The sequence below is a fragment of the Sceloporus occidentalis genome, unplaced genomic scaffold, assembly GCF_023333645.1.
Source record: "Sceloporus occidentalis isolate IW3139 unplaced genomic scaffold, rSceOcc1.0.p SCAF_112, whole genome shotgun sequence".
Classification (NCBI taxonomy): domain Eukaryota; kingdom Metazoa; phylum Chordata; class Lepidosauria; order Squamata; family Phrynosomatidae; genus Sceloporus; species Sceloporus occidentalis.
This window is the reverse complement of record NW_028317092.1, coordinates 629,477-1,206,192: the sequence shown is the minus strand read 5'-3', so window position 1 is coordinate 1,206,192 and position 576,716 is coordinate 629,477. Positions and strand designations below refer to the sequence as shown.

The 576,716-nt window shown below is 40.9% G+C and overlaps 5 protein-coding genes and 1 pseudogene across 5 annotated transcripts; 3 read left to right on the top strand and 3 right to left on the bottom strand.

Annotated features, from left to right (window-relative positions):
• Positions 1-188,308: 188,308 nt before the first annotated feature.
• LOC149282566 (uncharacterized) lies at positions 188,309-191,126 on the bottom strand (annotated as a pseudogene).
• An 8,720-nt stretch (positions 191,127-199,846) lies between these two features.
• LOC149282565 (cyclin-G1-like) lies at positions 199,847-201,725 on the top strand. The gene is made up of 5 exons (XM_089498048.1): positions 199,847-200,110; positions 200,230-200,483; positions 200,631-200,709; positions 200,849-200,947; positions 201,534-201,725. Exons 1-5 carry the CDS (start codon positions 199,847-199,849, stop codon positions 201,723-201,725), a joined length of 888 nt encoding a protein of 295 aa, XP_089354174.1.
• Positions 201,726-213,003: 11,278 nt separating this feature from the next.
• Positions 213,004-226,210, bottom strand: LOC149282564 (nudC domain-containing protein 2-like). The gene is made up of 4 exons (XM_089498050.1): positions 226,022-226,210; positions 223,919-223,967; positions 214,234-214,385; positions 213,004-213,087 (listed from the first exon to the last, which is right to left on the bottom strand). The coding sequence occupies exons 1-4, from the start codon at positions 226,208-226,210 to the stop codon at positions 213,004-213,006; spliced, it is 474 nt and encodes a 157-aa protein (XP_089354176.1).
• Positions 226,211-226,831: 621 nt separating this feature from the next.
• On the top strand, positions 226,832-254,841 carry LOC149282563 (uncharacterized). The gene is made up of 23 exons (XM_089498059.1): positions 226,832-226,877; positions 228,330-228,428; positions 229,757-229,845; positions 230,361-230,438; positions 230,631-230,819; positions 231,272-231,358; positions 231,531-231,642; positions 231,989-232,054; positions 233,117-233,190; positions 233,588-233,665; positions 234,490-234,587; positions 238,183-238,269; positions 239,332-239,510; positions 239,591-239,739; positions 240,637-240,851; positions 241,191-241,295; positions 242,614-242,878; positions 242,984-243,798; positions 247,130-247,297; positions 248,049-248,136; positions 249,329-249,505; positions 249,989-250,151; positions 254,732-254,841. Exons 1-23 carry the CDS (start codon positions 226,832-226,834, stop codon positions 254,839-254,841), a joined length of 3,537 nt encoding a protein of 1,178 aa, XP_089354185.1.
• Positions 254,842-278,475: 23,634 nt separating this feature from the next.
• Positions 278,476-569,988, top strand: LOC149282561 (dedicator of cytokinesis protein 2-like). Its single transcript, XM_089498058.1, has 52 exons — positions 278,476-278,533; positions 279,351-279,434; positions 289,814-289,854; positions 296,692-296,747; positions 297,280-297,376; positions 302,275-302,423; positions 303,759-303,894; positions 304,536-304,690; positions 310,621-310,702; positions 311,919-312,054; positions 313,732-313,807; positions 315,508-315,584; positions 316,189-316,314; positions 318,565-318,680; positions 319,837-319,935; positions 322,144-322,216; positions 328,322-328,425; positions 336,317-336,500; positions 345,105-345,202; positions 345,798-345,887; positions 349,485-349,585; positions 350,452-350,586; positions 378,830-378,938; positions 399,023-399,093; positions 401,486-401,592; positions 413,164-413,303; positions 420,956-421,051; positions 494,027-494,125; positions 494,330-494,424; positions 501,420-501,498; positions 502,409-502,509; positions 502,591-502,649; positions 508,904-509,052; positions 510,483-510,568; positions 512,553-512,709; positions 513,236-513,276; positions 515,888-515,978; positions 522,501-522,620; positions 523,265-523,354; positions 525,773-525,877; positions 527,999-528,140; positions 528,335-528,416; positions 532,563-532,647; positions 534,824-534,910; positions 535,228-535,404; positions 538,583-538,666; positions 541,272-541,409; positions 547,404-547,531; positions 565,803-565,983; positions 567,827-567,947; positions 568,569-568,711; positions 569,914-569,988. Exons 1-52 carry the CDS (start codon positions 278,476-278,478, stop codon positions 569,986-569,988), a joined length of 5,511 nt encoding a protein of 1,836 aa, XP_089354184.1.
• Positions 441,056-442,411, bottom strand: LOC149282562 (protein INSYN2B-like). The gene has a single exon (XM_089498047.1). The coding sequence runs from the start codon at positions 442,409-442,411 to the stop codon at positions 441,056-441,058; it is 1,356 nt and encodes a 451-aa protein (XP_089354173.1).
• Positions 569,989-576,716: the final 6,728 nt, after the last annotated feature.

The window sequence follows — 576,716 nt, the reverse complement described above, 5'->3', positions numbered from 1 at the left end:
TACATGGACGGGCTTTGTCATTAAGAGGTTAATTTGGGGATTAGCTTTGATTTTTTTTTTTGACATCTCTTTGAACTGTGTTTGTACAGCCACATACACCTCTTTAAATTGTGCCCATGTTGAACGTCAATGTGTATATGCATTTGCCTTTTCCACGACCCCTACTTTCTTCGCCCCCACAGGAGATGTGTTCAGTTAAACCCATCTCATGCTGCCTGTGCCCGCGTGGTATAATCACTGCCAGTCAGCTTCAGCACTGGCCCTCCAAGGGTTTCAGGTGGGTTGTAACAAGATCCCCCATGAGAATACACAGAAAGTGCTCTCATTGATTTCAGTAGCGTGAAAAAGGCTTTACTTTTTTTGAAGTGACAGCATATAAGAACCATTTGGCCCATCTACTATGCCCAACCTCTTTCCTTTGTCCTGGCTTGTCTTTTATCTAGCTTATCTTTATGTCTGTCCCATGCTTGCTTAAACTGCATCCACTACCTTTCAGTAAAGTAATATTTCCTGATATAACTTTGTCCTTCTAGCTTAAAACTTACCCTTGCTGTGGAAGTATTTCTTCTTTTTTGCCACGTGGGCTCATTGGTTCTGTGATATACCTGTTACATCATGCCAAAGAAATACCCCCATGTCGCCACAATTGTGGTGATCACAGGGGCACTGCTGTTGTCTGCCCAGGTGTCTGGGCAGACCAGCACACTCATTCCAAGGCCCCAATCAGCCTTTGATCGCTCCTGCAGCAGTGATTCTACAGGTTATACACACATTTGCCAGTGTGGAGACCAGCCACAACATATTGCTGATCACACCATTATCATGCAGTGTTAACCCCTTCAATGCAGCGATTGTGCTATGTGACCACTGATCAATGGTAAGTGACCACCTTTTTGGTCACTAATCATTGATCAGTCTCACTTCAATAGCCTGTGACCTCATCTGATCATCATCCCTAACATTAACACTATAAAGTACTGTAACCTAGTGTCAGGCTCTCAAGCCTGCACAGACGCCACACAAGGGACCCCTACCTTCCTCAGGTCCCCTGAGATGCAACTTCATTGTGGGAGGGGAGTGTCATTCTAAACTGGTGGGTGGGGTCTGGACTGACAGCCCTATAAAACTCCAGCACACCCATTATTCAGGGCTTAGATATTAAGCTACTAGGTTGGTTTTGGTCCGTATAGTCCCCAGTTCCTTGTGCTATTCCCTACAATTGTCCCTCTACTTACCGGCACCCGACCTTGGCTTTGATTACTGGACTATTCTACTATCTATGGTATTGACCCTCTGCTGCCTGGACTGACTCCTGCTTGTTTTACCGGTCTGCACCTTTTTCTACCTGCCCAGACCTATTGGACTGCCTCAGTACCTTCCTTGGGCCTTCTGGCTACCCACTCAGCTATATGATCCCAGCACGGTCCCGACACATAGCATCTAACTGTAACTATAACTATCCACCAACAGGATTGTAGTATTACCCTTTATGCTATCAGATAACCCCTAACCCCTAGGGACTTTTACTAAACTGAAACATAAGGAGGTGACTTTGAGGTCCTTGGGCTTTGTGATGTCAGTGAATATATAGAGTAGTTTGTGGGGTTGCTTTGTTGTTTAGGTATAGTTTTACCACCAAAAGCATGATGTGTGCCTGGTTCAGCTGTTAGAAAAAGTTAAAACCTCTTGATTTGGGGGTGTCTTATGACCATGTAACACTCTCATACCACACTTATGTTTTATCTACATCCTCAGGAGAGAGATTCTTTTTTTGTTGTGGTATTTCTTGTTGTAGATATTCCAGCATGCAGAATCAGTCCCAAAGTGTGCCTGACATGAGAAAAAGTGAAGGGAAAAAAGACTAGATTTGTGTTTTTGTTGTGGACCATACAAAAAGGTAAGTAGGGTGTCTTTAAATTCTTAGGTGAAGTGCCTTCGGGGAATATATAGTTTATGGGGTTATTTGGTGTTTAAGTATAGTGTTACCCCCAAAAGCATGAGGTGCTCCTTCCTGGTTCAACTGTAAAAAAGTTGAAATCTTTTTGCACACATGATTTGACTTTTGTGTAATGTGAAGTAGCCGCTGAGAACATTGGTGGGAAATTTTTATTCTGTTTATGTTTATCCCATAGCGATATAGAGAACTTCATCGATGTTAGCATATGACATAATTTAGGTCTACGGTCAGGATCAATCCACAAAAGATCAGGCATGGAAACATGTACATATAGAGATTTTTGATCTACCCACGCTACCATGCCGGAAGGAGGAAAAAAAAGTAAAGTCTGACCTAAATTGGCTCGATATAATAGTTCAAGTTCGGAACACCCAGTCCACCCAAACATTTGTAGGAGCTTAAGAGGAAGACATGCTCTCTTATTCTGCCAAACTAGTTGAGATTGAATTTAGTAAAAAAAAAAAAAAAGTCACTGGTATCGGAACACGTTCTGAACATGTATAACAGCTTGGGAAAGGAATCCATCTTAAATGCCGCAATACGTTCCAGCCAGGATATCTCCATTGGTGGCCATCTCCACAGATCTCCCTGTATTCTGTTCCAGATGTATATAAAATTAGTTTTAAGAAGCATCTGTGTTGTCTTCGTGATTCTAGTTCTCAGTTAAGTAATATAGTCAGTGCACCAAATATAGTGGATGTTAAGGGTATCCAATGTTGAGATCTTGAGACTTATCCCAATTGGTTGATGCCAGTGGAGGCCCCTGCAGTGACCAATAGACTCACTCGCACGGCCCTTTATCTCGCGGAGCGGGGAGACAGGCCAAGTTCCCTATCATAAGTTAAAGGGCCGTGCAAGCGACTCTATTGATCACCTCTGGCATCAACCAATCAGTTAATGCCAGAGGAGGCCCCTACTGGTGACCAATAGAGTCCCTCGTACAGACTTTTAAAATCCTTGGGCCGCAACTTGGCCAGGAGAGACCACTGGTCTCTTCGCTCCAAGGGTTAAAGTTCCGTACAAATGACCAATAAGGTCGCTTGTAGGGGGCTCGTCTGCAATCAATACCATAAGTGGGCTCGTCTGGCATCAACCAATGAAGTACAGGTGTAGCAGAGGAGGCCCCTGCAGGCGACCAAAAGAGTTGCTCATACAGACGAACACAAAGATGAACAGGAAGGAGATCAGGAAGAATTAAACGGCACCCAAGTCTAGTAATAACTATTCTACCAAAATAACAATTTATAAAACTACAAAGAATTAAAAAGGCTAGCTAGTGTCTATAATACAGTATGTCCAGTGATGCATAGGTCATGGTAGATGTATTTTTAGACAATACAAATAACCATTGTAGTCATATATCATCATGTGTCCTTGCACATGATATATATGCACATAATATATATGCACATATATGCTAGTGGAGATTATTCATCGACTCATAACACTTTCAAAATCTGGATTTCACTGAACTAACATCTTCATGCAAGTGGATATATATCAGCTTTTTCCCAAAAATTTGCACAAGAAGAAATTAACTGTCCTCATGTATTACAATAGTTATATTTTCTCTTGGATCACTCAACAACTAAATATTTCAATATGTCTCATCATAAAAATATTTCCAGTAATTAAATGATTGACTATTAATCTTAAAACTGTCATATTTAAATAACCTGTACTTCCAATTTATCCAAAGAGAACACTAAAAAATTCAGTTTCCCTTTGAGCAAACATGTTCTTTAATGCAAAGCTGAGGGCCATTGTAGTCTTTCTAATTTAGTAAATAAGATGGAAGGTCTAATTTGAAGTGAGCTAATATGCTATTAAGCATAATCATCTAGATGTTCTGCTTCATTTCAACAATCGGAAATTCCAATTATTTGTCACTCATTTGGCATTTCACACATGGAATTACATGGCTGTACGATTAATTTCACTAATGTGAATTTTCACCAACAAGATTTTGGTCCTAAGAAACTAGACCCACCACTGAAACAAATATTACAAATTGTAATTCTGGGTTCACATGAGACACAAATTTAGTTTAAATAATGTATAGAGATAACGTTTATTGGTGTCTCATTGGCCCCTTAAAAGCAGCTTTCATTTGGCTATACGGCAGTGCCACCTGGGGCAAAATTAGAAGTACAACAACAGGGCACAGCTAGCCCTAGACCGAGTGGCACCCCAGCAAGAATATTCTCTTGTGCACCCTCATTATTTTTAAAACATAGCAGGATCAAGCAGTGAAAAGGCTGTCCAGAGTAAGGTAGAGAACAATTATTTCTTATGGAGGTGCAGCTGAGCCAGGTTTACATCACAGTTTGCATCATACTAGGTATCTATCAATAGCTTAATGTGTCCTAAAAATATACATAGCTTTCCCTGGGTAAAGCATTAGCTATTTATAAGGTTGTTACCTAAATGTAATTATAGCCAGACTTCAAAAGTACCCTTCAAAAAGGGTACAAAAAATAGCCTGACTTCCCCCGCACTGAAAGGCCTAATGGCCTTTTGTCAATTGATTTCACACAAAATGGACCCTGGTTATAAGATGACCCCCCAAAATGTGAATATTAATTTAGGAAAAAAAAAAACCTGAATAGAATTTTTTTTAGTGGTAAATATTAATTCACATGTAAACAATTTTTTTGATATTTAATAAAAACGTACATGAAGATGAAGATACACAACACGAAGAATCTTCGTGTTAGTCTTCGTCTACTAATCTCCCTGGTCCCTTCCCGTTTAGCCTACCTTATCTCCGCAGCATGGCGGAAGCGGAAGTCTGTAGGTTTGGCTTCAGGGGTTAAGGGGTCATGCGAACGACTCTATTGGTCGCCTGCAGGGTCCTGCCCTGGCATCAACCAATTAGAATCTTTTGTAATCGAATAAAAAGCATATTGACATCACTGTCATATATGTTAACATAAAGTAAAGTACACAGGTATAAAGAGTATGCTTGTAAAAATGCACTGCTACATTGGCTTTTAGTTCCAGCCTAGGGGCATGTCGATAGCAAGTACCTTGCCATGTCAAATTTACTTAATATAATTAAGAAACTAAATACATTGGCAATACTACCCATTTTGGAGTTACCAAAGCACTTGCTCTGTTAATTGTTTACAGCTTGAGGGCCACTTCTGACAGTATTCCATGTTTCAGTAAATAATTGTGTAGATAACATGCAATCCTTCTTAGAAACATAAAGATGAAACTGAAAATGTTTCATTTTTCCCTTAATGCAAACACAAAATGTATAATGGCCAATACAACATTATTCAGTAATACGATGACATTCAGAATTCTAGACCTGGTTTTACTTTGGAAAATGTCTCTAATATTGCCATTCATTACAATTTGACAAATCTAAATATACTAAGACACGCAACATACATTTTTTTTATATTTTTAAATTTTAAATACCTTGAAAATGAAATTGAAAATACCGTGGGTAAAAATCATATGCATCAGAAAAGTAAAACGAGCACCAAGTCTTACACAGATGAATTATAAACATGCCGTATAAGGTGCTGAAATCATCAAAGTAGTATGAAAACAGGGTGAACATTATTAGTCTTTTGAATCAAACAAGTTATAAAAAAAACTATTATTTGTGTATATGGTAATGGGGCAAAATAAAAAAATAACAATGACTTTCCTCTAGAAGTATACAGTTTATTAGACTTGGGTATTTGAATTTAAAAAGCCCTTTTGTCCAAAATGAAAGGGCAGGAAAATAAACTTGTTGCAAATTAGTGAAAAACTAGAAGAAAAATGTGTGCACAAGTCTTCTGTTTATTGAATTGGTTTACAAAGGTAATTGGCAGTGTCACTTGAGTTTTAATCTTTGATTTGGCTGTTGTCCAAAAATTTCCCCAGATTGAAATTACCATTTTTGCATTAGAGTAGGTTCCTGACCATGGAGTTCTTTCCCAAGCAATTCTGTTTGAGCCTTTTAAATACCACTCCAGAAAAACCTCTGGTGGGTTGCAATGGTAACTTAAATCTAGTTACCTCATAACGTTTTGCTGGAGATGACTATGCTCTTTTGCAAAAAAAAATATTGTTAAGGTGGATGTTTGTGAATATCTTAATACTTCGCATTTGTTCTTGGCATACTGGACCTAGACTTGAAATCTCAGTTAATTTTATTGTATTGGGTTTCAGTCTGGCAATTGGCTTTTTTCATTCAATTGTCTTCAAGATGCCTGAGACAATTTGCAACCCAGTTCATCAAAACCAACTAAACACCAGTTAACTACATACCAGGACAGCAATGTTCAAAAATATATTAAAACTAATATGTTCTGTTTGCATGCCGATGTAGAGTGGCATCATTAGACGAATACAGAATATTTTGCAATGAATGTCTCTTCATCTGATATCCTTTTCTATTTTCATTTTATGAGCATCCCTATCAATATTCATAGTATAATCGCTACTTCCTCTAGCATATAATGCTTACTGCCCAATTGCAAAATAACTTATGCAAATTAAACAAAATCACTTTCTTCATCATGATAATAATCGGATGCAGTACATTAATGCTCTATTTGCACACCAGAAATAAAGTTCACTGATTTATAAGCTGAATCAAGAAGCATCTGCATATTGCATTTTGTATCCCTCTTGTATCTTGTTTCTCTTAAGAAAAAAAGGCAATAAATGGATTTATATTTTAAATCCACACATGTTGAAAAACTGTAAAAATTGGATTGACTATGAAAAGGGGCACTGCTGTGGTGGTCTGCATCAGTTCACTAATTGAAATATTTTTTGTTATTTATGTGGGTTATAAATAAGTCAGTAGCTGGAAAATTAATGGAAACCATGTTAAAGGATAGGATTTTTAAACATTTGCATGTAAATGGTTTGCATGATCTGAAACAGCATGGGTTTACCACAGGGAGATTACATTTTTTGAACATTAACTAAAATAATAGTCTAGGGAAGAGCAGTTGATTTTAGATTCATTTTTGTTTTGTTTTTGGCCCATTCATTTTCTGTCTGGACTCATTGTCCATGAGTTCTGTTTACTTGCAATATGTTTTGGACCATAATCGGGATCATATTAAATTTGGGAAGGAAGTTTGTTGTCTGATGCCCACATTTACACTCTCTCACACTCTCACTCTCTCATTTTCATTCACTCTCTCTCATGCTCTCTGAATGTCTTCCTACCTTGTCTGCCAACAACTTCTGTGTCTAGCAGCTCCGCTTCTGTGTCTTGCATCTTCCTTTTCTTCATCTTCTTGTTCTCCTTTCTCCTCTCTTATATGTTCTCTTATTGTTGATATAGCATCCTTAAGTTTGGATGTCAAAATAGTTGAATGGATAATGCAATGGTTAAGTAACAGGAGACAAAAGGTTGTAGTTAATGGTGTATATTCAGAGGAAAATCTTGTTACTAGTGGTTTACTTCAGGTATAACTATTGGGATCTATTTATTTTAACCCCTTCAGGACCGGCGTTCTCGTACTGCATCTTCCCTTGAAGACCGCAGTTTTATTTAAATATTTTAATTCTGTGCTCGTGATTCGCTTCAAAGCGATCACGTGCATGGAATTGAGGGGGAGTGCCTGCTACGGATTGCTGGGGCCACCCAGCGGTCAGTAGCAGCCACCCCTCGCGATCCCAGCGTCCATAGCGACACTGGATCGAGCATCATCGATGATGTACCTGGTACGCCCCGGTCTGTGGGTGACACCTAACCAGTAAGTTAAAATAGTTTTATTATTTTATTATTACAGAAGGTCTTAATGATAAAGGTTTGTCCTATCTGGGGCAGGTTGGGAAATAAAAACATTGCATTTTTCTCAAAGTTTTTTTTTTACTGGGGGACTCCCCAGTTATGCACATTTGAGCCCAGCCCACATTTGAGCCCAAGCTTTTCCACACTGCCTCACAGATATGCCTTATATCCCCTGTATGCCTTATACCCCAACATATGCCACTCCACCCTCCCCAGATATGCCTTATATGCCCTATATGCCTTATACCCCCTATATGCCATGAGCACAGCAGAAATGTGAAAACATGGTACTAAAAATAAAATCAGTCACTGTCACAAAGGGATTGAACCACATTCATATACTATATGTAAGTTATTATTTTGTATGAATACTATTTTAAAACGTTTACTAAGGTCAGTGAAAGACTAACCTTCCTTGGTAAAATGGTTGAATTTACATTTTGTTATTGTAATTAAAGATTATTTAAACAAGATCACTAGTAGGACATAAACAAAAAATATTTAGAGGGGAACAGCTACACATACAAAAAAGACAAAATGATGAACATTTAATAAAAATGAATATGAAATTAAAAGTTAATATAAAAAAACCCCAAAAAACAAAGAAAATGAAAAGCATAGTGCCTGTGTTTGAATTCATGATTGTTTTCATGCTTGTCTAATTAATGTTTAATCATATGTATGTAAATCATATAGGAATATAGTTTTCAGTCAGGAATTGTACAAGTTAATGAATATATTTTTAATATTGTTTTCCCATTTACACTAGATATGCATAATCTTCTTTGTATGAATGTGGTTTAAAAAAGCCATACTATTCCAAAAAAATATAAATATCATTGGTGTTTTATCTATTATTTTGAGATATTAATCTTTACTTAAAATAACAAAGAATATAAGTATAACCACTTTTACCACGCTCAGTCATTTATGTGAACTATAAAAAAATCTTTTTTTTCAAAACTGTATTTATACAAAACAATGTCTTACATATAGTCTATGAATGTGGTTTAAAAAGCCCTACCTTTCCAAAACATCTATAAATATTTTGGTGTTTCAAATGCCTTATTTATTATTTTAATTAATACTAATCTTTAATTAAAATAACGAAAAATGTAAATTTGACCATTTTTACTAAGATCAGTCATTTATGTGAACTAAAAAAAATCCACTTTTTAAAATTGTATTCATACAAAATAATGTCTCACATATAGTATATGAAGTGGTTTAAGAAATCCCTACTTTAAAAAATATACATAAATATTATTGGTGACGGTCAATACCAGTTGAAGAAAGACATAGCAAAAACACACACAATTCTCTGGTTCTGTATTGCAAAATAGACCTGGTCCTTAAGGACCAGGGCTATTTTGCATGTATATTGAATTTATTTTATTTTTTTTGTCATATATATATATATGATTGTTAACAGCAATCACAATCCTATCATGCCCAGGCATAAACAGATTCTAGCATGTACTGGCTGACTTAGCATGATAGGAGTGTGATTGCTAACAGCAATCACACTTCTATCATGCCCAGGTTCTAGCATGTACTGGCTGCCTGGGCATGATACGAGTGTGATTGCTGTTAGCGATCATATTTATATATATCAATATTGTTATAGAATTTTGCTGTCCAATTTTGGTATGTTACTTACTTTTAATAAAAGTGTGGGTGGACAAAAATTGGACAAAAAAATCAACAATAATATATTTACCTTGTTGACATTATTTGCATGTACATACCCAGAATCCCTTGTGGTTGTGGCAGCACCATGAGTTTTCTGAGGGAAAAACAAGCCTTCTGGCTTCTGGTGTCTGTAGATTGGTGTTTAATAATGCTTCTACTACCCCCTTAATTTTAAGTGGAAGGGTTTTCCATCACCTTTACCCACCATAACTTATGGATATATATATATATATATATATATATATATATATATAAATTGCTAACAGCAATCACACTCCTATCATGCCCAGGCAGCCAGTACATGGTGGAACCTGGGCATGATAGGAATGTGATTACAGCCTCCCTATGCCATGCTACCCCCACACACACATTAATACAGCCACGCTATCACACACACACTCATTCACAAACATTCATTCACAAACATTTCAGCATAAACTACAGCATACGACCCATCACTCTCACACACTTACTAATCCACTCTCACTGAATGCTTTCCTACCTTTTCTCTGTCACTGTCACTTTTCCTCCTCCTCTTCGTTCTTCCTCTTGGCTCTTCTTCTTCTCTGTCCTTCCGGTGCAGTGAGTGCGGAAGGCAGTGGGCGTGGCTTCAGTGTTGTGCACCGGGATATGACAGGATCGGAGGTCTGCATTAACAAGCCTCCCGCTCCCTTGATTGACTTTAAGCTGGTTGCAGGGAGATCTTTGATCTCCCCAACCGTGCCTGCAAAGTGGATGTGAAAACATTTTTCTTTTTTGTCAGACTAACTTTGGACGGTGCTGGTGCGGAATCAGCTGCATAGGACAGGCCAATATGCCCCTAAAAAGATTCCATGAGCTGTCTAGTTTTTGGAAATATATATTTGTAGGGAGTTAAAATGAAATATGGGCTCTCCACTGTTTCTCAAATGAGACGTGGACCCAGCAAAGTGATCTGTCAAAATTCCATGTTTGAAAACTGTAATGTGCATATTCCAGTTTTGAACTCACAACGGCTATAAGACATTCCCTATTAAAATACTTTGGGCTGTCAACTTTCAAAAAGGTTTTGTGTAGCAGTTTTTCTTTTTCTGGCCTCTATTGGTGCCCAGGATATCACAATTTTCAAAAATCATCATTCATATTTAACCCTGTAAGTACCAAAATAAATTAAAATACCAGGCATATGAGGTGTTTCCCAAAACAGGACAAATACCTAAATGCAGTGGGGCAAAAAAGTATTTAGTCAGCCACCAACTGTGCAAGTTCTCCCACTTAAAAAGATGAGAGAGGCCTGTTATTTTCACTATAGGTACACTTCAACTATGAGAGACAGAATGGGGGGAAAGAATACAGGAAATCACATTGTCTGATTTTTAAAGAATTTATTTGCAAATTATGGTGGAAAATAAGTATTTGGTCAATAATAAAAGTTCATATCAGTACTTTGTTATATACCCTTTGTTGGCAATGACAGAGGTCAAATGTTTTCTGTAAGTCTTCAGAAGCTTTTCACACACTGTTGCTGGTATTTTGGACCATTCCTCCATGCATATCTCCTCTAGAGCAGTGATGTTTTGGGGCTGTCGCTGGGCAACACGGACTTTCAACTCCCTCCAAAGGTTTTCTATGGGGTTGAGATCTGGAGACTGGCTAGGCCACTCCAGGACCTTGAAATGCTTCTTACGAAGCCACTCCTTCGTTGCCTGGGCAGTGTGTTTGGGATCATTGTCATGCTGAAAGATCCAGCCACGTTTCATCGCCAATGCCCTTGCTGATGGAAGGAGGTTTTCACTCAAAATTTCACGATACATGGCCCTATTCATTCTTTCCTTTACACGGATCAGTGGTCAGAAAAACAGCTCCAAAGCATGATTTTTTCCACCCCCATGATTCACCGTAGGTATGGTGTTCTTTGGATGCAACTCAGCATTCTTTCTCCTCCAAACACGACGAGTTGAGTTTCTACCAAAAAGTTCTACCTTGGTTTCATCTGACCATATGACATTCGCCCAATCCTCTTCTGGATCAACCAAATGCTCTCTAGCAAACTTCAGATGGGCCCGGACATGTACTGGCTTAAGCAGGGGGACACGTCTGGCACTGCATGATTTGAGTCCCTGGCGGCGTAGTGTGTTACTGATGGTAACCTTTGTTACTTTGGTGCCAGCTCTCTGCAGGTCATTCACTAGGCCCCCCCCCCCGTGTGATTCTGGGATTTTTGCTCACCGTAGTTGTGATCATTTTGACACCACGGGGTGAGATCTTGCGTGGAGCCCCAGATCGAGGGAGATTATCAGATTTTCGAATAATTGCTCCCACAGTTGATTTCTTCATACCAAGCTGCTTGCCTATTGCAGATTCAGTCTTCCCAGCCTGGTGCAGGTCTACAATTTTGTTTCTGGTGTCCTTCGACAGCTCTTTGGTCTTGGCCATAGTGGGGTTTGGAGTGTGACTGTTTGAGGTTGTGGACAGGTGTCTTTTATACTGATAACAAGTTCAAACAGGTGCCAGTAATACAGGTAACGAGCGGAGGACAGAGGAGACTCTTAACGAGGATGTTACAGGTCTGTGAGAGCCAGATATCTTGCTTGTTTGTAGGTGACCAAATACTTATTTTACCGAGGAATTTACCAATGAATTCATTAGAAATCCTACAATGTGATTTCCTGTATTCTTTCCCCCCATTCTGTCTCTCATAGTTGAAGTGTACCTATGGTGAAAATTACAGGCCTCTCTCATCTTTTTAAGTGGGAGAACTTGCACAATTGGTGGCTGACTAAATACTTTTTTGCCCCACTGTACACTTTTGGGCTTTTTTCATTGTTATATATAGTTTTATAGGTGAAACTGTGAACAGTTTTCTTTTTTCCTAATTTACCCCACATTTTTAGATATTTTTCAGACTAAATAAGGGTATATATATATATATATATATATATATATATATATAATTATTATTTCAAAAGAAAGTCCTACTTGTGCTGAAAAAACAATATATAATGTGTGTACCCTTGCCCCCAAACGTGTAAATAGTTTTTTGAGCTATACAGCTGGAGAATATTTTGATATAGGGATAGAAATATAATAGAAACGGCAGAAAGAAACCATTCGGCCCATCTAGTCTGCCTATTTTTTCTGATGTAAGGGGTTTAAACCCCTGTCAGTCTTTGGTTATGTCCTATAGTAAGGAAAGCTTTATGTCTATCCCATTTAAATTCCCTCAATGGATTAGCCTCCACCACTGCTCCTGAGAGACTGTTCCATTTATCTACTACTGTCTGAATAAAGTAAAACTTCCTTACATTACATCTAAGCCTCTGGTCTTCAAGTTTTAGACCATGACATCTTGTTCTAACATTGCTCCTCCTTTCAAATAAGGTTGCCTTCTGTACTTTGTTAAAGATCCTTTAAGCTTTCCTGATAATTTCTGTCCTGAAAACTACTAACCATTTTTATAGCTCTCCTCTGAACTCTCTCCAATGTGTCAATTTCCTTCTGGATCTGGTTATATTTCTTAAAAGCTCCGTTCCTTCCTTTCTTCTTTTACTCTTGCTAACAATTTTAATGCAATATTCTGCTGCCTTTTGCAGGACATCTCTTAAATAGCTCCATATCTCCTGGACTCCCGACCATCAAAGACTTACCTATCGGTCTCTCCATTTTTGGAAAATCTACATTTCCAAAATAAAAAACCTAGGTTTCAGTGTTGTGCAATGTTACCTCTCTCCTTATATTAAACCACACTGAATGATGATCACTGGAGCCCAAACACTCTCCTACAGTCTATCAAGTCTCCATTTGTAAATACTAAATCCAGTAAAAATTATTTCCTTGTTAATTCCTTACTGGGACTGTGTTTAAAGCAGTTAGTAGAGGAGTCAAGGATATCTCTACTCCTGGTTGACCCAGCTGTTTTTCCAGTCTACATCAGGTGAATGTCTATATAAAATCAAAGTTTGAAAAACATCCAGTGTCGTTAAACTATAACCACTGTCCAAGATTTAAATGGGATTTATTTGTGTTCTATAGTATTGAACATGTCCCCATAGAGACAAGGGAGAGAGGGTTTCTAGATCCAACATTTAAAAAAATCTTCAGCCCAAGGGTCTAAATCAGGATTTTGATATACCGTATTTGCTCGATTATAAGACGTCTGACTATGAGACTAAGATCCAGATCCCCCGCAGTGCTGCAGGGGACCTGGATCCTCCTGTCTGGTAACCCCCCCAACTTACCAATGCTTCTGGCTCCCTGGTGTGTAGTCGGGGCAGCGGGTAGACGTCTACGTGATTCGCGTAGGCAACCTGCGGTTAGCAGCGGGGGTTGTCTGCGTCCATTGCGCAAACCTTCCCCAGCTGTCAGAGAAGAGAGTTTCTCTCTTACAGCTGGAGGGTGTATGCACCGGCTTTGCACAGACCTAAACACACACACAACACACATGCAGACATACTCACTAACACATTTATACATCCATGCTCACACACACACATCCATGCTCAAACACACGTATACATCCACACACTTTTACATATAAATCCATGCTCACACCCATACACAACCGCCATCACACACCCACACATAGAACTCTCTCAGCAATCCTCAGACAAAATGGTGGAGCTTCTGGTGATGTTCCCTCCCCCTATCCGCCAATTGAAGGAAAAATCCTAAAGATATCCACTTGGGTCTCTCAGGGATCACTGCTTATCCCAGAGAGACTGGCAGAAACCTGGAACATTCTTAGGTATGCATATAACCTGCTCATCAAAATCAACACTTTAGCAGGCTAAAGAAAAATAATCACATGGTAGTTCAGATTTTACTATTTTTTTGCTGTTACATAGTTTTTGTTTCTTGTGTACATATATTAATGGGGAATTCTGGATCTTGTGTTTAAATTTTATTGATGACTTATTACCATACATGGGAACTCTCTGGGTTTGACCCGGAGATTGCACGGCAAGCACTGTTTCTCCAGTTCAAGACCCGAATCCTCCGGGTCGCGGGAGCAGGGTCTTGACACGCCCCGCTCCCTGACCATTTTTCCTTTAAATGGGGGTGTTTCCTGTTGCTGTCAGCGGGAACGGCCTTTAACGTCAGCGGGGCCGCCCACCAATGTCAGCGGGACCTCCCACCAACGTCACAGGACGTTGGCCACGTCCCGCAAGGGAAGGCTCCGTGTAGCCAGAGCCCAGAAGTTCCCAGGTATGCTTATTACTCACTTGTATCATAAACATGAGTTTGCTCTCTTGCATCCTACAATGTACAGAATCTAACATATAGGCACAACTTATTTTGGCTAGTTGACCCTCCAATCCCTCTCGCTATGTATAGATAACTGCCCCTAATAGCAGAGTGCAGTAACAGCAACAATAGTGTATATAGCAATATTTAAAGGCTTTATTTAACACTTCATCAACAGAAACAAAGCTCTCGATGTCTGCAGACATGTTTCACCGACAATGTCAAGTTGCTGAGGTCTGCTTATTTTTTGTGTTTGAAAAAGAAACCACATATCTTTGCAATGTGCATACCTTAACAAATTGCTTGATTTTTTTTAATAATATAGTGGGGCACTATTACAGACTATTGTTTCTCTATTGTTGAAATACATGTAGCTGGTATATGCTGTTTTTATGTCAGCAGCCATTTATTCTTGGAGATTTAATCATTATTTAACAGCTGTTACACTTGTTTCATTTAAGGTTATTCCTCAGGGGAGATTAATGAGAGGATACAGAAATTTTTTTTTATCACAAAGATGAGTTGATTAGAAATGTGTTGGATAACAACCCAGCACACCTTATATCAACTAATTAAATATCACTTTATTGGCAGGATATTCACAGTAGATGTTGAATGAGAGGATAACCACTTTATTCAAAATATAGTTATTTTTCATTCAAACTTTTCAAAACTTGTCCACTTTCAACACAAATAAAAATAGTATCTTTCATGAAAATTCTTTCATGGCATGTATAATATTTTTTACAAGTAGTTTGCTTTCTAAGCTTGTTTAATGCCAGGCACGTCATTGGTCGTTAAGGGGTTAAAAATAGAGGCCGTGGCTTGGAGAGCAATGAATATGGTCTTATGAGGTGAGTGCTCCAGGCCTACAGTGTGGTATAGAGCTATAATGCAACTTTAAAACAGCTTGAAAACATACCACATACCATTACAGGAGAGTCAAAAAGCTGGAGATGACCTCACAAATAAGTAATAAGGTAAGCAAAAAACTATCTGGTTTCTCTAACCAACAAACATAGAAAAAAGAATTATCACGTGGCGGTTCAGAAGAAAGCACCAGATAATGCACAAGGCCATCTCCTGACGACCAACTTCTTTTGGTTATGAGAGGGGCAGATACAACACAAGTGACTTTGTTGGTGATGAACGATTTGCTTGAAGATTTAAAATCTGAAATTAAGAAAGAAATCCAACATGCGATTACTTCTATGGAACTGGAGATTCAGGAGGATTCAAGTGATAAAATTGAAGAGTTAGTCATGAAACACAATTCATTGGCCAATCACTTTTGTGAGGCACAGTCAGAAATGACTGCAAATTTAAGTCAGAAGATAGGTGACACTGCCAGGTATCCCAGAAGATATAGGGGCAGCATAATTAAGGTGATTGGCGAGCTTCCTCTTTATAGACCTCATGGGAGAATGCAAAAAAAAAAAGATTGGGTATTTCTAAACTCAGGACATATAGTAGAATCTATTTAGCAAGTTTTTTCATTAGCTGTTATAGACGAGTAAAATATTTTTTATGTACAACTCAGAAAAAGTCCTCTTTTTCTAAATTTTTCACCATATTTTATACTTTTTTATTTAAATTATGACAACCACGGGGGGCGTGTCCAGCCGCCAAGGAAGATGGACGCCTGAGCTCTGTGCTCCGCTGCCGCCCTCACTTTAATCTGCTTTCATCCGGCTGCCTGACACGATGGGGCGAAATAAAAAAGCTCCCGCCGAACCCCCCACCCCGAGCGGTCGCTCCAGAGAAACCGCTAACTTCCTTTCCGGGAGTATTTCAGGACGCCTGCGGACTTGGCCTCGCAGGCCTCGGTGGACCACGCGGTGGACTCACCGGCCAGCTCATCCTCCCTGGAGGAGGCGACGTCCGTTCCTGCTCCCGCGCTGCCTCACCATTAGCCTGAGGTGCTCCGGCTGTTTTCCTCGGCGCCTTGGCGCTCGGACTTCTCCACCCTCATCGCGGAGCTCCGGCAAGTGGTCCGGGACGAAGTGGCGACCCTCCGTACCGACCTCTCCTCACTGGAGCACAGGGTGACTGTCCTAGAGGAGGCCTCGGCCTCGCAGCAACAGGTAGGCCAGGCCGTGACGCGGTCTGCTGAACACCACCTGCGCTGCCTCTGTGCTGTGAGGAGGCGGCTGGAGGACCTGGACAACAGGGGACGCAGGCAAAATATTAGAGTCCGGGGTGTCCCTGAATCTGAGGCCTCTGAAGACCTGCTGGCCCTTCTCACTGCCCTGTTCTCCGGCCTCCTGGGCAGGGCTGTGGACGCCTCGGCGGTGGTAGACAGGGTGCACCGTGCCCTGAGGCCCCGTGGTGACCCATCTAGTCCTCCCAGGGACATCATCTGTCACCTGACGGACTTCCGCCTCAAAGAGGCCATAATGCGCGGGAAGTGCGCACGTGGCCGCTTAATGGCGCGGTTGTCACCCTGTTCCATGACCTCTCTAACCTCACCCTGCAGGCCCGTCGCGCCCTTAGGCCCCTGACCCTGGAGCTTCAGCGCCTTCACATCCCCTATCGCTGGGGTCATCCGTTTGCGCTCCTGATCCTGCACAACAACACGTCGCTGACGCTGCGGCACCACCACTAACTCCCCCGCTTGCTGGGTGCCCTGGGTCTCCCTGCCTTGACCGTGGCCGATTGGGCTCTGTCTGGCCTTGATGCAGACGACGGGCCGGCGAGGCAGCCACTCTCTCGGCGCACCAGGCGTGGATTGCCTGAGCAGCCTACCCAGCGCGAACCACCAGCACCACAACCTTTCTTGCGCCGTCTGGAGATTGAGGAGTGATCACCCCCTGCGCCCCTGTTGGCCACCACCCTCGATGCTCACTCCGCCACTATACGGAATTGTAAACATTATTTTTTTTTATTTTTTTATTTTACTATATTTTATCACCCCTGTGGGGCTCCACTCCTCGCCGTATTCCTCCATGGACGTCTGCAGGTTTAATTCTGTATCTATATGTCCCTATGCCTGTATATTGTTCGCCTTATCTATTGCAATGTTTACGCACTCTATTCGCTCTCTTTGGTCTCTTACTCCATTGCTGCCAACTTTCCTATGGGTCAGTAGGTCCGTACTTTGTTCGCCTTATCTTTTGCAATGTCTCTGCAGCCCATTCGCCCTCCCCGGTGATTCTGTCCTGGGTTGCATTGGTGCTCACTTTGCCTTTGTTGCGATTCCAGGGGCTACCTGCTCCTCCCCGCTTTGAACCTGCGGTACCGGGTGTATCTGCCCTCTATATATGTTTCCTACCATACATTTGTTCACGCGACGCCGCGGTACCTGGGCCCGGGGTTTGTTCTTAACAAATGTGTATAATGTAACTTCCTTTTTATATATATTTTGTGTCAATGGATCTATATATCGTTCGCCTTGTCTATTGCATTATCTCTGTACTCCGTTCGCCCACAGGTTGCATTGTGGCTACTTTTGCCTTTGTTGCGCGACCTGGGGTGGCCTACTCCCCACCGCTCTGAGTGTACGGTGCCGGGGGCCTCTGCCCTCTATCTATGTTCCATACCATACCTCTGTTCACGTGGCGACACGGCGCCAGGGCCTGGGGCTTGTTTGTTTGTCCGTTTTGATTATTGATTTTTTTTTTTTTTTTGTGTCTATGGCTCTATATATTGTTCGCCTTATCTATTGCAATGTCTCTGTAATCCATTTGCCCTCCCCGGGATCCTGTCCTGGTTTGCATTGTTGCTCACTTTGTTTTGGCCGTGCGACCTGGGGTTGCCTGTTCCTTCCCGCTATGAGTGTACGGTGCCGGGGGCCTCTGCCCTCTGTATATGTTCCATACCATTCCTCTGTTCGCGTGGCAGCGTGGTGCCAGGGCCCGGGGCTTGTTTGTTCGTATAATAATTTTTTTTTCTTTTTCTTCTTTCCGGGGCGGATATGTGTTGATGTACCTTTGTTGTTTGGGCTGGTGGCTGAGGCCTGTTGATGCCTCATGCCGTTCCTCCCTCTCCTTCGACCTAGTTTAGCTGGCTGGTTTATGTTACTCTATTACTGTTCTTGCTGCGGGCGGCGGCACGCAGTTGTTCTCGCTGTTCCTACCACCATATTTTTGATCGCTCATACCTTGTTCTATTTGTTGTCATTTCACTGTTCTTCCTTGTTTGGTTACCTCGGCTCCCTCACGCTCACGCCTTCGTTCTGCCATCGACCTACCTGTCCGTTAGGGTCGTTTCGGGCAACCTAGTGTTGCCCTATTGGCTGGCGTGTCCAGTGCGTCTTGCGGTCTTTACTGACCGTTTTGTTCCCGGCCCTCGAACCCTTCAGGTTTCCCTTCCCTCGTACTCCTCCCCCTCCCCTCTGTCTGCCCCCCCTTCTTTTTTTTTTTTTCTTCTTCTCTCTCCTCCTCCCTTCCTCCCCTCGGGCATGTCACCCCCACCACGCGCTTCCCCCCTCACCTTCCTGTCCCTTAACGCCCATGGACTTAATATCCCTGAGAAGCGCTCTCCCCTACTCCGGGATCTACGTCGCGACAGAGTGGACGTAGCGTTCCTTCAAGAGACCCACTTCCTCTCCGGCAGGTCCCCTAGGCTCTCAGATCGCTTCTACCCTACCGGCTATTTCAGCAGCAATCCCTCCACCAAAACTAGGGGCGTGGCTATTCTCCTCTCCAAATATCTTCCCTTCTCGGAGGTTGGCGTCTGTTCCGACCCTGAGGGGCGCTACCTTCTGTTAAAAGGGGTTGTCGCCAATCAAAAATACACTTTCGCTAACCTATATCTCCCCAACAGGCGACAACACGTTCTCCTCCGACAGGTGCTTACTAAACTACGAGACTTTCAGGAGGGCGTCCTGGTCCTAGGTGGAGACTTTAACGTCCCTCTACACCCTGCTCTGGACACCTCTACGGGACTTTCCCATATCCCTCGACATGTACTGGGAAAAATCTCTTCCTTGCTGACCTCCCACCGCCTGGTAGACTGTTGGTGAGCCTTCCACCCCACGACTAGAGACTACACTTTCTACTCGACGCCGCACGGCTCCTACTCACGTATCGACTACTTTTTCCTCCCCTACCACTATACAGCGCTCGTCTGTCGTGCCCGCATCGGCATCACCACTTGGTCGGACCATGCCCCGGTGCTCCTATCGCTTGACTCACCTCTCGCTCGGCCTTCTCGGCGCTCTTGGCGCCTCAATGAATCTCTGTTATCTGATGATTCGGTGTGTGCCGATACGATCCAGGCTATCACCAGTTATTTTGACGAGAATCTCACGGGTGATGTCCCCAGCTTATGGTATGGGAGGCCCACAAGAGTGTGCTTCGGGGTCACTTTATCCGCATCTGCTCACAGCGCAAGAAACTCGACACGGAAAAGATAGCCTCTCTCTGCCTGCGCATTGCGGACGCGGAGAGGGCCCACAAGGACTCTCTCTCGGGGGACGACCTGCAGCTGCTTGTGTCGTTGCGGGGGGAACTGGCTTCGATCTTGAACGCCAGACACCAACGAGCCTACCAACGCTCCAGAGCGTTGTTCCATGAACATGGAGATAAGCCTGAGAAATATTTGGCGAGGGCCCTCCGGGCCTCTCGTACTCTGACCTACATCCCTAAAATCCGCTCCGACGCCGGCAGGGTGTGTCTTCTTCACTCTGATATCTCGGATGGTTTTGTTCAGTTCTTCACAAAACTGTATAACATCGTTCCTCCGTTAGGCCCCCACTCCACTGGAGACCGCAAATTGCGGACTATCTGCAACGCACGATCCGTGTGCGCATTTCTGCTGAAGACGCGGCCGGGCTAGACGCCCCTATTACCCTCCCGGAGTTACTTTTCGCCATCTGGTCGTCTCCGACCGGGAAATGCCCCGGCCCTGATGGGTTTCCCCTTAAGTATTATTCGCGGTTCCGCGACCAACTGGGCCCACGGTATGTTGAGGCCTTCAACTCTCTACTACGGGGTGGTCACATCCATGCCCACACCCTATCCGCCTCTGTGACTCTTCTCCCCAAAGCCGGTAAGGACCCCGAGAACTGTGGCAGCTATCGGCCGATTTCCCTCCTTAATTCGGACCTCAAGCTTTTTGCCAAAATTCTAGCCACCCGACTCAACCCTTTAATGCTGAAACTTGTGCACCCTGACCAGACGGGGTTCGTTCCGGGTCGTGAGGCTAGGGACAGCACCATTCGCGCTGTGAACCTCCTTCATTTGGCCAAGCGTTCCAACCTTCCCACTATCCTCCTTTCCACGGATGCCGAGAAGGCCTTTGATAGGGTCGACTGGACCTTCATGTTTGCTACTCTCCGGCGCATGGGCTTCGGCCCCGGCCTGCTGACTTGGATCCAGTCACTCTATGCATCTCCTACGGCTCGCCTCTGTATCAACGGATCTCTCTCGGACCCTTTTCCTATATCTAACGGCACGAGGCAGGGGTGCCCCCTGTCGCCCCTGCTGTTTGTGCTCTCCTTGGAACCCCTGCTCCAGGCCGTTCGGTTAAACCCGGACATTCAGGGTCTGACGGCAGGGGGGTCCAGCCACAAGGTCTTGGGCTATGCCGACGACCTTCTGTTCACCATCACCCGGCCTCGTCTTTCCTTGCCGGTCGTCCTGAAGGAGCTTTCTGATTACGGGAAACTTTCTAATTTTAAAATAAACATGTCTAAGTCGGAGATTCTCAATGTCAACTTACCCCCAGCGGACAGGGACTCCCTGGCTGCTTCCTTTCCTTTTAAGTGGTGCCCTTCCCAGCTGAGATATCTGGGTGTTTGGCTGACGGATGACTTCTCTCGCCTCTTTAGCCTTAACTTCCCTCCCCTCTTGACATCGATTCGATCTGACCTGCTCAAGTGGTCGAGACTTAGGGTCTCCTGGTTGGGTAGGGTTAACACCATCAAAATGAATGTTATGCCTCGCCTCCTCTACCTGTTTCAAACCTTGCCGATCTCCGTCACACCCTCTTTCTTTTCCTCTGTCCGTTCCGCCTTTCTCAGTTTCTTGTGGGGCCCTCGATCACGACGCATCGGTTTCGCTACGCTGATCCTCCCTAAGTCTAGGGGTGGCCTGCCCTGCCCGCGAACGTATTATCGCGCCTGTCATTTGCTGTGCATTGTGGAGTGGACCCGCTCTCCGGCCCACAAACAGTGGGTGGGAGTGGAGAGCGCGCTGCTGGGCCTCCCGATCTCCTTCCTCCCCTGGCTAGCTGTGGATACGGCGCGTCGTCTTGCCTCCCCTCACCCCTTCATGTGTGCTACGCTACGGGTCTGGCACTCCTTGCTCCGCACTACACGGCTTTCTTCTGTCCCTTCCCCACTCAGAGATAACCCCGACTTTCCGCCTGGGCTGGGACTCAATCTTTTCCCTGCAGTGACTCCGGAGGGTGTCCCGAGATTACGATCTTTTGTGACCCCTGCGGGGCTTAAGCCCTTGGATCACCTTGTCGGCCAGGGGACGACCTCCCTGATGGTTAGGCTTCGCTACCTGCAACTGCAAAACTTTTACCGCTCTTTGGCTCGGAAGCATAACGTGCTGCGTGACCTCTCCCCTTTTGAGTCCCTGTGTGTGATGGATGCCCCTCTATCCCACGGTATCTCCAAACTTTACAGCCTCCTCCTGTCCGCCTTGACCCCCTCACCCCCTGCATTCATGGGGAGGTGGGAGACGGCGCTGCAGGTCGTCCTTACTGAGGAACAGTGGAGCAAGATGTGCATCTTCGCACATCGCTGCTCTCTCAGCGCTAAAGACCAGAAGATGTCTTATAAACTGCTAGCCCATTGGTACCGCCCGCCTTCGGTGTTGTCTCTCTACCGGCCTGGGTCGACAGACGAGTGCTGGAGGTGCGGGGAGTCCCCGGGCTCTCTCCTTCACCTCTGGTGGAACTGCCCTCGTATCGCTCCCTTCTGGTCCGCCGTGCACGATTGTGCTCAGTCCCTCACTGACAAGGTCCTCCCCTTCACCCCGGAGTTCTACCTCCTACAACATATGACGTTCTCCTTCTCCTGGTACAAACAGACAGTTGTTAGGCACCTGATCACGGCCCCTAAGGCCCTCATACCTCTACACTGGGGTGACCCCTCCCCTCCCTCTTTTAGGGAATGGTTCCTCCGGGTGGACAAGAAGCGCTCATTGGAGGAATTGGCCCTGTCGGCTTCAAATGCGGTTGAGAGATACCAACGCACCTGGTACCACTGGCTGGCCTATGCCTCTGGTCCCCTCGCCCGTTCCTTACTGTCCCAGGCATCTGCGGACTAACCTACAGCCCTTATGTCCTGACCCTCTGCCCGACGATATTGTAGCGCTCTGGTCCACATCCCCAGTCCTCTCCCCTCCTCTAGCCCCAACACCCCCCCTTTTTTTTTTTTTTTTTTCTTCTCCCCCCCCCCTTTGTTTCGCCCTTTTTTTTTTTTTTCTCTTCCCCCGTGGCCTGCCTTCCTTCGCGTGCCGCTCTTGACTCTACCCGCTCGACCCCCGTTCTCTTCTCTGCTGTTATGTGGGCCGTATGCCCGTGCAAGGATTCCCCTTGACAGGCTGCTCCATCCCTGGCGCCTCTACGCCGGTAGTTGCGCTCATTTTGCACTTAAGGCCACTAAGGCCATTCAGAGCTGAAGTCAGCAACCTTTGAGGCTCCTCACTCCCTCTCTTAGGCGTGCTACTTAAGACATGTGTCTGTCAGGGGTCTCCTGATGTTATCTCTTCGCTATGCGGGCAATTGTCGGGGGGTGGGTTGTCAGGGTGACATTGTTCTGATGTGTACCAACTTGGATGTCACGGTTTGTTTGCTCCCCTACCTTTTCTTTTCTGTATCCCACATATTTGAAAATTTCAATAAACATTGATTTACCCTAAATTATGGCAATCACAATAATGACAATCAAAGAAAGCTCTTCTTGAAAAAAAACCAATATATAACTTGTGTGGGTTCCGTAAACAAGAAGAAAATCACAGCTAAATATGAGCACAGCAGAAATCTTAAAATAGCCATTGTCACGAAGGGTACAAAAAATAAAATCAACCATTGTAACAAAGGGGTTATATAATTTTTAAGATATTTATCCTCAAACAGGAACAAATATTTTTAGGTAACAGTAGGTTCTCTATCCTCATTTGTTTATATTGTTTTTAATTATCTCCATTTACCAGATCCTTAATTTAGCAGTTTATGATTAAGCACTTCCTTGTGCGAAACGCGTTAAGCGTCTAGCCTGTGTTTCCATTCTGTGCCTGTCTATGTACCCCTTGTTTTGATTTTATGGTCTATGGACTTGATTACATTTTAATGCATTTTACAATGGATGCTTCCTCTCTATTCCTTGGTGTCAGCTGCCAACCTGTGATGCTTTGTACTTAGTGGATTTCTGCACCGGATCCCTTACGCTTCAGCACCCATTGGGAGAGAGATTACTACACTTCAGGTCTGGAGCTACTCCCAAGTTTGTTTTTTGCTACGTAAGATGCAAGTTTATAATAACATGAAGGACAAGCACATTTTATATTTCCTGACAGTTTACATAAGATACAAGTATACAATAATATCAGGTACGAGCATAAATGGAGTCATGCCCCAGAACAGTATACAGAATCCATAAGTTTACTAATATGTCTAAGCCTGGATCTTTTAATATATATTGAACAATCAAAATTATGTACAAAAACCTTTCTAAAATAAGTGGACACTTATAGTTATGTCCTCTACAACAGTGGACATTATAGCCCATGGCTGAACAATATCCCTAAAGGGCAATTTATGGACATAAAGCGCAACTGTTCAGACAATTCTATATAACCAAATAACGTTAAAAATGAATTCATACAAAAAGGTTATCCAAAATCATTATTACAAAAAGCTATGAGGGAGACGGAGATAGTACGGACAAATGTACTGATACCCAAACAAAAAATATTCAAGATATCGACACCATACCTGTAGTCTATGACAAAAAATTATTAAACGCCATTGGCATCTACTTTTAAAGGATAATGATTTGAGACAAATTCTCTTTGAGATTCCCAAAGTAATATACAGGGGAGCTCCAAGTTTAGGTTTAAATTTGACTTCCAGTTTTACTAAATCCCAACATAAATATAATAATTTTGGGTAAATAATAGTTTATTGCATTTTAAGGTACAATTAACATAGGTACAATGGGAAGGAACAGAAGAGAAAAGGAGGCATATCGGTTATGACTAAAACGCATGAACATAAATGAAGTAGGAGTCATGTAGTGCATATGTAGCGAAACTTTGCAATGACCGCTCCTCACCAGTAACCCGTATAATAGATGGCGTGAAGCAATGCGGAGCTGCAAATCAATGACTACTGAGTCTGAAACTATAGTCGCGGCCACCAAGACGAAAGCACAAAGAGACAGACAAATCCAACACATACAATGGAAGGGAATAGGACAAATATATAGGGGGGGGGCTAGAAGTGGGCTAGAAAAGAACAAGAGGCTGCCAGCGTTGAATTCACTGCCGAAGCAATAACGCTAGCAATGGAGAGGATAAAGATAATAATTTTATACACAACAATACAGGGTTCTCTAAATGTGGACAATGCACATTTTGTCAAGGGACAAATTGTACTAGCAGGGCAGCTATTAAAACATTTAAAATTTTCAGAACAGGTAAACAATATAATATAAAAGATCTAATAACATGCTATACTAAGTATGTTATTTATTTATTAGAGTGCCAATGCGGGCTCCAATATGTTGAGAGAACAGTGAGACCACTCCATAAAAGAATTGACGAACATGTCAGAACAATACGGGGAGCCCAGACAAATCACACTGTACCTCAACATTTCAAACAATGTCACAATAGTGATCCTAAGCACCTTAAATACACAGGCATTCAGGTACTTCAGAGAAACTGGAGAGGAGGACATTTTATCAAAAAGGTCGGTCAAATTGAAATGAAGTGGGTTTCCACATTAAAGACACTATTCCCATGGGATTAAATCAGGATTTTGACTAATTTTTTAGATTAGTATATTGTCACGGCCCCAGCGGTTAGACCTCCCGGTCAGCAACCGCAGCAGCCGCGAGGTAGGGGGAGACCCCCCGCTTCGGTCCGGCGGCCGCAGCTGCCGCGAAGAAAGGGGAGACCCCCCGCTTCGGACCAGCAGCAGCAACCGCCGCGAAGAAGGGGGAGACCCCCCGCCCCTGCACGGCAGCCCCAGCCGCAACTGCCGCGAGGAAGAGGGAGACCCCCTGCCCCCGCACGGCAGTCCCAGCCACAGCCACCGCGCAGAAGAGGAAGACCTCCCTCATCTACCCGGCAGCCGCAGCCACCACGGAGAAGGGGGAGACCTCCCGCTTCTACACAGCAGCCGCGAGGAAGAGGGAGACCACCTACCTGCACGAGATCCTCCCAGCAGCTGCAGCCGGGAGACGCGTCCTTCTCTGGAGTCCGGACTAGCTCTTCGGTACGCCACCTAGTGGCGCCGGCAGGTACTACCCCAACCTATATGGGAAGATTACGGAATCGCCAACCACAAGATGGCCACGCAGGAAGTGACGTAACGGCACTTTGAAAATTTGGCGGGAAATCTCCAATTAGTGCCTAACTTCCTGTGCCTATTTAAGAGACTTCAGAACTCTGAGACTTTGCCTTCTGATGGTCGTCTATGCCCTGTGCTAGCACCCAGATAGCGTTTACCTGCTTGATTCCTGTATTTGACCTCGGCTTGTTCCTTGACTATCCTGATCTCTGGTATCCTGACCTCGGCTTGTTCCTTGACTATCCTGATCTCTGGTATCCTGACCTCGGCTTGTTCCTTGACTATCCTGCTCTCCGGTATCCTGACCTCGGCTCTCTGGACCATCCCTGCCAGTCCTACCTGGCTACGGAGTCTCCTCTGTACGCTGTGTCGTGACATATATATATTAAAAAAGCATTTCTCTTTTGTATTTATTTCTAGAAAAAAAAACAAAAAAAAAACACTATTCCCCATGGGATTAAATCAGGATTTTGACTAATTTTTTTAGATTAGTATATATATATATATATATATATATATATATATGTGTACATACTATATATTTTTGGTTTATTCTGATACTGTTTCTCTCTTTTTTTACATTCCAGGTTATAATATATGCACATTTGGAAACATCAATCTTAAATTGCTAAGTTAATTTTATTATCAATATATCTTTTTACTTATATTAAAAAAGCAAAAATGTTTATATATATATATATATATATATATATATATATATATATTGGTTTGTCCATAATCATTAAATTTAAATATATACTTATTCTTATTTACATTTATACATGTTTTTTATATATTTATGTACTATTGTTTTACATAGGTGTGTCTGATAGATGTTTTTTAGCTCATAATATGACAAACCATTTTTTTCTAATAAAAATGTCTGTTAGTAAGTCCGTCTTTACCATGGACATTTTTTAAAATATGAACGCCTCTTATGGATATCTCAATATGGGTGTTTCTTTGTGAATGAACTCTTTATAAAAATCCCATATGGTTAACAACATCGGACTCAAGTCAAAAAATTACAGTTGCACTTTAAGGAATTCCACCTGACAAGCTTAATGTAACTAAGTATATAAAGACAATGAAGAGGAGGTGGCAACATGCATCTGAGGAAGTCTGATTGGGCGAAACGCGTCATGCATACTGGCGACACGCCCACCCGGAAGTAGTACGGACTACACGGACGGAGCACTGAACTTTGATTGTTGATGTGAGCATATTGTTTTTTTACTATTAATAAATTGTTATCCCTGCTTGTAAACACCTTCCTCTTCATCTGATCTTTATGTATTCCGAGCTGATGCTCTTGGAAGAGTTGCTATAAAACGAGTAACAAAATTGGGGCGAAACATCTTCATTTCAAGCTGCAGATCCTTAAAAAACGGACACCACATTGGATTCTACATTAACCCCACAAAAACGCCTTATAGTTTGAGCAAACTGGGTTGCTCAACTCATTGTGAGTGTATCTCATATAGGAGAAATTAACACCTTCCTTGTATATACAGAATCACACTATTGCATTATTTTATATTTTTTATATGTGAACCTCCTGAGGGTCCTATAGAAGATACCATTCGCTATTTGTATAAAACTTTGTTTTTACCCAACACTTTATTCACTGCGGGTATTACTTTGTAAGAAGAGATATATTTAAATTGTTAGAACAGCAAAGATTGTATAGCACTTTATTTTTTCCTTAATAATACATATGTTGTAAATTGAGCGCTGCACTTTATCTTTTTCCATTCTGTTGTCACATAGGGGTTATGTGCTAAGTGCTGGAAGCTTTTGCTCACTTTATAAACTACAATTCACAATTTAATTTGAATTTAATACACTTTATTTCAAAATGTCTACGCGCCTGATAAGGCCAGAGCCATCCCTGTTCTTCTCCAGTCCCTTGTGCTTAAGGGTATTGTCTGTAATGGTACCCTCCCATGACACTGGCTCTAGTAGGAGAGGGGAAATAAGGGTTGGGAAAAAAGGGGTGGGGGGAGAAAAGGACATTTAAAAACAGTAGAGAAGGGCTGCTAGAGGAGAAGTGTGAGGGTGGGGCAAGGCACTTGTTACTCTTTACCACCTTTCTCACCCATTCCCTCAGAAAGGGAACAACAGGTTTCTTCAGTAAATAGGTATTAGGCATTTGGCAGCATTCAGCAGATGCTTGGTCAGCAAGCCCCTGTAAGATGACACCACATCCAGGGTCAAAGGGAGACCATCTGCCATCACTTGCTCTATCACCCATGTACCCCCTCCCAAAAAGGTCTTTACCTATGGAGGTGTAATACCCTAAATGTGCCTCCACAAGGACGTTGATGTAAAGGTCCCTTCATCACATTGCTGGGCCACCCCGGTGCAGAGAACCCGAAAAAATCCAGGTAACGCCTTTCCATCCCCGGTCTGAGTCATCTACAGGTGTCAATGGCAAAGGGGAACAAGGAGAGCATGTTGCCTGCTCCCTCCGAGCCCGACACCCTCATGGTTGCTTTTACAAATGGGTTGGTTTGGGCTGCCTGTGGTGCTGTCAGTGGATTTAGCCACATACCTCCCCGTAGGGGCATCTGTATGAGTGACTGTTAAAGTTCAATCCAGATCTTATATGGAGGGTGGAAATAACTCAATAAAATGGGCTGCCCCATAATATTTATGCAAGTCTGGTCATGCAGCCCCCCTTTGTTTTTCGGGCAGGTCAGCAGCGAATATTTACGTTGGGGGCTTCTGCCCCTCCATACAAATCTCAAGTCCATTGTTTTTAATGCTTGGAAGTCCATTGTTTTTAAAGCCCCTAGGAATGTAGATCAGGACTTTCTGGAATAGATGCAAAACTCTTGGAAGGACCAAAATTTTAATGGCATTTACCCTGCTGTGCCAAGAGACATGGGCAGAGTCCATTTGATTAAGTCCTTCGGAAGGGCCAGGATGATTTCTGGAAATCTCTTCTGGTACAAATTACTAAGATCAGTAGGGTTTGAGAGTGCCCCATACCTCTTCAATTCATAAAGTTTGCTGGGGAGGGAGACTGTCAACTGGAAAACCACAAGGGGTAGGTCGACCACATAAGCTGCAACCTTATGCTGTCACTGCAGCCAGGGTAGTCTATGCATGGATCGGTTATCGCAGACAGCTTGCAGGAAGCGCTCCAGCGAAAGGGCAAGGAACTCTGTGTAAAGATACCGATTTGAGTGCCTCCTAGATCACAGATTGCCCAACTTTTGTTCTCAACAAAAGCAGTGATTTAGTTGGGTTTATGAGTCGATCAAAAAACCTTGTCAATCAATACAGAAATTTGAGAGAGAGAGAGAGAGAGGGAGAGAGAGGCAAAAAAGGAGATGGGAGGAAGTAGAAAGGGTGAAAAAAGAGGGAAACCCTCTAGAACAAATGTTTTATTAATAACAAATAAATAGAAAAAAGCCCCAGGGTTAGAAACCCTCCCGGTAACTTAACTGGATGTGTGAAAAAGCAGAACTGCGCAGAAATGACGCCTTATGTCAGGAACTCCTCACCACCAGCTACCTATAATTAAACCACATCCACAGCCCCTCACAGAACACTACTCAACTATATGGAAAATGGTTAGTACTCATAAGATCAAAACTCCAACATTATTCTCCTTCCACAATCCAGTGCTTGTATCCATATTAGTCTTTTTATGTTTCATCTTAATCTCTGTATAAAAGCGGCCCCTTTTGTTAAAAAATAAATAAATAATAATAATAATAATTAAACTTGTGCATTCAAATTAGTACAAACTTGTTTTTTTAACAATATTGCCTGTTTTATGCGTTTGTCTGAATCCCCGATAATGAGGGTGTCCCCTGCTGAAACTGCCAAAAATGAACTGCAAAAGTGCCAACATTTTGTTAGGATTTGATCATTGGTTGCCTCAAATTCTTGTCAACAAAGCTACACTGAATGAAACATACATTTCTTGAAAGAAAAAAATGTTCCCTTAGACAACTGCTCCCAGAAAGGTATTTATTGATTTTTTTATTGTGCAGAAAGGTATTTATTGATTTATTTATTTTGCAGCACTGTACAATATGTAAAAAGGACATAATAGGTTCTGCTTCCAATAAATTAATGCAGGCCCAAAAGATAAGAAGGAACCTTAAGATCTTGAAAATACACAGCGTGACACAACAACTTATACATTATAAATAGCCCAGAGATATTGGTCCTACTCACATTAAAACCGGCTCCCGAAAGCCCATAGACAGCCCAGAAAGATCTTCTGAAAATGAACAACCGATAATAATTAAAATCCTTGACAGATCAAGTAAAGTATTTAGGTCTATTTAATAAACTGCTAGTGCATATGAGTTGTCAAAAATCTAGGTATGCAGCAACAAGCTTGCATGAGTTGGACAAAAATCAACCAACAAATTCACTTGCATATGTATTTTAGTACTTCAGGAACAGACTTGGGCAACATTTGACAAGACAACCCAAATTGTGAAATACTGTAAGTATGGATAGATACAATTCTTGTCCAAAATTATGTGATGCTATGTATAAAATTGTAAAGTAATCCCAGATCTGTACCTAATTTGCTATGCAGTACAATATGTAAATTACAGTATTGTTTGATATAACCATGTTTTGATTTAAAAAGAAATGCATCAAAAATGCAAATTAATGTCCATGGAACATGAGCAAGGCTTCTCCATGGAATCTGTTCCACACAGCGTGTGAGAAATGATATCCACAACACTAAGTTCAAAAGATGAGGTATTTATGAGGACACTTGTATAAGTTTCCTCTATGTTGCTACTTAGGCAGCAAAATGAGAATATAAGCAGGTGCTATTTAAAATATTTCTTCCTTTTCTTGTACATTGTACCTTTTAGTTCCAAAAGCCAAGAAATATTAACAAGTAGGTTAAATTTAAGCATGCCTGAAATAATGTGTTAGATGATTTTGTACCTGACGTCAAATGCACTGGTGCTAGGTTAGACATCTGATTCACAAGTTTAAATTTATAGCACGAGCAGCTAAATTCTGATTTGAAGTGGTCATGCCAAGTAAAGTGAAAGTGTTGCTCGTGACTATAGAACAGTTAACATTTGAATATAATTTAAATAAATGGAAACCAGGGACTCCAGCCATTCAAGAGACAATTCAGCCAATATATGTACTTTAAAACACAGGAAAAGATGGTCCCTTTTCCCCTTGCAAATGCATGGAGGAATTCTGCAGAATTCCCTGGTCCTTCGCTTGCAGGAGATGTGTTTGGCCAACTCCTGCTGACTGCAGCCAGGTGGTATATACTGTATACCACCAGACAGCTGGAGCATTAGCTCAGTGAGAGTTCTAGGGGTTGAAGAATAGATAGATAGATAGATAGATAGGTATACTGTGCTGCTTGGGTCCAACAATAAAATGCTGACCCACCACCAAAACCACACCCACATCCATTATGTGACACCCACATTAACGCACTTAGAACCTTATATTAATTGTCATGTCTGCGGTCACTGAATGAGCAATCACCACAGAAGTTCTTCAGCCCTGAATCACCTAGCAAGAAGTTGGGCCGTGGTCAGGGACTTAGATGATCCCATCTAACTTACCTTGTCTTCGCGGCATCGCGGCAGTTCCCGGAAGTGGAAATCCACAGGTTCGCCGTCACGGGTTATAGGGCAGTGCGAATGAGCCTATTTGTCGCCTACAGGGACCTCCTCTGGCATCAACCAATTGGTTGATGCCAGGGGAAGAATCTGCAGGTGACCAATAGGCTCACTCGCACGGTCTTTGTAAGTTAACCCCTGACAGCGAACCTATGGATTTCCAGTGGCATCTGCAGGGTAAGTTGCAGCATTGGGGTTTTAAAACCCCAATGCTGCAACTTACCCGGCACATCCCACTGGTATCCCTCCCTGTTCAATTAGTTAAATGTCCGTACGAGCGACTTTATTGGTCGCTCGTACGGACATTTAACCCGGCACAGACTAACTAATTTAACAGGGAGGGAGACCAGTGGGATGTGCCGGGTAAGTTGCAGCATTGAGGTTTTAAAACGTCAATGCTGCAACTTACCCTGCAGATGCCACTGGTATTTAACTAATTGAACAGGGAGGGAGACCAGTGGCATCTGCAGGGTAAGTTGCAGCATTGGGGTTTTAAAACCTCAATGCTGCAACTTACCCTGCAGATACGACTGGTCTCCCTCCCTATTCAATTAGTTAAATGTCCGTACGAGCGACTTTATTGGTCGCTCGTACGGACATTTAACTAATTGAACAGGGAGGGAAACCAGTGGCATCTGCAGGATAAGTTGCAGCATTGGGGTTTTAAATGCAACTTACCCTGCTGATGCCACTGGTTTCCCACCCTGTTCAATTAGTTAAACGTCCGTACGAGCGACTTTATTGTTCGCTCCCTGCTGACGACCAATAGAGTTGCTCATACGGACATTTAAACTCCTGGCGCCAGAGCGGCTTTAACCCCGTATTAACCCCTTAACCGGGGAAAACGAAGCAAAAACGAACACGAAGAATGTCCACGAATATTCGCCCGAAGAGAAGACAGGAACAGGCGAATATTCGCGGAATACGAAGATTTTTTTTCCCCGAAGACGAGCACGAAGACAAACACGAAAAGCCCCCTGGTGCCCAAGTCTAGTGAGAACAGCTGTGATCATGTAGCCGTCCGGACTGGTGTGAGTACACAACGTTTTATGCCTGTCTGTTGGCAAAGGCCCCCGGCAAAGTGACACTAATACATTCATCCACAGACTCACTCTCACTGAGACACTCACACCAACATAACCAGCTACTCAACACTAAGACACACAGCCAGACACTAACATGCACACACACACTAACATACTCACACACACATAAGCAAACACAGAATACATACCTAGACACACTAACATTCTTAGACACAGAGACACTCACGCTAACACATACCTACCCAGACACTCATACAATCACAAACAGGTACATTAACACATACTAATACTAACACACACTAATATATCAAGACATACACACTAACATACCCAGACACACACCAAGACACAAGCATACACATTTACACAAACACACACTAACATACTCAGACACACAAGCAGTCACCAAACTAGCATAGTTACCATTTTGAACCCTCAGCCAGACAGAGCGAGATTAAGAGCATCATGGGCCTGGTGCTGAGGATTTTGGTGGGCCTTTTTATAGAAATAAATAAAATAGACCAAATCTTTACGCCTTAGCGTCCATATGTACTGGATAAAGATGACATCTATGCTACGCAGATTGTATAGGATATAATCTTATGTAAAGGGATTGAGAGTACATCAGTACAAAAATGAATCCTTTTTAATGAGATATGCAGATTGAAATAGAGTAAATAACACAATACTTTTCTGAGTACTGAGTTTTGTCCTCTGAAGGAGGTTATTTTATCTCTGTAAGTAAAACGTAAATAGTTCAATTTATAATAAATTGATAAGTAAAGTGCCAGGAAACGGATGACCAAACACAGATACACCAGGAGAGGTTCTGTCACATCGACACTCAAACACACACCACGACAGGCTCTGCCACTCTGACACCCAAATCCGGATGGTCTAAGCCACAACAATATCCCCCCTGTTATGTCCTTGACCCCCCCTTTTGTGTTTTTGCCCCCTTGCGTATTGCCTCAGCCAGCCACACATTTGTATTTATGCCACCCAGCCAGCCCCCTTGCTCATAATGGGTCCACATCATCCCCCCAATTCCACAAACTACTTTTTTATTTACTTTACCCTTGCTTGACTCCTTGTCTGCCTGCCTGCCTGCTCTGTGCCCTCCTCCGATTACTTCTACACGGGACTGACTCTGTGTAGGCTTACCCCCTCGAGCATCATGTTGCGTCTTCAAGGGGGCGGGACTAAGAACCCTACTGAGGTTGAAAACCTCAGAGGCCAGCCCTGGCACCCAGATTGCATCGACAGGAACCCAGGGGAGTCAACAAAAATAAAGTTAAAATGGAGAAGCTATGTGTGAAAATCTAATTGTTGATGCTTTGTTCATCTAGATCTACTGTCAATAACTGAGATTTGGGTTAGGCCTTGATACGTGACAATTTCTTACAGGAGATGATTGTAAACAAGGATTGGTTGAACCTTTGATGCTTGATTGTGTTATGTGATGTTTCAATCATTTGCACCTTGTGCAAATAGCCGTGAAACAGTTTTAAGCACTCAACAATTCACATCAGCTCAAACATATATGATTTGCAATTACCTCATGCCTCCATTTTAGACCTGATCACAAACTACATAATGCTTTATAGTCACTAGATGTAAAGCTCCCCAAAGTTGCTTTCCATTTAAATGGGCAGCAATATCTTATTTTCTTTTTAACCATCTCTGACAGTGGCATACCTGGCGCCGTGACCACTGCAACCCCTTGTTCCTGTCTCTTTGTACCATTAGAAAAGTGTTTCTAAACTATTTTGAGCTGGCACGGGGCGAGGGGGGTATGTATATGTGTTTGGATATATGTATGTATGGGAGCATGGATGTATAATTGTGTTTGTGTGCGAATATATTTATAATTATGTTTGTGTGAGCATCTATGTGTAATTGTGTGTGTGAATACAGATGTGTAATTTAGAATGAATGTGTATGTGTGTGTTAGTAAGTATGAGTAAGTGTGTGTAATTTGTGTGTGTTTACATATGTTTGCCAGAGTGTATCTTGGAAGGGGGCAAGGTGCAAAGAAGGCACAGACAAGTTGTTTGGGGGCAATGATGTCGCTGACCAGTTGTTGAAGCTGGGGGGCCTTTTCGCACCAGGGCCATGTGGTTTCTAGTTATGCCCCTGATCTCAGACTACTAATGACCAGTGAATAATTCAGAAATACACTATATTTACAAAAATATTGAGACACATGAACATTATACCAACATGGCCTTTTTTGACATCACATTCTTCATACATAAACATTAAAATGTAGTTGGTCCTCACTTTGTAGCTATAACAGCTGGAAGGATTTCCACAAGATTTTAAAGTGTTTATGTGGATATTTTTGCCCATTCATCCAGTAGCGCATTTGTGAGGTTGGATGAGACAGCCTGGCTCATAATCTCCGTTCCAGTTCATTCCAAATGTGTTTGATGGGGTTAAGGTAGGGCTCCGTGAGGGCCAGTCAAGTCCTTCCACTCCAAACTCATTCAACCATGTCTTTATATACTGTGCTTTGTAATGCTGGATTAGAAAAGGGCCTAATCCAAACTGATCCTGTTTTACAGTTGGTACAATGCAGACAGACATGCACCATTCTCCTTGCATCCCCCAAACCCAGACTCACCTATCAGACTGCCAACAGCAAAGCGTGATTCGTCACTCCACAGAACACATTTCCACCCCTCCAGTGGTCACTCGATCCGGTGCTTGGCATTGTATTTGGTGACGTGAGGCTTGCATGCAGCTTCTCAGTCATGGATACCCATTCCATGAAGCTCCCGCTGCACAGTTTTTGAGCTGATATTAATGCCAGTGAGAGTTTGGAACTATGAAATCAGCAAAGCATTGGCAGCTTTTGCACACCATGTGACTTAGCACTGTGACTTTGCTGTGACTTTATATGGTCTTCCTCTTCGTAGCTGAGTTGCTGCTGTTCCTAAACACACCCACCTTCCAAAAATACCACATACAGTTGACTGTGGAATATCTAGCAGGGATGAAATTCACAAACTGACTTATTGAAAAGGGGGCATCCAATCACAGCACGTCATTTTTTTCACAAATGTAAGCAAATGCAAACTGTATGGCTAAGGTCCTTGATTTTATACACATGTGGCAATGGGTCTGATTGAAACACCTGAATTTGATAAGAGGTGTGTCCCAATACTTTTGTCCATTTAGTGTACCACCCCATTACTTTGCAAGCAGCTTCTGAACACATCTTGGTAGGTAACACTGCTAGGTAATGCAAAGTCATTGGCAGTAGGCATTTGGGGCAACATTAATATTTAACTATAGGAGCCCTTCAGCATGACAGTATTCTAGCCTCCTGAACAAGTTAGCACGCCATTAAGTATAAAGCAATATTACATTCTCAAGAATATTGCACACAGGGGAGGCTGAACGTGGTTTACTCATAAACAATATACTGTAAAGTATAAAATTATGTGTTTAAAATGAAATTAGCTATTTTGTAAAGAAGAACACTTGACTGCTTAGACTCATAGCATTAGCCCCATAAACCACCCTACAACCACCAAGCTACCCCTGAAAAAAAGACACTGGGTATTATTTGTAGGGGTGGTGCTTCTGACCACATCTTTATTAACATAGAAAAAGGCTCCAGGCACTCAAGGGCAGGCAGGTTTATTGAAGGAGAAGGACAACAACGTCAACATCAAGTTGACTCACATCTTTATTAACACCATTTTACATAACCATTTCCAAGCCAGCGGTATATTCCCGAACATTCCCACATCCCGTGAACAACCTCCCAGCTGCTGAACACTAAGCCCACCAGACAGTTAATTACCAACACTTAACCAAATGTCCTAGCCCCATGGGTGTCATAAGCCACCCACGAGACACCCTTTCTCAAGCCCCTTATAGGTAAATGTACCATTTTTCTCAGTAATTCACACTGGCTTAGCAACCCAGACTATCAACAAAACTCAGAGGACGCTACCCAAGCGCCCTCTCTATACTGGATTGGAAGCCCTTATTAAATATGTCAAGCCCAACTGAATTTAAATAGACCCCATCACGGGCTAAATCATTCTTAATCCTATGAATCAGCTTAATTGCCATAACATGACCAAAATCATTTCTATTGGCGTGAATAACCAAAACTATGGAAAAAAAACAAACCACCAACCTGCACAACAGAGAACACTCCTGAAACACTTGTTCCCAACAAAGACCCCGGAAACCACGCAGATGAATATGAGCCTTTTCAAAAGAAAAATTTTTTGCCCTTGATGCAAGCCCATGCCCTCTGTGCAGCCCAGTGAATAAAGGAATGATTGATGATCCACACCAATCTTGGAGGGCCTATGAAAAAAACACAGGCGACAATTGAAGCAACTGTGGACAAACATAACAAAATCAGTTAGACTCCCAATTCTCTGAATTAGATGATAAACCTGCTCGATAGGCTTTTGACACAGCTCCAATGTGACAGGAGTGCAAAGAAAAATGTCTAGAATCCACCCCCTAAAAAATCCAAGCAACATTTAAAGACACTAGGGGAAGAACACCATGGTGCACCACAAGGGGCCACCAACTGACCAGCAAGAAAGTCTCCTACAATGATACTGGACAAGGTATCAGATGGTCCAGATAAGACAAGGTGGCCCATCTCCTACCATCCTCATCCCAAAAACTTGGACTCTCTGTCAGGAACCACCATGCTCTCAGAATCCCCTTAGCTCCAAATGAGACAAGACATCTGTCACCACATAAGTCACTCATGAAATATGCCCAGGTCTGGAGACTAGCTAGCCCACTCCAAGACCTTAATGTTCTTCTTCTTGAGTCACTCCTTTGTTGCCTTGGCTGTGTGTTTTGGGTCATTGTCATGCTGGAATACCCATCCACCACACATTTTCAATGCCCTGGCTGAGGGAAGGAGGTTCTCACCCAAGATTTGAAGGTAAATGGCCCTATCCATCGTCACTTTGATGCAGTGAAGTTGTCCTGTCCCCTTAGCTGAAAAACACCCCCAAAGCCTAATGGGGATGGTGTTCTTGGGGTCAAAGCAGCATTCCTCCTCCTCCAAACATGGCGAGTTGATGCCAAATAACTCGATTCTGGTCTCATCGGAACACAACACTTTCACCCAGTTCTCCTCTGAATCATTCAGATGTTCATTGGCAAACTTCATAAGGCTACATGTGCTTTCTTGAGCAGTTAAATGTTAAATATTACTTGGAATTGAAACAACAGAAAGAATTTAGGAAACTTAGGAAAATGTCAAAAGCACATTTTGAAAATATTTCTTGATTTTGCAAAACAACCAATTTATTCTACGGTTAACAGATAAAAATGTCATAAAAATTCACGCACATTCTCTCTCTCACTCACACTCACATTCTCTTTCACTCTCTAAATGTTGATTAAGTATTAAAGAGAGAATAGCGAAGAAATAAGAGAAGGGAAAAGATAAAAGATGAAGAAGATGCGGAAGAAGACGCAGAAGTAGTCAGCTGGCGCGGAAGTGGTTGACAGAGTTAACAAGAATGAGAGAAACAATAGTCTTTGTAAACCATGGCAGAGTAGGGAAACAGCAGGGACCCAGCACAGACCAGAAGACTGCAACAGAAAAATCTGTAGTCAGAGTTACTAAAAGACCAATTTAGATAAGAAGACAATTAACTACAGGTGTAAGATACACCTACTAAACATAAGACTACAAAAACGTTTCTGCCAGGTCAACAGGCCAAAGGCGCAGCAGTATCTGAACCAGGTGAATATGATGAGCATGACTGACCTTGCCCAGACTGCCATTCAGGATCATATCACATGCTAGATTAAGACACTCCTGAGGCCCTTGAGTCCTTATCTCTTGAGTGGTTGGTTTATTTTCTGCTTCCATGTGGAGAGATGACCTGCACTCATATTGTGGATCCATGTAACACTACTGCAATTCATGTAATGGCAGTGTAGTGGCAGATTATGCACTGGAGCACTATCCCCCAGTTAGAACTCATCTTTCCATACGCACCATGACAACTCTAGATGCGGTATACATATTACATGCATGGGAGAGCACAGCCCAGGTGGTTACAGATCACCAAAGAACATGACATGTGAGAGACCATTGGCTTTGTTTTATGACTAGCAGCATGCATTGATAACACGGCGTTCCAACTACAACTTGCACCAGTAATCGGGTGAGATTGTGACTTGACTTTTTTTGCTTACATGCAAAACTGGAACAGTACAAAAGATTACTATCTACCTTCCCTGGTGATGGATTAATATGCTATTTTGCGGGGTTTTCTTATTAATTTTGCACTTTTCAACCAAGAACTGAATTAGGAAGTGGTGACTGGGTTAGACACTTGTTGAGTATTGAATTCTCTTAATTCTATGAATTACGTTTCAGAGAAACATATTTAATTGATATCTGTTGTTTATTGTAAAATATATATTTCTGTCTTTCTATCAAAGAAAGTAATCCTGAACTTTATCAGCGACAAGATTTATTCATTATTGGTTGTGCAGCAAAACTTATTATTTGAATTGTGTGTGCACATATTGGGGCATATTCTGTTGATCTTGTATCCCTTATTTTCCTTCTTGTCCAGCTTTATTTATTTGTCAAGGCTTGTGCAAGGCTGAATGCCTCAAATATTAATGGGGTGTGATGGGCAAAAGAGGATAATGGCTTCAGCAGTTTTAGTTCACATTTATTATGGAACCTACTTCCACCGAACCGTCAGCTTTCATACCCCCTCCCAACATTCAAGAAAAATCTCAAAACCCACTTCTTCGGAGAAGCATACCATCTCAGTTACTAGGACTATCCCTGTCACAGATAAAACAACCGTACTACCTCTCACCTGTCTCTGTTCTTTGTGTTTGTCCTCAGCCCACTCCCTCAAGATTGTAAGCTTGCGAGCAGGGCTCTCTCTCCACCTAATGTATCTGTCTTAGTCTGTCAATTCTAGTCTTGTCATACTGCTTGAATATATGTATTGTAAGAAGAGCTGCTTAAATCGTTGGCACTATATAAATAAAAGACAATAAAAACTTATTATAATGGAAAATGTTGTCAAAGTTTTATTGCATAAACACATAAAAAATGTAAAGTTACACACGCTTTCTGAACTTTAGAGGTCTATTTTTTAGTTGAAGAACGAACTTAAATAACAGACATTTAAAGGAACAGTTCAAGAAGCTGAATTATCCATGCTTCTTGAATTTTTATATTCAAATACAAAACAATGCTGATATTCATTAAGCCACATTTTTATTTGTTTTTTTAAAATGCGTATATTTTTTTTAAATTCTACGATTCTTAATAAATAAATAAACTGTCTTCATTTCCATTATAACAGTAGTCAGGAATATATCTTTCTGACACAATTAAAAAGTAAGTCTTTTGCAATTTCAGTTTAGATGAGCCAGACACATATTTAATATAAAATGTAGTTTGCTTAAATTATCTCTGTCTGCCAGGCTGCTTATTTCACAATGTACAGACTTCCAGTAAATTAATTTTTTCATCATTTTCAGTTCAGCTACTAATATTCAATCATCTCATCTATTTGTTATTCTCTGCATTTTTATGGACTAGGCCTATAATTATATTCAATGCAATTCAAACAATGATTTTATCAGACACTGATGCAAAATATATGAAAGCCAACTACAGCAAAATTTGATTAGGTTAATCTTTAACATAAAAAAACATATTACAAAGAAAAAAAGTATAGACATTTTGTTTTTCAAAGGCTATATAAATGTATATTAAATGCCTGTTTTTAGAACAAATCACATTTTTTGTACATTAAAAAGCTATGAGTTGCTGAAGGAACACACTTGCAACCAGGATGTCCAACCATACGATGGCAAACACCCACACAAACATCCATCTACAAACACACTGACCAGATACAATATATTCATACTGATAGCCACCTACTCACAGATATTGAAGGTGGTCCATACACAAACATAGTGGCCTATCTATGCAGATATACCATAAACTAACACAGGAAGTTCTTTAACAACCCATCTATAAACAGATCATAACCATAGCCAAGGAACTGCAACTTAAAAGGATCCTTTACAGATACAAAAAGTCACTACACCAAGGACATAATCACAACAACAATTGTTCGGTCCAATAAAATCACAGGCTTTGAAATGAAAAGTACAGTATGCATGACCAGAATACAAAACACAATATGAATAAAAATGTATAAAGCTTTGTTTTAATATAGACAATACACCAATTAACCCCTTTAGGACAATGGGCGGTCCCTAAACCCATTGAAAACAATGTACATGTACAGGCTTTGTCATTATGACATTATCAGTCAGTGGAATATATAAGGCAGCAAGTGAACCCATTATCCTTTAAGTTGATGTGTTAGAAGAATACATATGGGCAAGAGTAAGTATCTGAGCGACTTTGACAAGGGCCAAATTGTGATGGCTAGACGACTGGGACAGAGTATCTCCAAAACGGCAGCTCTCGTGGGGTGCTCCTGGTCTACAGTGGTCAGTACCTATCAAAAGTGGTCCAAGGAAGGAAAAGTAGTGAACTTGTGACAGGGTCATGGGCAGCCAAAGCTCCTTGATGCATGTGGGGGCGAAGGCTGGCCCATGTTGTCAGACAAGCTACTGTAGCTCATATTGCAAAAAAAAAAAAGGTGTCACACAATGCATCACAATTTGTTTCATATGGGGCAGCATAGCCCATAGTCAGGATGCCCATGCCGACACCTGTCCACTGCCAAAAGCACCTACAATGGGCATGTGAGTATAAGAACTGGACAACAGAGGAATGGATGAAGGTGGTCTGTCTGATGTATCAAGTTTTCTTTGCATAACGTGGATGACCAGGTGAGTGTGCGCCGCTTACAAGGAAAACACATGGCACCAGGATACACTATGGGAATAAGGCAAGCCGTTGGATGCAGCGTGATGCTTTGAAAAATGTTCTGCTGGCAAACCATGGGTCCTGCCATTCCTTTGGATGGTGATTTGACACATACCTCCTACCTAAGCATTGTTGGAGACCATGTACACCCTTTCATGGACACGGTATTTCCTGATGACATTGGCCTCTTTCAGCAGGATAATGTGCTCTGTCACAAAGCAAAAATGGTTCAGGAATGGGTTGAGGAACCTCTCAAGTCCCCAGATCTCAATCCAATCGAGCATCTGTGGCATGTGCTGGACAAACAAGTCCGATCCATGGAGGCCCCACCTTGCAATTTACAGGATTTAAAGGATCCCCTGCTAAAGTCTTGGTGCCAGATACCACAGCACAACTTCAGAAGCCTTGATAATTTTGTCGGCAAAATGAATATAATGTTTAATAACATAGGTTTTTTTTTTATTAGTTTACCACATATCCATGAATGGATGTGTTTTATAACTACATTATGCTAAACAGTTATTTTTACTAGTTTCCAATTATTCAGATTTTTTTAAAAATCCAGTTAAGTATTCTACATTAATATTATTTTTTTAAATAATTGATTAAACATGTTTAATTAGATCAGAATATACACTTTACATATACTACACTAAATTTATAAACAGGAAAGCTACACAGAATCTATGCACAGACATTTTTTGATTTACTACCTCCTTTTATTATCACAACAATGTTAAGCATCCAAACCTTGAATGTAACCAAATTGCAAGCACAACGAAAAGACAATCATCACTCTCTCCACATGGCACATAGACTCTAAAATTATATTGGAATGTTTTCCAATCGCTAAGGGAATGATCACAAGTGCCATAGTGAGAGACATGCTGCATCACAAGATGGCAGCGTCCATTAAAAAGTAAAAGATTCTGTCCAGATACTGCAATCAACCATACAGGTCAATAAGGCTCAGCTTTCTAAATACTGTGTAATTAGTAATATATATATATATATATATATATATACCGTATTTTTCGCTCCATAAGACGCAGTTTTTTTCCTCCCAAAGTAGGATGAAAAATCAGCCGCGTCTTATGGAGCGAAGATGCAGGCAGGGAGGGGGCAACGATATACCGTATTTATCGGCGTATAACACGCACTTTTTTAACTAAAATCCGGAGCTTAAACCCTACCTGCGTGTTATACGCCGATAAATCCGGGGTCGCAACTGAGGCAGGCGGCGGCGGCGGCGGCCGCCAGCAGAGGAGTCCTGGATTTCTGCCAGTCAGGGGGGCCCAAGGGGTGCCGAGCGGTTGCTGAAGACAACCGCTCGGCAACTCTCGGGCCCCCCTGCCTGACAGATATACAGGAATCCTTTGCTGGCGGCGGCCGCCGCCACTGCCGCCTGCCTCAGCGCTTCAACTCCTGTGTTGGAAGCGTTTGTCTCGGGTGCCGGCGCTTTACGCTGGGCGCCGGCATATGACGTCAGACACCGGCGCTCAGCAGTGAAGCGCCGGCACCCGAGACAAACGCCTCACGCTTCCAACACAGGAGTTTAAGGTAAGTGACCGGGGCGGGGGGGGAGATCCTGAGAAGGGGGGGTTAGGGAGTTAGAGGGGAGATCCTGAGAAGGGGGGGTTAGGGAGTTAGAGGGGAGATCCTGAGAAGGGGGGGTTAGGGAGTTAGAGGGGAGATACTGAGAAGGGGGGTTAGGGAGGGAGGTCTTACTGTGTGTGTCTTACTGTGTTTGTGTGTGTGTCTTACTGTGTGTGTGTGTGTCTTACTGTGTGTGTCTGTGTGTGTCTTACTGTGTCTGTGTGTGTCTTACTGTGTCTGTGTGTGTCTTACTGTGTGTGTCTTACTGTGTTCATAGCTTATTCAGTTATTGTAATAAATATTTTAGCCCATTTTTTAGCTCAAAATATTTTTTCCTTTTTTTTCTCCTCTAAAATCTAGGTGCGTCTTATCAGCAGGTGCGTTTTATAGAGCGAAAAATACGGTATATATATATATATATATATATATATATATATATATATATATATATATATATATTGTGACAGAAAGCAGGGGATGATAATAGAGGGAGTGTATATATCCCCTTATATTTTGCAGGGTGGTTACCCACAATAGGTTTTCTAGCCCCAGGGAGATGTACTGTTAATATTGGACTTATTAACGTCTGTTGTTATTTGTGTGTTTTGGGTCCCTGGGGTGGAGCATTTGGAGAGTAGGGCGGGCCAGTGCTCCACTCCACAGTTTATGAGCAGCCGAAGACCAGCAGGTGGGGATCCAGTCCGGAGATTATCGGATACTCTCCTAGTACTCACCTGGTTCCACTAATTAATGGGAGAGGCAGTTAAGTAGCCTCCTGGTCTCAGTGCAGAGGAGAGATCATTTGGCTCCCTGAGTGAGAGGGAGAGAGCTGCTAAGCTACTGAGTGCTGCCAATATTATATACAATTTGTTATTTTGTTTGTTGGGAACAGATAAGCCGTCCAACTGTAGCTAGACTGGAGAACTGTGTATTAGTTAGTGCTCACGAGAGCAAGGCTTTTTGTTTTGATTTATTTATTTTTTGTAATGCCTGTGATGACAAAATAAAAACAGGCCCAGCCTTTTATTTTACCCTCCTCGTGTCTGAGCCGTCTCTGCATCCTGGAAGACTGTGTGTAAGTAAAGATTCCCAGACAGAGTACCAAGTGAAGGGGTATTGTGTCACATATGGTGGAGAATGCGGGCAACACACGAACAAGTCGGTAAGGTGTAAAAGAGACTAAAGAAAATGGAGGATGTCATTAAAGCACTTATCCAGTGCACCACAGTGCAGCAAGAAACTAACAAAAGGGCAGCTGAGACTAATACTATACAGCAAGAGAATATCGCTGCACTACAGCAACTGGTGCTAGCCCAAAAAGAAAACACAGAAGCTATGATCAGGCAAGCCGCATTAGCTCAAGCTGAAGCTCATCAAATGCTCAGAGAGGAGCAGCAAAATGCCACTCGTGCCATGCAGCAAGAGATCCAGGTCCTATCTGAAAGGCTTACCAGGGACACCGCAGAAGGACTGCAAGGTCCCAAGGTAATCAGAGCAAGTAACTATCTGCAAAAGATGGTGCCTACAGATGATGTTGAGGCCTACCTTATGGCATTTGAGCGAACAGCGGAAAGAGAAGGCTGGCCTGTGGCTGAATGGGCAAGCTTAATAGCACCGTTTCTAAGTGGAGAACCCCAAAAAGCATACTACGATCTGGAACCAGACCAAGCAAGGGATTATAACAAGCTAAAATTGGAGATCCTGGCACGTTTGGGAGTTACAGCCGCTATCCGCGCACAGAGATTTCACGCCTGGATGTACAGCCCAGGAAAAGCCGTTCGGTCACAGATGTTTGACTTGATACATCTCGCCAGGAAGTGGTTACAGCCGGAGGTTAACTCATCAAGCTACATAGTGGAGCAACTAGTGATGGACCGATTTTTGAGAGGTTTACCAGTTACTCTCCGCCGATGGGTCAGTCAGAGCGAACCCCAGACAGCTGACCAGTTGGTTGCTTTAGTAGAGCGGTACATTGCAGCCGAAGAAGTAATCCAACATCCTGCAACGGAGCGACCTCGAAACCTAAAAAGCCCCAGCAAATATGGTAAGACTGCTCCTGGGAAAAGGGGAACTTTTGAAGAGCAAGTAGGCTCTTATAATTCCAGGGACATAACGCCAAGAGAGAGAGGTTTTTTCATGCAGGAAGAACCTACAAGGGACACTAGAATGATAAAATGTTTTAAATGTCGGGCATTTGGACATATAGCAAAAGACTGCCCTGATAATATTGAACCAATGGAGTGTAACTTGGGTAATAATAGGGATGGTTATTCATTATATTCACGATCCGTGTGTTCTGCAAACAAAAGTGGTTGTGAAAAAAATCATCCATGGTGTTCGGTGACTGTGGAAGGGAAAACAGTACAGGCCTTACTGGACTCTGGAAGTATGGTGACTCTGCTTGACAAGTCTTTGGTTCCCGACATTTGTATTGATAATTGTAATAAGGTAGATATCGCATGCATACATGGGGACATACACAATTATCCTACTACTATAGTACGAGTTGAGACACATTGTGGCACAGTAAACTGTCAAGTTGGCCTGGTACCAAAATTAGCACACGACATGATAATCGGTAGAGATTTCCCACATTTTTTTAGGGTTATGGGATTCCTCTGAGAATAATGCATCTAGGTTGTCGGATGATTTTCCTTTTGCAGAGATGTTGGTAGACGAGCTGAATAATGATGAGAAGCCTGAAGCTAAGTTGTTATGTCCTATTAAAACACTAGTTGGCGACAATCCAGAACAAACTGACACCTTGAATAGTCCGGAACAAGACATGGGATTAATTGATTTAGAAGTTAGCCCAGGTAACTTCCATAGTGCACAGTGGGCAGATCCTACTTTATCAGTGGCTAGAAGCACTATTGCAGTAAGCAACGGATCGCCTACTGACCCAGGAAAACCACTTACCTATCCGTATTTTGAAGTTGATAATGACTTAATATATAGAATTGGTAAAAAAGAGGCAACAAAACAGTTGTTGGTGCCACAAAGTTATAGGCGCACAGTGTTAAATCTTGCACATAGCCATGTCTTAGGGGGTCATCTAGGAGTGGACAAAACAAGAGAAAGGATACTCAGAAGATTTTATTGGCCAGGGGCGATTGCAGACATAACAAATTACTGTGCATCCTGTCCTGATTGTCAGCGCACCGCCCCATTTAAAGCATTCCGTAGTCCATTGGTGCCCTTGCCCATCATTGAAACCCCATTTGAACGTATTGCAATGGATTTTGTTGGCCCGTTGGTGAAATCTGCGAGAGGACACCAATATATATTAGTAATATTGGATTACGCCACCCGATATCCCGAGGCGATACCTATGCGTACAACCTCTGCAAAGTCTATTGCCAAAGAGTTGTGGATGATGTTTAGCAGGGTTGGGATCCCAAAAGAAATTTTGACAGACCAGGGAACACCATTCATGTCTAATGTCACTAAAGAGTTATGCAAGCTCCTTAACATAAAGCACCTGAAAACATCTGTGTATCACCCACAAACAGATGGCCTTGTAGAGCGGTTTAACAAAACCTTAAAGGCAATGCTAAGGAGAGTAATTGATAAAGACGGGAAAAATTGGGATTTTCTGTTACCCTATTTAATGTTTGCCATTAGGGAAGTGCCCCAAGCCTCTACGGGTTTTTCACCATTTGAATTATTGTATGGTAGGCATCCCCGGGGGCTACTTGACATAGCTAAGGAAACTTGGGAACAAGAAGGTACTGCATATCGTAGCGTCATTTCCCACATAAGCCAAATGCAGGAACGTATGGAGGCTATTATGCCCATAGTACGAGAGCATATGGAAAAGGCCCAACAGGATCAGAAGAATAGTTATAACAGGAACGCCAGGGTTCGGGTGTTTCAGCCTGGTGATAGAGTCCTAGTCCTGGTCCCCACCGTAGAAAATAAATTCCTAGCAACCTGGCATGGACCATATGAAATTATTGAAAGGGTAGGAGAAGTAAACTACAGGGTGAGACAGCCAGGCAGAAGAAGGCCTGAACAAATATATCACGTAAACCTGCTTAAGCCATGGAAGGACAGGGAAGTCTTAGTTGCATTGGAAGCCACTACCTTTCCCCTAAAGGATAATGTGGAACCAGAGGTTAACATACCAGTAACCCTGTCAGTACACCAGACACGTGAGGTGAAGGAATTTATTAGATTAAATACAGATGTGTTTTCTCCAAACCCAGGCAGAACAAATGTTATAAAACATGATATTATAACAGAACCAGGTAAAAGGATCTACCTCAAACCTTATAGAATACCTGAAGCTCGCAGGGAAGCAGTTAGGGCAGAAGTTAAAAAAATGCTACACCTTGGGGTAATTGAAGAGTCATGCAGTGATTGGAGTAGCCCTATTGTACTTGTACCAAAACCGGATGGTACAATAAGATTTTGTAATGATTACCGTAAATTGAATGCCATCTCAAAATTTGATTCATATCCCATGCCCAGAGTTGATGAGCTAGTAGAAAGACTGGGGAAAGCCCGTTACCTTACTACACTTGATTTAACCAAGGGATACTGGCAGGTTCCGCTAACCGAGAGAGCGAAAGAAAAAACTGCTTTTTCTACCCCCGATGGTGTTTTTCAATATAAGGTTTTACCTTTTGGGTTACATGGAGCCCCTGCCACCTTTCAAAGGATGATGGACAGGTTATTGAAACCACATATGCGTTATGCAGCTGCATATTTGGATGACGTAGTCATACATAGTGAAGACTGGGGATCTCACCTTCCAAAAGTGCAAGCCGTGTTGAATTCAATCCGAGATGCTGGGTTAACGGCGAACCCGAGTAAATGTACAATTGGCCTAGAGGAAGCCAAATACTTAGGGTATTCAATTGGAAGGGGTTTAGTGAAACCTCAACAGGCAAAAATAGAAGCCATACGCAATTGGCCGCAACCAGCCACTAAGAAACAGGTGAGAACATTCTTAGGTTTAATTGGATACTACAGGAGGTTCATCTCTGAATTTGCTACAATTGCAAGTCCGTTAATAGACCTTACGAAAGCAAAAGCCCCTGTGTTGGTAAAATGGTCCCCAGAAACTGAGAAAGCATTCAAAAAGTTGAAGGAAATCATCTGTACCCAACCAGTGTTAGTAACCCCTGACTTCTCCAAAGAATTCATTTTGCAGACAGATGCATCTGATGTTGGACTGGGTGCAGTCCTTTCTCAGGAAAGCCGAGGGGAAGAGCACCCAATCTTGTACATAAGCAGGAAGCTTAACCCACACGAAAGGAATTACTCTATTGTAGAGAAAGAATGCCTTGCTATAAAGTGGGCGGTAGACCACCTTAAATATTACCTGCTAGGGAGAAAGTTTAGACTGGTAACTGACCATGCACCACTTACATGGATGTGCCAGAACAAAGAGAAAAACAGTAGAGTAACGCGCTGGTTTCTGAGTTTGCAACCTTATCACTTTTCAGTAGAACACAGGGCTGGATGCAACCAGGGAAATGCTGATGGGCTCTCAAGAATGCACTCGCTGATGTCTATGGTCGCTCACCCCATCAGGTCTGAGCTGGGGGGGAGGATGTGTGACAGAAAGCAGGGGATGATAATAGAGGGAGTGTATATATCCCCTTATATTTTGCAGGGTGGTTACCCACAATAGGTTTTCTAGCCCTAGGGAGATGTACTGTTAATATTGGACTTATTAACGTCTGTTGTTATTTGTGTGTTTTGGGTCCCTGGGGTGGAGCATTTGGAGAGTAGGGCGGGCCAGTGCTCCACTCCACAGTTTATGAGCAGCCGAAGACCAGCAGGTGGGGATCCAGTCCGGAGATTATCGGATACTCTCCTAGTACTCACCTGGTTCCACTAATTAATGGGAGAGGCAGTTAAGTAGCCTCCTGGTCTCAGTGCAGAGGAGAGATCATTTGGCTCCCTGAGTGAGAGGGAGAGAGCTGCTAAGCTACTGAGTGCTGCCAATATTATATACAATTTGTTATTTTGTTTGTTGGGAACGGATAAGCCGTCCAACTGTAGCTAGACTGGAGAACTGTGTATTAGTTAGTGCTCACGAGAGCAAGGCTTTTTGTTTTGATTTATTTATTTTTTGTAATGCCTGTGATGACAAAATAAAAACAGGCCCAGCCTTTTATTTTACCCTCCTCGTGTCTGAGCCGTCTCTGCATCCTGGAAGACTGTGTGTAAGTAAAGATTCCCAGACAGAGTACCAAGTGAAGGGGTATTGTGTCACAATATATATATATTTACTCACAGAGTCCATTGCACACCATCCCAAATATTCCAAGCCCGGTGCTAGTAACCAGCAGTTTCCATACAAAACACTTTCAAAAAGATGGTCAGCACTCCAGGTCTTTAAATTGACAATTTCATTTTATTCAAAGTCAAGTCGACGTTTCAGTCATTACTGACTTTCATCAGGACATCTGATTGTCAATTTAAAGACCTGGAGTGCTGACCATCTTTTTGAAAGTGTTTTATATATATTTATATATATATTTATATATATATATATATCTACATCTCAAAAATGTTAAAAATAGTTTAAAAAAAACAATATGTAACATTTAAAAAATAATGCTCCAGTGATGTCACCAGGACTGGGGGACCATCCAGGTCCAAGAAAATGTAAAAAAAAAGTAAAAATAAATTGCTTAATTTTATGAGCAAGCCCTAAGCTTGGTGCTGCACGTTCCCAAAAATACCAGCATTTGAAATACCCTTGGGCGTTTAGTTTTCAAAAATACATGGTTTAATGTGATAAACTGAATTGTCTGGCTTCAAAGATGTCCGAAATAGGACATAGGTGCAGGATGACCAGACGTCAAACAAGATGTTGATAAACACATTTTGGGGTGTTGTTTGGAAAGGGCACATACCAAAAGCCGTATGTCCAGCCGTACCGGTACGTCCAGCCATTTGTGGAGCGTCAGGGACACATCCCTGCTGCTGCACGGGAGATCAGGCTGTCCTTTGACAGCCTGGACTCCCCAATGACAGCAGAAGCCGGCATCGCTGGCTTTCTGCTCTCCGATCTGCTGTAACAGATTCCGGCACGAAAGCCGAAAAGCTGTTACATTTCAAACTGCCCGATCGTGCGATCGGGCAGTTTCAAATGCCCGATTGCGTGATCGGGCATTCCCTTCCGGGTTGCGTCACTGCTGACATAACCCGGAAGTTCATCGGTGGATAGGATATCCCCTGCCTAGAAAAGATTGCAATTGAAGTTTAGTACAGGTAGTCAGTAGCGTACCTTGCGGGGGGCGCTAGGTATTAAATCATTAAAAAAAAATCATTAAAATAATAATATAAATAATAATAAAAAAATAATGTGAGCTGTGATGTCATTGTGACATCACTGGCATGTTCAGGAGGTCCCTAAGAGGACCTCAAACCATTTTTGTGTAAAAAAAAAAATATATAATAAAAAATAAATAAATTTAAAAAAATATATAAAAAAGATAATAATCATAAAAAATTTAAAAACCTTACATCCCATTGCCCTAGCATAACATCTAGCCAGTGTAACCCCCCTGCCCCCGTTCACAACCCCCAAATCCGTTAAGCCATAGGCATAAAAATTATACAAAAAATGTACACCTTATAGTATGCTCCCTGGTGCTGGGAAAGTATGGAAAATCTATATAAATTAGGTATTTCTGAAATCAGGACACCTGAATTGATCAACTTGGAGGGGATTCTCCATCACTTTACCTAATTTTGTGAGGATTCAGAGGGAAAATTATTTTTTTTCAAAATTTTGCTAGTTTTTACTAAATTTCTCATTCTAAATTTTCAGCTAATCATCAAATTATGGTATCAAAAGAAAGCTCTATCTCTCCTTGAAAAAACAATATATAGTTTACATGGGTACACTATTCACAGGAAAAGAGAATCATCGCCGAACCGACATACGGCAAAAATAGCACAATTGCTCCGGGCTTTGAGGTACCAAAAACCCCTGGGATTGAAGGGGTTAAGGGGTTAATAAACACTATGAACATCATTATCCCAATCAGGTTTGGTGATTTGACATTTTATTTTGTAAATTACCAATCAATGGGCCATATCACATGTGTTTCTTTTTATGGATATCTGTGCAGCAGAATGAAAACACAATATTCATTGTACGTTCATGCCAGCTAATGGTGACTGGCATTGATGGTGATTAACCCCCTGCCTCTGCTCAGGCTGCTAGACAGCAGAGCTTTCTGATTGCTAGTCACCTGAGGTCGCATCATTTTTTATAGATGGAAGGAAAAGCAGGACAGACAGCACAAGTCACACATTAACTTTATTTTGGCTGTCTGTTTCTTCACTGTTGCCAAAAATACACAAGTGTTTTTGACAGCTGCACCAAGACACTTATTTTATTTTGACACCCACAGATGCTAACCTACACATACATTACTCTTGGGGTTATTGCAAGCAGCATTGCCAATAAATGTGGTTATGTAAGGCAAATATAATAATCTAACAATAAGAGTCATCCATATGTTTATGTCTTATAGTTCCTCGTTCCTTTGTTTCATCAGTTACATTTTAAATGTGTACAAAAGTAGGAACATATCAAGACCATTTATTGGAATCAGAAAAATAGTAACAAATCACCTATGTTGTAACAATGAATATTGTTTTTCATGACATAACATTGTCCAAACTATCTCTGTATGCTGTAGCATTACCGTCACCCTATGCTGAAACAAAGGTACCTAACCCAAACCTCGAAAACAGCCACATACCATTATCCCTTCTCTACCAAACTTTACAGTAGGCACTATACATTCTGGTAGGTAGCATTCTCTTGGCACCTGCCAAACCCAAATTGGTCCAGCAGACTTCCAGATAATGAAGTGTGATTCATCACTCCAGAGAACATGTTTCCACTGCTCCAGTGTCCAGTGGCAGTGTGTTTTACACCACTCCAGCCAATGCTTGGAATTGCATATAGTGATTTTTGGCTTGTATGCAGCTGCCCGGTCATGGAAACCTGTTTCAAGAAGCTTCCGACGCACAATTCTTGTGGTGATACTGCTTCCAGATGCACTCTTGTAGTGAGTGATGCTAAAGAAGACAGTCGATTTTTATGCGCTACGCGGTTTAGCACTTGCAGTACCGCTCTGTGAGTGCGTGTGGTCTACCACGTTGGGGAATGAGTGCCCAGAGCATGCAGTGGGTTCTAACCTAGACAATAATACCCTAATGAATGTAATAGACTTATTAGCCAAGAATAATAGTAAGGCCCCCAGGGCTGCTACCAGGCACCAGGGAGAATTGGTTGGAAAAAAGTGGAATTTGTGTACTCAAACATTGGTTCATTTTAGTATGCCCAAAGAACAGCACGTTATGGTCAGAAACCCGGTGTAAATCAGAAATTTTGAGGAAAATAGCCGAGGTATTATTAAAACGGGGAACGCCTTAAATTTTAGAATGCCGTTCCTCAGATAACCATTGATCCTAGAAAATGGCTGCAAAGCCGCTGGAAGCAGCAGCGCTTGAGAAAACCCTCGGGGAAGAAACGCTAGATAGTGAAATAAACATCGACATCAATATGTCCATTACAAATCCTAAGAAACCTGGTCCACATACATAAGTCAGACCTGACTGCTTGATCTAAAAACAACTGTGTCACCAGCCACATGCGATACTGACGAAAGAGAAAGGAGATGGGAAATTAAAGATCTCCCCTGGGGAATAATACACATGGCAAAATTCAAGTAGCCTAGAAAAGATTGCAATTGAAGTTTAGTACATGTAGTCAGTAGCGTACCTAGCAGGGGGCGGGGGTCCACCCGGGTGCCGCTCATCAGGGAGGTGCCAAGGGCTAGGGTGACCACATGTCCCGGATTGCCCGGATCCCTGGCAGCCTCGTCACTTTTTTTTATGTGGAGGAGAGAGAGGGGCACCTAGCAACCGCTCGGCGCCGCTCAGTCTCCTTCGCGAGGCCTCTAAGTCCGTCGCGGTGCCGGCATGCCATGCTGAGCGTCGGAATATGACATCATATGACGGCAGAGCAGGAAGCAGTGACAGAGCAGGAAGACGGAGGCGTCGTGTTCCCACTGCAGGACTTCTGGATGGTAAGTCCAAAACCTTTAACTACAAAGGGTGAGATGGTAGATAGTGAGAAATGAAGGAGAGGGGGGTAAATAGTGAGAAACGAGGGAGAGGGGGGTAGATAGTGAGAAGGATGGGAGAGGGGGGTAGATAGTGAGAAGGGAGGGAGAGGGGGATAGATAGAGGTAAGTAGATAGTGTGAAGGGAGGGAGGGGGATAGATAGTTAGAGGAGAGGGAGAGGGGGTAGATAGTGAGAAGGGAGGGGGTAGATAGTGAGAAGGGGGTAGAAAAGGGGGAAAGGTAGATAGTGAGAAAGAAGGTAGTAAGTATATTGGAATAAATAAACAGTGAGAATGAGTGAGAGAATAAATGAATGTGTGGATGCATTGTGTGAATGAGTGAGAATGAATGAATGTGTGGATGAATTATCTGAATGAGGGAGATAATTAATGAGTTTGTGAGAATGCATTAATGAATGTCTAAATTTGTGTGAATGAGTGAGAGAATACATGATTGTGTGAATAATTACGTGAATGAAAGTGTGAATTAGTGAGTGACTGCAAAAGTGTTTGTGTGTATGATAGATGTATAATTGATTTATTGAAAGGCAAAGATGGCACAAGCAGGATGTTTGAGCCTTGGGGACCAAGATGACACAGGCAGGGTGTCATGATTCCACCCTGCTTGCCTGGACCATGCATAATTATTTTGCTTTCATGTTCATCTCCAACCACTAGTGGCCGCCCTTGCCACTCAGAACCACTCAGACTGATTATCATGTCCAGGTGCACCTTGTTACCTGATTATCACAGCCTATATAAACCTGCCCAGCCCTTCAGTCTGGGCCTTGACATTGAAGTTATAGGACTGCCTGTTTGGTTTCTGATCTGTTCCTGCTTTGACTAAAGAGCGAGTGTATTTTATACAGAAGATCTGGTCAGAGGTCCTGGTGTCAGCAGGGTACGGCCCTCGGCCCTGTAATGGGGTCTTAAGCCGGGAGCTGCTATTGGGGGTCCCGTCAGAGCTGGCATCGGGAACGGGTAGCGATTGAAGAGATGGCGGTTCCTAATTTTCCTAACACAGTACGTATGTATATTGAAGATGAGGAGCGTCGTCGTTTCATCACGTTGGAGGAAGTCCAGGTTCAAATCGTTGAAGGTCTGCTTCAGATGCCCAGAGAAGAGATTTTCTGCCTGCAGGATTTCGGCTATCGTGGTTTTTTTGATATTACCTTCAAAACTATTTGGGGAGCGCGGAACTTGATGGAGCGCAGTTTGAATCACGCAGACCACATCTTGCTGAGAGGTATTGTTTTTCGTCCTTCACTTGCGGTAAGGAAAGCATGCATTACAGTACATATGTATAATCCTTTTGTACCGGACGATGCGATTTGCGCGTTTCTTAGTCGCTATGCATCTAAGGTGGAGAACCCAGAATATGTACGGAATCCGTTTGGAGTATATAATGGCCGAAGAAGGTTCTGGGTAACCTTAAAGCCTGATGAAAAAGGGTACGGAGGGATGATGCATCCGCCGCAGAATTTCTCGATCGGGGGGAATCAGGGATACCTTTTTTATCCCAACAGTCCCATATACTGCCTTAAATGCTTTCGGTTTGGACATACTAGCGAACACTGTATCGAGGAGCAAAAATTTTGCCGTAATTGTGGCCAGAAGGGGCATGTGGCATTTGAGTGCCCAAAACCCCGCAAATGTGATATATGCGGAGACATCGGGCATGGGGCTTGGTCATGCCCAGTGTTGAAAGAACAGCGAAAGAAGGCTGCAGAGAGACAGGAGGCAGATGATAAGAGAAGGGAGGCTGAGCTGTCTGCTTATGTGGAAAAACTGGTGGAGCAAGGAGCCCCTGTGTCCGGAGCGTCTGTCAGAACGCTGCCGAAAGATAGACCTTCGGTTCCTGTGGTGCCTGATCAAGTGGCTGAAGATGTTGTTGTGGATCCGGTGCAGAGTGGTGTTGCTGTCGTTGAGAGTACACCTTTGATTTTCGAAAGGGAAATTGTGCAACAGCAGGAAGTTTCCATGTTGGAAGCACCTGAAGATCCTTCACTTAATGTGTCAGATCTGCCAGATATTGGCAGTATGGAACAGGAACCAAGGGGGGTGGAAGTTAGATCTGTAGAAGATGCGATGATGGATGCAGGGGAAGGATGTAGTGTGGAAAAAAGAGTTTGGGAGGTAGGAAAAGGTTCTTTGTCTGATTCCCCCCAGTTAGGCGAAGTGGTGGTGAGCGATGGGAGTTTCTCTCCACTTTCAGGGAGGTTCTCTCCGCTCTCAGTGTGTTCGGAAGACCTGGGCTTGCAAGGAGGCTTTTTCAGCCGTGGAGTCGCGGATTCTGTAAAGAGTTCTTTGGGACTGGTGGAGGAGACATTGGTGGAGAAAGGAGCTAAAAAGTTCCGAGCTGGGACGTGAGGTGTGTGGTATGGAGGGTACTAATGATTATTAAGTTATGAGGTCTCTCTGTATCGCATCCCTCAATGTCAGGAGCATTAAGAGGGCTGCAAGACGTGTTGTGATTTTTCAGACATTAGTGGATCAAAAAGCTGATGTGTTTCGTCTGCAAGAATGCAACTTGTCTGAACCTCTGCAGGGCCAACTTTGGACCTTGGGTCCTTCTGTATTCTCTTTCGGGGTTAGACGGAGTTGTGGGGTGGCTGTTTTATTTCGGAGTTTTGATTTTCAGGTGGTTAGGGTAGTTGAGGTGGAATGTGGAAGGGTGGTGGTAGTTTTCTTTATGTATGGGGGCGTGGGGTTTAAGTTAATCAATGTGTACGCACCGGTAGATAGGAAGGAGAGGGTGACGTTGTTTCAACATGTTAAACTGTGGTTACCAGGGAGGGAATTGGTGTTTTTGGTGGGTGATTTTAATTGTGTTCTTAAGAATGAGGATAGGGTGCGTCGTAGGAGAGGTGCGAATTTGGATGGGTCCAGTAGGGAGTTGGGTCAAATGGTGGAGGATTTTGGGTTGATTGATTCAGTTCGGTTGCATAAGTCGTCTGAGACGTTTTTTTCTTTTTTTAGTGAGGATGGGAGTGTATGTTCTAGGATTGATTTTATTTTCTTTTCAAAGTATTTGAGGGGGGTGGAAATGGTTGGTGTGCGTTTGCCTTTTACAGATCATGCTTGTTTATTATGTAAGGTGGAATTTGCGGTGAAAGTTGTGTTGGGTCGTGGGCAATGGAAGTTAAATGTGCTATTGATGGAAGATGAATGGGTGGTTAAATGTTTTGAAAGATTTTTCTTGGGGTTGCGGAGGAAGAAAAGGTGTTTTATGTCGATTGGTAGGTGGTGGGAGTTTGTTAAAGTACAGGTGAGGTTGTTTTTTGTGAGAATGGGGCGGGTTAGGGCAAAGAATGAAAGGAGAGAATTGATGATGTGGCAGAATCGATTGGAATATTTGAGGAAATTGAGGGGGTTTGGTTTGGATGTGAAGAATGAGTTGATAGAAGCAAGACAGCAGGTGAATCAGTATGTTGAGAGGAAAGGTAGGAAGATAATGTTTCAAGCTAGGGTGAAAGTGTTAGAGGAGGATGAGAAATGTACGAGATTTTTTTTCAAGAAAGCGTTTGGTGGTAAAAGTTTGATGGAAAATGTGTTAAATAGGGATGGTGTAGTTGTGGAAGGGTCGGGGGTTGTGGATGTGGTGTTGGATTTTTACAAGGATTTGTATGTAGAGAAAGCAAGAGATTTGAAAGTGGAGGATGAGATTTTGGATGGTGTGGAACAGGGTGTAGATAGTGTGGATGCAGAGGATTTGGTGAGGGAAGTGACGAAAGATGAATTAGAAAGGGTGGTGAAGTGTATGGCTAAAGGGAAGTCGCCTGGATGTGATGGGTTACCTGTTGAGTTTTATTGTAAATTTTGGGATTTAATTGGAGATGATTTTACGGAAGTTTGTGTGGTAGTGTTGCATAAGAATGAGTTGCTTGCTTCAATGAAAGAGGGCGTGATTGTGTTATTGTTTAAGAAAGGAGATAAAAGAGATTTGAGGAATTGGAGACCGATAACGTTGTTGAATGTGGATTATAAGGTGGTGGCGAAAGTGTTGGCAAATCGGTTGAGGATGATTGTTAGTAGTTTGGTTGGAGAAGAACAGGTGTGTGCGGTTCCTGGGAGACAGATTAGTGACAGTTTGATTGTGTTGCGTGATGCTTTGTGGTACTGTATGGATAGGAAGTTGGAAGTGGCTATTGCGACGATTGATTTTGAGAAGGCGTATGATAGGGTGGTACATGGGTTTTTGTTTAGAATATTGGAGAAGTTAGGGATACCTGTAGAAATGTTGCGGTGGTTGCGAAGTTTGTACAATGGAATTAGTAGTAAAGTGATGGTGAATGGTTGTTTGACGGAGAGTTTTTGTGTAAGGTCAGGGGTGAGACAAGGTTGTCCGTTATCACCGATTTTGTTTATCTGTGTGATTGAACCTTTGTTAAAGATGATTAGATGTGATAAAGTAGTAAAAGGAGTAGAAATACCAGGTAGTGGGGGGAGGAGTTTGAAAGTTTTAGGTTATATGGATGATGTTACGGTGGTGTGTAGAACGCAAGCTGGGTTGCGGAGGGTTAAGTTGTTGGTAGAAGGGTTTTGTATGGGGAGCGGGTTTAGAATAAATTGGGATAAATGTGCTTGTAAAGCGTTTGGTGCTTGGAGAGAATTGGAGTTGTGTGGATGGCCAGTGAGGAGTGACGCGATTGAGGTGTTGGGGGTTAAATTCAATGAGAAGTTGGATGGATGTGATAGTTGGGATAAGGTGATAGGGAAGGTGAATCAAAAGTTGGGGTTTTGGTCATCTAGGACTTTGTCCTTTTCTGGAAGGGTGTTAATTGTGAAAGTTGTGATAGTTCCTCTGTTATTGTATTTAAATGTGGATTTTCCTGTCGGGGTGCGAGTGATTAAGATGTTGGTGAGACGTTTATTTTTATTTTTTTGGAATTCTAGGATGGAGCGGTTGAGAAGACAGAAAGTGACTTTGAAGGTAGAGAATGGGGGTATGGATATGCCAGAGATTGAGCGTTTTTTGATGGTGCAGTATATACGGGTATGTATGAAGGCGAGTAAGAAGGATGCAATGGTGGGTTGTATGTTGAGATATACGGCGGGTGGCTTGTTGAGGAAGTATGGTTTGTATGAATTGGATCGTAAGAAACCAGTATGCTTTAAGGTGCCTTGGTTTTATGAGAGAATTGAGCTTGGAATTAAAAGGTATGAGTTGCAAGATGTGACAGTGTCTATGTGGGAAGAAAAGAGGTGTGTGTTGAAGATGATTAGGGATCGTGAGTTGGTTGTTTGTTTGGATGGTTTGAATGAAGGTCAAAGCAAGCAGGTGTGGAAGATGTTGTCTGGTAGAGAGTTGGTTAATAGACAGAGAGATGTGGGTTGGATGGCGGTGCATGGGTGTTTGCCAACTAGGGAGTTTCACAGAGTGAGGAAGTTGTGTGTTTCAGAAGTTTGTCCTAGGGAAGGGTGTTATAGAGTGGAAAATGTGGTACATGTGTTTTGGGCTTGTGAGTATGCTGTGCAAGTGTGGCAAAGAATGGGGAGGTTTGTGAAGGAATTAGTAGGGGTGGAGGGAGTGGGGTTCGAGGAAGTGTTTTTTGGATTATGTGATTTAGAGAAGAGGAAGAGGCGTCTGTTTTGGATGTTGATAAGCTGTGTGAAGGAATCTTTGTGGGATGTGAGGAATTTGTTAATATTTAAGAAAGATTTGGTTGAGGTTGATGGTTGTGTAAGAATGATTCGGGGACGGATGTATGTGTATTTTTTGAAAGATTTACGGAGGTTGGGGGAGGTTGATGCGGAAGGGGTTTGGAAAACCAAGAAATGGAGGGATTGGGGTGGGGGTTGAGGGATGGATTCGGGTGTGGGTGTGGTTGGTGTGGTGATAGATTGGAATCGGGTGGTGATGTGGGTGGTTGATAGGGTTTTTGTTTTTTTTGTTGTATATATAATTGTACATATGGTTTTATGTTGCACTATGTGGTGTGGGATTCTATGGGAAAAATATACCATGAGGATGTTGTCTCTAATGCTGTCCGGAGTATCATCTGAGGGATGTGCGTTGACTGAGTGGTATTATAAAAAAAGAAAAAAAAAAAAATCTGTTCCTGCTTTGGTTCCTGATCTGTTCCTGCTTTGGTTCCTGATCTGTTCCTGCTTTGGTTCCTGATCTGTTCCTGCTTTGGTTCCTGATCTGTTCCTGCTTTGGTTCCTGATTTGTTCCTGATTTGGTTCCTGATCTGTTCCTGCTTTGGTTCCTGATTTGTTCCTGAGTTGCGGCCAGCGCCCCACTAGTGGACTCCCAAGTCGAGTGCCCTGCAAGTGGGCATCCTGCCGTGTGTGCCCTGCAAGTGGGCTTCCTGCCGTGTGCCCTGCAAGTGGGCTTCCTGCCGTGTGTGCCCCGTCCCGAGGGCTTCCTGCCGTGTGTGCCCCGTCCCGAGGGCTTCCTGCCGAGTGTGCCCCGTCCCGAGGGCTCCCTTCCAAGAGACTTCCCTTGTTCATATGTTGTACCATCCTTTACAATACAAGTATTATCAGTATCATCAGTCTGCGGTTCGTTTCTTTCCGCTCGTCTGTAGTGCACCTGGGCTCCTTCTCTACCTGTGTACCCGGTTCGTGACACAGGGTGTTTATGGGACAAAGATGGCACAGGCCAGGCTGTTTGGGGACAAAGTTGACTCATGCTGGGCTGTTTGGGGACAAAGATGGTAAGTCCTATGTGTGTAATCTGGGTGCTGGTCAGGTTCTGTGTGGGCAGTGTGGACGCCAGGGCTGGCTTTGGGTTGTGCAACCTATCATCTATGCCTGCAGTTTCTATAAATTATTATTATATACCTGCAAATATGGGATTTGTATGTCTGATTCTATGCCTCCAGTGCTGAGTTCACTGAATACAATTATATATATATATATATATTTATATTTGTTGTTATTGAATTTTTTTGTCCTATTTTGCTGTGTTACTTACTTTAAATAAAAGTGTGAGATTTTTTTTATGGTGGGAGGTCATATTTGGTTTCGGACAGGTAAATGTTGCATTTTCCGTTTCAGTCCAGAATTTTTTTTTCGGTGCTTCCCTAAGCTAGACAATGAAGTGGTAGGCCTACACCACATCAATGTTTGGCTTAGTATATAGTGATAGGTGTTATGCTGTACCACCTTCAATGTCTGCGCCAGGATATAACGATAGAAGCTATGCCGTTTTAAAGTGTTTGTGGGAGGGTGCCACATACAGGATCCGCCCCAGGTGCCAAATACATCTAGGTACACCCCTGCAGGTAGTGAATCTCAAGAAACTTTGAATACACTCCTGGATTCTGCAAAGCATGGTAACAGGTAAACTGTCTTCTTCAAAGAATGTAAAACTATATCCTGTACTGACTGTAGCTGGCCCTGCTGTCTTGGGCTATTGGGATACTGGAAGCCAACACAAGGTCTCAGCTAGGGTGTCAAACTAATTCGGACTACTAGAACCAAATTTTAAGCCTATTGCAAAGTAATATTTACCCAACAAATTATACACACTTACACACACTCCATCTCACCCCACTTACACATCCATGCTCACACAAATACACATCCATGCTCACACACACTAACATAATTACACATCCATGCTCACACACACTAACATAATTACACATCCATGCTCACACACACACACACAAAGTACACATCCATGGTTACATATATATGTGTATATATATATATATATATATACATACACACACACATATATATATATGTATATTATATATACACCTGTGCATTGGTATTCAGGCGAACATAAAAACGAATACGAAGGATGCGTTTTCATTGTTCAGCCCGAATACGCACATACGAACATGGTGGCGGCAAAACGCATAGGAAGACACACAACATGAAGAATCTTCGTGTTCGTCATCGTTTACTAATCTCCCTGGTCCCTTCCCCAATTGGTTGATACCAGAGGAGGCTCCTGCAGGTGACCAATAGAGTCGCCTGCACGGCCCTTTAACTCCTGACGGCGAACCTACGGATTCCTACTCCCGTTAACCTGTGTAGATAGGTTTCGCTGTCAGAAGTTAAAGACCTGTAACTCTTGGAGCGGGGAGACAGGCCAAGTTCCCCATTAGGAGTTAAAGGGCCAATAATAAAGCCTTTTGCCAGTTTTTGAGACAAGAGGAAATCCACTGCATCAGGATCAGATAAGACCAAAATTAGAGGGACTCAAGAGAGTCCTGAGGTAGAGCAACAATCCCTGTATAAACAAAATGATAAACCAGTACTAAAATGCACTAAAACAGTAGAGGCAGGGGCGTAACTAGAAACCACCAGGCTCTGATGTGAAAATACCCCTCCGGGTCTCCCAACTTCAACAGCTAGTCTGTGCCTTATTTGCCCCTTGCCCCCCTCCTTCTAACATAAAATATATGTAAACTAACAAATTATACACACACTCCATCTCACCCCAATTACACATCCATGCTCACACACACACAATAACACATCCATTCCCACACACACACACAATTAGAGAGAGAGAGAGAGAGAGAGAGAGATACTAGACTTGGTGGCAGCAAAACGTATACGAAGACACACAGCATGAAGAATCGCAATAGTGCCTTGCACGGCCCTTTAACTCCTGACGGGAAACCTGGCCTGTCTCCCTGCTCCAAGAGTTAAAGATCCAGGCCAAGTTTCCCATCAGGAGTTAAAGGGTTGTGCAAGCGACTCTATTGGTCGCCTGCAGGGGCCTCCTCTGGCATCAGTCAAGTCTAATATATATACATAAACACATATAGATATAGCCCACCTCTCGCTCCAACTTACCTCTCACCGCTCGTGCAACTTTCTCTTAGGCTGCTCTCCCACAGCCTCGGTTTCACTGCAGGGTCATGTGACGTCACGTGACCCCGATACTCTCCTGTTTCCCCTCCTGGTCAGAAGAGCCCTTTATAAACAATTTTAGATGGCTCGAGGACACAGGAAAAAGGGGTAAGGGGTAAATCCCATAGAAAAGGCTTTTCATATAATTCTAGGTAGACTACATCTTTGCATGTTAATGCTATGTATAGCCATGTTAGTGTTGCTAATAAATTACTTAAATTATTTTAATACATTCTATCTTGCTTTCAAGCACTGTGTGAAAAACATAAATAAAACTACCCTATATTATATAATTATAATATAATATTTATATTTGCTCTAAATAGCTTGAAAATTCTGGAAAAAATACAGAAAGATTGAACAGATTTTGCAGTAACACACTATTTTTTTATTGAATTCACCATCACAGTTTGTATATAAGTCACTAAACTGGAAGCAGTTATTTATTTTGAAGCCTCCTGATTTTCATTATTTTTAGAATATATTCGGCTGATAACGAGCTAGCTTGCATGTTCAATAAGCATCACACAATAAATTGTCAAGCTTGCAACAAGCCCATTCTGGGTTAACAGAAGGTGCCAATTTAAATGCATATTTTAAGCATTAGCAAGTGATAATTGGTCCCAGTTCCTCTGGTCTTTTTTCATGCTTAGTTTAGAGTTTTCTTTATATATATATATATATATATATAAGACTACACAGGCTGAAGATATTGTTCAAATCATTTACTACTCTTCAGTGGATTAAATAAAAAAATAAGGTAAAAAGGAAACAGATGTTTGGGTCCTTTGGGAATATAAGGGACATAACAGAAGAAATGAGAACTATATGAAGAAATGCTTAAGTCTATATTTTTTGAAAGCATAATATTAGATTGTGTGCAAATGGTCCAAAAACAACTCGGACAAATGTGCCCACATTCACACTCACGTTCTCGTTCACTCTCTCTCTCTGTCACACTCTCCCTATATTTCCCTACCGACCACTTACGCATCTTCTTCATCTTCAATCAGCTATCTTCGTCCACATCGCCGCAGACATCTCGAATTGCCAAATTTACCAAAATCCTGTAAAGTTGCAATTCATAGGAATCCGAAAAAATCGTGTGGTTAATTCCAGCAATTTATGTAGTCAAAGAAATGGCTATTATTCAACAAAATCAACTTGATTCTTCAGGAACTGGCAAATTTACCAAAAGCATTTTTTTTTATAAAAATACAAACTTCACTGCCAGCTAAACTGCCAACACAGTGGCAGCGGCAAATGTAAAGCACTTTGACAACCAATTGGGGATTTTGAGCTTTTAACGGCATATACACTTTCAGCAAAAACACTGAAATTTTCAGTTTGGTCTGCCAAGAGCAGTCAAGTTACCCTGAAACTTGACTGACAACATGGACTTCAGTAAATAGACATTTCCATCCCCATTTATGGCTATTTATCATCCATATGAACCTATTGTTTTACTCAATGTTAAATAGAATATTTGTCCTTCTATATATTCCAAGTCAAGGACACTCTTCCTCTATATTTTTCTTATGTTCTTTTCGGTTTTTCAGTGTTTAAAAACGAGATGAACATACCGCACGACAAAACACACCTTTTAACCATTTGAGCTGAGTCTTGTGTTGCATCAATTGAGTGTCCCAAACACAGGCAGGGTGTAAGAGTTGTGCAGATATTTATGTAGTTATTTGTTGTTAAAAATTGGATGCGATTTTTTTTAAGAATGGCAAGGTAAATATTAAGCAACTGTTTAGCTTTAATGTTATCAGACCTATATTTTCTACCAACCTATCTGAAATAATTACCCTACTTTACTTTCTATCCTGAACCAGGATATCAAGCATCTTGTCAAAATATTTGCTGATATGTTACAAACACATACATAGAATGATTTAATTCTCAAACCAAATAAGGACCCTACTTCACTTTCTATCCTGAACCAGGATATCAAGCATCTTGTCAAAATATTTGCTGATATGTTACAAACACATACATAGAATGATTTAAGTCTCAAACCAAATAAGGACCCTACTTCACTTTCTATCCTGAACCAGGATATCAAGCATCTTGTCAACATATTTGCTGATATGTTACAACACATACTTCCATTAACCTTACACACAGTCCAGAGAGGATTAATTAAGGGATGCCATTCAGTATTGGGAATTTGTCCTGCTACTGCCTCTTTAATTTTGGCTAATCAAAATCAGGTTCCCCGTAATCCAGCAGTGTTAATTAGCCTAGATGCCGAAAAGGCTTTTAATCGGGTGGCCTCATCAAAGACCTCAATTAGAAAGGGTTTTAAAGTACCAGTATTTTTGGGAAAAAATGTACACTAAACCAGCTACCCACCTTAATATTAATGGTTTGGACTCAGAAGATGTGATTATGGGTTGAGTAGTTAGACATGGCAGCACTTTATTACCTTTGTTTTTTAACCTGGAGCTTAACTCCTTGATCAGAGCCTTTATAAACTCCACAGATATTAGATGTATGAAGTCGGAGAATAATGAGGTTAAGGTATCAGCAATTGCAGATGATATTTTACTCTATAAATCCACAGACCTGCTTGCAGACTGCTTTGACATTCTTTGAAAAATGGGGTATGGTAATCAGCTTAGTATTTCCAAAACTAAAGCCTAAAATCTAGGAAATACTGTGAGCCCGAAGGGGTTCCTGGGCTCTTGGGATAGAGTGGGTCTCAGGCACTTACTTACCTGGGAGTGAAACTTCCCAAACATTTAAATATTTTGTATTCTGTTAATATTTCTCCGGTGTTACAAAAGATTTAATATGAACTGATAGGAGCATCTAGCCTTTTCAGGTAGAGTGGCTTTGATCAAAATGATCACTTTTTCCCTAGAAAAAAAACATTTTCCCTATATATCACAACCTTTTCCCATGTATCAGCGAGACTCCAAGCTATTGGATCTCTCTTTTGCAAAATCTATATCGCATTGGAAAAGGTCCAGAATTAGCATAAGCCACATGCAAAGGTCCACATTTATGGTGGGTCTCAATCTCCCACATCCTAATGACTACATTGTGTCTGCTCTTACTTGCAGTGCTATATATTGGATCACAATGGAGAGAAGATTTTCTGATGCCTCTTGGGAACAGATGTACTGATTATTCACTCCATATCACTGTTCATGCTTTGTCTGGGAAATCCTTATTTTCACAGGCTGGGTTGTAGTATTCAAAAACTTCAAGTTTTGAAGAAGAAACAATTACTAGATTTTCATTCTTTTACATAAAACTTATTTTTTTTATTTTAATAAAGCAACTTCCAGCCACTGTTGGTCTATACAATTACAAATTGTTATATTGTTTACCAATATTTTTAAAGATGTCTACTAGTCATAGCCATTATCCCTTACAGAACATACAATGTTCTAAAGTTTTATATTTGTGCAACCTACTGTAGGTAATATCAGATAAGAACCACTTAGCCCATTTTTCCTGATGTAACACTAAGATATTAATCAGGCCTTCCTTTTGATCCAGGATAACTTAATGCCTACCCCATGCATTTTTAAATTTCCTCTAAACTGAATTAGCCTCTACCACTCCTGATGGGAGTCTGTTCCATTTATTTACCACCTTCTACATTTCTACATCAACATTTAAGTTATGAAATAGAATTAAATGGAAGCATACTGAAATGTAAAAATTAAAAATATATCCTGTGTAGCGACTCTTGGAGAGCTTATGAAACTTGTTTTGGACCTTCTGACTCAAAATCAGTTGTTTAAATGCTAAATCAAATCTTTGTACATAACCATACTGCCATCTAATGGATGAAAATGTATTTGCTCTCAAAACTACAAAATGTCATTTAAATTACGTGGATAGAAGGTATAGTAAGATAAAATAAAGTCAGTGTGTTCAAAAACACTGCAACTACATAGAAATAACAAAACATATTTTTTACAGTATCTTTCTATTTTTGGAAAAACAATTTCTCCATTCAGTGTTTCTTTCTCTGGAAAGCTACATTAGACAGGGCACATGGGGGGCCTCTTAAAATATCCCCATATCATGTAGAGAGAATTAAAATAAATCTGTCATTTAGTCTCCATAACGCCCCTTTTCTCTTAAAAATGTTGTCTAAAGGATTATTGAAATAATTCAGTTGCCTAGAAAAAGAGTACATCCCCTATTTATTACATCATATCAGTCTGATCATCTACATTTACTCCTACCTGCCATTGCATGCTCCTGTACATAAAACAGCAAAGCTCTAGAGACCCTAATACACAGTGATGACCACAGACAGGTGTTCCTGTGTGATAAGTGTGATGTCAGACAGGATTCAGAGGCTCCAGTAAAATGTATTCAACAAAAAAATACAGAAAATGGTATGCTAATTTATGGGCGTAGGAACCCCTAAAAAAAATCCCCACTTTCTCACACTATCTACCCCCTCTCACACGTTCTTACTATCTACCCCCTCCCTTCTCACACTATCTACCCTCTCCCTACCCCCCCTTCTCACTAGCTACCCTCTCCCTACCCTCCCTTCTCACTAGCTACCCTCTCCCTATCGCCCCCTTCTCACTAGCTACCCTCTCCCTACCACCCCCGTCACACTAGCTACCCTCTCCCTACCCCCCCTTCTCACTAGCTACCCTCTCCCTACCCCCCCTTCTCACTGTCTACCCCAGGGGTGTCCAAGTTTTTTCTGCAGTGGGCCACTTCATCAGAATTGTATACGTGCGCGGGCTGCACTAATTTTTCACTGTGAGAAAATATGGCCTTTAATAAAATATGCAGATTAAAATAAAGTAAATGACACAAAACGTTTACTTTTCCTCTCACTGATTTCTGGGCCTAGAAAGTTTTGTGACTACGAATTCAGGACTCAGGATAATTAAAAATGAAATAGTTCTATTTATTCTAGGGATGAACCAAAATGAAAATTCTGGACCAAAACATTCACGGTTCACTTAGCCAAAACCGAAAATGACCCCCCACCTTTAAAAATAATAATAAAAACTCACATTTTTAATAAAAGTAGGTAACACACCACAATTGGACAAAAAAAATTAGCAATATGACTTGGCATGATAGGAGTGTGATTGCTAACAGCAATCACACTCCTATCATACCCAGGCAGCCAGTACATGCTGGTACAGGGTGGCTGTAAGTGATGTGCAGACCCCATACTGCTGGCAGCATCAATACACAAGGGGGGCAGCTAGCTAGTTTTCAGCATGTACTGGCTGACTTGGCATGATAGGAGTGTGATTGCTAACAGCAATCACAGTCCCATCATGCCTAGGTTCCAGCACTTACACATCCAACCAGTAAATGCTGTAACCTAGGCATGATGGGACTGTGATTGCTGTTAGCAATCACACTCCTATCATGCCAAGTCAGCCAGTACATGCTGGTACACGGTGGCTGTAAGTGATGTGCAGACCCCATACTGCTGACAGCATCAATACACAAGGGGGGCAGCTAGCTATGTTTCAGCATGTACTGGCTGACTTGGCATGATAGGAGTGTGATTGCTAACATCAATAACAGTCCCATCATGCCTAGGTTCCAGCACTTACACATCCATGCTATCACACACACACTCATTCATTCATATACTCATTCATTCACAGATTCATTCCCTCAATCACGCATACTCATTCAAACACCCTCCCCACCCCCTTACCTGCACTGCAGCTCCTTGATGCCGCTCACAGGCTTCAGCAGAGGGCGCGGCCTCCCTCTGCTTTCTCTGGTACTGCACAGAGGAAGCAGGATGTGATGTAATGTGACGTGAACTCTGCTGGGTTCCGGTTCCTCTGTGCAGTACAGAAGACCCTCCCACAGGTAAGTAGCAGGGCTCGAGGTGCGGACCGCGTAAAATCGGTTGCCCTGGCTGCCGATCTTAGGCGGGCTGCACCTCGAGGTCTTGCGGGCCGCATTTGCGGCGTTTCTATTGGGGGGGTTCCTACGGCCCTGGGGGGGATTTCTTAATTATCGGTCACCCCCGCATGAGTTACTGGGGGGGATCTGTCCCCCCTGGTTCCTACGCCCATGCATACCATGATAATATAAAAAATCTAAATGAAACAACACCTTTAAGTGAAAAATGCTGTGCATTGATTTACAAAACGCCCAAAGAAACTAAATAGACAAACAAAATTTCTCTAGAAACCAATGAATTTAATAAAGCTTTGTAATGCAACACTGATTGGTACAAGAGCTAACCATTGCAAAGTATGGTTACTTATGGTGCACAATCCTAAAGGGCTTATGTGTAAGACACTCCCTGGGGAAACATCTCTGTGATACCAGTTGGATATAGTTGGCTACTGGACATGGGGTCACCAGTAGTTAAATGGGGTCACAAATGTCTTATGTGCAGCTGTATGAGAACATTACATAGCACATATACTAAGACTGTTAGAAATAAGAAGAAAACAGCAAAATATTTTTAGCTGATACTAGTAAAGAAATAGTGGTAATGTATACCCACCCCCTTCTTATTTTTAAGACTCTTGATGCAGGCTTGGGCTAGCCCTGCTCCATAAACAACTAGCAAAGTCCCAGAAGAAGGAGAGCTTCAAGCAGACCACCCTAAAAACGTTCCCAGGTATGGCCTATATTCTTTAGGTGTGTGATACTAAAAAGAAGTGTATGAATTGTGCAATATCAATGAGGACATATATTAATTTACATAACACATATTCAAAGTTGCAGTCAGACATTTTTTGTCAGTGAATAAGCAAATGTGTAAGAGTGAAGAACACTTTTTTCCCCTCCTGACAGAAGTGAATAATGATGGGTAGCATACCCGGCAACTTTCCTAGTCTGACCTATATCTCCATTTTTTTGCCTCAATCTCAGGGTGAGGGGGCAGATTTGCAGGGTCATACAACCTGGAGCTGACTCATTCTTACTGTACACCGATGTCATCATATCTAAGACTCCCAACTGGTGCTTATGCTACCAACATGTTATGCTTAGTGATGGGAAGTTCGGATCATTAAAGTGAATCGGATCATTTCAATTCGTTCACTGAAATGATCCGATTCATGATCCGAATCTTCGGATCACTCAGTGTGACTCACAGGAGTTACTGTTTTCCAGTAACTCCGTGCAGGCACACTAACGATTGGCCCCGCCCCTTTCATTATGAATCCTCCCCCCTGCCTCCAGTGATGTCAATGAAGGAAGAGAGTCGTTCAAAGATTCGGATCTTACAGGGATCCGAATCTTACAGTGATCCGGATCACTGTAAGATCCGGATCACCGTAAGATCCGGATCATTGTAAGATCTTTGAACGACTCTCTGCCTTCATTGGGATTCTAATCATTCAGAGAATATCACCATACTGTTATAAATAATACATTAATAATCACTGCCCCCAGGATTTACATTCCCCTTTACCTGCAACTGCACCTTAAGCTAACTTTATTAAATTAATTAAATTAACCCTCACCATTAAATTAACCCTAAACACCCCATCAACCATGTCTGCCCCTAAAATTAACCCTTAACACCCCATCAACCATGACTGCCCCTAAAATTAACCCTTAACACCCCATTAAGCATAACTGCCCCCAAATTAACCCTAAACACCCCATTAAGCATAACTGCCCCCAAATTAACCCTAAACACCTCATTAAGCATAACTCCGGATCCCTGTAAGATTCGAATCATTTGAATCATTTGAATCTTCGGATCATTCGACTCTTCGGATCATTCGACTCTTCGGATCATTCGACTCTTTGAACGACTCTCTGACTCTATGAGTCATCGTTCCTCTGTGAATTAATGAGCTGTAACCTGACCCCAGAGTCTGTGTCTGAGTGCTCTGCAGATGACTCACAGCTCTAGGATCAGGTTACAGCTGCATGATTCACAGACTGAACCGCTACAAATGAATCGTTCAGTCTACTGAACCGATTCATCCGGATCACTAAAAAGAACCGGATCAAATGAACGATTCGTTCATGATCCGGACATCACTAGTTATGCTAGATATCCCTGCTTAAATGCAGATCACTCCATTGTGATCTGCATTTAAATAAAGACAAGACTAATTTTCCGTGATAACCAGTATTAGAGCCAACTCACTACATATAGTTTTCATAATGGGTCTCTAAAGAGTTAATATTTCAAGAGTCTCAAGTTCACAAGGATGATGGTTAGTGATGGTTTGTATATGTGCATGTATAAATGTGGTTTGCCTTGACCTTGAAGCACATTTCTCTGGCTGCTGAATAATTATGGCTTTCTTTTTCGTGTTATTGAATGCTTGCCATGGGCTCAATGCATTTTACAAAATAATTATGGAAAGCTTAACATTTCCATTAAGTTAATCTCTTAAGCAATAGCACTGCATGTTTGGCTCTCATGAGTGGACTAGCAATAGCATCTGCTTTGTTCATGTTGCTGCTTATTCTGTCCAATATTAAATGACCATAAAAAGAAGTTTTGCTTTTAATGATTCCATTTATGTTTAAAAGGATCCATGAAATGCTCCATTTATTTTTATTTATTCTATACAAAAAGTGATCTGCATTCATGCTAAATATTTATTTTTCAGGGTTTTTTTTCCCAATATGTTGTAATCAAAATAAAGTATGGGGCACAGTAAAAAAAAGTTTTCAGTCATTATAAACCAAATGGATATACAAATGAGAACTTATAACCTAAAAACCCACCTTATAGCCTAAAAACCCACCTTGATCACCATATGGTGGGGCCAGCCCTAATTAACTTTTTAGGTTTTTTTAATTATCTCATAATCTGTTTGCACACTTGAGTGAGCCTAGCGTAAAGTTTGGTGAAGAATGTATAACGGCTTGGGACTGTTTTTCAGGGTTTGGGCTAGGCCCCTTAGTTCTAGTAATGGGCATAACTAAGAACTTCTGGGCTCCGGCATCCTGGAGCCTTCCCTTGCGGGACGCGGCCAGGACTGCATACTGATGTCATCGGGCGGTCCCGTGAAGTCGGTGGGAGTTCGCGCTGATGTCAAAATCTTTATTTAAACCTAACGATGACAAAGTGTTTAATTTATAAAGCCATTTCATTTCAGTTTGTCCTATCTTTTTTATTAAGTCTTGTCCACGCCAGTCATACACTATTTTAATCTCCATAAATTTTAAAGTGTTACTATCATCTCCATTAACCTCTGCAAAGTGTGCCAAAACACCATGTTTTGGGCATTTCTTGTTGATATTGAGGATTTGGTCCTCCAATCTTTTGTGGAGGAGTCTCATTGTCCTCCCCACATATTGGAAGCCACATCCACAAGTCAGTTAAGTGATTACATTTTTTGTTTTACATGCGATTGGTTCCTTTATTTTGAACTTTTTTTTGTAACGTTTGAGCTGAAAGACTCTTTTTTTCCATGCATTGTTTTTAATTTTCCGGCATGGCAGTTACCACAGACTAAGACAAACCAATACATTAGGTGGAGAGAGCCCTGCTCTCAAGTTTACAATCTTGAGATATTTCTTTAATGTAGCGAGGGTGGCTCTCAAACTAATGTTTCAATTTTCTGCTGCAAAATTCCATTCTTTCCAATCCATAAGCACTCTCACTTTAGCCAATATACCTCAATGAGTGCTCTCCCAGTAAATTTCATTATTGATGCAAGGGCTCTCCACTCTTACCTATTATTTGCCTTCTCTATGGAGCTGCTGGCATCCACTATCTGCAGCAAATTACTTTTAAAGGCACTTTAGTTGCTAGACTTGTACACAAGGTCTAAAATCATTTTGGACAATACCTTCTTTTGGGGAGGTTCAGTATGTGAGACAGTATCCTGCTGCATAGAAAAAAATCATAGGAGAAAAAGGAAGGGTGTGTAGTGCAAACAGACTGCCTGCAATAGAAGCTGCTCTGAATTATAATATAATCCATGCTTGTCTGTAGAGGTAAATTAATGCACAGCTGTCCTTACCAAAATGGTTAATTGTAATTTGCATATTACTTATGCTCCTCTTGAGATTTTACTTTAACAAAGTCTTACCTAAGGTAAGGAAGATTTATTTTACTGAGGGAGTGGTGGATATATGGAACAGCCTCCCAATGTAAGAAGCGTGAGGTCCACAGAACCCCTGAGATTCGTACTTTTATTTAATGTAATACAGTCTTACCTACATGGAAGATTTACATGGCTTCCTCATCGCCAACGCTAGCTGGGGGAAAAAACTTGTCCAGTACCACACAACTCACTAAAATGTTTTCTGGCCTCCAAAACAACTTACTATTGGCAACCCCGTTTTTTTCTATGGCGCCTCCCTTATCAGCAGGTTTTACAACTATTTGTTTTTTATCTTTTAGTATTTTTAACGATTCTTGTTCCTTTTTGGATATATTAAACTTATGGTTTTTTTCATAAACAACATATTGAGGCCCCACAACCCCCTAGTAGACTCAATAGAGGAAGGGGAGATAATTATTCTGGAGGCTACAAATCATCTCATACCGAAATCCCAAATGATATAAAGCAAGTTTTTTAGACAGGGAGCGATTCCAAAGAAAGGGATCAATAGATACAACATCCCATACCCCCATGTGGGAGACAAAGAACAGGTTTTCCACGTTTCTACACTCACCTCTGAAAAAGCGCAAGACAACAAGAGGAAGAGAGGGCATAGAGGACAGGGACACAGACTAAAAACTGTAGAGACATCCACCAAAGATATTATAAATATTTCACAAACTCATTTAGAACCCACAGAAATCTCACTATTGGCCAAAGGCCTTAAATTTGCACCCAATAAGGGCCCTAATGGTTTTAATTTGTTCATAGATACTCAAAAGTTTCTCAGAAAACTCACTGTCAAACGTTTCTTTCTAAAAAAAGAATTAATACAAGGAGAGAAAAATGAGGAAGTCATATTGGATCCGTTCATACACACGTCACTTAGGCCAAAATCAAAATTTTTGAACATGACAAAAGTGAATATATTCAAGTGTTTTCTGATATGTTGCTTCAGGAATTTGAAAAAATTGAAGCAAATAAAAAACGTAAGTTTAATATATCCAAAAAGGAACAAGAATCGTTAAAAATACTAAAAGATAAAAAACATATAGTTGTAAAACTTGCCGATAAGGGAGGCGCCATAGTTATTATGCATAGGGAGTACCAGGGGCGTAACTAGACGCCTCAGGGCCCGGGTGCGAGAATCTGTTAAGGGCCCCCCCACCCCCTCACCCCCCCAAAAAAAACATGATTTTTACCCAACAATTTTTTTTCAACAAATTCAACAAATTAAATTTACATATTGAATCATATCTGTAAAAAAATCAAAGAAAAAGGGGCGCATGTACAAAGGGCATAATCCAGGGGTGTCCAAGTTTTTTCTGCAGTGGGCCACTTCATCAGAATTGTATACGTGCGCGGGCCGCACTCATTTTTCACTGTAACAAAAAATATGGCCTTTAATAAAATATGCAGATTAAAATAAAGTAAAATGACACAAAACCTTTACTCTTCCTCTCACTGATTTCTGGGCCTTGAAAGTTTTGCGACTACAAATTCAGGATTCCCTAGATTTATTCTAGGGATGAACTAAAATGAAAATTCTGGACCAAAACATTCACGGTTCACTTAGCCAAAACCGAAAATGACCCCCACCTTTAAAAATAATAATAAAAACTCACATGTTTAATAAAAGTAGGTAACACACAATTGGACAAAATTAGCAATATGACTTGGCATGATAGGAGTGTGATTGCTAACAGCAATCACACTCCTATCATACCCAGGCAACCAGTAAATGCTGGTACCTAGGCATGATGGGACTGTGCTCGCTGTGATTGCTGTTAGCAATCACACTCCTATCATGCCAAGTCAGCCAGTACATGCTGGTACAGGGTGGCTGTAAGTGATGTGCAGACCCCATACTGCTGGCAGCATCACTACACAAGGGGGGCAGCTAGCTAGGTTTCAGCATGTACTGGCTGACTTGGCATGATAGGTGTGTGATTGCTAACAGTAGTCACAGTCCCATCATGCCTAGGCGCGGCCTCCCTCTGCCTTCTCTGCTAAAGCACAGAGGAAGTAGGATGTCACGTGAACTCCGCTTCCTCTGTGCAGTGCAGAAGACCCTCCCACAAGTAAGTAGCAGGGCTTGAGGTGCGGCTCGCGTAAGATCGGTTGCCCTGGCTACCTCAATGTTGGACGCCCCTGCCTTATTTAAAAAAAAAAAAACGGAAAAAAGATTTCGGGCGGCCCCTTGGCTTGGGCCCCCCTGCCGCCGGGGCCCGGTCGCAGTCGCGACCCCTGCGACCCCGGTAGTTCCGCCACTGGGGAGTACTATATAAAAGAAGCCAACCGCATCCTGGGGGATGAAGTCACTTATCAAAAACTACCAGGAAACCCGACAAAATCTTTCCAAACGGAAATTTTGAAATTGTTAAAAGTAACTACAATAAGGTCTTAAATACACATGAATATAATTTCCTGAAAGTCGATTCACCCAAGGTTGCTGTATTTTATTTCCTACCAAAAATACACAAAAATATTTCTTCGCCGCCAGGTAGACCCATTATCAGTGGGATAAACTCACTCACTAGTAACATTTCCCAGTATGTTGATTCTTTTCTACAGAGATATGTACGTCTTGTCCCATCATACATTAAAGATACGAAGCACATACTTAGTATTTTACAAGATGTCCATTGGCAACCGGACTATTTATGGGCAACGATTGACGTGTCTTCCCTTTACACCATCATTCCTCACGATTTAGGAATAGAAACCATAAAAAAGGTGTTACAAAATGATACAAATATGAAGGATCTACAAAGTAAATTTATTTTAGACTGTATTAGTTTTATCCTTAAACATAATTTCTTTTGATTCGAACAAACTTTTTACTTACAGCTTTGTGGCACCGCCATGGGGACCAAATTTGCACCAAGCTATGCCAATTTATATGGGGCAGATTGGGAGGCCAACTTTATCCGGTCCAAAAATCCGTTTGGTGCAGATTTGGTCCTCTGGCGGCGCAACATCGATGACATCCTTATAATTTGGAAGGGATCGATAGATGAGTTGAATGACTTTTTGAAATTTGTGAACACAAACCATTATAATCTACAGTTCACATCTTCCATTGACAACATGCAGATCAACTTTTTGGACCTCACACTCTACATCAGACTTGGGCACCAGGGGGCTCTTCGTGTTCGTCTTCGTGCTCGTCTTCGGGGGAAAAAAACCCTTCGTATTCCGCGAATATTCGCCCGTTCCTGTCTTCTCTTCGGGCGAATATTCGCGGACATTCTTCGTGCTCGTTTAATCTTCGTTTCCTTCCCGGTTGCCTAGCAGGGGTTAATACGGGGTTAACAACACATCGGAGCAGCAGCAGCTGCCGTGAAGGAACGTGTGTGCAACTCTATTGGTCGTTTCGGCAGGGGGCTGGTCTGGCATCAACGAGTGAATTGCAGAACGCACTTCATTCGTTGATGGCAGGCCAGCCCCCTGCCGAAACGACCAATAGAGTTGCACACACGTACTGAGGTGTACTGTACACAAAATGACCTAGAGACAAATGCTCCAAGGAACTTGGCCTCCGTTTATCATACACAATCACACATCCATAGATGTTTAATAAAAGAATAGGGATTATTTTACATTTTTAAATTTATTTTGGACCACTTGTAATACATGCCTAACATTTGCTACCTATTTACAATGGTATACTTTGCAACAACCCAACTTTTACTGGACAGGACTGGAAAAAAGCAGGACTGTATGCGGATGGAAAAATGTTGGACAAGAACTAAAAAATAGCTTAGGGTTAATGTACGGTTATGTTTAAGATTAGTAGCAGTGCACTGGTTTGGTTAAAGATGTATTATGTCTAAATAATAATTTCATTTTAATGGGTTTTAAAAAAAAAATTAGGGGTTTATTTAAATGTATTTTAAAGTTAGATTTATTATTTAGTACTTTATTATATTTATTTAATGTTTATACTAGTGCTACCTACCGAGCTTTAACTACCAACGTGTATTTGCATACCTAGTTTAGCTAAATTAGATGGGACAGGACTGGAAAAAAGCAGGACTGTCCCTGAAAAAGTTGGGTCTGCTGGCAGGTATGTGGATGGAAAAATGTTATAGTATGAAGTGTGAGTTATAGCGTTAATGCTGGTGAGTGTAGAAGTTAAGGCCAGGACAAATAACAAGAGGAAAAGTCCTTGTGATTTGTGCATTGTACGTGTATGTGTTATGTGTGTTATGTGTGTTGTCACTGTGTTATATGTGTTATGTGTGTTATGTGTTATGTCACTGTGTTATTTGTGTTATTGTGTGTGTTATGTTTGGTTGGTTGGTTGTGTATCAGAAGGAAAATAATGAAATGGAAATGGAAAAGGAAATGGAAAAGGCGAATGAGTGGGCAATTGGCGACCCACTCACCTGTTTCACCCCAGAGCAAAGCATCCAACCACTGTCAGTCCTAGATGTTTGGCAGCGGACTTCCAGAGCTCAGACACAAGGCCCTAGCATAAGCTGGCCACTCCGGCGGAGGTAGCAGGCGTTGCCACACCGCAGACAGAGGCAGCCAGGGGGGAGAAACTGCCCTTACCATTAGGGACATTTTGGGCATGACTCTAGCCAGGAAGCGAACTGGCACAGAAGAGATGCTGGCACCACCACCACAACCACCACCACCACCACCAGCAGCAGCATTGAAAAATGGGAAAGGCGAATGAGTGGGCAATTGGCGACCCACTCACCTGTTTCACCCCAGGGCAAAGCACCCAAACACTGTCAGTCTTAGACATTTGGCAGCAGACTTCCAGAGCTCAGACACTAGGCCCTAGCATAAGCTGGCCACTCCGGCGGAGGTAGCAGGCGTTGCCACACCGCAGACAGAGGCAGCCAGGGGGGAGAAACTGCCCTTACCATTAGGGACATTTTGGGCATGACACTAGCCAGGAAGCGAACTGGCATTGAAGAGACACTGGCACCAGCAGCAGCAGAATTGGGAAAGGCGAATGAGTGGGCAATTGGCGACCCACTCACCTGTTCCACCCCAGAGCAAAGCATCCAAACACTGTCAGTCCTTGGCGTTTGGGAGTGGACTTCCAGAGCTCAGACACAAGGCCCTAGCGTAAGCTGGCTACATTGGCGGAGGTAGCAGGCGTTGCCACACCGCAGCAAGTGCAACCAGGGGGGAGAAACTGCCCTTACCATTAGGGACATTTGAGGCATGACACTAGCCAGGAAGCGAACTGGCATTGAAGAGATGCTGGCACCACCAGCAGCAGCAGCAGAAGCAGCAGCAGCAGAATTGGGAAAGGCGAATGAGTGGGCAATTGGCGACCCACTCACCTGTTTCACCCCAGGGCAAAGCACCCAAACACTGTCAGTCCTTGGCGTTTGGGAGCAGACTTCCAGAGCTCAGACACAAGGCCCTAGCGTAAGCTGGCTACACCGGCGGAGGTAGCAGGCGTTGCCACACCGCAAACAGACGCAGCCAGGGGGGAGAAACTGCCCTTACCATTAGGTACATTTAAGGCATGACACTAGCCAGGAAGCGAACTGGCAGAGAAGAGACGCTGGCACCACCAGCAGCAGCAGCAGAAGCATTGGAAAAGGCGAATTAGTGGGCAATTGACGACCCGCTCACCTGTTTCACCCCAGGGCAAAGCATCCAAAGACTGCCAGTCCTTGGCGTTTGGGAGCGGACTTCCAGAACTCAGACACAAGGCCCTAGCGTAAGCTGGCTACATTGGCGGAGGTAGCAGGCGTTGCCACACCGCAGCAAGTGCAACCAGGGGGGAGAAAATACCCTCTCCATTAGGGACATTTGAGGCATGACACTAGCCAGGAAGCGAACTGGCAGAGAAGAGACGCTGGCACCACCACCAGCAGCAGCAGCAGCAGCATTGGAAAAGGTGAATGAGTGGGCAATTGACGACCCGCTCACCTGTTTCACCCCAGGGCAAAGCATCCAAAGACTGTGAGTCCTTGGCGTTTGGGAGCGGACTTCCAGAACTCAGACACAAGGCCCTAGCGTAAATTGGCTACGCCGGCGGAGGTAGCAGGCATTGCCACACCGCAGCAAGTGCAACCATGGGGAGAAACTACCCTCTCCATTAGGGACATTTGAGGCATGATTTCAGCCAGGAAGCGAACTGGCAAAAGATCACCACCACCAGCAGCAGCGTTGGAAACGGAAAAAGGTGAATGAGTGGGCAATTGACGACCCGCTCACCTGTTTCACCCCAGGGCAAAGCATGAAAGTCTGTCAGTCCATGGCATTTGGGAGCGGACTTCCAGAACTCAGACACTAGGCCCTAGCGTAAATTGGCTACACCGGCGGAGGTAGCAGACGTTGCCACACCACAAACACGTGCAACCAGGGGGAGAAACTACCTTAAACATTACAGAGAGAAAAAAATTAACTTTCCAAGCTAAGAGCTGGGTAACCCAACTTGGGCAGATTGAATTTAAGAAAGGCAATCTGCTCCATCAGATGAGGTGCCATGCGTGAGCGCTGTGGACTCAGTATGTTTCCAGTCATAGAAAACAGGCGCTCACTTTGAACAGTGGTTGGCGGACATGATAGTAGCTGCTGCGCAACCCATGAGAGTGCAGGCCACACACTCTTCTTTTCATCCCAGTAGCTAAGAGGATCAACATTAGGCGCAGAAGGAACTTCACAGAGGTAAAGTTTGACCATTTCAGCAGCACTACTCTCCTTTCTGCTGCTAGCTCTGTCACATGGTCCAACTATACTCCCAAGTGCCTCTTCCCAAAACGCAGCTGCTCCACTCAGCTGTGTTGTGCTGCTTGTGGCACTGCTGCTGATGCTGCTGCTAGGAGTAGCAGACCACATCATCTCTTCCTCCTCCTGCACCTCTCCCTCCTCGGACAGCATTCCCATTTTACGCTGCCAGTCAAGCACCTTGTTGTACCAATTGCTCCCGGTAGCTATTGAGAACATTAAATTTCAAAGCTAGCTTTCCCTTAATTCTTGGATCGCAAAGGCACGCTAGCATCATTTCGGGACTCTCTTCCATTCGTTTGCGAAGGTGTACTTTTAGCAGATCCTTCAGCTTCCTGACTATGGCTGCTACGTCAGGATGTAGAGTGCCACCTTGAACAGCCTCACGGTTTCCAAGGAACACATCCATCTTGCTGCCTAGATGGGAGAACACTGGGATTACCTGGGCCAGACTGGCAGTGTTTGAGCTTAAATTTTCTGTGGCATCCCTGAATGGGTTAAGGACTGCCACTAGCTGGGCGATCACTGTCCAGTCCTCCCTATTCAATGGAGAGGTAATCCCAATATTGTGCTCTGAGGCAAGATTATGGATTGCCCTCTGCTGCTCCAAAATCCTCTTCAGCATGTCTAACGTGGAGTTCCACTGTGTACTGACATCCTGACGTAGGCAGTGTACAGGAAGACCTGACCTCTCTTGCTCTTCCCTCAAAAGTTGGCCAGCCTTAACACTATGGTGAAAGTGCCCAGCGATCTTTCTGCAGCAGGACAGAACTACTGCTGCCACATTAGTTCCTTCTGACATTGCTGCCTACACTACAAGATGGATGATGTGGGCTGCACAGCGCACACCAACAATATGACCATCTCGCAGCGCTTTCACCATATTGGCACCTCCGTCAGTTACCACAAAACCAACTTCAACATTGGTGCCCGCCTCTGCTCCTACCCAAAGGCTAAACATTTTCCTCATTGCATGCAGAATATTTTGGGAAGTGTGCTTTTCATCCATCTGCATGGAGAAGGAAAGATCGGTAGCCTGCTGCTGCAGCTTCCTTAGACACACCGGGCTGCCACCAGTGTGCTGTCAAAGAAAGAAAGGCATGCTGGCCGCTAGGTGCACTCCACAAATCTGTAGTGAAATGAACAGACTGACCAGCAGCCTTGGAAAGCTCCTCTTTCACTGCTGCAACACAGGACCGATACAATGAGGGGACAATGTTCCCGCTGAAAGTGGAACGTGACGGAACTGTACATTGTGGAGCCAAAGCCGCCATCAATTGTTTGAAAGGCTCCCCTTCGATCATAGAGAAGGATGCCCCTCCAACAGCAATGAACTGACCAATCAGTCGCGTTACTTTATTGGCCTGCTGTTTGGGCATTGACCTTTTGGATTGGAATGCCACAAATTGTTCCAGGGTGGGCTGGACATGCAGTGCTCCAACCTGCCTTGGTCTCTGGCTGCCAGCACTAGCTGCTGCTGCTGCTATTGGCTCAGAAGAAGAAGCTGTTGGGGTTTTTCCATGGCCACCAGCTATGCTGCCTGCACTAACTTTTACGTCTGCATCTTTCCCCAATAGCACAGCGTTGTGTTGAGTGCTGAGGTGATGCTTCATGCTAGCACTGGTAAAATGGCCAGACACTTTCCCTCTGCTTATTAGCTTCCCACAATGTTTGCACTTTCCATAGCGCCCTTCTTCAACATTTTCAAAGTGCTCCCAAATTGGGGCGCGCATAGCCTTGGAGTGTGCCTTGGGTGCTGCTCTTACTGCTCGGGGTGGATGAACAGAGGCAGAACTAGTGGTGGTGGGACTGGTGGTAACAGTACTGGCCATAGTGGGACTGCTAATTGCTTTAGATTTGCTAGGTTTTGCTGCTGCTGCTGGTGGTGGTGGTGATGGTGATGATCGTAGCGGAGAAGGTGGAGGCTCAGGGGAAAATTGTGCACTAGTCATTTGGACACTGCTCCCTGAGGAATCTGATTCCTGACCACTCATCTCCTCTACTTCCTCTGGCTCATAGTCTAGCTCTTCATTAGCCAGATCTAATGGAATTCCTGCTAGGCTGGAGCTAAGACTGATATCGTCGTGAGACTCGTGACTTGCATGCTGCTTGTGGATGGGGAAGACGCTGCTTGGGGCAAAAGGCACTTCTTTTTAGTCACTGGGCTGGTACTACTTGTGCTACCCTTTAACTTTGAACGTGCTTCTGGTGCTTTAGGCTTTCCGTAAAAAAACATAGAGCTTGTGGGCCTAGCCGCACTACTACTGCCTGCTTTTGGTGCCTTTCCTTTACTTGATGATCCTTCAAGCAATGCTTCCCCAAATGATAAGCGAGAGCTTGGCCTACTTGGCCGACTAGACTGACGCAAAGGCTGCATCTGTTACCTTACCGGCGGTTCCAGCGTTGCCGCGAGCAGGGGAGCCGAGACGCAGCCCGCGCGTTCAGCCCCCTGCTCGTTCTGTTCGCGGGAAGACGCGTTGTGGTCCGTCCGGCCGTTAGACGCGCGCCCCCGTGTGGTGATCTAAGGTTAGACGGGATGCGCGTCTCAGCAGCATGAGAGCCGTTCGCGCATGTGCGAACGGCTATCTCATGAATATTTATGCCGCGTCTTAAAGGGGTACTTATATCTTTTCCTCCTCCCCCTAATTTAGGGGGTAGGAGGATCCTGAGCTAGAGGACTATTTAAACCTTCAGTCTGCATGTACCCCTTGCCTGTGATAGTGCCTTTATTGCCTTCACTAGCGTTCCAGAATCTTATTTGCCTTTTCGTTGCCTGAACTTTGCTTGAACCTGACCATCCGTTGTTTGCTGCCTGCCCTGACCTCTGCTCGTGATCCCGACTATCCGTTGTCTGCTGCCTGCCCCGACCTCTGCTCGTGACCCCGGCTATCCTTTGTTTGCTGCCTGTCCTGAACTCTGCTTGTGACCCCGACTATCCGATTGCCAGCTCCTAGTACCATCTGGTTATTCCTGTACTGCTCGTCATCACCGCTTGGGGGCGCCTTTCCTTGTACTGCAGCGTGGAACCACAGCCTGAACCACCGTTAGTGACACCATCTTAGAACTGGTGGTGGTGCTGGTGGTGGTGCTGGTGGTGGTAGATGGAGCTTGTCCCTCCTTAGTCCCAAAAGGAGGATCCATTTCAAATTGTGTGTTGTGTGTGTAGTGTAGTGTTTAAAAAACTATATAAAAAAATAATAATAATAAAAATAAAAAAAAGGAAAAACGAATTAAAGACAAAAAAATTAGAGGAAGTTCTCTTCAGTGCTACTGCTTAAAAAGTAAAACTATGCACTACTGCACTGTGCTGTTGTGTGCAATCTGCCAAAGTGCTAAAGTTATTTAAATTATTAACTCAAGATTAACTATTTAATAACTAGCAGTATTTTATTTTTAATTTGAATTTACACGGGCCTAAGAGCTTAGCCTACTACTATGCTAGCCTAAAGCTATATTTCCTTACTATAAGTCTACCTCTAGGCAGACGCTCTCAAACCCACTAAGCTAAAGTGAGGTTAAATCAGATTCAGTATATGATTTATTAATTAATATTAAGTTATATAATATTAATAGATTAGAAATAATTTACTTATATATTATGTATTATAGATAGAAGAATATAGATTATGAATTAGAATTTAGAATTAGAATGACTTATATTATAGATTATGAATTAGAATTTATATTGTTATATATTATTTATAATATATTATAGATTAAGATTAAAGAAGATTAGAATTATTTTAGTACTACAGCTAGTAGCTTGAAGCTTTGCTTAGTACAGCTCGTCACAGTCAATTTTTCTTGAAAAGAATTAGAAATAAAATAAAATGTCACAGCAAAACAGTTAGCTTCACTGCTTGCTGAACAAAAACACACAGCACTTATGCGGCTGCACTCACTAGCCCAACAAGTTCACTTCACTGATGGACTAAGGTGAGCAAAACACTAAGGGTACTTTTAATAAAATTGAAATAAAATGTAAAATAAATGAGAAAATCTTTGCAAAACAGTTAACGTCACTGCTTGCTGATCAAAAAAAAACACAGCACTTATGCGGCTGCACTCACTAGCCCAACAAGTTCACTTCACTGATGGACTGAGGTGAGCAAAACAAATGAAATAAAATGAAAGATTAATTAAGAAAAATTGACTTGGTCTCTTACTGTTGCTAAAACAAAGCACAAACTATAGAGCTGCAGCACCAGTACTAATAAGATTAGCTGAACTATACGCTAGTAGTAATTAATTAATATTATTACTTTTATTTATAGCTAATTTAATTAACTATTAAGATAAGAAAGAATTATAGAATTATTGATATTACTGATTTTAGATTAGACACTAGTAGATGTCTTGCATGTCTACAGTACACTCTACACTAGTATACTATTACTAACTATAACTGACAAATATATATATAATTTTATAATGAATTCAATTATTAATTATATTAATTAATATTACTGATTTTAAATTAGACACTAGTAGATGAATGTCTACAGTACACTCTACACTAGTATACTATACCTTCCTCTGGATCAACACAGTAGGGACACAATATGTTTATAGGTTGAACTTGATGGACTTTGGTCTTTTTTCAACCTTATGAACTATGTTACTATGTTACTATGTATAGTATATATATATATATGACTGACAAATATATATATATAATATTATAATGAACTATTAAATTATAGATTGTATTAAATTATTATTTATAAATTCTATTTAATTTATTTAAGCAGGACAGGCAATAGGCACTAGTGCCATCCCAGGGCAAGGGCACCCCAGTGCCACTGAGGCACTGGGTGCACTGTCAACTCAACAGCACTTACACTACAGTTGATGACAAATTAAATAAAAAAAAAAATTAAATTAATCAAATTATTATTATTAATTATATTAAGTAGCACTGAAGTGAGGATGAAGTACACTGTGAGAAATGGCAGGCTAAGGCTTACCAGTCTCACACAGAACAGAACAATCTCTCTGTAACGCTCGGATGCAGCACAGCAGTGTTGCCAAAGCAGTCACAGCGAAAAATGAATGGATCTCTCAGGCAAGCTCTGGTCTTATAAAGGCGCCGTCAGAATTCAAAAAACAGCAGCACAGGCATTGGACGAGACCCCTTCGATTCTTCGTGGTTGTGAGTCTTCGTATTCTCCTACGTTTTGCCGGCACTGTATTCTCTTCGGCGTGTCTTCGGAACGAACAAAAAAACGGCCTCTTCGTGCTCGTTTTCATGTTCTCCCGAAGACGAATGCACAAGTCTACTCTACATACAAGATAATAGAATTCAGTCAAAAACATACTTCAAACCCACTGATGGGAATAGTTATATTGATTTTTCCAGTTGTCACCACCCCCAGTGGTTACAGAACATACCAAAAGGGCAATTTGCCCGTATACGTAGAAATTGCACTGAGGAGGCAGATTTCTTCATCCAGAGCCAGGCACTTATGGACAAATTTAAAGAAAGGAAATATCCAGATGAGCTACTACAGGATAGCTTTAAAGCCATAAAGGAAAAGAAAAGGGATTTTTTCCTGCAAGATAAAAAACATAAATCCGATAGGAAGTTTGATTTCGCCTTCTTAACTAAATATAATGATAGGGCATATGACATCAAAAAAGCCATAGCGAAATGCTGGCCTATTCTAAAGCAGGACAACATTTTAAAAGATCATCTTCCAGCAAAACCTAACGTTAAATATAAAAAATTGGAAAATGTAAAATCGATTTTGGCTCCGAGTGTTTTACCGGAAATAAAAGTGATAAAAGAGAGTGACAATCCCCTCTTTAAGAAAAACCCTGGTTTCTTTTGATGTGGAAAATGTAAACTTTGTACAACTTGTTACCAGCAGAGTAAAAAAATCAATAAATTTATATGTACAAACACCAAAAAAGAATATATAATTAAACATTTTATTCATTGCAAGTCCAAGAACGTTGTATATCTGCTCGCGTGTGGCTGTGGGACCCAGTATATTGGGAGAACTACGAGAGAGCTAAAAATTAGAGCCTTGGAGCATCTGGGTGGTATACGTAATCTAAGTCTCAAACACAGTGTCCCTAAGCATTGTAATCAATGTAAAGCCTTCTCCTTACCAAACCTTAAAATAATAGGCATTGACGTTATTTCCCCCCACTGGAGAGGGGGCGACCTACAACAAGAACTAGCCCGGAGAGAGACAGAGTGGATCTTCAAATGTAAAACCCATAAGAAAGGGGGATTAAATACAGATCTAGACATCCTTGCATTCATGACATAAATATATTCACAACACAAAAAAAAAATAGTATGAGACACTTTTTTCTCTTGGCAATGCACTAATTTTGCACTATATCTCTTTAAAGCACTTTTATGTGTTGGCAGCTGATTTGTATTGCACTTTAATGCAATTATGCCCTTTTCCCGTATAAGGGATTATTTTTGAAAACCATTTGGTTTACATGGCACTTTATTAGATTAGCACAGAGATATATATTGATGCACTTTATTATAATACTGGCACTTTAACATATTGATTTATCTTATTATGATACAATTGTATATAATTTGTTAAAATTAATTTTTTATAGAGGATTAACCTTGAAAAATTATTTATCACTGTCTATGACACTTTTAAATTGATCTATCTCTTCAAATATATAATATTTGATCGTAATGGGATTTTAATGATATGCCTTAAAATTTATGAATAAAATGAATGTATTTGGGTACCAAATATTCTTCTGATAAAAAAATCATGATTTTTAATATTAGTATATCTATTACAATCCAATAAATTATGATATCCAATATATTTATTTTTTAATAAAAAAAAAAATCAAGATATTTAATATATCTATCCATTACTTATTTATCTATTTATAATATTATATATATATTTGGATATCTTTTCGTTCCCCCTTTTTTTAAGTTTTAAGTTTTAATTTTTGATTTAATGTTCTATTTAAACTATATAAAATCTAAAGAGTTCTTTTTAACAAATAAAAAAGTTTTTAAAATATGTGAAATAACCACAAAGAGACCTTGAAGGTTTTTATTCGTTGTTTTTTTTATTGAGGAATATTTATGTATTTATACCGTGAGATTATTTATTTTGCACACCTTTGTTGTGACTAATATCCGTGACCTAAAGGACTCCAGACGAACTGAAGGGGTGTGATGGCCTCCATACGATCACGCAATTTCGCAACCACACAGCTGATGACTGGCAGCTGGACGACACGATGTACGCGACTATGTAATCACGCACACGACACCAATGCCGGGCAGAACAACAGTAAGATCGGATGCCGATGCTGACGCCGGGCAGAACAACAGCCGGATCGGATACGTAATGACGTAATCACGCACCTGATGACTGACACTCCAGATGGAATGACACATAATCACGCAGATGATGCGAATGCCGGGAAACCAATAGCTAGATTGGACGTATAACCCGGAAGTAAATCAGTATAAAATTGAGGCATGGACACGGAACAGATTATTTCTTTCTCACTGACGGTATACATTCATTTATTTGATATTTTCTCCTGATGAAGCCAGCGGACTTATAAGACTTCAGGCTAATACATCTGCTACCACTAGTGGCCACCCTCCTCCCTCTGGAGTGATCTGAACCTGATTATCAGGTACAGCTGCGCCTCATGAACTGAGTGAAGCCCTGCCTTTATAAGACCTGCCCTGCCCATCAGTCAGGGCCTTGGAATTGTAGTTGTAGGACTGCCTTTGCTCTGAGCCGCTACCTGTACCTGAGCTTGCGCCTGAACCCGTGCCCGTGCCTGAACCCGTGCCCGAGCCTGAACCCGTGCCCGAGCCTGAACCCGTGCCCGAGCCTGAACCCGTGCCCGAGCCTGAACCCGTGCCCGAGCCCGTGCCTGAGCCGGTACTCGTGCATGATCCAGTACCCGAGCATAAGTCCGTACCCGTGCATGAACCTGTACACGTGCCTGGCCCGGTAGTACTCCGTTCCCGGCCGCCCTGCCAGTGGGCCTCCGTTCCCGGCCGCCCTGCCAGTGGGCCTCCGTTCCCGGCCGCCCTGCCAGTGGGCCTCCGTTCCCGGCCGCCCTGCCAGTGGGCCTCCGTTCCCGGCCGCCCTGCCAGTGGGCCTCCGTTCCCGTCCGCCCTGCCAGTGGGCCTTGCCTGTGCCTGAACCTGTACCTGGACCTGTACCTAAACCTGCCTGTGGGCTTACCTGCCAGTGGGCCCGCACCCGAGCCTGTACCTGTGCCTGAACCTGCCTGTGGGCTTACCTGCCAGTGGGCCCGCACCCGAGCCTGTACCTGTGCCTGAACCTGCCTGTGGGCTTACCTGCCAGTGGGGCCGCACCCGAGCCTGTACCTGTGCCTGAACCTGCCTGTGGGCTTACCTGCCAGTGGGCCCGAGCCTGCACCTGCACCCGAGCCTGTGCCTGCACCTGCACCCGAGCCTGTGCCTGCACCTGCACCCGAGCCTGTGCCTGCACCTGCACCCGAGCCTCTGCCTGCACCTGCACCCGAGCCTGCACCTGCACCCGAGCCTGTGCCTGCACCTGCACCCGAGCCGGTACCTGCCTCAGCTCCCGTCTCTCTGCCTCAGCTCCAGAGCCTGTACCTTCCTCTGCTCCCGTCTCTCTGCCTCAGCTCCCGTCCTTTCCAGTTCTGCTACTCTGTCTGTACCTATCTCTCTGTCACCATGCATAAAGGAGTACAGACAGAGTCCCCCGTATCCCCTGCACATGGACTCCTACCAGACCTGCTCGCCCGGGTCCTGACACTTTTTGACCCAATTAATTTTTGCCAGAGTTACTTTGCCTTCTCATTAAATTCTGATGAAAATCGGGGGACATGTTTCATTTGGGAACAAAATTTTGTGCCCGGTGCCCACATTCACTCATTCTCACTCACCTTTTTCATTATCTCTTACACGCTCATACTTGATCTTCTCTCTTTTATCTTCTATTTTCATCTGTGATCTACAATGTTAGTGCTGACTCTCTGTCTTGATTACAGTTTCAGAAGTTCTGGGTGGCAGCTCCAGAGGCAACTCCATCTGGTTTTCCTTTTCCTCAGCAATTGTGGAGCCTCGCTTCCAAAACATAGTCGTTTTGCTTCAGGTCATGTGTGGCAGCGGTGGCTACCATTGGCTAAGGCGGAGTGTGGCTTCATGGATGAGAAAGGTAGGAGGTGGGCAGTCTTTTCAAATATATTTTATTAAACATTTTTCAAAAATATACAAAACATTTACAATTATCGCTTTGGAACACCATAAAAAATCTAATTACAATATTATACATATATTTAAACAACAAAAATAAAACAAAACAAATAAATAAATAAAATGGGGACGGGGGTGTTCTTTTTGGCAAAATGTAACATGTTAGAATAAGTACACATATATACATTCTACAATTTTATTAACTATCAGTATATTAACTCACATGGTATGATTCTCCTTTTAAACCAGTTTTTTTATATTAAAAGTAAAGTATTTGAAAAAAGCAAAAAATATATAAAAATATTATATGTTAAAATGAATAATCTTTAATAGTTTTTTCCCAAGAGTCTCAGAAATATGAAAGTATGAGAGTTTCAAAAGCAGATGGGTGTCTAACAGATGATTCAAAAGCTTTATTTTCAAGGGATAAGTACAATATTTCTTTTCCAATATTTAGGGATTAAAAGCGTTGCAGCTATTAGAAGATGACCTATAATTATTTTGTCAACCTTATTCACATTTGGTGGAAAGAGTTTAAAAATACAGAGGTCAGGGCTAAGAAAAGTAATATCCTTGTTTACTTTTTTGATTAATACTAGCATAAAATCCCACGTGGTTTTAAGTTTAGGGCAGTCCCAAAAAATATGCGTCATATGTCCTGGTCCATTACATCCCCTCCAACACTTATAAGACGGTGTCAGTTTCATATGAAAGAGCTTAATGGATGTTAAATACCAAGAGGTGGGCAGTCATTGTGTACCTGACTGAGATCCGGTTGGCTGGGGTTTTGGGGTTGTCAGCAGAGCGTGATCTGTCAGCACTATTCTTTTTTGTTTCAGCTCTTGGTTTGGCATGATATCAGGTGCGAGTTCTTTATCAAAAAGGGGGTTAAGGGCTGGAGGAAGAACAAGCTCCCTGATAGCTGTCAACCGGTGTCTTTGCTGTTGCTCCATTCCATCATTGGGCATACCCAGGTTCTTTGTAGTTCCTTTTTTCCAGGTGGCCTTTTCTTTAGCCTTTCTTGGCGCCTTTCGCGTAGGCAAACTGGTGTCGTCCAGTAAACATCTTCGTGGTGGTTTCATTTGGGAAGTGTCGGTAAGATCAAATGTTTTGGAGGTAGTAGATCTAGACATCAGCGTGGTCGCAGTGTTTGCGTCCGTTTGCTTGCATTCTGTTCGTCCCCCATGTACTGGTTGTTTAATATAATTTTGTTCTTTAATATATTTTTGTTTCCCTCTGCAGGCCGCTCACCAAAGTTAGTCTGGATCATTGGCCATTCCTATGTCTGCTGGGCGGCTTGTCGGGCCGAATCTCATGTATTGTGCCTAGTGCCTCAGTGGCACTGGGGTGCCCTTGCCCTGGGATGGCACTAGTGCCTATTGCCTCATGTATTGTGGTTGGTTTTTCATCTGATCAAGTCCATGTTCAGTGGCGTGGCCTGCGGGGGCTTACGTGGGAGAAGGTCTACCACAAGTGGTGCTCCTTGAGATGGTTTTGTTCCCTTCCATTATGTTAGTTGTACGTGCTGGGGATAATAGAGATTCATACTATTGATTTAATTCACTGGGTTAAGATGGATTTAGCTAAATGTGCGTTTTTTAGAGACGTTACCCAAAAGCAGTGTAAAGAAGCCGTTTTTAACCTGTCAACCTCTAGATTTGAGTTAGGAGGTGATAACAGCAATGTTATGCACAAGTATGGAGTTCATCTTAACCACATTGGTCTTGATATTTTAATGCTGGGTTGAAAGGTGCGATTCACAGGGCAATGTCTGTGATTGGAGGGTGCAGACCGGGCCCTGATGGGCAGTCAGGGTCTGTAGTGGTGGTGTTCCCCCCAGCCAGCTCTGATGAGTTTGTGATCCAGGGGTTTGCTCTAATAGCTTGGGGAGTCGTGTCTTGAAGATGGCTGATTGCATCGGACAGACTAGGACTTGGTGTACATGGTACTGGAACTGCTTACCGGGCCCAAAAGGCTCAGTAGCTGGTGGGTCATTAAAGTTATATGTTATCATATGGTCTTATCATATACTGTTTTTGTTCATTGGTCAAAAAGGAGGGGGTATGAATAAAGCTGTGGCCTATGCTCCCCACACCAATAGTGTTGTTTCTTTTATTCGGGGTATTGGATGGGGTAACTGTTTGGGCTATAGACCTAAGCAGTCATGCTTTGCTGCAGAAATGGGTGGCATTGTGTTCTTTTGTCCAGATTAAGGGGATCTTCTGAGTTATAAAGATGACAGCATTCTCCTAAGGTCTACCCAGCTGATGTCATATGCAGTTGATATACAGGTCCGTAAGACTGTGACTGTTCCGGAGGATTCGTGGTTTTCCTCTTCGATTACGTGTAAAGCATGGAGCTGAAATCCAAGGGCCTCATGTTCAACCTTTGTAATAAGATACTTGTGACGGATCGTCCTGTGCCCCAGACTGGACACATCCGCCCGTCAGCTCCTTCCCTCCCCCAGTAAAAAAGCAGTCACAGACCAGCACTTCCCTCAATCATGAGACAGGACTTCATGCTTTGAGGTTAAAACAGAACTCTCTTTATTACAAACACACAAAACTTATATACAATCTCCATTCACTGTGCACCGAACCCAACCCTCAATCCCATCAACCACATCCCACCACAAATCCCATCAGCCACATCCCCTCACAAATCCCATCAGTATACAGGGGATGTATCAAGTGAGGGGATTAAGGGATACAATGGGTTTCCCCCACCTGTGTTATCCCCCCTGTAGTGCAGGTGCCGTCTGGGCAGACAGGGCTGTGCTGGCTGATTAAGAGCCACAGCCAGATTATAGGATCGTCTCTTTGAAGGCTGGAGCTGCAGCCACATTCAAACAAGGTACAAATAAATATAATAATAATAACAGTGAAGATCAGACATGGTTCTTCATAATACTACAGTCAGGTGTTTCGAATCGGTTCATTTCAATGAATGACTCGAAATGAACCGATTCACTTTACTGATCCGAACTTCACATCACTATTTGTAAAGAAATACAGACTTCTTTGACTGCCTATGTCTCTTGCAGACCTAGCAGTCTCCCTCCGTTAGGGGAAAAAAACCTCTGAATTGGACCACTACTTAGAGTGGGCTGGAGGAGGAGCCCTGATTAGGGTGAAGGAGGTCGCTGGACATACTTCTACGCTCTAATGATTGGGTTCCCGAAGCCTCTCCTCATTGGAAGAGTCCCTCCACATGGAGTAAGCTGTGGTTACTTGAGACAGCTCATGTCTGGTAATGGAGGGGGTTAATCGAGACTGCTCATGTCTAGTAATCAAGGGGGTTAATTGTCTGAGACGGCTCATGTCTGGTAATGCCTTCCTATTTTTATGTATAATATAAAATGTATTTTATGTGTGTAATGCAACTGTTACGCTGGATCCTGTAGAGCAGTGTAGGTCGGGTCACAGGAGGCAAGGCTGGATAGAGCTGAAGACTGAGAGGTCTGCCGGATCAAAGGAGCAAGCCAAACAAGTCGGGTCAGTAACAGGAGAGCATGGATAACAGCCGAATCAGGAGACTAGGAGCTAGTGAAACAAGCCGGTTCGGTAATAAGAGATCACGGGCAAGGTCAAGCAATTTGGGTCACAACGTGTTCTAGTGATCAAAATAGAGCATCAGCTAAAAGTACGTATTAACCGAACCAAGGATACAGGAATAATGAAAGCCCTGTGTTAAAATAAGCTGCAGTTACCGAGAACGAGGCGCAAAAGGTCTCTCCTATACGCAATTAGACGCGGCATCACGTGACCATGCATTAGAGGATGAGAGGGTGCGTGGCTGGCCGCATGGTTAAAGAGGAGGCTGATTAGCAGGCTTACTGTGAGTGTCTGCTGGCAGGAGCAGCTGCCAGCGGGGACCCAGCCGCAGATAGTTGATGATAAAATGGGTGGCCAGCTTCATGGAGGGTACACATAGGGGGAAGGGATAGTAGTAATAAAATGTGATCACTAAGTACAATAGATTCTGGAAATGGTTCATCTTCTGCAGACCTACAGTGTATGTAGGATACAGGGGACAGTAACGTTATGATGTAGTTGAATGGGAATAAAAAGCCCTAATGGTTTCAGGGGGGCAATGGTGAATGTCTACAAGCTACAGAATCATAAGGTGTACTAAGTTTTTCACACACGGCTTCACCATTTTGGCTTTATTTTTTATTTAATAAATCATGAAACGGTGTAATATATCATGTGTTCACCTGAGGTTGTATTTATAACCCTTACCACATTGATGGGCAGCAACAATTACTTCTCTAAGATCACTGCTGATGTCTTTCCTTCTTGGCATTGTTTTAACACATATCTGAATGCACCAGACCGGCAAACTGCTAAAACTTTGTCTCTCATAGAGGTGGTCACACTTGCTGGTGATCAATTAATCAAGGGAATTTGATTAGCAGTACCTGTCTGTTAGCATCTTAATTCCTATGGAAGCAAAAATGGTGTACTTAGTTTTTCACACATGGCTTCTGCATTTTGGTTTTATCTTTGTTGAATAAATCATTACACAGTGTAATATCTCATGTGTTTGTGTTCATCTGAGGTTGTATTTACCTTATTTTTTGATCTGCTAATGAACAGATGATTGTTATTAGGTCCTGAAAACCTCAAGCGTATTGGACCAAGAATTGGACCATTTCATGGGTAGTCTCCACAACTTTTCGATTTTAATTTCCATGTTCATATAGTTGCGCGCACACACTCATATTTTGTATATGCTGCTAGTATTAAAATAGACTGGATGCCGTTTTGTATTTTTTTGGAGGGGGATTTACCATCATTACACTGCTATTGGACTGTACTATTTTTTTTGCCCAACATAACACAACACCAAACAAAATATCGTAGTTATTTCAGGATAGGTTGAGAAGGAAACATAGCTAACTTTCTACTGGGGTCTGCATTTAATCTTCATTACATGTTACCATGGTCCTTCAGATTGTCTAAAGATCAGGACCCTTAATGTATTTTGTTTTTTTTAACGTTCAGTATTTTCATTCCAATGAATGCAATAAATGTACATGTATTGTAACATCGCATATGTTAATAAAAGAGTATAGCTGCATTTTTTGTGTAATAAATGCATAACAGAGCAAAAACAATGAATTCACAAAGATATTTAGATATACATATAAAAAAATAACAGTTGGAGTCCAGCTCTCACGGTTCTACCTTGCATGAGAGAACAGAACTTTTAGTGATGAGACTATCCATGGTTAACACAGTTATGCACATTTGACTTACCGTATTTGCTTGATTATAAGACGACCCTGATTATAAGACGACCCCCCAAAATCTAAATATTAATTTAGGAAAAAAACAAAAAGCCTGAATATAAGACTACCCTATAAAAAAAAAAAGTTTTACTAGTAAATATTAATGCATGTAAACAATTTTTTCATATCTAATAAAACCTATGATTCAGAAAAATATATATTTTTTTTATTTCCTTTTATTTGCCAACCTGCCCCCCCAGTTATGCACATCTGCCCCCAGGGTTGCCACTCTGCCCCCAGAAATGCCTTATACCCCCTATTTGCCACTCTGCCCCATGATGTGCCTTTTAACCCTCTATAATCAGGGTCGTCTCCCTTTACCATCATTTCTTTGGGATTGTAAGGGGAAAGAATGGTGTGTGCTTCTGTGAGTGAATGTATTTAAAGTATGGTGTTTGCTTCTGCGAGTGAATGGAGATATGAAAGGCATGTGAATGGTCAGTAATTAGGGTTGAAGCCTTGATGTGGCATTACTGCTCACGTAGGAAGTTAAATTATAGCACAAAAAGTACACATTTGCAAAATGTAATTTAGGGGGTTTTAAATATACCTTTAATGCCGTGTTTTTATGTGAATTCCAATTGATCTGTACCGGCAAAGCTTGGTTTGTGTGTTCTTCTGTAGATCCATATCTGCTATGCTATGTTTCCATACATTATTTATGTATACCTGCAAATACAGGGTTTGTATGTCTTGTCCAGTTGATTAATACCTGCAATGCTGTTTCCATGTATTTGTTTGATCTATACCTGCAATGCTACATTTCATATATTATTATTGTATACCTGAAAATACAGGATTTGTATGTCTGATTCTGTTTGTTTGATATATACATTCAGTGCTGAGATCACAAGTGAATTTCAATTGATCTATACATGCAAAGCTGGGTTTGTGTGTTAATGTGTTGATCTATACCTGCTATCGGCAGCAGGGTCTAATATTTATATATATATTGGCAACTGGGGCAGTTGCCAGCAGGGGCTAATATATATATATATATCAGCAGCAGGATCTAATATTAGGCCCTGAAATCATTTAGTGCAAAAGTTAAGTTATTGTGTTGTTAAAGGATTTCAAGGATTAGTCTTACTAAATTGTGGCTTCAGGCTTCCCATGTTGAATGATCAAGTATTGTATTGTCCAATAACAAAAGTATCATTCCATAGCACATTACTTTTGGCAATATATATATACACCGTATTTGCTCGATTATAAGACGACCCTGATTATAAGACGACCCCCCAAATCTGAATATTAATTTAGGGAAAAAAGAAAAAGCCTGAATATAAGATGACCCTATAGGAAAAAAGTTTTTCCAGTAAATGTTAATTCATTTTTTTTAATAAAAGCTATGATTGAGAAAAACATTTTGGTTTTATTTCCTTCTATTTTCCAACCTGCCCCCCAGTTATGCACATCTGCCCCAGAAATGCCTTATACCCCCTATATGCCACTGTGCCCCATGATATGCCTTTTAACCCTCTAAATGCCACTGTGCCCCATGATATGCCTTTTAACCCTATATGCCACTGTGCCCCATGATATGCCTTTTGACCCCCTATGTGCCACTCTGCCTCCAGAAATGCCTTTTACCCCTATATGCCACTCTGGTATTTAGAGGGTTAAAAGGCATATTATGGGGAAGAGTGGCATATAGGGAGGTTTAAGGCATTCAGGAGGCAGAGTGGCGTATAGAGGGTTAAAAAGGCATTTCTGGAGGCAGAGTGGCATTAAGGGGGTTAAAAGGCATTTCACAGAGCACTCTGCCTCCAGAAATGCCTTATGCCCCCCATTTAACACTCCCCCGCCCCCCCCCAAACTTACCGGTGCTTCTGACTTCCCTGTCATGTAGCTGGGGCAGCATGTAGATCCCACGCACTTATGCTGCAGCCGGAAGGAGGTGTGGCTAGCAGCGGGGGTTGTCTGCGTCCATCACGCAGACCTTCCCCCGACTGTCAGAGATCAGAGTTCCCGGCACCGGTGCGGCACCGGCTTGATGGACGCAGACAACCCCCGCTGCTAGCCACACCTCCTTCCTGCTGCAGCGGAAGTTGTCTACGCAAATCGCGTAGGCATCTACACGCTGCCCCAGCTACACACCGGGGACTCAGAAGTACCGGTAAGTTTGGCGGGGGGGGGAGACAGGAGGATCCAGGTCCCCTGCAGCTGCGGGAGATCTGGATCTTAGTCGTCTCATAGTCAGACCTATTTGAGGTCTGATTATAAGACGACCCCGATTATAAGACCTCGTCTTATAATCGAGCAAATACGGTATGTATATGTATGTATATGTATATGTGTGTGTTTTTTCAGTGGTATGATTTAATGGTGGAAATTATTAATGCCCCCCCAGTTTGACTGTGGTATCTTGTGTGCCTACCCTATATATTGCTTCTAGAGTCGCCACTGGTGACAGGGAAAGATTAATCTAGCTGCAGTAATAATTAGAGATTTTATTGATTCTGAATTGGAGGGGTGAAAGGTAGGAGAGTGGGAGGCCAGTTAGTAGGGAGCAATAGTCCAGAGGGGATATCACAAGGAAGTGGATTAATATTTTGGTTGCTTCTTGAGTAAGGAATGGTTGGACTCGGGAGATGTTTTTTAGGTGAAGGCAGAAGGATTTGATGATGGCCTGGATGTAAGGGATGAAGGAGCGAACATAGTTAGAAAAGCAGGATTAAGAAACGTCTACTACATCATTAATTAAAATACCCAATACGATAATTAGAGAATTTATTGATGCTCGATTGGAGGGGTGAAAGGTGGGAGATGGGGAGGCCAGTTATAGGGAGCAATAGTCCAGAGGGGATATCACAAGCGAGTGGATTCATATTTTGGTTGTTTCTTGTGTAAGGAGATGTTTTTTAGGTGAAGGCAGAAGGATTTGATGATGGACTGGATGTAAGGGATGAAGGAGCGAACATAGTTAGGTGTGCCACCAAGGCAGCAAACTTGGTCTGTTGGTTGGATAGTGGAGTTATCAACAGAGATGTGTCAGGAGTTGTGGACAGAGCAGAGCTTGGTCTTGGAGACGTTGCGCTTCAGGTAATGGGACGCCATCCATGATGCAATTCCTAAAAGGCAGTCGTGAGGTGAGTTAGGTAACAGTGAAAGGTTAGGAGAAGAAATATAGATCAGGGTGCCATCTGTATATACAGTAGATGGCACTGGAAGCCCAAGAAAAATGTGAATTGTTCGAGGGAAGAAGTGTAGCTGGAGAATAGTAGAGTCCCAAGAACTGTGCCCTGAGGGACACCAACAAATAGCTGTGGGGGGGAGCAAGTTCCAGTGGAGACACTAAAAGTATAGTCAGAGAGGTAGGAGTTAAACCAGGAAAGAGCTGTGTCATGGATGCCTTGAGCATGGAGGGTTTGCAGGATGAGAGGGTGGTCAACTGTGTCAAAGGCTGCAGAGAGTCAAGCATAGAGTTTGAAGGGAGGAGATTAGTTAATTGATTATAAGTTAGTAGTTCCAGCAGTTTGAATGCTACTGGAAGTAGGGAAACTGGACTGCAGTTTGATTGGGATGTGAGATCAAGATAAGGCTTCTTTAGGATGGGAGAGACAATGGCATGTTTGGATGAGTATGGGCATACACCAGAGGAAAAAGGGAGATTAAAGATATTGGTTAGGGTTGGGGTAAGGACAGTAGAGAGAGATGGTAGGAGATGTGAAGCTTTAGCAGAAACTTTAGTAGTTGTGACTGGACTAAAGCAATCGAGGGTGGGTTGTGGTGAGGAGGGAATTCTCGGTGAATAGCAGAAAATCCCTGGAAACAAGCATCTCAGAATGTACTTGTTATTAGATTACAAACTCCTATTTACACTGTACATGTCTATTGTTGTTTTTCTCAATTAACCAATTTCTGGACTTCATCCCCAGGACATATTTGAAAACCAGAGAAATCTCAATGTATTGTTTCCGGTAAAGCACTAAATAACAAAAATAAAATTTACGGGTTAAAGAAAAAAAAATCTAAAAAAAAAAAATTCTGAAGCACGGAGCAATGTCTTCTAATTACCATTTGACATTTTAGGATTATTGAGCAAGCACAAAAAAAGAAGTTGCTGTAATGATAATTAAGCATTGTCTAATTAAAAGGAAAATATATCAATGAACTATGAAGGAGAAACGCAGGATTTAGAAATGTCTATTCCATATTTATTAAAATACTGAATACAATAATTAGAGATTTTATCTCAGAAGTCTGATAAAATCAAGAACAGATGACATTTCAAGTGATTTCTGGTTCCCACAATCCCTTGGCTTCCTAAGGGACCAATGTCAATTACAGGGACATAAATGTAAATGGCATTTTAAAGAATTTCTGCTGTGAACATGTGCTGTAAATATTAATAATCAAAAGGATCACAGCAAGATGTACAACGTTTCCAAATGCTCTTCAACCTCGCTTAACTTTTTAATTATATAATTTCAATATCCCTATCTCTAACTGTCAGTCAACCTTGCCCAGTAAACAATCCTTTTTCTTAAGTCACCATGCATAGAATTCATCTTTGTACAGAATGGGTAGTCATTTTTTCTTGGTTGATGGGATATTTTTATTAAAATAACATGTTTCCCACAAGCAGTGTACAAATATATCAAATTAGCAAGCCTGCGAACAGAGTGAAAAAAAATAATATACCAGGCGTGGCAGATCCCATTTTCTGCATTTTCAGTTCGTGAATAACATTTTCTTCCAAAGTAAAGAGAGGTGATTCATTCAGTAGTCTCCTGGACAAAAAAGTTAGCTTACAGTTATTAGCTGTTATAGCTAAAGGGGAGCCAACTACATTTTAATGTCATGTATTTAGAATGCAATGTCATAAAAGTCCCTGTTGGTGTAATGGTCAGATGTCCCAATACTTTTGTCTATGTAGTGTATTCTGTATTTTACCAACCCAATCCCCCTAGATCTCACCAATGGGTCAACTGTGCAAGCCTCAACCCTGGCTCCTATTCCAAAGATCAGTTCACCAACCCCAGAAAGGGTACAAAAGTGAAAAAAAGAGTTAGAGATTGTTGTTTCCGTGTTCTTGTATAGCCACTATCAGCGATGCTGCCTTTTATATGGCCAAAAGTATGTGGACACCCGACCATCTATGAGCTTGTTGGATATCCCATTCCAAAACCATTTTGGCATTTATATGCTATGATATCCCCCACTGTTCTGTAAGGCTTTGCATGTCTGTGGGAATTTTTGCCCATTCAGCCAAAACAGCACTTGTGGGCTCAAGCGCTGATGGTAAACGATAAGACCTGGCTTGCAATCAGTGTTCAAATTCATCCCAAAGGAGCAGGCCATTGAAATTCTTCCACACCAAACTTGTCAATCCATATATTTATGGAACTTGTTTTCTGGTGTGCCCCAGACTTCCTGGTGTCTAGTAGGAGCAGCCAGTTGACATCTGCGCGATGCGCGTAGACAACCTCTGCTGCCGCCCGTCACTTCCAGAGGGCTTCTATGGCGGAGCGCAAAAAGTGCTCTGTCATAGAAGCCCCGGCAGAAGTAGCGGGAGCAGTGGAGGTTGTCTGCCTGCATCGCAAATAACCCCCTCCTTTACCAGACATGAGACGTCTCAGACAATTATATCACAGTATTGTATTATTGGACTTTTTCCAGAATATTAAATTCTGAGTATAGCTATATCATTGTCAGCATAATCTAATGCATGTGTTACAGCTCAAGTTTCAAATAAAATTTCAAGTTTCTGACTTAAGAATTCCCCTCTACAACTTTTATAACCTTTTGCAGTTTAACATATATCTCTCCTACTTCAGCACTCCCCTCTCCTAATCCCCTAACATTGAGATCTAGACTTCTTAAACCAAGCTTGGTAGCTTGGCCCATTCCAGAGTAAGACATCTCCTCCATATTTTTGTGATAATCTAATCAAATTTTTTGTGTAATCTAATATTAGTAAAATTTTGTGAAGAGGTGGCCACCATTTTCCACCTTCTAGCTGTTGCCAATTTCATTGCCAATAACGTGTATTTTTAACTTCTTCAGGATGGAAGAGATATATGTTCCTCAAAATGGTGAAGTAGGGCCAATCCCATGCAAGACGGCAAAGATTTTAACAACTCAAAAATCCACATTCAAACTGGAAGGAGCATTGGGTAAGAGCACCAAATATGTATCATGTCTTACTTTTTGCCACATTGTCTCTAGTATTAGGAGATTGCAAATGGAAACATTGTTGCCAGACGAGAGGGTGTTAAATACCACCTAGCCACTATCTTTTTTGTAACTCGATGTGGTTCTTACCCTCGTACATTTCTCTGCTTCATATCACTGCTGCTGGGTGACCTCTTGGGTTAGATCCCATGCTTTCATGTAGGGAAGGTTCTTATTGTAGAGCTGGTCTATAACTACTGAGTAGCAAATTGAGATAAATGAAACGGCAAATGATTTAGGTAAACTCGAAAAATGGTCTGAGCTGTGGCAACTGATATTTAATGTGGAGAAGTGCAAGATAATTTCACCTAGGGCATAAAAACCCAAAAATCAATATAGAATATTTGATATTGTCCTAACCTCAACATCGGAGGAAAGCGATGTAGGGGTAATTATTTTAGAGGCCTTAAAGGTAGGTAGACAATGCAATAGAGCAGTAGGAAATGCTAGCAGGATGCTGCTCACCTGCTGCTTCGTGTATTATTTAAAACTCGTGTAATTCATGATTTTATATTGTTTGTTGGTGATGAGTTTTGTACAGTGTTTATATCCAGGTTTATGTTATCACCTTAAGAAGTATTTCTTTCTGCCTCTATATATGTCGTTTTAGTAACATTTTTATGTAGCTGAACACTACTAATAAAGAGTTGTTAGTCTTAGGAATCAGGGTCTGGAACTAAATCCATGGCCAAATTGAACAAAAAGGTATATAAAACGTAATATTAATCTAAAAAGTAGGAAATCTAAAGTGGGAAACAACTCAAAAGGTGGGAGGGGAAATATCAAAGTACATTCCTAGTATCACCTTACACCAATAAAGTTTAGAAGACAAAATAGGGAACAAAGAAAGGACATAAAACTTAGGGTAGATGGGGTTAATACCTTATTTTAGTAAGGGTTGGATTCAATATTGATTAATATTCATGGGACCCGCGGCAAGCATTTGATTGCCCCCCCCCCCCAACTCCCTGGAATGCAATAATCACCCCCTCCACTTAACACCAAAAAAAACCCACAAAAAAACAAGAATTTGTAGATTAGGAGGAGATTGTCTGAGTCAGTGCAGTCTTCCCTGCGTGTGACCCTAACATGAAGCGTAAGATGTCCTCATGTCACACAAGCAGGGCAGGGCAGGAGCACAATATTTGAGAAATATTTTTAAGTTTCCATAGTAGAATCATGACATGAAGATGTGTTGGCAGTATTCTCTTCAGAATGACAACAAACATGGCAGGAGGGGGATTAAACAGGGCCTGAGAAATAAGAATAGGTCACCTAGCTGTTAGGTAGGTAGGGGGTGTTTGGTACCAGTACACGTCTAATAACATGGTGGGCGCGATTACCCCAGAGTTATGAAACATACATGGTGCCATAACAGCAAAACACAAGATATTAAAATATCAGCCAGGAGTTTGCTGCCAGGTTTTATGACCTAGGTTCGGAAAGTGCCTTCACCACACACTCCCCTCCCCATGTGACACCAAATGACGTTTAATGCCTGAAACCCCTCAGGCCAAGTTTGGTGTCAGGAGTTAAAGGTCAATACGAGCGACTCTGTTGGTCGCCGGCAGGGAGCTCCTCTGGCATCAACCAATAAAGGGCAGCTGGTTGATGCTGGTGTCAGGGTACCAAGAATCAGAACAGAGACAGGATTACTAGTTAACACACCTTTATTGGTAAATAAATATAAGGCAAGTAAATAATAAGCCAAATCAGAATCCAAAAGCATAAACGTAAGATGGGCCGAGATCAGGAACTGGAACAGGTAGTCATACACCCCAAGATCAGGAATGGAGAGGTACTCGTAGTCAGGAACAGGCAGGAGTCAGTTTACAGGAACATCAGCCAGGCCGGGTCATACACAGGAATCAATATAAAAAACGGGAAGTGTGATACCACTAAAGGGCAATGAGCAAGGAGGAGTTAGCATTGTATGAGGAAGCCCTGAGACTTTTCCTCGTAGGAACAGGGATTTTAGTCCCCCTGGCAAAGCGCAGGGCAAGGTACAGCTCGGACCAACTTGGCCTGGGGAGACTAATGGCTTCAGTGTCATGAGTTAAAGGTCTGTAAGAGCAACTCTATTGGTCGCCACCAGTCTGGCATCAACCAATGTAGAACAGCTGCCCTTCATTGGTTGATGGCAGAGGAGCCCCCTGCCGGCAACCAATAGAGTCGCTCTTACGGACTTGAGAACTGGTGAATATTAGTGGAATACGAAGATTTTTTTCCCCGAAGACGCACACGAAGACTTGGCCACCGCCCAAGTCTTCTAAAAATGTACTTATTATGCAAAACGTACGATCTGTCCTCCTCATGCCCACAACCTACATTCCGAATCTGAAAAAAAAATCTGTTTCCCGATCTTTGAAACTTCTAGGGACAGGAAACGCCTATGCAAATGTACCAATATGTCTTAAAGTGTGTACATGAACATGTCGTTGTTAGTTTTCACTTTGGCTGTTAATTTAGCTCTGGAGGTATTTCATATACTCTTGGTTTAAGCTCTAAAACACCATCTAAGACACACTGTAGTAAAATAGTTATAGTTCCTTTATTTGCAGAAGGTAAGCATATTAAAGAATTGACATAAAATACACAAGATATTTTACTCTAGAACAAAAAAAATGATTAGCTAAATCAAATGAAAGAAATAATAGGCAAACAGACACAGAAACTGCCCAGCTTATCTTGAAATGTGATGTGTCCTGTAAAAATGGTAAGAATATATGTGAATCCTTTGATATTATTAAGCACAGATATAAAATGATAGCTGATTAAGAGGATAGATGGATAATATAGGCATAATGTTGGCTTGGCTAACGCTGCAGATGGAGGTCAGTCCTGACCATGTACATGTAAAGCAAGTGATCGATACCCATTAGAGACATGAATCATCACACCATGAGGAGAGCAGCTGTACCTACAGAGGTGCAACTACTACCCCAGGTAAGTGCTTTTGTTTTTTATTTTGAAGCATTTGTATTAAAGAACACTATGTGACCAAAGGTTTGTGGACACCCCTCTTAATTATTGGGTTTACGTTTCAGCCTAACTCATTGCTAGTAGGTGCATAAAATCGAGTACATAGGCATGGCATCTTTATAGACAAACATTAGCAATAGAATGGGTCTTATTGAAGTTCAGTGACTTTAAACATGGCACTACCACAAGTCAGTTTGTAAGATTTTGCCCTGCTCGATCTGCCCCTGTCCACAATAAGTGCTATTATTGTTAAATTAACCATTTCAAAATAACAGCTCAGCCATGAAGCAGTAGACCATGCACACTCACATAACGCATAAAATTAGTTTTTTGTAGAAGGGGTTAGTACAGGGTTAACAGGTATGCACTACGCAGCAGTTTGTCTGCCATCAACCAATGAAGTGCACTTGCCCTTCATTGGTTGATGGCAAAGGAGGCCCCTGCTGGCGATCAATAGAGTTGCTTGTACGGACCTTTTAAAATCCTGGTGCCGCAACTTGGCCGGGGGAGACCACTGGTCTCCCGCTCCAAGAGTTAATAGACCAATAGAGTCGCTCGTACGGACCTTTAGCTCTTGAAACGGGGAGAACATGGTTTCCCCAGGCCAAGTTCCTCCGTCAGGAGTTAAAGGGCCGTGTGGGCGACTCTATTGGTCGCCTGCAGGGGCCTCCTCTGGCATCAACCAACAGATATCCTGACCTTAGCTTGTTTGACCATCCAATGTTTATGATCCAGAAGCCAACCAGTCAGCACCACTGTACAGTGCTCTTTGGTCTAAGCCTATGGCTTTCACCCCAAAAAGGCCTCAATTTCTAACGTCAAAAAAAACAAGCTATTGTAAATATTGTATAACTGAGTTACCTTACATTAATATAGATCTCCATGTTAATGAAATGCAGGACCACCATGAAGCTTTATCTATATAAAAGAGTAAATATTATTCAAAAAAGTCAGAGTTTATAAACTTTAAACATATTGTTGAAGTAGGGTTTAAAATATGAAAGCAAAAATGTCTAGTTATATTTTTTTAAAAATCTACTTACATTAGGTACATAACTAAGTAATATGCATTCTTACAAACAGGGCCATCCCATTTACAGACTAAATGCCCATGGGCGTAGGAACCGGGGGGGACAGATCCCCCCCAGTAACTCATGCGGGGGGGACCGATAATTAAGAAATCCCCCCCAGGGCCGTAGGAACCCCCCCAATAGAAACGCCGCAAATGCGGCCCGCGAGACCTCGAGGCAGGGGCGGGCTGGGCCGGGGGGCAGGGGGGCAATTGCCCCCCAGGCGCCCTAAATCCGGGCCGGTGGGCCAGACGGACGACCGGCAGACGAGCATCCAATGCGGCTGCGGCCGCAAAGTTAAAAACTAAGCGGCCGCGAGCAGGATTGAATGCGGCCGTCATGCGTACCTGGCGGGGGGGGGGGGGGGAGGGGGGCGGTCCGCCCCGGCTGCCGCTCATCTGAGGGGTGCCACCATGCCGGCACGCCTTCAGAAACGATGCGCGCGGCAACTGTGGCTGTGCGCCGGGACTTGATGTCAAATCCCGGCGCACAACACTGAAGCCACGCCCACCGTCTTCCGCGCTCAGTGCACCGGAAGGACAGGAAGAAGAAGAAGAAGAAGTAGAAGAAAAAGAGGAGGAGGAGGAAAAGTGAGAGTGAAAGAAGAAAAGGTAGGAGAGAATGGATTAGTAAGTGTGTGAGAGTGATGGGTGTTATGCTGAATGTAAGTGTGTAAGAGTGATGGGTGTTATGCTGAATGTTAGTGTGTGAGAGTGATGGGTGTTATGCTGAATGTAAGTGTGTGAGAGTGATGGGTGTTATGCTGAATGTTTGTGAATGAGGGTTTCAGATAGCATGGATGTGTAAGTGTTGGGGGATAGCTTGGCATAGGGAATCGGTAATCACATTCCTTTCATGCCCAGATTCCAGCATGTAGTGGCTGCCTAGGCATGATAGGAGTGTGATTGCTGTTATAAATTATTTTTTGGTCCAACTTCGGTGTGTTAACACTTTTATTGGACAGAATAATTCAATGACAGTATTAATATATATATATATATATATATATATATATATATATATATATATATATATTTGCAAACAGCAATCACACTCCTATCATGCTAAGTCAGCCAGCACATGCTAGAACCTGGGCATGATAGGATTGTGATTGTTGTTATATATATATGTGTGTATATATATATATATATATATATATATATATATATATATATGTTAATATTGTTGTTGATTTTTTTGTCTAATTTTGGTGTTACTTTTAATAAAGTATGTTAAAGTTTTTTTTTGTTTTTTTTTCAGTTTTGGCCAAGTGAATGCTGAATTTTTAGTTTCAGTCCAGAATTTTCATTTCGGTGCATCCCTACTATATACTATGCCAGTCACTAAAGTGGTAAGCCTACACCACATCAATGTTTGGCTTAGTATATAGTGATAGGGGTTGTCAGTGTCTGGCTTAATCTATAGGCACACATTGACGGTGGTACAGCGTAATCCCTAAGCATATAATGATAACAAATATGCTGTACCCCTGTCAATGTTTGCCTAACCATAGAAACTATGCAGTTTTAAAGTGTGTGTGTGTGGGGGGGGGGCACATACAGGGTCTGCCACAGGTGCCAAATACTCTAGGTACCCCCCTGCATCATGCGGCTGTCAGACCCAACGGCCATTCCTCAGCTCCTCTTCCCACGTCTTAAAAGGGGTGTGATGAAGAGCTGAGGCATGCGGTGCGTGCACGCCGGCCAATTTAATTTCATTAGGCACTGGTGGAGTGACTGCCACACGACGGCCGCTTTCAATGTCGATCGCAGTCGCTTTGATGGTGCAATGGGCCAGTTGACTAGACTTGCCCCCCAGGCCTTAGGCTGACAGCCCTCCCCTGCCTCGAGGTGCGGCCCGCGTAAGATCGGCAGCCAGGGCAACCGATCTTACGCGGTCCGCACCTCGAGCCCTGCTACTTACCTGTGGGAGGGTCTTCTGTACTGCACAGAGGAACCGGAACCCAGCAGAGTTCACGTGACATTACATCACATCCTCTGTGCAGTACCAGAGAACGCAGAGGGAGGCCGCGCCCTCTGCTGAAGACTGTGAGCGGCATCGAGGAGCTGCAGTGCAGGTAAGGGGGTGGGGTGGGTGTTTGAATGAGTATGCGTGATTGAGGGAATGAATCCGTGAATTAATGAGTATATGAATGAATGAGTGTGTGTGTGATAGAATGGATGTGTAAGTGCTGGAACCTAGGCATGATTGGACTGTGATTGATGTTAGCAATCACACTCCTATCATGCCAAGTCAGCCAGTACATGCTGAAACCTAGCTAGCTGCCCCCCTTGTGTATTGATGCTGCCAGCAGTATGGGGTCTGCACATCCCTTACAGCCACCGTGTACCAGCATGTACTGGCTGACTTGGCATGATAGGAGTGTGATTGCTAACAGCAATCACAGTCCCATCATGCCTAGGTTACAGCATTTACTAGTTGGATGTGTAAGTGCTGGAACCTGGCATGATGGGACTGTGATTGCTGTTAGCAATCACACTCCTATCATGCCAAGTCAGCCAGTACATGCTGAAACCTAGCTAGCTGCCCCCCTTGTGTATTGATGCTGCCAGCAGTATGGGGTCTGCACATCACTTACAGCCACCCTGTACCAGCATGTACTGGCTGACTTGGCATGATAGGAGTGTGATTGCTGTTAGCAATCACACTCCTATCATGCCAAGTCATATTGCTAATTTTTTTTGTTCAATTGTGGTGTGTTGCCTACTTTTATTAAAAATGTGAGTTTTTATTATTATTTTTAAAGGTGGGGGGTCATTTTCGGTTTTGGCTAAGTGAACCGTGAATGTTTTGGTCCAGAATTTTCATTTTAGTGCATCCCTAGAATAAATAGAACTATTTCATTTTTAATTATCCTGAGTCCTGAATTTGTAGTCACAAAACTTTCTAGGCCCAGAAATCAGTGAGAGGAAAAGTAAAGGTTTTGTGTCATTTACTTTATTTTAATCTGCATATTTTATTAAAGGCCATATTTTCACACAGTGAAAAATGAGTGCGGCCCGCGCACGTATACAATTCTGATGAAGTGGCCCACTTCAGAAAAAACTTGGACACCCCTGGGGTAGACAGTGAGAAGGGGGGTTAGGGAGAGGGTAGCTAGTGAGAAGGGGGGGTGGGGAGAGGGTAGCTAGTGAGAAGGGGGGGTAGGGAGAGGGTAGCTAGTGTGAAGGGGGTGGTAGGGAGAGGGTAGCTAGTGAGAAGGGGGCGAAAGGGAGAGGGTAGCTAGTTAGAAGGGAGGGTAGGGAGAGGGTAGCTAGTTAGAAGGGAGGGTAGGGAGAGGGTAGCTAGTGAGAAGGGAGGGTAGGGAGGGGGGGTAGATAGTAAGAAAGTGTGAGAGGGGGTAGATAGTGTGAGAAAGTGGGGATCTGATGGGGGAAAATGCTGTCCCCCCCAGATTTTTAGGGGTTCCTACGCCCATGTAAATGCCCACAGTAGAGCCCAGATATTTTGAAGAGGTTTTTAATTGGAATAGTTAACTGGTTGTTATGATGATTATGCCACTTTTGCCATTGTGTACTAAAACAGCTCTTTTAAATACAAATAATATCTTCAGTTTTTGTCTTATGTAATTGTGATTGTAGTTGTAATTGTGATTCAATCCAGAAGTACAGCTTTCATATCTGTGTGTTGTGTGTGGTTTACGTCAATGCATGGTTATTAACATAAATGCCAGAATAAAAAAACATCCATGTCTGTTAACCCTGTCAGTGATGGAGTGTTTAACAGAATTTAAATTATTATTGTACGTGCAAATGGCCATTGTAAATATAATTTATTAAATATGAACTTGATAATTGATATTTATGTTTCAGGGTAAAATGACAGAGCTGGTAAGTCTAATATGAGGCATCTACATTATAATTGTATAATATACCATAATTTGTTTTAATAATATAATTTGTCTTAAAGTAAACTTGTCATTTTTATGTGTATTTCTTGATTTATTGTGTACATTTAAATTAGACAGAACTGAATATTTCAGAAAAATGCAAAGTGTACTTACACAAGAAATATCTTCTATATAGTTAGCCTGTTTTAACTTTCCCTGTAATATAAATGGTAAAGGTTACTTACTACCATGCAAAAACACACTAAAACGCTACTGCACACAAAGATACATAAAGACATTTGTACATTGTACTTCATAGCATTGCAAAGATCAAGAGCAACTTGAGGGCCAAAAACCATTTCGCAGTATGCACTCTGCAGAAGGATTCATAAATTGGGCTTTACAAAAGCTTGGGCACTGGCTCAATTCAGTGAAAGTTACACATTTCTGAAATTTCTTGTATGCCATTTGGGGGAGCTCATGAAGATTAGTGCACGCCAGAGCTAAATTTCGTTCGCTTCTGACCTTAGGTTCTAGCATCTCCAGTATTGTGAAAAGTTCTGGAGACCCCATCCTTGGAATGACACCAACAGTGTTCACAGAAGGGCTTCCTATTTATAAACCTTGTTTTCCATCCAAACTAGCTTAGAGGAAGGAAAACATATTTGATTTGAACATTTGTTCCACATAACTTTAGGTTCATCTGTCACTTATAAGCATGTTAGCAGCATTTTATACTTCCCAAGTGTACCGATATTTGCAGGAAAGTCATGGTTTGTGGTCAGTTGAAGGTGGCTATTAAGGTAATGCAGGTGGTAGGCCATGCTTTTAGCAAAATTTACTTTTGCACCTGATCCTGCCTACTTCTGTAACCATCCGTGCCTCTGGCCACAGACCCCAACACAAGCGTCCTGATCCGGACACTTGAAATGTAGGTGAAGTAGGAGATTTCACTTCAAACATATATAAACATTTCAGCTGATGCAAATGCTCATGGTGGACAGCCATTCAGATGATAGAAAGCCCTCTAGAATTCAGTCATGCTATTTGAATATAGAATATTTGTTATAGAATAAATGTATCTTTGGCATGTAAAATGTACACAGTTGTATTGTGTATGGGTCTGTGCCTTTTTTATACTGTAAACAACGTATTTAAAATGTAGTTACCAGCACTCTCCAAACAAATCTTTCCAATGCTTTAGAGAGTATTTTTTCACGGTTTTTGTTAACCGTCTGCTAAAAAAAGAATACATTGCTTGTTAGTTCCCATGCTTATTACTAGTAAGTATTATTGAACAATGAACAATTACTTTAGAATTAGGAATTTTGATTAATATGTTTACATGATTTGAATTTGTTGTATTGTATTCATAGTGAGAATGACATTTTAATCGTTTACAATATTATTAGAACAGGCTAAGCCACAATGTCTTGCATTAAGCAAGATAAAACCTTATAACTAAACCACACACTGCTGATTTTGAGAAAGATATTTTAAATGATAAACATACTCGTAGAATAGCAATTAAAACTGAAATACATGCAGTCTTCAAATGAAGAGCCCCACAAGAGACATGTCACTATTTTTAATTGGTATACAATATGCAAATTATTTAGGTTTTGGATATTACCATGTCCTGGTTTATATTATGTTTTATAGATAGAAACGTAGTCTGGACTAGTCTAGGCTGTAATTTCTTTTCTTTAGGGCATATGTCTTTTGGAGTTGCTGAGATGAACAAAAAATATGCAATAAACATAAGTAAGAAACCTTAAAAAAAAAGCCATTCATATACAATTACCGTATTGGCTCGGATATAGGCCGCCCCCGTATATAGGCCGCACCCTAAAACGATGCGCTTAGACAACCTCCCGTGCCGGCACCCCCCCCCCGGGAAGTGCTGGCAGGGGAGGCTGTCTGAGCGTATCGGGGAGTAGGATGCAGGTCCCCTGCACCGCTGCGGGGGATCTGTATCCTAACCCCGCTGCCTGCCCGGCGCCCGGGACTGCATGTCCCGGGCGTCGGGCGCTAGACCCCGAATATAGGCCGCACCCCCACTTTAAAGACTTAAAGTGGGGGAAAAAAGTGCGGCCTATATCCGAGCCAATACGGTATATGTTTGGTGAGTGCAAGAAAGTTGAAGGCAGCCTTCTGCAATTAATTCTTCAATGCCCAATGTAAGGTAAAATGTTATTAAATTAAATCCCTAGAAAATATAATTCATAATAGAATATTCATGAGCTTTGTCATTTTCATTTTATTGTTTCACAACTTATTGGGATACTTCTCATGGAGGGGTACTTTAATACATGTTATGGTATTTTGTAATAATCATTGATGTTTAGGGGTATTTTAGAAAGTAATTATATTGGGGTATGTGATTAAAACATTCTATTCATTTATTTCCCATAAAAAAGGGTGAAATAACAATAGTCATTATGAATTAAACATGATTATGCTGCAAAGTGGTCATTTCACCATACCTTTTTATGGATTTTACTTAAGCAGGTACATTTTATTGATTTTTATAGTGATAATGCCACTTTTAAAACTTGGTACCATAATGTTGTTGTTTTTTTATACACTACCGTTCAAAAGTGTGGGGTCACTTAGACATGTCTTTCTTGAGTGGCTCATCATTAGAAAACCCTTTTGCAATTATGTTACACAACTAGAAACTCCCTTGTTTTCCATGAAAACAGTTAAGTGACCCCAAACATTTGAACATTAGTGTATATATATATGTGTGTGACACCACATTCTAAAAATGTGTTTGTGATTTTTTAAAATGTCTAACTTATACTCTTCTCTTACGGAAACATCAGGCGTGATGTCTTCTAAAACGCATCCAGCATTTCCCTGCAAAATAAGAAACCAAGGAAGAGTTCTCGCGTAAGTAAAGTACATATATCTAAGAGTCCATTCCACACCCAGTTCACTTTCCCAGCAATAATAATTTTTCTGTGAGAGCAGCCAGTACTCATAGGGAGTTCTGAAGCAGCGCAGCACGGCTGGGGGTTCTCTAAGGCAACAAAGCAGTCATGAATTTCCGAGTACTTGATCTGTTTAGCTGTCGCTTGTGTTGCAGCATTTGATTCCATTTTAATATCATATGATAATGTTGTTTTTTTTCAATTTACAACATATTTAATAAATTTTGAAGAAATCCAGCCACATGAATGATTAATTGGTGTACATTTTGCTAAGACATGTTGCCTCTGGGTTTGAAGGAATCTTGTTGTCCAACAATATTGTCCGAAGATAAAGGATATTTAGCAAAAACCTCATTTAAAAAAATCAGAAAAAAAATATATCCCTTCACTCGCTATTCACACAAACCCGTGTCTAGTAAACTAAAGAGAGTTACCATTATATAAGCTGATCCTTACAACTAAGGATGTAGAGTGTGAGAGAAAGAGAGACAAAGAGTAAGAGAAAAGCAAGAATAAAGATAACTTACCAGACTTTCTGGAACTTCCTTAATAAATTCAGGACTATTCTTATACTGTGAAGTCAGAAAATATCAAATTAAAGAAATGTATTGGTAAATGGCTTGTGCATCTTTAAAAGACATCTGCTAGAGATCTATGTATAATTCTACAGGTTTGATGTCACATTTTCACGAACATTTCCTTTCTTGAATCCCAGGTCAAAGATGGGAAGGTCCTATAGGGGCGAACCACTCACTCTGTGAGTCCCTGCAGCATTGAGCTCTAGGCTATGTGCATAGGCGGTATGTTTATGCCAGGGCAGACCGGAATTTGACTGAACAGGACCCCAAAAAACAGAAACGGAATCTCAGGAAATTCGGAACTGTTGGCAGGTATGAGAATCTACTGATCGCTGAATGCATGTGGATCCTTGAATGCATGAGGACACAAGAGCTAGTAGCTCATCCTTAAACACTAAGCATCTCAAAAAGGATGTCTGAGATAAAACCTGAATTAATTCCCACACTGAAACATTACTTGTCTTACCCTCCAAATATCATGCTATTAGTGTGTAAAACTTGGGACATGATTGTTGGGGGTGGGGCTATAAGCAAATGAGGTGTGACTATAGGTAGAGATTGCCCCTCATGATTCAGTGTAGCTGAACACCAGGATATGACCTCATAAGGCACTCTGCTTCACTACCTCACAAGTTGGCCACATGGAAGATGTAATTGATGTCTATGCCATAACAACACTAATCAGTTGTACAACTCAGTGGATCTGTCAAGAGGATAACCCCAACTGTCTCATGATACCCATTGCCCAGGATCCTCAAGCACCAGCATTGCTCTAGTATTTTATTGTATGTCTATGTATATACACATATAGCTATTATCACAAATAGTACAAAACATATGGTGTGTCAATAAGACTGTTCTCATAGATAACACAATAGAAAAAAAGAGTAGAAATGTTATATGTTATTACTAAGTAAAAAGTAAAGAAAAAAAGACAGTATCATGCTTTTATTGGTCTAGAAATTAGGATTTCTCAATTTCTGGGTAAGGGATAAATATTTAGACTAAGCATTGTAAGGGGGGAATTGTGAATTAACCAAGGACTGAAGAATCAGGGCTATATACCGTATTTGCTCGATTATAAGACCCCACAAAATCTGAATATTAATTTAGGAAAAAAAGAAAAAACCTGAATATAAGACGACCCTATAGGAAAAATTTTTACCAGTAAATGTTAATTCATGTAAACTACGTAAACTATTTTTTTTTTAATAAAAGCTGATTGAGAAAAATATTTTGTTTTTATTTCCTTTTATTTTCCAACCTGCCCCCCCAGTTATGCACATCTGCCCCAGAAATGCTCATACCCCTATATGCAACTGTGCCCCATGATATGCCTTTTAACCCTCTATATGCCACTGTGCCCCATGATATGCCTTTTGACCCCCCATGTGCCACTCTGCCTCCAGAAATCCCTTATACCCCTATATGCCACTCTGGCATTTAGGGGGTTAAAGGCATATTATGAGGCAGAGAGGCGTATAGAGGGTTAAAAGGCATTTCTGGAGGCAGAGTGGCATTAAGGGGGTTAAAGGCATTTCATAGAGCACTCTGCCTACAGAAATGCCTTATGCCCCCCATGTAACACCCCCCCCCAAACTTACCAGTGCTTCTGACTCCCCGGTCATGTAGCCGGGGCAGCGTGTAGACGTCTACGCCATTTGCATAGACAACTTCTGCTGCAGCCGGAAGGAGGTGTGGTTAGCAGTGGGGGTTGTCTGCATCCATCGCGCAGACCTTGCCCGACTGTCAGAGACCAGTGCGGGGAACTCTGATGTCTGAGAGTCGGGGAAGGTCTGCGCAATGGACGCAGACAACCCCCGCTGCTAACCGCACCTCCTTCCGGCTGCAGCGGAAGTTGTCTACGCGGATCGCGTAGACGTCTACACGCTGCCCCGGCTACATGACCAGGGAATCAGACGCACCGGTAAGTTTGGGGGGGGTTAAATTGGGGGCATAAGGCAGGAGGATCCAGGTCCCCTGTAGCGCTACGGAAGATCTGGATCTTAGTCTCATAGTCAGACCTATTTGAGGTCTGATTATAAGACGACCCCGATTAAAAGACGAGGGGTGTTTTTCAGAGCATTTGCTCTGGAAAAAACCTTGTCTTATAATCGAGCAAATACGGTATATATTTTTTGTTTTTTTGTTTAAGCCACCACTTTACACATTCTCTAAGAAATAATAGACATATGTATGATATGTCTAATATTTAAAACATTATTGTAACAGTATTGCATGTAGTTGATATATAATAATTTATCAAGACAATCACTTGGATGCATATTATTGCTACAATGGTGTGTTAAATATTGCCTTAAAGATCAACAGTATATACTTATGATAAGCAACTCTAGCACCAACAAAATGGCCAGCTGTATTTAAGCTCAAGAGTTAGGAAAGGTTTCTTACTTCACATGCGCGTTTTTTCAGGTAATCGATTAGTTCAGGATTGTTTTTCTAAAATAGAAACAAAACAAAAAAGAATTGCTATAAATGTAGATTAGGAATTACTGAGGAAATGTATGCATTTACCTATATCTATTATACATACCTCCATAATTTGATCTGCACACGAAGGTAAAAAATCTTCTCTTGACTAAAATAGACATAAACAATAAGCATATTTTGTTATGTAATACTTTAATTGGTCTTATATAATAATGCATATTAATGGAAGTTATTATTTTAGAGAAACGGAGTTTATAAACCAATTAAGCTTGAAAGAATGTATAGCATCTTTGAACCACACAGATGAGGAATAAACATTATTTTGTAGGTTTTTTTTTCAAACAGTAATATTGTTTTGGAGATATGTGGTTTTAAGATAAGGGACAACTGTAAGGTATAAATGGTGTTGTCTCCCCTTCTTTTCCCACCACCATGATAAAGGCTGCTAGATATTTCTTTGGGTTTATGCGGAACACTTTTCACTTAAAGGTGAATTGTCACCCACACAGCTTTTAGCAAACAGAAATTCATTAAAAGTATCTATAGTGCTTTTTATTTGGCTGTCAGTGTAATGGTTTTTGGAGACCTGTGGCTCAGAGGATCAGTGCCAGCATTATTCATTAAATTTCCTGTAGTCAGGTACTAACCTTTCTTCTCTCCCACTTACCAACAATGCTAGAACCTTTAGCAATGAATTGTAGTCAGTTTTTGGTGCACAGATTGTTGTACTGCCGACGAGTTTAACAAAATCTACAATATACATCTGCTAGGCTTAGATATAAGAATAAACATCCTTACCAGGTCACATAATAACTTTATATGTTTTTCAGTAAGATCCGCCTATAAATTTCAATCAAAAGTAATTTTAGCACCATTTTAAACACACACACACAGTAAAATTAACAAATAAGCATTTACACCAAATTAAAACACACAGGGTTCCTTGAGGGTCACCCTCATAATTGAAGACTTGCTGGATTTGGTTGAAAGTCCCCAAATTTTCAACAGTGTCACCAGGACACCAATTTTTCTGGTTCTCCACTGACATGCACGAAAAAGAGGTGAACAACCCAATGAAAGATTGCAAGGTAAGTCCTGAGCCCCCGTCAGCAGATAAGGTAGGTAAAAATTTATAATGCATGAGAAAGAGAGTGAACAGGAATGAGAGTGTGAGGGAGTGAATGTGGGTCCACGTATTTTAGATAAAAATTCTGAGCCTGTTGCTTTGCTTTTGTCCGATTTTTCCTACGAATCGCAGAATTTACCCAAATTTAGCTAAATTTGCAATTTGTTTGAATCCAAATGCACAAGTCTAATACCTAGTCTGTGAATTTTCCCATATGAGGACCAAACCTGGATTAATTCATTAGACACATAAAGGAAATAATATCACAGAAGGCCACAAATTTCAGTCTAAAATCAGTGCTTGTTTTAAATTCACATGCAGCATATAAACATTCAGCATGGCAACAATAAGAATTCGCACCTTAGTGTGTGTCTGGATTTGTAGGTGTGTAAGTGTGTGTTTATGGGTATGTTAGTATATGTCTGGGTGTGTTAGTGACTGGATGTGAGTTAGATGATGAATGAATATTTAGGAACAAAATATTGGTGTTCTAATATCAAAGCCATTTAAGATTTGCAAGTGTAACATGAACAAGAAAGTCTTAGCTATGGTAACAAAAGTGTGTAGTTCCATTAAACTTGATAATTAAATAAAAATGTGTTTTGATATAGAAGCGCTCATATTGCTTTTTCCCCAGCAATATATGGTACATTATATAGCTCTGACCCTAATTTCAACAGATGAGATCCTATTAACATTTATAATCAAATTAATTTGATCTGGGTGTATGTGTTCATTTGTGTTGGTGTGATTGTGTTCTTTTGTGCTAGTGTGGTTGTCTGGTCATGTTAGCATGAGTGTCTGGGTATCTGTGTGTGTGTTAGTGTGAGTGCCTGGGGTGTAAGTACCCCTCCCGAGTTGAGGCTCTGAATCCATCCCTGCCACCTAAATAAGTATATAGTCTTTGTACATTTATTTAAACATTAGGGACAAATAAAACACATTTATAATAACGATTTAAATATCTTACCAACAATGGACACCTTTGGGCTCTCTGTAAGGTCATAAAATAGAAAATACATAAATTCAAGCTAATTGAAAAGAAATGTATTCAAACATTTCACACAAAAATATGTATAACAAATATTGTACTTATATAGTATTGCAAAAAAGAAAGATTAATCTTACCAGTATTATATTCACAGGCTTTAAGTCAATATCGATTATGTTTTCTTCCTGTAGAAAAATGTAAATGGAAAATGAATGAAACTTATTCAAATACTATTTAATTTAGAATTAGTGGCCAGCAGCAGCGGAAGTGGTTGTCAGAGAAGGTAGGGAAACATTTAGAGAGTGTAAGAGAGGGAGTGAGCGACAGTGTGAGAGAGAGTCAATGTAGGCACCAGGCAACAAGATGCATTGCACAAAAAGAAGTGAAACAAAGAATTTGTCTGAATCGTTTTTGTCCCTTTTGCATTTGTCTAGTGCACAATATTATTAAGTCAGTATCCTCTAGGTCTCTCCAACCAGAGACCTGTATAGTGGTATTACCACCTCCTTATTTCTACAACTAATGTTCCTATACCACCTACCACCATGCTTTGTTGCATTGCTTGCTCATCTTTAGGACTTCAGAAATAATTACTCATCTTTCTTTCGTTGCTTCTGGGAGTGTAGTAACACTGATAATGTACTTACCTTTTGATTTTTACATCCCAAGTGCATTATCTTGCATTCATTGACATTGCACTGCAGCAGTTATACACTCAATCTTACTTCTAATTGAATTCATTAGCCATTTGGCTTATTCCACTATCTACCATATTGCAGAACATTGTGTTGCCAGCAAAAATGACATACCTTACCCTTTGGCATTTTTGTAATATCACTAAAAATATTACAAATATTAAACAGTATAGGTCCCAGTACTGATCCTTGTTTTCAAACAGCATAATCAAAAGCACCAGGTTACTTATTTTGCCACTGGACTTCATTTGACTTTATTTTATTTCATAAACTTTCCATTCACCCATATTGCTCTCTCATTACGAGGGATAGTACTTCCTTGGCACTCACTGCCTGCTTTTCTCCTTTAATAGGTATGAGTGTATCCCATCATCCCATAACTATAGAATTTAATTATATGTAAAAACACAGAAGAAAAACAGAAGAAGAAAATATGTTTAAAAAATAAATTTTGTAGAATAACAGTGTTGGCCTTAGGCCAATAGGGCTCCCTCATTGGCTACACAAAGAGGACAACCCTACAGCAAGACGGTGCCAGGTCTGAGTGAAGTGAGGAGCTAAGATATAATGTTGTATCCCAATGCTTTGCTTCTCTCAGAGTCAATGAGCGTGAGGATAAGTAAAAGGCCCTACTTGCATCTTCCAACACTGATACAATACAATATTTTGCTCATGAATCCTCAGTTACATTTAGCTATCAACATGATACAAATTGGGCAAGCTACATTTTAAGTTGTACTTATTATGTTTATACAGTTGGCAAAGAAGTAAGAAGTATAATTCCACATTTACATTTTCATTAGAAAGCGTTTTGGGGACAAATAGAAACTGAGCACCCTGACAAGGGCAGATTGAGGTGCTTTAGACCCTAGATGCATCACTCTTATGTTACATCTAACTATTTTTCAACATTAAACCAACTAAAAAACAAAGAACTTAGAAACAAATGTTTCCACATTTAATAGTTCAGATGTATTTAAATATATCTACCATTATTATTGAGCAAATACAAAGAATCCTATGGCACATTTGTCTAAAAATATATGAAACATACATTTGTTCATATTTTATATATTTACCTCTACCGGTTGCTTTACACAAAGTGGAAGTTTAGCAAATGCCTATAAAAAACAAAGAATATTTTATTATTGCTTTATTTATTTGCTTTCTATATAGTACCAACATATTCCTCAGCAATAGGGCATGCCATACGTTGTGACAGGGAGCCGGGCATGGTGGTAGATGGCATATATATTTCATGGAAAATACTGTTCTGGAGAGAAGGGAGGGCCAGTGCTCCACGCCATAGTTTAATTGTAGCATGTGAGGAATCTAGTCCAGGAGCAATTGATCACCTGTTAGCAATGAACGGGGGCAGGCTGCTACCCAAATTTCCCGGTGAGGGATTCAGGTGAGAAAGACTCAAGCAGTGAGTAAGACTGGAGTTCTCTCCAAAAGAGTCTGCTGAACTATTCTTTAAGAAGGAAAAAATGTTTCTGTTTCATTAGAGAGCAATGCTTTTCTTTTGTTTGTGTTATATTTATGTTTTGTTTGCCAGACCTTTTAATAAAAAGGACTATTATTTCTAAAAAGATACAACCTTGTGTGGCATTTTAAACCCAGAGACTGTGTGGCTATATGATCCCAGCTCACAACTTGTATGTATGTATACACATGTAAATATCATAAACTAATACTACAATTAGTTTCATTTAATTAATCATTCTTTCCTACAAAGGTGATACCATAGAAACATAGATTGTGATGGCAGAAGAGAATCCAATTGCCCATCTAGTCTGCCATTGTAGAAAGACAATTTACTACTGGGATCCTTAGTACGGCTGTATAGTCTTTTAAAGTAAACACACCCAATGGATGTGGGAGCAATATTGAATATTTGGTAAAGCAGTCAATTTACCAAAATAGCCCACTGATACATACACCCATATATATATATATATATATATATATATATATATATATATATATATATATATATATATATGTATGTATATATATGTATGTATATATATATGTGTATATATATATATATACATATATATATATATATATATATATATGTATATATATATACACATATATATATATATATATATATATATATATATATATATATATATATATTGCTTCGAACCTGATGAAGGGAGGTTAACTCTCGAAAGCTTGTCTTTTAAATATTATGTTAGTCCAATAAAAAAGGTATCACCGCATACGCTGCAATACTCTATTTTTTGACATTGTGTCTGCTGGACTAATATGGCTTCACCCTTTTACATATATATATAGATATAGATATATATATTACACTTAATACCTTTGAAACATAATTATCTCTAAAAATACCTTAAGTATTGTATCCAAGCATTTATCTAGTCCATTATTACCATGCTTTTTTTTACCTGAAAACAAAAAATGCCTATTAGTCACAGTCAATACATAGAATTATATGGCATTCCCTTCCCATTAAGAAGATATAAATATTTCTACACATAATTTAAAGGTTCTTTATATATCAAAAATATCTGCATGAATGGATAAGCGTGGTTTCAGTAATAATTTTCCTCTTTTAATGTTTCATTTTCACATGGTATAGTATCAGTTTATGTTATATATTGTTTCCGTATGACAGCTTATATATCTATTTAAAGTAATGTTAATGTATGCTCTTCAATAATATTTAATACTTTATGTATTGATTTAAAAGTAACTGACAACCAGACTGGCTATATAATATTTACTAGAGTCATAAAGAAAAATGTAATACATTTTCACAAACATGTCAATAACTTACCTTGACCATGATAACAAGAGCTGAGTCCAACTAACAGAAAGAGAATGATAATTCTCATGGTTGAGGTGTAATTTTTTGGTTTACTCTTTGGTTCTTTTGGTCTCCCTACAGTCTTGTTACTTCCCTTTTTATATTGTTTGGAATCACTTGCATCATCAATAATTAAACATGGTATGTGCACACTGAACTTTTCCAAACCACAAGAAACTTTCATGTCAAAAAAAGAGTAAGCTGACACTTGATCTAAAAAACAGCTGATTGAAAATAATGTAGAGAAGTATAGAAGAGAAGTATGTTTTTTTCCTTTGTATATGGTTATTCATTAAAAAATATGTTTAATACATTTGTAATGTCAGTTTATATGCAGTATTTCATTTCTGTTACCGTATAATAAATTATCCACATGAATATTATGTATACATTATGTTATAAGAAATATTATATCTAATATCTAAATCCTCTTTATGAACATGTCTTCTTCTTTACCTTAAATGTGATTGTAATAAATTTGCAATGTGCCTTCTATATGTGATTGTGAGAACTTGCAACTTTTGTTGAGTCATATCATTCACATTGACATGTGACTCGACTAACAGGTACATTTATTTGTAAGTATACCTAATTGTTTGTAATACAGTGTTATATGTGGAACACGATTGCTTATAATCTGGTTTGAAGACTCGGGTACAAAACATTTTCCCTGATTTCCCCTAATTTGTGTAATTGTCATCATATTTATTTCTTGGACTTGTGTATAATGTGGTCCTTTTGACTCTGGTCTTTGACTCAAACTCTCCCCAAATCCACCATTTTACAGCCCTAGACAAACCTATGCAACTCTGTTTACATAATTAACATATTTTTCATTTTTCAATAAATTGTTTAAAAAGATTCTAAAGGGAAAAATAATAGTGAATATGTGTCATGATTTATTTGGATGTTATATTTTACAATATATTATTTGGACACATTTAAATTTTATAATGTGCAAATCCCAATTTGATCATAGTCAACCATTTTTACTTAAACATCTTTTTAAAAAAAGCATTACTTGTTTTTATTGCTATCTGTCTTGTCTCACATGGAAGCAAATCATTCCGTTATAATCCAGCTATAGTTATATCATTTACTTTTCACAATTGAAACCTGACAATCTATTTAAAACAATCCATTAAACATGCAAATCTCAACTGAACCAGATGCCAGGGAGAATGAGATTCTTGGCTATATAAGTGGTGCTAGTCTGTAGGTGATGGCTTGTTACCCCACGCCAGACACTACAAACAGAGGATGGATACAGTGTGGTGCTTGCTTAGTTTAACTGGATTAATTTACATCTCTTAACCAGGCTGTGGGGTCATCCTTGTTCAAGGTGTTTGTAATGTATGCTGTAGTCTGTGCAACTGAGCCTGTCCCAGGCCTGAGCAGCTCACCCCAAAGGAAAGTGTACAGAGAGTAATAGCTGAGGGGTCGGTCCCTATAGTCTGGTTTGGTAGCCCCAATGGTCTGTGTGAGACGGGTATGGCATCCAACTAGTTCCTTCATTCTAGCGAGCTTTCTATTTAAGTGTATCCATCCTTAGTCACTGCAAATAGTTCGTAGTGTCCCCATTCACAAAAATTATGTGACATTGGTGTCCGTGTAGGTCTTGGTGTCTTACGGCCCCATGTGTGTGACAACTGTCACCCTGCAAGGGGAGGGCCAATATACTCAGGACTCCGTTTGTGTCTGTAAATACTGTTGGTCGAGGGCCTCATCTTGGCTTAGCAAAAATTACCTGATTAACCAACTCTGGTCTGCCAACCTGTGGTTACTAAAGATTACTGATCCAACAAAACGTAAAAGGGTTGTAACTCAACTAATGAGGGTGGTCTATGGAGGTCTGTCAGGATTCCACCCTGCCAGCCTGAACTATGCAATATTTATGCATGTCTACCTGCAGCCATTAATGGCCACTCTTCCCTCTCAGAAGCACCCCTTTCTAATTACTTGGGACAGCTGAGCCATGTTACCTGAGTGGAGCTCTGCCTTTATATGCCTGCTCTGCCCCCCAGTCAGGACCTTTGCATTGAAGTGTATTTAGCTCTGCTTCCTGGTCCTGTGCTGTTTTTTTTTACTCGGCTTGTCTTGACCTTGATCTTGGCTTCTGATTTGGCTCTTATGATCTCCTGGTGCTGAAAATAAAGACAAAGAAATAAAGACATGAAATTAATTAGATAATGTTGGGGCTGCCACTCTGGCACTGATCTCAGCTTCCATGAAACTAAATATCTCAAGAACAAACTAATTAACAAACAAAAAACAAAAACACACTGTAGGTAGTTTCAATTAACACATATGGATTTACCAAAAGCTGTGATGGTGAAAGAACACTATTTAAGGTCTGACCATATAAAGTACACCTTGCATCTTGGAGAGTTGTCCAGTCCTAGATTTAATTAAATTACCTGACTAAACATTAATTGGCAACAACAATGGAAACAACACAATACACAATTCAGCAGCCTGACTAAATCTCATAGAATCCAATGTCGCATTGAAACCATAGAAAATGCTTCCCTGAAAGTGATTCAATGAGATGGCAGTTTGTACGGTAATTGGATAAGTTTTTGCCCCATACATTCAGCAGCTTTCAATTAGTAACATTGACTTGCTCCCTACATCCTGTATACCAGGATCTGAACAGTTGGTCTTTATTTTCCAACTTCTGAAATCTAGAATTTCTAAGATCTACTCCTTCATCTAGTCAGACCCATTAAACCAAGGCCCAGCATCAGGTGGTTCTCTCCCAAAACCAAACCACATATGCAACACTTCAGCATAAGAAAATCTAAACCACATATGCAACACTTCAGCATGCCAATGATAAATGTTGAAAGGCTGGTATAATTATAGCTATAATGTCCATTTACATGTTTAGTCTGCTATTTTTAAAAGCAATGGATTGAGAAAAATACCATAAAATAGTATCAGCAAACTATTTGGCATGTATACAGGATTAGGGGTTTCAACAATAATGTTTTATATTTTTGGGGTATTTTCTCAAACACTAGTACAAGGGACTGAAGCAAAAAAGTGACTATGCAGATGGAAAGACTAAGCCTTTGTGAACACTTCCAAATGTTCAAATAAATCAATCACATATTTTCCCTGTTTGGTGCTTGCAGCTATAGATTAGCACATATACCATGCACATACACATACACACAATGTCAATGCTTATTTAGCAATATAAAAACACTGATAGCATGTTTATTTAACCTTTACAAAATCATCTACCAATATTTGTAATTGGCATGTTTACTTTACTTGACGTGCTGGCATTTTCAGACATTTACATTTGAATTGTAACAGTCTCTATTTGTAGTCTTGCATCAAAAGCTACATTGTTATAACATATTCATATGAACGCAGAAAGAATATTATATAAAAGTTTTGTTTTTCTTCATCTGAAAGGAATGATATTGTCAAATATTTTTTTGGCAACTTTAACATAGCAGACTGTAATAAGTTGTCGGCCCACACTTTCAAACCTAATAAGGAATAATGCATAATGCAGGATGCTGATAAACATAGACCACCAGATATGCTTGCAATGGTTCTTTGTGACTCATCTAATGAGACGCTACACTATATGACCAAAAGTGCCTAGGCACCTGTCCATCACCCCTATATGAGGTTGTTGGACATCCCATTGCAAAACCCTGCGCCCTTTGCGGCTATAACATCCTCCACTCCTCTGGGAAGGCTTTCCACTAAATTTTGAAGTGCGTCTGTAGCAATTAGTGTCTATTCAGTTAAAAAAGCATTTAGGAGGACAGTCACTGATGTTGGACAAAAAGATCTGACTCATAATTGGCATTCCAATTGATCCCAAAGGTGTTTAGTGAGGTTAAGGTCAGGGCTCTGTGCAGGCCAGTCGAGTTTCTGCACAACAAACTTGTCAAATCATGTCTTTATGGACCTTGCTTTGTGCACAGAGGAACAGGAAAGGGCCTTCCCCAAACTGGTAACAAAGTTGGAAGCACCCATACAAAATGTCTTTGTATGTTGTAGCATTAATATTACCCTTCACTGGAACTAAGGGCCTAGCACAGATCCTTAAAACAGCCCAGGCCATCACTGGTGTAACTACAGGGGTCGCAGCTGCGATGGGGCTTGTGCCTCTAGGGGGCCCGGTGCGACCCCTCTCTCCTCATACCGATTTAGCAGAAAAGCTGAACTTGCGTGTGTGTGTTTTAGCATGCATGTGTACCTGTGTGTTTGTGAGCATGCATGTTTACCTGTGTGTGTGTGGGCATGCATGTGTACCTACCACAAATGTTGACAAAGGCTGGTGGTAAAATCTCATGCATGGAAAGGGTTAAAATCCCGCCATCTGAAATACCTTGGGGTGTCTAGTTTTCAAAAATCTATGGTTTGATGGGGTAAACTGCATTGGCCTGCTTAAAGATACCCGAAATAGGACATGGGGAAGAATTACCAGATTTGGGGAAAAAAATGGTTTTGAAACGCTACTTGTACTTATTGCCCAATTAATTGCAGACAAAAGCAACAAAAAAAATCCCCAAAAACATACAAACATCGGGTATTTCTAAACTTAGGACTAATAGTAGAATCTATTTAGCTGGTTTTTTCATTAGCTTTTTTAGATGAGATAGATTGAGATATTAGATATGAAGATTTTTCCAATAAAAGTGAGAAATTAGACATGAAGAAAAAAAACCTGAAAAAAAACAATATATAACTTGAGGGGATTCGCTAGATGCTTGCTAGAGAGGAGAAAATTATTAAGTATTAACTCCTTCAGGACCGGGTTTTTGTTACTAAGGTTGCGCTAAAAGACCGGAGCCGTTTTTGTGTTTTTGCTATGTCTTTCTTCAACTGTAATTTCTCTCTTCTCAATTAGTGCACCCACACAAATCATATATTGTTTTTTTTAGCACAAGTAATTTGAAACCATATGAAGCTGGGTAGTACATTGTTTTGTTTGAAATAAACTTGAAAAGGTGGGGAAAAAATGAAAAACATTGTACACACATTGAACCAACGGGAAAAAATTATCCAAAATATATTCATTAACTTGTCCTGATTTGGAAACCACCCAATATGGCCAGGATTTTCATCAATTTTGACCAGTATAGGGCAAATATTGCAATGCATGCATCACGTTTTTAAAATGTAATTTTTTTCAAATTTGACATGGTAGGCTAATAACTGCAGTAGTTGTCACAGATACTGATTATCCCCCCAAAATTATATGTTTATGAACAGTAGATAAGTTAAGGTGTACAACTAGGGTCATTTTGACACTTTTCAAACAGGGATTTTATCACCGATTGCTGCCAAATTTTTAGGTATTTATATATATAAATATATATATTTTTTTGCATATGTTGCAAAAAAAACACCAAATTGTGTTCACAAACATCCCCCGGTTTCAACAAGGCCTCACATGTATGGTTCATGCATTTTCTGAGGAAGCTATGAGTGCAAAACTGGAACATGCACATTTTAGTTTTCAAATTTGGAATTTTCAGAAATTGGTTTACTGGGCCCATATCCCATTTGGGACATTTTGGAAGCCCCCCACTGTAAATTACCCCATAAAAGTATATGTTTGTGAACAATAGATAAGTCAGGGTGTTCAACTAGGGTAATTTTGACAGTTTTGAGGCAGCCATTTCTTCACTGATGTCTGCCAAAGTTCACGAAAAATGCATTTTATTGTGTTTTTAACGCATAAATTTCAATGAATTTCATTGAATTTCTTGCAACAGTGAAGGACCACATTTTGTTCACCAACATCCCCTGATTCCAACAAGGTCTCACATGCATGGTTTAGGCATGTTTTAGGGAAGCTATGAGGCCAAAACTGGAACATGGGAACTGAATTGACCCAATTAGGAAATTGTAAGCTGAAGAATATAATATTAACCATAAGAAGTGAAAACTTCAAACTATCTAACAACATTAACACTATGATTGGGGAATAGAGAGTATAGTAACCAAAGAAAAAATGAAATTATTTTTTGTAACTGGCAATTGTATTATATTCCTTAAAACAGTTGCCAATGCACAGACCGGGCTTACCAGGGCAACCAGAACAGTAAAATAATGTGTCCTTCATGTGCCCTTTGCCATAACACACCCTGCACCGTTTCTGTGTTTTAGATTTATTGGAGGAAATTTGAAAGGAAAATGTTCTTCCTGAATTATCGGAGACACTGAAGGGCCTTGTTCATCCGGAGCCAAGATTTCCCTGAGTAACTTAAGCTGAAAAGATAAAAATGTGTTTTTTGTGGCAGGGTTTATTTTTTTTAAACTTAAGAAGGCATTGTGAGTTGCAATCTGCATTAAATAAATGGTTACCTTCTTATACCATGTATTTGTTTTCCTCATAAGGAGGTATGGCTGCAGTAACTGATCGGCCAAATCCACTCCCCCCATATGCCTATTGTAGGCCTTGATGCAGGTCGGCTTTCTCTGGACCTGTGTTTTGCCCCAGACAGGAAAGGTGGCATCATCATAAATTGTGCTTAACATCCACACACCCTTCTTGTCCCTATATTTTACAGCCAAAAGTTCTTCTTGGCGCAAAGCTAAGGATGCCCCAATTTTTCATTTGGTTTCCCTAAGCTGTTTTGGGAGCCCTATTCTGTTCTGCCTTATGGTGCCACAGGCCAAGGTGTCCATGCAAAACAGCAACTTGAATAAAGGGACACTTGTGTAATAGTTGTCCATGTACAAGTGGTACCCTTTGTTCAGTAAGGGGCAAGCAAGGTCCCAGACATTTTTTTCACTTATGCCTAGATGGTCTGGGCAACCTGGTGGGTCAAGCTTGGCATCTTTCCCCTCATACACCGGAAGGAATATGTGTAGCCACTACTGCTCTCACATAATTTGTAAAATTTAACCCCATACCAGGAGCATTTAGAGGGAATGTATTGCTTGAACCCTAACCAGCCTTTAAATTTCATTAGGGACTCATCAACACAAATTTCTCGGAATTGGCAGTGAAGGGGGGGGGGGGGCATCTGGGAAAGTGCCAGCTGCAGGGATCCACTCTTCAGAGGGATAAGGAGTAGTTGAAGCAACACGGCTCCTTTTAACTGGGGGTGCAGCATCACTAGAGCTGCTGGTAAACTGGCCCACATCAAAATCTGACGTAGTGGCAGTGGCAGAGTCTGATGCCAAAATTTTATATGCCTCTTCCATTGTATGGACACCTATCCATATTTTTTATATATATATATTTTTGTTTTGTTTTTTAGCCCTACCTAACTCTAGACTAAACCCTAACCCTAATCCCTACCTACTCAATTCCCCACTAACTGATAAATTCCCCATTAACTAAACATCTACTCACACTAAAATAATAATTTATGAGGGGGGAAAAAATTAACCCCTTAGGGTCAAATACTGTTGATCAACAGTGAAAAAAAGATATACATTTTTTATTTATTTTTTAGTCAGTAGCAGCCATGCCCCCGTGATCCCAGCGTGCAGTGCGACGCAGGACCCCTTATCATCAATGACGTACCTGATACGTCCCGGTCTGACGGTGCCATGTGACCAGGAAGTACCAGGCACGTCCCGGTACGGAAGGGGTTAAAACAGCCTTGGCCACAAAGGGTACAAAAACAACAGCCTGGTCCTTAAGGGGTTATAGATCTAAATGGGTCTAACCTGCCCCAATGCACAGCTAGCACCACTCCCTTATTGCTGCCACACCACCACAAGGGGGGGGGGGACACCTTGTACCCAACCTTTAGAAGTTCCCAGTATGGGTATTATGTGGTGATATGCCAACCTGTCAAGTGTTTATACTTCTGGCCATCAGTAGAGTATTATGTTGGAGGGCATACAGTGGGCTGTTATTTTAATCAATGTCAACCAAAACAGATGTACAAATGAATTTGAGATTTATGAGAAAAACAACAAGATATGATGAATATGCAGATTTTTATTAATCAAATTTGTAATCACCAAAATCTTAAACTATAGTCTTGTCATTGTAAAATGAACCTTCCTTATTGTAAGCTGTGTTTATACAGTGTTTTCCCCAGTATCTGTGGAAAAAGAAGAGAAAAACATGAACTGATGCTCAAAATACACTATACTATCATACAATACAATATACTATCATTACTTTGTCATAAGATCATCGCTGTAAGTTAGGCATAGGTCAAGAGAAAAAAAAATGTATAATGTTTACTGCCCCTATTTAGTGCTATATTGAATATACATGAATAAAAAGACTAGCTATGCTTTTTTAACAGACTTTTCTATAATAATCCTATAATAAGGTTATTTAAAACTGTATCTCAATTAAATGTATTATGTTCTAGTTTACAAATCTGTTGCCAATTCTGCCAGTTAAGTGCTGACAAGTTGCTTCCATTTTGCACTGAACTGTTTAATAGGACTATGCTTAACTTTAGTGTCATTTTTGTAAAAAGACAAATTGCTATACTTTTTATAGCAACTTTCATGAGTTTGCAGTCAGGTACTACTTGGCTTGGCAGTCAAGTTCAGTTTAGTAAACAGGCCGGACGCTCATTTTACAACAAGCTCTGTTGTGGTTAAATACTAATACCATTGCAAATTAACAGTAAACATGTTTTAGAGCAACATTTTGTTTTTTTTCATTGACCCTGGTAAGATGATAAATCATTTAATGTCGTTTTTTTATTAAAACCAGAAATATAAAAAAAATTTAAATACCTTGCTTATTTTCCAAGTAATGTACCGCTAAAGAATCCACCATTAGCAGCTTGTGGTAGGCCACGTGTAGGAAGTCTTCCAGCAGAATTAAAGTCCGTGCTAAGATCGCTACTGAATATGACACTTTTTTGAGGCAGTCCACCATTACCTAAAAACCCATCTGTTAGTCCACTTGATAGTCCTAATGTCCCTCTACCTGTGATTTCTCCACTCACATCTGTATCAAATATATCTCTATTTGCAGTACCTGTAGCACCTCTATTAGCCCCAGCTTTATCCTCCCAAGTGAGTCCTCTAAGTCCCTGGGTGTTTTCTCCAAGCCCTCCAGTAACATCTCCAACAATTCTGCCAGAACCACCATTTCCACCTGTGAGCCCTCTAAGAATTCCTGTCACTCCCCCAAGCCCTGCAGTAATTCCATCTACTCCAGTCAGCCCATTAACAAGGTCTCCAACGCCTTCTGTCACATGTCTAAGCAGGCCACCAATTCCACCTTGAGTACCCCCTGTAAGACTTCCAACAGTGTCAATCACCCCTCCTAAAAGACCTGGAGTCCTCTCTGGCAATGCACCGGCTATTTGTTTTCCTCTTATTAAGCCTCCAGTCTCCCCATATCTATTCCCAGTTGCGTATTTAACTCCGCCAAGATTTTGACCACTGAAAAGAAGCTAAATAAATAAAACAAAGAACACAAAAAAGTAGTTATTACTTCATATTTTTTTCTGACTGTAAAACAGAGAATATTTAAAGAAAGATATATTGTTCTGTATTACAAGATTCGTTCATAAAATGTAATTACATAGTTTAATAGTTTAATTCTCCTTTGATCATATTTATTTGCATAATTAAATTCAGTGTATTCACTTTCTGAATTACAAACTGTTTTTTACACTAGGCTCACATTTCTATCTATAAATATAGTGGATATGAATATCATGGGAAAATGTATCTTAAATAGCAGTTCTCTCACACTGCATGCATATTTCCTCCTATTAACCTTATTTCTGTTTAAATGTGAATACTCTTTCTGCAATAACTTATTTTAAAGTAACCATGAATTATTGTAATTTTACACACACACACATATTTCAAACATTTATAGTTTGGTATTACTGTCCATTTTAAGTGTCTATTCAATGATTCTTCACAATGTACAGCACAATCACTAATTTTGTAAGTATATTCACTGTATATACAGATACAATGCATCTCAACTGCCTCGTTCAATAAGCACATTTGTAATAATGTCTTAATATCTTTTTAAATTAGAAGTTTCGGTATTTGCATCCCTAGACTTGTCCCCCGTGCTTCAGACTCCCTGGTGTCTAGTGGGGGCAACTTCCGCTGCTACCCGGGACTCCCGCCGGGGCTTCTATGGTGGAGCACCGGAAGGTCATGTCATGCTGACGCTCCATCATAGAAGCCCTGGCAGAAGTGCCGGCAGCAGCAGAGGTTGTCAGCGTGCGTCGTGCACACGTCCTCCGGCTGCCAGAGAGGAGGATCCAGGTCTCCTGCATCGCTGTGGGGGATCTGGATCTTAGTCTTGTAGTCAGACATCTATTTGAGGTCCAATTATAAGACAACCTCAAATATAAGCTCTGAAAAAAAACTTGTCTTATAATCGAGCAAATTATTATTAATAATATATGTATATTTATAGAGATATATATTTATATTTACCAGTACCCTGGATATTTTTGTTAGAAGTGGACCCTTAAAAAAAGAGAAAAATTTATATAAGCAAAAGGTTTATGCAATATTATTAAAAAAAAATGTGTGTAATATATACAAACAACTTTTCAAACATCATAATGGAAACATTAGGCAATTTACTAAATTTAAACCTAGTGAAAAATCACCTGATGAAAATGTTATATTAATCATGAGTATGATTAAAGTATGATTTAGTAAAATATTTTAATAGAATGCAGGTAATTCCTGGTTTTCACAACTTGTCCATGTTTCAGCAAAAATGCGAGCATTGCCACATAACACAGCAAATTATTTTTTAATGATTTTCTGTTGATCTATGTAAATGCATTTTTTTTAACCCATTAGGGATATTTTTCATATACATTTTACTGGACATTTTGTTGTTATATATATAGTTATAACATTTTCTAATGAAATTGATGCATCTTTTAAAGCAAAGGATTATAAAAATAAGCTTTTATTCTTTGTCATACTGCATTTCCTTATACAAAGTTTACCAAAATGTTGTGCTTGTTTTCCTTCCTAAGAAGGGATATTACATGTCTGATTAATGCGAGTTTGCAAATAAGTATCTATACCACTTAATTCAAAAGTGCCAGGATGCCAATATATGTAGGTGTAGTCCCTCTCATTTAGAATAATGGCACAGCATTATAAATCTATAAATTGAACAGTTGGAGGGATTATAATATTAATAGTAATACAATTAAATAAATAGCATTATCTCAATAATGGTGCCTGCATGATACATTTTGTTTTTAGAAAATGTGAATGTTCAAAGCATTATGGGATATTAGTTAGTGCACCAATGAGTAACATGCAAAATAGACTGAAGAACTATAGACTGTCACATCTGTCATTGGTATGCTTCTATATAATTGTCATACAATAATAGAGGTTTATGTGTATCATTATACAATAGTCAGTTTTAGATTAATTGGGGAATATCACAAGTGCTTTTAAGGGCATTATAATATATTTTAATTCATGTTATTTGCAGTTTAGAAGTTTCACATGTCTCAGTGTTACTTGATTAGCCCATTCACGTCCGTTGACATACCAGGTACCTCATGCCCAAGTGGACTCATTCGTTCTGTGACGTACCTGGTACGTCATGCGAAAAAAATGCCCCCATATCACCATAATCATGGCGACTGCGTGGGCACTGCTGCTGCTGTCTGCTCAGGTGTCTGCTTCCAGGCAGACCAGCAACAGCAAAAGAGAGCCCCCACAAGCCCTTTGATCACTTCTGTAAAGAGGCTCCATTGAGTGCAAGCTGCCAGGGAAAAAATGTCTTTTTTCCCAGTGTATGACACGATCGCGTCATTGCAGGGGTTATATTGGTCCCCACAAGCTTGTGGTGACTAAATATCAGTCAATGTTGTGCTCCTATGGAGCATCAGCATTGAAAGAGTTAAAATAATTTTCAAAAACTTATTGATCGGTCTCCCGTTAAGTGATCAGTCAAAATTCCAAGTTTGAAAACTGAAATGTGCATGTTGAATGGTGAAACTGCAAACTGGATGTTTTCTTTTTTTGTCAGACTAACTTTGGAAGGTGCTGGTGCGGAATCAGCTGCATGGGACAGGCCAATATGCCCCTAACTAGATTCCCTGAGCTCCCTACGTTTTGGAAATATATAGTTTTAGGGGGTTAAAATGAAATACGGGGCCTCTACTGTGTCTCAAATGAGACATGGACCCAGCAAACCGATCTGTCAAAATTCCATGTTTGAAAACTGTAATGCGCATGCCCTACCCATGTATATTTGGTATTCCTCTACTCAGGGGGTGTTTCTGAATACAAATCAAAAGTTGTTTCAGTCATTTCATGTACCCAGGGAAATAAATGTACTGAAATACTGTGTTTCGATAGAATGGGTTTGTTAAAAATGAAAAAAATGACATTTTACTGCAATGTATAAGACAGACTGATGCTAAAATGGTTAAATAAAAAGTTAAAATGCCCCTTGTAAAATACTTTGGTATGTCAACTTTCAAAAAATATATACTTTTGTTGAGCAGTTTTTCTTTTTCTAGTCGCTACTGGGGCCCAACTCCCAGCATACCGCATTTAAAAAAAATCTTGTTTAGAAATACCAGGCATATAGGTGTTTCCAAAAACAGGACAAATACCTAAATACACTTTTGGAGTTTTTTTCCATTTGCGCTGGTTATATATAGAGTTAATAGGTGAAACTGTGAAAATGGCTCCTTTTTTCCTAATTTCCTTACTTGTGCTGAAAAAACTATATCTAATGTGGGCATCAGAGTTGAATAAGGACATAGCTAAAGCTCTGGTCATTTAGTGCAAACATCGTAAAAAAATAAAACGGTCCTGAAGGGGTTAATATTGTTAGCATTTCATACAATCTTTACCAACAAAATCTTACCAGTAATCCGCACAAAGGTGTATTAAGTGATCCTAGATCGAGAGAACTCTAAAAAAAAAAAAAAAAGTCTTTAACACATTATTGCTTATTCTATCTTGTGAAAATATATATATATATTTAAAAAAATATATTATATACTAGAAATATTTATAGGTCTTTTATTGGGTTATGTAAATGTATAAATATTTTTTTATTGTATTTAATATATTGCTACTTACATAATTATCTCAGTCTCATTTTTTCACATCTTCTAGACTTTCTCTTATTACCTCATCTTTATCTAGAAATGTTATTTCTATCTTCAAGTTTTTAGCATTCATCAACAATCTCATTCGAATCTTTATATACCTTTCACTCACTTTTACTCATCTGCTTAAAATTCTTGTTATAGTTATCCTTATATCTTTTCTGCATTCTCAACCATGTACCATTAACATAAGGTATTATTTTAGGTACTCCCCCAAGCAGTAGTGTCATGGGTATACCTTGTATCAATCTAGTTATGTGCAGGGGTACACAATAAAGTAACATATTGTACATGTTTGATACCTGATTGGTGAAAAGAAAAAAGTCCCTAGTGTACGCCTGAACACACCATCTCTCATTTTGCATTGTTTATATCTTTACGTAAAATAAATACATATTACCAGTAACTGTACTACTGTCCTTAACAGAGGCTCTAGTGTACCGTCCACATCCATGAGAAGATCTTCCTAAAATAATTTGAAAAATGGAAGTAAGTGGTGTTGGTTTCTTATATGATTTCACAGACTACAAGCATCAATAGGTTTTAAAATTGTTTGATTAAGAGTTTTTCACAAACTACCTGTAACTTTTTAAAATGTTACAGGAGTGAATACCTCTACTGTTGTAGTGGTGGACCTTAATACAGTGGGGTAATTAAAACATGCATGGGACAGACATATGGATATCCCAAATAAAAGATAAGACCAAGGACAGGTTAAAGTTTGAGTCTTTATAGCAGAAATATGGAGCAAATTGGATGGGCCGCGAGGTTCAAAGTTTCTTTGTTTCTTTGAAAAGTTAACTTGAACATTTAAAATACAGTAAAGGAGTGTAGAACTTACAACTGTTGTACCAGTTCCCAAAAGGTTCCCTGATGGGCAGCCAGTGACATCCTGAAATTGAAAGGTGATAGCACAAGGTCATATAAAAGCAGTCTTTTTACATTGACTTAACTTACAGTAACTCACACACTTACATAATGCTTCCATTATAGGCCTTATCTCAAGATACATCATGGCAAAATATTTTTTTGTTAAAGAGACACTTGCACTTTAATGCACATCATAGCTGAGTGTTCCCTTTGTACTATAATTTCCCCCATTGCAAATGTCCCCTTTAAATTATGTTATCCCTCTCTTCATTTCAACTTAATGCACCTTTTCCTGGGACCTATCATGATATAAATGTTTGAACAACATGTACACCTCTTTCTATCTAAGTTAGTCACAGAGGTGACAATTTAAGTGCACATTAAGGGCACATCATAACTTAAAATAATAGCTTTCTTCTCCTAATGTCGAGGCATTCAGTATCACACGAGATCTGCAGCAGGGGCTCTGCGTGGCTCCTCCCTAGATGTCAACATACACCTTTTATAATATGCGGTCAGACGCCTGATTTAAAAGTGCTTAGGAGGCGTTCAACAATGTAAATGGTGGCGCTGAAGTGCCTCGATAGAGAGGCATTCAGCAACAGCGAAAACCCACCCCAAAAAGACGCCACTGAGAGAGATTTTATTTTCAAGAGGGTCTCTCTACGCAGGTTGAATACAGGTACTACATTCAACAATGCTAGTCAATGGAACCCAGCTTTATAATCACAATGTGATTAGTAAAATAAATTTTTTAAAAGTTAAGCAAAAATAAGAAAAAATTGGAAAAATCTGAGGAACCATCCAGTTCCAAAAAAAAAAAAAAAAAAACAGTCAAAGATGTCCCAAAAATGGGCACAGACTGACCAGATGTTGAAAATCCATAAAAATGCACAACTCACAAAGGTGGTCTTTTACCTTCCAAATAAAAGTACAGTGAGGGTATGAAGATGCTGCTAAACACATATTGTTGTTTGACAGTAACATATAACAGGAACTGTAAATTCATACCTAAAGAAGAATGTGTGTGGAAAAAATACACAAAAAAATGCTACAACAAACTTTGACAAAGACTCGTAGTGAAACGTGTTCATGAAAAGTGTTAAAATACCAGAACTTGAAATACCCTGGGTGTCTATATTTCAAAAATATATAAATCAAAATGTCCAGCTTTAAAGATCTCCTAAATAGGACATAAGGGCAGGCTAAAACAGAGCTTAGGAACCAGGAGCGATAAATTCATACCTGCAGTAAAATGTGTGTATAAAAAAAGGCAAAAAATTTACTACCACAAACTCTGACAACACCTGGTAGTAGAATTAGTGCATGGAAACATCTAGTTTTTTAAACATATATGGTTTGATGGGGATAAATTGAAGTGGCCATCTTCAAATGTGTGTCACAAATAGGATATGGGGCAGAATGGCCATTTTTGGAAAAAAAATGGTTTTGAAATAGCAGTATGCAACTTGTACTTATTGCTCTATAACTTTCAAAACAAAAGCAAAGAAAAAAACTAAAAACATTTGATATTTCTATTGCAGGACACATTTGAATATATTTAGCAGTTTTTTTATTAGCTTTTGTAGATGAGTAAACAATTTTTCAAGTTAAAGTCAGAAACATATTTTTTTTTCAATTTTCACCATTTCAATTTTATAGCAGTGTTTCTTTTACTGTTCATAGATAATAAAAATTTAATAAATGACATGGGCAACATGGGTTTACCACAGTGCAGCTCTTAGAGACTTACCATAAGATTTGTAAGGGCTCTCAGAAGTTCACGTTTGTTATTCATGTTCTAAAATAAATATGAGAATAGTAAGGCTTGTATGGATAAAATTATGTAAAGGCACCATTCTAAATCTCATGATTTACTTTTCTTGACTCTATACTGTAGTTTTTTATATGTAGCTTAGCTGTAACCATACCTTGCATCTGTCGTAGGAACATAGGAAGTGAGCCATGGCATTAACAGTGGCTGGCAAGTTTGAGGCCTATAGAAAAAAAATGTGTGTTTACTTAATCATTTTCCTGTGATAAAATGCGTTGCCTTAACATTTTTTTTTCTTAAATTCAGATAATGTGTGTAGTCAAAAAGTTGAGATTTTTTGTAATTAGTGTAATTGGTACTGCCTGATATCCCTATTCCAGCTCAGCCTATACATCACGCGCAAACAGAGAATATAAATAGCATTTTCAACATATAGCGAGTTTGAATACTAAACATCCTTCTGTTCTATTTACTGTTTTGGAATAATACAATGATTAGGTTTTCCTACCACATAACAGTATTTCTAAAATTAAGTATATCTATGGTTTTATATATATATAAAGATAAAATTTGACAGCCGATGAGAACTATTTGACCAATTTAGTTTGCCAATTTTTCATGCTGTGAAATCTTTAAGCCTCATTCCATTATTTGTCTGATATTCAGGATAGCCTATGGGTACCTCAAGCATGTTCAAATTCCTCATTGTATTACATGCCTTCTCTCTTCTCCTTCACACTACAAATATTAAAATTCTTCAGAATTTCCTGATCATTTTTTTTCCTCCAGAATGTCTATATCCTTCTAGTGACAGGCCTCCAGAACTGTACAATATGTGCTGTATATTGTAACTTTATTGTAAATAAAATTTGCTTTGTGAGGCAAATAAACAAATACTCACCAAAGCCACCTGCATACAAGATAGATCAGCATTGGAACGGGACTCGCAACTTTTAACACATTTTCTGATACAGTTAGATGTGGCTGGAGCTAGAAATTAGGTAGGTAAAACAAAGTTAAACCCTGGGGCAAAATAATTTTATTAATGAAAACATGCACACTGATAGACAGATTAGATAGATAGATATACAGACAGATACTAAAGATACACTTATCTGTTGAATAGAATAACATGAATAAAGAAAAAAAACATGAGCTACACAAGAACAATCTCAAGAACACTACAACAGGGATTTAAGCTCAACTTACTGAAGAAGCAGCTTATAGCTACTAGCAAAAAACAACCTGTGATCTTCATATTGTAGAATTATAGGTAAATGTTCAACTACCACTCAATTTATACCATCAGAGATAAAAGGATTGTAACACATTAATTACGATGGCATTATCAACTAAAGAAAGCAAAAAATTAACTGAAATATTAGAAGCATAGCCGAGGTAAATTTATAATGATGATCCCTTGTCATGGCTTATTTCAATGGGTTCAAATAAATATTACCTAATGCTTGTTTTTGGAAAGTAGAACTAATCTATAAAATCAAATAAATGATTGTAGATTAGAGGAAATGTCATGAATTTAGAGTACCATTCATAATCCTCCATCTATAATTATATATATATATATATATATATATACATACATACATACATACATACACTTTGTTTTATGGTCCAGCATCATCCTATAGATATATCATAAGGTGTTTCTTGGAGATATGTGTTTTGCATGTAGAGTAGGGTCACCAGATCCCAGATTGAGGACACTGTCCCCAGACAAATTATGTCCCCTGACATGTCCGCAGGGCCGCTGCTGCTTACCCGTGCATTGCTCGCACAGTGTATGCGAAGCAGGAACCCAGCGGAGTCACATGAATTTACATCACGTCACATGAACCCACTCCGTTCCTGCATCCACTGGGCGGTACAAGAGAAGTGCTCACACAGTGTGCGAGCAATGCAGAGGGAAGCAGCGCCCCCTGCGGAAGGCTGCAAGCAGCACAGAGCTATCTGCAGTTCAGGTAAGGGGGGGGATGTATGAACGAGTATGCGTGATTGAGGGAATGAATTAGTATCTGTGAATGAGTGAATGAATGTTTGTGAATGAGTAAATGAATGTGTGTGAAAGCATGCATGGCACAGGGAGGCTGTTTGAGACTAGGATGGCAAGTCCTATACTTCCAATCTGGGTGTTGGGCAGGTCCTTCTTCCAATCTGAGTGCCATGGCTGACATGATATGGGGGCATTAATTCACAAGAGGGTGCTGTCTGGGGGAATCACATAAATCAATACTAAAAGGTGGCTGGGTGTGGGATAAATATACAATGTGGGGCTAGCTGGGGTCAATACATAAGGGTGACCACATCAGCCATGTTTTCCAAGATACATAACTTTTACTTATTGCTGACCAGCAGTGGCGTCGGCAGGGGGGGGGCCAGAGGGGGCCATGGCCCCCCCTACATCATGCTGTGCCCCCCGGTGTGCCCCCCCAATTGAAACGTCGGCTTTTTTTTTTTTTTTTAATAGACCCGGAGGAGAGAGTGAGAGGCGCCGAGCGGTTGCTGAGGAATAAGTTCTGAGCAACCGTTCGGCGCCTCTCACTCTTCTCCGCGACCGCGAGGCCTCTTCCTGGTTCGCAGTGCCGGCATTTCAAGCCGAGCGCCGGTATATGTCGTCATATCCGGCGCCCAGCAGTGAAGCCAGCAGAACCAGGGATACAGAGACCTCGCGATCTCACCGCTGGACAAGCCCAAGGTAAGTGAACTTCAAAGGGGGGGTTAGAAAGTTAGGAGGGGGTTAGAGAGAAGAGGTAGATAGGAAGTGAGAAGGGGTAGATAAGGATAGATTGGGAGGGAGAGGGGGTAGATTGGGAGGGAGATGGGGGTGGATGGGATACATTGGGAGGGAGAGGGGATAGTTAGGATTGATTGGGAGGGAGAGGGGGTAGATAGGATTGATTGGGAGGGAGAGGGGGTAGATAGGATAGATTGGGAGGGAGAGGGGGGTACATAGGATAGATTGGGAGGGAGAGGGGGGTATATAGGATAGATTGGGAGGCAGATGTGGTAGATAGGGAGGGAGATGTGGTAGATAGGATAGATTGGGAGGGAGAGGGGGTAGATAGGATAGATTGGGAGGGAGAGGGGGTAGATAGGATAGATTGGGAGGGAGAGGTCTTTATGGGACAAAAACGGCGTACGTTCAGCTGTTTGGGGACAAAGTTGACATAATGTGTAACTTAGGTGCTGGTCAGGTTCTATATGGGCAGTGTGGACACCAGGGTTGGCTTTGGGGTGTGTGACCAGTGATCTATGCCTGTAATTTAGGGGGGTTTATCTATACCTTTAATGCAGAGTTTATATGTAATTTCCAATTGATTTATATCTGCAAAGCTGGGTTTTGTGTCATTCTGTTCATCTGTATCGGCTATATTTCCATACGTTATTAATGTTTACCTGCAAATATAGGATTTGCATGTCTTATTCAGTTGATCAATACCTGGAGTGCTGTTTCCATGTGTTGATTATTTGATCTAAACCTTCAGTGCTGAGTGTACATGTGATTTCCAGTTGATCTATACCTGCAATGCTGGGTTTGTGTGTTCTGTTGGTTTATACCTGCAATGCTATGTTTCCATACATTATTTATGTATACCTGCAAATACGTTTTTTTTAATCTCATTCAGTTGCATGTGCTGTTTCCATGTGTTGTTTATTTGATCTATACCTGAACTACAGGGTGTAAGTAAAAGAGCGCTATGGTTTAGTGAATGAGGGGACAAAGGGACTCTGGGGATGATTACAGGGGAGAGGACCTCTCAATGTCACGGTGCAGTCAGAAGGAGGGAACACTGCACTGACTCTCACTGTCTTCCCCTGATCTGCAGTCAGTGTGGCAAATATATTGGCAGCAGGGTCTAATATTAATATATATTGGCTGCAGGGGCTAATATTAATATATATCGGAAGCTGGGACTAATGTTTATATATATCGGCTGCAGGGCCTATTATCAATAAATATTGGCTGCAGGGGCTAATATTTATATATATTGGCTGCAGGGACTAATAATATATATCGGCAGTAGGGGCTAATATTAATATATGTTGGCAGCAGGGTATAATTTCTATGTATATCGGCAGCAGGGTATAATATAAGTATGTATCCGCAGCAGGGGCTAATATTAATATATATCCGCAGCAGGGGTTAATATTAATATATATCTGCAGCAGGGTCTAATATTTCTATATATCTGCAGCAGGGTCTAATATTTATATATATTGTCAGCAGGGGCTAATATTAAATAATGAAAAATAACTGTCACTTTAGCTGTTATTTTGAAATCATATTTTAATCACAGTCTTTACTTCAAAGAGATAAGTGCATATTATGTAGTTAAAAATGCACGTCTAACGTGTGTGTGTGTGTGTGTGTGTGTATATATATATATATATATATATATATAGTGTATATGTACCGTTTTATAATTGGCCCCCTACTTTGGTCCCTGGCCCCCCATGTGCCCCCCCTAAATATGAAACCTGGAGACGCCACTGCTGACCAGCCAATATAAAATGCTGCCATGCAGTATGTCGGATGTATAGACCCATGGAAGGGAACCAACTAGTCAGATATACATCCCCCATACTGCAGGGCAGTATTTTCTCTGGGCCAGCGGCATCAATACACAAGGGGGGCAGCTGGGGCCATTACATGCCGGCTGGGGGCATAAATACACATAGTTCTGGCTGGGGGCAATAAACAAGGGGCAAAAACACAAAAGGGGGGGTCAAAGACAAAGTGGATTTTTTTTTTTGTAGCTTAACCCATCCAGATGTGAGTGTCAGTGCGGCAGAGCCTGTCCTGGTGTGTGTGTTTGGGTGTTGGTGTGCAGAGCCTGTCCTGGTGTGTATACTTGGTTATCTGTTTCCTGGCACATTACTTACTGTAGGAATACCGTATTTGCTTGATTATAAGATGACTCTGATTATAAGACCAACCCCCGAAATTAATATTAATTTAGAAAAAAAGAGTAAAGCCTGAATATAAGTCTACTCTATAAGAAAAATGTTTTATTAGTAAATATTAATTCACCTGTAAACTTTTTTCATATTTTTAATAAAAACTATGATTGAGAAATTTTTTATTTCCTTTTATTTGCCAACCTGCTCCCCAGTTATGCACATTTGCCCTGCTGCTTGCTACTCTGCCCTCCAGATATCCCTTATCCCCCCTATATGCCACTCTGCCTCCCTGATATGCCACTCTGCCTCCTTGATATGCTTTATACCTCCTATATGCCACTCTGCCCCACAGATATGGCGTATTCCCCCTTATTTGCCAATTTGCCCCCCCTGATATGCCTTATACTCCCCTATATGCCCCCTGACTTACAGATGCATCCCTAGACTTGTCCCCCGTGCTCCAGACTCCCAGGTGTCTAGTGGGGGCAGCCGGTGGAAGTCTGCACGATGCACACAGACAACCTCCGCTGCTACCGGACACTATGCCGGGGCTTCTATGACTGAGCACCGGAAGGTCACGGCATAGAAGCCCAGTGAAAATGTATCGTGCAGCAGCAGAGGTTGCACGCAGACGTTCACCAGCTGCCAGAGCCGACCTGGATCCTCCTCTCTGGCAGCTGGTGAACGTCTGCGCGATGAGGGTATGTTTCAGAGCCATTGCTCAGAAAAAACCTTGTCTTATAATCGAGCAAATACAGGAAATATAATTATTACATTTTTACTTATCCAGAGATAAAACGCCCTCCTGAATTTGTAGTCACGTCAGAGGGTATAACTTTCTAGGCCCAGAAATTAGTGAGAGGAAAAGTGAAGGTTTTGTGTTATTTACTTCATATTTTATTGAAAAAGGATCAAATAAGATTCTATCCTTTATTATCTGCCTAGCACTGATGTCATCTTTATCCAGTGCACATCGATACCGAGGAGTAAAGATTAATTAATTAATCCTCCGCACCAGGCCTATGATGCTCTCAGTGTGCCCAGAGGATTCTAAGAAGTAGTTTTTTTATCTCAATGACAAAATGTGAGAAATAAGGTATATATAATACAATCACTTTATAAACAAATAATACCAAATACACTGCATATATAGTTTGAAGAAATTATGCTTATAAAATAGTTTTTTACCCTTTGCCAATTAAAAGAAATGTCCCCATATTTCATTTTAAAAATATGGTCACCTTAATGTAGAGTAAAAGAATAGCCCTGGAATTAAGAATTGACACTGGGGCTACATGACATGGTCATTGAATATAGGTAACCAGTTTAAGTGCATTAGGCATTGTGTATAGCTTTCTGGTCAGGCTTCAATAAAAGTGTATGATGCGCCATGGAAGGGGCTGCCACGCTGTATCTTAACAAAGTCAGATACATTTAATGCTTCAGGGTAGTTAGAGCTTGCTGGTGTTATGTTTAAAAGCCCAAAAGCAGGAACAGAACCGCTTAAGTGGATTGGAATTCATTAGGATACGGTCATAGAGGTGTTTGGCTTTTGAAACACAAGGTCAGAACTGACAGTAAGCCAATTAACCCCTTAACGACAAGACAATGTTTGTCTCTTACTTGTAGAACACTTTGGGACAAAGGCTGTTTTAACATTTTTCAGTGTTGCTGTTTAGCTGTAATTTTCTTCTTTCTCATTTAGCACACCCACACACATTATTTATTGTTTTGTTTTTGTCAGGTCAAACAGGGCTTTCTTAAGATACCATTATTTTTATCATGTAATTTACTATAAAACAATTATAAAATATAAAAATATGGTGATTTTTTTTCTGTTTTATTTGAAAAGTATTTTACTCATCTGCAAAAACTAATAAAAAACCTGCTAAATAGAGTTTACTATTTGAGTTTATGTTTTTTTACTTTTTTCTGCGCGTTATAGGACAGCGATGGTGAACCTATGGCACGGGTGCCACAACCTATTTCCAGGTGTTTGCATATACAAGTATATAAGAACTGAGCGTTATGGAAAATGCCTTTTAACCCCTTCATGACAAAGCCTGTACATGTACAGGCTGCTGTTAAATACCTGCATCGCCGCAATTGTGATGTTTTTGCCGCGATCGGCGGCTTTGTAGCATCCACAGAAGCCTCACAAGTGAGGCTGGCCGTGGATCATAGGTGGAAAGCCCTCCCTCAAAAAAATGGCGGCAGGCTAAAACAGAGCTTAGGAAGCGATCAGCAATCGCTTCTTAAGCATAATGGGTGATCGGTGTTGCTGACATGCCTCATGTTGAGGCATGTCAGTAACACAACCGCCTACCCCAATCGCCTTGTGATTGCTCCGAAGAGCAACCACAAGCGCCATCAGTGAATGCTGCCACTCACAAGATGGTGGCGCCGCCAACTGTCAAGTGTCAGCGTTCACAGAGGGTCTATCCAGGTACTGCATTCAACCATGCAGGTCAATGGAGTCCAGCTCACTAATCATTAGTCAAATAAAAATAAAAAAAGCAATATAAAACAAAATAAAAAAATAATAATAAAAAATAAAAAAATTGGTAACATGTAAAAATAATCCCCCATATATATATATATATATATATATATATATATATATATATATATATATATATACACACATACACAGTATCTCACAAAAGTGAGTACACCCCTCAAACTGACGAAATGACACTCTGCTAAAATGTAAAGTAGTGTACAGCCTGGGCCCAATTTGGACATTTCCAATTAGGGGTGTACTCACTTTTGTTGTCAAGGTTTAGGCATTAATGGCTGTGTGTTGAGTTATTTGGAGGGGATAGCAAATTTACACTACGTAAATTTTACAGGCTGTACACTCACTACTTTACATTGTGGCAGAGTGTCATTTCTTCAGTGTTGTCACATGAAAAGATATAATAAAATATTTACAAAAATGTGAGGTGTGAGGTGTACTCACTTTTGTGAGATACTGTATATACAAAAAAGTTTATGAGCAAGTCCTACAATTAGCGCTATATCTTCACAAAACGTGTTGCGTGGAAAGAGTTAAAATATCGGCATTTTAAATGCCCATGGGGTGCCTAGTTTTACAGAATGTACGATTTGATGGGGTAAATCGAATTGACCGGCTTCAAAGATGTCCCAAATATGGACTGACCAGATGTCCAAATGCCACAAAAATGCCTTTTACCTCACAAATAACCCACCAAACCCATGCATGGGGGTTATCACTGTACTCAGGAGATGTTGCTGAACACATATTGGGGTGTTGTTTGACAGTGACATATACCAGGAGTGGTAAATTCACACCTGAAGTACAATGTGTGTGGGGGGGTGATTACTACCATAAAGTTTGACAACGGCTGATGGTAGAATAAGTGCATGGAAAGGGATAAAATACAAGCATTTGAAATACCCTGGGGTGTCTTGTTTTCAAAAATATATGGTTTGGTAGGGTAAATTGCATTGGCTGGCTTTAAAGATACCTGAAATAGCACATGGGGAAGAATTACCAGATTTCGGGGAAAAATGTCCTATATTTGGGACATCTTTGAAGCCAGCAAATTCAATTTACATCAAGTCATACATTTTTTTAAACTAGGCACCCCATAGGCATTTAAAATGCCAATACTTTAACTTTTTCCATGCAACAATTTTGTGAAGATATAGCTCTAATTTTAGCACTTGTTTATAAAAAACTTTTTTGTATAGATATATATTTGGACTTTTTTTGGTGACATCAGTGGGGAATAATTTTTACGTTACCAATTTTTTTTGTTTATTTTTTATTTTAATAATCACATTGTGATTTGTGAGCTGGGCTCCATTTACTTGCGTGGTTGAATGCAGTACAAGCTTGAGAGTTCTCAGGAGGGTCTGGACAGTATCAGTGGGCACCTCCATCTTGTGAGTGGCAGCAATGCCACTAACTGAAGGCGCTTGTGGTTGCTCTTCAACCCTTCTAAACATCTCAATGCTGTCTAATATATCCCACCCACTGTCAGGTGCCGTGATAACAAGATTATCAGTAGACTTGGGCATTCGTATTCGGGCGAACATGAAAACGAACTCGAAGGGTGCGTTTTCGTTGTTCAGCCCGAATCCTGAAGAAACGAATATGGCAGCAGCAAAATGTACACGAAGATGAAGGCACACAACATGAAGAATCTTTGTGTTTGTCTTCGTTAATCTACTAATCTCCCAGGTCCCTTGCACATCTAGCCTACCTTATCTATTGTAGAAAAGCCCCTTTAAATCCCGGGATATATAACCTTCACCCGTCTGGCTTTCCTTTAACTACTACAGATTCCTCGTCGTATGAAACTCCACTTACACCAGTGGCTTAAAACAATGGGTTTATTAAAATAACAAATGCATATATATGAGTATACAGAGAAGCGTCTGAAATACAAGGCTCTATGACTCTAACTACACTATGCTAATGACTCTATGTGTGCATGTAAGGATGGGGTGTCCCTGTCACCTTGATGTTATCCTTCCTTCTTTCTTTCTGGTTCTCTCTCTTGTCTTTGTTGCTCACACAACACATTTATAGCCACTATGCCCAAACAGTCCCAGCCAATCATCTTCTTAGTTTGTGTCCACTCATCCTTAGGAAGGCACAATCTTGTACCTGCACCAGCTGCCTGTAGAGACCGCTCTTGTCCTGGAAGTTAGATTGCTCCCACAGTGAAGTTGATGGTCCTCAGGGCAAATTCAGGGTGGGTTGATATTGTCTCCTGCAATCCTTTTGTTGTAGGAGATTGTAGATTGTATCTCCTGTTTATTGTTCCCACCTGGTAGAGAGATAGCCCTTTGATGTATTGTGAGTTCCTGGACATTTGGGTTTCGCCACTAGTGTAATTCCTTGAAACTGGTTTACTCAAGAGGAATCCCATTGTGTTGGGATCCAGCTGTTGTCCTTGGAGATTAATAGTTGAGTTATATTTATTACATCTATGCAGCATCGCAGGGGATTGACAGGAGCGGAAATCCATAGATTCGCGCGAGGAGTTAAAGCTCTGTAACAAATGGCAAACAAATTCAAGATTGTAGGAGAATTTCAAACTGAGGCCAAAATATCCAATTTAGCTGTTATTCCAAGACCAGAGAACAGTATATGTATATATGTCTGTAAATCCTTTATTTTTATGTAAATAAATTAAATTGTATTTAATGTAGCTCAACACAGTGTAAGTGGTCCTGGTCTGGTGGTTCCAGCTATCAGCAAAAAAGACCACCCTGGAGAAAACTAGGTGCAAGGGCAGCATGGCTGAAGGGAAGGGTGAGGGTATGAGTGAGGAAGCTAGCATGGGGGACTAAACAGGATGTGGAGGTGAATTATAAGGGCAGGCAAGGGGGTAGGGGACCCCAGTTTAATTCACAAGTGAAGAGCTTTCTTGCCTTATCATGGCTGCTGTTGAGACTGCGTGCAGCTGCTTTGGTCCAAGGTGCAGGAGAGTGTTGGTTCCCTGCTGGCCCCATCAGGTGTTGGTTTGGTGGTGCCTAAGAATAGTTTAAGTGGCAGGATTTCCAAGCCCCTGGAGCATCTGAGACGTCCGCTGCCTACTACCAGCAGGCCAAAGCAAGCATAGAGATCCAGGCACTCCGCTGCAACGAAATCCATTCTGTCCGGAGCACAGAAGCGGGGTGCCCCTTGAAACGCACATCCATGCGTGCATTCTTTCCTTCCTTCCTTGTCCTCCTCCATCTCCCTCTTAGTATCTTCCCCTGGGTCCGGGAGTTGCGGCGTGCCATGGTGGGCTTGAGCTCTTGTGAGAGCGGTGCACGTGGTGGCTTGCACCCGTCAAGCGGGATGAAGCTACATCGAAGGGAATGGGGCGGGTTGCAATGAGGAGAGAGGGACAGGAGAAAGGCCTGCAGGCCCAGGAAATGCATTGGGCCAATGGGCCCTGTCCTGGGCAGGTAGGTACACAGGGGTTCCCCATGACCAGCCACTCTTATCCTTATTCAGGACCTACGGCTGAAAAGATTGGCAGGTTTTTTTTCTCCCCTTTTTCCCCGTGTAGCTAATATTGGGGGTAATGTGGGTTGCCCTTCCACCAATAGAGGGTAAACGGGTGAAGAAAGAGATCTATGGTCTCTTTCTTCACCCAAACAGTGTGTGACGCCTCTCTGGGGCGTCAACATTGTATGGCAGCGGACACCCATTTTAGAAGTGCTTAGGAGATGATTACCTCCTAAGCTTTAAGGGTGTCGCTGAAATGCCTCGATACTGAACACCCACCGCAGGACACGCTGTGACCACTGCGAGATATTTTGCTACTCAAAAGATGGTGACTTTAAAAAAATTAAAAAGTTTCCAAAGTTTCTAAGAGTGTCTCTCCAGACCCTCCTGAGAACTCTGACTCCCCTTGAATACAAATACTGCATTCAACCAATGCAAGTCAATGGAACCCAGCTTTATAATCACAATGTGATTAGTAAAATAACTGTAAAAAATAATATAAGAAAAAAAAAAAAAAAAAATTGTTTAAAAAAAAATAAAAATGGTAACATGTAAAAAAAAAATAGCGCAATATCTGGAAACAATTTTCCCATGCAAAGAGTTAAAATAAAGGCATGCTAAATGCCCATGAGGTGTCTACTTTAAAGAGAAATTATGATTTGATGAGGTAAATTGAATTGGCCATGTTCAACAATGTCCCAATTAACACAGGGTGTTGTGGTGGCAGGATGACTACATGTCAAATGTCCATGTCCCAGATGTGGCCTTTTTGCCCCCAAACAACCCAACAAACCCATACATCACTGTACTCAGGAGATGGTGCTGAACACATGTTGTGTTGTGTGACAGTTGCATATACCAGGTGTCTAGTTTTCAAAAATATGTTTTTTTTATTGGGCACATTGAATTGGCCAGGCTCAAAGATGTACCAAATAAGGGACAGGATCACCAAATGTCAACATTGAAAAATGCGCACGCCCCAAACGTGGTCCTTTTGTTAGGGTCACTACACATCACAAAGATGATTTAGTCGTGGAAGACAGATCACGTATATGAGGCATTTCTGAAGACATCAACACAAACTCACGCCATATGTTCAAACACTATTTCTGCAAACGTTAAACTTACCTGAAACGGAAGAACTCCGGATTGACAGGATTCATAGGCTCCCTCGCCCAAAAATTAAAAAAAGTATGAGCCCCGGGATGTAATTCTGAGAATACACTTTTATGATATCAAGGACAGAATTATGCAGCAAGCAAGACACGCTGAAAACATCCCTCCATCTTTTCAACATCTGTCATTCATGGCAGATCTCTTACCATATATTCTGCAACAGCAAAGAAAGTTTAGAACCTTCGCAAGCACTCTATGATACCTTACAGATGGGGATATCCTACTCACCTTATAATCGCAGGAATGGTACTACTACAACCATCTATACCGCTGAAGAGGGACAAAACCTGCTTTTCAAATTAGGTTTATCAGGATCCGCACCACAGACCACTTTACCACATCCACCATCATCACCAGGGACCAAGTCATCAAAACGTATTCTCCAGGAATGGGCTACAATCATAACATCTAAACCACTCGTACAAAACAGGTAAGGTCCTTGAGATTTCGTGGTCTTCATCTACGAAATGGTTATCAGTCCACACACGCAAGATGAAGCCAAGTACCTACACTTAAACTTAATGGACTTCACTCTTTCTGCAGGACAAGTCCCTAACTTTCTACTTTCTTTTCTTTTTTTCCCCCTTTTTCTCCTTTTCCTTTTATTTTGAGGTTTAGTTTATTTCTTCTGATTTATGATTTTGGTAGAGAGATCGGGCGGGAAAGATTCTAGCGAATTTCAGGAAGGGAATTTGACTTTGCATGTTGCTATGGTCTGGCTCAACTAATTGATTACACTTCGTTTACTGCACTTCTCAGACTGCACCCACCTTTTTATGGGACCCTTCTATAAATGTTTTAGGGCCCACTGCATAACGTTTTTCTTTTGGTTTGTGGGATGGGTCTGCAATCTGATAATAACTTTATATTGCTCCAGTACTGGTTTCACATATATAATTTTCTGCAGACAACACCCTATATACACATTTTACTTCTTTCCTATGACACCATTATACATACACCAATGTTGGAAGAAGAGATATGTAAAGAGGAGATAGATGGCACTGTCAAAGTGTTACGCAAACAATCTACACCAGGTCCAGATGGTCTTACTAGTCAATACTACCAAACCTTCCTCCCAGTTTTGAGCCCACATCTCTTTTCACCCTTTTACTACTAAAGTAGTTATCCCTGAAAAAAACTCCATGCTCATACTGTTACTATCTCCAAGCCAGGAAAGTATCTGGATGTCTGTAGTGATTTCACTACCAGGACCATGGTGGTGGTGACTGGGATCTATGTTTCAGGGAGCATATTGCAGTGCAGTGTGTTTGATAACCCCAGGGAGAATAGTTTGTGACAGACAAAATAAAGGAAATTCTATAGTTAAGTTTGGCTCCTTGGGGCGGAGGGAAGAGAGGGACAGTGCTCCACTCCATAGTTTACTTGCAGCACGTGATGAAGCCACTCCAGGAGTTCTGGATCTCCCAGATAGTTAATCACCCGTTAGCAATGAGCAGCAAGTGGCTGCTATAAAAATTGCCCTGTGAGGGATTCAGGGGAGAAAGACACAAGCAGTGAGTGAGACTGCATTACTCTCAAAAAGAGTCTGCTGAACAATTCCTTAAGAAGGAAAAAGGTCTGTGCTAAATTATGTTTTGTTGGGAGCGGATAAGCCATCCAACGATCAGTGCTCTTAGTCAGTGCTCAGAGAGAGGTTTTGTTTGCCAGACCTTTTAATAAACAGGACTATAATTTCTAAAGGGAATTCAATCTTGCGTGGTATTTTAAACCCTAAGACTGTGTGGCTATATGATCCCAGCTCACAACCCATCAGCCTCCGTAAGTATGTCAGGCTTCTTTTCCTCTAGCTTCCATATAACAAATGGCACTTGTTAAGGTTGTCCTTACTCCTGTACACTTTGGCTTTGGAAGCTTCAGCTCAAAAAATAAGAGAGGGTCCACATATTCAAAGATTCTCCTCAAAGTCCCAAGCACAGACAATTTTAGGTCTTTTTAGAAATGACATTTCTAACCTCTATTACAGGGGCGTCCAAGTTTTTTCTGCAGTGGGCCACTTCATCAGAATTGTATACGTGCATGGGCCGCACTCATTTTTCACTGTGAGAAAATATGGCCTTTAATAAAATATGCAGATTAAAATAAATGAAATGACACAAAACCTTTACTTTTCCTCACTGATTTCTGGGCCTAGAAAGTTTTGTGACTACAATGACAGGATTCTGTATAAGTAAAAATAAAATAGTTCTACTTATTTTAGCGATGCACTAAAATGAAAATTCTGGACCAAAACCGAAAATTCAGGGTTCACTTAGCCGAAACTGAAAATGACCCCCCACACACTTTTAATAAAAGTAAGTTACACACCAAAATTGTACAAAAAATTATATATTATGATTGTTAACAGCAATCTCAGGCATACCTAGATTCCAGCATGTACTGGTTGGCTGGGCATTGTACCGGTATTTTTTGTCCAATTTTAGTGTGTAACCATGCTTTTATTAAAGGTAACACAATTGGACAAAAAAAATCAACAACATGATAGGAGTGTGATTGCTAACAGCAAACACACTCTTTTTATACCCAGGCAACCAGTAAATGCTGGAACCTAGGCATGATGGGACTGTGATTGCTGTTAGCAGATTGCTGTTAGCTGTTAGCAATCACACTCCTATCATCCCAAGTCAGCCAGTACATGCTAATACAGGGTGGCTGTAAGTGCAGACCCCATACTGCTGGCAGCATCAATACACAAGCTAGCCAGGTTTCAGCATGTACTGGCTGACTTAGCATGATAGGAGTGGGATTGTTAACAGCAATCACAGTCCCATCATGCCTAGGTTCCAGCACTTACACATCCATGCTATCACACACACATTCATTCACAGATTCATTCCCTCAATCAGGCATACTCATTCAAACACACTCCCCCACCCCCTTACCTGCACTACAGCTCTCTCAATGCCGATAACAGACTTCAGCAGGGGGCGCGGCCTCCCTCGTTCTCCCCACAGAGGAGGCAGGACTGGAACAGAGCTCTTGTGATGCTGGCTGCCGATCTCACGCGGGCCGCACCTCGAGGTCCCGCGGGCCGCATGTTGGACGCCCCTGCTCTATTACAAACCCCAAAAAGTCGCTCAATTGAAACAGTATTCTCTAGTCTCTTACCATAAAATCAACATGGCTAAAACTCGCAACCCAAGCAAACTGAACAACTACAATATCATGTAAATCATCTAAATGGAAACAAATTCAGAATGAACTCTTCTGCCCAATTTTTCCCCCTCATGCAATGTAAATTGAGAACCTCTCAAAAATCGCTATACACCACAAGATTTTGAGGGGGGTTCATGTTTGGGGCAATTCTGAATACCTTTGTATAGGTGACCTCTATGACAAAAACATCTTGTCTTTTGACCACCTAAAAGTCAAATATAATCTCTTCTAAAGTATCTCCAGATAAGACATCTCTAGTCAACGCCCCTCCACCCATGATTATAAATCTCTGTCATTTATGGGAACAGTGAAATTGCATGGGAAAAGGAACTCCAAGTCTTGTTCCCTTTGGAGGCCTGGTGGAATGCTGAGGAAGCAATGAGACGGGTCACTCACTGCACTAACCATATAGAGCCTCAGATGGTACCTTACTCCTAGTGTTTGTCCCAGATGTTCTCCTCTTGTTCCCCTGTTGGGAGGGCTGTATGAGAGAGGATCCTATGCTTCATATTTGGTGAGAATGTCCCCTTATTCACAATTTATGTCAGAAAATGTTACAGATCTTGCAGTCTGTGGTGGGGATCCCCCTCCCTGTATGCTCTGAAGTAGCGTTGTTACACATGTTTCCAGAAGACACCCCAACCAACATGCGTAAACTGGTAATCCATATTTTTTGATAGCTAAATGCTGGAAATCACCAGATGTCCCCACAATCCCGGTGATATTGTTTCAAGTAGAACAACAAAGGATATTACAAAAGATGTCATACACAAACAAACATTCCAGGACTGGTTGAGGAGATCACTGATCTCCCTAACCAGCCCAACATTAACATTGCCATTCAAACGCATTGGGCACAGTGGGCAGTTGTCCAGGGGCCCAGCATTCTAAGGGCTCCGTGGTGAATCACATTGCTGCCAGCAAGTCACAGACCTTGCACTCCCATGACAGGATGGAAGCTAGAAGATGATGGAAGATGAGAAAAGTAAGAGGTGGGGAGAAAGGGGTGTAAGGGCTGTGTATATGTGTGTGTTTGTAAGCTAGTGTGTGTGTATGGGCAGGTGTGTGTAAAGGCAGTGTGTAAGGGCAGTGTATGTGTATATGTATGTTTATGGGCAGTCGTGTGCAAGGGCAGTATATGCGTGTTAATGGGCAGTCGTGTGTAAAGGCAGAGTGTATGTGTAAATAAAATAACCTCTGTAAAAAAATAGCTGGGGGGAACAATTTTCCATTCTTGCCTCAGGCGCAAAAAGGAGCTAGCTACGACTCTGAACTCCTGTATTCTAATACCCAAACCAAAATGCTGCAATTTATTTTTCTACAGACAAATGTTTTGATGAAATCTATAGGCTATATCTACTAATCTCCCCGTCTTAATTATCAATTGGTTACATCAAAAAAAGCATGGATTTACCCAGGGATACCATGTCAAAGTAACCTAATTTACTTTATTGACTGGGTAACTACTCTAATGAGATACTTAACTCTGTATAAACTGTAAATCTATTCAAGGATGGATTTTGTTGCAATTGTTTTGGTGAAATTCGGTTTAAAGTTTATTGCAATTCTTTTGGTGAAATTTAGTTTTAAAGTTTATCTCAATGCAACACAAATAGCATCTAATAAATTTAGAGCTTAGTGATTTACTAGAAAAACCACTAATGGATTTGTTTAACCAATTATTGTGAGCAGGAAACCTACATGGGTTTACTTCAGAAAGATCATGCCAAACTAATCTTTTTTTGACTGGGTGACTAAAATATTGATCAAGGTGGTGCAGTAAACATTGCGTATCAAGATTTCAGTAAGGCTTTTAACTCTGTCCCACATAGAAGACTTATAAATAAACTGCAATCTCTGAGTTTAGATCCCAATATTGTTGAACGGATCAGGCAGTGGCTGAGTGACAGACAACAGAGGATTGTAATCAATGGAGTATATTTGGAGCTAGGGCTTGTTACCAGTGTGGTGCCTCAGGGATCTGTACTTGGACCAATTCTGTTTAATATTTGTATTAGTGATTTATTAGGTCTTGATGGTGAGTGTGACGGATCGTCTAGTAGAAACCCATAGACCGCTGCCTCAAATTCCGGCGACTGCATGCGGTCCATAATCGCCCGGAAGACTTCCTCCCAAAAGCGATTGCCCACTTTCACCTTTTCGGGCTCTGGTTGCAATACCAGGGGCAGAGTGGCTGAACCTTGAAGTCCGGAGGCTTGCCAATTACAGTGAGCGGCCTCCGGAGCTCGCTCTGTGACATCTGTCGGCTCACACTGCAGGGCGTAGCGCCCCTCGAACAGCGCCAAGTATTCTGCCTCGAGGCACCATTCTCTGTCTACTAGTCTCTCAAGGTCTTGGCTGAGTTCGCTTGTTGTAGTGGGTGGCAGGGCTCTCCGGCGCTTGTCACTAATGTCCCACCATCGGTCCATGTTGCCACTGCCAAAGACATCCCTTTCCTCGAATGCCTCCCACAACAGGCCAGGCCCGCCAACATCCATCCCTTCTGGAGAATGGGGCTTTCTGGATTTTCGCTGCGGGCCTCGGGCTTCCCAGTATATGGCTCGGTACTCCTCTTCGAGCCCAATCTCTTGTCGGACCAGCATCTCTAGCTGTAAGGCTAAAAGGCTGGTATAATGGTGGAGTCCTGTATGCAGATATGTAGCACTAGGAATACGCAGTAGGGTAGGTGAGGATAAGCCGAAGTCAGGTACGAAGCCGTGGTCAGGGAAATAGCAAGCCGCGAGGTCAAAATCCAAAGCCAGAGTCAGGAAACCGAAATATCAGGAACGCCGTTTAGTAGCCAAGGGTCGGAATATAGAGAGCAGCAGAGTCGAGGGTAAGCCAGGTTCGGTACACAATAAATCAGCAGGAAGCATAAACGCACAGAGCTCAAACTAGAAAGAACAATCACTGAGCACTGAACTAGTCTCAGTGCTCAGTTTTTAAACTTGCCGCCTGGGGAAAGCCTCGCCCCCAGCCGTGACGTCATTGGTGCGCGTACCCCGGCGTCTCCATTCCGGGACGCATAAAGCTTGTTGAGGGCGCGCGCGCGCCTAGCGGCAGACATGTTGGCAGCAGAGGAGGAAGAAGCTGGAGACGCGGCGCGGGATGCAGTACCCGCGGGCATCGGGTACTCAGGTGAGTCGCTTCGGCGGACCCGGAGTTACGGCCCCTGACAGATCCCCCTTCCGACAAGAGGTCTCCGGACTCTCTCAGAACCTGGACGATTAGGGTGTCGAGTATGAAAAGACGAGATGAGCTCTGGAGCGTGTATGATGTCGGCAGGCTCCCAAGAATCCTCATCCGGGGCATACCCCTTCCAGCGGATGAGATATTGTAATCTTCGACGATAGTACCTGGAGTCCAATATCTCCTCAACCTCGTATTCAGGAATATTGTCAACTAGAACCGGAGGAGGTGGAGTAGGAAGACGACCTGGGAACGGGTTATTACTCCATCGTTTGAGCAACGATACATGGAACACTGGATGGATGGACATGGAATCAGGTAGCTTCAATTCTACTGCTGTTGCGGAGATGAGATGGTTAATCGTAAAAGGTCCTATGTACCTGGGACCCAACTTCCTAGTAGGACATGATAGTTTGAGGTGTTTAGTAGAGAGCCAGACCTTATCACCAATTTGATAGAGTGGTGTATTGCTGCGATGACGATCTGAAAAACTCTTGTACCGATGTTGAGCTGTCACTAAGGTTTCGCGAAGAAGGGAAAAAGTTTTAGTCAGTCTATTAGTGTGTTCGGAGACCGAGGGAACAACACTGGGTATCGGAGCTCCAGGCAGCATAGTAGGGTGATATCCGTAATTGGCTAGGAACGGTGACATATTGATGGAGCGGTGAATATGATTATTATACGAGAACTCCGCTAGTGGTAAGAAAAGAGACCAATCATCCTGTAAGTAGGCTGTGTAACACCGAAGATATTGTTCAAGCGTTTGATTGGTACGCTCTGTCTGACCGTTACTCTGAGGATGGAAGGCAGAGGAGAGAAAACGCTGAATATGAAGCTGTTGGCAGAACGCCTTCCAAAAACATGAGGTAAACTGCGAGCACCGATCAGATGTGATGTCATCAGGTAGGCCATGTAACCGGAAAATATTTTGAACAAAAAGCGTCGCTGTCTCGGAGGCGGATGGAAGATGTCCATAGGGAATAAAATGTGCCATCTTTGTAAAGCGATCCACAACCACTAGAAGCGTCGTGAAGTGATTGGATGGTGGAAGGTCGGTGATGAAATCCATCGAAATGCTTGTCCATGGTTTAGATGGGGCAGGAAGAGGTTGTAGGAGGCCTGCAGGTCGCTTAGGTATCTCCTTGGCTCGAGCACACGTAGAGCAGGATGAGACAAAGGCCTTCACGTCCTCCTTGGGGGTAGGCCACCAGAAAGACCGCTGGATCAAGTCTGAGGTTTGTAGAATACCTCCATGACCGGCGATGGGGGTATCATGAAAGGCCTGTAGAACTTGTAAACGAACCTCTGGGGGAACAAAAACGAGGTCATTATCGTAGTAGAGGCCGTGCTGGTAATGTAGTTCTGGAATCTCAGGTGGTTGCGTGAAGAGTGCTGTCGGATCAAGTCCCAGATGGTGCGGGTCACCGCGAGAAACTGTGTAGGGGATAAAATAGTGTTATCTGTATCAGGAGTATTTGCGGTGGGGACGTCATGCATACGGGAGAGTGAGTCAGCTTTGGTGTTGCGGGACCCCGGACGGTAGGTAATATGAAGTTGAAACCGTGTGAAGAATAAGGCCCACCTCGCCAACCGTGGTTGAAGGTGTTTGGCCGAGCGCAAATATTCTAGATTCTTGTGGTCGGAGAACACGGTGATGGGGTATAGAGCACCCTCCAGCAAATGACGCCACTCCTCCAGAGCCAGCTTTATCGCTAACAATTCTCGTTCTCCGACACCATAATTTCTCTCCGCTGGAGAAAGAGTACGGGAAAAATAAGCTAGTTGCCAGTCGGATTCTTGCCTTTGAGAGAGTACTGCTCCTACAGCGGTATCTGAAGCATCGACCTCCAAGGAATAGGGATTTTGAGGGTCAGGCATCCGGAGGATGGGACCAGTGATGAATCTGTTTTTAAGGTAGTCAAACGCCTTTTGTGCTGCCTCGGACCAGACAAACTTGGAATTCTTGGAGGTAAGAGCGGTTATGGGTTGAGCAAATTTGGAAAAGTCTCTGATAAATTTACGGTAGTAATTCGCGAATCCGATGAACCTCTGAACTCCTTTCCGGTCTGTAGGGGGAGGCCAGTGTAGAATAGCATCCACTTTCTTTTTATCCATCTGGATGCTAGTAGGGGTTAGAACATAACCCAGGAAATCAATGATTTGCACTTCAAACATACATTTTTATGGTTTGGCAAAAAGTCCATTCTTTCTGAGTCTAGAGAGCACTTGACAGACATGTTCCCAATGTGTCTCTATGTTTGGAGAAAACACCAGAATGTCGTCCAAATACACTATGACATATTGATCCAGAATGTCGCGAAAGACGTCGTTAACAAAGTGTTGAAAAGTAGCGGGTGCATTGCATAACCCGAAAGGCATGACAAGATATTCGAAATGGCCATAACGGCATCTGAAGGCTGTCTTCCATTCATCATCCTTGCGTACTCTCACCAGGTTATAAGCTCTACACGTAAATCAATCTTGGTGAATATCTTGGCTCCACGAACAGTTCCAATAGTTCAGGAATGAGAGGAAGTGGGTATCTGTTTTTTACCGTAATATTGTTTAGTTCTCGGTAATCGATGCATGGTCGGAGTCCGCCGTCTTTCTTGTGAACAAAGAAGATTCCGGGCCCTGCTGAGGAGGTAGAAGGTCTAATAAACCCTTTAGCGAGATTTTCATTGATATAGTCTTTCAATATGGTAAGTTCCGGTTCAGATAGTGGATATATGCGACCAAAAGGGATGGCAGATCCTGGGTATAGTTCAATCGGACAATCATAAGGTCGATGAGGAGGAAGTTTGTCTGCCCCCTTCTTCTCAAAAACATCTTTGAAGTGGGTATAAGGAGGAGGTATGTCTTGGGATGATTGAGACAGAAGAGAGACACAGACTGACGTTTTCTTGAGACAACCTTGGGTTCCGGTCTCCCAGTTAATAGAGGGATTATGGGTTCTCAGCCAAGGGAGACCCAGGATCACAGAAGAGATGGGGGAGTTCATAATGGCTCCGGAGTCCACCATAGCAGAGAGGTTGATGGAACCGCTACTCCACTGTAAGGACACAGAGAGAGAAAGGTGAGCTGAAAGCAAGGCATTCGTCCAGTAGATGCTTGATGATGAAGAATGGGTTCCTTACCCTTACGGAAACGGGTGCGTGTTCTGCAGTCCTGGAAGGAGTGGCCAGCTCTGCCGCAATAAAAGCAGAGCCCCAACGATCTTCGACGTTCCCTTTCGGCTGGAGATAGAGGTCCATGGACAATACCTATTTGCATAGGCTCTTCGGGTGGAAGCGAGGTATTAGAAACAGGAGGAGAGACTGGTGACCAAGCAGAGGGTGAGGATTGGCGCTCGAGTCTTCTTTCACGAAGCCGGCGATCAATCTGGGTGCATAATGTAATGAAACCCTCTAGACCAGACGGGGTGGAAGTGCGAGCAAGTTCGTCTTTCACTAGGTCCGAAAGGCCCCAACGGAATTGGTCATGAAGAGCCGGCTCATTCCATAAGGAGTCCAGAGCCAGGCGTCTGAAATCGGTGATGTACTCCTCAATGGGGCGCCTACTCTGCTTGAGGTTTCTCAGAGAGGAGGTAGCTGAGGAAGTTCTGAAAGGATCGTCGTACATAGAAGCCAGAGCCTGGCGGAACGAGGCCCATAAATCCAGTACCGAACTGCTGCTGTGGAGGAGGTGGTGAGCCCATTGTTGAGGTTCGTCAGAGAGGAGACAAATAACGGTATGGACCCGGACATAGTCGGAGGTGTAGGTTCTGGGCTTCAGATTAAACAAAATTTGGCAGGACGTAATGAAGGTCTGGTACTTCTTACGGTCGCCTGTGAATCGTTCTGGGAGGGGAACCTGAGGTTCTATGGCTGAGGCACCCTCCATGTGGAGAGGTAGGGGGGCCATGGCTGGTTCAGCAGCAGCAGCATGGGGGACTTGGAGCAGTTGTACCTGCTGCGTAAGTTGATTTTGACTTGCCTGGAGTTCTTGCAAGGACTGGTTCATAGAAGCCATTTGTTGGCTGAGGGTATTGAACATGTCGGGTCGTCCTGCGGGCTCCATATGGCTCAGTGATTATGTAAGGCTGAAAGGCTGGTATAATGGTCCGGTATGCAGATACGTAGCACCAGGAATACGCAGTAGGGTAGGTGAGGATAAGCCGAAGTCAGGTACGAAGCCGTGGTCAGGGAAATAGCAAGCCGCGAGGTCAAAATCCAAAGCCAGAGTCAGGAAACCGAAATATCAGGAACGCCGTTTAGTAGCCAAGGGTCGGAATATAGAGAGCAGCAGAGTCGAGGGTAAGCCAGGTTCGGTACACAATAAATCAGCAGGAAGCATAAACGCACAGAGCTCAAACTAGAAAGAACAATCACTGAGCACTGAACTAGTTTCAGTACTCAGTTTTTAAACTTGCCGCCTGGGGAAAGCCTCGCCCCCAGCCGTGACGTCATTGGTGCGCGTACCCCGGCGTCTCCATTCCGGGACGCATAAAGCTTGTTGAGGGCGCGCGCGCCTAGCGGCAGACATGTTGGCAGCAGAGGAGGAAGAAGCTGGAGACGCGCCGCGGGATGCAGTACCCGCGGACATCGGGTACTCAGGTGAGTCGCTTCGGCGGACCCGGATTTGCGGCCCCTGACACTAGCTCTGCAACCTCACCTGGAGACGCAGGTCCCGCGAACAAGTAGAGCCTCCCATTCACCTGGTCCCTGATTCGTTGTTCTAGGGTGGGCAGATGTGTACCTTGGTGGGCGCTCCACTTTTCTAGGGCCGCTCTCCATCTCACGAGCCGGGCTCGGGTCCGTCTCTCAAACTCCCATACTGGAGTTTCCGATTCGAGGGACTCGACTCCCCTCCAAGTCACCCCGCATCCCGGTGACTGTTCAATCCACTCCATCTGTGGATCCGTTTGGCTCTTCCTCGCCAGGGTATAACTTTGTTCTGCGGCTAGTTGCTTTGGTCCGCTCTGGTCTGGAAGGAGTAGATCCCACTGCTGCCACCAATGTGACGGCTCGTCCTGTGCCCCAGACTGGACACATCCGCCCGTCAGGTCCTTCCCTCTCCCAGTAAGCGGACACGCTGTGGCTGTCCGAAGAAAGCAGTCACAGACCGCACTTCCCTCAATCATGAGACAGGACTTCAAGCTTTGAGGTTAAAACAGAACTCTCTTTATTACAAACACACAGAATTTATATACAATCTCCATTCACTGTGCACCGAACCCAACCCCCAATCCCATCAGCCACATCCCATCACAAATCCCATTGGTATACAGGGGATGTATCAAGTGAGGGGATTAAGGGATACAATGGGTTCCCCCACCTGTGTTATCCCCCCTGTAGTGCGGGTGCCGTCTGGGCAGACAGGGCTGTGCTGGCTGATTAAGAGCCCCAGCCAGATTATAGGATCGTCTCTTTGAAGGCTGGAGCTGCAGCCACATTCAAACAGGGTACACATAAATATAATAATAATAATAACAGTGAAGATCAAACAGGGTTCTTCACAGTGAGGTATGTCTTTTTGCTGATGACACAAAGATTTGCAACAAAGAAAGCTCACGCTGGTCTGTTTGGGGACACATATGGCTCACGCTGGGCTGTTTGCGTATAAAGTCTGCTCAGGCTGGGCTGTTTGGGGACAAAGATGGCAAATCCTATGTGTGTAATCTAGGTGCTCATCAGGTACAATGTGGGTAATGTGGACACCAAGAGTTTTTTTATGTGATTTCCAAATGATCTATACCTGCAAAGCTGATCTGCTATGCTATGCTTCCATACATTATTGATGTATACTAGCAAATACAGCATTTGTATGTCTTATTTAGTTGCTTAATACCTACAGTGCTATTTCCATGTGTTGTTTATTTGATCTATACCTTCAGTGCTGAGTTTACATGTGATTTCCAGTTTATCTATACCTGTAATGCTGGGTTTATGTGTTCTGTTGATCTTTACCTGCTATGCTATGTATCCATACTTTATTATTGTATACCTGCAAAACTAGGATGTGTATGTCCGATTCTGTTTATTTTATCTGTTTATTTCAATGCTGAGTTCAAATGTGAATTTCAATTTATTTATATATGCAAAGTTGGGTTTGTGTGTTATTCTGTTGGTCTATACCCGCTATGCTATGCCTCCATACATTATTTATGTATACCTGCAGGATTTGTGTGTCTTATTCAGTTGATCTATTCATGCAAGTGTTGTTTACACATGTTGTGTATTTGATCTATACCTGAACTACACGGAGTAAGTAAAAGAGAGGTGTGGCTTAGTGAATGAGGGGACAAGGAGATGATTACGGGGAGAGGACCTCTCTATGTCACGGTAAGGTCAGAATGTACGAAGACTACACTGTCAGTCTTCCCCTAATCTGCAGTCAGTGTGGCAAATTTTTTTTGGGGTGTGGAAGTGGAGGGAGTGATTGCATGGTAGGGAGTGTGAAGGGGGCCCAAGGAAATGCTTGCCTATTTTTTTTTTCAATTTTTTCAATATAAAGTATATTGGCAGCAGGATCTAATATTTATATATATTGGCAGCAAGGGCATGACTAGAAACCACAGGGCCCTGGTGCGAAAATACCCCCCAGGCCCACCAACTTCAACAGCCAGTCTGTGCCTTCTTTGCCCCTTGCCACCTGCACAAATTACACACACTTACTCATACTCACACATCCATGCTCACACACACAGGTACACAACCATGCTCACACAGGTACACACCCATGCTCACACATACACACACACGTACACATCCATGTATATAGTGACATTCATGTAGCATTGGTGGTGGAAGGGAGGTATGTTTCTCCTAGATTCCTTTCCTATGTGAAGTAACACCTGAGTCTTCCACCCGCTAGGTGATTAATTTAGGTGAATGAGAGGGTGGATATAAAAGGGAAGCCAGGAGGGCAGGTAGCTCTCTGGCTGAGGACACAGAAAGCCTGTCTGTGGGAGAGACATGTGAGTAAAGGTTGCTGGACATATTATGTTAAGTTGGCAGAGAGAAGCTCTCCAGCTGGTAGTGAGGGACATCCTTTGTATAGTAAGTGCTGGACAGGCAAGGTATTTCTTTTGTTGCTGTGTTATATTTCTTTTGTCTTTGCAACCTTTCTAATAAACCTGACCCTGAGGGGCGATCCCAGACCTACCTCACAAGATATATATATATGTAAAAAGGAAGGCATGATTGACAACCAACTGTATGCCAATGAAGTGAAATGGTGTTATGATGCGGAGATCCAATGGGCAAAGCCTCTCTATACAAGACCTTAAAATGGTCTCAAACATTAATGGAGATTCTTCTCTGCAGAGCACATGGCAAATCAGTTAGGACATTTGGTCACCTTCCACTCCCTCCCCCAGTGCAATGTCCTTTCCCTTTTCTATCACCTTGGTCTCTAAGGGTCACTGGAGAAGATGGGTTACCAGGGGAGTGTCCAGCAGAAGGAGGACTTATTGTGTTTATAAAGTCCTGCCAACTCTCTCTTTCTCTCTCTCTCTCTGAGTCTGCATGGAGATGATCACAAGGGAGTGGTAATTGTATCACGTGTTTACAGGCTTATCCTGCTGTTTCTTTGTTATTTCCATTCAATCAATGAAAAGATAGTTTGGTAACAGCATATACTAACTTATAGTAATTTGTATATGTATTGTTAATTTGTTTAGCCTCCCTTAATAAATATTGTTAATTGCAGAAAACAAGGAGTGTGGACTCTGACTTTACACTCAATAGTTAGTGGTTATTGATAGCATAACAGTGTATATATATACATATATTCATACAGTAAATGTTATTCAGTAATTACAGTAAGATACAGACACGTTTTTATATATTTATAACAATATATATATATATATATAATGTCATATCGACATTTCAGTCTCCTACACAGAGCCTTCATCGGGACAAACCATATGAGAAATGTGAGCACAAATGCCAATTTATAAAAATAAAAAAAAACACCACTGCATTCCTATTCCCTGTATGTGAGCACTAGCATCTTATGTTTTTTTTTGTTTGTTTGTCAATTTATCTTCAGCAGTGCTAAACCCCACCTCAAAATTCCCTACTCAGAACATTTATGACCCTCTGGAGGGACACATACTCTTACAACATCTCACCCTCCCTTATCAGATCTGGATAGTAAGCCCCCCCTCCCCTGCCACACAACATTGAATTCTGTGTGTCGTTTTGCTCAGAAATGTTTTAGACTTGAGAAAGGGAGAAGAGCTCCCGAAAGCTTGTCATTCCAAAATTCTGTCCAATAAAAAAGGTATTATCACAAGATACTTATTCCATCTGTGGCGAAAGTCTCATTTCATGTCTGACTTTCTACACTATAAATTAATGCTACATTCCTACTACTCTGCTCTCAACCTTGCTAAACAAACCTATTTCACCTCCCTCATCTCCTCCCTGTCTCACAACCCTAAACGACTCTTTAATACTTTAAATTCCCTGCTCCGACCTATCCTTACTACCCTTTCCACTAACCTTAATGCATCTGACTTTGCCACATTCTTCAATAATAAAATTCAAACTCTCAGAGATTACATATCTGCACAGTCACATTCCTATTCCTGCCCTCACCCTCACCCACTGACCTCTTCTCCCCTCACTACACTAACTCATTTCTCTGCTGTCACTGAAGAGGATGTACATGCTCTTCTCCTTTCCTCTTGTCCAACCACATGCCCCTTGACCCCATCCCTTCCCATCTCACCCAGTCTCTTTCATCTACTCTTGTCCCTACTCTAGCTCACATCTTCAACCTCTCCCTCACTACTGGATCTGTCCCATCGTCCTTCAAGCATGCTACCATTACTCCTATCTTGAAAAAGTCCTCCCTCGACCCGACTGATCTCTCCAATTACCGTCCCATCTCTCTGCTTTCTTTCACCTCCAAGCTTCTTGAAAGAACTGTTTATATACAATTAACTAAGTTTCTAGACTCCAATTTCCTTCTTGACCCTCTTCAATCTGGTTTTCGCCCTCGACAATCTACTGAGACCGCCCTTACTAAAGTTACTAATTACTTAGTCACTGCTAAATCCAAGGGCCACTACTCCATGCTAATCCTACTGGACCTTTCTGCTGCTTTTGACACTGTGGACCACCCTCTTCTCCTATAAATGCTTCATGATCTTGGCCTCTGTGATACTGCTCTCTCATGGCTCACTTCCTACCTCTCTGATCGTACCTTCAGCGTCTCTGTCTCCAGTAAACACTTCCCCTCCCCTCCCTCTCTCAGTTGGGGTACCCCAAAGCTCAGTTTTAGGACCCCTTCTGTTCTCTCTTTACACTTCCTCCCATGGCAAACTGATATCATCCTTTGGCTTTCAATACCACCTGTACGCTGATAACACCCAGATCTATCTATCCTCCCCTGATCTCTCTCCCTCTGTCTTAGATCATGTAACTAACTGCCTTGCATTTGTCTCTACCTGGATGTCTGTTCGTTTCTTTAAACTTAACCTCTCCAAAACTGAACTCCTCATCTTCCCTGCCTCCAATGCTAAGATTCCCCCATCTATCTCCCTCAATGTTAATGATGCTATCATCTCCCCGTCTACTCATGCACGCTGTCTTGGTGTCACCCTTGACTCCGACGTTTCGTTCACACCCCATATTCAGTCTGTCTCTAAAAACTGTCGCCTCCATCTTAAAAACATTGCCCGTATCAGTCCCTTCCTAACACACTCCCGTCTTGATCACTGTAACTCTGTCTTAGCTGGCCTCCCTTGTGAGACTGTGAACCCCAGGGAGTTGATTGGCATGTGTCACGTTTCACCATGCGCTAGCTGGACTTGTTCAAACTTTGTTGTTCATTTTCATTTGCCGACCACTAGTGGCCACCCTGGCCATTCTGGACCTCTCTGACTAATTATCAGGTCCAGCTGCAGGAGCTTACCTGATCAAGTCAGCCTTGATAAACCTGCCCAGCCCTGCAGTCTGGGCCTTGACATTAATGTTTGAGGACTACCTGTTTGGTTCCTGCCTTGTTCCAGAACCTGCCTTGTTCCAGAACCTGCCTTGTTCCAGAACCTGCCTTGTTCCAGAACCTGCCTTGTTCCAGAACCTGCCTTGTTCCAGAACCTGCCTTGTTCCAGAACCTGCCTTGTTCCAGAACCTGCCTTGTTCCAGAACCTGCCGTGTGCCCCGCAAGTGGGCTTATCTGCCGTGTGCCCCGCAAGTGGGCTTATCTGCCGTGTGCCCCGCAAGTGGGCTTATCTGCCGTGTGCCCCGCAAGTGGGCTTATCTGCCGTGTGCCCCGCAAGTGGGCTTATCTGCCGTGTGCCCCGCAAGTGGGCTTATCTGCCGTGTGCCCCGCAAGTGGGCTTATCTGCCGTGTGCCCCGCAAGAGGGCTTATCTGCCGTGTGCCCCGCAAGTGGGCTTCCTGCCAAGTCGAGTGACTTTTTGTATATATTGATGTACCATCGCATTCAATACAACTCTTAATCCAGATCTGTTGTCTGTGGTTTATTCCTGCGCCTGTCTGTAACAACCCCAGACCATAATGCATCGTGAGGTACAGACAGAGCCCCTCGTATCCCCTACACCTGGGCTCCTTATCAACCTGTGTTCCCAGCTCGTGACAGAATGTCAAGGCCCATACAAGGAGTTCGCGGGGATACCTGCAGTGCTGGAATTGTTGGCAGAATGTGTACTCCACCTATGCAAGTCGGTAAGGACTGTGTTGGAAGCCGATTGCGTGGACACAAAAACCAAGACCCAGACACCAAGAAAGAAGGCTGCTAAGAGCTTTAAGCGAGAGCCGCTCTCCAAAAAAGAAATACAAAGGAGACAAGAGGACGACTTATGCTTTTATTGCGGAGGGACTGGCCACAGGATTACATATTGTCCGCACAGACCAGTCAAGCCATCTGCAACCCACCTGGAGAAACCCCATGCCCCAGACCCTGCACATGACGCCAGCAACGTCACAGAGCAGGAGCATACCCTGTCACATCCACAAACAGGTGATGCAGGGGTTAACCAGTCCTCGGCACCTGTGACTCCTACGCCCTCCATCACGATGTCAGAAGACCTCCAGACCTTGTCTGACACCCCCGAGTGGCCCTATATGGACAGTGCGTCATCTGATGCAGAGGTCATGGACACATCCATGGAGATCAACCCCCCGGCTGTTTGTGCAGTCAGAAGCACCACTCCTACCACTCACAGGAGTAGAAGTAGGACAAGACAAGCACATACCGGGACTTTCGCATTTGTCTATCCAACCCACCTCGGCACAACAGAACCGCTGCCATCAGACCTCGTAGTGACTTCCAACGGCAATGTAATATGTCGTGTAGATCTGGAAGCGTATGAGAAAGCACTACGTGCTAGAGAGGAGGAGGAGGAGAAGAAGAAGAAGAAAAAGACGTCACACCGCAGACGGTGAGACCACCGTTCCATGGTACCGTAAGCATCCGGAGGCTGCTGCTTGCGGTGGGGGTATGTCACGTTTCACCATGCGCTAGCTGGACTTGTTCAAACTTTGTTGTTCATTTTCATTTGCCGACCACTAGTGGCCACCCTGGCCATTCTGGACCTCTCTGACTAATTATCAGGTCCAGCTGCAGGGGCTTACCTGATCAAGTCAGCCTTGATAAACCTGCCCAGCCCTGCAGTCTGGGCCTTGACATTAATGTTTGAGGACTACCTGTTTGGTTCCTGCCTTGTTCCAGAACCTGCCTTGTTCCAGAACCTGCCTTGTTCCAGAACCTGCCTTGTTCCAGAACCTGCCTTGTTCCAGAACCTGCCTTGTTCCAGAACCTGCCTTGTTCCAGAACCTGCCTTGTTCTAGTATCTGCCGTGTGCCCCGCAAGTGGGCTTATCTGCCGTGTGCCCCGCAAGTGGGCTTATCTGCCGTGTGCCCCGCAAGTGGGCTTATCTGCCGTGTGCCCCGCAAGTGGGCTTATCTGCCGTGTGCCCCGCAAGTGGGCTTCCTGCCAAGTCGAGTGACTTTTTGTATATATTGATGTACCATCGCATTCAATACAACTCTTAATCCAGATCTGTTGTCTGTGGTTTATTCCTGCGCCTGTCTGTAACAACCCCAGATCATAATGCATCGTGAGGTACAGACAGAGCCCCTCGTATCCCCTGCACCTGGGCTCCTTATCAACCTGTGTTCCCAGCTCGTGACAGCATGGCATCTGAGTACAGCTGCTATGCAGATCATACATATGGGTCCCTGGGGTGGAGCAATTGGAGAGCAGGGTGGGCCAATGCTCCGTTCCCCATTCTGTGGAAAATCCCTGACGGGTTTTCCAGGAGGCAAGAAGTCTGCAGTCCGGGATTCCTATGGAGTCGGCATCAGGCACAGGTGCTGGACTTTAAAAACCCCTGGTGCCTGATAATCACCAATACCTGCCTGGACCTGTGTGTGCTGTCTGGGGGAGGTTTTCCAGAGCCTGGCTTAGCTGGGTCTGGCTGGGAGGTCAAGTTAGTGGGTGATTAGGCTGGTCAGTCTGAGCCAGCATTGTACAGTTAGAGAGGGCTCCAATTGGGAGCTAGGTGTTTCTTTTTATGATTTGGTTAAAGCAGTTAAAAATAAAGTGCTGTTTTGTTACAAGCTGGTGTTCCTGACTCTGATTGCCCTAGAGGACTGTGCTTAGGACCCCGAAATGTGACATTTATGGCCCTCATGATACAGGGTTTGTCACACCCTCTTAACCATCTCACCCCTCTACAATCCACAATGAATGCTGCTGCCAGACTTATCTTCCTCTCACATCGCTTTACTAACGTCTCTCCCCTCTGTCAGACTCTTCACTGGCTGCCTGTGCGCTTCAGGATTCATTTCAAAATCCTCACTTACTTTCAAAGCCCTTCACGGCAATTCCCCTCCCTACATCCCCTCACTCATCTCTAAATACACTCCTAACCGGTCTCTCCGTTTATCCAATGATCTGCTTCTATCCTCTCCTCTGATTTCTAGCTCTCATGCCCGCTTACAAGATTTCTCAGGGGCTGCCCCTATCCTCTGGAATGCCCTCCCCGGTATATCCGTCTCTCCCTCTAGACTGTAAGCTCGTTTGAGCAGGGCACTCCTCACCTGTTGTCTCTGTTAGTCAATTTGTTATGTTACATACTACTTGTTGTGTCCTGTCTACCCGTTGTACAGCGCTACGGAATTTGTTGGCGCTATATAAAACAATAAATAATTATATATATATATATATATATACACACACACACACACACACACACAGTGAAGGAACAATTATTTGATCCCCTGCTGATTTTGTATGTTTGCCCACTGACAAAGACATGATTTTAATGGTAGGCTTATTTGAACCGTGAGAGATAGAATAACAACAAAAAATCCAGAATAACACATTTCAAATAAGTTGATTTGCATTTTACTTGGTGAAATAAGTATTTGACCCCTTTCCAAAACATGACTTAGTACTTGGTGGCAACACCCTTGAGGTCAGACGTTTCTTGCCACAAGGTTTGCACACATCTCAGGAGGGATTTTGTCCCATTCCTCTTTGCAGATCCTCTCCAAGGTTTCAAGGCTGATGTTTGGCAACTCGAACCTTCAGCTCCCTCCACAGATTTTCTATGGGATTAAGGTCTGGAGACTGGCTAAACCACTCCTGAACCTTAATGTGCGTATTTCTGGTCTTTGACATGCTGGAATACCCATCCACGACCCATTTTCAATGCCATAGCTGATGGAAGGAGGTTCTCACACAAAATTTGACGGTACATGGCCCCATCCATCATCCCTTTAATGCGGTGAATTTGTCCTGTCCCCATCGCAGAAAAAACACCCCAAAGCATAATATTTCCACCTCCATGTTTGACAGTGGGGATGGTGTTCTTGGTGTCATAGGCAGCATTCCTCCTCCTTCAAACAGCAAGTTGAGTTGATGCCAAATAGATATAGTGGGGAAAACGAGAAAACCAAATTCAAATTTCAAACTAGTGTCAGTTAAAAAACTGAGGAATGTGTATTTGGTAACAAGTGCTGCACAACTAGGAACGATTATCAAAAAACAATTTTTTTAACTATTTTTTCCCACATTGTTCACAAAGGGCCACTCCGACCTGGTCCAGGTTGGACCAGCTCTTTGTTAACAATTTTGGACAGGCCCAGGGAGGCAGTGGGATCACATAATGCGAGGTCAATTGACCCCACAGTTAAACATGAGGATGCTTTAGCAGAGGAGAATATCTGCAGCTGAGCTAAAGGGGGTGAGTGTAGGAAGGAGTTATAGGGGAAGCAGGGAGAGGAAGTGTATGTGTTTGTGAGCATGCACGTTTGTATGTGTGTGTGAGCACCGATGTGTATGTATGCTTGTGCACAGGGATGTGTATGTGTAAGTGTGTGTGAGCATGGATGTGCATTTGTGAAAATTAATGTGTATGTGAGCATAGATGTGTATGTTTGTGTAAGCATGGATGTCTAAATCTATATGTGTGCGTGTGGATGTATATGTGTAAGGTTGTGTGCGCATGGATGTGCATATGTAAGTGCATGTTAGTGAGAATGTGTGGATTTGTGTTGGTGTGTGTAAGCCTGTGCAAATGTGAGAGTATGTGTAAAAATGTGTGCCAGAGCATATGTTACAGGAAGGGATAAAGGGAAAGATAGAGGGGTGTACTAGTTCCAGAATTTCTGTATTAAGCAAGTGTCTTCTCATCTGTTACCAGAGCTATTCATCTACCTCTACTAGTTTCAGAATCCCTGTGGTCAGCAGGTGTGGTATGTTTTTTTTCTGCATAGGATTACAACCTACCTGGACAAGGTAGGCCCAACAATACAACTGAGCCACAGATGGAATCTGCTGGAATGGTTGAAGCCGTTACAGCCCTGACTAAACAACCAATGGCATTAACTCAGACCGTGCAAGATCTCCATTTGAATCAAGAGCTCCAGAAGCTACAAACCTTACCTCCTTCCCAGGAGACTTCCCTACATCCCCACCAGTTCTGAGAGAAGCTGCTGCCCATGCACTGGAACCTCAGGTCCCTCAACCAAAGGTGATCAATAAAGGATGTTTATCTCAGCTTGTCAGGAGCTATTCTTCTTAAAACCTTGTACTTATTGCAGAGCTACCGCTGCCACCTATTTATCTACCGCTACTGGTTCCAGAATTCCTGCAGTAAGCAATTGTTTGCGCATCCATTACCACAGCTTCATCTGACTGCTATTCATCTACCTTTACTGTTTTCAGAATCCCTTCTGTCATCAAGTATAGTATGATTTTTCTGCATAGGAGTCCAACCTACTTGGCCCAAAACTAAGAATCTGAGATTGGCACTGGTAAATACCCTGTCAGCCATCCGAGTAGGTAAGGGATCTCACAACTCCCGTGATACACAGACTGTTCCCACCCCACATTTACCTGTTTTATCTTATTTTCCTAAAGGCCTTGCTGTTTCTGCACTTATTGGCTAATACACACAGCTTACCATTTATCCACCAAGAGTCATCCAGACAGAGCAACAAGGACCAAACCCCCAACGCTGCATTAAGGAAACTAGAGAAGTGGAGCTGAAAAAAGGAGCATCAGAATCGGGCCAGGGTCGTTACCCTGTTACCAACACGTCAAGTCACAGTCTCTGTAACAACCACCTGCATTGAAGCTCAACGTGAGAGGTGCTCCAGGACAGAACCAGGGGGACCTTCGGAGCTGGGGTCTGTAAGCCTACCCACCAACACATACATCAGAAGGTTAGATGTAACCTATACCTTGGGGAAAACAGCAGTGTGCCAATGTTTATACATTCCCATTCAGTAACTTTGAGGTTAATTGGGGTAAGACACCTCAGTGACTAACTGCCACAAGCCTTCACATTATCCTCACACATTTTGGGACACATACAGTGTGAAAAAGAAAGTATACCCTCTGTGTATTCTATGGTTTTACATTTCAGGACATAACAATCATCTGTACCCTAGCAGATGATTTACTTTAGAATAAATCATTACACCATGTACCGTATTTGCTCGATTATAAGACGAGGTTTTTTTCAGAGCAAATGCTCTGAAAAATACCCCTTGTCTTATAATCGGGGTCGTCTTATAATCAGACCTCAAATAGGTCTGACTATGAGACGACTAAGATCCAGATCCCCCGCAGCTGCAGGTGCGGGGAACTCTGTGACAGTCGGGGAAGGTCTGCGCGATGGACGCAGACAACCCCCGCTGCTAGCCACGCCTCCTTCCGGCTGCAGCGTAAGTGCGTGGGATCTACACGCTGCCCCGGCTACATGACAGGGAAGTCAGAAGCACCGGTAAGTTTTGGGGGGGTGGGGGAGTGTTAAATAGGGGGCATAAGGCATTTCTGGAGTGCTCTGTGAAATGCCTTTTAACCCCCTTAATGCCACTCTGCCTCCAGAAATGCCTTTTTAACCCTCTATACGCCACTCTGCCTCCTGAATGCCTTAAACCTCCCTATATGCCACTCTTCGCCATAATATGCCTTTTAACCCTCTAAATGTCAGAGTGGCATATAGGGGTATAAGGCATTTCTGGAGGCAGAGTGGCACATAGAGGGTCAAAAGGCATATCATGGGGCACAGTGGCATATAGGGTTAAAAGGCATATCATGGGGCACAGTGGCATTTAGAGGGTTAAAAGGCATATCATGGGGCACAGTGGCATATAGGGGGTATAAGGCATTTCTGGGGCAGATGTGCATAACTGGGGGGCAGGTTGGAAAATAGAAGGAAATAAAACCAAAATATTTTTCTCAATCATAGCTTTTATTAAAAAAAATAGTTTAGATGAATTAACATTTACTGGTAAAACTTTTTTCCTATAGGGTTGTCTTATATTCAGGCTTTTTCTTTTTTTCCTAAATTAATATTCAGATTTGGGGGGTTGTCTTATAATCGAGCAAATACGGTAATATCTCCTGTGTTGTTCATATTAGGTTTTTAACGGCAGGGCTAACACCCAGGTAATGTGGTTCAGCTGTACAGTGTAATAGTAACAGGGGTACCTCTGAGAGGGAAGGATGGCCACTAGTGGCTGCAAGAAGGCATGATGTTGGGCGGTAGACAGGATACAACCAGACAGGAAGGAACCCTGACAGTTTGTATATTAGGGCAAGTATGTCTAAGGGCAAGCAAGTGTGTGGGTGCAACCTGGGTGCCTGAGCAAGTTCTGTGGCTGCAATCTGGCTGCTGGGCAAGTCAGGACTTGCCCATTACCCAGATTGCACACATGAGACTTCCCCAGAACCTTGATTATGCAATCAGGGTGGTGGTGCAAGTCTTATGTGTGCAATCTTGGTGCTGGGCAAGTCCTGTGGAAGAATTGTTGGTGTTGTAATTTGGGGTGTGTGACCTCTGATCTATGCCTGCAAATTAGGGTTTCAATGCATACCTCCAATGAAAAATGATTTTTCAGTTGATCTTTACCTGCAAGCCTGTTTTTTTTTTTTTTTATTCAGTCGCTCTATAGCTGCAATGTTATGTTTCCATAGGTTATTTTTTTTACTCTATACCTACAAATACAGGGTTTGTATGTGTTATTCAGTTGACCAATACCTGCAATGCTGTGTTTTCTTGTGTTATTTAATCTATACCTGAACTACACTGGGAGGAAGGAGACAGGTTGTATTGTATTTTGGGTACAAATTTAAAATAAATTTATTCTAAATAATGGGCACTTTACTTTTGCCCTTGCAACAGATTTTGCAACAGTTTAAAAGTAATTTAGTGAATAAATCCATTAGCATGTGTCTCTCTAAACTCTACCTGTCAAGAAAAAGTAAAGGGAGTGAGAAAGTCTAGTGAGTTTTCACTTGTGTGTATAAAAATCTGTACTCTTCATAGTAGTTCCATGCTATGCAACACAGATCTCTTGTTAAGTTACACAGTAGTTTCTTAATATTTCTGTGCTAAAGAACTTAACATCTTTTTAAACTATAACTGTGATTTAATTAACAATATAGTTATTAGATTGTTTCCTTTCACCTGAAATCTGCTGGTGTTTATCTTGTATGCTAAATAAGCATCAAGTAATGAGAACATGACATCACCGGTGTTCTGCCAAACTAAATGTTAAGGCTATTAGGTCTAATTAGTGTAAGAAGAACATTAAATGTCAAAGAGTTTATGAGTGTGTGACTGTAAGAAGATTACTAGTTAATGTCTTTTGTGTTCCAAGAACTAAATTAAATATTAGATAACAATTTCACACACTTTCTTGATTATGAACAGGTGAGGCACTGATGCAGAGCAGTCAACAATTATCCCGATATAATCCAAAATTTGGCCACCACAAGCTTCCAATGTTTTCAGCTTTATGTACAAAAATATGTGATCCTTAATAATAATAATATAAAACATCACTTTTATTTGTATACTATAAAAAGATCAGAAGAAAATGTAAATAAAATATTTGAAAACAATCTTTGTTCTTATTTTCAATTTTGATTTGGCACCATATCTCAGAAAATTACTATAAACAGGAAATTTTCCTTTAAAAAAAATAAATTTTACGATCCTAATTTGAATCCAAGCATTAATCATACATAATGGAAGTCTTCCCAAAAACATCAAGAGGACTGAAAAAAGTTAGACTTATTCCCTCATCGCCCTATATTGGGTTGAAAAAACAATGAAGAATAATATACAATGAAAACAGAAGTGTTATTAGGCTGTAAAAAATACTAATGAAACAAAAGTCCTAAAATTAGCACTTTATCTTAAAACAATTCTTGCATGGAAAGAGCTAAAATACTGTAATGTTAAATGCCCATGGGGTGATGCATGATTTGATGGGGTAAATTGAATTGGCCGGGTTCAACAATGTCCCAATTAACCCCAGGGGAAGGATGACCATATGTCTAATTTCCAATTTGAAAAATGGACACATTCCAAATGTGGCTTTCAGCCAGGTCCGGACTGGGAATGAAAAGCAGTCCTGGAAACATTTGGAGACCAGCCCCATATAGTTTATCTCACGGTCGAGCTCTTGTACCCACACGCACCCCTTATACATACCGGAGTCACACTATTTGTCATACACATAACTATAAAACATTCTTTTTATCACATTATTTGTATTAAAATTCCAGAAAGCAAAAGTGTTAAAAGGCCCTAATAAATTAAATACATTAGACGTAATGGAATCAAAACATTTGCTACTGCAAACGTTTTTAGATGAAAGTTCCATTTTATTCAGTGGAACAAAACAGTGATCACATTATTCTTCACGATATTCTTGTAAGAAACTTTTATTTCTTTATTAATTCATTCTTTATTTTTTCAGATTTAAGAAAAGCTGTGATTGAGAAAAATATTTTTTTTTTGGTTTTATTTTCTTGTATTTGCCAACCTGCCCCCCCCCCCCAGTTATGCACATCTGCCCCCAGGCTTGCCTCTCTGCCCCCAGAAATGTCTTATACCCCTATATGCCACTCTGGCATATAGGGGTTAAAAGGCATATCATGGGACAGAGTGGCATATAGGGGGTTAAAATGCATTTCTGGAGGCAGAGGGGCATATAGGGGGTTAAAATGCATTTCTAGAGACAGAGTGGCATGAGGGGGGTTAAAAGGCATATCATGGGGCACTCTGCCCCCAGAAAAGCCTTAAGCCCCCATATAACACCCCCCCCCCTTCCTCGACTTACCACTGCTTCTGGTGTCTGGTAAGGGCAGCGGGTGGAGGCTGGCATTCATGAAGTTAAAGGGGCCGGTGTTCACGCACCGCGCCGCCCAATGGTCATGCCTCAGCTCTTCGTCCCATCCCTTTTAAGACGTGGAACGAAGTGCTGAAGCACTTCCATTGGGAGGAGGTGTGTGCACCGGCCCCCTTAACTTCATTAGGTGCCGGCGGCGGGAGGAGGCGGCCTGGGTGCGACCGGAAATTTCCCGGTGGGCCAGTCCGGCCCTGCTTTCAGCCCTCAAACAACCTAACAAACCCATGCATGGGTAGTATCACTGTGCTCAGGAGATGTTGGTAAACACATATTGGGGTGTTGTGTGACAGTGACATACCAGGAACTGTAAATTCATAACTGAAATACACACAAAAAATACTACTGCTAATTTTGACAAAGGCTGGTGGTAGAATTAGTGCATGGAAAGAGTTAAAATACCAGCATTTGAAATACCCTGGGGTGTTTAGTTTTCAAAAATATATGGTTTTATTTTGCACAATGAATTGGCCGGCTCAAAGATGTACCAAATAGGGCATGGGCACAGGATCACCAAAAGTTCAAGATTGAAAAATACACATGCCCCAAATGTGGCCCTTTTGCCCCCAAACAGTCAGACAAACCCATGTATGGGGGGTATCACTGTACTCGGGAGATGTTACTGAACACATATTGGGGTGTTGTGTGTAAATTCTGTAAAAAGGCTGAGGGGAATGAAAAAAGGTAGATATATTGCAGTTACCAAGAAACTGTATTTATAATATGGTAGAATGGAAATCAAAACAAAATGACATGAAAAAAATCTTTAGATCCTTATTTAACCCCTTCAATCCCAGGGGTTTTTGGTACCTCAAGTCCCGGAGCAATTTTGCCATTTTTGCGCTGTCGGTTCAGCGATGATTCTCTTTTCCCGTGAATAGTGTACCCATGTAAACTATATATTGTTTTTTCAAGGAGAGATAGTTTTCTTTTGGTACCATAGTACGAAGATTAGCTGAAAATGTAGAATGAGAAAACACCAAATTTTTTATACATTTTCCCTCTGAATCCTGACAAAATTAGGTAAAGTGATGGAAAATCCCCTCCAAGTTTATCAATTCACGTGTCCTGATTTCAGAAAAACCTAATTTATATAGATTTTCCATACTTTCCCAGCACTTATAGGGAACATACTATAAGGTATACATTACTCTGGGTAGATGTTGTGATGTAAGGGGTTTTTTTCTCTCTTTTTTTATCTTTTTGTATATATTTTTTAATTTTTTGTATTTTTTTTTATATATTGTTTTTTTAATGGTTAGAGGTCCTATTAGGGGCCTCTTGAACATGTTATTAATGCCAGTGATGTCACAATGACATCACTTAGCTCACCATTTTTTTTTTATTGTATTATTTTAGTGAATTTAAAAAAAAATTTAATCACAAACCTTTTTTTTTTTTTTTCCCGTTTTGTGTTTCAGCATGGGAGGAGGGTGAGAAACATGGTTTCTCACTCTCCTCCCCACGATCCCCCTGCACTGATCACACTGTGATCACAGCATCTATGCCTCATCGGAGGACAGGATATCCTGCCCTCCGAAGACCTTCCGGGTGACAGATCAAAAACAGTTTATTCATTTTCTGCTCTTCCCTTGTAAAGTAGAAAAACTACATAGAATAATCTAAACTGACAAAAAGAACCCAAATTTGACTGCATATCTGAGTTAATTGCTGTTAACAAGAAAATGCATCTTTAACATGGTAGAAAGAAAACAGACTATGATGTAATAAATTTCAAGATCTTTTTATAAAAGTGTCATTCTCAAACAATTTTGACCTCAAGCAATCATCATAAACATTAAAGGTCTTATAAAAATACTAAGGGGAATGAAAAAAAGGTAGACTTATCGCCTAATCAACCTACATAGGGTGGAACAATTTGGAAGAATAACCTAGACCACGGGCGTCCAACATGCAGCCCGCTGGACCTTGAGGTGCGGCCTGTGTGAGATCGGCAGTCAGGGCAACAGGGATCACGAGGGCCCTGCTGCTTACCTGTGGGAGGGTCTTTTGTACTGCACAGAGGAAGCGGAACCCAGCAGAGCCACGTGAATGTACGTGACATCACATGGCTCTGCTCCATTCCTGCTTCCTCTGTGCAGTACAAGAGAAGTTGCTCGCACTGAATGTGAACAACCCAGAGGGAGGCCTCGCCCCCTGCGGAAGTCTGTGAGCGGAACCTAGAGAGCTGCAGTGCAGGTAAGGGGGTGGGGGAGGGTGTTTGAATGCGTATGCGTGATTGAGGGAATGAATCTGTGAATGAATGAGTATACGAATGAATCAGTGTGTGCGATAGCATGGATGTGTAAGTGGGAGGTGGCTGTAAGTGATGTGCAGACCCCATACTGCTGGCAGCATCAATACACAAGGGGGGCAGCAAGCCAGGTTTCAGCATGTACTGGCTGACTTGGCATGATAGGAGTGTGATTGCTAACAGCAATCACAGTCCCATCATGCCTAGGTTCCAGCATTTACTGGTTGCCTGGGTATGATATGAGTGTGATTGCTATCATGCCAAGTCATGGTAGAACCTAAATGAACACAAAATACGCTTTTCAATACATAATACATTTCAAGATCCTTATTTAAAATTGTCACTCTCAAATAAGTTTGGGTTCATGGATTTCTCATACACATTAAAAGGACTGAGGGGAATATAAAAAAAGTTGTATTAATCTCCTCACCACCTTACATAGGGTGAAAAGACATGGAAGAATTATGTAGAATCAAAAGAGAAGTGTAATTAGCAATCTACCTGAGAGAATTACTGTTTACACAAAACTGAGCATTTACAATCGCAGAAAGTAATTCAAACAAAAAATGTACGAAAATGTAAGATCCTTAGGTAAAAACTCCCTCGCCAAATAACTTTTAGTTCATGTATATATGACAAGGGTGGACCATTGTTGGCAGCACAGGGGTACTCTGGGGAAGTATCAGCGGTAGAGGACGGTAGCAGTGAAAGGGCTGTGTTGTTGGGTACTGTTCCCGACGAGGCCCACCAAAATGCATATGTTTCCTTGTGAAGGGAGATCCTTAAATCTGGAAAGGGGAGTTTGTGGAGATATTTTCTCTGCTGCCTTTGGAGGATTATATTGATTTAAATGAGGAAGATAAGAAAGACGTTAAAGAGGAAGAGAAGAAAAAGCATAGATATAGGAAGACTCCTAAGACTTTTGGCATTCTGCATCTTGGCTAGTGTAGTGGGAGAAAGGGCCCCAGACAAATGGTTGGCCCTGTTTTGTTATTTAGATGGCATTTGGGAGGCATATCATATGTACAGGGGCATGACATGATGGTAGTACAACGAGCACTTTAGGCAGCGCCTCGCGGCTAATCCAGTGATGCAGTGGGACCAGATGGACTTGTCATTGTGGATGAAGCTAATGATGGCACAGAAGGCATTGCCCTTTCAGTAGGGGGCCAGCGGAGGAAGTGGTGCTTCGCCTACCGTTAACCAGAAGGATTTATGTTGGCTCTTTAATGAGGGCCAATGTGAGTGGGGTTCAGGATGTAAGTTTAAGCATGAGTGTATTCGGGTTGTGGGTTTGCCCACAGCCTCGGCAGGTGCTTTAGGAAGGGAAAGTCCTGCACCTTGGCGAGTGCTACCCCAGCAGCTGGAACTTCTACCTCTGGGTCAGTGAAGCTACACGTGATACTACAGTGGCTAGACTGGCAAGGCAATAAGGAGGATGCAGGAGGAGGGTTTTGCTAGTGGGTTTTATATTCCATTTCGGGATCATGTTAGCGGGGGTGGTTATAAAAATGGAGGTACAGCATGGGAGGATGGCTGGGCCATCTAGAGAGGAGCCATTGCCTAATTTGCGCGTTTCTCTTTTGGGGTCGTCCCTAAAAAAGAATTTAGGAAGAGTAGGTTGATTGATCATCTGTCTTAGTTTTCATATTTTGAGATGTTTAGTTCGTTTTTGGAGTGGGTGGTTAAGCAGGAGGCGGGTAGCCAGCTTATTGTGTATTTTTTAGATGATTTTTTGTGTGTGGAGCTGGCGGGTTCCGAAGCATGTGGCTATTTGTTGAGGACACTGAAGTGGGTGGCACCATAGTTTCGGGTGCTATGAAAGAGGATTTGGGAGACTTTTTTTTTTTTTAAGGATTTTATTGGTACGGTGAATTTTAGGCAACCGTCTGTGTTGTCAGTTGATTTGGAGCTTTTTACGCACTCATTAGGGAGTATGGGTTTTGGTGCCTTTTTTGATGGTAGGTGGTGAGCAGAGCCATGGGCGGTGAGCCCATTGATTCGGAATATGGCTTTTTTGGTGTTGTTTCCGCTGTTGGTGGCGTTGTTATGGGGCGAGGAAGGTGGTGTTTTTTATGGATAACATGGTAGTGGTGCATGCGGTAATTCACCTGTCAGCTTTGTCTGCTCCGGTTGTTTCGGTTGTTACGTAGATTTGTTTTACTCTGTATGTATGTCCCTTAATGTGTTTTTTCTGGCTCAGCATGTGCCGGGTTATCTTAACGTGTTGGCTGATTCTCTTTCTTGTTTTCAGTTGACTCGGTTTTGGTGAGAGGCTAAGGGGGCAAGGGAAGAAGGACAGAGCTGTCCGGAAGAAGAGATGTGGGTGCTCAGGAATTTGATTCCGGCAGCATTCACCTTTTTTCCATTTCAAGGGTGGCGGGATCTTACTAAGCATTTTTTGATCCGGCAAGCTAAGAAGGGTTTTCGGAAAAGGAGGAAGGTGCCGGATCAAAGGAGGCCATTGTCAGTGGACAGGCTGATGAGGATTATTCAGTTGCTCAAACAAATCTGTTTCACTCTGTTTGAGGCTAGTTTATCTGCATTTATTGGCATTTGTATTGGCGTTTTTTGGGGGCTTTTAGGATTGGGAAGCTGGTGAGTGAGAATAAGCGGGCAAGGGTTGTTTGCAAATGTCGTTTTTTCAGGTGTGCAGGTATCTATTAGGTTGCGGCAGTCTAAGACGGAAGGGGTTGTGAGGTGATTTTATATCCGTTAAGGGGGCGTGATATGCCCTGTGCTTGGGATTGGGACGGTTGGGTTTGGAACCGTCGCAGTTTGGGACGCACTTGTTAAGAATCGGGGCAGCACTTTGCCGATTGGCATTGTTGAGGTTAATGGTGTTGTTATATGTATGGGAAGGGGGTGTCATTTTAGGGGGATGATTGGAAAACAATGAGGGAATGTATGCTCTGTAATACTTTTGGTGGAAATTCTGACAATGGCTTTTTTGTGTTAATGTTTGTTTGTGTTTTGTTTCCCATACATATCAAAATCTACTGCCAATTTCTATCCAAACAGTTTTGTGTCTGTGTGTTTATTTGCTTGTGGTTATGGTATTGGAAATTCGGTCCCACGAAATAGCAGTCGCTTTCCAACTAATTGAAGCTTAAGCATACACTATATATATTCAAAGTCTTCCCAAATAGACTAAGGGGAATGAAAAACGAAAGATTTATACCCTCATCACCCTTCTTCGTTTGTAAAAACATATAAGGTAATACAGAGTGAAAACAGTAGTCTAATGTGGCTCAATGTCTGAGAAAATTATTGTTTACACCAAACTGAACTTCTTTATAGTAGAAAGTGATTAAATCTAAAAACTTAATACATTTTGGGATCCTTACGTAAAAATTGCCTAAAATAAAAGTTCCTGTATACATGACAAAGATTGTAACGCTTCCCAAAAAAACTGAGAGAAATGAAAAAAATGGTAGATCTGTGCCCTCATCATGTTTTGGTAGGATGGAAAAATTACAAAGAATAACCTAGACTAAAAACAGAAGCCTAACTTGACCAGATATCTGAGTAAATTGAGGTTAACAAGAAACTGCATTTATAATATGGTAGAATACGAATGAAAAAAAAAAGTATGATGAAATACATTTTTAGATCCTAATTTAAAATTGTCTCTCAAAGTATTTGGGATGATGATTTCCTCAAACATTGAAAGTCTTTCCAAAAGGACTGAAGGGAATAAAAAAATTATAGTAATCTCCTCATCACCTTATATAAGGTGAAAAAATATGGAAAAATAATGTAGAATCAAAAGAGAAGTGTAATTAACACTGTATCCGAGAGAATTACTATTTACACAAAACTGAACTTTTAAAATGATAAGAAGTAATTCACACAAAAAATGATGTAAGAAAAAAGCCAATTAATTTTAAGTTCATTATAAACGCCAAGGTTTGTAAGCCTAACAAAAAAAAGGAGGCTTATGAAAAAAACGGTAGATTCATTTTCTCGTCATCCTATGTAAATTTAGAAAAATTACATAGAATAATCTTGACTAATAAAAAGAACCTGAATTTGACTGCTGTTACCAAAAAACTGCATATCCCCTTAAAGTCCAATGACAGGTCAGGTAACGACCAATGACGTGCCTGGCACATCATTCCATTAAACAAGCTTAGAAAGTGATCTATGATGTCGAGGCATTCAGCAACACCGAGGTCAGCATCAGGGACCATTGTGCTCTCCTTAGGACCTACGATTGAGAAATGTTTGGGTATTACATTTAAGACCTGCTATGTCCTATTATGTAAAGTGTTATAGTTGGTGCCATCTGGTGGCTACTTGCTGTAATCAACAGCTTTTAATACTTGAGCATCTTAGCCCTGCCTCCCAAGAGTTGCATAAGGCTGGAGGCTGTAAAGGGCAATGTATTTACATTCCCTTCCCCTGCAGAGGCTTGTGGGTAAGAGAAGGCCATTTTTTTCTCACCACATGAGGTGGGAAGCTGGTACCTGGTCTCAATATCTCCTCTTATGCAAGCATCGTTGGTAAGAGATAGGGTTTATCATTTCCTCAGTCACCAAACTGCTTTCAGTAGCTTTAGAGACACTTTGTTATATTTCTGTATTAATAGTCAGCTGCCTTTTAGATAGTTTGCAGTCTGGCTTACTTACATATGGCCTATCACACTTGGTAACATGCTTTGTAGGGCTGCAACAACTAATCGATAAAATCGATAATAGATAATGAAAATCGTTGCCAACAAATTTCATTATCAATTAGTTGAATAGATTTTTATCGATTATAAAATGAGGGTTTTTTCAGAGCAAATGCTCTGAAAAATACCCCTCGTTTTATAATCCGTTTCATTTAGTGTGACTCACAGTAGTTACTACTAGTGGTGGCCGTATTATGAACGAATCGTTCATTTGATCTGATTCTTTTCAGTGATCTGGATGAATCGGTTCAGTAGACTGAACGATTCATTTGTAATAGTTCAGTCTGTGAATCATGCAGTTGTAACCTGATCCTAGAGTGAGTCATCTGCAGAGCACTCAGACACAAACTCTGGGATCAGGTTACAGCTCATTAATTCACAGAGGAACGATGACTCATAGAGTCAGAGAGTCATTCAGAGATTCGAATCTTACAGGGATTCGGATCATTCAGAGAATATCACTGATACCATACTTTTATAAATAAATACATTAATCTTCACTGGTTAATGGGGTGTTTAGGGTTAATTTTAGGGACAGTTATGGTTGATGGGGTGTTTAGGGTTAATTTAGGGGCAGTTATGGTTGATGGGGTCTTTAGGGTTAATTTTAGGGGCAATTATGGTTGATGGGGTGTTTAGGGTTAATTTAGGGGCAGTTAACGTTGATGGGGTATTTAGGGTTAATTTAATGCTGATGACTGAGGGTTAATTAATTTAATAAAGTTAACTTAAGGTGCAGTTAGAGGTAAAGGGGGCAAACTAAGGGGAATCTAAATCCTGGGGGCAGTGAAGATTATTAATGTATTTATTTATAACAGTATGGTGTCAGTGATATTCTCTGAATGATTCGAATTCCTGTAAGATTCGAATCTTTGAATGACTCTCTGTTTTTCCCTTAGTGTTACCCCATCGCCATGGCTGGTTAATAAAGCTACAGACTTTAACCTAATCTCATTTATTGAGTTGTAGGAGAGTGCTTAGCTGCCTGTTGAGCTCCACATAGACCCCGGGGGTACGTGTAAAACGATGTTGTAAACAGGAAGTGGATGAGAGACACAGATTATACAGAGGCCCAATACTGTCAACGCAGCTACCTGCAAACGACAACCTACGACCTCTAAACTGTCAAACAATGTCACAAAGCCAGTCGTCTTCATCATACAAGACAAGATCCCAAGTAGGTGGCTCTACTAAATCATCTGTCAGCAATGCAGCCGTCATTGCTCATGCAAAGGCTGAAGCTGCAAGGGCGCGCAGCCGCCTTCGCAGAACAGGAAATGCAGATAAAAAAGAAGAGAGAGCCCTCCTGGAAGTTATCCTAGAGAAGCTGGCAGTAGAGAAGGAAGCAGCAGTGGCCATTGCTGAAGCAGATGCCCTAGAAGCAGCTGCATACCCAAACAGTGAGAACAGCAGACGCAGCAACGTACTCGGTCCAGAACGGGACCACCAGGATTCACTACAACGCACAACGGATTAATCAACCTTCAGCCTGCACAGGAATGTCGTCAGAGAGACAAGCCAAACATATCATACAAAGCAACAGGTAACCAGCTTTGAAGTGCAGCGCAGCAAGCAGGAGAATACAGAGGATTGTAAAATACTTGGGTATCAAACTATCTGCCACTACACAATCCCTCTTTGATCTCAACTTTCCTCCCTTACTTTCTTCAATTAAGACCGATTTCATGAAATGGAACCTGCCACATTTTAATTTGATTGGCAGAATACATATCATCAAAATTAATATACTCCCACGTTTACTTTATCTACTGCAGACACTACCTATACATATTCCCCCTGCCTTCTTTGACGATGTTCGTACAGCCTTTATGAAAATCATATCGGCTCATAAACGCCCAAGGGTCTGTTATGATCTTTTAACCCGTCCTCTGCGAATGGGGGGGTTTAAACCTGCCTGACTTGCGGTGTTACCATATGGCCAATATGCTTACTAGATGGTACTACTCTGGGGTTAGCCGATCATCCCACTATTACACCAACACTGCTGCTGTGGAGAAAACACAAACTAGATATGAATTGGTCCACGGACACATCCCCACTCACCCCAATCTCCCACAACCCCCTCTTTCCTCCCGGTATTAAGGGCCTGGGCCCCCTCTGAGATCCCCAGGCTACCTGTTTCCTTGCATAAGGTAATGGACGATAAGGGCATGAAATCACTGCCCTCCGTGTTAGGAGACAGAGAGAGCTCAGGTAATATAGATTTTCTATATCGCCAGATTCACCACTTTGTCACACCTATGCTCCCACACGCTATCACTGGTCTCCCATTACACATCTTTGGAAAGACTATGTACAAATCACAAAAGGGTCATCAGGCCATTTTCCACCTTCCATGCCTTGATACGTAAAGCCTTATATCGCTCTCCCCTCTTTTATATGAGGGCTTGGGAACGGGACCTTAGCCGTGACATTCCTGCTCAGCAATGGTACAGGGCGGCATCTATGATGGCATCTTCCTCTCCTGACTCTAACATTCGCCTTCTGAACTTTAAGATACTCTGTAGATGGCACCTGACACCTGATACACTCCATAAAATGATCCCGGTACAGTCGGCTAAATGTTGGCGCTGTGGTTTCTCACCTGCTACTCCTGCTCACATATGGTGGTCATGTCCGAAAATTGAGATCTTCTGGTCTAATATAACACAGATGGTTAAAGTGATTGCCTCTATCGACTTACCTTACACTCCTGAAACCGTCCTGTTTCAACTTACACCACTACCATTCCGAAAATACAAATTTTCACTACTACCTCACCTCCTCAACGCAGCTAAGATACTTATCCTCAGACACTGGAGACATCCTGAGCCTCCTACTGTCAAGGAATGGATAGCGGAGGTTGCACGTCTCCAGAGTCTAGAGGAACTCACCTTCAGCTTGGGTAAAAAGTACCATTTATACCGCGAAATTTGGGCCCCTTGGATACGTTACACTTCCGGCTGTGGAGGTTCTGCTGCGTAGCAGGCCCTCACCTTCATGCATAGTTCATGTTACCCCCACTGAGACATTTACACTTGTGCCCGTGTATACCGGCCGGCGATTGCTGTGGCATTTATCTCTTTTTTTGTTATCTTTTTTTCTTACCGCTTTTTACTTTCTTGACAACCATACCTGTGGAGTTGTATGACTTCACAACTATGCACCATGTTATATTACATGTGACATCACAGTACTATATATCCCTTTCCGGTTTATTAAGGTTCGGGAATCGTCCTATGGTTCCCTTCTGTTCCCCACCCCCCCTTTTCCTTCTCTTTTCTTTTTCCCTTCTATCTTCTTTATCTCTCTCTATTCCAGCTTCCCGACACGTCCACCCCACTCTCCCTTTTTTCTCCCTTTACCGCTTTTGTTTCTTTTCTCTTCTTACCCTTTCTTGTTTTTTTTACCTCCTTTTCTCATTTCTTTCTTCTCTTCTTTCTCTCTTTCACTCTTACCCATCCTCTCCTTTTTACTAGATCGTCCCCATCTCTCATGTACACACTTTGGTTTCATAGCAATGCAAATCACAACGTGATGCGAAATGTTTTCCCACCTGCGTGTGGTGTACTGAACTGTATTGTCCTCCCTATTTCCCCTCTGTTCTTCTGTATCCCTATTTGGAAATTCTTGAATAAATATTAGAAAAAAATGCATTATTTCGAAGAATTGATGACTTCCCTAGAATAGCTGGTAAGAATTATCAGAAACTCAGAGAACTAAGTGACCTGCTAATGCAACTGCAGGTGGCCAAAGCAGAAGGAGACTTGTTTGGGCTTACATCCCTAGATACAGCCAGGGGTGTTAACCCTATAGTCCAAAAGCTTCCCTACAACTTCCAGGAACGATGGGTCACACATGGCTCTAAATATAAAGAAACTCACAATGTATCCTTCCCTCCCTTCAGTGTGTTTGTGGACTTTATAAAACAGCAAGCAAAAATTAGAAATGATCCCAGCTTTGATTTTACACGTGCCACTCCTTCTGGTCTCAAGCGCCATAAAGGGCCAGTGGTGGTTCATAAAACTAATGTTTCCTCTACAGATTCTTTCTACAGGGCTTCAACCTTCTCTCCCCTAGAGGACAAAGACAAGGATCCTAGCAGACAGTGTCCCCTGCACAGGAAGCCACATCCTCTTCTGAAATGCAGAGGCTTCAGAGAAAAGCCCATAGAAGACCGCAAAGCCTTCCTCAGGGAGAACAATATCTGCTACAAGTGCTGTTCACCGATATCGGACTTTGCCAGAGACTGTAAGGTCAGTGTAAAATGCACAGAATGTGACAGCACAGATCACAACACCGCCCTGCACCCTAGGTCACCTCCATGGACTTTACCTAAAGCAAATAGTACACAAAAGCATGGCGGGGAGGAAAAGGACACTTGCAGATATATCAACAGTTACTTCACAATGTACTAAGGTCTGCAAGGGTCTCACAAAAGGTAGGTCCTGCTCAAAAATCTGCCTAGTCAGGGTATACCCAACAGGCCATAAGGACAAAGCTATACAAGTCTATGCAATTCTGGATGACCAAAGAAACAAATCTCTAGCAAGATCTTCCTTCTTTGATATGTTCAGCATTAAGGGCCCCAGCTCTCCTTACTCCCTAAAGACTTGTGCAGGTACTGTTGAGACAGCAGGGAGGAGGGCTACTGGCTACCAGCTACCAGTCGAGTCAATAGATGGTCAGACACACTTGCCCTTACCAACTATAATGTAATGTAACCAGATCCCTGATAATAGATCGGAAATCCCTACGCCAGGTGCTGCAGTACATCACCATCATTTAAAGCATATAGCTCATCTCATACCAAAACTAGACACTCAGGCTCCGATAATCCTGCTCCTTGGGAGAGATATCTTACAAGTCCATAAAGTTAGGGGTCAGATTAATGGTCTTCACAATGCTCCCTATGCTCAAAGACTTGATTTAGAATGGGTTATTATAGGGGATGTTTGCCTAGGAAGTGTGCACAGACCCACCTCAGTCAGCAGCATGCTTACTAGTACTCTAGAGAATGGACACACTTCCCTTTTCCACTTATCTGCCCGACCCTTCCATGGGCCTTTTGTGTGACAGTGACCAAGATCACTTAGGGTGCTAAGTATTCCATTGCACAAAAGGGGGCAATCACGTGGCAATGTCCTTTGAAGACAGGCTGTTCTTACAGACAATGAAACAGGGAATAGTCAAGGATGAATCTAATAGCTGGGTCACACCTCTACCCTTTAGACCACAAAGACAGTGTTTGCCTAACAATAGGGAGCAAGCATATAAACACTTTGCATCTCTTAGGCACAATTTTCAAAGAAAGCCTGAGATGAGAAACCACTTTTTTACCTTAATGGAGAAAATGTTTGAGAATAGTCATGCAGAGATAGCTCCTACCTTAACTGACTCAGAGGAGTGCTGGTACCTACGCACATTTGGAGTATACATCCAAAGAAGCCAGGTCAGATTAAATTAATGTTTGACTCTAGTGCCAAACATGAGGGTTTATCCTTAAACGATGTCCTCCTGCCAGGTCTAGACCTTAATAACAGACTCCTAGGAGTACTTCTCCGCTTTCGCAAAGACACTGTTGCATTTATGGCTGACATCCAACAGATGTTTCACTGCTTCCCTGTTAAAGAGGAACACAGAAACATCTTAAGATTCTTTTGGTTTAGAGATAACGACCCCTTCAAACACATCTTAGCGTACCGCATGCAGGTACTCATTTTTGGTAACAGTCCTTCCCCTGCAGTTGCTATTTATGGACTCAGACATTCTGCTAAGGAAGGCGAGACAGAATATGGGTCAGACGTTAGACACTTTGTAGAAGAGGACTTTTATGTGGATGACTGTTTAAAATCACTACCTACAGATGAGGCTCCTATCAGCCTCCTTTAGAGAGCTCAGTGAATGCTCGCCTGCCCAAACTTGAGACTCCATAACATTTCTTCTAACAGCAGGGAGTTAATGGGAGCCTTTCCTTCCCAACACTCAAATGAGTTAAGGAATTTAGATTTAGGTACTGACTCTCTCCCTATACAGCGTAGCCTTGGTATGCTTTGGGACTTAAATTCTGACACCTTTACCTTCCAAGTCAGCATGGAGGAAAAACCCTTTACCCGCAGGGGTATCCTGTCTGTCATAAATATCCTTTATGATCCTTTAGGATATACAGCTCCTGTCACCATTCAAGGTAAAGCAATACTCAGAGATTTAACCTGTGAGACATCAGATTGGGATGATCCACTCCCCACTGAGAAAAGGGCTCTGTGGGTGGAGTGGAAAAACTCTCTAACAGCCTTATCTAGTCCTCGCATTGCATGCTCATATGCCCCTATGCCATCTACAGAAGTTCGAACACAAACCCTCTGTGTTTTCTGATGCTTCTGTCAAAGCAATTGCTGCTGTAGCTTATTTAAAAACCATAGACATCAAAGGACAATGCCATGTAGGATTTGTCATGGGCAAAGCAAAACTTGCACCACTTCCGGAACATACGATACCCAGACTAGAGCTTTGTGCTGCCGTATTAGCAGTGGAACTAGCTGAACTGATCACTACAGAAATGAACATTGAGATCAAGGACACTGAGTTTTACACAGACAGCAAAGTAGTCCTAGGTTATATTTGCAATGAAACCAGATGTTTCTATGTCTATGTCAATAACAGGGTGCTGAGAATCAGAAGATCCACCTACCCAAAACAATGTGACCACAATCCTGCAGACCAAGCAACCAGATCTGTTGCTGCTTACCATCTAAGAGACACAATATGGTTTACAGGGCCTGCATTCTTATATAATTCAGAGTATACCACTTGTGACTGTGACACATTTAAACTGGTAGATGTAAATCTGTCCTCAGGTGTCTACGCTACATACAGTGACTTCACACAAACAACTTGAATCCCACAGTTTCAGCAGGTTCTCAACCTGGAAGTCACTTGTTAGAGCTATCACTTGCTTAGCCCACATTGTTTGTTCTTTCAAGGATGCCCCATCTGCAGAAGAAAAGGACTGCAAAGGTTCTCCAACCAGAAACCTATTCCTAGAGACAGTGTTCTAAAGAAACTTGATCCAATTATCGATGGAGATGGCCTGTTAAGAGTAGGAGGCCGCTGTCACGAACGCACTCTACTCCAAGCGTGCGCGTGACTTGGTTCTGGTGGTAAAAGGGTTAAAATTCACTATCTGTCTGCACTAGACCGGAAATAGTGATAAAAATACAAATATCCACCCTTAATACCACCCGCAATTAACTATAATGATATAACAAATATCAAAATAACGCTGCCACCACCAAGACAATTTAGAAATGGGGTGCCTTGGTACCCCAAACGAATCAGACTAAAAAAACCCACAAAGTATATTTTAACACAATAATTATGTGATTTAAAATTACCAATAAAACGGTCTCTTCAGGTAACGTGAGTCTTTACCAGACAAAGGCAGAACTTAATAAACGAATATTTATTATGAATAAAAAAATCACAGTGCATACAAAAAAGATGATAAACAGATTATTTACACCAACAGATAAAATAAAAAGGAGAAAATTACAGAAAACCTAACTACTCACTGAATGGTCAAGTAACAGTTTTCTGTCCGTAGGGCTCCGGCAAGGAAAGATGGCGACTTACTCAAAATTAGATCTTGGCCCCTAGTAAGCACACTGACCAATCTTCTTTCACTAACTTTATACTCTTTCCCAGTTCATCTCGAGTTTCCAAGCCGGCCCAGAGGTGGTATAAGCAGAGGGAAGGTGTACCATAAGTGACCTCCCCCTTGAGTAGTGGAAACATATCAGTCAAAATAACTTATTTTCATTTTATCGTCCCTCCTGTGCTCGCCACAGCCATAATTCATGCATTTATGAATTTCCTGTAAATTGTGAAGTCCATAGATATGTCACACTTGCTACATATGACTGACCATCATAGACTTCACAATTCCTTCCAAACCGTTTACGTTGCGCTGTCATGTTTGTACTCTTTTTGTAGGCTGCGCTTTCCCCGTTCTAGGTATGCACACAAGGAGGTATGATAATGAATATATGAGTTATTATTGATATGTGTTGGATATGACCTGGATATGAGATGGTTTTCCTGACTGCTAGTGGTCACTTAGCATATCAAAGAATCCAGTATTATGAGGGGGAAACAGGCATATGGTCGTCTACATTTGAACCTAGACAAAACGGCAGCTCCACTGCAGGACCTAACACCCTGTAGAAGGCCCCGGTTGGAGTCCGAGCTTCAAAGGACACATTTATCTCACAAGACCTTTTGGCACCACATGACTGTACAATCAAATTAACCCCTCTCATACTGAAATTGGCCATACCATCTCTACCAAGTAGCAAGTCCATGTATGCACTACCCAAGTTGGTGTGACACCTCCCCCAAATAAGATGGTGGCCCAGAGATTAAGCCACAAGCTTATCTCTGCGCCTACCTACTCTTTCCCTGGGTAACAGTTTCCGGCTAAGATAAAGTATTTCTTTGGGAAACCCACCCTACAGAAGGTACTTTTCAAAGCATCGGCTACGTTGTCTGCTCTGTTACAGGATAAGGCCTTGGTCTCAGGGTACCCAGGGGCATAGTCCATCCCCTTAGTAACAGATTGGTTCTCCATGCGGCTCGGTATAGCTACAAGCCCCAACAAATCTACTTGATGGGTAGCTAGGGTGTCTCGCCCTGGCTTCCCAAACCATGTAGGCCCTTCGTAAGGGATAACAGAATGGTCACCAGTTTCACCCTCTCCCTTGTGTCCTGACTTCGTAGTCCCACAGAATATGGGCACAGGTGCACAAAAGCCCTCTCTTTGTCCCCTATTCTGCTGCCAGGTTACCACAGCTATGGTTGAAACATCGGTCACTCCACCTGTTCCACTTCAAGGAGGCATACATACAGTACCCTGGGAACCAGTTAATCCTGACACAGAGGAACACTCACTCACCCTCTGCCCTTCTTCACAGGGTGACCCCCTCACATTTTCACACAGCACCTCAAACATCCCTGGTTCTGGCACCGAGTCACTCTGCCCTCCCTCCCAGTGATGCGAAAACTTCAAGTTCTCAAACGGCACCTCAAACATTCTGGGATCTGGCACAGACGGACATTCACTCGTTCTCTGCCCTTCTTCACAGTCGGGCGGTCCTCTCACACTTTCACAAAACACCTCAGACATTCCTGGTTCTGGCACAGATTCAATCTGCCCTCCCTCCCAGTGATGCGAAACCTCCACATTCTCACACGGCACCTCAGACACCCCTGGTTCTGGCACAGATTCGCTCTGCCCTCCCTCCCAGTGATGCAAAACCTCCACATTCTCACATGGTACCTCAGACACCCCTGGTTCTGGCACAGATTCGCTCTGCCCTCCCTCCCAGTGATGCAAAACCTCCACATTCTTACACGGCACCTCAGACATCCCTGGTTCTGGCACAGATTCAATCTGCCCTCCCTCCCAGTGATGCGAAACCTTCACCTTCTCCCACGGCACCTGACATTCCGGGTTCTAGCACAGACGGACACGCACAACCCTTCTGCCCACTCTCCCCATGAGGTTGCCCTGCTACATTGTTACACACTATCTTTTCTATGGTAGGGCTCCTAGAAGACCTGGATAAATCACAAGTATCATCCTCCGGCATATATTTTGACAACAGCCTACCCAAATCAGTACCCAGTAACACATTAGTAGGAATGTTATCTGATACCCCCACATCCTTTACACCCTTCCCTGCTCCCCAATCCAAAAATACTCGTGCCATTGGCACCGCAGGACGTACTCCCCCAATTCCCCGCACTGTTAAGGTCTTGCCAGGAATAAAGTCCTCGGAGCTCACTAGCTCTGGACGCACAAGAGTCACCTCTGCCCCCGTGTCTCTGAGCCCCACAGTTACCTTGTTTCCCACAGTGACAGGTTGCAGATTCACATTGGAGATGTTCTCAGTGCTGGAGACGAACAACACCGAAGGTGGTGACCCCGAGGGGCGACTCCCTCCAGATGGGGGTGCAGGCTTCCTCTTATCAGGACACGTATTACTAAGGTGCCCCACTTTGTTACAAATGAAACATCTGCGGATATCTCCACGCGTAGAAGTGACATTAGCTCCCCCTCTCCCTGAGGTAGAAGCCGGCGCAGAAGAGGGTATTGTAGACTGGGTGGTGGGAAGCCGTGGTGTAGTGGTCTTCCAGCTGGATGCTCCCGTAGTAAAACCTCTGCTCCGGTCCGATTGTGCTCGGTTGGCGGTGTGGAAATCAGCCAGCTCACTCGCTTCCAATGCTGTTTTGGGCTCCCGGTCCAGCAGCCATTCTTGTACATTGGCTGGGCACAGCTACAGAAACTGTTCCTTGATGATCAGATCTTCAGAGCTTTCTAAGGTTGTAATCTCCAGCCCTCTAATCCACTGCCGGAATGCCGTCGTCAGGTGTCCCACAACTGCAGTGTAGCTCTCAGTGGAACGCTTTTGCAAAGTCCGGAATTTCTTTCGGTACACCTCAGGGGTAAGGTTGTACCGTCTCTGCAGTGCAGCCTTAATTGCCTCATAGTCCTGGTCAGATTCTGCTGGTAGCTCTGCAAATGCTTCCAGTGCAGGACCTCTGAGACCAGGGGTGAGGTACTTTGCCCACTGGTCTTTTGGTAATTGGTACTGCCTGCAAACCTTTTCAAAACTGCGCAGAAAAACATCCAGATCCCCATCTCTGTCCAAAGTGGGAAAATTCTCTGCACGTGGTTTGGGTGCAGAAGAGTCTCTTGAAACCACACTGATAGGTGAGGCACTTAACCTCTCCAACTCTGCCAGTTTTAGTTCATGCTCTCTTGCCGCCTGGCGCTCTGCAGCTTCCCTCTCTCTCTCGGCCAGGCGCTCTGCAGTCTCTCTCTCAGCCAGGCGCTCTGCAGTCTCTCTCTCAGCCAGGCGCTCTGCAGTCTCTCTCTCGGCCTGGCGCTCTGCAGCCTCCTGATATTTAAGGATAAGCTGCAGTCTGAGGTTTGCATCTGCTGAGTCCACGTATTTGAAAACAGTTTGTAGATAAGAGTCCAAGGGATCTCCAGATCTTGGCACGTCACCGACATCAGCTGCAGGTATCTCCCGTGTGACCATGCCTCCCTCAGAAGTGTTTGCAGCATCACTTTGCGCTGCTTGTTGCATATCATAGTCCACAAGCGCTTGAATAAGTTCATCCTTTGATTTTCCCCGGATGGGAATACATTGTTCACGGCAACGTTGCTCCAGAGCACTCTTGGACTGTGTTTGGTATTCCATTTATCACACCGGCCCAAACAAATGATAGCAAAAGAAAAGAAAAACAAAGAGGGGGGGGGGACTGTTGAGGTGTAAATATACTAAGTATGCATTGAGTTCAGCCTTTGGAAATTGAGAAACAATTTCTTTTTAGTGTCTGGATTAACTAGCAAATCCAGCAACACTGAAATCTGGTACCGAAAAAGATGGAAAAAATCTTTTTAACTATCCCACCGCTGTGCCACCAATTTGTCACGAACGCACTCTACTCCAAGCGTGCGCGTGACTTGGTTCTGGTGGTAAAAGGGTTAAAATTCACTATCTGTCTGCACTAGACCGGAAATAGTGATAAAAATACAAATATCCACCCTTAATACCACCCGCAATTAACTATAATGATATAACAAATATCAAAATAACGCTGCCACCACCAAGACAATTTAGAAATGGGGTGCCTTGGTACCCCAAACGAATCAGACTAAAAAAACCCACACAGTATATTTTAACACAATAATTATGTGATTTAAAATTACCAATAAAACGGTCTCTTCAGGTAACGTGAGTCTTTACCAGACAAAGGCAGAACTTAATAAACGAATATTTATTATGAATAAAAAAATCACAGTGCATACAAAAAAGATGATAAACAGATTATTTACACCAACAGATAAAATAAAAAGGAGAAAATTACAGAAAACCTAACTACTCACTGAATGGTCAAGTAACAGTTTTCTGTCCGTAGGGCTCCGGCAAGGAAAGATGGCGACTTACTCAAAATTAGATCTTGGCCCCTAGTAAGCACACTGACCAATCTTCTTTCACTAACTTTATACTCTTTCCCAGTTCATCTCGAGTTTCCAAGCCGGCCCAGAGGTGGTATAAGCAGAGGGAAGGTGTACCATAAGTGACCTCCCCCTTGAGTAGTGGAAACATATCAGTCAAAATAACTTATTTTCATTTTATCGTCCCTCCTGTGCTCGCCACAGCCATAATTCATGCATTTATGAATTTCCTGTAAATTGTGAAGTCTATAGATATGTCACACTTGCTACATATGACTGACCATCATAGACTTCACAATTCCTTCCAAACCGTTTACGTTGCGCTGTCATGTTTGTACTCTTTTTGTAGGCTGCACTTTCCCCGTTCTAGGTATGCACACAAGGAGTATGATAATGAATATATGAGTTATTATTGATATGTGTTGGATATGACCTGGATATGAGATGGTTTTCCTGACTGCTAGTGGTCACTTAGCATATCAAAGAATCCAGTATTATGAGGGGGAAACAGGCATATGGTCGTCTACATTTGAACCTAGACAAAACGGCAGCTCCACTGCAGGACCTAACACCCTGTAGAAGGCCCCAGTTGGAGTCCGAGCTTCAAAGGACACATTTATCTCACAAGACCTTTTGGCACCACATGACTGTACAATCAAATTAACCCCTATCATACTGAAATTGGCCATACCATCTCTACCAAGTAGCAAGTCCATGTATGCACTACCCAAGTTGGTGTGACAGCCGCCTTAGAGAAACATCCTGTATTAATCCCGGGTCATCACCACATTTCTTCTTTGCTTGTGCAACATTACCATGATCAGACAAAACATCAGGGTCGACTATTTACAGAAGGGGATTTAAGAGCTGCTGGACTGTGCATACTTGGAGCGAAAAGATTTGTGAGCAGATGTATTTTCAAATGTGTTACCTGTCGCAAGCTCTGTGGTATTTTTCAAACACAGAAAATGATAATCTTCCATCTGACAGGCTTAGTACAGATCCTCCCTTCACCAACGTTGGCCTCTATGTATTGGTCCTTGGTCTGTCACTACCCGACACACGAGAGGAGGCCTTGAAAACAGTAAATGCTGAGCAGTAATATTCACCTGTATGTCTAGCCAAGCTGTCCACATAGAGGTGATCAAGTCCATGGACACATCTAGCTTCATAAAAGCTCTTAGACGCTTTGTTGCCATCAGAGGTCCTATGAAACATATTCGCTCTGACAGAGGCTCAAACTTTGTTGGAGCAGCTAGAGAACTACAAATTTCTTCAAATGTGGACACTACCAGTGTAGAAAGATACCTGAGCGAGCAAGGTTGCACTTGGACCTTTAATCCACCACATTCCTCTCACATGGTAGGAGCTTGGGAGAGTAGGTACTGTAGACTTACTCATGAGTGCCGAATTACTTTCATGGCAGAAGTATCAGCCATTATTAATGCCAGACCTTTGACTCTGATCTCAAATGACCCCAAAGATCCAGCAATCCTTACACCCATCATGCTGCTTACTCAAGAGACTACCTCTATTGGTGCTCCAGCGGGAGAATTCGGCACTAAAGACCTTTATAAATGTGAATGGAGGCAAGTACAAAGCCTTGCCACCTCACTGCTGAAGAGACACTTTATTTATGTTATATTTGTTATATTTCTATATTAATAGCTGACTTTTAGATAGTTTCCAGTCTGGCTTACTTACATATGGCCTATCACACTTGGTAACATGCTTTGTCAACTGTATTTTTGTAATGGTGTAATATTTTATGTATTCTCTATTCTTACAGTTTGCATCATTCTGTTTTTCCCTTAGTTTTACCCCATCCCTACGGCTGGTTAATAAAGCTACAGACTTCAACCTAGTCTCATTTATTGACTTGTAGGAGGGTGTTTAGCTGCCTGTTGAGCTCCACATAAACCCCGGGGTGTACGTGTAGTGAAGACACTGTATGGCGGTGGACGCCCATTTTAAAAAGATTTTAGGAGGCAACACTTCAATAGTGTTGCTGAAATGCCTCCATAGCGAGGCATTCAGAGACACCGAACACCAACCCCATTAAAATAATTATGCAGTGATGTTACCATCAGAGGAACCATCCAGTTCCAGCAAAATGTAAAAAAAAGTCCAAATAGAATAAATAAAATAAAAAAATAAAGTTTATTATTAATAAAATAGCAAGTGCTAAAATTAGAGCTGTATCTTCCCAAACTTCTTGACACAGAAAGTGTTAAAATAAAAGCATTTCAAATACTCAAGGGGTGTCTAATTTTAAAAAAATGAATGGTTTTAGACTGACCAAAATGGGGAAAAACACACTTCCCAAATGTGGCTTTTTAGCCCCCAAACACCAGACAAACCGATGCATGGGTGGTATCACTGTAATCAAAAGATGTTGCTGAACACATATTGGGATGTACAATTTTTTACATAGGCTGGTGGTAAAATTAGTGCATAAAAGGGGTTAAAATACCACCATTTGAAATACCCTGGGGTGTCTAGTTTTCAAAAATATATTGTTTGATGGGGTAAATTGAATTAACCGATTTCAAAGATGCCATGGCCCCCCCCACATTATGCTGTGTTCCCCCGTGTGCCCCCCCAATTGAAACGCTATACTAAATGACCCGGCCCACCGCCGGGAAACTGGGACATTTCCCGGTGTGCCGGCACACCAAGCTGCGGGGAACTCTGATCTCTGACAGCTGGAGGGTGTATGCGCGATGGACTCCATGAGATAATGGTACAATGCCAGTTTAGCTGTTATAATTTTGAAATCATCTTTCAATTGTGGACTTAAAAGAGATAAGTACAAATTATGTAGTTAAAAATGCATGCGTAATGCGTGTGTATACATATATATATATATTTATATATATAGTGTAAATGTAGCGTTTTATAATTGCCCCCCTACTTTGGTCCTTGGCCCCCCATGTGACCCTCCTAAATATGAAAGCTGGAGACGCCACTGATTCTATCCAAACACAGTATTTCAGTATTTTTTCCCCTGGGTACATGAAATTATTGAAACAACTTGTGATTTGTAGTTAGAAAGACCCCCCGAGTACAGGAATACCCCATATGCATGGGTAGGGCATGTCTCTTTGGCACTGCAGGTTCAAAATTGGAACACGCGCATTACAGTTTTTAAACATGGAATTTTTGACAGATCAGTTTGTTGGCTCCAGGTCTCATCTGAGACACTGTAGACATCCCATATTTCATTTTAACCCCCTAAAACTATATATTTCCAAAAAGTAGAGAGCTCAAGGAATCTAGTTAGGGGCATATTGGCCTGCCCATGCAGGCACCTGGGCAGACGGCAGCAGCACTCCCGCGATCAACACGTGGGGCATTTTTTTGGGATGCCGTACCTAGTATGCTCCGCAGGTACGTCCCAGTCGCGAAGGGGTTAACATACTTATGTAAAACTCACTTGCCAATTAATTTTAGAAAGTTTGTAAGCCTAACGAAAAAAAACAGGCATATCAAAAACACTGGATTAATTTTCATCTAATGAGGGTCCCATCTAATTTTTATGAAAATGGAGTGTTATCTATCGATACCTTTATAGCAACCTTAAAGCGGCATTGATTTACTCTGTGTGACTCCTGTGTTTTTGAGCACGGCCTCAATATTAAACAATATTTAGAAGGAGTAAGCTTTTGCCGATGCATAAAAGACTGCTGTATTGAGTATTTATCAATCTCTACGGTAAATTAAGTCTCATCCAATAAAATGAGATAAAATGGTTCATTTTTTTGATTAACCTTGTTATAATGGTCCCCTTCATACTATAATGCCTTCTCTTTTAGTAGTGTTTGGTGCGGGCCCTGATACATGGTATCTATCACCAAGATGTGTGCTCATTTGAGTGAAGGCATAAGGGATCACTAATATGTCAGTTGCTAGTGGGACTAAAACGTGTTGCATTCAGGGCGTTTATTTCTGATTTAATTTCATTGTTACAAAGTACATAAGGTTGAAAAAAGACCTAAGTCCATCAAGTTCAACCTTTCTACGGAACCTTCCTACTCTTGATCCAAAATAAGGCAAAAAAACCCTAATTAAGCTACTTCGAATTCTGCCATTAGGGGGAAAATTCCTTTTTGACTCCAAAAGGCAATCGGATTTCTCCTTGGATCAAGAAGCTCTAAAATATTAATTCTATTTATATCCCTGTATGTCATGCCTTTCTAAAAAAAAAAAAAAAAGCCAGACCCCCTTGGCAGTGAATTCCATACCTCCATTGTCCTCACTGTAAAGAATCCATTCCTTTGAAGTCTATTAAATCTCCACTCTTCCAGTCTCAGAGGGTGACCTCTTCTTTGTACATTTCTGTTAATGAACAGGTGACTGAAGCGCTCTTTATATCAGCCCTGCATATATTTATATAATAATCATATCCCCTCTAAGATGCCGTTTCTCCAGTGTATATAAGTTTAACTAGTATCTACCAATCCCCTTATTCATTTTGTATCCCTCCTTTGCACTTTTTCTAGTTCCGTAATGTCCTTTTTAAGGACCGGTGCCAAGAATTGTACCGCATATTTAAGGTGAGGTCTTACCAATGATCTGTAAAGAGGCAAGATGTTATCCTCCTCCCGTGAAATCCTTCCACGGTGTTCCTGCCTGGGGCCATAATACCGTATTTGCTCGATTATAAGACGACCCTGATTATAAGACGACCCCCCAAAATCTGAATATTAACTTAGGAAAAAAAGAAAAAGCCTGAATATAAGACGACCCTAAAGGAAAAAAGTTTTACCAGTAAATGTTAATTCATGTAAACTATTTTTTTTTAATAAAAGCTATGATTGAGAAAAATATTTTTTTTGTTTTTATTTCTTGTATTTTCCAACCTGTCCCCCAGTTACGCACATCTGCCCCCAGGCTTGCCACTCCAATATGGCACTGTGGCCCATGATATGCCTTTTAACCCTCTATATGCCACTGTGCCCCATGGTATGCCTTTTGACCCCCTATGTGCCACTCTGCCTCCAGAAATGCCTTATACCCCTATATGCCACTCTGCCTCCAGAAATGCCTTATACCCCTATATCCCATTCTGGCATTTAGGGGGTTAAAATGCATATTATGGGGCAGAGTGGCATATAGGGAGGTATAAGGCATTTCAGGAGGCAGAGTGGCATTAAGGGAGTTAAAAGGCATTGTATAGAGCACTCTGCCTCCAGAAATGCCTTATACCCCTATATGCCACTCTGGCATTTAGGGGGTTAAAATGCATATTATGGGGCAGAGTGGCATATAGGTGTATAAGGCATTTCAGGAGGCAGAGTGCTCTATTAAATGCCCCCTTAACGCCACTCCAGAAATGCCCTATGCCCCCATTTAACACACACACACACACACCCTATACCCCCATTTAACTAACACACACACACACACTCTCCCCTCCCCTCCCCTCTCAGCCCTCTCTTACCGGTGCTTCCAGCCGGGGCAGCGGGTTGACGTCGCCTTCTGCTGCAGCCGGAAGGAGGTGGAATTGGCAGCGGGGGTTTGTCTGCGTCCGTCGCGTATACTTTCCCCGGCTGTCAGAGATCAGAGTTCCCCGCACCGGTGCGGGGAACTCTGATCTCTGACAGTCGGGGAAGGTTTGCGCGACGGACGCAGACAACCCCCGCTGCTAGCCACACCTCCTTCCGGCTGCAGCGGACGTTGTCTACGCGGATCGCGTAGACGTCAACCCGCTGCCCCGGCAATACAGCAGGAAGCACCGGTAAGTGTGTGTATGATGGGGGGGGGGGGACAGGAGGATCCAGGTCCCCTGCAGCGGTGCGGGGGATCTGGATCTTAGTCTCCTAATCAGACTCTATTTGAGGTCTGATTAGAAGACGACCCCGATTAGAAGACGAGGGGTATTTTTCAGAGCATTTGCTCTGAAAAAAACCTCGTCTTATAATCGAGCAAATACGGTAATATCTTTAGAAGTCTAAGTGAGTTCACTTAGTTATTTGTTTTTTTATGTGTATGCAATATATTGCTATATGATTGTGTAGTGTCCTGCCATTAATTTATTGCTAATATATTTCTATGTATTTTTATATGAATTATTTATGTAAAGGTGCTTTTCACTTCTTTTCTTATTATGGTATAATAAAAGATTTTTATGTGGGTATATTAATCCCACATTTTGGTTTGCAATTTATTATTTATTAAAGTCAGAGTACTGTCCACTAACCTGCCAAACATGCTATACTCCCAGATACGAGGGAAATTATGGAAGGATGAAGACGGGGGAGGCAGTGACATTTGGCCCCAAAGTGACACTGTAGCTCCTAACAAGAGACTCGGGAGGCGGGATGCATAGCAGACATAAATGAAAACTGCAAAAGGCATACAAAAGATTACCGATAACATCCAGCAGATGGCGCTGCAAATCCACTTGACATAAATGGCAAAGGCCTGTGATTGAACCATAGCGAGAACCAATAGACTGAATAGGGTTGGTTGGGTGCGCTCCTATATAGCTGACTGCCTGGGGATTTTGCGTTAGTCAGCTGAGTAAGGGAAGTACTGCATGGGTGTCTCGCGTCGGGTGAGGGAAGCTTCTACATTTCATCTCTTCTATATCTTGTATTAGGAAGTTAGTTTTCAAGACCGTAACTAGAAGGAAAAGAAACATTTGCTGAAAGATCTCCAACGAAGTGACTTTTAAAGTAACATAAAGGATCGACCTCCCTGCACCGTAAATAGAGGTAAGAGCCGGTTTCTTCTCGTATGTTCCGCAGAATCGTTATTGTGTGCGGCTGACATGTACTAATTTCACGCACTTATATAAAATGACTATAGCTGTTTCTTAAATGTCACCTTCTAGGCTAAACATTCGAATGCCGTTTTGCGTAATTTTTCTTTCGTAACAATCACAGGGAATAGACTCGGGTAAATGGCTTTCGTGGGGAAACGGAAATTTTATGGCGAAAAATAACTTGGTTTTTTTTTTTTTATGTAACTTTGACTGAGCCGCGTTCATTGAGTAGGGCATCGTGTCGCTGTGGAATTGGTTGGAATAAGTTGCTTTCTGCGGGGTGCCCAGTGCGTGTGACAGGCTGTTTGGTGGGTTACCGGCTGCTGGATACTAAGCTAGGCCTCAACCTACACCAATTTTCGAGGCCTGTGCCGTAGACAAGTCCGGGCTTGTCCTGTGCGATTGGGAGGCGGGACTGCCTGTCTGTCGTACAGGGGGTGTGGCGCTGTCAAAGTTCCCTGGTTGATTGACGAGGCGGAGCTGGCAGGCAGGACATTTCAAAGATAGGCGTGACCTCTGCATTCTGCGCAGCTTCCCATTGGTCGGAACTATTACGTTATAATACGCCGTTGTATAACCTTAAGGACGGTGTCCATGGCGCCCTGTTTTATGAAGACTTTTTGCTGTGTGTCATACGCAATAAATAAACCCAGTGCCATTAGCCCTGTTGTATTAGTATTTTTAATTGGGGCATATCCATAGTCTGTCTCTCGTTGTTGCCCCAGTTTAAGGGTGAAGGGGTAGATTCTCGGTCACAGCCCGGAGCTGATTCTTTCATATTGAACACTGATGTGATCGTATCTAATACTCCTTAATTGGTGCCTTTGCTGCCAGTATGGTTGATATGCCTGCTTCAACTGTCATTGACTCCATTACGTGTATGCTTAATTAATGACAAATCGAGCTTTCCACGAGGACTGTCATTAGAGCCATTTTGTACACAACTACATAGACGTGATGGGCCATTAAAGGGTTAATAGTTAAAGCGTCCCTGGGTCAGCTCGGTTAGACGGTTCCTAAATTTGGTGAAATCGGGTATTGTGTGCGCTCATTGTTACAAGCCAAGTTTTAGCATACTTGGCACTACTTGTAACTGCTATATAAATGTTCCTACAATATTAAAAAAAAAAATCTTAACTACATTAAATAACATACGTAATCCCACTTATTTACTTTTTATTTTCTTCTAGATGATTGATACACTTGTAACATCAGAAGCTCAGGACCTTCTTTGCCAGCTGAACTCACTCTTGGAGCAGGAGCTGAAAAACCAGCCCAAGGCTTGTGGCTTGCGTCTTATCGAAACTGCTCACGACAATGGCCTTCGGATGACTGCTAGACTTCGTGATTTTGAAGTGAAGGATTTGCTAAGCTTAACTCAGTTCTTTGGTTTCAGTACTGAAACGTTCTCTTTGGCTGTAAACCTTATGGACCGGTTCTTATCAAAAATGAAAGTGAGTGCATTGTTAGCATAAATTTAGTGTAAAGGTCAGATTAATCACTCTATATGTGTGTGTATATAAAATATAAATATATTATATTTAATATAAATTAGCTTTTTTTTCTCTCCTAGATACAACCAAAGCACTTAGGCTGTGTTGGACTCACCTGTTTCTATCTCTCTGTAAAAGCAACAGAAGAGGAAAGAAATGTTCCTTTGGCAACAGACTTAATAAGAATTAGCCAGTACAAGTTCACAGTATTTGACATGATGAGAATGGAAAAGATTGTTTTGGAGAAGCTGGGCTGGAAAGTGAAAGCAACCACTGCATGCCATCTCTTACAGCTATACCATTCCCTTGTTTATGAGAACTTAACTATTGAAAGGTAATGTATGTTGTGTGTATTTAAAATTGTAAATTTAAAAACAATGTTCAAGCAGTTTGCTTCAAGCGGGTTTTTTACAAAAAAAACCAAAAAAACCTTGCTACAGTTATTTTGTTTCCATTTAACACTTTTTCCCACTTTATTTAGGAAAAAGCTCTTTATGTTGGAGAAGATTGAAACGCAACTTAAGGCTTGTCACTGTACAATTGGATTTTCAAAAGCAAAGGTAAGTGGAGTGAGATAAGAGATGTATAGATGTGTAGCATTTATTAACTTTAATATGAGACAGTTCAATACATTAAAATGGTGATGAAATGAATTGTGCACTCTGGAATTATGACCATAACGCTTTCTTTTATACACAGCCCTCTGCGCTGGCCCTGTCTGTATTGGCACTTGAAGTTCAGGAACAAAAGTTGTTCGAACTTAACGATGCAATAGAGTATCTTCGAGAATATTCAAAGGTAACAAAATGTTTCCAGCGTTTGCTATAATGTGCATCCATTGAAAGCTTAAGTTGGAGCTTCTGCTTTGTTGGTTCCTTGCGTCTTGTCCCAGCATGGGGTGACTGGTTTATATCATGTACAATATCCACAATCCTTCTCTGGCTTGCACCATTCCTGACAGTTTCTAGTAGTTACTGCTGAAGAGAAGTGTGTGTATCTTTTCCTATATCAAACTTGTGTGTTTTTTTTTAGCTAAAGCCCAATTTGTTTTCAACACCGTTCACCTCATTATATGGTACACCTAGGAATGTAATCTGGTCTGTTTGTCACAATGCAGTGTGGATAACTCGTTACTGACATGGTGCTGGCTACTTCATCATACATTCTTGGTACCCATTATATCTCAGATGTGATTTCTGAAGCCTCTTGACAAAATGTCACCCTTAATCTTGATGAGGACTTGCACATGCAGTAGCAAATATCTAAAGTGTTAACCATATAATTGTAAGTAGAGGTTGTCTGTTTTTTTTTTTCTTTTAGTACCCATGTTTTTCATTTCTCATTGGTACCTTGTAAAACAAGTAATTTGTTGTTTCTGTTATAGATCAGCTGTAGAGATTTGTTATGTTGGAAGGAACTGGTATTTAAGTGCCTGGCAGAATACTCTACAAGCAGATGTTCCAAACCAAATGTCCAGAAGCTCAAATGGATTGTGTCTGGGCGCACCGCAAGGCAACTGAAACACAGTTACTACAGGATAGCACATCTCCCCACAATTCCAGAGTCGGGTTCCTAAAAAAATAATTAAAATAAAGGTATTTTAAGGAATACATTGTAAAACATTTTCCTGTGTTAAAAAAAAAACAAAACCTCATACACAGGTTGTAATTTCTATTAATAGTAGTAATTTCATTATTTATTTATTTTTTTTACCCTTTCTACAGGTCAGAACATTGAAGCAGTTTTATGTTCTCAATTTATAGACTATAGAACATTTGCATGGAATACACAACTGTGAAGGAAATCTGGCAGCTGGTGTGAATTTCTCTAACTAGTTAAGAAGAAGAAAAAATAGGGTCTTTATTGGAAATATGCACAGGACTAAGGACTCCTTAAACTTGACATTAACTAGTAATACATACAATTAAAACTAAAGTATGTATCTAAGTTGGCTCTTATGCTGAACTGCTTTAGCATCTACATTAACTATGTTAAACATATCAAAACAATGCTTTTGCAATGTAATGATACATATTATCTTGTGTTTTTTTTTATATAACCTCCTAACCTAAGGTTGCAGAGGATTAAAAAGGCATGAATTCAATTTTAAATGGAATCCATTTGGGGTTTTAAAAAGTGATTGTGCTTTTTAATCCAATACACTACACAACGGGATTTGCAAATTTTTATCTGTAAGACTTGTTTAGTGTTTAAATGACCTTAGAGGTTATATAGAATATGGTGGGTTGAGTCCTGTGCACTATATTTCACCACAAAGTAATGCACTTTATTTGAAATACACTTTAAGTATTTTTACTCTGTTTTTAATACATGTGTCAAATAACCTGTCGGCTTACTGTTCGGTATCGGGGGGCGCGGCTGGGTTTTCCGAAATGTTACCAGGTTATTCGACTCATCATGGTACACGGAACCTATTTATTTTTGTCACCAGGGCTATGTAACTAATTCATTTCAGACCATCTACCATAGTCAGAGGTAATGCTCAATAAAGTGTGAATTCTGTGAAACACTGGTATCTTAAGTAGTGGAAACATTTGTGTGGTTTTATTTCCTGGTGTGTGTGCTTGGTGGTTTTTTTTTTCCCCTCTCCCTTTCTTTCAACCCCCTTACCGGCTGTAACTGTTGTTGTGTTGACATCCGACCCCTTAAGGAAAACTGGTTGTCCATAAACCCATTAACCCAATCCATTGTGAGCCTGTACGGGATTTGTTGTGAAGATGGCTTATTTATTTTTAAAATGACGCTACGGAACATAAAATTAAAGAGTGAATAAACAGGAAGTCTGATGCAGCATGAAACTGGTTTTATGTAATGTGAAACAATGCATGCCCTGTTTAACTGATTCAGAGTAGGTAAAGTAGCCAGAGGGACTACCAAAAGTTGGGCTATGTTTAGCAGAAGTGCCTTTGTACAATGCATTAAGAAATGTACCTTTCAATAAACATTTATTGAAAAGCAGAAACTGAAGTCGGGTATTTGTTTGTTCTTGGTATATACTGTGTGAGCGGGTCTTAATGTTTTTCAATCTTTTCTAGCCATTTCCGTTCTCACCTATGTGTCTGACATAATTTTCCAAGGGTGGATTTAGGAGGTATGTCCTCCAGATTAATTGATATAAAATATGCCGTTGGAGGTTTTTGTTTTTTTCCTCTGTGCGTAGTGTCGCATCATTAAAAGATGCAGGATTGAGGTCTGGGAAAAACCTTTGTTGCTGTATATACAAGTTAAGGGGAAAGCTGGTGACCCTAAGTTTTTGGGATGGTTAAATATGTTGCAGAGGCAAACATAATTTACAATCAAGGATCATGTTGCTGAGTATTTAACTCATAGCTAGAGATAAGGGACCTGAACATAAACTAAGATGGCTGCCTTGGTGATTGCCCATCTTTCCTCACTATCAAGGCATTTCAACGACACCGTTAAAGCTTAGGAAGCGACTGATTACAGCAACACAGTTTAAGCTTTCTAAGCTTGTTTAATGGCATAACGTGCCAGGTAAGTCAATGGTTGTGCCTGGCACATCACTGGTCGTTAAAAGGTCCCACCACAGCACTTTCATTGTGTTGAGGTCTGGACTTTGACTAGGCCATTGCAACACCTTAATTCTTTCTTCTTGGGCTCATTGTTCTGTTGCATGACCCAATTTGGTCAAGCTGTTAGATGGATGAACTAATATTTGACTTTAGAATACTTTGGTTTACAGAGGAGTTCATGGTTGATTCAATGACTGCAAGGTTCTCAGGTCCTGTGGCTGCAAAAGTCCAATTTATCACCCCTTCCCCCAACGTTCTTGGTAGTTGGTATATGAGGGTTAATTAGGAGAGGAGTCCGGTATGCAGGCTAAGAATACTATGCCGTCCCTGGAAAGGTTAAATTGGGTAAAAGTCCAATATGTACATGTACAACAGCAGAAATCCTTGAAACAAGCCGTGGTCGGGGACCCCAGAATAGGAGCGATATTCTGTAAAATAAGCTGTGGTCAAATATAAAAGGAACCAAACGATACAGGAACTCAGAGCAAATACACCAAGCAAGAAAGAGACTGAAAGGTAAGCTAATTAAACGTTCCCAGGCATGGTGCCGCAATCGGGAGCACGACTGTTTCCTGCTCTGGCATGCACGAAGCTGATGTCTTGACAAGTGGGTATTCAAGTGAGGCGCTTGGAAAAGTGTGCTGACAGGTCCCTCTCCTAATGCGGGGTCTCCAGACAAGCAAAGGACCAGGGCGACCGAGATGCTTCTAATGAAACGAGCAAACCAAGGCGGGAGCATGCACCTCTTTAGCTGGTTTCCAGGATCTCTTAACAGTCTTGTCGCCTTTTCAGTGAATAAAACATTGTAATTGTCCTTTGTAAATTCAATACCTCCTCCACTTTGTATTCTTCCGGTTCAGGTGGGGGGGGAGACATGTCTTACGGACAGGGTTTTTGACCCATGGCTTTATTAAAGACACATGAAATACAGAATGAATTTTAAGAGATTGTGGAAGATGTAATTGATAGCAAATGGAATAAGGCCCTATAAACCTTGGACCTAACGTCCTTGTGGGGCTGAAACTTTTAAGATGTTTCGTGGCTAACCACACCTTGTCTCCGACCCATATGTTGGTGCTGGAGACTGATGTAGTTCTGCAAACCATTTATAGAGTTGAGCTTTTGTCAATGTTTTGCGAATCAAGGCATAGGTATGTGTGAGATTACGCATAGTGAAGGAAAAAAAATAATTTGATCTGCTCATTTTGTATGTTTGCACACTGACAATCAGTCTATAATTTTAATGGTAGGTCTGTTTGAACAATGAGAGAGAGAGAGAGAATAACAACAAAAAAAATCCAGAATAACTCCCTTTCTTAAAGGGAGTGCTCCTAGTCTAAGCTTATCTGTATAAAAGACACCTGTCCTCAGAAGAAATCAATCAGATTCCAAACTCTCCACCAGGGCCAAGACCAAAGATCTGTCCAAGAATGTCAGGGACAAGATTAAAGACCTACACAAGGCTGGAATGGGCTACAAGGCCATCCCCAAGCAACTTGGTGAGAAGGTGACAACAGTTGGTGCAATCATTCGCAAATGGAAGAAGAAATCTCCCTTGGTCTTGGGGCTCCATGCAAGATCTCACCTCGTGGAGTTTCAATGATCATGAGAACAGTGAGGAATCAGCCCAGAGCAACACAGAAGGATCTTGTCTATGATCTCAAGGCAGCTGGGACCATAGTCACCAAGAAATCAATGGGTACACACCACACCGTGAAGGACTGAAATCCTGCAGCGCCCGCAAGGTCCCCCTGCTCAAGAAAGCACATGTACAGAGCTGGGCGAAAGTGTTGTGGTCAGATGAGACCAAAATCGAGCTATTTGGCATCAACTTGCCGTGTTTGGAGGATGAGGAAAGCTGCCTATGACCCCAAGAATACCATCCCCATCATCAAACATGGAGGTGGAAACATTATGCTTTGGGGTGTTTTTCAGCTAAGGGGACAGGACAACTTCACTGCATCAAAGGGATGATGGATGGGGCCATTTATCGTCAAATCTTGGTTAAGAACCTCCTTCCCTCGACCAGGGCATTGAAAATGGGGCTTGAATAGGTATTTTAGCATAACAATGATCCAAAACATACGGCCAAGGCAAGAAATGAGTGGTTCAAGAAGATGCACATTAAGGTCCTGAAGTGGCCTAGCCAGTCTACAGACCTTAATCCAATAGAAAATCTGTAGAGGGAGCTGAAGGTTCGAGTTGCCAAACGTCAGCTTCGAAACCTTAATGACTGCAAAGAGGAGTGGGACAAAATTCCTCCTGAGATGTGTGCAAACCTGGTGGCCAACTACAAGAAAGTGATTGCAAACAAGGGTTTTGCCACCAAGTACTCAGTCTTGTTTTGCAAAGGGGTCAAATACTTATTTCACTGAGTAAAATCCAAATCACTTGTTATTCTGTCTCTCACTGTTCAAATAAACCTACCATTAAAATTATAGACTGATCACGTCTTTGTCAGTGGGCAAACGTACAAAATCGGCAGGGGATCAAATATTTTTTTCCCTTCACTGTATGTGCTCAATAGCAGAAGGAACGGTACCAAGAATAGGAGAACCGAGGACCATGGACGTATTGTAATCGTAGCAGGCAAACAGCGAGGACATTTTAATGGAGCTGTGGATATGATTGTTATAGGCAAATTCGGCTAATGGGAGGAACTGTGCACAGTTGTCCTGCAGGTAAGTAGAAAAACAATGTAAATTTGCTCATAGGTTTGATCAGAGCATTCCGTTTGACCATTACTCTCGAGGAGGAATGCCGTAGAGAGACATCGTTGGACGTGGAGTTCTTGACAAAAGGCCTTCCAAAAATGAGAGGTAAATTGGGTTATGTGAGAATGTTGGAGGGAGAGGAATGGTCACATAGAGCGTTCCAAATGGATTGGATTGAGACCAAAAAATTGCTAGGTTGAAGAGTAGTGCCAGTGTCTTCTGATGGAGTTATAGGTTTATCTGCCATACGAGAAAGGCGTTGGCCTGGCCATTGCGGGAACCTGGCTGATATGTAATGTGCAGCTGGCTTGCCTTGGTTGAAGACGTTTTGGCTGAACGTAAATATTCCACATTTTTTGTGATCAGTGAAAACGGTAGTGGGGTAAATTGCCCCCTCAAGAAGATGTTGCCATTCTTTCAAGGCCAATTTACTTGGTAGTTCCCGTTCACCCTCGTTATAGTTACATTTGGATGAAGTTTTTAAGAAGAAAGAAGAAGAATTGTTTATTGCTCTCCTGTCTTTGTGACAAAATAGCTCCCACTGCGTAATCAGATGCATCAACCTCCAAGGTGTACAGTTTAGTAGGTTCAGGAAGTATCAGAAAGGAAGCCATGGTAAATTTTTTCTTTAAAGCTTCAAATCCTGCTTGAGCTGCATCAGTCCAACATAAGGTAGCATTTTTGGAAGTAAGGTCTGTAGTCAGCTGTATAATTCTAGAAAAGTCTCTAATAAATTTGCGGTAAAAATTTGTAAATCCCACAAAGCATTGCACCCCTTTCCTGTCAGTGGGTGGAGGCCATTGCAGAATAGACACTGACACCAAAACACACACACCAGGACAGGCTCTGCCACCCCGACGCCCAAATACACACACCAGGACTGGCTCTGCCTAATAGACACCCAAATACACACCAGGAAAGGCTCTGCCACACAGACACCCAAATACATACCAGGAACGGCTCTACCACACCGGGTGCGTCTTATACAGTGGTTGTAGATTGCAGTTACTACGGTACTTCAAAGTACCTCCTGTCATGATTAACTCATATAACGTAGTGGATGCATGGAAGGGTAACCCAGCAGAGGTGGTTAGTTTCTTTGTTTAAGCATTCAATGAGTTAATCTGAGGTTGATTTAATGTGTTTCTTTGTGAATGCCCTCTGTATCTGTTCTGGCTAGAGGTGTCATCTTCCCAAAGGACCCCTGTGGTGATTCATGGCCTAACAGATAAGGACCCTGAGTTATAAGAATTCCATTCCTATCTTAAGTGGAGGGGTTTCCATCACCTTTACCCCACCATAACTTATTGGCACATCAAAGATGGGAACCAATTCTTGGAAAAGGTGTCATATAATTGGACATGTGGTCAGAGGGGTGTTTTCTTGAAACAGAGTCTGATTTAGGGACAATGCAGCGACCTCAAAGCAGAACTCCATGATATACTCTGATCGGAACAACATCGTAAGAAACCATCTGGACTTAAGGAGTTCCCACAGGCCTGCTTATTGGATAAACTCGTGAGTGAGGGTCCTGTGTTTAAGTCCTATTGTTTTTAAGAACTGTTTGCTGTTTTACTTTTATTTTGTATGTCTTGTTTTTGTAATTCTGGCACTGTGTAATCTTTGTCTTTTTGTTATTAAAATATTCAAAATCCAAGTCTGTCTTTGGGCTCTAGTATCGATATCCACAAACCCTAAGAGAGGATAACACGTTACCATATTGTTATTAAGTTTTACAGGATATATATATATATATGTTAGTTGCCCGGGGTGGGTTGATATATATATAGAGATAAAGGTTCTAATTCGGATTTCTCACGAATCCGGTATCAAAATCGTGAGTGGTGGCAGACTACCTGGGGGAATACAGGCAGGATTTGGGGGTTAATTTGGTATTGCTTATGCCTTGTTAAGGGGTCAAGTTAGTAAATCCAGAGGCCTGGTGCTATTAACCCCTTCATGCCCACGCCCTCCACACAGTCACGGCTTGGCAAGTAGTCCTGACCGTGACACCTCCCTGCAGTCACACTGACAATCGGCCCTGCCCCTTTCCGATTAACAGTCTCCCTGCAGTTACACTGAAGATTTGGCCCCGCCCCTTTTCTTATAGCGTCCACACGGCTAAGCAATTCATCTAATAGTAACTAAAAAAATAATATTTGGGCTGCTGAAAGTTAGGGGAGGTGGGGGTTAATTTAGGGGCAGTGATGGTTAATGGGGTCTTTAAGGTTAATTTAGGGGCAGTTATGGTTAATGGGGCATTTAGGGTTAATTTAGGGGCAGTTATGGTTAATGGGGTCTTTACAGTTAGACTAGCTTTGGAAGGTGCCGGTGTGGAATCTGCTGCATGAGACAGGCCAATATGCCCCTAACTAGACTCCCTGAGCTGCCTAGTTTTGGGAAATATATAGTTTTAGAGGAATAGAATGAAATATGGGGCCTCTACTGTGTCTCAGATGAGACCTGGAGCCAACAAACTGATCTGTCAAAATTCTGTGTTTGAAAACTGTATGCGCATGTTCCAATTTTGAACCCGCACTGCCGAAGAGACATACCCTATCCATTATTATGGGGTATACCTGTACAAATACCTGAATACAAATCACAAGTTGTTTTAGTAATTTCACATACCCAGGAAAATAAATGTACTGAAATACTGTGTTTGGATAGAATGAAATTTTACTGCAATGTTTGGGACAGACTGGCGCTAAAATGGTTAAATTAAAAGTAAAATGCCCCTAGTAAAATACTTTTGGATGTCAGCTTTCAAAAAATATATACTTTTGTTTAGCAGTTTTTCTTTTTCTGGCCGCTATTGGGGCGCAACTCCCAGCATATTACATCTTTATAAAATCTTGTTTAGAAACTGCGATGCGTGTCATTCATAGTTAACCTGCCAAAATAAATGAAAATACCATGCGTATGTGGTGTTTCCAAAAACAGGACACATAACAATACATTTTTGGCATTTCTTTTCCCATTTGCACTGGTTAAATACAGTTTTTATAGGTGAAACTGTAAAAGAGTTCTTGATGTTTATCGCCAATAATGACTAGAAGTGGAATAGTCTCGTGAGTGATGGGCTCCATCTTGACAGGGCTTCCGTTGACCATCTGAATGTGGATAGGGTTAGGTTTCAACTGAGTAGGAATAGCAATTGTTTTGGCTAAATCACTATCCAGAACGCACCCACTATCTTTAGTCCACTGTAAGGAAAGAGATATGGATAAATAGGGGGTACATACTTGGGGTACTTTTCGTTTCCTCTGAGTGTGGATAGACGAAAGCTTACCCTCTTGATGACATCAAAATCATATATTTTTGAAAAATAGACACCCCTGGTTATTTTAACTATTAATATGCACACATTTTACCACCAGCATTTGTCAGTTTCCAGTAGTATTTTTTGTGTTTTTTTCCCACACAGTCCACGTTAGGTATGAATTTACAGCTCCTGGTATATGTCACTGCCAAACAGCACCCCAAAATTTGTTCAGAAACATCACCTGAGTACAGTGATACCACCCATGCATGGGTTTGTCGAGTTATTTGGGAGGTAAAATGCTTTTATTGGAATTTAGACATCTGGTCAGTCTGTGCCCATTATTTTTGGGACGCCTTTGAACCCAGCCAGAGGGTCTGGAAGGGTAGTTGGAGGGTGAAACACTCCACCACTTCCTAAGCACTCTTTATTCCCTTCTCTGCACCCGGGATCCTCTTCTTCAGGACCCACTGCTGTATCTGCTGCAAGGCAGACAAGGCCGCCCCAAATGTCCCCACAGAAGTTCCTACTTCCCAGTCCCTGTCTGCAGTCACACTGATGATTAGCCCCGCCTCTTTCTGCTTCCCAGTGCCTCCCGGCAGTCACACTGATGATTGGCCCCGCCCCTTTCCTTATACCGTCCGCAGTGCTCAGCAACTCATCTAACAGTACGTATAAAATTAATATTTGGGCTGCTGAAAATTAGGAGACGTGGGGGTTAATTTAGGGGCAGTTATGATTAATGGGGTGTTTAAGGTTGATTTAGGGGCAGTTATGGTTAATGGGGTGTTTAGGCTTAATTTAGGGGCAGTTATGGTTGATGGGGTCTTTAGGGTTAATTTAGGGGCAGTTATGGTTAATGGGGTCTTTAAGGTTAATTTAGGGGCAGTTATGGTTAATGGGGTCTTTAGGGTTAATTTAGGGGCAGTTATGGTTAATGAGGTCTTTAGGGTTAGGTGGGCCAATTTTAGATTTGGGGGTGCTCGAGTTAAGTCTTGCCTAGGGCAGCACAAAACCAAAATACACCACTCCCAGGACTGTTACAGTCAGCTTTTCAGTTGGCACCGCCATCTTGTGAGTGTCAGCAATATCACTCGCTCATGGCGCTTGTGGTTGCTCTTCAGAGCAATCATAAGATCGGGGTAGGAGGATTGTGTTGCTGTCAGCAATGACGATTATGCTAAGGAAGCGATTGCTGATCGCTTCCTAAGCTCTGTTTTAGCTGGCCACCGCCATCTTTTTCGCAGGAGGGCTTTCCTCCCAATGTCCACAGCCAGCCTCACTTGTGAGGCTCCCTTGGATGCTGCAAAGCCACTGATGGCGGCGAAAATACTGCAATCTCAGCAATTTAAAAACAGCCCATACACGTACAGCTTTTGTTGTGAAGGGGTTAAAGTTTGCCTCTACCTGCCTTAGTATTTTTCATATAATGTGCCCACCTCCTGACACTGTTGTGTTGTGAAACACTGCCACATTAGTTACTGTACATATTGGCACTCCAACAATATCTCGGTGGGCCCTAAATAGAGCATGTTAAATTAAATGAATTGAAAGTCATGTCACTGATGAAACTATGCATGATGCAGGGCCTGCTAAACCTTTCTTGCAGTGAAATATACCAGGAACAGACATTTATTATGTACAGTGGATTTATAGATTAGAAATAACAACTTTGCTACCAAATTCCAATAAAAAAGAGCCATTTACTCTCCTTCGCAGCCCCACACAAGGGGATGCATATTAACCCCTTCAGTCGCAGGGGCTTTTTTGCCATTTTAAACCATATATGTAAGTTTTCTTAAGATTCCCCTTTTTCCGTGTTTGGTTTACACACACAAATTACACGTTTTTCAGAACAAATAGAGATTTCATTTGAAACCATAGAAACATGCACATTTTTTTGCAATTTTCTTAGAATTTCTTCTACACTTTAGGTGTCTGTTGAACAATGACCAAATATACGTTCGGCAACATCCCCTGCTTACAGTATAGGGCTAAACACATAATCGACTAAATCAATAATAAACGAAAATGAAAAAAGTTGTCAACGATCTTCATTATAGATTAGTTGGTCGTTCGATTAGTTGATCTGGGTACATCAAACAGCTGCTACTTTGGAGCGACAGACTGCAGGCTGCTGTAAGATATGTATTAACTCCCTCCCACCCTTAGGTTTGATCCAGTCCCCAGTCTCTCTCTCTCTTTTCCCATTATTAACTCCCCCGGTCCCCTCATTATCCCCCAGTTTGCAAATAAAATAAACCCCCTTCTCCTCCTACCCTTCAGTCTGATCTGGTCCCCAGTTCCCATCATTGACTCCCCTGGATCCCTCATCAACCCCCTCTCACTCTCCGATCCGCAAATAATATAAACTCCCTCCCATCCTTCGGTCTGATCTGGTCCTCCTCTCGCTGGCTGGGCTGCAAATAAAATAAACTCCCCGTCCCTCCCTCCCACCCTTTGGTCTCATACGGTCCCCAGTTCCCATCACTAACCACCTCCCACCTGGCAGTCTGCAAATAAAATAAACTCTCCATCACTCCCTCCCACCCTTTACTCTGATACAGTCCCCAGTCTCTCTCTTTCATCCCATCATTAACTCCCCATACCCCTCATTAACTCCCTCCGGTCTGCAAATTAAACAAACAGCCTTCCACCCTTCATTCGGATCTGGTCCCCAGTCTCTCTCATGCCATCTTGTCCCCTCTTTAAGCCCCTCCCACCCTTCTGTCTGCAAATTAAATAAACTCCCTCCCACCCTTCGGTCTGATCTGGACCCGAGTTCCCACCATTAACTTTCCCGGTCCCCTCATAAAATTATTTTACAATATCACTTTATTTTTGAATTATTTTATTTTAAGTGGTTTTCCCCCCCCCACTCTTTTTCCTCTGATCAAGCTGTGATTATCAAGCAAGTCTCCACAGACTTGAATTCTGAATTTTAATGCGTGTGATCGGCCAGTAGGGGATAACCAATATCCCAGCAAGCTCAAGAGAGACCCTGCAAGGGGCATCATTTACTATGCTGACCTTCTGGTTGACATCAGCATGTATTTAGTAAGGGATATAGGGGAAACTAAAAAGGACCTCTCAGCTACCATATGCATTAAAGTGCAAATGATGGCTAAAGTGCCCTTTAAGTGAATAAACCCTAACATGCCAACATTTTTCTTACACTAAGGTATAAAATAGCCTTGGACCTAACAATAAGCTTAACAAGGAGAGGACTCTATATGCTGAAAAATATATAAAGTGAGATGTGCCAAGACATTGAAACAGTTTATTTTATAACTTTGCAAGTTTTCCATCCATGGGATAAATAGTTTACTTTTCCAACGAAGAAAAGTCTGGTCCTCCTTTGCTATAGTTTCCTGAAAGCTCTGCACCGCTGAAGTCAAAGCCAGGATTCTGCAATAAAAGTTGAGAAATGTATTGTACTAGCCAATCATGTATTTTAAAAGCCAAACATAATTAAAGTGTTACGTTATATATGCTATAAATTACTGTTTGATTATAATAAAATATTACTTTACTAATTTTTGGTTCGTAATATTTTGGCCAGTACAGAATAATTGTTGTAAAGTGTTTAAAACTATTGTTATTGTATCATAGTTACTGTATTATTGTTGTAAACTGTAATTACTAAACTCTTCTTCCAATCTGGATGTGAATACCCTCAAATTAAAGCTGAGATACTGCACTTTAAGCCCATATTCATTATTTAACTGGTTAACAGCCAAAATATAAAAATTTGTGTCAGTGTCCAAATATTTTCGTATTCTAACAAGAACATATACCGTATTTGCTCAATTATAAGACAACCCCCCAACATTTGAATATTAATTTAGGAAAAAAAGAAAAAGCCTTTATATAAGATTACCTTAAAGGAAAAAAGTTTTACTACTAAATATGTATTCACATGTAAACTATTTTTCGTATTTAATAAAAACCATGATTGAGAAAAATGCATTTCTTGTATTTATTTCCTTTAATTTGCCAATTTGCCCCCCAGTTATGCACATCTGCCCCCCAGACATGCCTTATACTCCCCTATATGCAACTCTCCCCTCCAGACTTACCAATGCATCCCCATTGCCCCCAAAGACTTGCTCCAGACTACCTAGTGTCTAGTGGGGCAGCTATTGGACGGGGTGCGCATAGACAACCTCTGCTGCTGGGGCTTCCATGACGGAGTGCCGGCGTGACATGACCTTCCAGCCCTCCATCATAGAAGCTCCGGGGGAAGTCCCGGGCAGCAGCAGAAGTTGTCTGCGTGCATCATGCAGACTTCTACAAGCTGCCGGAGAGGGGGATCTGGATCTTAGTCTTATAGTCAGACCTTTATTTGAGGTTGGATTATAAAACAACCTTGAATATAAGACGAGGGGTATTTTTCAGAGCACTTGCTATGAAAAAACCCTTGTCTTATATTCACTGAAGCTCAAAATAAAAGTTTAAGGTCTCAATATCTGACAAGTTTCTTCCCCAAGGGTCATTTTGCGAGATATATAAATGCGCAACAAATGTATAAAGACAAACATTTGAATATGTTACCTCTCTCTGAAATTTCTCTAGTGTAAGCTTTTTCTGCATTTCATCTTGAACCCATGGATCAGCAGAATATTCTTCTTCCAGCAAAGAAACCCAGCAATTTCCAGCACTCCGATTAGATTTTGTTAAAATGATTCTTATTAGCTTTCTGTCCTCTTCAAAAAATAAAGATTTCACATAAGTGTTTGCTTTATTAAAGTAGTAATGAAACAGTATTATTCTGTAAAATAAAATGTATTACATTACAGAATGAAAACAGCACAATGTGAGTGTCAAGGATGCAAGATATATACTACTCTTTTGCCAAACCTTTATAATTTAACCTTAAAAAATAATTTTAGCCACAGCCAACAGTAACATTTACCTTTTGTTGTGGTGTTGTTTCAAAGAAAACACGTAAATTCACTAAACCTAAACAATTTAGCATCACCTTAATCCTCTATATGGTTCTTTCTATAAAAAAAGGATTAATAAAATAAACCGTAGTAATCTCTTTACAGTTCTCTATGAGCATTGTGTACTTTGCTGGCAGTTTCCCTTGCTTTAAGAGATCCCTGGTGTCTGTAAGAGCAGCGGAAATTCTATTGACGCTAGAGCTTCAGAACAGTAAAGTTGAAAATATTACAATTTGTAAAGAAATATGCACGCTTTGCCCTATAACTGTCCAAAATAAATGAAAATCCTAGGCATATGAGGTGTATTCAAAGTCAAATGGGATTCTAATCCATTTGCAGCTCAAAGTCAAAACATTACAAGTATATAATTTCAGCTATTTATATAATTTGTTTTATAAAACAATGAAATTATTAATATTGTTGAGAAACCTCTCAAACCTTCACAAGCAATAGCAACTTCAGGACCTAGACGTTTGCATACCCTTGGAGAATTGGTATGTAATTTAAAACATGAAAACATGAGTGAGCAGGCAAAACATATCTCTTATTTCTGATGGGATTCATATTCAACTGTAGGCTACAACAGAATGGCACTATCATAAAACAAAAACAAAGAAAAACATCCCATGGGCAGAGTTCGTGCCAAAGAATGCAAATTGTCTGCCAGTATTTTTTGATAACATGCTGCATTCATCTTGCCATCAATTTTTACAAGATTCCCTGTGCCTTTAGAGCTCATGCCCCCCCCCAAACGTCAGTGAGCCACCACAATGCTTCACAGTAGGAATGGTATTCTTTTTTGCTATACGCCTTGTTGACCCCTCTCCAAACATAGCACTTATGGTTGTGACCATAAAACTATTTTGGTCTCCTCACTCCAGAAGCTGTGAGCCGTGTCAAGGTGTTGTTGGGCATATTGTAACCGGGCTTTTTTGTGGTATTGGTGCAGTAAAGGCTTCTTTCTGGCCACTCGACGAATGCAGCTCATTTTTGTTCAAGTTTTATCGTATTGTTCTCCTTGAAACAACCACTGTCTATTTCCAGAGCAGCCTGTATTTCTCCTGAGGTTACCTGTGGGTTTTTCTTTGTATCCCAAACAATTCTTCTAGCAGTTGTGGCTGAAATCTTTCTTGGTCTTACCTGACCTTGGTATCAAGCGATTCCTGAATTTATAAAGACACGGAGGCTCCCATTATGCATAACTCTTTTCTTTATTCCCTCAGCAGCAAAGACATTTTTAGAAAAAATAACAAGAAAAAACAAATCAACATATATCCAGGCATCCAATAAGGGCCCATCACTGTAACCCCTCCTCCTATATAACTGCCTGGATCCATCAAACTTCCTCTTTTCTTTGCTGCTCCCTCAGGAGATAAGTATACCAATTTATTTATATACTTTTGTCCTACCTTTTCACCGAGGAGGCGGTTGTGCCTTCCTCCCTGTTCTCTACCTAATCCGGTATTTGTTTTTCTTATTGCACCGTTCATTTCGTGGATTTATTTCTTCTTTTGGCGCGTCTATTGTGTTTTGGCCGTGCCGCGTCTCGCGCATGCGCGTCACGCGCGCGGCGGCCATTTTCTCATGTGTTTGTGACGTCGGATGTGCGGTTTTGTTCCGTCTCATACGCGGTTTCAGGTGCTCGTTTCGGCTCGCTCTGCCGAGCATTTGGTGTGCTCCTGTCCCTTCTCCTTGGGTCTGGCTTTGCCAGACGTTAGTTTCTAACGTGCGCTTTGCCTGTTATTTGTTTATTGGCGCCAAAACCGCTCAGGCGGACATTTTCACTGTTTATTGTCTCTGTTTCTGCCGTTTTCCTTGCGGATTTAATCTTATATTATATTATGTTTTCTGCCAAGGATTCTTTTTCCCCTGATCTCCCTGGCCCCTCTGGCTAGCCTCCTCTATGTAAGGAGGGTGAGACTTTGGAAGGTGATGAGTCCCATGGGGATATGCTTAACTCTGAGGAGTTTCATTCACTACTGGATGCCACCATGACTAGGTCTGTTACTCAGGCATTGCATTCTGTTATGGGGATGATGTCTTCCAACATCTCCCAGTCGATCTCTTCTGCCATTAAGGCTTCTCAATTGCCTGCCTTGGCGTCTGTTAGTGGTGTGCCTTTGCAGGGCCCCTCAGGGGTTCCCCGTAAGGCAAAAATGTGACCTCCAAAACTCATAAGTCGGACAAGGTACGCCCTGTCTCAGAGGACGTGGTTGCACCACGTAAAAGAGCCCAGCATCGGGCAAAATCGGTGCACAAATGGAAAAAGGCTAAGACCTTATCTGATTCGTCCGACTCGGATTCGGCATCTGAGGAGGCTTCCGATGTATCAGTGGATACTGATCAGAGTGGTTTTTCTGATTATGAATATATGCCATCTGGCGATACGGCCCACTCGAACCCTTCCGATGATCAGGTCACCGGGGATGCTCTTTTGGACCCCCGAGGTGAACCTTTATTTAATCCGGACGAACTGTCCAATCCCAGGTCGGCTGAATGGTCTCCCATACCTCATGTGGCACAATATGTGGCCTCTAGGGTCCGTACTCCATTGTCTAAGGCGGCCAGAAATAATTTGAGGGCTGAATGCCCTAGGCCCTCTTTATCTGATGATGTATGTAACACTCCCGAGGTGGATCCCAAGATCGCCCAGTTCTTGGGGAAAACCGGTTGGAAATCAAAAAAGGGCCTCGAGTTCTCTCTGAGAAATTGCCAAGACAAGATTTTGGATATTTTGGGCCCGGCCACTAAGCTTTTCGAGACTATTGAACAAGCCATTTCTGGTAATACCCAGGTGGACCTTCTGACCCTGCGGGGCTGGGTGCAACGGGTTATTTGTTTGGTCGGTAATGCCAACACGGCCCTGGCTTCTGAAAGGTGTAAGGCTATACTGCTAAAAATTGAGCCCAAATTAGTTAATATGGCGGTGTCTGAGCCTGGCCCACAGGCAAAAGGTTTACTGTTTGGTGACTCCTTTGTTAAGGAGTTGGGCAATTTCGTACACACGTTTACCGCCCTGGATAAGGCTCAGTCCAATATGCGGAAAGTGTTCCGGGGTAAGGTTTTTGGAGGGGCCGGTAGACACAGGGGCCGTCTACCAGGCCGCTACTCCAGAGGTTCCATCGTTGGATCTCGAGGCCCCGGTTTGTCCAGATCTCAGTTCCAGGAACATAAGCCAGAACCGGCACCTTTCTTCCCCCAACGTTCCCGTCCGTGGCAGAACAGAGGTGCTAGAGGATCCTACCAGGGCAGGCGCCCTTATGGTAAGTACAAATCTAACTTTTTTTCTTCCAGAGTGTCAGGTGGGGGGTCGTCTTCGGTTCCATTTCAATGCTTGGAGGTCACTGACCTCGGACCCGTGGGTCCTTCAGACCATATCGGGTTACAGGATAGATTTTATGGTCCCTCCGTTTCAATCCCGGTTACCCGGAAAAATAAAATTTTCCGAGAAAGACGTGGCCTTAATCTCTGCGGAGGTACAAGCTTTGCATGCCAAAGGGGCCATAATTCCCGTTTCTCCCGACACTCCGGGTTTCTTAAGCAATCTGTTCTTAGTGGCCAAGAAAGGCCGGGTTGTTCGACCTGTCATCAACCTTCGTTATTTGAATGCCTTCATTACTTACCAACATTTCAATATGGAAGGCATACATTGCCTGCGAGACCTGTTGCAGATAGGGGACTGGATGGTCAAACTGGACCTCCAAGATGCCTACTTGACGGTTCCGATGGCTCGGGAACACCAGGGTTTCGTTGGCTCTCCCAAACGTGGAGGTTCACTTGCCTACCATTCGGCCTCTCGTCCGCTCCGTGGTGTTTCACGAAGCTCCTGAAGCCGGTAGTGGGCAAATTGCGAGAGAACGGAGTACGTCTAATCATTTACTTAGACGACTTGCTCATTATGTCTCAGGACGTTGTTTCTCTCAGACTTCACCTGTCTTGGACCACGTCTCTTCTGCGACACCTAGGTTTCCTGATCAATTGGAAGAAATCGGATCTCGTCCCTTCTCAGTCCATGGAATTTCTGGGTTTTGTGATCAATTCCGTCCACGGGTCTATGCATCTTCCGAATTCGAAGGTCAAGATGATAAAGAAAGAGATCAGAAGGGTGTTGAACCGTCCAGTGATTACTGTTCGACACCTAGCACGGGTCATAGGGATGTTGTCAGCCTCTATTCAGGCGATTTTTCCCGGTCCCCTGCACTATCGGGCGTTGCAACGCCTGAAGAATCGTTCCTTACGTCAAGGTCTTTCGTACGATCACGAGATCCCGATAGATTGCGAGGCTTCGGAGGAGCTCTTTTGGTGGCTCCAACATATCAACGCCTGGAATGGGAGAGCGATTTTCGGCACTACCCCGGACCTGGTCATAGAATCCGATGCCTGCCTCACAGGATGGGGCGCACAATGCGGTCACTCCTCCACAGGAGGCAAGTGGTCACAGTCGGAGAAAACGCTCCACATAAATTGTCTGGAGCTGTTGGCAAGCTCTTTCGTTGTCAGAAGTTTTTTGCGAGATTCGTCCAATTGCTCCGTTCTTCTGCGTCTGGACAACGTGTCAGCAGTGAGATACATCAATCATCTCGGTGGCACGAGGTCGCAGGATCTTTCTCATCTGGCAACAGAGTTTTGGCAGTTCTGTCTGGCCCACAATATAGCGGTTCAGGCAGAACATATTCCAGGTTTAGCCAATTCCGTCGCCGACTGGAATTCGAGGTATCTCAGGAATTCCGGCGACTGGCGTCTCCTCCACGATGTCTTCGTCAGGATTTCAGACCTCTGGGGACCGTTCGAAGTGGATCTGTTTGCCTCTCGCCTCAACACTCAACTTCCCGCGTTCTTCAGCTGGCGTCCAGATCCAGAGGCTTTAGCGTCGGACGCATTTCTCCAAGATTGGTCATTTCAGAGGAGTTATGCTTTCCCTCCGTTTTGTCTAGCGGCTCGCACGTTGCTCCATCTTCGCAGGTGCAGCACGCTTTTGGTCCTCATTGCCCCGTTATGGAACACACAACCGTGGTTCCCTACGCTGTTGGAGATGCTGGTAGATTTTCCACGGCTTCTTCCATCCAGCTCGGATCTGGTAGTGGATTTGGAAGGCAGTTCTCAACCTCTTCTTCTGCAGGACCAATTACCTCTGTTGGCTTGGAGGGTTTCAGGGGACCCTGGTTTGTCCCAGGAGTTTCGGAATCAACTTTGCATCTCTTGGCAGGAGCTTGGGCTCCTGGAACAAGACGAGCTTACGTTCATGCCTGGGACGCATGGAAACGTTGGTGCTTGGAACAATGTGTGGATCCCGTTTCTGCTTCTGTGACGGTCATTTTGCGTTTCTTGACAGGTTTGTATGACAGCGGTCTGGCGTACCGTACCATTAACGTGTATCGATCAGCTATTTCTGCTGGTCATGCCGGTATTGGTGGTGTGTCTGTTGGTAAGCAGACGCTTATATGTCGACTATTGAAGGGCATGAGATTGGCTCGTCCTCCCAGGCCTCGTTATTCTGGTTTGTGGGATGTTAATGTGGTTCTTCGTTTTCTTCTTCAATGGCCTGATAATAAGTTTTTATCCCTTAAACAATTGTCAGCGAAGTTAGTCATGCTGTTTTGTCTCATCTCATGTAAACGCGTCTCTGACGTTCGGGCTCTGGATTTTTCTGCTAGGTCTTTTACGCCTGAGGGTGTGAGATTCGACATTTCTCGACGTACGAAGACGTCTATTACTTCTGTATTTTATCCTGTTTTCTCTCACCAACCTCAACTTTGTCCGGTGGCGTGTCTTCAAGTTTATGAGGAAAGGACATCTTCCTTCAGGAGTCCATCACATCCTGAATTATTTTTGTCTGTCCGTCAGCCTCACTTACCTGTGGCTATGGCGACTTTGGCACGATGGGTCCGATGGTTACTGGCCTCGGCGGGTGTTGATGTCTCTATTTTCGGCCCTCATTCAACGAGGGGTGCTATGGCTTCCAAGGCCGCGTTTTTGGGTTGTAAATTGGAGGACCTCTTGAAAGCCGCGGATTGGTCGAGGGAATCGACGTTCAAGGAATTCTATTTCAAACTAGTAACACATTTTTCTTCTACAGTTATTGCGCAGCTTTGAACTAGCATAATGGGAGCCTCCGTGTCTTTATAAATTGCCAGATTTTACTAAATTATGACGTAAAGTCATGATTTATAAAGACACGGAGGCGAGCATTATTCCCACCCGAGATTTTTTCCATTTCCTTTGATGTTTCTTTTTGAATAAAGATTTTATTTTCCCACCCTGGTATTCGTTGGTGCCTTTATTGATTTCGTCTTTAGTGTATTGTTTAACATCTGTTTATTATCGTATGCCCTTGTTCTGTTTACGAACGGTCTTGTGTTTAATGCCTTTTTGCTTAATTTTACTTATGTGTCTTTTTTCTTTCAGCTTGAGGTGTCATCCTGGTGTCTACCGATTGGATGTTGCTTACTCCATCTGGTTTGCTGTTAACGTCTGTGGTTCATATGTTATATATTTCTTAATTTGTTCTCTTTGGTTCCAGTTCAAAGAAAAGAGGAAGTTTGATGGATCCAGGCAGTTATATAGGAGGAGGGGTTACAGTGATGGGCCCTTATTGGATGCCTGGATATATGTTGATTTGTTTTTTCTTGTTATTTTTTCTAAAAATGTCTTTCCTGCTGAGGGAATAAAGAAAAGAGTTATGCATAATGCTCGCCTCCGTGTCTTTATAAATCATGACTTTACATCATAATTTAGTAAAATCTGGCAATTTTGCACTTCTTAATAAATGATTGAACAGTACTCACTGGCATTTTCAAGGCTTTGGATATATTTTTACATCCTTTTCCATTACCTTGTTACGCAGGTCTTTTGATAGTTCTTTTCTGCTCCGCGTGGCTCAGTATCTAGCCTGCTCAGTGCATCCACGTGAGAACAAACGCATTGACTATTTATACAAACATCATTTGCAATTTAAAAAAGTCACAGGTGTGGGAAATTAACCTTTAATTGTCATTTGAACCTGTGTGTCACCTTGTGTGTCTGTAACAAGGCCAAACATTCAAAGGTATGTAAACTTTTGATTAGGGCTATTTGAGTGATATCTGTTATCATTATGATTTAAAAAGGAGCCAAACAACTATGTGATAATAAATGGCTTCATATGATCACTAGCCTTAAATAAAAGACTTTTTTGCATGATCAGTCATATTTTCAAAATCAGTGCCAACATTTCACAATTTCTGCCAGGGTATGTAAGCTTTTGAGCACAACTGTATGTTATGCCAGGTGTTGTATTCTATGAAATTAAAACTGATGGAGCATCTTACTTTTATATCAAAATAATAATTGGATTCAGTGGAAACAACTGACATTTTTTGTTTTGGAAGAATGGATATTAAAGTACTAACGTAGTACTTTTAACATGCAATCTTCTTTAACCCCTTCACCATGGAACACATACCAGGTACATCATCAGAGAATGTCCCTAGAGGAACAATAATAGAGATTGTATCCTAGCTGCCATTGGCAGTTTCAGGGACAAAGCCCTTGTTTTTTCACTCTCCACATAAATGCAGGGACCAGCCTTGAGGGTGGAACATTAACCCCTTCAATGCCGCAATCACAGCATTTTAGGGGTTAATGTTTGTATCTTTTGTCCCCACAAGCTTGTTCAAACTTCTGCAGAGCCAACCAAGATTGTGCTTATGATAATCAAATCACTCTTGACCAATAGAAGTGGCCTAATTATTATGCAAATTTTAAAGGTTTAATAAAAAAAATAAAAAAGTGAGAGTAGGGGTCGGTCTAGATGAAAGGTATAGCCATGGATCTAATGAAACCGGCTTCTTCAATTCTCTGATCATGAGTGTACTGAAGAAGCCGATCCCATTAGATCCACGTCTATATCTTTTATCTAGACCGACCCCCACTCTCACGAACCATGAGAACAAACTGGTTTTCCAAATTGCTTTAGCAGCTAGGAGAGCAATAGCTGAGAAATGGAAAACGCCGGATGTCTCTTCCATGCTCGTAATTAGGAGGTATCCAGGATGGAGATTACAGGAGGAAGTGTGGGTACATTTGTGTTCCATAATTTACTTCTATCTTATTTCATTTTATTGTTGTCTGGTGACGTGCATGTAGGCTTGTTGATTTAACTCTTTCCATGTGACAATTTTTGTGAAGATATAGCGCTAATTTTAGGTCTTTTTTTTGTATATATATATATTTTGTATATTTTTTTTTTTGGTGACATCAGTAGGGAATTATTTTTACATTTTACCAATTTTTTTTTTTTTTATTATTATTTTATTTTACTAATCGCATTGTGATTACTGAGCTGGGCTCCACTGACTTGCATGGTTGAATGCAATGCTTGTATTCAACCTGCAGGGGGAGCTTGAGAGTTCTCAGGAGGGTCTGGATAGACCCTCTGTGAACTCATTGGTGCGTCAGTTGGCACTGCCATCTTATGAGTGGCAGCAATGCCACTCACTGATGGCCCTTGTGGTTTCTCTTGGCCTTCTTTTGGGGGGAAGGGCTTTCCTCCCATGATCCAGGGTTAGCCTACTTTGTGAGGTTTCTGTGGATGCTGCAAAGCTGCCTATGCAGGTATCTGAAAACAGCACGTACATGTACGGGCTTTGTCAAGAATGCATCGCATTGTGAGCCTGCATAAGTACAAGCCTTGTCATGAAAGAGTTAAAAAAAAAAAAAGAAGAAAACGTTAAAAAAAATGTGATAAAAGAAAAAAGGAAAAGTTTATTTTTATGAGCAAGTCTGAAAATTAGTGCTGTATCTTCCCAAAAATCCTGGCATGCACTGGCTTAACTACAGGGGTAACCCTCCAATATAGTCCTGTCTCCTCTTGCCGGTTCAAAAGAATGTGTACGTGTGTGTTAGTATGAGTGTGTGTAATTTGTGTAAGCGTGTTTAGATACGTGTGCCAGAGTGTATGTTGGAAGGGGGCAAGGGGCAAAGAAGACACAGACAAGTTGTTTGGAGGCAATGATGGCACAGACCAGCTGGCACACTAGGGCCCTGTGGTTTTTAGTTATGCCCCTGCTGGCATGGAAATAGGTTTTCATCAGCTTTTGTAGATTTTAAAAGTCAGAAAGTGTTTTTTTTTAAATAAATTGTCCCCATTTTTTATTTCTTTTTTAAAAAAGAATATTAGATGATATGATCAAAATACCGGTATCTAAAGAAAGCCCTCCTTGTCCTGAAAAAACCCTCAATATATAACTTGTGTGGGTACACCAAACCAAAAGACATACAATCTGTATTGCACAGATATATACTATAAAGCTTACCTAATGTCCATGTAGCTTCATCAGATATTGTAGAGTCAAACAACTTTCCCTGTAAAATAAATAATAATAAAAAAACCACAAAAAAGACACATAGTACACATATGCAATGCTGCAAATTTCTCTTAGTTGTACAACAAATTCAGCACATTGGTGATGATCTTTAGATGCTTAATTTTTTGCCCATTCTAAATAAGTGATGTTGTTCTCACGTGGATTGGGATGTGCAGGTGATGAGAAAATCTTAATGTGAAGCTGTCGTGCATGCACTCACAGTAAACATTTAAATATCTTTGTTTAGATCTTCTTTTTAGCTGGGTATTTTACCCCCAAACCATTTATTTGGTTCTATTATGTTAAGGCTCTATATCTGTTTTTTTGTGTCTGTGTGGGAGTTTGTGATCAATATTTTAAACAGGACTTGTTAATTTAATATACCGTATTGGCCCAAATATAGGCCGCACCCCCCACACACACTTCAGATCTTTAAAGTGGGGGTGCGGCCTATATTCGGGGTTTTGCGCAGGGATGCGCAGTTCTTGACTCCCGGGACATGTAGTTCTGGCCGCGTGTTTTTGTTCCGTTTTCATTTATCCCTGCTGCGGGTAAGCAGCAGGGTTAGGATCCAGATCCCCCGTAGCACTGCAGGGAACCTGGATCCTCCTCTCCAGCAGCCGTGGACGTCTGCGCGATGACCTCCGCTGCTGGAACTTCTGCCTATGGTGGAGCACCGGCGTGACATAACCTTCACCATAGAAGTGCCGGCAGCGGAGGTTGCCAACCCGTATCGTGCAGACGTTCACCGGCCAGTCCCGCTAGACACCAGGGAGTCTGGGGGTGCACCGGTAAGTCATGGGGGTGGCACTTCTAGGATGCAGAGTGGGATATCAGGGGGGCAGAGTGGCACTTCTAGGGGGGCATAAAGCATATCTAGGGGCAGGTGGCCATTTCTAGGGGGTAGGTGGGCATTTAGCATATCTGGGGTGTCAGAGTGACATATCTGGGGGCATAAAGCATATCAGGGGCAGAGTGGCATATCAGGGGGCAAATATGTAAGGTGCATTATGAATTAAGGGGGGGGACCTATATCTAAAACCAGTATAATGATTATAAATGAATCTCAACAATTTAGCTGTGCTAACATAATTGCCAGTGTTTTCTTATGATCAATTAGCCTTTTAAACTTAAACTTGGATTACTTAACGCAATGTGGCACTGGAACACAGGAGTGATGGGAGTGATTAAATAGCCTTTGTACGCCTATTAAGATTTTCCATCAGCCAGAAACAAAAGTAATTCGCAACATTAATGACATCTGTTTTTGATTCATTTTGTTATATTAATGGACAAAATTTGCTTTGTGTTTAAAAACAAAACAAAAATTCTAAGTGACCCCAAACCTTTGAATGGTGGTATAACTGCAAGTTAGCGAATAAGCCCCTTTGAATCTGTTTTCAGTCTCCTTCCATTTTGGCAGCAGTGCATTATTTATTATTATTATCCTTTATTTATATAGCGCCAACAGTTTACGCAGCGCTTAATACAATACATAAATTCAAGGGATATGACAAGACAAGAATTGACAGACTAAGACAAACCGATACATTTGGTGGAGAGAGCCCTGCTCGCAAGCTTACAATCTAGAGGCACCGTCAGGAGTAAAAGCACCAGACGCTTAATAAAGTATTTATATAAATTTTGCTCAATTTAAAAGGAATATTGTTTTCCACGGTATTCTAAGGCATTAAATGAGTAAATATCTAAATTTGCTCTAATGGTCCTTCACCATTACTTTTATGATTCTTTTGGCATCCTCGCTTCCGATCTTAAACAATCAATGGCCCGAAAAAGGAAATATGCGATCAAGGTTATACCTTTTCGCCCAGCCATCAGGTTTGTGATATAAAAGTGGTTGCTATAAAGCTCACCGCTAACATAACACAACCCCTCGCCGGACACCGCTGATGTAATTAGGTTGTATTATTATTTTGCATAAATATTCTTTCTAAACTATATTTTACCACATCAGCTTAAACGGTTGCCGCTTTAAGACTCCCTCCAATTCCACTCTTTTTTGACGTAACTGCCCAAGAGAGTACTAAACACCTTAAAGACATCTTTCCCCTGAACCGCCAGCATTATGTCCCTGCTTCCGAGATTGCACCGGATCTGTCTGGCTTGTGTTCCTGGAGGCACTTGGACTTCAATGAACACTTCATCCATGGTCTGGTACCAGCAGCCCCACGGGGTCTGACACGGCACTATCCCACTTCGCTCATCAAAATGAACCGCCATAACGGTCAGAGACTGAAATAAAGAATTTAGAAGAAACGTGTTATGATGATCCGCGTCTGAAGATTCGAACGACCACTTTGCAGTTGGCCCAATGTATTATCGCGTACATTAGCCGCACAATGTCGGGAATTTAACACGCATGCGAAATAAAATTTATTAAAACAAAATAATTTACCGCATGAACGAAACTGCAGTAAAACTAAAAATGGCAAAGCAGGCGACTGCAACACACAGCCAAAGACCAACCGTCAGTGACGAAAAATAAATATGGCGGCTTAAATATGTTTCAGAGACGTTAAAAGTATTCGTAGGGTTAGTTGCCAATCAACCAGTGTAACCAATACGAAGAGAAGGAGGAACTTCATGTGATACGTATGTGTGCTTACGTAACCTCTAGGGACACGACGCTATTGGGTGCCAAAGTTGGATTCGTATTCTGCTTTTATGATTGGTTGGCTGGCCCACGGATAGCCGGGAGCTGCTTCGGCATTGGTTGTGAAGGCTAGGAGCAGTTTTTAAAGCGGCGAGCAAGCTGTCTGGGTTTTTCATCCACCTCCTATGTTTTTCGTTGTTTATGTTTTAGTAGCGAACTAACGTGACTGGAAATCTACGGCTTTAGAAATGTCTTTTCCCAAAGCGCCTATAAAACGGTTTAACGACCATGTTGGTGAGTATGACACTAACATGGAACATTGGTGTTTCTGGAGCGGAATTTTCCCTCAGCTGTTGGTGTCTCGTGATGAAGAAATGGTTCGCGAAGGTGTGACTGATTCGCATACCTTGGAACTTTCTGAATAAGCTGATACTGATAAAAATACTAAGTATTTAAAATGTAGTTACGCGCTAAATGTGTCAATGGCTTTCATACTAATCCTCATGGAATCTATGACCTGTCATTTAATGATGCACTTAATTGCGTCACCTGCATTCAAGCAGCATTATATAACTAATAAAATATCAAGAGCAGAAGCCCCTAAATGATCCCAGCAATGCAGAACAGGAAGGAGTCCGCTCCAGACTGTGAGACCCTTGGAATCTGCCCCTTTGCTCTGAGACTAGGAGGTAAATACTGAGAGTTCCTGGATACGGTGATAAGGGTGTTTCCTTTATCGAGCATTATGTAATGGGTTAAATTCGTGTTACTTTAAGAATTATTTGAAAGTCTAAACTCCCTCGTACAAATAGACTGAACTTGCGAAGCCGCGGCATCTCTTCCTTTGTACCGGTACGTGGACTCGCATTGTGTCATTTTAAGTTGCCATTGATGTCCACAACCTCCTTATTGTTGCAGCGCTATGGAATCTGCTGCCGCTATATAAATGTCATGTATCAATAACACATTGTATTTCCCCGATTAGTTACATTTGTGGGGGTCCATATAGTTAATATAGGGCACTGCTTGTGATACGATCTCCGCTACATCTAGTATATGTGTACTTTTGTGTCGATCGTTCTTGTATTCCCATACTGGGGCTTGGCCTGTAGATGTCTTTTATTTGGTTTTGTCAAAATTGTAGTTAAAAAAAAAAAAAATAATAAAAAAAAAAAAAAAATGGAACCTAGAATGCAGTTGTCTGTTTTGTGTAACCGGGTGTGGATGTTTAGTGCAATTGTGTATTCACACACACACACGATTCCAATGCGTTTTAGCCACGTCTTTAAATCATTATGACCATATATGCTATAGTTCTCGAGGTTTTGCCATATGCATAGGTTATGCAATAAACTGAAGACATGCTTTCGGACTGTTCTAGATGCACTTAAATATGTGAATTGTATCTGATAAACATTGCACAACAATCAGTGACACTAAGCAGTCATTCTCTCTCCTTTGAATATTATGTTCTTAGACTAAAACTTATATATCCAGTGCTTGTTTTCTTGCTGTACGTTACTGTCTCCCCCCCCACACCTTTCAAATTAGCCCTAGGATGATGAAGCTCATGAAGAGTATGGTTTTAGAAGCATTTCTGTGTACGTGCAAGACTAAATGTGATCGGAAGGGAACAGTTTGCTAATTTAATCTGTAAATTGTTTGAAGGATACAATATATGCTCTACAATTTTGTACATTCAAATGTTTGTCATTCTGCATATAAGTAACTTGCCGTTATTTGTAGGTTGTGCACCTCCACCTGGAGCATACGATGTCAAGATATCTGATGGTCTTAAAGGGCCGGTGTCTTTTGAGAAGTCACAACGGTTTAGAGCGAAAAAAGGTGAGAGTAACAAAAACATACTTTTTTTTTTTTTTTTTTGGCAAACACATCAACATCAACAACAAATATGTCCTTTATAAATCCTACATTTTACAGTTGTGTACACGAAGCAAGACTATAGTGTTTACACATTTCAGATACATACACACCATTGTTATCTTTCCTTTTTTATCTTTCCTTTGACATTTCCTTTTAAATCCTATATCGGTAATGGCGAACAAGTATTAGTGCCTACACCTGGTGTAGTGCGGTGTTTTCACCTTCCAGAAAAATGACATAACTTACACTTAAGAATATATTCACACTCACGAATACCAGTACATACATACATGTATACGTCACACTGCTTGGCAGATATAGATATATAGATGCACACACATTGTCTTGTTGGGGATAAATGCAGCAGGTTGAATAATAGTCTGCATTACGTTTAATCCTTTTTTTCATATCTTAAAGAAAAGGGCATTGTCGGCAGCATAAGGGTTCCCTCCGAGAAGCCGGCAAACACCTTGCCCCATCCTGTTTAATCTAAATAGATATAAATACATTTAAACAGGATGGGTGCAAGGTGTTTGCTGGCTTCTCAGCTGGAACCCATGTGCTGGTGCCACGATCTCCCCCGTTCTGCCCATCTCTCCTCCTTCTCATAATCTCCCCTTTCTATCTCTCCCCTATATCTTTCTCCATCTCTCAATTTACGTACACTCTTCTATCGCTATCAATCTCTCTCTTTTCTCCACATTTACCTTTTTATACGTTCCTGCCATGGGAGCACGAGATCTATTCCTACAGACCACTGTGTCAGTGCTCCATCGCTGTGCGTGCGGCCTCGGTGCTGAGCGCTGGGATATGCCGTTGTATCCTGGCGCTCGGTATCAGTAGCCGGCATTCTTTGCGAGGGAGCAGTGAGAAAAAAACTTCTTGTGAATGAACAGTCCATATGCACTAAGAATAAAAGTGTCTATCCAAGAAGTTGTAAAGCTAGAAAAGTTTTAAATTATAATAAGTATCTGTGGATTTACAGAACACTTTCACCATCAAAATTAAAAGGACAGTTTAATGTCACTATACTGTAAAGAAGAATGCATATTACGTTACTCTGGGATGACTGAGGGCCAAATGCATCATACAGAATCCCCCATGCATTTGCAAAAATCTGCGTGAAAATGAAGACGCATGTGATGGAGAGAGTGTCCCTTTAAAGTACAAACAAGGGAAAAAAACCAATACAAATATTAGTGGGATTCTTATAACCCTTTACTTATACTGTAACCAGGTAGAATTGCTTGGAAACTTTATGGTTACAATTTTTTTTTGTTTTGGAATAGATTCCAGCAGTGAAGCTCAGTATATGGATAAAGAAGATGAATTCACTTCTCCAGTACGTCTGCGAAAACACTCATCCCACGCTTCAACTGTATGGATTGTTTTGATTTCGATTATCTTCGTATCTTCATACATATACTTTTACATATTCTTAGTGTGTAGCTGTATATCTGTACTATATTTGAAAAATGCCACGCTAAAATTGTAGATGTCTGTATTTAACCATACAGCATTTTTATGTGCTGAGTTGCTGCTACTATATGGCAAACAGATCACAGGTGAAAGAATAGCTTGATTTTGTGGCAACGTGTGTATGTGTGTGTGTGTGTATGTATGTGTGTGTGGGGGTTTATGTAGTTTCACCTGTCTGATTCCAAAGTGTAAAAGAAAATACTGTAGCCAGGTAGCATTGCTTGGACTACCGTTATTTTAGAGGCTTGTTATTTTGCATTAACAATCTTGCAGTAATACACCACTAAATAGCATGTCCTTGCAGCTGGTACCCTAATTAAACCCAATTAAGTTCACGGTATGATTAACAGACATACAGTGAAGAAAAGATAGTCCCTGATTAAATATAACAGACATAGTATTTGTGTTTCACAGCCAAACTTAAGGCAGAAGCCTGAAAAGGATACAGAGTTTCTAAGAGAGATGAAAAAACAGAAGCTATTGGAAAAAGAGGTACATTAACCTGAAAATGTCAGCTTTAAAATATATATGTATAAACAGCTTCAGTAGTTCTACGATATACTTGATTTCTTAATGAAATGTTTCGTCTGACAAAGTTCTATTGCTTTTGTGTGTATTCGTATAAGAAGTTATCGTGAAAATCTTTTATACTATTGTTCATCATTTTTCTTGTTACGCATACAGATTCGCTCACTGTTTAAGGAGCGTGCTGAACAGGACAAGAAACTGCAGGCGTTGGAGGAGGAATTCAAAAAGATGGAGGTCAAACTGGTCACGGCTATGAGAGAGAAGTCTTCCCTTTCGGCAAACGTTGCCTCCCTGGAGCGTCAAATTGCTGAACTAAACAAAATTAATGAGCTTCTGAAAACCAAAGTATGTTTCATATGGTCTGGCATACTGATTGGCCATGTCATTATTTTTCTGGCATCTGCATATGTTTGGTGCTTTGTTTAGATTTTAAACAATGGATCAGCTTTCCAGTACCAGGTCTCTTTGCAAATGAACAATCTTGCCTATAGAAGAGTCCAGGTTTATCCCTACTAGGATTACAATTTTTATAATATTGCTATACAATAAAATGTTTTAACTGCTATTGTGAGATGTGATGTGCTGTGTTGGAGTTTATTATTCAACTGTTTTTGGAAATATGTCTAGATGTCCAAATAAGCAAATGAGATAAGAACTTCATCTTCCTATGTAATACTGATCTAGCGCTAATGGATGAATCACTAACATATTGACATACAATGAGCACGCCATTTTAATGAGGGCATACATCATGAGACTTTCTAATTCAGGCACATGCAATCTCTACTCTCTCCTAGTTCTCGGATGACAGCGCAAAGAAGAGACTGAACAGTTTGTCTGCGGAGCTGATAGAAGCAAAAAATAAAATGGACACAAAAGACAAGGTTTGCTTACCAAGCTGTTACTGATTTGATTAACTTTACCATGATTATATATAATGAAGCTGTGAGCTGCTGATTTCTGCGTCTGAGAATAGCGTTTTTAAGTTAAATATAGCGGAAAGTATCACAAGGTATATTTAATTTTGAAGTTAAATACATAATGTCTCTGTTGCAGGAGTTAAATTGTCTCCAGAAAAAGTTTGAAGGACAGATTAAACTACTCCAAAGTGATCTTGAGTCTTCTAGTGCAACTTTAGACTCTCTTAAGAAGCAAAACACCTTTCTCAGTGAGTTGTTTATATATAATTTGTCACATTTTTGTACGCTGCATTGGGGTTTATTTACTAAAGGAAACATGGACAGAGTATATGGGAGTTGTGTATGCTCACGGACATCACTGACATGCTGGTGTGTTTAAGTCCTGTGCAAAATGATTTTTCTCCCTGAGAATAACATACAATAGCATTGACAAAAACTTGATTTTCCAATAAAATGCAGATCTGGAGTCTGCACTTGCCAGTCAGTATAAGGAGTTTTGTTGTAGATTGGGCTAATATAACCTAGTAATTAAATGCTATAGTATGTGAAAAATGAAAATTCATGCTCAAGGACAACTGTTCTTTCCCTTTGTAGAAAAAAGCCATTTTGAAGCAAATATGCAGCGGGAAGTCTTGGAAAAGGAGCTGAACCATGCTAAGAGTGAGATTATTTAACCTGTTTGCCCAAAACAATGTTGTGACGACATGTAAATAATGATCCTTTAATCTCTGCAAACTGTCACAATATATATATTTACATACATACACGCAGCAATATATTCAGTAGACTGTAGTGCATTAAGAGGTTAAGAACATCATGTGTATGCCTTCATTGACCCCTCTGTGTGTACTTGTTGATGCCAGGTCCCCCTCTGGGGATGCCGCTGAACAGTGGTGGCTCTTGGGACCGAATTGCTGACTGCCAGTTATGTGATTGAGTCACAACAGTCACTTTGTCATACAATAACTGCTTATAAAGGCCTTGCTGATCTGATCACCTCCATGCCTCTTGCTAGTAGTAAAGCAGAAAGAGGCATACATTTTAAATTGAGGTAAAACATTTGTTTTAAAATTAACCCCTTCATTACCTTCCACTTGGGTAGTTAATTCCTGGGAGTTTTGCTAATGGTTATTGGGTACAATTGAGAGGGGGTAAATGTGACACACACACCCCCCCCCCCCCCTGCAGATCGGTCTGCATTATGGTCTCGGAGTACTTCCGCAGAAGGGCAGAGCCACGGGGGCAACCTCTCCCCATTCCTCTAGTTTGGGAAGAGGTTGTTCGCGGAGGATCCACTGTTTTGAGTATTATAGTGGATAGCAGCAAGAAGCACCAAGAAAGGAGACCAGAGAACAAAGAGGAAAGACAAATCATGGAAAACTATACAGGGACACGGAAGCAGTTGCCAGAGTGTGAGAGAGTAAATTTTGTTTCTGATTTGAAAAAATCCCTCCAGATTTCAGCCGAACTGAAAGGGCACGAAATTCGTTGTCCTCAAATGAACGGATGAATTTTGTTTAGTTTTGGTTAGTGCAAAGTATAATATATGACGTTGCCAATCTGAAAAAAGTTACCCCAAAATGTGATTGGTTGCGTTAAAAAGATATGCGAATCTGTACATATTCCTTTTACATATGTATTAAATTAATGTATGCATACTGTAAAGCAGAAAGACAAATAAAATTTAATTTTTTTTGTTTAAATACCGCTTTTTGTTTTTAGGCTTACTAGAAGAATTACAAAGAGATCATCAAAATCTTCAAGAACGTCTGTCAAACACACAGGAGCAGATGAAGGTAAACTTGACCCATTAGGTGCATTTTTAAGCTATGGGTATATCTTACAGCTGAATACAAAAAGATAAGCTATGTAATCACACGCATACAAATAATGTTTTTATATAAAAATGCATCATGTCTTTACCATGGAAGCAGTACTCTTTATGTTCGTGTCTTCAAATTTCTATGTATTTTAAATTATCCCTCCCCTTTGAAATATGAGTAGTACTCTTCTTTTTTGACTACAGAAACAAAGTATTTCAGAACAGGGCATTCTAACGTTTGGTTCTCCACATTTTGCAACATATTTCCTAGTGTTAAAATACTTAAACTCTATATTGCACATCTCTAACCTTTATAGATAGTTTTAATGGATCAGTTTAGTTATGTTTATAGGTGTGATGTCTTTTTCCAGGAACTGCGCATGGAAGTGAGCTTAAAGGAAAATGAAAGCAAGTTACAGTCTGTAACCGATCGTTTGCATGAAAGCAAGGTAATTCTATATATTTTAATTTGTGTAATGCACTTCTCCTCTCTGTATGCAGCTTTTGTGTTTGTCACTGAGGATATACACTGAGAATCTGCTTGAGTAAGAGCCAAGGAGACAATGTGGTGCCAGCCAAGCTCTCACTGCAGCAGAAGCACAAGGTTATCGCCTTCGCAATGTATAATTAAGGGGGGGGGGCTGACACCACAATCCCCCCCCAGCCCTACCTTTTAGTAAATAAATCCCATTGAATTAGTTAAAACACTTTTTCCAACCGCTGGGGGGCAGACAATATGAAAGAGGGCACCAATTCTGTTGAACATTTTTTTTTTTTTTTTTTTTTAAAGAATGGCGCCTTCCTCTGAGTCTGCTCTCAGGGCATCGAATAACGCTGACATTTATAGACACTACGCCACTCAGTACCCTGTTTATTTTCATACTTAATCATCTTTTTATCAGCTTATCTGAGCTAGACTTATCTTTGAATATACTGGTTTTCCCTTATCACAACAGCTGATATAACTAAATATGTTTATACTTATGTCACCATTGATATATAGCAAGCAAGTAAAATAGTTATGTTGATATGAATAAGTCGTGGACACAAACACAAATCACTGTTTTGACAGAGTTGGAAATGAGCAGAGTGTTCAAACAAATGAAGGGGAGCCTGTAAAACCATGGGTGCTTAATCTTAGACTCCATATTGGCATAGGTGATATATGATATTTTTCTTTCTGTGCTCCTGTAAATTAGAGGATTTTGTTGCTTTTGACCCGGCATAAACCCGATTGTTGAAATTTGCTCATTCAGTAAATCATTCTTTTTAGTTGCTTGCAAAACAAGAAGAACTAGAAAACGGTCTTCACGAAGCACAGATGAGCTTGGAACAAACACTGCAACAAGTTACCAAGCTTGAGGAACAACTGTAAGACTATTTTAATTGGCATTAATTAGGGCTGCAACAACTAATCGATAAATTCGATAATGAAAATCGTTGACAACTATTCTCATTATCGATTAGTCAAATCTATTTTTATCGATTTTATAAAGTTTTTTTCAGAGCAAATGCTCTGGAAAAACTCCTCCTTTAAATAATCCGACCTCAAACAGATCTGATTATAACATTAGAATCCAGATCCCCCGCAACGCTGCAGGGGACCTGGATTCCCCTCACTGTCAGTTGGTGGGTGTCTGTGCGATGCGCACAGACAACTTCCGCCTCTCCCCTCCACTAATGCTCCTGCGATGCAGTGGCAGCATCACATGATGTAGAAGCCCCAGCGGAAGTGAAGGGGAGTAACAGAGGCTGTCTGTGCGCATCGTGCAGACCCCCACCGGCTGACAGAATCGAGGTCTCCTGCAGAGGATCATCCTCTGTCAGCTGGTGGGGGTCTGTGGCTTCTATGAAGCTCCAGTGAAAGTGCCTGTCAGCAATGGAGGCTCACAAAACACCATGGAGTCGGGAGAGGCGCAGAGCAGTGTATGGGAGGGGGGAGGAGGCAGAGTGGTGAATGGGAGGGGGGGAGAGAGGCAGAGTGGTGAATGGGAGGGGGGGAGAGAGGCAGAGTGGTGAATGGGAGGGGGGGGAGAGAGGCAGAGTGGTGAATGGGAGGGGGGGAGAGAGGCAGAGTGGTGAATGGGAGGGGGGGAGAGAGGCAGAGTGGTGAATGGGAGGGGGGGAGAGAGGCAGAGTGGTGAATGGGAGGGGGGGAGAGGCAGAGTGGTGAATGGGAGGGGGGGGGAGAGAGGCAGAGTGGTGAATGGGAGGGGGGGGGAGAGAGGCAGAGTGGTGAATGGGAGGGGGGGAGAGGCAGAGTGGTGAATGGGAGGGGGGGGAGAGGCAGAGTGGTGAATGGGAGGGGGGAGAGGCAGAGTGGTGAATGGGAGGGGGGGGAGAGGCAGAGTGGTGAATGGGAGGGGGGGAGAGGCAGAGTGGTGAATGGGAGGGGGGAGAGGCAGAGTGGTGAATGGGAGGGGGGGAGAGAGGCAGAGTGGTGAATGGGAGGGGGGGGAGAGAGGCAGAGTGGTGAATGGGAGGGGGGGGGGAGAGAGGCAGAGTGGTGAATGGGAGGGGGGGGAGAGGCAGAGTGGTGAATGGGAGGGGGGGGAGAGGCAGAGTGGTGAATGGGAGGGGGGGGAGAGAGGCAGAGTGGTGAATGGGAGGGGGGGGAGAGGCAGAGTGGTGAATGGGAGGGGGGGGAGAGGCAGAGTGGTGAATGGGAGGGGGGGGAGAGAGGCAGAGTGGTGAATGGGAGGGGGGGGAGAGAGGCAGAGTGGTGAATGGGAGGGGGGGAGAGAGGCAGAGTGGTGAATGGGAGGGGGGGGAGAGAGGCAGAGTGGTGAATGGGAGGGGGGGAGAGAGGCAGAGTGGTGAATGGGAGGGGGGGGAGAGGCAGAGTGGTGAATGGGAGGAGGGGGGGAGAGGCAGAGTGGTGAATGGGAGGAGGGGGGGAGAGGCAGAGTGGTGAATGGAATGGGAGGGGGGGAGAGGCAGAGTGGTGAATGGGAGGAGGGTGGGAGAGGCAGAGTGGTGAATGGGAGGCGGGGGGGGAGAGGCAGAGTGGTGAATGGGAGGCGGGGGGGAGAGGCAGAGTGGTGAATGGGAGGCGGGGGGGGAGAGGCAGAGTGGTGAATGGGAGGGGGGGGGAGAGAGGCAGAGTGGTGAATGGGAGGGGGGGGAGAGGCAGAGTGGTGAATGGGAGGGGGGGGAGAGAGGCAGAGTGGTGAATGGGCAGAGTGGTGAATGGGGGTATAATGAATTTCAGGGTAGCAGAGTGGCATATCTGGGGGAGTTAGAGTGATGTATAGGGTGAGGTAGAGTGGTCTATAGAGGGTATAATTTCAGAGTGGCATATCTGGGAGAGGCAGAGTGGTGAATCAGGGAGTGTAATGAATTTCAGGGTGGTGCAGGGCATTTATGGGAGGCGGAGTGGCATATCCGGGTGCACAGTGGCATATAGGGAGGTATAAGGCATATCAGGGGCGAGTGGCATATTGGAAGTTATAAGGCATATCAGGGGGCACAGTGGCATATAGTGGGTATAAGGCATATCAATATTAGGCATATCTGGGGGTATTATTATTATTATTATTATCCTTTATTTATATAGCGCCAACAGTTTACGCAGCGCTTAATACAATACAATACATAAATTCAAGGGATATGACAAGACAAGAATTGACAGACTAAGACAAACCGATACATTTGGTGGAGAGAGCGGGGGAGAATGGTGAATGGGAGGGGGGGAGAGAGGCAGAGTGGTGAATGGGAGGGGGGGAGAGAGGCAGAGTGGTGAATGGGAGGGGGGGGAGAGAGGCAGAGTGGTGAATGGGAGGGGGGAGAGAGGCAGAGTGGTGAATGGGAGGGGGGAGAGAGGCAGAGTGGTGAATGGGAGGGGGGGAGAGAGGGTAAAAGGTATATCAGGGGGCTCAGTTGCATATCACTGGCATATAAGGAGTATAAGGCATATCGGGGGCACAGTGACATCTCTGGCATATAGGCGGTATTAGGCATATCTGGGGGCAGAGTGGCAAGCTGGGGTCAGATGTGCATAGCTGGGGGCAGTTTGGTAAATAAAAGAAAATATAAACGAGGCTTTTTTTCTCAGTTTTTATTAAATATGAAAAATAGTTAACATACAAAGTTATTAAATATTAATTCATATTAAAACCTAGTTTGAGAAACACCGTTTGGGTTCTTGTAGCTTTTATGTCAGTAAAATAAGAAGGTGAATAGAGAGGCCATTGCGATAAAGAGATGAAAGTGTAAATTGTACGTTTTTTATTACGTTATTTTAAATAAAAAAAAAATTTGAATTTTTTTTTTTATCCAATTAATCAATTAATAAAAAAATAATCGGCCGGCCAATCAATTATTAAAATCGTTTGTTGCAGCCAATGTTCCATCTAATTTTTCTTAGCTGGCGTGCGCAGAAAATGTCTCTTGTGCAAAAATTTTCAGAGCAAACATTTTGTGTGCACAATATCCGCGCCGCATAAAGTTTCAAGAAAATGATTATTTTTTTCTTTTTTGGGGAAAAACTGTTGTGCGCACAATTTTTGGACGTGTGCGCTCTCTAAAAAAGCTATGTGCGTGCGCACAAGCGCACAGCTTAGAGGGAACACTGGTTGCAGCCCTACCTAGCACTAATGAGAAAAATAAAAAAAAATTCATAACGCCGCTCTTAAAATCTCCTCGTATTCTCAGTTTAAAAGTTTGTGGTAAATGCTCAACTCCACGTGGATTCATAAAATCCTTTATCACAACGAGCTGATTAAGGTTTAATATCTTGATGTAAACAAGTTATTCTAGCCTTAAGTTATAAGACCCTTTTGGTTGTACATTCACAGCTTGGCATAAACACAACTTTGTATACATAGCACTTAAAGGTTTATGTAATTAAATCCTTTATTTTAATGGGGGGCTATTTTTGGCTTGATTGTCAACCTATTGTAAAAAAACAATTGCATAAATGTATTGCAATGAACTTCAAGTTAAATTATTCCCCTAATTATCTTAGTCTTGCAGCCGATCAAGAAAAATTCAGCTTGGTGGGAGAAAAAGTTGAAACTGAACGGAAGCTGGCTGCTGCTTTGGAAGAGATGAGGTAAATTCTCCAATTTGTGACACCAATCGCAAAATGTTTTTAGTATTACTGGTTTTTCCCAAGTTCATATTGCTGTCAGTTCCAATGTCCCAGCAGAAGTAGCAGCAGCAGTGGGCAGATGTTCACCGCCTGCCAGAGAGGAGGATTCCCCACAGTGCTGCAGGAGACTCGGATCCTTCTCTCTGGCAGCCGGGGGAACGTGTGCGTGACGCGCATAGGCAACCTCCGCTGCTACCTGACACTTCCGCTGGGGCTTCTATGAAGGAGCGTTGCTGTGACCTTTTGCTGCTCAGTCATAGAAGCCCCAGTGGAAGTGCGTGGTAGCAGCAGAGGTTGCGCCCCAACTTGATACCAAGGAGTCTGGAGCACAAGGGACACGTCTAGGGATGCATCGGGGGTTATAAAGCATATCCGGGGGCCAATCGGCATATCTGGGGGCCAGAGTGGCATATAGGGGGTTGGTATAAGGCATATCGGTTAACTTATTTCCTTAATTATCTTGTTAGTCTTGCAGCCGATCAAGAAAAATGCAACTTGGTGGGAGAAAAAGTTGAAACTGAAAGGAAGCTGGCTGCTGCTTTGGAAGAGTTGAGGTAAATTCTCCAATATTTCCCTTTAAATGTTTTCATGTCTCCCCTTGCAAATGTGTGGAGGGATTCTGTATATTCCTCCATATGCATTTGTCCCTTTGCCAACCCTGCAGCTATTTTTCTTGCAGGACATAAAACATAAGTCAGGCCCTAATTCTAGTCAGCCCCAACGCCAACACTTATTGGCTACTTCAGTAGCTTCTACCTTTTATGCATATTAATGCTTGGTGTACTTTAATGTGGATTCTTTTTTTGGGCTGTCCCTTTCAGTACGCGCTCTGTGGCATGGTAAGAGCAGCAGCCAATCGCAAGTTTGTTGCCTGGATATCATTGTTCATCTTGCATACATGTAATTGTTTCGCACTACTAAAATTGATTATTTTATATGTTATCACCCAAAGTAGTCTTGCAATACCATCTCAGCAGACGTGCAAAAAGACACAAACTAATTATACTCTGTACTTCCTTGCAGTGAAGTTGTGGCACGAGCTGAAAAGCATAAATTGGATGTAGACGAGATGGGAGAGCTACTGAAGCAGAAGGAACTAGAAAAAATAAACCAAAAAGATCTTTTCCGCCAAAGGGAGCAGGAACTCTTAACAAAAATACAAGAGCTTGAAGAGCAGTATGTTCAACAAATTCAGGATAAAGGTATCTTTACAAAAGCCTCTGTTTATGGATAATGCGTTGATGATGTTGGCATTCATACAATTTTGTAATTTGATTTCCAGAGAAACACCTTTTTGAAAGTCAAGCAAGAGGTGAATGCTTAAATGCAGAGATAGAAATGCTTAAACAGCGACTAAGCCAAGGTGAAGAAAGACACCAGGCATTACGGATGAAAGAGGGGGAACTGTGTGCAAAGTTAAAGAAAGAAGAGGTAAGTAGTGGTTTGCAAATGCTCTGAAAAATACCACTCGTCTTATATTCAAGGTCATCTTCTAATCAGACCTCTGATAGAGGTCTGACTATAAGACTAAGATCCAGATCCCCCACAGAGCTGCAGGGGACCTGTATCCTCCTCTCTGGCAGCTGGTAGACATCTGTGCGATGCGCTCATACAACCTCCGCTACTTCCGCCGGTACTTCTATGAATTCACGTGACTTTCCGGTACTTCACAGCAGAAGTACCGGCAGCAGCAGAGGTTGTCTGCTTGCATTGCGCAGATGTTCACCGCCTGCCAGAGAGAAGGTTCACCCGCAGCGCTGCAGGAGACCCGGATCCTTCTCTCTGGCAGCCGGGGAACGTGACCTTCCGGTGCTCCGACACAGAAGCCCCAGTAGAAGTGTCTTGACACCAGGGAGTCTGGAGCACGGCTGACAAGTCTAGGATGCATCGGGTGTTGTAAAGCATACCTGGGGGGGGGGTAAGGCATACCTGGGGGGGCAATGTGGCATATCAGGGGGTCAGAGTGGTGTATAGGGGGGGCATAAGGCATATCTGGGGGCAGAGAGTAGCAAGCTGTGGGGCAGATGTGCATGACTGGGGGGGCAGGCTGGCAAATAAAAGGAAATAAAAACACAAACTTTTCTTATAGGGTAGTCTTCTATTCATGCTTTTTCTTTTTTTCCTAAATTAATATTCAAATTTTGGGGGTCGTCTTGTAATGGAATGAATACGGTAAATCTATATTAGGAAAAATGTGAATGCCAGATGAGCAGAATCTGCTTATCTGCTGTCAAATTCTATGTGTATAATATTACAGTAGAATTGCTTATCTTGCAATCTAGAAATGCTACATACAAAAAAGAGGTAAGGTGCAAACTTCTTTTTCAGGAATTGTCACTTTCTCTACGTTTGGAAATGCAGAACATTCAGCAAGAGATGACGAAAGAGCGCCACCTGCTGGAAGAGGAATTGGAAGGCGTGCTTGATGAACTTGACAGGTTGCAGCTTGCTGAAGAGCAGGCAGATAAATTAATTTGTCATCTGGAACAGGATAACAAGCAGAGAGTAGAGGAGATGGCTCATCTTGAAAAAACCCTGAAAGAGTAGGTTTTTGTTTTTCTGGTACAACTAAGAAAATGTTGCTTAACCCCTTGTTAGATTTGAACCATAACTGTTGGTTCCGTATAAACGTTTGTAACCCTAGACGGCTGCAGTTCACCACAGGACTATGTGGTTAATTGACTGTAGGCTGCAGTCAAACCTGAATGACAAACTCCTTGCCTAATAACTTGAACACTCCGCATGTTGTGAATCTAACTGGCCATGTTTGCATTTTGGGTCTGATAAGTGTGAAGTTTAGTATGTAATCCTATTGTCATTGTGCAAACACAGTACTTTTATCTAGAAAAGGTTCATTACTGACCTTGTTTGTTTTATCGTAGGAAAACTGCAGAGCTTGAAAACCTTAAAGAAAAGCACAGAAAAAAATGTTTACGTTTGGAAGAAGCACACTGCAATACACTGCTTAAACTTACAGAACTTGAAAGGTGCGATTTTCTTTAGTGACAGACACTACAGATACAATGCAATCGCTTCCAGTCATTTTGTGTATTACCGATATCCTATTTTACCAAACACCTTAACAAGGCTTAGAAAAAGCTACAAGAGGCTAGGTTGCGCAGGGATTATACTAATCATGGTGTGTACACCAGAGCGTAAATCCCAAATTATGACCACCAAAGGAAATATGGTAACAAAGCTACCTAGTGGGCTAAAAAAGCCTAAATCCGTAAGCGTTTGTAAACACACGGGTTTAAGCACGTTTTAACTATGAACCTTATACTATTGTCAGTCCGGTTAGTCTTGCATCACTTTTATTGAATTTGTATTCTCTTCTGAATGTTACCCTTTAATTTCCTAGCAGTTTTGTGCTGCTTGTATCATTCATTGTTTTGAGGCTTGTTTCTCTTCTATTCCCTTTGGATATTAGGTTATTAATAGATGTGCAAATTCAGAAATGTGTCTCTTTCAGCCTTTGCAGTTGTTTTAAGATTAAAACATGGTTTAAAAGTGGGTAATTATTTAAAAAAATAAAAAAATAAAAAGTGCAATCACTTATAACATGGGTAACCAAATTAATTTGCTGGCCTCTGTTTGCCTGCCTGTATCCCTACTGTCACAATTACTGATCTTCTGCTGAAGGTGACATTTTTTTATTTTGCACATTCTATGACAAATGATTGCTGCACCCGCTAGCATGGAAACATAATGGGAACTTAGTTTTATTAAGTATGTGGAATTGTAATTGTTCTGAAATCTTACATTAATCAATCAATTAAAATGCATCAATGTGCTGAACATGTCTGGTATTGATGGTGGCATCCAACATGCCCCATTCTGCTTTAAGTCCAGTTTCGAGATCTATAGTAGTTGTAATGCGCATTTGAGTCAGCCAAGCACACAATTGTATGTTATTTCCTGGCTATGGAAACAAAACAGATTTACCTTTAACTGTCATTGAATTGCCAGTTGTTTATCAGCCAAGTAATGTTTTCGCATGCTCATTTTACTGGAAAGCTCTCTTGTATCTAAAAGTTTAACCCTTGTCTAGATGCAGAGGTATTTTCTTTTTATTTTACCTAAATGCTTAAAGATGGGGGCGGGGGGTCACACAACCAAATACAATGTTTATGGATTGTGCGTGGAAATATTGCACTGGAACAGAGAAATTCCAGTGCAATAAAGGATTAAATATCAATCACATCTTCATTATGCAAGATTGAATGTTGACAATTATTGAAACTTGCATAAAATGTGAATTAAATGCCTTGTAAGCATATTTTAAAGTCTGATTTAATTTTATAGTTTCAGGAATTCAGTCACAACAGAAATAGAATCTCTGAAGTCTACAAATTTGTCTCTACTTGTGGAACTTAACGAGGCACAGAAAAATAATGAAGCAAAGCAGCAACTTCTTCAACAGGCAACACAGACAAAAGAAGACATGGAACAAAAACTTTTACATACTAGTGAAGCAGCAGCCAAAACCAAGGATTGCTTCCTGGAGCAAATTAACGAGCTTCAAGTAGCTTCCGAGAAAACGAAAGAAAGGTTTGAGGTGCAACTTCAGGCACAGCTAGAAGATGCTGCAAAAACCAAGAAATGTTTGCAGCAGGAAATTAACGACCTACAAGTAGCCTTAGAGGAAAAGGAAAACTTGGAAGTGCAACTCCAGGAGCAGCAAGAGATTGCAGCCAAAGCAAAGGAAAGTTTGGAGCAGCAAATTAATGCGCTACAAATAGCCTCAGAGAAAACAAAGGAAAGCTTGGAGTTGCAGCTCTTGGAGCAGCAAGAAGCTGTTGCCAAAACAAAGAAATACTTGGAGGAGCAAATTAATGAAGTAAAAATAGCCTTAGAGAAAAAGCAAAGCTTGGAAATGCAACTCCAGGAGCAGCAAGACATTGCAGCTAAAACAAAGGAAAGTTTGGAGCAGCAAATTAACGAACTACAAATTGCCTTAAAGACCAGAGAAAGCTTGGAAGTGCAATTCCAGGAGCAGCAAGAGATTGCAGCCAAAGCAAAGGAAGGTTTGGAGCAGCAAATTAATGCACTACAAATAGCCTCAAAGGAAAGCTTGCAGTTGCAACTCTTGGAGCAGCAAGAAGTTGCTGCCAAAACAAAGACCTACTTGGAGGAGCAAATTAACGAGCTACAGATGGCCTTAGAGAAGAAGGAAACCATGGAAATTCAGCTCCAGGAGCAGCAAGAGATTGCAGCAAAGGAAAGTTTGCAGCAGCAAATTAATGAGCTACAAATTGCCTTAGAGAACAGGGAAAGCTTGGAAGTGCAATTCCAGGAGCAGCAAGAAATTGCAGCCAAAGTAAAGGAAAGTCTGGAGCAGCAGATTAATGAGCTACATGTAGCCTCAGAGAAAACCAAGAAGAACTTGGAACTGCAACTACAGGAGCAACAGAAAGTTGCAGCTGAAACCAAGGATAAATTGGAGCTGCAACTTTGCGAGCTCCAAAAAGTAACCGCTAAAACCGAAGCAGACTTAAATAACCAACAAGAATATGCAAAGATAAAGGCAGCAAAGGCTAACACTGAATATTTGAGGTAAAAGTAAACCCATACGTTCTTGTTTTACCTAGTCAATATTTCTAGCTAATCAGTTTATTTTTATAAATAAGGAATCGGTTTATAATTTAATTTTATGTAAGAAGAAAATTTGTAATTAGATTCCTGTCCATTTAGAATTTACAGTAGGTGATGGTATTATTGGCTGATATGTGGCACTTCATAGTACTCTGTAAGTACTTTTCTTTTGTCATCTTTTTAGCAGCAGTGATAGTGGAGCGGTGACTATTTGAAAGACGTAGAGCGTCTTGTGGTCCCAAGAAGTCTGGTTACCCGGACATTTTTTTACTAGTCCACAGGTGCAATTTAAGGCCTTGTGTGATGCAGTGACAACACTTTCCTAGAATCTTGACAACAGGTCATTATGTCTCTGAGAATAATCACATGAACCTTTTGCCCAGTCTTAATGTCCACAATGCTGACTCTTGTTCAGGGGCGTAACTAGACGCCTCAGGGCCCTGGTGCGAGAATCTGTTAAGGGCCCCCCCCACCCCCTCACCCCCCCAAAAAAACATGATTTTTACCCAACAATTATTTTTCAACTAATTCAACAAATTCAATTTACATATTGAATCATATCTGTAAAAAAATCAAAGAAAAAGGGGCGCATGTACAAAGGGCATAATCCAGGGGTGTCCAAGTTTTTTCTGCAGTGGGCTACTTCATCAGAATTGTATACGTGCGCGGGCCGCACTCATTTTTCACTGTGACAAAAAATATGGCCTTTAATAAAATATGCAGATTAAAATAAAGTAAAATGACACAAAACCTTTACTCTTCCTCTCACTGATTTCTGGGCCTTGAAAGTTTTGCGACTACAAATTCAGGATTCCCTAGATTTATTCTAGGGATGAACTAAAATGAAAATTCTGGACCAAAACATTCAGGGTTCACTTAGCCAAAACCGAAAATGACCCCCACCTTTAAAAATAATAATAAAAACTCACATGTTTAATAAAAGTAGGTAACACACAATTGGACAAAATTAGCAATATGACTTGGCATGATAGGAGTGTGATTGCTAATAGCAATCACACTCCTATCATACCCAGGCAACCAGTAAATGCTGGTACCTAGGCATGATGGGACTGTGCTCGCTGTGATTGCTGTTAGCAATCACACTCCTATCATGCCAAGTCAGCCAGTACATGCTGGTACAGGGTGGCTGTAAGTGATGTGCAGACCCCATACTGCTGGCAGCATCACTACACAAGGGGGGCAGCTAGCTAGGTTTCAGCATGTACTGGCTGACTTGGCATGATAGGAGTGTGATTGCTAACAGTAGTCACAGTCCCATCATGCCTAGGTTCCAGCACTTACACATCCATCCAGTAAATGCTGGAACCTAGGCATTATGGGACTGTGATTGCTGTTAGCAATCACACTCCTATCATGCCAAGTCAGCCAGTACATGCTGGTACAGGGTGGCTGTAAGTGCAGACCCCATACTGCTGGCAGCATCACTACACAAGGGGGCCAGGTTTCAGCATGTACTGGCTGGCTTGGCATGATAGGAGTGTGATTGCTAACAGCAATCACAGTCCCATCATGCCTAGGTTCCAGCACTTACACATCCATGCTATCACACACACACACACACTCATTTATTCATATAATCATTAATTCACAGATTCATTCCCTCAATCACACACACTCATTCAAACACCCTCCCCACCCCCTTACCTGCACTGCATCTCCCTTCGATGCCGCTCACAGACTTCAGCAGGGGGCGCGGCCTCCCTCTGCCTTCTCTGCTAAAGCACAGAGGAAGTAGGAAGTCACGTGAACTCCGCTTCCTCTGTGCTGTCCAGAAGACCCTCCCACAAGTAAGTAGCAGGGCTTGAGGTGCGGCTCGTGTAAGATCGGTTGCCCTGGCTGCCGATCTTACGCGGGCCGCACCTCGAGGTCTCGCGGGCCGCATGTTGGACGCCCCTGCCTTATTTAAAAAAAAAATAAAAAACTTAAAAAAAGATTTCGGGCGGCCCCTTGGCTTGGGCCCCCCTGCTGCCGGGGCCCGGTCACAGTCGCGACCCCGGTAGATCCGCCACTGCTCTTGTTCATGGTTCAGGGATTTCTGGAAAACAAAGTTTCCGAAATGCAGGCGTGCAATGTAATCCCAGATTTTTCTGCTACCAAAGTTGATTGTGGGCCTCTTGTATGTAAACAAGTTTCTACATCAAATAACATTTTAAGATGGAAACGTGAAGTCCGTCCTGGACAGTCTGTTTTTGGTTAGTTGTGTCCACAATTGATGCCCATCTTATTGAGTTGCACTCTATTTAAACCTTGTCAGCTGCATATGTCTCTCTCTCGCACTCTTTTGGGCTCTCTAGGGTTTTTTCGCCAAACTTTGGGTGATCAAAACTTGGGTTAAAACAGTTCCCTGGCTTTATGATGAAGCAAAATTTAAGTTATGATGACACCTTTCCTTTTTTGTCAATGAAATAGAACTACGGTCTCGAGCTGTATTTACACGCCTTCCCAGTTAAGTAAATACCTTCCTAGCTTTTTACGAAATATCGATCTTGAACAGGGAGTTTCATGGCAGCCCACGCTGTTTGCGTTATTTGCATTACATCCGTTATTTTGGTCAGGGAGCTTAACCACAGAGAGAAGCCATCTGTGTTTTCCAACTATGCCATTCCTCTGGCAATTTAGTTGATTGATATTAGGTGGTAGCACATAAAATGCAGGTTGGGATTACTGTTGCATCTTTGGGGGCAATGTAATGTCTGAGGATATTGTCTGCTAGATCTATCTTAAACACAACAGCAGACTTCCTCCAGACATCAACCTAATCCCAATAAGCGATAATGGACAGTGCCAGGAATAGTTTTAGGTTTTAGGCTGGTACATGGAAGAACTAGCATATCATGCTAGAGGCTTGATCACAAACACTACAGGCTTAATGGTCTGTTTTTTAGCCTTTGGAAAGGAGGTTCTCAAACCTGCAATTATGCAACCCTCCTTTTTTCTTTGGGAATGCCTATGTCCGTGCTGATGGCATAAACTGCTCCTCTCTACAGCACATTTTCCACTTAACAAAGCTTTGGTTTTGGCGGGATATCATACTTGTACTCGAAAGGTGTTTGAAGGGGCTTCAGGTTTTCTCCCCTTTTCCCGACGTGTCAGCCTCTCTACTGCCATCGCTACTTGAGATACAAACAAGGACAAGGAATTTGAGTAGAATTCACTGCTTTCTTACATTAAGTAAGGCTTGCTTTTATGTGCGTGTTTTTTTTCTTAATTATTTTAGGCTTTTGGAAGATGCTCAGATAAATCTGAAAACAAAGGAGGCAGAGGTAAAAGATTTGGAAGACAGATTTCTTAAAAGAGAGTCAGAGTTGCAAGCTCAACTGAAGCAACTGCAAGACATGTTGCAGATTCAGAAAGAAGATCTTGCAACATTAAGGTAAGCTGTGCTACTGAATTTGCCATGATTCTTCAGTCTACATGAAAAGGGAAAGATTTTTGCATATGTGATGTAAACACTTGGATCAAGTAGACATAACCTAGCTGAATGTCAGCATGGACCTTCTGGGTTGCACTTATAATCAAAAAATGACTTAAAATTGTTGAACAAGACACCATAGTCATCAATTTAGGAAACAATTTCTTATGGGACTACTTTGTAGCTTTAAATCTATATAAATGCAAGCCTTACTTGATTTATGTCTTCCTGTTGAACTAATCAAGACCAAGGATATTTTGGGTTTGTTTTTGGCATCCAATAGTAAACATGCTGTATTTATACACGTTATACACGTGTGATGAGCTGAATTTTCGTTGCCACTGTACAAACCAATGTAATGTGTTTTAAATTTACCACCATCTACCAAGTCAAAATATCTATTTTTAAAATGTTTGACATCTATGCGCGCACCTAGTCAAACGGCTTTAGTTTTGAAGAGCAACATCAATGTAAAACTAACAATTGTACAGTCCTAGATTAATTACATTGCAAAAGAAGACTAATAGAAGAATATCTGGAAAACATTATCAAATAGCATACACTCTAAACGAATGAAATTGTGTTTTTTTTGTACTGTGAAGCTGTGGAATACATTTAAATGTTTACATATAAACATTATGAAATAAAGCTTATTTCTGCACTTGTAATTTGCATTTAAATGATAAATACAAAATCTAATTCTGTTTCGTAGGCAAGAATCTGAAAAGAAAAATGAGATGGAGGAGAACAAATGGCGTACGCTATATGAGGAATTGCACAACAAAGTGAGACCTTTCCAGGTGGGTATGTTTAAGATTGTGTGTATAATAGTGTGACAAGGAAAATGAGAGTGGCCAAACAGAGCAAGTAGAGGCCACCGGGGTCAGTCTTAATACAAAAAATGTCCCAAGTACATCAAAACAATAGATATAAATCTATTTAATAGTATTTCACACTATCATGTCTTAAGGGATACTCCCTTGAGACAGTGCAGACCCGCACTCTATTGAGCCATTTTCTGTCCTGTGCTTTGATTCAGTCTTGGTACCAGACAGCCCAAGGAGCTGATTATGCTTACTTTTAGGACCTAACTTTGCATTTTGACGTGGGTCAGTACAGTTGAAAACATTTTGTCAAATAAGTTACTAGTGCTAGAAAATCCTCTGCAAGCCAAGTTCTGCTCACCAAACTCTGGGAGGCGCCGTGGGCACACTAATGTGTGGGCTTAAGAAGTGGGATGGGGTGGAAGTTGTTGTGACGATCTGGATGTAGGAGAAGAAAGATACTGTAGGGAGACGGGTGCAAGGTGTTCCTTATAGTCTGTGTGTCTGTCCATTTTTAAGCAAAATTGGTTATACTTACCTGCTGGTTCAACTGCTGGTTTTTGGAGGCTCCCAGACTGTTTGATACCAGCGATAGGGAGGGGGTTTTAAATGTGGATTCCCCCCCCCCCTCTTACAAATGTGACTTTGGTAAACCACTTTACTATCGAGTAACTCAAAACTATTAAAATATAAATATAGTCTTAGAATATACCTCTACTACGTCTATGATTTCATTGACCTGTTTCATTCCCTCTGAGAAGTAACATTTCCATGACTATTTTTTCCTACTATTTCATTTGTAAAATGAAGCAGCTCATCCCATTGCCTTAATTATGCGTTAGGTACCTAACAAAACTTTCTTGAAATAAATGGTATTAATTGGTAAAATCTTACATCATGCCATTGATATAAATATGGATTGTACTGGAGAATATTGGTACTTCCTGCTGGTAATAGTCACCAGAGTTGCCCCATGCATTTTTAAACTTGTTAGATGGGTCTCCATGCTCACATTTTGAAACCCTAAATAAAAGGTACATGCTTTGATCTCATGTTATAATCTGTACTTTTAGTTCTTACTCCCATGTAACATTATTATTGATTATACAAGTTCAAATATCTAAAATTTGCATGGCATGATTACTTAAAATATTTTGTTAAACTACAGCAACAATTGGATGCATATGAAGCTGAGAAGAATGCCTTGCTTAATGAGCACGGAGCCGCTCAGGATGAACTAAACAAACTTAGTGACGCTTATGCCAAGCTGCTTGGTCATCAGAATCAGAAACAAAAGATCAAGCATGTTATGAAGCTGAAAACTGAGAATTGTGAGCTCAAGCAGGTATGTCTATAGTGCTAGATGATTAACCTCTCAAATGCCTGAAGTGATATCATTTATTGTTCAGCCATGCATTAGTGAAAGGGGTTTATATAAAAAGAGCACGTTACGGTTGTATAATGTAATCTTATCACCATATGAACCAGAGGAATGTTTCTGTTGAACATTTCATTGGATGCTGTGCTGATGAGTGTTTTTTCACAAGCCTTGCACAATAAATGTCCTTTAAGGATCCTTAAAGGGATAGTTACACGTACTATAGAATAATTTATATTAAAGTACTCTAATCACTACTATACATTAATCCAAAAGGAAAAAATTCAATAAAGACTATAGGCGTATTGGTCCTTGATTGGATGCTGTTGTAAGCCAAAGTAAAACCATAATGGCCCAATCAATGAACCTTTTTTTTTTTTTTTTTTTTTTTTTGTGTAGCCAACAGCAAATTAGCCTTATGGGGCATAAAAATGATTTGTTTTAATGTAGGAGGTGTCTAAACTTCGTGCTCTGCTCGCAAAAGAAAAGCAAGCTGAAAAACAATTACAGGAGCAGTTGAACAGCGTTCAGGGAATGAAGAGGTTTGATCCATCCAAAGCTTTCCAGCATGATGTCAAGGAAAACATATTTCCTAAAGTTCCGTTACGAGAAGGTTACCAACTTTTTTATATATAGATATAGATATGATTTTTCATTTTTTGGGGGGTTTATACTATATTCTTAATCCAGCTAGTATTTCCAAATACCTATATTCTCCATTATGGAATTTTTAACTCAAAGTAGTAAAGTCCTTACCCATCAGCTGGGCATGGAGAGGGTTCATTGATCTAAGTCTACCTACATAATTCAATTTGCAAAGTTCATATAACGTATGTGGCTTTCTGTGTTCTACTCAATAACTTTTTTTTTTTTTTTTTTTTATATATATATACAGGAAACCGGAAAAAGAGCTGATGCTTTTTTCATCAATATGTCTACTTAGGTTAATGGACTGCTATTTTTAATTACATATTTATTTTAGATTGTATAAAATGCTGCTTCCAAGAGTAGTTTAGATTTTTTTTTTGTTGTTGTCCTTTGCAATATTATAATTTGTCTTCTGAATAAATCATGTGTCTTTTATTTCTGTTCAGATGTTGAAAACCTTTATATATTGGGTACCGTGTATTTTGAGAATCTGTTTTAAAAAAGCTTGAATTTTAATAAAAGAAAACTCAAAGAACAATAGCGTGGCTTTTCTGTTAGTGGAAGTGGTTTTGTAATGTATGGTCTCGTCGGGGCTAAATTATTATACTGCAGGATGAAGTCTCTGCTCACTGATTTAACCACGCAGTGTGAGAATGTTTGTCATCCGTAACGACAAATGCTGATAGGTTTTATCTTTTACTGTGCATTTCTACCATGTAGCAAATGTAGTGATGTGTTTTAGGGCTGAAACCACTGATCAACAAAATCGATAATGAAAATAGTTGTCGATGATTTACATTACCAATTGGTTGGTCTGGGTACAGCACACACACTATTGTTTTAAAGTTAGTTAGTTCAGACAGATGCTACTGTGGAGTGGAGAAGACGTGCCAGGCTGCTGTAAGGTATGTATTAACATCCTCCCAGCTTTTGGTCTGATCCAGTCCCCAGGCTCTATCTCTCATCCCATCATTAACTTCCCCATTTCCTTCGTTAACTCCCTCCGGTCTCAGTTAAATAAACTCCCCAACACTCAGTTTGATCTTGTTCCCAGTTCCTATTGACTTCCTCTTATTAAATTATTTTAAATACTTTTTTTATCCAATTAATAAAAACGAAAATTAATTGGCCAACTAATCGTTAGCTGGAGTCCTAGTGATTTTTATATTATACCCCAAAATCTGTCTCCAAATACAAGAATATCATATTCACTAGAAACTGTTTGATATCAAGATAACCATGTGATTTCCGACACCAGTAAACCAGAGATGGCACTGTCTACGCTGGGACCCTTCAAATCCCTCCTAATTTGTTCGGCCCTGCTTTAGCTAGGTGCCATTATACCCTGTTTGTTTTATATCTAACATGTTCCCAGAGTAATGTGGGCTGTATGGGACTTAAGAGTAGACCGATAAGAGAATCTGCTTACCTGTGTCCCTTCAGCTAGATCAGAGGAAGAAAGATGTGCAGAACATGATGTGATTGAATACTTTGCCGCACCTTCCAGATTGGATATATTCCGACTGGAATCTAAATTACATAGGGGTAGTACTGTTGGATATCCAGCATGCTTTCTCAAAGGGTGTTTTGTATGGTGAGTACATTGTTCTGCCTTTGGGATGCAATACGGTTGCTTTGCACAGGATGTCTGACAGTATAAAGTTTGAGCCACTGAGAGACGGTGCTAAGGATACTACCAGCAGAAGCAGACATGTTGCCTGTCTTACAAGATGTTGAAGCATCCCTTTAAGATGATGCCACCAAGTCAACGAGGGTTCCTGCATTAGCCCCCTTTGATACTTGAATGCCAACAAAACCATATTAAGTATTCAATGTACACCACTGGGTCAGAGTTCTATCTTAGAAGTTATGCCTATTCTTGCCACTGAAAGAAGTGGGGGAAGTTGATTTAAGAAAACAGGAGAATAAAAATAGGCGGGCAGACAGGATTTGTTTTAAGGGTATACCATACTTTGAGTATGTACGTTTGATTATTACTGATCCGTTCCCGAGCTCTAACAACCTGCGGAAGAGCCAAATAAAACTATTTTGTTTCTTATGAATTCTATTTGTTTCCAGTCTCATTTAGGCAGTGGGAAAAATAGGAGTGCCTCTCTAGTATCAGTGTAGCCTGAAGAAGTCATGGGTCTACTGCTTCTTCAAACCGTGAAAACCAGGCTCTGCGATACAAATAGTGTGTATTATTAGTTGTGGAGTCTGAACTTAGTTTTGAGAACTATGAACAATCTGGTTGAAGGTGTACTGTGTGCCATTCTGTTGGGTATGCAAACTGTTGCTAAAGCCAGAAGCAGACCTTCTTTTGTGTTCAGTTGATATGCGATTCTGCCCATAGACAAATTACTTGAGCCAGCCTGTTCAGAACATATGTCTTTGAGCCACCCTGAAGATAGTCACTGTACTGATGTTGTCTGAATGGATCCTGACCCGTATCTTTAGTAAGAGGGAAACCATGCTCTAAAAAGCCTCCCAAACTGCTACTACTTCCCTGGAGTTGGAGGATTTCTAATGAAACTGAATTTTTCAGATTTCCTTGAAATTATGACCTCGGGTTTGTACCCCATCCCTATATGGTGGCATCCACTTTCAGAATTCTTAAATTGACCACGAAAGGCATTAGAGAAATTATGTATTTTCCTCTATCATACAGGCAATGTTACATGCAGAGAGGTGTTAACAACAGATCCAATGTGTCTACTGAACCATTCCAATGTTTGAAGACATATCTGGAGATTAGCCTAGGCCCTAGGGAGTGCAGTCAGGAGGTCAAGCAAGCATCCCACAGAGGTGTCGGGGCCATGGCAAAAAAAAAAAACTATGAACTGCCTTTGTGACCAAAGAGGAGCTCAGTTGCATGGTGTAAATGGCTTAAGAGGGCACTTCCTATTGTTTCACTTTCCCCTTAACCACTGACTAGATTGTAACCTTTCAAGAGCAGGGCCCTCTTCTATTTTTGTACCAGTCTGTTATTGTGTGTTTGAAATTATTCCAATGATTGTAACAGTGCTACAGAATCTGCTGGCACTATACAAATAAATGTAATCTAATATTGTGGAAGACAATACCAGCTAATTGCATAACCCACTTAATCCATCTCGCCAGAGTGGCCGATGAAACAGAAGCGTAAGCTTTACAGTAAGAAATTAAAAGTTGAGAGAGAAGAAGAAGATTGTCTTAGAGACAAAGTTCTGTCTAGCTAATGACATAAACATTGCACAACACAGAGGTGAGGTTGATCAGGAAAACTAGGATAGAAAACAGATCTGAGAAAAGTCTTAGTTTGTCGATAAATAAAGAATGTGACACCAGAAGGAATAAAAGATTTATTATTAAAATCCAGAGCTTTGACATCAGACACTCTCTTACACGAAATTAAACATAAAAGCATAGAGAATCATTCGCAGGCCATGAGGAGAGGAATTGAAGAACTAAGGTCCCATGTTTCCAATATATATATATATATATATACACCTTGGAACCAGAGGATTTTGAATCTTAACATCTTTTAAGACCCTGTATATCTGTGGATGTCTGCCTATAGGCACATCATTGACTAAAATATGATATGCCGAGATCGAAGAGCGATATAGATTGATAGTTCTGTAAGCCTTACCACCATCAAAGATGCCAAAAAATTTAAGACATGAATTACATCCGCTCGAACGGATCCAGACCCTGTTCCAAACACCAGCAGATGCATATACCGCCTTGGTACCTGGTGCTCGAACATTGGATAAGATGCCGGTAGCTGATTCTGAAAGTCCCTCGATAAATGAGGGATTCCCAAAATCAGCCATGTCACTAGGGTAAGTGATCCATCTATAATCAGTTGATGAGATTCTCTCTGAAGGTTGAGCAGAAGATCCAGAAAGGATGGAAGTAATCGTGGGACTTCTATGCTCAGTTCCATCTAAGCGTCGGGTACCAAGGTTGTGATTGCCATAACGGGGTGACAAGGACTATCCTTGCCTTCTGTGTTCTGACCTTCGACGCAACTGTGGGAATCATGCAAAATTGTGGGAACGCAAAATGCAGATCCTGAGACCAATCCTGTAGAAAAGCGTCTGTAACCCCCAGAGATCACCCACATGTAACCTCCTGTTGTCCCCGGAATAACTTCCAGCACCAGCCAGCTTGCACACCTTGGAACCCTGCTATGTGTACCCAATAAGTAGACACAACTACCTTGAATTGAGTAGAGCAGGAATGAACAGTTTATTCTTGTAAAACATAGACTCATATAACCACAGAACTTTACTAACATAAATCAACATTGATAAACATGTACATGTAGACAACCCAACCTTTAATCCCCTTTAGCTACTGAATCTCCCCCTGGCAGCCATCCTGTTAATGGCATTAGTTTACACAATGGAGTTCCTGCCTGTTTGGCAGCCAGGCTGGAGCCATCTCTGAATACCTTGGGGCCCTGTATGACAGGTCATTCTGTCACAGCGTCCATTGCTAGGGCTTCCGGATCTGGTCTCCAAATGAAGAACTTGGGCAATTGGGCGTTCAATCTGGAAGCAAACAGATCTACCCGGAGATCCGCTAGTCATTGGAATCTTTTAAATACCTGGAGTTCCAATCTGCTACCATGTTCAAAAGACCTGGAATACATTCCGCTTGAATCGTGATGCCGCGATCCAAGCAAAAATTCGGTCAAGGGTCTCGAACGAGTACCCCCTAGATGGTTTATGTATCTTACCGCAGATACATTGTCCATTTTGAGTAACAGGCAACAGTTCACTTTGTCCTTTGCAAAAGACTTTAGGGCAAAGAATCCCGCTAGAACCTCCGGGCCATTGATGTGAAGCTCTACTTCCTGAGGAGAGCATCTGCCTCCCGTTGTGTGAGATCCGCAGCGCGCTCCCCAACCGAATTGACTGGCGTCTGACTCTATGATGATGTCTGGAAGAGAACTGAAAATGGCCTTGCCATTCTATGCATCTACGTGTTTCAACCACCGAAGAACTTCCTCTCTTGCTTCGACCATAATTGGTACTAGGTCTTGATGGAGTCGACGTGCTTGCAGATGACAGTTCTTGAACCTTTGCAGAGCACGATAGTGGAGAGGCGCAGGGAAAATAGCTTGAATCGAAGCTGACAGCATTTCTATAATTCTTGCTAAAGGTAAACATCTCTAATGAGACAGAGAGGGGTATTCTCTGAACCCCTACACATTTATTAGCCCTTAATAGGGACCACATGGGGTGGGCGGCAGCAATAGTAACCTGGCAAGGTTAGCCTGGCAAGCAGCAAGGTAAATTGTTCAGTATAGGACAGTGTAGGTTTGCTGTGACGTGGCAGGCGAGCTACCACTTTAAATGGCGAAGAGCAACCACAAGTGCCATCCTGTAAGTGACGTTGCTGTCATTCACAGGATGGCATTAACAATAGATCGAAGTTCACAGAGGGTCTATCCAGACCCTCTTGAGAACTCTCGAGCTCCAGGTACTGCATCCAACCATGCAAGGTCAATGGAGCCCAGCTCACTAATCAGAGTGATTTGTAAAAAAAAATGTTAAAAAAAAATTATTGTTCAAAAATATGGTAACATGTAAAAATCCCCACTGTCACCAAAAAAAAAAAAAGTTTTTAATAAGCAAGTCCTACAATGCTTTATGTTCTCAAAAATTCCAGCACGGAAAGAGTTAAAATATTGCCATTATAAATGCCCATAGGGTGTCTATTTGTATGAAATGTATGATTTGATGCGGACATGGGGGCAGTAGGGTCAGATGTCTAAATGGCAAAAAATACACACCTCACAAAGGTGGCCTTTTACCTCCCAAATAACCCAACAAACCCATGCATGTGGGGTATCACTGCGCTCAGGAGATGTTACTGAACACATATTGGGGTGTTGTTTGACACGGACATATACCAGGAGTGATAAATTTATACCTGAAGTACAACGTGTGTGAAATATTTTTTTTTAAATTTACTACCATAAAGTTTCACAAAGGCTGGTGGTAAAATCAGTGCATGGAAAGGGTTAAAATACCAGCATTTCAAATACATACATATACATTTAAAAAATATATGATTTGATGGGGTAAATTGCATTGGCCGGCTTCAAAGATACCCGAAATGGCACATGGGGGAAGAATTACCAGATTTGAAAAAAATGGTTTTGAAATAGCAAAACGCTACCTGTACTTATTGCCCCATAACGTGCAGAAAAAAGCAAAAAAACATAAAAACATTGGGTATTTCTAAACTCAGGACAAATAGTAGAATCTATTTAGCAGGTTTTTTTATTCGTTTTTGCAGATGAGTAAAAGTTTTTTGTTTAAAAAGTGAGAAAAGGTAATTTTTTAACAAAAAATACCCATATTTTATAATTTTTTATAGTAAATTAGATGATATGATAAAATTAACGATATCTAAAGAAAGCCCTGTTTGTCCTGAAAAAACCCCAATATATAATATGTGTGGGAGCACGAAATGAGAAAGAAGAAAATCACAGCTAAACAGCAACACTGAAAAATGTTAAAAGAGCCATTGTCCAACAATATACTACGAGTAAGAACCCCTATTTAAGGGGTTAATAAAATGGAAAACGAAACAGAAATTATGAAGCAAATAATGTAATAAACGAAGGAAAATATATACCACAAACGGAATAAACGAAATTCAGCATACATAGGATGAAAAACAAACCACAATATGTATAATAGCAAATCACATGTACTTTTCTTTCTAGGAAGCAGCAAAGAAAGAGGATTTGGCAGTTACTCAGGATCCTTATACCGTATTTGCTCGATTATAAGACGACCCTGATTATAAGACGACCCCCCAAAATCTGAATATTAATTTATGAAAAAAAGAAAAAGCCTGAATATAAGACGACCCCATAGGAAAAAAGTTTTACCAGTAAATGTTAATTCATGTAAACTATGTGAACAATTGTTTGTTAATAAAAGCTACGATTGAGAAAAATATTTTGCTTTTATTTCCTTTTTTTTCAACCTGCCCCCCCAGTTATGCACATCTGCCCCCAGGCTTGCCACTCTGCCCCAGAAATGCCTTTTAACCCTCTAAATGCCACTGTGCCCCATGATACACCTTTTAACCCTCTAAATGCCACTGTGCCCCATGATATGCCTTTTGACCCCCTATGTGCCACTCTGCCTCCAGAAATCCTTATACCCCTATATGCCACTCTGGCATTTAGGGGGTTAAAAGGCATATTATGGGGCAGAGTGGCGTATAGAGGGTTAAAAGGCATTTCTGGAGGCAGAGTGGCATTAAGGGGGTTAAAAGGCGTTTCACAGAGCACTCTGCCTCCAGAAATGCCTTATGCCCCCCATTTAACACTCCCCCTCCCTCCTCCAAACTTACCGGTTCTTCTGAGTCCCCCGGTGCTTAGTCCGGGCAGCGTGTAGAGTTCTACGCGATTCGCGTAGACAACTTCCGCTCTATGCGAATCGCGTAGAGCTCTACACGCTGCCTGGACTAAGCACCGGAGACTCAGAAGCACCGGTAAGTTGGGGGGGGGGCTAAACAGGAGGATCCAGGTCCCCTGCACCTGAGTCCCCGGTGCTTAGTCCGGGCAGCGTGTAGAGCTCTAAGCGAATCGAGTAGAGCTCTACACGCTGCCCGGACTTGTTGGGGGGGGCATACACAGGATGGATCCCCTGGCATCGCTGCAGGGGATCTGGATCTTAGTCTCATAGTCAGACCTATTTGAGGTCTGATTATAAGACTACCCCGATTATAAGACGAGGGGTATTTTTCAGAGCATTTGCTCTGGGAAAAACCTTGTCTTATAATCGAGCAAATACGGTATATACTCTGCTGTCATGCTATTGGTGTTATGTTCAGTTTTCTGTTAACTGTTTCAGTGGTGTAATATTGGGAGTAGTAAAGAGAGATTTGCATAATATGAAGCCTCCTGTCCTGACATAAAATTCTTTTTTTCTTCTATTGATGATTGGGACCAGATCAGTGCTGTTCAAGGGAGCCCTAGTGAAGCAGTAACTGAAGACAAAGTTTCCTTAACACGTGATTGCAACCACATCATAAAACTTGGCAACTGTATGCAAATTGTTTTTCTACATTTCATCTTAAAGATAGGAGCATGGTTACTTAATGTATAATTTATTCAGCTTAGTACTGCAACCTAAGCAGACAAGTTCCCTTATAGGTAGAAGCCTAAGGTAAAGAGGAAGAAGCATAACTTCCGACACCTACCCTGGCTGATCCAACCCTAGGGTGAACCAAGATAGGTGAAGTGGACACTAAACATTTGTCTGGAGAGATGGAGACTTGTCTGTACCTGAGGCGGGACAAGAAAAAAAAGAATACAGTTTGGGGGACTTAGTTCAGATGTTTTTATAGGAGTATACCTACAAGAGAGCAGCCCATCTCGCATGTGTTAACAGGGAATTGTGAAGCAAATGTTTTTCCTTTTAAAGAGACAATATTAAAGTTTTATCAAGACTGTAAGGCGGAGGCCAAACAGAACAGTAGCAGGGTTCCACACAGAAACAAATTCTGCTTCATTTACCATGATCATCAGGATTTAACTGCAACAGGTGGAGGATGATCTCGTGGAATGTCTGGGCACAAAGTCATAGCAAGAAATGTAAAAGACAGCAGTTGGATGTGTGATGCAGCTTCTTAACCAAAAAAACCATCAAAGTAGCAACTGAATCTTCATCCGACCAGGATTTCTGCCACACGACTCAGCAGGTGATTACCATTCAATCAGTAGCTCAACAGATGTATCTGAAATCCTGCTTGCCAGATAAGACCTCAAAAAACAAATTATGTTATATATTTGGGAAGAATGTAAAGGATCTGTTTGACAGAACCACAAGATTTGGTACTAGTTCCTTTAGGGTAGCATTTAAATATTAAAGTACTTCCCTATGAGCTTCCCAGATAAACCATACAGTATTAGAAGAAATCCTGGCAAGTTAGACCCTCAAAGGTATTGGACCCAGAGATATCATAGTTGGGGGTTATTGAAGACCTGACTTAGGTGGATGTATCATCAGAACCATGGATCTTCAACATTATAGGCAGGGAAATGCCTATAAGTTAATAAAATGCCCTTCAACCATTTCTTATGTGGAGACTGTTAAAAGTCAATTAGGTCTGGAAATACTTGGACACGAACACAATTTTCATAATTTTGCCTCTACAACAGCACAATGAATTTAAAATGAAACAACCGACATGCAATTGAAGTACAGGCTTTAATTCAAGGTGAACAAAAATATTGTATGAAACGTTTAGCAATTGCAACCATTTCCATACACAGTCTCCTTATTTCAGGGGCTCAAATGTAATTGGACAAATTAGCACAAGAATCATAAATAAAATGTTCATTTTTAATATCTTGTCGAGAATCCTTTGCAGGCAATCACTGCTTGAAGTCTGGAATGTGGGTCATTCTACCTTAAGCTTTGTCTTCAGCAAGTAAAATGCATGCTCAATTGGGTTGAGATCAGGTGATTCATTTGGCCATTGCAGAATATTCCTATTGCCTTAAAAAAGCCTTGGATTTCTTTCACAGAAGGTTTTGTCCATCTGGAAAGTGAAGTGCCGACAAATCAACAATTAGTATGAATCTGAGCAGACACTATATCCCTATACACTTAACAATTCATCCGGCTGTGTCTAGTAACATAGTAACATAGTAACATAGTGACGCAGTGCCATTGGAAGCCATGTGTGCCCATACCATCCATGCCAATGTGCAACCTGTTTTCTACAAAACCTTGGGATGTTATTCTTTCCATGTTTTTTTCTTCTCCAAAAACAGTGAAACCAGTTCTTCTAACTAAGGTAACCCTGATGGGAGGGGGGGGGTTATTTTCCTTCAGAGTCCTGTCCTATTTCAGGTACAGAGGAGAAGTCTGTTTTGTGTCCCCAGGGATCAGCAAGGGAAAAGAGTTCTTGAACTGTTTCCCTGCCCCTTCCCCACCAGTGGCGTCGACAAGGGGGGCCATGCCCCCCATACATCATGCTGTGCCCCACCGTGTGCCCCCCAATTAAAATGCCGGAAATTTTTTTTTGCAGCCGCGAGGGAGGAGAGAGAGGGGCGCCAAGCGGTCGCCTAGGTTTTCAGCAACCGCTCAACGACCCTCACTCTCTTCCGCGAGGCCTCTGCTTTAGTCACGGTGCCCGCATTTCATGCTGAGCGCTGGAATATGACGTCATATCTGGCGCTGAGCAGTGAAGCAGTGCGCACTGCAGCTAAAGCAGAGGCCTTGTGCTCCCACCGCAGGACTTCTGTAAGGTAAGTGAACTACAAAGGGGGGAGAGGGGTTAGATAATGAGAAGAGGGGGGAGGGGTAGATGGTTAGAAAAAAGGGTAGTAGGAATATTTAAATAAAGAGTGAGAATGAGTATGAATTAACGTGTGGATGAATTGTCTGAATGAGTGAGTGTATGAATTAATGTGTGGAAGAATTATGTGAATGAGTGAGAGAATCAATGAATTTGTGATAATGCATTAATTAATAGGTGTAAATGATTTGTGTGAAAGTGAGAGAATAAATTATTGTGTGACTGAATTATGTGAATGAAAGTGTGAATTAGTGAATGACTGTAAAAGTGTTTGTGTGTATCAAAGATGGCACAAGCAGGGTGTTTAAGCCTTGGGGACCAAGATGGCACAGGCAGGGTGTTTATGGGACAAAGATTGCACAAATGGCGTGTTTATGGGATAAAGTTGACTCATGCTGGGCACTTTGGGGACAATGATGGCACGTCCTGTGTGTGTAATTTGAGCGCTGGTCAGGTTCTATGTGGGCAGTGTGGAAGCCTTTGGTGTGTGAAACCTGTGATCTATGCCTGTAATTTAGGAGGTTTTATCTATAACTTTAATGCTGAGTTTTTATGTGAATTCCAATTGATCTATACCTACAATGCTGGGTTTTTGTGTTATTCTGTTGATCTATATCTGCTATGCTATGTTTTCATAAATGATATATCTATACCTGCAAATACAGGGGTTGTATGTCTTATTGAGTTGATCAATACCTGCAGTACTGTTTCCATGTGTTGTTTAATTGATCTATTCTTTCAGTGCTGAATTTACATGTGATTTCCAGTTAATCTACACCTGCAGTGCTGGGTTTGTGTGTTCTGTTATTTCCATACATTATTATTGTATACCTGCAAATACAGGGTTTTTATGTCTTATTCAGTTGATCTATACATGCACATGCTTTTTCCATGTTTATCTGATCTATACCTGAACTACAGGGAGTAAGTAAAAGAGAGGTGTGGCTTAGTGAATGAGGGGACAAAGGGACTCTGGGCATGATTACGGGGAGAGGACCTCTCAATGTCACGGTAGGGTCAAAAAGAGGGAAGACTGCACCGACTCTCACAGTCTTCCCCTTATCTGCAATCAGTGTGGCAAATATTGTTTTTGGTGCAGGAGCGGAGTGGAGCGCGGCCCAAGGAAATGCTTTCCTAGGGTCCAATTTTTTTTCAATATAAAATATATTGGCAACAGGGTCCAATATTTATATAGATTGGCAGCAGGGGCTAATATTAAAGAATGAAATATAACTGCCAGTTCAGCTGTTATTTTGAAATTATATTTTAATCACAGTCTTTACTTCAAAGCGTTAAACACATATTATGTAGTTAAAAATGCATATCTAAAAAATATATAAATATATATATATATATATACACATATATATACACACACACATATATATATATATATATATACACATGACCAGCCAGCAAAACACGTCTTGCCCATCTTGCCCAACCATTCTAGGGGTCTAAAGAGAACTTTTTTTTCATGTAAAATGATTTTTTTTAAAAGAAGTTAAAGATTCTTTAACCATACTAAATACTAAACTGTGTGTGTGTGTGTGTGATAATCCCTATAATTATTGAAGGCTTGTTTTTTTTTCTTTCTTCTAAGATGATGCCAAAAAGACCATACAGTTCTATTAAAAATTAAAGACGATCTTTCCCTATTGTAAGCAGAGACAGGAGAGAATTTACATTAGATATAGAAGAAACTGAAGAGGATGTTGTGCATGTCTTCTGCGTGAAGGAAGGAAAAATCATCCCTACAAATAACCACAAGAAGATGTTGGAATACAGGTTGTGAGATCAATAGATATTAAAGGACGTACAACACTGTTTTTTGTAACTGGTTACATTTTGCTGCAATACAACCTGACTTCACAGTTTTTGATCAATTGAAGGCATGCAATGATTTGAAATATGACAATATTGAATTTTCTTGGTGTAGAGGTTGCACTGTAGCACATCCCAATATTCAGCGTAATTGGGAGTGCCTCTACTGGAAAGAAGGTTTTTATTTTTCATATCAGTGCTTGGGAGTTTCTATAAAAATCTCATGTGGTTTTATTGTTACTAGATATCCACTTCTCCATCATGTTAACTCCTTATATACTACATACCAGTGAGTTTTCTAATTTTTCTCTTTATAATTTCTTTATAAATTAATAAACTTTAAATTTTATTTCCTTTATATTATTGGTGTTAGAGGAAAAACAGTTTTTTTCGTGCTGTTGGGTATATTCACTAAATTGTGAGTGTTTGTGGGTTTTTTTCTCTCAACTGCTTGAGTGTCATGGGGATAAGAGTAGAAATAAGCAAGCAACCTGAAGATTCATTAACCTGAGAGTTGCAAATGTAAGTTGGAATTAAATTGCAGCTTGCAAAAGTCCACCCCGCCTTGTGCACAAACTTCTAGAAAATATTTAAAAAATAAGAAAAACAGGGACTCCTATTAACCAATGGGGTGAAGTGGGATTAAAAAAATAATAAAAAACCTTTGGAGGGGTACTGACCCCATCCCAAAACACTTCCTTTATCTCTGCACCATGGGGTAGGGGGCTAATGTACAAAAAATAATAAAAGCCCTGCCTTCCAGGCCCTATCCAGCGTTGCTCTGTAAAGCTATTGATACTAATTTTCAGCCCAAAGTAAGGGCCATGCAAAAAAGAAAATAAAAGACAAAAAAAAGAAAAAATCAAACTAATCCATCTGTAGCGCATGACCGTGGATTAGCTTTTGGTTTCTTGGAAGTATATATACTTCTGTGCACCAGTGGCCCTCTGCTTTTGCAAGATGCTTGGCGTCTTTCTTTTGGCATTCAGCTGAATATGTTTCCTGCATGGCAAACAGCAGGGGGTGTAGAAAGGGGCAAATGCATATAGGGGCATTCTGCTGAATCTCCCCACACATTTGCAAGGAGAATGCCACCTAAATTTAAAGGAACCATTCAGCTATTATATGCATTAAAACATACTGTATATGATGGCCGGAGTGTCCCTTCATACCAGAAGTTGTCTCTTTAAATGAACATTAATAGCATTTGATGATTATCAGGACTGACAATCAGTACAACATTGTCCTTACACAAGAGGAAGCTCAGTAACTACATTTCAGAAAGCACAAGTCGGAAGTTCTCTGTAGGAGTGTCTCAGGGAGGGACTTCAAGAATCTGCTACCTCCAGTTGCATTAGAAAGAGAAGTATTTGGTGTGCTGTGTGGGTTTGACAGACCTTTTGTTGGTGACAGCAGATTTTTTTTTATATCAGGGACATTGTACCTATCTATCGGGTGAAAATTTCTTAAAGAAAAGGCAGCTTGCTATGGCTCCCTGGCAGAAAACTGGCAAGGAACGATATGGAGTTGGTAAGTTAAGCAAAACTAACATAAACCTAAGTTTTTGGATTGCTTCATCTTTTTTTTCGTGTAGAGTTGAACAGGAAGGATGTGGGCAGGTGAACCAAATCTCCATCTGGCAGAATAAGCTTTAAAAAGTATCTTACACATATTTGAATTAATTTTTTTTATGTACATTGTATATTATTTAAGAAATTCTATGTATTTAGTGCATATATGCTCTGCCTAAAAATGTGATCTCATGATCCTACTAAAATACTTTTAATGCTAATCTTTTTCCATTTCGTACCAGTTTTTACTTGCTTAACAAAAATGACCTGTAAGCATTAACTAAAGTTCTTCTTTTTTTAACTTGCTTTTACATAGTGAACATTTACATTCTATTTTTTTGCATTTGAAGGACTGCAAAAGTGAAAGCCAGGTTTTATTGCAATTGTTTATATAGGGATGATTGTAGCATATTTAGGCACACATTTTTTTTCTATTTTGTATAATCTGAATTGACAGTGGTATAAGTAGCATAACTGTTCTGTTAAGAACCGTATCACTCTTAAGAATGATTAAAGTTCGTGATAAGGCATAAGATGTAGCGGTCATGTGTGGTTGTTATCAAAAACAAGGGAGTTGTTCATTTACCAAGAAACACTTCCAAAAGTACAAATTATTTAAATTATAGAGAAGATCATTATGTTGGAATATGACATAATTAGTGTATGTAAATACAACGTTTTCCAGTTGCAGTCCCACAATACTTTTATTTCTATAATATATACCTCCCGAATATGCTTTATGAGTTATTAAAAAATAGAAAAAAATCCAGTAAAATATTCTGAAAAGGATTGGTGACATTATTTTTCTTCTGGTTATCTCATAGGTCATACACAATTTGAGATTCTTTTCTCCCTTTCTCTCTCTCTAGCTTGAACAAAAGGTTCTTTTTTTTATAAAAATCATTCATATGGTCATGCGTAACAAACAAACCTAAAACTAATGAAAATATATCTCTTAGGAAGGCAGTTAACCTTCCATGCACTCTTGATTAACTTATGGTATAAGAATCTTATGTGCTTTAACTTCTCTTTGTTCATCCTTGTATTTGGATAAGACGTTTTTGAGGACAGTACAAGATTCCATGAAATTTTGAAGAAACAAAGGGACACTCCAGCCATCATATTCACTTGAATGCATATGATAATTGAGTACCCCCTTTAAAAAACATTTCTCCTTCCAAATGCATGGAGGAATTCACCATAAGGACCTCCTTGCATTTCCTCTTTTTCCCTGCTACTCACTGGCCACTTTATTATAAGGTACACTTATTCAAATGCTTGTTAACACAAATCAGCCAATCACATGGCAGCAACTCAATGCATTTAGACATGGTCAAGACACCTTGCTGAAGTCAAAGCATCAGAATGGGGAAGAAAAGGGATTTAAGTGACTTTGAACGTGGCATGTTTGTTGGTGCTAGACAGGCTGGTCTGAGTATTTCAGAAACTGCTGATCTACTGGGATTTTCACACACAACCATCTCTAGGGTTTACAGAGAATGGTACCAAACAGAGAAATATACAGTGAAGCGGTAGTTGTGTGGACGAAAATGCCTTGTTGATGTCAGAGGTCAGAGGAGAATGGACAGACTGGTTCGAGATGACAGAAAGGCAACAGTAACTCAAATAACCACTTGTTACAACCAAGGTATGAAGAATACCATCTCTGAACGCACCACACGTTGAACCTTGAAGCAGATGGGCTACAGTAACAGAAGACCACACCGGGTGTCAGTCCTGTCAGCTAAGAACAGGAAACTGAGGCTACAAAACTGAGGGTCACCAAAATTGGACAATGGAAGACTGGAAGAACGTTTGGTCTAATGAGTGCCGATTCCAGCTGCGAAATTCAGATGGCAGGGTCAGACTTTGGTGTAAACAACATGAAAGCACGGATCCATCCTGCCTTGTATTAAAGGTTCAGGCTGGTGGTGCTATAAAGGTGGGCGGGACATTTACTTGGCAGACTTTGGGCCCCTTAGTACCAATTGAGCATTGTTTAACCCCTTCGTGACAAAGGCTGATTTTACTTTTTGTACCCTTCGTGACAATGGCCTTTTTAACATTTCTGCGCTGCTTGTGTTTAGCTGTAATTTTCTTCTTTCCCGTTTACTGAACCCACACACATTAGATATTGTTTTTTTCAGGACAAGAAGGGCTTTCTTTAGATGACATTGTTTTGATTGTATCATATTATTTACTACTAAAAAAAGTATAAAATATGGTGAAAAATTTAGAAAAAAATGACTGTTTCTAACTTTTAGTTGAAAAATCTTTTACTCATCTATAAAAGGTAATGAAAAAACCTGCTAAATGGATTCTACTATTTGTCCTGAGTTTAGAAATACCCAATGTTTTTATGTTTTTTTGCTTTTTTCTACCCATTATGGGGCAATAAGTACAGGTAGCGTTTTGCTATTTCAAAGCCATTTTTTCCAAATCTGGTAATTCTTCCCCCCATGTGCCATTTCGGGTATCTTTGAACCCGGCCAATGCAATTTTCCCCATCAAATCATATATTTTTGAAAACTAGACAGCCCAGGGTCTTCCAAAAGCTAGTATTTTAACTCTTTCCATGCACCATATCTACCACCAGTTTTTGTCAAACTTTGTGGTAGTCATTTTTTTGCATTTGTTTTGTCACACACATTTTACTTCAGGTATGAATTAAAAGGTTCTCGTTTATGTCACTATCACAAAACACCCCAATATGTGTTCAGCAACATCTCCTGAGTACAGCGATACCTCACATGAATGATTTTGCCTGGCTGTTTGGGGGCAAAAGGGCCACATTTGGGGCATGCGCATTTTTCAATGTTGAACTTTGGCATTTGGGGATCCACTGCCTATGCCCTATTTGGTACATCTTTGAGTCGGGCCATTTCAGTGTGCCCAATAAACCCATATATTTTTGAAAACTAGACACCCCAGGGTATTTCAAATGCTAGTATTTTAACTCTTTCCATGCACCATATCTACCACCAGTCTTTGTCAAACTTTGTGGTAGTCATTTTTTTGCATTTGGTTTTCCACACACATTTTACTTCAGGTATGAATTAAAAAGTTCTCGTATATGTCACTATCACAAAACACCCCAATATGTGTTCAGCAACATCTCCTGAGTACAGCGATACCTCACATGAATGATTTTGCCTGGCCGTTTGGGGGCAAAAGGGCCACATTTGGGGCATGCGCATTTTTCAATGTTGAACTTTGGCATTTGGGGATCCACTGCCCATGCCCTATTTGGTACATCTTTGAGCCGGGCCATTTCAGTGTGCCCAACAAAACCATATATTTTTCAAAACTAGACACCACAGGGTATTTTAAATGCTGGTATTTTAACTCTTTGCATGCACACATTTTACCACCAGCATGTTTTCAAAGTTTGCAGTAGTATTTTTGTGTGTGTATTTTTCCCACACACACCTACTTTATGTATGAATTTACAGCTCCTGGTATATGCCGCTGTCACACGACACCCCATAATGTGTTCAGCAACATCTCCTGAGTACAGTGGTACCCCACATGCATGGGTTTGTCATTTTTGTGGGAACTAAAAGGCCACATTTGGTACGTGTGCATTTTTCTAATTGGAAATTAGGTGTGTGGCCATCCTTCCCCCGGTGTTAATTGGGACGTTGTTGAACCTGGCCAATTCAATTTACCCCATCAAATCATACCTTTTTTAAAAGTAGACACCCCACGGGCATTTAATATGCCAGTATTTTAACTCTTTCCATGCGAGAATTATTTTAAGCTAATATGCTAATTTTAGGACTTGCTCACAAAAATATATTTTTTATATATATATATTTTTTTTTTGCCTTTTTTTTTTATTTTTTTAACATTTTTTTCAACTTGAAGGTTCCCCTGATAGTGACATCAGTGGGAAATTATTTTTACATTTTACTGGTTTTTTACTATTTTTTTTCTAATTATTATTAATTTTATTTTATTTTTAATTTATTTTTTCTAATCACACTGTGATTAGAAAGCTGAGCTCCATTGACTTGCATGGTGAATGCAGTACCTGTATTCAACCTGCAAGTGGAGCCAAAGTTCTCTAGATGGTCTGGACCATCTAGCAAACTTTTAAAATTTGTTGGTTCCTGTTACAGGGCAGCGGCCATGGCGATCGCTTGATGGCGAAGATCATCGGCAGCTGCGGCTGTGACCGCTCTCCGGAGCGGTCACAGCCCATCGAAAGGTAAGTGTTTGGTGTCGCTGGATGCCTCTTGATCGAGGCATTCCAGCGACATATCGATCGCCTCCTAAACGCTTTTAAAACGGGCGTCCGCCGCCATACAAAGTACATGCTTTTCCGTGTCGTGCCAGGACCGGCAATTGTCGTTAAGGGGTTAAATGCTACAGCCTACCACAATGAGTTTACTGTACTCCAATGGCCTCCACAGTCACCAGTTCTCATTTCAATAGAGCACCTTTGGGATGTGGTGGAATGGGAGATTTGGATCATGGATGTGCAGCCGACAAATCTGCAGCAACTGCATGATGCCACCATGTCCATATGGACCAAGATCTCTGAGGAATGTTTCCAGCACTTTGTAGAAAGTATGCCATGAAGAATGAAGGCAGTTCTGAAGTCAAAATGGGGTCCAAGCCGGTACTAGCAAGGTGTACCTAATAAAGTGGCCACTGAGTGTATATGTTTGCCAGGTACTGGACCTGGTGGAATTAGTACCCTCACATCTAATCCATTTCCCCTACTGATTTTACATACTCCTAGATCAAATCCAGCTCTATAATTAATGACGCTGCAACTTTTGTAATCTGTCTTTTATCCTTGTACCTGTTCCTAGTCAAATGTCTAAAATCAGCCTATAAAACCCACTTCCACAATGTTTCACTTATACTTCTTATTGTGATTGTTTTCAATTGTCTTGGTACCCTGATTTCTGTAGACCTAGGTTGTCTGACCCCAATAGAAATCTTTTGTTTCATTGACCATTGAATGAAATCAACCCTTCTTGCTGTTGACCATCTATTCTGATTCCTGTATGCCAACCTGGGTTGTGTGACCATCCTTTTTTTAGTTATACCTGGTGCTTTTGTAAGTGAAGTCCAGATGATCATCCTTACCTGGGGGTTTATTCTCTTTTAAAGGTTGGTTATTATTGGCAGAAGAGTTCCTTCTTTACTTTACTCAACTCCATTAATGATGCTACACCAGTATCATGGCAATATTTGTTTTTACTTTAATGGGGACCCCAAGCAGCTGATAACCTGCTTTTCTAACAGTAACACCTATGATTGTCGTACAGTTATCTAGATGTTTTCCAGTAAGGTTAGAAACAAGGAAAATTGGAGATTTATGTTCTAGTTCCCTGTAGAAATCATGTTGAGCTGTGAATGCAAACTAAAAGTAACCTCTAATTCAGTTGGAAAATACTTCTTAACATTTTTCAGAGTCTGCATTATTTAGTGAAAAGAGTGAAATTTTGCGATCAGATTAGTACCTCATAGGGTGTGAGACAGCCCTGCACATCCAGCCAGCAGAAAACTTATCTGATTACAGCATGAGAGAAATATGTGTCTTCCCTACTGAATCTGGAGTATGAATCTGGAGTACAATATATCTTTATTTGCATGAGTGGTATTGTTTTTTAATTAAAAGAATATATGGTCTTTTTATTCCTATCCTGCTGTATGACTTCATTATGGCATCACATGCAGTTCTTCCAGTAATAGACTTTGATAATACTGGGTGTAAAATCAGCAAAATGAAGGTTTAATTAAATATCAAACTGGTGACATTCATTAACCTCAGCCACTCTCCTTGACCCTTTTTACATGGAACAGTTGCCTAGGTTCCTTGCTAGGTCAAGCCCTTGCAAAACCTAATAAAATATATACATATACAGGACCTCATGGGAATTTTGTGGCAGCTGACTTTGGATATTTCCACTTAGGGGTGTACTCACTTTTGTTGCCAAGGTTTAGACATTAATGGCTGTGTGTTGCGTTATTTTAAGGGGACAGCAAATTTACACTGTTATACGGGCTGTACACTCACTACTTTACATTGTAGCAGAGTGTCATTTCTTCAGTGTTGTCACATGAAAAGATATAACAAAATATTTACAAAAATGTGAGGGGTGTACTCACTTTTGTGAGATACTGTAGATTTAGTTTAAGCAAGTTCAGTATTAGAAAATCCTTAAAGTCCTTCACATTTTATTTTGCTTAGTACTTTTGTAACATGCAATGTGCTTGTCACGCTCTTTAGTGAAAGCACCACTTAAGAAAAGCCTATACTGGGTGGTTTCAATTTCTAATATGTCATGCCTTTTTAAATACTTACAGTATGTTCCATGTAGTGCCTATAACCATATGCTAGCTGAAAGTGTTTCTGGGTCACTCACTTTAACTGTAGTCCAAGAGTCCATGAAGGAACACAATATAAAGTTTTTACACACCATCATCTTACCGCTTTCCTTTTTTGCAAAGATTATATGCAACTGTATATAAATTATTTACTATACGGTATTTAGCTCTTTTCTGTTACTATACAAGTGTTCCTTGGAGCAATATGGTCAGAAGGAGAACATGACCTTACCAGAAGGAGGTAAAAGGAAACAAATAAAGTGAAGGGTGGGTTGACCTGGCCACAGTAGTCCCCAGGGTAGCATATATTGCTGGAAGAATTTGTGTGTTGGTGGGGGGTACCTTTACTAAATTATATATGGAAGTGTTTCTCAAAAGCTAGAAAATTGCACATTCATTGACTATTGTGGGAATTTGTGTTGTCATACAGTAAACATGTCATAGTGTTTTGGTAAACATGGCCTTTAAAATCCAGTTTGGTCTCAGTATCTTATTGTCAGTGCAGAGCTCATGTATTTGATGAGTTTTTTTAAAAATAGTTCTGGTTAACATCAATAAATTATACCATACTATGCATTTATTACCAGATATCCTAGCAACTCTAACCCTTTGTCCTTTGGTTTCAACCTTGCTGATCATACTATAAAGTGTCCATTCTCACTTTATGTAACTCTTTTTCTGAGAAATCCTATGTTGTGATTTATATTATTTTTCTTTTTGTATTTGGTGGTTTTTTTAATAATGCACAGTGATTTTAGTTAAGAATCATTGATGTGTTATTCTAAGATATATCATGAATTACACACTTTAAAACAAGGAACGTTTCATAAAGTTTATGCATTATTCCCATATAGAGTACTTCATTAGAGTCATTTACACTAGTGGTCCTGGGGGGACAGGCAGCTGCCAGAGAGTCCACCAAGGCTGTGTGTCTGCAATTATTCCCATCAATGAGAATTATAATTAGAAAAAAACAATATGCTTTAATTAAGTGTTGTCTTCAATGGTTTGTGTGAATGAAGCCTGTCAGATTATCCAGAAACGTTGGTCAGATGCAATAAAGTGAAAAGAGGGAAAAACTCAAAAAAGGGGAAATTGTGGTTAAACAAACATTATTCAATATTATTCACAAAAGCTGTTGTCTTTAGACTGTTAAACCTTTGGGCTTAAAAGGAAATGTCACCCATTTTATTTTTGCTCCCCTCTCTTTTTTCCTGGATAATATTTTTATGAGACCTGAAGTATCTACCGTATCGAATACATGTTTTCCAGGGGGTAGGATTATATATATAGGTGTACCATAGGTGTAAATGGCCTCTCCTTCCCTTTTACCACAAGAGATCTGAATGGAATGCCTCTCTTTCTTCCCCTTCCTGTTCTTATACTTTACATTTTGTTAACTTTTCTCTACATGCCTCTAGTAGTGCTGTCTAGAGTTTGTGTAATCTTGTTTTATGTCCTCTCTCTTTTGTTAATGTTGTTATATTGTATAACAAAATTATTAATTGAAAACAAAAATGTGTCTTCCCCCATGCAAATGCCTATAAGGATTCTGCAGATACCCCCTATATACATATGCCCCCCTCCAAGATGTTTTCTGTGCAAGGGATGAGTTGGCCGAACACATTTCCTGGCATGTGATATACTTACCGATTGTCGTGCACAGAGCTGGCACGGAGAACACTCTATGTGGGTTTTCTAATGAGATCACTATGCACATGCCCTGAAAGAGCTACCATTGGACACTTAGAAAGTACTTTCATATGCATTGATAGTTTAGGGGAGTTTTTGGGAGTGTGAAATATTTCTATGTATATCTAACAATGTATATATGTCTGTGGTATTACAGGGTAAGTTATGCACTTAACCAATGAGTTGCCAGATAAGGTCCCCTTTACTTGCATCTCTCTATTCAATGAACAATAGGGGAGGGATGATAATTAACGGTGGGAGCGCTTATAAAGTTATTACTCAAAACGAGATACTTGAAATGGCAAAACCACATATATCATTTTGAGTAAGGACTTTATATGCGTTCTCACCATTAATTATCTGTACTTTTTCTTGTGTTAAGAAACCACAAACTAGTGTCTGGGTGTCAGGTTCCACCCTACTCAGCCTGGAGTGTTCACTACTTATTGACGCTCATGTTGTTTTACAACCACTAGTGGCCGTCCTTCTTCCTCTGGAGCACCCAGACCTCATTATTATAAGGAGCTGAACCTTGTTACCTGGATTGAGCCCTGTACCTGATCCTGAATTGTTCCTGGCTCCCAAGCCGAGTGCCCTCCCAGTGGGCTCCCAATCCGAGTGCCCTGCCGGTGGGCTCCCAAGCCGAGAAGCCCTGCCAGTGGGCTCCCAAGCCGAGTGCCCTGACGGTGGGCTCCCAAGCCGAGTGCCCTGCCGGTGGGCTCCCAAGCCGAGAAGCCCTGCCAGTGGGCTCCCAAGCCGAGAAGCCCTGCCAGTGGGCTCCCTGCCGTCAAGCCCTGCCAGTGGGCTTCCTGTTGTGTGTCTGGTTCCCTACCAATGGACTTACCACCTGTACTTGTTTTTCATGCCAACATCTTCAATACAGACCATATCATAGTATTCTGCCTGTGGTTTGTTTCTTTGCACCTGTCTGTAACATCCCCCTAGTCATTATGCATCATGGGGTACAAACAGAACCCCTTGTATCCCCTGCGTCTGGGCTCCTACCCGACCTGTTTACCGGGTTCGTGACACTGGGTAACAGCTTGCATAATTTGTAATCATTACTAAGGAAACCTTTTTTAAGCATTATTATTAATTATTATTATCATTATTAAATGGAAGGGGTAGCTACTGTGGAAATATGACCGGCATTTTTTCATGAAAGAGAGTTTTTCAAATACTCAGTGGATCTCTACGGTAGTTTTATCATGTGCTGTTATTTATTTCCTGCTCTCGTTCATGCTGTAATCAGGAAATGTCAGTTTATGCTGAACTGCTTTATAATCACGCTAAATGCTGCTTTATATCACATGAAGGCATGGTTGTGGATGTTTTAGAGTACACTGGTCTCTCTATGGGGCCCATATAATGACATATACACCCACGGTTTTGGGGGTGCTATTTTGAACCTCTGTCACCAGCTTGACTCTGCTGCAGGTCAACTGCATTATTTGTGTTTTTGCATATAAGCACACTGACCAAATAGCATGAAATAACCGTAGTCACTGATTTTTTGTTTTTTATTTCCAAAATGTTCAGCAGCCTTGTAACATCAAAATGTTTAGCTCCAACCATGACGAGAACATCTTGTAATGTTTGCAGTATACTGGAGTGATCAGAATTTATTTTTAGATAAAAAAACAAATCCTGCAAAAAGTAGTTCTAGTTTTAAATGCGTCATTGCATTATAAAGATATAGGTTTCACTTTATTTTCTGATTGAATACACACTACTGTGTTTTAAAATGCTTTAAATTATTGCGAGACACTTCCTGAATTCTGAGAGTTAGACAATATATATAAATTGTGTTCTTTGGATCTACAGCTTTCTGCCTGCTGTAGCGTAAAGCTATAGTTTGGACATTTACAAACCAAATTCTGAACCCTCTCTCCCTCCTAATCTGCACATGACAGTAGTTTCCTCTGTATCACTGAAACAAAGCTAATATTATGTTTCGTCTATTTCCACTTCTCTATTCTTGATCACATGGTTGTGTTTCTCATAATTGCCTCACTGAACAATTGAGAGTCCCCTTCAAAAAACCTTAAGACCAATAAGTTATTAGACTTTGAAAAGATTCCAAAGTTTAGATATTCTCATTTTTAAACATATTTAGCACACATTTATCAGATTGTTAAAAAAAAAGTGCAGGGAACCAATAAGGCAAGATAAATTTCTGTTTACTTTTTCGCTGTGACTCATCACTGATACTGTGAGAAAAAGGGATCTAATTCTTCTTGTTTGGTGAAATTGAACAGTCTTTTCTAGTTAAATGTGAAATGTCTCAGATCTTTCTCCATATGCAGATGTGGAGATGCAATGCACGCCTCAAATGCTAGTGGTGCTTCCCATTCTCATAGCAAGATATTAAGCTTTCCCTCATGACAGCAACCTCTTGATCCCTACTTTTTTTGTCAGTCTGCCTAAATTCATTTTTTTTTTACTTGTATATTATTTATTTCACTTACAGATCCACCCCTCCAATAAGCACCTACAGACATTTGTAACACATTTGTGCACTTAGACATTTTTACCGCTTAAAACTGTGTCACTCTTCTTAATTTTTTTTCCAGTTGTGAATTTTATAGTAATAAATATATTTTTTTTATACTCATTTCACATTTTTTTTAAATTAGATTATTATTATCTCCCTCTGGGATCATTATTAACACCACCAGTAGGGTGTCCCTGTATAGTAGTGAGAGAGTTCCCCAGTGGGAAATTCAATGCAAAAGGGCTATGATATGGGGGATATATCATTGGTCCATAATGACTGTTTCATTTTTAACCCCATCACTGCTGCAAATGGGTTAAAATAAGTTTTCACAGCTTCTGTTTTTCTTACTATTAAAAGCTATGGGTAGCCATGTTCCTCATAGCATGTTTGTTCTTGTGAGTGGAGGAAATAGCTTCTGGTAGTGCTAAGCCTTTTGATTACAAGAAATTTGAGCTACTTCCTTACTTATTTTGGTTCAGTGTGAGGGCTGATTCTGGAGGTACCATAAGAAGAAGGTAATCCTGTTGGTTATGAAAAATAATGGAGTGTTGCTGAAATAACAAAAGCCACCAGTGGTATTACAGAGAAGCTCTTGGCTAGTATGTCAGGTAATGTCCCAAATGATTTCATTAAAACCATGTATAGTGTAGTTGCTAATATTGATACAGTTAACGCTAGTCAGAGAGGTGCATTAAGTATACCTGTTGGCAGCAAAACCATGTTAAAAAAGGTTGCCATGGAAACAAGAAATAAATGCGGGGAAGATCTTGAATAGGGAATTTGAGACCAATGGATGGTAGAAATTAGCTTAAGGATAGTAGTGGACTGATCAAATGATCTTATTTTTAATGGGTGTTATTAATTACAGTTTGGTGTTTTTTCGTACAGTAACAAGAAACATAACAGTGTTACAACAGTACAGTGAAACAGATGATGTATTACATTATCCAAGATACTATGAACATCAATGTATATAGGTCTAAATCTTGTTACTTTCACCCAAGCATCAATGTCCATAGATCCAAAGCTTGTTGCATTCACCCAACCAGTTTAATCCCTGAGATGTAACAAACCTAATAAAGTTAACATCAAAACTTGGAGATGTCAGTCTGAACCATGTCTAAACCATGCAGCGTATTAAGTATCTAGTAGATGTTGTTAATTAAATAAAACCAATTCTTCAATATCACCTGTTACAGATTAACCAGTCCACGTCTACCCTTCGACTTAACCTATATGTTTATAACCTAATAATGAATAATTATAAAATGAATAACCTAATATTTATTAATTAAATATTTTTAAGCTACTTAATATACCTAACTTATAATAAATAATGAAACTATTAAAAAATGCTAGTGCAATTAAATTGTAGTCTACCCCCAGGCAAGGGCAAAGCTCTCTAGCTCACCAACCTAAAGTGGGGTTATATTATTTATAATTAATATTATTAATTTATATTAATTTATTTCCTATTACTTTGATATTTATTTAATATATTATAGTTAAACAACCAATAACTTGAAAACAGATTCAGAACCAGATATAGGCTACATCTGCTACGTCTTATACTACAAAAATTAGCTACATTTCTTTGTAAATACTACAGCTACCTTGAAGCTTTCTTAGTACAGTTGCCGTCACACAGTCAATCTTTCTTTAAAGAATTTAAAAATATAAATTTAACCGTAACATTTTTTATTTATATTACCAAATTAGTTAAGCTTAACTAACTAACTTATTGGTTTGACTTTCTGACTGTCCTGAATTATTCTAAAAGTAAAAAAAAAACAAGGGGAAGACGGGTTAGGCACTGTGCGGCAAACTGTCAGCTCAACAGCATTAGCACAAGAATAGACAGCTGACAGAAGCACTAAAAAAAAACCTCTTAAATTACTTTAGAGAGTTTAGAGAGTCTTAGAAACTGTGAGAAATGGCAGGCAGAGGCTCACCATGACACCATGAAGAATCTCACTCTGTAAAATGCTCAGATGGAGCACAGTAGTGTCACATAAAGCAGTCACAGTGAAATGAACGGATCCCCTGCCCACTCTGCTATTATATAGGGTCTCCTCATTACTAATCTGCTTTTTGTCTTTGAAAGATGAAGCACAGCCATTGGGCAAGCCCTCAGCATGATGTGACAGGAGTGAGCTGATTGGACTTATGAAGATCAGCTCACTCAATGTCCCTCCTCCTGTGCAGGCGAAATGGCGAGATTCTCCACCTCTTAGTGTACTTAAAATGGTGGCCATTGTGAAGAACGAATGAACGAAGATTTTCATATTGCGCAAATTTGTTTTTAGTTTCTTTCGGCCAATGTTGCATCCGTTCGTTATTCGGCATAAAATTCTGCATGAAAACACTACGAAAAGGAATGCGCAAGTCTAGTTTTAGCAGTTTGCTGGTCTGGAGCATTCAGGTGTGTTTTAACACAATGCCAATAAAATGTTGGGACATTGGACCCCACTGTGGCCAAAGGCATACGCTGTAGGAAAACCCATAGGCATGATGTTACACGCAAAGTTAAGCTTCCATATCAAAGATTGCAAATAGCTCAATGAAAGATCTTAAGGTACTTAAAGAGTCAGAGAGTACTCCATCTGCAAAGTCCCCCAATATACTTACAGCAGAATCCCTTTTGAATGTTCACAGACTCTCCCCCTTAGCTGGGGAAACCCAGTGAACGGAAAAGATTGACTCCACTGCCACCCAGGGGTCACAATGTGCTTCCTGGGATTTTACCCCTTCCAGGGCTTATTTGATTTCCTTGTCTTCAGTCAAGATGATGTATCCCTATCTTACCTGTGGCTTATAAGAGAAGAAACTTTTAGTAGTGAGCTCAATTTTTGAACTGCTGTGAATCCCACCCTTTTTATAAACCTAACTCAAGAAATACATTTTTATAATGTGGTGCACAAGGCCCTTTGACCATTAATTACGTTCAAACACACAATTTGGTAGGATGATTGAGATGTCTTCTTCCTTCTATTTACAGATTAATTTGCTGTTACCAAAACAGTTTTTTTTAATTGTTTGGAGTTTGAACAAATTTTTTTTACTTAATGGCCCTGTTTTTCACACATGGTCCCAATAATTATATACAGAGTGAAAAAGTAAGAGCAGTCTCAAATACAAGAGGAACAATGCCTGTCCTCATTAACCTAGTAAAGTTTCTTAGGAATATTCTTGTTATGTGTTGTTGCAATTGTTATTAAAGGACATTATTTACTATTTCTGTTCAACCTCTTTAATGAAATAATTGGATGTAATTTTATTCATACATGTTAAACATGTAAAAGCACAACTTACCAACTCCCTATTCTTGTACCACATGCCTGTGGTATGTGAGAGGTTTTGAAGAACAGGGTGTCTGCCTGGGGTAGGGGTGTCAAACCCAATTAGGTAAAGGGCCTGTTTGAAATTACAGACTTCTATTGGCGGGCGCACCTATGTAAATGTACTTAGTACCTTAAAATAATCCAGTTCACAGTAATATTAGTTATTTGAGTCATAAGTACATAAAAATAGTAAGCCTGACAGGCTCTCACAGATCTGAGAAGGACACAGGAAACAACTTGTATTACTCACTCGAAGAAGTAACAGCATGCACAGACAATATACGTAACCACACAGTTAACTTTAGAAGGTGGGTACACAAGAACATTGCATTAGATCGCATTTTTTTATATAGCGCCAATGGATTCTGTAGCACTGCTACAATCAGTGGGATAATTGAAAGTCACAAACAATAACAACCTGGTTGAGGGGAAGTGAAACAGTAGGAGAGGACTGCTTGGATTGGGATGATAGGGTCCAGATGTTCTATTGCAGTTGTTGATCGTTTAGATAGCTTGATTAGGTTGAAGGCTGAGGGTGTTAGGAAGGAAGGTTCAATGCTTCTTGAAAAGGGGGTCTTCAGAGAGCTTTTGAAAGTCACTTATGAGGGAGAAAGTCTGACATGACAAGGAAGGGAATTCCACAAGAGGGGTGCAGCACGGGTAAAATCCTGAATATGAGAGTAGGAAGAGGTAATGATGGTAGAAGAGATGAGAGGAACGAAGAGGGCAGTTAGGGGTGATGAATGTAAAGAACGTAAAACACTCACAAACGAACATGCACTCACACAAAAACTCACAGTGCTTATAGACATGCATTTTACAACATTTACAACATCGGTAGACATGACAAACTCACACTGTTCACAAATATTACCTTATTATCCCAACTGCATGCCCCTACTCTTTAGAGATTTAGGTCCCAAGCATACCTGGGGACTTTCCAGGATAGGTAACCTGGAGCACTCCCTCTCCTAGGGGAAAGGCTTCACAAAGGGGGCAGTGCCAGACAGCCTAAACCGGGCATAGAGTAGAAAGGGATGTAACTGGATCAGGTGCAACCCCTGGCCTAGGGAAACCACATTTTATAATTGTGATTCAGTTACTGTGGCTGCAGCAGGGGTGTAGTCTCAATGGGTGAAGCTTAAGCATCTGTAATCTGTGCAACAGAATTGGGTCTGATCGCAGGGCTAGTCTCACATGTTTTTTTATGTTTATAATTGCTATTTAACAATACAAAATTATAATAGATGATTGATAGGTGCCATGGCATATTTTAGAAAACACTGGCTTCATGCTTTTCAGGGTATATGTCTGGTCCAAACATGCTCCGATTTGTTTTCGCTATTGTGATAATTAGCCAGTTAAATATGAAATTATCTGAAATTCCTTACAATGCTGCGTAATGATTCCAATGCAGTAATATAATTAGTAACCATAAGATGGCAGTGTTGGCCCATCTTAACATTCTTGCTAATATTTTCTGAAACATTAAACATTGGTTGAATGTTATGGCCCATATTATCTAAAGTGCTGTTATCCTTACATTATGTTTTATTATTTTTCTTTTTCAGCAATTTGTAATTTTAAGAGCAAAAGTTTACCTCAGATTTCTCTTCAGATCGGTGATGTGGTTCATATATTGGAGTCTTGTGAAGGTAAAAGTAAAAATTTTATACATGTTTTACATATGTGAAAATTGAACATCGATACATTTTGTTAAGTATATTGGTATGGAATTGTTAGGTATTTAATAGTTTTTTTTTCACATAGGTTAAAAAAACTTTCATAACCAACCATTGTTAGACCACCAGGTTCCTTGCAAGGGTACCTGGTTGGTTAGGTGGTAATTGAGGTGCCCAGCAGGGTTGTTTCATAACCCTGCTGTAGTAGGACAGCATAAGCAATTGTCATCTCCAAGGTAAGAAGGAGAGGCGGGGCAGGCATGGAAGTGTGTTAGCTGCATAGATAATGGGAGAGGGAGAAAGGAGTATGTGTAAGTGTATGGTGTTAGAGTGTGTGTCTGACTTTAGCATTATTGTTTTTTTTCACATATGCCTTTAGAGTCTTTGTGTGTATGTTAGTGTGTGGTATTGGCACAAATATGTGTTAGTATGTGATGGCAGTTTCTGTTGTAGGCATGAGCATGTGTCAGCATGTGGTGTAACAGTGTTTGTGTGTATTAGTGTGTGTGCTCATAGTATTTGATGTGAACATCTGTGTATTTGTGTACGGATTGAGCATTAGCATGTCAAGGATGAGCATACATAGGCACAAATCCTAACCCCATTAGGCTTTCCAGTTACTCAGGCGCTGGTTTCCAATTTTAGAGATTTTTGATGACTATGGAATACTTCCTACATAATATTTTGTATGGGGAGTGCACTCCAGAGCATATTCATGTTATATTTTGACATTGCAATTACAGTGTCTAGACTCTGTACACTCTTTTATGACACTCTAGGACAGTATATGCGGTACCTTTTGGAAGTTATGCTGCTTGGATGGTCTTCTCAAGCGTTCTACAAGTTTATCCAAGTCTTTAAAAAATATTTTTGTCAGGTTAATTTCTTTGTAAGATATTAAGGTATCTAAACAAGCATGCAAGATGCTTTCTGTACACTACCTGTACTGTGGAAGGGTACCTCAACTACTCCAGAGTGGAGTGCATATGCCCATCTCTTTGCATGGGTTAAGCAGTAAAAAATACTGCCTAGCCAAGGGTAACAAAGGGTACAATACTTTTTATTTTAGAGGAACCACTATGCAATGACACCTTCACATGTTGTCAGTAGACTTGTGCATTCGTCTTCGGGCGAACATGGAAACGAACACGAAGAGTGCGGTTTCGTGTTCGTTCCGAAGACACGCCGAAGAGAAGACGGCGGCGGTAAAACGTAGGCGAAGACGAAGACACACACCACGAAGATCTTCGTGATTGTCTTCGTCTTCGTCTACCATTCCCCCCCTTCATCTTACCTTGTCTTGGCTTCTTGGCTTCGCGGCATCGCGGCAGTTCCCGGAAGTGGAAATCCGCAGGTTCGCCGTCACGCTACAGGGCAGTGCGAATGAGCCTATTGGTCGCCTACAGGGACCTCCTCTGGCATCAACCAATTGGTTGATGCCAGAGAAAGACCCTGCAGGTGACCAATAGGCTCACTCGCAGGGTCTTTGTAGCCCCTGACAGCGAACCTATGGATTTCCGCTCCCGTTAACCCCTTCGATGCTGCGTTATCTAACACAGCATCGAAGGGGTTAACGGGAGCGGAAATCCATAGGTTAAAGGGCCGTGCTAGCGAACAATAGGCTCACTTGCACGGCCCCTTAACCCTTTAAAAAAAAGTTAACCCCTAACTAATTGAACAGGGAGGGAGACCAGTGGCATCGGCAGTGCCGATGCCACTGGTCTCCCTTCCTGTTCAATTAGTTAAATGTCCGTACGAGCGACTTTATTGGTCGCTCGTACGGACATTTAACCCGGCACAGACTAACTAATTGAACAGGGAGGGAGACCAGTGGCATCGGTCTCCCTCCCTGTTCAATTAGTTAAAGACCAGTGGCATCGGCAGGGCAAGTTGCAGCATTGGGGTTTTAAAACCCCAATGCTGCAACTTACCCTGCCGATGCCACTCATCTCCCTCCCTGTACAGAGTTAAATGTCCGTACGAGCGACTTTATTGGTCGCTCGTACGGACATTTAACCCGGCACGGACTAACTAATTGAACAGGGAGGGAGACCAGTGGCATCGGTCTCCCTCCCTGTTCAATTAGTTAAAGACCAGTGGCATCGGCAGGGCAAGTTGCAGCATTGGGGTTTTAAAACCCCAATGCTGCAACTTACCCTGCCGATGCCACTGGTCTCCCTCCCGTACAGAGTTAAATGTCCGTACGAGCGACTTTATTGGTCGCTCGTACGGACATTTAACCCGGCACAGACTAACTAATTGAACAGGGAGGGAGACCAGTGGCATCGGTCTCCCTCCCTGTTCAATTAGTTAAAGACCAGTGGCATCGGCAGGGCAAGTTGCAGCATTGGGGTTTTAAAACCCCAATGCTGCAACTTACCCTGCCGATGCCACTCATCTCCCTCCCTGTACAGAGTTAAATGTCCGTACGAGCGACTTTATTGTTCGCTCGTACGGACATTTAATTAATTGAACAGGGAGGGAGACCAGTGGGATGTGCCGGGTAAGTTGCAGCATTGGGGTTTTAAAAGTCTGCACGAGCGACCAACAGAGTCGCTTGTGCAGACTTTTAAAACCCCAATGCTGTAACTTACCCGGCACATCCCACTGGTCTCCCTGTTCTATCAGTTAAATGTCCGTACGAGCGACTCTATTGGTCGCTCGTACGGACATTTAACTGATAGAACAGGGAGACCAGTGGGATGTGCCGGGTAAGTTACAGCACCAGGAGCCTAAAAGTCTGTACGAGCGACCAACAGAGTCGCTCGTACAGACTTTTAAAATCCCAATGCTGCAACTTACCCGGCAGATCCCACTGGTCTCCCTGTTCTATCAGTTAATAAATGATAGAACAGGGAGACCAGCGGGATCTGCCGAACAATTACGGCACCTGGAGTATAACAGTCTGTACGAGCGACCCTATTGGTCGCCCGCAGGGGGCTCGTCTGCCATCAACCAATGGCAGACGAGCCCCCTGCTGACGACCAATAGAGTTGCTCATACGGACATTTAAACTCCTGGCGCCAGAGCGGCTTTAACCCCGTTTTAACCCCTTAACCGGGGAAAACGAAGAAAACCCGAGCACGAAGAGTGTCCGCGAATATTCGCCCGAAGAGAAGACAGGACCAGGCGAATATTCGCGGAATACGAAGTTGTTTTTTTTGCCGAAGACGAGCACGAAGACGAACACGAAGAGCCCCCTGGTGCCCAAGTCTAGTTGTCAGCAAGACAGTAGCAAAATGTACACAAAGGTATTTCCAAGCTAAAAGTCATCAGGTATGTATGCATTAGAAAAATCCAACCCCAGGAAGCTTCATTTAGTGATACAGCCTAATTCAGACCCTCTGAAATAAATGAGAAGAGGTTCTTTGAATGTCATCTGCATTATACATTCATGCAGGAGAAGTCAACTGAGGATGAAATGTTATGTCAATACACCTCAAATTCAGGTTTATTTGGTAAAGTAGGAGTTGACAGGAAAGTTGTGGCTTCAATAAACTGAATTAATAATGCATTTTTTACAGCATAATCCCTGGTAAATTTCTCTACAAGAAGTACTAAACTGGCCCTGTATAATGCATAGCTCAATCGAAGTGACTTTCTTAAGGTCAAATAAAGCCAGTAAGAAAACTTCCCATGAGAGACTTGAGTACAACAACGAGGAATTCAATTGCCATTTTGTAGTTAAAAAATGATAAAAGCAAATTGGTTTTCTATAGATCAAAAGATATTGAGAAAACTATAACATGCACAAAAATATATATAGCCAATAATATACCGATTATATTAAACCTATAAATCTTAAAAGTAGTAAGTTGACATAGGTCAAAAGGAAACACAATAATAACAGACTGCTCAGCAACTGTGGATGCATACACTGGTTGCTATGATAGGGAGTATAGATGTGCTTGTGTTTAATATCTGTAATCTCTGCAAACATCTGAGTAAAAAAGTAATACTTATTTAAAGAAGGAAGTAGTTACATTCATTTTTGTTTTCATCCAAATTAACACAGTAGGTCTGATTATATGGTAAGTCTTTCCCATATTGTCAATGTGAAATTCATGTATGAAGGTAGTGGGGACCATGCTAACCCCAGAAACAAACCATTACCCCCTTTTCCTAGAAACCTGAAACCCACCAATAAAGGACACACCACAACAATATGGATTAAATAGGCCACAGCTTTATTAACATAAAACATAAATATGTACTGTGTTAGCATAAAACCTTTATTTACAACCTTTATAAACAACCACACATTATATAAACAATAAATAACACATATAAACAAATATACATCCAAAAAAAACAAAGCACATTCTAAATAATACAGAACTCTCCTAACCCAGTGCAGTCCTTGCAGGCTCCTTCTAACCACACAATAAGATGGAACTCACCTCCCCCCTCGTCCAACAATACTGACAGCTCCCTCCGCTGCCAATCATGATAACCACCAGCCGACCTTAAGCTTGGTGGGCACGTCCAAGGTCATTGACCACACCATACCAGAGGTCAGGAGAGGATTGAGCCCAACTTCCCTTCCTTCACCAGCACAATAACCGTAACTTACAACCACTCTTTTACCAGCAAGGACACACCAACACCAGGGCCCCCACACTCCAAAGCCATGGCCTGTTCCACCGCTTCCTGCAAAGCCAAGTTAAACAGGTCCAGCCCTACCTCATTCAAATAAACCCCATCACTATGAAAAAAGATTGCCCGTGTCCTTTTCAAAAACTCTATGCCGCACCGCCATTCCGCCAATCTCCGAAACAAACGTAGAAATCCTGGGACCCGCTTACTAGGGCTAACCAACTCCCCAATATGGATGGCCCCAAAAAACGCTAATGAAAACGCCAAGCGAAACAGACAAACCTCAAACTCAAAAGTGCAAACCAAGCCCAACACTGCAAACAACCGCTCCACCGTTACGGGCCTCCTATGGCCAATCGACCCTTTACCCTTCCTCCACCCCTTCAACGCCTGCCAGACCGCAAACTCCTTAGTGCAGTCTGGAACCCTTAACAATTTAAACAAAAAACTAAGGCCCGACAACCGCGCAGATGCCGAAGAAGGAGACACACCACCACTCTCCCGCTCAAACACCGCCCACTAGTCCCACGCCTTACCATACCGCCCCCATGTGTCCCTGGAAACCGAGTTACAAATCCACTGCATCACTCGTCCAACCCAAGAGCCCACAGTTCCGCCGGACACGGGGTCCCTGTTATGTCCGCATGAGGTAGCTCCAAACTCCGCCCACTGAAAGCGAGATAGAGCATCAGCCCTGACATTCTTGACACCTGGAACATGCATTGCCCTACAGGTCACATTCAAACCCAGACAATGCAAAACCAACTTACGAACCACCGCAGTGAAAGATAACCATATTGTCCTTCAGAAACAACCCCCAGACCACCACCGCCACCTATGGGAAACAGCTCGAGAAATGCCAAATTTCTAGTGAGCTCCGCCACCTTCCAAGATTCAGGACATTGCTCGGCACACCAGTGCATGCCCAGGATAGCCACAAACCTGCATCTGTATACAAATGCAACTGAGCATTGGAAACCTTAGGGGCCTGCCAATAGGCCCTTCTGTTGTAGGAATCCCAAAAAGTCCCCCACACCACCAAATTGTCCCACAAGGGCAGAGTGATACGGATACAATGCCGAGGTTTTCGAACCCTGGTCGTCGCTCCCGCCAGGCTTCTACTAAAAACCCTACCCATGGGCAGCACCATGCACGCAAAATTAAGCTTCCCCAGCAATGACTGCAGCTGACAAAGCTGAACTTTCCGAGGGCCCCGCATCCTAGCCACCTTCAGGTCAGACAACTTATCCGCTGGCAACCTACACTCCACAGCCAAGGAATCAATCTCGATGCCCAAGAAACTTAGGCACGTCGAAGGACCCTCAGTCTTATCCGACGCCAGCGGTGTCGAGGATAAGAAACCTTACACAATTCTGGCGCAATGTCATCATTAACCGAACCCCCCGCGGGTAAGATAAATGGTGAATTAACCTGTACTTGCCTGCAGGGGCGTACCTAGAATATTTGGCACCCGGGGCGGATCCTGTAAGTGGCACCCCATGTAAAGACATCTACAAAATTATGTTAAGAATATTTATTGCACCAATTATTAAACTGTATGTCAACTGTAAACAACAAGAAATCTGAAAAAATAAATTTAATAAATAAAATAAATTAATAGTGCTTTCTTTAATAACCCTCCAAAAAAAAACAGTGTCCACATTGCCCACATAGAACCTGACCAGCACCCAACTTACACACACATAGGACGTGCCATCTTTGCCCCCAAACAGCCCAGCATGAGTCAGCATTGTTCCCAAACAGCCGAGTGTACGCCATCTTTGTCCCATAAACACACTACCTGTGCCATCTTTGTCCCATAAACACCCTGCCTGTGCCATTTTTGTCCCATAAACACCCTGCTTATACCATCTTTGCCTTTTTGACAAATCAACTATACACCTATGATTAACACAAACACTTTTACAGTCACTCACTAATTCACTTTCATTCACACAATCATTTATTCTTTCACACAAATTATTTACACATATTTATTGATGCATTCTCACAAATTCATTAATTCTCTCACTCATTCACACAATTCATCCACACATTAATCCATTGATTTTCGCTCTCTCATTCTGACTCTTTATTTCAATATTCTTGCTACACTCCTTTCTCCCTACCTACCCATTATCACCCCCTTCTGCCCTATCTACCCCTTCTCACTCCCTTCTCCCTATCTACCCCCTATCCCCCCGTCTCACTCCCTTCTCCCTATCTACCCCCTCCTAACTATCTACCCTCTGCCCCCTTTGAAGTTCACTTACCTTTCAGGAGTCCTGCGGTGGGGGTGCAAGGCCTCTGTCTCCCAGCTCTGCCACTGTATGGAACAGTATAGAGTGATGGGAGTTATGATGTACTTTAGAGCATAATTATAATAAAAAAGACATTGGAAATGGTACAGCATAACACCCATCACTCTCACACACTAACATTCAGCATAACACCCATCACTCTTACACACTTACATTCAGCATAACACCCATCACTCTCACACATTTACCAATCCACACATATACTAATCCACACATATACCAATCCACACGTATACCAATCCACACATACCAATCCACAGATTCCACACATACCAATCCACACATACCAATCCACAGATTCCACACATACCAATCCACACATACCAATCCACAGATTCCACACATACCAATCCACACATACCACACATACCAATCCACACATACCAATCCACACATACCAATCCACAGATTCCACACATGCCAATCCACACATACCAATCCACAGATTCCACACATATACTAATCCACACATATACCAATCCACACATATACCAATCCACACATATACCAATCCACACATTCCACACATATACCAATCGACACATTCCACACATATACCAATCGACACATTCCACACATATACCAATCCACACATATACCAATCCACAGATTCCACACATATACCAATCCACAGATTCCACACATATACCAATCCACACATACCAATCCACAGATTCCACACATATCAATCCACACATACCAATCCACACATATATCAATCCACAGATTCCACACATAACAATCCACAGATTCCACACATAACAATCCACACATATACCAATCCACAGATTCCACACATACCAATCCACAGATTCCACACATACCAATCCACACCAATCCACAGATTCCACACATACCAATCCACAGATTCCACACATACCAATCCACTCTCACTGTCACTCAGTCTTACTGAATGATTTCCTACCTTCTTTTCTACCTCTTTTCTTACAGCAGTCTCTTCTTCTTACAGCAGTCTTCCTCTTCTTCTTCCGGGTCAGAGGGCACTGTGGGCGCGGCTTCAGTGCCGCCGGGATCTGACAACAAACCCCGGCGCACAGCAGCAGTTGCCGCGCGGATCGCAAGGGAGCAGTATCGGAGGTCTTTAACAGACCTCCGGCTCCCTTGAGTGATTTTAAGCCGGTTCAAGGGAACCCGCTTAAAATCACTCAAGGGAGTCGGAGGTCTGTTAAAGACCTCCGATACCGCTCTCTTGCGAGCCTGCTCCTCCAGCGGCGGACATTACTGTCCGTCTCTGGAGGGGTGCCGGGTGCCGGCAAGTTGGCACCCCCCTGATGAGCGGCACCCGGTGCGGACCGCCCCCCCCCGCCCCCCGCTAGGTACGCTACTGCTTGCCTGGTTTCTTCTCAGGGACTACCCAAAGGGAGAAACCTGCAAATCGGCCATAAGATTGGCGTAAAACAGACCAACCATGTTGCCAAAAGCCACCTCCTTCGCCAACTTCTCCCTAACCGCACTAGGAAACTCCAAAACCGAACCCAAATTTTTAACCCCCACCAACGGCGGACCTTCAACAAAGGGGTTCCAAAAGCCTTCCGTAAAACCCTCCAACTAAATCCACACAGCCTTGCGATTCCTATACCTGTTTAGCCGTGGCTGCATCGTGGTGACATCCACTGGGGTTGTCACCTTTTTGTCCCCACGTGACCACGGTCCGCCCCTTTCCCTCGCCGGAAACATTTGGCAACAGGATGGGACCCACCGCAGCCGGAACATTTGTGCTTAAAGCGGCACGAGACACCCCACTTACACTGCCCGTCGTTATACTGGTAGCAACACCCGGCAGTCACTGCCCGACAAAAGGACAAGAAAGGACGAAAACCCCCCTGATGTGTAGCAGGACGAGTCATGATGGACATCCACAAGCCATTATCCACCTGATCCCACTCAATGGAGGGCCGCACCGCCAATCGCTAGCGGAACTGCTCGTCATACCGCACCCAACCTAAGCCCCCGTACGTCCGACACGCATTCCTAGCAAAAAGTGCCGAACATTTCTCTGGGTTCTTCTTACCAATCACGCTCGCCAGAATAGAAAAAGCCTTAATCCAATTCCCAAAAGTTTTGGGAATCCACCTATTCCTATACCTCTCCCTATCCTTCTCCTTATCAGAGCCCTCAGTATATCGCTACCTCGCGCTACCTCGGCAACCGGTTCTGGGGCTTCCAATGAATCGACCCACGCACCCTGCAGGGGAGCCGCCTCCCCAGACACCGACCCGCTACAGGGCTGCGGCACCGCAGCCCCCCGACCTGGACACCAACAATGCCACCATCCTCTTCGGGCGGGCAGTGTCCTGGCTACCCACCACTTCCCACATTCCAGTGCCTCCACGGCCCTCACAGCCTGCCCGGATGTCTTGCCAAACCCACACGACCTCCCGCTCCGTTGCTATCCTGTTGGAACCGACAAGGGAGAGGAACGCGCAGGAGAAGGCTGAGCAGCCACCTCCTGGGATGGCCGTGGCCCATGATCGGGGCTCCTGCTCTGATAATGAGCCGTCCCTAACGCCACAGGGCTTAAACTCACCGGCGGACCAAAGCAGGCTCAGCAGGCCCACCAGGCACCGCAGCCTGGGGACAAAGGTGAGCATAATGCCACTGTCCTTGTCCGCAGCAGCCCTAAGAGCAGCAAACATGGAGTCGAGATCCATCTCCTAGGCCGTCAAGCAAGCACAGGACAATCAGTAAGTGATTGCTGGCAGTCTCAAAAAGTGGAAATGACCCGGGTCACAGAAAGGTCACCTTTTATCCCCTCAGGGACCCCCCACCCCCCAATTTACATACACCAATCACATAGCACTCACCCACACTCATACATGCTCCCTGTCCATTCAGCTATGCCAGGGGCCTGAATTACACCTCTTTTTATAGTTGGGATTTTATTCTGAAAACTGTCAAACGTCTGCTGTCTTTATATAATCAACACTTGTGGAGTAGATTGTCATATCTGGGGGGGGGGCAGAGTGGCATATCTGGGGGCATAAAGCATAACAGTGGCGCAGAGTGGCATATCTGGGGGGCAGAAAGGCATATCTATAAGTAAGTTGCATTATGAATTAAGGGGGGACCTTAAAATGGCTATTGGTTTTCCAAATTTCTATTTGTATATAACATATGCTGACTAACTGTATAATACAGATACAGATACCAAAAATGTTAAAATATATGTATTCCTGTTCATTAGATAAAATACTGTTTTACCAGTCCACTTGTGTATTTTTTCTTTAAAAATAAAATTTTCTTTAAAATAGCACCAAACTTTAAGGGTACGACCTATAATCAGGTGCAGCCTATAATCGCGCCAATATGGTATATTGTGCAGTAGTATGAATTTACATGAAGGTAACATATATAACTATTTTGTAAGTAAATGTGTTACGATATGAACACACTGTTCTTTTTAATTGTTTTTAGATTGGTACAGAGGATATCTGGTAAAACAGAGGACAAATTGGGTAAGATTCTATTTTTGAACTATTTTTCTATTTACAGGGATTCTTCTGAATGAATACTAAAATTTTCTGTGTTAATCAGTTATAAATAACTGCTTGTTAGGTATAATTATACGGTTACCTTCACAAAAACATTATATATTCTTTATATATATAACATTATATATTGACAATGTCATAACACATTTTTCAAGTCAATAATTGATTTTGTATGACTCATATTACATTAGAGGACAAAGAATATTAATATGATTCCAAAATTAAACATAAAAAATAAGAAAACATATTCGGTGACCAATTCCCTTTATCCGCTATAAAAAGTAATAGCAGTAGTGATAAATATATAGAAGGTGAATTGAGTTAGCTCCAAAATTGTATTTCATTCCAAATCATTAATTTTCCTGCATGCAGATCTGGAGAATGCATATGTATCATTGCTAAAAAAAAAATCTGCCGTTACTCTTATCTTGGGTCACCATTACAACATAATAGAAATTACTTTGAATGTTTCTGGTATCCAGTATAGTATGCACATTTCTAAAGCTAAATTTATGTAACTTAATCCAAGAATTGGTCAAACATCGTCTATTCTAAATTGTTCTGTTTGCATAATTCTCATATATATAACCATACCTGGGAACTTTTCGGGTTTGGCCTGGAGTACTCAGAGAGAAGCACCGCTTCTCCTGTTCCCGGGGTCAGCACCCGAATCCTCTGGGCCACAGGAGCGGGGTCTTGACACGTCTCACTCCCAGCCCATTTCCCCCTTAAATGGTGGTGTTTCCTGCAATGTCGGCGGGAATGCCCACTGACATCCGCGGGAACAACCCAGATGTCAACGGCAACCGCCCACTGATGTCAGTGGGAAGTCATGGCCGCGTCCCGCAAGGGTAGTCTCCGGTTAGGCAGAGCCCAGAAGTTCTCAGGTTTGCATATAACATTTGTGACAAATGTTCGCTCATACATGTCTGTCTGTTTTCTGTCTGTTCCAGTATGTCTGTATCATGTACATTTTTATAAATACATACTGGCAAATATAAGTAATTATTATTTTTTTAATTATCAATCTTTATCAGTGCTCCTTCCACTTGATTGCTACATCTGCATTCAGGCCTCTGGACGTCAAAAAAATAATGTGAGATTTCGCTATAAAATAATGCTACGTTATATTTTCAGGAGCTGCTGTTTTACATTCTAATAGTGCATTTGCTCTTAACAGTATCTGTGTATATATATATATATTGTGACAAAAGGTGTGGTATAGTGATAGATGGCAGATATATTAGACCAGCCTTGGTCAATAGTAGCCTACTTTAACCCCTTCGAGACAAAGACTGATTTTACTTTTTGTACCCTTTGTGACAATGGCCTTTTTAACATTTCTGCGCTGCTTGTGTTTAGCTGTAATTTTCTTCTTTCCCGTTTACTGAACCCACACACATTAGATATTGTTTTTTTCAGGACAAGAAGGGCTTTCTTTAGATGACATTGTTTTGATTGTATCATATTATTTACTATTAAAAAAATTATAAAATATGGTGAAAAATTTAGAAAAAAATGACTGTTTCTAACTTTTAGTTGAAAAATCTTTTACTCATCTATAAAAGGTAATGAAAAAACCTGCTAAATAGATTCTACTATTTGTCCTGAGTTTAGAAATACCCAATGTTTTTATGTTTTTTTGCTTTTTTCTACCCATTATGGGGCAATAAGTACAGGTAGCGTTTTGCTATTTCAAAGCCATTTTTTCCAAATCTGGTAATTCTTCCCCCCATGTGCCATTTCGGGTATCTTTGAACCCGGCCAATGCAATTTACCCCATCAAGTCATATATTTTTGAAAACTAGACAGCCCAGGGTATTCCAAATGCTAGTATTTTAACTCTTTCCATGCACCATATCTACCACCAGTCTTTGTCAAACTTTGTGGTAGTCATTTTTTTGCATTTGGTTTTCCACACACATTTTAATTCAGGTATGAATTAAAATGTTCTCGTATATGTCACTATCACAAAACACCCCAATATGTGTTCAGCAACATCTCCTGAGTACAGCGATACCTCACATGAATGATTTTGCCTGGCTGTTTTGGGGCAAAAGGGCCACATTTGGGGCATGCGCTTTTTTCAATGTTGAACTTTGGCATTTGGGATCCACTGCCCATGCCCTATTTGGTACATCTTTGAGCCAGGCCATTTCAGTGTGCCCAACAAAACCATATATTTTTCAAAACTAGACACCACAGGGTATTTTAAATGCTGGTATTTTAACTCTTTGCATGCACATATTTTACCACCAGCATTTTTTCAAAGTTTGCAGTAATATTTTTGTGTGTGTATTTTTCCCACACACACCTACTTTATGTATGAATTTACAGCTCCTGGTATATGCCGCTGTCACACGACACCCCATAATGTGTTCAGCAACATCTCCTGAGTGCAGTGATACCCCACATGCATGGGTGTGTCATTTTTTGGGGGAACTAAAAGGCCACATTTGGTACGTGTGCATTTTTCTAATTGGAAATTAGATGTGTGGCCATCCTTCCCCCCGTGTTAATTGGGACGTTGTTGAACCTGGCCCATTCAATTTACCCCATCAAATCATACATTTTTTAAAAGTAGACACCCCACGGGCATTTAATATGCCAGTATTTTAACTTTTTCCATGCGAGAATTGTTTTAAGCTGATATGCTAATTTTAGGACTTGCTCACAAAAATATATTTTTTATATATATATATTTTTTTTTTTATTTTTTTTTTTAAAAAAAAAATTTAACATTTTTTTTCAACTTGGAGGTTCCCCTGATAGTGACATCAGTGGGAAATGATTTTTACATTTTACTGTTTTTTACTATTTTTTTCTAATTATTATTAATTTTATTTTATTTTTTAATTTATTTTTACTAATCACACTGTGATTAGAAAGCTGGGCTCCATTGACTTGCATGGTGAATGCAGTACCTGTATTCAACCTGCAAGTGGAGCCAAAGTTCTCTAGATGGTCTGGACCATCTAGCGAACTTTTAAAATTTGTGGTTCCTGTTACAGGACGGCGGCCATCTTCCTTGATGGCGAAGATTGCCGGCAGCTGCGGCTGTGACCGCTCTCCGGAGCGGTCACAGCCCATCAAAAGGTTAGTGTTTGGTGTCGCTGGATGCCTCCTGATCGAGGCATTCCAGCGACACCATTTAAGTTTAGGAGGCGATCGTCGATCGCCTCCTAAACGCTTTTAAAACGGGCGTCCGCCGCCATACAAAGTATGGCGGATGTTGACGCCCCGTGGAGGGGCCAGAGATGGCCCCTTCGTGCCGATCGCTTTCTGCACCCGTTTAAAGACGTGCCGGTCCTGGCACGTCAATTGTCGTAAAGCACATGCTTTTCCGTGCCGTGCCAGGACCGGCAATTGTCATTAAGGGGTTAAAATATGTCCCAGGGAAATATGTTGTTTGTTTACAAACTGCACTACTGGCAGTTTGCAAAACATGGTAAGGGTCCCTGGGGCGGAGCATCTGGAAGAGCAGGGTGGGCCAGTGCTCCAACAGCACTACTTGCTGTTTTGATCCAGTCCAGAGCCTGTATTCTGGACAGGAGCTCCACAGGTGTGGACTAAGTAACAGCTCACCTGTGGCTGATTAATTAGCAGGCAGAAGGTTAAAGGGATTGAGCCTGATTCAGAGAGGGAGACCAGTGTTATTCCAGCTGGGAGAGCTGATGAACTGAGGAGTGGTTTCTCTCTTAAAACCGTTTTGATGATAACTTGTGAATGTTTGGAGCTGTTTTTACTAAGCAAGTGCTCAAACAAAGACTGTTATCCTGTGCTACTTATAAACGGCTGCTGTTTATTCCTTTAAAATAAACATTGAAGCTGAGCTGGATGTGTCCTGGACTTCATTTACCCTAGAAGACTGTGGTTACAGCCAAGATCCTTGACAAAAATCCCAAGGAAAAGGGAGGCCTGTCACAATAAATATATATATATGCAAGTTGGCCAGGTTCTTGACGAGAAACTCAAATTACAGTCATAAAAGTTTAACATACTATATTAATGGTTTCCTCAAGACAAACAATGCTGTATCACAATATGATCAGTAAAAATAAAAAGAAAACAAATCCTACTCCATTGCGGAGACTAACTAAACAATATATTCTAACTGTTCAACTGGCCAGCCAACCCTGTTCCCAGTCACAACAACACAATCACAGCAGGTTCAAATTACCCAGAGATTTATTTTTAAACTGAGGCTTTTAAACATTGCCATGTAGGTTCATTACTTTGACCTGGAAAGGGATGTCTCCCACCTATTAACCCTATCATGCTGGGAATAAAGAGCGCTCAGACCTGCTACTGATAAAGAAAGTCTCTGTAATTTATAAAGATTCTATGCACCAAATTGAGTAGGAATATCAACCATAACATACTGATAGCAAAATCACCAATTGGCAGTCTTATGTATGATAACAAGGGTGTAGAATCGGAAGGAGTTGGTTCCACCTTACCTCTGAAACTGACTACTTTCAATTCTACACTGCTATGACCATGCAGACGACCTCTGCCTTGCTAAAGAAGCTGATGTCGTCATGGAGGACTCCAGTGGCAACCTGTGAACGCCATGTCCAAGAGGGTGAAGGCAGTGCTGGAAAACAATGGTCGCCACACAAAATATTGACACTTTGGGCCCAATTTAGACATTTCCACCTAGGGGTGTACTCACTTTTGTTGCCAAGGTTTAGACATTAATGGCTGTGTGTTGAGTTATTTTTAAGGGAACAGTAAATTTACACTGTTATACAGGCTGTAGACTCACTACTTTACATTGTAGCAGAGTGTGATTTCTTCAGTGTTGTCACATGAAAAGATATAATAAACTATTTACAAAAATGTGAGATACTGTATACTGAGCCTGTATACTGGTATAGTATAACTCCTACCATTATATAGCAAGTCAGACACAGATAGTGGTACAGCTAACTATACTGAGCCAGGCACTGATTATGGTACACCATAACTCCTATCACTATATGCTGAGCCAGAAATTGACGGTGGTGCACCATAACTCCCATCACTATTTACTGAGCCATACGCCAACGGTGGCACAACATAGCTCCCTTCATCATCATTTTCCTCTGCATTTTGTTCTTTTTTCACTTTCACTTTCACTCTTATTCATGCTCTCTTACGTTCTCACTCACTCACTCATGCTCTCACTCACTCACTCAGATTCATGCTCTCTCAATCACACTCTCACACTGTCACTCATGCTTAGACTCACTAAGGCTCTCTAACACTCTCACTCAACCTCTCACACTTACACTCATGCTCTCTCATGCTCTTGGGCTCTCACTTTCTCATGCACTCTCTTCCCTGCCACAAGCTATGCTGAGTTTCCGTGGCTCAGTGAAGAGAGGTGAGAGACAAATATGCTGGCACACCTGCCGGGGCAGTGCCTCAAAAGTCGAGACTGTTCTGTCAAAATTGGGACAGTTGGCAAGTATGGTATGTCATGGTTGATATCCCTGCTGGAATGCAGGTTAAAGTTTTTTTTTTTAAATAATGATAAGTCAAGGTTTCTATGAGGATCGGTATTAGAGCCATTTGGTTAATACATTTTGGTCACTACATAGAATTTTCACAATGGGCTTTTAATAGTTTAATATTTCATGAGTCTCAGGGTCTTCTTAGTTAGAAAGTTCCAAACGGCTGTCACACGTATAGAATGCTCAAGTTGATCTCTCTCCAAATGTGTTATATTCAGAAATAAATTACCATGACTGCTGAAGATAATGTATGCAGACCATTTTGCTTTCTTAAGAGATTAATACTGTAGAAATGCTGGTAAAAATAATTTTACACGAGACATTATCTGCAAGACTTGTATTTCCAAAATTATCTGGCTCTAAAGCAAAACTATGACATGGTTCAGAATTCGGTTCCTGGCTAAAGATAATAGGATTAAATGCCATAACAGTAATTTCCTAATCTAAAAACTGTCTGTCTGCATCAGAAGATGTCTGCTGTTAACTTTCGTGACAGTAACCTGGCACTGATAAGAATGATAAAGAGCTTCAAGCTCCCTTCGTATAGCTGTGCCACCTGCATATTTTGGACTGTAAAATGCCATTTTCTATTATGCACTGATCATACCTGGCATTATATGTACTATTTTTGGTTTTTAATTGTTGGCAATATCCTGGCAATAACAGATGATAACATATTGTATATTACACAGATTTCTACATAAAACTGTCCAGTGCTTCTACTATTAAACCCACATTTCAGAGATTTTATGCATTTCTAAATTGGCTTGAAGTAGGTTCACTATATACTGCCACACACTGCAGAGGATTAACCGCAGGATAACCCCCATCATACCATAAATATATACCATAACACAATAAAATCTTTTTAATGAACTATTAAAGGGTTAGAGTTTCAAAGTCAGTTCCCAGGCATTTTCATAAGTTAATTTATTTATTAATGGAATTTTGCAAGAAAAAGTCAGGGCTAGTTAAATGGTTCTTGGTGAAATTTGAGTAATACTTTCATCTCCTAGGCCCTCAGCTGGTGCTGTGGGCTAATGGGGCAGCTGGACATAAAAAGTTGAATTAAGTGGAGCATGTGGCCCTGCTCTATCCTTTAAAATTACAAATTATATATTTCTTGATTTTTTTTTTTACCATGGTATAGTAATAAGAAAACACTCATAACTAGACTTCAGCATTGCGGTCACCCTAAGCGCCACATAGATGCAATTTCGATTGCAGGTTATAGAAGGTTGTCTAGCTGGATCACTCACACACACAGAATCACTTACCATGCTGTATAATTTATTTATTTCAGGGAATATTTCCGAAATCCTTTATACACATCAAAGAAGTTACAATTCAAAAGAAAAGGTATTATTTATACTTTTATATACATTCTATCATTTATACATTTAGTCGTGTTTTGTCTGATGTGTTATTATAAACTTCATGTTGCTATCCAACATTTTACCAGTTGTTTAGCTTATACGCTAAACAATGTTGTAAGGGAGATCTTATTCTAGTATGCATTCTGTTTTTATTATTATCTGTATTATTTGTTCTTTGCATTTTTATTTATAATCAGTTTAATATAATACATTTGATGCAGTGTGTGATGTATTCTAGTAATGCATTATATAATCTTATACACATTTTCTTGGATGTGAGAAAGGGGATAAAAGTTAATTTTAGCAAGGAATACCTAGATGTTGGTGTATTCTTGTGTCTGCGAAAACATAGGGATTGTAATGGCCAGTATGTTTAGGGACTAAATATTCCAGGAAAACCAAGTAATGTTATAGTTCTGCAAACAGAAAGAAAGTGTTACAGAAGGAAAGTCCTCTAAAACAGTTAATGTTCAGAAGCTAATATGTGTACTCTGTATTACTATGTTATGGTTAAGGAACACAGAAAATATAGTGCCTGCTGAAATCCCATTGGTGCAAGAAGTTACAACTACGTTACGGGAATGGGGCAATATTTGGAAGCAGTTATATACGGTAAGAAACATCTATAGACCACGATTTACAATAATGCTATTGGCATTATAGCAGTTGCACTATATATCAGCTGTATCAAAGGGTGTACATGTTTTTTTGTCCAGCACAGTAGAGCTGAGATAGTATTGCACTGATCTTCCTGTACCTCAGCTTTTTTCTGTGCATACATAAGGGCAGTGAACTTATGTAGAAAATATAAAAAATAACATTCTTGTAAATGTTAGTATTATTGTATGTTAAAGGGTATCATAAAGTTGAATACTGTGTGGTATAGAATAGTGAAGTTTAGCATTGGAACAATGTGTGCTTTGTCTGTATTTCTTACATTAAATTTATTTTAAATGCAGTCTTGAGTGTCACAAATTTGAGTAACCACGTAGACTATATAACACAAATTTGTGGACACCTCTCCAGCTTATTGGGTTCAGGTGTATAAAATCAAGCACATATTCATGCCATCTCCATAGACAAACATTGGCAGTAGAATACTGCTCAATCACTAACAGCTCAATGAATTAAACGAGACACTGTCATAGGATGCCACATTTGCCACAAGTCAGTTTGTGAACTATCTGCCCTGTTAGATCTGCCCTGGTCCACAGGAAGTGCTAAAGCGCATAGCGAGTAAAAATCGCTTGTCCTCTGTAGCATTACTCACTGTGCTTCAAAGAAATAGGTTTCCATGGCTGAGCAGCTGAACACAAGCTGAAGATCACTATGCACAATATCAAAGTGGTGGAAAGCACACTAGACTCTGGAGCTGTGCAATTGTGTTCTCTGGAGTGATGATCAAACTTCACTATTTGGAATTCTGATGGATCTGATGAATCTGGTTTGGCAGATGCCAGAGGAATGCTACCTACTGGAATGCAAAGTGTCTACTGTAAAGTTTGGTGGAAGAGGGATAATGGTCTACATCATAAAAAGACATTTTAGACAGTAGTATGCTTCTAACCTTGTGGCACCAGTTTGGGAAAGGCCCTTTCCTGTTCCAGGATGTCTGCACAAGTTTGCAAAGGGAGGTCAATAAAGACATGATTGGTATGGAGAAATTCAAGTGGGCTGCACAAATCCCTGACCTTAACCTGACTGACCACCTTTGGGATGAATTGGATTGCCGATTGTACAGGCCTTTCTTGTCCAGTGCCTGACCTCACAAATACTCTTTTTGGCTAAATAGGGACAAATTCCTACACAAGCACTCGAAAATCTTGTGCAATGCTTTTCCATTGCATAGTATTGCCCATGGTTTTGGATTGGGATGTCCAACAAGCTTATATCGGTGTGAAGGTCATGTGTCAGTATACGTTTGGTTATATAGTGTAATTGATATCACATTATATTACAATATAGAAAATTACAATATCTACAGTATATACATTATATATAGTGGCAGAGTGAAAGATGGCTTCTATGTAAGCTGGGGATTGGAAACGGCAGTTTTCCCTGTGACTAATGGGTTAACTGCTGGTCCAGTTAACACAGGCGTCCCAGGCTTAAATCACCCCTGTGGGTTAAATGTAGGGTGGATGAAATAGTCTTTTTCTCACTGAGCAAAGCCAATTATCTGTGTGAAATGTGAAAAATGGGACCCACCCAGCTCTGTTTGTACTTTAATATGCACTTATTAAAAAGATAAGATCACTTACCATTAGAAGAAACCCCTCCATTTTTTTGCGCCACTATTGGCTGCTTGAAGATTGTGATTATATTGTTTCAGGAATAAATATGAAAATGTAAATATATGGCATATACCTTTTGCGCTACGCTCAGCCCCAGTGGTTTTGGCAGAACCACATACTGACTGACTTTGTGTTAAATACTTAAATCCATATATACACATATATACCCACATATATATATAGGTTTAAAATCACAAATGCACAAATTTGACCGCAACAATGATTAATCATTCATACAGATTAAGGGAGGTCTTGCCATTCTGATGGCAACTGGGTCATTATAGCAACCCATATAACTCCTGGGAACTTCAGGATTCTTATTTTCATAATTAATTTGTTAGATTATAAACTGTGAACTTTTTTAAAGAACACCAGTTAAAGGTTGTTTTAATATTTATGGACCCATGAGGATAATTATTAGCATGCTAAATAGTTTTGCTTAGCGTACTATAACATTTTTGATGAGTTTGCACTTTTTAAATGTTCACAAATGTACTAATACTGTACATGATCAATCATTTTCGCTTACAGATATAACTGCACTGGTTAACAGGGTCTCTGGGGGGACACCCTTTATAAATGTATTTAAAACTCGCATGTCTTTTCCTGCAACTCATACAAATCCACATGCATGAATATACAAAGTGCTTTCTGAATGTTTCAATGCATGGTCAAGCAACTGAAATTGAGTTTGGTCAGCTAACCTATACCTTTAGATGATTTCATAGTAAAGTCAAATAAAGTAGTCGCAGGTGGGCCTTGGGTTTATGTCTGTCCTTGAATACTTTTCTATTGCTCTCTACACATTTACATTTCTTGAGAAAGCTGCGGAATGTTGCAATAGTGCCTAGTTACTAAATGCATAGTATCCAAAAGTGAGTACATAATTGTTATTACAGTTGCAAAAAAAACTACTGTTTGGAATGATTTGGATTTGGTTACTCCAGCCACTAAATATTATTCTATGACTATGTACATGTAGACCAGGCCCGGACTGGCCATCGGGCACACCGGTCGTTTGCCCGGTGGGCCGGATTGATGTATGGCTGATGGAGCTGTAGCTCCAGGCCCCTACCTTAAAATAGGCCCAGTCAGGACCGGACTGACTGGGCCTATGCGGCCACTGTGGCTGCATTAACGCAGGGCAAAAGGGGCACCTGCGACAGAGTGGGAAGACGGACGCCTCGCGCCCCCACCGCAGGACTCCGGTAAGTAGGGAGAGGGAGGGGTGCAGTGAGAAGGAGCAGAGGGGGGGTGCAGTGAGAAGGAGCAGAGGGGGGCGGCAGTGAGAAGGAGCAGAGGGGGGGCAGTGAGAAGGGGCGAGAGGGGATAGCTAGTGAGAGGGGGTACATATTGAGAAGTGGGGAAGGGGGTACATAGTGAGAAAGGGGCAGATAAGAAGGGGAGGGGTAGATGGGGAGAGAGGGTAGTGTGAATGAGTACGAAAATGAATGAGTACATGTGTAGATGAATTGTGTGAATGCGTACGAGAATGAATGAATTAATGTGTGGATGAATTGCTTGAATGATTTGTGAGACTGCATTAATGAATATGTGTAAATGATCCGTGTGAATGAGTGAGTAAGTGTGTAAGTGTTTATGTCTGTCATGAATGTTTAAGGGATTTGGGGAAATGCAAAGATGGTACATGAAGGGTGGGCTGTTTGCCGACAAAGATGTCTTACACTAGGCTGTTAGGGGACAAAGTTGGCTCAGGCTGGGCTGTAATATGTGTGTAATCTGGAAGCTGATCAGGTTCTATGTGGGCAATGTGGACACCAGGGGTGGTTTTGGGGTGTGCAACCTGTGATCTATGCCTTTAATGCTGAGTTTATATGTGAATTCCAATTGATTTATAGCTGCAAAGCTGGGTGTGTGTTATTCTGTTGATCTGTATCTGGTATGCTCTGTTTCCATACATTATTATTATTGTATACCTACAAATAGAGGGTTTGTAAGTCTGATTCTATTTATTTGATCTATACCTGAGTTAACGTGATTTTCAATTGATCTATACCTGCAAAGCTTGGTTTTTGTGTTGATTCTGTTGATCTATAACTGCTATGCTATGTTTCCATACATCATTTATGCATACCTGCAAATATAGGGTTTGTATGTGATCTATACATGCAAGTGCTGTTTATATGTGTTTGATCTATAGTTCACAGGGAGGAAGGAAAGGAGAGGTATGGCTTAGTGAATGAGGGACAGAGGGACTGGGAATGATTTCAGGGGAGAGGACCTCTCAATGTCATGGTCAGGGTGAGAAGGGGGAAGACTGCACTGACTTCACGGTCTTCCCCTAATCTGCAGTCAGTGTGTCAATTTTTTTTTGGTGTGGTAGCGGAGGGAGTAATTGCATGCTAGGGAGCGTGGAGCAGGGCCCAAGGAAATGTCGGTGTGTGTGTGTCTGGGTGGCAGAGCCTGTCCTGGTGTGTGTGTTTGGGTGTCTGTATGGCAGAGTCTGTCCTTGTGTGTGTGTCTGGGTGGCAGAACCTGTCCTGGTGTGTATTTAGTCATCTGTTTTCTGGCCCTTTACTTATCCAGAGATAAAACGCCCTCCTGAATTTGTAGTCACTTCAGAGGACAAAACATTCTAGGCCCAGAAATCAGTGACAGCAAAAGTAAAGGCATTGTATTATTTACTCTTTATTTCAACGTGCGTATCTTATTAAAAAGGATTGGTGACACTAAATTGTGGCTTCAGGGGTCCCGTGTATGATGACTTTTTTTAGTCACATTGCTCTGCCTAGAGGATTGGCTGAGCGCCAGTTGGGGTGGTCTGAGGTCTGAGTTTCTTCCCTGCTGTGCTGTTTGTCTGTGACTGACAGACTCACTTGTCGTGAGGGTGAGCTGACCAGCCAAGGCCCAAGGAGTGCCACACTGCCACTAGTTTTTTTTCATTAAAGATATAGCGCTTTATAAATTGCTTGACGTTATGATTCATTTATTATATATTTATGTAATGCTAATTGATTACAGTGACAAAAGCATGCTGAAATATAACTAATAGACAACAAGAAATGGTATATTAAATTTGTCAGAATTTGGTTTAACAATAAATAAATAAATAAAAATGGGCTGCTCAGTCTTAAATGCCCGGGCCTATTTTTTGTCGCAGTCCGGGCCTGATGTAGACAATACATTTTCTTAGTATTTTTCTTCTTATTATTAAATCATCTGATGATTATGACCCATTTTTTTGTCCTCTTTCAGTCTGGCAAAAAAAAGAAATTCCTGCAGGTGCAGTCCATGATGTATGATTTGATGGAATGGCGCTCACAGCTTCTGTCTGGTACCTTGCCAAAAGATGAATTAAAAGAGCTCAAACAGAAAGTGACCTCAAAAATTGACTATGGCAATAAGTATGTTATTCTGTCTATGCTCTGTTACTTATTACTGTTTAGGAACTGTCACACTTCAGATTGCTTTCTGCAATATTATTTCATACACTTAATTTTTAATTGTGTTTTTGCTCTTACGTGTGTATGTGTATATATACTTGTCTTATTTTATTTTCTGCTTCACATCACATTTAAACTGGTGCTTCACCTTTAGGTTATTGTGATAATGAGTCTACAGAGGAATGGCACAACTGTAAACAATATGTTTTGCTGGAGGTGCTTACACGCCTGCTAAAACAAAGCAGATGCAGAAAAGAATAAAGTTATAGCTTCTTAACTAGATTTATAGTAAGTTTTTAATCTAACCCACACTGAGTGAATAACAATTTTCTGGTAAAGGCAGATGCTTGAAAATTTAAGTCTAAATAATTAAAAAAATAATAACACGTGATTTTCACTGCTCAATTCAGAGGACAAGAAAATATAGTTCCCCATTAAGAAGATGACTTGTATTTTTGTAGTGTGTCTGTCGAGGAGGTGTTGATAGCATTTAATACAAAATACACATTTAAAAGGGCCAGAGATATCTTAATATATCTGGAAACCTTGTGTCACATATACAGTATCTCACAAAAGTGAGTATACCCCTCACATTTTTGTAAATCTTTTTTTATATCTTTTCATGTGACAACACTAAAGAAATGACACTCTGCTACAATGTAAAGTAGTGAGTGTACAGCCTGTATAACAGTGTAAATTTGCTGTTCCCTTAAAAATAACTCAACACACAGCCATAAATGTCTAAACCTTGGCAACAAAAGTGAGTACACCCGTAAGTGGAAATGTCCAAATTGGGCCCAAAGTGTCAATATTTTGTGTGGCCACCATTATTTTCCAGCACTGCCACTGAAGTCCTCTTCCACTCCTCCATAACGACCACAGAGCTGGTGGATGTTAGAGACCTTGCACTCCCCCACCTTCTGTTTGAGGATTTCCCACAGATGCTCAATAGGGTTTAGGTCTGGAGATATGCTTGGCCAGTCCATCACCTTTACCTTCAGCTTCTTTAGCAATGCATTGGTCGTCTTTGAGGTGTGTTTGGGGTCATTATCATGTTGGAATAAAGTATATAAAGCCAAAGTGGTGCATGGATAAAATAATTTCAAAAAATAACCATAACTCTACCGTTCACTTTCCAAAGTGTCTTTATATAGTCAAATGTTTAAGCAAATGCCATTTTCAACATTAACTATTAAGCATGGTCTTCTTCAGATGAAATCCTATGGTTATTTGCTAACACTGATGTCTCTTTACCTTGTTTTCTTCATATTGTTTTAATTTTCTCCCAATACACAGAATTCTTGAGCTTGATTTAATTGTTCGAGACGAAGACGGAAATATTTTGGATCCTGATAAAACCAGTGTGATTAGTTTATTCCATGCTCACAAAGAAGCCACTGAGAAAATTACGGAGAGGATTAAGGAAGAAATGGTAATGGATCAGTAAAAATGTTTATAACTACACTTTTTATTTACTGTGCTCTAGAGTATTCAAAAAACATTTGCATGCTTTACTGTCATATGTCACCAAGTGGTTTACTGCTTTTTTTTACATCACAAAAATGCAGTCAAATGTGCATTAGTTTTGTTAGATTTTCAGCCACTCAACACAAAAGCTAATCTTGGCAGGCAATGATTTAGAGCAGAAAAACACTCTCTTGAGTTGCCCTAATGCACTCTTCTTATTTGACTCCTCTTCAATTAACATGATAGATACAGATGGAGAAGCACAGTTGGAGACGATTTCAAATACGGTAGTGTGTAAAGATTTCAAACATTATGTAAATTTATTTTGTAAAAAGCCCTGTATTACTTTTCTGTAAAGCCAATTTTATTTTTTCAGGAAACAAGTCAACAATTTTCCGGTTCTTAGATTCAATGCATTTGTTTATAATCATGATTTATGTATTTTTAATCATTTATTTCAAACCATAATGCACTAATAAGTGTCTCTGGAAAGCAAAATAGCTTATCGTTTAAGTCACTATTTCAATTATTGTGATTTATCATAATCTATTCTATAATGGTGTATGTACCGTAATACCTAACTTCATATATATTTTTTTTGTCTAGTCAAAAGCCCAAAATGATTTTACGATGCATGGCCGGATAACTTCTTCACCTACACATGGTCTTTATGTGTTTGTGAGAAATTTTGTGTGCAGAATTGGGGAAGATGCAGAACTCTTTATGTCTTTATATGATCCTGCAAAACAAACCATTATAAGGTAAGAAATACAATATTTTGTGATGAGTCACCACCCATTTAATGAAAGGTATATATATTTCTTCGTAACAACGAGATTTTTATTTAAAAATAAAGTATTGAAAGCCAACATGTGGGACATAAGTATGTTGTCGGTTCTGTGTAATTTAATAGTCTTCTACACTGAGTTGAAAGCTTCAGTACTTTGCATTACACACCAGTTAGAAATGTTCACATTTTTTTAAAATCCTTCTGGAAGATAAGAAAAAGTTTCAGACAGAGCTGGATCAAACGGTGAAGAAAATACCCTTCAGCTGTAGCAGGTGAAATTTAACAAGGAATATCTAGAAACAAGAAAAGATAAGGGATTTTTAAAACATGTAAGAGATATATACCGTAGACTCTTGTGTTTTAATGTCATTTTTATCCAGCATCTTTTTTATGTATATCTTTGAAGTTTCATCAGGGCGAATCCTAGGCCAAATGGCGCCCCAGGCAAAAATACTCGCTGACACCCCATCCATTTTTTTATTTTAGGATGTATCCTGCACCTAGCCAAGCTAATTTATAAACTGATGAAGTACATAGCCAGGGTCTTGCAAAAATCAGGACAGTTGGGAAGTATGCCAGCACCTAACTGCCTGGGATGCCTTCTAGTAAGACTGGCCATTACATTACATTACAGTTATTTATAAAGCGCTGGCAGATTCCACAGCGCTGGATTAACCCATGGGATTAACCCATGTGTTTACAAGCATTAATAAGTACCTGCATACAGGTTAATCCCATTTTTTTTAATAGTATATGGGATATGCACCACTTTTATAACTTTTTTAATTAGAAAAATAAATTATGTAATAAATATGTGGGATCAGGGTTGTCATCTCGCTTGTATTGTATCTGTTCACCACTGCAGTGGCGGATCTACCGGGGTCGCAGGGGTCGCGACTGCGACCGGGCCCCGGCGGCAGGGGGGCCCAAGCCAAGGGGCCGCCCGAAATCTTTTTAAAGTTTTTTTTATTTTTATTTTTTTAAATAAGGCAGGGGCGTCCAACATGCGGCCCGCGGGCCAAATGCGGCCCGCGAGACCTTGAGGTGCGGGGCAACCGATCTTACACGAGCCGCACCTCAAGCCCTGCTACTTACTTGTGGGAGGGTCTTCTGGACAGCACAGAGGAAGCGGAGTTCACGTGACATCCTACTTCCTCTGTGCTTTAGCAGAGAAGGCAGGGGGAGGCCGCGCCCCCTGCTGAAGTCTGTGAGCGGCATCGAGGAGCTGTAGTGCAGGTAAGGGGGTGGGGAGGGTGTTTGAATGAGTGTGTGTGATTGAGGTAATGAATCTGTGAATTAATGATTATATGAATAAATGAGTGTGTGTGTGTGATAGCATGGATGTGTAAGTGCTGGAACCTAGGCATGATGGGACTGTGATTGCTGTTAGCAATCACACTCCTATCATGCCAAGTCAGCCAGTACATGCTGAAACCTGGCCAGCTGCCCCCCTTGTGTAGTGATGCTGCCTGCAGTATGGGGTCTGCACTTACAGCCACCCTGTACCAGCATGTACTGGCTGACTTGGCATGATAGGAGTGTGATTGCTAACAGCAATCACAGTCCCATAATGCCTAGGTTCCAGCATTTACTGGATGGATGTGTAAGTGCTGGAACCTAGGCATGATGGGACTGTGATTGCTGTTAGCAATCACACTCCTATCATGCCAAGTCAGCCAGTACATGCTGAAACCTGGCTAGCTGCCCCCTTGTGTATTGATGCTGCCAGCAGTATGGGGTCTGCACATCACTTACAGCCATCCTGTACCAGCGTGTATTGGCTGACTTGGCATGATAGGAGTGTGATTGCTAACAGCAATCAGAGTCCCATCATGCCTAGGTTCCAGCATTTACTGGATGGATGTGTAAGTGCTGGAACCTAGGCATGATGGGACTGTGACTACTGTTAGCAATCACACTCCTATCATGCCAAGTCAGCCAGTACATGCTGAAACCTAGCTAGCTGCCCCCCTTGTGTAGTGATGCTGCCAGCAGTATGGGGTCTGCACATCACTTACAGCCACCCTGTACCAGCATGTACTGGCTGACTTGGCATGATAGGAGTGTGATTGCTAACAGCGAGCACAGTCCCATCATGCCTAGGTACCAGCATTTACTGGTTGCCTAGGTATGATAGGAGTGTGATTGCTGTTAGCAATCACACTCCTATCATGCCAAGTCATATTGCTAATTTTGTCCAATTGTGTGTTACCTACTTTTATTAAACATGTGAGTTTTTATTATTATTTTTAAAGGTGGGGGTCATTTTCGGTTTTGGCTAAGTGAACCCTGAATGTTTTGGTCCAGAATTTTCATTTTAGTTCATCCCTAGAATAAATCTAGGGAATCCTGAATTTGTAGTCGCAAAACTTTCAAGGCCCAGAAATCAGTGAGAGGAAGAGTAAAGGTTTTGTGTCATTTTACTTTATTTTAATCTGCATATTTTATTAAAGGCCATATTTTTTGTCACAGTGAAAAATGAGTGCGGCCCGCGCACGTATACAATTCTGATGAAGTGGCCCACTCCAGAAAAAACTTGGACACCCCTGGATTATGCCCTTTGTACATGCGCCCCTTTTTCTTTGATTTTTTTACAGATATGATTCAATATGTAAATTGAATTTGTTGAATTAGTTGAAAAAAAATTGTTGGGTAAAAATCATGTTTTGGGGGGGGTGAGGGGGTGGGGGGGCCCTTAACAGATTCTCGCACCCGGGCCCTGAGGCGTCTAGTTACGCCCCTGCACCACTGTAAAAAGTTTGCCATTTAATTAATATACCATATGGAGAAAAAATTTTGTGACACACCACTTAATTATTGAATCAGACCCAATGCCACAGGTGTATAAAGTCAAGCACCTAGCCATGCAGTCTGCATTTACAAACATTTATGAAAAAAATGAATCAGTAAATTCAAAGCGTGGTACTGTTATAGGATGCCACCTTTGCAATAAGTTAGTTCATAAAATGTTATCCTTGCTAGATATTCCACGGTCAACTGTAAGTGGTATTATTGGAAAGTGGAAGCATTTAGGAACAGCACGAACTGAGCCATGAAGCGGAAGACCACGTAAAGTCACAGAGCGGAGTCATCGAGTGCTGAGGCGCATGGTATCTAAAAAATGCCAACTCACTGCTGATTTCATAGCTGAAGAGTTCCAACAACTGTGGGGGAGCTTCATGGAATGTGTTTTCATGGCTGAGCAGCTGCATGCAAGCCTCACATCACCAAGTACAATGCCAAGTGTTGGATTGAGTAGCATGAAGCACGTCGCCACTGAACTCTGGAGCAGTGGAAATTAGACTTGTGCATTCGTCTTCGGGCAAACATGAAAATGAACACGATTCGTGTTCGTTCCAAAGACATGAAGAAGAGAAGACAGTGGCGGTAAAACGTAGACGAAGACACACACACATGAAGAATCTTCGTGATCGTCTTTGTCTTCATATACTAATCTCCCCGGTCCCTTCCCCATTTAGCCTACCTTATCTTCGCAGCATTGCAGGAGTTGACAGAAGCGGAAATCCGTAGGTTCGCCGGCAGGGGTTACAGGGCAGTGCGAGTGAGCCTATTGGTCGCCTGCAGGGACCTCCTCTGGCATCAACCAATGGTATCATCAGTGGGCTTTTGAGATGAGCTCTTTTGCACATTTGTTTGTTACACAGTTTACATTATTTCCATATATCTACACTATTATTATTTTTTATTTTTTTTCCCCTATTGTATGAGTGCCCCATTGTGTATATATCGTTAAAGATTAGAGTGGGTAGAGTAAGGGGAAAACGTTAATAGGAAGTAGATATTAAGAGGGAAGCAGGCAAAGGACAGACGTAAAAGGAAAAAATCCTATATTTTACAGTTTTAGAAATTGAACAAATCCATGCAATAGAGTTTACAGGTAAAAATAAGCAATATATCTAAGCATATTTGTACTAAACGCTTAAATAGGAAAGAAGATAGCAGGGGACAAAGTGGTGAGAGAACATAGGTAAGATGAAAAAGGTTCCCTGAAATAATGTAAAAAAAAAATCCCATGAGCAACAGTCACCACCTAAAGTTTGATACATTATTGACCTCAGGTATTGACTAAAATCTAATAATCATACTGGTGAGGTTGGACTGGGTCCCTAAGCGGCAAATATATTGCATGGAAAACATAGCTACAGTCAGTAATTTGTTACTGTTGTACTATTACAATTACATTAAATGCTTTGAGGCTTAGATATATAGTGGTGAAAAATATGTTTAGAAGTATAGCTTATTGTGAAATTGAAAATGTTGTGCTTGATACCATTTTCGATGTTTAGCTGTTAGATCCATAGTACATAATGCGCAGAACAAACAAATGATACAAGAAACACAAACTGACAAGAGGGCCTATTAGCAGGAAAAAGTATGTTGCTGTATTGTATTTATTTAGAGTTTGTTAAGCAGTGCAATACCTAAAGTGAAAGTAACAACTAAGGCAGCAGATTTTAATGGCTTGCCAATGAATTAAGTGTCATGCTTCGCTTCTTCTTGTTAATAAAGGGAAAAACAAAATCTTGTAGGTTGGAGTTTCCAATCTTGTCTAGCCAAGCTTTTTTGGCAGCTTTTACTTGTGCTTTATGTTGGAAAATGAAGAAAATAAACTAAAGTGAAGAAAATGTACATAATTTAAGCATGATCGTAGAAACAGACATAAAAGAACCCACATAATAAGGAGAAACACCTGACATAAAGTTCAGAATTCAGCTATTTTACACAAAATAAAGAAATGGATCTTTTCACTTTCGGTTTTATGGCTCAAATAAAACACCTTGGCAAATTGAAAGAGTAAAACATTTGGTGGGTTAAAAAAAAGGAACACAGCAATATGTAGACTTAACAAAAAAGAAAATAATATCTTGTGAACACCCACAAGCCACCCATCAGGGTGTTGCTGTGTATATGCATGCATCTTATTCTTTTGAAGAGAATAGTTAAATAAAATGTAAGTTTGTTAGTGCAACTATCTATTTCAGAAGAATGGAAGGTATTCAGAAAAAAAGAAAGGGTAAGTTTTTTTAATTGTATACTTTCTTAAGCAAAGGAAGTCTGTCTCTTCTCTTTCTCGCTTTGTCTGGAGTTTATTCACTATAGCAAGAGTGGAGGAAAGGGATTTATGAGACAGTTACGGTCTTAACTCTTAACTTCACTATATACATACCATTTCATATAATAACTTATGTAGGCATGGGAGTAATCATATTTCAAAATGTAAATTTAAAGTTCCAGGGTATCGCTTACTTTAATATTTGTCAGGGCTAGAGTGTGAAATGAGCTGAGTTGTATTTGGGTTCAGTGTGATTATTATTCATATGTGAATTAAAATTAAAACAAGGATTAGCGGTATGATGAGACATTGTTAATATAGTAACGTATCGATATCCATAGTAATGCTTTCAATTGTAGCAAATGAAATAGAAATAAGAAATGTGCACTTTAAGTCAAATGCAACATGGATAAAAAATAAATACTGCTGGTATTCTGTGGGGCCAAAAGCTCATGTGCTGGAGAACATACCTAACAAAATAAAAATGTTATGGAGCAGTCACAGTGTGTTAAGGAAAGACATTTTTGTTAATGTTAACCATATAAATACAACTATGATTTTTTAAAGATATAGGGAGCGTTAAATGTGACTAGCATTTCAGCAGTATATTCATAATAACAATAGGAAATCAATATAGCAAAGTAGTAATGGGAAGGTAAACAGTCATATTACCGTTGAACTTTACAAAAAATACACAGCATTTATCTCTTTCTAAGTAAAAATTTAAATAACACAATAATAAAGTATAGCACATATTATTATTATTATTATTATATTATTATTATTTTCATTCTAGATTTTACACATCTATTATTTTTTTCTTACAGTGAAAATTACTTGGTAAGGTGGGGAAGCAAAGGTTTTCCAAAAGAAATAGACATGCTGAACAATTTGAAAGTTGTTTTTACGGTAGGTGCACTTGTTTTCCTTATGTATAATTTCAGCAAAAAATTGGTACATCTCTTTATGTTATCAGAATTAATACATTTTTCAGAATTCAGCAATTTGCGTAGAGCGGAAGTTGTGTACGCGAATCGCGTAGAGTTCTACAAGCTGCCCGGACTAAGCACCGGGGACTCAGATGCAGGGGACCTGGATCATCCTGTGTTACCCCCCCTAATTTACCAGTGCTTCTGAGTCCCCGGTGCTTAGTCCGGGCAGCGTCAGCGTGTAGAGCTCTACGCAGGATGATCCCGGTCCCCTGCATCTGAGGGGCTCCGGTAAGTTTGGAGGAGGGAGGGGAAGGGAGTGTTAAATGGGGGGCATAAGGCATTTCTGGAGGCAGAGTGCTCTGTGAAATTCCTTTTAACCCCCATTAATGCCACTCTGCCGCCAGAAATGCCTTATACCTCTTTATATGCCACTCTACCCCATAATATGCCTTTTAACCCCCTAAATGCCAGAGTGGCATATAGGGGTATAAGGCATTTCTGGAGGCAGAGTGGCACATAGGGGGTCAAAAGGCATATCATGGGGCACAGTGGCATATAGAGGGTTAAAAGGTGTATCATGGGGCACAGTGGCATTTAGAGGGTTAAAAGGCGTATCATGGGGCACAGTGGCATATATGGGGTATAAGGCATTTCTGGGGCAGAGTGGCAAGCCTGGGGGCAGATGTGCATAACTGGGGGGGCAGGTTGAAAAAAAAGGAAATAAAAACAAAATATTTTTCTCAATCGTAGCTTTTATGAACAAACAATTGTTCACATAGTTTACATGAATTAACATTTACTGGTAAAACTTTTCCTATAGGGTTGTCTTATATTCAGGCTTTTTCTTTTTTTCATAAATTAATATTCAGATTTTGGGGGGTCGTCTTATAATCAGGGTTGTCTTATAATCGAGCAAATACGGTAATACATTTTTTAATTAGTTTTCTAGCCAAGTCACAGTTATATTATATGTTTATATATTATTTATTTAGATCATTTAGAAAAGAAGAATTATTACCATATTGGCTTCTATGTTCTATTATCATCCCTATCTAACATGTATGACTGTTAATATAAGGTTCTTATATATATATTGAAATTAAATTGGTTCCTGATAAGATTGTACTTTAGACTGGTAGATTACAGTTTACATGAACTACAGTTTGATGAATTTATATTTTCTTTCTTTGTAGGATCTTGGAAACAAGGATCTTAACAGGGACAAAATTTACTTGATCTGTCAGATAGTGAGGATTGGACGCATGGACTTGAAAGAAAACAATCTTAAAAAGTGCACTCAGGGTTTAAGAAGGCCATTTGGAGTGGCAGGTATAACAGCTACAACATTTCATGCAAGTCTGTTATTATTTAGGTCTATGATATATCATATCATAATGATGGGAAATAGTAGTATCCATTAGGATTACTAAGGATGACATCATGGCAGCTAAACTGGGGAAATGTGTTACAACCAAAACATTGAGGGAAATCTAAATTATGTGAAATGCAAACACTGCTTTGCAATGTCAAAAGCAATTTCTTATGAAAGTCCATTATTAGATGAATTTGAAATTTGGTAGAATCATATACCTAGGTTCCATTTGTAATAATGGTTCTAATACCATATTAAAAAATATACAATAGATGAAAATTTTCATGTTGATTTTAGACATTCTGTCAAAAAACCACCCCAAAATGATTACAAAATGCAATGCAAGGACAATTTACCAAAGTGTAAGCTTCTGTATTTGAGTCCAATTTAGTTATTTGGGTTTATATCTCTTAACACTGGGGTCTCTGCATTTTGCAAGCCTTATTATAGCCTAGAAATTTAGGAATTCTGCATTGCATTACCCTCTTGAACAAACATAATAGTGTTTTGTTTTCAAATGCTTTTAACCCATTTGGCTTTGGGTATCACTACAGACTCTTCCTTGATTGAGTAGTTACATCCTGTATTGTTGTTTTAAAGCACTTCAAAGCAGTAATGGAACTTGATGCAATTATGATTCTTATTTCTCTTTAACATTACTATTCACCACACCACAGAGACTTAGTTTCTTTTACAATAGCTGAAAGCAAAATAAGTCGACACCAAGGCTTTTCTATTACATTACCTTAAGAACAACTTATTTGCTTCCGAACTAGTACGGAAAAGACAAAGATCCGCATCAAATGTATTATGGAACCCTGACTTGTTTACCTTATTGATTGTGGGTATGTGGCTTTGCATACAGTTTCAGTTATAACTGTAAAACTGGAAAGTTAAATATGGCCTATAGCAGGACTGGTGAAATTGACTTAAATTGATCTATAAGTTTCTGACAGCACCAACAGTGTAAAAATAGGGCTACGTCCATCAATTATGTATATTATATTATACTATTTTTAATATCACTTTTGAAATTGTAGTTTTTATAGTTTTTTTAAAAAATATTATATAATAATATATAAAATCATAATATAAAAATATTTATTTTGTAGGTTTTTTTAATATTTAATATTTTTAATATTCACTGTTCTGTAATATATCTTATACATAATTATATATTTTTAAAATTACATTTATTTGAAAAAAATATTTTTTTTTTACTCTCTCTGCTCCGATCTCCCCTGGAGAGATCACAAAGTGATCAGCAAGCTGGGCTCCATAGCCTTTTATTGCTGATTGCAGGGGAGCAATTAAAACCTGCCAACATGATCCAACATTTCTTGCCACTGATTGGCTGCTTGAAACTGTCAATCAGTGGCAGAAATGTGCTCCCTTTGAAAGTGCTTATGATGGCTGGAGCATCCCTTTAAGTATTCATACTTTGTAGAAAGCTGTAAAGTTTTTGTATTTTACAATTTTCACATGCTGTGGAAAATAATTTTTATATTACATTTTTCTACCTGCTTGGTTTAGCAAGATGTTTAAGAGAATATTTCACTGCTGTGTATAATTAATGGTATCCTGCTATACTCTGATATTGTGACCTTGAAACTGAAACATTTAATTTTCATCAGTAATGGACATCACAGACATAATTAAAGGAAAAGTAGAAAGTGATGAAGAAAAGCAGCATTTCATACCCTTTCATCCGTAAGTATTGTATTTTCCTGCAGGAATTAACAAATTGAAATATATTGCTAATTAATTGAACTTTTCTTTTGATGTATACATCCCGCTGTTACTAAGTATAAAACTTAACCTAACTTAAAAATTAACCAGGTTTAAGGTACATTCTTTACCTGCAGGTTTAAAAACATGGGCTGAAAAAGATGCACCTCTAGAATTGCAGCATACCGCCCTATTCGCTCTCCGTGATTCATGCCAGATATGGCTGTTAGAGACATTGAATCATTTTCAGGAAAAGCTCCTATTGAAATCAATGGGAGAGCTTTCTGCCCATGTCTGCGGGGGTTCTTTGTTGACCTTGGGGGAAAAGTATAGATCAACTGAATAATCACATGCAAACTCAGCATTAAATGTATACTTCAAATAAATAATGCATGGAAACCCTAAATTAAAGGAATTTATCACAGATTGCACACCCCAAAGGCAAGCCCTGGTGCCCAGGTTGCACACAGAGGACTTACCCAGCACCCAGATTGAACACATAGGATTTGCCCAGAACCCAGATTACACGCATAGGTATTTCTTCGGCACCCAGATTGCATCCACACAATTGCTTGCCCCTTGCACTTGCAAGACACACACACTCTCTCTCTCTCTCTCTCTCCCCTATCTCATTATCTCTCCTTTTTCTCGCCATCTCTGCCCTTTTTACCCATCTCTCCTCTTATATTATGTAGGGGAGTATAGGGCCTCCTCTGCCCCCCCCACCAGCAATGCCACTGCCTACAAAGTAAATTGCTTGGGTATAGGCCAATTTATAGAGGGAATTATAATGAAAGCATACAAAAACAGCTAAAATATAAGGTAACACAGTCGTCCTATACTGTACATCAAAGCCTGTTTAACAGTAGGTGTGTACATTTAAGTATTAAACAAAATCACAAAAAAATCTATAAAAACAATTATATAATTCCTAATCCTTGATATAATGGGTTAACATAATTATCGGTAAATACTTCTTCCAGTAAAAGTGGCAGGGTAATGTAATTGTACAAATCCTGCTTTTGTGAATCCTTTATTGGCCACTTCCAACAAATGATTAATGTTTTTAAATTATAGAATCATTTGTGTTATTTTGAAGGAAATTCTGTGAAGCCTAAAATCTTACTTCATTTGAGATACTGCACCTAACCCTTGTAAAATACAGGGGAAATTGTTATTGGTCGCTGGCTTGGTAGCAGGTATGCTTAGATTCCTGCAAAATTACATTATCTAGCTTCAATTTACTATAAATATGCAATCAAATTATGTGCCCAATGTGGTCCAATATGTAAACAGAACTTATTTTAATTTGTGTTGCTATAAATGCTGTTGAAGAGATTTGCTGTTTGGTTAAGGGAAACTTTTCAGAAGAGGTTGCAGAACAAATGTAATGTTCTTATAGTTTTTCTCTAGCCAGAAGACTAGATCTATTAATTTCGGACAAAACTGACATTTTGTTCAGGTGTGTCCATACTCCGTTAACCTTTGTTGTCAGTAAAATCCATCTTAGGTGAATAAAGAAGTTATAGTTTCAGTATGGGGATTCAGTTTGTATCAATAGTTTGCAGTATGGATTGCATGATGATTTTTGCTCTGTTAAAGGCAGTAAGCATTTCACACTCCTCCCGATATACTAATAGAGCTGAAGTGTTCTACACATATTTAAAAATGTCTTTTTGCAGGGTGGTTGCAGAGAATGACTTTTTGCATAGCCTTCTTAATAAAGTTACAGCCCTAAAAGGAGACAGCGGGGGACAAGGTAAGTGGATTTAAATGCACATATTTTGATTCTAATATCATCTTTATCCGCTCTGCCATTTGTTAACAAAAATATTTAGTATTAAGATTTTCACATATATCTTATTTTAAGATTTGTTTAGGCCATTTGATTAAGCGTCTGAAAAATTGACCAGCAGCTAAAAAGTTGACAAATTCATCTTCCAATTCTGCCCGTGAACCGATGCAGGCCGGGAAATAAGTGCTTGTCTCTCATCTTGAGGTCTTTTGCAGTGGTCCTTTAGGACTTTTTTCTGTTTGTGGGGAATAAAATTTATGTTTAAGAAATGCAGAGTGAGTTTAGGGGAAATCAGATAGTGAGGGTATTTGAGTGCAACGGATAGGAGGATGAAAGTGGGGAATATGAAATGCTTTGTTACCCCATAACAAAAATCTACCAACACACCAATGTCCCTAATCTGAGGCCAGATTTTATTGCCATTTTACCACTCTTTACCCTATTAAGGCACTGAACTGTAGCGTTAGAGAGATCAAAGAGAGCCTTGGGGAGTCTGCACAAGGCTATAGAGAAGGTCCTACACTGCTGTGTCATGTTATAGCAAATGTATTTGCAAATGTATTTGCAGGTCTTTGGGTTACGGTCAAAATGCTTGTTGGTGATTCTGTGCAAATACGAAAAGACTACCCTCATCTTGTGGATAGAACTACAGTAATTGCAAGAAAACTTGGGTTTCCAGAAATAATTATGCCAGGTAAACAATGTTTTCTAGATGTGTTAGTCCTCTTAGATAAATATTGTTTTAGCACTCATTTTCTTAGAAGACATTTTGTTTTGTATAGAAGTTGCATAACAGAGCAACTTTTTCTTGCTGCCAGATTTACGTTCTAGACACCTCACTGCTGGCAGCTGTATGCTAATAATAATAAAAATAATAGCAGCTTTTTGGGGGAAAGCGTTCACTGGAATAATATTAACAATGACAAGAAGAATAAAAGGCTTTGTATGTGAGACATTGGCAGGAACTTAGTTAAGCATAAGCAAGAGCAAGTAAAACATCAAGTGTAGATAAAATGAACAGTGTGTGGGTGAGGAGAAGTACATGTAAAGTAAGTGAATATTGCCGTATTTGATGATTTCATGTTGGATATTAATGTAATTTTAATAATAAAGTATGAGAAAGATTTGTCAGTTAATTAATTTGTGAATCATTTTATGACTCTTAATAATTTTGCTTATCATATATGATATAACTTGTTTAATTCCTCATTGTGAATGTGTTTTTTTTTCAATCTCCAGCCTTATTCAATATGCCAATCCACCTCATTTATCTAGTGACATATACATGACCGCTTAGGAGTATATTCCCCAACCCACAAACCCACCCAACCCAATAAAGACACTGGACAGGTTTTGTGGGTAGGGTGTTGGCCACAGCTTTTATTATTAACTATTATTAACTAGTCAGTGACTCAAATAAGCGATAAACATCCTTAAACATCGTGCCAAAGGCAATTCTTTAATCATCTTGACCAAGAGTTGTGACAGGGGAACCTCTTTGGTGGTAGTGATCCCTTGTGCAGCATTCTGGTTGTTACCCAGTAGGATGATTTATTCACTCTGATTGGACCTTACTTTAAGTTTGACTGACAATTGCCATGGTAACTAAGTTGTTATATACTCACTGGCCACTTTATTAGGCACACATGTTCAATTGCTTGTTAACACAAATAGCTAATCAACCAATCACATGGCAGCAGCTTAATGCATTTAGACGTGGTCAAGACAACTTGCTGAAGTTCAAACCAAGCACCAGAATGGAGAAAAAAAGGGGATTTAAGTGACTTTGAACGTGGCATGGTTGTTGGTGCCAAATGGGATGGTCTGAGTATTTCAGAAATTGCCGATGTACTGGGATTTTCACACACAACCATCTCTAGGGTTTACAGAGAATGGTCCAAAAAAGACAAAATATTCAGTGAGCGGCAGTTGGACAGACTTGTTCAAGATGACAGAAAGGCAACATTAACTCAAATAACCATTTGTTACAACCAAGGTTTGCAGAATACCATCTCTGAACACACAACATGTCGAACCTTGAAGCAGATGGGCTACAGCAGAAGACCACACCGGGTGCCACTCCTGTCAGCTAAGAACAGGAAACTGAGACTACAATTTGCACAGGCTCACCAAAATTGGACAAAAGAAGACTGGACGAACGTTGCCTGGTCTGATGAGTCTCGATTCCAGATGCGAAATTCAGATGGCAGGGTCAGACTTTGGCGTAAACAACATGAAAGCATGGATCCATCTTGCCTCGTATCAACAGTTCAGGCATTTTCTTGGCACACTTTGGGCCCCTTAGTACCATCTGAGCATTGTTTAAACGTGACAGCCTACCTGTGTGTCTATCTCAATCCAAAAGAGAACCTTTGGGATGTGGTGGAAGATTTGCATCATGGATGTGCAGCAACTGCGTGATGCCATCATGTGCATATGGACCAAAATCTCTGAGGAATATTTCCAGCACCTAGTAGAAAGTATGCCATGAAGAATGAAAGCAGTTCTGAAGGCAAAAGGGGTCCAACCTGGTACTAGCAAGGTGTACCTAATAAAGTGGCCAGTGAGTGTATATATTAGATATGTGTGAGAGTTGCATAACTATTATTACAGTATTATTGATTTCTTTAGTTCTTGTATAATTAAAAGCAATTTTTTATTCGTATTAGTGATACCCCAGTCCTTGATTTTTTTGTTCCCGTAATCACCTAGAGTCTATCATATAAAGTAATAAAATTTATATATTATTATGTTCATAGTGCAATTTTCCTGTGTTTTACATCGGACATGTATTTAGCCTTCAGTGTTGTTTTAACAATTACTTGATCAACAAAGGTAACCATGAAGGTATATAACACCTTCATACATCTAACATAATATGTCTTTCTTAGTTTTATTGTTTTGATTTTCATTTCATTTTTTTGATATTCATTTTCTGACACAGGTGATGTAAGGAATGACATATACATTACATTGTTACATGGAGACTTTGACAGGTCCACCCAGAGGAATGTGGAGGCTATTATGTGTGTTTGCGATGAAGACGGAAAAGTTATACCGGTATGCAAGTTTTTACAACATAGCGTATTATTTTCATATGCAATTACAATCACACCATGTACATTCTTCTGGAATTCTCATTAGACTGCGTACATATGTGCTAAGAGCACTGTGTCTTTAAGGGAATGGTGAAAATAGGTGAGCTTTATGGCAGCTTCACCCATTTTCACAAGGGCTATGCCAATTTTCACTGATTGTCTTGCCCATTTATTATCTGCTGAAAGCACACCTGAAATGTTAACCTAACCATGTATTAGAACTCATATTAGCTGAAAGAAGGTATAACCTACATTGTTACTTGACAACTGCCATGTTTTTCTTATATTCCTAAAGTATTCAACCTGGTCAACAGAATGCGTCCTACAGATCTCTGTTGTTTGTTGTAGAAATATGCTATTGTTAATCATCATTTGCAAATTGATGTAATGTGTATACCTTTAATGCTTAGAATCATTAAAGGGAGACAATGCCCCATACTGTCCCACCACCAAAGAATGCATAATGAAATTTTTGTTAGTAGAAAAAACAACAAAACACACTTAATTTTGAAAGAAGTTGCAGTTTCAGAGCTGCAGTACACTGCCTCACCATTGTCTGCATTTTTTGCTTCTTTCGGCTGCTTATGGGTGATTGAAATCAATGGTAGTGCTTCCTGTTATTGTGTGTGTCGGGGGGGGGGTTAAAGGTAAGTATTCTGTGCACGTGCTGTTCAACTGACCACTTTTCCTGCTAACTAAGGAGCTGGAGATTGGGAAATAGGGCATAGGAGGATCCTGATGGAAAATGTTAATTTAAAGTATACTCTCTGCTGCCATATGTGTGATGATGGCTGTTTCTGCAATATGTACTCTAGGTTTGGTTTTTCAATTTACCAACCCTAACAGCACATCCAATGCATTGACTAAACTATGTTTTATTAAAGTGTTTAACTCTGGTCAAACAATGCTAGAATGTCTGTCAATCTCAAAGGCTGTGGAGGAAATGATCTCCATAGTATGTTCAGAGCTGCCGTATATATACATACAACAAATTTCTAAATTGTTAAATTGGTTCTTGCTTTTTAAATGCTAGAATACATTCTATTGAAATAAAGTGGTGAAAAAATAAGTTCTATTAATTTTGTCTTTAGTTTATTAAAATGTTTTTTTTCGGTCAGAATGCTATTTGCATGGGAGCTGGAGACAAACCAGTGAGTGAATACAGATCAGTCCTTTACTACCAAATCAAACAGCCACGTTGGATGGAAACCATAAAGGTATGAGATGGAACATTAGTCATTTTGGAATTCTGAGTATTCACCTTTCTTTTATTTTTAGTGAATATACCCATTTTAAAACAGTTCATGAGTTTGTTTACTAGCAACATGCCTAAAGGTTTGTCACTTTCTACAGCCCACTTAGAAATAAATTACAATGTAATACAAAAAAGCACTCATGAATTCTCACTAAATGATACAGAACCTTCACTAAAGAGAGCAATTTTTTTTTTGCCAGAAATACAGCAGGTTAATCAATGCCTTCTGACTCACATGGGCATTCACTATGTAAGAGTAGATGTACTTTCAAATATTTATTAACAATAATAAAATTCAAAACACCAAAGGATAATGATTCTCTGTGAAGAACAGTAGGCATACAAAATAGCTATGGGCATGAACACCTGATTGCAGTCATTTTCAGCTTTCATATCCCACTGTATGTGTGGATTATTTGATATAGTGTGTTGAATTTTCTCTGCATCATTAAGACATAACATTTGTGTATTTGGGATATAATGTATCCTGCTGTGACATAGCAAAAAACTGCAGTCTTAGGTTCTTACTAGTGTGCACATATTTATGGCATCTGTTCTTCCTCCCGAATCCTATAAATAAGTGTGAAGTAATGGTCACTTTTTCTGAGCTTTCATATTGCTATGTTGAACCTTTGTTGAATTTGTTCTTTGGAGTTAATGTGATTGACCCTAAAATGCCCCCTCTTAATACCCCCTTCTCAATCAAATGAGCCTATACTCTGTCTCAAGAACTTGCTTATGGTGAGAAACAGCTGGTACCAGTTGTGATTGGGTGATTCTCCATGGATTTTTTGTTAAAAATACTAATTTAGCTGACAACAATATTCTGCTAGCTTTCAATTAAGTGGTATGTATAAGCAAATGCAAAATCTCAAGCCGGTTGATGGAAACTTGAGAACTAACCTGTCTTATCATTGAGCACTGGCTAGTATTGAAATACTAACTGCTCATTAAAATTTAACTGTTTTGTTAGTTTTACAAATAGAGCGCACATACCGTGTTACAGATCGTGCAAGAAAAACCTGAACAAGTGCGGATCTCATAATCAGTGACTTCAGTTAGCCCTTTCTACAGCACAAAGTCATCCTTTATTCATGTTAGCCCTTCATTTCCATTGAATCTTTATTATTTAGTTATATCTTTTAACTTCACAGTTGTACTTTAAGTCAACCAAAGTAAAAACCACTCCTGAATCGAATATATAACACAATATTGATTCATCACATACCACTGGAGCTACATTGTAAATGGTTAAATGGATTCTACCGTGAAGTCAATAATACTCTTCATGTAGCTGCTCGTTACATAAAGAGTCATTTGGATTTAACAGTATTCAAACTCATTCTGATTTAATGCACAGAAATCAGGGAATAGAAAACATTAATATAATCTACTGCTGGAAATATTCCCTGTTGTGTATTTTCTGATCTTCAGAGTGTGGTGGCTGCTTTCTTTCAAGAATAATGATAACTACTGTGTAGAACCACAGCTGGGGGATGCCTCAAGTCCTTCAACACATAATTGGTTGGCCTCCCTTGGATTAAGATACTTTTATATTCTTTATAATGAGGTTGTTTTTTTGTAATGTCTGTTGCACTGAACCGTTCATATACTGAAGAATGTGCAGAATTTTGTATTCCTAAAATTGAGTTTGAATAGTGACAGCTATTATAGCAAACTGAAAAATATGAAAATTTAGAAAATGTCCATGAAAAAAAGGTGGCCTCAAAAACCACCATATAGCCACCTTGCAGCACTCAGCTTCATGTTTTTGCATGCATATTGTGGATATTGTGTAATCATTAATGAATTGGAATTTTGATTCTGCAAAACGACCCAAAATATTACATACCAGTGGAGTGTGTTGAGAGTAATCTGACCGATTCATTTTGCACTTTTTGGCACTGCATGATACATTACCAAGATAAGTCACCCAAAACTGTAAGAGGCAGATCTCCCCTTCGTTTCATCCATCCTATACTTTTTATATGATATTACATTAATAATACTGTGGAATTCTTAAGACTGCTTCAGGTAGTGATTTGCAGCGTAAGGCCTACCTTTTCACCATTTCTAGTTTCCAGTGGCAGCTGTATATACATAACTTAAGTCATTCTTATTTTCATAGTCTCCAACCTTAAAGTAACATATTTTTTAAAATATATAATAGGTTGCAGTTCCAATTGAAGAAATGCAGCGGGTTCATCTCCGGTTCATGTTTAGACACAGGTCATCGCAGGAATGTAAGTATAATTGGTTGCTTTTTATGTAACTCAGAATAATTTATCATATGATGGAGTATGTTTTTCTCTTTTGAAATAAACTTGCATGCTCTCTCCTTTCACTTGCTTACTATTTTTTATATCTGCATGACACTGTTATTTTGCCTTATAATAAAATATTTTTCTATTAGATTTGAACTCTTCTAAACAAACAGCCATGTCAGATACGCAATGATTCTTCAAAGTAGATTGGCTAAATTTTTGTGTATGTAACATCAGGACAGAATGTAGAAACGTGGATGTGTGTAGTTTTATGCCCTGTGCATGAAAGATATATTTTTTATCAAATTCCATATTACAAATATGTTTTAAGTATGGTATTGAATAAAAATTTTCCTAATGGCATATATTATGGTTGCTGCATGTTAGGGCATGTAAACCATTTAAAACAAATTACTAGGTCACTTTGCAATATAAATTCCTATGAAGCTTAAGAAAGAATCAGATTCACTTTTGCAGATAGAATTTTCAAAACAGGAACTTCTGGTTGTTCTGTTTTGATGGTCACAAACATTTCAAAACTGCGTTCTGCCCGAGGGCGGGCTGGCCTAGGGGACAGGCTGGCTGTCAGGAAGCGCAAACCAGATGGAAACAGAAATGCAGTGCAATCACCTTTATTTATATACAAAAAAATAATAAATAACTGCAGAGAAATAATGTCCATATAATGCAGTCAAAAGTCCAAGCCAGGGGTTGAGAGCCAAATCAAGGAAGCCAAACAAGCCGAGGTCAGGATACCAGAGGTCAAACGGAGTCAGGGATGTAAGCAGGATACAGGAAGCGTAAATCAGAGAAGAGGAAATCAGCCAAGCCAGGAGTCATACACAGGAAACTGCAGGAACAATGGAGAACACACTTGGACAGTCTGAGACCAACACCAGGGCAATGTTGCTGTTTAAACCGTGGTAAAGCGGTTGCACACCATAGGCTTCAACAGCGAGACGTGGAATACTTTGGAAATGCGCATTTTAGGAGGGAGGTCAAGCGCCTAAGCAACTAGATTTACCCGAAGGAGGATGCGAAAGGGACCAATATAGCGAGGAGGGACCTGGAGGTTTAGGTTTCGAGAGGATAGCCAAACCCTCTCCCCAACCTGGTAGGAGGGTACGGGAAGTCAGCCTGGAGCTTTTGCTGTTCCATAGACCTATGTAGGGCATGCTGAATCTGTACCCATGCGGAACGGAGTTCCCTGAGTTGAACCTCCAAAGCTGGGATGTCAGTGAGGGCTGAAACCCGTAGTTGGCCAAAAACGGAGACATCTGTGAGGAGGAACTGACAGCACTATTACCGGCGAACTCTGCCCAGGGTAACAGATCAGCCCAATTGCCGTGGTGGTCAGGCACGTAACAGCACAAGAATTGCACAAGCTTCGTTAGACTGCTCCGCAGGCGCGTTGGACTGGGGGTGATAGGCCGAGGAGAAGGATAGCTTGATGCCTAGTTGAGCGCGAAAGGCACGCCAAAACTGGGAAATAAACTGGCTCCCGCTATCAGAGACAATGCCAATGGGTAACCCATGTAGGCGGAAGACCTCCCTGGCAAAGACCAGTGGTACGTGTGCAGCAATTTGGTCCGAAGTTCAGAGGGCACAAACCATTTACCACAAGGCTTCCTGGGGGGAGCGGTGGGTTGGGCAACCAGAATTCTCTCACCCAATGGAGAGGTCAAGTTAGTCCGGATGGTAGCCAAGATATGATCAGGTGGGACGATAGTGGCTGGAGCCGTCTCCTCTCTGGACAACAGGGAGAACTGCCTTGGCAGAGCGTCGGTCTTGACGTTTTTAGTCCCCGGTAAATAAGACACGATGTAGTGGAACCGAGACAAAAACAAAGCCCAGCGTTCTTGCCGTGGGGATAACCGCTTGGCCTCAGAAAGATATATATTTTTATGGCCAGTCAGGATGAGGGACAGAATTATGGCCAACAACTCATGATCCCCAATTTCGTAGTTGCACTCAGCCGGCAACAACTTTTTTGAAAAGAACCCGCAGGGGTGAACGGAACTCTCCGGGTTAGGAGGTTGAGACAAGGGGCGCCTACTCCTGTCTCAGACGCATTGACCTCCAGGACAAAAGGCAGTGCGGGGTCAGGGTGGAACAGGATAGGAGCTGAGACAAAGGCGGTTTTCAGTGATTCAAATGCTCTGGTGGCAACAGAGGACCAACATTTTGGGTCATCCTCTTTCCGAGTCATGTCTGTGATGGGCTTCACTATAGAGGAAACCCCAGTGGACGTGGCCATTACAACACTGCGGACAACTTTTGTGGGTCCATGGTAAACCCTTCCTCTGAAATCACATATCCCAAAAAGGTTACTTGCTTCCTGTGGAATTCACCCTTTTCCTGTTTGCAATATAACCCATTCTCCCTGACTTTCTGTAAGACTCTGCCAACATCAGAGTCAAATCTAATTTGGTGAAGACCATAGCTCCTCTGAGGAGGTCAAATAGTTCTGTGATTAATTGAATGGGGTACGCATTCTTAAGATGGTTAAGGCCCCTGTAATCAATACAAGGCCTTAACTCGCCCCTTTATTCCTCACAAGGAAGAAGCCAAAGCCTGCAGGAGAAGTGGACTTCCGAATGAACCCCCGGGACAGGGCATCCAAAACATACTCCTCTATGGCCTTGTTCTCTGCCACAGACAAGGGATAGATGTGGCCTTTAGGGGGAATAGCCCCTGGCTGGAGGTCAATGACACAATCGTACAACCTACGAGGCAGAAAGGTACCTGCCCATACCTCAGAGCTGTAGCTAGCTCCTGATGGAAAATTGTGCCCCCTCGCTATTCTTTTTTTTTACAGAGGTTGTTTTATTTACACTGCCCTTACACACTGCCTTTACACACACCTGTCCATAAACACACATACACGCTGCCTTTACACACACCTGTCCATAAACACGCATATACACATACACTGCCCTTACAAACGATTCAGGGGTAGGCAGCACTGATTCGTAGTCAGGTAAACAGGCAAGAAGTCAAATTTAACATACCGGTACAACCTCCACTGGCAAAGTATAACTGAGCAAGGAATCCAGGCTAGAAGCATGTTTAAATAGTCTGCTAACCAGGCACCAGGTGCAAGTGATCAGCACTCGGTGGTGCAATACAATGTGTCAGCAGCACAGCTAGACAAGTGGCAGGCAGAACAGAGAACCTTAAGGTTTGAGGTCCCAGGTTCAAGTCCTGTGCCAGGCATGACCCTGGCCAGCCATCTGCAGATCATTAATATGGGCTGGAGCATAACACTGGCAGTGTGCTAGTGTGAGTATGTATGTGTTTACGTCTTTGTGCCAGCATGGATGTGTTTGTGTGTTATAAACCAAACAAAAGGAAACCTATCAAAAATGTAACTTTTAATGCATATCTTACTAATAAACGACATCATCTCTAAACTGCGGTCCTAAAACTATTAAGGTTGGTATTAAACACAGGGGTCTCCTACTAAATTTAGCTTTCCTTAGTATAGTTCTGGCTAGATTCTGCTTGCATAGGAACTACCCTTAGGGGGAAGACACCAATAAATAAACCATGCCTAACATTCAAACCTGGACTGCTACATCTAAGAATCAATCAAGAACATAAATCGTCTGGCCAAAAAAAGCCTAAATCATCTGCCCCTAAAACTTAACTTTTAGTGCATATCTTACTAAAAAAATATATATTCAGGGGAACAAAAATATAATATTTGATAATCATCTCTATGACAAAACTAAACTACAGTCCAAAAACTATTAAGGATGGTAGTAAACATAACTTCTCCTAGTAGTGACTAGATTCTGCTTGCACTACCCAGGAACTACCCATAGGCACCATAGACACCAATCAATAAACCCCTACCTAACTACCAAAATATTCCCTGGACTGCTGTATCAGACAAGAATATAAATTGTCCGCCCAAAAAAGGCTAAATCATCTGTTTGTGTGTTAGCATGGATGTGTATATGTTAGCAATGTGGACATTAATTTGTATGTGTATGTAGCGTGAGAGGGAAACTGTGTAAGTGTGTGTTATTATGTGTATGTGTGTTAGCATGAATGTATACATACACTAATCCTCCATAACATTAAGACCACCTGCATAACATTATGACCACCTGCCTAATATTGTGTAGGTCCCCCTTTTGCTGCCAAAACGGCCCTGACCCATTGAGGCATGGACTTCACTAGGCCTCTAAAGGAGTACTGTGGTATCTGGCACCAAAGATGTTAGCAGCAGATCCTTTAAGTTGTGAAGTGGGGCCTCGATGAATGCATCCTGGTGCCATGTGTTCTCCAGGTAAGGGATGCACATGCACCCGGCCATCCACATGATGTAAAACAAAACATGATTCATCAGACCAGGCCACTTTCTTCTATTGCTCAGTTCTTATTCTCATGTGCCCATTGTAGGCGCTTTCCACAGTGGACAGGGGTCAGCATGGGCACTCTGACTGGTCTGCGGTTACGCAGCCCCATACGTAACAAACTGCGATGCACTGTGTGTTCGGACACCATTTTATTAGAACCAGCATTAACTTTTTGAGCAATTTGAGCTACAGTAGCTTGTCTGTTAGATTTGACCAGCCTTCATCCCATGTACATCAATGAGCCATGGCTCTGTCTCCGGTTCACAACTTTTCCTTCCTTGAACCACTTTTGATGGGTACTGACCACTGCAGACTGGGAACACCCCACATGAGCTCCAGTTTTGGAGATGCTCTGACCTAGTCATCTAGCCATCACAGTTTGGCCCTTGTCAAAGTCCTTAAGCTTGCAATATTTTCCTGCTTCTAACACATCGTCTTTGAGGAAGAAACGTTCACTTGCTGCCTAATATATCCCACCCACTGACAGGTGCGATGATAACAAGATCATCAGTGTTATTCACTTCACCTGTAAGTGGTCACAATGTTATGACTGATCTGTATATGTGTGCCAGTGCATAATTGCCTCCTCAACCCGAAGATGCCAGCCTTCCCATGGCGCTGCACTTTTGTATTATTATTATTACTATTATTGTACTTATCTAATTTGTACATGTATATTCTTTGTCCTCATTATCGTTTACCTTTAACCCAGCTAGTACTATTGCAATTTCCATCACTGTTTTCCCGATACCACTGCAATCTCTAGTTTACATTTTACATTACATTGACTATTTAGCTCTTGTAATTACTACTTGTCAAATTCAGTCCCCCTTCTAATCATTCTTACCTACAACATTTATAATTCTAGTCTCTCCTCACCCCTTTCAATTCCCTTTTTCACCTACTCTCTTGCACTTGCCTCATCCTTTCCATGCAGTTCAAACTAGCTTCTTACCATACATTCAACTTATTTTATTAACAAAGCTCTTCCACTGAGATGCATTTTGGTCAATTTGCTTTCATTACTTCAATTTGCATTTAATGTATATTAATAATAATATTTTTATAACAGGTCAGTTAAGCCTTTCTCTGAATTTATTACTTTTCAACCTATATCACAGGAAAAACAGATGCACTTGATATGTAGCACCAACATGCTTCAAGTCCGCTTAACCAATGCAGTCACACTCTGACAGTATTCACCATGCTATAGATAGCAAAATATTATTATGTAGAGTATATGACTCTGTATATTGGAAGGCATTTACAGTATAATTTCAGTTTTAACTTGTATGTCTAGTGTATTTATATACATTTTCCCTGTTTTGCCTTCATCTCCTGAGTAAAGGAATGTATCCATTTATAATTTGTTTTTAAAAATTGTCACAGTTGGGTTTCTGGTCTCATCCAGAGTTGTAGAATTGTTTTCCGTGTTTCTGTTGCCATAATATGTTTTGCTGAGTGCTCTATTATGATTTTTATTTAGACTCAGTATTGCCATTTCTGGAAGTAAACTTGCTTGTAGTGGAATGTGCTCAAAACATATTGGCTTGTATTTTGCCACTAAGGCATGCACATTTACAATTTCTTCTAAGTACAGGTCTGGTACATTGGTGTATTTATGCTTCACCCTTGGAAATTCTCAAAAACTATCACTGATGTGAAACAATGTGATTTGTTTATTTTCTAATTATGTGTTTAATGTTATTCTTTCCAGCTAAAGACAAAGGGGAACGGAATTTTGCCATGGCATATGTAAAACTCATGAAGGAGGATGGCACAACACTCCAAGATGGCTGTCATGATTTAGTTGTTTTAAAGGTACAACACGTTAACTGTGTATAAAAATGTCCTTCATCCCAATTAAACCTTCAATATGTAAATTAGTTTCTATGAAAGTCCAACAAGTTAATTTTGTAAGTTATAGCATCACGTACAAAAATGTTTCCTATCATCTGTCTATGTCCTGCCTTTGAAGATATATTTTACAAGTTTACTTTCATCTGCAAAATAGCTTTAGTGTGAAACATATTCTGTGTTTCAAGGTAACATTTTCCTGCAACAGCTAATACAAAATAGACATAATCTCTATATAATGATATCTTCTTTAGTTGCATGTATCTCAGGACTCATTTATTTTATATTTAAATTATATTAAACACATGTCACATATATTACCATATCATCAAGGCATTCCGCAACACTGAAAACTGCTCCAGCGGCCCCATCTCATTGTTTCCTAGACTGACAACAATCGAAGCCTTCAGCAACATCGAAAACCCACCCCAGGACGCACTGTGACCAATCCTGAGGGCGTCCACAAGCAAGATGGTGGCTGTTCAAAACCCTCCTGAGAACTCGGAGCTTGTTTAATACAAGCCCAGCTTACTAATCACTAGACTTGCAAATGTGTTTTCGTGTCGAATTATACTGTTTAGTCCATTCTTTCCGAATAAGGAACCAACGAATGTAACATTGGATGGAAGAAACGAAAAACGATTGTTCGCAATACGAGGCAGCCACCATTTTAAGTACATGAAAAGGAGGAGAATCTCACCAATCTGCATGTACTGAGAGGAGGGACATTAAGTGAGCTGATCTTCATTTATCCAATCGGCTCTCCCCTGTCAAATCGTACTGAGTGCTTGTCTAATGGCTGTGCTGCATCTTTCAAGAAAAAAAAAGCAGACTAGTAATGAAAAGAGCACATAGAAGAGCAGAGCAGGCAAAGGATCTGTTCATTTCACTGTGACTGCTTTATGTTAAACTGCTGTGCTGCATCTCAGCATTTTAGTCTTCTATGTGACACTTGGTAAGCCTCAGCCTGCCATTTCTCACAGTTTTGATTTAATTAACAACATTAAGTTAATTAATTGAGTTAATTAATGTTATTAAGATAATTTATCGGTCCACTACTATCCTTAACCCTATAAGACTAAGCTAATTTTGACCCTCTTTCTTCCACCCATTGACCTTCAATTCCCTATTCAACTTCTATGTGATTATCTTTTGTTTCCATGAAAACTGGATGAATTAATGGGATTTCTGGAAAAAAAACAGGGCCCAAGTCTACTAATCATAATGTGATTGGTAAAATAAATTTAAAAAGAAAAATAGTTTAAAAAAAAAGTTATAAAATGTAATGAGGGGAACTTCCAGTTCCAGCAAAATGTAAAAAAAAGCCCCAAATAAAAAAAGGAAAAATGTTTATTTTTATGAGCATTATCTTTAAAATAATTCTGTCATGGAAATAGTTAAAATATTAGCATTTGAAATGCCCATAGAGTGTCTACTTTTAAAAATGTATGGTTTGATTGGGTAAATGGTAATTCTTACCTGGGAATTCTCTTTCCCTGTCCATTTCCACGGTGGTACAGATGGAGAGATGGCTCCGCCTCCAGGTAGGGCAGGAAACCCTATAAAAAGTGGACCTCCCCCTTCCCCCCCAGTGTGTCAGAATCTTCTAGCTTTATCTTCCTTACCTCCTTCCCTACCTCTTTGGGGTCTGCCTCTTGGGTAAGGTTTATCACGAAAGGACTGGGAATCCTGTCTTGTGTACGTGGATCTGCAGTTATCCCTGTCTCTCGCTGGACAACCAATACTTACCCCCGTAGTGGATTCCAGGATAGAGTCGAGTTCACTCCCGAAGAGTTGTTTCCCTGAAAGGGTATGCTGCAGAGCATGTGTCTTGAAGCTTTATCTGCCACCCACGATTTCAGCCAAAGTGCTCTTCTAGATACAGTGAACAATGCCGTGGCCTTAACAGATGGCAGCATCTGAAATAAAATCAACAGCCAAGCAAGTGTCAGACAAGTGTCCCAGGTATAGAGGTGAGGTCTTCTAAAGCCTGTTGAATCCGGAGCCTAATAGCACGGGAGGTAGAGGCAGTGGCAATTGATGGACATTTTCGGCCCTCTTTTCCATCGGGTCCTTGAAATGTGACGCATCTTCCAATGGAATGGCCATCTTCTTAGTAGCATTGGCTACTGCGTCTACTTTAGGGACTTCCCAGGAGTCTGGGTTTCTTATCGAACAGGAACAGCTTCTTTATTCTGTTTGATGTAAGAAATCTGTCTGGATGCTTCAATTGCTCTGAGCTGATATGGAATTATGAACAGGAAAGGTCTTTGGTTTCTTGGAATGACCCTGAAATGGATCCAGTTTTGTTTCTGGTACATCATCCTGCAGGTTTAAGGCTGATCTGACCGCTGAGATGAGCTTCCCGGGCCTCATCCAAGGATGGAGAGAAATTGGCTTGGAAATCAATTACCGTGTATGAATCCGGGTACACATCTGGAACACCTGTGAGAAAGGTAGTGTCACTCTATGGTTGGGTTCCGGATGGGGAATGGCCGCATGAGAGGTGTTGGCCATAGCTCTTAGCACGGGTGCACGAGTTGCACAACTTAGCCGGGGGAATCATGCAGAGTCTTTTTGCAGGAAGAGCAGGCTTTATATTTAGCTTTCCCTGGAGGGTAATTCTCTGCAGGATTTTTATCAGACATATCTGAAACAAATAAACATAGGGAGCTGAGTGTTTAAAAGCACTTATCTTGAAAATCCTGGCACATACTTGAGAAAAGGCAACACAATGCCTCAGGCACTAACAGGTACAGCAGAAATCCACAGGATGCAGCAAGCCATAAAGTAGCAGCAAAAAAGGAAATATCTTACCCATCTGGCGCCTTATGAGCTCAGGACAGGAAGTTGACAGTTACCGGATGTGCCACTGCCTCAGATGACCTCCAGTTAAGCCGAACCTTGAACCAGAAGTGTCGGTTTGCAAACCCGCAACTGCCTGAAATGCACTCAAATCAACGGACCAGAGCAGTGCTGTGTCTCTCCGAGGTGGAGGAAGGAGCATGGTGCCAGGAATCTACCCCAGAATGGGAACTTGTCTCTGCTGCAGCCTGCTGCTGTGGTTCCCTGGATCCACCCAAGGACCTCTTCCAGGAACTCAAACAATGTATACCCCCCTGGGGCTCCAAAGAAAATAAAAAAGAAGGGAGCATAACTAACATGCCTCCTACCTGAGTAGGGCAGGAAACAACACTGGGGAGGAAGGTGTGGTCCACTTTTTTATAGGGTTTCCTGCCCTACCTTGTAGGCGGAGCCATCTCTCCATATGTGCCACATGGAATGGCAAGGAAAGTTGAATTGGCCAAGTTCAAAGATTTCCCAAGTAGGGCATGGGCGCAGACTGACGAGATGTCAAAATCCCCCAAAAACGTGCACCTCTCAGGTGTGGCCTTTTCGCTCCCAAACAGCCCTATACACCTATTCATAAGTGATATCACTGTACTCAGAAGATATTGCTGAACACATAATAGAGCAGGGGCGTCCTGCCTCCTCTGTGGGGAGAACGAGGGAGGCCGCGCCCCCTGCTGAAGTCTGTGATCGGCATTGAGAGAGCTGTAGTGCAGGTAAGGGGGTGGGGGAGTGTGTTTGAATGAGTATGCCTGATTGAGGGAATGAATCTGTGAATGAATGTGTGTGTGATAGCATGGATGTGTAAGTGCTGGAACCTAGGCATGATGGGACTGTGATTGCTGTTAACAATCCCACTCCTATCATGCCAAGTCAGCCAGTATATGCTGAAACCTGGCTAGCTGCCCCCTTGTGTATTGATGCTGCCAGCAGTATGGGGTCTGCACTTACAGCCACCCTGTACCAGCATGTACTGGCTGACTTGGGATGATAGGAGTGTGATTGCTAACAGCAATCTGCTAACAGCAACCACAGTCCCATCATGCCTAGGTTCCAGCATTTACTGGTTGGCTGGGTATAAAAAGAGTGTGTTTGCTGTTAGCAATCACACTCCTATCATGCCAAGTCAGCCAGTACATGCTGAAACCTGGCTAGCTGTCCCCCTTGTGTATTGATGCTGCCAGCAGTATGGGGTCTGCACTTACAGCCACCCTGTACCAGCATGTACTGGCTGACTTGGGATGATAGGAGTGTGATTGCTAACAGCAAACACACTCCTATCATGCCAAGTCATATTGTTGATTTTTTTTGTCCAATTGTGGTGTGTTACTTTTAATAAAAGCATGGTTACACACTAAAATTGGACAAAAAAATACAATGCCCAGCCAACCAGTACATGCTGGAATATAGGTATGTCTGAGATTGCTGTTAATCATAATATATAATTTTTTGTACAATTTTGGTGTGTAACTTACTTTTATTAAAAGTGTGTGGGAGGTCATTTTCAGTTTCGGCTAAGTGAACCCTGAATTTTCGGTTTTGGTCCAGAATTTTCATTTTAGTGCATCGCTAAAATAAATAGAACTATTTTATTTTTACTTTTCCAGAATCCTGAATTTGTAGTCACAAAACTTTCTAGGCCCAAAAATCAGTGAGAGGAAAAGCAAAGGTTTTGTGTCATTTAATTTATTTTAATCTGCATATTTTATTAAAGGCCATATTTTCTCACAGTGAAAAATGAGTGCGGCCCGCGCACGTATACAATTCTGATGAAGTGGCTCACTGCAGAAAATACTTGGACGCCCCTGTAATAGAGTGTTGCTTGGCAATGACACATACTGGGAACTGTAACTGTCATACCTAAACACTACAGCAATAGTTGACAAAGGGTGGCAGTAGAATTAGTGCATGGTAAGTGTTAAAATACCAGCATTTGAAATATCCTGGAGTGGCTATTTTTCAAAAATATATGGTTTCATGGGGTAAGCAGAATTTAGTGACTTCAAAGATGTCCGAAATAGGACATGGAGGAAGGATGAACAGATGTCAAAATTCCAAGCTGGAAACCTGAATTGCCCATGTCCCAAATGTGGAAATGTAACTCCAAGCAACCTGACAAACCTATCCATGAGTGGTATCAATGCACTCATGAGATATTGCTTAATACATATTAGGGTGTTGTTTGGTATATACCAGGGGCTGTAAATACATACCTAAAGTAATATTTGTGTGATAGAAAACACACACAAAATTACTACCACAAACATTGCCATATGCTGGTGGTATAATTGGTGCTAGAGTTAAAATACTAGTATACTGGTATTTGAAATACCATGGGGTATGTAAAAATATATGGTTTCATGTTATAGGACATGAAGGGGGTAACCACATGTCAAAATTCCAATTTGAAAAACTGAATTGTTCCACACCAAAATGTGGTCTTTTACCCCCCAGACAACACAAAAAGCCAATGCATGGGTGGCATCACTGTACTTAAGAGATGCTGCTTAACACATATTGGGGTGTTTAGCAGTGGCACATACAAGGAGCTGTAAAGTAGAATGTGTGTTAAAAAAGAAACACACAAAAAAATACTACCACAAGCTTTGGCAAAGGCAAAGGGGGTTTAGTTTTTAAACATATATGGTTTAATGGGGTAAAATGAACTGACCAACTTCCAAGATGTATCAAATAGGACATGGGGGCAGAAAAGGAAAAAACACTGGGTATTTCTAAACTCACTATTAGAATCTATTTTCTGTTGCTGTTCTAGTTTCATTAGCTTTTGTAGGTGAGTAAAAGATTTTTCAAATAAAATTAATTTCAGAATTTTTTTTATAGTAAATTAATGTTAAAACATTGTCACAAAGGGTAAATAAAGAACAACTATGTCCTTAATTGGTTAGCCTTATTGTAGTATTGTATATCATTAATTTACTCCACACAAACTTCCTCTAACACAACCTATATCACACAAAGACACCGTGTTTACGCCTGCCATAGCAGATTGCCCTAGTTGAAGAATTTAGTTTGGTTTATGAAGTGGTGAGATAATTATATTTAACACCTCTGTAGGGGCCCTGAATAGCATGCAGATTGTCCATCCACAGTTTTCACCTAAAGACTCAAGCTTTATCACTATTGCCAAAGAATACTTGGGTTAAGATATCCAGTATTAGAGCTGCCAATGCATAGCATACTTGACATTTGCTTATCATTAAAGTGTGCATTTGTACAAAATATGAAAATCTAGGAAGAGGCTGTGAAGACATATAAAGAGTAGTAATAATGATAAAGGGAAAGAATAAAGTAAAAAAGAAAAGGAAACATAATTGCAAAAAAACAATCAACCTGCCGGCTCCTAAGAACAAATTTTAATCACCCCTTTACCTGCCTCTGTATTCAGCACAGCAAAAGCTCCAGAGCACCTTTCCGTCTACCCATTAGAATTCATGGATCGAATATCCCAGGCTTCACCTACCTCGTTGGCCAACTGTTACCAGGCCTGTCCTATATGCACACACGTCATTAATCTACAGGATAGTATTGCAAAAAGTTTAAAGAACACGACTTTAAACAGCAATACTGTTATCAATCTGCAAATTAGGCAGGAATTAAATAATTGTGCATAGCGAATTTGCCAACAATTTTATATTCTTTGCACATAAAAAACACATTTACATATTTTGGTTGTCCTTGAAGAAATGCTTACTGCTACTTTGACAAAAGGGGATTATTAATATATCCACTATCATAGTATCACTTTGGCATTGACTCGAGCCATTGAACTTGAGGAAATATTTTGCTTAAGCACATTTCTCTGTGCTTTAATCCTTTATCTGTAAATGGTCAGTTAATCAGACTATTTACATTTACTTGACGTTGATTTGTTGACAAATGCTGTGTGATTACTTCTTGTTTTATTGTTTAACATACTATGATTCCACTTTATTACTATACGGATTGTAGATGTTCTTTGCTTTATGTTCCGAAGACACTTTACATTAGCAGAGTTAGTTAATTAGATTTTAACAGAGCACTGAATCTTAAATGCCATATTAATCTGTGTACTGTATATTACAGCAGAATGTACTTTGTTAAGATAGCATATACTTCTGTGCATACAGAAAAGGAAAGGTGTCAAAACTTGCTAAGGTACTGCTAAGTGAGCAGAAAGTTTCTTCTGCTTGAAATAATATTATTTGATTTGTTTTTAAATAGTCCAAAAAGTGTGCCTGTATATATGTGCTGACTTTTCTGTCGTTTTGTGTAGCATTACAAGATGTGGCCTGACTTCAGAATGTCTTAACATTACAGCACTCAGAGTTTTGTGAAAGGCATTGGGTAGCTGTGGATATCATTTCTCAGTGTTAAATATGATACCACGTTATTACAGCTTTTTTTTTTTTATAGTTGCTATATATTGCAATCTTTTGCATTTGAAGCTCATTCACTATAATAAATATGACCCAGGTCTTCATCACCATTAGCCTTTGAATTAGAGGCAGGTGAAGTGTTGTGCAAATTGTATTACATACCATCCATTTATAGTTGTGGTGTGGGACATCTTGTTTTGAAAATACTGATCCCTGAAGAGTTTCCTTTTTCCTTTCATTCTTTACTTCACTTTTTAGTGGGAAATGTTGTGTGGCTGCCAGGACACACAGAGCACTCTGAAATATTGCTATTACACTAATAAGAACAAAATGCCCCAAAAATCAGATAGAAAAAACCTACAGCCTATCCAAAGTATAAAACGTATTACTTCCTGCTAGATAACATTAAACCCCAGCTGAGATTTGAAAATAAGAATTTCTGAAGTATAATCTAGTGCCTTCACTCTAGGTCTGCTAGCTCCCTGCATTAAAATGTTTCTAATTACTCAAACCCTTACCTAGACCTTCACAAAATGCAAGCTTAGAACTTTAGTGTTTTGTCTGACACCTTTTGAAACAAAGTTTTACTTTAAGATGAAGAAATATCGACGTGTCCATTAACTTTGCAGGGTGACAGCAAGAAAATGGAGGATGCCAGCACATATTTATCTCATCCATCTACCCGTCAACAAATAGACACAAAGGGATCAACATTCAGCAGAAGCAGCAGCAGTTCGGGAGGGCTATCTGTTAGTTCACGTGATGCATTCTCCATTTCTACACTTGTTTGTTCAACTAAATTAACTCAGAATGGTGAGTTATTAAGAACTATGTGATATCACAGATTGTACTCCCTTTTCTTAAAAACACTCCCCTGTGCTTTAAACATCATCTGTGTATTCTGTATCTGGAAATTTTCGAAAAATATGTTTAATCTAAACTGAAATTGGTGAGTTTAGGGGATGATTAAAGATATATGATTAGTTAGCAGGCAGTTATGAGTACTATATAAACAGGGCAAAGGTACTTTTTTGTAACGCTAACTTTGTTTATTCTGTACTGAACAACATTTACAAGCACAAACAAATCCTTTTTTATTATAGATATATCTGATTAACAGCAATTGGCTTACAAAAGTTAGGTTTACCAGATCCACAATATGTCATGTTATTAACAATAACCACAATATGTCATGTTATTAACAATATATATATATATTTAATACAGTATTTAAAATCATAAAGTAATTTCTAGCTCCCCAGTAGAGCCTTCACTGGCCTATACTTTGCTGGCCCAGACAGACTGCTTAAGTAGCCACTAACTTATTCCTGCCAGATCCAGTGGCGACTCTAGAGACAATATATAGGGGGGGCACACAAGATACCACAGTCAAACTGGGGGGCATTAATAATTTCCACCATTTAATCATACTACTGAAAAAACATATATATATATATATATATATATATATATATATATATATATATATATATATATATATATATATTAGCCCCAGCTGCCCATATATATTAATATTAGCCCCAGTTGCCGATATATATATTAATATTAGTCCCTGCTGACTATATATATAAATATATACATAAATATTAGACCCTGCTGCCGATAGCAGGTATAGATCAACACATTCACACAAACCCAGCTTTGCATGTATAGATCAATTGAAATTCACTTGTGATCTCAGCACTGAAGGTATATATCAAATCAACAGAATCAGACATACAAATCCTGTATTTGCAGGTATACAATAATAATATATGAAACGTAGCATCGCAGGTATAGATCAAATAAATACATGGAAGCAGCATTGCAGGTATTAATCAACTGAACAAGACATACAAACCCTGTATTTGCAGGTATACATAAATGTATGGAAACATAGCATACCAGATATGGATCTACAGAATAACACACAAACCCAGCTTTGCAGGTGTAGATCAATTGGAATTCACATAAAAACGCAGCATTAAAAGTATATTTAAAACCCCCTAAATTACAGGCATAGATCACAGGTTGCACACCCCAAAGCAAGCCCTGGCGTCCACACTGCCCACATAGAAGCTGGCCAGCACCCAGATAACACACATAAGATTTGCCATCTTTGTCCCACCCTGCCTGTACCATCTTGGTCCCCAAGGCTCAAACATCCTGCTAGTGCCATCTTTGCCCTTCCACAATTATACATCTATGATACACACAAACACATTAACTCATGCTCTCCCTCATTCAGACAACTCATCCACATATTAACTCATGCTCTCCCTCATTCAGACAATTCATCCATTTTAAGAAACTACGCCCCTTGGAGCTTCAAATGAGGGGCTACATGTATTTCTAGGACAAAAGTTGAGTGCACAAATAATGATGGAATATGTCGCTTTGGCTAGAAAATATGTTTTTTCTAACCATAGCGAGATGTTCATTTGTGTCTTGCGCACTCCAGGTTTGTACTAGAAACACATATAGCCCCTCATTTGATGCGCCAAGGGGTGTAGTTCTTGCAAATGTGTACTTTTTGTGCCATAATTTAACTTCCTACGTGAGCAGTAATGCCATGTCAAGGCTTCAACCCTAATTACTAATCATTCACTCGCAGAAGCACACACCATACTTTCCATACATTCACTCACAGAAGCACACACCATTCTTTCCCCTTACAGTCCCAAAGAAATTATGGTAAATGATGGTAAAATCACTTTTACAGCAAAAATAAGTCTTGCAGTAAAAATGCAAGGCGCTGCAGGGATGAGATGGTTACTCACGTACCGCACAGGCTAAATGGCTGATTTTAATAATATTTGCAGTTCAAAAATTTGCTTCCCTCAACCGTTGGCTAAATTTAACCCCATGATCAAAGGGATAGTGGGATTAAAAATTAGTATCGGCCATTTTTAAAAAGGGAATGTGACTTTTTATAGCTATATGATCGCTGTGGTAACATTGGCTACCACAGTGATCATTTAGCTAGAATACTTAAACTTTTTTTTTTTTTTTTTAAGTTAAACTACTGTGATCCTGCACCCACACAGGGTACCAAACAGCACGGTCCTCTAGGGTATTAACGCCACATCTCAGTTAGGTAATCACCCACGATTTATTTGTAGTCCATGTATGAAGTTATTTACAGGATTACATAGTACACAAATTCCCTACAAACAAAAGCCTAGCTCGTCTGAGCGCTTACTAACATATAACTCCCTCACTACTAAGGGTCTAAACTAAAACAAAACGTAATCCCACCAACCTCTTTGATGGTCTCTTTTGTGCATAGCAAGCTCTGCTGCTTCCAAACAAACTCTCCCTCCCCCTCTGTCCAACAGGTCAGGTTATATTGCAGTCAGTGCAGCTAATTACTTGCAGCTGACCAGTGCATTGGAGTCAGCTTAAACTCCCGGCCTGGAACCCGTGTCAGTCCAGGTGCATGTAAACTGCGGGGTGGAGCACCAGCCTGCCCTATATGTCGTATAAAACCCTGCAAAATCGAGGGGGAATGTATACCCCTTCCACGACAACACCCCGCACCTTGTTACATATCCTCCCCCCCAGCTCAGACCCATCGGGGCGAGCGGCCTTGGACCACAAACAGTGAACTCGGGAGAGGCCATCCACATTACCCTGGGCAGTACCAGCCCTGTGAACCATAGTAAACTGGAATGGCTGGAGATTAAGGAACCACCTGGTAACCCTGGCATTCTTTTCCTTGTTCTGCCTCATCCAGGTTAAAGGTGCATGGTCAGTAATCAGTGTAAACCTTCGACCCAACAGATAATACCTTAAGGACTCTAGTGCCCATTTAATAGCCAGGCATTCTTTCTCAACCACCGAGTACCTCTGTTCATGAGGATTTAACTTCCGACTTAGATACATGACTGGATGTTCCTCTCCATCATGTGCTTGAGAAAGAACCGCGCCCAGGCCAACATCCGACGCATCGGTCTGTACAATGAATTGCTTAGAAAAATCCGGAGCTACCAATACGGGGTCAGAACACAAGGCCTCTTTCAAGACCTGAAAGGCATGTTCTGCTTCTGGGCTCCACTTAACCATAACCGGGCCTTTAGCTTTTGTGAGCTCAGTCAACGGGGCAGTAATGGTGGCAAAGTCAGGGATGAACCTGCGATAATAGCCGGTTAAGCCCAAGAATGCCCTTACTTGTTTCTTTGTTACAGGACGTGGCCAATTGGAGATGGCTGCTACCTTGCTCTGTTGTGGTTTAAGGAGCCCCCGCCCTATCGTATAACCCAGATATTTAGCCTCTTCTAAGCCTAAAGAGCACTTAGCGGGGTTGGCAGTCAAACCGGCAGCCCGTATACTATCCACTACCGCCTGAGCCTTCATCAGATGTGTTTCCCAGTCTGCACTGTGAATCACTACATCATCCAGATAGGCAGCTGCATACTCTCTATGGGGCCTAAGTATCCTATCCATCATACGCTGGAAGGTGGCTGGGGCACCATGCAAACCGAACGGTAACACATTGTATTGGAACAACCCCTCAGGGGTAGAAAAAGCGGTCTTTTCCTTTGCTCTCTCTGTTAAGGGAACCTGCCAATATCCTTTGGTCAAGTCCAATGTACTCAGATACCTGGCTTTACCCAACCTCTCTATGAGCTCATCCACCCGAGGCATAGGATAGGCATCAAACTTGGAGATATTGTTTAATTTACGGAAGTCATTACAGAAGCGTATCTCTCCACTTGGTTTCGGCACCAACACAATCGGGTTACTCCACTCGCTTTGTGACACTTCAATCACCCCTAGTTTTAGCATCTTTTTTACCTCGGCACTAACCGCTTCACGTCTAGCCTCGGGTATTCTGTATGGCTTCAGATTGATTTTCTTTCCGGGTTCGGTGATAATATCATGTTTTATTATGTGTGTTTTTCCTGGTACTGGGGAAAACACATCTCTATTTTTTAACACAAACTCCCTGACTTCCTGTTTCTGATGAGAAGCAAGAGTGTCAGCAATGTACACCTCAGGTTCTTTCCCACAAGCATGAGTGGGTTGCCCTTTGGTCATGGTGAAGACCTCTCGCTCTACCCATGGCTTCAATAAATTCACATGGTAGATCTGTTCTGCCTTCCTCCTACCCGGCTGTCTTACTTTATAATTAACCTCACTGACACGCTCAATAATTTCATATGGCCCTTGCCAGCTGGCTAGGAACTTGCTTTCAACTGTAGGGATAAGAAGCAATACCCGGTCCCCCGGTTTGAAGATCCGAAGCCTTGCATTCCTGTTATAACTGACTTGTTGGGCCCTCTGGGCTTTTTCCATATTCTCCTTCACTATGGGCATTATAGCTTCCATACGCTCCTGCATTTGAGCTACATGTTCTATAACACTACGGTGAGGGGTATGCTCTTGTTCCCATGTTTCCTTGGCAACATCCAAAATACCTCTGGGGTGCCTGCCATATAATAATTCGAAGGGTGAAAACCCAGTGGAAGCTTGTGGGACTTCTCTAATAGAAAACATAAGATAGGGTAAGAGATAATCCCAGTTCTTACCGTCTTTGTCTACCACTTTGCGTAGCATGGCCTTTAATGTTTTATTAAACCTCTCTACCAGTCCGTCTGTTTGAGGATGGTATACTGAGGTTTTTAGCTGTTTAATTTTGAGCAGCTTACATAGCTCGGTCATAATCCTGGACATAAAAGGAGTTCCCTGGTCTGTGAGAACCTCTTTTGGTATACCCGTCCTGCTGAACATCATCATTAACTCCCTTGCAATACTCTTAGAGGAGGCATTCCGTAGGGGAACTGCCTCAGGATAACGCGTGGCATAATCAACAACAACTAAAATGTATTGATGTCCCCTAGCTGACTTAAGCAGAGGCCCTATCAGGTCCATTGCAATTCGTTCGAAAGGGACCTCGATAACAGGAAGGGGTACCAGTGGGCTGCGGAAACCTTTGTGCGGTGCCTTTAATTGACATTCAGGGCATGATTTGCAATACCTCTCTATTGCAGCGTATATACCTGGCCAATAAAACCGGGTCAGAACTCTCTCTCTGGTCTTCTCAAATCCCAGGTGCCCACCTAGCACATGGCCATGGGCCAGCTTTAACACCGTGTGTCTATACGATTGTGGGACCAGCAACTGTTCCATCTCCTCCTCCCCTTTCTTCTCTACCCGGTAAAGCAGGTTATGTTTTACTTTGAAATAAGGAGAACTTAAGTGCTTGTCAGGGTTTACAATGGTATCCTCCATTACTTGCACATTCTCTCTAGCCGCTGCCAGGGTTGTATCCTCCCATTGGGCAGCTCGGAAATTTCCAGGGTGGACTCCCAGATCCTGAAACTCTACTTGTGCTAAGGGGGCCTCATTATGGGGAGGTTCTACTTCGTTACCCAGGCACACTACTGGTGACTCTTGTTCATCGCCTGGCTCCCAATCAATACTGGAGAAAGGAAAAACATCCATTCCTTCTACCTCATGGGTTTCCTCAGAGCCCGTTACCTGAGGAACTGAGGGTTTTCCTGTTATGTTGCAGAAATGGGGGAAGTCCCTCCCTAATACTACATCGTAGGGCAATAGGGGTACCACCCCTACCTGCCATTTGACCTTTCCTACATCCGTGACAATATCAACCTCTGCCGTGGGGTATGAGTGGGTGTCACCATGTATACACACAATATCAAGAAGTTGCCTGGTATCTACTTTCTCTGGCTGAAGCAGAGCACTTTTTATCAAGGTAACTTCACTCCCAGAATCAAGCAATGCTTGTACACTCTTCCCTTCCACCCTCACTGGTCTTAAATGAGTTGTATCAATCGCAATAGTAACCACACACATTTTTGAACAAGTCAACACAGTCTTGTGTAGGGCCCTGGCTCCTACATCACACTGCATGGGCTCTTCACCCTCTGGACAATTACGCGCAAAATGTCCCAGCTCGTGACATTTGAAGCATCTTATGTGTTCCTCAGTCTGCTCTTGTGGCCGCAATGGGAATTTTGGGTGCCTGTTACCACCATAGTCATACTGTCCCATGCGGGGTACAGGGTTTTGTCCTTTGCTTCCGGTTTTCACGCTTGTCCGGTTGTTAAGGGATCTGGACTTTGGCTGTGCAGAAGTACTATGCAGCTCCTTAACGGTCAAATACCTCTCAACCAGACACATCATCTCCTCTGGATCCTTCGGGTCCCCTTGGCTGACCCATTGTCGCAGTTCTGTAGGCAAATTCCTGAGAAAGCGATCCATGACCACCATCTCCATTATTTTAGTAGCAGAGTTGATCTCGGGTTTCAGCCATTTCTGAGCAAGCCTCAGCAACTCATACATCTGGGCCCGTGTAGGTTTACCCATGTCATAAGCCCACTTATGAAACCTTTGGGCTCTAAGGGCAGGGGTTATGCCTATACGCGTTAGAATTTCTGTTCTGAGTTGTACATAGTCCTGGGCTTGGTCATCAGGTAAATCTTCATAGGCTTTCTGGGGTTCCCCACTTAGACAAGGAGCTAGTAACCCCGCCCACTGGCTTGCTGGCCAGTTTTCTCTGGTAGCAACCCTCTCAAAAGTAGTGAGATAAGCTTCCACATCATCTGCCTCTGACATCTTATGCAGGAAATCAGTTGCTCGAATACGGGGCCCCTTATCCACAGTGGGGCTCCCTGCAGAGGGCGATAGCACTTTCTGCAAAACATTAGCAAGGACAGCTCTGTCCTCATGCTGGGCTTCTCTCAGGTTTTCAACTTGTGCAGCCAGTAAACGATTTGTCTCCTGCTGTACAGCAGTCGCCTGTACCAAAGCCTTCACCAGCTCTTCCATCATAACACCAAGGCAAATGACTAGTATGAAGGTACTGTACTGATTGGGTATCCCACCAATTCACAAACAATCTTCAATATGCAGACTGGCAGAGACTTTGCATACCCACAGACCTTTTATGTGCTGTGCCTGCATTCTCCACCATATTGTGATCCTGCACCCACACAGGGTACCAAACAGCACGGTCCTCTAGGGTATTAACGCCACATCTCAGTTAGGTAATCACCCACGATTTATTTGTAGTCCACGTATGAAGTTATTTACAGGATTACATAGTACACAAATTCCCTACAAACAAAAGCCTAGCTCGTCTGAGCGCTTACTAACATATAACTCCCTCACTACTAAGGGTCTAAACTAAAACAAAACGTAATCCCACCAACCTCTTTGATGGTCTCTTTTGTGCATAGCAAGCTCTGCTGCTTCCAAACAAACTCTCCCTCCCCCTCTGTCCAACAGGTCAGGTTATATTGCAGTCAGTGCAGCTAATTACTTGCAGCTGACCAGTGCATTGGAGTCAGCTTAAACTCCCGGCCTGGAACCCGTGTCAGTCCAGGTGCATGTAAACTGCGGGGTGGAGCACCAGCCTGCCCTATATGTCGTATAAAACCCTGCAAAATCGAGGGGGAATGTATACCCCTTCCACGACAACACCCCGCACCTTGTTACACTACTTTATGTTTAAATAATTTAATTTGGTTTTTTTTTTACATTTTTATTTTTTGAACTTAGTATTTTTTATTCTTATTTATTATTGTTTTACAAGCTATATACCGTTGGAAAGGTGAGCTAATTACCTTTCCAACGGTATATGTTGGGGGTCTGTAGCTGCTTAGATGCCTGAGATACAGGCATCTAAGCAGCATGCCCCCATACCTCTTTAACTGACAATTGTCAGTTGTTAATAAAGTTGCGCGGTGACGTCATCGCGTCATTGCGCGAGACGTCACCGGCCGGATCGGGTGGCCCCGGTGATGCCCTTCAGTTTGAGGGGCAGATCGCCGGGGTAGGTGGTGATGGAGGTCCACAGACCTCCATCAAGGTAAGATAGTGCTAGTGACGGCATGGTGCCGTCGTTAGCACCTGACTGGGACTGCTAGCGACGGCACCATGCCGTTGTTAGCAGTCAAGGGTTTAAAGTCCCATTGCGGGACTGTCCTGGGTGGCTCCAAATTCGGTGGGGGGGCAACAGGGGGGGCAAGGAATATCCTGGGGGGGCAATTGCCCCCCCTTGCCCCCCTGTAGCGACGCCACTGGCCAGATCCATCTAAGCCAGGGTCTCGCAAACATCCTCCAGACAACACAACAGCTCAACAATCTTCCCTTAATCAGTTGCAGACTGGGATTGATATCCAGTGTGTTTGAAGTGAAAGGGTGTAAAATGAGAGTGGTTTATTGACATTTCTGTTAAAATAAAAGGAGTAAATAATATCCTAGTGGTAATTTTTCAACTTATTTTATCATGATGCTACCACAGCTTTTTATGTGACTTTGTGAACCAGTACATAGATATTTATGTAACATGGATGTTTAGAAAAAGAAAAGAGGAATTTTATTTCTAGCATTTAATGTCTATACACATGTTCTGTTGTTTATAAACATATGTTATAATTCCTTTCCTAGTGGGATTGCTTGGACTTTTGAAGTGGCGTATGAAACCTGAACTTCTTCAGGAAAACCTTGAAAAGCTAAAAATTGTGGATGGAGAAGAAGTTGTAAAAGTGTGTACTAGACATTGAATTTGAAACATGGATTATTATGGAAAATAAGAGCAATTTGGGAATCTAATCTGCCATTTTTTCTATCTGTTTAAAGACCTGAAATGTGTTATTTCCTCTTTCTTGTGGTATCTTCTATACTATACAGTAGTGGGAGCCAGGTCAACCAGAAGGTCCCTGGTCGTTGCTGCTACCTTCCTCATCTGCTTCAATTCTATGAGGAAAATCTCCCAAAGAACTGTACCACTAGTAATGACACAACACTCCAGACAGAACACACCATCTAGGAACCAAAACAACACAGACACTTTATTGGGGAGAAAAATATTGGGTTTTTAAGAGCAACAGAACAATGGTAACTCTCCGTAAACACACAGAAACACAGATCAAATCCCTGTTATCTCGAGCGTGGAACCTTGGAAGGGGAGACACAGGAACCAATCAGGGCTTCCAATTAGGTAGGGAGTGGAACCAGAATGGTGCCTACAAATTGATAGATTAGTCCTGCAAGTCTCCATATCTGAACTGTGTGTGTATTTATATATAATTTGTAGATTTGATGCTTTCCTAGTGTTAATGCATATGCATTTATTTTTAGTTTCTCCAAGACACTTTGGATGCACTCTTTAACATCATGATGGAACATTCCCATTCAAGCAAATATGACATTCTTGTTTTTGATGCACTGGTAAGGATACCTCTTCTTCTATTATGAACATTAATGAATACAAATTAGATTTATGTTTAAAGTAATGTTCCTTGTTCTTAGAGCTACTAGTAATGTTTATATCTGTCATTGATTAAATGTATCAGTAGCAATACATATACAGTATCTCACAAAAGTGAGTACACCCCTCAAATTTTTGTAAATATTTTATTCTATCTTTTCATGTGACAACACTGAAGAAATGACACTCTGCTACAGTGTAAAGTAGTAAGTGTACAGCCTGTGTAAATTTGTAAGAGTGTAAATGTGCTGTCCCCTCAAATGTAACTCAACACACAGCCGTTAATGTCTAAACCTTGGCAACAAAAGTGAGTACACCCCTAAGTGGAAATGTCCAAATTGGGCCCAAAGTGTCAATATTTTGTGTGGCCACCATTATTTTCCAGCACTGCCCTCTTGGGCATTGAGTTCACCAGAGCTTCACAGGTTGCCACTGGAGTCCTCTTCCACTCCTCCATGACGACATCACGGAGCTGGTGGATGTGGCCAGTCCATCACCTTTACCCTCAGCTTCTTTAGCAAGGCAGTAGTCCTCTTGGAGGTGTGTTTGGGGTCATTATCATGTTGGAATACTGCCCTGCGGCACAGTACTGGTTGGCATTCATGGTTCCCTCAATGAACTGTAGCTCCCCAGTGCCGGCAGCACTCATGCAGGCCCAGACCATGACACTCCCACCATCGTGCTTGACTGTAGGCAAGACACACTTGTGTTTGTACTCTTCACCTGGTTGCCGCCACACATGCTTGACACTATCTGAACCAAATAAGTTTATTTTGGTCTCATCGGACCACAGGACAGGGTTCCAGAAATCCATGTCCTTAGTCTGCTTGTTTTCAGCAGACTGAGGGCTTTCTTGTGCATCATCTTTAGAAGAGGCTTCCTTCTGGGAGAGCCATGCAGACCAAGTTGATGCAGTGTGCGGCCTATGGTCTGAGCGCTGACAGACTGACCTCCCACCCCTTCAACCTCTGCAGCAGTGCTGGCAGCACTCATACTTTTATTTCCCAATGACAACCTCTGGATATGACGCTGAGCACGTGCACTTAACCTCTTTGGTCAACCATGGCGAGGCCTGTTCTGAGTGGAACCTGTCCTGCGAAACCACTGTATGGTCTTGCCCACCGTGCTGCAGCTCAGTTTCAGAGTCTTCTTATAGCCTAGGCCATTTTTATGTAGAGCAACAATTCTTCTTTTTCAGATCCTCAGAGAGGTGCCATGTTGAGGTGCTATGTTGAACTTCCAGTGACCAATATCAAAGTGTGTGAGAGCGAAAACACCAAATTTAACACACCTGCTCCCAATTCACACCTGAGACCTTGTAACACTAATGAGTCACATGACACCAGGGAGGGGAAATGGCTAATTGGGCCCAATTTAGACACTTCCATTTAGGGGTTTACTCACTTTTGTTACCAAGCTTCAGACATAATGGCTGTGTGTTGAGTTATTTTGAGGGGACAGCAAGTTTACACTGTTATACAGACTGTACACTCACTACTTTACACTGTATCAGAGTGTCATTTCTTCAGTGTTGTCACATGAAAAGAAATAATAAAATATTTACAAAAATGTGAGGGGTGTACTCACTTTTGTTAGATACTGTATCTATATCTATATGTGTATAGCCATGCATACACCATATGGACAAAAATATTGGGACACCTGACCATTAAACCAACAGGAACTTTTATTACATTGCATTAAAATTACATAGGCATTATTATGTAGTAGTTCCTTCCTTGCAGCTACAACAACTTCCACTCTTCTGGGAAGGCTTTCCACAAGAATTTGGAGTGTTTATGTGGGAATTTTTTCCCCATAAACCCAGTAGATCATTTGTGTGGTCATACACTGTTGTTGGACGAGAATGCCTGGCTCACAATCTTCATTCTAGTTCATCCTAAAAGTGATTGATGGGGTTGAGGTCAGGGCTCTTCACGGGCCAATTCCTGCATTAAATATATGCTATATGCGAACACACACGCTAAAATAATAATAATAAAATAATGTATTATTATTGATGGTTTTTGTTGCATTGCTGGCATAGTTCCTGAATGAGAGCAGTGAGCATTTTATATCATTTTTATTTATATATTTTGCAGTGAATATGCCCATGTTATTTATTTTCCCTTCACCACAGTTTCTTTCTCATCCCTAACATTATTATGATTTCCATCAACCAGTGTCACTACTGTCAACTTCATTCAAGTTGTGTTACCAACTTTTCTTTTAAATTGTATTTTCTATTTAATTGTACCGTGTTGTCCTTCCATTTTTCTTTGTCACTTTCCATCCTATTGATAATAAACGGATTTCTTTATTCTGTTCTATGCCAATACTTTTCCCTTCCAGTACCCTCTGAATAACTCCTCATTCATCACTGAACTATTGTCTTATCCATTCTCCTTTGTGTCATTATCATTCCATTAGTTTCTGCATAATTATTGCTGGCATTCATGTTCATGCCATTACAACTATTCTCTGGTTGAAATAACTGCCTATGCTTTTGAAGGATATCACAACTGACCCAAAACAGTCTTCAGAGAAGTAGACAGAGTTGCCATGTGTAGAGGTGACATTACTATAAAGAAGGTTTACTCTACTTATTGCTTTGTCCAAAGTATGAAAAGGGAAGAGGTTCATCTGCATTTAACACTGAAATATATTTTGTGCAAAAACAAACATTGATCTTTCTATTCATACAATGATGAAGGTGGCATATAACTATACAACACAGGAAAAATAGCATGTTATCAGTAGTTATTAGTGGATACAGTATTATAACCAGCTTCCCAAGGTACATAGTGTATTAAAATATCCAAATATTGCACTTATAAATAAATAAAAAAATAGGCACACGCAAAAAAAATCAAGCATTGTATTGTCAGGAGAAAATACACCAGAGCGCATGTAAACCTTTGCTTTGAACCGGTTTATATTTATTGAAAACTGTTTTGAAATAATGGAATTATAATTTAAACAAGGACATTTCTAAGTGACCCCAAACTTTTGAACAGTAATATACTGTATATGCATTGTACTTAAAGGGGCACTCCAGCTACCAAATGCACTTTAATGCATGAGAGAGCTGTGCCCCCTTTAAACGGTATCAATGCAAAAATGGAAAATATATGCCTTAATACAAAGAATTAGTTAGGCCCCATTTGGAACCTGCAGTTTTATTTTGGGTACTAGTTCACAGGAAATATGTGACTGAATTAAAGACTTCAAAAAAGCCTCAAAATGAATGAAGGAATGGGCAATTTCAGCTATGAAAACTATTTAGCTAAACTGGATTTAGAAATGAGGCTTCTAAGGCGTGACCACATTTGAGGTCCATTTTAGGCCTTTACTACAGACACAACAAAATGACACAAGGCCACTTATGGTTGGATAAGTTTTGTTTGCATCTCAAACTGATAACGGCACTCTTCGCAGTAGGGGCTGTAAAACTTTGGAATTCACTGCTTTAAGGAGATGATGACTGCAGGAAGAATAAACTGGACTGCTTTTTGGCAAAATTGTTTATTTCTATATGCTGACACTTCTCTTTTCAGATATACATTATTGGCCTCATTGCAGACAGAAAGTTTCAACATTTTAACACTGTGCTAGAAGCATATATAAAGCAGCACTTCAGTGCTACACTGGCCTACAAGTAAGTATGGAATGTTCTGATATTCTATACAATGAATCAATTGAGATGCAAAATTCATACAAACCTTCATACACACATTTTCCAACACACTTATAACTATGTAATACAATATTATAAAAATATATTGGATTTAGAGATTTTTTTATAATTAACCAAATTATTGTTTGTAACCATATTTATTTTATGTACATATAAATGTACATTTTCAAAGATTTCTAGATAATCAGATGAGGCGCTGTAATCAAATGCTAAATATTAATACTTTGTTAAGGGGCTAATGTTATCGCTACTGACATGCCCACCCAACTCAGTATGTATCAGTGTAAAAAATAAGGCTGTAATATTTGGTACCAGTATTTAAATAATCCAACCTTGTGTGCAGTTTTCAGTCTAAAGTTTAGCACCCTCATGTTTTCAGTATGTATTTAATTTATTTGAGCAGCATATGTACCTGGCAAACTGGACCTAAAGGTGTTCTGATGGCTCCCTATATAGATGGTTTTTGTAGTATAATGGGGTTATCTTTACTTGGTGGAAGCCTTGCATTTCCATTTTAAATCTAAGGTCCTGTATGTTTTATCCTTGCCTATCTCCTCATGCATGATGGACACCTGGCTTCTACAGCATTGGGGACAATGGGTCATGTGGTATATACTCAGTGGATAATAATATCTTTTTTGTCTACAATGGATTCTTCTGCATCACCTTTAAAGCAACATTTTCTTTGAATAAATCTGCCCATTGGCAGATATGGGTATATGGATATAAAATGTTATTATATATTATTAAGTTTTAATCCAGCTTGGTATATTCTATTTAGTAGTGCTTTCCATCACTAACATATTTTGAAACTATTTTCTTAACAGGAAACTAATGACTGTTTTGAAGAAATATTTAGATATTTCCAGCAGAGGAGAGCAGTGTGAGCCAATTCTTAGAACTTTGAAAGCATTGGAATATGTGTTCAAGTTCATTGTACGGTCGAGGACATTATTTTCACAGTAAGCATCTTTTCTTTCTTTTATTTTGAAGTAGCTTATAATTGATTAGTACTGATATACCACTGAGACATAGTATCACTGCCGATGCACTTACAAAATTTATAGCACTCTAAATGATCAAACATCCAGCTCTGGGATGCTAATGTTATACTGGAGAGCTTTTTTTGTCACCAGTTTGTTATGAACTTAAGTAATAACATTATAAACAAATTCTGCAAAGATTAAGCTTTTATCTATATGTGTTTTATTTTTGTAATTAAATTATGTGGTGTATCTTGTGTAAAATATGTTTTTTTTGCAGTGTAGCCTATATTATACCTATCATAACTAATGTAAATTAAATTACGGTATGGCAGCAAACAGTCCTGGCAGCAGCATATGCAGTGCTCAGTTTAGGCATTGTGGGTGTCCTTGTTTTCCATCAAAGTGACCTCCCAAACTTTTGAACAGTAGTGCATATATCGAGAAAGCCCCTTGTAACAGTGCTGCATCATGGCCTAGCTGTTCTTGATCCACCCATGGTCAGTGGGACACCTGAGAATTAGTGTGTTTTAATATTCTAGTGACATTATAAATACATAGTTACAAATGTTCCTACATGATAATCTTTAGATTTAGTATCACCACCCTAATACCTGTCAGAGTAGGGTTTAGAACCTGAGAACTTTGTGTGTCGCAGTACCAAAACTATCTCACCAAATCTTATGCCTTATCAGTCAGCCATTGTTTCCAAACTCTCCTAGAAGCAGTGTTACATTGGCAAAGTTAATAAATCAGGTATTGCGGTTTAAACATTTAAATTCAGCACGATGGCTGGCAGAGAAGCAAATCCTGCAGAATCCCCTTCATACATTTGCAATAGAGGTCACATGAAATTTAAAAGGACCTAAAATTAAAAGTACTTAAGTACATGATGGCTAGGGTATCACCTTAACCCAGGGGTATTTTACACCTACAAACTCTAAAGGCCAGAGCTTTTCTGGTATGTTGGTTAACAGCATATTATCTAGTTCTCATTTAAGTGCACCCACGCAAAGTATATATTGCTTCAGGGCTTTATTTTAGCCTGTGATTATTTATGTGGTATTTTGTATGCAACTAGTACAGCAGAAAAAAAATGTCCCATATTATATTAACTACTTTAACTAATTTTGAAAACCTCTTCTGCATTGGATTCTCATCTCTTTTTTGGCAACGGCAGGGCAAATATGATAGCATGCATCTGTTCTGCAAGCTGCAAATTATACAAATTAGTTATGCTGAGGCTAAAAGCTTCGATAATAGTCACAGGTTCTAAAAGAAACTCTAAACCATATATTTCTGAAAGTCAGACATCATAGGCTACTTAACTAGATTCATTTCAACCGTCATCTATGTACCGTATTTGCTCGATTATAAGACGAGGTTTTTTCCAGAGCAAATGCTCTGAAAAATACCCCTCGTCTTATAATCAGGGTCGTCTTATAATCAGACCTCTAATAGGTCTGATTATGAGACTAAGATCCAGATCCCCCGCAGCGATGCAGAGGACCTGGATCCTCCTGTGTTAACCCCCCCCAACTTACCGGTGCTTCTGAGTCCCCGGTGCTTAGTCCGGGCTGCGTGTAGAGCTCTACACGATACAATCGCGTAGAGCTCTACACGCTTCCCGGACTAAGCACTGGGGACCCAGATGCAGGGGACCTGGATCCTCCTGTGTTAACCCCCGACCCAACTTACCGGTGCATCTGAGTCCCCGGTGCTTAGTCCGGGCTGCGTGTAGAGCTCTACGCGATATAGTCGCGTAGAGCTCTACACGATACAATCGCGTAGAGCTCTACACGCTGCCCGGACTAAGCACTGGGGACTCAGAAGCACCGGTAAGTTGGAGGGGGGGGGGGGCATAACACAGGAGGATGCAGGGGACCTGCATCCTCCTGTGTTATTCCCCCTCCAACTTACCGGTGCTTCTGAGTCCCCGGTGCTTAGAGCTCTACGCGATTCGCGTGGAGCTCTACATGCTGCCCGGACTAAGCACCTGGGGCTCAGATGCAGGGGACCTGGACCCTCCTGTGTTATGCGCCCCCCCCCAACTCAGAAGCACCGGTAAGTTTGGAGGAGGGAGGGGGAGTGTTAAATGGGGGGTGTAAGGCATTTCTGGAGGCAGAGTGCTCTGTGAAATGCCTTTTAACCCCTTTAATGCCACTCTGCCTCCTGAAATGCCTTAAACCTCCCTATATGCCACTCTTCCCCATAATATGCCTTTTAACCCTCTAAGTGCCAGAGTGGCATATAGGGTTAAAAGGCATATCATGGGGCACAGTGGCATATAGGGTTAAAAGGCATATTATGGGGCACTGTGGCATTTAGAGGGTTAAAAGGCATATCATGGGGCACAGTGGCATATAGGGGATATAAGGCACTTCTGGGGCAGATGTGCATAACTGGGGGGCAGGTTGGAAAATAGAAGGAAATAAAACCAAAATATTTTTCTCAAGCATAGCTTTTATTAAAAAAAGTGTTTAAATGAATTAACATTTACTGGTAAAACTTTTTTCCTATAGGGTCGTCTTATATTCAGGCTTTTTCTTTTTTTTCCTAAATTAATATTAAGATTTGGGGGGTCGTCTTATAATCAGGGTCGTCTTATAATCGAGCAAATACGGTATTTCAGTGCCAGTCTTGGCTTTATATGCGTAAAAAAGAAATATGCTATTTTTGCATAAACATCACAAATTTGTTGTGAATTTTTGAAACAGTATATATATGCACCTGCAGAAAAAGACACCAATTATTGTTCAATTGTCTCCTGATTATAACAATATCCCACATGTATAAGTTTCTCATGTTTTCTGAATGTTATATTCCAGAGATATTTTATGTTACTAAAATGTTTGCTATGTCTTTTTTAAACCTTATTTTCTGTCTTTTTCATTTAGTTTACCCACACAAATAATATATCTTGCTTTAAACCATATTCATATATGTAAGACACAGTTAATAAATACATTTTACTTGCTTGATTTTGAAACCAGTTTCAAGTAGCTCTAAACATGCCTCCAATTACGTTTGATTGATTGGACTCCAGGTTTGTTACCCTTGACTGCAATTAGCTTCTGCTGAAGTGATTAGCCCAGGGGTTATAGGTAGACTTGCGCATTCGTCTTCGGGTGAACATGAAAACGAGCATGAAGAGGCCGTTTTTTTGTTCGTTCCGAAGACACGCCGAAGAGAATACAGTGCCGGCAAAACGTAGGAGAAGACGAAGACTCACAACCACGAAGAATTTCAAACAGGAGTGAGCTGATCCTCGTCTGTCCAATCAGCTCACTCTTGTGATGTCACGCTAAGGGTCTTGTCCAATGCCTGTGCTGCTGTTTTTTTTAATTCTGAAGGCGCCTTTATAAGACCAGAGCTTGCCTGAGAGATCCATTCATTTTTCGCTGTGACTGCTTTGGCAACACTGCTGTGCTGCATTCGAGCGTTACAGAGAGAGATTGTTCTGTTCTGTTCTGTGTGAGACTGGTAAGCCTTAGCCTGCCATTTCTCACAGTGTACTTCATCCTCACTTCAGTTCTACTTAATTAATATAGTTAATAATAATAATTTGATTAAATTTAATATATATTTTTTTTAATTTGTCATCAACTTTAGTGTATAGTGCTGTTGAGTTGACAGTGCACCCAGTGCCTCAGTGGCACTGGGGTGCCCTTGCTCTGGGCTGGCACTAGTGCCTACTGCCTGTCCTGCTTAAATAAATTAAATAATAGAATTTATAAATAATAATTTAATAGAATATATAATAATTTAATAGTACATTATAATATTATATATATATATTTGTCAGTCATATATATATTATATACTATAGTATACTAGTGTAGAGTGTACTGTAGACATTCAAGACATCTACTAGTGTCTAATCTAAAATCAGTAATATTAATTAATAATTTAATACATTATAAAATTATATATATATTTGTCAGTTATATATACTATAGTTAGTAATAGTATACTAGTGTAGAGTGTACTGTAGACATTCAAGACATCTACTAGTGTCTAATCTAAAATCATTAATTAATATCAATAATTCTATAATTCTTATCTTAATAGTTAATTAAATTAGCTATAAATAAAAGTGATAATATTAATTAATTACTACTAGCGTATAGTTCAGCTAATCTTATTAGTACTGGTGCTGCAGCTCTATAGTTTGTGCTTTTTTTTAGCAACAGCAAGAGACCAAGTAAATTTTTCTTAATTAATAATCTTTCATTTTATTTCATTTGTTTTGCTCACCTCAGTCCATCAGTGAAGTGAACTTGTTGGGCTAGTGAGTGCAGCCGCATAAGTGCTGTGTTCTTTTTTGATCAGCAAGCAGTGACGTTAACTGTTTTGCAAAGATTTTCTCATTTATTTTACATTTTATTTCAATTTTATTAAAAGTACCCTTAGTGTTTTGCTCACCTCAGTCCATCAGTCAAGTGAACTTGTTGGGCTAGTGAGTGCAGCCGTATAAGTGCTGTGTGTTTCAGCAAGCAGTGAAGCTAACTGTTTTGCCGTGACATTTTATTTTATTTCTAATTTCTTTTCAAGAAAAAATTGACTGTGTGACGACAACTACTGTACTAAGCAAAGCTTCAAGCTAATAGCTGTAGTACTAAAATAATTCTAATCTTTAATCTTCTTAATCTATAATATATTATATAATGTAAAATATAAATTCTAATTCATAATCTATAATATATAAATATATATAAGTAATTCTTTCTAATTCATAAACTATAGTCTATCTATAATCCCTAATATAAGTAATTCTAATCTATTAATAATATAATATTATATATAACTTAACCTCACTTTAGCTTAGTGGGCTTGAGAGCGTCTGCCTAGAGTTAGACTAGAATACTAATATAGCTTTAGGTTTAGCATAGTAGTAGGATAGGCTCTTGGGCCCTTGTAAATTCAAAGTCTTTAATTTTTTTATCCCCCCCTTTTTTTTTTTAAGTTTTTTTAAACACTACACTACACACACAACACAAAATTTTAAATGGATCCTCCTTTTGGGACTTAGGAGGGACAAGCTCCATCTACCACCACCACCAGCACCACCACCAGTTCTAAGATACAGCCTACTTCTACTAGCCCAGTGAGTAAAAAGAAGTGCCTTTTGCCCCAAGCAGCATCTTCCCCATCCACGAGCAGCATGCAAGGTACCAAGCAGAGCCAAATTAGCAGCAAGACTCAGAGGGGTCCCAAACCAAAGCGATCTCATTCCTTTGTAGGGAAAACCACCACCTCTACCGCCTCTACCACCACTAGTGCTGCGCCTACTGTTCCCACCGGTAGTACCTCTAAGCAAGCCACCAAGTCCTTACAAAATTTTTGTAAAGACAGTTAGAGAGAGGGCTACACATAGTGGAACTCCACCTAGCGAGGTAGCAGAGGAGCCTGAGACTGAGAGGCCAAGTGCAGAGTCTGTTCTTCCTGCTCGCACTACTACTAGTCACGAGTCTCACGACAATATCAGTCTTAGCTCCAGCCTAGCAGGAATTCCATTCGATCTGGCTAATGAAGAACTAGACTATGAGCCAGAGGAAGTAGAGGAGATGAGTGGTCAGGAATCAGATTCCTCAGGGAGCAGTGTCCAAATGACTAGTGCACAATTTTCCCCTGAGCCTCCACCTTCTCCGGTACGATCATCACCATCACCACCACCAGCAGCAGCAAAACCTAGGAAATCTAAAGCTAAAGCAATTAGCAGTCCCACTATGGCCAGTAATGTTACCACCAGTCCCACCACCACTAGTTCTGCCTCTGTTCATCCACCCCGAGCAGTAGCAGCAGCACCCAAGGCGCACTCCAAGGCTATGCGCGCCCCAATTTGGGAGCACTTTGAAAATGTTGAAGAAGGGCGCTATGGAAAGTGCAAACATTGTGGGAAGCTAATAAGCAGAGGGAAAGTATCTGGCCATTTTACCAGTGCTAGCATGAAGCATCACCTCAGCACTCAACACAACGCTGTGCTATTGGGGAAAGATGCAGAAGTAAAACTTAGTGCAGGCAGCATAGCTGGTGGCCGTGGAAAAACCCCAACAGCTGCTTCTTCTGAGCCAATAGCAGCAGCAGCTAGTGCTGGCAGCCAGAGACCAAGGCAGGTTGGAGCACTGCATGTCCAGCCCACCCTGGAACAATTTGTGACATTCCAATCCAAAAGGTCAATGCCCAAACAGCAGGCCAATAAAGTAACGCGACTGATTGGTCAGTTCATTGCTGTTGGAGGGGCATCCTTCTCTATGATCGAAGGGGAGCCTTTCAAACAATTGATGGCGGCTGTGGCTCCACAATATACAGTTCTGTCACGTTCCACTTTCAGCAGGAACATTGTCCCCTCATTGTATCGGTCCTGTGTTGCAGCAGTGAAAGAGGAGCTTTCCAAGGCTGCTGGTCAGTGTGTTCATTTCACTACAGATTTGTGGAGTGCACCTAGCGGCCAGCATGCCTTTCTTTCTTTGACAGCACACTGGTGGCAGCCCGGTGTGTCTAAGGAAGCTGCTGCAGAAGTGATGGATGAGAAGCACACTTCCCAAAATATTCTGCATGCAATGAGGAAAATGTTTAGCCTTTGGGTGGGAGCAGAGGCGGGCACCAATGTTGAAGTTGGTTTTGTGGTAACTGATGGAGGTGCCAATATGGTGAAAGCGCTGCGAGATGGTCATATTGTTGGTGTGCGCTGTGCAACCCACATCATCCATCTTGTAGTGAAGGCAGCAATGTCAGAAGGAACTAATGTGGTAGCAGTAGTTCTGTCCCGCTGCAGAAAGATCGCTGGGCACTTTCACCATAGTGTTAAGGCTAGCCAACTTTTGAGGGAAGAGCAAGAGAGGTCAGGTCTTCCCGTACACTGCCTACGTCAGGATGTCAGTACACGGTGGAACTCCACGTTAGACATGCTGGAAAGGATTTTGGAGCAGCAGAGGGCAATCCATAATCTTGCCTCAGAGCACAATATTGGGATTACATCTCCATTGAATAGGGAGGATTGGACAGTGATCGCCCAGCTAGTGGCAGTCCTTAAACCATTCAGGGATGCCACGGAAAATTTAAGCTCAAACACTGCCAGTCTGGCCCAGGTAATACCAGTGTTCTCCCATCTAGGCAGCAAGATGGATGTGTTCCTTGAAAACTGTGAGGCTGTTCAAGGTGGCACTCTACATCCTGACGTAGCAGCCATAGTCAGGAAGCTGAAGGATCTGCTAAAAGTACACCTTCGCAAACGCATGGAAGAGAGTCCCGAAATGATGCTAGCGTGCCTTTGCGATCCAAGAATTAAGGGAAAGCTAGCTTTGAAATTTAATGTTCTCAGTAGCTACCGGGAGCAATTGGTCAACAAGGTGCGTGACTGGCAGCGTAAAATGGGAATGCTGTCCGAGGAGGGAGAGGTGCAGGAGGAGGAAGAGATGATGTGGTCTGCTACTCCTAGCAGCAGCATCAGCAGCAGTGCCACAAGCAGCACAACACACCTGAGTGGAGCAGCTGCATTTTGGGAAGAGGCACTTGGGAGTATAGTTGGACCATCTGACAGAGCTAGCAGCAGAAAGGAGAGTAGTGCTGCTGAAATGGTCAAAATTTACCTCTGTGAAGTTCCTGCATTTTTACTTCACTGTACTGCAGTTTTACTGCAGTTATTTTTGTACGGAAGTACAAATGTAATAAAGCTGCAGTACAGTAGGTTTGCAGTATAAAAAAAAGTGCACTAAATGTGCAGTAATACTGCAGTAAAACTGCAGTACAGTGAAGTACAAATGCAGTAAAAGTGCAGTTTTTTCATGTCCAAAAAACTGCAGTATTACTTCAGAAAAACTGCAGTAATTTTTTTGTAAGGGAATTGCCCACTCGTTTGCCTTTCCCAATGCTGCTGCTGCTGGTGGTGCCAGCGTCTCTTCTCTGCCAGTTCGCTTCCTGGCTAGAGTCATGCCCAAAATGTCCCTAATGGTAAGGGTAGTTTCTCCCCCCTGGCTGCCTCTGTCTGCGGTGTGACAACGCCTGCTACCTCCGTCGGAGTGGCCAGCTTACGCTAGGGCCTTGTGTCTGAGCTCTGGAAGTCTGCTGCTAAACGTCTAAGACTGACAGTGTTTGGATGCTTTGCTCTGGGGTGAAACAGGTGAGTGGGTCGCCAATTGCCCACTCATTCGCCTTTTCCATTTCCATTTCATTATTTTCCTTCTGATACACAACCAACCAAACATAACACACACAATAACACATATAACACAGTGACATAACACACATAACACACACACGTACAATGCACAAATCCCAAGGACCTTTCCTCTTGTTATTTGTCCTGGCCTTCACTTCTACACTCACTAGCATTAACGCTATAACTCACACTTCATCCTATAACATTTTTCCATCCACATACCTGCCAACAGACCCAACTTTTTCAGGGAGAGTCCTGTCCCATCTAATTTAGCTAAACTAGGTATGCAAATACACGTAGATAGTTATAGCTCGGTAGGTAGCACTAGTATAAACATTAATATAATAAAGTACTAAATAATAAATCTAACTTTAAAATACATTTAAATAAACCCCTAATTTTTAAAAAAAACCCCATTAAAATTAAATTATTATTTAGACATAATACATCTTTAACCAAACCAGTGCACTGCTACTAATCTTAAACATAACCGTACATTAACCCCAGAGGCGTATATAGGGTATGGCAGCCATGGCACATGCCATGGGCGCCATCTCAAGGGGGGCGCCGGTGAGCGGCTTTTAAATGCCGCTCACCAGCATTTTTTATTTTTTTTTGATGCGGAGGAGAGAGAGGGGCGCCTAGCAACCGCTCGGCGCCCCTCATTCTCCTCCACGAGCCCTCTACCCCCATCCCGGTGCCGGCATTTCATGCAGAGCGCCGCAATATGCCGCCATATTGCGGCGCTCTGCAAGAAATGCCGGCACCAGCGAGCGGCTTTTAAACACTGATGCGGAGGAGATAGAGGGGCGCCGAGCGGTTGCTAGGCGCCCCTCTATCTCCTCCGCATCAGTGTTTAAAAGCCGCTCGCTGGTGCCCGCTGCTTCACTGATGGGCGCCGAAATATGACGTCATATCTCGGCGCTCAGCAGTGAAGCAGCGGGCACCAGCGAGCGGTGCAGGAAGACAGCAACATCGTGCTCCCGTCGCTGGACTTCAAGGTGAGGGGGGGGGGGTTAAAAAGTGATAAGGAAGGAAGGAAGGAAGGGAGGGGGTTAAAAAGTGATAAGGAAGGGAGGGGTTTAAAAAGTGATAAGGAAGGGAGGGGGTTAAAAAGTGATAAGGGAGGGAGGGGGTTAAAAAGTGATAAGGGAGGGGGTGGGTTAAAAAGTGATGAGGGAGGGGGGTAGATATAAGTAAAGAGTGTGCATTAATGTGTGGATGCATTGAGTGAATGAGAGAGAGCATGAGTTAATGTGTGGATGAGTTGTCTGAATGAGGGCGAGCATGAGTTAATATGTGAATGAATTGTCTGAATGAGGGAGAGCATGAGTTAATGTGTGGATGAGTTCTCTGAATTAAAGTGTGAATTAGTGAGCGACTGTAAAAGTGTTTGTTTATCATAGATGTATAATTGTGGAAGGGCAAAGATGGCACTAGCAGGAGGTTTGAGCCTTGGGGACCAAGATGGCACAGGCAGGGTGTATATGGGACAAAGATGGCACTGGCCGGACTGTTTGGGGACAAAGTTGACTTGTGCTGGGCTATTTGTGGACAAAGATTGCAAATCTTATGTGTGTAATCTGGGTGCTGGCCAGGTTCTATGTGGGCAGTGTGGACGCCAGGGCTGGTTTTGGGGTGTGCAACCTGTGATCTATGCCTGTAATTTAGGGGTTTTTAAATATACCTTTAATGCCGTGCTTTTATGTGAATTCCAATTGATCTTTACCTGCAAAGCTGGGTTTTTGTGTTATTCTGTAGATCCATATCTGCTATGCTATGTTTCCATACATTATTTATGTGTACCTGCAAATACAGGGTTAATATGTCTTATTCAGTTGATCTATACCTGCGATGCTACGTTTCATATATTATTATTGTATACCGGCAAATAAAGGACTTGTATGTCTGATTCTGTTTATTTGATCTATACCTTCAGTGCTGAGATCACAAGTGAATTTCAATTGATCTGGGTTTGTGTGTTGATCTATACCCGCTATCGGCAGCAGGGACTAATATTGATATATATATATATATATATATATATATATATATGGGCAGCAGGGGCTAGTAAATGGGTTTTAGATATTTGGACAGGGGCGCAATTTCAGTGCTTGCCATAGGCGCTATTTTCAGTAGATACGCCTCTGCATATAACATTATTGAGGACTGTGCAACTGATCCCATACTTGAGCATTTGGTGGGAAATATACAGCTGAAAAACTATAAAAATGTAGGATATCCAGGATGCCTAATCATATCTTGGCAATGCTTTACACTTTTTCAGATTATTCTTACTCACTATAGTTCTATATAACTAGTTTCCCACACAGCAATGTAGATGATGAATATATTGTCAATGACTTGTAGTTATCCAAAATGAGATAATTTCTTTCAAAAACCATCTGCATAACATACCTTCCAACTTTCCCGACAAGCTGTTCTACCAGGTGTCAGGGCACGGATAAGCAGGTCAGGTAGGAGCCCAGTTGCAGGGGATATCAGAGGCTCAGTTTCTACTCAACAATGCATCATTTCCAGGAGGAAGGTACAGACAGGCAAAATTAAACACAGCAGGTTGGATCTTAATAAGAGATGGTCTGCATTGAAGAAGCCAGTAAGACAGACAAGTACAGGCTGTAGACATGGCTGACATGCGTCTGGAAGCCCTCAGGCAGGGAACATGTCTGGAAGCCCTCAGACAGGGAACGCGTCTGGAAGCCCTCAGGCAGGGAACGCGTCTGGAAGCCCTCAGGCAGGGAACGCGTCTGGAAGCCCTCAGGCAGGGAACGCGTCTGGAAGCCCTCAGGCAGGGAACGCGTCTGGAAGCCCTCAGGCAGGACACGCGTCTGGAAGCCCTCAGGCAGGACACGCGTCTGGAAGCCCTCAGGCAGGACACGCGTCTGGAAGCCCTCAGGCAGGACACTGGACACACGGCAGGGCACTGCACACACGACAGGGCACTCTCAGGCAGGACAGATGTAGTCAGGCAGGCGGGTCAGAACCAGAAGGACAAAATCAATGCCAAATCAAAATCAAGGAGAAGAGTCAGAACAAGCCAGGTCAACACGGGCAGAAGAAGAGCCAAAACAGGAACCAAAGAACAAAGTCAAAGACAAGCCAGGTCACAACGGGTTAATCCAAGTCAGAACACTGCTAGACCTAGAATGGTGGAATAAACAGGCATTTAAGGGGAGGGCTGCACCCAGGTGAGCAGATGCAGCTGATCAGGTTGTTAGCAAACACAGTACTGCGATCTCACAGGTGACCTATAGAGGCTGCAATGGACAAGACACCTATTAAATAAATACAGTCCGGGTAGACAGGGTGAAACCCAGACACCAGGCAATGGGGATCATGGACCAGTTGGAGAGATTCTTTGATATCCCTTCCACAAAACTCCATTGCAGCTCCCACCTGGCCACCATGGGGTTTATTTACTAAAGAGAGAGTTGTCAGGAGAGTTGTATGGCAACTCCTTTTTCTTCACTATACATCACGAAGAGTCAGTAATGGCAATATTCTCCATGAAGAAGGGCTGACCTTGCCTTGCATAATGCATGGTTCAAGGGTGATGAGACTGGTGAGGTTTTCCTGATTTAACTGTGCATTATTCAAGACTAGTGAAGCTCGTCCTGTAGAAGAACTTCACTGAGGTTAGACCTTTATAATGTAAAGTGAAATCAAGGAGCTGAAACACAACTGCACACACTCATGCAAAATCTCATATCAATTCTCCCTGAATAGACCCCCGTGTCATATTCTGAAACTGAGATCAGCATGGTGACTATGTGGTCCTTTTGGCTCTGCCCAAATAACTACACTGGTCAAGCATAATCTGTATTTAGTTTAATTCGATAAATGTAATGATACTAAAGACAGGGTAGGAGACACAGAAACATAGAAATTGTAGTCAGATAAATAACTTGGGGCATCTAATCTGCTATTTTTTCTAAAATATGATTCATCTTTAATAAACCAGCTTTGCTATCCTGTTTTCAGAATGAGTTTAATGTAAGGATTCTGACCTTGGAAAGAAAGTAAGTTAACTTACATACCAGAATGTGTCACAACAGTGCCTTAGTGCTACTGACCTTTATTTGGCACATCTCGACTGAGCTTTTGAAAGCACAAACATTTGAGAGCCATGCCCCTTTTTTGTATCTAAAGGGTCACTAAATAGGGGAGTTTGCAGGAGAGCTGGGAATATTATGTCCCTGATTTCACTATGCATTATCAAATTGCAACAAGCTTTTCATGCAGCAAGGTTGGCCCTGTTACTGTTTTAAACATGAAGTCACTTTTTACCTCTGGCATAGCATCCTCAGGTACCCGAGGTTGTCCACGCCTTGTGCCTGCCATCTCATGTCCCTCTTGGCATTTCCCGGTCCCTGAAAGCTCCCTCGCTCCTGCTGCCCTGAAACACTGGCGCATATTCCCTTCATGGCTCCAAGATGGTCGGTGCAAGTGTTTTGGTCTTCAGTATGGCTGCCGCAAGTGTTTTGGTCCACTATGGCTGCCACAATAGATCTTTGGTCGTGAACATGGCTGCCGCATTTTTAGGCTTTTTGGATGATTCTAACCCTTCTGACCTGTTGTTCCAACCTATTGGGTGTGGCTTTACTGCCTTGTTTTGTACAAATAGCTCTCAGTTACTTCTTCTCATTGCCTGGGATAGTTTATTGAGTTTTGTTGTTTCTAACCTTTCTCCAATGCTCTTTCTCTGACTACGATTTTTCTGGTGTCTAGTTATTGTACGCTGGGGTTCCATTCTTCCGTTGCAGTATTCAGGGCCGGCCCGACAATGGAGCCAAGTGGGGCAACCGCTCCAGGCGGCACTTTTGAAGGGGCGGCACTTCGCCGCCCCAAGCCGAGTGGTTTTCGCTTACCACGCTGTCAGTACCCGCTCGGCGCCCCTCTCTCTCTCCTCTGCCGCGAGTATTCCTGTTCGGTCTCGGTGCCGGCCTGTAATGCTGAGTGCCGGAAGATTTCCGGCGCTCAGCATTACAAGCCGCACCGAGACCGAACAGGGAGACTCGCCGCAGGACTACTGAAAGGTAAGTACAAGGGGGGGGCGGCAGGGACGGAGCGAGAGGAAGGGTAGATAAGGGGGGGGCGGCATTTTAAAATTCGCCCCAGGCGGCATTTTGCCTTGGGCCTGCCCTGGCAGTATTGGTCAGAGTGCAAAAGTCCTGAGGGGCTAAGCCTGAGGCTCGACCGTAGGTGAATTCCCTTCAGGTGAATTACTCTGTCTTGTACCCTATTCTGTTGGTTGGTTCCTCTGCGCTGCCTCTGCACTGTGGTTCCTCACCCCATCGTTACATCACTTCAGCACGAGTAGTCTTCTTGTATTTATTTTAGACATGCTGTAATTGCTACACAAGCTAATTATTATTATTATTATTATTATTATAAGTATCCTTTATTTATATAGCGCCAACAGTTTACGCAGCGCTTAATACAATACATAAATTCAAGGGATATGACAAGACAAGAATTGACAGACTAAGACAAACCGATACATTTGGTGGAGAGAGCCCTGCTCGCAAGTAATCTCATTTAAAGATAATAAGCAAACATGCCTAAATTGTTTAGAACTGAGATACCATCTGCCACTTCCATAATTGAATCTTTAGAAATGAATACATTTCTGCTGGTATCTCATGAATAAGATATACTTATCTCACAATATAGCATTTTGTAATTAGCAGCTAAGAAAATAAACATTAAGATCCGTTTTTACTTCCCTATACAAAATATATATTTTTGGACTTGGCCAGTTGTAAAATATCTACTATCATTATTAAATAATGTAATTCCCTTTTGGATCACTCTAAGTTTGAGACTTCATCAAAATACCAGTCATTTTTTAATTATCAAACCATCTAGGGTAATCAGGGAACAAACAAGTTTTTATTTCCCAAATCCTCATTAAGCTACATGAAAACATTTCAAGGCAAAAGCTGTGGTAACTTTATAAAATGTAATCTAAGTCTTGGATGGCGAATATTAACCCTTTCCTTTTTAATTATAACTTTTATAGAGTTGATATGAGCGTTTTCATCCTAATATTCAGATACATGTGTTTTGTTATGAATCAATATCCAGTCACTTGAGAGACAGCTTATGCAAATATTTTGTGTTTGTAGGTGTATATGGGGTCAAATATTTCACCTGATATTATTTCACATGGCTTATTTTTTCTACTGACCTAAATACAAGCAAAGCGTATTAACAAATTCATTCTACATATGAAATAATTATTTGGGATGTGATTGAGACACCTCATTAAAGTGTTTGTATTAATCTTTGTTATCTTGCAATTTTCTGTCTGCTGCTAAAATTGAAAATTATTTCTCATCATAAATCTCTCCTGCCCAGGTTTGAGATAAAACTCAAAAGCTTTTTGTCAAGACTCCATCTCATTTTAGAAGTGTAGTGTGCATTGGTTTACTGAACAGTTGTTTGCAGGGATATTTTGGGTAGATTGCACCATATGTGGCCTTTTCTGGACCTAATGTAGAGATTCACTGCCAAATGTTGATAGAAGCCAGTAAAAGACAAGGAACAAGCAACACAGAAAAATCTGCAATATTGAAGGTGCTGAAAAGCTTAATGATTGTTAATAAGGCTCATTTTATGATTTCCTGAGTTTAATGTGGAATTCATTTATGTCTTAATGCAGCCAATTTTGAGCCAATTTTAGTGACTTTTAGTCATTGGAGATTTTATGAGATGGTATTAACGCATCTACAACTTTCTGGAAATATTTATTTGTAGCCATAAAATTACATCTGCAGCTGTTAAGGTGGGGTTCGCAAAATTTAGAAATTTTAATATCCATGAAATTTTCATATTACCTGGCGAAGATTTACAAATATTTATTTATACTTGAAGAAAGAATATGCACATGAAACATGACCATTTTACATGCGGTCACAAAAAGACTGTATTAACACACAGAGGTATTTTTGAAAATTGACAACCTCATAGTTTTAGGCAATCATTCAGACATGAATGATTAGCTGACCTATTGGTATTGGTGGTGTATTTAGGTTTTGTGCTGCCCTAGGCCTAACTAAACACATGCGCCCCCTAATCTTATTTCCCAGGCCACACCTCTTCTGCTGTAAATGCTACCCTTCTTTGTTTGGTCCCATCCTCCTCTTTAGCCTCCACCTTTGCCTCTTTGAGTCCCACCTTTTCCTCTCGGTATATTAAGCTTGGATACAGACATGGGCGTAGGAACCGGGGGGGACAGATCCCCCCCAGTAACTCATGCGGGGGGGACCGATAATGAAGAAATCCCCCCCAGGGCCGTAGGAACCCCCCCAATAGAAACGCCACAAATGTGGCCCGCGAGACCTCGAGGTGTGGCCCGCTTAAGATCGGCAGCCAGGGCAACCGATCTTACGCGGTCCACACCTCGAGCCCTGCTACAACAAGAGCCCTGCTACTTACCTGTGGGAGGGTCTTCTGTACTGCACAGAGGAACCAGAACCCAGCAGAGTTCACGTGACATTACATCACATCCTGCTTCCTCTGTGCAGTACCAGAGCACGCAGAGAGAGGCCATGCCCCCTGTTGAAGTCTGTGAGGGGCATTGAGGAGCTGCAGTGCAGGTAAGGGGGTGGGGAGGGTGTTTGAATCAGAATGCGTGATTGAGGGAATGAATCTGTGAATGAATGAGTATATGAATGAATGAGTGTGTGTGTGATAGCATGGATGTGTAAGTGCTGGAACCTAGGCATGATGGGACTGTGATTGCTGTTAGCAATCACACTCCTATCATGCCAAGTCAGCCAGTACATGCTGAAACATAGCTAGCTGCCCCCCTTGTTTATTGATGCTGCCAACAATATGGGGTCTGCGCATCACTTACATCACCCTGTACCAGCATGTACTGGCTGCCTGGGTATTATAGGAGTGTGATTGCTGTTAGCAATCACACTCCTATCATGCCAAGTCATATTGCTAATTTTTTTTGTCCAATTGTGGTGTATTACCTACTTTTATTAAAAATATGAGTTTTTATTATTATTTTTAAAGGTGGGGGGTCATTTTCGGTTTTGGCTAAGTGAACCGTGAATGTTTTGGTCCAGAATTTTCATTTTGGTGCATCCCTAGAATAAATAGAACTATTTCATTTTTAATTATCCTGAGTCCTGAATTTGTAGTCACAAAACTTTCTAGGCCCAGAAATCAGTGAGAGGAAAAGTAAAGGTTTTGCGTCATTTACTTTATTTTAATCTGCATATTTTATTAAAGGCCATATTTTCTCACAGTGAAAAATAAGTGCGGCCCGCGCACGTATACAATTCTGATGAAGTGGCCCACTGCAGAAAAAACTTGGACACCCCTGGGGTAGACAGTAAGAAGGGGGGGGTAGGAAGAGGGTAGCTAGTGAGAAGGAAGGTAGGGAGAGGGTAGCTAGTGAGAAGGGGGGGTAGGGAGAGGATAGCTAGTGAGAAGGGGTGGTAGGGAGAGGGTAGCTGGTGAGAAGGGGGGTAGGGAGAGTGTAGCTAGTGTGAAGGGGGTGGTAGGGAGAGGGTAGCTAGTGATAAGGGAGGGTAGGGAGAGGGTAGCTAGTGAGAAGGGGGTATGGAGAAAGTGGGGATCTGATGGGGGAAAGTGCTGTCCCCCCAGATTTTTAGGGGTTCCTACGCCCATGGATACAGAGTACTTATTTTTACATGTTGTTGTTTTGAAACAGCTTAACAGTGCCATATTTTTCCCATATAGCTGGTCTATGACGTCTCCAAACAGCTTTACAGAGCAAACATAGTGCCCAAACAGCTTGTCTTTGCCATGTTTGTCCCCATGCAGCATATTTGTCCTGCCATGTTTGTCCCCAAACAGCTTAACAGTGCCAACCTTGTCTATGCTCACACACTTTTACATACACATTTATGCTGACGCACACATACATGCTCACACACAAACAATATACACTCTAATGTAGATCCATTCTTACAAGTACAGTCCCTCCCATACCCTTTCTCTCTCTTTCCCTCACCCCCCTTACCTCAACTGCAGCTTTTCCTCTGTCTGTGAGCAAACTCAGGTGTAACATTCAGGGGGCAGTGTGCCCCGAGTGCCACCTATCAGGGGGGTGCCACATAGACTGTCCCTTTGTGAACAATTTTGGACAGGCCATATATGCCAGTGTGGCACTCTCTTGATAAGAGGTACCTGGAGCAGACCACTCCCCTCAAGTACGTTACTGCTCCTTGTGCACTTTTGAGCTTCCGGCACACATAGCTCCACCTTTTTGTGGAAGTGCACTGTGTGGTGAGTAATGCATATAGGTTAATGAAGAAAGAGAGGTGCAGAAATGCATCTTTTTTTCACAAGTCTATCTGAAAAGAACCCCCAGGACCCATGTAAGGGCCGGCTCTGGGGGGGGGGCACTAAAGCAGGTGGTTCTAGTTGTCCTAGGCCAAGATACAGCCTTGATTGTTGTGCAGTAAAGTCAGATGGATACAAGCAAGTACACCTTAATATGGCGAACTGACATGTGCATACCTGTGAACTTGCAGGCTTTTCCCAGAGTGCCTGGGTGAATTTTTGCTTCTCCATTGTTTTGACTTAGTATCTTCCATCATCAATCAGTATATCAGCACTTGGCCGCACCTACTGTCACCCAGGTTCTGCCACTTTTTTATAGTCTCTGCCCACTTATCATACCTTTAAAGTCTAAATGGAGATAGGACCTAATTAAAGCTACACCACCAAGGAGTTATGGGCGGCCAACCATGCAAAGTTCTGAAGTAGGGGGGTTTGCGGATGCATCCTATGGCAGATTGTCTTGTAACTGGGTTGTGGACCTGATATGACCCTGCTGCAAAATGAACAGAATTAACATAGGTCTGAAACCTGAGGATCAGTACTAGAAAGGCAATATGATTTGAGTTAATGTGGAGCAGGTAAGTTAGAGACATGACATTTCAGTGTAGCAAAGAGCCCTGCAAGCACCTTCCAGGTCATTTAAATGTAATGTTGACAAAGGGCTAATTTGTAAATTGCGGGAAAGTAAAGAAAGACGCAGTTCCATTTTTATGTATGTGAAAATGTGATTTATGTGAGTATGTCCTGTGATTTCTTGGGGTACTACAGAAAGTGAAACGAGTTTGTATATTCATACTATTAATAAAAGAATAGTTTTAGGGCACAGATAAATCAAATAGAGTTATCTGTTTTGTATAAAACATAACTGATAATTAGAATAGAGGTCACATGTGGCCAGAAGAGAGATTGGATGAGTGTGATATTTTACTATTTTAATATCTTAAAGTTTAGTATGCTCAGTGTGACAGAATGACCTGTCATACAGGGCCCCCAAGGTACTCATAGATCGCTCCAACCTGGCTGCCAAACAATGATAGCACAGGTAGAAACTCCATTGTTTAATCCCTTTAATAAGATTGATGCCAGAGGAATTAAAGGTTGGGTTGTATATATATATATATATATATATATATATATACTTTTATCTATGTTAATGCAATTTTGTGGATATATGAGGCTATGTTTTACAACATACTGTATTCAATTGAAGGTAGTTGTATCTACTTATTGCAGGGGTGTCATATGCCGGCGCTCAGCGTGAAGCGCCGGGCACCCGAGACAAACGCCTCACGCTCCCACCACAGCAGTTGGGGCAGCGCTGAGGCAGGCAGCGGCGGCAGGGAGAAGAGGAGACAGAAGGGCGCCAATCGGTTGGTGAAAACGACCGCTCGGCACCCCTTGGGCCCCCCTCACTGGCAGAACTCCAGGGACCGGTCGCAGTTGCGACCCCTGCGACCACGGTAGTTCCGCCACTGGGGGACAGCATGACAGTTTGCATTTCAGCTGGAGTGTCCCTTTAACTATGCTTCATGCAGTTTTCCCTTTTTCTATGTCCTTTCAACCCCTTGTTTTGTAATGGAAATAAGTGTTATTTACTGAAAACAAATCATGACTAGTTTGCAAATACTTATTTTACCAGGAATTTGAATTAGTATTATTTAAAATGTATATGTTTATTTTTTCCTTTTTTGTGTCTAAAAAGGGGAAAGAGAAAAGAGATAACAGCAGGCAGAGTTTGAGTTTGCAAGCTTGCACATTGCAGATACAATAAAAATTATGTCTACTGAATACTAGCAGCAACAACTTGATAGAATTGTGATATATGGCTGAATCTATTTCTCTGAGGCACAGTACTGTTGTAACAGCTAAGGTGTAAATGTAAAAAAGGAAAAAAAAATGCATACAGTGCTTACAAACTGAAATGTATAGTATATAGATTATCAGTGTCAGCAGTGTAGTTTTTGTGACTTTCCTTATGCATACAGAGTAATCTTTTTAAATGCATGCACAATATGTGAATCGTTTAGCCTATACCTTTTGAATACAATTATTTGCAAAGTGGAGCAACCAATCACGCAGCCAGTGAAATGATGACTAAATAAAGTAAGTTCATGTGTGTCCATCTGCATCAGGAGAAGGCTGATACCTTCTGGTCCGGGGGGTAGTTAAAGCCAAGTGGCCTCTTTGCCCCTGGTAATTAGTAAACACACTAGCACACATAATGATACACACTCTTACACTAACCCACACTTATACACATACATGGTACAAATACTTACACTAACACACATTGTAGAACACACACAATTACACATACACACTCATGCTAACACACTCTTACAAACAGGCCCTCATGCAAACATACATTCCTAACACACTTATACATGCACACACTTAAACATACACACATGCTGAAACACACACCCTGTATGATCATACCTGGGAACTCTCTGGGTTTGACCCGGAGATCTCGGGGTGAAGCACTGCTTCTCCTGTTCTTCGGGTCAAGACCCGAATCCTCCAGGTCGCGGGGTCTTGACACGCCCCTCTCCCCATCCATTTTTCCTTTAAATGGGGGTGTTTCCCACCAATGTCAGTGGGACCACCCCGCCTACGTCAGCGGGAACGGCTGGTGATGTCAGTGGGCCGTCCTGGCCGCGATCCGCAAGGGTAGCCGGAGCTCAGAAGTTCCCAGGTATGTATATGATGCACTATTTTTAAAACATTGCACTCATGCTAACACATACACACTTACACATAAACACACACTCTTAATATGTTTACATACAAATGCTCTCCCTTTCTAACTCCCATAACCTCTCTCACTAAATCACTCACTCCCTTACCCTCTCTCACTCCTCCCTTCCCTTTTTAGCTGCTTGCATACACTGCTGACCCAAGGGCTGATAATTAGCTCTAATTTCCTGCACCTCCTAGAGATGGGTGCCTAGACCCCGAAAATGCCCCCCTAGGTAGGAAAGGAGCGTACCTCACGGAAAGGAAAAGGAAGTGGGACAGGAAAGAGAGAATATAGAAACCAAGGGGAGCACATAAAGTGAACTGAGGGTGGGGTGGGTGGGAAGAATGCAAATGTAATGCCCTGAAGGAGGGGATGCTGAAGAGGGGTATAAAAACCCCTTAAGACCCCTCCCACAAATACAGGCTGTAAACAGCATTTATATATATAAACAAATTGTGAGGTGTTAGCTTTGATTTTGAAAATATGATTGATCATGCAAACAGATATCACAACCATAAGCGCTATGTGGTGGCTCACTGATGTTTTGGGAGGGTGTGAGTTGTATAGGCACACGGAATGTAGTGAAAATTGATGGCATGTTATCAGAAAATATTGGCAAACCATTTGCATTCTTCCTACGCTCTTGGACTTTCCAGAATGATAATAACCCTCCACTGGTTACCCTTAATATCATCAAGCCACTCTGGGGAGATTTTGCCATGACAAATGGGCAGCTATACCGCCTGCAAGAATTTGGGGCCTCATAGACAACTATTACAAAAGACTGCATGCTGTAATCGATGCTAAAGGAGCAATACATAGTATTAAGAACTAAGAGTATGCATACTTCTTAAAAGGGGCCATTTCATTTTTTTTCTTTGTTGCCATGTTTTGTTATATGATTGTGCCATTCTATTCTAACCTACAGTTGAATATGAAGATGAAATAAAAGAAATGTGTTTTGCCTGCTCACTCATGTTACATATATTACCAATTCTCCAAGGCTATGCAAACCTTTTACAACTGTATTACAAACCCACTATATTTCAAAATAACAGCTAACCTGGCAGTTAGTTTTCATTTTGTAATATTAGACCCTGTTGCCAATATATTGAAAACATTGGACCCCAGGAAAGCATTTCATTGGGCCCTGCTCCAAGCCCCCTAGCATGCAATCACTACCTCCACTACCACGCCCAAAAAAAATATTTGCCACGCTGACCATAGATTAGGGGAAGACTGCGAGAGTAAGTGCAGTCTTCCCTCCTTCTGACCCTACCGTGACATTGAGAGGTTCTCTCCCCCGTAATCATCCACAGAGTCCCTTTGTCCCCTCATTCACTAAACCACACCTCTCTTACTTACTCCCTGTAGTTCAGGTATAGATCAAATAAACAACACTTAAATGTGTATAGATCAAATGAATAAGACATAAAAACTCTGTATTTGCAGGTATACATAAATAATTTATGGAAACACAAAAACAGAATAACACAAAAACCCACCTTTGCAGGTATAGATCAATTGGAATGCACATCAAAACTCAGCATTAAAGGGATAGATAAAACCCACTAGATCACAGGTTGCACACCCCAAAGGTATCTACCCCCTCTCCCCCATCTCACTATATTCCCCTATCCCCCATCTATCTACCCCCTCTCCCCCTTCTCACTATCTACAATACAGAAGTAGCTTTCATAAATATGGGTAGGTTTGATAAATTATTTTAGTTTTGATAGATGCTATAAAGGTGAGAGTTCCTTGATAGGCTGAATGAACCGTATAGCTCCATAGCCTCTGCATTGAATATCAGTGCTTTCGAAATTGCTGACTCAGTATTGATTTCAATTTTTTGTGCTTGTCCAATTTCAGTTTATTTTTTTATAACATTTCTTAACTATTCATGCTCTGTCTCATGCTTTCATTTAAATTAACCCATCTGAATGCAATAGGCAACATAGTCAGTTTGTTGTCATTTAGTACTGAAAAGTTTTTTTTCCAAATAATGTGCTTTTATTATTTGACTGCATTGCTAAGATGTAACAGCGGGTAGCACTGTACTCAAACTTTCATTGTCCTTGTTAGGAAACAGTTCACATTACACACTGTTCTCTCAGCTAATGGGTTGACTATTAAAAGCAATGATGGGTCACAAAAGGCCATCGCTTTGAGCATCTGTATTAAAAGAGACATTTGCTTTCATTTAACTTACCGAATGACATTCTACATATTGCTTAATTGGTTATCATTTCAAATAATGGATGCCTTTGTTTTCTTAAATGCAGTCATATGCATTGATTTCAAGTCACTGGGAAGAAATACCCATTCAATAAAAAACTTTTTTTTTCTTTTCATATACTGTATGTACCCTAAAGCTTTTCAACTTGTTTTACAACTATAACTCTCATGATCCTCATTTTGTGACAGGGTGTAGGTTGAGGCTTATTGGAATCATAATGTATTATCAGCAACTAAATAGTTAAAAGGACAGATCTGATCTGGAATATTGTTAGAGACACCATCTCCAGAAGGACTTGGATTAATTGAACTCAAGGGAAGATTTTTTCATTTGCATCCTATAGTTAAATAGTTTTAACGGTAGATCCCTTTACTACCCACTACTCCCTATTAAAGCATTCCAGATCCTATCCCTCCCCATCTGTCTGCCGTCAAAGCTATCCCAGTACCTCTACACTAAACCTTTATATGTGAAACCTACCTATATTTGCTCTACTACCCCTGTCCCCCACATAGTCTTCCCTATTCCTATCACTCTAAACCAGCAAACTCAATCAACATGCGCAACCTAACCAATCTTATTCCTATCATCTCCAACCATAAGCTACCTCCCGTCTTTAACTGTGCCCTATGGAATGCCCGCTCGGTATGCAACAAACTTGCTTGTATACATGACCTTTTTCTATCCCATGCTTTTAACCTCCTAGCTCTTACTGAAACCTGGATCCCCTCCCATGACACTACTGCTTCTGCTGCACTCTCCTTCGGAGGACTACACTTCAGCCACACTCCTAGGCCTGATGGCAGAAAGGGTGGTGGTGTAGGCATCCTTCTCTCACCTCACTGCACCTTCCAGAATATACCAAGCCCTCCCTCCCTCTCATTCTGTTCCTTTGAAACTCACACAATCCGTCTTTTCTCTCCACTCTCTCCTCAAATTGCTGTCATATATCGCCCTCCAGGTCCTACCTCACAGTTCTTTGACCACCTCTCTGCCTGGCTCCCTTTCTTCCTCTCTCCTAATATCCCCTGTCTTATTCTGGGTGACTTTAACATTCCTCTAGATATATCTAACAACTCTGCTAGCTCCAAACTCCTCTCCCTGACATCCTCCTCTGGTCTCTCTCAATGGACTAATTCCCCTACGCACACCGAGGGACACTCACTTGATCTGGTTTTCTCCAGATCATGCTCCCTTTCAGACTTCTCCATCTACCCGTTCCCTCTGTCTGACCACCACCTTCTATCCTTTTCTCCAGTGCTAACCCCTAACAAGACAAACTTACAGCGTTCACCTCATACTTGTAGGCCATTACCAGACAATACCATTACCCAACTGTCAGCCTCACTTGCTTCATCCCTCGACACCATAGCTCCAATTACTACAAGTTACCCCCGACAATTTAAACGCCAACCATGGCATACCAAAACCACACGGTTTCTTCAGAAGTGCTGCCGCACGGCTGAGCGTTATTTCAGAAAATCCAAATCCAGCGAAGACTTTACTCATTATAAATTCATGCTCCACACCTACAACTCTGCCCTCTCTCTCACCAAACAGCTCTACTTCTCCACTCTCATATCCTCTCTTTCTTCCAACCCACGACGCCTTTTTTCTACTTTCAACTCCCTTCTCTGTCCCTCCACACCCACACCACAAACCTCTCTCACTGCCCAAGATCTTGCTGCCCACTTCAAAGAGAAGATCGAGACTATTAGAAAAGACCTCTCTTCCTTACAACTCCCTCCTACACCACTCAACACCACTCTCTCCACTCCTACTATACTAACTGCCTTTTCCCCTACAACCGAAGAAGAGATAGCCACTCTTCTTTCTTCCTCTCACCCAACAACCTGTCCCCTTGACCCCATCCCTTCACACCTTACAAAGTCTCTATATCCATCCCTTGGTCCATCACTTACCCACCTATTTAATCTTTCTCTATCATCTGGAACTGTACCATCTGCCTTTAAGCATGCGCTAATCACACCAATTCTAAAGAATCCTTCCTCAGATCCCGTCTGTTTGTCTAACTACCGCCCTATCTCTCTGCTTCCTTTTACCTCTAAGCTGCTTGAACGGATTGTGTACAACCGCCTCATTAACTTCCTCTCCTCTAATTCCCTCCTTGACCCTCTACAGTCTGGTTTCAAACCCCTTCACTCTACTGAAACAGCTCTAACAAAAGTCTCCAATGACTTGCTCTCTGCCAAAGCAAAAGGTCACTACTCTATTCTAATTCTACTGGATCTCTCTGCTGCTTTCGATACTGTTGATCACCACCTTCTTCTAGACTCACTTGCTTCTATAGGCATTCGAGATACAGCTCTCTCCTGGATCTCCTCATATCTGTCTAACCGTTCCTTCTCTGTCAACTTCTCTGGCAAGACATCATCGCCCCTTCCACTTTCGGTTGGTGTCCCCCAAGGTTCAGTCCTTGGCCCTCTGCTGTTCTCTCTTTATACTTCATCTCTTGGCAAACTAATCAACTCATTTGGCCTCCAGTATCACCTATATGCAGATGATACCCAAATCTACCTGTCTTCTCCTGATCTCTCTCCATCTCTCCTGTCCCGTATTACCAATTGCTTGTCTGTTATTTCTTCATGGATGTCACAACACTACCTGAAACTTAATCTTTCTAAAACTGAACTCATTATCTTCCCTCCCTCCATCTCCACTCCACTACCTGAATTCTCTATCACCATTAACAACACGACTATCTCTCCTACTAACCAGGCCCGATGCCTTGGGGTCATCCTTGACTCAAACCTCTCCTTCATCCCTCACATTCAGTCCCTCGCCAGATCCTGCCGCTTGCACCTAAAAAACATCTCTCGTATCCGCCCATTCCTCACCCAAGAATCCACAAAAACCCTGGTTCATTCCCTTATCATTTCCCGTCTTGACTACTGCAACACTCTTCTGGTTGGCACTCCACTGTCTCGACTCTCTCCTCTACAGTCTATCCTTAATGCGGCTGCTAGGCTCATCTTCCTTGCACGTCGCTCCTCTTCTGCTTCCCCCCCCCTCTGTGAAACCCTCCACTGGCTCCCAATTACCTTTAGAATTAAATTTAAGATCCTGGTACTGACATATAAGGCCATCCATAATACTGCTCCTCCGTACATTTCTGACCTCATTAGCAAATACTCTCCTACTCGATCCCTACGTTCCTCCCATGGGCTAAGGCTCTCCTCCTCACTCATCACCTCTTCCTTTTCCCGTCTACAAGATTTCACTCGAGCTGCCCCATATCTCTGGAATCTTCTCCCAAGGAACCTTCAGCATTCTCCCTCCCTCCCAACATTCAAGAAACATCTAAAAACCCACTTCTTCAGAGAAGCATACCATCTTAGCTGCTAGAACTTCCTTGTCATCGATACAACCCCCACAATACCTCTCACCCTTTCTCTATGCCTTATGTTTGTCACCCCATTTCCCTCTAGATTGTAAGCTTGCGAGCAGGGCTCTCTCCACCAAATGTATCGGTTTGTCTTAGTCTGTCAATTCTTGTCTTGTCATATCCCTTGAATTTATGTATTGTATTAAGCGCTGCGTAAACTGTTGGCGCTATATAAATAAAGGATAATAATAATAATAGTTTTAGACTAGTTTTAAAGGAAATTGTCTGAGATGCAATTGCTGTCCCAGGTAACTAGACCAAACTATGCCAAGATGCCCAGAAAAAAAAACTTTTCTAATCACGTCACCAATTTATGTCTATTTTTATTCTTGAAAGAAAAGTTACTGGGTTTGGTCCATTATACTGTTTAGTGGAGTAGGAGTACAAATGTATTTGACTACAACCCAATGAATAAAACCAGTCGGGGGTTTATTTAGTTTAGGGAGAGTTGGCAAGAGACAGAATCTAGTTTATCGTGAGACATTCCTATACTACACTTTACTGAGAAAGACGAGGTGTTGTAAACCGTGGCCAGGATGAAAATAGGTCGACCTACATATGCATTTCTGGTTTGCTGCATATCTAGTGCAATAAACTTTATCAAGGTCATAAAGCTCCTTTTTTAAAATCTGCACACTATGCTCACTCATTGTAACAGTACGCCTTTGTTTGCCAAAATTAATAATATATTTAATTAGCATTTATACAACCGTATGCTTTAAGTATTTGCTCAGATGAGTATAAGCACTATTTATGGAAAAATACAAATGCTGAACATATAAACTCAAAAATGTATTCAGGAAAAAAATAGCGTAAAACACTGCAGGACATTTTTGTATTCTATACAGATCTGTTAACTAAATTTCTCCTAAAATAATGTGCTCATTTTACAGCCCATATAATACCTATTAGCAATAACAATATGAATGTTTATCAGGATTTGCTGCATGGCAAAGTGCATCACAGGAAAAAAAAGGAATGGGAAACAATGCAGCTGAGATTATTTTGTTGATAATATCTAAAGCCAAGAGCATATACAGTATGGTGTAGCATAAAGGAGTAAAGAAAATTGTTTATTTAAATCACACAGGAGAACAGGTTCATCCATCATTGAAGTGTAAAACTGGGAACAGGGAAAGCTTAGACCTCAAAAAATAAGAATGTGATATCTAGTTTCCGCCGGGCTTTCTTACAGTTTAGGGAGATTTACGAGCTCTAAAAGTATAGTTTTACAGTGTCAACCTAAGAAAATTCTTTTTACTTTATTTAAGAATCACAGCAGTGCTGTCACTTCCGGCAAATGGCTTATAATTTTACACTGCATTTGTATTCATTTCAAGTAATCTACATCTAGCCAAAATAGCAATTACTTACTAGAGCAGTTTCACTGCTTTTGAAATACATTTGCCTGATTTTACTATGCCTAAGAAAGTAATTTCATTTGAAACTTTATGCAGATGATACAGAAAAACTGTAAATTTTTTTCAGTGTAGCGTACAATCAGCAGAAGACCAAATTAATTTATTTCACTTAAAGGGCAAATTCATTAAATGTGGACAGTGCAGGTCTGTGTCTGATTCCTACTCAACTTTCTTGAATTCTAAGATACATAATGTATGAAATATTTCCCTCCCATATATATATATATATATACAGTATACATATATATATATATATGTTACATCAATATATAATTTTGCAGTGAAAATGTACATGAATGTTGTTGGAACTCTGTTTTCTATATGTCTAAAATAATGCATATTTGGTGGTGTTGCTATATAATACATTGGTTTCATAAGCAATGTATTTTGTGATTTGTAAATGGAACGTAAAGCATGAAAGGTATCATGTCACCAATTAGGTCCATTTATTGTGACACCTAAATGTAAAACTAGATATTTTTAGGTCACTTTAAGTAGATGAACTGGTATTTCTTTCTAAAATGTTAGCATTTGAACATCTTTTTTTAGACTTTTAATAATAAAAAAAACAAAAAAAACCCTCAGCATTTCTCTAAAGTGTACAAGTTTATGGCATGTATTGAAACAGTAGATTGATTGCCTCAAGCTTAATAAATATGAAACACTGAACATTAAAACTAAAAAAGGCCAGGTTTTCTTATATTTTTAATTGTTTAAAATAATTTTAGGTGAAGAGGTTGCTTAGGCATATAGGTTTGTAAATTTACTAAATTCCCTGACAGTGTGAGGATTAATTGTGCAAAAATCAAGGACATTTTAATAATGAGAACATACTCGTAATTTGAAATTACTATTTTTGTATTATTTCCAAGTATCTGATGTCTCACTTTGTATTGATTTTGAACAGGCTATATGAAGGCAAAGAACAAACTGAGTTTGAGGAGTGCATGAGGAAACTTTTTGAATCCATTAACAATTTAATGAAGAGTGAACACAAAACAACCATCTTGTTACAGGTATGTCTTTTTTTTTATTTGAACAGTGTAAAAGATGGTTTGCAGTTGTGCTTTTAAGAGTGTCATAAAATTCAAATTAAACATTCATAAAATAATTTTTATAATTAAAGAAGAAAACCTTCATCCGCAAAATATTTACTTTGTGTGAGTCTATTACTGCAAGGAAATTGTAATCTTAATGATCAAGGGGAATGGTAAACATCCAAAGCAATAAACATAGTATAGGTTGCAGTGCTAATTTTACATAATCAAAATAAATGAACAACTCTACTGAAAATTCTGTTGCAATAAAGAATGGTTACAGCACTGATTCCTAGTGTAATGAGTCTTGGGTACAATAAAAATAACCAGTGTAAATCAGGTAAATTAAATAATAATAATAATAAAAATATATATATATATATAAATATTAAATATAAATATTTATTAAGTAGGTAACATATTTCAATATTAATATTTCATAATATATATAGAAAAAAATGTGTGATCTCAAGTAATCATTTTTGGGGGACTCTTTCTTTTTAATAGTTGTTTTAATCAACGTACAATTAATTATATATGTATGTATACACCATATGGACAAAAGTATTGGGACATACCTCTTAGTCCTAATTATTGTTAATTAGTGTTTCAATCAGATCCATTGACACAGGTGTATAAAATCAAGCACCTAGCCATGCATTTACAGTTATTTGTGAAAAAATGGGTGAACTGTGAATTAAAGCTTGGTACTGTGATAGGATTCCACCTATGTTATAAGTCAGTTTGTAACTTATAACATGGACAGTCTGAGTCTCCACCACACTGTTTATACCTACCACTTTTGCCAGGAAGATATTCTATAACTCTCTGCAATCCCTGCTGTGGAGTGTTTATGAGCGAAAGAGAGGCTGTTAAAAAAGTAGGCAGTTGTGATACACATCACTCGGCTTGCCGTACCTGTGTTTCTGGAAATGGGTTTTTCTAATTGATGACAGCAATGCATTCCTAATAATAGGAATTTACTGCGATTCATTGCATTGCCTATTTATTGGAGAATTAATAGAAGATTACCAGTGCATGAGTGAGTAGTAAGAGTATACTAGTTGTAACTAGACTTGTGCATTTGTATTATGGCGAACATGAAAAGGAACACGAAGGGTGCGTTTTCGCTGTTCGGCCCGAATGCCGAAGAAACAAACATGGCGGCGGCAAAATGTACACGAAGACGAAGACACACAACATGAATAATCTTCGTGTTCGTCTTTGTCTTCTTTAATATCTTCAACTAATTCCCCATCTAGCCTACCTTATCTACGCAGCATCGCAGGGGTTAAAGGGAGCGGAAATCCGTATTGGTTGATGCTAGAGGAGGCCCCTGCCGGTGACTAAGAGAGTCGCTCTTATGGACCTTTAACTCCTGTTCCCTCCCTAAGTTTCGGCATCAGGATTTAAAGGTCGGTGCGTGGGACTCTATCGGTCGCCGGCAGGGAGCTCATATGGCATCAACCAATGAAGGAGCTTCTTGACGGAGACCAATAGAGTCGCTTTCACCAGCCCTTTACTCATCATGCAAAACATATTTGAATACCTCAGTCCTGATATCCTATCCTTTCTTTGTACTAAATGGTTTCTCCCTGGGTTTCTTTCTATTAAACGTGTTCTTTTTTTCTCCGCCTCATCTCCTCAGTTCCCTCCTTACACACACAACCTAACTCAGAACGTACCCTTTCTCTTCACTGTTCATCATTGTATACAGTGTATACAATGTGTACATCCTCAGTGTTATATACATTGTAGATGCATAATTTGTTGACTGTTCCTATATACAGTATATATATTCTGAAGTATGGTAATTTGAGTTTCAGTGAGTTTTTATTTTAACATATTGTAAAAATATTATTTTGTAAAATTGAGATAATACTATGTTCATCTGTATACACTATAAGTTTCCTGTTAAATTGTTGCAGCTTTTTTTCTCTGAATTGCTATTCCACAGATAGCACCTACAGTGTTGTGAAATGATTCATCCTAGACAGCCATTCCATTGTTAGTACAATTCGTGTCCTGTGTTTTTGACCCGCAGAAGTTTTGAAAAGTCTTTATTTTATTTGACGTGTTTAATTCAAAGTATACCCAATACCCATGCTTGCTCAGAAATGAAAGCAATTGGTGACCCATAGCTGTCTGCTCCACTGAAGCAACATAATAAGCTCTTTTATTTAACCATTTTTTTTCAGACCCTTTTTATAACCACTGTGCGCCAGAGACACAGAAGTGACAACTGTTAAATGCGATAACACAACGCACGGTACTCTCTGAAACAAAATGAAACACCTGAGAAAACTATAAATTTTTTTTTTATCTGAAAACATAACGTTTCTTCCAAACCAAAACTAGGCTAGGACTGGCCTAACATTTATGGATTATTTTAAGCTTTTATAACTGAGAAATTAAGATTTTTAACTAATGTCTTTTTTATGTAATATGGTAGGTTCAGCTTTGTAATATATCATGTTCAGATATTTGTATAATTAAATTAATCCAGTGCATGTATTCCACACAGAGCCGGCCTTAAGTGTTCTGGCGCTCTGTGTCGACTACACCTCTGGCGCCCCCCATCCTCTTCTCACTGGCCCCCCGGTCCCTTCTCACTGCCCCCCCCTGCCCCTTCTCACTGCCTCCCCCTCTGCCCCTTCTCACTGCCCCCTCCCTCTGCCCCTTCTCCCTATTCTTACTTACCTTGTTGCTGGAGTCCTGCGGTGGGAGCGGGAGGCTGAGCGCCGGAATAATTCATGAAACGCCGGCATCGCGACGGAGTCACGGAGAGTGAGGGGTGCCGAGCGGTTGCTGAAAACTTCACTTTTTTTGTTTGTTTTAACTTTATTTAACATCCTCCATGTTAAATAAAGTTATACCAACTTAATATGGAGGATGTTAAATAAAGTTAAAAAAAAATAAATAAAAAATGATGCTTTAATTTATGTCCCGGGCAGGCGCCCCTGTTGCCATGGCGCCCTGTGCGGCCACACAGGTCGCACACCCCTAAGGCCGGCCCTGATTCCACATACAGAATTTGTAATTGCTCTGTTTTAAATGGAATATCTAGCAACCCTGGTTATATACAAAAGGGATATTTTTCAGGTAAATTTCATTTTGTTTACAGCATTTGAGCGGCTTAGATCCAAGTAATCGGGTCTACTAGTTTTTTTAAACAATAGTGTAGTTTGTGGGTCTGCAGTTCAATATGTACAGTGTTTAGTGTTGCCCATTAAGTGTTCGAATCATCCAACTAACCCAAGCACACAAGCACGTCTACCGTTGAATGACTGAAAATAAACAAAATTAAGATTTTGGAATAGCCTAACCAATGTTCCTGACTTAAATCTGATTGAGGTGCTGTGGCATGACCTTAAAAAGGCAGTTAATGTTAGAAAACCCTTCAATGTGGCTGATTTAAAACAATTCCGTGTTGTGATGTGAAAGACTCATTTCAAATACTTGATTGCAGTTGTTGCTGCCATGGGTGGCACAACTAGCTATTAAGTTTAGAGAGGCAATTACTTTTTCACATGGGCGATATAGGTTTTAATGAACTCTTTACCTTCAATAAATTAAATGACCATTTAAAAGCTGCATTTTATATTTACCAGTGTTGTCTTATATTAAAATTAGTTGGATGATCTGAAACATTTAAATGTGACAAAAAAGCATAAATTGTATGTATCAATAGAAACTGGCTATTCCCTAAATACTAAAACCACAATTTTAGGATACATACTGTGCTTAGGAGGTAAACTACTTAAATTATTATACTAGATAATTTGGTGCAAATCCTGAATTTCTTGAGTTATATAGCCATTTTTTTCTCTCCATCCTGTTGATTTAGACTTGAGCCCAATCTATTACATCCAGTTTATTAGAGAAATACTTATTGAAGCATGATACAGTTCTTTTTTTACATTGATGTGATACCCAAGTATCCCGTTTGAACTACCGTATTTGCTCGATTATAAGTAGACTTGTGCATTCGTCTTCGGGCGAACATGGAAACGAACACGAAGAGTGCGTTTTCGTGTTCGTTCCGAAGACACGCCGAAGAGAAGACGGCGGCGGTAAAACGTAGGCGAAGACGAAGACACACACCACGAAGATCTTCGTGATTGTCTTCGTCTTCGTCTACCATTCCCCCCCTTCATCTTACCTTGTCTTGTCTTCGCGGCTTCGCGGCATCGCGGCAGTTCCCGGAAGTGGAAATCCGCAGGTTCGCCGTCACGGGTTACAGGGCAGTGCGAATGAGCCTATTGGTCGCCTACAGGGACCTCCTCTGGCATCAACCAATTGGTTGATGCCAGAGAAAGACCCTGCAGGTGACCAATAGGCTCACTCGCACGGTCTTTGTAGCCCCTGACAGCGAACCTATGGATTTCCGCTCCCGTTAACCCCTTCGATGCTGCGTTAACACAGCATCGAAGGGGTTAACGGGAGCAGAAATCCATAGGTTAAAGGGCCGTGCAAGCGACCAATAGGCTCACTTGCACGGCCCCTTAACCCTTTAAAAAAAAGTTAACCCCTAACTAATTGAACAGGGATGGAGACCAGTGGCATCGGCAGTGCCGATGCCACTGGTCTCCCTCCCTGTTCAATTAGTTAAATGTCCATACGAGCGACTTTATTGGTCGCTCGTACGGACATTTAACCCGGCACAGACTAACTAATTGAACAGGGAGGGAGACCAGTGGCATCGGTCTCCCTCCCTGTTCAATTAGTTAAAGACCAGTGGCATCGGCAGGGCAAGTTGCAGCATTGGGGTTTTAAAACCCCAATGCTGCAACTTACCCTGCCGATGCCACTGGTCTCCCTCCCTGTACAGAGTTAAATGTCCGTACGAGCGACTTTATTGGTCGCTCGTACGGACATTTAACCCGGCACGGACTAACTAATTGAACAGGGAGGGAGACCAGTGGCATCGGTCTCCCTCCCTGTTCAATTAGTTAAAGACCAGTGGCATCGGCAGGGCAAGTTGCAGCATTGGGGTTTTAAAACCCCAATGCTGCAACTTACCCTGCCGATGCCACTGGTCTCCCTCCCTGTACAGAGTTAAATGTCCGTACGAGCGACTTTATTGGTCGCTCGTACGGACATTTAACCCGGCACGGACTAACTAATTGAACAGGGAGGGAGACCAGTGGCATCGGTCTCCCTCCCTGTTCAATTAGTTAAAGACCAGTGGCATCGGCAGGGCAAGTTGCAGCATTGGGGTTTTAAAACCCCAATGCTGCAACTTACCCTGCCGATGCCACTGGTCTCCCTCCCTGTACAGAGTTAAATGTCCGTACGAGCGACTTTATTGTTCGCTCGTACGGACATTTAATTAATTGAACAGGGAGGGAGACCAGTGGGATGTGCCGGGTAAGTTGTAGCATTGGGGTTTTAAAAGTCTGCACGAGCGACCAACAGAGTCGCTCGTGCAGACTTTTAAAACCCCAATGCTGTAACTTACCCGGCAGATCCCACTGGTCTCCCTGTTCTATCAGTTAATAAATTCTAGAACAGGGAGACCAGCGGGATCTGCCGGACAATTACGGCACCAGGAGTATAACAGTCTGTACGAGCGACCCTATTGGTCGCCAGCAGGGGGCTCGTCTGCCATCAACCAATGGCAGACGAGCCCCCTGCTGACGACCAATAGAGTTGCTCATACGGACATTTAAACTCCTGGCGCCAGAGCGGCTTTAACCCCGTTTTAACCCCTTAACCGGGGAAAACGAAGAAAACCCGAGCACGAAGAATGTCCGCGAATATTCGCCCGAAGAGAAGACAGGACCAGGCGAATATTCGCGGAATACGAAGTTTTTTTTTTTGCCGAAGACGAGCACGAAGACGAACACGAAGAGCCCCCTGGTGCCCAAGTCTAATTATAAGATGAGGTTTTTTCCAGAGCAAATGCTCTGAAAAATACCCCTGGTCTTATAATCGAGGTCGTCTTCTAATCAGACCTCATTCTGCTGGGGCCGTGCTGCTTACCAGGCTTTAGTCGCGAGCAGCATCTCTGCTACTAGAAGCAGGAGAACAGGAAGCTAGCACAGTCCTCACATAACTCTACCTCCCCATCCTTCCTCTGGGGGCGGGGCCAGAGAAGTTGCTCGCACAGCCGGGCCCCTGCAGAAGTCTGCGAGTGTCAGGGTCCACGGAGAATCCCCCAGTGCAGTCACTCACCAGCTCCCACGCCGCCGCTCTCACAGCTCCTGCCACGATGCCGGTCTCAAAGAGCGCGCGCCCCCACCTCTCCTTATTCACTCCTGAATGGAGAGGGCGGGGAACACACACCACCGTCAGCACGTACAGGGGGAAGGGCGACCTCTGGTGGTAGATTTAAAAATGAGCACTGAGAATCATTCAGTGCTCAGTTATTGTGCTGTTTAGAGCTACATTGTTGTTCTCTCCTGATTCCTGTTGTTGACCCTTTGGCTATTGATACCGACTACGCTGCTATCTCCAACCCTGACCATTTGGCTATTGTTACCGACTACGTTGCTGTCTCCTATCCTGAGCCTCTGGCTATTGTTACCGGCTACGCTGCTAAACCTTCGGTTTGATTTGGACTTTGCTGGGTTTTCCTGCATATCGGGTTTCTCACCTTGATCCTGACATAATAACTGAGCCTGTCATGGAACCCGCAGGATTAGCTGACACTATCGCTGCCCTTACACAGCAGTTGACCGGTTTTCAACAGACGCTCCAGGATCTGCGGGCTGACCAACAGAATCTACGGCAACAGGTGCATCACCTGCAGTTACAACTGAGTGCACCTACCGAGCAAGTTCCACCTACTCCTTCTACGTCAGCACCCCCAGTCGCTGAGGGCGCTACAGCCCTTGAACCCCAAATCCCATTACCGGAACAGTTTTCAGGAGATCAGCGGCCAGTAGAGGAATACATCGCAGAGTTTCGGCGTCTGGCCTTAGAGTCTAACTGGAACAAACCAGCACTCCACGACCGATTTCGCTGGGGTTTATTGGAGGCCATAAAGGATGAATTAGCCCGCACTTCTGTTCCGTCCTCTTTGGAAGAGTTTGTGCGCCTGGCCACACAAATTGATAGAAGGTTCTGGCAGAGGCGATCCGAGCGACAAGCCACGTCTTCTAGCTGGACACCTGTACGTACCCTTCCCAGGACACCCTCTCCTCCTTCTACAGAGGAACCCATGCAGATTGGCATAATTCGAGGACCACTCTCGGCTGCAGAAAAAGAACGTCGCAGAGCCCTGAACCTCTGTATGTACTGTGGCAGACCCGGCCATACCTACAAAGACTGTAGAACCCGTAACCGCTATACTCCGGGTAAGAAACCAACCACCCTGTTTCATGTTAATTCTGGAAGAAATCCTTGTCTATCACCTCACCTATCCATTTCCGTATCGTTGCAGTGGATTAAAGGGGAGGCCCGTCTCCCAGCCATGATAGATTCCGGAGCCAGCGGAAACTTCATTGACACCAAGACACTTCAGATTTTGAACATCCCTACGCGTTACAAGAAAAACCCTGTCTCTATCCAACTGGTGGATGGAAGCCCTCTTAAGACCGGCCCTATTGTCAAGGAGACCATCCCTTTGACCCTCCAAATAGGGATCGGCCATATCGAGACCATCCAATTCGACGTTGTTCCCTCTCCGGTATCTCCTATTATCCTGGGCCTCCCAGGGCTTAGGAAGCATAATCCTTGTATCAACTGGGAGACTGGCGTGCTTCAATTTACTTCCACTCAGTGCACCATCCGTTGCATAAAGACTGAATCCATATGCCACACGCAAGTTATGCTTTTACAAGAAATTCCCCTTCCCTATTATCAATTCAAAGATGTCTTCGAGAAGAAAAGTGCCGATAAACTTCCCCCCTCCAGACTGTATGATTGTCCTATCGACCTTTTGCCAGGTGCGGCTATCCCCTTCGGCCGTATCTATCCCCTCTCAGAGCCAGAACTCGTCTCATTAAAAGAATACATAAAGGATAACCTGGCAAAAGGTTTTATACGTCCTTCCACTTCACCTGCGGGAGCCTGCATCTTCTTTGTACACAAGAAAGATGGGGGTTTGCGTCCCTGTGTCGACTACCGGGAACTCAATAACATCACGGTGAAGAATCACTACCCGTTACCCTTAATCTCGGAGTTACTAGAGCATGTGCGTTCTGCCAAAATCTTCACCAAGCTGGACCTCCGTGGGGCATACAATCTGGTCAGAATACGGAAGGATAACGAGTGGAAAACGGCTTTTCGGTGTCGCTACGGACATTTTGAATATCTAGTGATGCCGTTTGGCCTATGTAATGCTCCAGCCACTTTTCAACACTTTGTAAATGATATATTCCACGACATCCTAGATCATTTTGTAATAGTGTACTTAGATGACATATTGGTGTACTCTCCGTCACTAGAGGATCATCGGAAGCATGTGTGTCAAGTATTGTCTCGTTTAAGAAAACACGGACTATATATTAAATTAGAAAAGTGTGTGTTCGAAGTGCAAAGAATTTAATTCCTCGGGTGTCTACTATCCCCAACCAGTATTGAGATGGATCCAAAAAAAGTCTCGGCAATTCTCAACTGGTCAGCTCCTACAGACCGTAATAGATCGTAAATTTATTCGTAACTTTTCCCACATAATACAACCTATTACTGCGCTCTCATCAAAGAAACAAAGATTTAACTGGACCGAAGCGGCTCAGAAAGCCTTCGATCACCTAAAAAATAAATTTTCTTCCGCCCCCATTCTCCAATTACCGGATTCTCAAAGACCCTATACACTGGAGGTTGACGCATCTGACACCGCCGTCGGTGCCATCCTTTCCCAGCGACAGGACGTTGACAGCCAACTGCACCCAGTAGCTTTCTTCTCAAGGACTCTCACACCAGCCGAGAGAAACTATTCCATCGGCGAACAGGAATTGTTAGCCATAAAGCTTGCACTGGAGGAGTGCCGACATCTCCTCGAAGGGGCCCTTCACCCCATTACGGTCTTCACAGATCATAAAAACCTAGAATATCTTCGATCCGCCAGACGTTTGCAACCACGACTAGCCAGGTGGTCTTTATTTTTTACCCGATTTCCGTTACATATTACCTACTGTCCGGGTTCTCGCAACACCAAGGCAGACTCCCTGTCCAGAATGCATTAACTTCCTGCAGCAGCTCCGCCAGATCAGGATAGCGTTCTATCCTCTAACCACTTTTTGGCTGTAACTCATTCGGTTTGGGATTCAGCACGCCAACATTCTAGCAGAACTAGCCCACCTGAGATTCCCGGATTACGTCATGAACAGGGTTTTTATCTTTACAACAACTTTATTTATGTTCCACCTGAGGATCGTTTACAGATTTTACAGTCATTTCACGACACTCCCGCTGCTGGTCACGGGGGCATCAAACAAACTCTCAATCTGATCCAGCGCTCCTTCTGGTGGCCCGAGATGAAAAAAGATGTAATATCCTTCGTGAACTCCTGTGGTACCTGTGCCCGCTCCAAAGAGATCCATCAAAAGACAGCTGGTCTCTTACAACCCCTTCCTATTCCTTCGGGACCCTGGACTGATATTACAGCAGATTTTATTACTGATTTACCGTCTTCCAATAATCAGACTACGATCATGGTTGTGGTCGACCGCTTTACGAAGATGGCGCACTTCCTCCCGTTTAACCATCTCCCTTCCACCACCGAGACAGCCGCACTGTTCATACGTGAAATCTTCCGCCTTCACGGCTTACCCACGAGAATAGTAACGGATCGCGGCTCCCAATTCACCTCCCACTTTTGGAGGGCTTTCTGCGAACAGTTACACATTCAGCGGTCCCTATCTACGGCATTCCACCCACAGAGTAACGGCCAGATGGAACGCACAAATCAAACTCTGGAACAGTACCTGCGCTGCTTCACTTCCTATCTCCAAGATGATTGGGACCATTACCTACCTTTAGCCGAGTTTGCTTACAATAACCATACTCATCGCTCCATTAAAATGTGCCAATCATGGATTCCATCCTGCTATGCTTCCGGGCTCTCCCATTTCATGTGCTGTTCCTTCAGTATCCGGACACGTTTGCAAACTCACCAGAACATTCGAAACCCTTCACGAGACACTACAAAAGACTCAACAACAACACAAACGTTTTGCAGATCAACACCGTACTGAAGCCCCAATATATCATATGGGCGACATGGTCTGGCTATCAACCAAACACCTCCATCTCAACTGTCCCTCTAAGAAGTTGGGCCCAAGGTACATAGGACCTTTTCGTATCTGTCGTCTCATTTCCCCTTTGGTGGTGGAACTCGAATCTCCAGACACCATGTCTGTTCACCCTGTTTTTCACGTATGTCTCCTAAAACCATGGAAGGAGAATCCCTTTCCTAACAGACAACCTGATCCTCCTGCTCCTGCCCTGATTGATGACATTGAAGAATATGAGGTGGAGGAGATTCTGGACTCACGACGACATTATGGTCGCCTCCAGTACTTGATCCGCTGGAAAGGGTATGACCCCAATGAAGATTCATGGGAATCAGCTCACGAAGTCCATGCTCCCGACCTCATCTCTGCTTTCCATCGTGTCATCCGAACCGCCCAGGACCTTCTAGTGTCGGAAGGCCTCCCCTCGGGGGGGGGTACTGTCAGGGTCCACGGAGAACCCCCCAGCGCAGTCACTCACCTGAGTACCAGCTGACTGCGGGTACCAGCTCCCACGCCGCCGCTCTCACAGCTCCTGCCACGATGCCGGTCTCAAAGAGCGCGCGCGCGCCCCCCCCCCTCTCCTTATTCACTTCTGAATGGAGAGGGCGGGGAACACACACCACCGTCAGCACGTACAGGGGGAAGGGCGACCTCTGGTGGTAGATTTAAAAATGAGCACTGAGAATCATTCAGTGCTCAGTTATTGTGCTGTTTAGAGCTACATTGTTGTTCTCTCCTGATTCCTGTTGTTGACCCTTTGGCTATTGATACCGACTACGCTGCTATCTCCAACCCTGACCCTTTGGCTATTGTTACCGACTACGTTGCTGTCTCCTATCCTGACCCTCTGGCTATTGTTACCGGCTACGCTGCTAAACCTTCGGTTTGATTTGGACTTTGCTGGGTTTTCCTGCATATCGGGTTCCTCATCTTGATCCTGACAGCAATCTGCAGTTCAGGTAAGGGGGTGGGGGAGGGTTTTTGAGCAAGTATGTGTGATTAATGGAATGAATGAGTATTTAAATGTTTGTGAATGAGTGTGTGTATGATCGCATGGATGTGTAAGGGGGTGGTGGTGGTAGCATGGCATAAGGAGGCTGTAATCCCACTACTATCATCCCCAGGTTCCAGCATGTACTGGCTGCCTTGGCTTGATAGGAGTGTTATTGCTGTTAGCAGTTATATATATATATATATATATATACCTCCAGAAATGCATTTTAACCCCCTATATGCCACTCTGCCCCATGATATGCCAGAGTGGCATATAGGGGTATAAGGCATATCATGGGGCAGAGGGGCATATAGGGGGTTAAAAGGCATATCATGGGGCACAGTGGCATATAGGAGGGTATAAGACATTTCTGGAGGCAGAGTGGCATATAGAGGGTTAAAAGGCACATCATGGGGCAGAGTGGCAAATAGGGGGGTATAAGGCATTTCTGGGGGCAGAGTGGCAAGCCTGGGGACAGATGTGCATAACTGGGGGGGCAGGTTGGTAAATAAAAGGAAATATATATATATATTTTTCTCAATCATAGCTTTTATTAAATATGAAAATTAGTTTACATGAATTAACATTTACTGGTAAAACTTTTTTCCTATAGGGTCATCTTATATTCAGGCTTTTTGTTTTTTTCCTAAATTAATATTTTGATTTTGGGGGGGTCGTCTTATAATCAGGGGTCGTCTTATAATCGAGCAAATACGGTAATTAATTTTTCAGCAGATCCCCCCTATGTTTGCTCTCTTTCCATCGACCCTCCTAATTTTCTACTTATCATTTCAAACTGTACTACTCATCCCACACACGATTTGTCACTTTGTAAATTTTCATACCTTCTTGCCTGAGAAAGAGATGACATTTCCCCAAGTAGGTCATGTTTTAAACTGAGTGTTCAGCAAATAAATTAATATAAGGTATTGCTATGTACTGCAAAGTGAAAAGATGGAAGAAGAAAATTATATTTACACAGCTCATCTCAAAGAATTGATATAAAAGTGTATTTCCCTTGGCTCTCATACCTTGTTATGTTAATGCATTTGATGAACTCTGAAAATATATTTTGTGCCATTTCTATCCTAATTTATTGGGAAGTAGAAATTATGATTTATCCTGTTACAAGTGATTTTGAATTGTTAGGCACTATGTGAACAATGGCTACATGATAAAATGTGCTAGATCATATGGCACTTCAGGCAAGAATACTCTCTGCCTTACCCCTATTGTATCCTACATCTAACCTCTCATTAATTAACAAATGCAGTACATGACCAGCAGGACAGAAATGCATTATTGCAAACAATGACATGCAGTTTTTGCTATGGCAATGATCAAAGATATTGATTGCGGTGTAAGTATGTTTGTGCTCCACTCCCTTTTTGTCTTATTGCACCCTGCTTTAATAGGTTATAGGTGATGGGGATGTATGTGCTGTCAATGGACAAACCTCAGTGACATACTGATTCGCCTTGATGGGCCAACAGGACGGTCGTCCAAAAGCATAGTGATGTATGCTGAAGCCTCCCTGATTTTGATGCCTAGGCAGGTGCCTGGTACCAAGAGCCACATGTTCGTGCATACACATTGTGCCATAATCATAGACAAGTTCAGAGCAATCAGAGCTCTCTTTTAAAGTATTATAATGAAATGTATACACACCTTAATGGGGTACATTTTAAAGGAGATAACTATATTAAAGTTTCAGTCAAAACAGAAAAAGCGTCTAATAGTACACTGAATTACATTATTACTAGACTTGCGCATTCGTCTTCGGGCGAACATGTAAATGAGCACGAAGAGGCCGCTTTTTTGTTCGTTTCCGAAGACACGCCGAAGAGAATACAGTGCCGGCAAAACGTAGGAGAAGAAGACCAAGACTCATTTCTGAATTTCTGAAACCGCCTTTATAAGACCAGAGCTTGCCTGAGAGATCCATTCATTTTTCTATTCATTTTTCGCTGTGACTGCTTTGGCAACACTACTGTGCTGCATCCGAGCATTGCAGAGAGAGATTGTTCTGTTCTGTGTGAGACTGGTAAGCCTCAGCCTGCCATTTCTCACAGTGTACTGTGTTCAGTTCTACTGAATTAATAATTTTATTAATTTAATCATTTTTTTATTTAAATCGTCTGTCATCAACTGTGTAGTGCTGTCGAGTTGACAGTGCACTCAGTGCCTCACTGGCACTGGGGTGCCCTTGCCCTGGGCTGGCACTAGTGCCTACTGCCTGTCCTGCTTAAATAAATTAAATAATAGAATTTATAAATAATTTAATAGAATATATTATTAATAATTGAATACATAGAAAATTATATATATATTTGTCAGTTATATATACTATAGTTAGTAATAATAGTATACTAGTGTAGAGTGTACTGTAGACATTCAAGACATCTACTAGTGTCTAATCTAAAATCATTCAGTAATATCAATAATTCTATAATTCTTAATAGTTAATTAGCTATAAATAAAATTAATAATTAATTACTACTAGCTTATAGTTCAGCTAATCTTATTAGAACTGGTGCTGCAGCTCTTTAGTTTGTGCTTTGTTTTAGCAACAGCAAGAGGCCCGTGTAAATTCAAAGTCTTTAATTTTTTTATCCCCCTTTTTTTTTTTTTTTTTTTTTTTTTTTTTTCCGTTTTTTTAAACACTACACTACACACACAACACAAAATTTGAAATGGATCCTCCTTTTGGGACTAAGGAGGGACAAGCTCCATCTGCCACCACCACCACCACCACCAGCACCACCACCAGTTCTAAGATGCAGCCTTTGCGTCAGTCTAGTCGTCCAGGTAGGCCAAGCTCTCGCTTATCATTTGGGGAAGCATTGCTTGAAGGATCATCAAGTAAAGGAAAGGCACCAAAAGCAGGCAGTAGTAGTGCGGCTAGGCCCACAAGCTCTATGGTTTTTTACGGAAAGCCTAAAGCACCAGAAGCACGTTCATAGTTAATGGGTAGCACAACTAGTACTTCTACTAGCCCAGTGAGTAAAAAGAAGTGCCTTTTGCCCCAAGCAGCATCTTCCCCATCCACAAGCAGCATGCAAGGTACCAAGCAGAGCCAAATTAGCAGCAAGACTCAGAGGGGTTTTCCCAAACCAAAGCGATCTCATTCCTTCGTAGGGAAAACCACCACCACCACCCCCACCTCTACCGCCTCTACCACCACTAGTGCATGCGCCTACTGTTCCCACCGGTACCGCCACGCCATGTCCTCCTAGTACCTCTAGCAAGCCGCCAAGTCCTTACAATATTTTTGTAAAGACAGTTAGAGAGAGGGCTACATATAGTGGAACGCCACCTAGCGAGGTAGCAGAGGAGCCTGAGACTGAGAGGCTAAGTGCAGAGTCTGTTCTTCCTGCTCGCACTACTACTAGTCACTAGTCTCACGACGATATCAGTCTTAGCTCCAGCCTAGCAGGAATTCCATTCGATCTGGCTAATGAAGAACTAGACTATGAGTCAGAGGAAGTAGAGGAGATGAGTGGTCAGGAATCAGATTCCTCAGGGAGCAGTGTCCAAATGACTAGTGCACAATTTTCCACTGAGCCTCCACCTTCTCCGCTACGATCATCACCACCACCAACAGCAGCAAAACCTATCAAATCTAGAGTTAAAGCAATTAGCAGTCCTACTATGGCCAGTACTGTTACCACCAGTCCCACCACCACTAGTTCTGCCTCTGTTCATCCACCCAGAGCAGTAGGAGCAGCACCCAAGGCACACTCCAAGGCTATGCATCCCGCAATTTGGGAGCACTTTGAAAATGTTGAAGAAGGGCGCTATGGAAAGTGCAAACATTGTGGGAAGCTAATAAGCAGAGGGAAAGTGTCTGGCCATTTTACCAGTGCTAGCATGAAGCATCACCTCAGTAATCAACACAACGCTGTGCTATTTTGGAACGATGCAGAAGTAAAACTTAGTGCAGGCAGGTGGCCATGGAAAAACCCCAACAGCTGCTTCTGAGCCAATAGCAGCAGCAGCAGCAGCTAGTGCTGGCAGCCAGAGACCAAAGCAGGTTGGAGCACTGCATGTCCAGCCCACCCTGGAACAATTTGTGGCATTCCACTCCAAGAGAACAATGCCCAAACAGCAGGCCAATAAAGTAACGCGACTTATTGGTCAGTTCATTGCTGTTGGAGGGGCATCCTTCTGTATGATTGAAGAGGAGCCTTTCAAACAATTGATGGCGGCTGTGGCTCCACAATATACAGTTCTGTCACGTTCCACTTTCAGCAGGAACATTGTCCCCTCATTGTATCGGTCCTGTGTTTCAGCAGTGAAAGAGGAGCTTTCCAAGGCTGCTGGTCAGTGTGTTCATTTCACAACAGATTTGTGGAGTGCACCTAGTGGGCAGCATGCCTTTCTTTCTTTGACAGCACACTGGTGGCAGCCGGGTGTGCCCAAGGAAGCTGCTGCAGCAGGACACCGATCATTCCTTCTCCATGCAGAAGTGATGGATGAAAAGCACACTTCCCAAAATATTCTGCATGCGATGAGGAAAATGTTTAGCCTTTGGGTGGGAGCAGAGGCAGGCACCAATATTGAAGTTGGTTTTGTGGTAACTGACGGAGGTGCCAATATGGTGAAAGCGCTGCGAGATGGTCATATTGTTGGTGTGCGCTGTGCAGCCCACATCACCCATCTTGTAGTGAAGGCAGCAATGTAAGAAGGAACTAATGTAGCAGCAGTAGTTCTGTCCCGCTGCAGAAAGATCGCTGGGCACTTTCACCATAGTGTTAAGGCTAGCCAACTTTTGAGGGAAGAGCAAGAGAGGTCAGGTCTTCCCGTACACTGCCTACGTCAGGATGTCAGTACACGGTGGAACTCCACGTTAGACATGCTGGAGAGGATTTTGGAGCAGCAGAGGGCAATCCATAATCTTGCCTCAGAGCATAATATTGGGATTACAGGGATGCCACTGAAAATTTAATATCAAACACTGCCAGTCTGGCCCAGGTAATCCCAGTGTTCTCCCATCTAAAATTTAAGATCAAACACTGCCAGTCTGGCCCAGGTAATCCCAGTGTTCTCCCATCTAGGCAGCAAGATGGATGTGTTCCTTGAAAACTGTGAGGCTGTCCAAGGTGGCACTCTACATCCTGACGTAGCAGCCATAGTCGGGAAGCTGAAGGATCTGCTAAAAGTACACCTTCGCAAACGCATGGAAGAGAGTCCCGAAATGATGCTAGCGTGCCTTTGCGATCCAAGAATTAAGGGAAAGCTAGCTTTGAAATTCAATGTTCTCAGTAGCTACCGGGAGCAATTGCGTGAAATGGGAATGCTGTCCGAGGAGGGAGAGGTGCAGGAGGAGAAAGGGATTATGTTGTCTGCTACTCCTAGCAGCAGCATCAGAAGCAGTGCCACAAGCATCACAACACAGCTGAGTGGAGCAGCTACGTTTTGGGAAGAGGCACTTGGGAGTATAGTTGGACCATCTGACAGAGCTAGCAGCAGAAAGGAGAGTAGTGCTGCTGAAATGGTCAAACTTTACCTCTGTGAAGTTCCTTCTGCACCTAATGTTGATCCTCTTAGCTACTGGGATGAAAAGAAGAGTGTGTGGCCTGCACTCTCGTGGGTTGCGCAGCAGCTTCTGTCATGTCCGCCAACCACTGTTCAAAGTGAGCGTGTGTTTTCTATGACTGGAAACATACTGAGTCCACAGCACTCATGCATGGCACCTGATCTGATGGAGCAGATTGCCTTTCTTAAATTCAGTCTGCTCAAGTTGGGTTACCCAGCTCTTAACTTGGAAAGTTAATTTTCTTTCTCTAATGTTTAAGGTAGTTTCTCCCCCTGGTTGCACGTGTTTGTGGTGTGGCAACGTCTGCTACCTCCGCCGGTGTAGCCAATTTACGCTAGGGCCTAGTGTCTGAGTTCTGGAAGTCCGCTCCCAAACGCCATGGACTGACAGATTTTCATGCTTTACCCTGGGGTGAAACAAGTGAGCGGGTCGCCAATTGCCCACTCATTCGCCTTTCCCAATGCTGCTGCTGGTGGTGGTGCCAGCGTCTCTTCTCTGCCAGTTCCCTTCCTGGCTAGTGTCATGCCTTAAATGTCCCTAATGGTAAGGGTAGTTTCTCCCCCCCTGGCTGCATCTGTTTGCGGTGTGGCAACGCCTGCTACCTCCGCCGGTGTAGCCAGCTTACGCTAGGGCCTTGTTTCTGAGTTCTGTAAGTCTGCTCCCAAACGCCAAGGACTGACAGTGTTTGGATGCTTTGCCCTGGGGTGAAACAGGTGAGCGGGTCGGCAATTGCCCACTCATTCGCCTTTCCCAATGCTGCTGCTGCTGCTGCTGGTGGTGGTGCCAGCGTCTCTTCAATGCCAGTTCCCTTCCTGCCAGTGGCTAGTGTCATGCCTCAAATGTCCCTAATGGTAAGGGTAGTTTCTCCCCCCTGGCTGCATCTGTTTGCGGTGTGGCAACGCCTGCTACCTCCGCCGGTGTAGCCAGCTTACACTAGGGCCTTGTTTCTGAGTTCTGTAAGTCTGCTCCCAAACGCCAAGGACTGACAGTGTTTGGATGCTTTGCCCTGGGGTGAAACAGGTGAGTGGGTCGCCAATTGCCCACTCATTCGCCTTTTTCCTTTTTCAATGCTGCTGGTGGTGGTGGTGGTGCCAGCGTCTCTTCTTTGCCAGTTCGCTTACTGGCTGGAGTCATGCCCAAAATGTCCCTAATGGTAAGGGTAGTTTCTCCCCCATGGCTGCGTCTGTTTGCCGTGTGGCAACGCCTGCTACCTCCGCCAGAGTAGCCGGCTTACGCTAGGGCCTTGTGTCTGAGCTCTGGAAGTCTGCTGCCAAACGTCTCGGACTGACAGTTGTTTGGATGCTTTGCCCTGGGGTGAAACAGGTGAGTGGGTCGCCAATTGCCCACTCATTCGCCTTTTCCATTTCCTTTTCCATTTCCATTTCATTTTTTTCCGTCTGATACACAACCTACCAAACATAACACACACATAACACATATAACACATTGACATAACACATAACACACATAACACACACATGTACAATTCACAAATCACAAGGACCTTTCCTCCTGTTATTTGCCCTGGCCTTCACTTCTACACTCAGTAGCATTAACGCTATAACTCACACTTCATCCTATAACATTTTTCCATCCACATACCTGCCAACAGACCCAACTTTTTCAGGGACAGTTCTGCTTTTTTCCTGTCCCATCAAATTTAGCTAAACTAGGTATGTTAGTGCACATAGGTATAGCTGGGTAGGGTAGCAATACAACATTAAATAAATATAATAAAGTAAATAATAATAAATATAACTTTAAAATAAAATTAAATAAACCCATTAAAATTAAATTATTATTTAGACATAATACATCTTTAACCAAAACAGTGCACTGCTAATGATCTTAAAAATAACCGTACATTAACCCTAAGATATTTTTTAGTTCTTGTCCAACATTTTCCCATTCGCATACCTGAAAACATTTTCGTGGACTGTCCTGCTTTTTTCCAGTCCTGTCCAGTAAAAGTTGGGTTGTTGCAAAGTATGCCATTATAAATAGGTAGCAAATGTTAGGCATGTATTACAAGTGGTCCAAAATCAATTTAAAAATGTAAAATAATCCCTTTTATTTTATTAAACATCTATGGATGTGTGACTGTGTATGATAAAAAGGAGGCCACGTTCCTTGGAGCATTTGTCTAGGTCTCAGACAAGACAACTGCTCGGAGGAACTTGGCCCTGAGTTTCGGTCAATGTGTATTGTGTACAGTACACCTCGGTACGTGTGTGCAACTCTATTGGTCGTTTCGGCAGGGGGCTCGCCTGCCATCAACGAATAAGGTGCATTCTGCAGTTCTGCAATTCATTTGTTGATGCCAGACTAGCCCCCTTCCGGCGACTAATAGAGTCGCACACACGTACTTTCACAGCGCGAACGCATCTGCTGCTGCTGCTGCTCCGATGTGTTCTTAACCCCGTATTAACCCCTGCTACGCAGCTGGGAGAAAACGAAGATGAAATGAGCACTAAGAATGTCCACGAATATTCGCCCAAAAAGATGACAGGAACGGGCGAATATTCGCGGAATACAAAGTTTTTTTTTTCTCCGAAGACGAGTACGAAGACGAACACGAAGAGCCCCCTGGTGCCCAAGTCTAATTATTACTAATATGCACTGGACTTATGATTAGGCCCTAATATTTTCTGGTCTCCATCAGACCAATCTGAGAATGAAAATCAGCTCTGACAATGTAAGGCAAGTGGGCAATAAATCACTGGTATGCACAAACTTTGGGATATACAAACAGCCACTTAATATACTTTAGCATCCACTTCCTTCCTACTACAAAGTGAAATGTGGGACCACGTGTATCCATTAGTTACAGATGAGTGGGAGACACAAAAAAGCAGTATTGAACAAAGTCAAATTTATGTTTTATAAGTTACCTTGCTGGGATTCCAGTGACTCATTTAATGTATATTTCCAAGAAAAAAAAAATATTTTCTAAAGTTTATCTAGACTAAATAGAAAATAGAGAAAATCCATTACGCTCTTGAGCTATAAAGAAACACAGATCCATAGATACATGCTGTGAAAAAGAACCAACTGGCAAATCCAGTCTACACTTTTTTTGAATTATTTCTTGCTTGCTATTTCATTAGTGTAGCTTTTTGCAGATCTTCAGCTTACGTGAAGATTAAACAGATGTTGTTTCAATGTTCATCAATAGGATGCTATCAAACATTTATAGTGTGTGTGTAACTTGCTGATGCATTTAGAACATTAAATTGTTAGAGATTTTCTGGTACTATTATATCTAAGTAAATCTAATTTCAGAATGTGGACAACCGAGAGCAAATGCAATTGCTAATATCATTTTACTGATTTATTATCTTTTCAGGTTGCTGCTTTGAAATATCTACCTTCTGTTCTTCATGATGTGGAGACAGTATTTGATGCCAGGCTACTAAGGTAACTAATAAATAAATCTAAATTATTGAATATGTCCTAGAGATTACATACAAATGGACAGTTTAAAACAGGAAGTATTTTCTATCCTTCTTCATTTCTTTAGCCATATTGCATTAATAAGTATTCAAAAGATCTATTATATTCATTCATTGACAAATCTTCAAAATGTTAAGGCTAATAAAATAAGCGTAAGTTCCATACCATTTAAAGATGACCTGCGTTTATGAAAACATTTCATTAATATATAAAAAAACGGTTTGTTTTGCTGTGGTTAAACCATTCACATTCTGCTACGTGCCTTTTGTTTAGGCATAACAGTTCATGCACTGGATAATGAATTCTTGTAAACTTCCTATTTTATATCTTTGCATTTTTTATAATAGGGTTTTATATTTGCCATATACAGTATTTCCCACTGACAATTATGGTGCACTATATTAATATTGCAACAACTGCAAAATTTGAAAAGCGTTAAAACATCATATCGACCATATTTAAGCTTTTAAATAATGTGAGAATTGTCCCGGTACCAGGTCTACCTTAAGATAATATCTCCCACAATGCAATGAATATTATGGTTGGCCCGGGAACGATATATGTTTGAATTGGTTATATTGATTATATATCTCATACTAAAACTCAAAAGGGTATCTTCACCAAAGAGTGCTGAACATTTCAACTTTCTGACATCTTAATGCATTATCAAGGAGAAACCCAAGGGAGCTTCCTTGCATAGATCATTCAGGAGATTACTTATTTTCAATGATTTCACGAGTGTGATTGCCATGTGCAAGGAGCATACATATGAATGCTTTCTGCTTTAAGTAGAGGAAGCTGAGGAGGAGTTAAAGCTGCTTTAAGTAGAGGAGGCTGAGGAGTGAGGGCTATCTAAAATGAATCTGAAATGAAATAATATGCAATTAGCATGAAAATAGGGCTGAGCAATACCATAAATAAAAATTATTCCATAAAGCTTGACTCCGGGAATGAAAATTATTGGTAATCTGCAAACAGGGAGGCCTGGCAATGTGCAACTAAGAACACCAATAATGATGTAGAAATAAATATGTTTTGCACAAAACATGCTTAATGAATACTATCCAGTTCTATGAAAAAAAAAATGTAGACAAATAAAATACACCGAAAATCCTCAGAACACAGACATGACCCAGTGTAAGCGGCAGCTAATATTGGTAGTGAAGGGGAATATGAAAAAAATAAGTGTTCTCATCTCACAAAAGTCTTGACAAAAAATGAAAATTTCATGAGTAGAACACTGTATAGCATTAGAATATGCCCAAAAAGCACAAAAATAGCTACAAATGAAAGGAACACTTTTCTGACAGCAGTTGCAGAGGGATGATATTCAGAATAGGCAAAGTATCTAAGAGTCCTGTTCATCTTGCAACAAAATTAATGGAGCCCAGGTTATACGATAAAAACCATTTATTTATTTTCTTTTTTATTTCTGTCATTTCATATTGCCTTTAAAATTGCATTGTTTAGTTTTAAGTCTGTATAACAGAAACATTGTTTTTGTTCTCTAATACAAATATTTATTCCCAATAAATACTCGTCTTGTAACACTAATAAAACAGGGATAATAACTTGCAAAATTGGAATTTGGATGACTAAAATTTACAATTAATTTGTTCCATATAACTTACAGTATAAATCACGAGACACAGAAAATGTAAATAAAAAGTTTTAATGTGTAGGTAAAATTGCATTGAAATTTTAATTATTTATATCCACAATAGCTTAATTAATTGAAGTTGCGAAAAGATGTACTGTACTTCTATTAAGTGTAATATTTGTTGATGTTGATCCAAATGTATTTGAAGTATTTCCTTGGATCACTGATAACCCTGTGTTTTCAATAATTTAGTAGATCTGTATGTTCCTTTGCACTCTACGGTATATAGAGCTAGCTTTTTCTGCAATAGGTCTGTTTTCCATTACTGAGTGTGAACTCTCCTTGCATAAGTCCTCAATGGAATACTTACTTTTTTTCTATATATTTGCTGATCCAAACTCCAGAAAGTTAAATGTGACCTTGGATATATTTGTACAACATTATCATATTAGCCTATTTCGTAGTGTCAACTCAACTTTTTTGTTTTGGTTTTATTGTAACTTTTTGATGAGCGACTTGCACTCCTATGATTATATAAATAATATGGATGAAAAATTATTTCATTGCATATGACTTGCAGTATTAACATATTTGATATTTTTTCTTAAGTTTAAGTTATGGATAAAAACATTCCATTAGCTCCCAAGTGACACAAACACAGCACAGTGACACATTATCTCAGCAATAGAATTATTACCATGTTCCTTTATATACGATGGCTTTAAAGTCTGCTATTTCTTTTTCATCTATTATCAGCCAGCTTCTGTATGAATTCTACATGTGCATACCACCTGTAAAACTACAGCCACAAAAAGTGCAATCAATGAATGATATTGTTCACAGCAACTTATTTAAGAAGCAAGGTAAGATTCATGCTATATTAAGTATAAATAAAAAATAGTGAATGTCTGTAAATAGTAACTGGCAAATAGATTACCCAGACAACTGTGATCAGCTGTATTAAATTTTTTTTGTAAGGTACCCAGTGAAGTATCATCTTTGTAGCAATCAGCACTTCTATAACACAATGAAGCATGGTTAGTGAAAATTGTAAAATGACGGGGTGGCCCTGGCTAGGTTTGTATGCTTATGTAGCATGGGGGTTAATGTGTGGCTCTGCCATCCAGTGGCCCACTATGCCAGATGACCTGTCCAGGCCTGCTGTCATAGGATGCCACCTTTGCCACAAGTCTGCCCTGGTCTACTCTAAGTGCTATTATTGTGAAGTGGAAACATCTAGATGTAACAACTGAGCCACAAAGCGTAAGACAGAGAGGGACTGTCGAGTGCTAAAGTGCGTTGCATGTTAAAATTGCCTGTCCTGTGTAGCATCACTCACTACAGAGTTCCTATCTTGGGAGCTGCATATAATGGATTTCCCTAGCCGAGCAGCTTCACACAAGTCAATGCGTAATACCAAGCGCCCACTGGAGTGGTCTCTGGAGCAGCAGAAATGTGTTATGTAGAGTGATGAATCATTCTTCACTATCTTGAAGTCTAATGGACAAATCTGGGCTTGATGGGTGTCAGGAGAACACTACCTGAATGCATAGTGACTACTGTAAAGTTTGGTAGATGAGATATTATGTTCTGGTTCTCTTTTTCAGGGTTTGGGCTAGCCCCCTTAGTGATGGTTAATGCTACATCATATAATTACATTTTAGACAACTGTATGTTTCCAACTATGTGGCACCTGTTTGGGCAAGGTCCTTTCCTGTCCCAGCATGACTATGCCTCTGTGCACAAGGCAAGTTCCATGGTTTGACAAGTTTGATGTAGATGAACTCAAATGGCTTGGACAGATCCCTAACCTTAATCCCATTAGACACCTTGGGGTGAATTAAAAAGTCGATTGTGAGCCAGGTGTTCTCATCCTACATCATTGCCTTTTTGACTGAATGGGCACAAATTCCCTATAGACAGACTCCCAAAAATGTGGAAAGGCTTTTAAAGCTGTTGGATGTCCAACAAGCTCATATATGTTTAACGGTCAGATGTCCACATATAGATATTGGTCATATTTGGTCGCATAGTATAAGCTGCATTTACCCTACATAAAATATATAACATGGACCAACCATAATATTAATGAGGCCCTGGACAAGCCTGTGTTTGTGAGCATGGCTGCACTGGCATCGCCACAGGAGTCGCAGTGGTCACAGCTGCGACAGGGCCCGTGCCGCTTGTTCCTGTCTCTTCATGCCGATTGAAAATAGATTATAAAGGTCTCTTCCTACCTGGACCACACCACGTTAGGTCAGAAGGGCCCTTTCTAAACTATTTTGAACCGGCACGGGGAGACAGGAGCGTATCTGGGTAGTTTTACATTACGTTACATCACGTGTTCCTGCGGTGAAAATGAGTGTGCACGTGTAAGCATAGATGTCTAATTGTGTTTGAGTGTGAGCATGCATGTGTAATTGTGTGTGAGTGAATGTATGTCTACATGTGTTTGTATGTAAGTGAGTGTATGTGTGTGAGTATGAGTAAGTGTGTGTAATTTGTATAAGTGTGTTTGCATCTTCTATCTATCCATCTATATGATTTCTGTATATCAATTGTGTGGTTTAGCTAAATAAGAGAGTTGAGGAAAGCAAATGTCAGCTGAGGCAGGGTATTAACTAAAGTATTTAAACATCTGTTTCAACTGATACTAGAAAACAATGTTTCCAAATTTCTCCATTGCATACAGGAATCACAAGTGATACATTTTCGGTGGGCACAAGTGCAAGGTGTCTGTTAGATATGTCTAAAATAATTTTGAGGCTTTAATACTTTGTTTTGGCAAAACTATAAGGCACCTGCCACATAAAGGAACTGTAAAAGAACAAAGAAGAGTACCAAGCACACATAACAGAGCTAGAAAAAAAACACAAATCAATGAAGACATTTGCTGGGATGAAGATAATGACACAAAATTTTCTTTTTTTCCAAAAAAACAAGCGTTTCTATTTTGTATTTAAATGCATTGAGTTGCATTATATTGATTTTGATATGCATAAGACATTTATTGTAATTTTTTGTATGTTTTTAAAGAATTTTTGCATCATACTAGCTAAAATTATATATAATTTACATATCACAGCTGCTTGAAAGTGATCATAGTTGATTGCTTGCCCCACAGGATGAAGATTGCCAGTCCTATAGACTTTTATTATCAGGTGGAAAATATATTAAAAATATATATGGCATTTTATATTCACTGCATGTTTATTTTAATACATAATATATAACTTTTAGTTTCTTTCTTAGCTCTTATAAACCACATAGTGACATTAAAGATCTGGAAGGTTTCTTAAATTTATGTTCAAGTCAGCGTTTCTCCTTGAAGCAAAAATGTGTAAGAACATTACTAAAAAGCTTTTGCAAAACAATGCATTTTAAAAATGTTGAATCAATGTAAATTGATTTCGTTAATACAAAAAGTCAAACCAGTGAGATTTAAACATAATTCCCTTAAATCTTAAAGATAAGCGTTGAAGTAGAAATAAAAGAAGAAGTTCACAGTTTTAACCTGCATTATAGTCCAGAATGCACCATAGTCCACTGACTTCCAAGAATGCTTTAAAATAGCACAAATTAGCTATTATAATCAAGATCCGCCAATGCTTAGAGGGTGGTAGATAAACAGAATAGCATCCTAAGAGTAGTGGTAGAAGCTAATACAGTGAGGGGAGTGAAACATGCATGAGATAGGCATAAATCTATTATGAATATAAGACAAGATCAATGACTGATTCTTATATCACGAAAATGGACAGACTAGATATTCTGATATTGAGAGGCTCAATTAATTTCTCAGTGGCATAGGCTCATGGTTACAGTAAGCCCATATAAAGGTACATAACCTTTGCAAAACTGCTAAAAATATCTCCATACAGATTTATCGATCTATACCAGCGATGGCGAACCTATGGCACACAGCTGGCCTTTGGGGTGAGTGGGAGGAGAGAGAGGGGCGCCCTTCTGTTTCCTCCCCTCCCTGCCGCCACCCGCCTTGGTGCTGCACTGACTGCAGCAGTGGGAGCACGAGGCCTCTATCTTGGTCGCAATGCTGGCATTTCATGCTGAGTGCTGGACTATGACATCCTATTCCGGTGCTCAGCAGTGAAGCAGCAAGCACCACGGCACAGCAGTGAGACCGAGGCCTTGTGCTCCCACCGCAGGACTTTTATACTATAAGTTACTTGTATTGTAATAAATATTAACATCGATGCAGTCATCATAGCTATAGAAACATAGAATTTGTGTTGTCCAGCCAATCTATATCCCAACCATCCTGTTTTCCACAGGGCAGTCCCAATTTGCGGACACTGTCTCACCAAGAAGAGCAACTGTTCATGAATAATCCTCAATCTTTAACATAAAGACACAACTTACACTTGATTGTGTGTTAAAAACAAACAAGCACAAAATAAATAGATGATTAATGCAGATAATATAGAAACACCATCAATATCTATCTCTACTGGAATTAGATAAACTGATAATTAGATAGTATAGTAATGTAGTAACTGTGAAGTTTAAACAGAGACATATTACAAAAACAAAGTTAGAAAAATGTCATCCAGTGTGGAATGCTAAAGAATATTGTCCATCTTCAATGTGAAGAATGCAGAACTGGCAAACATTTCAATTCTAAGAATTGAAATACGGACCAAACACTTGTTTACTGGTAAAAATAAAATAACTGGCAGCTACACAATCTTTTCCTGTCATGTGCAACTTCTGTAGTATGATAAAACAGGTCAGCTATTTTTTGTAAAGCATTCTGATTGCTAGCAGTATGTGGTTTAATGTGTAATTATAATTTTATGTTCAAATTAATCTGCTAGAATATAGTAATCCATTATAGGGTACCCTAAAATATTGTCATCATTGCTTTTTTGGAGAACTCAAAAACATTTGCCAAATAAGCTACACATTTAACGAGTGTTTACAAAGCATCTTTTGATATTTAAAGCTTGGAAAAAATGTCCACTGATATAAAGTGGTAATGCATGTGCTTTTTATTAAACAGATATTCAGGTTACATTTATTATGTATGTCAATACCACTACATCATATATTGCATCTGGTTTGTTCCTATAAAAGCCAGTATTCTAATGTAATAGCGTATTGGCTCGATTATAGGCCGCACCTGATTATAGGCCGCACCCTTATAGTTTGGTGCTATTTTAAAGAAAAATTTATTTTTAAAGAAAAAATACACATGAGTGGAATAGCAAACTAGTATTTTATCTAATGAACAGGAATACATGTATCTTAACATTTTTGGTATCTATTATAGTTAGTCAGCATATGTTATATACAAACAGAAAACCAATAGCCATTTTAAGGTCCCCCTTAATTCATAATGCACCTTACTTATAGATATGCCACTCTGCCCCCCCAGATATGCCACTCTGCTCCCCAGATATCCTTTATGCCCCCCCCCAGATATGCCACTCTGCCTCCGCAGATATACCACTCTGCCTCCTGGTATTCTCTATGCCCCCCAGATATTCCACTCTCCTCCCCTGATATGTCCCTCTGCCCTCAGATATGCCACTCTGCTCCCCTGATATGCCACTCTACCCCCCTGATATGCCACTCTGCCTCCTGATATGCCACTCTACCTCCTGAAATTTTTATGCCCCCCAGATATGCCACTCTGCCTCCTGATATGATTTATGCCCCCCCAGATATGCTACTCTGCTCCCCTAATATATCACTCTGGACCCTAGATATGCCATTCTGCCTCCTAGATATGCCACTCTGCCCCCTCTAGATATGCTTTATGCCCCCCCCCGATATGCCACTCTGCCCCACTCCCTCGAACTACCAATACAAGTATCTGTCATAGAAGCCCCGGCGGAAGTGCTGGCAGTAGCGCAAGTTGTCTCTGCGCATCGCACAGATGTTCACCGGCTGCCAGAGAGGAGGATACAGGTCCCCTTCAGTGCTGCGGGGAATCCTCCTCTCTGGCAGCCAGTGAATATCTGCGCGATCTCTGCTGCTGGCCGGTACTTCCGATGGGGCTTCTATGGTGGAGCACCGGAAGGTCAGGTAACACCAGCGCTCCGTCATAGAAGGCCCGGCGGAAGTGCCGACAGCAGCGGGGTTCCCTGCATCGTGCACACGTCCACCGGCTGCCGCCTGAGGATCCAGGTTCTCTGCAGCGATGCGGGGGACATGGATCCTAACCCTGCTGCTTGCCCACAGCAAGGCTAAATGAAAAAGAAAAAAAGAAACACCTGCCCGGTGCCCGGAACTGCATGTCCCAGGTGTCGGCGATATCAATTGCGCATCCCTGCGCTAAACCCTGATTATAGGCTGTACCCTTACTTTAAAGACTTAAAGTGGGGCAAAAAAGTGCAGCCTATAATCGGGCAAATATGGTATTTCGTTTCTAAATGGACCCTTGGATTAGCATGCTCACTGTCTTGGATTACCATGCACCAGACACCTAGGAGAAAGGAGGTCCTTGGACAACAACTGTAGAGACACATATTCTGGGAAACACTCAGGGGCTGCTGGACTGGGCACCAATCAAAAACCCATGGCTCTAATTCACACTACAGTGGTAATACAGTACTTTTTAGGGATTCTTTCAACAGAATGTTAACATTGGTAGGAGGGGAAAATAAAAAAGCTAATATTGCAGACATGCGGTTGAAAACAAAATTGAGGCAGTTAGTGATACAATCACAGTGGAAAGGAGAGAGATCATGGGAATGGAGCCATGAGAAGGCACAGTGGTGACGCATTACAACTTCAGATTTCCACACATGTCAAACTAAACCTGAAACATTTGTGTTCATTTATGTTGTTCCACCTACTCTGCCAAATTTAATGTTTTTGTAACTAAATACTGCATAAGAAACATCAGTGGTAACATAGTAACATAGTAACATAGTTCATAAGGTTGAAAAAAGACCAAAGTCCATCAAGTTCAACCTATATACATATTGTGTCCCTACTGTGTTGATCCAGAGGAAGGCAAAAAAAAACCCTTATGAAGCAGATGCCAATTGCCCCATACCAGGGGGAAAATTCCTTCCCGACTCCAAATATGGCAATCAGAATAAATCCCTGGATCAACATTCTGTCCCTATTAATCTAATATCCATAACTTGTAATATTATTGCTTTCAAGAAACACGTCCAGGCTCCTTTTGAACTCTTTTATTGAGTTTGCCATAACCACTTCCTCTGGCAGAGAGTTCCATAATCTCACTGCTCTTACTGTAAAGAACCCCCGTCTGTGCTGGTGTAGAAACCTTCTTTCCTCCAACCGTAGAGGATGTCCCCTTGTTATAGATACAGTCCTGGGTATAAATAGGTCCTGGGAGTGATCTCTGTACTGTCCCCTTATATATTTATACATAGTTATTAAATCCCCCCTAAGCCGTCTTTTTTCCAAACTAAATAACCCTAATTCTGATAATCTTTCTGGGTACTGTAGTCCTCCCATTCCCCTTATTACTCTGGTTGCCCGTCTTTGAACCCTCTCCAGCTCCACTATATCTTTCTTGTACACTGGTGCCCAGTACTGTACACAGTATTCCATGTGTGGTCTGACTAGTGACTTGTACAGTGGTAGAATTATTTCCTTGTCGTGGGCATCTATGCCCCTTTTGATGCACCCCATGATTTTATTTGCCTTAGCAGCAGCTGCCTGACACTGGTCGCTACAGGTAAATTTACTGTTAACTAAAACTCCTAAGTCCTTTTCCATGTCAGTCGTCCCCAGTGTTTTCCCATTTAATACATATTCCCAGCCTGGATTTTTCTTCCCCATGTGCATAACCTTACATTTATCTGTGTTGAACCTCATCTGCCACATCCCAGCCCAAGCCTCCAACCTATGCAGATCCATTTGTAATCGTGCACTGTCCTCTATTGTGTTAACCACGTTACAGAGCTTAGTATCGTCTGCAAAGATTGATACTTTACTATACAATCCCTCTACAAGGTCATTAATAAATATATTAAAAAGAATAGGACCCAAAACTGACCCCTGTGGTACCCCACTAGCAACAGTAACCCACTCAGAGTATGTACCATTAATAACCACCCTCTGTTTCCTATCACTGAGCCAGTTACTTACCCACATACACACATTCTCCCCCAGCCCAAGCATTCTCATTTTATGTACCAGCCTTTTATGTGGCACCGTATCAAATGCTTTGGAAAAATCAAGATATACGACATCCAGCGATTCACCCCGATCCAGTCTTGAGCTCACCTCCTCATAAAAGCTGATCAGGTTAGTTTGACAGGACCGATCCCTTGTAAACCCATGCTGATATGGAGTCATACACTTATTTTCATTGAGATACTCCAAAATAGCATCTCTTAGGAAACCCTCAAACAGTTTACACACAACAGAAGTTAAACTAACAGGCCTATAATTCCCCGGGTCACTTTTTGTCCCCTTTTTGAATATTGGCACAACATTTGCTATGCGCCAGTCCTGGGGAACAGACCCTGTCACTATAGAGTCCTTGAATATTAGAAATAGGGGTCTGTCTATTACATTACTTAACTCCCTTAGAACGCGGGGGTGAATGCCATCTGGACCTGGTGATTTGTCTATTTTGATTTTTTTTAGGCGGCACTGCACTTCTTCCTGGGTTAGACAGGCGACATGTACTGGGGCAGTTATCTCATCCTGCTGTATATTACCTGGCAATTCATTTTCCTCTGTGAATACAGCAGAGAAGAATATATTTAATAGATTAGCTTTTTCCTGATCCACGTCTATAACAGGTAATGCTGTTGAATGTCCAAAACCTCAAATTTGTGGGATATTTTGCCTCATTCATATTGTATAGTACATGTTTTAATTATTGTATAACAAAGGCAGGCACTGAAAGGTTGTTGCCACAGAAACTAGAAAAGCTTATTAAAATGTTATGTGTTCAAAGGGAGTAATAAAATGGCAGGTTTGCTAAGGTTTATATTCTCAATGTGCTAGAGATATCACTTAATGGAACAGCACCTTTAAAATGTAGAAAAAGGAAATTATTAAAACATAGTTTACATTTAATTTTTGCATAATGACTGTGTATTAAATAAGACATTATGCAAGATAATTATGTAGTTATTTTATCAACTAAATACATAAACAGAAAATACAAAAACTCAATAAAACTTTTAATAAAACTGACATTATAAAATACATTGTTAGGGAATAATAAATCTGCCAATGTTAGTAAATGGAATGTACACACATATGCAAAAAATAAATAAAATAAATCATACAAACCTTTTACTTTATGGATAAGAAACACTATAAGTCTACCCCAAAAATACATTGCAGAATGAGCTGTTCTTTTCTTACCTTTGGATAAATAGGCATAATCTGTTGCATTATATTGCAACATCTTAGCATAACATTTAAAAATAAAATTTAAATAAAGATTATTAAATTATACTTTGAATGTCACATTTAACTACCCTCAGTGAGACAGTTCGAGACTTTTTTTTACTGTACATAAAGCAATCACTATTCTCTATCTTCATAACATTGATGTCACTCCCATTTGATTATGTAGATTAGAATAATCTTTTGTTTAACAGCACAGCCCTTTCAAAGAAGACGTGTCAGCTATTATTCTACAACTCTTCTCATGAAACTAAACAAGTCCTATAAGTTAGTTTACAGCAGGGGCGTACCTAGAGTATTTGGCACCTGGGGCGGATCCTGTATGTGGCACCCCCCCACACACACTTTAAAACTGCATAGCTCCTACCGTTATATACCGGCCCAGACACTGAAGGTGGTACAGCATAACACTTACTGTTATCATTATATACTGAGGCAGACATTGACGGTGGTACAGCATAACACTTATCACTATATACTGAGGCAGAAACTGACGGTGGTACAGCATAACACCTATCACTATATACTGAGGCAGACATTGACGGTTGTACAGCATAACACCTACCACTATATACTGAGGCAGACAATGACGGTGGTACAACATAACACCTATCACTATATACTGAGGCACACATTGACGGTGGTACAGTGTAATCCCTATCACTATACATTGAGCCAGACATTGACAATAGTGCAGCATAACTCCTATCACTATATACTAAGCCAAACATTGATGTGGTGTAGGCCTACCACTTCATTAGTAGTAGGGATGCACCGAAACGAATTCTGGACTGAAACGGAAAATGCAGCATTTACCTGGCCGAAACCGAATATGGGCCCCCCCACACCATAAAAAAAAATCTAACACTTTTATTTCAGGTAAGTAACACACCAAAATAGGACAAAACAATTAAATAACAATATTAATATATATATATATATATATATATATGATTGTTAACAGCAAGCACATTTCTATCATGCCCAGGCATACCCAGATTCCAGGATGTACTCGCAGACTTGGCATGATAGGAGTATGATTGCCCTATCTACCCCTTCTCACTCCCTTTTGTCCTACCTACCCCTTCTCACTCCCTTCTCCCTATCTACCCCCTATCCCCCCGTCTAACTCCCTTCTCCCTATCTACCCCCTCCTAACTATCTACCCTCTCCCACTTTGAAGTTCACTTACCTTTCAGGAGTCCTGCGGTGGTGGTGCAAGGCCTCTGTCTCCCAGCTCTGCCACTGTATGGAACAGTATAGCGTGATGGGAGTTATGATGTACTAGAGCATAATTATATAATGAAAAATACATTGGAAATGGTACAGCATAACACCCATCACCCATCACACACTTACCAATCCGCACATATACCAATCCACACACATACCAATCCACACACACACCAATCCACACACACACCAATCCACACACACACCAATCCACACATACACCAATCCACACATATACCAATCCACATATATACCAATCCACATATATACCAATCCACACATACCAATCCACACACATACCAACCCACACGCATACCAATCCACACGCATACCAATCCACACACATACCAATCCACACACATACCAATCCACACACATACCAATCCAGACATATACCAATCCAGACATATACTAATCCACACATACCAATCCACATATATACCAATCCACACATATACCAATCCACACATATATCAATCCACACATATACTAATCCACACATATACTAATCCACACACATACACCAATCCACACAAATACTAATCCACACATACCAATCCACACACATACCAATCAACTCTCACTCACTGAATGCTTTCCTACCTTTCCTCTTTTCTCCTTACAGCTTCTTTTCCTCGTCTTCGCTCCTCTTCTTCAGTTCTTCTGTCTTCTTCCGGGCCAGAGGGCACGGACGGCAGTGGGCGCGGCTTCAGTGTTGTGCGCCGGGATCTGACAACAAATCCCGGCGCACAGCAGCTGTTGCCGCGCGGATCGCAAGGGAGCGATATCGGAGGTCTTTAACAGACCTCCGGCTCCCTTGAGTGGTTTTAAGCCGGGTTCAAGGGTTGAACCCGGCTTAAAATCACTCAAGGGAGCCGGAGGTCTGCTAAAGACCTCCGATACCGCTCCCTTGCGAGCCTACTCCTCCAGCTGCGGACGTTGCTGTCCGTCTCTGGAGGGGTGCCGGGTGCCGGCAAGTTGGCACCCCCCTGATGAGCGGCACCCAGTGCGGACCGCCCCCCCCGCCCCCCGCTAGGTACGCTACTGGTTTACAGTCTTATAAATGTTTTCAAAGAACAAGATCTGGTTAGGCAGCTATAACTGGTGAATACTATGCCTCTGTACTAAATTAATTCAAATAAATAATACCCTGCCTTTACAGTGTAATGTAAGCGGCTTTAAAATCATGCCAATGCAGGAAGAAGACATAATGCATATTGTAGTTAAAAAAAAAAATAGCTAGGCATTAAGATCTTTCATAGCTAGATGACCTTAATTTCACGAAAGATAGATTTACATTGAGAGTGTCTATATAGACAACTGAACAAATTCTTTGCAGACTGGGTAAAATCTAAGTGAAACTAACACAGTGTATATGTTAATGAATGGAGTCTGTAAACCATGCCCTTTTATCTTCTGCAGCACCCCTCACACTGGCCTGTTAAATGCCTTTGTCTTGCACAGCGGTAATAAGATACTATAAATAATGATAATACCTTTATCTATTTATGTATTTTTAAAAAGACCCATTGAAGAACAATTTTAGGTGGTTTTAATGTTGAAACTGAACATGGTACTTGACCCACTAGTTTCAGTAGTTCTTAAAATATTTCTTATTAAAGTGTGAAGGCTTCTACCCACCGTAAGAAGTTTTCTGTGCTTAACTAAAAGTAAGACTGTAGTTGCTTAAAGGAGTGATGTGGTAGGTTAAAATAAACAGCAAATAATAGTGATGTTCCAGGTATTGAAGAAAAAATATAAAATACTTTTTAGTTTATTTAAAATAATAATTGTAAAAATAACTTACCAGCATTTGCTTTTACTCCTAGAATGTCGTGACATTTTGCTTCCCATGATAACCAAAGAACTTAAAGGATTCTTTGAACAGGACTTACCCCAACTCAGAGAGAAGAAGTACTGTGTGGATTTACTGAACAGTATTCTTGAGGTTCTCAGTTGCCAAGATCCAGTAAGTATAATTATATATTTATATATAATATAATTAATTATATTAGTATTTTTACAAAAAAATTATATCTAATAATAACTGATTTATCTCCAGAAGGTCCCTCTAAGACTGAGGCCGATTATAATAAGTAGCACTCAATGTGTTTATCAACTAGATTGGGCTATGATAATTCTTGCATGAAACAGGTGGCTACAGAGATCCCTGGCTGTCGCCATCCTCGAAGGTTGAGCTGGCAACAGGTGGGTAGCCAATCTGGAGTAAAGTGTGCTCCTCCGGGGGAAAGTCTCTGAAAGAACTCAACCACCCCTAACAATTGGGGGAAAACATAGCGGTTTTAACGAGAAAATGGAGACTCTAGGTTAACATACAGAACATAAATTAGTTCACTCATTATCCCAGGACAAAAGGGTGTCGATGGACAAAAGCTAAAATGCATGCACATGATAATACATCATAGATTATCCAACGCACTAATATTAATTGCAAGTGCATGCACTGCTTCATGTGAAATAACTCAATGGTGCTATGTTATATTTAGCTCTGATGCATTGTTTTGCTTCTATTCTTTGCATCAGTGATACCAACTGAAGCTTGCAACTTCCCTGTAACAGTTGCATTAGTAACCTATGGATGACTGCACTATAATGCTAATATAATAGCTACTGATGCCAGTGAGAGGATATATATATATGTATAGTCTGGATTACAATACATTGTTATATGAATTTTATTTTAAAGTTCCCAAAAGCAATTGTTAAAAATGCAAAAATATTATAGGAAAAGTCTCCCTATTCATACCTGTTGATATTAAAGAGCTTGATTGGACAAATCCATGTTGTACTGTAAAATACTCATTATGTGTGTTTCACCCCTTGTTTCATAAGCAATTTTTTGAAAAAATATGCTGCCATAGGATAACCTTCTGAAACTATTTCCTATTAAACTTGTTTTCATAGTCAGATCAATAATCCACTATATGAGCATATAGAGGCACAGTGGGTGAACAATGATTATGCGCCCTAGCCAGCCAGCTACTTTGGCTACATGGTAGAGCAGGCCATGAATATGTATATATATATTTTGTAGAGAAATATTACCTCTCAAGTACCTTGTTTAAGCTCTTGTCTGGGATACTTGGTAAATCAATATTGAAGGCAAGAAAAACAAGACTCCTTGTACTTCTTGGGAATTGATGATCATTTTTTTTAAATTGAACTGTGCGCTTATTAAGAAGGAGAAATGCCAAAATGATAGCTCAGTAAAGAAAACACTTTTGCCCTTTTTATATTGAAACTTATATTGCATTGCTGAAGCTCGTGAATTGTTTCCCACAGCGCTAGAATATTATAAAAGAGAACTGTGAGGCCAATGGTCCTGTCTGCTAAATATATAAAGGAGAACTCTTTCATATAAGCCATTTTCACCAACTTATCAACTTTGTTATAACATTTTTGAACTTATTCTACTTCTTTTTTACTTAATTCAGTTAATTTATTGTGTTCAGACATTTCTGTTGCAAAGAAAACTCTTTCCAAATTTTTCAGTGGGAAAAGTTTCTCAACAGACTTTAGCAAGAAGCAGCACCGGTGCTGGACTTTTATTATGGCAGGCTGGGCACTCACCTGCAGCGCCAATGTTGAGACACAACATTTGTAGTCCCCCATATTCTTTCCAGTGCTAGTCTGCTCTGCCTGTTGAACCATTTTTTGTCGCTTATCATATTCAATTCATGCACTTCTTTTGAGTTTATTTAATATTGTTTAATTCCACAGATTTTACTTTATGTTATGAAGGGCCAATCCCAATGAGCTTCTGTTGCCAGAAGAGCTTGACTTGCCCTGTATAACAAATAGATAAATTGGTTGGATTTCAGTCTCATCACCAATTGCATTATACCTCATGCATTATACACTTCAGCCCTTTTTGCAGCAATATAAGCCAGGGATAGCCATTTATAATGCATAGGAAACCACAGCTCTCCTGCCAACTCCCACTTTAGCGAATAAACTCCTCTGAAAGAAGGACTTAAAATATAGTCCTGACCACCACACTATAAGGGCAACACTATAAAGTTATTTGCATTCTGAGAAAACTATATTAATGCACATGTTATCTACAATTTACTTGTTCAAAAACAAAGATCTTGGTGTTCAAAGTGTACAACACTAAACAAAATTGCTGTAAATAATTCATATGAAATGGGATATCATAGAAAATAAGTGAGAACAGAATGACCCTGCTTCCTACTTATAGCAGATATAGCACCCAGCTGTCAAATAAAAATGTGTTGTCAAGTTGTCAAGCATGTGCATCACAAATCAAATATAACTATTAAAGGCAATTATGGTTTGCTTCCACATTGAATTTTTCAAATTATACTGTGTGTGGATATGAGAAAATGTTATTAACATTGTTAGACAGAAAAAAAAGTACTTTTTTATGTTTTTATGTGTTTGAGGCACACGTAGATCATCATAGGAGTATAAATTAAATGGTAGTTGGAAAAGTGCATGTTGTCCAACATTGTCTTAGCCTATATATATATATATATATGTGTATATATATATATATATATATATATATATATATATATATATATATATATATAATATACTGTATGCACAGACAGTGTTGAGAAAGCACTATTCTAGTTTTGTCACCATAGCAACCAATGCTGGTCTGTATTTGGTATTGAAGACTTTATTATTCATTGTTTTTAATAGATATTGGGCTTCTAAATACATGTGCCAAAACTGTGATTACAGTAAAATCTTGAAAATAATAGGTACCCAAATATTATATGTATGGACAATTAAAGACTCAAAGTAGTGAAAATTATAGTACTTTATATAATTTTGAACATTTATAATAAACACCCACCCTTAATTCCAAAAGCAGGGATGCATTATGAATTGTGGAACATTTTACTGTGAGCTTAATAGCCTTATACAAATCGTGCTTTTGTAAAAGTACTTTTGGGAAACAATCTAAAAATGTCATCTGTGCCATGTCACAGCCTTAACATGACAATTTTATTCATTGTACCCACAAATAAAATTGATTAGTAAAATAGAATTAATTTGCACAGTAAAACTAAAACTGAGATAGCCCTGACAGATATCCACTTCAAGTATATACTGTATACAGGGCCGACCCAAGGCAAAATGCCGCCTGGGGCGAATTTTAAAATGCCGCCCCCCCCCCTTATCTACCTTTCCTCTCCCTCCGTCCCTGCCGCCCCCCCTTATCTACCCTTCCTCTCCCTCCGTCCCTGCCGCCCCCCCCCTTATCTACCCTTCCTCCGTCCCCCTCCCTCCCCTTGTACTTACCTTTCAGCAGGTCCTGCGGCGAGTCTCCCTGTTCGATCTCGGTGCCGGCTTATAGTGCTGAGCGCCGGAAATCTTCCGGCACTCAGCATTACAAGCTGGCACCGAGACCGAACAGGAAGACTCGCCGCAGAGGAGGGAGAGAGAGGGGCGCTGAGCGGGTACTGACAGCTTGGTAAGCAAAAACCACTCGGCGCCCCTTTCTCTCTCTTTCGCTTTAAAAAAAAAAAAAAAAAAAAAAAAAAGGGCTTGGGGCGGCAAAGTGACGCCCCTTCAAAAGTGCCGCCTGGAGCGGTTGCCCCACTCGGCTCCATTGTCGGGCCAGCCCTGACTGTATATATATATATATATAAATATATATATATATATATATACACATATATATATATCATATAGTGGTGGTAGAAGTTAATAAAATAAGGGAATTTAAATATGTATACTGTATACTTAAATATTATACTGAATGTAAGGCAAGACGAAGGACCAAAGAAGGTTAAAGTTTTTACAGCAGAGTAACTAGGCAGATTACATGGTTGACTACTTTCATAAATCATAAATAAAAGAAACATTTAGGTTTGGTTCTTGGTACCTGGACAGCTATTGTCTGTCTGCATGTATTACTCCATCATAATCTTTCTTTTCATGTGCACTAAATGAAATATACATTGCATTATTTTAATGGCCACGACATCAGTGTTACTTTGATAAATGCCCTTGCCTGGTTTAACTTCAATGTCCTTGGACAGACATTTTCGAAGAGGCAATGTAACAATCCTAATTACTGTAGGGCAATTAATACACAGCAGTTGGCTGTGACAGCAATAATACAAATTCTGCATTTGGCCAGGTACCTGGGATGCCTGCCAAGAATGAGGGCGCTACCACTGCTTGATTTTATTCAGCAGAGAATAATTCAGTACTTTGTGGGTTTTTTTACATATAGATCGGTATCTTCTATATTTACTATACATAAAACAAATGATTAGGTTTAATTTTCAGCTTAAATGAAAACGTAAAAATGTTGGAGCAATAAAAATAAAACTTCTAAGAGGCAGTCACTTTCTTTCCTGCAGAACTGCATTATCAATCCGTAACTCATAAATACAGGATCAGCGGTGTAGCTTTTTGCTTCGTACATCTCTATACTCATCTAATCGACACTAGATAACGCTAACAACATACCTCCCGACTGTCCTTGTTTATTTTCATTCACACATATAGTATGTGTGACCTTTGATGTATATTATTTTCTTCATATATTTTTATGATACATCTTATGATACATTTATATTATACATCCCAGATGACATCTAAACTCTAGATTGAGCACAAAATACCATTGGATGTGTATAATGAATAAACCAAAAAAAGAAGCCTATTCTATTAGAGATCTTTTACAAAAATACATTTACTTTTACATGAATACACTGCCCAATTAAACCTTCTCAAAATCAAGATTAATCATTTTCTCAGTTTATTTAAAAAAAAAAAAATACAAATCAGACCTGCTGAGTTGACATTAAAACAAATGTGAATTTCACTTTTAAAAACATATTAAATAAACTGCCTCAGATCACTGTGTGTAGAGAGAAATGCTCAGAGGTATTCTCAATATGCTGCATCAACGTATATATAAAACCTGCAATACTGTTATTTCATCCAAGAAATACACTTGAGAAAGGTGTAGGAATAGAAAAGCTAGCCAGGAGCATTTTAAATGTTAATATTAAGGAATCATTTATAAACATAGAAACAAATGGTGGGTAAAATTGGCCTATTATCAGAAACAACAGTTTTACATGAGTAAATATATACAAAAATAAAAACCCTGTAGCTAACACAAGGTTTTACCTTTTCCATAGATAACAGCTGATAACCAAAAGATTCCAGTACTTAAATGTAATGTAGAAACACATGCCGTGACATTAACAACTTTAGTAATTGATCTAAAGTTGGCAGCAAACTGAAAATGCTTACAGCTAATAGATCTGTCTGCAGAAAACTAACAAGCCTATGCCACCGTTCAGCAAAAATAATTATATTTAATTGTATAACGGCTTCTTCTGATAATGTAAAGCAGGACAAAAGAAACAAAATGCAGCTTTGAATAATATTGTATGTATTTTATACAATATACTATTGCTATGTTATAGCAAAGGCTTTAAGTTTGACAGGCTGCTAAAATGCATGGGTGAGGCTAAAAACTGTAGTTCACTTTAAATTGAATGATTTGCATTAGAAATTTCTATTCAGAGTGATAAAAAACATCATGCAGATCTGTTATTTTTTCCCTGTGTGTTGCTAGTCTTCAAACTCAATATCAACTTATTAATTATTAATACCCCCCCCCCCAAAAAAAAGCACAGAAGATATCTGCTCTTGCATTAATTAATAGTTTACCCAGAATTGTGCCCTAAGTATCTACCTCTAGCAGGCTTTCCACATCATCACTGATCTCTCCAACCAGCTTATTGAGCAGCAGCCCACCAGGAAACAGGATCAACCCTGGTAATGAGACACTGAAGCTGCTGGTAATATCCATTATCACAAATGTGAAATAAAAAATAGAAAATAACCTACAGAATAATCGTTTTTTTTTTTTAATATAATGCAAATACATTTGAACTGCATATAGATAAGGTATCTTGCATCTCCAACTTCCACTCCAGAAGTTGACTCAAGGCATATTCAAGTATGTGGATAGAATGATAGAAAGAAATTTTCTGCCCACTTTTACCTTCTTTAAAAACCTCAAACCTGGTCCTTGGTCTTCAGGATAGCCTTATGCCTATCCAATTAATGGTTAAATTCACTTACTGTATCAATCTACTCATGCTGGAACGCTGTTGTACTTACAGAATCTAGTACCCTCTTGGTAATTTAAAACAGACTTTTTATGCATCAGACTTTTTAACTTTAGACTATGACTTAATATTGAATTATTTTATATATTCGATCAATGTGTGTGCACCCATTTGGCTATTATTTCCAATGGTTTAAATGTAATATCACATTTATATATTTAGAAATGCTTATTTCCTTCTGTTTCCTCTTCGAGTGAATTATATATCGGCTGCATTGTGTTAGGGACAAATGATAACAGATCAGAATGAAAATGTTTTTGTTTTTTTGCTTTTTGCCCCTGCCCATATTTATTAACTTTAGAACATATTCAAATCTTAGGAAAAAAATAACACGTGAGCCCCTGGAATTACCTGGATTTATGCATTTATTGGTAACAAAAAATTGATCTTCAACAAACACCATCTGTTTTAACTAACAATGATATGCTCTCATACCTGTTTAAAACACATTGTGTAAATATTCACAATGAGGGGTGGAACAAGTATGTGAACCCCAAAGCTAATGGCTTCTTTAAAGATAATTGGAGTTGGTTAACCTGGAGTCCAATCAGTGAGATACGATTGGAGGTGTTGGTCAAAGCTTTCGTTAGCTATTTACAAAAACCATTGCCTAATGTGAACCATACCTCAAACAAAAGAGATCTCTGAAGATAAAGATTACGAATTATTGACTACCATAAAGGAAAGGGTTAAAAAAGTATCTCCAAAAGCTTTAATGTTCATCAGTCCACAGTAAGAAATAGATAGAGACTGTTCAGCACTAACAGAAGACTGCAAGAGCACAACACTAGAACTTACTGACGTTTACGTAGAGGGAACTACAGTACATAAAACAATGAACAGAAATCGTGTTCACGTGAAGACACTGCAGAGAAAGCCACTGCACTCCAAAAGACATTCCTGTACATATGACGTTTGCAAAAGAGTACCTACACAGCGCTACTGGCATAATATTCTGTGGACAGATGAAACCAAACTTGAGTTGCTTGCGAGCCCACACTATATATGGATAAAAAATGCTTAGCATACCAACAACAAAACTTCATCCCAACTGTAAACTATGGTGGAGGGGGCATCATAGTTTGGGGCTGCTTTGCAACCCCATGGCCCAGACATCTTACTATCATTGACGGAGTAAAGCACAGGAGTAAGTCAAAAACAGAATGATTTCAACAGAAGATCCACTTTCTGGAATGGCCTAGTTAACCTTATTGAGATGCTGTGGCATGACCTCAAGAAGGCGGACCCACAACAGACATAACAACAATATTGCTGAACTAAAACCGTTTTGCAATGTACAAAATTCTTCCTGACAGTTGTGCAGGCTGTCAAATCCAATGGTTCTCATACTTTTTCTACTCTGCACTGTGAATATTCACATATATGTCCATCTGAAACATATGTGTAGTGCTATGTTATTACTTTCCATTTGTCTTGCTAAAATCATGACTTTTGCCCACAGATTTCAACCTACCATCATATACAGGAAATAACAGTGCAGCTATTGAGAACGGTTAACAGAACAGTCATTATGATGGAACGTGATCAGGATTTAACTGTGAGTGCCCTATCTTATTAATATTATCCAACTTGTTTGGTATGTACAAGGACGTAAAGGCTTGCATCAATGAAATACTGACATCTTCCATCCATTTTATAGCTGATGTCAAGGATTATTTGACAAGCATATACTTTTATCATATAACCTTATTTATATTTTAGTTTATCATCCTTTACTGTAATACCAACCACATTATTTTGCATTTATACATGTTGTTGTTATTGTGGGTGTTCCCTGTAATCTACACAGTCTTACCATGTATCTCATGCAAGTATATTCACACACAATTCAGAAGCCTCTCTGTGGAAGTTTTCATCTATAGAACACGGGTTTTCATCTGAAGAAATTAATGTTAAGGAAAAAAGGATCAGGGCAGTTAAGACGGGAATGCATTGCTAAGTTAAGTGTTTTGGTTGTGTTCAGTTTACCCTTTTAAAAAAAAGATTGGATGCCTTTCTAGACATTCAGGGTTAAAACTAGACTTTGGCGTGTTTGTGTTCGTCTTCATGGGGAAAAAAAATCTTCTTATTCCACGTTCAGGCGAATATTCATGTACATTCTTAGTGTTCGGTTTTTTTCTTCGTTTTTTGCTGGTTTTTGTTGAAGGGTTTAATACGGGGTTTGGCGCCAGGATTTTAAATGTCTGTACGAGCAACTCTATCGGTCACCGGCAGGGGCGTCCTCTGCCACCAACCAATGAAGTGCACCTGTACTTCATTGGTTGATGGCAAATGAGCCCCCTGCTGGCAACCAATAGAGTCACTCGTACAGACTTTTAAAACCCTGGTCCGCAACTTGGCCAGGAGAGACCACTGGACGTCCAATAGAATTGCTCGTACCAAGCTTTAACTCTTGGAGCGGGGTCTCCCCAGGCCAAGTTGAGTGAGTGTATTGGTCGCCTGCAGGGGCCTCCACTAGCATCAAACCAGCATGAGTCCTAATATTTATCAACCGTTTAAGTTTAGTGAAACTATTATGAATAATATTTTCATGAATTGTGAGCAATTTGTGGGTTTTTTCAAATATAAAAAAAAATATAGTGCAATGATCTCTTACTTGCTTGAGCTATAAATTATTTTGATAAATCAATAACATCTAATTTATGTAATAACAGCAAGTTATTGTTTTGCCTGTACTACTTTTATATTATAATCTAGGGATATATGAATTGTGAGTTTCATCTAACTGACAATTCATATAATTAAAGAAATGTGCAACCATAAAAAATTCTGAATAAAATAAGGAGACATTAATTCATAATTAGGCTTAAAATTTCTGGAAATAAGCTTTTACTTTATGAAGCTTTAAAAACTAACTTGTCTCATTGCTCTTTGTTAAATTGTATAATCTTCTTATATGGCTTGAAGTGTTAACATGTAAATCAGTATATTAACTATTTCTATCAAGTTTTGAACCATTATTTAGTTTTCAATGGCAGCATCACGTTGCACATGGTTCTTACTTTTACAAAACACATTAATTCCTACAAAATAAGAATTGTATAAATAGAAGATATTCACGACATTGACTTTGATGGATGTACAGGTGTCTGCGAAAAATAATGTTGCCGGCGCACAAGTCACATTATGCCACATTCAGAATACATTCCTGAATACAGGAAAACAGTTTTCCTGAAAGTGTTACACATCCATTTTGCGAAGCTCTGGGCCTGGGGCTCCACGGATCCACTGTCGGAAGCATGCTGGCTTAATCCAAATGGTTTCAGGACAGTTGTGAATCTCCACAGGAGCGGCTGCCTTGCCAAAATCTCTTTAAGAACAAGATATAAAATCATGTAGTAAGTTGTTTTTCTTCCATTTTAGTTTGGGCCTCTTTTTACTTTATGTTTGTATAGCCCTTTTTCCTTGGTCCAAAAATTATGACTTTGTGGTTCATCGATGGAACCCGAAAAGGTAAGATATTCAACCATTACTGTGTTCAAGTTAGTGAACATCTCTTATCAAACCTTGCATGGCTATGTTACATTGATGTTTTATCTTGGAGGATCCAAATGAGACCTGCTCATTTTTATTGAAATTTGTTATAGACAAAAAAGAACATTTTCACTCTCCGATAATATGGATGCTTAAATTTTTCTTCAGGCAAACATGAAGAGATCCACTTTACATATAAAACCACAACACATGGACATAGAGAGAGTAAAGGGTGTATGGGGGACTGTTTTTTTAAAGTCTTAAAGTATGATTGCCTGTAGTAGGTGAAGGATTGTTCAAATATATATCTTATATATATAATTTAAGCGTTCCTGTCAGGACTCGGGTGATCAGGTCGGGTAGGAGCCCATGCGCAGGGGATACTTGGGGTTCAGTCTGTAACCCACGGTGCATGATTATGCAAAACAAAGACACCACAAGCAGAAATCCAGGTAATGCAGTGTATTTTATGTATATAACAGGACCAGCATATAAGGGTAATACAGTCTAAGCAAGAAACTGGACGTATGGCAAAATAAAATACCGGTAATAAGTCTTTTGGCAGGGAGCCCGCTTGGACGGGCACGAAAGGCACACAGCCCGCTTGGAAGGGTACGAAAGGCACACAGCCCGCTTGGAAGGACACAAAGCAGTGAGTCCACTTGGGAGGACACAAAGCAGGGAGTCCACTTGGAAGGACACAAAGCAGGGAGTCCACTTGGAAGGACACAAAGCAGGGAGTCCACTGGGAAGGACACAAAGCAGGGAGTCCACTGGGAAGGACACAAAGCAGGGAGTCCACTGGGAAGGACACAAAGCAGGGAGTCCACTGGGAAGGACACAAAGCAGGGAGTCCACTGGGAAGGACACAAAGCGGGGAGTCCACTGGGAAGGACACAAAGCGGGGAATCCACTGGGAAGGACACAAAGCAGGGAATCCACTTGATCAGGACACAAAGCAGGGAAGCAGGAAACCAGGAACAGTACAGGTCTAGAGCCACAGCAGAATGGTCCATAGACTTCAATACAAAGGCCCTGAGTGAAGGGCAGGGCAGGTTCATAAAGGCAGGGTAATCCAGATAACAAGGCCCAGCTAGATGTATGGACTAGGGCTCAACCCAGGTAACAAGGCACACCTGATCCTAATAATTGAGTTCTGAGTGCTCCAGAGGGCAGAGGGTGGCCACTAGTGGTAGCAGATTTAAATGCCACAGGTATGAAAAAGCCATGGTTCAGGCAGCGAAAAAGTGGTTCCTGACAGTTTCCCAGCAAAGTCTGTGCTGCTAACATTGTTCGTAATAGTTTCAGTGGCTGAAATATCATTACAATTTCATAATGCTAAATAGAATTTATACTTTACTTTTTGATATTGATTAGAATTTTAGATGTCTGTAAAGTCAGTCAGTGAATGTCATTTCTGTTAGTATGAATTATATAGGCCTGCACATATTGAATATTTTTATTGATAAATTGTGACTAGGCCTTGCAGTCATTTTTCATCTGTTGCTTCTAGTGGATGGCAATGCATCACTTAACCTATTCAAAATTAATTGTCAACACAATTTCTAACACTAGAAACCCGGTTAATACAGAATGTTGCATTAGTTCAAAGCCTGTATTAACTGAGTAGTTAACAACAGATACATTTATTGTATCTTTTTTTATCTTTTAGGAACTTTATTTAATGTTATATGTAACAGCTAATTGGAATACACCACTTGCTTGTGATTAAAACAAAGCTCAGTTATTGTGAACAGTCTAATTCTCTACAGATGGTGAACCAGCAGAAATGTATGGTCAGTAGCGATAATACAAAATAATCCCTATATTTTATTGAACTATTGTGCACCTTTACATGATTAAACTGCTTTTTAACCCCAAAGTCTCCATAATAAAAGAAACAACAAAATGTAACATTTGTTGAACAGGATCAGGCAGACCTTTTGTAGAGATGCACAAACCTGGTTTCTTTAATACTTATCCAGAGATCTGGTAACAAAGAATAAAGTGAGTGTTCAGGCCGTTGCTATTATGACCAATTTAACTAATTAGTAGACATGTGTATTTGGATTTGTATGAATTGAACATTATTTGCCTATTTTGTCAATTTGTACGAATCTCTGAAAATGAGACCAGACCCCCAGGCTCTTTCACTCCCACTATTTCACTCCACATTCTCTCACACTCATGTCCACATTTATTCTCTCTCATACTCTCTGGATGTCTCATTACCCTCAATTGAGTGCACCCTACCCTCTTTTGCCAAACACTTCTGCTTTTGTGTCTCATTCCTCCGCTTCCAATGTCTCGCATGTTCTGTTTCTTCATCTTCCTGTTCTTCTCTTTTCTCTCTTCTTTCTTAGTCCTATTGGAGGGTTGGGTTAAGAATGTAATTGAAAACCTGTCATTTTGCCATAAGATAACCCTGTGTGAACTTCTCCCAAAATGGCAGAGCCTCCACTGACATCCTCTCCCACGATTGGAAGGTTGGGGTAGAAGTCGTCAGCAGAAGCTCTGGCGTTTGCCCTAATATAAGCCTATGTAAACTTTTGATGTAATTGGGGGAGCTTCGGTGATGCCCCCCCCTCCATTTGGAGAAGATGAAGAACAAGAAGATGCAAGACCTGGAAGTGGAACTGTGAGACACATAAGCAGAAGCAGTGAGACCTAGAAGGTGTCAGATGAAGAACAAGAAGATGCAAGACCTGGAAGTGGAACTGCGAGACACATAAGCAGAAGCGGTGAGACCTAGCAGGTGTTAGATGAAGAACAAGAAGATGCAAGACCTGGAAGTGGAACTGCGAGACACATAAGCATTGACACCTACAAAGTGTCGTAGAAGGTAGTGAGAGATAAAGTGAATGGTGATAAGAGCGTGAGAGAGCGGAAGTAAAGGAGCTGCAAATTTTGGAAAAAAATGTGTAGCTTTTTGTTTTGTGGGGGGGTCAGGCATCTTTTTCGGAGATCCGTACAAATTGCCAAAATTTGTACAAATCCAAATGCACATGTCTAGCGAACAGTGTTAACCACACTGATGTCCTCCTTTCTGGTGGAAGAAATGCTGATTGTTCACTAGCAAATGCTGCCTGCCTTCTGACAGGTATGAGCATTTGGTCTACTGTGCAGGTGGACGCATAGTTGCATGCAGGCCCGGACTGGGACAAAAAATAGGCCCGGGCATTTAAGCCTGAGCAGCCCATTTTTATTTATTTATTTATTGTTAAAGCCCACCCTTTATGTACCATCTTTGCATTTACTCACTCATTCACACTAATCATTAACACATTCATTAATGCAGTCTCACAAATCATTTAAGCAATTCATCCACACATGAATTCATTAATTGTCATACACATTCACACAATTCATCCACACATTTATTCATTCATTCTCATACGCATTCACACTACCCCCTCTCCCCATCTTATCTGCCCCTTCTCACTATGTTCCCCCTTTTCACTATGTACCCCCTTCCCCACTTCTCAATATCTACCCCCTCTCACTATCTATCCCCTCTCCCCATTTTTCACTATCTAACCCCTCTCTGCCCCTTCTCCCCCTCCCTCACCCTACTTACCTTGTTGCCGGAGCAAGCAGCAACTGCGACCGTGCCCGCGGCAGGGCCGTATTTGACTTAGGGGCTGATGGAGCTGCAGCTCCAGGCCCCTACCTTAAAACCTCTATGGCCGCATTAACGTCGCAACTGCGACCGGGTCCGCCACTCTAAGGGGCCGGTAAGCCCCCACCAGGGCCGGCCTTAGGGGTCTGCGGCCGCACAGGGATTAAGTTAAAACATCAGGGTTTTTTTTTTACTTTATTTTACATCCTCCATGTTAAATAAAGTTAACAAAAACTTTATTTAACATGGAGGATGTTAAATAAAGTTAAAAAACAAAACAAACAAAAACCCCCCGATGTTTTAATTTAAACCCTGTGCGGCCGCACACCCGTGAGGCCGGCCCTGGTGGGGGCTTCCCGGCCCCTTAAAGTGGCGGACCCGGTCGCAGTTGCGGCGGGCTTAAGGGGCAGGTGCCCCTTATGCCCTGCGTTAATGCGGCCATAGAGGCCACATAGGCCCAGTCAGTCCGGTCCTGACTGGGCCTATTTTAAGGTAGGGGCCTGAAGCTGCAGCTCCATCAGCCCCTAAGTCAACCCGGCCCTGCCGCGGCCTGGCCCACCGGGCAAATGCCCGGTGTGCCCGATGGCCAGTCCGGGCCTGGTTGCATGTTCCCTGTACTTTTACATTTAGTGGCAAGGTTTAAGAACCCTGTAGAATTTCAGGCTTTCTTTCAATGCAGATTCATAGTTTCTAGAAATTATATCACAGGGCAGGACATTTCTGTTCTATTCTTCAGATAAGCCTTCCCTTTGTCTTCTCTGCCTAGACCATTGAAGTGAGCTGCACAAACCTACAAATTATTTTTGTGTAATACTTATGATGTAAAAGTAACTGAAAATATTATTGCCTTGGATCCATGTATAAAGTGGATATAGAGGCAAAAGGTGGTTATTGTTGACCTTATTTGCATGTGCCTACCCAGCATCCCTTGTGGTTGTGGCAGCACCTTGTGATTTCTGAGGGAAAAACAAGCCTTTTGGCTGGTCTGGTGTCTGCAGATGAGTGTTTAATAATGCTTCTACTACTTAATTTTAAGTGGAAGGGTTTTCCATCACCTTTACCCACCATTATTTATGTAAAAGTATTTCTCGGGCTACTCCAATCCTCAAGTATTAAGCCAGTATCACAACCTCATGCTTACGAGTCCCATTAAGGATGAAACAGCTGTCCACACGTGGTGATCTGGCTACTGCACCCCTTACCCATGTTTTGTCTAAAGGCTGTCCTGTACAGCGGGCAATTACTTTCAAGGGATCCATGTATAAAGTGGATATAGAGGCAAAAGGTGATCATTGTTGACCATATTTTACTAAGAAAAGGTATAAAATGCATATTAAAGTACTAACATTTTTGGGTTGTAAATTCTGTATAGGGCATTATACTGTGTTTTTTATGTCTTAGAAGCCACAATCACATGACACATTGGTACTTATTTCTTAAATATTTGATAGCATGAATACGATGTGTCATGTTTTATTGCCAAAAGAAACACAGGATCCAGCATATCACTGTTTACAACTTGACCCTTGAAAGTAAAGATTCAAAGAGTCATGTAATTATCTGAATGAGTGATGTGTCTTAGCCTAGGCCAACTAGGCCCAGGCCTGGGGCAGCAGTCCCCAACCTGCCTATTTAGGCTCAGCACAGCCTCCACAGAATTCATTAAAAGGCACATTTAATATCCTGGCACACTGCCCATTTTATTGTGTCGGAGATGCCGACCAAGGCCCCAACGGTAAATACAACACTGATCTGAACTATTACCTTTCCTTGTTTAAGTTGAGAGGAAATAATCTTTTAAATACTATTAAATTAAAATGGCATTGTGCATCAAGTATGATTTTAGGGTGCCGCCAAACACTTAACATTAACATAATTTATATGAACACATAACTAGAAACTGGCTAATACAGTTTTCTTGTGGAAGGAACTTTTATTGTATTTCCAGCTAGCAGATCATACCTAGATTGTACTAATTGACTGTAAAAATCTTGCTTTTAGTACCTGTAAGATTTATTTTAGCAAACTATGCCATACAATATATCATCCATGTTGCTTGATGGTAACTTTTTTTCTTTGTTGGCCCAATAAAGGTAAACTTCAACTAAAGATTCCATTTACGAAGGATTAAGAGTAAATAAGGAAACTGTGTTAATGTAGCTGATTGATAAACTATGTTGTAATATTAGATAATATTTTCAAATAACATCCCTGAATTGCAGACATTACTCTCTAAGACCATTGAACAGGTTTTGTTATTATTTGCCATAGAATTACTACCTGAAATATTTACGCTTTGGAACGTGACCTGTCTTTAAAGCTGAGTCTGTTACATCCTATGTTACAAATGTTTTTATAGATGATATAATCCGCTCATAGGTTTAGGGCAGATTCATCCAAAGCTTTGGTGCATGGCTGAGGCAAGGAACAGGTACTCAATGAGGCTGACTAGCCGTTTTTAGGGAACAGCAGGAAAACAATGACGCCCTAATGTCATGAGAATTCACATCCATTTGTGGACATAGGCATCCAATTTTTGCACACATTAAACTCACTTACCATGACCAACTCACAAATCAGGAGGAGTCCAGGAGAAGTTATGTTTAAGGGCATTTGGGAAGTAAAGACATCCCTGACTGAGGATCCATTAACATTCCCTAGAACTCTTAAGGAGAGTCTTATAATTTTAACAACAAATATCCGCAGTGCTGAAGCAAGAACACCCAAGTTACACTAGAGTAGTCCTTAGTTCTATCCGTGTAACAGTTTTAAGAATTTGCATTTCAGAAAAAAACATACTATATCTGCATTGTTCTCAGAAGGTTGTTTTTGTAGCTTTACATATTTAAAAACAGTCCTGCTTTATTCAATATGTTAACTCTAGTCTTATGAATATATAAGTCACCTTTCTACATGGAAAATAGCTAGAGGGTGGGAGAAAGGGAACATACATTTAATGTGATCCTGCTGACACCATGGAAAAATAAATGGGCCAGAAGCTATCAAATCCTTTAAATAGATATGATGGCTGGAGTATCTCTTTAAACAGGAACGTAAATGATTTGTACCTCTTATTTTTGTTGGACAGATATTCCAGATGGATGAGAAGCAAGTTTTATTGTGTCTTCCTTTTTTCTGTTAAAAATGTTTGTGGAGTCAAGAAACTTCAAACTTTTCATTCAAATTATGTTTTATTAGTGTATAGTTATATATATAGTTGAAAAAACGTACACATAAATACGGAAGCTAGATTTTGAATCAAGGAAATGTTATAAATAATTCAGCAAAGTAACCTCATGAGAAAAACAGGGGTTCATTATAGATTTGCATTATAAAAAAACATGTTTTGTTCTATTATATGACATTTTAACCTCAACTTTTTCACACACCAATCCACCATCATTACCTCCTTTAAATCATATATTTAATCTTCACAACCTTGGGCATATTAATTCCATACACTCCAGACCCTCATACCCCAAATAAGTACAGACTCTGTAATAAACATTAAATAGACACTACCTTTGTAGCACTCTCTCTCACTCCCTCTTGTGTTCCCCTCACACCTGAGGGGAAAGCCCTTACCTCTTCCAGCCTCACTTTGCCCCTATGCACAAAGCATGGCCCATAAAGACATGGTTTTAGGAGTTTAGTGTGGAGGAACTGGAGTGGCCTTTACAGGCCCCGACCTTAACCCCACTGAATACCTTTGAGATGAATTGGAACATTGATTCCAAGCCAAGCCTTCTCATCAAACGTCAGTGTCAGAGCTCACAAATGCTTTTTTTTTTGCTAAATGGGCACACTCCAAAATTATGTGGAAAGCCTTTCCAGAAGAGTGGAGGCTGTTATAGATGCAAAGGGAGCCAGCTTCCTATTAATGCACATGGTGTTGGAATAGGACGTCCAACAAGCTCGTATAAGTATTATGGTCTTGTGTCCACAGACATTTGGTCATATGGTATATATTTATACTTGATGGCATGAAATATATTTCATTCTAAAATGTGTGATGTTAGCATGTTTTATTAGATAACTACTTAATAAAAACAATGTGATGAATTCAGAATACATTTTAATAATAAACCTGCCTTCACATAAAAGTATTTACAGCTTATATAAAAATTATGTTCAATTTGTAGGTCTGTACTAGGTAACACATTTTGGATTTTGAGGTTATGTGGGGTAAGACTTGTTTGCAAGTTATTTCCCAAGCAAAACCCATCAGCAGCACTGTTACCATGTTAAATGCATACAATAAATAAAATAAATCACATAAGCATTATGCTAAACTTAAATCCACCAGAAACATTTTTTTTTCAATTTCTTTGATTTTTTTCTTATGTCTTGTTTTTCGTGAGTCGCATTGTCCAAATCAGGTTTCTGTATCGGAGCCCTAACAGGGCATTGTTCTCTTCTATCAAGCATTTTGAGAACTTGATGAAATCTGCCTTCCTGTTGTCTGAAGTCATATTCTACACTAGGAAATAAATGGAAAGATTAATTAAATCAGTACCCAATCCATTAGATTGCTGTTGCAATGAATATGTCTTCAAGCAGGTATAACTTATTTGACATGGGTAAAGAACTCGCTTTTAAAAGACCAGGTTTCAAAGCAGTCATATGTAAAAATGTTTTAGCTTGTGCCATACTCTTTTGTACTAAAGCAGGGTATCTGAAAAGCTGTCATATTAGTGGCACTCCATACCTGCACATTTTTAATCCTTTAGTAGAATAAAATGTATTTCCTGAAATAGATTTTCTAAAAAAAAGTTTGCACTTTATTATCACCCTTAATAATCTATATTTTGGGGGGATTTATATATTGTTTTGCTTCCTTGCCAGCATAATAATATATGTGTTTTATTCTTTTAAGCTTTGCAACACTACTGTAAAACATATATTTATTTTATTTATCTGACAACGCAGAACTCATTTAAGACTCCAGACCACAGTTGTGCATAAAGAAGATTATAGAATCAGCAAAAGGATTATAGGGGAGTGCTGTCTAAGCTCTTTGTTGCACTGCTTTAGTCTTCTTTGTACCAGAATTTATTTTTAACTTATTATGGTTCAAAGTACAGATCATGTTTTCACTATAAAGTATTTCATAATTTAAGTTAACTGGAATTTAACTTACTGCATAGAAAATGTAAATCTTACATTGTAATTATTATTATTATTATAATTATCTTTTATTCATATAGCGCCAACAATACAATACATATATTCAAGGGGTATGAATTGAGTAGAATTGACAGACTAAGACAAACCAATACATTAGGTGGAGAGAGCCCTGCTCACAAGCTTATAGAAGAGGCTGCCAGATACATCAGCGCATGAAACAGTGTTTATATATATATATATATATATATATATATATATATATATATATATAAAGACACGTATAAGCAATCTAGAGTGCCATATGTTAACTTAAAGACAATATCAACTGCTTTGCCTTTGCTAGTGCATCATGAGAGAATTACGTATTGCATTTTAATCAGAAATAGTTGGTTAAAATTAAAAGTCATACAAATATCAATATAAGCAGACACAACCTAATTAAACTTATATTAAATACATAATGTGATCAAGCATTTACAAATGAGCTATATTGGAAATAATTAAATTAGCCCAGGTCTATGTTGGCAGGTCAAAGGAAGCAGCAGTAGCCTGGTACAAGCCCCCGGTGTCCATTGCGCAATTCATTCTGGCAGTCTGAGAAATGGAGTGTGTTGCAGTGGTCAGAGATATTGTTTCCAGTTAACCAATACCTAAAATGACAATGTTGCCTGTAAGCAAAATCTGCCATTGAATCTGTGGTCAGACCTTTTTAGCCACATAAGGTCAGGGGCATACCTAGAGTATTTGGAACCCGGGGCGGATCCTGTATGTGGCACCCCCCCACACACACACACAAAATGTATTAATGTATTAATATTTATTTCACACATTTGTAAACTGTATGTCAACTGGGAAAAAATGTAAATATGAAAAAATAAATTAACTTATAAATAAATTAAGTTTAAATAAATAACATTTACTGAACAGATATGTTACAGCATAACTCCCATTACTATATACTGAGCCTCTGCCCCTAAAACAGCCTGCCTGTGCCATCGCTGCCCCTAAAACAGCCTGCCTGTGTCACCGCTGCCCCTAAAACAGCCTCCTGGTGCCACCGCTGCCCCTAAAACAGCCTGTCCATGCCACCGATGCCCCTAAAACAGCCTCCCTGTGCCACCACTGCCCCTAAAACAACCCTTCTGTGCCGCAGCTGCCCCTAAATCAGTGTCTCCATGCCGCAGCTGCCCCTGTTGCACCTCTGCCCCTAAAACAGCTGGTTGTGCCACCTCTGCCCCTAAAAGAGCCTGGTTGTGCCACATCTGCCCCCGAAACAGCCTGGTTGTACCAATTCTGCCCCTGAAACAGCCTGCCAGTGCCACCTATGCCCCTGCAGAAGCCTGTTTGTGCCACCTCTGCCACTAAAGCAACCTACCTGTTCCACCTCTGCCCCTCTAAACAGCCTGCCTGTCCCATTTCTGTCCCCCCTGAAGTAACCTGCCCGTGCCACCTTTGCCCCAGAAGCATCATGCCTGTGCCACCTCTGCCCTCTAAAGAGCCTGCCTGTCCTATTTCTGCCCCCCCTAAACAGCCTGCCTGTCCCATTTCTGCCCCTAAACATTCACTCTCCCACACCCCCTTACCTCTCTTGCAGATTTTGTTGGTCCGGAGGCTGGCCAATCATCACTGGGGCTGTGCAGATGTCTATGCGGCCCGACAGCCGCCTAACGCAGGCCTGCAGCTCACTCCTGTGGAGCCCGCGCACTGTGTGAGGAAACTCTTTCCCCGCCCAGGTTCTTGCTCCCCCTGGGTGGGGAAAGAGTTTCCTCACACAGTGCGCAGGCACCACAGCAGTGATCTGCCGGCCCGCATTAGGCGTCTGTCATGGCACCCCATGGTGAGTGGCATCCGGGCGGACCGCCCCCCTTTAGGTGCGTTACTGCATAAGGTTCAAATTACCTTGAAGCAGTAGCAGAACTCAATCACATCTGAACACTGATGTTGCAAACTTGCAATTGGTTGCTATTTTGTTGTCTTTTTGGGAGTACTACAGAACATATGCAAGAAGTTTACATACTAATACCTACTGAATTCAGTAGCAGCAGCCACAGGAGGAAGAAAAAGACAAAAGTCTTATAGTCTAAAGTAATTAATGCCTCCATTTGTATGCAATGAGTGCACTGGAGTAATTAAAAATGCAATATTGAGGTCTAGAGTATTAAATGCTGCAGAGAACACGTTGACACATTTTAATAATTAAGATAAGCATTTTCCTTCCTTTTTTAATACTTGCAAAAACAATGAAAAAACGAGAACAATATATTAAGTGTTAGTGTGCCATGATACAATAGACTAAATCATTAAAGTTGAAAGAGATACTGTGGCATTTTCATACATGAAAAATTGGCCAACCATGTATTAAGATCTGGAAGCGGTATTTCTGTGAACAACACAAAAGGCATTGTTCTGTGGTAATGTTTGATTACATATGTCAGAACATATTGAACCATCCGGCATATTTGCGCTCCTTGACAGGGGGTGCTACCACGCCGGCAGTAATGTCCGCAGCTACAGGAGCAGGCTCGGTTGGGGAGGTCAAGGATCTCCCTCTAACCGGCTTAAAGTCACTCAAGGGAGCGGGAGGTCTATTAATTGAGACCTCCGATCCTGCTGCCTTGCAAATGCGTGTAGCAACTGATGCTGTGCGTTGGGATTTGCTGTCATATCCTGGCGCACAAAACTAAAGCCGCGCTCACCGCCTATCCGCACTCACTGCGTTTCCGCGCTCACTGCACCGGAAGGAGACTTAATAAGAGGAGCCTGGAAGAGGAAGAACGAAGAGGAGAAGGAGGAAAAGGAGCTGTAGCGGGGAAATTGACAGTGACAAAGGAAAGGTAGGAAAACATTCAGTGAGAGTGGATTAGAAATGTGAGTTAGTAAATTGGGATTAGTAAATGTGTGAGAGTGATGGGTGTTATACTGTAGCCTGTACCATTGTCAATGTGTTGTTCATTATATAATTATGGGAGTTATGATCTAAAGTACATTATAACTCCCATCACTATATAATATGCCAGACATTACATGAATGTGAGTAAATGTATATGAATGAGTGAATATGAATGTTTGTGAATGATAGCATGGATGTGTGTGGGGGGGTAGCATGGCATAGGGAGGCTGTAATCACACTACTATCATGCCCAGGTTCCAGCATATACTAGTTGCCTGGACATGATGGGAGTGGGATTTTTGTTAGCAATCACACACACACATATATATATATATATATATATATATATATATATATATATATATATATATATATATAATTAATTTGTTTTCTCCAATTTTGGTGTGTGACAGAAAAATTAAATAACAATATTAATATATATATATATAAATTGCTAACAGCAATCACACTGCTATCATGCCCAAGCAATCAGTGCATGCTAGAACCTGGGCATTGTTGTTAGCAGTCACACTCCTTTCATGCTAAGCCAGTACATAATGGAATCTGGGTATGCCTGGGCATGATAGGAGTGTGATTGCTGTTAACAATCATATATATATAAATATAAATATTGTTCTTTAATTTTTTTGTCCAATTTTGGTGTGTTACTTTTAATAAAAGTGTGGGGTTTTTTAGGTGTGTGGGGGGGTCATTTTTGGTTTCGTTCCAGAATTTTTCATTTCCCTACTATATACTAAGCCAGACACTGAAGTGGTAGGCCTACACCACATCAATGTTTGGTGTAGCATATAGTGATAGGGATTACGCTGTACCACCGTCAATGTTTGCCTCAGTATATAGTGATAGGTGTTATGCTGTACCCCTGTCAATGTCTGCCTCAGTTTATAATCATAACAGTTATTCTGTACCACCATCAATGTCTGCGCCAGTATATAATGATAGCAGTTATCCTGTACCACCGTCAATGTCTGCACCAGTATATAACGATAGCAGTTATCCTGTACCAACGTCAATGTCTGCGCCAGTATATAACGATAGAAGCTATGCAGTTTTAAAGTGTGCGTGGGGTGCCACATACAGGATCTGCCCCAGGTACCAAATACTCTAGGTACGCCCCTGACTGCAGGACAGAACATGCATGCATTTTACATATTACAGGGGGACCACATTTTGTAATTGTAATTACAGGGTTAGGGCTTTGGCGGGGATGGGGTTTTAGTGTATACTAGGTCTGTTTGGGGCAATATTAGATACTTGGTATAGTTTCACATCACTATGGTTGCAATCCAGTTGGTAAAAAAAAGGCATATAGCTATCAATGGTATTCTGGAAACAATAGTTTTGATGGAAGTTTCCCTTCTATTTACTGTTATGTGTATGGGAGAAATAATGTACTTTATTTACATCATTGATTTTTATATATGTGTGTTCTGCTGTTTCTATACACATTATCCTAACATTAGGGCTGTAGAACACTGTCCTGCTCTGTACCATAAACCTGAATTTAAGGAAGGTCCTTAGTAGAAAAAATGTTTATTTTTTATGTGTTTGATCTAACAACACAGAATAATTATTTTGTATTATCTTACCAAACATTAATGATATATAAATAACTGTGGAAGATATTAACAGTTCAATTCAAGAGTTTTTTTGTCTGCAAAACAGCTGCTGGAACAATAGGGTTTGTACAATGTAGAATGTGTAATATATGGTCATATAAAGCAATTTTACAATAAACCAAAGAGCTATAATTATCTCAGATTCTTATTATTTTCTCCAGAATATTACTTTTTAGTTCAGTAGACATAACACAAAAAGAAAGAAACGCAAATCATATTATGCAATTATGGAATTGCAAGAATTCCTTCAACAAGAAACAACGTTCAGGGAACATACAAAGACTGAAAAGAGATACAATGTCACTAATATGGCAAAATGCTAATTTGTCTGCATAGAAACAAGCAGACAAAATTGTAATTAAATTGAAAGGTCATTCCTTAAAAAAAGATTGAACTATTCCGAGCGCCTCTGGCAAAATGCTAATTAGACCGTTTGTATTATTGTAAGCCCTTTTGTCTAGAAATCTAGAATAAATTATTTTTATGCGTTGGTATCTGTGAAATATTTAATATTAGGAACAATATGTTTAAGTGATTTATCTGAACTTTAGAATAATTACTGTATTTTTATTTACATCCAAAAAATAGTACCATGAAAAATACATTGCCCACAACAGTAAATGAAAATCCAATGGAAACTATGTGTAGAATTCAACATTATTGTCAAACTGACAATTGTCATTGTCTGTTATTTGTCAGAATCTGACAGCATAAAGAATCCCTTTATAAATCATATGGATTTAATTATGAGTTTTAATTAGGTGATTTGTGCTACTGGGACCATCATAGAATGTGAACAGCACCGGCATTTTCACAATGCATTTTGCAATAAACCATGGTATATGCCAAGCAACAAGTGAATATATGTCATACATCTCTCCTAAACTGGTTGACATGAGCAGAAGTAGCTATAGAGGTTATGTTGATCACGTACGTTTTTTACACTCAAGCACTGTCACACCTGCTGTGCTCTCTGAATCAACCATGAGACAAACTGTTTTATCTATTTCTTACTGTTTTTCTGAAATATAGATACTATACAGTTTTTAGAAGTTTTCACGATATTTGAGTTTAGCCACTATGTTGGGATGCATGAGAACCATTCAAAATCACACTAGAGGCCTACACATGATTGCAAAAATGATAGTCTGCATACTCTGTTTGATGTGTTTCCTCCATTCTATTTTTTTAAAAAGTAGGACTAAATATGAAAAAATACCTAAAGTGTTTGGAGATCCTCTGATAGTATACATAGACTTTATATGGTTATACTACTGTTTGGTTTTCTTTGCACTAAATATGGCAATGGCCCCCTAATTGCTGCAGTGTAGTTTATTTATTTGTATGTTTGTTCTGGGTAATGTGGGTTCTTAGATGGGGACCTGCTTGGTGCATTGGGCCCCTCTCCTGCAGCAAGGCTGTTTGCAGACACATACTCCATTATGGGCATCAGTGATGGCAGAGTCAGGACTCTACTTCCTATGATGTGAATGGAACAGCGGAAGTAGTATGACTCTGCCTGTTAGAAAAAAGGCAAAGGTCGGCATTACTGTGTGAAGATCCCAAGTGTAGCCACTAAATAAACAGCCACATAAATACGTACACATGTATACACACTGGTTTTCATACTAGTAGATCACAGCTCATAGACTATCTCTGCTCCTGTGAATGCAGGCTGGGAGATCCTGACACAGTAACTCTTGAGACTTTCCTTTTCCTTAGCAAGTAGGAAGCTATGTAATCTCTTCACTTACTGACCACAACTACTAAAGGAGGTTCTTTTTGGCTGGTTCTGCCACATGACAGGAAATAAGAAACTCCCTCTACCATCCGTGATCATACATCAGAACTTAAGTCTGTGCTTCCGAAATGCCCTTGTTGCAGGAGAGGGTGCCTATGGACCAAGTGGGTCCCCATTTTGTATTGTTGCTGTGCAGTCAGGGCAAGGATATGACGATGCAACAATTAAGCAGTTTTGTTTGCCCCTTTGCTAGTCTATCTGTTTGGGGGGGGTGCATGGACATGTCAGAAATGTATTTAGTTTTCATTAATTATTTGGATTTGCTGTAGTTTAACTTGTCCTGAAAGTGTGTGTTTCCCTTAAGTAAAGTGTTTATGGCAGGGGTGTCCAACCTGCGGCCCTCCTGCTGCGGCAGGGTTACATCTCCCATAATGCTCTTTCAACTAAGGGGTTGGCTGAGGAGTATGGGAGATGTAGTCCTTCAGCAGCTGGAGGGCCGCAGGTTGGACACCCCTGCTATATGGTGTTATCACCTAACCCGGAAAAAAAATGCAGAGACACAGTTCCAAACCTTATTATACAAGGGGTTAAACAGAAGGTGCCACCACCTTTACCTAAAAGTTACGAATATTTCAAGTTCAACCTCTCCTATAATGAAATCAAGGTTCATAGAAAAAGATCTGAGGTCTCATTATTAATATTATTAATTATTGTTATATATAGCATCATCAAATTCCGCAGTGCTGTACAATGGGTGAACAGGACGTAACAAGTAGTACATAACAATTTACAGAAACGAGACGTGTAAGTAGGTTCCTGCTCATAATCTAGAAGCAGTAAAATAAATACATTTTAAAAGAATGATAAACTACCTGTAAATGATACATGCTGTGCTCCGGCAAGTGCTACAGTTGTTTAAATCTTGTCCAGTTCGATAGAAGTTTCGCCTATTTGTTAAACAAAGTCATTACTTTAGTTAAGTAGTACAATAATGCACATTTAGAATTTGTGTTCATAGCTACTAATTTATTATTATCTTTTATTTATACCTCGCCAAGAAACTTTGCAGAAGTATACAAGGGATTAGAATTACATTCTTGTTCTGATTTTAGTTTCATAAACTATTAGCTTTTCTAGCAGCGACATGCCTCCTAACAGTTAAAATACCCCAAAGAAGCACACTTTGGTTTCAGAGTTGTGCTTAGAGGCATGGCTAGGGGTCCAGGCTTTACCAATACTATACTTATGTTACTTTATGGCCTGTTTACGCCAATTACTAAGTAGGCTGTTTAGAATAGGAATTGCACATTTGATTTACGTAATTTCAATTAAAAACACATTCCCCGCTATTTACATTCTCATTAATGTGCAAAAAAAATATAGCAGTGTTAGTAGGAGCAACTAATCCTGCTCTGAATTCAAATGGTACAAAATTCCCAGTGTCTGAGCTGTTCCCATCCTGCACTGAAGAGATCTAACAACTCTCTGGCTTAAAGCAATGTATCAGGTAGAAGACATATTCAAATGAGGGACCTAACAGTGGATTTGCATGTCTTTGGCCAATATTCCTAACGTGCACTGGAAATGGCATTCATTTTTTTGTCATTTTTTGCTGGATTTACTTTATAATATGGGCTTTTATCAGTTTCTTGTTCAGTATACGAAACTGAACTTACGTAGCTGTCTCTTTAATACATGAATCATTGAACAGATCAAGAATCAAGGCAGTACACAGTTAAAAAAAATATAAAATAATTTTTTTCTTCCAGAGACATTGGTTAAGGATGATTAAAGGACTAAAAACACTGAATCTAAAGTGTGTGGTAGATCAGGAATATGGGAAAATACAGGATGTAGGGAAGAGATCCTTCAATGTGTATGGGATCAATAGTGAGTGTATGGGGTGTGAGTATAGTATATCTTGAGGAAATATCTACTGTTTGTTTGTGGTGTGTATAGAGTGTGTATCCAGTAGCCTACCTAAAGGGGGCGAGGGGGGCGGTCCGCCCCGGGCGCCACTCATCACGGGGGTGCCCGGTGGCCTGACGGCCCCATAATGGGCCCGCTGCTTACTGCTGTGGAATAGAGTTTCCTCATAGAGTGCGCAGACGCCACAGCAGTAAGCTGCGGGCCCGCGTTAGGCAGGTATCGGGCCGCATGGACGTCTGCAAGCCCCCCAGTGCAGGGGGGGGTGTAAGGGGTGCGGGAGAGTGAATAGGTGAGTGGGTGAATTAATGTTAGTTAGTGGATAAAGTTAGTAAGTAGTGAGTAGGTTAGTGTTTAGGGGCAGAAATGGCACAGGTAGGCTGATTAGGAGGGCAGAGGTGGCACAGTCAGGCTGATCAGGGGGGCAGAGCTGGCACACGCTGAGTAGGAGGGGGCAGAAGTGGCAGGCAGGCTGCTTTAGGGGAAGAGGCCTAAAAAACGTCAATATCTGGCTCAGTATATAGTGGTGGGAATATCTGTTCAGTAAATGTTATTTATTTAAATTAATAATTCCATTAATAATTTTCCAGATTTCTATTTTTTCCCATTGACATTCAGTTAAAAATGTGTAAAATAAATAGCCTTGCCAACATTATTTTTTCGGGGGGTGCCATATACTCTAGGTACGCCCCTGTGGGTATCTGTATGAAACCAACTGTTAATCCTCTGTTAAAGCTTTCATAGGCTCTGGTACTTGATCTATAATGTTAAAGAATGTATGGAGCACTCTTTAACGTAAAATATGTATTATGACTATAATCAGGGGATGTTTGCGAACAGAAATGTGTACTGAAATCTTACAGGACTGAAGTGGCTACTATACTTTATAGAGATACAATTGGAAAAAAATGAAATAATGTGTACTGTAGAGCATTTGGTAGAATTAACATGGTGTTTGCACCAAATTTTCCAAGGATTGCATTAGTTTTCCCATGTTGGAAATAAGCCAATGACCTTAGCATTTCTATATGGTGATATCAAATAAACTGCATTATTGTTTGGACTTAATATTTTATCCGATATGTTTGTATTTAATGTGTGATATGTGTAGTTTCTATTTTTGTTCAAATTTTCTGTAAGAAACAAAATCTACCATACCCTTCACTGAGTGCTCTGGCCTTTTCCAGGTCTTGAATTACATTCAAAAGGATCTTAATCTTCTCTTGGTTTGACTGTAAGGATTCCTCTATGAATTGCAGTTTACTTTGTAAGGAACAAAATCCTCCATGTGCTTGATGACCTGGATTCCCCTCCTTACTTTCATTGTTTTCACGTGTTTCATTATGTAGAGAGCAAGGGAGATCTTCTGCGTTGCTGTTGATTTGCGGTTCTGACTGTGTTGTGTTCTTTTCTAATCCTGTTTCAGAAATTGCATTTCTTTGTGAGTTTCCAGCGTTTTCATACATGGTTGCTATCTGATTACCTTTTGATGGGAATGTTCCTTCCAAAACTTTTTTGGATTTTTCTGCCTGCTGGTTTTCTGAGTGAAAGCAGTATGATAAACTACTGTTTAAAGAATGCATTAAAGTTATAACCTGGTTACCCTCAAGATTATCTTTTAATGGTGATATGTTCTCTACTTTAGTTTGCTTTAAGTTAAGTTCTTGAGTTTTTGGTTCCCTGTGTTTGCTGGAACATACGAGATAATCTGTTGGTTCTGTAAAGTGTGAGTTACATTTTCCATGCCTTTCTAAAGAAACTTGTATGGTATGATCAGTTTCTAAATTAGATGTCTCATCTTCAAACTCCTCTAAAGTAGACTTAGCAGGATTGTCAGGTACCTTGTTTGACATGGTTGCCCTTTCATAAGTTTCAGTGAGTTCTATTCCTGAGCATTCACGTATAGGTCCATTGCTTTGTGCTTTAGACATCTGTTTAAAGGGACAGCAACTCCTTGATCTTTTAAATACATCCAATTGCTCTGCAATCCTAAGCCCTGATAACTGTGTTACTATTTCTTCACGAGAAAAGTCCCCATTAAGCTGTTTTGATCTGCTTGACTCTGGGGAAATTTCATTTAAAGGATTTTCTGTAACTTTTTTTGCCTTTAAAATGGATAAGTGTTTTCTGAGACAAGGAGAAGTCTGAATAGCAATATTTTGAAGTTCCCTTTGTGATTTAGGGCATGATAACATAAACATTGATCTATTGTGACATTTTTCCGTGTTTCCATTTATTAGTAATGTGTCATCGTTTGGCCTTAATTCCAACTCTGCATATTCCTGTACATTTATATTTGTACTGTCCTCCTTAAAGCGGACTTGCTGAGATTTGGTTTTTTTTGGATGGTTAGAATGCTTCAGGGTCTCTGAAGGATCTAAATTTTTTCTTTTGAGCAGCCCAGGTCTCACTTTCATTGTCTGTGTTTCCATTGAATCACAAGAAATGTTAGCAAGAAAGTTTGTCTCGTTCCGACCCATTTTAGCAGGTCATATTAAAAGTGTTTGGAAATTGAGCAATAACTGAACAATGCTGGTAAAATGCTTCATGGGAGGATCCATTTTTGTGTTAATTTTCTTCGGTATTTCCAGACAAATCCTTGTAAACTTTTTGTTTTTCTCATAAAATCAACGGTTATCTTGGTATTTTCATCAATATGTATGTCCAATTATAGTAGATATCTGATGACACTTTTGTATTCTTGTTTTTGCTACAGTTCCCAGACAAATCTTTGTAGTGTTGTTGTACGCTGTTTATCTTGCTAGTTTCATCTGTAAGTATTGTTACAGACAACTGCTGATACTTCTTGAACTGCATACAGTTACATTTCTCTGCATTTGATCCTATTTTTTTTCTAAAAATTGCTATTAAGTCTTAAAATGTAAAATGAATAGGTACTGGATTATGTGTGGATTCCTTTGGTTCCTCTAAAATGGGCCATATGCGACATTCCTTTTACCTATGAAACTAATATATTTCATCTAAGCGGATTGTTCCAAAAGTAATCTTCAGAGAAAGAGAGGTAATCTTCAGGAAAGTATTTTCTGAAACAAAAAAAAAATCTGAATTCATTAAAAAGCTCTCTATATATATATACATACACACATCATCAAAAAAGTTTGAGGTTACATAGAAATGTCCTTATATTTGAAAGAAAAGCAAACATTACATTAAAATATCAAATGGATGAGAAACACAGTGTAGATATTTGTTAATGTTCTAAATAACTATTGTAGCTAGAAAGGCAGATTTTAGGCATACAGAGGCCATTTATCATCCCCATCACTCCTGTGTTCCAAGTGCATGTTGTGTTAGCTAATCCAAGTTTCATTTTAAAAGGCTAGAAAACACAGCTAGACATTTCCTTGATTTTGATGAAAACAGCGAAGTGACCCCAAGGTTTTGAACAGTATACAAAATGTATATAAAACTCATACAATCGCCCTCCCTATATATTTTGCACCAGCTAAAAAAAAGATGAATAGGTAATTAAAAATATATTATTTGAATAATCATTTAAAGTACCTATGAACAGTTGAAACGTGGAAATTATCATTTTATGTGCTTAGCATCTAAATTATTATTACCGTATTGGCTCGGATATAGGCCGCACCCGAATATAGGCCGCACCCTAAAAGTTTGGTGCTTTTTTAAAGAAAAAGTTTTTAATAGATATCTCCCCCCCCTCGAGATATGCTGCCACTCTGCCCCCCCCCGACTTACCAGAGCAGACTCCCGGGTGTCTTGCGGGGCCGGCGGGGGACATCTATGCAATACGCGTATACAACTCCCGGTGCCGGCTGTCACGTCTACCACAAGCCAGAGCACTCACCGCGGAAGTTCTTCTCCTGGAGGAGTGCGCAGAGACGCAACCCCCAGGTATTCGATGATCCCAACAGTGAGGAGGCCCCGGAGTAGGTAGATATGGAGAGGTAGATAGTCTCTGGGTACAGCTGGAGAGATCTCCACCAAAATACTGTAGGAGGAGAGAAAAACAAACGCAGAGTCAGACAAGCCAGGGGTCATACACGGGACGGGTAGTCAGCCAGAAGGTGGGTCAGATCCAAAGCGGGTAGTCAGACGATCCAGGTCATACACAGGACGGGTAGTCAGCCAGAAGGTGGGTCAGATCCAAAGCGGGTAGTCAGATGATCCAGGTCATACACGTAGAGGAACAAACACAGCCAAATCGCAGATCAGAGGGTAGTCAGGACAAGCCAAAGGGTCAGATAAATCAGAGAACGCAAAGAACGGTAACCAGCAAAAGACCACACCAGGGTACCGGTAACAGGACTTCCGGATTTTTTAATTTGGCGCTGGTAGCCACCACGCCCCCAACGCTGACGTCACACGCGCCCCCTACCTGCCAAAACGCGGCAGCTGCGGCTAAACCTAGCTGCAGTAACGCGCGTGTCCAGCAGGGGGAGCACGACCGCAATGCCCAGCACCCGGCTGATGCTTCCTCCTGACCTCGCCACGAGGTAAGTGTAGCGGGGAGCCGGACGGAAGGACGCAGGACGACGGGGGACAGCGGATCCATGGGAGCGGGTGACACCGGCACTCAGTGGAAGTGCCGGCACCGGAAATTGTATACACGTATTACATAGATGTCCCCCGCCGGCCCCGCAAGACACCCTGGAGTCTGCTCTGGTAAGTCTTGGGGGCAGAGGTAAAATGCATCGTGCGGACGTTCACTGGCTGCGGCAATGCGCGTAAACAACCTCCGCTGCCGGCACGTCTGCACGATGTGCTTTAACAATCTCCCTTGCCGGGACTCCCCTCGTGGGAATTCCCGGCAAGGGAGATTGTTAAAGCACATTGTGCAGACGTGCAGGCAGCGAAGGTTGTTTACGCGCGCATCGCTGCAGCCAGTGAACGTCTGCGCGATGAGCTTAGACAACAGGGGAGGCTGTCTGAGTGTATCAGAGAGTAGGATGCAGGTCCCCTGCACCGCTGCGAGGGATCTGCATCCTAACCCTGCTGCCTGCCCGCGCCCGGAACTGCATGTCCCGGGCGTCGGGCGCTAGACCCCGAATATAGGCCACACACCCCACTTTAAAGACTTAAAGTGGGGGAAAAAAGTGCGGCTTATATTCGGGCCAATACGGTAATTAATGCATTGTTATCTAAACATCATTCAGTATTTTTTTCCTTATATACACTTTAGTACCTGATTTTAAGGTGTCACTGTAACGTAGGCTTCTATAAAAGATACCAAAGCTATTTTTTATGGTGCTCAAAAAAATTATTACATTATTACATTTGCCTCTATATCCACTTTATACATGGATCCCTTAAAAGTAATTGCCCGCTGTACAAGACAGCCTTTAGACAAAACTCGAGGGATCCATGTATAAAGTGGATATAGAGGCAAAGGTGATAATTGTTAACCTTATTTGCATGTGCCTACCCAGAATCCCTTGTGGTTGTGAAAGCACCATGAGATTTCTGAGGGAAAAACAAGCCTTCTGGCTTGTCTGGTGTCTGTAGATGAGTGTTTAATAATACTTCTACTACCCAAAAAAATTAGAAAGCTGTTTTGCTTAAAAAATGACATGCACATTTCTCAGGGCAACTAGGACCACTTTCAACCTAGGTAGGTAGATGGCATCTTAACTGTATCCCCTTTGCTGTTTATGAGTGTGCCCCACTATAGGAATACTGCCTGTTCGGCATCAGTCTTAGTTAATTGCACACTAACAATGTCTACGCTTGTTAGCTGTCAGTCAGGCTGCTACAAAAAACAAGGTATAAATCTCGTTTTATAGAATTTTTAGTGAGAAATAAAAACCCCCAAACTGTGGTTCTATCAGTGAACTCTAAGTTATTATCTGTCATTGCCTTTATTGCTGTCTCGCATTCCCTGTTTCTGTGTGTTTGTCTTTGCTTCTACTTTCCACATTTCAGTTGCTCACCGTAGTCTCTCCTTCTTCGCACTCATTTCTCATTACTTCCACACAGTTTATTGCTGTATGTAAACACTATAAACATCAATTTTTCCCATGGGATGTGATGTCAGCAGATACTGAAACTTCACAGATAACAAAAACACCTTTTTGGAAGTCCTGAAAGCTTATGTAATTTTTCATCTTTTTCTATGTTGGCCCAATAAAAGGTACTAACTTCAACTACAGATTTCATCCTGGGTACATAGCGATGCTAAAATGTTTTTCTTACAGCAGCATAAAGGATTATTACTGTTGTAATTTAGTTAATCTTTTGTGGAAATACGCAATCTTAGGAGCTGCATATATAACTCCTGCAGACAATGACTTCCACAGCAACAATCCCTGTTTCGCTGTAGGAAGCACAGTTTTCAAAACATTGTCGGTAATATAGCAAATTAACTTCATTTTGTATAAAATCATAATATGAAGTCCATTTTTACCTAAAATATTAATGAAGATTTGTTCAACTATGTCGATATTGCTGTAAAAAAAGAACAATATTTCCAATATATGACATGAACAAGCTGCTACAATTTAGAGACAGTCACCTTCAATATATATAGTTTGTCTTCTGAAAAATGTAAAGTGCTTTAGTATTCCTTGCATATGTTACATTTTATAAAGGGTTGTTGGACCCACCACTTTTGTTCCATTCCCATGCATCATCACAAGCAAATAATCTAATACAAAGCAGAACATTCACATTGCATTTCTTAAATACCATATTTTATATTTCATATTTATGTACAGTTTAGTAATTCAACATAGACCTTTTATACTATAATACAGTGTATTTTCTTTTTGTAAAGACATGGACAATTGTGTTAATTGGAACATCAATGGCATTCTGATATTTCATACGTAATTATTATTAACAACACTAGTAACAAACAATATTCATATCAAGTAAGAAAACAAATAGGAAAAATATCTACATTTTGTTATGTATAATTACAGGAGAATTTATTCACGAGTCTACAAAGAAAGCCTAAACATAATTGCAAATTTTTACAGACTAGCAACAATCTGTTTTACAAAGTGTATATTACAACACGTGATTTTTTTCACTAATTAAAAAACATATGCTGCTTTTGTGATGTTACTCCAGACTTGTCAGATTAATACCTCATGGAAATAAACTTAGCAGTTTATTTGTTCTGCTTCATTCCCCATCTGGTTAAACAAGTAATGTTTAAACCAGTCAGTGACACGCATTTTGAATGTCTTTTTTTGTTACATTATTGTCTGGTATAAAGTATACATGTATGCACAGCATATATGCACTAATTCTACCACCAGTCAAAGTTTGCGGCAGTAATTTTTTTCCTCCACACACATTTAAGTTTTGGTATGAATTTACAGCTCTTGCTTTATGTCACTGACAAACAACACCCCCATATGTGTTCAACAACATCTACTGAGTGCAGTGATACCACCCATGCATAGGTTTGTCAGGTTGTTCGTGGGCCAAAATAAAATTTGGACATCTGGTCATCCTGCCCTCATGTCCAATTTGGGACATATTTGAACCTGGTCAATTCAATTTACCCAAACAATATATTTTAGTTGAAAACTAGACACACTATGGTATTTCAAATGTTGTTATTTTATCTCTTTCCATGCACTAATTCTACTACAAGCCTTGATCAAAGATTGTGGTGGTAATTTTGTGGTTTTTTTCCACACACATTGTGATTTATATGAATTAACAGCCTCTGCTGTCACTGACAAACATCCCAATATGTGTTCAGCAACATCTACTGAGTACAGTGATACCATTAATGAATAGGCTTGTCGGGTTATTTGTGGGCTAAATTTGTAATGGGGAAGTAGCGTACCTAAAGGGGGAAGTCCGATTGTCTGACAGCTGCCTAATGCAGGCCTTCAGCTTACTGTGGGCCGTGTTAGGCGGCCATGGGGCCACATAGATGTCTGCGCAGCCCTAGTGATGCTCAACCCTGGGCCAGTAAAATCTGCAAGATGGGGTAAGGGGGTGTGGAAGAGTAAATGGGAGAGTGAATGAATGAATGAGTGAGTCTTTAGGGACACTAATGGGACAGGCAGGCTTTTTAGGGGGGAAGAGGGGGGCACAGGCCGGCTGTTTCAGGGGCAGAGTTGGCACAAGCAGGCTACTTCAGGGGCAGAGTTGGCACAGACAGGCTGCTTCAGGGGCAGCGGTGGCACTGCTGTAGTGTTTGTAGCGTAAAAATCCCTTGAATTTTTTTCAGTTAAGAATTTGAAGTGTAATTTTTGGGAAACATTCTTCTAATTTAAAATGAACCCCCCCAAGCAATTTTGAAAAAAAATAACACTACTACATATTAGAAACTGTCCAAATAGCTTATTTTATTACTTACCTATGCACATTTAATATCTTTGTCCCAGATGAGAGACAGTGTTCGGTAAGAATTTTTTCAATTGTATATGTTTGTGCATAAAACTCCTGGGGCAAAAATGGTAATGTAGATGATGAGTTGTTTAAAACAGTGTGAAGAGGAAAATATAATTACTTTGAAAATGTAATTTCATATGCTTTATTGCATGGTATGCCAAGAGGTAAAAGCATGATGTTTGCTACTTAAGAGTTTCCATTGTTTGGTATATACTTTTAACTGCCCCACATAATCTAAAGGCATATAATACCGTATTTGCTCGATTATAAGACAACCCCCCAATTTGAATATTAATTTAGGAAAAAAGAAAACGCCTGAATATAACTTTAATATACCGTATTTGCTCGATTATAAGACGACCCCCCAAAATCTGAATATTAACTTAGGAAAAAAGAAAAAGCCTGAATTTTTTAAATAAAAGCTATGATTGAGAAAAAATATTTTTTTTGTTTTTATTTCCTTGTATTTTCCAACCTGTCCCCCAGTTACGCACATCTGCCCCCAGGCTTGCCACACCAATATGGCACTGTGGCCCATGATATGCCTTTTAACCCTCTATATGACACTGTGCCCCATGGTATGCCTTTTGACCCCCTATGTGCCACTCTGCCTCCAGAAATGCCTTATACCCCTATATCCCATTCTGGCATTTAGGGGGTTAAAATGCATATTATGGGGCAGAGTGGCATATAGGGAGGTATAAGGCATTCCAGGAGGCAGAGTGGCATTAAGGGAGTTAAAAGGCATTGTATAGAGCACTCTGCCTCCAGAAATTCCTTATACCCCTATATCCCATTCTGGCATTTAGGGGGTTAAAAGGCATATTATGGGGCAGAGTGGCATATAGGGAGGTATAAGGCATTTCAGGAGGCAGAGTGCTCTATTAAATTCCCCCTTAACGCCACTCTGCCTCCTGAAATGCCTTATACCTCCCTATATGCCACTCTGCCCCATAATATGCCTTTTAACCCCCTAAGTGCCAGAGTGGCATATAGGGGTATAAGGCATTCCAGAAATGCCCTATGCCCCCATTTAACACACACACACACGCACACACACGCACACGCTCACGCACACACACACACACACTTACCGGTGCTTCCAATTTCCTGCTGTATTGCCGGGGCAGCGGGTTGACGTCTCCTTCCGCTGCAGCCGGAAGGAGGTGGAGTTGGCAGCGGGGGTTTGTCTGCGTCCGTCGCGCATTACCTTCCCCGGCTGTCAGAGATCAGAGTTCCCCGCACCGGTGCGGGGAACTCTGATCTCTGACAGTCGGGGAAGGTATGCGCGACGGACGCAGACAACCCCCGCTGCTAGCCACACCTCCTTCCGGCTACAGCGGATCGCAGGAAGCACCGGTAAGTGTGTGTGGGGGGGTGTTAAATGGGGGGGGGGGCAGGAGGATCCAGGTCCCCTGCAGCGGTGCGGGGGATCTGGATCTTAGTCTCATAATCAGACCTCTATTTGAGGTCTGATTAGAAGACGACCCCGATTAGAAGACGAGGGGTATTTTTCAGAGCATTTGCTCTGAAAAAAACCTCGTCTTATAATCGAGCAAATACGGTAACTATAATTTTACTAGTAAATATTAATTCACATGTAAACTATTTTTTCATATTTAATAAAAACTATGATTGAAAAAAAATGTTTTTGTTTTTATTTCCTTTTATTTATTTACCACTCTGCCCCCCAGATAAGCCTTATACCCCCTTATATGCCACTCTGCCCCCCAGAAATGCCTTATACCCCCTATATGCCACCCTGCCTCCCTGATATGCCTTTTAACCCCCTATATGCTACTCTGCCTCCAGAAAACCATTGAAACCCCTACCCCCAACTTACCTTTACTTGTGACCCGTGCTTCAGACTCCCTGGTGTCTAGTGGGGCAGCCGGTGGAAGTCTGTGCGATGCAGACCTACGCTACTGCTGGCCAGTATGACTGAGCGCCGGCATCATCCGGTGCTCCACCATATAAGTGCCGACAGCAGCGGAGGTTGTCTGTGCGCATCCTGCAAACGTTCACCGGCTGCGGGAAGTGCACAGACAACCTCCACTGCTGCCGGCACTTCCGCCAGGGCTTCTATGGTGGAGCACCGGAAGGTCATGTGATGCTGACGCTCCATCATAGAAGCCACAGAGGAAGTGCCGGCAGCAGCGGAGGTTGTCTGCGTGCATCGCACAGACGACCAACGGCTGCCAGAGAGAAGGATCCAGGTCCCCTGCAGCGCTGCAGGGGATCTGAATCTTAGTCTTCTAGTCAGACCTTTATTTAAGGTCTGATTAGAAGACAACCTCGAATGTAAGACAAGGGAAACCTTGTCTTATAATCGAGCAAATTGTTTCTACTTCTGCATATGAAGTTTTATTGTGGGCCTAATACCTGCATCCTGCTTCTTAGTTGAGCACTAAAATGTTTATGTCTAGCCATAGTACATTTCTGGCTAGAATTACAGGATGGAACATTATTTGTGGCTACGCATTATAATGGGTGGAATTCCAAAATGTTTACGGATTGATCAAAACCATTTTAATGGAAGCCTCTGCTGGGGAAGGTAATAGAAGGCTCCTCATTAGCTTAGGTTACATTACAGAAGAAAGTGTATGGTGATTACTTTAAGCAACTGCTATCTGCAACCCTCAGATTACCATTACGTACAGCATACATACTGTTTACTGTTTACATGGACTGTTTACTGTCCCTGACAGCCCCACAGAAGAAAAATACTACTTTGAGTACTTTTAATATGCATTCTTTAAAAACTGAAGAAAAAAAAAACCAACTCCTTAGCTATAGCTCGCCTTCTCCTCTTTAGTTAGACGATTCCCATTGAAATTGTTTGGAGCTCTGGAGCTAAACTCGTCTCATGCATTGAAAAACTGTGGGGCATTTAAGCATTAAGGAGCATATGATGGTTGGGTGTCCCTTTAAATGACTAAAGTAGTTGTAACGGGTTCACCAAGAGAGCTGTAGTAACTCCCAGAGATCACCCACATGTATCCAGTGGCGTCTCCAGGTTTCATATTTAGGGGGGGCACATGGGGGGCCAGGGACCAAAGTAGGGGGGCCAATTATAAAACGGTACATATACACTATATATATATATATATATATATATAATATATATATATATATATATATATACACACACACATGTTAGACGTGCATTTTTAACTACATAATATGCACTTATCTCTTTGAAGTAAAGACTGTGATTAAAATATGATTTCAAAATAACAGCTAAAGTGACAGTTATTTTTCATTCTTTAATATTAGCCCCTGCTGACAATATATATAAATATTAGACCCCTGCTGCCGATATATAGAAATATTACACCCTGCTTCTGATATATATTAATATTAACCCCCTGCTGCGGATATATATTAATATTAGCCCCTGCTGCGGATACATACTTATATTATACCCTGCTGCCGATATACATGGAAATTATACCCTGCTGCCAACATATATTAATATTAGCCCCTACTGCCGATATATAGTATTAGTCCCTGCAGCCAATATATATAAATATTAGCCCCTGCAGCCAATATTTATTGATAATAGGCCCTGCAGCCAATATATATTAATATTAGCCCCTGCTGCCGATATATATAAACATTAGTCCCAGCTTCCGATATATATTAATATTAGCCCCTGCAGCCAATATATTTGCCACACTGACTGCAGATCAGGGGAAGACAGTGAGAGTCAGTGCAGTGTTCCCTCCTTCTGACTGCACCGTGACATTGAGAGGTCCTCTCCCCTGTAATCATCCCCAGAGTCCCTTTGTCCCCTCATTCACTAAACCATAGCGCTCTTTTACTTACACCCTATAGTTCAGGTATAGATCAAATAAACAACACATGGAAACAGCACATGCAACTGAATGAGATTAAAAAAAAACTTGTATTTGCAGGTATACATAAATAATGTATGGAAACATAGCATTGCAGGTATAAACCAACAGAACACACAAACCCAGCATTGCAGGTATATATCAACTGGAAATCACATGTACACTCAGCACTGAAGGTTTAGATCAAATAATCAACACATGGAAACAGCACTCCAGGTATTGATCAACTGAATAAGACATGCAAATCCTATATTTGCAGGTAAACATTAATAATATATGGAAATATAGCCGATACAGATGAACAGAATGACACAAAACCCAGCTTTGCAGATATAAATCAATTGGAAATTACATATAAACTCTGCATTAAAGGTATAGATAAAACCCCCTAAATTACAGGCATAGATCACTGGTCACACACCCCAAAGCCAACCCTGGTGTCCACACTGCCCACATAGAACCTGACCAGCACCTAAGTTACACATTATGTCAACTTTGTCCCCAAACAGCTGAACGTACGCCGTTTTTGTCCCATAAAGACCTCTCCCTCCCAATCTATCCTATCTACCCCCTCTCCCTCCCAATCTATCCTATCTACCCCCTCTCCCACCCTATCTACCACATCTGCCTCTCTATCTACCACATCTCCCTCCCAATCTATCCTATGTACCCCCCTCTCCCTCCCAATCTATCCTATGTACCCCCCTCCCTCCCAATCTATCCTATCTACCCCCTCTCCCTCCCAATCAATCCTAACTATCCCCTCTCCCTCCCAATGTATCCCATCCACCCCATCTCCCTCCCAATCTACCCCCTCTCCCTCCGAATCTATCCCATCTACCCCCCTCTCCCTCCCAATCTATCCCATCTACCCCCTCTCCCTCCCAATCTATCCCATCTACCCCCTCTCCCTCCCAATCTATCCTATCTACCCCCTCTCCCTCCCAATCTATCCTTATCTACCCCTTCTCACTTCCTATCTACCTCTTCTGACTCTCTAACCCCCTCCTAACTTTCTAACCCCCCCTTTGAAGTTCACTTACCTTGGGCTTGTCCAGCGGTGAGATCGCGCGGTCTCTGTATCCCTGGTTCTGCCGGCTTCACTGCTGGGCGCCGGATATGACGACATATACCGGCGCTCGGCTTGAAATGCCGGCACTGCGAACCAGGAAGAGGTCTCGCGGTCGCGGAGAAGAGTGAGAGGCGCCGAACGGTTGCTGAGAACTTATTCCTCAGCAACCACTCGGCGCCTCTCACTCTCTCCTCCGGGTCTATTAAAAAAAAAAAAAAAAAAAGACGGCGTTTCAATTGGGGGGGCACACCGGGGGGCACAGCATGATGTAGGGGGGGCCATGGCCCCCTCTGGCCCCCCCCTGCCGACGCCACTGCATGTATCCTCCTGTTGTCCCCGGAATCACTTCCAGCACCAACCAGCATGCGCACCTTGGAACCCTGCTATGTGTACCCAATAAGTAGACACAACTACCTTGAATTGAGTACAGCAGGAATGAACAGTATATTGATGTAAAACATAGACTCATATATCCAGAGAACTGCAATAACATAAATTAACAGATACATGTATTCAACCCAACCTTTAATCCCCAGGCAGCAATCCTATTGATGGGATTAATTAAACAATCCTGCCTGTGCTATCTTTGTTTGACAGCCAGGCTGGAGCCATCTCTGAGTACCTTGGGGCCCTGTATGACAGGTCATTCTGTCACAGTAGTCCATAGCCATTCTTCTATTTTCACCTGTGGTGATGATTTTTACAAACTTAATGATATATGCTGACAAAATGACCTCTACATTAGTTAAATGATTATCTAATAAATACATACAGCTTTATTAACCCCTTCGTGACAAAGGCTGATTCTACTTTTTGTACCCTTCGTGACAATGGCCGTTTTAACATTTCTGCGCTGCTCGTGTTTAGCTGTAATTTTCTTCTTTCCCGTTTACTGAACCCACACACATTAGATATTGTTTTTTTCAGGACAAGAAGGGCTTTCTTTAGATGACATTGTTTTGATGGTATCATATTATTTACTATTAAAAAAAGTATAAAATATGGTGAAAAATTTAGAAAAAAATGACTGTTTCTAACTTTTAGTTGAAAAATCTTTTACTCATCTATAAAAGGTAATAAAAAAACCTGCTAAATAGATTCTACTATTTGTCCTGAGTTTAGAAATACCCAATGTTTTTATGTTTTTTTGCTTTTTTCTGCACGTTATGGAGCAATAAGTACAGGTAGCGTTTTGCTATTTCAAAGCCATTTTTTCCAAATCTGGTAATTCTTCCCCCCATGTGCCATTTCGGGTATTTTTGAAGCCGGACAATGTAATTTACCCCATCAAATCATATATTTTTGAAAACTAGACAGCCCAGTGTATTCCAAATGCTGGTATTTTAACCCTTTCCAAGCACTTATTCTACCATCAGCCTTTGTCAAACTTTATGGTAGTAATTTTTTTGCATTTGTTTTTTCACACACATTTTGCTTTAGGTATGAATAAACAGGTTCTGGTATATGTCACTATCAAAAAACACCCCAATATTTGTTTAGCAACATCTCCTGAGTACAGCGATACCTCACATGAATGATTTTGCCTGGCTGTTTGGGGGCAAAAGGGCCACATTTGGGGCATGCACATTTTTCAATGTTGAACTTTGGCATTTGGGGATCCACTGCCCATGCCCTATTTGGTACATCTTTGAGCCGGGCCATTTCAGTGTGCCCAATAAAGCTATATATTTTTGAAAACTAGACACCCCAGGGTATTTCAAATGCTAGTATTTTAACTCTTTCCATGCACCATATCTACCACCAGTCTTTGTCAAACTTTGTGATAGTAATTTTTTTGCATTTGTTTTGTCACACACATTTTACTTCAGGTATGAATTAAAAAGTTCTCGTATATGTCACTATCACAAAACACCCCAATATGTGTTCAGCAACATCTCCTGAGCGCAGTGATACCCCACATGAATGATTTTACCTGGCTGTTCGGGGGCAAAAGGGCCACATTTGGGGCATGCACATTTTTCAATGTTGAACTTTGGCATTTGGGGATCCACTGCCCATGCCCTATTTGGTACATCTTTGAGCTGGGACATTTCAGTATGCCCAATAAAGCCATATATTTTTGAAAACTAGACACCCCAGGGTATTTTAAATGCTGGTATTTTAACTTTTTGCATGCACACATTTTACCACCAGCATTTTTTCCAAAGTTTGCAGTAGTATTTTTGTGTGTGTATTTTTCCCACACACACCTACTTTATGTATGAATTTACAACTCCTGGTATATGCCGCTGTCACACGACACACCAATATGTGTTCAGCAACATCTCCTGAGTACAGTGATACCCCACATGCATGGGACTGTAATTTTTGGGGGGAACTAAAAGGCCACATTTGGTACGTGTGCATTTTTCTAATTGGAAATTAGATGTGTGGCCCCCCGTGTTAATTGGGACCTTGTTGAACCCGGCCAATTCAATTGACCCCATCAAATCATAAATTTTTTAAAAGTAGACACCCCATGGGCATTTAATATGCCAGTATTTTAACTCTTTCCATGCGAGAATTGTTTTAAGCTAATATGCTAATTTTGGGACTTGCTCACAAAAATATATTTTTTATATATATTTTTTTTTTTTGCCTTTTTTTTTAATTTTTTTAACATTTTTTTCAACTTGAAGGTTGACATCAGTGAGAAATTATTTTTACATTTTACTGGTTTTTTACTATTTTTTTTCTAATTATTATTAATTTTATTTTATTTTTAATTTATTTTTTCTAATCACACTGTGATTAGAAAGCTGAGCTCCATTGACTTGCATGGTTGAATGCAGTACCTATATTCAACCTGCAAGTGGAGCCAGAGTTCTCTAGAGGGTCTGGAGACCGTCTAGTGAACTTTTTAGACTTTATTGTTTTTCTTTATTGAATTTTCCCGGGCCGCCGCCATCTTGCTGATGGCGAAGATCACCGGTAGCTGCGGCTGTGACCGCTCTCCGCAGCGGTCACAGTCCATCCCCAGGTAAGTGTTTGGTGTCGCTGGATGCCTCCTGATCGAGGCATTCCAGCGACACCATTTAAGTTTAAACGCTTTTAAAACGGGCGTCCGCCGCCATACAATGTATGGTGGATGTTGACGCCCCTGGGAGGGGCCAGAGATGGCCCCTTTGTGCCGATAATGGCGTTGCTGAATGCCTCGAGTTCGAGGCATTACAGCAACGCCGTTTCGGTGCAGAAAGCGAAAATAGATCGCTTTCTGCACCCGTTTAAAGACGTGCCGGTCCTGGCACGTCATTTGTCGTTATCGACTTGAATTTCCGTGACGTGCCCGGACCGGCAATTGTCATCAAGGGGTTAAATAATAATCCTGGTTCTTCTTGGCAGGAGAGGGCTGGCACCTTCTTGCCCAGGGTGAACCCCTCCACGATTGAGCCCATCCAAGTTTAAAGGATTTCAGACTACCCCGGGGAATAGTTTTCCCCCCTGCCCCACACCCCTGGCCAGCCTATCCCTTCTCCTTGGCTTCTTCATTACACAAAGTTGATTATATTATTAAACTATGTTGAAATTATATATAAAACCTGTAATGCTCATGTTCATATTTCACATTGACATAAAATCTAGTATACATATTTTAAATATATTGGAATTATTATTTTTTCAGGTATGTCAATATATTTAGCAGTTTGTGATTTGTTAAAATATTCAATTCATATTAAGGTTGACACAGTAATCTATCTCCACTGTTTTGCCATCAGAGAGCTGAGTCATCTGAAATGAGTAGGACAAGCCTTTTACTTATCACTTTGTATTGGGCGGGAGTATTATGAATTCGGAGAAATTCATGTGTATTAGTCAAAAATGCATTCATATCACAATAAAGTATATACCAAAATGACAGGGTGCAGACTAAGTAATCATTTTGTCATGTGCCTAAAACGTAATTCATTTTGACACCTCAACTAAAAACTACTATATCCAGCTACTAAGAGATTGTAAATGCATTTTTCAGCAAATAATCACATCACATTCTTATACCATCCGGTTCTCTGCTTTTAGAACATTGTAGCTTCAGAAAAAAAAGTGTTTATGAAAATTCTCACATTAGCTAGTAGCATATTCTTAAACTTTAAAAAAGTGACAAATAATCAACTGAATGCTCTTTGGCAACCTAACAAAAAATGCATAGTGTTGTATGTGTTAAGGGGCATGCTTATGAAAACAGGTGCTAAAGATTAAAATACATATATACAATAAAATTTCAGTCACGTTGGAGGGTTTATCTAGCGTTAAGTGTCTTTTGGAGGTCGAGACAGAGCATCACAATTGAGTCGTTGATGCACTCTTGGAGGTAGGCTGGCCATTTGTAGAGATAATAGCTCTAACCCCAGGTTTGCTGGCAACCCAAAGCCTTAGAAATGCCTTTGTAACCCTTTCCAGACTGATAGATATTAACGACTTTGTTTCTCACCTGTTCTTTGGATCATGGCATCATCTGCTGCTTTTTGAGACCTTTTAGTCTACTTAACATTGCTAGACAGGTCCTATTTAGTTGATGTTTAATTTAAACAGGACAGGCAGATGTATGCTGGTTCATGCACTAGGGTCTATACTTTCTATGCAAAGACAAAACTTTTCACACTGGTGGGTTTACAGGCTAATAGGCGTACCTAGAAACGTTATGGCTCCGGCCATCTGGAGCCTCTGCTTGCTGGATATGGGCAAGAAGTCCAGCTGACATCTGGGGCGGTCTCATGGGACACACCACTGTTTAAGGGACAAATGAGCGTGGAGTGGGGCAAAAGTCCACTCGCGCAACCCGAAAACGCAGTGCTTCTACCCAACTCTATGGGTATGCTAATAGGCCACAGTAATTAATTTACTTAAGGTAAGGGGCACAGTAATTAATTTGATTTAAGGTAAAGGGCCCACAATTTGCTTGTATTTTTGATCGCTCGTATAAATTTAATGTGGTGCTACAAGTAATTAACAAGGCTTGTGGGCTAGTAACATAGTAACATAGTAACATAGTTCATAAGGTTGAAAAAAGACCAAAGTCCATCAAGTTCAACCTATATACATATTGTGTCCCTACTGTGTTGATCCAGAGGAAGGCAAAAAAACCCTTATGAAGCAGATGCCAATTGCCCCATACCAGGGGGAAAATTCCTTCCCGACTCCAAATATGGCAATCAGAATAAATCCCTGGATCAACATTCTGTCCCTATTAATCTAATATCCATAACTTGTAATATTATTGCTTTCAAGAAACACATCCAGGCTCCTTTTGAACTCTTTTATTGAGTTTACCATAACCACTTCCTCTGGCAGAGAGTTCCATAATCTCACCGCTCTTACTGTAAAGAACCCCCGTCTGTGCTGGTGTAGAAACCTTCTTTCCTCCAACCGTAGAGGATGTCCCCTTGTTATAGATACAGTCCTGGGTATAAATAGGTCCTGGGAGTGATCTCTGTACTGTCCCCTTATATATTTATACATAGTTATTAAATCCCCCCTAAGCCGTCTTTTTTCCAAACTAAATAACCCTAATTCTGATAATCTTTCTGGGTACTGTAGTCCTCCCATTCCCCTTATTACTCTGGTTGCCCGTCTTTGAACCCTCTCCAGCTCCACTATATCTTTCTTGTACACTGGTGCCCAGTACTGTACACAGTATTCCATGTGTGGTCTGACTAGTGACTTGTACAGTGGTAGAATTATTTCCTTGTCGTGGGCATCTATGCCCCTTTTGATGCACCCCATGATTTTATTTGCCTTAGCAGCAGCTGCCTGACACTGGTCGCTACAGGTAAATTTACTGTTAACTAAAACTCCTAAGTCCTTTTCCATGTCAGTCGTCCCCAGTGTTTTCCCATTTAATACATATTCCCAGCCTGGATTTTTCTTCCCCATGTGCATAACCTTACATTTATCTGTGTTGAACCTCATCTGCCACATCCCAGCCCAAGCCTCCAAACTATGCAGATCCATTTGTAATCGTGCACTGTCCTCTATTGTGTTAACCACGTTACAGAGCTTAGTATCGTCTGCAAAGATTGATACTTTACTATACAATCCCTCTACAAGGTCATTAATATATTAAAAAGAATAGGACCCAACACTGACCCCTGTGGTACCCCACTAGCAACAGTAACCCACTCAGAGTATGTACCATTAATAACCACCCTCTGTTTCCTATCACTGAGCCAGTTACTTACCCACATACACACATTCTCCCCCAGCCCAAGCATTCTCATTTTATGTACCAGCCTTTTATGTGGCACCGTATCAAATGCTTTGGAAAAATCAAGATATACGACATCCAGCGATTCACCCCGATCCAGTCTTGAGCTCACCTCCTCATAAAAGCTGATCAGGTTAGTTTGACAGGACCGATCCCTTGTAAACCCATGCTGATATGGAGTCATACACTTATTTTCATTGAGATACTCCAAAATAGCATCTCTTAGGAAACCCTCAAACAGTTTACACACAACAGAAGTTAAACTAACAGGCCTATAATTCCCCGGGTCACTTTTTGTCCCCTTTTTGAATATTGGCACAACATTTGCTATGCGCCAGTCCTGGGGAACAGACCCTGTCACTATAGAGTCCTTGAATATTAGAAATAGGGGTCTGTCTATTACATTACTTAACTCCCTTAGAACGCGGGGGTGAATGCCATCTGGACCTGGTGATTTGTCTATTTTGATTTTTTTTAGGCGGCACTGCACTTCTTCCTGGGTTAGACAGGCGACATGTACTGGGGCAGTTATCTCATCCTGCTGTATATTACCTGGCATTTCATTTTCCTCTGTGAATACAGCAGAGAAGAATATATTTAATAGATTAGCTTTTTCCTGATCCCCGTCTATAACTTCTATTACTTTTTAAGGGGCCAACGCTTTCATTTTTAACCTTTTTACTATTTATATAGTTAAAGAACATTTTGGGGTTTGTCTTACTCTCTTTGGCAATGAGTCTTTCTGTCTCCACTTTTGCTGCTTTTATCTGATTTTTACATATTTTATTTTTTCCCCGATAGCTTTTTAGTGCTTCCTCACTGCCTTCCTGTTTTAGTAGCTTAAATGCCTTTTTTTGCCATTTATTACCCCCTTTACATTTTTATTTATCCACATTGGTTTTCTCTTGTTCCTGACTCTTTTATTCCCATACGGTATGTACCTTTCACAGTGAGAATTTAAGATATCCTTAAAAATCTCCCATTGAGTGTCTGTACTCTTGTTTTTGAGGACATTTTCCCAATTTACAGTGTTAAGGGCTTCTCTTAGTTGATCAAACTTTGCCTTCCTAAAGTTCATGGTTCTTGTGGCTCCTCTAAGAGTTCCCTTATTGAAGGACAAGTTATAATGTATCATATTGTGATCACTATTTCCTAGATGCCCCCTGACCTCCACATTAGTTACTCTGTCAGGTCTGTTGGTTAATATTAAGTCCAGTAGGGCGCCCCCTCTGGTCGGGTCCTGTACCATTTGGGACAGATAATTATCCTTACTTATAGTCAGAAACCGGTTTCCTTTATGAGATTCACAGGTCTCTGTTTCCCAGTTTATGTCGGGATAGTTAAAGTCCCCCATAATAACCACCTCATTGTGATTTGCTGCCTTGTTTATTTGCTTTAATAATTGATCTTCTGCTGCTTCCATTATATTTGGTGGCTTATAGCAAACCCCGATCAGTATTTTATTATTTTTCTTTCCATATATTTCTACCCATAATGACTCCACATTATCATTTCCCTCACATATATTCTCCCGCAGTGTGGCCTTTAGGCTGGACTTTACATAAAGGCAAACTCCTCCCCCTTTTCGTTTTTTTCGATCCTTCCTGAATAGACTATAACCCTGTATGTTAACCGCCCAGTCATAGCTATCATCCAACCATGTCTCTGTTATACCCACTATGTCATAGTTTTCTTCAGACATTATTAACTCCAGTTCGTCAGTTTTATTGGTCAGACTTCTGGCATTAGTAAGCATACAATTTAGAGGTGTATGTTTTTTTTTCCTATGAAGCCTATCCCTATTGACTATTCTAACCCTTCCCTCCGCTCCACCCCCAGGTACATTTATAAGCCCCAGCTTTCTATCTACACTATCTTCCCCTTCTATATTGTAGTTTCCCTCCCCCCCTTTACCTAGTTTAAACACTCCTCCACCCTTCTGGCCATCTTCTCCCCGAGCACAGCTGCACCCTCCCCATTGAGGTGCAGCCCGTCCCTACCGTAGAGCCTGTATCCGACAGAGAAGTCGGCCCAGTTCTCCATGAACCCAAACCCCTCCTTCCTACACCAGCTTCTGAGCCACTTGTTTAGCTCCCCAATCTCCCGCTGCCTCTCTGGTGTGGCACGTGGTACAGGTAATATTTCAGAAAACACTACCTTGGAGGTCCTTGCCTTAAGCTTGCTACCTAAGTCCCTGAAATCATTTTTAAGGACACTCCGCCTACCTCTCACTTTGTCATTGGTGCCAATGTGCACCATGACTGCTGGGTCTTCTCCAGCCCCCCCCCAGTAATCTGTCAACCCGATCCGCGATGTGCCGAACGCGAGCGCCAGGCAGACAACACACTGTTCGGCGATCCCGGTCTTTGTGACAGATCGCCCTGTCTGTCCCCCTAATAATTGAGTCCCCCACTACCAGCACCTGTCTGGCCTGCCCTGCGCTCCTCCTTCCCTCCTTACTGGAGCAGACACCCCTCTGGTGGTCAGAGGCAGTGACTTGCTGCAGTACTGCTAACTCTGAACTAACATCCCCCTCATCTGCCAACCGGGCAAACTTGTTGGGGTGTGCTAGATCAGGACTAGCCTCCCTGGCGCTTTTCCCCCTACCCCGCCTTCTAACTGTAACCCAGCTAGCTGCCCGACTGTCCTGTACCTCCATCCCGCTATCCTCCCCCACCTCTACCCCCGAGAGAGCTTGCTCAGTGAGCAGCAGACTCCTCTCCAAGTTGTCAATAGATCTCAGTGTTGCCAGTTGCTCCTCTAGACTCAGGATTTGTGCTTCCAAATGAGCAACCCGCACACATCTCGCACAGCAATATGCACCCTCGAAGCGCTGATCAAGGATTGCATACATTGAGCAAGATGTACACCTGACCGCATTGTCAAACATGGAGGACATCTTGGCAATGGGGATAGCTCAAATAACTGGCAAAAACAGACAGTAAGGTGCAATATATATATATATAAATATATGGAATCACAAGGATTTATACTTTACCCTCCTTCTTGCTTTTTAACTCCTTCTTTGCTTGTAACTCCTCACTTAGAGATGTCACTTAGGAGATTCGCCCCAGCTCAGGATTCGCTTGTGTGTCCAAGCTAAATGCAACTGCAAAAGCCATTAAGGTTGATTAATAAATGTGGCCCAATATCCCACATTTTCCCACTGCCATCCTTTGAAGGATAGCTATTGAAATGTGATAGATTTATTTCTGGCAATTGAAACCAGTGCATAATAGTTTGGCACAAAGTCTCACACAATCCCAATCTTTGTACAACCCAAGCAGCATTTAAGTGAGAAAGACAATTCAGTTACATCATCCTGGCCCTTTTGCATCACATGATTTGACCCCTTTCTAATGTATACTACAACTTGGCTGTAAACACATGGTTTAGTGAATTAACCCAATAGGATACATAAAAATGAAATTAAATAATTTAAGAAATTGTTGACAGATTTCACCTCATGATTCTACCATCAATTCTGCTAAATTGTGTATGCTAATCTGTATCTGTGTCATCACTTTCAAACTTGGACTAGCCATATGGCACATCAGGTAAATGTCCAGTGGGCCTCTGACTAACCGAGCTACAGAATTGGATGCTCCAGCATGCGGGCAGCAGCTGGATATACTCGGCTACACTTTACGTGAACATAAAAATGTAGTGCATGGCTGGGTCTGATGTCATCAGGTGGCTGTTGGCCTTAAAGTTCCAGGCTGCCTTATTATGGCCAGTCTGACCCTGGTCACCTTGTTTAATGCATATTTACAGTTTCACATTTAATTTAAGCATTTACACATTTGCATATAGATGGTAAGACCATTTACAGGTAAGTATAAGCTGCCACATACAAATTCTAATGGAATTTTAGATATGTTAAGACAGTAATATCCATCTTTCAAATTTTTAAATCAGTGTTCAAAAATGTCAGTATTCTCCCTTTTAATTTTCTCAGGTTATTTAATTTGTAATGGTGCATTTCCAATAAACCACACTGCACAATTTTAGAAATGACATCAAATGTTTTAAATAATAAAGTTGCCTAGATCCTGAAACGCATATTTTAAATGATAGGCCTGGCATATTGAACCATTGCTTGAAGAAATTAAATTGAAGAATACCTAGTGTGTGTGTGTCACTGCAAGCAATTAACTTTTTGTCATGGGAATTCTTACAGCGTCTCCAAGGAGATGTGATATTTATGCTGGCGGTATAATACCCTCTACATCTTATTTCCAGCAACATAATGCCTCTCATAGAATGTTACTGAAACTACTAAATCATTAGTTTATAATTAAAACATTATTACTGTACAGCTTCTAAGCAGTGCCAGTCACTAACACACCAGGAATAGTAGAGACATAACCTGGGAACTCTGAGTCTCCAAGTAATGGCCCGGAATCTCCAGGTCTTGGGAGCAATCCCACTTCCCACCCATGGCCATTTCCCCCTTCCACCCCATTCAGCTGTGAAGGGCTTGGGGCTAGCCCTGTCTGATTCTCTGATTAGAGCTATTTCCATGTGGACCTGCTCCTCTACCTCCATCTCTTACCGATTGAGGCTTTAAGGGCCATGATGTATTTAGCTAATTTTAAGGAATTGCCTGGCCTCTGGCAACAATACCAGACAATTCCTTGAAGATCAAGAGCAATGGTCTGGCTATACCTTAGTTCCCTGAGGCCCTGGTGATTTACCTATTTTGTGCAAGCTTTTTGTAGCATTAATTTGGAAACCTACAAGTATTGGTTCCTCAGTGATGTACACAGAGGTAAAAAAAATATGTAATACTTCTGCCTTCTCATGATCTTTGGTAACCAATTTCAGATGTTAATGGGCCAACACCTTCCCTGCTTAGTTTTTTGCTATTAATGTGTAAAGAAATGAGTTTTTTCTTGCTGTTTCTCATTATTTGCTTTAGTCATTCTAATTGGCCTTTTGTATTGCAGTGATGCTGCTGATGCCTTTTTTCTTTTCTCTTCCTTTACTTTACTGGTTCTGCGATAGATACATGGGATAGACTCCCAGCAGAAGCGGTAGAGCATAACAAAGTATGGGAATTAAAAATGCATAGGATAGGCAGATGGCTATCCTGAAACTTAGATGAGACGAGGAACTGATTAAGGTTTTAATGTTTGAAACAGGTAAAACTAGGCAGAGAACATGTTCTTAGTGGTGAAATTCTATGTTTCTATATTTCTAGGTATATATGTTCTAATGAATGTTGAAGAGTTTAGAGAGAGACATTATATGCTGTGGGGGGAGGAGGTAATAGAGGAGATATGGCATATGGTGAAGGAGAAAAGGTTGTTAAGAAGAGGGATGTGAAGATATGTAAAAGATAGCACAGAAGTAGAGAAGATAGGGAGCCAGAAACCCAGAACCAGCTTTAACTATAAGCAGTTCAAAGTATCAAGCGCTCTTAAACATTGGTAAATAAATCGGTTTCTGGCATGCTCGCATGAAAAGAAAAAAGTAAATCGTTATTTAGCTAAACGCCTCTAAAATGTAGGCAACTTTAAAATGTTTCTGATTCTGGGTATATTTTCTCATACACTCATTGGCCACTTTATTACATACATCTTGCTAGAACCGTGTTGGACCCCCTTTTGCCCTCAGAACTTCCTTCATTCTTCATGACATACATTCTACAAGTGCTGGAAACATTCCTCAGAGACTTTGGTCCATATGCAGTTGCTGCAGATATGTTGGCTGCACATCCATGATGCAAATCTCCCGTTCCATGTAGGTTGTTGGGTTGAAACGATGCTCAATTGGCCCAAAGTGTGCCCAAAAAATGTCCCCACACCATTACACCACCACCACCAGTCTGAACAGTTGATACAAGACAGGATGGATCTATGCTTTCATGTTTTTTACACCAAAATCTGACCATTGAGACTCATCAGAGCAGGCAATGTTCTTCCAATCTTCCATTGTCCAATTTTGGTGAGCATGTGTGACTTGTAGCCTCAGTTTCCTGTTCTTAGCTGACAGGATCTGCTTCAAGGTTCAATGTGTTGTGCATTCAGAGATGGTATTGAGCATACCTTGGTTGTAACAAGATGTTTGAGTTACTGTTGCCTTTCTGTCATCTTGAACCAGTCTGCCCATTCTTCTCTGACGAAGGCATTTTCGTCCACACAACTGCTGCTCACTGGATATTTTCTCTTTTTCAGACTATTCTCTGTAAACCCTAGAGATGGTTGTGCATGAAAATCTCAGTAGATCAGCAGTTTCTGAATTACTCAGATGAACAACCATGCCATGTTCAAAGTCACTTAAATTCCCTTTCTTCCCCATTCTGATACTAATGCAGTATTTATACAGCGCCAACAATTTGCGCAGCCCTTAATACAATACATATATTCAAAGGTTATGACACGATGAGAATTGATAGACTAAGACAAACCGATACATTAGGTGGAGAGAGCCCTGCTAGCAAGCTTACAATCTTGAGGGAATGGGGTGACAAACATAAGGCACAGAGAAAGAGGTAATGTGGTGGTTGTATCAATGATAAGGAAGTTCTAGCAGCTAAGATAGTATGCTTCTCTGAAGAAGTGGGTTTTTAGATGTTTCTTGAATGTTGGGAGGGAGGGTGAATGCTGAAGGTTCGGTGGAAGTAGATTCCAGAGATATGGGGCAGCCCGAGTGAAATCTTGTAGATGGGAAAATGAAGAGGTGACAAGTGAGGAGCAGAGCCTTAGCCCATGGGAAGAATGTAAGGATCGAGTAGGAGAGTATTTGCTTATGAGGGCAGAAATGTATAAGGGGCCTTATATGTTAGTACCAGGATTTTAAATTGAATTCTAAAGGTAATAGGGAGCCAATGGAGGATTTCAGAGTGGGGAAGCAGAAGAGGAGCGGCGTGCAAGGAAGATAAGCCTAGCAGCAGCATTTAGGACAGACTGCAGAGGAGATAGTGGAATGCCAACCAGAATAGTGTTGCAGTAGTCAAGACGGGAAATGATAAGTGAATGAACCAGAATTTTTGTGGATTCTTGGGTGAGGAATGGGCAGATGCGAGAGATGTTTTTTAGGTGCAAGCAAAAGAATCTGGCAAGGGAATGAATGTGAGGGATGAAGGAGAGGTTTGAGCCAAGGATGACCCCAAGGCATCGGGCCTGGTTAGTAGGAGAGATAGTCGCGTTGTTAATGGTGATAGAGAATTCAGGTGGTGGAGTAGAGATGAAAGGGGGAAAGATAATGAGTTCAGTTTTAGAAAGATTATGTTTCAGGTAGCGTTGTGACATCTATGAAGAAATAGCAGACAAGCAATTGGTAATATGGGACATGAGAGGTGGAGAGAGATCAGGAGAAGACAGTTAGATTTGGGTATCATCTGCATATGGATGATACTGGAGGCCAAATAAGTTGATTAGTTTGCCAAGAGATGGCATAAAGTATAAAGACAGAACAGCTGAGGGCCAAGGACTGAACCTTGGGGGGACGCCAACCGAAAGTGGAAGGGGTGATGAAGTCTTGCCAGAGTCTACATGCCTAAATGCATGAGTTGCTGCCATGTGATTGGCTGATTAGCCATTTGTGTTAAGAAGCAATTAAATAGGTATACCTAATACAGTGGCCAGTGAGTGTGTATTTTATTTTGATGTGCTCTCAGCAAAAGCATATTTATTTACAAATTATAGTGATCCATAGTATATTGAGGTACCTCACACAGTGTCAAAACTGTGAGGATAGGTATAAGGATACAAAGTCAATGTGGACAGCTATGAGGACCGCAGACTAGAATCATTCTTAGATAATGCTAGTCCTGATCTTTATATTTATCTTCTACCAATGTTCAACCAAAGCCCAGTCTACAAAGCCACTTTATACTTTTTTTACAAATATTTTTTATAGGGTGGGGATTGGGTTCCTACAGGCTATGGCTACCTGAAATCTAAATCCACTTCTGCTAACATTGGGCAGGGCTGATTAGAACTTACTGATTAGGCAAGTTTGGATATACTAAATATCTGCAAAACTGTTTCCATACCTGGGAACTGTCTGGGTTTTGCCCAGAGACTTCAGGTGATGTACTGCTACGCTACGTCACCACAGAAACTCAATGACCGATTTAGACTTTTCACTGCCGATAGCACATTAACATAGGCCCTCAAACATCTCTACAACTGTCGCAGTTGTTTCTGCAATCTGCTCCTAACTTCATTGCTTCATGCAATGGAAAGCTATTAGCAGCTTCCATGATGCTGAGTTGATTTTCTTGCTTCTTATAACAGCAGCAAACACTAAACGTGTTATGAAGAGTAATCACGCTTCTCATCAAACATGTGAAAGCCTTTCCAGTCCAAATACTTCTCACACCATCTTTATGCTGTATAAATGAAGACGCTGCAAGCTATTAGTATACAGAATCAATTTTGGAGAAAAACTGACAATGCACTTAACAGGAGGTATCCATGCAACAAGGTCATATTATCAAAACGGAATACTAAGATCCCCAATATCCTCATCATTGTTAGCTATTTAAAGTTTTAGTAGTTATAGCAGTTCTAAAGCGCTAAAAGAAGTGTTGTGTGTCCACGGAGGTCTGCAGTATAATCGCTTTATTTTTTTCTAATGTAAATTCAGTTTCCCGTTTCCATTATTTAAATACAAAAGTAGTTAACAATCTTCAGTGGTGTAATAGTTAACTCAAATTAGGGGGGGGTAGATAATTCTACTGCAGTCATATGATATAAGTAAGTGTTGAGATATTGGATTGGATAAATCTACCATTAAACAATAATGCATTAAATACCAATACTCCAACAGAAGTCAATGGAAAACACAAGATGAGATGAGAAAGTTGTATATTTTAGCTCAGTTAATCAGATCTCTCTTTTTATATGTTTGCCCCCATTGCAGTCTATAGGAAGACATCTATTCAATGATGTGTTATAGATATATCCATGACATTGAATCCACCTTAATATATTTTACCTTTTTATGGTTAATCCTTACAAAATGGCGTCTTATGGCAGTGAGGGTTCATTTCAGACCTAATGCTTAAATCTGGACATGGCTCTTTTACTGTAGGTTGTGAAAGCAGCTTGCTGTCCTTGAAAAGGGCAGTCATGCAGAGCTCTGAGAATCTTCCAAGATGAGCCATGAAAGCCTTTGCTAGTACCCTAAATTTTCTTCTGGTTGTGGTTATCATATATGGTTAAGGAGTTAACATGGTCACTGTATTTCAAGGACATTAATAATAATGGATGTTCATAATTGCAGGTTTAATTTAGCTTTAAAGTGGTGCTAGATATAACGGAAAAAATGGCTTAATGTAATACTATATAAATATATATTACCTTTTGTTTCAAATATGGATTGAATAAAGGAAGATTTTACAAGGGCTGAATGGTGGTGTATTTTAGCAAGATATTATTCTATGAATGGCAACTAGAAGCAAGTTGTATTTTTATTATTGGTAATAAAAGTGATATTTTAAAGCAACCACCATGTAATTGTTTTATATATTCATCCAATTTAAATTACACTTAATTATATATGTTTATGAAGCTGTTATGGTGACAATATAACTAGAATAATCTAATAATTTTAGGCCAATCACAACGTTAGTATCTTGAAGATACCATTATAACTTTTAAGTATATATGCATCATGGAAAAATACATATTTTTTAAAAAGTAATAAAGCTGTGATAGGGCTATTCATAAAATTTTAAATTTCAAAGATATTCCTAACAGCACTCTTTAAAATGGGCAAGCAGATTGTGAATAAAGCTGCTTATCGTTCCAATTTTTACGAGCCGCTGCATGAAATTGCCTTAACATCTTCTTGCCAAGCTCTGGTCTATTACTGTAGAACATGGGGAAGCATCCTGATATCTAGCAGGCGTCCCCATGTATCTTTAGTCAAAACTGTTAATGTTAATTATGTTTAATAATAATTTACAGACAATAAAAAGAAATAACAAAATGGTACCGTATGTAGCCCTTAATATTATTGTAAGAATGCAGAGAAAATAAAAATGTCGGTGCGCTAAGCTAGTCCCAGGCTCAAATAATACAAATGTGTAAAATGAGGCCTACCAAACAGTGTGAGCATGCAGCAAATACAGTGTATTGGTTGTACAATGTATACAAAAAACAAAAACTGTCTGCGCTTCTCATTCTAATAAAGTTGGCAACAAATATATAAACATAATATAACCTCTCATTTATATTATGTTTATATATTTGTTGCCAACTTTATTAGAATGAGAAGCGCAGAAAAGTTTTAGTTTTTTTGTATTATTATGAGAATACCTACAGAAACAAAAAATATAATGGAAAGTTGGCAATCTGCTAAACTCAGATAGAGAACCTTTGATTGCCCTGCTGAAAGAAAAAACCCTAATTACCATGATCTATGCCTAAAATAAACAAATTTACTTTATATGTCTGTTTTGGTTTTTCAGTAAAGACATTTTCAGTGTTTTTTTTCTTATTTCCGTCAAATGAACTACTTACCCTGCAGAAAAAGTAAAAAACAAATTTGTGGGCCCTCTCTCATATTGCCGCCTCTTTAATGAAAGAGGCACAGTTCTATCTCTGTTGTTCTGGGGTGGGGGAGGAGGTTGGTGCCTTCACCTGACTCGATACAGAATAATTCTTGAAGTTTCTTACTTGTCCTTTCTAGATGTGGGCCAGCAGGGTGACCCTAAAAGTTATATTGATGCTCAACAGGGGAGGGCTGGCAGCCTAAGGCCTATGGGGGGAAGTCTAGTCAAGTGGCCCGTTGCACCACCGAATCAGCACACGATCCATGCCCATCTTTTCCTGATTTTCTAACGCATATTGATGTAATGTGATGGGACTGGGAGTAGAAACAATTATGTTTAATACATTAAAAAACAGCTAATCTTTGTAACAAAATAAAATTTAAATATGGAAAAATTGGACCCTAGGCATTTCCTTGGGCCCCTGTCTGTAATCATCCCCAGAGTCCCTTTGTCCCTCATTCACTAAGCCACACCTCTGTTTTACTTACTCCCTGTAGTTCAGGTATAGATCAAATAAACAACACATGTAAACAGCACGTGCATGTATAGATCAACTGAATAAGAAATACAAACCCTGTATTTGCAGGTATACATAAATAATGTATGGAAACATAGCATAGTAGATACAGATCAACAGAATAAACACACAAACCCAGCTTTGCAGGTACAGATCAACTGGAAATCACATAACAACTAAGCATTAAAGGCATAGATAAAACCCCCTAAATTACAGGCATAGATCACAGGTTGCACACCCCCAAAGCCAGCCCTGGTGTCCACACTGCCCACATAGAACCCGACCAACACCAAGATAACATTAACAAATTACAGTCGAGAGTGAGCCAACTTTGTCCCCAAACAGCCCAGCGTGAGCCAATTTTGTCCCCAAACAGCCCGCCCTGACACCAGTACATGCTCAGCAACACCGACACCCAAACACACACACACCAGGACAGGCTCTGCCACACCGACACCCAAACAGACATGCCAGGACAGGCTCTGCCACACAGATACCAGGAAAGGCTCTGCCACACTCACACCCAAACACACACACCAGGACAGGCTCTGCCACACCGACACCCAAACACACACACACCAGGACAGGCTCTGCCACACCGACACCCAAACAGACACGCCAGGACAGGCTCTGCCACACAGATACCAGGAAAGGCTCTGCCACACTCACACCCAAACACACACACCAGGACAGGCTCTGCCACACCGACACCCAAACACACACCAGGACAGGCCCTGCCACACAGACAGCGAAACACACACACACCAGAACAGGCCCTGCCACACAGACAGCCAAACACACAGACACCAAGACAGGCTCTGCTACATCAACACGCAAACACACACCAGGACAGGCACTGCAACACCGAAACCCAAACACACACAAAACAGGACAGGCTCTGCCACACCTACACTCAAACACACACACACACACCAGGACAGGCTCTGTGACACTGACACCCACATCCAAAATGCTTTCCACAATGGTGTGCTGTTTGTTTGTTTGTATTGTGTATTGATGCCCCAGCCAGCCCCCCCATTTGGTTTTAATGTATTTCCCCCCACACCCTTGTGTATTGCCCCATGTGGATTTGTGCCCCCAGCCAGCCCCCTTTGTACATTATGCCCCTTGTGTATTGCCCCATGTGGATTTGTACCCCCAGCCAGCACCCCTTTGTACATTATGCCCCAACACCCTTGTGTATTGATTTATGTGATGTCCTCAGCCAGCCCCCCTCCCTTGTGTATTGATGCCCCCCTTTGCATTGTTAATGGCCCATGTTAACGGCCCACTGCGGATGCTGCGGGCATTAAAGACAGCCCTGGCGTGGCCAAATCGGCTACTTAAATGGGCGGCCGCACAGCCGTTTAATGTAGATTCTGGGGGGCAATTGCCCCCCGGCCCAGCCCGCCCCTGATGCTCAACCTCAGGATTCATTTTGACAGGTTGAGAGACCAGAAAAGCTGATTTCAGAAGATCGCAAGGGGTATATAGAATTCACTTGTGGATTGATGATCTTAAAATAATACATTTTATGTTTTATGTTATCCTGAATGTCATCAATGCCATTCATTTGGAGCTGGCTGCTATTTTACCCTGCAATATGGTACTAGTAGAGACAACTGTCAGAATTGAATACATAAAAAAGAAAATAAACAATAAAATGTGTTATATTACATTTGGATAGATCATATTTCAAAATAATGTCTGATATTGGAACTGAGTTGAAAAAAATGCTTTCGTGTGTTATAGATTATTGCTCTCTGTGGAGACATCTGCAGCCTGTAGCCTAGGCTCCTATAAAATTCCACATGGACAATGTTTCAAGTAGGGGTAAATAAGTGGCTTTATTATTTTCGGCAGGGAAACTTCAGGACACCTACTTGCTCAGATATTTACGAGATAGATAGCCCTTTTGTGTAATTCTATTTTAGAAAAAAAAATGCAAAGCAAAATTTGTTGAAACAAAAATGACATGTTTTCTATGGCAAAACCGTTATCTCCTGCAAAGCAGATAAATACGTTAAGAAACACAGATACAAGAGTTGCATCACTATGAACATACACTATACAAACTACACTTCTCATGATTGAAATATATCTAAGATGTTGGCTAAACATCATGGGAGTTGTACGCGAAGGCAGCAAGTTGCTCAAGACCAAATTAAATCCATCTTTTTATAGAAACACTGTCTAATCCTATGTCGCAAACGGTTCAGGCCACACAGAATACTGAATTTATTTCCTGTATGTAACGAGGTCAAACGTAAAATACGTAATAATCTCTACTCTGGACAGACATCATTTCAGAGTTACATTATACAAAATATAGCCTCAATTGTAAATTGTGGACATTGCATGAATATATTTTGTGCAAGAAATCCTAAGCAGTGATTTTTTTTTTAGAAGAAAAAACTGCAATTGGAAGTCAACTGTGCAATTGAAAATGGTAAAGTGTGTGTATTGTTTCATTTTTTATTAAATTTATACGGTATCTTCTTTGTCACGCTTAAATATTTTTTGATCATCAAACTAATTTTAATATTAGACAAAATGCATTTTTAAATAATGATTCCATGTATATACTAAATCAACCAATTAACCAAGTATGACCAGATCTATGTAAGATTTTTCTTAAATCATACATATGATTATTTACTGATCGGAATGGTCCTTTTTTCTTGAGCTTGCTGGTCATTATAGATTTGAAGCACACATATCATTCCCAACTCTGTGAGTACAATACTAAAAGAGGGGAGGAGACACTGTTTTATTTACAGTCTTAAACTATATATTTGTTTGTCTTTTTATGTTGGAAGACTATTACATATCAAAGAATTATCAGATTGTAAAAAACCTTTTATATTAGATTGAACTGAGTGCACTTTTTTACTATTTATACGTTTTCACTATTTTCATTCTTGAAAGCCCTCTAATGTGGCTCAAATAAAACAATTTTGCCAAAAAGACTGGACAAAAATTCCTCCATATCCTCATAGCCAGTTATCGCAAGCTTTTGATTACAGTTGTTGCCACCAAGGGTGGCACAACCATTTATTTAGGGAGCAATTCCATTTTTACATGGGTGATTTAATTAATAAAATGATCATTTAAAAGCTGCATTTTGTTTACTAAAGTTGTCTTTGTCTTATGTTAAAATCAGTCGGATGATCTGAAACATTAAAATGTGACAATAAGAAAGCCGGAAGGGGCAAATACTTTTTTACAGCACTGTAGCAGTGAATCTAGAAAACAAGAGCATTACAAACAGCAAAATGATCACTAACACACTTGCCCTAGACGTATTATGGACCACTGTTTAGTTCATCAACTGAATCTTCTGTGTCAGTTTTTTAAAGTAAGTTATACAGTATCTCACAAAAGTGAGTACACCCCTCACATTTTTGTAAATATTTTATTATATCTTTTCATGTGACACTCTACTCTACACTCTGCAATGTAAAGTAGTGTGTGTGTACAGCCTGTATAACGGTGTAAATTTGCTTTCCCCTCAAAATAACTCAACACACAGCCATTAATGTCTAAACCTTGGCGACAAAAGTGGGTACTCCCGTAAGTGGAAATGTCCAAATTGGGCCCAAAGTGTCAATATTTTGTGTGGCCACCATTATTTTCCAGCACTGCCTTAACCCTCTTGGGCATGGAGTTCACAAGAGCTTCACAGGTTGCCATTGGAGTCCTCTTCCACTCCTCCATGACCACATCACGGAGCTGGTGGATGTTAGAGACCTTGCGCTCCCCCACCTTCCTTTTGAGGATGCCCCACAGATGCTCCATAGGGTTTAGGCCTAGAGACATACTTGGTCAGTCCATCACCTTTACCGCTCTTAGTCACACAGATCACATACTACCAAACTCATTGTTTTCAGGCATAGAGATCACACTCTACCACACACTTCACTTTCAGCAACGCAAGTCCCAGTTTACTATACACATACCACTCTTACCCATGCAAATCACACTCTACCACACAGTACTAATCTGTTCTTAAAACTCAACATTATATATTGATATTGGGATATTAGCTTTCATTCACTTTCTGTGTATTGAAGTGATATTGATATCTCATCAACAGATCTGTCTTTGTTATCTATGTTAGCAAAATATGTCTGTAGCAAAACTTACAAATACAAATGTCCTAGTGAGTAACAGTTTGAAGTCTTATCAATACACACTAAGAAAGCACAAGCACAGCCATGAACTTGCCAAAGAACAATTAAAGCTAATGCCCCATAAATCACTGAATCTGGAGCTTTTAGGTGGCTAATGTGCTAATGTGCTTTGGCTTATTTTTTTGTCCCAGTCAGCCCTGAGACCTGCACACCAAGGAAAAGGATAACTTAATCAGATTTTTAATATCCAAATGTTTAAATTGCAAATGGGTTGTATTTAAAAAAAAATGTATAAATATACCCAATTATTACAATGCAGAAGTAATTTAAAACACATATTTTACATTATCTAATATTTTTCCTGGGGACACAAAAGCCATTTTGAAACTGAATTTTTATTGAGATCAGACATAAAAAGTATCATCCATGTAATACGTAGGAGTAAATATATAAAGAAAAACAACATAAAGAAATGCGCATTACAGTCGGACATCACTGCAAATATACCACCATACAGTGTGTAAAGACAACGTAGAAGTAACAGATCGGTATAATATATATACAATATGTCATAAAGATCTCGGATGTATATTTTTGGGGATAGTGAATGGGAAGGGATGGGGAAAAAGAAAAGAAAAAAAAAAGGGAGGGGAAGGAGGAAGGAGCAAGAAATAGAAAGCAGTAAAAGAGAGAGAAAAAGCCGAGAAGTAATCAGGATGCCAGAGTCGCCTTCCGATACCAAATGGTCCACAAATCTTTTAGGATAAAACCACTAGGCATAGGGCAGAATGTAGCAGTATAATACTCATCCCAGGCCTCCCATGTATCATGGAAAATATGTGGGGTGTTAGAGGCAGAATGCGCCATCTGTTCATAAGTACGGGTTGTGGTAAGCGCATACAAGACGTCCTGAATCGTGGGAGGGAGCGGATCTTTCCACTTGCGCACAATGCAAACATTGGCTGCAATCAAGACATGACCTAGCAGTTTTCGTAGTGGGGAGGCTAGTGATGGAGGAAACATATGCAACAGTGCAATCTCCACCTTGGCTACGATTGGAATATGCAGCAATTCCACTATAAGATGGAAAACGGCTGTCCAGTAGGGTTTGAGCGTTGGACAGCTCCACCATACATGAAGCATGGTACCCACTTCCCCGCACCGTCTCCAGCACAGGGGGGAGGCAGAGGGGAACATTTTAGCCAGTCTGGAGGGAACATAATACCACCGAAAGAGAACCTTCCTGTTGGTTTCGAAGTGAGTAGCATTTTTTGAGACCCCTTGAAACGAGGAGAGGGCATGATACCAAGTTTGAACATCATATTCCTTACCAAGTTCCCTCTCCCATTGTAACATAAATGGAAGTTTGTCATCAGACTTGTGACCCAACAGAGCGGCATAACAGACCGACATAGCCCCCGGAACACAAGGAGCTTTCAGGCAAAGCCGGACGATCGGAGTATCAGGACAGGAGGCAGGGAGGTCCCTCAGATGTCGCGAAAGGGCGTGACGGACTTGGAGATACTTAAATAAATCTCGACTGGGCAGGGAAAAAGTACTCTGCAGGTCTTGAAAGGAGCGTAGACCCCCACCGGAGAGTAAGTGGGATACAGAAGTAACACCACAATGTATCCAATTATCTAAGTGGACATGAGGGATAAGGGGTTTCAAAGAGGATAATGGGGCGTGCTCGAGAAGGTGATTAGGAAACCGCAACATGGATTTATGTTTGTCCCACAATGCCAACGAGAGCGAGGTCGTGGGTAGTACATCCGGCAGGGGAGGTCTATAAGTCTTAGGAAGCCACAGAAGATCTCGTAACGGAAACGGAGAGGTAAACAAGGATTCATGGTCCACCCAAGCCACCCTAGACGGTTCCGAAAAGAGAAGAAGGGTTTGGGCCAGGTTGGAGGCAAGATAATAGAGCTTGAGATTTGGAATACCTAAACCTCCAAGTAGTTTAGAGCGTTGTAAAACATGGTATGGAAGACGAGGCCTTTTGTGGAGCCAAAAAAATTTAGACAGTCTGGTTTGCATCTTGCGAAAAAATCCAGAAGGCAAAGCTATGGGCAAAGTCCGATAAAGATATAGCAATTTGGGGAGTGAATTCATTTTGAAGGAAACAATACGGCCAAGCCAGGAAATCTCCAGTTTTGACCATCTGTTTAAATCGTCGCAGATTTTGTTCCAAAGTGGTAGAAAGTTGGATCTAAATAAGGAACCAGCCGACTTGGTAATGCAGACCCCCAAATATGTAATAAAGTCTGTACGCCAAGAATAATGAAAAGTACCGGACACTGCATTGATCACCGAAGTCTCGTATCCTATGTTAAGAGCCTGCGTTTTATGCCAATTGACTTTGTAGTACGAGAGATTACCAAAAGTAGTCAATAGCGCATGTAGATTCGGGAGAGAAATTGTTGGGTTAGTGAGTGTCAGGAGGACATCATCAGCGTACAGACAAATTTTAGAGTCAACGGAACGTATAGGAAAGCCCGTAATGTCAGGGTGATCTCTGATGGCGATCGCCAGTGGTTCCATGGCCAGAGCAAATAAAAGCGGCGAGAGCGGGCATCCTTGGCGGGTACCATTGCTAATAGCGAAGGTCTCCGAAAGAAAGCCAGAGGTATAGACTCGTGCACGGGGCTGGTCGTAGAGGACAGAGACTGCGTTAACAAATTTGTCAGGTAAGCCAAAAGCCCTCAACATAGAGAGCAGATGCCCCCAATGAAGGCGGTCGAAAGCTTTCTCCGCATCCAAAGAAAGCATCACACAAGGTTTATTATCAGATTTCGTGAGATGGGTAATATTAACGATGCGCCTCGTGTTGTCCGACGGTTGACGACCCAGGATAAAACCTACTTGATCATTTCGGATCAAGGCAGGAAGCAAGGTATTCAGACGGTTAGCAAGCAATTTGGAGTAAAGCTTAATATCCGTGCTTAACAGGGATATGGGTCTATAATTTACACAATCCGAAGGGGATTTTGCGGGTTTAGGGATGGTGACTACATAGGCCTCTGACATTTCCCCAGGGAGGGGTGTAGATTCCAAAAAACAGGAAAAAAGAGCACTTAAGCGGGGAGCCAAAATAGATTTAAATTTTTGATAATAAAAGGTTGGAAAAGCCATCTGGACCCGGGGCTTTATGAGATTTTAGGCTGGCGATAGTACGCTCTACTTCATCGGGCGATGGGGGTGCCACCAAAGCCTCCCATCGATCCGCCGGAAGCCGAGGGATTGAAAGAGAAGAGAGAAAATCAGCAATCTCCACAGAACGCGGTTGCGGTAAGTCCGTCTGTAGACGGAGGTTATATAAGGAGTCATAATACTTCAAACATATCAGCGATTTCTTTCGGATTATACACCTTCACGCCCTGAGAAGTCTGTAAGTAGTGGGTAGTACAGGAAGACATCTGGAGTCGGAGCCTGCGAGCCAACAAGGAATCAGCTCGATTCCCTTTTGCATAATACTGCAGGTGAAGCCGACGTAACGCGAATTCTGTGTAATGTAGTTGGAGTTTATGTAGTTCAGCTTTGATCTCCCGTATCTGATCTTGAGTATTTTTGGACCAAGAAGCTTTATTGGTAAGCTCCAAGGACACCAGTCGGTCAGTAAATTCTGAAATCGTGCGTAATCTCTGCTTCTTTTGGGCAGACGCAATTTTAATAAGATGACCCCGTATGACTGCCTTATGGGCAAGCCATAGGGTGGAGGGTGAAATCTCTGGAGTGGCATTGGTTTGAAAATACTTGGCGAGGGCGTCGGCAACATCCACGCATACCTCCGTCTGCAAGATATTGCAGTGAAATCAGTGTTCTCGAGCAATAATAGCCATGAGAACAAAAACAATGCAATTATACATAATTATGAATCTCACACGAAAATAAGCGGGCACCAAGCACAACCAGGTGTAAAAGCTTGCATATAACCAACCCATAGTCATGAAACGCAATCTCATAACAGCACAGTATGTAGTCGTATTCGACATACACTGCCAGAGAGAAAAAAGAAAAAAAACAAAAAACCCCAACAAGTAGATAATATGTAGGGAACAGAACAATCAGTGGAATCAAATACGCACATAGTGTTATCCCAATGTCCCACTCAAAGTACATAAAAAATAAAAAACCAGCAGGAAATGTAAACATGTGTGTATGTGATGCATATGCGCCGCTAAGGTAAACCACGCGTGGTACAAATAGTAAAGCCTGCCCGAGGTAGGTAGGACAATAAGTGCGGATAGAATGGTAACCCATTACTCCACTTGAAATGAGCTAAACATAAAAAAACGTCTGGAAATGTAGACACACATGAATGTAGTGTTTAAGCGTACCAGGTACATATCAGTTGGCGGGGCAAATAGTTAAAGTCCACACAAGGCAGGCATGTATGAGAAAAAAACCAAAAACAAAACTCCCAACAAGTAGATAATAGGTAGGGAACAGGGCAATTATGAGAATCAAATATACACATAGTATGATCCCAATGCCCCACTCAGAGTACATAAGAAAAAGGAAATGTAAACGTGTGTATGTGATGCATATATGCCGCCAAGGTAAACGACTAGTGGTACAAATAGTAAAGCCTACCCGAGGTAGGTAGGACAATAAGTGCGGATATAACAATAACCCAGTATTCTACTTGAAATGTGCTGAACATAAAAAAAAAAACAAAAAAAACCTGTCTGAAAATGTAAACACGTGTGAATGTAGTGTTCAAGCGCACCAGGTGCATATCAGTTGGCGGGGCAAATAGTGAAACCCAAAGCCCACATGGGGCAGGCATGCATGAGGAATATATAAGTGTAGTGTAGCAACATCCTAGGGTCCCCCAGGAAGCATAGCAGACATAAGAACAAGTCTTGAAACAAAAACATGAGTGTATGCGGTGCACCAATGCCGCAGATATCTATGTATCGCGGGAGAAATGTGTCGTAAAACCACGCAGCATGGAAATAGACAAGTGTCGATAGGGTACAGATACGCTGTGTGTATATGTATGTAAATGGTGAAATGAGGAATCGAAAGGGGAAAAAATCCCCCCATAACCCCCACACCACCCGAAATGAGCAATAAACAGAACAAAAGTTCCAAACAAGAAAACATCAGTAATGCACTAAGCAAAGGTAGGAACTTCAACCATCGTTAGGATAAAGTCAAAGGAGACCGAATCCTAACAAAAATAGAAGGCTTATCTGAAAGTCACGTAGACGCAGGTGAAAGCCTCGACGGCGAAACGGATGGCACCAAAGCAGCCTTCGCATGAGAGCGGGAATGATGTTGCTTCGTTGTCCGCTTTCTGCTGGGCCTCGCTATGTCCTCGTCAGTGGGTGAACGTCGAGGAACAGGTATGGAATCCAGTTGGTCTATCGCTGTGACATCTTCGTGGACTAAGTGCCACTGTTGCAGAAGATAAAGCCCTTCCATAGGTGTGCAGGCAATATGAAGAGATACATTTTTGGTAATGAGGAGCTTTGTGGGAAAGCCCCATCTATAAGAGATGTGGTTTTTTCGTAGGGCCAATGTAATCGGAATAAAAGTACGGCGTTTAGCGAGAGTGGCAGAAGAAAGGTCCGCAAAAATATGTAGGTGAGTGTACGGTGCAGGAAAAGAGGAATGCTGACGGGCCTGTTGCATAACAGCCTCCTTAGTCGAGAAATAATGGAGTCGCAAAATCACATCCCGATGAGCCCTATCGAGCCGTAGGTCCGAGTCTGGGGCGTCAGGTAAGAGCGTGACGAAAAAAGAGTGTAGATATGCATGCAGGGCCTCGGCTGTTACCTCTTCAGAGATGCCTCTGATCCGTAAATTGTTTCGCCGAGAGCGGTCTTCTATATCAGCTATTTTAGCAAGCAGCGCAGCATAATTATCTTCCAACGCATTGTGTCTGTCGACCAACTCATTGAAGGTAGAGGAAAAGTCTGAAAATTTCTGCTCCATATGTTCAGTACGCGCCCCCAAATGTGCCAAATCTTGCTTTAAATCAGAAAGCATTTCTTTAATGGCACCTGTCATAGAGGATTGCATAGAATCCAGCATGTGTCTCAGGATCCCTGGGGTCACGGGAGCTTCTGGGTCGAGTTCTGTATCACCATCTGCGTGCTCAGGCTGGGATGGCGGGAAGGAAGATTCGTCGCCATCTTGGTCTTCAACTCCCGGCCTGGTACGCTTGGGAAAATAGTGTTGCAGCTTGCTCGGGGTCTTCTTTACCTGTTTGGTAGACATCTTCTCCGCTTCAGGGATCTAGAAGCTACTCGGAGAAGACTTTGTCTGGTAGAAATATTGTGTGTAGCCGCGGTATCGCTCGTGTGCTGGCGGAGCTCGTCTCTCACACGTCAATGCAGCTCCGTTGCCAGGCCACGCCCCCACAAAAGCCATTTTAACCATGCAACGGAAACCCCTTTAATGTGGTCTACAATACTAGCCGTATAATGCTGCTGTTTAGTAGAACGTGTCCTTGCTCAAGTGAATTCACAAAACAGAATATCTATTTTGTCCAAAAATGTGTATGTTACTGTCATTGTGCTTTATTCATTAAAGGGAGGGTTGGCGGGGAAATTGTTACCTGTCTCACGCCACGATACACGAAGGGCCAACTCTGCCCCAAACTCTCCTTTTACTGAATAAAACCCTACTGTATCACCAACATCATAATTGATTATATACATACTATTTTATCTGAAAATGTTCTAGCTGGTTTTTTTTATTATTAAATGTAAATTACATTTCAAGCCATGAAAGAGTAGAAATGTTTTGTTTACTATATTCCTGGTGGGCCTTCAATGACTTTAATGTAAATTGGGGACATTGCATAAGCGGTAATGACCTAGCATTTTGAACAGAACATCGTGTTACCTACTCTGGCAGGGTGCATAACAAATATGCTGCAGCAGAACTTGATTGCCAAGTTTCCAATGCCACCTTGTAAGTCAATGCTTATCGCAAAAGAAAGCACCATTATTAACATATAAAATTGAAGTGAGCAAATTAAGCATACTGTTTATATTTTACAGTTTATTTTTCCCCTCCAAGACATATCCCTAACAATGAAACACAATGCAATTATTTAACCCCTTAATGACAATTGCCGGTCCTGGCACGGCACGGAAAAGCATGTGCTTTACGACAATTGACGTGCCAGGACCGGCACGTCTTTAAACGGGTGCAGAAAGCGATCTACTATCGCTTTCTGCACCCAAAAAGCGTTGCTGAATGCCTCGAGGCACGAAGGGGCCATCTCTGGCCCCTCCACGGGGCGTCAACATCCGCCATACTTTGTATGGCGGCGGACGCCCGTTTTAAAAGCGTTTAGGAGGCGATCGACGATCGCCTCCTAAACTTAAATGGTGTCGCTGGAATGCCTCGATCAGGAGGCATCCAGCGACACCAAACACTAACCTTTTGATGGGCTGTGACCGCTCCGGAGAGCGGTCACAGCCGCAGCTGCCGGAAATCTTCGCCATCAAGGAAGATGGCCGCCGTCCTGTAACAGGAACCACAAATTTTAAAAGTTCGCTAGATGGTCCAGACCATCTAGAGAACTTTGGCTCCACTTGCAGGTTGAATACAGGTACTGCATTCACCATGCAAGTCAATGGAGCCCAGCTTTCTAATCACAGTGTGATTAGTAAAAATAAATAAAAAAATAAAATAAAATTAATAATAATTAGAAAAAAATAGTAAAAAAACTGTAAAATGTAAAAATCATTTCCCACTGATGTCACTATCAGGGGAACCTCCAAGTTGAAAAAAAATGTTAAATTTAAAAAAAAAAAAAATAATAATAAAAAAAAATATATATATATAAAAAATATATTTTTGTGAGCAAGTCCTAAAATTAGCATATTAGCTTAAAACAATTCTCGCATGGAAAGAGTTAAAATACTGGCATATTAAATGCCCGTGGGGTGTCTACTTTTAAAAAATGTATGATTTGATGGGGTAAATTGAATGGGCCAGGTTCAACAACGTCCCAATTAACACGGGGGGAAGGATGGCCACACATCTAATTTCCAATTAGAAAAATGCACACGTACCAAATGTGGCCTTTTAGTTCCCCCAAAAAATGACACACCCATGCATGTGGGGTATCACTGCACTCAGGAGATGTTGCTGAACACATTATGGGGTGTCGTGTGACAGCGGCATATACCAGGAGCTGTAAATTCATACATAAAGTAGGTGTGTGTGGGAAAAATACACACACAAAAATATTACTGCAAACTTTGAAAAAATGCTGGTGGTAAAATATGTGCATGCAAAGAGTTAAAATACCAGCATTTAAAATACCCTGTGGTGTCTAGTTTTGAAAAATATATGGTTTTGTTGGGCACACTGAAATGGCCTGGCTCAAAGATGTACCAAATAGGGCATGGGCAGTGGATCCCAAATGCCAAAGTTCAACATTGAAAAAAGCGCATGCCCCAAATGTGGCCCTTTTGCCCCAAAACAGCCAGGCAAAATCATTCATGTGAGGTATCGCTGTACTCAGGAGATGTTGCTGAACACATATTGGGGTGTTTTGTGATAGTGACATAAACTAGAACATTTTAATTCATACCTGAAGTAAAATGTGTATGACAAAACAAATGCAAAAAAATGACTACCATAAAGTTTGACAAAGACTGGTGGTAGATATGGTGCATGGAAAGAGTTAAAATACTAGCATTTGGAATACCCTGGGCTGTCTAGTTTTCAAAAATATATGGGTTTATTGGGCACACTGAAATGGCCCGGCTCAAAGATGTACCAAATAGGGCATGGGCAGTGGATCCCCAAATGCCAAAGTTCAACATTGAAAAATGCGCATGCCCCAAATGTGGCCCTTTTGCCCCCAAACAGCCAGGCAAAATCATTCATGTGGGGTATCGCTGCGCTCAGGAGATGTTGCTGAACACATATTGGGGTGTTTTGTGATAGTGACATAAACTAGAACATTTTAATTCATACCTGAAGTAAAATGTGTATGAGAAAACAAATGCAAAAAAATGACTACCATAAAGTTTGACAAAGACTGGTGGTAGATATGGTGCATGGAAAGAGTTAAAATACTAGCATTTGGAATACCCTGGGCTGTCTAGTTTTCAAAAATATATGACTTGATGGGGTAAATTGCATTGGCCGGGTTCAAAGATACCCGAAATGGCACATGGGGGGAAGAATTACCAGATTTGGAAAAAATGGCTTTGAAATAGCAAAACGCTACCTGTACTTATTGCCCCATAATGGGTAGAAAAAAGCAAAAAAACATAAAAACATTGGGTATTTCTAAACTCAGGACAAATAGTAGAATCTATTTAGCAGGTTTTTTCATTACCTTTTATAGATGAGTAAAAGATTTTTCAACTAAAAGTTAGAAACAGTGATTTTTTTCTAAATTTTTCACCATATTTTATAATTTTTTTAATAGTAAATAATATGATACAATCAAAACAATGTCATCTAAAGAAAGCCCTTCTTGTCCTGAAAAAAACAATATCTAATGTGTGTGGGTTCAGTAAACGGGAAAGAAGAAAATTACAGCTAAACACAAGCAGCGCAGAAATGTTAAAAAGGCCATTGTCACAAAGGGTACAAAAAGTAAAATCAGCCTTTGTCTCGAAGGGGTTAAGGTGGCTATTACTCTTCTGTGTAATGTGGTGTAAGGAAGGAAAAACATGGAAATCATCTTGTCTGTTGTCTGAGTTGACAGTCATTGCTGAATATCTCTCTAATTATAAACTGAAACTTTCAATGGCAATAGTATTGAAATCTGTAATTCTGAAGGGAAAAACGGCCAGATGGCACTTGATTGTTTTTATCCTAGATACCTGTGACTTGTTGTTTTCTTAAATTGAATTAATTATTGGTGAAGAGATGTGTGATTCAGTGACCTTAGAAGGACACACTGTCTCCCCTAAACGATGCATACACATGAAAGAACTTTTAAAGCTGCAGAAAAAATAGATTTACCCATAGCTGCAGCTTTCCACCCCCTATGTCGTCTCACATTTCTTGTCACTGGGTTCTTAAAATCAACAGCAGCATGTTTCTCGCATACACACGGGGGTCTCGCGTTAAGGATTTCACGTGCCAGGAGATGAGTTTGGTAGAAGAAATCTCCCGCTTGGAAAATAGCTGCACAAATGTGTGTATATGTATATGTGTGTATATACTCTAAAAGTTTGGTGCTTTTTTAAAGAAAAAGTTTTGTAATAGATATGCTGCCACTCTACCCCCCCACCCCCGAGATATGCTATGCTGCCACTCTGCCCCCCCCCGCGATATGCTGCCACTCTGCCCCCCCGAGATAAGCTGCCACTCTGCCCCCCCGAGATATGCTGCCACTCTGCCCTCCCCCCCTCGAGATATGCTGCCACTCTGTCCCCCCCCTCGAGATATGCTGCCACTCTGCCCCCGGATTTACCAGAGCAGACTCCCGGGTGTCTTGCGGGGCCGGCGGGGGACATCTACGCAATACGCGTATACAACTACCGGTGCTGGCACTCAGCGGAAAAGATTATTGGATACAGGCATCCCATACCAGAAATAATACGTGTTGGGCTGTATGGTACTGCAATTTGTGTGCAATGCAATGTAATTTACTTAGAAATCTCTAGGGAAATTTGTTTAAAAAACATCACAGATGTAATTCAACCAATCTTAATTAAATCCATTCCAAGAAATGATTTGTTAATTAAGGTTCTTGTTAATAAGGGCCTGCCTAGTTACCATGCACCATGCTATTTCTTATACAACATCTATTTAGTGTTTGATCAGCTTTGCTCTGGATATCACATAAATATTGGGAATCGTTTTAATGTAAACTGGGTAGAATCAACCATTAAATACATCTTTAAAAAGTATTGAAAGTTCATATAGTTTCTTTGTGAAAATCAGCATATTTGTTATCCTGGTGCCCATTTAAAACCCATGTTAAGCTTGAGCAACAAACAGAACATTTTACAATGTACTTGGCCAATTAGCTAGAAAATGTATGGACTAAAGTTTATGCTTAATGCTGGCTCTACTGAGATAACCAGTGTCCTGTAGCGTACCTAAGGGTGGCCGTGGGGGCGTTCCGCCCCGAGTGCCACTCATCAGAGGGGTGCCACCAGGCCAGCATTGGCTGCGCACCCACTCCAGAGTCATAATGTCCACCGCTAGAGGAGCAGGCTCGATTGGGGAGAGAGAGAGGGAGGAGAGAGATGGAGGGAAAGAGAGAGAGAGACGGAGGGAAAGGGAGAGGGGGGAGGGACAGAGAGAGGGAGGGAGGGTGAGAAAGCATTAGTAAGTATGTGAGTGTGATCGGAGTTATACTGCACTATTGTCAATGTTTTGTTCAGTGTATAGTGGTGGGAGTTATGCTGTACTCCATTAGTGCCTGGCTCAGTATATAGTGATGGGAGTTATTCTCTAAAGTAGATCATAACTCTCATCACTTTATACTGAGCCAGACATTACATTATAACAATGTATATAGTGCCAGCAGATTCTGTAGCGCTGTTACATTCAGTCAGTAAAATTAAACATCACATAAAACCACACAAAAGGAGAAGAGGGCCCTGCTCTTACAAGCTTACAATCTAGGTGACCGTGGGACAGCATAAGTCCTATCACTATATAACACCGTCAATGTCTGTCTCAGGGTGACCACATCGTTTTTCATATTGATGACCAGCCCAGATAAAGTGCTGCCATGCAGTATGTGGCATGCATAGACTCGTGAAAGGGAACCAATTAGTCGGTTATACCATATCCATACTGCAGGACAGCACTTTATCTGGTCTGGTCAGCAATATCTCCTGGAAAACATGACTAATGTGGTCACCCTACTCTCAGTATATAATGATAGCAGTTATGCTGTACCACCGTCAACGTCCAGCTCAGTTTATAGTGCTAGTGGTTATGCTGTTCCACTGTGATGTCTACCTCAGTATATATTGTTTTTTTAAGTGTGTGTGTGTGTGCGCGGGTGCTACTTACATCCTGGAACATCTAGGAACGCCCCTGCCAGTGTCCTAATGATTAAAAATGTTTTCACAAAGCACAGATATTACTTAGCTTCACTGGTCCCTGTCATTTACACTTTTAACGAGCAGGATCTCTATTAAAGACCTGCCCCAGGTGACAAATACTCTAGGAACGCCCCTGCCAGTGTCCTAATGATTCAAAAAATTTTCACAAAGCACAGATATTACTTAGCTTCACTGGTCCCTGTCATTTACACTTTTAACGAGCAGGATCTCTATTAAAGACTCATTACTATATAAGTTTAAACATATTTACATTTCCCTTTTTCACAATCTAAAATATAATGAAATAATGCAGTTTATCTTGCTTGTAGAATTGAGAGGTACATTGGGACAGAGCACACATAATACAAGCATCAGCTAAACTGGCAATTTTTTTGTAAATTATTATTAGCAGAGTATATTATACTAAAGGAGACATCACTCTATAATGCTTTATGTGCTGGGTTTGCCAATTGAAGGTGCAGCCATTAACTTAAATAAAAGCCCAGAATCTAAGAAAATATGATTTACAGGATATTTCAGACAGTTCGCGTGAAGGAGACCATTTTATTATGTAAGAAAACATGGGTTGCATTAAAGAAGCTTGAAAGGACACTCGGGTCATCATATGCACTTTAATGCAAATGATAGCTGAGAGGTCCCTTAAAATATTTCAATGAGCCTCATGGAGGGGCTTTGCTCTGCTGCTTCCGAGCTCCAGCTTTTCCTAAAGGTAAGTGGTTTTTTTGGTGTGTTTTTTTTAAGAATGCATTTTAAATTACTTACAAAGTAAGTTCGTTGGTTAGGCTGCATAGGACACCAGAGTGGTCCCTTAATGTGTTGATATACTATACGGCCTGCATAAAGGAAGAATGTGTGTGGTGAGAATCATTATAGTTTTGTTGACAATTTTTATGCCCTCAAGATGTTGTTTAAGCATAGAAACACTCTGTACATGAAACAAGACTTGCTTGTCACACAGGAGTACCTAGATTTGCATCTTATTATACCTAGGAACTCTCTGGAGTTGACCTGGAGTCTCCAGGGGAAGCCCTGCCTCCCTGGCCAGTTTCATCTTTCTCTTGGCAGAGGAATGGTGTTTGGTCACAACCACTTGTAAAATCAAAAGCTGTAATTCGTAACGACTAATATGCATACCCTGAAACTTAAGTATTAAACCTTTAATAGCCTATGGCTATAATACCGGTCCTTATGGAAACATTGACTTGTCATTATTCAAAGATGAACTTATTTCCGTCATCTACATTCAAGCAGGGATATCAACCATGACATAGTGGTGGTAAAAGCACTAACTGGGACGCTTTAGTATCCCAGCTCCAGACTGTTTGACCCTGAGGATCTGCCCCTTCACCCTGACATTGGGGCAAAAACCCTGAGACTCAGAGAGTTCTCAGGTATGATAATGCGTACCCCAATATCACTTCAGTACACACAAATTTCAAATTTTCAAATTTCAGTACACACATAATGTCAAAAATAAGATCTGCATGTAGCCTTGATTAATTGAACTAGTGATGTCAATATATTTTGGGCTATTTACAAAATAAATTATTATAATACAAAGTTTAAGAAGTGGTCTTGCCTCCAAAGCCACAAAGGGAATGCTTCTGCTGACTTGATTATTTCGCTGTTTGTTTTTTTCCAGATTCACTTTGTAGCCTAGTTGCAATTAGTTGTAATATATATTTTACCACATCCAAACCTAATTCCCGAGAGTCAGCAATTTATTTGTATTAAGGGGTTAAAGATCAATTAATGTTACTCACATACCTTATTTACAACAAACATCTGTCTCATTATAACTTTAAGTTAGAATCTGGTCAAGTAGAAGATGCATTGCATTTCACTTGGAATTTCCTTTGTTACATAGACTACATAAATATGTTCATTCTTCTCAATATATTTAGAGGATAGAAAACAGAGCTATAACTGCTTATGTGTGTAGTGGTTTGTGATCAGTAATAACACAGCAAACAGCAAGAAAAAACAATCTTTTCTTTGCTCTTTAAACGTTACCCAACACTTTTAAAGCCTGTACTGTCTTGGTGAATGTTTAGCATTTTAAGTGGTTCACATAGTGCTACTGCTATTGTTTCATACAAGGGGAGCACTACAACTTTTTTTACTTAAGTAGATAAATACATAAATGTCTTTTTCGTGACTCATTTCAACAAGTAACCATAACAAGAAACTCTTATGGTGTCCCAGATTAATTACACTGGTTCTTATTTGGACATTGAAGATTAAAAGATGACTCTTTCTGTTTTGTTTTTCTGCTAGTATCATAAATGATATCCAGCACCTGGTTGTAGCCTGTTTGATCATATTTAAGAAGATGAGCTTTTAGGACCTCAGAAGTCTTCTTATGAACATATCCGAAGAAGAGACCTCTGATTTCTCAAAAGCTTATGTTACCCTACAATAATAAGCCATAATATGAACATTGCTGTAAAATGGTAATGCCGTGAGCCAAATTGCTCTAAATCCAGGGATCTGTCTAGTATTTAGAATGATCACATGTCCTGCATTGAAGCCTCTTACTAGGACTACACTGTACGTGGTCTTGGAATGAAATTATACAAACACAGGTATGGGGCAAGCGTTACGCCTCTTGGAGCACACCCCTTCATGCTTACAAACAACAAAGTCACATTAATGGGTTTTGTGTGTGTGTGTGCATCTATACACAAACCATGTATGTTTTGGTGTAGAAATTTAATGTAAAAGCAAATAAATCACAAAGTTATTGTGAGCACAGAATTCCCATTATATATGTCTGAAAGATAAAAATAAAATCTATTTGCATTTAGCAATTATAGTTAAATATGCTAAGTATTAACTTTCCCACATGATACTGCAGCCCATCAGATCAAGCTGTTTTTCTTTCTAGTTCAAAGCTATTAGATACACAACGCCTTAAATTAACACAATCATTCCATTTATGACCGCTAGATTTGCTGAAACGGAGATCAATCTTAAACACGGATATCCATTGCCAAATTATACCTCAGGAAGACACCTTAAATAATTGGGTGTCAACACACGAAACTGCACAAATCCTTGCACTAGTAGGGCTAAATTGTATTTTGACACATTTCCCTTACATGAGTGGTTAAAGCTGTCAAAAGGTAATCTTAATATACATTAAACTACCTTGTAATAAGTTGCAGTTCATTGTTACCAAAGTAATTTGTCCTCTTATTAACAGCTAGCGTGAGCCAGCACATATTCATCATATTTTTACTTCACTGGCAGGCTGCTGGCTTGCCACAATTAACTCTTTATAGGCAGAACTTAGTTGTGGTTAAAATCAAATATAAATGATAAAATATGCATTTTCCATATGTCATACATGAATGCTTTTATGCTGCATTTGCAAGATTTGTCCAACCAAACCTTTCCGTTTTGGGGTGGTATACATGTGTGGTTGTGTTGTGATAAGTAGGCTGTAAAATATACATTAATAAATTAAAGATCCACATAGACCAAATTAGAAAACACCATGACCACTGTGTACATATATTTTATTTCACATTTAATAAAAAGGCACGTTGATCTATCTACTGGTACCACACCATGTTCAAGCCCATCATTCAAATTCTGGTATTGGGACAACTATGAAAAAAACAGTATTTAAGACGATATAAGATTACAAATCAAAATGCCAAACTAAAACTTATGGTAGCTTATATTTGTTTCTAATTGTAAACTTCACACAGAGTGTAACCAATTGGTGCAAAATTAATAAATTGGTGTAATATCAAATTCTGTTCCTTCAATCATTACAATATGATCAGTAAAGAGGAATCTAGGCAAGGGAGCAGCAACTTAAGAGATCAAAGTTTTAGAAAACATTTTACAATGGTGATCAGAATAATATCAAGGTACAAAAGGTATGGAACAGATTCTGTTTTGTTTAGCAATGTTTCGCATTACAGAATTGTATTCAAGCCATTTAAGTTTCTCATTCCAATGAGCAGGAGATCTGACAAGTTCACAGCTGGTAATGAATTTGCACAAAGATGATTATACAAGTTGAGCACTACCCACAGCTACAATATTTGATTCCATGAACAAGTTGTATTGTGCAAACATCTGATCAAGCTATAGTATATATACCTATCTTGAATTTTAAAGATAACTTGGTTATCTACAGCAGTAACAGAAATGTAAACCATACATGTTGTTATATATCTACACCAGCACCTAATTAAAAATAAAGTCATCCTGCTTACACATCAATAAATACACATGGTATACAAATGTTTGTTTTTAGTTGTACACCAATTCACTATACAATTCAAAAGCGAGTCAGCTGTTTGTATATATATATACACATCTGCCACAAACATTACATTTTCTTACCTGTATTCTTGGAGAATATGTAAAATCTTCTTATTCGTGCTCACTAGCCAGGGTTTTGACTAAGAATAATACCAGCCTTAAAAAAAACATACGGTAGTAAGTGCTTTATCTCAGAAGAAATCAGTGTTTGTATTCACGAAGTCTGCTGTTCAAGCTCGCATACGAATAAATAATAAAAAGCAGTGGAAACTGAGCAGCTTTCTCCAAATGTAAACGGGGGACCTCTAGTGGCGATAGGCTGAATCTCCACTGACTTGCTTGCTTTTAATAAAAGTCAGCATGGTGATGCCAAAAAGCCAAGGACACAGGGAGGTATTCGCCTTTCAACTACATAAATGACGCAGTTATTAAAATTATTAAACTGTACTATTAATTAGAGGCGACTTGTATAACAAGACAGACAACAGTCATCGTTTATCAATCTGTTTCTGCAAACATATAAAACATGTACTTTGAATATCTTACAAGTCTTTTTGACCTAAAAGAAAAACAAAGACCAGAAGGGTAGACTATGTAAATATATACAGGTGATAGAAATAGTAAAATAGTGCAGTTATAAAGATGATAGAAAGTGCTCCTTGCATTGTGATGAAAGTATAGATGCCCAGCTATAGCACACATCCTGTGAACTGTATAAGGCATAAGTGCATATACCTCTATTTGCTTAAACAGATATGCACACAAACATAGACATATTCAATCCCCTCAAAGTTTATCAAGTCAGGTGTCCTTTACCAGCACTTATAGGGAACATATTAGTTGTATATTATTCGTAGAATTTTTATGCGTATGGCTTAAATGGTTTGGGGCTTGTGAACAGGGGCAGGAGGGTTATACTTTTTAGATGTTGTGTTAGGGCAATGGGATGTAAGGGGTTTTTGTCTTTTTTTTATTATTATTATTATAAAATAATAATTATCTTTTTTATATATATATTTTTTTTAAATGCACTGTTATCAGTGCAGTATGGTTAAAGGTCCAGCCCCTGCTGGACAGACGCTGCAGGGGATATCCTGTCCTCCGAAGACGTTCCAGGTGATGCGACCCGGAAGGGAATGCCCGATCGCCCCAAATGGGCATTTAAAAATGCAACAGTTTTAAGAAAACTGATTGTGAGAAAAGGAGGAGAGGGGGTAGATAAGGAGAAGGGGAAGAGATCATGAGACTCTCAGGGAGGTAGTAGGAATCTTGAAAGAAAGAGTGAGAATGAGTAAGATAATGAATGAAGTAAAGTGGATGAATTGTGTGAATGGGTGAGAGAATTAATGAGTGAGAGAATGAATTAATTGGTGTATGGATGAATTGTGTGAATGCATGAGATAATAAATGAATTAATGTCTGTATGAATTGTGTGAATGTGGGAGATAATGAATGAATAATTGTGTGAAGGAATTGTGTAAACGACAGAGTGAATGAGTGAGTGACTGTATACGTGTTTTGTGTGTATCATAGATGTATAAGTGATTTGGGGAAAGACAAAGATGGCACAAGCAGAGTGTCTGAGCTTTGGGGACCAAGGTGGCAAGGGCAGGGTGTTTATGGGACAAAGATGGCACAGGACAGGGTGTTTGAGGGCAAAGATTTCTTATGCTGAGCCGTTTGGCAACAAATATGTTTTACGCTGGGCTGTTTGGGGACAAAGATGGCTCAGGCTGGGCTGTAATCTGGGTGCTGGTCAAGTTTTATGTGGATACCAGGGCTGGCTTTGGGGTGTGCAACCTGTGATCTATGCCTGTAATTTAGTTTTTTTTTAATCTATACTTTTAAAGCTGAGTTTATATGTGATTTCCAGTTGATCTATACCTGCAAAGCCAGATTTGTGTGTTATTCTGTTGATCTATATCTGATATGCTATGTTTCCCTAAATTATTTATGTGTATCTGTGTTTGTATAGAGATCACAGAGTCTGTGCCTCATCAGAGCGATCGGATATCCCAGCAGGGTCTGGAAGACCCTGTATTGTAAACATACAAGGAAAACTTTTGTGAATTGCAAGCCACTATTTTTCTGATGTCATTGGCTCTATCGCTTACAGAATGCCTTATTTAAATACCGTATTTGCTCGATTATAAGACGACCCTGATTATAAGACGACCCCCCAAAATCTAAATATTAATTTAGGAAAAAAACAAAAAGCCTGAATATAAGACTACCCTATAGAAAAAAACGTTTTACTAGTAAATATTAATGCATGTAAACAATTTTTTCATATCTAATAAAAGCTATGATTGAGAAAAATATATATATTTTTCATTTCCTTTTTTTGCCAACCTGCCCCCCCAGTTATGCACATCTGCCCCCAGGGTTGCCACTCTGCCCCCAGAAATGCCTTATACCCCCTATTTGCCACTCTGCCCCATGATGTGCCTTTTAACCCTCTATATGCCAGAGTGGCATATAGGGGGTTAAAAGGCATATCATGGGGCAGAGTGGCATATAGGGGGTTAAAAGGCATTTCTGGAGAGATATATATATATATAACTGCTAACAGCAATCACACTCCTATCAAGCCAAGGCAGCCAGTACATGCTGGAACCTGGGGATGATATGAGTGTGAGTACAGCCTCCCTATGCCATGCTACCACCACCACCCACCTTACACATCCATGCTATCATACACACACTCATTCACAAACATTTAAATACTCATTCATTCCATTAATCACACATACTTCACACATTAATCACAAAAACCCTCCCCCACCCCCTTACCTGAACTGCAGATCTCTCACTCGAAGACTTCTGCAGGGGCCCGGCTGTGCGAGCAACTTCTCTGGCCCCGCTCTCAGAGGAAGGAGGGGGGAGGCAGAGTTATGTGACACTCTACTAGCTTCCTGTTCTCCTGCTGCTAGAAGAAGAGACGCTGCTCGCGAACAAAGCAGCCTGGCAACCTAATCGAGGTCTGATTAGAAGACGACCTTGATTATAAGACGAGGGGTATTTTTCAGAACGTTTGCTCTGAAAAAAACCTCGTCTTATAATCGAGCAAATACGGTAGTAATATTTTGATTAAAATATAGTTATTACTGTCATCTTTTTGTTGAAATCATCAAAAACAAATTATCTTGTAATCTCTTTACAGAGTCATTTTGTGGCATGCATGACTGCAATCCTGGACCAGATGGATGATCAACATTACACATATTACATTGACACATTTCAATCAAGTTCAGATTTGGTGGTAAGTCTGAAATGTTTAAACATGATTTCTGTATATTTTAATATATAGTAGACTGGTCTGGAGGAACTTTGATGACCCTACTAAGCTCAAGACTGTTGGCGATTCCTACCTTTTAACTTTTTGGCAGTTAACAGCACCAAGACCATTGACCTAGAATTTTTTTTAATAATGTATACATAAACTTATTTAACCAATCTTTTTCAGGATGTTTTGATGGAGACATTTATAATGTTTAAAGATCTCATTGGAAAAAATGTTTATCCTTTGGACTGGATGGCTATGAGCATGGTGCAAAACAGGTAATACCATGATTGCTTTTACAATAGATATAATTCTCAATTAATACAACATATTTGAAAATTCTGTGTGGACTATTATGGCAAGTGGCTTGGTTGGATTTCAATTCCTTTTGCCCCTATTGACATGTAAGTGTTTGGCAAATCCGCACACACAGATATTTTTTAAATAAATAAATAAAGTAGCTATTAAAAATAAATAAAACAGAGAACCCAGAACACCACCGTTTTTGTGCTGATATTAATGGCAGTGGAAGTTTGGACCTCTTCAGCTAGTTTAACACTGTCCCCTCTTCCTACAAGGCAGGGGTGGAGGTAGGGAGAGAGGTACAAGATGCTGCCTGTGCCTCTCCTAAATGTTTTAATGGTAATTTTATGCATCTTACCTCAAAGTGTAGAGATATTTTATCTATGTTTAACCCCCACATCCCCCCAGTAACAGGGTGGGAATTGAGGGACAGGCATGGGATATGTGCCTCCCATAGGAGATGTACTATACATTAAGTCCCCTACCCCTCCAAGCAATGCGAGAGAGAGAGAGAGAGAGATTTGTAGCATATGCATTTGATATAATCATTTAATAACCATATTCGCTATAAATGCATAATTGGTCTTCTATATTACATGATACTTCTATTTTGCATATAGTATGAGTATGCTATAAATCTCTGCTATAATCCCCTCTTTTAATGCATTATGCACAATTACAATTTGGTCATTTTTGGCCAAATGTCTCTGTAATAATTTAGAAAATCACTTTCAGGAGAGATTAATTGTAGTGTAGTAATGATTTGGACACTGAGGTGAAAATCGACATTTCTATTACTGGCAAAAGACCATTAATCTGATGTATATATATATATATATATATATATATATATATATATATATATATATATATATATATATATGTGTGTGTATGCAGATTACTTTCCAAAATTATTTTAAGTGATATAACCATTCCTATTTTAAAACATATTCATAATAGCCAACTTAATATTCTGGGTAATAAATGTCCCCGTGGTTTTTAATAAAACAAACTCTTGCCAGCATATTCTGTTTACTTTGTTCAAGTCTGCAAATTGGCTGCACTAACCAGAGGGCATCAATAATGAAAGTCATTTTGTAACTTGCTTGTATTATTTTAACTTTGTAGAAAAAAAAGTACAAATTTCAGATTTGACAGCAGAGGTATTTGAATAACTAAACAGTTTACAGTAAAATTGTCATCTTTTTGATTAATTAATAGTTAAATATAGTATAGTAAAAATAGTAAATATTTTGAATCTGTAAACAAACCTCTAATCCTGTCAGTGGAATTTCATTAAAAGCATCTTTTATGTTGTGTATGAAATAGTTCCAGTAACGAAAATTACTAAACAGATATATGTTCTTGTGATCCAGGGTGATTTATGTATTATGCTAATCCAAATCTTAGAGGGATTGTGCCTGGAAATTTTGAAGAATGGCGTTAAGCAAATGAGCACTATATACCAGAGGATTAGCCTTGGAACATTATTCTGACATTTTCTTTGGTCGCTGAACAATTTCTCTGAACAAATAAGTGAAAAAGTTTATGTATAAGCTTCTAAAATAAATCAGCCTTATAATGCTGCTTGCATATTGAAGTTGTATGAATTGTGATGTTAAGGAAACCTGATTGACAATTTCAGACATATCATAAAAGGCATTATTATTATGAATCAAGTCTAACAAATTTGCTTTAAAAGGCTGATGACTTACTCATGTAACCTCAGGTTGCTAGATGACTTTATTGTAGTTCTGCCTAAGGTCGTTTCTATCTATACTATGTTTGCAAACCATATGTTATTTGTTTTATGGAGTAGAGGGACACCATTAGTCTTTACTTGACCCTGATTTTTCAGCTGCAATTTCCCTTGAAGGTAATTGTTGATATGCATCTACTAGTGAATAAATAACATTTTACCATGGGTGAAATATTTTCAGCTATTTCCATTTTCCATTAGAATAAAGTTTGTCCACTGAGATGTTTTCCTCATAGAAACATAATCTAGACGTAGAAAAATAATATTGATTAAAATGTCACAGTTAATGAGATTAAGGTCATGCTATCATGCTGATGTAGACGTATAATTTAGTTTTCAAAACGGAATCATTACCAATGCCTTCAAGCCACATATGAAAAAATAGCTATGGCAGAAAAAGTTGCTGATATAAAGCTTAATAATTAAAAAAATAATATATACTTTTGTCCATTATATATATATATATATATATATATATATATGTATATACTGTATATACTATATGTTCAAATGTATTAGGACACCTGTCCATTACACCAACAGAGAATTTTATGAAATTGCATTCTAAATTAATAGACATTAATATATAGTTGGTCCCCCCTATAACAGCTTCCACTCTTCTGGGTTTGAAGTGGAAGAACTTGACCAGCTGCACAAAGCCCTGCCCTTAACCACACCTTTGCGATGAGCTAGAATGGAGATTGTGAGCCAAGCCTTCTTATCCATCATCAGTGCTTCACGAATGCTCTACTGGATGAATGGGCAAAAATTCCTACAGAAACACTCAAACAACTTGTGAAAAGCCTTCCCAGAAGAGTTGAAGCTGTTATAGCTGCAAAGGGGGACCAACTGTCACGTACAAGTAGTTAGGAGACACCGTGGTCAGGTAGGACTCCAGGACAGAACAGGTCAAACAAGCCGAGGTCAGGTTTCCGGAGAGCAGGATAGTCATATAACGTAGCCGAGGTCAGGATTCAGGAAAACAGGATAAACGTAAATGTAGCCGAGGTCAGGAATCAGGAAATCAACAAAGTCAGACAAGCCGGGATCATACACGAGAATACAGAATCAAACGCTATCTGGGTACTAGCACAAGGCATAGACAACCAACAGAAGGCAATGTCAGACAGAACTGAGGAGGTTTAAATAGGACCCGCAGAGGAAGTTCAAATCTCCCGCCAAACCTCATGACGTCACTTCCAATGTCCGGGAATCGCCACCATCATGGTTGTGGCGTAATCTCCCCTCATATATGCCTGCAGTTTGGGAGTTTGCGAGCGCCGAAGCCGGACGCCGTGTTCCAGGAGGTCTGCCTCTCCTGCGCGGCAGTTCAGACAACGACGGCGGAAGCGGCACTGCGTTGGAGGGCGGCCTCCCTCTCCTGCAAGGCGGCTGCTGCGGTGGTAGCCGTGCGTTGGAGGGGGGTCTCCCTCTCCTGCGTGGCGGCTCCTGTGGCCGTGCGTTGGAGGGGGGTCTCCCTCTCCTGCGTGGCGGCTCCGGTGGCCGTGCGTTGGAGGGGGGTCTCCCTCTCTTGCGAGGCGGCTCCGGTGGCCGTGCCTTGGAGGGGGGTCTCCCTCTCCTGCGAGGCGGCTCAGGTGGCCGTGCGTTGGTGGGGGGTCTCCCTGTCCTGCGTGACGGCTGTGGAGGCAACGTGGGAGCTGGGGTAAGGTAAGTAACAGTACCCCCCCTTGAAAGGGCGCCCTCAGGGCGACCACCAGGGCGAGAAGGACGTCTAGCGTGAAACGCACGTATCAGTCATGGTACGGAGAGGCGTGCCGCAGGTATCCAGGATCGTTCTTCAGGACCGAGACCCCTCCATTGTACCAGATACTGTAAACTGCCCTGTTGCCGCCGGGAATCAAGAATTACCCGGGGAGTACGTCTCTCCGAAGCCCTCCTGGCAGTCTCGGTAGTAGAATTCTCGCCGTGAGATACCCGAGGGATGCGAAGCGTTCTGAGTAGTGCAAGTTCGTACGCCACCGGATTGATCTGCCGTAGAACTGGAAAGGGCCCAATAAACAGTGGGGCCAATTTCATGGAAGTAACCTGGAGTCTCAGGAATCGCGTAGACAGCCAAACTCTATCGCCAGGCCGGTACAAGGGGTTGGGAGAGCGCCTCTTGTTGGCCTGACGTTGCTGGAGCGAAGCCGTGTGCTCTAGTGCAGCATGTACCGAAGCCCAGGTGGTACGAATAGAAGCAAGTCTCTCCTCCAGATCTGGAACAGCCGAAACTGGTAATGTCTCTGGGAGAGACTGCGGATGGAGACCATAGAGGCATAAAAAAAAGGCGAAATCCTGGTAGACTCCTGGAGCGTGTTGTTCCTTGCAAACTCTGCAAATGGCAACAGATCGACCCAATCATCCTGATGATCATTGATGAAGAGAAGCAGGTACTGTTCCAGATGTTGGTTTGCTCTCTCCACCAGACCGTTCGTCTGCGGGTGCCGAAGAGAAGGCCAATGTGATGCCCAAGGATTTCGCAAATTCACGCCAAAATCTTGCCACGAATTGGGTACCTCTGTCCGACACGATTTCGGACGGTACTCCGTGGAGCCGCACAATCTCCCGGATGAAGATATCCGCAGCGGAATAAAGTGGGCCATTTTAGAGAAACGGTCGACCACTACGAGAATCACGGTATGTCCCATGGACGGAGGCAATTCCACAATAAAGTCCATGGCCACATGAGTCCAGGGAACCGAAGGACAAGGGAGAGGTCGAAGAAGGCCAGCTGGACGAGTGCGAGAGGACTTGTTGGCCGCGCATCTCGTACATGACTGAATGAACGCCGTAACGTCCCTGCCTCAATGAGGCCACCAAAAAGTCCGTGAAAGTAGCTCCATGGTACGTGCCACTCCTGAATGTCCTGAGGTCCTGGCCCCATGTAGAGTGCGTAGAACGGGTACCCGCAAACTGGGAGGAACGTACAGTTTCCCCGGAGGCAAGGAATCCGGAGCTTGACCTTGAGAGCGAATGACGCGATCCAGCAGAGGGGCGTAACCCCGTAACCGAATGGCTGCAACGACCTTGGTAGAAGGGACGATGGGTTCAGGCTCTCTACTCTCCTCTTCTGGTTGTGTATGCATGCGGGATAGTGCATCCGCTTTAGTGTTCTTTGAACCGGGTCGGTACGTCAGCACAAACGGAAATCGGGAGAGAAAGAGAGCCCACCTTGCCTGGCGAGGATTGAGGCATTTAGCCGACTCCATGTATTGGAGGTTCTTGTGATCGGTCAGAATCAAGGTAGGTATCGAGGACCCCTCCAGCAGGTGACACCACTCCTCCAAGGCCAGGATAACCGCCTTATTCCCGATGTCATAATTCCTCTCGGCTGCAGAGAAGTGTCTGGAGAAGTAGCCGCAAGGGTGTAGTGGTCCACTGTACGAAGCTCTTTGGGAGAGTATAGCTCCCACCCCAGATTCAGAAGCATCCACTTCCAGGACAAACGGTAGAAGAGGATTGGGATGCCGTAACACTGGAGCCGTCGTGAACTTCTCCTTGAGAAGAGTGAACGCGGACACTGCTTCGGAGTACCACTCAGACACATTGTCCCCTTTCTTTGTTAAGTCCGTTAGGGGAGCGACAATCCTCGAGTAATTCCGGATGAAGCGTCTGTAGTAATTGGCGAACCCGAGGAAACGTTGCAGAGCCTTGAGACCCGTAGGCCGTGGCCAATCTTTGATCGCCAGAACTTTCGATGGGTCCATATCGAAACCCTCAGGAGTAATCATGTACCCCAAGAAGGTCACCTTGCAGGTCTCAAAAACGCATTTATCCAACTTGGCATACAGCCCGCGCACTAAAATCCAAATCCCCTGCAGGCGCTGCACGGGACCTGGATCCTCTCCGGCAGCCGGTAGGAGTCTGTACGATGTGCGCAGACAGCCGCTTCTCCCCTCCGCTTCCGTTGGGGCTTCCATAATGGAAGCCGCACCGGAAGGTCACGTGACGCCGGGTTCAGTAATAGAAGCCCCGGCGGAAGGGGAGGGGAGAAGCGGAAGGGGAGGGGGGAAGCGGAGGATGTCTGCGCGTTTTGCACAGACCCTCACTGGGTGGCAGAGAGGATCCAGGTCTCCTGCAGCGGGGGGTCTGGATTCTACAGTTATAATCCGATCTCAAATAGAAGGACTGAAAAACATAATTTTATAAATCGATAAAAATCGATTTATCTAATCGATTATGAAAATCGTTGACAACGATTTTCATAATCGATTATTATCGATTTTATCGATTAGTTGTTGCAACCCTAGTATGTATACACTATGAACACACGTCACTGTCACCTTTTGTACATTAAAACAAAAATAATTTTATACCAAAGAAAGTACAGTATTTCTATTTAATATGTGTTTGACAAACAGTTGATATGGTATTGCTGTTAGAACATAGCTGCTGCATAAATTCATTAAGGCCTGTTCAATCTGGAAATATACATATCAAGCAGTACAAATTTTATCAGCTCACCCTGTTTGGATACACCCTGTCCAAGCACATACAACCTAGAGTGACTATTAATGCTTTTATCCATGTGAATGCTTTCCCACATTTGTTAGCTTTTCAGATGCATAAGAATTAGTTCTCCACAGATTCTACCTAATTAAATATTTCCTGTCAGTCATCGTCTCTGTCCTTACTTCCACCAAATCATGATTTTAGCTCCTATGTGTTGAGATTTCCTACTGCTCTGGAGTTTTCATTGTTCCAGGTGAATAATGAAGTCCACTGGTCACTTCGACCTGGAGAGTAGACTTCTTGATGGGGGTTGTTAACTTTAAAGTATTACTCCAGTCGTAATAGCTATATATGTTCAGCAAAATGGAAGATGAAAATTTTAATCTTTTAGATAATTTGTCTTTCAAACGAAATAATTCAGATTGTTCCCTTTGCATCCAAGTTACAACATTTCTAATATTATATGTTAGCAACATAATTGAGCTTTAAAGTTTCCTTCAGGAATATAATCTAAAGGCTCATTGTAACACTTCTCTCTTGGATTCCTGTTCATATTTGTTTGTCTGATGATAATCACGATTATTTAATAATTATGCAATCATATCCATGTGCCATTCCTATATTAACTGCATACCTACATTTCCCACACAAGAACCCACCATTTGATTGTGATTGTTTTTTCAATGGTTTTGTGTGATATTTTATACATATTCTCTTGTTGCTACTTTTATATGGCTATATATTTTCTGTTATATGTAGAGTGTTCTTGAGAGCTATCAACAAGTTTGCTGAAACCATGAACCAGAAATTCCTTGAAAATATGAATTTTGAAGTACAGGTAAGGTTTTCTTTTTATTAATTGTAGAAAATGTACAGAATGTTCTTAACCCATCTTGAAAGTAGCCTGTACCACCTACCTCACCACTATGTTACTTTAGAAGGTAATTGTCTCTGTTCTGGCAGTTCCTCTGTTCAGGCTGCCTTTGTAACGGTTTTGGAATGAGAGAGGAAAAACGTCTAGTCGTGACACATTTCATTAAGTAACAAAGTGTCTTAATTTGAACATCTCAAATACAATTGCACCTATTGACAAATATAAAACATAATGTATAGAGTGAATACGTGATTGCATATTGGTGGAGGTAATATTTCTTTTGTATAATATAATCTCATATTTCTATACTATGTTAGGTTTTAAACATTAAGCATTTTCGCTTTTTTACCCACGTAGAAATATAAGGATGGAATGGAAATATATTATGTCCTGAGATAAAGAAGGAAAAAAGGGAGCTCCTTATGACAGATTCATCCAAATTAGCCTGAAAGCACTAATAGCCTCATATGCCAAATCATGAGTTGCTATCTACACTTTAGAGATCAAACATCTCTACCGTGAACACATGACTCTGTATCTTGATGAATTAAGATGATATATATATATCTATATATTTTTTTATTTTATTTATTTATTTATTTATTTTTTGCATATGTTTCCTAAAAACTGGAGGAAAACTAAGAAAAAGTTTTCCAATTCTTGTTTTTTGTTTTTTTTAATGCATACAGCAAAATTTAAGAAGCTACTAAAGACCTATGAAAAGTTGCTCAGAAACGCCTAATTAAAATAAAACATTTGTCTATCTACGAATAACAAATGACAACACTTTTATTAATGTTAAATCATAGATTGAATTACCCAGTGCATATATCAGGGAATGTTATAACCTTTTATTTTTACATTTCATTTACAGCTTTGGAACAATTATTTTCACCTAGCAGTCGCTTTTATTACCCAAGATTCTCTGCAACTTGAACATTTTTCTCATGATAAGCGCAATGAAATCCTGGACAAGTAAGGCATCCTTTTCTTTCTCTGTTTTGCAACATTGTCATTTAAACTAATTGTTAGATTAAAAATAAATTTTCTCCTTAGGTATGGAGACATGAGGTGCCTTATTGGCTTTGCAATTCGTGACATGTGGTACAAACTTGGTAAGTAAAAAATATGTAAAAATAATAATATTTAATACAAACTACAAAATACATTCTAAATGATAGAATGAATGTGAAAAGTCAACGTACATTTTCAAGCTATTGTTCTTCTAGAATAACTCCACTTTTTACATTACGTTAAATTTAACGCATTCCTATGCATTTATTAACATACCTGGAAACTTCCTAGGATAGCCACAGACAGCCCTTAGTTTGTGGGGAGTCGGATTGAATTTGATGAGGCATGACCAAGCATCCCTCTCCCGTCTGGAGAAAGACAAAACTGACTTAGGGAACCAGAGCTTCACTGTCAGGAACTGGGTCCATACAGACGACTGTAAAGACCCAGAGCGCCCAAAGATTGAGTGCAGGAGTTACGGTGCAGTAGGGGAAACATAGCTAGCAAGGGACAGGGTTAAGGAGGCCAAGCAAGAAACATAACAGGCAAGGTATACATGATACAGGGCACTACCTGGAACAAGACAAGGAATACGCAAGGCATAACCAGACATAACCAAGACAGGACACCCCTCTACCGGGGATACACGACAGAACAGGACAGGTGACCCCACAGGTGTCCTAACGCTAATCCCTGATTACAGAGGTGCTAAACAAACCAAACATGTAATCCAAACACATAGCACTGAGACATACTATTAGACTGCAGACTGAGACAAACAGAACACAGGGGTGGGGCACGCCTTATAAAGGAAACAGAGCTAAAGCACAGAGCAGAACTAGAAGCAAGGAATGGAAGATCAGAACAGAGCATAAGGAAATCCAGGAATGGTCGAAGCAAAACAGAGAAACTGAAGCAAGAGTGAGATATGCAGCTCCACAGCCTGGGTAGGATGTGACATTCACCCATAGACCAAGAGTTCCTGGGTATGATTATAGAATGCTGATCTCAATGAGTATCTTGTTTTGTTCTCTTGTTTATGTTGGCTCTTCATTATGTTAGACCTTTTTTACATAAGCCTTTGTACTTTAATACCAAATCTGGTATTTGGTACCAACTGTATGCCAATGACACTTAGATCTACTTTCGAACTGGATATCTACAAGGTTCCTCAAACTCATTCTCTCAAAAACTGTACTTCTTGTCTTCCCCCTTTAAACATGTTTCAATAGTTTGCCTAATTGTTAATGGTGCAATCACCCCCCTGTCCCTACATGCTTGCTACCTTGGTGTCACCCTTGACTCCGACTCCCACTTTCAAAGCCGTTCCTCTACTTACATTTATCCTCACTCATCTCCTACCTGATTTTTCCATTTCTCTTCTGCTCTAATTTTCTCATAGGTTGCTCCAATGCTCTGGAATTCCCTTTGCCAGTTTAACCAACTCTCCTCTTGCTGGAAAGTATCAGGAGGGGTCTCAGGAGGAGTGAAGAAACCCAGGAGGGATCTCTCCTGCTGGTATTTCTGATTGCTTCTCCTGCTGGCTGATCACACATTGTGATTAGTAAAGTGGTGTGATCAGTGCCTGGGGCACAACGCCTGGATTCAAACACACAGTGATTTTCTAACATCAGAACATATTCTTCTCTAGTGAAAGTTAAACCTTACATGTACTGTGTTTTACTAATACACCATATATCTATGGGAGTACTAGGGTAAAGAGGACTTCACTGTTAGTCTGGAGCCCACAGGCGCATGAGGCAGAAATCCATCATAGGGCTACAAACAACAGAATCCTCAGTTACAATACCAAAAGGGGCATGTAACAGGCATTGTCAAAACAGACTGTTGAGTAAGCAAGCTAATCACCAAATAAAAAAAATAAAAACTCACTGTTCAGTCATAGTTTCATGATTTTCATTTTGAAAATTTTACCAGTTGTATATGTATTTATTATTTTACCAGTCAATAACAAAATGAATTAAAGATATTTGGTCCAGAAAACAGTTGGGAGATCATCAAAGAGTTTACTTAGTTTTCAAAACTCAATAAAGTTACAAGACACTGAGCTCTTCCTCCATCTGCTAAAATTCTGTTTTTAAGTTTTTCTGTAGTAAATGTTCTGTAAGCCAATTTGACGACACTTTTTCAAATTTTCTGCAGCGTGCAACATTACTGAGAACATAAAAATAAAATGTCTGCAGAAAGCTGACAAAGTTAATATGCATCACCCTCCAGGCATCCCCTCGTCACTTAAGGGCCTGGAGCCAAAGGCCCCAGTGGTACAGAAAAACTTCAAAATCAACGATTGCCAAAAATGTATAACACATTCTGATTAGTTCTTCTACTGTCATAAAGAAACTTCTGTACGTGACTAACTTTTTTATATTTAAATCTATTCAAATAGTATACATTTCTAAAACAAAATAACCTTGCTGCTAACTGTGTGTGGAAATAGAGCAAAACAAGCTGGCTAAAAATTATTTAGCCTTAACTAGCCTTTTAAACTAACCCCTTCACTACCCTGTAACATTTTAAAAAAAGGGTTGTCAAGATGTCTCTTTTGGACGTTGTGCTGCTGGCTCTTTGTTGACAGTTCCGATAGATCTATGCTCAGTGTGAGTGCCAGTACACCTTTGCTGCTGACACCTCTCAGAAGGACTCAGGCGAGCAGTAGAGACTCAGAAGGGTCTATCCAAACTCTGCTGGGATCTTTGATCAGACCTTCAACCCTGCTATCTAATCACACATATTGCAATCAGCAAAGCATGCTATAAGTACAGCGGAGATCAGACAGAGAAACGAAATTCAAGTAAAATAAGTACAGTTTTTAAAAAATGATAATAATTATATGGATCCCAGTCACGGCACCACTCAGTCATGACATCACAGACGTTCCCAATATATGATAGAAGTGCTTGGAGAAATTGCTTGAGATGCTTTGGAAAATTTAAAAAAAAAACTTATTTTTTGCTCCAAATCAGAGGTATTGAAAAATACAAAATAGGGTATTATCTATATATTAGGCAGCAAGTGAACATTTCATAAACCATAAACTTCCTAAAAGTTGATGTGTTAGGAAAAATGGATGAGTGTAAGGATCTGGGCAACTTTGACAAGGGCCAAATTGTGATAGCTAGAGGACTGGGTCAAAGCATCTCCAAAACTGCCTCTCTTGTGGGGTGTTCCCGGTCTGCAGTGGTTAGTACCTAACAAAAAGTGGTCCAAGGAAGGAAAAGCAGTGAAGAGAGTCATGGGCACTCAAAGCTCATTGATGCACGTGGTGGACGAAGGCTGACCTGTGTGATCAGATCCAACAGACAAGCTACTGTGGCTGAAATTGCTGAAAAAGATAATGCTGGTAATGATAGAAAGGTGTCAGAACACACAGTGCATCGCAGTTTGTTGCGTATGGGGCTACATAGCCACAGACCAGTCAGGGTGTCAATGCTGTCCCCTGTCCACTGCCGAAAGCGCCAACAATGGGCATGTGAGCATAATAACTGGACCATGGAGCAATGGAAGAAGGTGGTCTGTTCTGATGAATCACATTTTTTTACATTGCGTGGTTGACTGGGTGCACGTACATCACTTACTTGGAGAAGATATGGCACCAGGATATTAGGCTATTGTTGAGCAGTGGCTTATAGGAATGTTGATGGACAGCCAAGATGAATTTTACAGGACTGTCATGGATTTTTACATTTTTTCTACATGACCTGATCCTACAATCATTGGCACATCATATTCTTTCCCTAATATTCAAGCTTTCCTCTAAAATCAAGTTCAATATATCATAACCCTGATACAATCAGGTTTACCTTTTCAAGGAAAACTGATTTTTTTTTCTGTAAAATTAGAATTTATCATTCTATTTGAAAAGGTCTGAAAAATCAATGTTACTTAAACTGATGTTTTATTGTGAATACATACATTTTTAAACCACCCTTTCTGGTTATATATTTCACCTTTCATGAATCTAAAACAACAAAATTAAATAACATATCTTTATGAACAACAAATTACTTTGTGAAGGTTTAGCTCCTATAGGTCTTAAACATCTATATTCATATTCTTGTCTACACTGCACTTTCCATTTTTTAATGCTTGATTTAGTTTTCCTGCATTCATCATATTTGAAAATACAAATTAAACAACTTAAGATCACAATAGGGACAATGAGATAAAGTGTTTAAGCTGGAGCTTTCCTCCTTCCCCTCTTACTGAGCCAGACCATTCCTGGAGTTGTGCTTACGTCTATGTCAGTTGGTCAAACTCTAAAGTTATTAAACCAGGTACCAGCATTTACCTTACTTTTTCATATAAAGTTATACTATTATGCTTTACTTAAAAATCCTGGCTTGCATATTAAGCATTCATTTCTCCAGTCACTATACAATAGACAACTGTAAACTATACAAACTTGGTTCGATTGTAAACAAATATGCAGTTTTCTGTTCTATAGTATTACATAGTGCATTACAGTAGGGTTTAATTTAGGTATAGATAAATATTGTATTAATTACCTATTAGGTAAATATATTAAGATATTTTGATTGGTATTAGATACGGAGCACAAAAACTAGTTTTTAAGACCCGGATACCAAATAGCGACAAATTTGTTTTGGGGAGTGTGACTAGTGGCTGGGCTCTACTGGTTTTCTATGGAACTTTGGAGTGTATTCCCTAAGAAGTTGTGTGGTTTGGCAAGTTAAGGGTTAACTGGAATGACTCAATTCGACTGAGGTCACATCTCCACCCTTTCAAGCCTATGGACACCATTCTAGAAAATATTCAAGTACACATGAAAACCCATTTTGTACTTTTGCTGAACCGCTTTTGAGGACTTCATCACCTTTTTCATTACTCTGGCTAAGAATGATCAGAGTTGTAGCACACAAAACCTCATCAAATTTTTTTTGTTAAAATTAGAAAATATAAAAAACCTTTAGTCTGTCTGTGTTTTCATTTTGTTTTTTAAACATTTTTTAAATTAGGCGAGGTACATTTTGTAGTGTAGGGGGACTTTTTTATAGTTGAAGAAACTGCCAATCAATCAGCAGCAATCTCTTCACTGTAAGAAAAAGCCTGCACATCAAACTGATATGGCTTTCATCATTAACAGCAGTCTCTTGCATAAAGTTAAGCATGCACAAACTTCACCAAAGCTGTAGGTTACCAAGATGGCTGATGATCACCTCACAAGCCTATCACCAGCCCCAATACACATAAGACCAGAGCACAGGACACCATATAGTCTTCATCTAAGTTACAATAATGAAGAAACACAATCTGTTTTAATAAACACAAATTATCATATTGTTCTTGTACATATTGAATACATCATTCAAACATTCACAGTGTGTTGGGAAAAAAAGTATGTGAACCCCTAGGCCAATCACTTAAACAAAAGTTAAGAGGAGTCAGGAATTAGCAAACCTGGAGTCCAATCAATGAAACAGAATTGGAGTTTTAGAGCTACTTTGACAAATAAAAAAAACCCAGTTTGCTATTCTCAAGAAGCAACTGCTGATGTGAACAATGCCTCACAAAGATAAATCTCAGTAGACCTGTAATCAAGAATTGTTGATTTGCATGCAGCTGGAAAGGGTCACAAAGTAATCTCATAGAATATTCATATTCATCAGTTCACAGTTAGACAAATTGTTCATAAACAGAGAAGATTCAGTACTGTGGCTACTCTCCCTAGTCAACACTCAGCCAAAATAACTCCAAGGGCACAATGCAAAATGCTCAATGAGGTAAGAGAGAACCCTAGAGTAACAGCTAAGGGCTTGCAAGAATCTGGAAGTTGTTGACATCTCTGTTCATGCGTCTACCATATGCAAAACATTGAACAGCCATGGAGTCCATGGCAGGAGACAATGGAGGAAGCTGCTGCTCTCTAATTTAACATCAATGTTCATCTGAAGTTTGCCAAAGAGCACCTTGACCCTCCACAACAAAAATGTTTTGTGGACTTATGAAACTAAGGTTGAATTGTTCAAGGAGAACACATAGTACTATGTACAGCTTGAACACACCACTGAGTAAACAAAGCTAGTTTGAGGTTATTGCTGCCAAGGAGCTTCAACCAGTTATTAAATGCAAGAGTTCACTTACCTTTTCCACCAACACTGTGAATGTTTAATGGGTGTTTAATAAAGAAATGAAGGATTAGCATTGTTTGTGTTTTATTAGCTTATGTACATTGTGTTTGTCTATACTTATGACTTAGATGTAGATCTGATCACATTTTATGACTTACTTTTTCTTGCCACTGTACATGCTCAACGAAAATGTAAAGTTTGATTTGTAATTAATGTTGTAACTTGTTAACATGTTTATTAACCAGGCCAGAATAAGATCTGTTTCATCCCTGGAATGGTTGGCCCAATTTTGGAGATGACACTGATTCCAGAAGTCGAACTACGCAAAGCCACCATCCCTATTTTCGTAGACATGATGTTGTGTGAATACTACCACAATGGAGACTTTAGAAAGGTAAACCTATTTCATTAATGTGTATTTTATAAATATATATTGTAATCATGGAATCATTTTTGAGGACTACCTCTACTTTGAGGGGGTTCTGGAAACAATGGTATAAAACTGGGGCATCACAAAATTTTCATGACCCCTTGCCATGTACCAGAACCACATAATTTGAAGGATGAAAAATAGTTTTATGTTTGATAAGATGAAGAATGATGATTGGAGAGATGGTTGTTAGAATGAAAGCCTTTACCTACTAAAGTCATAGGAGGATTGGTTTGAAAGCCTAGTAGAGGAAAATATAAAATATAACATATTTGTGCCTTGTGGCAGAGAGAATCCATTTGCATACAATGTAATATAATGGGAATATAGAACATTTTGGAGAACACTCAGATAATATAACAGCTTTTGACAGGTCACTTAAATTATTGAAAAAAAAGTGAACAAACCATGAAACAAACATATTTATTTTGCACACTATAAGAATATACTAATCTATTTCTACTTACATGTTTATAATGAGAATGTTAAACCAGCTGTCTACAAAAAAGGTTGTTCTTAAGTAAAGGTGTTTTTTTTTATTTCATGTAATTATGCTTATTTTAAAATGTTTCTATGAAATGATCGGGTATATATTTGGCATAAATGTGAAACTATGACTAAATATAGAGTTATAAATTAACATTGGTTTAATAACAAAAAGGTGAATTCTTGCTGAGCAGTTTAACAAAATATATTCCCTTTGACATTTTATATGAATCACACTAATTGCACATTTGAACATACATTTTATGTGATCTGTCTCACTTTGGTAAGTATATTATTTTTATTATTGATTCATCAAGTACTAGCATATTCTGTTGTGTTGTACAATTGAAATATGGCCATCTTGCCTTATGGCACTTTCATACATAGTTGGCAAAAATGAAAGCACACAGTCTAAAAGGAATTATATGGGTAATTTGGACCAAAGGAGGGCAAAAATAGGTAGTAGTAGCGCTCTTGTAGCAATAATTAGAGTTAACTGGTTGCAGGAAGCAAGACAATCTTTAATTAAATGAATATTAATAATACATATTTTTTTCTTTAAATAGTATTTATAATTGAAATTAATTATGTTTTATGGAACAAAATGAACATAACATTAGCATGTATGTATTTATCTCATAAAAGTCATCACATTTTCATTAATTTTGCCTTTATTTGCTGAATATATACATATTTAAAAGGACAATGCTAGATATAAAAATGGTTTGTTAACTAATCTGAAATCTAATAAATTTACTGTGCCTTTAAACTGGTTTATCAGCGTAAAACAACTAAAACAAGACTGGAATCTCAGAATGGTCTCCTTACATTGTATTCTCAAACGTAACTTTCAATACTTCATATAGAGCTCAAAATCCCCGTAATGTTTTCTGTTTTACTCCTTTCAGTTTGAGAATGAAATAATTCTGAAGTTGGACCATGAAGTTGAAGGTGGACGTGGTGACTGGCAGTATATGCAGTTGTTTGAAACAATGTGAGATGATTATCAATGCTTTTTGTAGGAATGACCTGTAAAACAATTAAAAAAAACCAAAACAATAACCATAATAGTAATAGATAAACCATTTTACGTGAAATTATGTTTTCCTCACCTGAGTCTTTTTCTATATGCCACAGACCCTTGCAGCAGCTGACTGACATTGAACACTATCGCTATAGTTATTCCCAAGCCCTTTTCACTAACACTACCCCATTTAAAGGATGATTCGCATATTTACTAATTTTTCCAAAATGCATAACTTTGCATTTGTCATCATTAAATCCCATCTGCCTTGCCTAGTTTGACCAAATCTCTTTTATACTACCTGATTTTGTATAATTTCCAAAGACTGATGCGTAGCTTTCAATACCCACCGCAAGTTCATTAATAAAGACATCAAATAACATGCCTAGGACAAAACCTTGAGGGATTTCATTTACCACCAGTTTTAATTTATTTAATAGATAATTTTCTACCTCCTAAACACTCCCGTTAGCCCAGTTTTCAATCCAGATGCAAACAATATTGCCTAAACCCATCTCTTTGAATTTGTACAATACCCTAATGTAATCTAATGCTTTCACAAAATTCAAATAGTCACATCCATGGAAAGACACTAATCAATAATTTTGCTCACCCCTTCATAGAATGCAATTATGTTAGACTGACACACAATCCTTCCTTTATAAAACCATGTTGGCTGTTATTGATGATGTTATTGGACAAAATGTACTGCTGATTGTTATCCCTTAACAAACTTTAAAAAAATCTTCCCACCAGAGATGTCAGGCACACAGGTCTGTAGCCACCAAGCTGCGATTTTAACCCCTTTTTAAATACTAGTATCCTTTGCTTTATGTTGCTCTTTTGACTCTATGTCAAATAAGAAAGAATCAAAGTAATGGCCTGGCTATATTTTGGCTAAGTTCCCTACGTAACTGGGGATGTATACCAGTTGGCTCTGGAGTTTTATGCATTTTATCTTTATTTAGCACTTTTATTTCTTTGTTCTGAGTCAGGCAATCAAAAGGTATACGTTTTTTGTAGAATTCATTTGCAAACCTGTAGGCATTTGTTCTTCATTGGTATACACAGAGAAAAAAAATATTTAAGCCTTACACCTACTCCTGATCTTCACCAACCAATTTTAACCCCATTCTTTTTTCTTGTTTCCTGACTGACTTTTTTATTAAGCCACATTGTTTTTAATTTGATACTGAAGGGGACGTTGTGTTTTATTGATTAGTTAAGATATTCCATTTATCTTCTGTGTTTCTGCCTGAGAATAATTAATCCCAGTCAATTACCTCCAGGGATGCCCTTAACCAGAAATGTGGTGTTTTGGTGAAGCCTCTACTAGTATGCATTTGTGAGTTAATCTTGAGTTTCACTGTGCTATGGCCACTGTTCCCAACATTCTCCAAAAGTTCTACATTGTTAGTTCTACATCCAGAGAGGTGATGCAATCATTTAAAATGAAAACATGCCCTTCCCCCTTTATTATTTACTAAAAAAGGGTATAACCATTTTAATTGACTGCCCAGTCATCCAACCATGTTAATCCAACCATGCATCTCTTGCCAGTAACTGTAGTCTCCCCTTTTGTTTGGCAAGCTTCTTGCTGTCTTAGCAGACTTGTTAGGTTACCTCCAATATTTCTTAATTTTCTTTGTGTTAAGGAACTTTTAATATGTTGTAGTTTAGCTATTTCTATATCTATGCGGATTTCACCATTCCCTTGGATTATTACTTTGGTTTTCTTGACCTCACGTAAATAGCCATCACTTTAGTAAATACAATTTTCTTAAATCATACATCTCTACATGGCCAGTCAAAATTATGTAAGGAGAAGCCAACAGCCTCAGAACTTTTTTAGCAATCGTGTTAAAGGTATATGTGGAAATCTGTGGAATATACCTGACAATTATGAAATGTTTGTTTAACATATTTTCAATTGTTTCTTAACTTGTTCTTTCAGATTGCTGGATTATTCAGCAAATCATCCTTATATCTCCAAGGCAATTGAAAGCTTTGTGACTTTGATAAAAGGCTTGTTGGAAAGGTTATTGGATTACAGAGCAGTGGTGACTGATGAGAGCAAAGACAACCGCATGAGCTGTACAGTGAACCTATTGGTAATGTTTATATTTAGTAACCAAACATGTCTAAGCGTATGGAAAACTCTGAGAGGCAGATACCTAATAACAATGCTTTAATGTGTGAACCTGTAATAATAAAGATATTTTATACCAAATATTGAGATATAGTTATAATTTATGTTATGTCTAGGAAGTATCACAAGCTCAGTTTTACAATGCTATTAATACGTATTTTACTAAAAGAACTAAATGTAGTGTTTATGGGTATTATCAATGCAGAGAGAGATTCTTTAATTATACTCAGTAATGGACAGTGGATTAAAATTGACCCTGGCACTTTAAGGCCAGCTTGCCGATAAATAACCTACTTGCAGCTACTTGCTGGATACAAATGGTTGTAGGATACACTATTACATTTTGTAAGGAACAACAATAAAAGGTATATAGGAGGCATCACAAGGCGCCAACATTTGGCTGTTATGCCAGTTAGCCTGTCTGGGCCTGATTACACTGTATGAATATACTTATTAATCATTTGCAATATTGATTTTTTTCCCCTCAGAATTTTTACAAAGACATCAATCGTGAAGCAATGTACATTAGGTAAGTATGGGCTTTCCTAAAGGAGAAGGAAGGATTCTATCTAGCATGAAAAACATTTGGGTCTTTTATTTCATGCTGCAACACAACTAGTTTGTTACTACGAATGGTTAAAAAAAGACTAGATTTGCAGGTAGTGTTTAATCTACAGCTATAGTGATCAACAGGATTGATAGTATTTCCACTAAAGCATTTAATTAAGTTATTGAGATAGTGTTTAATGTAGTATGGCCTAGAGCAGCATACCCCTAACTTCAGGAACAAACTGTCCCCCTTATCACCTATGACATCATATTTTCATTCTCTGAAGAGTACTCACTAAAGTAGGCAGCCATTAAAAAACATGAACCTTGAAACACATGGATAATTTGTCTAAAAAATATAATTTAATAATTACCATGTACCTGTCACTAACCTGCCAACCTCCATTGTCTATAATCTCAATTTAAAACTGAATAGTACAAGATACCAAGAATTCACACAAATGTTAGTAAACAGGATTTTTCCTGGGCAGAAGCGGTAAAGATAATACACGCAGAATCTTAAATTTAATTTATGAGTTACATCTTAATAAAACGCCAGCTGTCTTTCTCGCGTTTGACGCCGAAAAGGCGTTTGACCGTGTGAGTTGGTCTTTCTTAGAACAAACCTTAATTGCTTTTGGTCTGACCGGACAATTTCTAACTTATACTATGGCGCTATATAAGAATTTGCAAGCGAAAATTTCAGGGTTCAATCTAAATTCAACTAGCTTTTCTATTAACAATGGAACAAGACAAGGGTGTCCATTAGCTCCTTTATTATATGTTCTCTCAATTGAACCTCTCGCGACATTAATACGCCGTTCGGATAAAATTATTGGAATAAGTACTGGCCCCTATGAGCATAAGGTTTCTCTATATGCCGATGACATCTTACTCACGTTAGCTTCCCCTGAAAATTCACTTCCGGAAACTCAATTTACCCAATGGAAGAATCTGGAAATCTCTTGGATAGGCAGACTTAATACACTAAAGTCATATGTGCTCCCAAAACTGATCTACCTATTTAGAACTATACCTTTACCAGTTCCAATAAAAATTTTAAATCAATTTGAAAAAATATTTTCATCATATGTATGGCTGGGCAAAAAATCTAGAATTTCACGTTCCATTCTTACGCGATCTGGGCTCAACTTTCCTAATTTACGCAATCTACATCAAACCTGTCTATTTAATCATTTTCTAGCTTGGGACATTAAACGGAAATCGGAATTACCTTGGTACAATTATGAGAGGTGGAAATGCCACAATTTAGATCCATTTCTTTTATACTGGACTAGCATAAAAGATATAAATAGATTAAAGATTCTTAATCCTATTGTCTCTAATATATTGAGTAATATGATTATCTTTAAGAAAAAATTTGGCACTACGGAACCTTGTTCGTTATCTACTCCATTGGTAGCCGTACAATATATGATAAAAGATATTGACTTAAAATAACAGATTTACCTTTTATTAACCATGACAATGACCTCCCATAATAAACACATTAACCGTATAACAATGGCACCAACACATAACAGGTGCCTCCACATTAACACATTGACCACAATAGGGGCATACCAAGACACCCCTACCAGACCGTTTAACCAAATTATAAACCATGTAGGGGCATACCGAGACACCCCTACACCACCTAATTTAACCAAACCACCAATGCAGGGGCATACCGAGACACCCCTACACCACTAACTTAACCAAACCACCAATGCAGGGGCATACCGAGACACCCCTACACCACCCCAGGTTCTGAGCCACAGTCCAGCTCGAAACCTACCAAACTAACTTGAACCAAGTCAAATTAGTAAACCAAACCATAAAAACCACCGTACTAAACAATAATCCCCAACTATTCCCGCCGCTGTGACAAAACGGGGTAGTCACCCCCACAACCCACCGTTAAAGGGAGGGAGGGTGGGACAACCAGGATTTAGAAAAGCAGTTAAGTGACCGTTTACAAAATGGTTGCCACTTATATACCTTGATAGTAACTCCACCCATAACAAATTTGAACCAATTAAATTAAATCATTCCCTTATGCACACCACCTAGCTCTGTCAAGGCCCACTCCACCTAAGATGCTCTGTTCCATGGGCTTCAGTATTGTTATTTTTATATAATCAAAAAAAATAAAAAAAAACGTTAGTAAACAGATTGCTGATGACACCCATCATGCAAAAGTTTTGCAAACTCTTTTTTAATAGGATTCAGACCTCTAGTCTCATTGCCCTAACAATCAATGGAGTGGTCTAAAAAGCTGGACAACTTAGTTGGTGGTGAACTTAATTGATGCTAAAGACCGCTTTTCACATTTTGCACCTGTAATGATAAATATTAATCATAGTGGTTTATTTGTGTGTTATTAACAGGGATGCTTTACTGCAAAGAAAATAAAAATATGTGATTAATATCTGCTGTTAACAGCCACTCACACAGCCACTCACACAGTAACAAAACAGACACAAGAAATAGATGTAACCTTCATCACGTATATAACCATGGGTGTAGTAGGAAGGTCAGAGGCTGTTGGCTTTTTTAATATAAATTATATATATTGTTTTATATTACAGATATTTGTACAAGCTGAGAGACTTTCATTTGGATTGTGAGAATTATACTGAAGCTGCTTACACTCTCTTGCTCCATACACGGCTCCTCAAGGTCAGTTAAAACATAAACCAAATCTTCCCAGCATTTTGTGTATAAGTATAGTGGATGTACACAACGCAGTCTTCGCTACAATGCAAACGAGAAACCCGCCCATGGATCAAATCTCAGAGGCTCACACAATCAGTCCCATTTGCCCCGCCAGATTGTTTGGGATCATATGTATATTATCTGCCTGGGTTACCCAGCTCCCTAGCAAAATAAAGGGTCTTATGCACAGTTAAGAACGTTTTCCTGTATAAGAAGGTAAGGCTGAAGTGTAAAGAGGAATCGAGTGGGCCTAGTTACAGTGCATGAAAGCTATGGAAACAATGTAATTGTTTATAAATTAGTATTTTATAGTGGGGCAAAAAAGTATTTAGTCAGCCACCAATTGTGCAAATTCTCCCACTTACAAAGATGAGAGAGGCCTATAATTTTCACCATAGGTACACTTCAACTATGAGAGACAGAATGAGACAACAAAGTCCATTAACCACATTGTCTGATTTTTAAAGAATTTATTTGGAAATTATGGTGGAAAATAAGTATTTGGTCAATAACAAAAGTTCATATCAATACTTTGTTATATACCCTTTGTTGGGAATGACAGAGGTCAAACGTTTTCTGTAAGTCTTCACAAGGTTTTCACACACTGTTGCTGGTATTTTGGACCATTCCTCCATGCAGATCTCCTCTAGAGCAGTGATGTTTTGGGGCTGTCGCTGGGCAACACGGACTTTCAACTCCCTCCAAAGGTTTTCTATGGGGTTGAGATCTGGAGACTGGCTAGGCCACTCCAGGACCTTGAAATGCTTCTTACGAAGCCACTCCTTCGTTGACCAGGCAGTGTGTTTGGGATCATTGTCATGCTGAAAGACCCAGCCACGTTTCATCTTCAATGCCCTTGCTGATGGAAGGAGGTTTTCACTCAAAATCTCACGATACATGGCCCCATTCATTCTTTCCTTTACACGGATCAGTCGTCCTGGTCCCTTTGCAGAAAAACAGCCCCAAAGCATAATTTTTCCACCCCCATGCTTCACCGTAGGTATGGTGTTCTTTCGATGCAACTCAGCATTCTTTCTCCTCCAAACACGACGAGTTGAGTTTCTACCAAAAAGTTCTACCTTGGTTTCATCTGACCATATGACATTCACCCAGTCCTCTTCTGGATCATCCAAATGCTCTCTAGCAAACTTCAGACGGGCCCGGACATGTACTGGCTTAAGCAGGGGGACACGTCTGGCACTGCATGATTTGAGTCCCTGGCGGCGTAGTGTGTTACTGATGGTAGCCTTTGTTACTTTGGTCCCAGTTCTCTGCAGGTCATTCACTATGTCCCCCCGTGTGGTTCTGGGATTTTTGCTCACCGTTCTTTTGATAATTTTGACCCCACGAGGTGAGATCTTGTGTGGAGCCCCAGATTGAGGGAGATTATCAGTGGTCCTGTATGTCTTCCATTTTCAAATAATTGCTCCCACAGTTGATTTCTTCACACCAAGCTGCTTGCCTATTGCAGATTCAGTCTTCCCAACCTGGTACAGGTCTACAATTTTGACAGCTCTTTGGTCTTGGCCATAGTGGGGTTTGGAGTGTGACTATTTGAGGTTGTGGACAGGTGTTACGTACCTGGCTGCTGGTTCCTCCGGGTCCTCGGATCGGCAGTCGCCGCGGAGAAGGGGGAGATCTCCCGTCTCGGTACAGCAGCCTCAGCCGCCGCAGAGAAGGGGGAGACCCCCCGACTCGGTACAGCAGCCTCAGCCGCCGCGGAGAAGGGGGAGACCCCCCGCCTCGGTACAGCAGCCTCAGCCGCCGCGGAGAAGGGGGAGACCCCCCACCTCGGCACAGCAGCTTCAGCCGCCGCGGAGAAGGGGGAGACCTCCCGCGAGACAGCTTCCGCCGCCGCGAGGACGAGGAAGACCATGCACCTCTACGCGGCAGCCGCCGCCTACAGGAATCAAGTCCGGTCCTGCCGCGTGCACGTGATCTTCTTCACGCCACCTAGTGGCGCCAGCCGGTAATACTGCTCCTGTTAGAAGATTGTGTTCGTGCCAATCACAAGATGGCCGCGGACCGGAAGTGATGTAACAGCACTTTGAATATTTGGCGGGAAAACGCTAATTGGTGCCTAAATTCCTCTGCCTATTTAAGAGACTCTAGTACACTCAGTCTTCGCCTTCTGATGGTCGTACCTATCTTGATAGTGTCTATTCCTCAGTAAGCGTTCCTGTTTTGATTCCTGTTACCGACTCGGCTTGTTCCTGTTCCTGTTTTCCTGGCGTTTGACTCTGGCTTCCTCCACGACGATCCTGACTTCTGGCTTCCTGACCTCATCTTATTCCACGACGATCCTGACTTCCGGCTTCCTGACCTTGGCTTGTTTTTCGACCATTCTGCTCTGGTTACCTCTGAAATCTGTCTATTGGACTTTGCCCGTGCTGTTCTACCTGACTACAGGTTCTATTGTACGCTGTGCGTGACAGAATCAGAAGGCCACATGAGACCTGCATCGGTAGGACAACAAGGGTCCTGTGAGGCTCGTCTGGATGGAATGGATCACCGTCTGGATCAGTTTGCCCAAGCTCTCCAGACGTTACTTCAACGCACCGATCCAGCACTGCAAAATCCTCAAGCGATGGCGGTTCATCCACCCCCGCCTGTGCCTGTAAATTCCGTGCCAGCTCATCTACCACCACCTCAACGTTATGGTGGGGAGCCGACAGCATGCAGGATTTTTGAACCAATGTGAGATCCACTTCGAACTTTCTCCATACGCCCTCCCCACTGAACGGGCTAAAGTGGGTTATGTAATTTCTCTGCTCACAGACAAGGCATTGGCTTGTGCCTCTCCACTCTGGGAGAGAGATGCCCCTACGGTCCGGTCATACTCAGAATTTGTCTCAAGTCTGCGTTCTGTGTTTGACGTTCCTGGGAGGAGAAGCACCGCATCCACATCACTGTTTTCCATCCGCCAAGGTTCTCGTTCCCACCAAGAGTATTCTATTGAATGCCGTACCTTGATGGCTGAGGTCAACTGGACCAACGAAGCACTAGTCGCTGCTTTCCTTAATGGACTATCTGAGATTCTCAAGGATGAGATTGCGGCTAGAGATCTACCCACCGAACTGGACGCGGTAATTCAGTACGTCTCCCAGGTTGACTTACGTCTTTGTGAAAGACAAGCCCAACAACAGAGCTTGAGACGACGGGAGAGAGGAGTGAGGGACACTGTACGTCATTTTGCTCAAGTCCCGTTCTCGTCCACCTTGCCGGAGTCTACGGAGGTACCCATGCAGCTGGGGGCAGCTAGACTCACAGAACATGAGAAGAGCAGGAGGAGAAGAGAGGGATTATGCCTGTATTGCGGCCTTTCGGGGCATTTCCTCAGGAACTGTTCTAAGAGGTCGGGAAACGCTCGCACCTAGGTAGGCTGAGGGGACCTACTATAGGTGTAATTAGACCTTCCCCTGAGACCAAGATCACCCGCATGACGGTTCCGGTTCGACTAGTCTGGGCTAGGGGTTCCGTTGACACCGAGGCCTTTTTGGATTCTGGCGCCGCCAGCAACTTTATTGACTCTGAGTTTTGTGCCCGGCATTTGGTTCCCATCCTTCCCTTACCCAATCCGTTGTTGGTGGAGGCTATCGACGGGAGACCCCTTCTTCCGGAGCACATAACTCTTCACACATCTCCACTTACCCTCTCCGTGGGAGTGGTTCACAGCGAACCGTTGCAGTTGTTGGTCATCTGTTCTACCTCTGTTCCGATTATTTTTTGGTTTCCATGGCTGCGTAGTCACAACCCTACTATTGACTGGTGTACCAATCAGATTACGGCTTGGAGCAGATCCTGTATGGATCATTGCCTCACACCCCTGAGGACTGCTTCAGTGACGCTGAACTCCATCGGGACCTCACTTCTGCCAGAGCCGTATCGTTGTTTCTCGGACGTATTCGACAAGAAGGAGGCGGAGAAGCTACCTCCGCACCGACCTTACGACTGTCCCATCGATCTGCTTCCTGGTACCATGCCGCCCAGAGGTCGGGTTTACCCGCTCTCCGTTCCAGAGACTAAAGCCATGGAGTTGTATATTGAGGAGAATCTTCTTCGGGGATTTATTCGCCGATCTACGTCACCCGCCGGAGCAGGATTTTTTTTTGTAAAGAAGAAGGATGGAGAGCTTCGCCCGTGCATCGATTACAGGGGTCTTAACAAGATCACTAGACGCAACACTTACCCCATTCCGTTGATTTCCGAACTTTTTGACCGATTGCGCGGAGCTACCATTTATACCAAGCTGGATCTTCGGGGGGCTTACAACCTTGTTAGGATTCGCGCCGACGATGAATAGAAGACTGCTTTTAATACACGATCGGAGAAGGGGGAGACCCCCTGCCTCGGTACAGCAGCCTCAGCCGCCGCGGAGAAGGGGGAGACCCCCGCCTCGGCACAGCAGCTGCAGCCTCCGCGAGACAGCTTCCGCCGCCACGAGGACGAGGAAGACCCCGCACCTCTACGCGGCAACCGCCGCCTATGGGAATCAGGTCCGGTCCTTCCGTGTGCACACGATCTTCTTCACGCCACCTAGTGGCGCCAGCCGGTAATACTGCTCCTGTTAGAAGATTGCATTTGTGCCAATCACAAGACCGGAAGTGACGTAACAGCACTTTGAATACTTGGCGGGAAAACGCTAATTGGTGCCTAAATTCCTCTGCCTATTTAAGAGACTCTGGTACACTCAGTCTTCGCCTTCTGATGGTCGTACCTATCTTCCTCAGTAAGCGTTCCTGTTTTGATTCCTGTTACCGACTCGGCTTGTTCCTGTTCCTGTTTTCCTGGCGTTTGACTCTGGCTTCCTCCACGACGATCCTGACTTCTGGCTTCCTGACCTCGGCTTATTCCACGACGATCCTGACTTCCGGCTTCCTGACCTTGGCTTGTTTTTCGACCATTCTGCGCTGGTTACCTCTGATATCTGTCTATTGGACTTTGCCCGTGCTGTTCTACCTGACTACAGGTTCTATTGTACGCTGTGTCTTTTATACTGATAACAAGTTCAAACAGGTGCCATTAATACAGGTAACGAGTGGAGGAAAAAGGAGACTCTTAAAGAAGATGTTACAGGTCTGTGAGAGCCAGATATCTTGCTTGTTTGTAGGTGACCAAATACTTATTTTACCGAGGAATTTACCAGTGAATTAATTAGATAGCTTACAATGTGATTTCCTGTATTCTTTACCCCCATTCTGTCTCTCATAGTTGAAGTTTACCTATGGTGAAGATTACAAGCCTCTCTCATCTTTTTAAATGGGAGAACTTGCACAATTGGTGGCTGACTAAATACTTTTTTGCCCCACTGTATTTAAAACTTAAGTTTCTTGTGTTCCACTGTAATATGTTTGATTGATATACCTCCTGCAGACTGGTCACACACATTGTGAACAGTAGTGTAGGGCTGTGGAGTATGTTGAATTCAGGTGAGATCAGAGGGAAAAAAGTAAAAACAGTATAAGATAATGAGCACTCAAAAAAAAAAAGATCTTTAATGTGTGTGTATATATATATATATATATATATATATATATATATAATCATTGTATTACTTTTGCACTTTAATTTTTTCCAAAGGGAATATCTATTTTGCCCAAATAACACTGAAAGAAAAAGAATGGAAATAAACAAAAATATAAAAAAAATAAAAAAATAAAGTGTAACAAAAACTATAAAAACATACCCTTTGATTTATGTTTGTGTTTCTGTGGTTTCTGCCAGATTTGTGTGGGTAAATCAAACATGGAATCATAGTAAATATGGCAAAAAGCTCTGATATTTACAGTATGAAAAACCTTCCGTACCGTAGGAGTGAAATACATTTATTGAAAGCCAGCAAAACATTGTAGCTATCTAGTGAGTACAAATATTATGTGAAAATGAAGGCAAATTGGAATATTTATGTTTGGCTGGAAAAAACTTCATATGTAGCTCGTTTGCAAATAGTAGCTGTATTTTTGTGGTTTTCAGTGAAAAACCATTCACATGCATTTTTGCACTGCCATAAAAAAGCCCTGCGTTTTATGAAACACAGTTCTTTTGTTATTGGTATGCATTGAACTATAATTGTGTCTGTTAATGTGAGCATGCACATACTAATCCGGTATCAGTAAGTTTGATTATATTAGTCATTATTTTCAAATTCAAAAACTGTGAGTGATTCATCGCAGAAAGGTAACATTCTATTTTCTCCAATTGTTTGATTGGGAATGTTTTTTTTCTGTGGGAAGATTGTATTTAACGCTAACACTGTTAAAAGTGATTGTAGATGTGTCAAATGGTCCTTTAGGATTGTGTTCATAAAAAGCTGTTTGTAGAACTGTTTGTCTTATAAATAGGGAAAAGTTATAGATTGTGGGAAGTTTAAAAGAAATTTCCCCACAAATTATATCTGTACTTTTTGTTTAAGAATGGTTTTTGTAAGCTTGGAGATAGGATATACTAGATGATGTGCTAAAGTGAATTACTATTTGTCTCAACTAGTGGTCAGATGAGCAGTGCTCCTCACAGATTATGCAGACTGAGTTCCAGAGCTCCCAAACACATCGTCATCTTAAAGAGAGTCTGTATGGAATTATTATTGGATACTTTGACAAAGGAAAGGTACGTTTTTCAAAAATGTTTTGCAGATACAATTGGGGGGATATAAATATATATACACTACTGTTCATGGAAATTTCTTGCTGAAGGGGTTTCTAATGATCAATAGCATTTTAAACTTCTGCTTGTATTAGCTAAGACAACATGCCATTGAAACACAGGTGCAGTGGTTGCTGATAAAGAGCCTCTGTACGCCTATGGAGATATTATATTACAAAACAGCCATTTCTAACTACAATAGTGATTTACATTATCATTAACAATGTCTACAATTTATTTCTGATCCATTTGATGTTACTTTAATGGGCAAAATTTTCATTTCTTTCAAAGAAGAAGGACATTTGTAAGTGATCTCAAACTTTTGAACAGTAGCAGATAAAAATATATAGAGGCAAGAAAAAGTAAATGAACCCTTTGGAATTACCAGCATTAATGTATAAATGTGTCTTAAAATCTGGACTGATTTTCATCTAGGTTACAATAATGAACAAACAATCTGTTTCAAATAAAAACACAATGTTGTATTGTTCTTATCGATATTGAATGCATTGATGTCGTAAATACAGGAGTCGCATGGGTATTCAACTTAACACGTCGCTGAGTTTTTAGGGAACATAACATAATTTTTTGTGTCATGTTACATCTAGATGTGGGAAGAAGCAATAGCCCTTTGTAAACAACTGGCAGACCAATATGAAATGGAAACTTTTGACTATGAGCTACTGAGCCAGTGCCTGGTAAGAACTTATTTTAGAGTGTTCTATAAATCTATAATGTTACATATTGAAGTGTTGCCAAATATGTATGAACCTACTCTCATGAAAAAGTTCGATTTTATATTATAAAAATATTTAATATTATGCTCATAATAGTCAGTGCTGCAATGTACAATTGTTCACATTATATTTAAAAACTTTACACAAAAAATAGTTATTTCACATATAAGTATGAAATGTATCTTGTTGGTTAAAGATAACAGGCTGACCACCACCTTGGGTACCGACTGATAACTAGTTGGTAAAAGTGAGGAATAGTAGCAGTGATCAAAATGTTTATGGGTAATGATACAAGTGAGAAAAGTTAAAAAAAAATAGGTGACAGAAAGGATTGTAACATTTGAAGACATCAAAATAATTCGCGGGCAAGGGAGGGCTGGTAGATAGTAAGGAGGGGTTTTACTTTATAGTGCTATCTGGGGGTTCAACAAAGAGTTAAAATCTACAAAATTATACATATGCATGGACTTCATACATTCTTTAAACACTAAAAACCTGTATTATAAATAAATTGCAAACATTATGAACATGTTTCTGTACACAATGCATTATCACGTATTCATGATATGAATAGATTTGGTACTTTGCTGGTAGACTCAGGGCTTAGCCTTAGAATGCTGCTCTCATTGAAAGGTCACCTGGTGTCACTTTGCAGGAGGAAACCTATGCATTGTGTTAGCCAATTGGCTTGTAAAATGTAGAGGAGTAAAGATATTTCCAATATGTACCCCCTATAAACCGGCTTAGAGATAAAAACTACAAATATGGCCACCAGGTGTCATACTTACCAGCAGAGAACCTTTTCCCAGTGACCTGTGTTAAAAGTAGGCCCAGATGTGCACTTAAATCAAGAGAGCAATGAGTTAATTACACACTCATGTTAACACATACTCACACACGCACACGCAAATTCATGCTCACACACACATACACATCCATGCTTACACACCATTTACACATGCATGTTTATACACATCCGTACTCACATATCAATGCTCACACACTTACATATACATACACGCACCTGCACCTACATGCTTACGCACACATCCATGCACACACATAACCATCCATGCCCACACACTATTTACACATACATGCTCATAGACATCCATGCTCACGCATACCTATCCTTAATAAAGGATGCATGGTCAGACACAGGCAGGGTCTATATACAAAATGGTTAATTATACAAGCCATATGTTAGTTCACAGAGCAGGTAGTTAGACAAGCCAGGTAGATCAATCTGTAACAGATGATCATGAAATCACCAACATAACATGAGTAATGTCTCACATCTTTCACCAAGAAGCCTAATCAAAGACTGACAAAGACAAATACAAACAGGACAAAAGTCTGGCTCTGATAGCTAAATAAATACACTTGAATTACATGATTGACTCTAAAGAGATGGAATAAAACATTTCTGTTTTATTCATGTGGCCTAAGCTGATGGTATTTGGAAATGCTATCTGTTGGGATGTGTGCTAATAACATTACTTAGCTTTTTGGACTTTGCTGTACATATGATGTACACTGCACTGCTATATAAAAGCTACCATTACTGCCAAAGGGTGAAGTATCTTGTCCTTTCTGGATCCTCTGTAATTTATCACTTGTGCCTTTAAAAAAAAAAAAAGAAATTAATGATGGTTTTGTTTTATCATTTTTCAGTATATGTTTGCAAAAATATACTTAGCTCTATATTCAATAAAAATAAATTCAGGGGATGTTGTAGTTTCAAAAAACATATTTGAACAAATAGCATGTATTTTGGTTGTTTTATAATATAAAAAAGTACGAGAAGATATATATATATATATTTTTTACTTTTTTTTTTTTTTTAAACATTGTACTTCAGGTAAAACTCTAAAACTTTTAGCTGAACAAAAGAACAAAGAAAAACAAAAAGTCAACGGATCTCCCTTAACTAAGATCCCTTAGTTACATGTTCTCCTCTTGTCCATGCATCTGAAGCTCTCAGCCGCATCCCAGGCTAATTTTGCATTCATTAATCTCTTCTCTTTCCTTCTTTGCTAGATTTGTTGTATATCCCACAAAGTACAACCCCCCCATGACCATGTGCAATCAATGGCATCCATATATTGAGATGGGCTTTGAGCCTCACTTATCTCTTTTTTTACAAAATAATGAATTACCTAACAAATATGACAACCCAGTTAATATAGCACTTAACATAACAGTGTAGTAAACCTGCATTTGTACTAATGGCCTATTAGCAGCTAAAAACTGCTATGCTAAATGTGTATTTTGTATTTTAAATGCTTTTTTTGTGGCAGTATACAGACTTATTACTCATTTAAGAGATGGATATTTTGGATTATTTTCCATTTAATGTGTTTTTTCCTGTAATGGCAGACTCAGCAAGCAAAATTCTATGAAAATATAATGAAAATTCTCCGTCCCAAACCTGATTACTTTGCAGTTGGATACTATGGCCAAGGATTTCCTACTTTCCTTCGGGTAAGTGATAAATTAATTTTATGTTCACACCAGCTCATTTTCTAACTGTCAGCGAGTAAGTATGCAGATGTAGATGAATGCAAGTAGGAGTTTGATTTATAGGTATGTATAGATGATAGCAATTTGGTGATCTCAGCAGATGACAACATTGTTTTTGTGCTTTAAAAAACTAATAAAATCTTACAAGCAATCATTTTATGTTCTCACAATACAGTTTACAGATGGTATTTAACTGAACATCTATCAATTGGTTGTTAACATAGTTTTCTGGCAGAAGATTCCACATTAGAACAAAACAGTAGTCAATTTAAAATAAAAATAAGTCAAATGTAGAATGATTTTCTTGGACAATGATATTATTATTAAATATATCTAATGAATATGAATATGTATGTTACGGAGATGTTTGTACTCAGTTGGGAAACATTCTGATATGCTTAATAACTTTGGGTTATTTAATTGACATTTAACCAACCGTATCCTCTCTTCTACTGATAATTTGTGACTGTTTTTACCACAGTGCCCCTTATATGCCAAAACATGGATCTTACCTAGGACAAAAAAATGGTAACATTTAATACCCAAAAGCCATGCGTTCAAGTTACAACACAAGACAGAACTAATTATATTTTACATTTAATATTTAAAAAAAAATTGCACTGCTTATACAAAAATGTAAAAAGGATAGACATTGAAAACTATAGGAAACCCTATACAACTAGAGTCTGTAGATGATTAATGCATATATTAACACCTTAAAGACAAAGCCCGTATATGTACGGGCTCAAAATGCATTATTTTCAATGGGTTTAGGGACCGCCCATTGTCCTTAAGGGGTTAAAGTCTTCCCGAACGTCTTTCCTGAAACAAAAAGTTTCCACTAAAATTGACACATTTTAATAGAAATTTCATGAGTGGGGAGTGCAGAGCCCAGGTAATTTATAGCACAATAATTATGTTTTAAACATAATTAAAAACATTTAGGTGCCGGGCTTGTTAAATAGTTAACCTCTTGGGAGACTGAGCATTATTTTTGTGTTTTGGTATAGCTAGATTTAGGTGACAGCTACAGTTAAAGTGGTACTTTAGTGGTACTCTCGAATAGTTTCTATATCATGTACATACTATATCTCCTGAAAAATGTGTATGAAAAATGGTTTGCACTATATACATGCATACATATGAAATGGAATAGCACAGGATAAAACAATACCAATTAAAAATGAGAAAGGAGGAAAAAGTATGTAACACACCCGTTGCCTTAGCATTATTGTTGGCACCCCCATGAAGAATTCAAATCAGTTTGAAAAGAACAAGAATGTCATTGATGTGATATTATAAAAAGCCAAACCACAATCATTCTGGAAAATATTTCTATGGACAGATGAAATTAGAGTAGACCAATGTAGGCCAATGATATGTTCATAGGGGAAGAAATCAAGCTTGTAAGAACACCCTACTTATAGTTAAACAGTGGAGGATCTAATGCTGTGGGGCTGCTTTGTTGTCACTTGTACTCGAGGTGGAAACTTAGTAAGGTAATCAAGAAATCAAATGATTGCCACACATTGCCATATATCCATACATTTATTTTTACCAATCATAGATACCTAGATAGACATAGATAGATAGTTTAAGGCAAATCGTGCATCTGGTTACATGGCATGGTAAAAATACAAAAGACCCCAAAATATATATAGTCCTTGTATTTGAGATAAAAAAAAACTACATGATTGTTTATAACGATGAAATAAAGAAAATATTTTATAATTCATCAAAAAGTCAAGAAAAAATGGATCCCAAAAAATAATCACTGCATAAAATATTGTTCATACAATGAATTACCAGTGAAGAATTACCGTAATTGAAAATATATATGTGCAAAAGTGATTTAAGGTGCTTCTTGCATTTCAGGTAGCATCAATTCAATGTCTTTGGACTTGTAGCAGTATTTTTTTTACTTAATCCTTATCCACCATCGTGTCATTTGAACTACAAATTTGAAATTATGAGATATTGAGCTTGCTATATCTCAAACACAATGACTTTTTTTTAAGATTATTTCAATATTAATCCTGTGAACTACACATATTGATTATACTGTTGTGATTTTATTTGCAGAATAAAGTGTTCATCTATCGAGGTAAGGAATATGAGCGAAGAGAAGATTTTCTGGCCCAGTTGATGAGCCAGTTCCCTTTCGCAGAACAGTTAAACACCACCTCATCCCCAGGAGAGGATATCAAAAGTTCTCTTGGACAATGTATCCTGATTGGACTGGGAAATAACATGGAATACTGTAGATATTAACTTTAATCCAACTTTTTCCAGTGTGGTAGTTTTTTATTATTCATTTAAAAAATACCAGCATAGACATAATCATATGGAAATGTTGATATTCTGACATAAATTTCAAATGTGCAAATCTTTATAATCCTTAACATAGTGTTTTTATAGATATTCAATGCTTTACAGTTCAGCCTGTGTTAGAGGAGCAACCTAGATTTAGAAATAAACCGGTACCAGATCAGATCATAAAGTAAGTCATTGGCATTGTTACTTTATTGAGATGACATACTATTGGCATATACATGTAAATTTACTGTGGTTTAGTTCTCTAGATTAGATTTTTATATTAACCCCTTAATGACAAAGCCTGTATATGTACAGGCTCAAAATGCATTGTTTTCAATGGCTTTAGGGACCGCCCATTGTCCTTAAGGGGTTACATGCTTGTTGGAGTCCATTTTGCATGGGTTCTGGTGCATGTAATCATTTTCCTTTTTACCATGGCTGCCCCTATTGAAATCAGAAAGCTTTAGTATGGGAACCTCTTGTACATGCTCAGCATCGAAGCAGCAGATAACTGCATGTATTGTAGGAAAACGCAAGCTTTCAGTTAGCATGCAGGTAATGGCTGCCATTATTCCCATTGATTTACATCAGAGCTCACTACGAAATGACTAGAATGCGAGTTCTACTGAGTATGCGTAAGAAGCATACTGAGGTATTTTCCCTGCTTTCAACAGAGACACCTAGGGAAGGATTTACTTAAGCAGAAGTCTCATTTTCTAAAACTCTAATAACTAAAGAATGCCTGCACCTTTTTGAATGTTGCAAAATACACTAGAGTGTTTTACTCAATTTGTAAAACCATATGATCTCTTTTTCACACGACTATATATATATATATATATATATATATATAGACTGTATATATAATATTTCACATGAAAATAAGGTTTGACTTAATTAGCATAAGACTCCTTTAATGTCTTAAGAGAAATACCCCATTGTTTTCAGCCCCAACTAATACACCTCCTTTCTCACTTGTCTTTTCATATCCCTCCTCTACAATCCGTTCTCAATAGGCTTCCTTTCTGGGTTGATTACATTTTGATGGGTTTTATATTATGTGATGTGGTGCCGTAAACAAAGTATCTATCAATAGCTAAATATATGTAAAGTAAAGGGTATGCTGTTTATAAGGTTTTCTCTTATATATATCTAACAAAACTATGAAAATTGATCCAGCCTCCTGGTGCCCCAACTAATGGAACTCAAAAAGTTTAAGTACAATTAATTTATGGCACACTAAGCAGGTAGTCATCTCTTTCCACCTTGCATGCATCATCTCTAAAACTACAAAGTTATTGTTAGCGCTTTAAAATCTTCCACTGTGCAGTTAGACGCTAAAAAAACTGCATGATTCTGTGAGGATATATAACTCACCAGTGTATAAAAGAACTTCCCACGTATGAATAACACTCGAGATCTGTGGGTAACTTGCTACCGATCTGTGTGGGTTAACATAAAGGCTGCTATATCAATGGTTTAAGTGAGAATAACACGCTGAATGCAAATGAAAGATTGCTTCAAAAAATACTGAAAAACTATAAACCGTATATACTTCTACATGTTAGATGTAGCCCAGATTACAGAAAAAAGCAGACAGTCTGGATCAATTCATTTCTAATTAATTTATATGGTGTATTCACATATAGACTTTTCCAAATTATGTAGTTATGTCAGAAAGCCATGCAGTGGATCATGTATCTGCTTACTCGCTCCTCTGGTAGTACACTCTTTGTCTTAATTTTCATTACTAATGTTACCTGTTTTGTTTAATATTGGGCCTGTTTCAATGTATATACCCCTCACAATAAACCACACAATATGGTGGTAATACAAGGTATTCAGCAGTATATGGAGCATTAGAAAAATAAGGCAAATATCTGCAGATATCCTAAAATACCCTTCTTTTTCCATATTCTCTCTCTTGTCCATGTGTTTCACCTTATTGTTGTCCATGTTCCTTTTGTCGAATACTTTTCTGAAATTGATATCCTCCATATATCGCTCCCTTCTTCCTTGTCCCCATATTGATATATTTCTTTCTTTTATCCTTTCTCATTCTTCTGCATCTGTTCCAATATACACAGGCTTACCTAGAAATACATACGAAGACTCTTAGAAATGCATGATATTATACTATAGTGCTCTTATTATGAGAGAAAAATGCATATCTTGGCCGGTGTGGTCACATCCAACAGACAACCTACTCTGGCTCAAATTGCTGAAAAACTTAATAATGGTTCTGATAGAAAGGTCTCAAAACACACAGTGCATTTGTTGTGTATGGAGCTGCATTGCCACAGACCAGTCAGAGTGTCCATTCTGACCCCAGTCTACTGCCGAAAGTGCCTACAATGGGCAAGTGAGCACAAGAAAAGGACCACGGAGCAACGGAAAAAGGTGGCTTGGTCTGATAAATCAAATAAACATTTTTACATCACGTGGATGGCCAGGTGCATGTGCTTTGCTTACCTGGAAAACACATGGTGTCAGGGTGCATTATGGGAAGAAGGCAAGCCGGCAGAGGCAGTCTGATGCTTTGGTCAATGTTCTGCTGGGAAACCTTGGGTCCTGCCATTCATGTGGATGTTACCTTGACACGTACCCCCTACCTAAGCATTGTTGCAGACCGTGTACAGCCTTTCATGGACACTGTATTCCCTAATGGCATTGGCCTCTTTTAGCAGAATAATGCACCCTGCCACAAAGCAAAAGTGGTTCAGGAATGGTTTGAGGAACACAAACAGTTAAAGTTGTTGACTTGGCATCCAAATTCCTCAGATCTCAATCCAATCGAGCATCTGTGGGATGTGCTGGACAAACAAATCTGATCCATAGAGGCCCCACCTCTATGGATCAGACTTACAGGACTTAAAGGATCTGCTGCTAATGTCTTGGTACTACAGCATACCTTCAGAGATCTAGTGGAGTCCATGCCTCAATGTTTCGGGGTTCTTTTGCCTTTCATTTACTTCTTACTGTAGGTGAAACCCCTGTTCGTTGAGGCTCTCTCTTTTCTCTTAAACTTAACCTGTGAATTACAATTATTGTGAGCAAATAAATAATTTCCTTACCCCATTTGCATGAATTGCCACACAGCTCGGTCTAAAACAAAAAGCTTTTTTTTAAGGATAAAGTCTATCTACAATAAAATAAAATAAATTGGTTCATTGCGTTAATACTAACAGTATCATTTTAAATTGGATTAAATTAAGACTGTTTAAAACTGCCACTGTAATTCAACGAGTATCTGTCACGTGGAAAAATCAAAATTAGCCTAACTTGAAAATCACCAGCTTTGGACACCCAGACTAATTTCTGGTAACTTTTCAATTTTTTTTTACATAGCGTTCACAGATTAAACTATTTACTTACATGTAATTAAACTGCAAGCTGGAAATACGTGGACATATTTTCCCATATTCTACTTGTATTTTTGACCCGTACCGATTCTCTTGCTTATTTTTAATAATCATTCCGTTACTAACAATGGAAATACAATGTTTTTTGAACTTGTTGCAAGGTCCCAGACATGGCGGGTTGGCTTCAAAGTTCAATGTTAAATGTTATGATTGTCTTCTGAGTATCAGAATTTGGATACAAGCTTTTAGCATGTTCAAATGAAAGCCTAATTCAACATTGAGTTCAGTAATGTAGAAACAATTTGTATATTACAGTTAAGCTGTTGAAAAGTTTTCCTCGTTCTGGCTACCTAGATGCTTAGTTCCCCCTTGTCAGTTATACAATGCGTACTATCTGTACCCTAATCCCACTAGCTTTATAAGATTGCCAGTAGGGCCCTTTCTACCTAATGTATGGGTTTGTCATTTTCAGTTTGTCATACCCATTGCACTGCCCTGCCAAAACTGCTGGTGCTATAAAAGTAAATAATGCTAATAATAAAAACATTTAACACTTGTGGACCACAACATACACAAGAGATACATGCATAAACCAATAAAAACAGTACACGAAAAAAGAAAAGATATTAATGCAAAAGTAGGTTAAATTGATGATAATGCTAATTGATTTTCTTTGAGTGTATGAAGAACAAAAAGCACTAAAACTAAGTCACAATTTTATGGTTTTTATGGGCTAAAATTTAAAGAAGGTATGGAGAATAATTGTGCATAATATTCTTTTTATACCTTAATCTATCGAATCAGTTATCCAGAAGGGCACTCAATTAATTTACATATACTCTGTGAAAGTAAGAGTACATTAAGCATTAATATTTTCATATAGTATAAAATACTGCCCAGGAGGTATGGATTAAAAGTTCTTGTCGTGCTGTTCATTTTACACGATTGTCCTTTAAATAATCTTGCAGTTTTTACAAGTCAAATTATGTGCAAAGATTCCACTATTCAAGACCTGTAAGGAAGGGGTCCATTGATCCTGAAAATGAATTTGCTGTAAGTATATCCAGCTGGGAATATTTCATTCTTTATAATAATATGCAAAATCATTAATGCTTAAATACTGATGAAAGTTGGGAATTTTGAAATAAACGGAAATGTACAAGAATGACAACAGTGGAAAAACGTTTTATAAATGTAGGGTAACTATATTTTGTCATAGCATTTTCTATTTTCTAATTAACACATTTAAGAGTAAATATAATGTGAGGCAAACACATGTAGAAATGCTGGTTTAATGTAAAAGCTGTGGTGTCAGAAGGTGTTTGATTTGCTTAATTGACACAAAGAAATAGTACGATAGTAAGATTACACAGTATTAAAAAGAACTTTACGCAGAGAAGATACATCTTAATATTATATATGGAATCAAAGAATTCCTATGTCCAGGAAATAAAAAAAAAAAAAAAAAACCTTTTTTATACTGCTGTTTCTTTAATTATTACTTCTCCAGCCTCCTCATACCTTCACTGATGCTTCTTAGTGAAATACTCGGCAGAGCTGCTTGTCTCTGCCCATTTTGAATAATTGCACATTAGCTTGTTCAGCAGCCTTGTACACCTTTGGTCAGTGTCTCTACCAGAATGTAAAAAAGTTTTAGGCAGGTGTGAAAAATGCTATAAGGTAAGAATGTTTTTTGTTAACTGTATTTGTTTTATCATTTGACAAACTGCAAGGTGAATAAACAGAACAAAAATACAAATCAAATCAATATTTGGTGTGATCACCATTTGCCTCCAAAACAACATCTGTTCTTCTAGGTACATTTGCATCAATGCACTATGTAGGTTGAAATACAATCATTAACTGACACAGAAATAGTAGCATAGGAGGATTAAAACTGGATGACGAACAGCCAAACTCACTAACAAGGTGTCATACACCATAACAAGACAGCACAGCAACAAAACACAACATAGTTATATTCCATCAGCAAGATGGAAAATTTCAATGCAACAGGGGTTTCCAGGTGTTTTGTCCAAGCTCTTTTGAAGGGGCACAAAGAAACATGTAATGTTGAGGACCGTAGACACAGCAGTCAGCCAAGGAAACGTACTTGCTGCAGATGAAAGACACGTCATGTTTATTCCCCTTCACAATTAGAAGATTCCAGTAGTGCTATCAGCTCAGCACTGTCAGAAAACAATGGGACCCTAGTACACTCATCTACTGTCTGGAGAAGTCTAGTCAGAAGTGGTCTTCATGGAAGACTTGCAGCCAAAAGACCATGCCATCCGACCTGGAAACAAGGTCATGCTACTTAACTATTCACATAAACACAGGAACAGAGGTGCAGAAGAGTCAAAATCTGAAATATTTGGCTGTAGCAGAAGGAAGTTGGTTCACTAAAGGGCTGGAGAGCAGTGCAAACACTTATTATGTTCGGAGTGAGCAGTGAAGCATGGTGTTGGTTCCTTGCAACTTTGGGGCTGCACTTCTGCAAATGGAGTTGAGGATTTGTTCAGAATGAATGGTCTCCTCCATATTGAGAAGTATAGGCAGATACTTATCCATCATACAATACCATCAGAGATGCATCTGATTGGCCCCAAATTTATTTTGCAGCATGACAATGACCCAAAACATACAGCCCAAGTCATTAAGAATTATATCTAGCATAAAGAACAAGGAGTCCTGGAAGTGATGGTATGATGCCCACAGAGCCCAGATCTCTACATCATTGAGTCTATGTGGGATTACATGAATAGAGTGAAGCAACTGAGGCTACCTAAAGCCACAGAAGGTTCTCCTAGATGTTTAGAGCAATCCACCAGCCGAGTTCCTTAAAAACTGTGTGTGAGCGCACCTAGAAGAATTAATGCTGTTTTGAAGGCAAAGGGTGCTCACACCAAATATTGATTTAGATTTTCCTATATTTTGTTTGCTTTTTGTTAAATGTTAAACATATCCTGTTAACATCCATCTTTGAAAGCATTGTTACTTTACAGCATTTTTATCACACCTGCCTAAAACATTTCCACAATACTGTATATATATATATATATATATATATATATATATATATATACAGTATTGTGCAAATTTTATATATATATATACATATATATATATTTATACCGTATATATATTTACATATATACACATATAACCAACATGTACACATTACTGATTATTTGATTTAATTAATAATGTATCTTTTTTTTATGTACAGTCAATGTGGATTGAAAGGACAACGTTTATCACAGCTTACAGGTTACCTGGCATTTTACGGTGGTTTGAAGTTACCTCCATATTACATGTATGTAATTTTTGGTTTGTTTGTTATTTGTACTTAATAGACATGATTACTGTAAAGTAGCCTCTATAACAGTCGCTCCCTACTCTGGTCTCCAGCCTTAGGTTTGCGACCCAAGTATTCAGAAACACTGCCATGGAGGGCACAAGTGCTTCTTTATTCCATTTAGTATGTATTAGTTGTACATTGAGTGAGAATTATTTAACACGCTTTTAGTGTTAACTTTTAGGGGATTTTTTTTTTTGCAAATTATGCACATATTATGTTGTTTTAATTGAAATTATAGTTTGAAAGTGATTGAGTTTTTGGAATTGTATTAGGCAACCATCAGTCCACTGGAAAATGCTATTGAGACAATGTCTGCAACAAATGAAAAGATACTGATGCTTATCAATCAATACCAAAGTGATGAACATCTGGCAATCAACCCACTATCAATGTGTCTGAATGGAATTGTTGACCCAGCTGTTATGGGTGGATTTGCAAAATATGAAAAGGTAAGAATAAATATATGTTACACTGTGAAGATTATTCTTAGAATAATTGAGGATCCATGGGGATGGGTCAGCCATCTTCCAAGGGCTGACCCATCATTCATATACCAAGCTGAATCTGTTTTGCACTTTTCAGCAAGGAGTGACATAAATAAAGTTAGTCGGAAAAGGATTGTGCAGCACAAATTTGCAGCTTGTCTTCAGCACAATATACACTGGGCTCGTCTAAATCGTCCATTACCCATACACTCATCATACACACTATCCAAATGCTTAGACACTTGGACTTTGTGGCCAAAAGACATATTAATCACTCTAAATCTTCAGCATGTGTTAAATGTGTAAGACTTGCCTAATGTACCAGTATTTACAATTCCTTATATGTCACAACAAAGGCATGTATAGTGCTAAGCATGTGCCTTCCAAAAATAGCGTGTTGAATAAAATAGAATGAATAATATTTCAACATATTAAATTATAATCTGTTGAATCAGGTTTTGGGATTATAATTTATGCACAAAAAGAGTACTGTATTTGCTCGATTATAAAACGAGGTTTTTTCCAGAGCAAATGCTCTGAAAAATACCCCTCGTCTTATAATCGAGGTCGTCTTCTAATCATACCTCAAAAAAATGTCTGCTGGGGCCAGTGGCGTCTCCAGCTTTCATATTTAGGGGGGGCACATGGGGGGCCAGGGACCAAAGTAGGGGGGCCAATTATAAAACGGTACATATACACTATATATATATATATATATATATATATATACACTATATATATATATATATATATATATATATACACACACACACACATATACACACACACACGTTAGGCAGTTATTTCTCATTCTTTAGTATTAGCCCCTGCTGACAATATATATAAATATTAGACCCTGCTGCCGCTATATAGAAATATTACACCCTGCTTCTGATATATATTAATATTAACCCCTGCTGCGGATATATATTGATATTAGCCCCTGCTGCGGATATATACTTATATTATACCCTGCTGCCGATATACATGAAAATTATACCCTGCTGCCGATATATATATTAATATTTGACCCTGCTACCAGTATATATTAATATTAGCCCCTACTGCCAATATATATTATTAGTCCCTGCAGCCAATATAGATAAAATTAGCCTCTGCAGCCAATATATATTAATATTAGCCCCTGCTGCCGATATATATATATAAATACTAGACCCTGCTGCCAATATGAATATAAATACTAGACCCTGCTGCCAATAAATATTAATATTAGCCCCTGCTGCCAATATATGTTAATATCTCCATCTCCCTCCCTATCTATCCTATCTATCCCCTCTCCCTCCCAATCTATCCCCTCTCCTTCCCAATCTATCCTATCTAACCCCTCTCCCTCCCAATCTATCCTATCTATCCCCTCTCCCTCCCAATCTATCCTATCTATCCCCTCTCCCTCCCAATCTATCCTATCTATCCCCTCTCCCTCCCAATCTATCCTATCTACCCCCTCTCCCTCCCAATCTATCCTAACTACCCCCCCTCTCCCTCCCAATCTATCCTAACTACCCCCCTCTCCCTCCCAATCTATCCCTATCTACCTCTTCTCACTTCCTATCTACCTCTTTTCACTCTCTAACCCCTCCCCCTCCCTTTGAAGTTCACTTACCTTGGGCTTGTAGAAGTCCAGCGGCGGGATCGCGAGGTCTCTGTCTTCCTGGTTCTGCCGCAGTGTGCGCGGCTTCATTGCTGAGCGCCGGATATGACATCATATACCGGCGCTCGGCTTGAAATGCCGGCACTGCAACCAAGGCAGAGGCCTCGCGGTCGCGGAGAAGAGTGAGAGGCGCCAAACGGTCGCTGAGAACTTATTCCTCAGCAACCGCTCGGCGCCTCTCTCTCTCCTCCGGATCTATTAAAAAAAAAAGACGGCGTTTCAATTGGGGGGGCACACCGGGGGGCACAGCATGATGTAGGGGGGGCCATGGCCCCCTCTGCCCCCCCCCTGCCGACGCCACTGGCTGGGGCCATGCTGCTTACCGGGCTTTGGTCGCGAGCAGCGTCTCTGCTACTAGCAGCAGGAGAACAGGAAGCTAGCAGCGTCCTCACATAACTCTACCTCCCCCCTCCTTCCTCTGGGGGCGGGGCCAGAGAAGTTGCTCGCACAGCCGGGCCCCTGCAGAAGTCTTCGAGTGAGAGATCTGCAGTTCAGGTAAGGGGGTGGGGGAGGATTTTTGAGGAAGTATGTGTGATTAATGGAGTGAATGAGTATTTAAATGTTTGTGAATGAGTGTGTGTGTGATAGCATGGATGTGTAAGGGGGGTGGTGGTGGTAGCATGGCATAGGGAGGCTGTAATCACACTACTATCATCCCCAGGTTCCAGCATGTACTGGCTGCCTTGGCTTGATATGAGTGTGATTGCTGTTAGCATATATATATATATATATATATATATATATACCTCCAGAAATGCATTTTAACCCCCTATATGCCACTCAGCCCCATGATATGCCTTTTAACCCCCTATATGCCAGAGTGGCATATAGGGTATAAGGCATATCATGGGGCAGAGTGGCATATAGAGGGTTAAAAGGCACATCATGGGACAGAGTGGCATATAGGAGGGTATAAGGCATTTCTGGGGGCAGAGTGGCAAGCCTGGGGGCAGATTTGCATAACTGGGGGGGCAGGTTGGCAAATAAAAGGAAGTAAAAAAATATATATTTTTCTCAATCATAGCTTTTATTAAATATGAAAAAATAGTTTACATGAATTAATATTTACTAGTAAAACTTTTCCTATAGGGTAGTCTTATATTCAGGCTTTTTGTTTTTTTCCTAAATTAATATTTTGATTTGGCTGGGTCGTCTTATAATCAGAGTCGTCTTATAATCGAGCAAATACGGTAATATGTGATATACATTGTTATAGGCAGCCACATGGCAAATTAGCACAAGGAAATGTGCTTGCAAAGACTGGTTGTATTTCCTAGTTTATTGTATTTTTAGCATCAATTTAAAGTAATGTCATATGATTTCCTATGTTTGTAATGCTGACTTTTGGCTAAACTGATGTGTACCTAATGATTAAGCCAGAGACCAATGAACTTTTATTTATTGGGTATTGTGGGTATTTTAAAAGAATCAATATTAGAATAAAGAATATTGTGTATTTTATTTGCTTAGGCTTTTTTTACTGAAGAATATATGCAAGAACATCCAGAGGATTATGAAAAGCTAAATAGGCTTAAGGATCTCATTGCATGGCAGGTAAATTTGTTTATTCTGTAATATTAGTATGAAAGACCTCATATACTAACAGCTTCAGCCAACAAAGATAATATATTATAATATAATATGACATTATGACAATATATAATGATTTAATGCCAGGTGAAAAGCTACTGTTACCTTGCAGGCGGTTCCGGCGGTTCCAGCGTTGCCGCGAGCAGGGGAGCCGAGACGCAGCCCGCGCGTTCAGCCCCCTGCTCGTTCTGTTCGCGGGAAGACGCGTTGTGGTCTGTCCGGCCGTTAGACGCGCGCCCCCGTGTGGTGATCTGAGGTTAGACGGGACGCGCGTCTCAGCAGCATGAGAGCCGTTCGCGCATGCGCGAACGGCTATCTCATGAATATTTATGCCGCGTCTTAAAGGGGTACTTATCTCTTTTCCTCCTCCCCCTAATTTAGGGGGTAGGACAATCCTGAGCTAGAGGACTATTTAAACCTTCAGTCTGCATGTACCCCTTGCCTGTGATTATTGCCTTCACTAGCGTTCCAGAACCTTATTTGCCTTTTCGTTGCCTGAACTTTGCTTGAACCTGACCATCCGTTGTTTGCTGTCTGCCCCGACCTCTGCTCGTGACCCCGACTATCCGTTGTTTGCTGCCTGTCCTGACCTCTGCTTATGACCCCGACTATCCGATTGCCAGCTCCTAGTACCATCTGGTTGTTCCTGCACTGCTCGTCATCACTGCTTGGGGGCGCCTTTCCTTGTACTGCAGCGTGGATCCACAGCCTGAACCACCGTTAGTGACAGCTACACAGTGGTATCATACCTCACAGAGACCTAGAGGCTCCAGGGAAGAGGAATATATAGCCTGTCCTTAGCAAGTAACTGAGAAAAAAAAATTAAACTTGGTAAATAAGCAAAGGTATATTTTATATTAACAATGCATTATGATCTCATAGGCATTTTGTAATACTACTAGTAACAATGTTTTGTCATGGTATTATGTGATTTATACCACCTATATGAAGGTGGTTGTTTTTTCATTCTTTTTTAAATTTTACATTTGTTGACATATAGGATATTTGCTGTGATATGCAGGTCACTCAATTGTCAATGTCAGTGGTTATTGTATAAACTGCAAACCTGACACTTTAATAATTAGGATAATACTGCATCCCTAACAGTATCTCTTTCATTGTTAAATCCTATAAAACATATTGAACATGTTAGTAACTTCTTGACTGCTGATGCCAAGCATCTATCCAAAGCATGTGAGTGGCCATGTGGCATTAGGTCACTCCACACCCATATCTCTGCCGAAATTTGAGACCAACTGAAGCACCTTATCATAGAATTTCCACCCACAGAACTGGAGAATTATGTGTTAAAACAGCTGGAAGTCCCAACAACAAGAAAGCTAACATCTGTGACATAAACCTGGTTGCCGTGACTGCCCTAATAGTCCTATGGCTTCCTAACCTAAGGGTTGGGGGGGTAAGCCTTCTACATAATAGGACCATTGGTGGGCTGTAACGTGAGGAGGTGTGAGTTTTTTTGAGCAGAGCCACTCTCACATTTTGCAGATCCTGTGTTATAGGTATAACTTTTAGTTATGGATTATTTGGGAAAGCTGACTCACTTGTGTTCAATTTAACTTGCAAATGTCACTGTGCGGGAGCATCTCTTCATCTCTTAAATCACATAATCCCGAATATACAATATGCTCTGTGAGCCTTGCATCTGTTCAAAGAATACTTGGGAGAATTTCAGAAATTAAATTGTACTATAGATTATTGATGTGCTGGCATAATGGACTTCATTGAACAGTATTTAAAACAGATAACCTAGATACACTGTCAACAGCTAATGAAAAGGTAATTAATGTATTTAACATAAAAAATATAGTTTGAATAATGATATTTACTGGTTTTATGAAGCTTTAGGGTAACTGTTTTGTCTTTTTCATGAAGAGTCTGAATTTAAGTATGTTTGGCTGAACAGTTCATATTATTTTTTTGTGTTCTTTCTGCTCAATAAATAAACTATGATATAAACAGCAACGATACAGTGTACACATTAGAAAGCACGTTAAATAGCTACAACAACACACTTGCCTTTTGGCGCAGCCAAACAATACGCCGTATATGCCTATAAATGCACAAATTATCAAAAATATTTATCATTAATAAACTTAGATATATCTTATGCGATATGACTCAATGACAAAATACAACAAATATAGTAATTTCAGATATACAGATAGACACGGGGATATATGGACAAAATATTCTGGGATGATGTACTTATGAGTTGTACCTTGATTAGTTCGGTGACAGTTTTATTTAATATGCTTTTTGATGGAAACTATCAAAAAGTCTTCATGGCGATTAAAAATCGTTCCATGTAATTTTACTTTAAGTTTTACCAACCAGGTTGTCACGTCCTTATTCCCATTTTCATGTAATGTTTCCCCAGGCACTAAATTCTTTGAAGACAAATGCAGGGCTGTGGATAGCAATATTGTGAAACTGAGTAGGTTCATGGATTAAGCAGAACACAATCACCAATCTGGTTTTGAGAAACATTATACTAATAAAGAGAAATGTATTATTAAGTGAAAACTATTCTTTGATCTCTCAACATTAGATACCTTTGCTCGGTGCTGGAATACGGATTCATGAGAAAAGAGTCACTGACGACCTCCGTCCTTTCCATGACCGAATGGAAGAATGTTTTAAGAGTCTAAGAGCCAAAGTAGAGAAGCAATATGGTGTAAGAGAACTGGTAAGTTCTGTTCGATGCCTTAATGTAAATGTAAAAATGCAACACTATGGGATATGTTTAAACATGCAATCATTTTTTTTTTATGTCAGCATGTTTACATAGGATTGCATGGCGGCCCCATATGAAGGGAAAATAGTTAATTAAATGTCATAATAAGAGTGTATTACATAACACTACTAAGGAAATACAAGGTTACAGAATAAATATACAATAACTGCTTCCCAAAGGCACGGAACAAAAGGATAAAATATAAAGCAAATTAATGCAGAAAATCAAATGGCTAGGGTATAAATGAGGTGACACTTGACGTTTTGGCAAAAAGCCTTTATGAAGAGGATACCTCAGATATGAGGTACCTCATTTTAGCCTAGGCATTTGCCCATACATCCTGTTGATTCATTTGTTATTTTATTGTTCTGTGTTTTATAATATATGTAGATGTATATATTTGTTCTGCCTTTCTTAACCCCTTAACGACCAATGACGTGCAAGGCAAGTCATGGCATTAAACAAGTTTAGATGTCTTGATGTCGAGGTATTCAGCAAAATCAAGATCGGCGTCAACGTCTGCCATACACAAATGCCACTGCAAGAGACTTTGCCTCTCGCAAGATGGCGGGATCCATTAAAAAAATAAGTTTCCTGAGAACTCTGCAGGTTGAACACAGGTACTGCTTTCAACCATGCATGTCAATGGAGCCCAACTTTCTAATCACAATGTGACTAGTAAAATATAAAAAAAATATTTTAAAACAATGGAAAAAAAAAAAATAGCTAAATTTTTTTTTTTTAAAATGTGGTAACATTTAAAAATAATTATGCAGTGATGTCACCATCAGGAAAACCACCCAGTTCCAAAAAAAGTGAATGATTTGATTGGCGTGGCCGGTTTCAAAGATGTGCCAAATAGGGCATGGGCACAGACTGAGCAAAATTAAAATAGTGCACTTCCCAAATCCGGCCTTTTAGCCCAAAACAACCAGAAAAACCTATGTATGGGTGGGATCGCTGTACTGAGGAACACATATTGGGATATTTTATATATATATTACATATACCAGGAATTATAAATTCATACCTAAAGTACAATGTGTGTGGGAAAAAAAACACAAAAACATACCACCACAAATTTTGACAAAGGCTGGTGGTAAAATTAGTGCATGGAAAGAGTTAAAATACCAGCACTTGAAATACATTAGGGCTGTAGGACCAGTCGTTAAAGTTCCAAGTTGAAAAATGCGCACTTCCCAAATGTGGCACCTCCCAAACAACCCAACAGTAACATATACCAGGAGCTGTAAATGTTTGTGCAGTAGTAGAATTAGTGCAGAGAATGGGTTAAAATACCTTGGGGTGTCTAGTGTTTTAAAACTATATGGTTTGATGAAGGCAAATTGCATTGGCCAACTTCGAAGATGTCCCAAATAGCAAAACACTACTTATTGCCCTATAACTTGCACAAAAAAAGGTAAAAACATTGGGTATTTCTAAACTCAGGACAAATAGTAGAATCTATTAAGCAGGTTTTTTCATTAACTTTTTGTAGATGAGTATAATATTTTTCAAATAAAAGCAAGTGTTTTTTTCAATTTTTGTAGTCAAATTTTATTATTTTTTTTAAGAACATTAGAGGATATCATCAAAAATGGTATACACAGTGTGGGTACACTATATAGGAGAGGAGAATATTTGCCCTATAACTGCCAGAATAAATAAATATCGTAGGCATTTGTTTCTTATGTACCCTAACTGTGTACATTAGAGGTAAAACTGTGAAACAATATGGTTTTCTTTTTTCAAAATGTTTCACTTTTTTATAATTTTTCATACTAGTGATGAATTATATAGAAGAATGCTAAAAAGAAAAATGAGGGAGAAGGAAATTGCGGTTGGACAATGACGCAGCATAAATTTTGAAAATGCTGTTGTCATTAAGTGTTAAAATGCCTTCATCCTGAAGGGGTTGAAAGTGTTATGTGACTTCTACGTGGTGCACTAAAATAAAGAGGGGACTGGTGTCTTTCCAAGCTGAGATACTGTACCTTTGCCGTTTGGCTGACAGGAGACTTCTCCCGTCTTTTTGGCTTTAACCCCCCCCCCAGCGTCGATTCAATCTGACCTGCTCAAGTGGTCGGGACTTAAGGTCTCCAGGTTGGGTAGGGTTACCACCATTAAGATGAATGTCATGCCTCGTCCTCTATACCTGTTCCAAACCTTGCCGATCTTCGTCCCACCCTCTTTCTTTTCCTCCGTCCGTTCCCCCTTCCTCCGTTTTATGTGGGGTCTTCGGTCGTGGCGCATCAAATTTCATACGCTGATCCTCCCAAAATCTAGAGGTGCCCTAGCCCTGCCCACGAACATATTACAGGGTTTGTCACCTGTTGCATTTCGTGGAGTGGACCCGCTCCTTGCCTCACAAACAATGTGCGGGAGTGGAGAGCGCATTGCTGGGTCTCCCGATCTCCTCCCTTCCCTGGCTTGCTGTGGCTACGGCGCATCTCCTGGCTTCCACTCACCCCTTTTTACATGCTACGTAACAGGTCTGGCACTCCTTGATCCGTATCACACAGCTTTATACTGTCCCTTCCCCACTCACCTTGATCAGGGATAATCCCAACTTTCCACCTGGGATGGGGGTGGATATTTTCTCTACTGTTGAACCGGGGGGTGTCTCGAGATTTTTATTGCCATTCTGTTGCATTAGAGATGGTTGTTGGGCGGTGGGTGGGGTGGGGTGAGATCGCTTAGATATGTATCAAACATGATGCTGCGGTTTCTGTACCCCTTCCTTTTCTTTTCTGTACCCATTATATTTGAAAACTCAATAAACATTGATTTACCCTAAAATAATGAGGGACCTTCTCAGATCATTTATACTAGAATTCTGCCTTCTGATCCTTATTGGTTCCTATTATTTTGAATGAGCATCTCAACCAGTGAAAAAGTAGACTTTTTATTTAGACATTATCATTTTTGTGATAAAGTATAGTGAATGACCATATTATCATAAATATTCACATAGCATGCCATACAGCCTGTAAAATCTTATCCAGAGTTGATAATGTATTGGTTACTTATCATTGATTAACTATAACAAATATTGACTTAATTATTAATATGCAGTAAATACAGTGGAGATATTCTTAAACCTTTAAAAAAGCATGAAAAACCATTACCTTCCCATTGCATAACAGATAAGTATTTTGAGTCACTAAAATTAGGTGAATACTGCACAGCTAAACTTGCTTGGAAGAAAAAAATGATGTATGCCTCATGAATTATCATGAAAGACAGACCTTTATAAACTAGGTGCAATTATTGTGAACAAGCTTTGTTTGTTTAATTACACATAAATTAAGAGCAAATTTTATAAATGTTGTTGGTGTAAAACAAAACCTTGTTTGTTTTCTATGATTCATCTTGGCAATTTATTAGTGTCACTGCCACAATTACTATAATAATAAATGATCAAAGGATTATTTCACTTATTTTATGTCCTGAACAAATTTACTGAAAAGGAAAACAGGATTCACACAAATTTTAAATACTCTACATACACGTCATGAAATTGTTGGTCAAGAGACAATGGATTGTGATAATTAATGTTAACATTGATATAATGCTCACATGAAGGTGTATAATAATCTGCAGTTTAATTTCAACAATCTTATTATTATCGGATGTTGATGCATTAATGGATGTAGAACAGGTTTTTATTAATTCTACCACCTGCAGTGGCGTGCTTGGAAGCCATAGGAAAAATGTATGGCATTGTAGCCTATTCATATTATGCCTTAAAAATGATGAAAATCCTTGATTTCTTACTGGATCAACAACCTACAATCATGCCTTCCTTATCCATTATATCCTTGTATATTTTGCTCTGCCAAAAACTCATCCAAGCCAAGACATTCATTATATTTGATGACAAGCTCTGTAGGTAGCGAATTCCACATCTTTGTTGTTCTTACGGTAAAGAACTTTATCAACTGATTTAGTTGAAAACTTTTGTCAAGTAAGACGGCTCTTCTACCACTGCTTGTAAATCCTTAGTTCTACTCCAGTCCTCACTGACACATGCTTAGTCCCATTGACACACACTCAGCCCCATTGACACACACTCAACCAAACTCAAACATGCAGCACCCTTAGCCATACTGAAACACACTGACTACTTTCAATTCTGCTGAAGCTACTCTTTGCTATACTATATACTGTACAAATATACAAACATCTCAGACAAACAGATGACAATATACCATACCTTGCTGGGTCTCACTTGCAGTCTCTGGATAAAGTGCAACTTCCCCATGGTTTCAAGATAGTATCTTCAATCTCTGTTGAGGGGAGCAGTTTTTGTTCATGCTTACTCCCTGCCCAGGTTCTGCCTACTCCCTGCCCATGTACCATTCCTCCAAAGTCTTGCTGGGGCAAGCCTTGTCCCTATGTACAGGTAGCCACACTCCCAGGAGAGGGGGAGCACTGGGCAGCCAACTGTGGTAAATTCCCAGGTACAAAGATTATGCACATACCATGCTTAGACATATAGATAGTTTACCATGAAAGAGGTAGAGTAGAGTAGAGAAAACTGATAGCTGAGGCACACTAATGGAGAGAGGCACAACAAGTTCCAGAGGAAGAAAAAGTATTTGACTATAAAGCTAAAATTTACATTTAAATATTATATATATATATATATATATTATATGCATTTTGTATACAAATTTATAGAACAAGTGTCCTAAATTTGGGAGATTAGTAATTTATTGGAAAATAGATCCATCTAGTCTGCCCATTTTTACCTTAATCAGTCCTTGGTCTCATCTTAAATTAAGTTGAAATTCCACTTTAAATTATACCTGTTGAATAGTTAGGCATAATAGGTGCTGTACATGAGCCCTTGTGGTTCACATGTTGCATGCAGGGAAACAGTTGAGTATAGAGAGCAAACATTGTTTACACTGGTAAAGCAGAGAATGATGATTGTCTAAATAGTCCTGCCATAAAAGTGTTGGCACCAGAGTAGAATAGAAAATCCAACAATAAAGTACTTTTAACAGGATGATGACCTCGCTGCATAGCTCTAATAGCGTGCACTGGTAGCTGGCACAGACACCAAGACTATACTATGGGACATATACTCAGTGGTGTATTTTGGTTTTGTGCTGCCCTAGGCAGGACTAAACTCGCCCACCCCCTAATCTAAAATCGGCCCACCCCTAACCATAACTGCCCCTAAATTAACCCTGAAGACCACATTAACCATAACTGCCCCTAAATTAACCCTAAAGACCCCATCAACCATAACTGTCCCTAAATTAACCCTAAAGAATCCCATCAACCATAACTGCCCCTAAATTAACCCTAAAGACCCATTAACCATAACTGCCCCTAATTTAACCCTAAACAACCCATTAATCATAACTGCCCCTAAATTAACCACCACCTCCCCTAACTTCCAGCAGCCCAAATATTAATGTTATAGTTACTGTTAGATGAGTTGCTGAACAGTGTGGATGATATAAGGAAAGGGGCAGGGCCAATCATCAGTGTGACTGCAGGGAGGGGTTGGGAAGCAGAAAGGGGTGGGGCCAATTGTCAGTGTGGCTGCAGGGAGGCACTGGGAAGCAGAAAGGGGCGGGGCCAATCATCAGTGTGACTGCAGGGAGGGACTGGGAAGTAGTAACTGTTGTGGGGGCGTTCGATGGGCTTTTGGGGCCAAGGCAGTTCACTTGTCTGCCTCGCGACAGATACAGCACTGCATATACTACTACTCGAGTATTACCCCTTGTTCACCATAAAAATACTACATTAATGGATCAGTTAAAAGTAGCTTTCCATTTAGGGAAAATATGTATATGTTGGTTTAACATTTAATGGGCTGTCAGGTTAACAAAACAGTCTAAAACAATCATACCTGCAGTATTAATACTAAATATATTTTATGTCATGCTATTACATATTTCATTGTTCATTTATTTTTTTGTTTTAAAGCCTGACTTTGATGATGGAAGAGTTGGAAGACCACGGTCCATGCTACGGTCTTATCGACAGATGTCTATAATTTCCATGTCTTCGACTGGATCTGATTGCTGTACACCAAATAAATCTGCAACTGAAAGGTTAGCTGTAAATAACAAATGCAAATTTGTTTCAATGTAAAAAAACATACACACTTTGCAGGTACATTGTTTCTTAGCTTTATGAATCTTGATGCCCTAAATAGTTAATAGTGTTATGATTACATAAAAAATATGATCTTAAAACAAAAAAATGCTTGAAGGGTAAATTTAACATCACAACTCTTACTATCACAACTAACATACAGTGTTTTACGGAGTATGATTTTTACACCATATGAGCTACTTGAATGTACCTTAGAAATGACTGTTGAACATCTGAAATCACGTGGGTTTCAAGATCAAAAACTACATGGGTTTACCTTAGGAAGATCATGCCAAACTAATCTTATTATTTTTTCGATTGGGTGACTAAAGTAATTGATTAAGGTGGTACAGTAGACATTGCGTTTCTAGATTTCAGTAAGGCTTTTGACACTGTCTCACACTGGTCTTGTTACCAGTGGGATACCTCAGCGATATATACTTGGACAATTGGAGTATTGTGTATAGTACTAGTGATTGTATCTCCAGAAGGATATAGATATGTTGAAGAAAGTTCAGAGAAGGGCTACTAGAATGGATCATGGATTACAGGATAAGACGTACCAATAAAGGTTAAAGGATATTAATATATATAATTGCCCCCCCCTAGGTTAATCCTTGCCCCCCCTGTTGCCCTCCTGCCAAATTTGGAATAAAGTCGCAATGCGACTTTAAATCCCGTCTTTTTATTATTATTATTTTTTTTTTTTAATGCGGAGGAGAGAGAGGGTGCGGCCCGCGTAAGATCGGCAGCCAGGGCAACCTGCGGGAGGGTCTTCTGTACTGCATAGAGGAAACGGAACCTAGCAGAGTTCACGTGACATCACATGACTCTGCTCCAGTCCTGCTTCTTCTGTGCAGTACCAGAGAACGCAGAGGGAGGCTGCGCCCTCTGCTGAAGTCTGTGAGCGGCATCGAGGAGCTGCAGTGCAGGTAAGGAGGTGGGGAGGGTGTTTGAATGAGTATGCGTGATTGAGGGATTTAATCTGTGAATGAATGAGTATAAGAATGAATGAATGTGTGTGTGATAGCATGGATGTGTAAGTGCTGGAACCTAGGCATGATAGGACTGTGATTGCTGTTAGCAATCACACTCCTATCATGCCAAGTCAGCCAGTACATGCTGAAACCTAGCTAGCTGCCCCCCTTGTGTATTGATACTGCCAGCAGTATGGGGTCTACACATCACTTACAGCCACCCTGCACCAGCATGTACTGGCTGACCTGGCATGATAGGAGTGTGATTGCTAACAGCAATCCCAGCAAGCACAGTCCCATCATGCCTAGGTACCAGCATTTACTGGTTGCCTGGGTATGATAGGAGTGTGATTGCTGTGTGGGCAGTGTGGACGCCAGGGCTGGCTTTTTTATACCTGTGGCGTTTACATCTGCGACCACTAGTGGCCACCCTCCGCCCTCTGGAGCACTCAGAACTCAGGTGTGCCTTGTTACCTGGGTTGAGCCCTAGTCTACATCCAGCTGGGCCTTGTTACCTGGATTACCCTGCCTTTATGAACCTACCCTGCCCTTCAGTCAGGGCCTTTGTATTGAAGTCTATGGACCTTACCTGCTGTGGCTCTGCACCTGTACTGTTCCTGGTTCCCTGCTTTGTGTCCTTCCAAGTGGACACCCTGCTTTGTGTCCCTCCAAGTGGACTCCCTGCTTTGTGTCCCTCCAAGTGGACTCCCTGCTTTGTGTCCCTCCAAGTGGACTCCCTGCTTTCTGTCCTTCCAAGTGGACTCCCTGCTTTCTGTCCTTCCAAGTGGACTCCCTGCTTTGTGTCCTTCCAAGTGGGCTGTGTGCCTTTCCGTGCCCTTCCAAGCGGGCTCCCTGTCAAAAGACTTATTACTAGACTTGCGCATTCGTCTTCGGGCGAACATGAAAACGAGCACGAAGAGGCCGTTTTTTTGTTCGTTACGAAGACACGCCGAAGAGAATACAGTGCCGGCAAAACGTAGGAGAAGACGAAGACTCACAACCACGAAGAATCGAAGTCTGTGTGAGACTGGTAAGCCTTAGCCTGCCATTTCTCACAGTGTACTTCATCCTCACTTCAGTGCTACTTAATATAATTAATAATAATAATTTGATTAATTAAATTTTTTTTTTATTTAATTTGTCATCAACTGTAGTGTAAGTGCTGTTGAGTTGACAGTGCACCCAGTGTCTCAGTGGCACTGGGGTGCCCTTGCCCTGGGCTGGCACTAGTGCCTACTGCCTGTCCTGCTTAAATAAATTAAATAGAATTTATAAATAATAATTTAATAGAGTCTATAATTTAATAGTTCATTATAATATTATATATATATATATATTTGTCAGTCATATATATATATACTATAGTATACTAGTGTAGAGTGTACTGCAGACATTCATCTACTAGTGTCTAAGTTAAAAATAGTAATATTAATTAATATAATTAATAATTGAATTCATTATAAAATTATATATATATTTGTCAGTTATAGTTAGTAATAGTATACTAGTGTAGAGTGTACTGTAGACATTCAAGACATCTACTAGTGTCTAATCTAAAATCAGTAATATCAATAATTCTATAATTCTTTCTTATCTTAATAGTTAATTAAATTAGCTATAAATAAAAGTAATAATATTAATTAATTACTACTAGCGTATAGTTCAGCTAATCTTATTAGTACTGGTGCTGCAGCTCTATAGTTTGTGCTTTGTTTTAGCAACAGCAAGAGACCAAGTCAATTTTTCTTAATTAATAATCTTTCATTTTATATCATTTGTTTTGCTCACCTCAGTCCATCAGTGAAGTGAACTTGTTGGGCTAGTGAGTGCAGCCGCATAAGTGCTGTGTTTTTTTTTTGATCAGCAAGCAGTGACGTTAACTGTTCTGCAAAGATTTTCTCATTTATTTTACATTTTATTTCAATTTTATTAAAAGTACCCTTAGTGTTTTGCTCACCTCAGTCTATCAGTGAAGTGAACTTGTTGGGCTAGTGAGTGCAGCCGCATAAGTGCTGTGTGTTTTTGTTCAGCAAGCAGTGAAGCTAACTGTTTTGCTGTGACATTTTATTTTATTTCTAATTCTTTTCAAGAAAAATTGACTGTGACGAGCTGTACTAAGCAAAGCTTCAAGCTACTAGCTGTAGTACTAAAATAATTCTAATCTTCTTTAATCTTAATCTATAATATATTATAAATAATATATAACAATATAAATTCTAATTCATAATCTATAATATAAGTAATTCTAATTCTAAATTCTAATTCATAATCTATATTCTTCTATCTATAATACATAATATATAAGTAAATTATTTCTAATCTATTAATATTATATAACTTAATATTAATTAATAAATCATACTGAATCTGATTTAACCTCACTTTAGCTTAGTGGGTTTGAGAGCGTCTGCCTAGAGGTAGACTTATAGTAAGGAAATATAGCTTTAGGCTAGCATAGTAGTAGGCTAAGCTCTTAGGCCCGTGTAAATTCAAATTAAAAATAAAATACTGCTAGTTATTAAATAGTTAATCTTGAGTTAATAATTTAATTAACTTTAGCACTTTGCCAGATTGCACACAACAGCACAGTGCAGTAGTGCATAGTTTTACTTTTTAAGCAGTAGCACTGAAGAGAACTTCCTCTAATTTTTTTGTCTTTAATTCATTTTTCCTTTTTTTTATTTTTATTTTTTATTTTATTTTTTTATAGTTTTTTAAACACTACACTACACTACACACGCAACACAAAATTTGAAATGGATCCTCCTTTTGGGACTAAGGAGGGACAAGCTCCATCTACCACCACCACCACCACCACCAGCACCACCACCAGTTCTAAGATGCAGCCTTTGCGTCAGTCTAGTCGGCCAAGTAGGCCAAGCTCTCGCTTATCATTTGGGGAAGCATTGCTTGAAGGATCATCAAGTAAAGGAAAGGCACCAAAAGCAGGCAGTAGTAGTGCGGCTAGGCCCACAAGCTCTATGGTTTTTTATGGAAAGCCTAAAGCACCAGAAGCACGTTCAAAGTTAAAGGGTAGCACAAGTAGTACCAGCCCAGTGACTAAAAAGAAGTGCCTTTTGCCCCAAGCAGCATCTTCCCCATCCACAAGCAGCATGCAAGGTACCAAGCAGAGCCAAATTAGCAGCAAGACTCAGAGGGGTCCCAAACAAAAGCGATCTCATTCCTTTGTAGGGAAGCACACTTCCCAAAATATTCTGCATGCAATGAGGAAAATGTTTAGCCTTTGGGTGGGAGCAGAGGCGGGCACCAATGTTGAAGTTGGTTTTGTGGTAACTGACGGAGGTGCCAATATGGTGAAAGCGCTGCAAGATGATCATATTGTTGGTGTGCGCTGTGCAGCCCACATCATCCATCTTGTAGTGAAGGCAGCAATGTCAGAAGGAACTAATGTGGCAGCAGTAGTTCTGTCCCGCTGCAGAAAGATCGCTGGGCACTTTCACCATAGTGTTAAGGCTAGCCAACTTTTGAGGGAAGAGCAAGAGAGGTCAGGTCTTCCCGTACACTGCCTACGCCAGGATGTCAGTACACGGTGGAACTCCACGTTAGACATGCTGGAGAGGATTTTGGAGCAGCAGAGGGCAATCCATAATCTTGCCTCAGAGCACAATATTGGGATTACCTCTCCATTGAATAGGGAGGATTGGACAGTGATCGCCCAGCTAGTAGCAGTCCTTAAACCATTCAGGGATGCCACAGAAAATTTAAGCTCAAACACTGCCAGTCTGGCCCAGGTAATCCCAGTGTTCTCCCATCTAGGCAGCAAGATGGATGTGTTCCTTGGAAACCGTGAGGCTGTTCAAGGTGGCACTCTACATCCTGACGTAGCAGCCATAGCCAGGAAGCTGAAGGATCTGCTAAAAGTACACCTTCGCAAACGAATGGAAGAGAGTCCCAAAATGATGCTAGCGTGCCTTTGCGATCCAAGAATTAAGGGAAAGCTAGCTTTGAAATTTAATGTTCTCAGTAGCTACCGGGAGCAATTGGTCAACAAGGTGCGTGACTGGCAGCGTAAAATGGGAATGCTGTCCGAGGAGGGAGAGGTGCAGGAGGAGGAAGAGATGATGTGGTCTGCTACTCCTAGCAGCAGCATCAGCAGCAGTGCCACAAGCAGCACAACACAGCTGAGTGGAGCAGCTGCGTTTTGGGAAGAGGCACTTGGGAGTATAGTTGGACCATCTGACAGAGCTAGCAGCAGAAAGGAGAGTAGTGCTGCTGAAATGGTCAAACTTTACCTCTGTGAAGTTCCTTCTGCGCCTAATGTTGATCCTCTTAGCTACTGGGATGAAAAGAAGAGTGTGTGGCCTGCACTCTCATGGGTTGCGCAGCAGCTACTATCATGTCCGCCAACCACTGTTCAAAGTGAGCGCGTGTTTTCTATGACTCACGCATGGCACCTCATCTGATGGAGCAGATTGCCTTTCTTAAATTCAATCTGCCCAAGTTGGGTTACCCAGCTCTTAGCTTGGAAAGTTAATTTTTTTTCTCTGTAATGTTTAAGGTAGTTTCTCCCCCTGGCTGCACGTGTTTGTGGTGTGGCAACGTCTGCTACCTCCGCCGGTGTAGCCAATTTACGCTAGGGCCTAGTGTCTGAGTTCGGATGCTTTGCCCTGGGGTGAAACAGGTGAGCGGGTCGTCAATTGCCCACTCATTCACCTTTTCTAATGCTGCTACTGCTGCTGGTGGTGGTGGTGCCAGCGTCTCTTCTCTGCCAGTTCGCTTCCTGGCTAGTGTCATGCCTTAAATGTCCCTAATGGAGAGGGTAGTTTCTCCCCCCTGGCTGCGTCTGTTTGCCGTGTGGCAACGCCTGCTACCTCCGCCGGTGTAGCCAGCTTACGCTAGGGCCTTGTGTCTGAGTTCTGGAAGTCCGCTCCCAAACGCCAAGGACTGACAGTCTTCGGATGCTTTGCCCTGGGGTGAAACAGGTGAGCGGGTTGCCAATTGCCCACTCATTCGCCTTTTCCAATGCTGCTGCTGCTGCTGGTGGTGGTGGTGCCAGCGTCTCTTCAATGCCAGTTCGCTTCCTGGCTAGTGTCATGCCTCAAATGTCCCTAATGGTAAGGGCAGTTTCTCCCCCCTGGTTGCACTTGCTGCGGTGTGGCAACGCCTGCTACCTCCGCCAGTGTAGCCAGCTTACGCTAGGGCCTTGTGTCTGAGTTCTGGAAGTCCGCTCCCAAACGCCAACGACTGACAGTGTTTGGATGCTTTGCCCTGGGGTGAAACAGGTGAGTGGGTCGCCAATTGCCCACTCATTCGCCTTTCCCAATTCTGCTGCTGCTGCTGGTGGTGCCAGCGTCTCTTCAATGCCAGTTCGCTTCCTGGCTAGTGTCATGCCTCAAATGTCCCTAATGGTAAGGGCAGTTTCTCCCCCCTGGTTGCACTTGCTGCGGTGTGGCAACGCCTGCTACCTCCGCCAGTGTAGCCAGCTTACGCTAGGGCCTTGTGTCTGAGTTCTGGAAGTCCGCTCCCAAACGCCAACGACTGACAGTGTTTGGATGCTTTGCCCTGGGGTGAAACAGGTGAGTGGGTCGCCAATTGCCCACTCATTCGCCTTTACCAATTCTGCTGCTGCTGCTGCTGGTGGTGCCAGCGTCTCTTCAATGCCAGTTCGCTTCCTGGCTGGTGTCATGCCTCAAATGTGCCTAATGGTAAGGGCAGTTTCTCCCCCCTGGTTGCACTTGCTGCGGTGTGGCAACGCCTGCTACCTCCGCCAGTGTAGCCAGCTTACGCTAGGGCCTTGTGTCTGAGTTCTGGAAGTCCGCTCCCAAACGCCAAGGACTGACAGTGTTTGGATGCTTTGCCCTGGGGTGAAACAGGTGAGTGGGTCGCCAATTGCCCACTCATTCGCCTTTCCCATTTTTCAATGCTGCTGCTGGTGGTGGTTGTGCCAGCATCTCTTCCGTGCCAGTTTGCTTCCTGGCTAGAGTCATGCCCAAAATGTCCCTAACGGTAAGGGCAATTTCTCCCCCCTGGCTGCCTCTGTCTGCGGTGTGGCAACACCTGCTACCTCCGCCGGAGTGGCCAGCTTACGCTAGGGCCTAGTGTCTGAGCTCTGGAAGTCTGCTGCCAAACGTCTAAGACTGACAGTGTTTGGGTGCTTTGCCCTGGGGTGAAACAGGTGAGTGGGTCGCCAATTGCCCACTCATTCGCCTTTCCCATTTTTCACTGCTGCTGCTGGTGGTGGTGGTGCCAGCATCTCTTCCGTGCCAGTTTGCTTCCTGGCTAGAGTCATGCCCAAAATGTCCCTAACGGTAAGGGCAGTTTCTCCCCCCTGGCTGCCTCTGTCTGCGGTGTGGCAACGCCTGCTACCTCCGCCGGAGTGGCCAGCTTACGCTAGGGCCTAGTGTCTGAGCTCTGGAAGTCTGCTGCCAAACGTCTAAGACTTGACAGTGTTTGGGTGCTTTGCCCTGGGGTGAAACAGGTGAGTGGGTCGCCAATTGCCCACTCATTCGCCTTTCCCATTTTTCAATGCTGCTGCTGGTGGTGGTGGTGGTGGTGGTTGTGGTGGTGCCAGCATCTCTTCTGTGCCAGTTCGCTTCCTGGCTAGAGTCATGCCCAAAATGTCCCTAATGGTAAGGGCAGTTTCTCCCCCCTGGCTGCGTCTGTTTGCGGTGTGGCAACGCCTGCTACCTCCGCCGGAGTGTCCAGCTTACGCTAGGGCCTTGTGTCTGAGCTCTGGAAGTCCGCTGCCAAACGTCTAGGACTGACAGTGTTTGGATGCTTTGCTCTGGGGTGAAACAGGTGAGTGGGTCGCCAATTGCCCACTCATTCGCCTTTTCCATTTCCTTTTCCATTTCCATTTCATTATTTTCCTTCTGATACACAACCAACCAACCAAACATAACACACACAATAACACAAATAACACAGTGACATAATACATAACACATATAACACACAGTGACAACACACATAACACACATAACACATACACGTACAATGCACAAATCACAAGGACCTTTCCTCTTGTTATTTGTCCTGGCCTTCACTTCTACACTCACTAGCATTAACGCTATAACTCACACTTCATACTATAACATTTTTCCATCCACATACCTGCCAACAGACCCAACTTTTTCAGGGACAGTCCTGCTTTTTTCCAGTCCTGTCCCATCTAATTTAGCTATCTAGGTATGCAAATACACGTTGGTAGTTATAGCTCGGTAGGTAGCACTAGTATAAACATTAAATAAATATAATAAAGTACTAAATAATAAATCTAACTTTAAAATACATTTAAATAAACCCCTTAATTTTTTAAAACCCATTAAAATTTAATTATTATTTAGACATAATACATCTTTAACCAAACCAGTGCACTGCTACTAATCTTAAACATAACCGTACATTAACCCTAAGCTATTTTTTAGTTCTTGTCCAACATTTTTCCATCCGCATACCTGCCAACACACCTAAGATTTTGGTGGACAGTCCTGATTTTTTCCAGTCCTGTCCAGTAAAAGTTGGGTTGTTGCAAAGTATGCCATTGTGAATAGGTAGCAAATGTTAGGCATGTATTACAAGTGGTCCAAAATCAATTTAAAAATGTAAAATAATCCCTATTTTTTTATTAAACATCTATGGATGTGTGACTGTGTATGTATGATAAACGGAGGCCAAGTTCCTTGGAGCATTTGTCTCTAGGTCATTTTGTGTACAGTACACCTCAGTACGTGTGTGCAACTCTATTGGTCGTTTCGGCAGGGGGCTGGCCTGCCATCAACGAATGAAGTGCGTTCTGCAATTCACTTGTTGATGCCAGACCAGCCCCCTGCCGAAACGACCAATAGAGTTGCACACACGTTCCTTCACGGCAGCTGCTGCTGCTCCGATGTGTTGTTAACCCCGTATTAACCCCTGCTAGGCAACCGGGAAGGAAACGAAGATTAAACGAGCACGAAGAATGTCCGCGAATATTCGCCCGAAGAGAAGACAGGAACGGGCGAATATTCGCGGAATACGAAGGTTTTTTTCCCCCCGAAGACGAGCACGAAGACGAACACGAAGAGCCCCCTGGTGCCCAAGTCTACTTATTACCAGTATTTATTTTGCCATACGTCCGGTTTCTTGCTTTGACTGTATTACCCTTATTTGCTGGTCCTGTTATTTACATAAAATACACTGCATTACCTGGAATTCTGCTTGTGGTGTCTTTGTTTGCATAATCATGCACCGTGGGTTACATACTGAACCCCAAGTATCCCCTGCGCATGGGCTCCTACCAGACCTGATCACCCGAGTCCTGACAAATAGTATATGAAACGTAGCATTGCAGGTATAGATCAAATAAATACATGGAAACAGCATTGCAGGTATTAATCAACTGAATAAGACATACACTGTATTTGCAGGTATACATAAATAATGTATGGAAATATATAGATATGGATCTACAGAATAACGCAAAAACCCAGCTATGCAGGTATAGATCAATTGGAATTCACATAAAAACACGTCATTAAAAGGTATATTTAAAACCCCCTAAATTACAGGCATAGTGTCAGGACACGGGTGATCAGGTCGGGTAGGAGCCCATGCGCATGTAACCCACGGTGCATGATTATGCAAACAAAGACACCACAAGCAGAATTCCAGGTAATGCAGTGTATTTTATGTAAATAACAGGACCAGCAAATGAGGGTAATACAGTCAAAGCAAGAAACAGACAGAGAGCCCGCTTGGAAGGGCACGACAGACAGAGAGCCCGCTCGGAAGGGCACGACAGACAGAGAGCCCGCTTGGAAGGACACAAAGCAGGGAGTCCACTTGGAAGGACACAAAGCAGGGAGTCCACTTGGAAAGACACAAAGCAGGGAGTCCACTTGGAAGGACACAAAGCAGGGAGTCCACTTGGAAAGACACAAAGCAGGGAGTCCACTTGGAAGGACACAAAGCAGGGAGTCGACAAAGCAGGGAGTCCACAAAGCAGGGAGTCCACAAAGCAGGGAGTCCACAAAGCAGGGAAACAGGAACAGTACAGGTGCAGAGCCACAGCAGGAAGGTCCATAGACTTCAATACAAAAGCCCTGACTGAAGGGCAGGGCAGGTTCATAAAGGCAGAGTACTCCAGGTAACAAGGCCCAGCTGGATGTAGACTATGGCTCAACCCAAGTAACAAGGCACACCTGAGTTCTGAGTGCTCCAGAGGGCGGAGGGCGGCCAATAGTGGTCGCAGATGTAAACGCCACAGGTATAAAAAAGCCATGGTTCAGGCAGCGAAAAATTGGTTCCTGACACTATTGTATACCTGCAAATACAGGATTTGTATGTCTGATTCTGTTTATTTGATATATACCTTCAGTTCTGAGATCACAAGTGAATTTCAGTTGATCTATACATGCAAAGCTTCTACCGGCAACTGGGGCTAATATTAATATATATGGGCAGCAAGGGGCATCAATACACAAGGGGCAAAAACACTAAGGGGGGTATAAACAAACAATCCATCCTGATGTAGACGTCTGTGACGTAGATTGTGTCCTGCTGTTTGTGTGTTTTTGGTTATCAGTGTAGCGGAGCCTGTCCTCGGGTGTGTGTGTATAGGTGTTGGTGTGGCAGAGCCTGTCCTGGTGTGTGTTTGGGTGTTGGTGTGGCAGAGCCTGTCCTGGTGTGTGTGTTCAGTTGTCAGTGTGGCAGAGCCTGTCCTAGGGTGTATGTTTGGGTGTCAGTGTGTCAGAGCCTGTCCCAGTGTGTGTGTGTGTGTGTGTTTGGATGTGGGTGTGGCAGAGCCTGTCCTGATGTGTGTGGGTGTCTGTGTGGCAGAGCCTGTCCTGGTGTGTGTGTGTTTGGTTGTCGGTGTGGCAGAGCCTGTCCTGGTGTGGGTGTCTGGGTGTTTGTGTGACAGAGCTTGTGTTGGTGTGTGTGTTTGGTCATCTGTTTCCTGGCACTTAACTTACAGTAGGAATTATTTAATTTATATTTATCCATAGATAAAATGCCCTCCTGAAGTTGTAGTGACTTCAGGGGACAAAACGTTCAAGGCCCTGAAATCATTTAGTGGAAAAGTTATTTATTGTGTTATAATATTTATTTCAAGGATTAGTCGCACTCAATTGTGGCTTCAGGCTTCCCATGTTGAATGATCAAGTATTATTTTAGCCTCTTTTGTCCTTTTTAACACTTGCCTACTCTTCACTCTTCACTCATTCTCACTCTCATGCACACACGTACTTGGTTTTCTTTTTATTTTGCTCTACATGTGACATGGAGGGGGTGCTTCGGCGCTATGTGGTTGGGGTTTTTTTTCTCCCGTCTCCTTCCTGACATCTTAATGGTTTCTTTATTTCTTTTACGTGCCGCGCCACTCACCCCCACCAGAGCCTACCTACCTGGTCCTATGGATCAGGATCCTAGGTCTTGGACCAATGCCTTGGTCTGTTGGCTCATAATTCGATGCTGTTGCATCGGGCTTCTCGTGCCCTTCTTTGTTGTTTTTTTTGTTTTTTGTTGCCCCTGTTCTTCCTGTTATGGTGGACGGTTCTGGGATACATTTTTGCTTTACTTTCATGTACACCTTGTGCTCTAATGTCTGGGTCGCTTGTTAAATGTACCTCCCTCAATGTTAGGGGATTAAACAAACCGCAGTAGCGGTCCAGGCTGCTCCGTGTGTTGCATTCTTATAAGTCAAAAATAGCTTTTCTGCAAGAAACGCACTTCCTTAGCTCCAAGGAACCTAGACTAACTGACAGAAACTTCCCTGTGGCCTTTTTCTCCAGTTCCCCTCAGTCGAAAACCAAGGGGATGACCATCCTCTTACACTGTTCACTGCCTTTTCGTGCCTTGGAGGTTTGGAAGGATTCTGAGGGGAGGGGTTTGATTGTTAAAGGCTTTCTTGGGGTGCATAAAATAACGCTAGCCACTGTATATGCTCCCAATAAGGACCAGGTTCCTTTCCTGGTCAAACTCCTATCGAAGTTGGCTGATTTCCAGGAGTGCTTGACCGTTTTTGGTGGCGATCTCAATATGGTTCTGGACCCCAGACTCGATTGTTCATCAGGGTCCTCTCATATCTCATTCGCTCGAATTAAGAGGGTTAAACGTATGGTCGTTCTTAACCAACTCATAGACGCCTGGCGTGTGCTTCATCCCTCCACCTTAGATTATACCTTATTTTCGGCTGTGCATAATCGCTATACTCGTATAGATGCCCTGTTCCTCTCCCACCACCATCTCCCGTATTTGCATTCCTCTGAAATCGGCTCCATGACGTTTGGGGATCATGCCCCCACCCATCTCACGTTGCGCCTCCCGCAGCTTCCCCCCAAGGTCTGGTGCTGGCGGCTCAACGAGACTTTAATTGATGGCCCAACGTACATCCCTGAGCTTTCCTCTCACCTCTGCCACTTCTTTGAGGAAAATGTAGATCGTGGTACCCCTCTCTCTATGGTCTGGGAGGCCCATAAGGCTGTCATTAGAGGCCATCTCATCCGCCTGGGTTCCAAACTCAAGAGACTTAATCAACTCGATTACTGACCTGGAATTGCGTCATAAACTTACACTTTCTGTTGACACTCTAGAACAACTCAAACTCCTACGATCTCAACTTGCGTCGCTTTTGGATTCTACGCTTCAGCGTAGTTATTTGCTTACCAGACGGCACTTTTATGAGCTGGGGGATAGGCTGGGCAAGCTTTTAGCTCGGGCGCTTAGGGCTAAGAGAGCGGCTGCGTACATCCCCAGAATTCGGGATTCTACTGGATCCTTGCACTATGTCTCCAAAGACATTGCTGCTTGTTTTTCCGATTATTATCCTAAGCTGTATAATATCTCTCCTGAAGGGGGACCTGGGCCTCAGACACAGTCGCTTGTGGACACTTACCTTACCAAACACTTACACAAGCGAATCTCAGCCGAAGATAAGGTTGCGCTTAACGCCCCGGTCTGTCTTGACGAAATAGAGGAGGTCGTCAAGTCCCTGCCTTGTGGGAAGTGTCCTGGCCCTGACGGGTTCACCCCGCTCTATTATCGTAGCTTCTTGCCCGTCCTTGGGCCCCAGATGGTTTCTCTCTTTAATTCCTTAGCCATGGGAGCTCACTTGTACCCCCACTCTAATCAGGCTCATATCACGGTCCTTCCTAAACCCGGGAAGGATGCAGATTTTTGTGGGAGCTACCGCCCTATATCCCTCATAAATACGGATCTCAAAATTCTGGCGAAGCTCCTGGCCAATAGACTCAAACACCTTATTCCGGGCTTGATCCATAGTGATCAAGTCGGTTTTGTCCCCGAGAGGGAGGCTAGGGATGGCACCATCAAAGCCCTTAACTTATTGGCCCTTGCTCAGTCCCGCGGAACTCCCTTTCTACTGGTCTCTCTCGATGCCGAGAAGGCCTTTGATAGGGTTTCGTGGTTCTTCCTGTTTCAGGTGCTTGAGAGGCTGGGACTTGGCCCCCGCTTCCTCCACCAGGTTAGGGCGTTGTACCATTCTCCCTCGGCGCAGGTGCGTGTGAATGGCCTGCTTTCGGACGCCTTTCCCTTGGGAAACGGCACGAGGCAGGGCTGTCCGCTGTCGCCATTGCTATTTATTCTTATGTTAGAACCCCTGGCTAATGCTCTTCGGTTGAACCCTGGGATCTCGGGCCTTTCCATGGCTGGCACCGACTATAAGCTATAAATGGACATTTATGCTGACGACTTGCTCTGCATGTTGTCGGACCCCTTGGTTTCCCTTTCCCATTTATCTACTGAATTACAGACGTTTCATTCTGTCTCTCAGTATAAAATTAATTTACAAAAATCCGAAATTCTGGGGTCCCATATTCCTCCTGACCTTGAGGCTGCCGTTAAGGTCGCACACCCTTTGCGCTGGGTTGACACCTGCATGACGTATTTGGGGGTACGCATACCCTCGGATCTTGCTACCCTGGTGGCGGTTAACTTTGCTCCCCTTCTCGCCTCTGTTTCGGCGGATCTGAGGAGGTGGGCCTTTCCCCATTTCTCCTGGTTTGGGAGGGTATTGAAAATGAATATCCTGCCTCGGTTTCTCTACCTGGCTCAGACCCTCCCTGTTTACCTTGCTAAATCGTTCCTTCGTGCTTGGCATAGGGTCTTTACTAAATACATTTGGCATGACCGCTCTCCCAGGCTGGCCTTTAAGTACCTGGTTGGCCCTAAGGACTGTGGTGGCCTGGGTCTCCCAGACCTTGATGGATATTGGGTAGCTTCTCATATGCGCAGGGTTGTGGAGTGGACGGCCAGGACTCCGAAGCAGTGGGTACTCCTCGAAAGCTTGTTGTTTCTCCTCGAGATTTCTGCGGTGCCTTGGCTGGTGACTCCACCTAGGTTTCCCTCCCTCTCGTCCCATCCGACCATTGCGCCGACTTTAAGGGTGATTAGAAAGTACCTCACTAAATTGGGGTGGATGGGCTCTCCTAGCCCACTCTTTCCTGTTTCCTCCAACCCTGCCTTTCCCCCAGGGCTTTCTCAGGGCGTTATTCGTCATTTCCTTCCCGCCGGGGAACGGGTGTTAAGGCTTGGCCATCTTATCCCTGCTTTTGACCCGGCTCGTCCGCTCACACCATTCGACCTTCTGTGCTCGGACGTTAGCTGTCACTCTCATCTCCTATCTGTCCTATATAAATAGTTTTTGTCGCATCGTATCCCGGCCAAGCCTTACTTCTTTAGCTTGTGGGAGAGGGACTTGGGCCGCTCGTTTGACTCAGATGAATGGACCCAGATTTGTTCCCTTGTACATAAGGGTGCCACTTCGTGTAGGCTACAGGAATCCGCTTACAAATTGCTCACAAGGTGGTACAAGGTTCCCGCGGAGCTGGACCGCTTTCTTCCCCGGGTCCTCCCACAGTGTTGGAGATGTGAGGCCGGAGAGGGCACATATTTACACCTGTGGTGGGAATGCCCTCTGGTTCGCCCTTTATGGTCCACGGTTTGGGAGGTTAATTATGGAATTGGGCGATCCAGACTTTCCCTTCTCCCCTGAGTGTATGCTGTTACATCGCACCGAATTGAGCCTGGGGTCCTTCTAGAGGTCCCTCTCTATCCACCTGGTTAACGCCGCTAGGGCGGTCATTCCTCGATTCTGGAAACAGCCTTGTTCCCCCCCTATTTCTGCCTGGCTAGCTACGGTTAACTTTATATGTCAAATGGAGGACTTAGTTCTGACATCTAGAGGTAGAGGCTACAAGAATGGACTTAAATTGCTTCCTTGGAAGACCTTTCTGTCCTCTCCCTCCTTTCATAGGGTCTTGGGGACTTCTGTGGGTAGCCCACCGGCCCTTGGCTTCCCCTAATTCTCTAGGTCCTTGGTAGCAGGCTTCGTTACATCGTACGGTTCCTGCATTTCTGTTTTACCTCCACACATATACCTGGAGGCCTCTGTAGCCTCATTCTGCCTTATTAGTACTCCGTCCGTCCACCTCAGTTGATGTATTTATATTTTTTTGTGTGTTTTTGTTTCGTTTTCGTTCTTTGCTCAATTCCCGTCCTTACTGTGCTGGGATTCCACCTGAATGATACGATATGTGGGGCCTAGATGTGGGCTACTGCTGTACTATTGTACTTTTGGCCCTGACCCCTGGGGCCTTTGCTTTGGGCTCCTTGTTTCTCTTCTTTCAAGGGGTTTTGTTATCTGCCATGTATCCACTGTGATCTCTTGCATATTGTATTATCTCTCTGTATGTTCATGTATCATCGCCTTTTGTGCTATGTACCTTGGATGTATGGTTGTGTCTGTTCTTTAATAAACGGTGAATTGAAAAGAAAAAAAAAAGTATTATTTTAGCCCAATAACAAAAGTATAATTCCATAGAACATTACTTTTGGAAATTATGAATGCCCCCCCAGTTTGACTGTAGTATCTTGTGTGCCCCCCCTATATATTGTTTCTAGAGTCGCCACTGCCTGGAAGAAAGATGTGACAGGGGTGGATATGATAGAAACATTTAAATACTTAATGGGAGTCAACATGATAAAGGAAGATAATTTATTTAACATAACAACAAGAGGACATAGTCATAAGCTAGAGGGGCAAAGGTTCAAAAGTAACATCAGGAAACTAATTCATAAAGGCATAGTAGATACATGGAATAGCCTTCCAGCAGAAGTGGTAGATGTTAATACAATGAAGGCGTTCAATCAAGCATGGGATAGGCATAAGGCTAAGCTAGATATAAGATAAGGCCAGATACCAAGGAAAATATGCAGAGGTTGAGCAGACTTGATGGGCTGAATGGTTCCTATCTGCCGTCACTTTCAATGTTTCTATGTGTAATATTGAGAAAATTATGAAAATGTAATTTCATCATCACCTTGGAAATAAGTTTTTTTTTTTTTTGTCTACCTAAATGTTCCTATTTCATGAGATATATTAAGCGTATGAGATGTATTTTTTCTACCTAAATTGCTTTGTATTAGATTTATTAAGGCTTCCATTCTATAACTGCTATGTTTAGTGTGTCTGTGTGAAACACTTTGCCTTGGTACTAAAGGATACTGATAGAGTTTAATCCTGAACCCAATGGTAGTGGAAAAAGCACTGTGTGTAGTCAGTTCCTTTGCACGTATGTGCACTTTTACACACATTCACAGTGTATCTAGCCACTACCTGCCAGTAGGCAGACAGCAAACTTCAATAAATTATGTGCATTAGGTTCACATAAACAATTAACAGGTTTAACAAACCTAATTCTGAATTTCTTCATATTTAAAACTATATTCAATGTAAATTCACTGCGTGTCTAGACAGATCAAAGCAAAATTCTCTGTAGCCAAGTGAGGTCAGAGCAATTGAACAATTAGGTTCAGTTATGCTTAACCAGCTGAACGTTGTGTCCAGATCCCCTTGACGTGAACTGAAAATGATACAAGACAAATACGACCTGCATGTATGTAATTAAATCAGCATAAACGAATTTCCTCAAATGTGGAGTGACCCGCAAAACTATGAAACAAAAATATATATAATTAATGCCCTATATACATAGCTTATTAATAGTATTATTAATTGTTTTATATAGCACCATCATATTCCACTTTTAAACGGTGCAGGCATTTTTTTTCTTACAGTGCCAGCATTACAAGAGTTATTTTTAAAATCATGAAGACTGACTTTTTGTCAGGGCTTTATGCTCGAATTCTACCAGTCTTCATTGGGGAAAGCCTCCTTTGGGTTGAAACATTGTATCATCTACTTACCATTATTGTAAACTTGCAATAAAACATTTTAATTAAATGTTTATGACCCTTTTGTAGCAAGTTGCTGGCAAAATCAATTAAAGGCAAACTCCAGCCATCATATGCACTTTAATGTATATGTTAGCTGTGTGAGCCCTTTAAATGTTGGTGATGTCTCTCTTCCAAATGCATGAAGGGATTCAGCAGAATCTGGTAAATCTTACTAAAATGTAGCAGTTTATCAAGTATCAAGTTTTTTTTAAAACAAATAAACACTATGTGTTTAGTTTATGGAAAGGCACCGGTGAGACCAACACTGTTGCATGGAAAAGGATTGTTGCCGTTTAACAAAATGCTACAAACCATTTATAATACTGTGATTCAGATTATGATAAAAATATTAATGTTAACTTAGGTTTAATTTTCTAAAGAAGTTGGCAGGAAAATTATTTTCGTTGCAAAGACCCAAAACTGTCAGGTTTCTCACTCCTATTGCTTGCATCACTAACCCTAGGCTCATCCTGGAAACTCTAGCACCATACGCACCCCTAAGCTCACTCCTTACACCAACAAACACATGCTAACACCATACATTCCTACATATACTAACACAGTACAGTAACACACCCTCACTCTACTACTATGCACTTAAACATATACACACTCTCCCCAACACCATACACCAAACACAACTCTCCAGCACACTCTCCTCTTAGCTCTCCTTTTAGTGAATGAACCCAACTTTAAATACTCATAAACTTTCCCTCTTTTCTCGGTAGACCACAATATAATATTTTGCTGTATCATTCCTCTATGCACAGCACGCAATTCCCGTGCTGCAATTACTAATAATCTTTTCACCTGCTTAATTAATTAATTTTTTTGATTTTCTGTTATCTATGCAGGAAATATTTCTATTCCTTAAAAAAACTACCTCTGTAGGTTTGTACAATCACCAAGATGGCTGTAACCACCTGCTTTTATGTTCATTTGTTCAAAATAACCAATAAAAAATGAAATTTTTAGAAATTCTGATGTAAATACTAGATTGTTTTGGTGTATTTGCTTTTTGGTATCATTATTCATTTTTTTCTTCTTCCAGCAGTTTTGAACTTGAAGTAGTAACGGCTAAGGCCAGACATGAAGAAACAGAAATAACTACTTTCCAAGTGAATGCAGAGACTGATGTTAAATTAAGGAGATCACGTAAAAAAACAAAAAGGAGCAGTGTGGTATTTGCAGATGAAAAAACTCCCCCTGAATCTTCTGTATCAGACACAAAGCGTGTACGTTATATTGCTTGATACTTTATCACTGTACTTTTCAAGCTTTGCACCCACAAACCCCCATATGTCTGTTCTTATGTGTAATGTTTTATTATGTTATATCAGAATACTCCATTTTTAAACAAAATTCTTATTTTAAAATAAATGGGCTAGGATTGACAATACAATATTTTCCAAATGGAATGCTATACATTTTAAATAGCATACAAAATATAAATACAAAGCTTGACCGATAAGCCTTTGGTAATAATTGCCCTTAAGCTAAAGCAAAGTTTATGCTTTAGCATTTTGACATTTATCCTACAAGAAGTAATGGATGCATGGGTTTATGTTCATACTGGGAATTTTGCTTATCTGCTTCCTTCAATTCTTCAACTTCTTTCCAATGCAAATACAGAGTTTAAAAACATCCATGGTTTAATTTATGTTCTTTTTGGGATAAACTCCAGATCTATACAAATTGTAATTTTTTACACTTTTTTGTTTGTATAAGTCATATGATATTATTTAAACTGAAAGCAGATTTAGTGGTTTGAATTCTCACTCCACACTTGCAGATGTACACTGTTCTATCTCCAAAGCCATTGTTCTAGATATCCTTTGTTACATGGTTTTGTTTTGTTTTTATAAATAAGGTATTTCAATAGTTCTTGCAAAGTTATGAAATGATGTAGGTACATATTAAAAACCCACCTAAGAACTGTTCCCCTTCGTTATGTTGTCTCTACCCTGTTGTTAAGATGCTGATGGTGGGGTAAAGGGAGTGGGTGAGGAAAAAGAAATTTAGAATGGGAAACTGATTGGATGATCCCATACCTGATCCTGACACCAATCTCAGCTTTCATTAGCTGAATGTTTACCTCCAAAAACAATTACGCTGACAAAAGACTATAGAGAGTTTCAATAAATACATTTACTTATGGTAAAAGCTGCAATGGTTGCCTTTTAACCTGTGCTATGGTCCATGCTGCTGCCATGTTAGTAAAAAGAACTGTTTATTGTCCGTGACAGCCCCACTAAAGAAAAATGCATACTAAAGCACTTTAATGTGCATTTTCAAAAATCAGTAGCACGAAAGCTCACTCATTAAAATCAGTGGGAGCCCATTCTGCACTTGTGGTCTGAACAGACTCCTGCTCACAGCCAAGCCAAAGCTGGAGCTTAATGGCGGTAATTATATCACTATATAGCTAGGGTCAGGCAAAGGGACAAACACATACAGTGGGATTATACAGAATCACCCCATGCATTTGCAAGGGACACACCATAGAAATGTAAAGGGACCACTCAGATATCATATGCATTTATGTGCACGTGATGGCAGCAGTGTCCCTTTAACTTTTGATACCTGAACTTCATATTGTTGTGTAGCACTATATACTGTATGTCCCATGCTGTGTTATTTACGTAACAATGTTTTTTGTTATGTACGTGTGTCTTATCCCGCCATCTAATGATATAATACTGCTAAAATAAAATACCACTACTAAAGTACAACACTTTAGATTACTTCTTTGCCACCAGCCATAAGATTCTAGTGGTATGCAAGAAATGTTTTTTGTTATACTCGGTTATACTTTCTGCAAACAAGGCTACGATTAAAGGCAGGATAATCGTTGTCACTAAATTTTAAGTATATTTAAAAATGCTGATTTTTCGGATGTTTTTAAAGGAGCAGTTTGTCTCGGACACAGGATTTTACCATTATACCTCAATTTTATGGTAACAGTCCTTTACATGAGAAACATAAAAAATAGTAAAAAGTGATTAGAATATATTGTTTGAATGTACTGACATTTTATTGAATCAAGTGACATTATATTTTAATTTTGCAATGTTACAGCTGTCAAGAAAACATGAATTTATGAGTGACACCAACCTTTCAGACCGTGATGCAACTCCTCAAGTTCTTTCTGTCCTCAAGCAAATGAGCTTTGCCAGTCGCTCAATGCCAACTATTCCAGGTAGGTTGCAAATCTAGTAACTCCATGTTACATTGTTACAAATTGACAGAGTATATGTTGCACAATTTCAACATGTCTCCCTATTAAAGTTGTTAGCGCGTATGACTGTGATTTGACTGTGCAAACATCAATAATTCATACCACGACTCTTTAGTTAGCTGGTTCAGTTCTTAGCTTACTTTAACTCAAGCTGCTTCATCAAAACCATTGCTGCAGCTAACTGCGGACACTGGTATGTTTATGCCCCAAATATATCCCCATATTAAATAAATCCATTGTACAGCGCTATATAAAACAATAAATAATAATAATAAATCCAAGCCCAAAGAGTCCTCAAGTGGGTGCTCAAAAAATGAATAAAAGCAACAGTAAGATGTATGACCTCACTTTCTATTTGTCCCCTAAAACGTGTACCAAAAATTATAAAGGTAAATCATATTTCACAGAAAAAAATTATTCTAAAAATCCCACAAATATTTTATTGAACACAAATGTTAAACACCACATTGGTGATATTGACTGTGATAAAAATTATTTGTTATGTTTACATATCTCACAAAAATAGTTTATTTTCTTGTTTTTTTCAAATATGATTTTCTTTTCTTTCTTTCTTTCTTTTAGCATTCACATTATCAGTTGTTAATGGACCTTCATCTGAGGACCAGAATCAATCAAACAGACTGAGTCAACAAAACATAGCTAGTTTTGAAGGAGACAAAAAGACTATTAAGAAAAACAAAGTAAACCAATTCTTTAAAACAATGGTGAGTAAATACGAAAGCAATCAATTCATGGTGTTACTAAATATTATATGACAGTGGGGAGGGAGTGAGTATATATGTATGTTAGAGTGTGTGTTTATGTGTAAGGATGTGTGTGTTAGTGTGGGTGTGTTAGCATGTGTGTAAGTGTATTATGTGTGTGTTGGCGAATGGGGACATTTGGCTTTACCTGAACCCCCCTTCCCAGGTAAGAAGGTGCCGCCCCCCTCCAGGAGAAGCTATTGTTTTCATTGTTTGTGCAGCTCCTGCTAAAGCTGACTTCTTAATATGTTGTCCTATTGACCAAACAAGATATTACAAGTTGCAAAACATGCCATTAAACTGAAATCTAGCCCTCTTAAAAGGTCACTCAATGTGTATATGACAGCTGAGAGGTCCCTTTAAAGGTACATTTTAAACTCTGCCCATAACCCAGCAATTTACATGCACGAGATGTGGTGATGTGCTGAAGTGTGGCAATACTTTCAGATGGGGAAGTATATTTGCAAGAGATTAGCCAAGCAAAGATAGTTATATATTATCCTGAAGTTATCTCATTTCTTCTCCACTTCCATTTCAAATCTTCACTTTCCTCATTTAATATACCCGCTGCCTTGTAAATTCAACATCTCCAAATGCAAATTGCACAGATTTAAAAACATAAAGTAAAAGTCATGCACAGTTTGATAAGATAATGTAGTTATGCCAAACATTGTAAAAAAAAAGATCAGTAATTTATTTTACTGCAATACCTGCTATCATGGCCAAAAATATATCTATCATAAAACTGCTCTGTACCCTCTAATAATAACATTGGAATTTAAGGGCATGGTTGTTTTACTGAGATGGTGGTAAAGGCTCCCAGCAGAATTGGCAGAGGATAATACAGTAAGGGAATTTAAACATTCATGGGATAGGCGTATGGCTATCCTGAATCTGAAAACCACATCTTGAGTCTTTACACGAGGCTGAATGGTTCTTATATCTTATCATTAGGCCAATACATTAGTAATAGTATCCATTCTTTTTTATTTTTTTATTTTTTTTTTAAAATACATTTTTATTGTCCTCCGTGGAGCAAGAGCAGAGCTCTTAAAGCTTCATCTCGGTAAACAGGTGCAGTCCAACACAATACCTATGTATGAAAACACATTTCCATGCACAATGAGCTAAAAAAAGTTGAATTTTTCTCTCTTTTTTTGTAGCGGACCTACAAAGTCGCTGATGATGGTAAACAGGCAGCTGATCAACAAACAGAACAATTACCAATAGACTTGTGATTACTTCTTTCTCTGACAAAAAGTGTCCAAGTGAAAACATATTTGCATCACTCTGGTTTTATTTTGGTTTTTTTTTACAATATGGGCTATTGGATGTTTTAAGTCAATGTTCTTCAAACATGGGCGTAGGAACCCCTAAAAATCTGGGGGGGAACAGCATTTTCCCCCATCAGATCCCCACTTTCTCACACTATCTACCCCCTCTCCCCCTCTCACACTTTCTTACTATCTACCCCCCTCCCTACCCTCCCTTCTCACTAGCTACCCTCTCCCTACCCTCCCTTCTCACTAGCTACCCTCTCCCTATCACCCCCTTCTCACTAGCTACCCTCTCCCTACCACCCCCTTCTCACTAGCTACCCTCTCCCTACCCCCCCTTCTCACTAGCTACCCTCTCCCTACCCCCCTTCTCACTGTCAACCCCAGGGGTGTCCAAGTTTTTTCTGCAGTGGGCCACTTCATCCGAATTGTATACGTGCGTGGGCCGCACTCATTTTTCACTGTGAGAAAATATGGCCTTTAATAAAATATGCAGATTAAAATAAAGTAAATGACACAAAACGTTTCCTTTTCCTCTCACTGATTTCTGGGCCTAGAAAGTTTTGTGACTACAAATTCAGGACTCAGGATAATTAAAAATGAAATAGTTCTATTTATTCTAGGGATGCACCAAAATGAAAATTCTGGACCAAAACATTCACGGTTCACTTAGCCAAAACCGAAAATGACCCCCCACCTTTAAAAATAATAATAAAAACTCACATTTTTAATAAAAGTAGGTAACACACCACAATTGGACAAAAAAAAATTTGCAATATGACTTGGCATGATAGGAGTGTGATTGCTAATTGTGATTGTGAACCGCATTTGCGGCGTTTCTATTGGGGGGGTTCCTACGGCCCTGGGGGATTTCTTAATTATCGCCCTCCCCCGCATGAGTTACTGGGGGGATCTGTCCCCCCCGTCCCCCCCGGTTCCTACGCCCATGTCTACAAATAAGGGATTGAGAACCATGTACAGCTCGGTAGGGTTTTTACCCCCATGCCAACTTCATGAAGGTTGTACTGCATTCCAGAACATTTATTGGCGTCCAAGTCCCACATTCCCCTGTGCTTTGCAATGCAATATACATAGCTGTCCACATTAATAAAGCTGTACAGGACTGATTTAGTTAAATAAATCCCTTGCTGAGTTTTAATGATATTGCCAAATACATTTTCTTTTTTCTTTAAATGCTTACTACCATGACTAGCATATGAAAGCCATTGGTTTTGATGGGTTTTTTTTTGTTCAAGTATCATTTAACATTTCATCCTATGTAAACCTTTTTTGTTTTCAAGACATTACTTGAAACAGGTTTAAAGGAAAAGTGCTTAAATTCTGATTATTCTCTATGCCAGCTATATGAATATGAATGCTTTTTTTTTTTTTTATAGAAAAATGATTTTATTTTTCTAAAAAAGCAGTGTTGTTGCTCTTTACATCACAATGTAATACTTATAGAATAAATGTTTTATGATTAATTTTAACATTCATTTTATTTGATGGATTTGCATTATTCCCCATTAATCTGAATGTATATGCTTTTTCGTGTAGGGTGTTCTTCATTTATTTTTTGTGATCACATTTGTTATATTCGCATACTAAAATGGTTGCTTTATTATCCTCTAAATACCATAGCTGTAGATTAAAGGGAAACTCACACCCTACTTTATTAGTATCAGATTAAAAGTATGTTTTCAACTGTATGGTGTTGTTTTCTTTTATAACCCCTTCTGGACAAAGGCATATTTACACTTCAGGATGGCAGCATTTTCGGCTATGTCCTTGTTCAACCATAATTTCGTCTTTCCCATTTAGTATACCCACTAAGTGCTCTTTAGAAGGCAACAGTACACCATAACTACATATCCTATATGGGGTCTTTTCAGACCCCAGTCATTTCTTTTGAAACTGGGGAAACTCTTGTGATGTCATGATGACATCACAGAGGGGTTTTCTTTTGCTTCCATAGGCCATTGTATGTTATTTTTAGATTGATAAACTGTTCACTGCAATTTACCTACAAACAGGGGCTTAACAAGAAACCACAGAGCCTTGGTGCGAAAATTGCCCTGCACCCCCCAACAGCTGGTATGTGCCATCACTGCCTCCAAACAACTTGTCTGTGGCTTCTTTGCCCCTTTGCCCCCCTTCCAACATACACTCTTGCACACAGACGTACTCATATTCACAAACGTACACTCAGATTCTAACACACACTACATCTCACCCCACTTACACATCCATGCTCACACACAAACACAAATCTACATCCCTGCTCACACACAAACACAATTATACATCCCTGCTCACAAACAAACACAATTATACATCCATGCTGTGCGAGCAGCCTCAGTTTCACCGGAGGGTCATGTGATGTAGCGTGAGCCCGATACGCTCCTGTCTCCCTGTGCTGGTTCAAAATAGTTTAGAAAGAGCCCTTCCGACTCGCACACGTAAACTCACTTACATACAAACAAACACACATTTCATCCCACCCCACTTACACATATGGGCTCACACACACACACACACACACACACACAATTACACATTCATGCTCACACAAACAGAATTAAACATGCACGCTCACACAATATTAGACATCCATGCTCACACACACAATTAGACATCCATGCTCACACACAATTAGACATCCATGCTCACACACAATTACACATCCATGCTAACAATCATACATACATTCCCACCTGCCCCGCTTACCTCTCACCACCTGTGCAGCTTTCTGTCTGGCTGCTCACACAGGGTGCAAGCAGCCGCGGTTTCATCGCGGGGTCATGTGACGTAATTATACCCCGATACGCTCCTGTGCCAGATCCAAATAGTGTGGAGCGGTGTGGTCCAGGTCGGAAGGGCCCTTTCTAAGCTATTTTGAATCGGAATGAGGAGACAGGAACAAGGGGTCGCGTCTGAGGCATGGGCCTGTTGCCCCTGTGCCTATGAAGGCGATTCACACCACTTTTAATCCACTTAATGACAAGTAATTTTTTTTAAATCCAGCCATTGAAGCAGACCTTTTAATATTTATGGTACATTCATGTGATTAGCACATTAGGTACTATGAATGGTTTCATGAAATTCTTAGACAAATATAGAACATATCAAGGATCCATTAAAAGTTGCAACCTTGTGTGTACAAAGCCAGAATCTGATTTGAATTAAAACTCAGAAGCATACTAAGGTCAATATGAGTGTGATCCATAGCTTTTCAGAACAGTAGTAACAAAGAAGAATGCTGGAGAAGCAAAATCAATGCCATGACCAGTGATAGAATGATGGAATATAGGCACGGCACATGCTTTAATGTTTTCACATGCTTTCACTGCTTTAAGTTTGTATCAAAACATCATTGCAATAACATTATACTAACAATGACCATTTCATTAAATGAGTAAGTAGGTTAATTATTTTACTACATGAACTATGAAAACGCAAAATTATTTTTGAGCTCCGCAATTAAAATATTATCTGAACATCTAAGAAGGTGATAATATAGATTATAAATAATTTCACACATATTAAAATCTATAGTTACAGCATACTTTTTTAAATTAACTTTGTGTTCTTGAAATTCTTTCACCATTTAAAAAAGAATTATTTTGACGTATCCTGCAGGGTTTTAGTTTCGAGTGTGAAATAACAGAGAAATTACACAAGGGGGAGATGTTAACCAACTCTAAAAAGAAATGGTTCAATTGCTACAATTAAAACACAAGATTTTTTCAGAGATTTTTCAGGAATACCGCACTATAGTTGTGATTAGTTGTAAAAGTTTTTTTTAATAATTGATAATATTTTTGATAATATGAAGCATGAACATCCTTAACATATTCTGATTTGTGTTATTTTTGTAGTGTTTATGAGCTGCTTAAATTAAGCACCAGAGCTATGGGTAAAACTATGGGATTCCTAACACAATCAAAGCCAAACTGTAGTTGTTATGGAATTGCAATAAAAAAAAAAACAAATCAAAGATTGTCCTTTTATAAGGATAGCAGGTAGACTTCAGATTGAGAATAATTAACTGTGTTAAATTCTAACATTTTTATATTAATTTGATATCTTTTAATGGGCATTTTTAACTGACAGTAACATCTTACGTCTGTTTTTTTTGGACATACCAGGACAAGACGTATAAACAAACAAAAATTACTATTTCTGATCCGTGGTGACATATTTTTTAAATTAACTGTTTTCAAACTTAACATGACCAATCATGCTTTGGCAATAAATGGTTGAGATGAGTATCATAGAAGTTACTTGTCATTTACCCTGTTTACCCATCACCCATAAAAAATATAAATTGCTCTAACCAATTTAAATTATTTATAGAGAGTATGTATTCTAATCCCAAATGCTAGGGCTCAGGAAAGTCTATGACTGAATCAGTTAGAAATTCCAGTCTTTAGTAGAATTTTATTATTCTGTGTTACTCTAGTCTAGTAGTAGCATTTCAGCTTATCCTTTCCACACATAATACCATACTAAAAGGAATCCCTTGTGACACCTTGTTTGGATTGTTGCACCTCCCTACTAGCTTGCCTGTCTATTTCCCAATCCAGTTCATCCTCAAAAATCTCTGGTTTATTAATTTTTTTTGCTCCCTGACTACGCCAATCCCTCCACTGGCTCCCTGTAACTGAATGGCTATGAAATTTTAATCCCCCACGTTTATCTACAAAGCCCTTAACAATGGTGCCCCACTTAACTGTCCTCAATGCTCTTTCTATGAATTACCATCACTTTTTCCCACTTGTGTTTCCAAGAGTTTACCTGTGCTGTTCCTATTCTTTTCTCTTCAACCAGCATTCTAAAAGAAACCATATGTTCTCCCCACCTCCAAGATATTTATGACCTCAACCTCCTAATAGATTTTCATACAACTGTAGCAGACAAATCATCCATCACAGTTTCATTTTATATTCAAGTGGGGACATTTCCATTATTCTCTGGTGCAACATGTGATAACTCAGTTTAAAAGAAAGTCAATTTCTCTAGGTTATATCTTCAGTTGGAAGATTACTCCGTTAACATTCAAAACCAAGGTCACAGATCCAGGAGCATGCTTCTGTGAGTCACCTCTTTTATATATTTTTACTGTAAATATATACACATTGCCACAGGGTATAAACCATCACTAACTGTTCATCAAAGCCACTGTTGCGTTATGTTGATGCTTTACCCAAAACAAAATTAAAAACACATGCCAAAGATGACCTTCTCTATGCTTAATGATTAGCAGAATTGCAGGTAGAAGGCTATGGTGGCTGAGACAGTGCAACTATAACTGTTACACATTATTTCAGTTGTCAAAACAGTGGTATAAATTGAAATAAGAAATGAGCAATTTTTTTTTAGTCACTGCATTACAATTAATGCAGCAGGTACATTAATGAAATATTTAACCTGTAAATGCCAGGCTATATGAAAAGGAATATTGTTCATACAGACTTGAGTCAATGTTGGGTGTTCGCACTAATGCTATAGCATACATTTTTTTCTTCTCCTTTGTTAAGTTATTCACTTGCTTTAACAGAAGTTATAGTGAAAATAAACACTTGCTATTATTTGTTAAGTATAAATATTTGCATTACTTTTTAAAGTACACTTTAGTACAACTTTCCTATTTCTGGTTGATGTTTGCTCAGAAACAATTCTTATACCTGCAAGAATTAAAAGTACCATATCGCCACAGTCTTTTTATATATCTTTAAATAGCATTGCCTAGAACATGGACCAATACCTTGGTATGTTCTGCATTTTAAATCCTAGCTTAAATACATTTTACTTTCTTAAAGGTAACTGTACTGTATGTAATAATATTTCCATAACAATGGTAATTGTCAATGTCTTTTAATTCATTGTCTTGCATTTGCTTCCATTATACTATATGCTCTAATCTAAAACACAGCAGTTGACACCCAAACATAGGGCAATGAGTATTCCAGACACTCTTTAAAAAAATTTTGTCCGTGTCCTCTCTATTACAAAACATTGTCATATGCTTTAATTAGGTAATCAGTTTATTAATGACTTCCAGTAACCAAACTAGAGGGAAGTGTGAGTTAAAAAAAACAGTACAGAAACTTTATAAAAAACATGCACCGCTACTCTAGAAGCAATAATTCCACCTGGGTCACTGGGTGCAGTTTATTCGAACATTTAAGAATTAGCTAGATTGTAGCTTTGTAATATATGATTTACAACCTATTTCTGTCAACAACTAATTTGCATTGTGTATTTCTGAGCTTTTATTAAACGTGCTACCACCCCGTATGTTCATCTACACCTGCAGCCAACAATATTTGGGGCCTTTCTTGAATGAAAGATGAAGCAATATATCCCTGTGGTTAAAATGGATTTGCCACCTTCCCTCAATTAATAAAGGTAAAGTAGCCAGCGCCATTAGATATCAAATTTCAACAACATCCCACTTGGGCATTAACATATATGTGTGTGTGTGTTTAATGTACAGTATATATGTTATGTATACATTTACTAGATTGTCTAAATCAAATGCATTGCATAATCCACATTCTACAATAACAATTTTTAATCCCAGAAGATTTCAAATTGGACTCAATCTTTGAAAATGAACTGCAACAATACAATGACCTAGTTAAACCAAGAGTCTTCAGTTGGGTGGCATAGAAAGTATACCCTCT

Bases quoted from the DNA above. Each gene is read 5' to 3' on its own strand.
- LOC149282565 (XM_089498048.1), top strand. From the start codon at position 199,847: ATGATTGATACACTTGTAACATCAGAAGCTCAGGACCTTCTTTGCCAG. The intron at 200,111-200,229 runs GTGAGTGCATTG...TTTCTCTCCTAG, and splicing joins GGTTCTTATCAAAAATGAAA to ATACAACCAAAGCACTTAGG. The intron at 200,948-201,533 runs GTAACAAAATGT...TTTCTGTTATAG, and splicing joins ATCTTCGAGAATATTCAAAG to ATCAGCTGTAGAGATTTGTT.
- LOC149282564 (XM_089498050.1), bottom strand. From the start codon at position 226,210: ATGGCGGTTCATTTTGATGAGCGAAGTGGGATAGTGCCGTGTCAGACC. The intron at 214,386-223,918 runs GTAAGCTTTATA...TATTTTTTGAAG, and splicing joins TGAAGCTACATGGACATTAG to AGGACAGAAAGCTAATAAGA. The intron at 213,088-214,233 runs GTAACATATTCA...CTTTTATTGCAG, and splicing joins TAGAGAAATTTCAGAGAGAG to AATCCTGGCTTTGACTTCAG.
- LOC149282563 (XM_089498059.1), top strand. From the start codon at position 226,832: ATGTCTTTTCCCAAAGCGCCTATAAAACGGTTTAACGACCATGTTG. The intron at 226,878-228,329 runs GTGAGTATGACA...CGTTATTTGTAG, and splicing joins ACGGTTTAACGACCATGTTG to GTTGTGCACCTCCACCTGGA. The intron at 233,666-234,489 runs GTAATTCTATAT...CATTCTTTTTAG, and splicing joins ATCGTTTGCATGAAAGCAAG to TTGCTTGCAAAACAAGAAGA.
- LOC149282561 (XM_089498058.1), top strand. From the start codon at position 278,476: ATGGTAGAAGAGATGAGAGGAACGAAGAGGGCAGTTAGGGGTGATGAA. The intron at 512,710-513,235 runs GTAATGTTTATA...TTTTCCCCTCAG, and splicing joins GCTGTACAGTGAACCTATTG to AATTTTTACAAAGACATCAA. The intron at 538,667-541,271 runs GTAAATTTGTTT...TCTCAACATTAG, and splicing joins AGGATCTCATTGCATGGCAG to ATACCTTTGCTCGGTGCTGG.
- LOC149282562 (XM_089498047.1), bottom strand. From the start codon at position 442,411: ATGGGTCGGAACGAGACAAACTTTCTTGCTAACATTTCTTGTGATTCA.